Here is a 576,716-nt window from a genome sequence, read left to right as displayed (position 1 = left end):
GGGCGGCTCGGCTGCTCTAGTCCTGCAAAGGGAACTGCGTTCCTGCTGTGAAAAAAGTGCAGGAACTCCGTTCCCACGCGTTCCCGCAGGACTTGAGCCCTGGGCGAAACACATCGTTTTCCTCGTCGAGTTCCTTGTTAGGCTGTCGAGAAACTCGACAAGCCAATTTTGTCCATGCTCCATGCTCTCTTTTTGGCTCGTCGAGTTTCTCGGCAGTTTCCCCGTCGAAAATGTATACATGACCAGTCTCCTCTGCAAAAAAAATTCTCCCAGCAAGTTTCTTGCTGGTTTTTGCCGAGAAACTCGGTCGTGTGTATGAGGCTTAATGAGAACCTGAGGTGGAATATCTTGGAGAGTGCCACGCCAGCCCGCCTCCGTGGGAAACTTGTTAGGCCTCGTACACACGACCGTTTTCCTCGACAGAATCCATCAAGAAACTTGGTGGCAGAGCTTTTTTGCCGAGGAAACCGGTCGTGTGTATGTTTTTCATCGAGAAAAGTGTTGAGGAACTCGACGAGAAAAAAAGACAACAAGTTGTCTTTTTCCTCGACGGGAGTCTCAATTTCCTCGTCGTGTTCCTCGTCAGGCTGGTTTACGATGAGAAACACGATCGTGTGTATGCTAAGAAACCCGCGCATGCTCAGAATAAAGTATGAGACGGGAAAGCACCTTTGGTAAAAGTAGCGTTTGTAATGGAGATGGCACATTCGTCACTCTGTAACAGTCTGAAAAGTGCAAATCGTTTCTTACCAAACTTTTACTTAACACGCAGTAACATGAGATTAGCAAAAGCAGCCCCAAGGGTTGTGCCAGTGGAATCGAACTTCCCCTGACGTTGTATGTGTTGTACGTCACCGCGTTTGAGAATGAGGAGATTTGGTCTTGACAGTGTTTACGCAAAGCAAGCTTGTCAAGTTTCTCGACAAGCTTAACAAGGAACTAGTTGAGGAAAACGATGTTTTATTTACGACGAGTTCCTCGGTCGTGTGTACGAGGCCTAAGAAAAGAAATGGCTGCACATCCAGGAATTCCGATTGCCTTTTATTGTTCAAAGTGATAACACCAAAGACACCGTAGACGCAATTCACACATACATCTTGTGCTTAATCATGATCAAGTCTGCAGATCCCACAGGCACAGTCAAGGATCTTGCGAGAGGGTCACGAGTGTGCGCGACTACGCGGCGGCAAATTAAAGGGGGCGTACCCGTACGTCCATTTGCCTGTCTGTGTCATCCTGTCGGCGTAAATCTGAGTGCGGTGGTCCTTAAGCGGTTATTGTATACTAGCAAATAAATCTGGGGAAATGCAACGGATTCACAACAGCAAATTATACAGACCGGGTTGCACAAATGCAGGTCTCACAGAGGGAAGTCAGGCTGAAAGTGCATTTGCGATTTACGTTTGCACACTGACCTGGAATCCACAGCTGTCTCTTGTTTTATTATAACAAAATATTAGAAATAGCAGTATTATGTGTTATTGCTTACTTTGTTACAGGAATGATTACAGATTCCCATGTGCTCTCCATTCTGACAGTCCAATTTGTATTTGCTAATCTGATCAAATATGTTTATATTCCAATATTACAGCCATACTGCCTGGTGAATTCTTATTTTACACCCTGCCAAAACATATCCTAAATTTAATTTTTGGCTTCACAGTACTTGGTGGAAATCTTAGGCTAGGTGATTGATTGCTCCTGCCTGTTTCTGGAGGGAGCTTCTAGAAAATAAAGCAGGGAAAGTCAATCACTCAGTTATGAATATTTCAGACCTCGGACAATCCCTGGGAGGGGACACCCAGAGGGTGGCTGAGGAAAGTGATAAATATTTGGGAGGCCTTTCCAGAGTGTTCTTTCCTCTTCAAGGAGGGTTTGACTTCTCCTGGGTCTGCTGCCCCTAGGAGGCAGCTAGAGTGTGACTAGAATTGCTGTTAGGGCCTCCGCAGGTTCTGGGGTGAGGGCCTGGAGAAGATTTCTAAAGGACTTTTGCTGGAAGGCATTGTTTTGGAGTCCTGGCCTAGAGAAGGGTCTTTTTATCTCCCACACTGAAGAGTGTTGCGTGAAAGCTGGGTGCCAGACACTACTAAGACATTTTTTTTTTTTTTTTATGAAAATTTTTATTAAATATTTTTGACAAAACCTTAACATTCACATTATCACATCAAAATGTTGACATACATATAACAACATACATGGTCTCACTATAATCCCTTATCTAGGTTATTCTATGGTGGCCTTTTCATGTCTTTCTCCTCAGTTCACTTAAGAAGAGGGAGAGAGCCTCTCAAGTATATATATATAGATCAGCACGGGATGGTTCCTGATACAGGTACTAATATGATATGTAAAGGCAAGGAGGGCACAGGGGGAAGGGGAAGGGGGGAAAGAAGAGATAAGAGAGAGAGAAGAGAAAACAAAAGAAAAAAGAAAAAGCACCCCTCTAGCTGTGATTAGCTCATCCCCCTTATCCAGGGTATCCAAGTGAGCTACATTTATTTAAGTTATATTTATATTTCTATGTGATAGCCTCCTACCTAAAAAAAATCTCCCACTCCCCTCTCTCTAGTTAAAGGAGAGATCATAAGGGGGAGGGGAGAAAAAAAAAAAAAAAAAAACCCTCTAGCTGTGATTAACTCATCCCCCTTATCCAGGGTATCCAAGTGAACTACGTTTATTTGAGTTATATTTATATTTCTATGTGATAACCTCCTACCTAAAAAGTCTCCCCCTCCCCTCTCTCTGGTTAAAGGAGAGATCCTAAGGGGGAGGGGAGAGAGAAGAGAAAAAAAAACATTTTTAAAGGGGATCCCCTTTCTCTTTCCCTTTTTTTTAATTTTTTTTATTATATATATATGTATATATATTGTGCTAAACCTTCCCACCTCTCAGGGGGCATCAACTGCCCCTTACCTCCACCCCTAGTGATTGGTGTTTGTGTAGCAAAAAACAACAAAAAAAGAAACACAGACTTATTTATTTATATATTATATTGTGCTAACCCTTCCCAACTCTCAGGGGGCATCGCCTGCCCCTTACCTCCGTCCTCGGGGAAGTATTCACACCTTCCCTTTCTATTTATAGGTGCATAATCCTCGTGGATCTAATAAAAAAAAAACACACCCTCCTCCCTACCCCTTAGTGATAGATAAAGAGAAGGAAGGAGAAAAAAAAAAGGAAAAAAAAAAAGATATTAATAAAAAAAAAAAACACAGTTATTAATAAAGTACACCTCCTTTCCTTTTAATAAAAAAAATAAAAAAATAGAAAAGTATTTATATTTTTCCCCTTCCCCCTCCCCTAAGGTGTATGGGGGACGGGGGAGGACATTTAGGGGACCTCTCCCACGGCCATACCCACCCCTCCTCCCCTCCCGCTCCCCCCCTCCCTAAACCTCCTCCACCCCTCCCACACCTCCCCCTGACCCCTCCTGAAGTTACCATGGAAAGACCACAGTTCCTCCATCCTTCTGATTCTGTCTATCTCCCGGAACCATTCCTCTATAGTGGGTGCCTCTTTTTTCTTCCAATTCCTGGGCATAAGTATCTTAGCTCTGTTTAATAGATGCGGGACCATAGACCCTCTATATTTTTTCCTAGACATTTCCGAGTTATGGAATAGGCACTCCCACGGATCCTGTTTCATCTCAGATCCACTAATCTCCTTTATATGTGCCAGTACCTCCTTCCAAAATTCCTGGATCAGGGGGCATTGCTACTAAGACATTTTGAGTAAGGTGGTTTTGGGGTTCTCAGGCATGCCTGCAGCTAGAATGGAGTGAGTGTCAGGGGTTACTGCATGTACCTGGGTCTGCTCTTAAAAAAACCTAGAGTTACTGGTCGTTTCCTATTATCTTCAGTCAAGGCTGTTTGAAGAGGGCTTTGTCTAAAGATTGTCCTCATGTTGATTTCTGCTATTGTTTTGGAGTATCCTAAACCCTTAGGCCCCGTACACACGGCCGAGGAACTCGACGTGCCAAACACATCGAGTTCCTCGGCCAGTTCAGTCCTGGAGCCGCCGAGGACCTCGGCGGGCCGAGTTCTCCCATAGAACAACGAGGAAATAGAGAACATGTTCTCTATTTCCTCGTCGAGCTCCTCGTCGGCTTCCTCGGCCGAAAGTGTACACACGGCCAGTTTCCTCGGCAGAATTCAGCCAGAAACTCGGTCGGAAGATGAATTCTGCCGAGGAAACTGGTCGTGTGTACGGGGCCTCACATTTCCTCCTGTTCAAGTTTCTGCAAATAACACATTTCTGCAAATTTACTTTGGGTAAATAAAGAGAACACAGTTGGGGAAATCAGAACTCCTGGCCTACACATTTGTTCCAGGTATAAAATTCTGAAGCCATCAAATCAGCATGATAGCCAGGCAACCAGAATATTTTTAAGGGGAGGTCAGCACTGGCAACATCCTAAAAGAGTCTTTCACAACTATTTTACCCAAGAAGACACCTTGAAATAATGTTCAGGTCACAGGGAACCCTTTCTAAAATTAATTAATTAGGGATCAGTAGGAAGAAAGCCCAATACATTGATTGTCACTCAAAAGAATACATTGGTACATTGGTGGCCAGTAGGAAAAATGTATTTTACATTGGTTGTCGGTGGAAAGAATGTTCCTTACATTGTCCAGTACATTGATTTTCAGTGGAAAGACATTGGCAGCCAGTGGGGAGAATGCTCCCCCTTATATTGGCAACCAGTGGGAAGAATGCCCCTTATATTGATGGTCATAGGAATGAATGCCCCTTACATTAGTGGCCAATTGGAAGAATGCTTCATAAATTGGGGGTCAGTTAGAAGAATGCTCCTTGCATTGATGGACAGTTAGAATAATGCCCCTTACATTAGTGGCCAATGGGATGAATGCCCTTACATTAGTAGACAATGGGAACTCTGCTTCAAAAATTAGTGGTCAGTAAGAAAAATGCTCTGCAGATTGATGGTCAGTGGGAAGAATGCTGTTTATTTTTGTGGTCAGTGGAAAGAATGCTCATTACATTGGTGGTCAGTGAGAAGAATGCCCCTTACACTAGTGGCAAACGGGAAGAATGCCCTTACATTAGTAGTCAATCGAAAGAATGCTTCATGAATTGGTGGTCAGTGACAAGAATGTTACATAGATTGATGGTCAGTGGGAGGAATGCTCCATGCATTGATGGTCAGTAAGAAGAATGCCATTTACATTTGGGGTTAGTGGGAAGAATGCTCCTTATATTCGTGGTCAGTTGGAAGGATGCTCCTTACATTGGCGGCCAGTGGGAAGAATGCCCCTTACATTGACAGTCAATGGGAAGAATGCTCCTTACATTGGTAGTCAGTGGGAAAATTGTTCCTTACATTAATAGCCAGTGAGAAGAATGCCCTTACAATGATAGTCAGTGGGAAGAATACTCCTTATATTGGTGATCAGTGTTAAGAATGCCCCTTACATTGGTAGTCAGTGAGACAAATGCTCCTTACATTGGTGTCAGTGCGAAGAATGTCCCCCTTATATTGGTAGCCAGTGGGAAGAATGCCCCTTACATTGGTGGTCAGTGGGAAGAATGCCCCTTAGCATTGGTAGTCAGTGGGAAGAATGCCCCTTACATTAGTGGTCAATGGGAAGAATGCACTTTACATTTGTAGTCAATGGGAAGAATGCACTTTACATTTGTAGTCAATGGGAAGAATGCTTCATACATTGGCGGTGAGTGAGAATACTCCTTAGATTGGAGGTCAATGGGAAAAATGCTTCAAACTTTGATGGTAAGTGGGAAGAATCCCATTTACATTGGTGGCTACTGGGAAGAATGCTCCTTACATTGTTGGTTAATTGGAAGAATTCTCCTTACACTAGTAGCCAGTGAGAAGAATGTCTTTATAATGATGGTCAGTGGGAAGAATGCCCCTTACATTAGTGTCAGTGGGAAGAATGCCCCTTACATAGGTGTCAGTGGGAAGAATGCACCCCCCCCCCCTTACAATGGTGGTCAGAAAGCTAAAAACGTCATTGGTGTAACGCTACTAGTTCTGCAAAGTGATGTTGGACCCTTCACTATCCAGGCACCATCAGATGGGAAGGTAATTACCTACAGCTTGGGGAGCCCTATCAACCTCTAGAGGACCCCTGGTTGAGAATAGCTGCGTCTCTCAGTGCAAACCCTTTAAAATAAGATGGGTACAGACAGCCGAAAATCCTGAGTAATTTGTTAGGATATCAGCTAATCTACATATTATTAGCCCACCCAGCTTTGGAAATTGCAAAAAAAAAAAGCTTTCCTACTAGAAACCACAACAATTGTTTCCATTTAAAGCATACACCTAGAGTTATTTACTACAATGTTTGGAGTTATTTAATAAGATACATTAAAATCCCCAGAGGCCCATAATTCCCTGGGGCTCCAAGCATACCAAATGTAAAAAAAACACCAGTGTGAATAAAAGAAAAACCTTGTTCTGGCATTGGCTCAAGCCCCAGTCTGCAGACCAGGATCAATGCTTTGTTAAACAATGTCATTATCTCACTACTTTTAGCCCTTTTACAAGGTAATAGGAAGTGATATTGTGAATTATCCTGAATATTGCACCACACATGGCAGGGGCCCGGAGTTTTGTTCATTGTTAATTAACAAATTGGGCCGCGGCCAGCTGTTTGCGTCTGTTTCCACTGGGTTAAGGCAGACAGACTTACTTTAAGAAGCCTATCGATCAGATCCTATGCTCGCGCGTTCGCCAAGCCCCTCCTGGGGAAGCACTCTCCCTTTTTTTTTTTTTTTTTTTAAGTGCTCGGCGTTACTCTCACTGCTGGCTTGTAAACAAGTTTTAATGGGGCTATTAGTGTAAAAGGACAGGAAAAGTTTCAAAAACAGCCCCTGAAATATTGATGAAGATGTTTAATCTGGTAGTTAATCACCACGGTTTTCACATAGAGAACTGGGAGGAGATCTGATACTGTTAACCATTGACAGGACATTAATAAACGCTCTGTGATTAATGGGAAGAGCACTTTCCATGCTGTCTTTAGTGTCTCTTTTGCCTGTTGGCGTGCCACACGCAAAACATATTTTTTCTAACAATAACACCAATTTTTTAATAGGGGCAGGCATGGCGTAAAAGTTTTGGAAGGTTGGATGTCGTTACTTCAGCTAGCAGCTGCTTAGCATTATTATTATTTTTGATTATTAACCTGAGAACTATTATTATTTTTAAGAAGTAAAATTGCAAAAAATTACCACAGACTCCCAATAAGATTAAATCTGAACTCCGGGATAAGCAGATATTGTACAAATACAAGAGTCATGTGTTCTTCCCTGAATCTTGGCATAGTTTAAGTATTTCTTCCAGATCTGTGCAGTAATCCAGTGTGAAGCCTCGTACACACGACCGAGAAACTCGACAGAATCCATCAAGAAACTTGGTGGCAGAGCTTTTTTGCCGAGGAAAACGGTCGTGTGTACGTTTTTCATCGAGGAAACAGTCGAGGAACTCGACGAGAAAAAAAGAAAACAAGTTCTCTTTTTCCTCGACGGGAGTCTCAATTTCCTCGTCGTTTTCCTCGTCGGGCTGGTTTTAGACGAGAAACTCGAGCGTGTGTATGCTAAGAAACCCGCGCATGCTCAGAATAAAGTATGAGACGGGAGTAAAAGTAGCATTTGTAACGGAATTAGCACATTTTTCACGCTGTAACAGACTGAAAAGTGCAAATCGTCTCTCACCAAACTTTTACTTAACACGCAGTAACATGAGATTAGCAAAAGCAGCCCCCAGGGTTGTGCCAGTGAAATCGAACTTCTCCTGCCATTGTATGTGTTGTAGTCACCGCGTTTGAGAATGACGAGATTTTGTCTTGACCGTGTGTACGCAAAGCAAGCTTGTCGAGTTCCTCGACAAGCCTAACAAGGAACTCGTCGAGGAAAACGATGTGTCTTTTCTGACGGTCGTGTGTACGAGGCCTATTCGTTTTTCTTATTCAGGCTTTTTCATGGAGCTTTGGACCGGGTCGCTCGGTCGCGGGCGCGCACCCGCGACCCACAGCTGGGCATTTACAGGGGACGTACTTGTACGTGCTTGTGCCCAGACGTGCCATTCTGCCGACGTATATCGGCGTTAGGCGGTCCTTAAGTGGTTAACATGGGAGTCTATGGAAGGGGTGCCCAGGTTTGAAAAATCGGTGCCCCCCGACCGTATGTCCCCAGGACAACAAACGTTGCACAGTACCCGGCCAGTACCGGGTCCCCAAAGCCTGGGAGATTAGGCGTAAAAAGGTGACTTGAGTATAAGCCAAGGGGGGCATTTTCAGCAAAAATGTGCTGAAAAACTCAGCTTATACGCGAGTATATATGGTAATTTTCCCATATAAAGAAAGGCATCCATCCCATGAATTGTCCCCAGTATCCCCTAAAATGTCTTACCATAGGGAGTTGCGCCAAACAGGACGTCACCAGGGGCCGGATCAAGATGGTGACCCACCCCGGAGGACACAGGAGCTCTCAGAAGGACACCCACATCCAGTAGTTTATTCAAAGTTAATAAAAATATATATTTGTGCAAAGCTCCTGAAGAAGCGCTTAATACGAAAAATCTGCAAAACATGTTGAGCAACTCAAAATCAATATATTGTGGATGGTTTGATATTCTACTGGGTAACACTAGGATGTTGAATAAATAGCTATTTCATAGTTGTTATGACTGAATATTTTATTCTATGAATACGTGAACAATTTTTCTTACCTTGTAATAAAATGATTTTGTAATTTCTTGAACCTTTGACTGGACATCAGTTTAACCTTTTGCCGACCGCGCCATAGCAGAAATACTGCTACAGCGCGGTCGAGTTATTGTGACAGGACGTCCCTGGGACGTCCTCGTGCACTTCCGCGTTTGCGCGTCCCCTGGGGCGCGCTCGCGGAAGTGTCCGTGCTCGCCGGGTCTAGAAGACCCGGCGCATCACGGATCACAGTAAATTGCCGCGAATCGCGGCTGTTTACCACGTGATCGCTCCGTCAAATGACGGAGCGATCACTTGTAAACAAACCGGCGTCATTTGATGACGCCGGTTCCTCCCTCTCCTCTCTGTACCGTTCGGTACAGTGCGAGAGGAGGAGGGGGGGGAGCGCGGGGTGTCAGCAGTGCTGTGGCTGGATCTGTGACAACTGCAGTCACAGATCCAGCCATCCCTCCCAGCTCAGCAATACTCTGCAATACCCCCCCATACTCTGCCATACCCCCCCATACTCTGCCATACCCCCCCATACTCTGCCATACCCCCCCATACTCTGCCATACCCCCCCATACTCTGCCATACCCCCGCCATACCCCGCCATACCCCCCCATACTCTGCCATACCCCCGCCATACCCCGCCATACTCTGCATACCCCCGCCATACCCCGCCATACCCCCCCATACTCTGCATACCCCCGCCATACCCCGCCATACCCCCCCATACTCTGCATACCCCCGCCATACCCCGCCATACCCCCCCATACTCTGCATACCCCCGCCATACCCCCCCATACTCTGCATACCCCCGCCATACCCCCCCATACTCTGCATACCCCCCCATACTCTGCATACCCCCCCATACTCTGCATACCCCCCCATACTCTGCATACCCCCCCCCCATACCCCCATACCCCGCCATACCCCCATACCCCGCCATACCCCCATACCCCGCCATACCCCCATACCCCGCCATACCCCCATACCCCGCCATACCCCGCCATACCCCCATACTCCGCCATACCCCCATACTCCGCCATACCCCCATACTCTGCAAAACCCCCATACTCTGCAAAACCCCCATACTCTGCAAAACCCTGCGCGATACTCTGCAATACCCAAATACTCTGCAATACTCCGCAATACCCCAATACTCTGCAATACCCCCAATACCCCAATACTCTGCAATACCCCAATACTCTGCAATACCCAAATACTCCGCAATACCCCAATACTCCGCATATATAATGTTTTGGGGTTCTATGTAGTTTTCTAGCAAATAAATTGTGATTTTTCCATGTAGGAGAGAAATGTCAGAATTGGCCTGGGTGCTCCAGAACGCCTGATGGCGCTCCCTGCATGTTGGGCCTCTCTATGTGGCCATGCCGTGTAAAAGTTGCACACATGGGGTATCGCCATACTCGGGAGGAATAGCAGAATGTGTTTTGGGGTGTCATTCGTGGTATGCATATGCTGTGTGTGAGAAATAACCTGCGAATATGACAGAAACAAGTTTGTTTGTTTTTTTTTTACAGAATTTTCGGTCGTTTTTCTTTTATAGCGCAAAAAATAAAAAACCCAGAGGTGATCTAATACCACCAAAAGAAAGCTCTATTTGTGTGAAAAAAAGGACAAAAATTTCAAATGGGTACAATGTTGTATGACGGAGTAATTGTCATTCAAATTGTGAGAGCACCGAAAGCTGAAAATTGGTCTGGTCAGGAAGGGGGTTTAAGTGCCCAGTGGTCAAGAGGTTAATACGGTACCATTAAAGTCCATCTTTTGCTTTCTTTTAAGACCCCAAGAATTCACAAGGTTAACAACATTAACGGGTATTTTCTGCTGAAAATGTTCTTAGCCTCCACACCTAAAAGCTGCAATAGATTATTTTTTTTTATTTGGGGTTTTTATGCACTTTAGCTTTTGCAACTGCCACAATTTTACTACACATAGAAGAAAAAAAGAAAGAAAAAACAAATATCTTAAATGGAGGAGATCTGAAGGTTTAATCAAACAATGAATGTGCACATAGCCTGCTGTCTACGGAATGTATTAATGTGTTGTATTGGCAGGACATGCATTAACAACTCTTATGTCCTTGTATTAAGCATTATGCTTCATCTTTAAAGTCAGATTAATATGGATTAGTGAACCATTTAAGAGTGTAAACATCACACTGACCCAAATTGTGCCCACGGCTTCCCCCGTCACAATGAAATTGTTTTATATCATGCCTGAAAAGTCATTTAGCGAATTGTTTTGTAGGCGTGAGGCTGACCCGGAGATGCATAAAAAAACAAAAAAAACAATGGTTTGGACAAGTGAAAAGGTGTATACAGTGCCTGGAAAAAGTATTCATACCCCTGGAAATGTTCCACATTTTGTCACGTTACAACCAAAAACGTATTTATTTTATTGGGATTTTATGTGATAGACCAACACAAAGTGACACATAATTGTAAAGTGGAAAGAAAATAATAAATGGTTTTCCAAATGTTTTCCAAAAAAAAAAGTGTACATTTGTATGGCGCCCCCCGGAGTCAATACTTTGTAGAACCACATTTCACTGCAATTACAGTCTTTTTGGGGATGTCTCTACCAGCTTTCCACATCTAGAGAGGGACATTTCTGCTCATTCTTCTTTGCAAAATATCTCAAGTTCTGTCAGATTGGATGGAGAGCGTCTGTGAACAGCAATTTTCAAGTCTTGCCACAGATTCTCAATGGGATTTAGGTCTGGACTTTGACTGGGCCATTCTAACACATGAATATGCTTTGATCTAAACCATTCCATTGTAGCTCTGGCTGTATGTTTAGGGTCGTTGTCCTGCTGGAAGGTGAATCTCTGCTGCAGTCTCAAGTCTTTTGCAGACTCTAAGGCCCCGTACACACGACCAAACATGTATGCTGAAACTGGTCCGCGGGCCAGTTTCAGCATACATGTTCGGTCGTGTGTGGGCGCGAGCGGGCCGAATTCCAGCAAACATTTGCCCGCCGGGCCTTTTCCCAGCGGGCAAATATTCCTGGACGTGTTTTAAAACCGTCCGCTGGAATCCTGCCCGCTCGGACATGTACGGTCGTCAGTACAGACCTACCGTACATGTCCAGGCGCCCGCCGTCCCTCGCATGCGTCGAATGACTTTGACGCATGCGTGGAAGCCTTTAAATGGCAGGCCCGCCCACGTCTCCGCGTCATCGCCGCGTCATCATTGTTTACGCGCGGACTTCTGTACGATGGTGTGTACAACCATCGTACAGAAGCCCTCTGGCAGACATGTACGGTGAAAACGGTCTGACGGACCGCTTTCACCGTACATGTTTGTTCGTGTGTACCCGGCCTAAGGCCGCGTACACACGGTCGGACAAAACCAATGAGAATGGACCGAGGTTCAGTTGCATAGGTCCAAACCGACCGTGTGTATAGCCCATCGGTCTATTATGACCGATGGAAAAAGTCCGTCTGACTTTTTCCATCGGAAATTCCGATCGTGTGTACGCGGCATTAGACAGAAATATACAGTTGGTTTTAGAAGGAACACTTAGACATTCTTATAAATATACAATAAGGACGAAAGCGATAGTCTAGCTTATTTTCAATAGATGACATGTAAAAATGTTCTTCTATTGCTGCGTCAAAGAACTATTAGCTGCCCAGTGTGAGCTGGCGGTGTGTAAAGACTGAACTGTTTGACTTGGTTAGCTCACTGGTAGCCGATGAACCGGAATTTCAAGCATGACGGGGCACATGCTACTAATATATGGCGGAGATTATCCCTCGGTGTGTTTTCACTTAGCCTTGGAGCTTTCCACTATCCGCGTCTCCTATTATATAAGTCCCTGTCAGTGTGCGCAAATCCTTATGTGACACCCATATTCTCGATATTGGTTAAATGTAGCCTACATGGTCCTGCTGATTGCCAGTGAAAATGTCCTTCTGCTGCAATGCAATAGCATAAAAAATATATATATATATATATATATATATATATATATATATATATATACATGGTCTATCTATCTATCTATCTATCTATCTATCTATCTATCTATCTATCTATCTATCTATCTATCTATCTATCTATCTATCTATCTATCTACTATATTACCTGCCTTTACACAATATATATATATACACTATGGGCCAGATAGATTCACAGTCAGCTTATGCCGACGTATCTGTTGATACGCCGCGTAAGTTCTGTGATGCGCCGTCGTATCTATGCACCGTATATAGGGAACAAGATACGCCTGAATTTTGCCAAGATACGACCGTCGTAAGTCTCCTACGCCGTCGTATCTTGGGTGCATATTTACGCTGGCTGCAAGGGGCGCTTCGGTCGATTTACGCGTCGAATATGCAAATGACCTAGATACGCCGATTCACAAACACACGCCGTCGTATCTTGGGTGCATATTTACGCTGGCCGCAAGGGGCGCTTCGGTCGATTTACGTGTCGAATATGCAAATGACCTAGATACGCCGATTCACGAACGTACTTGCGCCAGTTGTAATAATGCTACGCCGTTTACGTAAGGCTTACGTCCGGCGTAAGTTTACCCCTCATAAAGCAGGGGTAAGTCATGTTAAGGTATGGACGTCGGAACAGCCATCGATTTTTACATCGTTTACGTAAGTCGTACGTGAATGGGGCTGGGCGTAGGTTACATTCACGTCGTTGCCATTGTGCTGTCGTATCTTAGGGCGTAAATTCGACGTGATTCTGAGCATGCGCGCGCATGCGCTGTTCGTACGGTGCTTCATTTACATGGGGTCACGATTCATTATAATACAACACGCCCACTACCAGCCTACTTTGAATTACGTGGGCTTACGCCGGCCCATTTACGTTACGCCGCCGTAACTTAGGGAGCAAGTGCTTTGTGAATACTGTACTTGCCTCTCTATGTTACGTTGGCGTAGCGCATATGAGATGCGCTACGCCCGCACAGAGATACGCCGATCTCTGTGAATCTGGTCCCATGTATATATATATATGTATATATATCCACAAGGTTTAGGAGTGTGTCTATGGGAATGTTTGGCCTTTTATGAGGTCAGGCACTTATGTGGACGAGAAGACCTGGCTCGCAGTCTCCGCTCTAATTCATCCCAAAGGTGTTTTATTGCACAAAGCAAAAAACATTTGTGTACTGTATACATATAAAAAATATATAAATGTCGGCGTATACCGCGCACTTTTTTCCCCTTAAAATCAGGGGAAAATACTGCTGTTCCCGGGCGCCGCTGAAATAGACTGAGCCGAGCCGAGTGTACTGCGCACTCGGCTAGGCTCGTCCACGCTCGGCTCCGCCCACAGCCACGCGAGAGGAGCCGAGCGCCGCAGCCTAGAGCCGAGCCAAGCCGAGTGTACTGCGCACTCGGCTAGGCTCGTCCATGCTCGGCTCCGCCCGCAGCCACACGAGAGGAGCCGAGAGAAGCCGAGAGGAGCTGAACACACAGGAAATCCGGCTCCTCTCGGCTCGGCAAAGGCGCCAAATCCAAAAACGGACACCCACAACGCTGGACGGACCAGCGAGGAAGCCGCAGATGGACACCTCCAAAGCCGCAGATGGACACCTCCAAAGCCGCAGACGGACACCTCCAAAGCCGCAGACGGGCACCTCCAAAGCCGCAGACGGACACCCACAAGGCTGGACGGACCCCGCGCAAGGAAACCCCAGACGGACACCCACAAGGCTGGACGGACCCCGCGTAAGGCCGCAGATGGACGCCAGACAAGGCCGCCGATGGACGCAGGGCAAAAATTTTAGTTTTTATTTTTTTCCTTAAACTACCTTTCTAGGTTTGGTGTGCGTGTTATACGCCGACGCGTGGTATACCCTGATAAATACGATAGCTTTTTTTTACCTTTTTTTTATAAGTGATCACATTCCCTCTGTTCTCAGCTGCATAAGAGCTGGCTGAGGAGAAGCAGCACCAGCACACTGAGCTTCCCATTAAATGCGTGTCAGGACAAGTCTGATCATTGGAGGAGAGCAGGCTGAGTTCCCAGCACAGCTAGAGAACTGACCATGGTGTGTTCGCCTGCTTAGCGTGGTCAGTTATTAACAGGAAAGCAGAGGGACTGGCAGGAAGCAATACAAAGAGAACAGGAGACTCTCTCATACAAGTACATGGTACAGTAGCCACATATCAGGTGTATGAAGTTTTCGGGTAACAAACTCTTCAAACTGGCTGTATACCTTAATATCTAATTGTACAATTTCTGTACAATTCCTTGTAGATTTACCTATGGTTACCATATGTCCATGTTTCCTGAGAACAGTCCTCGTTTTGGGGTTTTCGTCCAGAAAAAAGGCGATGCATCCCCGGGACTTTCTCTGGCCAGCTAGCGGTGTACATTGTAAGAGACAGCTCATCAGCAGGGCCGTTTGAAAGAATTTGGGGGCCCCAAGCAAGAAGCGGGGGACGAGTTTTGCTGAGCTTCAATTTGAGAAGCGGGGGGGGTGGGGGGGGGGGGGTTGGTGGGGGACACGGATGCAGCTGCAGCTGGACACCGAGAAGTACTTCTTCACTTCTTCTGTCATCTGTGATAAGCGGGGGGGGGGGGGGGGGGTGCTGTGTGTGTACTGCTGCCGCCAAACGGATAGTACTTCAGTTCAGTTCAGTAGATTCAGTTTGCTGTTCCTGGCCGGACTGAAAGGAAGTGAGCACTGAGTGTGTGCAGTTCCTGTCAGCCGGACTGCAAGAGGAACTAGGAAGAGGAGCTTGGTCATGCTACAGGCTGCAGCATTTATAGGAAGCAGCGGCGCGGCAAGGGCCCGCCCTGCTGGGGCCCCAGGCCAGCTCAGGGCCCCAAGCAGTTGCTTGTTTTGCCTGTCTTGTTCCGACGGGCCTGCTCATCGGTCATAGAAACCAACTCAAAATGGAGCCATTGGAGACATTTGCATGTTTCTTCTTGATCTCCTAACTCTTCGTGCATATTTTGGTGCCTCGTATTTGAAATAGACATATGCAGGACGATAAAATTTGTTTCATTTTGATCCGTTAATCTAGTTATTTTGTTTCGTTAAATTCGTTTGATTCGTTCACTTCGTATTCAGAATTTGGAAAAATTTGTCCGAATATAAAATCGTAACGATGACATCACTCCCGCGCATTCGTGCCGAAGTCCCCAGTCATGGCACGGCCTCCATTAGCAACGGCACCAACAGCGCCCGTAGACATCGGTGCCTGTGACCTTTGTAAATATTTCCTAAACTGTGGAGGTTTAGGAAATATATTTAAGCACCTACAGGTAAGTTTAACCTAGGCTTACCCAGGGATGGACTGGCCATAGGGACTACAGGGAGTTTCCCGGTGGGCCGATGGCTCAGTGGGCCGTTTTTTAAAACAGAGATGCTGCTTGGAGGACTTTTTTTAACGCCCTGGCTTTCACACTGGGACTGCAGCGGAAGCGTTTTTCAGTCGCTTTACAGGCGCCCAAAAGCGCCTAAAAAACGCCTCAGTGTAAAAAGGGGTCCTACACTCACCCCCTCTCTTTAACACTCACTCTCTTTTTCTTACACTCATCCCCCGCTCTCACCCACCCTCTCTCACCCCTTTCCCTCCTCCCTCTCTATCTCTCCCATTCCCCTCTCTCTCACCCTCTCATGATATACAATAATGGATGTAGGGGCCTTTTGGTAGGCATGATTTTTCGGGGGGGGGGGGGTGGGGGCAGCATTTTATTGAATTAAAGTGGGCTGGTCTGGATGAAGTCCAGGGCCAAATTTTTGTCCCAGTCCAGCCCTGGGCTTACCTGTAAGTTAAAGTGGTTGTAAAGGGTTTACAGCCACTTTAAAAGTGCACATGGTCAATAGGGTGCCCTCTGGAAAATCTGGTAACCTCAGATTTACCATAACTGTAAAACAAGAGGGCCCATCTAAAAAATGATTTCAATTTGTTTCTCGTTAGGAAGGTGCACTGCGTAGTTGGTGGTCGATATAAAGAAGATTTTACAATCCAACTGCATTGTGTCCGGTCTTCTTAGCACCTCATCCGTGAAGTGGGTCACTTTTATTCTGAAAATTATAGTTTTTTCTACTAACAAAACAAATACTAAAAAATATAAATAATATCAAAATAGTATAATACATTTAGATTATAATATAATTATACTATTATAATAAGGTTAAAATAACGAATTAATATTTATTGTAATAATAATTATTATACTATTATAATAATATTTAAATAATGTCTTTCTATTTATTGTAATAATAATTATATATAGTTTTTTTCTACTAACAAAACAAATATTAAAAAATATAAATAATATAAAAATAGTATAATACATTTAGATTATAATATAATTATACTATTATAAAAAGATAATAACATATTAATGTTTTTATTGTAATAATAATTATTATACTATTATAATATTAAAATAATGTATTCATATTTATTGTTATAATAATTAAATATTTTTACTTCTACATTTATTATAATAAATATATACAACTGACAAAGCTATTATCACTGGAATGATAATGTGAAAATAAAATTCTGTGCAGCGCTTTAAAAATTCCTAATGATAGAAATTCATCTATATAAAAAATCCAGGGCCAGATTCACAGAAGAAGTACGCCGTAGTATCTGCTGATTCTCCGGCGTACTTTCAAATTTGCCGCGTCGTATCTTTAGTTTGAATTCTCAAACCAAGATACGACGGCTTCTGCCTTCGATCCGACAGGCGTACGGCTTCGTACGCTTTCGGATCGTAGGTGTAATACTTTGGCGCCTACTGGGTGGAGTTTGCGTCGTTTTCCGCGTTGGGTATGCTAATTAGTTGTTTACGCCGATCCACGAAGGTACGCGCGGTCGTTGCATTCTCTTACGTCGTCGCTAGTCGGCTTTTCCCGGCGTATAGTTAAAGCTGCTATTTCTTGGCTTATATTTAGACTTGCCATGTTAAAGTATGGCCGTCGTTCCCGCGTCAATTTTTTTTTTTTGCGTAAGTCGTCCGTGAATAGGAAAGGACGTAACGCACGTCGCCGTTCAAAAAAATTACTTTGGTGCGACGTCATTTCGCGCAAAGCACGGCGGGAAATTTCAAAACGGAGCATGCGCAGTACGTTCGGCGCAGGAACGCGCCTAATTTAAATGATACGCGCCCCATTTGAATTAGGCGGGCTTGCGCCGGGCGGATTTACGCTGCGTCGCCACAAGTTTACAGGCAAGTGCTTTGTGAATCAAGCACTTAACCGTAAAACTTGCGGCGGTGTAACGTAAATGCAATATGTTACGCCACCGGAATTCTACCTGAATCTGGCCCCCAATGTATAATGTGAAATAACCACGACAATACAAATAAAAATCAAAACAGTGAAAAGTGATGTGGAATTAACACCCTAAAGTCCGTATTCCATCATATGGAGGTTATTATTATTATTATTATTAAATACAACAATCCATGGATAGACAGAAAATAGCAGAAAAATGTATTCCACGTGCCGTCAGTCTTGGAGTGAAAACACAACAATGAAACCACCACCAGTTGTGTGAAGGCTTACCAGAGTGTAGGGACTCAAATGGGTATATGCTCAATGAGTCAGCAGGGCATGTGGTGTAACTAGTGTATGGGACCTCCGCATCTGGGTTCCAGATCAGGATTGAAGATAGTCCAATTATTCAGAGGATAACTCAGAGAAGCAGTCCTCAGAAGCAGCGAACATGTCAGACCAAATCCTCTCATGTGCTCAAATTGATGTAACCAAAAAAGAAAATACTCCACATAGTGTGAATCCATATAAACATTGGGAACATTCACATTTGGTATGTAGATCAAGCGCTTGAAAAGATATGATTTGGGAAATGCAATAACATCAGCAGGGCTCTATGCGTTTCGTCTACAGAGACATCATCTCGGGTGATGTCGCTTTAGACGAAACACGTCGGGACGATAATAATGTCAATAATGTTAGGGAATGATAGTACCGTATTTATCGGCGTATACCGCACACTTTTTTGCCCTGAAAATCAGGGCAAAATCGTGGGTGCACGATATACGCCGATACCCGCTTTCCCGCGCCGAGTTTGAATACTGCGCCGGCATATACCGAGCGCAGTACACTCGTGGACGTACAGGACGTGAGCGCGAGAGTAGCCGAGCCTGCCTGACTATACACGAGTGTACTGCGCTCGGTATATGCCGACGCAGTATTCAAACTCGACTCGGGAAACGAGCGGGGAAGACGCCGCAGAAGGATGCCGGACCCGACGAGGAGGACACTGGAAGCCGCAGACGGACGCCGGACCTGACGAGGCCGCCGATGGACGCCGCGCAAGACACCAAAACTGTAAGTACAAAAATCTTTTTTCCACAGGAATTTCGGGGCAACTTTAGGGGTGCGCGCTATATGCGGGAGCGCGCTATACCCCAATAAATACGGTAAATTGATTAGCGGCTTTGGTGAGTATGCCTTATTTTCCAGAGTACTGAGAATAATTGCACCAAAGTTGAAAAAAAAACTCAAAAAGGATTGGGATTGTGGAGGCAACAATAGAAAACTTCAAAAATGTATAAAAAATTATACAAATTTATTAAAAATATAAATATTACAAAATACATAAATACAAAAAATGATATATAAAAATATCATAAACAAAACAATATGTGGTGTAGATACTGTCCGTCATAGAATACCATCACCAGATGTTTGATGGCAAGTTGGAGCGGACTTGCCATCAAACATCTGGTGATGGTATTCTATGACGGACAGTATCTACACCACATATTGTTTTGTTTATTGTATTTTTATATATCATTTTTTGTATTTATGTATTTTGTAATATTTATATTTGTAATAAATTTGTATAATTTTTTTATACATTTTTGAAGTTTTCTATTGTTGCCTCCACAATCCCAATCCTTTTTCAGTTTTTTTTAATTGTTCAGTAATCAAGGGATGATGGCAACCACATGCCGCCCTACATGAGTTGACTCTTTTCTAATTGCACCAAAGTAATCCTTTACTGTACACCCATTCTCACAAAAGGAAGCTTCAGCAGGGTCAGGTCAATTTTATTTTAGCTTTTTATTTATTTTTTAAGTTTAACCACTTCCCATCCTGCCCATGTACATATGATCTCCCATCCTGGGTGGATATCATATGACGTCCTGGGCATCCCACCCGTCTTGGGGGTGCGTGCGTGCGCACACCCGGTGCACGTGCCCAGCGGCTGCGATGTGCCCGTGATCACAGCAGGACCGTGGATCTGTGCATGTAAACACACAGATCCACATCCTGTCAGCGATGAGGAGACCGATGTGTGTTTCCAGTACAGAGGAACACACATCGGTCTCCTCCCCTTATGAGTCCCCTCCCCCTACAGTTGGAATCACTCACCAGGGAACATATTTAACCCCTTGATCACCTCCTAGTGGTTAACCCCTTCCTTGCCAGTCACATTTACACAATAATAACTGCAGTTTTATAGCACTAATCGCTGTATAAATGTGAATGGTCACAAAAATGTGTCAAAAGTGTCCGATATGTCCGCCGCAATGTCACGGTCACAATAAAAACCGCAGTTCGCCGCCATTACTTGTAAAAAAAGAAAAAAAAAAAGAAAAATGCCATAAATCTATCCCCTATATTGTAGACGCTATAACTTTTGAGCAAACCAATCAATATACTGTACGCTTATTGCGATTTTTTTATCAAAAATATGTAGAAGAATACATATCTGCCTAAACTAAGGAATTTTTATTTATTTTTTTAAATTATATTTATTAAATCAAAAAGTAAAAAATTTGGGGCCAGATTTACAGTACAAGTATGCCGGCGTATCTACTGATACTCCAGGGTACTTTCAAATTTGCCGCGTCGTATCTTTAGTTTGAATCCTCAAACCAAGATACGACGGCTTTTGGCTTCGATCCGACAGGCGTATGGCTTCGTACGCCTTCGGATCGTAGGTGTAATACTTCGGCGCCCGCTGGGTGGAGTTCGTGTGGTTTTCCGCGTTGGGTATGCTAATTAACTTTTTTCCGGCGATCCACGAAGGTACGCGCGGCCCTCACATTCTCTTACGTCGTCGCTAGTCAGCTTTTCCCGGCGTATAGTTAAAGCTGCTATTTTGTGGCCTATAGTTAGACTTGCTATGTTAAAGTATGTCCGTGAATAGGAAAGGACGTAACTCACGTCGACGTTCAAAAAATGACATCGGTGCAAGCACGGCGGGAAATTTCAAAACGGAGCATGCACAGTTACGCGCCTAATTTAAATGATCCACGCCCCCTACCCGGATCATTTGAATTAGGTGGGCTTGCGCCGGAGGGATTTACGCTACGCCGCCGCAACTTTACAGGCAAGTGCTTTGTGAATCAAGCACTTGCCCGTAAAACTTGTGGCGGCGTAACGTAAATGCGATACGTTACGCCGCCGCAGATGTACCTGAATCTGGCCCATTGTGTTTTTTTTTTTTATTTGACGCTCTTCTTTTGTTTATAGCACAAAAAATAAAAACCGCAGAGGTGATCAAATACCACCAAACGAAAGCTCTATTTGTGGGGAAAAAACTTGAGTACAGTGTTGCATGACCGCGCAACTGTCATTAAAACTGCGACAGCGCTAAAAATTGGTCTGGGCAGGAAGGGGGTGAAAATCCCCAGTATTGAGGTGGTTAAACTGATGTTTTATACCATTTTCCTGTTTAGTTTACAAATGAACTATTACTACAAGGTGCATCCATGACTCTGCTTTTGTAGAGCATTCTGAGTTTTCTAAACAGAAAGCACAGCAATATCTTTTTTCTACAAGTGCCATCAGTGCCATCTTATCAGTGGCCATTAGTGCCGCCTAAGCTCTGGAGCAACTGCACTTGCAGAGGGCACAGTCTATTTGCTTTTAGTAAATCAACCCAAAAGTGTCTATACCTCATTAAAGGACAGGGGGTGGAGCTATGCAAATGATTTATTTCTGCCCCTGGGATAATGGTAAATCCTTAATGGAGACAAGGAGGTTCCATATATTTTAAGAAGATTCTACTGTGTATGGTCAGTTATGAAATGATTGCTTGTAAGACAGTAAAAGAGCAAAGCTAACAGGCAATGTAGCAACCCACGATGACCGGCCAAATACTAATTTTGTGAATTTAAATTATATATATATATATATATATATATATATATATATATATATATATATATATATATATATATATATATATATATATATTATATTTAAATTATATTAAGTTTGGCAGTATTTATTATGCTCAGGATCTAAAATATATTTTTATTATATTTTTTTTATTAAATATTTTTCTTACATTTTAAACTCTAGTATTTTTTTTACTAGAACTCATGCCAAAATCAAACGTGTTGCACTGCTGAGATTAATAAAAGTGAAACATCAATACTAAGCAAACAATAGGATCATGAAATGAAATTGTGTTTTCAAGTACTGTATATGTGCAATAATAAAAGCCTTTAAACACAATATATAGCATAAAAAGCTTATTACAAAATGAACAAGTCCCAACTGTAGTCTGGTGTCTCCAAATAAATATGTGCAGTGCTGTAGAACATTTCAGCACAAATTTTTGAAAAGCCCATGGCGTGTGAAACACACCCAAAAACTCCACCCGGTGCCAAAAAAATGTGCACACACATAAAGAGTGAAAAACACAAAAATGTGCAACGGGTGTTACACTTGTCCTCCACTAGGAAGGACCTAACCCTGATCCCCCGGGGCGTTAGGCTCCAGACGGGGACTGAGGTACTCACATGGTCCGTGCACGAAGCCAGACGGACCCCATTCTTCGGAGGGTCTGCCGAAACAGAACCCACCCAAGTACTAGGTGGGGCTCCCCCGAAGGGAGACCCCATGAGAGCAGGCGAACTAAGCCAGAAGGCCATGTCCACCCACTCCCAAGACGTTCAGGGCTGGCCCGAGGACCAGCACCCTACTTATCACACTGTGATAAACGTGCTACACCAAACAAAAAAAAAAAAAAGTGACAACACAGGGGATAAATAAAAAGAAAGTGGGGGAGAAGGAAGATGGGGAGAGTGAAAAGTGACCATCGTGCAGTACGATGGCCGTCCCTCCGGCCAGGAAACAAAAATTCCTCTGGTCCCAGCCAAAAGGCCCGGCCCGAGGCAGGTGTAAAAAAAGTGTGTGTGGTGACGTGACCAAGGTGCCACACTCGAAGTGCCCTCTCAAACACTTGTGCAAGTAGGGCACCCCTGGACTGCCACTCCAGGGGCACAATCAGCACAGGCTTTTCTCCCAACCCTGACCAACAGCCCGGACAGTCACAGCCCCTTTCCCCACCAGGAAGGAACGAGAGCTCCGGAAGCTCAGGGAGAGAGCCAAGCCAAAATCGCTCTCCCCGTCGCCTCTTTTGCTCCCTACCTAATTATACTCTGGAAGGTACTAGCCTACAACTGACCCCCCCTTAACAGTAGGGTGGGGTCGAAGTTCCCTCTCGAGAAACTGGCAAGGGTAGGAACTGCATCAAATCCAGGCCAGAAGACCAGGGACCCGACCCTTCAGCTTCGACCGCATGATTCTCCATCCCGATCAGACGGCTTTCACCTCCACGCCAGCAGGTTTTTCATCTGCCACCGCCATCCCTTTCCACCTCGCCGTGTACTAGGGACGGTTAGCATAGCACCACCTCCTGGCAACTGATAAGAACAGACACTACACTTGATCTTAGCCAAAAGGCAGAGAAGCGATGTATCGTGAAAAAAACGTATTACAACATCAGCAAGTCCCAACTTAGATGGTTATCTATCTATCTCCTAGCAGTCAATAAAGAGTTTCTGTATGTGAAGATAGTGATACCAAAACTCCAGTGCTGCAATCCACACTCCAAAGACGTAGCCTCACCTTAGATCAAGGGTCTCAAACTGCCGTCCCTCTAGCTGTTTCAGAACTACAACTCCCATGAGGCATTGCAAGGCTGAGAGTTACAAGCATGACTCCCACAGGCAGAGGCATGATAGGAATTGTAGTTCAGCAACAGCTGGAGGGCCACCAGTTTGAGACCCCTGCCTTAGATCATAGACCCATAATTTAATAAAGGTCAGAAAGCGCCTTGCACAGAACACAGGGGTTGAATAAGGGACTTAGGATATTTTGAAATGTTTGTTTTTCCACTCCTCCAATTACCAGGTATATAAAACTTTAAGGGGTTGGTCAATCACTAAAATTACCCACAGTGTAGTAGTAATATCAAATAATACCAATTTATTAAAATGAAATTACACACACATTTAAAAAAAGCAGCAAAATTACATATACAGACAAATTCCAGGTTCAACTCGATGACGTCATTTGTCTCCGCTCAGCGCGTTGCATCACTCATGACGTGACGTTATCAGGATATCATGATGGAGATCACGAAGACACTGGATAACCAATTAAGTTAGTATTTGCTCATGTTGTAATATGTTTTTCACACAATAAATTTGTGTTGCAACGTTCTGTGTCACTGCACATATTTATTAACCACTTCAATACTGGCCACTTTCGCCCCCTTCCTTCCCAGACCAATTTTCAGCTTTCAGCGCTCTCGCATTTTTAATGACAATTGCGTGGTCATGCTACACTGTACCAAAATAAAAATGTTATCATTTTGTTCACACAAATAGAGCTTTCTTTATTGGTATTCATTCAAGACTTTTTTTTTTTGCAATAAAAACTTGGAAAAAAACAATATTTTCTTCTTTCTATTTAAAAAAAATAAAAAATAAAATCGAATTTTGTCATAAATTTAAGACAAAATGTATTCTGCTACATGTCTTTGGTATAAAAAAAATAGTGTGATCACGGACAGATGTACGCAGATGATCATGTACAGATGTGTGCAGGTAATCACGGACATAGGTGTGCAGATGATCATTGGGACATATGATTTTACTGTTACATATGTGGGGGACAGGTGTTTTTACTGTGTGGGGACACAGTGTTTTGGGGACACTATTTTGGGGACTTTGTGTGTTTACACTGTGTGGGGACACTGGGCTGGTAATCAGTGTGTAAAAAGCTGTAAAAAGCAGCTCATACTCACTGATCACCGGCCGGCTGCAGAGACCCACTCTCCTCTCCTCACTGACAACTTCCGTGTGAGGAGAGGAGAGCCGATCACTTAGCAACCGGCTCTCTATTTACATCACATGACGGCTGTGATTGGATACAGCCGTCATGTAATCAGGAGGGCCAATCACAGAGCCCCCCTGCCGATCGGAGATGCGCCGTGTCCGTGTGACATGAGCGCATTGGGATCACGCCGCTGCACGTGCTCACGTGATCCCCCTCCTTCTGAGGGACGTCCACTCAGAAGGAGGAAGCGTCCACCCGACCGTATATGTGCAGTGGCCGGGTGGGAAGTGGTTAAAAGACACAGCTTTAGGTAGATTCAGAAAGAGTTAGACCTAACTCAGAATCTACGCCGACTTATGTTTAAACAGAGATACGCTTAAACATATCTAAGATACGATGGCTTGCGCCGTCCTATCTTAGATTGCAATATTTCGGATGGCCGCTAGGTGGCGCTTCCATTGCAGCCGGCGTAGAATATGTAAATGAGGAGATATGCCGATTCACGAACGTACGCCCGGCCGACGCAGTACTTTTACGCCGTTTACGTAAGAGATAGGCCGCGTAAAGTTAGAGCTAGGCCCTAGTGGAATAGTAATGTCAAGTATGGCCGCCGTTCCCGCGTCGAAATTCGAATTTTTTACGTTGTTTGCGTAAGTCGTCCGTGAATCGGGATTTACGTAGTTTACGTCCACGTCGAAATCAATAGGCCCGTACGGCGTACTTAGCCGCAATGCACACTGGGAAATGTAGGCGCCCGGCGCATGCGCAGTTAAAAATAACTTAAAAAACGTGAGGTCAAGCACCATTAGCATAAAACACGCCCCCCTCAAACACATTTGAATTAGGCGCCCTTACGCCCGCCGATTCAGGCTACGCCGACGTAAGTTAGCAGGCAAGTACATTGTGAATCATGTACTTGCCTCGCTAACTCACGGCGGCGTAGCTTAAATTCCTTAAACTACGCCGCCGCAAAGTTACGCGAACGTACCTGAATCTACCTACTTGTACTTATTTATTTTGTGATTACAAAATTGTTATTGTCATTTGTTTTGCCTTTCTCTGGATCAACGTTTGGCCTTCCTCTGAATCAACTGTATATAGGATAGTATTGTGTATTGTAATTTTTTTACTTTTTTTTTTCTCTTTTATTGGTTGAACTTGATGGACTTGTGTCTTTTTTTTGGACCAGACTAACTATGTAACTTTGTGATAAGCTTTCATACTATATATTGTGTTTAAAGGCTTTTTTTTATTGCACATATATTTTGAAGACACAATTTCATGATCCTTTTTTTGTTTAGTATTGATGTTTAAATTTTATTAATCTCAGCAGCGCAACACATATTTGATTTTGGAATTCTTCTGGTGTGAGGAACACATTTATAATGGTAGCAGCAGCTGAGTATTCCTTTTAGAGCACTATCTGGTTTGTAGGTGGCCGCGCATGAGTGTTTGTTTCTATGTGTTAGGATTAAAACCCGTGCCTGGTGTTTACTGCTATCTGGGGCTCCATTAGAGAGATTTCTCCTCACATCTTTTTTTTTTTTTTATGTAACAATAGTTTTTCCAGACATGATGAAAAACCTGAAACAGGGACAAAGACAGCAATATAAAATCTTGAATGCAGAGAAAAGCCAGCTTGCTGGAATTTTACCGTATTTATCGGGGTAGTCGTGCCGTCGTATAACGCACACCCCAAGCTTAGAAGGGAAATTTAGGAAAAAACATACATTTTGGATGCTCAGCCTTGTCGGTGTCCGTCTGATGTCGGCGTCCATCGGCAGCCTTGTCCGGCGGCTGTCTGCGGCCTTGCGCGGGGTCTGTCCAGCCTTGTCGGTGCCCGTCTGCTGTCTTGCCTGGCGTCCATTGGCGGCCTTGTCCGGCGTCCGTCTGCGGCCTTACGCGGGGTCCGTCCAGCCTTGTCGGTGCCCGTCTGCTGTCTTGCCTGGCGTCCATCGGCGGCTTTGTCCGGCGTCCGTCTGCGGCCTTGCGCGTGGTCCGTCCAGCCTTGTCGGTGTTCGTCGCGTCCGTCTGCCGGTCCGTCCAGCCTTGTCGGTGTCGGTCGCGTCCGTCTGCCGGGGGTTGCAGCGTTTTGTGTTTGAATTTGGCACCTCGGTCGAGCTGTGCAGAGCCGGATTTCCGGTGTGTTCGGCTCCTCTCCCGTGGCTGCGGGCGGAGCTGAGCGTGGCCGAGCCTAGCCGAGTGCGTGGTACACTCAGGTCGGTCTTTGTCGGGCTTTGTCGGCGGCGCTCAGAGACAGCGAGGATCGGCGTATAACGTGCACCCACGATTTTCCCCTGATTTTAGGGGGAAAAAGTGCGCGTTATACGCCGATAAATACGGTAATTCTTTCCAAGTTATATGCGATGCATAGTAACATTCCACCAAAGTTCAGAGGACTTTGTGAAGGTGACAGGCATAATGGTGTCATTCAAATTTTGCCACCATTGTCATTTATACAGCGATCAGTGCTATAAAAATGCACTGATTACTGTGTAAAGCCCTGTACGCACAATCGGTTTGTCTGATGAAAACAGACTGATGGACTGTTTTCATTGTAAAAACCGATTGTGTGTGGGCTCCATCGGTTTGTTTTCCATCGGTGAAAAAAAAGAGAACATGTTTTAAATTTTTCCTATGGATAAAAAAATGATCGCCTGTGTGGAAGTCCATCGGTCAAAAATCCACGCATGCTCAGAATCAAGTTGACTCATGCTCGGAAGCATTGAACTTTTTTTTCAGCACGTCGTAGTGTTTTACGTCACCGAGTTTTGGCACGATCGGATTTTTGACTGATGGTGTGTAGGCAAGACTGATGAAAGCTTCATCGGATATCCGCCGAAAAAATCCATCAAGTTAGATTCCATCAGATATCCGATCGTGTGTACGAGGCTTAAATGACACTGGCAGGGAAGGGGTTAAAAACTAGGGGCGACTAAGGGGTTAAGTGTGTCCTAGGAAGTAATTCTAACTGTGAGGGGGCTGGGCTACCAGTGACATGACAGCGATCACTGTTCCCGATGACAGGGAGCAGTAGATCACTGTCCTGTCACTAGTCAGAACAGGGAAATGCCTTGTTTACATAGGCATCTTCCCCGTTCTCCCTCTCTGTGACACGATTGCCAGCACCCGGTGGACACCGAGTCTGCGGGAATCCGCGGGCACGCTCACGGAGCGTGTGCGCTCGTACAACGGCAAATTCAAAGCAAAGTACAGGTACACTGCTTTGCGCAGCCGTGTCATTCTACCGACGTACATCTACAGGCGGCAGTTATCCTCGGGCACGCTCACGGAGCACGTGCGCTCACAAAATGGCAAATTCAAAGCAAAGTACAGGTACACTGCTTTGCGCAGCCGTGCCATTCTACCGACGTATATCTAAAGGCGGCGGTCGGCAAGTGGTTAAAGAGAAACTGAACTTTGGAATGTATGCCCACAAAAAGGCAGGCAGAGGCAAAGGTCATATTATTAACTTACCATCCCTTGTTATGCTCTGTTTATCTGTGTGGAGACCATGGCCTAGACAAAGCTGACCCCTTATGAATGAGGATTTGAGGAATAATCAAAAAGCAGGAGTTGAGGTTCAGGAAGCTGAGACCAAGAGAATGGATGAAGTGGATGCATAGCCATTCTTGCACTGCAGCTCCTCAGTAGTGATGAGCTTGGGTTTGGTTTTCTTGGGTTTGGTCTGAACCCAAGTTCAGGTGAACCTGAAAGTTAGCTCTCATTGACGGACCACAGCTGATGTACACAAAAGGTGTGGGGATACTCATAACTTCATTGACTCGGTATGGACACATCACTGTTTTCGGTCAATTACATTTACCTATTATAGCTATGTGGCCATATTACGTCAATGATGTCATGTGCATCCATACCTCTTTGGGAGGGAATCTCTCACATGCAACGCATTGACCCTGCTATGATAGCCAATCCCTGGGTTCCAGCCAAACCAGGTTTCACTGAACCCAAGCTAATCCCTAGTCCTCAGGTACACCTTCCTCTCCAGCAAGGAGAACAGTGAGCAGCACCGTAATGACATCACCAAATCTCACTCTATATCTCTTGAGACTAGCAGTCAGAGGCAGCACTGCCTTAAGTAAAGCCCCATTTTTCTTTTTTTGACCTGCAAAAGTAAAGACTATGGGCCAGATTCTCAGAAGAGTTACGACGGTGTATCTCAGGAAACACCGTCGTATCTCTATTTCTGAGCCCGGGTATCTAGAATCATTTTCGCATAGATACGGCCAAGACCCGACAGGTGTAAGTCACTTACACCGTCGGATCTTAGATGTAATGCAACGCCGGCCGCTAGGTGGCGTTTACGTTCAGGTCTCATTTGACTATGCAAATGAGCCTGATACGCCGATTCCCGAACGAATTTGCGTCGCGTACTCGTCGCTTACGTCGTTTCCCTGTAAGCGTAAGGTTACCCCTGCTATATGAGGGGTAACCTTACGCCAGTCCGCCGTATGCCATGTTAAGTATGGCGTTGGGTCTGCGTCGTCTTTTTCCGTCGGTTACGTCGTTTTCCTAAGTCGTTCTTGAATACGACTTTACGTCAATGACGCATGCGTCGGCGTCATTGACGTTTTCCGTTGTGAGCTGGAGCATGCGCACTGGGCTATTTTTCAGCCCGGCGCATGCGCAGTTCAATCGGCATGGGGGCGCGCTTAATTTGAATGCAAGCCGCCCCCTTCGAATTACGCGACCATACGCCGGGCCATTTACACTACGCCGCCGCAAATTACGGAGCAAGTGTTTGGGGAATACGGCACTTGCTCCTGTAAGTTGCGGTGGCGTAGTGTAAATGGCTTACACTACGCCAACGCAGATTCTTAGAGAATCTGGCCCATAATGTGCTAGTATGCATCACATATTGGCCACATTATGGTAAACTTACCTGCAAACGAAGCCCTCACTATTTCTCGCTGGAGGCAGCATCATCTTCCTTCCGGGTCCGCAGATGTCTGATGATGTAATCGGCTACATATACAGTAAATATCTCTTAACCACTTCAGCCCCGGAGGATTTGGCTGCCAAATGACCGGGCCACTTTTTGCGATTCGGCACTGCATTGCTTTAACTGACAATTGCGCGGTCGTGCGACGTCCATTGATGTCCTTTTTTTCCTCACAAATAGAGATTTCTTTTGGTGGTATTTAATCACCTCTGCGGTTTTTATTTTTTGCGTTACAAACAAAAAAAGAGCGACAATATTTTTTACCTTTTGCTTTAATAAATATTCCCAAAAATATCTAAAAAAACAGTTTTCCTCAGTTTAGGCCGATACGTATTCTTCTATATATTTTTGGTAAAAAAATAAATCGCAATTAGCATTTATTGGTTTCGTAAAACTTATAGCGTCCAAAAAAAAAAGGGGATAGATTCATGGCATTTTTAATAATAATTATTTTTTTACTAGTAATGGCGGCGATCAGCAATTTTTATCGTGACTGCGACATTATGTCGGACACATTGGACACTTTTGACGCTATTTTGGGACCATTGTCTTTTATACAGCGATCAGTGCTATACAAATGCACTGATTACTGTGTAAATGACACTGGCAGGGAAGGGGTTAACCACTAGGGGGTGAGAAAGGGGTTAAGGGTGACCGAGAGAGTGATTATAACTCTGTGGGGGCTGGGCTACCAGTGACACGACACTGATCACTGCTCCCGATGACAGGGAGCAGAAGATCACTGTCCTGTCACAAGACAGGACAGGGAAATGCCTTGTTTACAAGGCATCCCCCCATTCTGCAGCTCCGTGACCCGATCGCGGGACACCGGCGGACATGAAGTTGCTTTGGCAGCCGTGCCATTCTGCTGTCGTATAATTGCGTGAGCCGGTCTGCAATCGGTTAAACAGTGCACATTTAGGAGATATTTATAGTACCCATAGGTAAAAGTTATTATAGGCTTACCTATAGGTACAATACATGCATGGGACTTTACTTCCTCTTTATGACTCCATGCACACTAGGAGCTTAAAAAAACTGCTAATAAAACGCTGGATAAAAACGCTAATAACAGCATTTTTTGCCGGAATTTAGCAGTATTTTCATCGGGTTTTATGAGTGCTAGCGAGGGGTTGTGAAGGTGCGGTGGGTGTCTTATCCGAATCTGGATCCTGCCCCCCCCCCCCCATTGTGTACTCCCTACTCATTTACCCCAACAATTGTAAAAGGGAGTAAAAACACAACAACAGTTTTTGATAAGTCCTTTATTTAAAAAAAAAACTCCCCTGGAGTAGATCCAACATCAGTCACAATGAACAGCGGCCGCTGACCCGATGGCGGCTGACCCACTCCTTAACAACCAGCTATACACTGGTTGTTAAAGAAGAGTTCCAATTGTTAAATTGTTTTATTTTTTTTGGCTGAATATCGTTTGTTTCCAACTTCTATTTATAGCACTCACCTTTCTTGGATGTATCTCCGCTCGATTGCCGATTTCATAGAGGAGGATATCCATATTGCTTGTGGGCATGTGAAACCCACAAGCACTATCTTCTGAGATCAGGTGCAGCTGAACGACCAGCATGCACTGCCCGTTCTCACGCATGCGCAGTATGTATGGCTCGCAGCGCCGTACACTTCTAACGTTGCCACCACAACGGGCTTCGTCGTCGGAAGTGCCCGTCCCGTTGTGATGGCAACGAAACCCTCTGCGCTGCACACTTACTCATGGGAAATGATGACACACATCTCCCAGGAGCATTAGCGAGCACAGGCGCTGAGGGAAATGACGTCAGGCGCCAGGGAGAGGAAGAGGCAGATTACAAGGCACCCCTTAGCAACAGCCAGGAAAGACTGAGTAACAATTTTTATTTTTTTTACAAATGTTGTTGCTTAGGTTTATTGCTGCTGGATACTGCAAAGTAAATTTTATGGGTGGAACTCGACTTTAAGGAAGCCGATAAGAAAAAAAAAAAAAAAATGCTGGAAACCGTTGCTTAGCAGAGGTTAGCAGGAACTTCTAGAATCTGTCAGTTTTTTTTCTACTCTTAGAAGTGGAGGTTTAAAAATGCCTCTAGACTAAAATAGTGTGCGTGGACACCTAGAATAACACTATTTGCTTCTAGAAGCAGAACAAAAAAAAAAAAAACTCTCAAAAGCTGCTGCTAGTAGCATTTTTTACGCTAGTGTGCATGGAGCCTAATGTCACCCTGCAGATATACAGCTATGAGAGTGTAGGCAGAGGAGTGCCTAGGCACACTCACATACCAGGAATTGCTCTGCTATTTTTTATGAGGAATTCAAGGCTCAGGCCTCGTACACACGACCGAGTTTCTCGGCAAAAACCAGCAAGAAACTTGCTGTTTTTTTTTTTTTGCCGAGGAAACCGGTCGTGTGTACATTTTTCGATGAGGAAACTGTCGAGGAACTCGACGAGCCAAAAAGAGAGCATGTTCTCTTTTTCCTCGACGGGAATGTAAAAAATTGGCTTGTCGAGTTCCTCAACAGCTTAACAAGGAACTCGACAAGCAAAACGATGTGTTTCGCGCATCGAGATCCTCGGTCGTGTGTACGAGGCTTCAGGTACAATTCCCATTTCTAAGTGCCCCCCATAACAAAGAAAATTTTCACTTTTTGTGTTCAGGTTCACTTTTTTATTATCATTTTTTTTTGGGGCTAATTTACCTGCAATTTGGGAACCAATGAATTGGATTCTTTGGGGTTCTGTTATTTTCCCTGTGCTGCTTTGAAGGCTTATATGTCAGCGTGCTAACTGGTACCTCTCAATTATAACACATGGGGGGTTATTTACTAAAACTGCAGGGTCCATAATCTGGTGCATCTCTGCTTAAAAAACAATCAGCTTCCAGGTTTTAGTGTCAAAGCTTAATTGAACAAGCTGAAATTAGAGGCTGAGCGACTACCATGTGCAGCTGCACTAGATTCCGAATGCACCAGTTTTAGTAAATCAACCCCATGCTGCTAACTGACAATCAGGTGCAAGTACTTTCTCTTCTGACATCCAAAGAAGGCTACAGAATGTATATGGGGATGATACCATTGACAAGATCAATTGTCAATGGTGCCATTTCCATAAACAGATCTGTAGCCTCCTGTGGATGTTGGGCAACTTGCACCCATCCCTTGCCAAGAACTCATTGACGGCAAGTTGCGTCTGCTTGGAATCCATTATGAATGAAAGAAGAAGAAGAAGGAGGAGAAGGAGAAGACGAAGAAGAAGACGAAGAAGAAGACGAAGAAGAAGAAGAAGGAGGAGAAGGAGAAGGAGAAGAAGAAGAAGAAGAAGAAGAAGAAGAAGAAGAAGAAGAAGGAGAAGAAGCAGAAGAAGAAGGAGGGGAAGAAGGAGGAGAAGAAGGAGGAGAAGAAGAAGAAGAAGAAGAAGGAGAAAAAGAAGAAGGAGAAAAAGAAGATGATGATGATGAAGAAGAAGATGAAGAAGAAGACGAAGAAGAATGAGAAGCAGAAGAAGACAAAGAAGAAGACGAAGAAAAAGAAGAAGAAGAAGGAGAAAAAGAAGTAGAAGCAGAAGAAGAAGGAGAAAAAGAAGTAGAAGCAGAAGAAGAATAAGGAGTAGTGTTGAGCAGAATATGCCATATTCGATTTCGCGATATATCTCGAATATATATTCGAATATTCGTGATATTTTATCGAAATTAATTGATTGCGATTTTTCGCTATTGCGAATGCGAAAATAATTGCGATTTTTTTAATAACTGCGGTAGGAGCGCTCTGATTGGCTTAGAATATTCGTGATATTTTATCGAAATATCGCAACATGCGAATGCGATATTTATTGCGCAATTTCGAGATATGCTGGAGGAGCGCTCTGATTGGCTCAGAATATTTGTGATATTTTATCGAAATATCGCAACATGCGAATGCGATATTTATTGCGCAATTTCGAGATATGCTGGAGGAGCGCTCTGATTGGCTCAGAATATTCGTGATATTTTATCGAAATATCGCAACATGCGAATGCGATATTTATTGCGCAATTTCGAGATATGCTGGAGGAGCGCTCTGATTGGCTCAGAATATTCCTGATATTTTATCGAAATATCGCAACATGCGAATGCGATATTTATTGCGCAATTTCGAGAAATGCTGGAGGAGCGCTCTGATTGGCTCACTCTGAAATCGAATATTCGAGATATTTTAACGCAATTTCACAAAATGCGAATGCGAAATTGATTGCAGATATTTCGAAAACTGCTGTAGCAGCACTCTGAAATCGAATATGTATGATATTTTAACCAAAAAACATATTGCGATTGCGATTTTTCGATTGCGCATGCGCAATTGCGCGAACAACACGCGACCATTTCCTGGAGCCTTGCCAGTTTCCAACTTATGATCGCAGCGCAATCACACAGCAACATGGTTGGAAGCAATTTCACTAAGTCTGAGGAAAAGTTGCTGATTTGTGTAAGTATTTTGACCACTGTTATTTCATCATCTTCAACTGCATTTTAGTCTAGTTTAAAAGTTAGTATATATGATCAGATATTAGTATTTCACAAAAAATGTGTCTCCTGCTTTTACAAAACTACAAGTCCCAGCATGCCTGGACAGCTGCAGACACCCTGGTTGGCAAATGTGTATTTAGGCACTTTTCCTTGTTATTTAGCATAATGAATTTAACATTTTTTTGGACATAGGACGTATGCGAACGTCCTGACTTCAGTGTCCTCAAGGCCCAAGGACGTTCGAATACATATTGCCCTTTAGATGTTGCAGAACTACAACTTCCAGCATGCCTGGGAATGCTGGCACTTCTAGTATTGTAAGTTCTGCAGGCCCCCATTTTTCAGGCCTTTATGCACGGGTCTCTAAACTGTGGCACCCTAGATGCAGCAAAAGTAAAATTCTTAGCATGCACTGACAGACCGTGGCTGATGGGAGTAGTAGTTTTGCAACAGCTGGAGGTGGACTGGTCTTGAAACCCAGAGTTAGGTAACAAACCCGTAGTGTTTTGCAACCATTCTGCCTCCAGCTGTTTTTTTCCTGTTGAAAAGCCTGTGGCGTGCAAAACACAACCCAAAAACTCCACCCGGATGCAGTGAAAAATGTGCACACACCTAAAGAGTGACATCACAAAAAACTGCGACGGGTACATACGTCAGTGGCCCTCCGAAAAGGTCCCGTCTCTGACCCCCCGGGGCGTTAGGCTCCTGACAGGGAAAAGAGTTAGCAACGCATATCTCCCCTATACGTGTATCCTGTGTTGTTAATAATATATTCATAATTATGCAAATGATAATGGCTGCTATATTTATGCAAAAAAGGTGGCGACCGAAATGGCAGGATATAAAATCTGTCATGTTACCCCTGTCATTGATTAATAAGGCGAGAATGCTTCCAATTGTTGAATAGCATACATTTACGTCATATATCCATAAGGCTGTCAACAGAAGTATTACAATATACTTTGTTCTTCATCTTGCAGAAGTTCCTGGAAACAGGATACGATAAGCTGCGGAGGCAGCCAGAGAAAAGGGCTGTGGTCAGCGCCCAAATCGCTGACTTTGGCGGCCAACACGACCACAATGCGATTGTGAAGAAGTGGTCTGACCTGAAGAGGCGCCAAATGGATCAGGTCAGACGTCTTCGGGCTAAATATCATCCAGGTAAGTTATTGTTGACAGTTATGTTTTTTTTTTAAAAAGTGTATTTTGTGCGTGAACTCGAAAGAGAGAGGAGCCGGCCTGCAGGAGTTGGGAGGCCTCCCCCAGAGGCAATCTGCCACCTTTCTCCATGCCCCGGTTGGCAATGGCGGGTGTGAGGGGGTCCTCCCAACCCAACCTCGCATAGCACACCCACCAGGGGCGGGGCTGAGACCACCAAACTCAATTCACAGGTAGCCGAGAGCGGGATCCGAACCCCTAGCTGCAGAGGTGAATCACTTGTCAGTGCAGTGGCAATCGCGTGGAGCCACCGCAGCTCCTTTGGTGACAGTTATGTAAGGTCATATGTAATTCATGTAAGGTCAGATGTTGTTAACCAAGATGCCATGTTGTGCTAACATATATCACCACCAGCCAAGGTATTCATAGTACTGTTGAAAAAAGACATGGGACAGCAGACAGGAACACAGAAGTTATGTGGGAACATACTTTTCCCATTGCTTTGCATGGGACTTTAAAGAAAAACCCCGACCATGGCAAGTGGGGGTGGGTAAGGTTTAAACCACCTATCCTATGTTTGTGGCTGACATATAAGTAACCTGTGTGCCAAGTTTCATATAAATATCTTTAGCCGTTTGTACGTGATGCTGGAACATACATACATACATACATACATACATTTATGCACACACACACGTTGAGTTTTATATATATAGATTACCACTAAATTCCTGTGTTAGGAGTGGGGTTGTTATAGTAATCCCGTGTGCTCCATCAGGCCCTCCAAGGAGACAAAAACAGCTCATTTTAACATGGTGGCATCCCAGCTCACGCTCAGTCCCCTGTAGTGCCCACAAGACCCTTTAATATAACATTGTCCCATTGGTTAAAGCGGTTGTAAACCGCATAAACTTTTTTTTTTTCCCCCCAAACCTGCAATGCAAAAGGCATAATAGGCTAGTATGCACCGCATACTAGCCTATTATGAAATACTTACCTCGGAACGAGGTGTGTACCACTTACCTGGTCCACGCCGAGCAGGATGTCATCTTGCTCCGGCGTGTCTTCCGGGTATCGCCGCTCCAGCGCTGTGATTGGCTGGAGCGGCGATGACGTCACTCCCGCGCGTGCGCGCGGGAGATTTAAAATCGGCAGGGTCCGGCGATGCCGGTCCTTCAGCCGTGGAGTCCCCCCTGCGCATGCGCCGCCCGCATTGCGGGGGTAATATCTCCTAAACCGTGCAGGTTTAGGAGATATTCTCCTTACCTACAGGTAAGCCTTATTATAGGCTTACCTGTAGGTAAAAGTCCAAATAGTGGGTTTACAACCACTTTAACTGTCTATATAAATCAATTTGTATTCATATACAATACAGCAGAGTACACAGAATTTGCATACGTCATTAGAAAACATTTTTATAATATATGAACATTGTGTTATTATAGGAGCTCCAATGCCAGTTGTGCGCGCCAAGCGCAGAAGGCGCCAGGCCGATGAGGAGGAGGAGGAGGATGCGGCAGAGGAGGATGCGGCAGAGGAGGAGATGGATGAGGAGGAGCAGCCAGGGCCCTCCCACTCCCCAACCCCAGCTCCTGTTGAGGAGCAAGCTGAGGAGCTTCCCCCCCCCACCACCCCAACTTCTCAAGCAGAAGAGCAGGAGGAAGAGAGCGGTCCTGTGAGCCTCGTTCAGGAAGGTAAATATGTGCACAATGATTAATAACATTTCAACAACAAAATGTAGATATAAAAATGGACAACATATAAAGCGCACCTGTCAGATTGTAGAACCATAATATGGTATTGATGCTAGAAGTATACAGGTAGTGCATAATTATTAGGCAAGTTGTATTTTTGAGGATTCATTTTATTATTGAACAACAACCATGTTCTCAATGAACCCCAAAAACTCATTAATATCAAAGCTGAATTTTTTTGGAAGTAGTTTTTAGTTTGTTTTTAGTGTTAGTTATTTTCGGGGGATATCTGTGTGTGCAGGTGACTACTATTACTGTGCAGAATTATTAGGCAACTTAACCAAAAAATAAATAGATACCCATTTCAATGATTTATTTTTAACAGTGAAACCAATATAACATCTCAACATTCACAAATACACATTTCTGACATTTAAAAACAAAACAAAAACAAATCAGTGACCAATATAGCCACCTTTCTTTGCAAGGACACTCAAAAGCCTGACATCCATGGATTCTGTCAGTGTTTTGATCTGTTCACCATCAACATTGCGTGCAGCAGCAACCACAGCCTCCCAGACACTGTTCAGAGAGGTGTACTGTTTTCCCTCCTTGTAAATCCCACATTTGATGATGGACCACAGGTTCTCAATGGGGTTCAGATCAGGTGAACAAGGAGGCCATGTCATTACTTTTTTTTATTTAATACCCTTTCTTGCCAGCCACGCTGTGGAGTACTTTGACACGTGTGATGGAGCATTGTCCTGCATGAAAATCATGTTTTTCTTGAAGGATGGTGACTTTTTCCTGTACCACTGCTTGAAGAAGGTCTCTTCCATAATCTGGCAGTAGGACTGGGAGTTGAGCTTGACTCCATCCTCAATCCGAAAAGGCCCCACAAGCTCATCTTTGATGATACCAGCCCAAACCAGTACTCCACCACCACCTTGCTGGCGTCTGAGTCGGACTGGAGCTCCCTGCCCTTTACCAATCCAGCCACGGGCTCTTCCATCTGGCCCATCAAGACTCACTCTCATTTCAGCAGTCCATAAAACCTTAGAAACATCTTTCTTGAGATATTTATTGGCACAGTCTTGACGTTGCAGCTTGTGTGTCTTGTTCAGTGGTCATCGTCTTTCAGCCTTTCTTACCTTGGCCATGTCTCTGGGTATTGCACACCTTGTGCTTTTGGGCACCCCAGTGATGTTGCAGCTCTGAAATATGGCCAATCTTGTGGCAAGTGGCATCTTGGCAGCTGCACGCTTAACTTTTCTCAGTTCATGGGCAGTTATTTTGCACCTTTGTTTTTCCACACGCTTCTTTTGTTTGATGATCACGCTTCAGAAGCTTTGCAACTTTAAGAGTGCTGCATCCCTCTGCTAGATATCTCTCTATTTTGGACTTTTCAGAGTCTGTCAAATCCTTCTTTTGGCCCATTTTGCCAAAGAAAAGGAAATTGACTAATAATTATGCACACCTGATATAGAGTGTTGATGTCATTAGACCACACACCTTCTCATTACAGAGATGTACATTACCTAATATGCCTAATCTGTAGTAGGCTTTCGAGCCTATACAGCTTGGAGTAAGACAACATGCATAAAGAGGATGATGTGGTCCAAATACTCATTTGCCTAATAATTCTGCACTCCCGGGATGTGTTAGACACATAACAAGTGTATACACATGATAATGATTGATTAATAAGCAAAAAAATTTTTTATTTATTTGGTAACGTTATTTGAAATCCAAATGTTTTTTTATTATATCCTAACAGTATCAAGAAAGATGATGAGGCAGAACGCGCTTATAAAGACAACCCACCAGAGGATCCTGGTAAATCAGCGCCAGATCCGCTACCTGACTCAACAAAATGTGCTGCTAGAGCAGCAGCAATCAAAAAATATTGCGGAGATGGAACGGCTTCAGAAGCTCAATCAGAGTTATATCTGAATTTATTTTTTTATTAATAAATATTATTTTTTGGAAATGTTTCATTTCTTTTTGAGATAGATTTGTAGGTTTTTCAACACATCTAACTTCACATCAAACAAATCAACATCAACACATTTAACTTCATAATAAGCAAAAACATTTTATACTATTATTTTATTTAACAGTAACCTAGGACAAACTAAAGCACACGACACAGACACGACGAACACAAAATAAACTGTTGAAAAATGAACATAACAAAAGCAACAATATATATATATATACAAAGAGAGAGAGAGGGAGAGCAAGAAAGAGAGAGAGAATGCAGATGAGCTCTTGCAGACAGCCCAATGGTTGCAGTATAAATGCCGCAAAACAGGGTTTAACATAAGGTTCATTGTTATAGTTACACTTGCTGTTTAGATCCGGTCTGGTAGCTTGTAGCGGAGGCTGTTGGTGGATCCGCTGTGCCAGAGAGGTCATGAAGCTTTACTCAGCATGGAGGCAGCAGCAGGAGTATTAAAATATAATATAACTAGACAATGCATTTCCTGAGGAAAATGCGAGTGGGAATGCTGAATAGCTTAATTGGTGAGCCCCTTGCCAAAGACATTCACCATAACCACTACACTATCTTTAGGACACACAGCTTCTTTCTCTATCTGCAAAGTATAGAGTATGCTGACTTCCTGGTCGCCCCTCCCCCCTCAATAGGTTTCCCCTCCCCCCCAGGTCAGTGAGGAGGAATATTGCACTGAGGTCAGGAAAGTGATTTATGGAAAGAAATAACATTACAAACGCTTTTAATTCACAGATCTAATACATGATTTAAGCCTCCAAACAAAGCTTAATAAATCCTCAAACGTACATGCAATTGATACAACGACTACACCGTTTGAAATACACGGCCCTTGTAAACGCATCGATATGAAATTTATGTAGATAAACTTAAAAATGTGGCCATGTCTGCGATTTAGAAAAGAGCGTCTTTGTGAGTTCTGCAGCAACATTTTTTAGATAATTTCACATGAGAGTCTATGAGACATAATTTCTGGCTGTTGCTCCAATAACTAAAACTAAAATACGTATCGCAGAATTGATCACATTGCCATAAACCAGACAAGCATAGCTACGTTTTGATATAAAAATTGTGTATGAAAAGTAGATCTTGTGGGCGTGAGACCAATTTGTTTCCCCTTTTTGTAAAGATATTTTTAATTACAAAGATCTCCAATGTTAAGGTCACATGACAGACTCTAAATCCCCTCCATAGGATTACATTATAACCTATCGCATTTTTGTGGAAAATTCGCAAAACGTAAATTGCGTTTTCACCAAAAAATTGTAAACGATAACGATCTGAAAAGTCATAGCCGGATAGCTAAATATTTTGTGACCGCTTTACAGTTTTTTCAGTGTCTGTAAGTGAAAGTATGAAGTAGCTGAAACTTTTGGCAGGGCATGTGAATTCAAAGGGGAAAAGGATGTTCTCATTGACTTCAATGTTAAAAAAAGGGTCTAAAAGCTTAAAATTTATAAAAGTGTAAAAAGTAGAAAAAAACTTGAAGAAGTCCCATCATTAGCTGAAAGAGACGAACATTTTTACAGTTGAATGGTCTCAATAGCTGAAAGTATGCCGAAGTTACGCAGAACCAAAAAACGTAAGGAATAATAAGATTACTAAATTTACGTATATCAATACTGGAAATGTTTATTAAAGCATTCACACTAATTAAGATTAATACATTTACGGGTATCCATACTGGGAATGCTTATTAAAGCATTCCCACTAAGTATCACACAGGCATGATTTACAAGCAGTAGTGGTAATAGTAATAGATAGCATAAAAACACTTGGGGAATACTTTACAGCATCAGTAGTGGTCATAGTAGTCAATAGTGTACCAAAAAATTGGGACACAGGTGTCTTGACTGAGCTGTAATAGTAGTAGTAGACATTGACAATACAGTGTCAAATCACTCGGGCAAGAGGTGCCATGATGAACAGCAGTCTTAATAAGAGTATATAGGGTGTGAAATAACTGCTGACATAGGTGTCTTGACTGGGCAGCAGAAGCAGCAGTAGTAGTATTAACAGTAGTAGTTGATACAGAGTCATATCACATGGGCAGGAGGTGCCATGATGAACAGCAGTAGGAATAGGAGTATATAGAGTGTCAAATAACTGCTGACATAGGTGTATTGACTGGGCGGCAGCAGCAGAAGCAGCAGTAGTAGTATTAACAGTAGTAGTTGACACAGAGTCATATCACTTGGGCAGGAGGTGCCATGATGAACAGCAGTATTAATAAGAGTATATAGGGTGTGAAATAACTGCTGACATAGGTGTCTTGACTGGGCAGCAGAAGCAGCAGTAGTAGTATTAACAGTAGTAGTTGATACAGAGTCATATCACATGGGCAGGAGGTGCCATGATGAACAGCAGTAGGAATAGGAGTATATAGAGTGTCAAATAACTGCTGACATAGGTGTATTGACTGGGCGGCAGCAGCAGCAGCAGCAGCAGAAGCAGCAGTAGTAGTATTAACAGTAGTAGTTGACACAGAGTCATATCACTTGGGCAGGAGGTGCCATGATGAACAGCAGTATTAATAAGAGTATATAGGGTGTGAAATAACTGCTGACATAGGTGTCTTGACTGGGCAGCAGAAGCAGCAGTAGTAGTATTAACAGTAGTAGTTGATACAGAGTCATATCACATGGGCAGGAGGTGCCATGATGAACAGCAGTAGGAATAGGAGTATATAGAGTGTCAAATAACTGCTGACATAGGTGTATTGACTGGGCGGCAGCAGCAGAAGCAGCAGTAGTAGTATTAACAGTAGTAGTTGATACAGAGTCATATCACATGGGCAGGAGGTGCCATGATGAACAGCAGTAGGAATAGGAGTATATAGAGTGTCAAATAACTGCTGACATAGGTGTATTGACTGGGCGGCAGCAGCAGCAGCAGAAGCAGCAGTAGTAGTATTAACAGTAGTAGTTGACACAGAGTCATATCACTTGGGCAGGAGGTGCCATGATGAACAGCAGTATTAATAAGAGTATATAGGGTGTGAAATAACTGCTGACATAGGTGTCTTGACTGGGCAGCAGAAGCAGCAGTAGTAGTATTAACAGTAGTAGTTGATACAGAGTCATATCACATGGGCAGGAGGTGCCATGATGAACAGCAGTAGGAATAGGAGTATATAGAGTGTCAAATAACTGCTGACATAGGTGTATTGACTGGGCGGCAGCAGCAGCAGCAGCAGCAGAAGCAGCAGTAGTAGTATTAACAGTAGTAGTTGACACAGAGTCATATCACTTGGGCAGGAGGTGCCATGATGAACAGCAGTATTAATAAGAGTATATAGGGTGTGAAATAACTGCTGACATAGGTGTCTTGACTGGGCAACAGAAGCAGCAGTAGTAGTATTAACAGTAGTAGTTGATACAGAGTCATATCACATGGGCAGGAGGTGCCATGATGAACAGCAGTAGGAATAGGAGTATATAGAGTGTCAAATAACTGCTGACATAGGTGTATTGACTGGGCGGCAGCAGCAGCAGAAGCAGCAGTAGTAGTATTAACAGTAGTAGTTGATACAGAGTCATATCACTTGGGCAGGAGGTGCCATGATGAACAGCAGTAGGAATAGGAGTATATAGAGTGTCAAATAACTGCTGACATAGGTGTATTGACTGGGCGGCAGCAGCAGCAGCAGAAGCAGCAGTAGTAGTATTAACAGTAGTAGTTGACACAGAGTCATATCACTTGGGCAGGAGGTGCCATGATGAACAGCAGTATTAATAAGAGTATATAGGGTGTGAAATAACTGCTGACATAGGTGTCTTGACTGATCCAGAGGAGTCATGGGAGAAAATCATGTGGTCAGATGAGACCATAATATAACTTTTTGATCATAATTTCACTAACCGTGTTCGGAGGAAGAATAATGATGAGTACCATGCCAAGAACGCCATCCCTAATGTGAAGCATCATGCTTTGGTGGTGTTTTTCTGCACATGGGACAGGGTGACTGCACTGTATTAAGGAGAGGATGACCGTGGCCATGTATTGCGAGATTTTGGGCAACAACCTCCTTCCCTGAGTTAGAGCTTTGAAGATGGGTCGAGGCTGGGTCTTCCAACATGACAATGACCCAAAGCACACAGCCAGGATAACCAAGGATTGGCTCTGTAAGGAGCATATCAAGGTTCTGGCGTGGCCTAGCCAGTCTCCAGACCTAAACCCAATAGAGAATCTTTGGAGGGAGCTCAAACTCCGTGTTTCTCAGCGAGAGCCCAGAAACATGACTGATGTAGAGAAGATATGTGTGGAGGAGTGGGCCAAAATCCCTCCTCCAGTGTGTGCAAAGCTGGTGTAAAACTACAAGAAAGGTTTGACCGCTGTAATTGCAAAGAAAGCCTACTGTACCAAATATTAACATTGATTTTCTCTGATGTTAAAATAGTTATATTCAGCACTGTAAATACATCAGGTCCGGGGCTTCATCAGGGAATGCATGACAAGGGACCCTTCAGCGCCCTGAACCGACGACGGGTGCCAGAAAGTCACCGCCGATCCAGGACTCATTCATCTTTATGAATGTGAGTCTGTCCACGGAGTCTGTGGACAGACGGGTCCTCTTGTCCGTGACCACCCCACCTGCCGCGCTGAATGTCCGCTCAGATAGTACGCTGGAGGGGGGGCAAGACAATAACTCCAGCGCATACTGAGCGAGCTCGCGGCAGGTGTCCAATCTGGCAACCCAGTACTCCATGGGGTCGTCGGTGCTCATACTGTCAGAAGCACCGACGGACGCCATGTAGTCTGCCACCATGTGGGCCAGCCGCTGGTGGTGACTGCTGCTGCTGCTGGTGCTGGTACTGGGTCGCTCGGTTTGGAAGAACATCCTCATCTCTTCCATTAGGTCCCCTGCTCGGCTGCTGCTGGGTGCAGCCACCTGCTGGGTGAGATGAGGGGGGACAACTGGAGGCCGGGGAGTTGCCTGCTCCAACCGTCTGACAATGCCTGCCTGCAGTTCCTCCATCCGGTGCTGCCTCCGGCTGGCTGGGATGAACTGCTCCAGTTTCCCCTTGCACCTGGGATCCAAAAGGGTGGCCATCCAGAAATCATCCCTCGTCTTGATGGTCTTAACCCGGGGGTCCCTCCTGAGGCATCTCAGCATGTGGGCAGCCATGGGGAAGAGCACAGCCCGCTGTGACTCCTCAATGCTGGCCAGGTGAATGAGGTGCGACTCTTCATCCCTGAGGCGCTGCTGGTCAAACTCAGAGATGCCCAACCCCCGGACTATCGGTGCCCCCAACACCGGCTCTCCCTCCTGACCAGGCCCTGACTCCGGGACGACACCAGCAACCACCTCCTCCTCCTCTTCATCATCATCCTCCTCCTCCTCCTCCTCGTCCTGGCCCTGGTCTCGGTGGAGCATTGCTGACTCCTCCTGCTCCACCAAGGCACTCTCCCCAGCTTCGAGCAGGCGATCTAGTGTCCTCTCCAGCATGAACACTATTGGCAGCACGCTATTGAGGCCGATTTGCTCACTGCTGACCATCTTGGTCGCCTGCTCGAAGGAGGACAACACTTGGCAGACCTGGTTTATCTGCCCCCACTCCGCACAGGCGATGAAAGGGAGTTGTGGTGAAGCCCTCTCAGTGCCTAGTTCCATCAGGTACTCCCTCACCGCCCTTTGCTGCTCCCACAACCTCTTCAGCATGTGGAGGGTGGAGTTCCACCGCGTCACACTGTCCACAATCAGCCTGTGAAGGGGCAGATTGTACTTCCGCTGCAACTTGGACAGGGACGCGGTAGCGGTTGGGGAGCGCCTGAAGTGGCTGGCAATCCTACGCGCCTTTGCCACAATGTCACTCAACCCTGGATAAGTGCGCAGGAACTTCTGCACCACCAGGTTGAGGACATGTGCCAGACAGGGCACGTGGGTCAGACTGCCAGCACTAAGGGCGGCGAGTAGGTTGCTGCCGTTATCGCAGACAACCATACCTGCCTGGAGCCTTCGGGGTGTCAGCCACTTCTGGACCTGAGCCTGAAGTGCTTTCAGCACTTCTTCTCCAGTGTGTCTCCGGTCCCCTAAACTAACAAGCTGGAGCACGGCCTGACAGCGCACGTGCCCCACACTTGAGTAGCTACGGGGGCGCTTGCTGGGAGGCTCAGCAGCTGCGGAGACAGTGGCTTGAGGGAGACCAGCAGTTCTCCCCTGGACACCCAGGGGCGGCACCACAAGATCGGTTGCCGCCGATCCCTCACCGACGCCTCGGAGGGAAACCCAATGGGCCGTGAAGCTGATGTAGCGCCCCTGCCCATGCCTGCTGGTCCAGCCATCCATTGTCAGATGAACCCTGTCGCTGACAGCGTGATCCAGCGACAGGGTTACATTCTGCACAATGTGCTGGTGTAGGGCAGGGACACCAGTCCTGGCAAAGAAATGGCGGCTGGGGACACGCCATTGGGGTTGGGCCTGCTCCAACATCTGCCTGAAGGGGTTGCTGTCAACTATGTTGAAGGGCAGCAGATGTTGGGCAATAACCCTTGCCAGGAGCCCATTGAGGGAACGCACACGTCGGTCTCCAGGGGGGAAGGGAGTGGTGCGGTCAAAGGCGTCTGAAATCGACGCCTGGCGCCGGACGGCAGTGCGGGACACAGACGCGGAGGGTGCTGTGGAAGTAGAGGTCTGGCTGCCGGTACCAGTACCTCTACTAGAGGGAGCGGGGGGGCATGACCTGCTGGAAAGAGATGAAGATGTGGCAGGGGCTGCTGTACCCTGCTCACTTGTGGTGGTGGCGCTGCTACCACCACCACGCTTCATCTCGTCATACACCGCCCAGTGGTTTATCCTCAGGTGCTGGTTCAGGGCTGTGGTACCCACCCGAGCCAAACACTTCCCTCTCTTCACCCTCACTTTACAAATCCGGCAGATGGCCACGGTAGGGTTGTCTGCCACCAGGGTAAAGTAATTCCAGACAGGTGACTTCAGCACCGCCCTCCTGTCAGATGGGGTGACGCTTACTTGCACCTGCTGGGACTCGGTGCGCACAGGTGGAGCTGCCTGCTGCTGCTGCTGCTGCTGCTGCTCCTCCTCCTGACACCTCCTGCTGCCATCACCAGTGGAGACCCTGACGATGGTCTCCCTGGTGGTGACCTGGCGCACCGTTTCACCAGGGTGCCTACCTTCCCCGTCGTCACTGACGTAGTGAGCCGACGCGTCAGATGGCAACCATGATGGGTCACCCTCTTCGCCCCCAGAGATGTCAGACCAAGGGCTGAAATGTGTTGGTCTGAGGGAACCAACTGACATGGAGCCTCTAGCCTGGCTCCGCTGTCCCCTCACCCACGCCTGGGTCTGACTAGGTGCTGCTGTTTCCTGCACCAAAACAGCAGCACCAGTTTGAAGGGATGTCTCTGGGATACTGCCAGCAGGTATCCCATCCTCCTCATCCATCCCTTCAAAAAGGTCCTGACCATCAGGACAGAGCTGGAGGTCTGCCTGATGCATGGCCTCCCCCAAGATATCCCTATCACTGTCGCTGTCGAACAGTAAGATGCTGGACTCTTGGGGGCTGGGGGGGGTACTACAGGCACCGGAGTAATGGTGGTACTACTGTGAGTCGGGACCGACGACTCAGTGGCACTGCTGTGCCCCATGTAGTCCACCACTACTTCAGCCTGAGATGGCAATATCGGGCGGCTGCCCGATGGGAAGAACTCCCGGATCAGGCGTACTCCCCTTGCACCCGATCCTCTAACACTAGTAGGGGCACAAGAGGTACCCCGTGCTGGCAGCGATCCAGCACTGGGAGTAACTCCCCTACCCCTGCTGCCACGGCCACGGATGCCGCTCATTATTGCTGATATGTGTGTGGGGGGGGTAAACTTTATTGGGGGGGGGAAATGTGAACAAAATGTGTTTTTGTGTATTTTTTACAAGACAGGCACGCAGACAAAGACGTACACAGACAGCTACTAAACTATAAGAAAAGTAGTACACCAAAGACAAGGACTACAAAATTAAAGAAAAAAAAAAAGCACTAAACAAACACTAACTTTTTTTTTTTTTTTTTAAACACAAAACACAGACACTAAACACACACTAAGCTAAGCTAGATGAAATAAATGTACACTAACAGTGTGTACACTTACTACACAAAATTTAACTAAACTGAACACAAAACTTAGCTTTTAGAAAAGCTCTTTAGGAAAAACTAAACAAAATGTGAACTGAGATGCCTAGCAAATATCACTGAACAGCGAACCTGCAAGATCTAACAGTAACACAAGATGAACAAAACTTAGCTTTTAGAAAAGCTCTTTTATAAAGCTCAGCAAAATGTGTACTGAAATCTCTAGCAAATATCACTGAACAGCGAGGATTGCAGGATCAAACAGTAACACAAATGAACAAAACAGCACAAAACAGCACAAAACGTAGCTTTGAAAAAAGCTCTTGGGTCTATTGCTTTGAAAAAAGCAGTTGATATACTGGAAAAGATCCACTGGAATCACTAAATAGCAATGCTGGTGATGATCTAAATCAATCAGGAACAAAGACACAGGAACACAGAAACAGCCTCCACACTCTATAGCCAGCTTCTGAATCTGCAATGAAATGGTGCTGGGAGTGAGCTTATATAATGTCCATGCAGGCAGGTTCCTATTGGTTGCTAACCTCTGACGAGTGTGGAAGGAGAACTCTGATTGGCAAAAGGGCGGAGCAAATAATCGCGCAATATTCCTATTGCCGAATATTCGCATTGCGATTATTCGGCAATATAAAATGATCGCTTCAGCTACTCGGCCCAAGGTCTCTAATCATACCAGCAATGCTTTTAGACGTCTATGGAGATCACTAGGATGTGATCTGTTTTAAAAATGAAACTGTAAAAATCGCTCTGATGCGGAAGATCGGGGCGAGGAAAGTAATCGCGCGATATTGCGTTTGCCGAATAATCGCATTGCGATCTTTCTGGAAAATTCAATGAACGCTTCAGCTACTCGGCCCAGGGTCTCTAATGATACCAGCAATGCTTTTAGACGTCGATGGAGATATCTAGGATGTGATCTGTTTTAAAAAAAAAATTTAAAAAAATCGAATATTCGGAATTGCGAATATTCACCGCGAATTTCGAAATATAGCGCGATTTCTCGAATATGCTATATTCGAGTCGAATATTCGCAATGCGAATATTCGTGAGCAACACTAATAAGGAGAAGAAGAAGTGGAAGAAGGAGAAAAAGAAGTAGAAGCAGAAGAAGAATAAGGAGAAGAAGAAGGGGAAGAAGGAGAAAAAGAAGTAGAAGCAGAAGAAGAATAAGGAGAAGAAGGAGGGGAAGAAGGAGAAGAGGGAGAAGAAGAATAAGGAGAAGAAGAAGGGGAAGAAGGAGAAGAGGGAGAAGAAGAATAAGGAGAAGAAGAAGGGGAAGAAGGAGAAGAGGGAGAAGAAGAATAAGGAGAAGAAGAAGGGGAAGAAGGAGAAGAGGGAGAAGAAGGAAGATAAGAAGAACAAGAAGGAGAAGGAGAAAAGGAGAAAAAGAAAGAGAAGTAAAAGAAGAAGCAAAAGACGAAGGAGAAGAAGGAGAAGAAAAAGGAGAAGAACAAGGTGAAAAAGAAGAAAAAGAAGAAGAAAAAGAAGGAAAAGAAGGAGAAGAATAAGAAGGTGAAGAAAAAGAAGAAGAAGAAAAAGAAGGAGAAGAAAAAGAAGAAGAAGAAGAAGAGTTACTATAGAGAAAGAGTTCGTCTTCCAACATAAGCAATTTGAATGAGCTATGTAAGTTAATAAAAAAAAAGTTATGCTCACTTTTGCATTACTTTTGATACAGCCCACGTCATTTAATTACATCAAAGTTAAACTTTTTATTAATATTAATAATAATAATAATAATAATAATAATAATAATCAATGCCATACTATTGATATTTTTACAGATCAGTGTAGTATTACCAGTGATAAAAGCATATCAATACATCTATCTCTTTTATTTATTTGTTTATTTATATATTTCTATTACCATAATTGCTGATATTTACCACTTTATTCTTAATAAATCATTTTATATTTGGTTTGCAGTTTATTGACAGCTATCCTAAGCAGCAGCTTGACAATGGCGAGTGTCTCCTTTGTTAAACCTATCCACATGCCCCCCACCCTTTCCTTAGTCCCCCAGGCCCGCTCTCTCTCCACCAGTGTGGTAGGGTTAACTGTCTTGAAATTGGAAGTGTCAGGCACACATAAGGGAACTGCTGTAATTCCCTGTCTGTGCCATTAAGCTTCCTGTCACCTCTTTGTTGTGTTAAAGCCAAAATGAAACAATGCAATTAGCTTGTTACAATTAAAGTGACGCGACTGGATAAATTGTAATCACTTGCAGCGAAGCTAGGCATCCCTGCAGGACCCAGTCGCTGCGGCTCAGCTGCCTCATTTGCATAATTAAAATATACAAATGATAATGGATTTTGTAGTCAATTTCCAGCGGCTGTAAATTCGGAAAACTATGAAATTAGAGTAAAAACGATGAAGCCCGCCTTGAGGAAATAAGGATGACACGTTTTTGACAGTAGGGGTGTTTAGAAGTCTTGTATAGCCTTGAAAAAAAAAAAAAACTTTATAAAAAAGTCAGACTAAAAAAAGATGACACGTGACGTTACTTAATAGTTTCCTGGGCCGCGAGAAGACGAGATAGACTGATTACCTTTGCAAATTTACGCTGCTTCTCTGACAAGCCGAATTCTAACCTTAGGCGACACCTTCTCCCTGATTATGAAGAATTGAGAATGAATTAAATGCATAAAAGGGCTGTCACTGATAGACAAAACTAAAGGGAAAGAAATCAAATTAGCCTTTGCTGTATTTTCGCTGGGAGCACAATCGCAGTTTAAAGACGCGCCGTGCAAAGCGATACCGGTTTTCTTAACCGTTCTGATGCTAAAGGGGCTGTAGCAGAATACTAATTGTTCAGAGATACAATTGTCCCGGCATGCTGAATGCAACTTCAAACGGATTAAGTCAATTCGTGACCCAAAAACACACATAATGGTGTCAATAACGCTTTTTAAAAAAAGGAATCGTGATACGTAATTAAAATCTGATGGTAATTAATTTCCTTTTTTTCTAATTAAAGTGTTTCTAACTCACTTAATATATATATTTTTAGATGTAGTGCCCACACTCCTTTTTTTAAAGTGGATGTAAACCCAAATTTTTTTTTTTTTGCTGTCACAATGTAGAGTATAAGATTTCTTATCATCTGTGTCCAGTCTTGCCACAAAGAGTTAATCCAGCTCTGAGCAATCCTCTTTTATTGTTCAGTGAAATAAAACAGACTTACAGAGAAAAAACTTAGTCCGTTCCGCCCCCTTGCTGTGAGTGACAGGTTATTTACATATCTCATGCACTAGCCTGGAGACAGGCATTATGTTTTAATTCCCACCCCCCGCTCCTTTTCTGAAGTCACGTGGTTACTTTTCTGGATTTTGACTGGATGTTAGTGATCATAGCAGAATTTAGTGTAAGGAATACACAGGAAAAAAATGCATGTTGACGAGGGGAGTGTAGAGGTGGGCGGGGAGTCTACTGACATCATGACTCCACCCACCGAGCACCAGGGCGGTGCATTAAAGTAGAACCATTTTGTCACCTGTGTCCCATTGGGGAGATTTTCCTTCACTCTGTGTTCCATAACTAATACAGGAAGTGAGAGGAAATCCTTCCAAAGTGTGGGAATGGTGTCACCAGAATCACCAAAACAAGTGTCCCTGCTGTTGAAAGATTTCCCATCTATTCCTGTTCTGGTGACAACTCAAAATTTCGGACTTTCTTAAAGCGGAGTTCCACCCAAAAATGGAACTTCCACTTTTTGGAACCCTCCCCCCCTCTGGTGTCACATTTGGCACCTTTCAGAGGGGAGGGGGGAGCAGATACCTGTGTAATACAGGTATTTGCTCCTACTTCCTGGCATAGAGGACCATTGTTATCTACGCCACTTCTGGCGCCTACTCTGTACCCCCGCTGTCTTCTGGGAGACACACAGGTCCCAGAACAGAGCAGGGACCATTGAAGAAGCGCAGCACCAGGGGTCAAGTCCTGGAGAAAAAAGTGTGGGAACTCCCACCCAAGATCCACTCCCCCAGCAAAAAAAATTAAAAATGATACGCTCATATGCATAATTACTACCGCGTGTTTTTTTTTTTTCGATCCTGTATTTGGATTCATCGGGTAGTGTGCGGGTATTCCGTCACTTCCTCGATGCCGCAATGTCTCCTGGGAGCTTTTGTCATTGTTCCCAGGAGATAATGCGGAGGTCTGCCGTGAGTTATTGCGGGATTTAGAAAGAAGCAAGTTCACTAAGGACACTAGTGACACTACATGATGAATCCATATACAGGAAGCGGCCAGTAACATAAAGGAATACTAAGGTTCGCCTGCCCCTGACAGTGACTCGAGCTGGGCATCGCCGCTTAGTGAAGGATTGGCTCAGATGGCTCAGCTGCTCTAGTCCTGCAAAGGGAACTGCGTTCCTGCTGTGAAAAAAGTGCAGGAACTCCGTTCCCACGCGTTCCCGCAGGACTTGAGCCCTGTTAGCCCACCAATCTCAGGAGAAAAAAGTATTGCCTGAAATAAGATCTGACCATTTGGTTTCCTCCCCTATGACAATGCTGATAACACATAAACATCATTTCTTGACCAGAACTATTGTGCACAATTATGTCAGGTTCTTTCTCCAGAACCTTAGGTCGGATTTTCAGACCACGATCACATGCCTATAATCTGCTGCATAACAGCTCCCTAGGGTTGAGCAAAATTGAGAATTTTAATTCACCCCAAATGTTAGCAAATATGAGGAGATTATACATGCATTTCGCAATTTTGATTAAATAAAATCTATTTAATGGGAAAGGAAAATTTGGTGTGTGTTTTCCCTAAAGATAAAAAAATGTAATTTATAAAAAAAGGTAAAATTCATAGATTAAAAAATAGAAATACATAACAAACAGGATATCTGATATTCCCCATTTTTTTTGTTTTTCACACACTGCAGTAATTTTATTACCACTACCACTGTTCCTCTCTTGTAGCCCAGATTGGTATGTGGATGGGCAGTCAGGACTGAAAATCCTGTTAGGCCAGAGCAGTTTTTACTTCTCCAATCCCACCATAATGCTTTCCAGGTTTTTCAAAAGTTTGCTCATTTATTGCCCGTTCTCCTGACTAGGGATGAGCTTCGAGTTAGACTCGAACATTTTCTGTTCGACAGTTCAGCAAACAGTGAACAATTTGGGGTGTTCACGGCAAATTCGAAAAGCTGCGGAACACCCTGTAAAAGTCTATAGGAGAATTCTAAAGTGATAATTTTAAAGGTTCATTTTCAACTTATTGTCCTAAAAGGTGTTTGGGGACCCGGGTCCTGCCCCAGGGGACATGTATCAATGCAAAAAAGTTTTAGAAACTGACAGTTTTGATTTTAATTATGCTTAGAGTGAAACAATAAAAGTGAAATATTCCTTTAAATTTCGTACCTGGGGGGTGTGTAATGTATGCATGTAAAGTAGCGCATGTTTCTCGTGTTTAGAATTGTCCCTTTCTGAAGGAAAAAAAGTCATTTAAAAGTAATTGAAGAAAATGACAGGTCCCCCCCCAAGTCCATTAACAGGCCCTTTGGGTCTGGTATGAATATTAAGGGGAACCCCTGCCATTTTTTTATCTATATTGCCGGGATCAACAATTCATGAATAGCGGGAGTAGTTTTAATTTACTTTTTTTCCATCAAAAATTACATTTTATGCAGGGAACCAAAATAAAAAAAATGTGTGGGGGTGTCCCCAGATTCCATATCAGGCCCTTCAGGTCTGGTATGGATTTTAAGGGGAACGCCGCGCCCAAAAAAAACAATACCAGACCCTTTATCCGAGCACGCAACCTGACAGGCTGCAGGAAAAAGAGGGGGGGAAAGAGCATCAGAGGGGGGCGGGGTCACGTGACGGGTTGCCCCCCCCTTAGCTACATAAGAGCTGTCAGGCAAGCCGCGGTCATTCCCGGGGTGTCTTCGGTGGAGTCAGCATCGTGTGTGTGTACTGTGGGGACTGTGGGGGGGGACCCCTGTTATTTTTTTCAATTACTTTTCTCTGTATTGCCGGGACCGACAATTCATGAATAGCCGCAATGTGGGCAGTCAGGGCCAACCTGTCGCTTGAGGATCGGCTGCTGCCGCTACCATTCTCTGTAAGGGAATCAGGAAGTGAAGCATTGCGGCTTCACTTCCCAGTTCCCTACTGCGCATTCGCAAGTCGTGCTGCGCAGGGCTCAAGTCCTGCGGGAACGCGTGGGAACGGAGTACCTGCACTTTTTTCACAGCAGGAACTTAGTTCCCTTTGCAGGACTAGAGCAGCCGAGAGCAGCCGAGCCGCCCGAGCCAATTCTTCACTAAGCGGCGATGCCCAGCGCGAACCTTAGTAATCCTTTATGTTACTGGCCGCTTCCTGTATATGGATTCATCAGGTAGTGTGCGGGTATTCCGTCAATTTCTCGATGCCGCAATGTCTCCTGGGAGCTTTTGTCATTGTTCCCAGGAGACATTGTGGAGGTCTGCCGCGAGTTATCGCGGGATTTAGAAAAAAAAACATGCAGTTTATTAATTATACATATGAGCGTATCATTTTTATTTTTTTGGTGGGGGAGTGGATTTTGGGTGGGAGTTCCCACACTTTTTTCCCCAGGACTTGACCCCTGAACCAATGAATATGTTGATGCTTAGATGAAATTTTAGCATTCTGGTTATATGTATGATTTTTGGATATAGTAGAGAAGGGATACACCCAAAACCTTGATAGCTTCTCTTTAACCACTTCAGCCCCGGAAGAATTTACCCCCTTCCTGACCAGAGCACTTTTTGCAATTCGGCACTGTGTCGCTTCAACTGACAATTGCGCGGTCGTGCGACGTTGCACTCCAACAAAATATACGTACTTTTTTTCCTACAAATAGAGCTTTCTTTTGGTGGTATTTGATCAAATCTGCGGTTTTTATTTTTTGCGCTATAAACAAAAAAGTGTGCCAACTATGAAAAAAAAACAATATTTTTTACTTTTTGCTATAATAAATATCCCCCAAAAATATATAAAAAAAAATCTTTCTCAGTTTAGGCAAATATATAGTCTTCTACATATTTTTGGTAATTTGGTATATTGATTGGTTTTCGCAAAAGTTATAGCGTCTACAAAATAGGGGATAGATTTATGGCTTTTTTATTATTATTATTATTTTTTTATTAGTAATGTCGGCTATCAGTGATTTTTATCATGACTGCGACATTATGGCGGACACATCTGACACCTTTTGACACTATTTTGTGACCATTGTCATTTTTACAGCGATCGGTGCTATAAAAAATGCATTGATTACTGTGTAAATGACACTGGCAGGGAAGGAGTTAACGACTAGGGGGCGATGAAGGGGTTAAGTGTGTCCTAGGGAGTGATTCTAACTGTGTGGGGGCTGGGCTACGAGTGACATGATAGTGATTACTGCTCCGGATGACAGGGAGCAGTAGATCAGTGTCCTGTCACTAGGCAGAACAGGGAAATGCCTTGTTTACATAGGCATCTCCTTGTTCTGCAGCTCCGTGACACGATCGCGAGCACGCGGCGGGCATCGAGTGCTGCGGGCACGGTCATGGAGCATGCGTCGCACGCGCGCCCGCACGGCGATAAATTCAAAGCAACGTACAGGTGCGTTGCTTTGCGCAACCGTGCCATTCTGCCGGCGTATTTCAGCGTTAGCCAGTCGGCAAGTGGTTAACTGATCTCAGAAGCCTGGGTACACTGGCCCTGAAAAGGTACACAGCTTTCTAAAGTTCAGAAGAGCGACCCAAACCCATCAATTTAATTATGACCAAACTGTACATCAAGGGGCAGATTCACGTACAGCCGCGCAATTTTGTGCGGGCGTAACGTATCTGATTTACGTTACGCCTCCACAACTTACACGGGCAAGTGCTGTATTCTCAAAGCACTTGCTCCGTAAGTTGCGGCGGCGTAGCGTAAATCGGCCGGCAGAATTCAAATTCGGCGGGTAGGGGGCGTGTATCATTTAAATGAAGCACGTCCCCGCGCCGAACGAACTGCGCATGCGCAGTCCGTAAAATATCCCAGTGTGCATTGCTCCAAATGACGTCGCAAGGACATCATTGGTTTCGACGTGAACGTAAATGACGTCCAGCCCCATTCACGGACGACTTACGCAAACAACGTAACTTTTTAAAATTTTAAAGCGGGAATGACGGCCATACTTAACATTGTTACGCCGCACTTACGCCACCATATAGCAGGGGCAACTATACGCCGGGAAAAGCCTAACATAAACGTCGTAACTTTACTGCGTCGGCCGCGCGTACGTTCGGGAATTCGCATATCTAGCTAATTTGCATACTCGATGCGGAATTCGACGGAAGCGCCACCTAGCGGTCAAAGAAAAAATGCAGTTTAGATCCGACGGCGTAAGAGACTTACGCCTGTCGGATCTAATGGATATCTATGCGTGACTGATTCTAAGAATCAGTCGCATAGATACGATGGCGCAACACAGAGATACGACGGCGTATCTGGAGATACGCCGTCGTATCTCCGTTGTGAATCTGGGCCTATATCTCACTTTATTACTCCCGTGAAGTATCTTCTCTCCTTAACTGCTCCTGACCAAGCTGGATATATCTACAACAATAAAGCAAAGGAATGTCACCAGGCATGCTGAGGAGAGAAATGCCCTTTTAATTTGTGGAATCCGTCTAATGTTGGATACAAGACGTTTAGGGAGGAGGGCACCGTAGATTTGACAGAGGAGCAGCGATAACCCAAACTGGTGATGGAACGGCTATCAGCTGGTCACAGTGCAAACACAGCTGGTATTGGATTGACCTTTTTCAAACAGTAATGGATGTTTTCTGCGTTACCTGCATCGTCTAGCTGCTTCCCCGGGTACATATCTGCAAATAATCAAGACGAATCGTGCGTCCAATTTGCTATCGAGGGGGATCAATACGCCCCATATAAAATAATATTTCCAGATTACTGTTTTGTCATTGTGACTTTTGGGAGGGAGGAGATGATATTGACTAATGGAAACATAGATGTTGATGGAAGATAACAGCAGATTGACCTCTGGAGATTGTCAGTGGTGCCGTTATCAAGGCGTGACACGGGATTGTGACCTTCTTGTGGATTCTTCAACAAATATCCAAATGTTTGTGTGTTAACAAACAAACTCAATAAAATCTCTGGGCCAGATTCTCAAAGGCGTTACGACGGCGCAACACCATTTGCGCCGTCGTAAGTCCTAATCTGGCCCGGCGTATCTATGCGACTAATTCTTAGAATCAGTTACGCATAGATACCCATTAGATCTGACAGGCGTAAGGCTCTTACGCTGTCAGATCTTAAATGCAATTTTTTTTCCCGCCGCTAGGTGTTGCATCGTCGTTTTCCCCGTCGTCTATGCAAATTAGCTAGTTACTCGGGATTCGCGGACGACGCAGTGATTTTACGACGTTTCCGTAAGCGTAAACTTGCCCCTGCTATAATGAGGAGCAAGTTTACGTAGGTCCATCGTATGCCATGTTAAGTATGTCGTCGGGTCCACGTCGTCTTTTCCCGTCGGGTACGTCATTTTCCTAAGTCGTTCTTGAATACGACTTTACGCCAATGACGCACACGTCGGCGTCATTGACGTTTTCCGTCGAGAACTGGAGCATGCGCACTGGGCTATTTTTAGCCCGGCGCATGCGCCGTTCGATCGGCACGGGGGCGCGCTTAATTTAAATATAAGCCGCCCCCTTTGAATTACGCGGGGATTAGCCGGGCCTTTTACACTACGCTGCCGCAAACTACGGAGCAAGTGCTTGAGGAATACGGCACTTGCTCCAGTAAGTTGCGGCGGCGTAGTGTAAATAGCTTACGCGATGCCGCCGCAGAAAGTACAAGAATCTGACCCTCTGTTTTTACACTCTGCAAGTCATGACTGAATTCAGAGTAGGAAACTATAGAGAAGTTGTATTGTATCCGTCGCACTCCTTACAGGCTTGCCCGCAATTTGTGTATGGTGCTGTAGTCAATTGATGGATGGCACCACCATGCAATCATAGGAAAATAAGGACCTTTACCGGCACACCTTGGTATAATGATCTTGTCCTTTAATTCACATAAAACAACAGGCATCACAAACTGGTGTTTTGGGATTTTACAAGTTCCTGAAACTTCAGTCTGTGATAAAAGTCAAGATTATCACTATACTAAGGTGTACTGGTGAAGATCTTTATCTTCCACTTCAGGAAACTACCTCAGAGCACTGGGGAGCAATGGGAAACGTTACTTTAAAGGGGTTGTAAAGGAAAAAAATTTTTTCCCTAAATAGCTTCCTTTACCTTAGTGCAGTCCTCCTTCACTTACCTCATCCTTCCATTTTGCTTTTAAATGTCCTTATTTCTTCTGAGAAATCCTGAGAAATCCTGACTTCCTGTTCTTCTGTCTGTAACTCCACGCAGTAATGCAAGGCTTTCTCCCTGGTGTGGAGAAAGCCTCTTGAGGGGGGAGGGGGCGAGCAGGCAAGTCAGGACACTCTCTACTTTGCAGATAGAGAAAGGAGCCGTGTGTTAAGCCTCGTACACACGATAGGTTAACCAGAGGACTACGGTCTGAAGGACCGTTTTCATCGGTCAAAACCGATCGTGTGTGGGCCCCATAGGTTATTTAACCATAGGTTAAAAAAAAGCCAACTTGCTTTAAATTTAACCTATGGATTGGTAACCGATAGGTCTCAAAACCGATCGTTAGTAGGCACAACCATCAGTTAAAAACCCACGCATGCTCAGAATCAAGTCGACGCATGCTTGGAAGTATTGAACTTCGTTTTTTTCAGCACGTCGTTGTGTTTTACGTCACCGCATACTGACACGATCGGTTATTTAATCTATTGTGTTTAGGCGGGACGGACCATCAGTCAGCTTCATCGGATAACCTAGGACAACGGTCCTTCAGACCGTTGTCCTCTGCTTATGTAAACAGGGGGGAACTAATGCGCATAACCAAACTAACCAAACTGACCATGGGCAAATATAATCAATTAAAATAAATAAAATGTGTGTAAAGCAGCAGCCACTACTAAAACGGTGCTCACGCACCCACAGACATATGTAAAACAGGGGGTGTAATGGCGCTTGCTAATGGGAAGTTAATAATAAAGTGCAAAAGACAACGCACAGCAACGTATGAATACTAAACAATATTGTTCAATAATATAAACGTGTTCCACTCTTGAAGGCCCTTGATAACATCCACAACTGGGATGTAAAGGGTGGGAAAAGTGGGGATAATGGGTAAATGAAAGCTACAATGAAATAATCATCATCATTGAACAGGTGGGTGTTAAATCCAATCCTAATAAATTCCAGTGCTGTCACCAAAACAAACAAAAATCGGTGAGAGAAGTGAATAGTGATGACCTAGAAATGGTCCAAATGATCCAAATGACACAAAATGAGACTCCTCTGTGTTGGGAAAAAAAATTGTGCACCACAAAAATTTTGTGCAAGATGAGTGTAAATATATAAATAAATAAATATTCAAGCATCAATCATTAAAGCATTAAATATATAAATAAATAAATATTCAAGCATTAATCAATAAATATAAAAAGTAGTTCAAATAGATACAATGTTCAAAGTGAATAAACACTGTGGGCCAGATTCTCATACATTCGCGCTGCTCCTGGGCAGCGTAATATATGAGATCTACGTTACACCGCCGCAGGTCTACAGGTTTACATCCTGATTCTCAGAACACTTACCTGTAAACTTGCGGCGGTGTAGCGTTAGATTGCTCGTCGCAAGCCCGCCCAATTCAAATGGGGCGGGCACCATTTAAATTAGGCGCGCTCCCGCGCCGAGCGTACTGCGCATGCTCCGTCGGGTAAATTACCCGACGTGCATTGCGCTAAATGACGTCGCCCCGACGTCATTTGCCTAGATGTATACGTAAATGGCGTCCAGCGCCATTCACGGACGTCTTACGCAAACGACGTAATTTTTATTGAATTCGACGCGGGAACGACGGCCATCGTTAACATTGGTTGCGCCTGCTAATTAGCAGGGGCAACCTTACGCGTCGGGTACGCTACGCAATTAATTCGCAACGTTAATTCGCTGCGTCGACCTCGCGTATGTTCGGGAATCGCCGTACTTACCTCATTTGCATAGACGACGGGGAAAAGCGACGATGCGACACCTAGCGACGGGAAAAAAAATTACTTTTAAGATCTGACAGCGTAACAGCCTTACGCATGTCAGATCTAATGGGTACCTATGCGCAACTGATTCTGAGAATCAGTCGCATAGATACCCGGGGCCAGATGAGGTGTTACGACGGCGCTAATGGTGTTGCGCCGTCGTAACGCCTTTGAGAATCTGGCCCTAAATATATATAGTTCAACAATACCTATGATTAAGTAGCGTTGTACTGCTACGCAACGCGTCAGGTGACCGGGAAGTGCCGCTGGTGACGTCATCTCCGCTCGCGGCCGAGAGCGGAGATCTGCTGCCTATCGTTTAATATTCGCTGGAATAATCTGCATGCTGTTCACAGCCTACTCAAATGTGAGTGCTACTGTTTGTTTTATTAAATTTATTTTGATATACTGCACCATGGAGCCTGCTCTTTATTTGTATTGAGAGGGATCTGGACTTCTCTCACCGATTTTTGTTTGTTTTGGTGACAGCACTGGAATTTATTAGGATTGGATTTAACACCCACCTGTTCAATGATGATGATTATTTCATTGTAGCTTTCATTTACCCATTATCCCCACTTTTCCCACCCTTTACATCCCAGTTGTGGATGTTATCAAGGGCCTTCAAGAGTGGAACACGTTTATATTATTGAACAATATTGTTTAGTATTCATACGTTGCTGTGCGTTGTCTTTTGCACTTTATTATTAACTTCCCATTAGCAAGCGCCATTACACCCCCTGTTTTACATATGTCCTCTGCTTAACCTATCGTGTCTACGAGGCTTTAGTGGGCGTCCTGACACTCCTGCTCGCCCCCTCAAGAGGCTTTCTCCACCCCAGGAAGAAAGCCTCGCATTACGGTGGTGAGTTACAGACAGAAGAACAGGAAGTGAGGATTTCTCAGAAGAAATAAGGACATTTAAAAGCAAAATGGAAGGATGAGGTAAGTGAAGGAGGACTGCACTAAGGTAAAGGAAGCTATTTAGGGAAAACATTTTTTTCCTTTACAACTCCTTTAAAGTAACGTTTCCCATTGCTCCCCAGTGCTCTGTAGTTGATGATTCCCTTGGCTATCCAGGTGCAAATCCCAAGCAGGAGATCATCCCAAGCAGGGATCATCTAAAGATGGATAGATTAGGAGACAGTCAGACTGTCAGGATTGGAATAAGTATGGAGATGGAGATGCGAAGAGGGCTCCCCTTGCGGCTGAGTGCTGCGCAACCCTGGATTTGGGAACAAGGAGTGCGGTGCCCACAGAAGCACGGTTGGCCAGGTGCTTGCTTAAAGTCTGATGAGCTCAGCCACTGAGGGATGTCTGAGGCAGGCAGAACTGAGCTTGTTGTATTCAGATAAATGGAGATACCAGAAGCCAGGCCGGGGGTCAAACACAGGTAGGTCAATCCAGAGCATATAGAGGGGCGAGCCAAGGTCATAAACGAGCAGGGTCCAGGTACAACTTGAGGGTCAAGCCGGGTGGTCAGGAAGCAGAAGCAGAGTCCAGAAGCAGGCCAAGGGTCAAACACAGGAGATCAGGAAGCGAGGTCAAGGCAAGCCGGGTCACAACGGATAAGCACGGATCAGGAGACAAGGTCAAGGTACACAGGAGACTGAACAGATAATCCAGCAATGAGCAGCTCCAGCAGCAGGCTTATATAGACCAGGAAGTTAGTCATGTGATCCGTTCAGGTTAAAAGGAGGAAGTACCGCCCACCTTAGTCATGCTGTGCACCATGGCGGCCATGATTGTCTTGGGCGGAATTGCCAGTCCTTCTTCGGCCATTTCCCTGACACAGACAGGGGTAAGGAGCGGTAAGGAGTTCCAAAGGATGGGAGAAGCTCTGGAGAAATCCTGGAGGTGAGCATGGAAGGACGTGATGAGGGAGCTAGAGAGCAGGAGGTCTTGATAGGACCAAAGAGAGCAGCTTGGTTGGTATTTTGAGACCAGGTTAGTGATGTAGCTGGGGGCAGAGTTTTGGATGGCTTTGTAAATTATTGTTAGTACTTTTAATTTTATTAGTTGGGTGAGTGGAAGCCAATAGAGGGGTTGGCAGAGAGGGGTGGAGGACATTGAATGGTTGGTAAGGTGTATGAGCCTAGCAGCAGCATTCATGATGGCCAGAAGGGGGCATAGTCTATATAAAGGTAATCCGATGAGGAGGGAGTTGCAGTAGTCAAGGTGAGAGATGACCAGGGAGTGAATTAGAAGCTTGGTGGTGGCATTGATTAAAAATGGGCGTGATATGGAGATGTTGCGAAGGTTGAGGCGGCATGATTTGGACAGGGATTAGATGTGGGCCTGAAAGGACAGTTCAGAGTCTAGGTTACCCTTAGAACCTTGGCTTGTGGGGACAGACTGATATTTGCGCCATTGATCATGACAGAGAAGTCAGGGGAAGGGGCACATGGGGGAGAAAATGTTAAATTTCAATGAGAAGCTTTTGCGAGCTACCATGAGAGTTCACCATTATACTTACAAGCGAAAACACTACAGAAAAAATATGTATATACAAGCAGCTAGCACTGATCACATACTAATGTGCAAAATAGACTGAAATAAATACCGTATTTTTTGGCGTATAAGACGACTTTCTGGATGCAAAAAAATGCATCCAAAGTCGGGGGTCGTCTTATACGCCAGGTACGGTCTCCGTGCTGCGAGCGTCAATGATTTAAAAGCCGCTCCTTCTCTTCAGAGTGTTCTGTGATAGGCGGAACACAAATCTTCCCAGCAGCGCCTCTGTTCTGTGTTCCTCCTATCACAGATGCCTTCTCATCCTCCGACGCGATGAGAAAACGTCCGTGATAGGCGGAACACAGAACAGAGGCGCTGCTGGGAAGATTTGTGTTCTGCCTATCACAGGACAGTCTGAGGAGAAGGCGCGTCTTTCAAATCATTGACGCGCGCAGCACGGAGACTGTCACCGCCTGTCTATTCACGCAAAAAAGTGAGTGATTGCACTGTCTGTTTGCGGTGATTGCACTGGGGGGCAAGTTCAGGCACAGTGGGGGCAAGTTCAGGCACAGAGAGGGGCAAGTGAAGGCACAGAGAGGGGCAAGTGAAGGCACAGAGAGGGGCAAGTGATGGCACAGTGAGGGGCAAGTGATGGTACAGTGAGGAGCAAGTGATGGTACAGTGAGGGGCAAGTGATGGCACAGTGAGGGGCAAGTGATGGCATAGTGGGGGCAAGTGATGGCACAGTGGGGGCATGTAATGTAATGGCACAGTGAGGAATGTAATGTAATGGCACAGTGAGGAATGTAATGTAATGGCACAGTGAGATTTGAAAAAGCCTGTTTCTGTCAGCGGTTCTGGCTACCCCTCAGCTTCCAGAAAGACTAGTAAGAAGGGGGTAGTCTTATACAGTGAGTATATCCCAAAACCAAAATTTTTCCTGGAAAATTAGGGGGTCGACTTATATGCCAGAAAATACGGTACAAGTGCCGCGCTGTGCCAAACAACCCTAAAAAATATTTATATTATTAATCATTGCATACTAATAAAAATAATTTCATAACAACTGGAAATCCAACAATATTAATCAGGCAATGAATATGTGCTGAAAAAAGGTTTATTTAAAGGGTCACTAAAATAAAAATTTTTTTTAGCTGAAATGACTGTTTACAGGGTATAGAGACATAATAGTTAACTGATTCCTTTTAAAAATGATTAAAAATAGATAAAAAACAATCATATAATGTACCTACAGTTTAGTTTCGTTTTTGCTGTTGTTTGCTGGTTCTCTGATGTACAGAGAGCCAATAGAGGGCAGTCAGCCAATAGAGAGCAGTGATACTTTGTGTAAAACTCCTCAGCACCAATCCAGTTTCGTTTTACACACAGTAATTACACCTCCTTGATTAGTCACCACCGTGAGAAATCTCCCAGTACTGTGGTGATCAGGAAACAGACAACCAGGAAGTGTCCAGAACAGAGAGGATTTACAGCAACATCAAAGCAAAAACTAACAATGAGGACATGAAACCAGGACTGCAGTAAGGTAAAGGAAGCTATTTAGCTAAAAAAAAAAATCCTTTAGTGACCCTTTAAAGTGCTGTGTAATGTTCTGCGTGTGGCTTGAAAAATAGATGGATCACCATAGATAGAAAAAACTTTACAATCCAATCAGCGTTTCATCCACTGCTGTATCACCTCACACCTGCTCTCTGTCTATATTCAATGCATACAAAATCATATGTAATGGAAGCGTTTATAGGCATGCACAGCTTATTGCAATAGGGTGTGCATGTGTGTATATACTGACAGTGTACCTAGAGCAGTGGACAGTGTCAGTAGGGCAGTGGACAGTGTCTGTAGTTTTTTTTTTTTTACAGTTTTTTTTTTTACAATATTTTTAGGAGCCCCATTAGGGGGCTTTGGTGACATATCAGGGGTCTAATCAGGGGAAATCTGCACCACATAGGGGGACATCTGCACATGCCTATGGTAGTGTTTCATTTTTAAAATAATAATTGTGCTGAGGTTTGTACATGTCTGTAAGACTCTGGCTTGCAGGAAAACAATTTCCGCATATTTTAGTTTTTTGTCCTCTCAAATCCATTCCTTTTCCTTTTTTTTTTCAGTATTGTGGATGTGGTGTCAACACACACAAAGTAAAGTAAAACAAAGTCCTGCTGCTCACAGGTGAGTTGTCAACAGCTTTGATCCAAAAGTAAATCCTATGGAGTAGGGTGCACGCCCTGCCACTGCACCAGTCACATGTGGATGAGAAAATCGGATAGGCTGCACACCCACACAATTGCATCAATGCAATCACTTTATTGAAATATCATAAAAGCACTGGCTGGGCAGGGTAAGAGGAACAAGGTTGACGCATTTTAAAGACGATTCACGTGCTTTGTCAAAACCACATGGTTTTGACAAAGCACATGAATCGTGTGAAACGCATCAACCTCGTTCCTCTTACCCTGCCTTTACCCATCCAGTGCTTGGATTGTGTTGGTGTGCAGCCTATCCGATTTTCTCATTCACACACACACTCTATCCCATCATATTTCATATAAAATTTGATCTATTATAAAAAATTTCTCTTGTGTTTTAATTTACATGGATGACGAAAGTGGCAGGTGTAGGTCGGGAGGAAGCAGGAGAGAGGGAGAGTGGGAGGAAAGTCATTTGTTGCACCATGGGCCTCTGGGTTACACTTGCCCCCTGTGCCAAAAGTTGCCAATCAGCCCCTGTGTGAAACTACAGAAGACAATCAATATCCATTCTAAAAATTATAATTGAAATATTAATGAATATTTTTGTAATGCCATATACTTTTGTTGTACTAACACCAAAATTGGGATCAGGAGCCCAGGGACCACCAACCCCAACATACATGTATATGGTTACCAAAAAACTTTCTGACCATCAAGAGGGGGCAGCAAGTTCCTCAGGTGCTTTGAATACGGGACTCGCAGAGTGCAGGAGTGTATTTCTTGTTGTGCCCCAGGAGCCTGGATGTCCACTTAGTGATGATGTAGGCCACTGCCATTTTGGTTAATTTTAGCAACGTTTAGGTTTGACAGACTATGGCAAGACCTTAGTTTGTGTGTAAAAAAGGTATAGCAGTTATATTGGTGATTTAGTAAGTGTACTAGGCTCATCACAATATTGTTATTTTATACATAGGTGCAGTTGAACTGTTGGTTGACCTGCATGTCAATGCAGGAGATAGTAGTTGACACGTACCTTGGAGGTGAGCTTGATGTGCAGAGGTAGACCTCTCGTACAGCCCTGGTTCCCGAGTCACTGGAGTTGGGACAGTGACCGGAGGAGCACGTGGGGTATGAGTGCCTGCTGGGTTCTCTCGGACTGGATGAGAAGACCGATGGAGAAGGCTGAAGATGCAGGTCAGACGATGCAGGTCAGTGGATGCTGGTAGCTGAGGATGCAGGTCAGAAGATGCAGGTCAGCGGATGCAGGTATCTGAGGATGCAGGTCAGAAGATGCAGGTCAGCCGATGTGGAATGAGCCAAGAAGCAACGGGTGTGCACAGCAGATGCAGACAGGAACCGGCCTGGGAGCTGAGGATGCAGGTCAGAGGATGCAGGTGAGCCAAGGAGCAACAGGTGCACGCAGATGCAAGCAGCAGGCAGAAGAAGGGTCAGACTAGCCAAGTAATGCACAGCCGATCAGATAAAGGCAGGAGCGTCAGGCAGGATCAGGCAAGGGAGGATCAGGCAAACAGATGAGCAGAACAAGGTCAAGGAAGCCAAAGGTCAGGACTGGAGATAGCAGCAAGGCCAGGAAGCCGGTGTCTTGCCGAAAAAGTTCCCCCGGCGGATAAGGACCCCCCTTGTACTGCGCAGGCATGAATTGAGCCTCCAAAAATAGCCGAACATGTAGATCTGAGGGTCAGCTCTAGACGGCGCCTGCGCACACCAAATTGTAATGCTGAGGCAGTGGTGCTACACTTCTGACATCCAGGCTTATTCCTTACATCCCCGTGGACATGGAGTATGTTAAAAAAAAGAGCCAGGAGGCCGAGCGAAGCGAGGATGTGAGGCCGACTGGCCACTTACAGCGAGGTCCACGTCGCCTTGGACCTGTTGCAATAACTATTTACATCAACATTGCAAAAGCCCCCGCCCGTCATTGCGCAGGCACCGTCTACAGCTGACTCTCAGCTCTACGTTCGGCTATTTTGGAAGCTCAGTTCACACCTGTGCAGTACTGGGGGGTCCTTATCCGCCGGGGGAACTTATTCGGCAGAACACCGGGTCAGAGTAACAACAGGTGCAAGTTCTGGGTCGGGTCACAGGATAAATTGCAGATCAGACAGCAAGGGTCTGGACAGTAGAAGCCCCTTTTAAAGGCCGCTGGGCGCCAAAGCAGCATCACTGTGCACGCGTGCACGATCGTCTGTTTACAGTTGGAAGCCTGCCAGCGGGGATGCGCCTGAGCCTTGTTGTGGGTCTAAGAGGCGTGCGTCCATGACAGTAGTGAAGTAGAGGTCAGGGCGAGAAACCAGTGAGAGCAGTTGACCAGTGGACTTTTGGGGGACACTCAGCAATAAGGTGAAGTTCAGTACCACTCAACAGGATGAAACTCTGCAGGTCACAGGAGAGGTAAGTATTCTGTCTTTTCATGCCTTGTTGAGCCTTTTTTCCCCCCAAAATGTATTGAACTTTGTTGAGCCTTTTTGATTATGTGGCAGGGTCTCTTTAGAGAGGTCCTGAACTGCAAAAGCTGTGCCCAAAAAAGCAAACAGAGGGCAAAAGAAAAGTCATCAGTATTGTGGCTATTCTGAAAGAGGAGTGGGGCTTCTTCTTCATGCCAGAGCTACCCACCTGAAAACTGCTGATTTGATGAGGGGGTAGGATAATATTCAAGAAGCAGAGGGAAAAGTGGAGTCCAGGAGTTTGAAGGAATCTTGAGGTTTTGGAGGGGTGAGAGAGTCTGGGGTGCCAGACGAACCCTTATTTGAGAGGCCAGGGAGTGAGCCCTTGCAGCAGGGTGCTGCAACTAAAACGCTGAGAAAGCCAGAGAGCCATGAAAGCTGGGTAAGACAACCTGAGGAACCAGCCATAGCCACGTTTGAGGCCTTTATGGTGCCACCGCAGATGGGGGAGCCCAGTGGCATTTTCATATACTTTTTTTGCTGCTGAAAACCTACTGTGGGGCAATGTTTCTATTTAGAACTTTTGTTTAATAAAAGTAGGCGGGCAAACATAAAAACCACAGTTCAAACTGGCGTGGACTCACTAAAATTGCTTCTACCATTGAACTAACACTGTCACTGGGACAGAAAATGATGAGAAATTTAACATTTTCCAGTTATCACTGGGAAAAAAAAGAACATTTTCCAAAGATGATACTTCTCCCAGTCACAACTGTCTAAGAGGGCATTTTCCCTCACCTATAAGAATGATTTTTTACCCCTGGGACAGAAAAAGGAAGGGAAATCTAAGTAAAAGAAAGGTGACGATAGTGGTGGTTGTGGGGCGGGGGGGGGGGGGGGGGGGGTTTGGGGGGGGCGGGGGCTTGCCATTCTATGCATTATCCAAATCTAATGGTTGACATGCATGTAGGATATATTAGACCTCTATGCAATCATAATCTTAGCACACGCACAACAAAGCAGAATGACGTCCATGTCGTCGACGTATCCCATCTGCTAAGCTAAGTCTAGTCTCATTGATCTTGTGGTGCAGAGTGTCATTTCTTTTATAGCAAGGCTGGTTTTTCTTCTTCTGGCTATCTTGGTTCAGGGATTTGGGGGTTTCGTTTGCCGGAGTATAAAGCACTAAACATCACCATTGCATCAATGAATGCACTATTTCAATTACCCTCCAAATTTTAATGGTGCATTATTCTTAATAGCCATTCCTGTGTTGTTAACACACCAAAGTAATGACTCTTCATCTTCTTCTGCATATGTGATATTACCAGGGAGAATGGACTGTTCACCTTCCAATATACTGAAGGAAATCTGTTGCCTATTTGTTTATTTATTTCAGGTACTTACATAGCGCTGTCAATTTATGCAGCACTTTACATATATATACATTTTACATTCACATCAGTCCCTGCTCTCAAGGAGCTTACAATCTAAGGTCCCTAACTCACATTTATACATACACATACTAGGGGCCAGTTTAGACAGACGCCATTTAACCCACCAGCATGGGAGGAAACCCGGAGTACCAGGAGGAAATCCACGCAGGCACAGGGAGAACATGCAAACTCCATGCAGGTAGAAGACATAAATGCATTTAAATATGGCCAACTTAAAGCAAATAACCTATTGGCATTTATTAAAAAAAGTCATTAAAATATATTGGTTAAAATAGATACATTTATTAAAGAGACGTACATGAAAAAAAAATTTCAACCACTTTAGCCCATGCATCTTTGCCCTCGTCTGCTGACATCGCGGGCGCGCTGGACAGGTAAGTGTCCATTTTTTAAAAGTCAGCAGCTGCAGTATTTGGCACCTTTCATGGGGGAGGGGGTGCAGATACCTCTAAGACAGGTGTTTGCACCAACTTCTGGTCATAGACTCCCATGTCACACCACTTCCCCCCCCCCACTGTCTCCTGGGAAACACACTGGTCCCAGGAGAGAGCGGGGACCAGTGAGGACGTGCCACGCTACTCGCGCAAGCGCAGTAGGGAACCAGGTAGCAAACCTGCAACGCTTCACTTCCTGATTCCCTCACCGAGGATGGCAGTGGGGGCAGACAAGTGTGCGGTGGACAGGTAAGTGTCCATTTATTAAAAGTCAGCAGCTGCTGTATTTGTAGCTGCTGGCTTTTAAAAAAAAAATTGTGTGGACCTCCGCTTTAAAGCAAATAACTTATCAACATTCATTAAAAAAATTCATTAAAATATATTGATTAAAATAGATAAAATAGATAAATTCATTAACCACTTGCCGACCAGCTGCCGCCATTATATGGTCCCTTTACCAGCTTCAGCGGGCCCACGGTGCGATGCACGTGGCTGTGGCGGCGATGTCCGTGGGCCAGAAGGTGATTTGTCAATGTAAACAAACGGATCCCAAGCCTCTGGGGGGTGTAGTACCACATGTGGCCAGAGGTGCGGGCACAACAGTGATGCTTGGAGACACTTGGAAACACTCCATTCCTGAGTGTCTCCGAGAGTCTCAGAGCATTTCAGAGTGTCTCCGGCGCCCCCTACCTCTGGCTACATGCGGTACTGCATACACTAAAAGTGAAACTTGAACTAATTATCTGAGTGCTTTGGATTACAAGCATTCTTCGAATTATGCTCGTAATCCAAGGTACTACTGTATATATATCATATATTTTACATTATGTATATTTTTTATTATAGGGTTACCTGTAGGTAAAATTAATATCTCCTAAATGTGCACCGTTTAAGCAATAATCACCCTGGATGCGGCCGTTGACCTCACCGGCACATGCACCCTGAAGGTCCGGCATACTGCGCCGGACCTTTAGAGCTTTGTGCCGAAAAACAAGGTCTCCTGCGCACATGCACGGGAGTGACATCATCGCTGCTCCGGGCACTCACATAACCAGAGTCTGTGAACCCGGAAGAAAGATTGGTGGAAGATGTGAGCCCTCTTAGTGGTGACAGCACAGCATTGGAGGGCTTCATTCTAAGGTAAGTATTTCATAATGTGCTAGTATGAGGTGCATACTTGCACATTATGCAATTGCCTTACAGGTGTTTTTTTTTTTATCACAGTTTTCTACTGCTTTAAGCTCATTGCTAGTTGTTAGACAGACCAGGCTGATAGACTTGCATCAAGTGAGGAACAAACAAGGCACAGTCACTGTGCAGATTTACTAAGCATATAGCAGAACCTGTATATGTAATTAGCTAAAAGTACTTCCCCCAGGGCCATTTTTAATACTGATTGGACCCTGGGCAAAAGTTTTCTTCCCCCCCCCCCCCCATGCAATTTCACTCTCCACCTGCTCTGAGACATACAATAAATATCAGCTAGACTTAAAATCAGTTTGCTGGATCAGATCAGGCAGCGATTGCGATTGGTTGCCAGAGGTTACAGCATATCATTACCGCTTACCGACTGGTTGCTAGAGGTTACAGCACACATTACGGCTCACTGATTATTTGCTAGAGGTTACAGCACATGATTTCTTCTTGTTGATTAGTTGCTAGAGATTACTGTACAGTAATACTGCTCACTGATTGGTTACTAGAGGTTACAGCACATCATCTCTTCACTGCAGAGTGGCATGATATACATATGAATGCTGCCTTTATTTACATATCTATGCCGCTGGACGCAGCTATTTAAATACAGTCCTGATCAAATGTTTACGACCACTTGAAAAATGGCAAAAAATCATATTTTACATTGTTGGATCTTAACAAGGTTCCAAGTAGAGCTTCAACATGCAACAAGAAGAAATGAGAGTGAGACAAAACATTTTTTGAGCATTCAATTAATTGAAAATAACGAATAAACTGAAACAGGCTGTTTTTCAGCTGATCAAAAGTTTAGGACCACATGTCTTTAAAAGGCCAAATCTGTGCAAAGATGTGGATTCATTGTCATTTTCTGTCAGGTAGTCACACGTTGTGATGACAAAGGCAAAAAAACTCTCCCTTTTTGAACGTGGTCGGGTTGCTGAACTGCATAAGCAGGGTCTCTCACAGCGCGCCATCGCTGCTGAGGTGGGACGCAGTAAGACAGTCATTTGGAATTTCTTAAATGATTCTGAGGGTTATGGAACAAAAAAGTCAAGTGGAAGACCCAAAAAAATTTCACCAGCACTGAGCCGGAGGATCCAATTGGCTGTCTGTCAAGACACTGGACTGTATTGCTGAGTTTACAGGAGGCCTCAATAGGCTTGTTTACAGTATCAGATCACGCACCAGTTAACTGTACGATAGAATGGGGGGAGACAGGCCCTCGGTAATGGAACTGGAAGATAAAAGAAACACTCTTGAAAGACCCAGAATATGAGAATCGGATAGCTCAGGAATTAGAAACCTTTTTTACAATTAATAATTCTGATGAAACAACTCCATTATGCAGATGAGAGGCACATAAGTGTTATATGAGAGGAATTCTGATATCCTTAGGAGCACACATAAAACGCTCTCTGAACGCTAAGATAGACGGTCTACTGGGAGAGAATCGCAATTTAGAGACTGTGCATAAGAAATCGCAGAAGCAACAGCCTGAGGAGAAGCTGCTGAACTTACGAGACAAATTAAATTGATTACTAATGGACTAAGCAAAAGCTAAAATAAGTAGATGTAGGTGGGCTTACTATGAATATGGAAATAAGACGAGCAGGATGTTGACAAACACGCTCAGAGAGACGAGAGCACGGAATAATATTGAAAAAATAAAAACTCAAGGAGACATTCTAGTCAGCTCGTCGCAGCTAATTGCGAAAGCATTTAGAGATTTCTACAGTAGCTTATACCAGCTAGAGAGTCAATTATTAAAGGCAGAGAATGCTAGCAGAGAGAGGGCAAAGGAATATATATTAGCCTCAGGAATGCCTAAGATATCTGAAGAAAGTGCAGGGAGTATAGATGGCCCAATTACAACAGAGGAATTTTTAGAAGCCCTTAAATCAATGAAACCGGGTAAATCTCCCGGACCCGATGAATATACATTACTTTATTATAAGACTTTCGTTGAAAAACTGGCACCAAAATTTTTGGTGGCCTTTAATTCAATACGAGAAGGACAGCTGATGCTAAGGGAGACATTGTTGACCCACATAGCAGTAATACCTAAAGAAGGAAAAGACCCTGCGCAATGTGCTAGTTATCGTCCAATCTCATTGTTAAACGTAGATCTGAAGATATATATTTGCTAATAGATTACTGATTCATATCCCCTCCCTAATACATCCGGATCAAGTAGGATTTACCCCTGGCAGAGAAGGTAGAGAAAATACACAAAGGGTTCTAAGCGCCATATACCTTCCCCAACTTCAGAAAAACCCATTAGTGTTGATATCGGCGGATGCAGAGAAAGCTTTTGATAGGGTAGACTGGGGTTTTCTGAGAGCCATATTACAACATATTGGACTGGGAAAGGGGATGCAGAATTGGATCACATGTCTATACTCATGTCCGACGGCAAGGGTGAAGATAAACAATGTACTGTCTGAACCCTTCTCAATACGGAACGGAACACGGCAAGGATGCCCACTTTCCCCGATTATTTTTATTCTTACTCTAGAACCATTTCTGAGATCTATACGGGCTAACATGGATATTAGAGGTATCCGAATAAAAGGGGACGAATATAAAGTAGCCACATTTGCAGATGACTTGTTATTCTCGATAACGTCTCCAGTGATATCTCTACCATCCCTGTTATTGGAAATAAAAAAGTATGGAATCATATCCAATTTCAAGGTAAATTATAGTAAGTCAGAGGCGATGAGCCTAGAGGTGAAGGCACCCATGCAGCATCAACTAGCAGATCTTTTTTTTTTTCAAGTGGACAGGCTCCCATGTATGCCCTTTGGGGACTAAGATACCGAATAATCGAAATAGACTCTATGAACTGAATTTTGCACCATTGGTAAGACAGATCAAATTAGACTTTCAACGGTGGGAAAAGGAGATTTTTACATGGTTTGGCAGAATTAATATTATTAAAATGAATGTAATGCCGAGACTGCTCTATCTGTTCCAAACCCTACCTGTACAACTTCCCTTAGGGTTTCTGAGATCCAGATTCGCTAAGTTTATCTGGGCAGGAAAATCAGCGGGAGTACGCAGGGACATACTGGCCCAGATTCAAGAAGCACTTGCGCCCGCGCAACCATAGTTGCGCGGCGCAAGTGCTTACTTGCTCCGGTGTAACGAGTGCTCCTGATTCAGGAACCTCGTTACACCGAATGCAGCCTAGGATGTGACAAACATAAGCCTCCTTATGCCTTCACATCCCAGGCTGCATTCTTGCGTTGGCCGCTAGGGGGCGCGGCCTTTGTGATCGGCGTGTAGTATGCAAATTGCATACTACCACCGATTCACAAAAGTTGCGCGGGCCCTGCGTACGCAAGGTACGGAGTTTCCGTACGGCGCCTTTAGCATAAGGCTGCTCCTGCTAATAGCAGGCGCAGCCAATGCTAAAGTATAGCTGCGCCTCCCGCCCGTGAAATTTAAATTTCACGTCGTTTACGTAAGTGAACCGTGAATGGCGCTGGACGCCATTCACGTTCACTTAGAAGCAAATGACGTCCTTGCGACGTCATTTGCCGCAATGCACGTCGGGAAAGTTTCCCGACGGAGCATGCGCTGTTAGCTCGGCGCGGGAGCGCGCCTAATTTAAATGATTCCCGCCCCCGGCGGGATCATTTACATTAGGCGCCCTTACGCAGGGCTAATTAGCATAGCGCCCGCGCAATTTACGGAGCTACTGCTCCGTGAATCGCTGGGCAAATGGAAATATTTGCGTGGGCGCAGAGAAAAATCTTTGCTCTTTGCCCACGCAAATATTGCTCCATTCTACTTGAATCTGGGCCACTGACTCTACCAATAGAGAGAGGAGGAGTAGGATTTCCAGATCCGTTGGGCTATTATGATGCCTCTCATTTTACACGGGTAGTAGAATGGTGTACACATCGGAAGGACAAGCCTTGGATACATATGGAATATTCCGTTGGAAGGAATGGCTTGGCTTTCTGATGTGGACATACCACAGGAGGTGAAGAAACATCCTACAATGGGCGCCACGCTTCGAGCGATTAAAATGATATTCAGGAAAACTAAGATGTTGATACATCCTAGCCCTATGACCTCGATTCTGGGAAACCCGAGATTTGAGATAGGCCTAACAGACCAATATTTTAACAACTTAAGACAACAGGAAATCAGCAGGCTAATACACTTTTCGATAGACAATCATGTAATGACTAATGGGGAGATTGAACAGGCGTATGTTAGACCCAATGAGACGAATGCAACTGAAAGCCGCAATTCGATCAATGAAACCGCAAAGGGAAATGATTTGCACGCTATCGAAATTTGAGGAAGTATGCTTAAAGGGAGAACCAATGAGACATGGACTGTCGTACATGTATAGTTTGCTAGTGGAGTCAGAAGCTCCACAAGAACTAGCCTTCCTACAAGCGTGGGAAGGAGAGTTGGGGACCACATTCTCTGAGGCCCAAAAAACTAAGATCTTCATGTTCACACATAAGGCATCACTGGCCACCAGACATCAGGAGGGAGGATATCAAATTTTGACTAGGTGGTACAGAACCCCAGTATTACTAAAGTGGATATTTCCAGATTTGTGCTGGCGATGCTAAGAGGAGGAGGGCACCATGATACACATATTTTGGGGATGTCTAAAATTCAACGAATTCTGGTATCTGATACAGTTGAAGAAATCATTGCAGTGACTTTGGGAGAAAATCCAGCAGCATTTTTGCTAAATGACTTTCCAATATCCGAAGAAAAATGCAAAAATCCTCTGCTTAGGCACTTGCTTAGGGCAGCAAAGGCCTGTATACCAGTCCTTTGGAAGAGTACGGCAGCTTCAACAAGACAACAATGGCTAGGTAGAGTAACAGAGATTCAGCAGATGGAAAACCTTACCATGGGAATGAGAGAACAGGAGGAGAAATATCGAAAGGTATGGACCCCATATATTAGGTACAGGGAACAAAACCCTTAATAGGGGCAGATCCACAGAGCGAGTACGCCGGCGTATCTACTGATACGCCGGCGTACTTTCGAATTTCCTGCGTCGTATCTTTGGTTTGAATCCTCAAACCAAGATACGACGGCATCGGGGTTAGATCCGACAGGTGTATGGCTTCGTACGCCTTCGGATCTTAGATGCAATTCTTCGGCGTCCGCTGGGTGGCGTTCATGTCGTTTTCCGCGTTGAGTATGCAAATTAGCTATTTCCGATTTCGCATTCTCTTACGTCGTCTCTAGTCGGCTTTTCCGGCGTATAGTTAAAGCTGGTGTTTTGCGGCGTATAGTTAGACTTGCCATGTTGAGTATGGCCGTCGTTCCCGCGTTTATTTAGATTTTTTTTTTTTTTGCGTAAGTCGTCGGTGAATCGGGATGGCCGTAATTCACGTCTATATTAAAAAATATGACGTCCTTGCGACGTCATTTAGCGCAATGCACAGCGGGAAATTTAGGGACGGCGCATGCGCAGTTCATTCGGCGCGGGGACGCGCTTCATTTAAATGAAACACTCCCCCTACTCGCCGATTTGAATTAGGCGCCCTTACGCCACGAGAGATAGACTACGCCGCCGTAACTTACGGCGCGAATTCTTTGAGGATTCGAAGTTTAAAAAAGTAAGTTACAGCGGCGTAGCGTATCTCCCATACACTGCGCCGGTGCAGATCTCTGTGGATCTGCCCCTTAATAGGTAATAATGATGGCTATTGGGGAGGTGGGGGGAGAAAACATGTTTGTTTTTTTTGGAACTAAATGGGGTGGGTGGGAGGATAACCAAGAACTTATCCTGGTTAAGGGAAAGGGGGGGGGGGCTGAAATGGTATGGCTATATCAGGTTATACAGGAAACGTAAACAGTGAACAAAACACACAATAGGAGGCTTCCTGGAGGTGGGAAGCAATGTGTATTTAAAGTAAAGTTTGTAAGTGAAATAATGATGTGATATTTGAATGTACCTGTGTATATTGCTGTACCTACTTTTTTTTGTGGAAGCAAAAGAAGAGAAAAAAAATGATAAAATAAAGAATTTATAAAAAAAAAAGACACTGGACGATCCTCGACCCAAATTAAAGGGGTAGTAAAGGTTTATTTTTTATTTTCTAAATTGGTTGCTTTAAGTTTGTGCATTGTTGGTTCACTTACCTTTTCCTTCTATTTCCCTTCTAAAAAAAAAATTCTTTGTTTGTATTTCTCACTTCCTGTTTCTCCTCAGTAAGCTTTCCACCATCATCTGAGCGGTGGAAAGTCATATAGAACAGCTTACTGAGGAGGAACAGGAAGTGAGAAGATCAGACAAAGAAAACAAAGAAAAAAAAACAATTAGAAGGGAAATTGAAGGAAAAGGTAAGTGAACCAACACTGCACTAGCTTAAAGCGGAGGTTCACCCTAAAATTGAACTTCATTGCTCTCCTACCTCCAGCCCTAATCTAGCACTGCTGCGATGTCATTTTCTTTAAAATGTGTATCCTTACCTGTGTTCTAGATGACTTCTGGGTCTTCTTCCCAGCGGGGAGTGGGCGTGTCGCTCCTTTTCCCCGACGAGTCCAGGGGTAATGTGATCTGGGCGCAAGGTCTACTGGGAGTGACGTTTCACAACTCACAGGAGACCATCCAAAGTATCTAGGCCTGTTCTCGCGCTAGCTCGAGTGTCATGTGATGCGGAAGCGGGTCACATGACTCGCAAAGTGCATCATGTGACGACGGCGGATACTAATTCGCCATTTTAACTAAGGGAACACAGCCGTCAACACAGCCAACACCGTCAACACAGCGCACGTGCGAGATCCTGCGGTGCATGATGGGGGCATTCTGGGAAGAAATCCAGGAAGTGCTTGCTTGTGGGATTCAACATGCCCACAAGCAAGATGGAAAAGGCCTGGAGGATTTTTTATTTGATCAAACGAAATCGGAGCGGACGGTCGTAGCAGCGCCTAGCAGGTGAGTAGTACCTAGCTAGCGCTGTTACAATGCTTTTGAGATGTAAAAAAAAAAAGTTAAACCCGCGGAACCCCAGCTTTAAAGTAACCTATTTAGAAAATAAAGAACAAACCTTTACAACCCCTTTAAGGCCCTTACTGGTGCTGACTGCAGCCCCATAACCATCAGACGGCATCTGAGACTGAAGGGCTTAAAAAAAAAAAACGTCTTCAAAAACCTCGTCTCCTTGAACGCCACAGAACTGCTTGTTTGGACTTTGCAAGAGAGCACCAAACATGGGACATTCAAAGGTGGAAGGAAGTTTTATTCTCTGATGAGAAAAAATGTAACCTTAATGGTCCTGATGGTTTCCAACGTTACTGGCATGACAAGCAGATCCCACCTGAGATGTTTTCTACGCGCCACAGTGGAGGGGGCGCCATAATGGTCTGGGGTGCTTTTTCCTTCAGTGGGACAATGGAGCTTCAGGAAGTTCAGGGGCGTCAAACGGCCGCTGGCTATGTCCAGATGTTGCAGAGAGCATTCCTCATGACTGAGGGCCCTCGTCTGTGTGGTAACGACTGGGTTTTTCAACAGGACTACGCTACAGTACACAATGCCCGCAGGACAAGGGACTTCTTCCAGGAGAAGAACATCACTCTTTTGGCCCATCCTGCATGTTCCCTTGATCTAAATCCAATTGAGAACCTTTGGGGATGGGTGGCAAGGGAAGTTTACAAAAATGGACAACAGTTCCAGACAGTAGATGGCCTTTGTGCGGCTGTCTTCACCACTTGGAGAAATGTTCCCACTCACCTCGTGGAAACGCGAGGCATCAAGCATGCCGAAACTAATTTTTTGAAGTGATCAACAATGACGGCGGAGCTACTCATTACTGAGTTCATGTTTGGAAGTTGGATTTCTGTTTTGGGGGGGTTTAGGTTTTTTTCGGAGGTGTGGTCCTAAACTTTTGATCAGCTGAAAAACAGCCTGTTTCAGTTTATTCGTTGTTTTCATTTAATTGAATGCTCAAAAAATGTTTTGTCTCACTCTCATTTCTTCTTGTTGCATGTTGAAGCTCTACTTGGAACCTTGTTAAGATCCAACAATGTACAATATGATTTTTTGCCATTTTTCAAGTGTTCTTAAACTTTTGATCAGGACTGTATGAATGCCACCGCTATTTACATATGATTGCCGGTTATTTACAGGTAAACACAGGGGGCCAGATTCAGATAGAGATACGACGGCGATGAGTTCCGTCCGTTGTATCTATGCGACTGATTCATAGAATCAGTTACGCATAGATCTCCCTAAGATCCGCCAGGTGTAAGTGACTTACACCGTCGGATCTTAGGCTGCAATCTCACGCTGGCCGCTAGGTGGCGCCTCCGTTTGTATACGCGACAAAAATGCAAATGAGGAGTTACGCCGATTCAGAAACGAACGACCGCCCGGCGCTTTTTTTTTACGTCGTTTGCGTTCGGCTTTTTCCGGCTTATAGTTACCCCTGCTATATGCGGTGTATCCTATGTTAAGTATGGCCGTCGTTCCCGGGTCGAATTTTGAATTTTTTACGTCTTTTGCGTAAGTTGGTCGCGAATACGGATGGACGTAATTTACGTTCACGTCGAAACCAATGACGTCCTAGCGACATCATTTGAAGCAATGCACGCTGGGAAATTTAGGTGACGGTGCAATGCGCAGTTCGTTCGGCGCGGGGACGCGCCTGATTTAAATTCTACACGCCCCCTAGCCGCGGAATTTGAATTCCGCCGGGGGATTTACGATACGCCGCCGCAGCACTTGCCTCAAAAACTTGCGCCGGCGGATCGCAAATCAGATAGGTTACGCAGATCTAAAGATCCGCTAACCTATCTGAATCTAGCCCAGGGTCTGCAGGTGAGTTATCTGTACACAACAATAGGGCAGAGCTGGGCAGAATTAGTAGCAGCACTTCACACTGAGATATCAGGACACAGCACAGGACTAAAACTTCAAGGGACAAGGGAATTTAAACTGGGATAGAAAATAGAAACAAACTTTTGAAACATTACAAAGAACTGTTGATGCATTTACATTCACCCCATCCAAGTTACACATGTATATCTAAAATATAATATTTAAAAAAAAATGTGTTTATCAGGAACCAGCAAAGTACACAGAGAACCAACTTTGGCGACTGGAAAAAAAAAAAAAACGAAGTTTGCCCGGTGGGATTTTATCCTTTAATCTCCTTCCTAAAATGATTCTTAGTAAGTAAATAACAATATTCATAATGATCCAGAATGTTTTATAAGCTTTGTAAAAGTCCTTTCCACATTAATGTCATCTTGCCGTGACAGGGCAGGAAGGGCCATTAGGAAAATGAGATGAAAATAAAATGATTACATTTTAGTTACCGAAAGCTCGCTTTAACCCTTCTGCGGCGAAGCTTAGGGAATAATCGCAATAAAAAGGCATTGTCTCCCCATCCTTGTGGTCGTGGGACGTTAAGAAGAGTGCGCTTGATAAAGATGTTTAGCGTTGTAATCGGAAAGGAAAACACATGTGATAATCTGTCAAGATTAATACAGGGTGACATGTAAGTAAAAGCTGCCGGATTAAATACCAAATTAAATTGCTTTCATTTTCTTTGCAATCTGTCCTAGGTCTATCCATGCGGAGCTTTTCTTGTAGAACACACGTTGCCATTGTTATGGGGCTTCAAGCAGGTCATCCTCTGATTAAGCATTTCCTGGTTAGGCGGTGTGGCCGACAGACAATGACACACTGGCATGTCACCGGCATAATTAACAAGCAGATGACAACGGATAGAATGGCATGACCCATGAATGACCCGCGCTTGCTCTATGACATTGTGGTAGATCGATATGTAAAAGGATTTTCTTCTGCCAATAAACCCTGGTTTAGGAAAAAAATCTATTCAAGTATGAATTCTTATCTCAGAATCCTCCAAATCTCCAAATTCCTTCTTTTTTTTTTTTGCTTCTGTGAACTGACTTCCTATTGGAGGGTGGCTACATTTATTCTCTATAGTCACACTCGGGTTGAATTACAAAATCTGGTTCAGCTGTACATGGTATACATGGTGGCAGTGGTGACGTCACTACTGTTGGTGTCCTCTGGAGCATATTTTTGCTTAACTGTTTTCTCTCTGTTCTCCTTTCTCTCCCTTTTTTCTCTCTCCATCCGTCTTTCTTGTTCTTTCTATCTCTTCTACTTTCTCTCGCTTTTCTCTCTCTCCATCCATCTTTCTCGTTCTTTCTATCTCTTCTTCTTTCTCCCCCTTTTTTCTCTCTCCATCTGTCTTTCTTGTTCTTTCTATCTCTTCTACTTTCTCTCGCTTTTCTCTCTCTCCATCCATCTTTCTCGTTCTTTCTATCTCTTCTTCTTTCTCCCCCTTTTCTCTCTCTCCATCCGTCTTTCTTGTTCTTTCTTTCTCGTCTTCTTTCTCTCCCTTTTCTCTCTTTCTATCCGTCTTTCTCGTTCTTTCTCTCTCTTCTACTTTCTCTCCCTTTTGTCTCTCATTCTCCATCCATCTTTCTTATTCTTTCTCTCCCTTTTCTCTCTCTCCAATCGTCTTTCTTGTTCTTCCTTTCTCTTCCTTTTCTCTTTCACCATCCATCTTTTGCGTTCTTTCTTTCTCTTCTTCTTTCTCTCCCTTTTCTCTCTATCTGTCTTTCTTGTTCTTTCAATCACTTTTACTTTCTCTTCCTTTTCTTTCTCTCCATCTGTCTTACTTGTTCTTTCTATCTCTTCTACTTTCTTTCACTTTTCTCTCTCTCCATCCATCTTTCTCGTTCTTTCTATCTCTTCTTCATTCTCCCCCTTTTCTCTCTCTCCATCTGTCTTTCTCATTCTTCTATCCCTTCTTTTTTCTCCCCCGTTTCTCTCCCCATCTGTATTTCTCGTTCTTGCTATCTCTTCTACTTTCTCTTTCTCCATCCGTCTTTCTTGTTCTTTCTATCTCTTCTTCTTTCTCTTATTTTTTCTCTCTCTCTATTCATCTTTCTAGTTCTTTCGATCTCTTCTTCTTTCTCTCCCTTTTCTCTATCTCTACCTGTCTTTCTTGTTCTTTCTTTCACTTCTTTCTCATTCTCCATCTGTCTTTCTTGTTTTTTCTCTTCTTCTTTCTCTCCCTTTTCTCTATCTCCATCCGTCTTTCTTGTTCTTTCTTTCTCTCCTTCTTCTTCTTTCTCCCCCTTTCTCTATTTCACCATCCATTTTTCACATTCTTTCTATCTCTTCTTCTTTCTCTCCCTTTTCTCTCTCTCTCCTTCTGCCTTTCTTGTTCTTTCTATCTCTTCTACTTTCTCTCACTTTTCTCTCTCTCCATCTATATCTATCTTCGCCCTCTCTTTGAAATCATCAGTAACCAGAAGTTACTTTACCACTCCTATGCAGACGACACACAACTGTATTTCCGCATCTGCAACAAAAAGGATCATTCTCTTGGACTAGAGAAATGCCTCACTCTAATAGATAACTGGATGACAAACAGTTATCTTAAACTCAATGGTTTGAAAACAGAACTTCTCCTGTTTCACGCTAACCGGAAAAATCACCCCGCGTCAACATGGACTCCCCCACCCATTCTGGGTAAAACTATCACCCCTAGCACCAAAGTCAAAAGTCTCGGAGTCATTTTCGATACCTACATGACAATGGATGCACAAATAGGGTCAGTAGTCAGCGGATCCCACCATCTGCTGCGCCTACTACGCAGACTCACGCCCTTTATCCCGAAAGAGGACATTGCAGTCGTGGTGGGAACAATCATCAATTCCAGACTCGACTACACAAATGCCCTCTATCTAGGACTCCCCAAATACCAAATCACTCGTCTGCAAGTCGTTCAAAATACGGCCGCTCGACTAGTGACTGGCAAAAAAAACATGGGAATCAATCTTCACTGAGATCCCTTCATTGGTTGCCAGTAAAAGACAGAATCACTTTCAAGACACTCTGTCTAATACATAAGTGTATTCAAGGCAACGCCCCCCAATATCTATGCGAAAAAATAAAAGCCCATAACCCCAATCGCATTCTGCGATCCACCAATCAAAACCTCCTCCAGATACCCAAGGCCAGATACAAGTCCAAAGGAGATCGAAGATTTGCAGTCCAGGGACCTCGCCTGTGGAATGCACTACCAACCACCATTCGACTGGAGTCGGACCACTTGGCCTTCAGGAGAAAGATTAAAACCCATCTCTTCTGAGGTCAAGGGGTTCCTTACCCATGAAATGGATACAGCGCCCAGAGGCGATTCAGTTCGCATGTGTTGCGCTTTACAAGTCTCTCTCTCTCTCTCTCTCTCTCTCTCTCTCTATCTTTCTCGTTCTTTCTATCTCTTCTACTTTCTCTCAATTTTCTCTCTCTCCATCTGTCTTTCTCATTCTTCTATCTCCTTCTTTCTCCATCTTTTCTCTCTCTCAATCTGTCTTTCTCGCTCTTCTATGTCTTCTTCTTTCTCCCCCTTTTCTCTCTCTCCATCTGTCTTTCTTGTTCTTTCTATCTCTTCCTCTTTCTCTTTCTCAATCCGTCTTTCTTGTTCTTTCGATCTCTTCTTCTTTATCTCCATTTTCTCTCTCTCTTTTCGTCTTTCTAGTTCTTTCTATCTCTTCTTCTTTCTCTCCATTTTCACTATCTCTATCTATATTTCTTGTTCTTTCTATCACTTCTTTCTCTCCCTTTTCTCTCTTTCTATCCATCTTTCTTGTTCTTTCTCTCCCTATTCTCTATTTCCATCCGTCTTTCTTGTTCTTTCTTTCTCTTCCTCGATCTCTCCCTATTCTCTTTCACCTTCCATCTTTCGCGTTCTTTTTTTCTCTTTTTCTTTCTCTCCCTTTTCTCTCTATCTGTATTTCTTGTTCTTTCTATCACTTCTTTCTCTCCCCTTTCCCTCTTTCTAGCTGTCTTTCTCGTTCTTTCTCTCTCTTCTACTTTCTCTCTCTTTTGTCTCTCATTCTCCATCCGTCTTTCTTGTTCTTTTTCTCCCTTTTCCCTATCTCCATCTGTCTTTCTTGTTCTTTCTTTCACTTCCTCTTTCTCTCCCTTTTCAAGTTCACCATCCATCTTTCGCATTCTTTCTATCTCTTCCACTTTCTTTTCATTTCCTCTATCTCCATCAGTCTTTTTCGTTCTTTCTATCTCTTTCACTTTCTCTCTCGCCATCCGTCTTTCTTGTTTTTTCTATTTCTTTTTATTTTTCTCCCTTCTCTCTCTCTCCATCCTTCTTTCTCAGTCTATCTATGCCTTCTTCTTTCTCTCTCTATCTGTCTTTTTTGTTCTTTTTATATCTTCTTATTTTTCTCCCTTTCTCTTTGCCCCCCGCCTCTCTTTACAGAGCGAGATTTACATCTCAGCAGCCTATAACGTTGCCAACCCCCCACAAAAAATGTATACACTGAGAAAATGTGGAAAACCTACTGACAGAATGCATTGTTTTCCTGAGGACCTAAAATATGGCCCAACATTGTGGGGAATAAAGGTCTGTTGTCACCCCGTTTCAATCCACACCCCCTGCACTCCCATAGAAACGCCACTGGATGGTAGCCAATCAGCTTCTAACTTCAGCTTGTTCAATTAAGCTTTGACAAAAAAAATAAAAATGGAAGCTGATTGGTTTCAATGCACAGCTGCACCAGATTTTGCACTCTAGGTTTAGTAAATTAATCCCATTGTAAGTAGAACGCGACCTCCTCTCTTGCTCGCTCCTAAGATGGACAATGAAGTATGGCATGTTTAATGTGAATGGAGCAGGGGAGGAAGAAAGGATGTCAGGGAGGGTTGGGAGAGAGAAAAGATAAAAAGGAAAAGGGGAGGAAAGAAGGAAAGAAAGCAGGATAGGTGGATGAGGTAGGGAAGAAAGATGGAAGGATGGGAATAAGCACAAATAAAGGAGGAAGAGGGCATGGAGGGAGAAAGGGTAGAAGGAAGGTGGGATGGAAGATTGGAAAAGTGGGGGGGGGAGAAAAGATAAAAGGAGAGGGGAAATGAGAAAAAAAGAATGAAGAATAGAGGTTAGAGGTAGGGAAGAAAGTAGGAAGGATGGAAGTATGAAGAAAAAGAAGAGGGCGGAAGAAAGGAGGGAGATGGGAGGGAGGAAAATGGAAAGAAAGAAGGGCGGGAGGAAGGAAGGAAGGAAGGAAGGAAGGAAGGAAGGAAGGAAGGAAAAGCAGGGAGGGAGAAAATATGAAAAAATAAAGAATAGAGGTTAGAGGTAGGGAAGAAAGAAGTATGGGAGTAGGAAGGAAAATAAAACGGAGCAAGAGTGAAGGGAGGGAGGAAAAATGGAAGGAAGGAAGAAAGGAAGGTAGGAAGGAAGGAGGGAGGAAGGAAGGAAGAACAGAGGGAAGGAAGGCAAGGGAAGGGAAGGGGGGAAGGAAAAGCAGGGGGGGGGGAAGGTGAAAGGAATGAAGAATAGAGGTTAGAGGTAGGGAAGAAAGAAGGAAGGATGGCACTAAGAAGGAAAAGTATAGGGAGGATGAAAGGATGAAGAGGGGAGGGAGGGAGGAAGGATAGAAGAAAGGTGGGACTCCAATGAAGAAAACAACATTATAGAGCAGTGGTTCTCAACCTTCTAGTGCCGTGACCCCTTGATAAAATTTCCCAAGTTGTGGGGACCCCCAACAGTAGAAAAAAAATTGTAGCGTGGGTTGTCAGCACCCAAGGCAAGACGAGTAATTTGCACCCCTAATCCACAGACATTTAGCGCTCCCTTCCACTCGTACAGTATTAAATCCCCTTATGGTACATTTTAGGATGTACCACTCTTTCTCTTTGTTCTTCTTTTATCTCTCTTTATCCAAAAAAATGTTGCCATCTTTTTTGTTCTTTTTCTTCCCTTTTCTTTGTTCCTCCCCCTATTTTTCCTTTTCCTTCCATGTATTCTCTATTTTTACTCCTTCTCTTACTCCTTGGTGGGGAGTTGGGATTAGTGGTAGTGCTGGGGAGAGTTCTGATCAGCCAACTTGGGTGCTCTTGATCAAGGTCTTCTGCTGATCTGAGAACTGTCGTAGGGACTTTTAATGGCATCTATAAGTGTTACTCACTGTGTCTTCGGGTTCAAGTGTCTTGTAGCAGTGACACCTATGCCGAAATCAGGAGATAGGATCTCCTCCAGCCCCTCCCACTTCACATTCCTCACCAGTCAGCTGACCTCTAGTCTCTGCCCCCCAACCATGCTGTGAACAGAATGGGCGGCTGCGAAGAGACTGAGTGGGTGGCTGTGGGCTCCAGGAACAGCCATGCTGGGTGGCCGTGAAAAGGCTGGGAGAGCAGCGCGGGCTTCAGGAACAGCCCAGGATTCGGTGACCCCTGGTAAATCATCATTTGACCCCCGAGGGGGTCCCGACCCCCATGTTGAGAACCACTGTTATAGAGGTTCTGGGACTTTACTGTAGGGTGACCACATTTCCAAACTACCATTCAGGGACACCCTCCCTTCCCAAAAATCAGCTTGTGCTGTAACGAATCACAGCACAGTGATTGGACACAAGAGGCGGGTGTAACGGTCAGGGGTTAACGCCGTTATGATATTCCATTCCACCAACACAAGACAGCTTCCGACACTCCACAATCCAGCAGACAGGACCCATTGAATTCTCCCCAGAATAATGAGACACAGCTCTGTTCTCTGGTTCCAAACAGATAGATCTTTTAATGGTAAAACTCAGGTTTTTATACAGTTAGAAGCCCCAAGAAACAATGGCTTAACTCCACCCACAACATGACATACGGAGCTCAATACACATTCCTTTAGATAATGTCATTCAGATAATCTACATGAGCTAATTACTAGTCATTTACCCAGACGTTCCGACTCCGCGATAAGCTCACCTGCTACACAATACACATTCCTTTGGTAAACATAAGTCAGACATCTGACCTTTTAGATTGTGTTAATTCACAACACATATTAGCATCAATAGAACTTTCACACAATACAGGGTTAGTTAGCATAGCACCATGAAATATCTAAGGAGCCAGTGTCACGCCCCTGACGGTAAGAGCCTGATGTGCGGAAGACGGCCTCCCTTGCAGCTCTGACTCCGAGCTCCTGGTAAAGTGGACAGGAGACTCCAAAGTACAAAGTCGCACGAGTGCCTTGCAGGATCGCTGGTGAGTCGCTAAGCTGGAGTTGCTGAGCAGGTAGCGGAGAGGCACAGGTGCAGGTGGTAGTCCCAGCCAACTGTCAGCGGGTAGAGGAAGTGGTCAAGCCGGGTCATGCACTATCGGATACATCTGGAACACAGGCGGAAGCCGGAAGCGAGGTCACAGGGCAGGCTGGGTCGGTATTGGGCTGGCAGCAGAGTAGCAGAATCAGTAGGCGAAAGCAGGGTCCAAAACAAGCCGGGTCGGTGCAGGCGGAGAGCAGGGGTATCAAAGGCAAGCCGGGTCGGGTCAACGGTACAGGAAACAGGATACAGGTTACTAGGTAGGTTAGCCAAACGCTATAGAACGGACAGCACCTGAGTCCAAGAAGAGGCCAGCCTAAATAGCCTGTCTGGCGCCAAAAACACTCAGAGAGTGCACGCCGCGGCGCCCGCACGTGCACGCGCGCGCACGCGCACGGGAGCGCGCACGCGCGCTGACGGCGCTCCTGTGGAAGCTGAAGACCCAGCTCGACCTCTATGGCCGCCATTTTGGGTGCTGGCATGCCCTTCCTGACATTGCCCCCTCCTAATGGGCAGCCTCCGGATGCCCAATCTAGCCAACTTGTCAGGATGAGAGTTCTTGAAAGCTTGAACGAGCCTTTGGGCGTGAATATTGTCTTCCGGTTCCCACGAGTTGTTCTCCGGTCCGTATCCCTGCCACTTGATTAGGTATTGAACCTGATTCCTCCTTCTTCTGCAATCTAGTACCGCTTCTACTACAAATTCTTCCTCGCCGTTCACAAGCACAGGTTCAGGTGGGCCGACGTCTCGATCAGGCAATGGATTAGACACAGCAGGTTTTAGCAGGGTTACATGGAATACGGGATGGACCCTTAAGGAGTCTGGTAACTCGAGTTCATAAGCGACATTATTGATTCGCCTCTTCACAGGGAATGGTCCCAGAAACTTAGGTCCTAACTTTTTCGAGGGACAAGCGAGTTTCAGATTAGTGGTTGCCAACCAAACTTGGTCGCCTGGATCTAGTATTAATTCCCCTCTTCTCCTTCTATCAAAAACTTCTTTGTTGTAAGCCTGGGTCTTGGCCATTGTTTCCTGTAACACTTTGTTGTTGGTATTAAAGAAGTCCACTGTTTCAAGGACGGCAGGTACTGAGCATTCAGGAATCGAGTTGAACAAAAAGGATGGGTGAAACCCATAATTTGCAAAGAAGGGCGATTGCTTGGTGGCAGAGTGGGAGGAGTTGTTATAGGCGAATTCGGCCAGAGGAAGTAAGTGCATCCAATCGTCTTGGGAGAAAGAAGAAAAACAGCGAAGATATTGTTCGAGAGTCTGATTGGTCCTCTCCGTCTGTCCATTTGTCTGCGGATGGTAAGCTGATGAAAATGAAAGTTCGATCCCCAGGGATTTACATAATGACCTCCAGAACCTAGAGGTGAACTGGACCCCTCTGTCGGAGACTATGTTTGCCGGTGCTCCGTGAAGTCTTATGATTTCTTTGATGAAGACCTGTGCGGTCTCCTGTGCAGAAGGAGTGCCTTTCATAGGTAGAAAGTGGGCCATCTTGGATAAGCGGTCAACGACCACAAAGATGGTATTATAGCCCCCGGATGGCGGCAACTCCACAATAAAATCGATGGAAATCATCTGCCACGGTCTGCTTGGAACCGGCAGTGGCTTGAGTAGGCCCCAGGCCTTAGACCTGCTGTTCTTGTTACGGATACACGTGGTACATGACTCCACATACTTTTTACAGTCTTTCTGTATCTCGGGCCACCAGAATGTTCGTTGCAACAGTTCGGACGTCTTATTCGTACCAAAATGTCCCGCAAGCTTGTGGTCGTGGCACAACCCCAAGGTGGGGACTCGCAGGCTTTCTGGCACAAAGACCTTGTCTCCGTGCCAGAGTAGCCCATCCCTTGCCAACAGAACGGTCCCGAGTGGGGAAGGGTTACCTACTGAAGCTTGCTTAATTTGATTGATTAAGTTTCCTTGCAACAGAAGAAAGTTGCCAGGAGACAAGATTGTATCGGGCGGGGAAGTTTCTTGAGGTTTGCTAAACATGCGTGACAACGCATCTGGTTTTATGTTCTTTGATCCTGGTCTGTATGTCAAATGAAAGGTGAATCGGGAAAAAAAAAGTGCCCATCTGGCCTGCCGTGGTTTTAGTCTCTTTGCCGTTCTCAGATATTCAAGGTTCTTATGGTCCGTGTAGATTAATATTGGGTGTGCGGCCCCTTCCAGAAGATACCTCCATTCTTCTAAGGCCGCTTTGATCGCTAGGAGTTCGCGATCCCCGACATCGTAGTTCTTCTCCGCACTGGACAATTTACGAGAGAAGAAGGCGACAGGGTACAACAGAGCTTTAGGTCCCTGTCTCTGGGAAAGTATGGCCCCGACTGCCGTCTCTGACGCATCCACCTCAAGAACATATGGTTGGGCCGAATCAGGGTGTTTCAAGACAGATGCGGAGGTAAATAACTTTTTCAGGGTCTCGAAAGCAGTCTGGGCCTCAGAAGACCACTGGAACCTGACGCCTTGCTTGGTGAACTGGGTGATGGGGGAAAGGTTGCTGAGAAACCCTTGATAAATTTTCTGTAAAAGTTCGCAAAACCTACGAAACGTTGGATGCCTTTCTTATCACTGGGAGCTGGCCAATCCAGGATGGCTGCGACTTTTTGAGGGTCCATCTTGATACCCTCAGTGGATATAATCAGGCCCAAAAATTAGATGCTCTGGCGTTCGAATTCGCACTTTTCAGCCTTGGCGTAAAGTCCATGTTGTCGAAGGCGGGCCAGAACATTTCTGACGTGTCTGCGATGGTCAACTAAGGAGGAAGAAAAAATTAGTATATCATCAAGGTACACCACAACAAACAGGTCCAGGAAATCTCGAAAGACATCATTGATAAAGTGCTGGAACGTGGTGGGGGCATTGCAAAGTCCGAAGGGCATCACCAGGTACTCGAAATGCCCAAAACGTGTACGGAAAGCAGTCTTCCATTCATGACCCTCCCGTATACGGATCAAATTATAAGCACCCCGAAGATCCAGCTTAGTAAAAATGAGGGCAGCACCAAGTCTTTGGAAAAGTTCAGGCACTAACGGCAGGGGGTAACGGTTTTTGACCGTAATTTTGTTTAGCTCGCGGTAGTCTATACATGGACGTAAGGAGTGGTCCTTCTTTTCCACGAAGAAGATACCCGCACCAGCCGGGGACGTGGAAGGGCGGATGAACCCTTTTTTCAGATTCTCATCCACATAGTCCTTAAGGGCTACCAGTTCATTTTCAGATAAGGGGAAAATCCGGCCAAAGGGAACTTCAACTCCGGGGAGGAGGTCGACTGGACAATCATAGGAACGATGGGGAGGGAGCGTCTCTGCCCCTTTCTTACTAAATACGTCCAAAAAGTCGTGGTATACTGTAGGCACCAGTTGACGAGCTTTAGAGTCTGAATCAAGACATAGTAGGGAAGGCTGGTCACAAGGGGTGGGAAGGCAGTGTTGAAGGCAGTAGGGTGAGCGGAAGTTAATTTCATCTGTGGTCCAGTCGATGCTGGGGTTATGGACTTTCAGCCAAGGCATGCCGAGAATAATCGGAAATAAAGGAGAGGCGATGGCATCCAATCGGAGTAGTTCTTTGTGACCGTTAGCCATGGTGGCTAATAGAGGGACAGTCTCATGAGTAACTGCCCCGGACTTGATAACGGAGCCATCGGCCAGGTAGACGGAGAGTCTCTGTGGTTTGGGTTGGAGCGGGATACGGTGTTTCACAGCAAAGGATAGGTCCACGAAACAACTGCAGGCCCCGGAGTCAATTATGGCGGGCGTCTGGATGGTCCCTTCTGGCAGCTGTAATGAGATGGAGAGAGCAAGGTGAGCAGAAATGCTGGGTAAGTTCATATTTGCAGAGGGTGAAGTAACTGAGAGGCACTTACGGGGTTTGACTGGACAAGATCTTACGTAGTGGCCTGACCCTCCGCAGTACAGACACAGGTTCTGCTGGCGGCGGCGTTGACGTTCTTCGAAGGAGAGGGAAGGGCGAAGTAGGCCGATCTGCATTGGCTCCGGTGCGTCGGACGTGGTCGGAGTTGGGACCGGTGGGGCAGGGTTGAATGGGCTGGGAATCCGTGGTAGCATCCATACCGGGCGTGACTGGCCCGCAGCCCTCTCTGATCTCCGTTCTCTCAACCGGCGATCAATCTGAATGGATAAGTCAAACAGGGCCGTCAAGGTGGAAGGCATTCCCACACGGGCTATTTCATCCTTAAGGGGCTCAGAGAGGCCCATGCGGAACTGGGAGCGTAATGCAACATCGTTCCAATCAGTGTCAAAGCCCCATCGTCTAAATTCAGCGACGTAGTCTTCCACCGTTCTGCGACCTTGCTGGAGAGCCACTTCAGCGGAGGCGGCCTGCTGGGGATCCTCGTATAACTGGGCCATGGCGGTGAAAAATGAAGCTGCATCAGTTAAACACTCGGACTTCTGTTCTAGGTGACGATGGGCCCAGGATTGCGGTTCCCCTTGCAACAAGGAGATTACAAAGCCGACCTTTGTGGCCTCTAAGGAAAAGGTGCGCGGCTGCAGTGCAAAATATAGGTCACATGCATTCTTGAAGGACCTAAACTTACTGCGATCTCCAAGGAATTTTTCTGGGGTCGGGACCCTGGGTTCAGGTGGAAGCATGACAACTGCCGAAGTGGCGGAGGCCCCCTGGTGGGCAGCAGAGGCAGATGCAGGTCCTGGGGCAGCAGAAGATAAAGCTTGCACTTGTCCTTGCAGCTGGGTATAGCCGGATTGTAAGTCCTTTACTGCCCGTGTTAGTTCGGCCAGATGCTGGCATAGTTCGTCCATAGGAGAGGGTCCCCGCACAGGCTCAGTCATGGCTGTCCGTTACTGTCACGCCCCTGACGGTAAGAGCCTGATGTGCGGAAGACGGCCTCCCTTGCAGCTCTGACTCCGAGCTCCTGGTAAAGTGGACAGGAGACTCCAAAGTACAAAGTCGCACGAGTGCCTTGCAGGATCGCTGGTGAGTCGCTAAGCTGGAGTTGCTGAGCAGGTAGCGGAGAGGCACAGGTGCAGGTGGTAGTCCCAGCCAACTGTCAGCGGGTAGAGGAAGTGGTCAAGCCGGGTCATGCACTATCGGATACATCTGGAACACAGGCGGAAGCCGGAAGCGAGGTCACAGGGCAGGCTGGGTCGGTATTGGGCTGGCAGCAGAGTAGCAGAATCAGTAGGCGAAAGCAGGGTCCAAAACAAGCCGGGTCGGTGCAGGCGGAGAGCAGGGGTATCAAAGGCAAGCCGGGTCGGGTCAACGGTACAGGAAACAGGATACAGGTTACTAGGTAGGTTAGCCAAACGCTATAGAACGGACAGCACCTGAGTCCAAGAAGAGGCCAGCCTAAATAGCCTGTCTGGCGCCAAAAACACTCAGAGAGTGCACGCCGCGGCGCCCGCACGTGCACGCGCGCGCGCGCGCACGGGAGCGCGCACGGGAGCGCGCACTAACGGCGCTCCTGTGGAAGCTGAAGACCCAGCTCGACCTCTATGGCCGCCATTTTGGGTGCTGGCATGCCCTTCCTGACAGCCAGGCTTAATTAACACAATAGACAATAGAATGCAATCACAGCAAGCTTTCATCACTACAGCCAGGTAGCTGGAGGTGATTAACATCAATTAACATCTCAACAGTCTATGTTCCACATTGAAGGAGACACTCTATTGACCTGTTGTGTTCAGAATGAACAACTTGTAATATTTCAAGATATCCTGCAATACATGAATTATCATTACTGTCCCATCTCATGTAATCCATGATATCAGTTCTCAGTCATCCTATGCCCCTAGTGGACATAGGATGACCCTAGACACAAGAGTCATTGGTGAAGCTGACAGAGGAGTACCCCATATCCTTCAAGCGCCCCTGGGTCATACTGTTTCAGCATGATTTATGATTTCTCCAGTCACAAGCAGGGGGCGGGAGTGAGCTCCTCCAGGCATTCCCGGCCAGGACAAGTACTGTCAGTGAGTAAAGCGGTGATGTGGTGCCCTTTTTTGGGGATATCAGATTGGCCTGGGGGGGGGGGGGGGTTGCTGTGTTGGTTTCATTCCAGGACACTGTATTGTCCTGGAATGAAGGTGCCCGGGACAGACCTGCAAAATGCGGGCGGTGCCCATGCGCCCTCTATGGACGGGCTGCTACTGGTCCGTAGGGTTCTATATTGACTGGCTCACAGTCTCCGCTCTAATTCATACCTAAGGAGTTCTATCGGGTTGAGGCCAGGACTCTGTGCAGGCCATTCAAGTTCCTCTACCCCAAACTCACTCATCCATGTCTTTATGGACCTTGCTTTGTGCACTGGTGTGTAGTCATGTTGAAACAGGAAGGGGTCATCCTCAAAGTTGGGAGCATGAAATTGTCCAAAATGTCTTGGTATGCTAACACCTTAAGAGTTCCCTTCACAGGAAATAATGCCGCATACACGATCATTTTTCAGCATGAAAAAACGTCATTTAAAATGATCGTGTGTGGGCTGCAACATTTTTTTCCGAACATGCTGCATTTTTAACGTCGTTTTAAACTATGTCGTCCACTCCATTGTCATTTTCACAGCAAAAAGTGCTATAAAAATGCACTGATTACTGTGAAAATGACAATGGCAGTGAAGGGGTTAACCACTAGGGGGGCGCTAAGGGGTTAAAGGTGCCCTAAATAAGTGACTCTTACTGTAGGTGGGCGTGGCTGGACATGTGACATCACTGATCGTCGTTTCCTATAACAGGGAACAGATGATCCGTGACAAGCCACAGAGAAGAACTAGGAAGGTTTGTTTACACTCATCTCTCCCCGTTCTTCAGCTCCTGTGACCCGATCATGGGACACTGGCGGCGATCGGGTCCGTGGGTGCTGTCACGAAGCTTCGGACCGGGTCGCGCGACCCACGGCTGGGCACTTAAAGGGCAACTGTGCCCAGCCGTGCCATTCTGCCAATGTATATCGGCGTTAGGCGGTCCTTAAGTGGTTAATGGAGAATTAACCAAAAAAAAGTTCATTAAATCCACAAGGGCTTTTTTTTAATCACTACTATTCCTTTATATTGTCTTTTAAAATTTACAAATGCAGCAATTTAGAAAATTGATGAAAGATTTAGCACTGGGAAACTTTTTGAAAGATAAACGTGCATTTTATATACAGTACATCTATATAGATCAGACCAAAATGAGGGACAAATGAGGAGGAAAGAGGGACATTGCTTCAAATCAGGGACAGTCCCTCGAAATCAGGGACAGTTGGGAGCTATGCAAATACAGGGGGTCCCCGACTTATGAACGCCTGAGTTACAAACTTCTCCTACCTACGAACCGGGCGCTGCGGGGACCCTCTGCCATTTTGGGCAGACCCCCTACTGTTCTGCGCATGCGTGGCCAGACGGAGCCTCGGGCAGGGCCGGACTTACCATTGGGCTTGACTGGACTCAAGCCCATGGGCCCCCCGCCCAATAGGGGGCCCCGGGAGGAGGAAGCAGGAAGAGCCATGCCGCTGCTGATGAAGAGGTAAGAAGTCACCTTCACCCCTTCGCTCAACAACTACGAGCGGTGGCCCCCCCCTTAACAACTTTGATTAATCGGCGAACCCCCCCTGCTCAACAACTAGGATCGGTGGCATCCCCCCCACCGCTCAACAACTTCGATCAGCTTCGATCTCGGCGGCACCCCACCGCGCAACAACTTCGACCCCCCCCCCGCTTCTCGGCTCCAGGGGGCCCCTCAATCAACACTCAAGCCCAGGGGCCCCCACCACCCTAAGTCCTGCCCTGGCCTTTGGAAATGTCGGAAATGTCCGTAATTGGCCGCGCATGCGCAGAACAGCATTCGACGGAACATCGGAAATGTCCGTAATTGCCGGTCTGCCGACTTACGAACATTTCCAGTTTACAAACAGGAGGAAAGTCCCCAAACGGGTTCGTAACCCGGCGACCCCCTGTATACATATTTCATCTGTGTATCTGTTTGCCTGGAGGAGTTCAGCTTTGAGAAATAATCCATGAAGCAACCCCTCCCATCAAATGTTTTTTTTTTTGTAGTTGTACATGCTTCTGGAATGAAAAAAAAGAAAGCCTGCAAATAAAACACGCATGACACTCCACATTGTATTAAATTGGCAGTGCATGTTGGAATAAGATGGCTTTCTGTTAATGTGAAAGTCTATTATCAAAGTCATTGGGGTTAAATGGATATAATTAACTAAACCATCAACATGCAGGAACGTTGGAACGGGTATAGCAGACTAATGTTGCATGAAAGCTGATGTATTTGTGTGTCCGGGTAATGAAACTGAAGGAATTGTGGAGACAAATGCAATATAATGTCTGCTACATATTAAACTGCATTAAATGGCATCTGTTTACCACTAATATCATGTGACTTCTGGGTGTCTAATCTAAAAAACACAAAACATTTACACTGTAAATTTTCCCATGGGACTCGTTCTTTGAACAGAAGGTAAAGTGGTTTTAGATATATTGGGGCAGATCCACAAAAGAATTACGCCGGCGTATCTATTGATACGCCGGCGTAATTTTGAATTTCCCGCGTCGCATCTTTGTTTTGTATCCACAAAACAAGATACGACGGCATCTCGGGTCGATCCGACAGGCGTACGCCGTCGGATCTAAGATGCAATTTTTCGGCGGCCGCTAGGTGGCGTTTCCGTCGAATTCCGCGTCGAGTATGCAAATTAGCTAGTTACGGCGATCCACGAATGTACGTCCGGCCGGCGCATTTTTTTACGTCGTTTGCGTTCGGCTTTTTCCGGCGTATAGTTAAAGCTGCTATATGGTGGCGTACTCAATGTTAAGTATGGCCGTCGTTCCCGCGTAGAAATTTTTACGTTGTTTGTGTAAGTCATTCGCGAATAGGGATTTGCGTAGAATGACGTCACCGTCGGAAGCATTGGCTTGTTCCGGGTTAATTTCGAGCATGCGCACTGGGATACCCCCACGGACGGCGCATGCGCAGTTAAAAAAAAAACGTTGTTTACGTCGGGTCACAACGTATTTACATAAAACACAGAGATTTGAAGGCCGCGCCATTACGCCGCCAAAGATACACTACGTCGCCGTAACTTACGGCGCAAATTCTTTGAGAATCAGGAACACTGCGTGGCACGCACACGCCCTGGCCAGGCAGGCCATAACGCCGGGGGAACCGTGATGTGGTCACCCTAAAGGTGGGTGCCACACTGGACGAAGAAGAACCCAGAACCAATGGCGTCTGCCCCATAAATACCCCTCCCCAGCATGCACAGCGAGGACAAACCCCTGTTTGTCACTGATCGAATGCTCCCTCTCATCGGTAACAGCGAACATGTCACTCGTAGCCACGCAACCTAACAGTTAGAATCACTTTCTAGGACACATATAACCCCTTCAGCGCCCCCTACAGGTTAATCCCTTCACTGCCAGTTTAATTTTTACAGTAATCAGTGCATTTTTATAGCACTGGTCCCAAAATGGTGTCAAAAGTGTCCGATGTGTCCGCCCTAATGTCGCAGTCACGATAAAAATCGATGATCGCCGCCATTACTTGTAAAAAAAAAAAAAATATTAATAAAAATGCCATAAAACTATCCCCTATTTTGTAGACGCTTTAACTTTTGCACAAACCAATCAATAAACGCTTATTGCGATTTTTTTACCAAAAATATGTAGAAGAATACGTATCGGCCTAAACTGAGGAAAAAATATTTTTTTTTATATAATTTTTGGGATATTTATTATAGCGAGAAGTAAAAAATATTGTATTTTTTTTTAAATTGACGCTTTATTTTTGTTTATAGAGCAAAAAATAAAAACCGCAGAGGTGATCAAATACCACCAAAAGAAAGCTCTATTTGTGGGGAAAAACAGGACATCAATTTTGTTTGGGAGTCATGTCACACAACCGCACAATTTTCAGTTAAAGCGACGCAGTGCCGAATCGCAAAAAGTTGCCTGGTCTTTGGCCAGCCAAATGGTCCGGGGCTTAAGTGGGTAATTTCATTAACACCAAAGCAGCTGAAACTGATTAATAACCCCCTCTGATACTTAACTGATCAGATCCATATAACAGGAGTTTAATTGACTTGATGCTCTACACTCTGATTAAAAAGTAGTCCTTTCATTTTTTTGAGCAGTATATACAGTATCTCACAAAAGTAAGTACACCCCTCACACATTTTAGCAAATATTTTATTCTATCTATTTTTTAATGTGACAACACTGAAGAAATGACACTTTGCTACAATGTTGTGTAGTGAGTGTACAGCTTGTATAACAGTGTAAATTTGCTGTCCCCTAAAAATAACTCAACACACAGCCATTAATGTCTAAACCGCTGGCAACAAAAGTGAGTACACCCCTAAGTGAAAATGTCCAAATTGGGACCATCGTTAGTGTTACAAGGTCTCAGGTGTGAATGGGGAGCAGGTGTGGTAAATTTGGTGTTATCGCTCTCACTCTCTCATACTGGTCACTGGAAGTTCAACATGGCACCTCATGGCAAAGAACTCTCTTAGGATCTGAAAGAAAGAATTCTTGCTCTACATAAAGATGGCCTAGGCTATAAGAAGATTGCCAAGACCCTGAAACTGAGCTGCAGGATGGTGGTCAAGACCATACAGCTGTTTAACAGGACAGGGTCCACTCAGAACAAGCCTCACCATGGTCGACCAAAGAAGTTGAGTGCATTTTAGTCAACCACTTGCCAACCCGCTCACAGTAATTAAAGGGGTTGTAAAGGAATTCCCCCCCCCCCCCCCAAATAGCTTCCTTTACCTTAGTGCAGTCCTCCTTCACTTACCTCATCCTTCCATTTTGCTTTTAAATGTCCTTATTTCTTCTGAGAAATCCTCACTTCCTATTCTTCTGTCTGTAACCCACCACCGTAATGCAAGGCTTTCTCCCTGGTATGGAGAAAGCCTCTTGAGGGGGGAGGGGGCGAGCAGGAGGGCCAGGACGCCCACTAACACACAGCTCCTTTCTCTCTCTGCAAAGTAGATAGTGTCCTGACACTCCTGCTCGCCCCCTCCCCCCTCAAGAGGCTTTCTCCACAGGGAGAAAGCCTCGCATTACTGTGTGGAGTTACAGACAGAAGAACAGGAAGTGAGGATTTCTCAGAAGAAATAAGGACATTTAAAAGCAAAATAGAAGGATGAGGTAAGTGAAGGAGGACTGCACTAAGGTAAAGGAAGCTATTTAGGGAAAAAAAATAATTTCTTTACAACCCCTTTAAACTTCGAGTGGGCAGCAGAAGCAGGGTCAACGGCTTATTGGTGGACACACAGATCACCACTGTGAGCGGCCAGGGTATTGTGTAATCACTATGATTGGTCATAGCAATCACATTATAACAATGTCAACGAAACAGTCATAAATGGCTTTCATTCATGACTGCTTTTCTTACTATTGTGTTGCTGTGATTCTCCCACAGCTTTCACATGGTACCTGGGCCAATCACAGCACCCTGTACCATGTGATTAGCTGTAGCCAATCACAGGTCACGATAGTAATCAAGCTGTCATGAATGAAAGCTAAAACTATTGCTTATAACAGTGATCATGACTGTTTTAAGCAATAATAGTCACTCCCCCAGAGTAGTGAAGTGTCACTATGGTGACACTGCACTACTCTGATGACAGGATGTAATAAAAAAAAATTGCAAAAAAAGAAAAACATGTTAAAACATTTTTTTTAAAAATGTTATATATATTTTTTTGTAAACATACTGACAGCAGTCAGTATCCCTGATCACCACCACACCAGTATAGGCACTGGTGACAGTATGTGAAAAAGAGGGTGGGGGTGGCAGGACCACCAGCAGGGGGATCCAAAAAGAAGAGGTTCACCAAATGAAAAGCCTGATGCCGTGTACACACGATCGGACATTCCGACATCAAAACCGCGGATTTCTTTCTGACAGATTGTTAGCTCAAACTTGTGTTGCATACACACGGTCACACAAATGTTGTCGGAAATTCCGATAGCCAAGAACGTGGAGACGTACAACACTACAGCAAGCCTTTCTACTATTTACTGTTTGTACTCGGCTGGGTAATAAAAGCACAGAAAAGACATTGTGGACATTGACTTTATTACAGCTCTCATCCAGTACCCTAGACGGCGGGAATATAGAGGTAACATGTTACCCAAATCAAACCAGCAGCTCCTTCGGGGGTAGTGCTACACGAGCAAACGGGAGTAAGGGGGGGATATGTGCAAAAACCCCTAGCAACTGTCTGCAGGTAATCAGAGGGAGACCTAAGAAGTCAAAACACAGAAAACCCTATGGGGACAGTGCTACAAGTATGTAGGCATAGGACACACCCCTGCCACGTCTCCTTAAAGGTAAATTATATGTAGCACACCTCATTTAGGTGAATAGGGATCCCCCACCCTGCACAGCCAGGCACACCAAATCTCCACGGTATGCCAGAGTCAAGAAACAGTCCAGTGCTTGTTTTTTATGTTTTATTGAGGAGATAATACATGGATAGGGTAGAGGAAACATTATGGGATGCCCACTTGACTTTAGAACTCTTCAGGGACAACTTGGCTATTTACAGTCTATCTACACTCCTCTTCTTCCAGCACATCACTTGCTTGCACAAAACTACACAGATCCAGCTGGAACACTGTTTGATGAGTCTGACAAAAGGCACTTAGTCAGATTTTATGGTTGAACTGGATGGTCTGTTTTCAACCGGACTAACTATGTAACTATGTAAGCAGAAAGCCCTTTGCAGGCAGGGACCGTGGGTTCCTTTGGTTGTGTAGAGAAAAGTCCATTGTCCAGCTACATTCCTGTTGCTACTGATCCCAGCACCACCTTTTCAGGCACTGCCAGCCTGCCTGGCTGCAGCTTCCTCTCGCACTGGCAACTTCCCACAGTCCTCCCAGACTGCACACTCACCAGCCCTCCCGGCTGACTTCTCCCAGGGACCTACTGGACATTCTGACTGGCTCCTGCTGTCCCCACTCTTGCTCCTGTGCCTCCTAGACAGGACTCATATGTGTGTTGTAAGAGGATCCCTCCAGCACCCAAGCCCCAGGCCCAAGATCGCCCCCTCAGACTAGGAGGTACCCTCAAGGGCCACTGACAGATTTCTCAGCAATCCATCTCCATCCTCCACCCGATTGCCCCTACTGGCATGACCCATGAGTATTTACGAGGTGCCTGCCCCCTGCCGACCCACTTTCTGGGGGTTGGCTGGGGCCCTCCTCAATACTCCAAGCAGCTCCTCCTAACCTCCCACCCATTCTTCTGAAAGCTTCTCCAAGGTTCCAGCAAGTAGAGGGGGGTACCAGAGGTGCTGCTTAAAGAGTCATCCAGCCTTCCTGAGTCACTCACCCTGACCCAGATCCAGCCAAGCCAAATTTACATTCACTAACAAAACAATTATCAACAGCTAGCACACTCAGCTAGTGGGTGCTACATATACAAAAAAAAATAGTTAAACCCACAAGTGCTTTTTTACCACTACTATTCCTTTATATTGGCTTTTAAAATTTTCAAATGCAGCAAATTAGAAACTGGATGAAAGGTTTAGCACTGGGAAAAACTTTTTGAAACATAAAAATGTGCATTTTATATACAACTATATACAGAAGATCAGACTGAAATGAGGGACAAATGAGAAGGAAAGAATGACAGAGGGACTTTGTTCGAAATCAGGAACAGTCGTTCGAAATCAGGAACAGTTGGGAGCTATGCAGCTGCACATACTCATCTGCCCTTTGCTCTTCTGTAAAGCCTCGTACACACGATAGGTTAACCAGAGGACAACGGTCTAAAGGACCGTTGTCATAGGTTAACCGATGAAGCTGACTGATGGTCCATCGCGCCCACACACCATAGGTTAAATAACCGATCGTGTCAGAACGCGGTGACGTAAAACACAACGACGTGCTGAAAAAAACTAAGTTCAATGCTTCCAAGCATGCGTCGTCTTGATTCTGAGCATGCGCGGGTCTTTAACCGATGGTCGTGCCTACTAACGATCGGTTTTGACCTATCGGTTACCAATCCATAGGTTAATTTAAAGCAAGTTGGCTTTTTTTTAACCAAAGCTTAAATAGCCTATGGGGCCCACACACGATCGGTTTTGACCGATGAAAACGGTCCATCAGACCGTTGTCCTCTGGTTAACCTATCATGTGTACGAGGCTTAAGAGCTCTAAATCATGATTTGGAGCTTATACAGGGTCGAGGAATCTCTCCTGGCTCTGTGTGACATGAGTGGCCAAAAGCTGTCACAAAGCAAGGAGGGAAGTGAGTCACATGCCCCTCCATACCTGGAAGTACAAGGTATTTCTTTCACAACTGATGGAAGAACAGAGCAGTGGATGAGTGAAGGTGAGAATGTGCAATTAGTGGGGCTGCCATTGATTCCCTTTTTTTCTTAAACTTTAAAGCTGAAGTCCAGGTATGGTAATTTGTACATAGTCCAAGCTGGACCAATGTAAATCTGTATGTCCCATACCTGTTAGATCCCCATGAAAGCTGGAATGGAAATTACTGTAGTAAACCCCACTATTCCAGTGATGTTCACTAGCTTCTGGATCTCTGCTGCATTCTGAACATAGAATGTGGCTCGCTTGGCACGAGTGCCATCAGGATATGCAAAGTGTTCTCTGATTGGATGAGGTGGAGAGGCAGTGCAGTGATGTCACAATCTCCCCCTTGTCCAGTCATGGCGTTCTGTAAATGGTGCCTGGAAGACATTGGCGACTACTGTAGTAGTAGTGAATACTACAGTGAATTTCCACTTCCACAGCAGTCCCAGCGGTATGGGACAAGGTGGAGAGGAGGGTTGGTGATATCACGATCGCCACCTGGTCCAATCAGAGAACACTTTGCATTTATTGAAAACTTGCAAAGTGTTCTCTGAAAGATGCTCTTGCTGTGTTCAGTGGTTTGGTATGTAGTCTGGAAGCTAGAGGCAATCACTGCAGTAGCAATGCCTACTCCAGCTTCCACAGGGACCCCACAGGTATGACACATACATACTTACATTGGTCCAAGTTGTACAAATATAGAAAATATGCAGACTTTAAGGTACATACATTATGGAAAGCATGTGACCTCCCATGGCCTGAGCGGTCAGTTGCCAGTGATATCATCCACTTGAATAAGCTCTAATACCATCCCACACTGGGTGGACTCCTGCAGCCGATACCTTGCCTTGGTAGGGTGGACTATCGGGTGACCCTGTCACTGTACACTGAATGAGCAGCTGACTGTGTTTCTTTAAATGCAAACTGTGTCCGAGCTGGGAGGGGGGCGGTGGTATCGCTGCTTCCACTTTGTGGAGGTTATGGGACACTTTGAGCCTATTATTGTCAGACAGAAGCGAGGTAAGAAGGATACGAGGCAGACAGCCTTGAGCTGAGTGGAAAGGTGACCAGGGCAGTAATGTGATCTTGAGGACATGATGCATAGAAAGCAGAGAGACTTAAAGAAAAAAGATGTTCTGAATATTTAATAGTAAATATGACTGAAGAATGTTACTGATACTCTGATACTACACTAAGCAAGCAATGAGAATAGTCAGAGAATATTTGTTGTGGTCTATCTATTTATCTATCTATCCATCCACTCATCCATATCTATCTATCTATCTATCTATCTATCTATCTATCTATCTATCTATCTATCTATCTATCTATCTATCTATCTATCTATCTATCTATCTATCTATCTATCTATCTATCTATCTATCTATCTATCTATCTATCATTTTTGACAATCATATCCAGACCCTGGTTATCAGTGTGTTATTCCTCCATGGAGACCTACCGCCTCCCTCTATTCTTCATAATTTTTTTCTTCTCTACCCTCTACCTTTGATCCTTTTTTCTTTCTTCCTTCCTTCCTTCCTTCCTTCCTTCCTTCCTTCCTTCCTTCCTTCCTTCCTTCCTTCCATCCCTTCTCCCACCCTCCCCTCTTTCTCCCTCACTTCCTCCTCCATACTCTCATCCTTTCCTATTTTTTTCCCTACTTCTTCCCTTCCTTCTATCTATCTTGCTTTCTTTTTCTTTTCCTTGCCTATTCCTTCCTTCCTCGTTCCCTTCCTCCCCTCTTCCTTCCACCCTTCCTTCCTCATTCCCTTCCCTCATTATTCCTTCCATCCTTCCTCTTTCCCTTCCTCACCTCTTCCTTCCACCCTTACTTCCTCTTTCTCTTCCTCCCCTATTCCTTCCATCCTTCCTTCCTCCCCTCTTCCTTCCTGTTTCCCTTCCTCCCCTCTTTCCTCCATCTTTTGTTCCCCTTTCCCCTCCCCCTCTCTTCCTTTCCATCCTTCTTTCACTTCCTCCCTTGTTCCTTCCTTCCTTCACTTTTCCCTTCCTCCCCTCTTCCTTCCATCCTTCCTTCCTTTTTCCCTTCCTCCCCTCTTTCTCCCATCCTCCCTTTCTCTTTCCCTTCCTCCCATCTTCCCTACATCATTTGTTCCCCTTTCCTTCCTCCTCTCTTCCTTTCCATCCTTCTTTTCTCTTTCACTTCCTCCCTTGTTCCTTCCTTCCCTTTTCCCTTCCTTCCCTCTTCCTTACATCCTTCCTTCCCCTTTCCCTTCCTCCCCTCTTTCTCCCATCCTTCCTTCCTCTTTCCCTTCCTCCCCTCTTCCCTCCATATTTTGTTCCCCTTTCCCTTCCTCCTCTCTTCCTTTCCATCCTTCTTTCCTCTTTCACTTCCTTACTCTTTCCCTTCCTCCCCTCTTCCTTCCATCCTTGCTTTCTTAAACCCTTCCATCCTCTTTTTGCTAGTTTCCTTTATTTCCTTCCTTTCAATTACTGTTTCCTTCCTCTTCTCTTCCTTCCATCCGTTCTTCCTCTTCCCGTTCCTCCTCCCTTCCTTGCTTTCTTAAACCCTTCCATCCTCTTTTCCTAGTTTCCTTTATTTCCTTCCTTTTCCCCCGCCCTTCCTTTATATTTTAGCTGTTGTTTTTTGTGAAGCCATATAAATAAATAAACCAATGAAACTTTGATTACCTTTCTTTTACTTACTATTGTTTAACGATTTAGATTTAATCTTCTTATTTCTTGAAAATGCAAAATCAAAGCAGTTGGGAGCCATTTCTGTGCATGAATATTATTGTCCAAGACTAATTATACAGTAAACATGAATATCTGAAATGTTGATTGAGCCGGCGTACTAAGAACATTGATCTCAAATAGAATCTGTCTTTCCTCCAAGACTCCGCTGACCAATTCTCTGTAATTATTGCAATATTAAACTGTGCAGCAGAGAGGAGCTGGTGAGGTCTGCTGAAGGAACATACTGATGTATTATTGGCAAACAGACAGTCGGTAATAAACTACGTCGGATTGCTCAACAAGACTCTTTACTGGCAATTCCTGAGCGAGATGCATGGAAACTGACCGGCATATAGCATGCAGCCTTTTAATAATTACATATGTGGACGGGCTTATTTTATTATTAATGATTTCCGGGCAATTTCCCCCAATCGCCAGACAAGGAGGCTCATGAAAAGCATGCATTATTCTTAACCAAAAAAAAAAAAAACGAGAGTTGTTTAAGTAAAGCTATTTCATCTATGTCATTATCCTAATGTAAATAATATAGTCAATATGTGTAAATATTTAAAAACCCTCTTCTTCTATATATAGTTTTTTTTATATATATGTATATATGTTATTTATTGTTGTGTTTAGAAAGGCAGATGGGGAAAAGGAACAGCCTCTACATGTTGGAGCGGTAAGTTCCCCCTTTCTAGAAAACATCCAGTAAATAGAGATGTGATGTCAAGAAGCAATTTACTGCAGCTGAAGAACCTCATGGGTGGAGTTTTCATATACTTGATAAGCTGCCAAATGTTCCTAATGACAGCCTCACTGGTTTGTGCCTGTAAAATTGTGATGGCAGAACCAGTATGGAGAGTACACACCTTTCCTGCTGGTCACCAGATGGGCACTAATGTGGCTGCACTGATGGGCACTGATGAGGCAGTACTGATTGGCACTGATGAGGTGGCACTGATGATGAGGCAGTTATATGCAGCACTGATAGGCAGAACTTATAAGCAGCACTGATGGGCACTGATAGGTGGCACTGGTGTGCATCACTGATGGGCACTCATAGGTGGCACTGATGGGCACTCATAGGTGGCACTGATAGACACTTCTAGGTACTGATGGGCACTGATAGGCACTGATGGGTACTGATACTGTGTTTCCCCGAAAATAAGCCCAGGTTTTATAATTATTTGGGCAACAAAAGACACAGTAGGGCTTATTTTAAGGGTAGGTCTTACCATGTAATGTGATGTCTTCTCTCCCCCTCTCCCTGCCAGTCAGGAATCCATAGTGCGAGTTAAAATGCTTGTAAAATCCTATAATCCACTCTATTACAGTAATATATAATGTACAATGTGTGTTTCTGTAATATAATTGTGCCAAATACCTTCGTTATATCGCTTCTCTGACCCACTGGAGCTCTCTTCCCTGCATTTATATTACAGAAACATACACATTGTACATTATATACTACTGTAATAGAGTGGATTATAGAATTTTACAAGCATTTTAAACTAGGGCTTATTTTCGGGGTAGGGCTTATATTGCATCCCTCCTGGAAAATGACGATAGGGCTTATTTTCGGGGTAGGTCTTATTTTCGGGGAAACACGGTAGGTGGCAGTGATGGGCGCTTCTGGGCACTGATAGTCACTGATGGGCGGCACTGATAGATGGCACTGTTTGGCAGCACTGATCAGGAGGCACTGGCAGGCATCTCTGATGGGCACTGAATGCCATCCCTATTGGGCATTGATTGGCATGCCTGGTGACTAGCGGCTTATCCTACTGGACGTCATATGATACCCAGTCAGGATAACTGAACCACTTTTCGGCCATCATTCTGCATATGACGGGCTAGAAGTGGTTACATTTTCCTTGCATGTGATTGGGCATGCTTGGTAAAGTGAAACTCTACCTCATCTACTAAGCCCTGGAGCAACTGCCTTTAGTAAATCAAGACCAATGCTATATGTGTCTAGTTGGCTATTAAATTAAGAGATGGCTTTGAACAGGACGTCTTCCTTGGATTCATCCCGTATCCGTTAATTCAGTGGGAGATGGAATGGGTCATGTGGATTGTACAATTTGCAGGATTAAATTGGTATACTTAGTCTATTTTATCATTGTTAAGAGCAAGGTGTTTGTGAAATTGAACTGCTTCACCTTTGAACAAGTAAGATCGCTAAATGAAATTGTATCTCACTGGAGAACTTTTTTCCGTTTTATTTTGTCTGGGAAAATCAAACAAATTTTGAATGCAAATTGTATATGCAATGTGCGTGTGTGTTTGTATAGATGGGGCCTGCTGATCTACACACAGGGGCAGATCCACAAAGGTATTACGCCGGCGTATCTCTTGATACGCCGCGTAATTTCTAATTTTGCGCGTTGTATCTTTGTTTTGTATCCACAAAACAAGATACAACGGCATCTCGGCTAGATCCGACATGCGTACGTCTTAGTACGCCATTGGATCTAAGCTGCAATTTTTCGGCGGCCGCTAGGTGGCGCTTCCGTCGAATTCCACATCGAGTATGCAAATTAGCTAGTTACAGTGATCCACGAACGTACGTCCGGCCGGCGCATTGTTTTTAAGTCGTTTGCGTTCGGCTTTTTCCGGCGTATAGTTAAAGCTGCTATTCTGAGGCGTACTCAATGTTAAGTATGGCCGTCGTTCCCGCGTCCAATTTTGAATTTTTTACGTTGTTTGCGTAAGTCGTTCGCGAATAGGAATTTGCGTAGAATGATGTCACCGTCGTAAGCATTGGCTGGTTCCGGTTTAATTTCGAGCATGCGCACTGGAATACCCCCACGGACGGCACATGCGCAGTTAAAAAAAAATGTTGTTTACGTCGTGTCACGACGTATTTACATAAAACACGCCCCCATTACATCCATTTGAATTCCGCATCCTTACGCCGCCAGAGATACACTATGCCGTTGTAACTTACGGCGCAAATTCTTTGAGGATTCTAAATAAATAAGTTACGGCGGCGTAGTGTATCGTAGATACGCTGCGCCCGGCACAGAGCTACGTGGATCTGCCCCACAGTATTCAGAGCGCTTCACTATTTCCACATATTGTTATGTTACAGCCTTATTCCAAAATAGATTAAATTCATTATTTCCCTCAAAATTCTACAAACAATACCCCATAATGACAATGTGAAAGAAGTTTTTTTTTTTAAATCTTTGCAAATTTATTAAAAATAAGAAACAAAATAAAATCCCATGTACATACTGTAAGTAATCACAGCCTTTGCTCAATACTTTGGTGAAGCACCTTTAGCACCAATTACAGCCTCAAGTCTCATTGAGTATGATGCTACAAGCTTGGCACACCTATTTATGGGCAGTTTCTCCCATTCTTCTTTGCAGGATCTCTCAAGCTCAATCGGGTTGGATGGGGAGCGTCGGTGCACAACCATTTTCCAATCTCTCCAGAAGTGTTCAATCGGGTTCATGTCTGTGTTCTAGTTGGGCCACTCAAGGAAATTCACAAAGTTGTCCCATAGCCACTCCTTTGTTATCTTGGCTGTATGCTTAGGGTCGTTGTCCTGTTGGAAGATGAGCCTTCATCCCAGTCTGAGGTCCAGAGTGCTCTGGAGCAGGTTTCCATCAAGGATGTCTCTGTACTTTGCTGCATTCACCTTTCCCTCAATCCTGACTAGTGTCCCAGCTCCTTCCGCTAAAAAAAATCCCCACAGCATGATGCTGCCACCACCATTTTATATTGTAGGGATGGTATTGGCCAGGTGATGAGCGGTGCCTGGTTTCTTCCAGACATGACACTTGCCATTCAGGCCAAAGAGTTCAATCTTTGTTTCATCAGGCCAGGGAATTTCGTTTATCATGGCCTGAGAGTCCTTCAGGTGCCTTTTGGCAAACTCCAGGCGGGCTGTCATGTGCCTTTTACTGAGTGGCTTCTGTCTGGCCGCTCTACCATACAGACCTCCTGATTAGTGGAGTGCTGCAGAGATGGTTGTCCCTCTGGAAGGTTCTCCTCTCTCCAAAGAAAAATACTGGAGCTCTGTCGGAGTGACCATCGTGGTTTTTGGTCACTTTCCTGACTAAGGCCATCTCCCCCGATCGCTCAGTTTGGCTGGGCATCCCGCTTTAAAAAGAGTCCTGGTGGTTCCAAACTTCTTCCATTTACAGATGATGGAGGCCACTGTGCTCATTAAGGCCTACAATGCTGCAGAAATGTTTCTGTACCCTTGCCCAGATCTGTGCCTCCATACAATCCGGTCTCGGAGGTCTACAGACAATTCCTTGTACTTCATGGCTTGGTTTGTGCTCTGACATGCACTGTTAATTGTGGGGCCTTATATAGACAGGTGTGTGCCTTTCCAAATCATGTCCAATCAACTGAATTTACCACAGGTGGACTCCAATCAAGTTGTAGAAACATCTCAAGGATGATCAGTGGAAACAGGATAAACCTGAGATAAATTTTGAGTGTCATGGCAAAGGGTGTGAATACTTATGTACATGGGATTTTTTTGTTTTATATTTTTAATAAATTTGCAAAATTTCAAACAAACTTCTTTCACGTTGTCATTATGGGGTACTGTTTGTAGAATTTTAAGGAAAATAATGAATTTAATCCATTTTGAAATAAGGCTGTAACATAACAAAATGTGGAAAAGTGAAGCGATGTGAATACTTTCCGGATGCACTGTACATGTACGTGATCCAGCCTTCCTGTGCTGCCAACCCACAGTAAATGTACTGTAGGTGTTTGGTAAGTGGTTAAATTAAATATATACTGTACGTGTCCTCCTGTGTGTTTCAGTGCTGCCCTAACGGCATGATATTTATTTTGCTAAAGCACTGTGGGGGACATTTATAAATCAAATTAGTTCTAAATCAGGCATTCAGCAAAATGTGTGCAGCAGGTTTAGGGCCAGATCCTCAAACGAATTACGCCGGCGTATCTATGTATACGCCGTGTAATTTCAAAGTTCCCCCGTCGTATCTCTGTTTTGTATCCACAAAACAAGATACGACAGAATCTGGGCTCGATCCGACAGGCGTACGCCTTAGTACGCCGTCGGATCGTAGGTGCATATTTACGCTGGCCGCTAGGACGAATTCCGCGTCGAGTATGCAAATTAGCTAGATACGGCGATCCACAAACGTCCGTCCGGCCGGCGCATTCTTTTACGTTGTTTGCGTTCGGCTTTTTCCGGCGTATAGTTACCCCTGCTATATGAGGCGTATCCTATGTTAAGTATGGCCGTCGTTCCCGCGTCGAATTTTGAAAATGTTATGTCGTTTGCGTAAGTCGTTCGCGAATAGGGATTTGCGTAGAATGACGTCACCGTCGTAAGCATTGGCTTGGTCCGGTTTAATTTTGAACATGCGCAGTGGGATACCCCCACGGACGGCGCATGCGCCGTTAAAAAAAAACGTAATTTACGTCAGGTCACAACATGTTAACATAAAACACGCCCCCATCACATAGATTTGAATTGCGCGCCCTTACGCCGGGAGAATTACGCTACGCCGCCGTAACTTTAGAGGCAAATGCTTTGTGAATACAGCATTTGCCTCTCAAAGTTGCGGCGGCGTAGCGTTACTAGGATACGCTACGCCTGCATAACAATACGATCCGCTTCGTGGATCTGGCCCACAGAGTGTATTTGTGACCTGTGCATCTGTATTCTTGGGAAGCCAATTACAACAATTTGTAAAGTTCTGGGACAGAGTTATCAATAAAAGTAAGACAGGTTTTTACTATAAACAGTTGTAATGTGTCTGTTTGTTTACTTAGAAAATAAATAAAAAGATTTTTTGAAAAAAAAAATTGCATAATAAAGTGGTCAGGGTCAGGTTTCATTCTGTTGCAGTGCTGCTTTAGTGAAGCTTAGGAAGGAATTTATGAATCAAGCAAGCAACCTTGTAGTAAATCTGCCTCATAATCTGTACCACTTCTTCTGTTTAGTATTGCCTCGCTATGCAGCTGTCAGGAATTGAGTCAGGAGTCAGGAATTTAGTTTTGAAAGTGTCCCTTGTTCTCTATGCAAAATCCCCTTAATAAATGTCTCCCCCCTTTAAAGTGGTTCTAAAGGCAGAAGTTTTTTTTTTATCTTAAAGTGGATGTAAACCCAATTTTTTTTATGTCACAATGTAGAGAATAAGATTTCCTATCATCTGTGCCCAGTCTTGCCACACAGAGTTAATCCAGCTCTGAGCAATCCTCTTTTATTGTTCAGTGAAAATTAACAGACTTCCAGATAAAAACCTGTCTAAATAAAAAGTCCTTTCCATCCCCTTGCTTTGAGTGACATACATTACCTGTCACAATGAACTGTGGATCACCCCCCATATTATGATAAACATCCAGGAATGTGCATGTGTCCAAGCTAGTGCACGAGATATGTAAAAACCCTGTCACTCAAAGCAAGGGGACGGAAAGGACTTTTTATTTAGACAGGTTTTTATCTGGAAGTCTGTTAATTTTCATTGAACAATAAAATGGATTGCTCAGAGCTGGATTAACTATGTGTGGCAAGACTGGGCACAGATGATAGGAAATCTTATACTCTAAATTGTGACACGAAAAAAAAATAAAAAAAAATGGGTTTACATCCACTTTAAGATAAAAAAAAAAACTTCTGCCTTTAGAACCACTTTAAAGGGGGGAGCATAATGCATTAAGATAAAAAAAACGTTTGTGCGTAGCAGCCCCCTCAGACCCCCTAATACTTACCTCAGCCCCATCTCAATCCAGCCATGTTACACTGTTCGGGACTCTCCTTCCTGATTGGCTGAGACATACAGCTCAAGCTACTGTCAATTAAAGTCAGTGAGTCAATGAGGAGAGAGAGGGGGCAGGCTGAGCTGCGGCTCCATGTCTGAATGGACACACAGAGCAGCGGCTAGGCTCGGGTGCCCCCATCGCAAGCTGCTTGCTGTGGGGGCACTCAGCAGGAGGGAGGGGCTAGAAGCACCATCGTGGGACCTGAGAACAGGAGTATCTGAGCTGCTCTGTGCAAAACCACTGCACTGGACAGGTAAGTATAACATGTTTGTTATTTTTGAAGAAAAAAAAAACGAGACTTTAATATCATTTTAAAGAAACACTGCTCATATTGTAATCAACATTTTTATACTTATTATACTTATCTTTTCTCTTACCTTTTCTTCACCAGTGCACCCCAAAAGCAGTAAAGGGCTGTAAACCCTAATGTTTTCCAGGTTTACTAGTACCAGGTTATGGTGCGGAGATTCTTCACAAGGCGACAGACAATTGAGTGGTCAAGCCCAGGTAGAGGTCAAGGCAGGAGGCAGGCAAGAGAGTAATCAGGTTCAGTCAGGGGTCAAGGCAGGTGGCAGGCAAGAAAGCAGTCAAGCGCAGACAGAGATTGAGGCAGGCATCAGGCAAGACAGTGGTCAGGCCCAGGCAAGAGAAGAGTCAACATTTAGGCAGGGGGTAAAGCAGGCATTAGGCAAGAAAATAGTCCAGGCAAGATTGAAGGCAAATGTCAGGCAAGAGAGTAGTCAGGTCCAGGCAGAGCTCGAGGCAGGTGGTAGCCATGAAAATAGTCAGGTCCAGACAGAGGCAGGCGTCAGGCAAGAGAGTAGTCAGGTCCAGTTATGGGTCAATGCATGTGGCAAGCAAGAGGGTAGCTAGGTTCTGGCAGAGGTTGAGGCAGGTGTCAGGCAAAAGGGTAGTCAGGTCAGTCAAGGGTTAATGCAGGAGACAGGCAAAGGAGTTGTAAACTCAGGTAATCTAGGTCTGCAGTGGGCAATCCAGTAGTATAGCAAATTACATTAGGATTAACTGGAGATACCTGAAAGGCGTCAATACCCTCCTAGCCAGAGAACACGCCCATCACCATCAGCACATCTTAATGCATGATGCCACAATACATGCCAACACGCACAAGCTCACTTTTGTTGTTGCCAGCGGTTTAGACATTAATGGCTGTGTGTGTTGAGTTATTTTGAGGGGAGAGTAAATTTACACTGTTATACAAGCTGTACACTCACTACACAACATTGTAGCAAAGTGTCATTTCTATAGTGTTGTCACATGAAAAGACAGGATAAAATATTTACATAAATGTGAGGGGTGTACTTACTTTTGTGAGATACTGTGTGTGTGTATATATATATATATATATATATATATATATATATATATATATATATATATATATATATATATCAACATTGTTTTGTTGTTTTTATTATTACTGCCATCATCATTCAATTAAAGACGAAATTAAAAGATCTTCTCGATGTACGGATTGAAAATTTTAGATATACTGTAAATCTATATCTATCTATCTATCTATCTATCTATCTATCTATCTATCTATCTATCTATATAGATATATACACACACACACACACATATGTATAGGTATATATATATATATATATATATATATATATATATATATATATATATAGATATAGATCTATATCTAGATATAAATCTATATCTATAGATGTAGATATTTATCTATATATATCTATATATATATCGATAGATATAAATATGTAGCTATCTATCTACAGTATCTATCTATCTATCTATCTATCTATCTATCTATCTAGATATAGATATATTTATATATAAATATTTATATATATATATATATATATATATATATATATTAGTGCTGTCAATTAAACGTGCTATTAACGGCGTTAACACAAACCCACGTTAACGCCGTCAATTTTTTTATCGCGCGATTAATGAGGCGGCGTTCGGGGGTTATACCGGGATGATGCCTGCAGCCGCAGGCATCATCCCGGTACCGTTGTTTAGAGCGGGCGATCGGCTATCCAAACATAACAACCGATGCGGCTAAAAGCCGCTCGGTTGTTATGCCGGAGGAGCGGGAGGGGACATCCCCCCCCTCCCGCCGCCTTTCGCCGCTCTGACCGGGCCTCCCGTCCCACCGGGAGACCCGATCCTCCATCCGGCGCCTTCTGTGTCCAGGCGGAGACTGACACTAAGCCGTAAGCGGCTTTGATTCAGTCTCCGCATTGAAACCACGGAAGCGACGTCATGACGTCACTTCCGGGTATCTCGGCTGCCAATGGCGCCGGATTTAAAAAAGTACACAGTATTCAGGATCGCCGTTTTCGGCGATCTGAATACTTTGAAGTGCAAAGGAGGGCTCGGAGGTCTTTTAGACCCCCGATCCCTCCATAAAGAGTACCTGTCACCACCTATTGCTGTCACAAGGGATGTTTACATTCCTTGTGACAGCAATAAAAGTGATCAAAATGTAAAAAAATTTAAAAAACACAATTTAATATTATAAAAAAATTAAAAATAAATAAGAAAACAAAAAAAATTTTTTTGGCGCGATTAATCGTGAATTAACTATGACATTAATGCGATTAATCGCGATTAAAAATTTTAATCGCTTGACAGCACTAATATATATATATATATATATTTGTATATAGGTATATATATATATATATATATATATATAGGTATAGATATGTATATCTATCTATATATATCTATAGATAGATAGATAGATATATATAGATATGTATATAGATATATAGATGTATGTATATTTATATTATATATATAAATATATATAAATATAAATATATATATATATATATATATATATATATATATATATATATATATATATATATATATATATATATATATATATATATATATATATCAATCTATACATGAGAAGATCTTTTCATTTTGTCTGTAATTGAATGATGATGGCAGTAATAATAAAAACAACAAAACACTTTTGATTTGCGGTAACAAGACAGCATACGTATTATGAACCATTGCCAATATTGATCTTGAAGTACTTGTCACATTTTGGCCTTTTTAAGTCAATACAGCAGGTACTCGAAGAATTTCCCGTCATGAGAAGAGCTTATCTTCTTGGTTGGAGAACAGTCTAACGCTTACCCATTGGACCATGAAGTGTACTTATGTTGTCAGTGCCCTCTAGGCTCCGTAGCCCATGAATTTAAAAAACATTGTAAATGTTTATGAAGGGAATGAAAAATAACAGTCCAAAAATATTCTTGCCATAGGGTCTAAAATTCCATTAGTAACCTTATCCACCGCTCTACCTTTCTGAACCAAAGACACAATCGTACGCTTTGTTTCTTTTTCATAGAAAACATTTTGTTAATGGTTGGGAAAATGCGGCCAAGGTACTTCAAATTGAATAGTTACTATGAAGAATGTTCATGGGTCTGATGTACATTATATATATGATTCCAGCGTTGTATATGGATGACTTAAAACTACCTATCAGTTGTGAGCTTTGGGTGGTTGGAACCTGCTGCTTTATAGACCATGGGCGCTAGATTCAGCATTGATTTACGTCGGCGTTTCTATAGATACGCCGCGTAAATTCAAAGCTGCGCCGGCATATCTTCTTTCTGTATTCAGAAAGCAAGATACGCCGACATTAGCCTAAGATCCGACTGGCATAAGTCTCTTACACCGTCGTATCTTAGGGTGCATATTTACGCTGGCCGCTAGGTGGCGCTTCCGTCGTTTTCGGCGTAGAATATGCAAATGACCTAGATACGCCGATTCACAAATTTACGTACGCCCGGCGCTATTTTTTTTACGTTGTTTACGTTAGGCTTTTTCGGCGTAAGGTCGCTCCTGCTATTATGAGGCCCCGTACACACGCCCGAGAAACTCGACGAGCAAAACACATCGTTTTGCTCGTTGAGTTCCTTGTGAAGCCGCCGAGGATCTCGGCGAGCCAAGTTTCCCCGTTGTCTAACGAGGAAATAGAGAACATGTTCTCTATTTGGCCCGACGAGATCCTCGTCGGTTTCCTCGGCCGAAAGTGTACACACGGACGGGTTTCTCGGCAGAATCCAGCTCCGATCGAGTTTCTGGCTGAATTCTGCCGAGAAACTCGGTCGTGTGTACAGGGCCTGAGGCGTACGCAATGTTAAGTATGGAAGTCGTTGCCGCGTCGAATTTTGAATTTTTTACGTCGTTTGCGTAAGTCGTTCGCGAATAGGGCTCGACGTAATTTACGCTCACGTCGAAACCAATGACGTCCTTGCGGCGTACTTTGGAGCAATGCACACTGGGAAATTCCATGGACGGCGCATGCGCCGTTCGGGAAAAACGTCAATCACGTCGGGTCACCAAGAATTAACATAAAACACGCCCCCTCATCCTCATTTGAATTACGCGCGCTTACGCCGGCCCCATTTACGCTACGCCGCCGTAACTTAGCAGGCAAGTGCTTTGTGAATACAGCACTTGCCTCTCTAACTTACGGCGGCGTAGCGTAAATACGATACGCTGCGCCGCCGTAACAATGCGCGCCACTACCTGAATCTAGCCCCATGTGTATGAGCTATGACATTGATACTTAGATAAAGGCTGGGCTGGGAAGGTAGGGGGAGATCTATGCCTCCTGGGCCAGCACCTCTGCGATAAACTTATTTAAAATGCATCTAAACTCAAGGACCCGGATTCAGAAAGGACTTACAACGACGTATCTCCAGATACGCCGTCATAAGTCCAAATGTGCACCGTCGTATCTATACGCTTATTCAGGAAAGCAGATACGCCTGAATTTTGGCAAGATGCGACCGACGTAAGTCTCCTACGCCGTTGTATCTTGGGTGCATATTTACACTGGCCGCTAGGGACGCTTCCGTTGATTTACGCGTTCACGAACGTACTTGCGCCCGTCGCAGTAAGCTACGCCGTTTACGTAAGGCGTATGTCCGGCGTAAGTTTACCCCTCATAAACCAGGGGTAAGTCATGTTAAGGTATGGACGTCGGAAATGTCGAAACAGCCGTCGTATTTTACGTCGTTTGCGTAAGTCGTACGTGAATGAGGCTGGGCGTAGGTTACGTTCACGTCGTATGAATGGAGCCGGCATATCTTAGGGAGTAAATTCGACGTGATTCTGAGCATGCACGCGCATGCGCCGTTCGTTCGGCCATGCATTTACATGGGGTCACGCTTCATTATAATACAACACACCCACTGCCTTGTTACTTTGAATTACGCGGGCTTACGCCCATTTACGTAACGCTGGCGTACATATGGGAGCAAGTGCTTTGTGAATACTGTACTTGCCTCTCAATGTTACGACGGCGTAGCACATATGAGATGCGCTACGCCTATCTAAAGATGCGCCGATCTCTCTGAATCTGGCCCAAGAACTTTAATGACACAGACTTTCTAAACACATTAGCCAGGCCCGGAGTTTGGCATAATTGTGCGCACTTTTGTTGAGAAAAAAAAAAACAATCCGTCTCTGAGTGATCAATGTGCATTGCAGGGATTTTACCAAACTTTGTAGCAGATTCCTACCTTTGTTGCTTTGAAGAAATAGCTGTTTGTTTCACCATGTCCTTTTTCAGACTGATTCTGAATGGGAGCCTCTGGTTCATTATAATCAGCTGGTTCACTCTCAGTGTTCTAATGTCAAAAAAATGCAGGGTCTGCATTCCTTTAGAAGTATTTAACCACTTCAGCCCCGGGAAGATTTTACCCCCTTCCTGACCAGAGCACCTTTTACAATTTGTCACTGCGTCGCTATAACTGACAATTGCGCGGTCATGCAATGCTGTACCCAAACACAATTTGCTTCCTTTTTCCCCCACAAATAGAGCTTTCTTTTGGTGGTATTTGATCACCTCTGTGGTTTTTATTTTTTGCGCCATAAACAAAAAATTGTGACAATATTGCAAAAAAAACAATATTTTTGACATTTTGCTATAATAAATATCCCCCATTTTTTTAACCACTTCCCTACCGCCCATTGTCATATGACGTCCACAGATGGGATCTCCCATCCTGGGTGGACGTCATATGATATCCTGGGCATCCCGGGCGTCTAGAGGGCACGCGCGCCTGCGGCATTGCGCAGGACCTGGTGCGTGTGCCCGGCGGCCGCGATGACGGCAGGACTGTGGATCTGTAAACACACAGATCCACGGTTCTGTCAGATGAGGAGACCGATGTGTGTTCCTAGTACAGAGGAACACACATCGGTCTCCTCCCCTTGTGAGTCCCCCTCCCCCTACAGTTAGAATGACTCACTAGGGAACATATAAACCCCTTCAGTGCCCTCTAGTGTTAACCCCTTCCCTGCCAGTCACATTTATACAGTAATCAGTGCAGTTTTATAGCACCAATCGCTGTATAAATGTGAATGGTCCCAAAAATGTGTCAAAAGTGTCCGATGTGTCCGTCGCAATGTGACGGTCACAATAAAAATAGCAGATCGCCGCCATCACTAGTAAAAAAAAAATGCAATAAAACTATCCCCTATTTTGTAGACGCTATAACTTTTGCGCAAACCAATCAATATACGCTTATTGCGAATTTGTTCACCAAAAATATGTAAAAGAATACGTATAGCAGAAAATAAAACATATAGAATTTTTTTCAAAATTGACGCTCTATTTTTGTTTATAGCACAAAAAAATAAAATCGCAGAGGTTATCAAATACCACCAAAAGAAAGCTCTATTTGTGTGAAAAAAAGAACGTCAATTTTGTTTGGGAGCCACGTCGCACAATTGTCAGTTAAAGCGACGCAGTGCCGAATCGCAAAAAGTGCTCTGGTAAAGAAGGGGATAAATTCTTCCGGAGCTGAAGCATCAGTTTAGGCCGATATGTATTTTTCTACATATTTTTGGTTAAAAAAAAACGCAATATTCGTATATAGATTGGTTTGCACAAAAGTTATAGCGTCTACAAACTATGGGGAAGATTTATGTCATTTTTATGGCGTTTTTTTATTATTTTATTTTTTTACTAGTAATGGCGGTGATCTGCGATTTTTTGCGGTATTGCGACATTGCGGCGGACAGATCAGACACTTTTGACAAATTTTTGGGACCAGTGACATTTATAGAGTGATCAGTGCTATAAATAGCCACTGATTACTGTATAAATGTCACTGGCAGGTAAGGGGTTAACACTAGGGGGTGATCAAGTGGTTAACTGTGATCCATCAGTGTCTTCTAACTGTGTGGGGATTGGACTAACTACTGTAGGAGAGAGGACAGATTGTTCTTTCTACTTTGTAGGAACACACAATCTGTCTCCTCTCCCCTGACAGCACAGGGATTTGTGTTTACACACACAAATCCCCGTGCTGGTTCTCGTGCACACGATCACACCTGCGAAATGAGCTGTGCAGCGTGCACGCGCGCGTGCCTCCAGTGGCGCTTGTGTGCCCTCTGGCGGCTCTGCTGGGTAAAAGCCGTATATATACGGGATTTCGCCCAGGAGAGCCATTCTGCTGCAGTATATCTGCGTGAGCCGTTCGTGAAACGGTTAAAGTGTTACTAAACTCACAACAGTAAAATCAGTCTGTGTATGCAGAATAGCATGCTTGTTATAGTCACTGTGGAACCTAAGGGGTTAATCCTCTGCATCGTGTAAAAAGGCTGTTTGATCCTGTCTTCTCTGATCCTCCCCTCCTTTTACCGTCCCCAATGTATCTGCTGATAGAACAGAGAGTTTGGGAGCACTCTGCACACGCTCAGTTTGCTGTGTATTGCTAGAGAGTTCTTTTTTTGGGGGGGGAGGGTTCATGTGATCAGCACAGGGCCAATTAGCACTGTCCAGACAGAGGGTCAGGGGTCATGCAGCCTCATAGGACATAATATCAAAAATATTGTCTGCGCCTATCTGTGTGCAATCCAATTAATGTTTTTTGTTTTGCGTTCGACCTATGCTGTCACGGTCTTCTTCAAGGGGATTTGTATTCTGGTGAGATATATCGGAGTAATTTTCATGAATCTGGCACTCTACAAATTACTAACATCTATGTATATATGATAAAGATATATTTACCACTCAAAAAATTAGATTCAGAAACTATCACATAACTAGAGATTTACCGTATTCATTCGAGTATAACGCGCACCCGTGTATAACGCGCACCCCTAATTTTCAATTAAAAATCGGTATAAAATCATTGTAATTGCCAAAAATCATTTATGTCCAGCCATGCCCCCTGTATGTCCAGCCATGCCCCCTGTATGTCCAGCCATGCCCCCTGTATGTCCAGCCATGCCCCCTGTATGTCCAGCCATGCCCCCTGTATGTCCAGCCGTGCCCCCTGTATGTCCAGCGGTGCCCCCTGTATGTCCAGCCATGCCCCCTGTATGTCCAGCCGTGCCCCCTGTATGTCCAGCCGTGCCCCCTTTATGTCCAGCCGTGCCCCCTTTATGTCCAGCCGTGCCCCCTGTATGTCCAGCCGTGCCCCCTGTATGTCCAGCCGTGCCCCCGTATGTCCAGCCATGCCCCCTTACCTTTAATCACGCGGCGCGCGGGAACATTACAGACAGCGTTCGTTTGAACAGCTGTTTTCCCTGCCACGCATAGACACTCCCCCTCGTTCGCGATTGGACAGATCCGTCCAAGGGGGAGTGTCTACGCGCGGCAGGGAAAACAGCTATTCAAACGAAAGCTGTCTAATGTTCCCCCGCGGGATTAACGTTGTAGCGGCGTTGGTGGCTTCGGTGGCGGCGGCGGTAGCAGCGGCGTGTGCGGCGGTAGCAGCGGCGTGTGCGGCGGCGGTAGCGGCGGGGGGGACAAAGTCCTCGAGTATAACGCGCACCCAAACTTTGATCTTTTTTTTGGGTATAAAATTTTGCGCGTTATACTCGAATAAATACGGTAAGATAAAATACAATGATCCGGAGATCATTATATGCCGTCCAGGGCCTTCTTTAATATTGATTGGACCCTGGGCAAAAAAATTCTTGACATACAATAAATATCAGCTAGACTTAAAATCAGTTTACTGTATCAGGCAGTGATTGCGATTGGTTGCCAGAGGTTACAGCATATCATTACCACTTACTGACTGGTTGCTAGAGGTTACAGCACACAGATGTAGTGATCTAATAAATGTCCAATAAATGTAGTGATATAGATGTATAGTATGATGACTATAAATTATGTTGTTTCGCAGCAACACACAGGCTCTCCAGAGAACACAATTTTAATTAACTTCCAATAACATACAAAGTCCAAAGTCCACAGAAGATACAAATCCAAATTCAGAATCCCATCTTTTCCTAGACCTGTGCCATATTCATATCAGAGTGACAAGACTAGCTGAATGCCAGCTTGAGTGTCTCAAATATTGGTCTCACACTGGAGGGAGGAGTTCTTCCAGGTCAACCAAATGCTTCCCTGAATGAATGCCCCCCCCCCCCTCAAGTCTAATTACCATTAATAAATACTTCCTTATGTATGTAAGGAAGTACCAGGCCATCTCACACACCTCTAGGTAATCTTGGACAAGATTAACACATCTAAGGGTCTTCAGCTGTCCCTTTGATCTGTGTTTGGCCACTAGGCATGTGCATTTAGTTTCGTTCCGAATCAAATCGAAATTCGGACGAAGTTTTCATTATTCGGACATTCGGATGCATACGAATTCCTGAATTGCAATATTAACAAATTTACCGAATCTGAACGAACGTTTTTTGATTTCGAATCGAAAACCCGCGGACGAAATTCGATCGGAATTAAAAAAAATAAAATAAAATATTCGAATTGAATTCGGAAAAAAAAAAAAAATTCTAATTGAATTCGAAAAAAATTCTATTGGAAAAGAGACTATTTGTTTTCTAATACGGTCGAAATATTTTTGATTTTGACCGGATTTTTCGAAATTCGGTCGAAAACGAACTAATTAAGAAAACGATCAAAATATTTTAGAATTCGACCGGATTTTTCGAAATTCGGTGGAAAACGAACGCATTCCGAAAACGAATTCAACACATGTAACGAACCTAACTTAACGAAATTAATTAAATGACAAATTAAAACGAAACTAAACTAAACACATTTTTCACTTTTGCACATGCCTATTGGCCACTAACCCTTTTGGTCAGCAAACACCCTTTTGATGTGTAATCTTGAATGCCTGTATGTAACACAGATATACCATGCCATACGTATAACACAATATTTTAAATACCTACACATCTATATTAAAGCGGTAGTTCACCCTCACCCACATGATTTTACCATCGAGACAGGCATTGTAGCGCGAGCTACAGTATGCCTGTCCCGATTTTTTTAACCCCGGACTCACCTTGTAATCGGACATCGTAGATTTCGGCTCCCGCGGGGAATGGGCGTGCCTATGGAGAGGGAGGATGATTGACGGCCGGCCCTGGCACGTCACTCTCCCCGAAGACAGCCGGAGTAGGTCTCGGCTCTTCACGGCGCCTGCGCACAGGCTATGCGCAGGCGCCGTGAAGAGCCAAGCCTATTTCGGCTATTTCCGGAGAAGCGTGACGCGCCAGAGCCGGCCGTCAATCATCCTCCGTCTCCATAGGCACGCCCATTCCCCGGTATCTTCAATCTACGAGAACAAGGTGAGTACGGGGGTAAAAAATTCGGGACAGGCATACTGTAGCTCGCGCTACAATGCCTGATTTTATGGTAAAATAAAAAAAAAAATTTTTTTTTCGTCGATAGGGTGAACCCCCGCTTTAATATTACAACATATTCCCCCACTTGAGTCGGTTCTAACTACTAGAACTGACTCATGATTCAAACAACAAACATCATTATGGTTTGAGGTACTGTATGCTTTACAATGGCTCATATGAAATATTAAGTTGAGACTGGTTACATCTCTCAGTCTACAGTACACCAACCTCTAAAATATCCCCATGAAACAGTTATTAGATAATATAACTTTAGACCATGACTGGAAAAGGATTCAGTAAACCTCCATGGCCAGTATAGCTGTTAGGCCTTATTTCAAAGATTGCTCCTTGTTTTGTAAATCACATCACGATCTTGAATATTGTGCAAAAAACGAGCTGATGTCACCGTCCATTCTGATTTCATCACATCTCTCACCATCTCACTGAAAGTAAAGCTTGGTATGTTTTGGGAGGTCCAATCCACATGAGTCCAGGATTCTCTCATCTCCAGGCTCAAAGTTTTCATTTTTTAACCTCTTGACCACCGCCCCATGTCAAAAAGACGTCCTCTTTTTAAAGATGGATATCTCGGTAACGGCAGCAGCTGCTGCAACAACCGAGGTATCCATCTCTTCAGTGGCCGGTCCTGTACACAATAACGGCGGTCTCCGCGGCGGATTTGATGCGAGATCACCGTTATCGGTGGCGGGAGAGGGTCCCCCCCCTCCCGCCGCTCTCCCGCCGCTCACCGGAGCCGTCGGTAGCGGCGGAGGCGATCGGGTCCTCTTGCTGGCTGTGTGGGGATGCGAGTGAGGGAAAAATCACCCCCACCCATCCCCATAGCTCTGCTGGGCGGAAGTGACGTCAAAACGTCAGTCCCGCCCAGCGTCTTAAAGAAACATTTTTTTTTTTGTCATTTGAAAAAATTACAATTTTTTTTATTTTTTTGCATTTAAGTCTAAATATGAGATGTGAGGTCTTTTTGACCCCAGATCTCATATTTAAGAGGACCTGTCATGCTTTTTTCTATTACAAGGGATGTTTACATTCCTTGTAATAGGAATAAAAGTGATAATTTTTTTTTTTTTATTTCAGTGTAAAAAATTATAAACGAAATAAAAATAAATAAGAAAACCAAATTTTTTTTTTAAAGCGCCCCATCCCGACGAGCTCGCGCACAGAAGCGAACGCATACGCAAGTAGCGTTCAAACAACACAAGTGAGGTATCGCTGCGATCGTTAGAGCGAGAGCAATAATTCTAGCCCTGGACCTCCTCTGCAACTCAAAAAATGCAACCTGTAGAATTTTTTAAACGTCGCCTATCGAGATTTTTAAGGGTAAAAGTTTGACGCCATGCCACGAGCGGGCGCAATTTTTAAGCGTGACATGTTGGGTATAATTTTACTCGGCGTAACGTTATCTTTCACAATATATAAAAAAATTGGGCAAAATTTATTGTTGTCTTATTTTTTTATAAAAAAAAGTGATTTTTTTCCAAAAAAAGTGCGCTTGTAAGACCGCTGCGCAAATACGGTGTGACAAAAAGTATTGCAATGACTGCCATTTTATTCTCTAGGGTGTTAGAAAAAAATATATATAATGTTTGGGGGTTTTAAGTAATTTTCTAGCAAAAAAAACTGTTTTAGTCTCGTAAACACCGAATCTGAAAAACAAGCCCGGTGGTAAAGAGGTTAAAGATGCTTTTACACAAACACCAGCAATTCCTGAAATTCTTCCATCTTCCATCTTTGTAGTAAGAAGAACCATTAATGTATCAGCAGTCACTTCCAAGGTCAAAAAGGTTTGGATCCGGCACTAAAAATTCTGTGCTGCAAACTATTTCCTTGCACTTGACACCTTCAATCATTAATCCACCAATCAGGACACTTGGGGCCAGATTCAGGTACATTTGCGGCGGTGTAACATATCGCATTTACGTTACACCGCCGCAAGTTTTACGGGCAAGTGCTTGATTCACAAAGCACTTGCCTGTAAACTTGCGGCGGCGTAGCGTAAACCCGTCCGGCGCAAGCCCGCCTAATTCAAATGGGGCATGTATCATTTAAATTAGGCGCGTTCCCGCGCTGAACGTACTGCGCATGCTCCGTTTTGAAATTTCCTGCCGTGCTTTGCGCGAAATGACGTCGCACCGACGTAATTTTTGGAACGACGACGTGCGTTACGTCCTTTCCTATTCCCGGACGACTTACGCAAAAAAAAAAAAAAAAATTTGACGCGGGAACGACGGCCATACTTTAACATGGCTGGTCTAAATATAAGCCATGAAATAGCAGCCGTAACTTTACGCCGGGAAAAACCGACTGGCGACGACGTAAGAGAATGCGACGAACGCGCGTACCTTCGTGGATCGCCGTAAACAGCTAATTAGCATACCCGATGCGGAAAACGACGAGAACTCCACCCAGCGGGCGCCGAAGTATTACACCTACGATCCGAAGGCGTACGAAGCCCGAAGCCAGAAGCCGTCGTATCTTGGTTTGAGAATTCCAAATAAAGATACGACGCGGCAAATTTGAAAGTACGCCGGAGTATCAGCAGATGCTCCGGCGTACTTTTTCTGTGAATCTGGCCCTTGGTTCCTTTAACATCAAACCTTCAATATTCTGAATTTGTTGATTGCCAGCCACAATTTGCTGTCGTAATGTGCTGTAGGCCGCCCCCGCATTGCCGTTAATAGAGCTGTTATTTGTATCATTCAGTCCATAATTCCACCAGAATGGTCTACCAACATATATATATATTCCCCCATGCGATGGTTTAGATATTATCAGCTTGACATCAGTGTTTATCTGATCTTATGTCCAGACAAGGCGGCAGTGGAAATTCTTGCCAGTATTTTTTATGAAAGGTAGAAAGGTCTCTTTCATCCATATGTGTCATAGCCTTCAGCATATTATAAACAACTGATTCAACATGTTTCAAATCATGACTAGAGTGATGAATTTCACTCACCCCTCTTATAAATTTAGGAAAACCACCCAACATACTATAATTTACGCCATGCTAAGCCATTGCGCTGCATCACCTCAGATGTCAAATCTATTGATATCAATATGCATTATGTCATATGTACAGATGTTATAAGATAATTTTAGGTTTAAATGCTTCGCTCTGGTTTTAAGATTAAGTTCAAGGAATAAAACATAATAAAAAAGCAAAATATATCAGGGAAAGGGAGAAAATGAAAAAATAGGGCGTTGGATAAGTCCATTGAAAATAAAATGGAAAAAAAAAAAAAAAGGAAATTTGAATGTTCAAAAAAAGTCCATTGCTTGATGAATATTGAGAGAGTGTCCATTAATTCTTTATAATTTCTTGTATTGTCCATTCAGCGTTTCTCCCCCACTAGCCAGCAATTACTCCTGCTATTCATATGCAACCGGGTATCTCCAGCAATGTACCTGGAAGACAAAAACTCTCAGACAAAAACTCACTAGCAAGGTCCTTAACCTCCCTGGCGGTATGATTCTTTCAGAAAAAACATGCTGAAAGCGGTACCATTATTTGCAAGGAAATTTGGCGTTTTATATTGTAGGTCTGTAATTTTTAGAAATAACTCACTTAAATCTGACCAAACAAGATTCTAATAGGCATCCCGGGTATGACATTTTTTTTAAAACAAAATTATAAATTATAATATAATAAATAATTATAAATAATTATAACAAATAATAATATAATTATAATAAAAATTATTCAATAATGTAATCAAATTAAAATCACTGAAATTTGCTCAGTTGCAGAATTGTTGCTGTCATTACTTTTTTTTTTTTATGACGAATTTCCCCACAAATCGCTATCGCACAATTCTGCAAGTGATTATAATTTATTATCGCTGTTTTTTAGCTGATCTAAAACTATTTTTGACATAAAGGGACACTTTTGGTTGCTATGGACAATCTACAGTTTGCAGGGAGAAAGAAACGTTTTTATTATATAAAATGACATGCATGACACAGGACAGACCACTAGGGACAGGGGGGTGTGTTTTTTTTACATACAGTACTGTAATCTATAAGATTACAGTATACTGTATGTAAGGTGTTTGTTTACTTTTTTTAATTTGGCGCCGTTCTCCGTCCCCGTGCGTCGTAACGTCGCAGGGAACGGAGATCGGCATCACACGGAGGCACTATGTGAATCGAGCGAGGTCCCGCTCGCTCACACAGCGCGGTGGCATCGCTGGATCCAGGGACAAGGTAAGTAAAAAGTGCCTGTGGATCTAGCGAGGCAAGCCCGAGACTGACTCGGGGTTACCGATCGTAGCAGGAAAATCTAACCCCGAGTCAGTCTCGGGAACACCGCCAGGAAGGTTAAACAAAGTACTATTTACAGTCTACACTTTAAAGCTACTGTATTTATCGGCGTATACCGCGCACTATTTTGCCCTGAAAATCAGGGAAAAATCGTGGGTGCGCGGTATACGCCGATACCCGCTTTCCCGCCACGAGTTTGAATACTGCGCCGGCATATACCGAGCGCAGTACACTCGTGTATCTTCGGGCAGTCTCGGCGCCTCTCGCGCTGACGTCCTGAGCGTACAGCACGTCAGCGCGAGAGTTGCCGAGCCTGCCCGACGATACACGAGTGTACTGCGCTCGGTATATGTCGGCGCAGTATTCAAACTCGGCGCGGGAAACGAGCGGGGAGGACGCAAGGACGCCGCAGAAGGACGGCGGACCCGACGAAGAGGACACCCAAAGCTGCAGACGGACGCCGGACCCGACGAGGCCGCCGATGGACGCCGCGCAAGACACCAAAACTGTAAGTACAAAACATCTTTTTTCCACAGGAATTCGGGCAACTTTAGGGGTGCGCGCTATACGCGGGAGCGCGCTATACCCCGATAAATATGGTAATTCACCCCCACTGCTAGAGAAGTGTCATTTTCATTCAAAAACAGATCCGGTGGACGGCACCAATGTAGTGATCTAATAAATGTCTAATAAATGTAGTGATATAGATGTATAGTATGATGACTATAAATTACGTTTTTCGCAGCAACACACAGGCTCTCCAGAGAACACAATTTTAATTAACTTCCAATAACATACAAAGTCCAAAGTCCACAGAAGATACAAATCCAACAGAGTAATTCAGAATCCCATCTTTTCCTAGACCTGTGCCATATTCATATCAGAGTGACAAGACTAGCTGAATGCCAGCTCGAGTGTCTCAAATATTGGTCTCACACTGGAGGGAGGGGTTCTTCCAGGTCAACCAAATGCTTCCCTGAATGAATGCCCCCCCCCCCCCCCAAGTCTAATTACCATTAATAAATACTTCCTTATGTATGTAAGGAAGTACCAGGCCATCTCACACACCTCTAGGTAATCTTGGACAAGATTAACACATCTAAGGGTCATCAGCTGCCCCTTTGATCTGTGTTTGGCCACTAACCCTTTTGGTCAGCAAACACCCTTTTGATGTGTAATCTTGAATTCCTGTATGTAACACAGATATACCATGCCATACGTATAACACAATATTTTAAATACCTACACATCTATATTAATACTACAACAACAGAGTTTACAGCACACAATTTCTGCTTGTTGATTGGTTGCTAGAGATTACTGTACAGTAATACTGCTCACTGATTGGTTGCTAGAGGTTACAGCACATCATCTCCTCACTGCAGAGGGGCATGATATACAGTACATATAAATGACACCTGTATTTACATATCAATGCCGCCGGCCTTAGTTATTTACATATGAATGCTCCCGTTATTTACATATGAATGACGGTTATTTACATGTAAACACAGGGTCTGCAGGTGAGTCATCTGTACACAACAATAGGGCAGAGCTGGGCAGCATTAGTAGCATCACTTCACACTGAGATATCAGGACACAGCACAGGACTAAAACTTCAAGGGACAAGGGAATTTAAACTGGGATAGTTGGTAAGTATGAGGCAGCTGCTTTGGACACCAAAACAATGACAGGGCCCAGGGCAGCTGCCCCATTTGCTCTGCCTTGAAGATGGCCCTGATGCCATCCCCCACTCCTCCAGGCAGGAACCAACCACAAAATGCTTAGAAGGAGTCACACATTTGGACCTGCGGAGGGGGAAGGGATGGGCGACATTTGTGATATAATTCAATGAGTTATTTAATAGGGATTGTATGGAGAAATAATATACTTTAACAGTACTACCATGGCACCAGTTAAACTATATCCACCCGTATGCATGGGTTTGTTTGAGTCTTGACCTCAACATATGTTGGGAAAAGTAAGGTATATTATAATATATTGTTGTTACTGTATCTAATAATCTAAGAAACTTAGTATTTATATTGGTATATCAACACCATGAGAGGTGCGGTAAGTAAAGTAGGTAATAGTATGTAATCAAAACAGCATATTGAGATATGGATGATGAATTAAATAGGTGTATTGCATTTTTTTGTGCCCTAAAATTTACTTTAATGCATTTTTACTGACATTTTGCATTTCATTAACCGTTGCACTAATATTGTGTGATATAAAAAAAATCGGAACTTCCAATATTTTATTTTATTTTTATATTTTATTTTCTAGGTAGCTTTTGGAAAATCGATATAATGTTTGGGGGTTTTCACTTATCTTTAGGCCTAAAATAATTTTTTAAGCATGCGTGGGAAAGAAAAAGGCTCTAGCAGTGAAAGGGTTATATAAGGCGATAGGAAGAATACTATCCTATATAAAGGAAAGTGAAGGACAATGAGATACGGGAGAAGGATCCTTGGGTCATGAGGACGGAGTGAATAATAGCACCAGTCATGCTTGATTATCCTCGAAGTATAATGGATAGGATTACAGAACAATGGAGAAAGACAGCAGACAGATGTATTAAAGATCTGCTGGAATTAGGAAACGTGTAGCTTTAAGCCAGTTGGATTACATGACCAGAGAAACACAGAGGAGGAGAGGAGGAGGCTACAGCCCAATATTTAAAGCTGATGTCGCTAAAATCTTACATAAGATATAACAGGTTGAAGTAATTTTTTAGGCTTTTTAAATACACTATATTCTCAAAAGTATTGGGACACCTGCCTTTACACGCACATGTACTTTAATGACATCCCAGTCTTAGTCCGTAGGGTTCAATATTGAGTTGGCCTGCCCTTTGCAGCTATAACAGCTTCAACTCTTCTGGGAAGGCCGTCCACAAGGTTTAGGAGTGTGTCTATGGGAAGGTTTGGCCGATCTTCCAGAAGCACATTTGTGAGGCCAGGCACTGATGGTGGACGAGAAGGCCTGGCTCACAGTCTCCGCTCTAATTCATCACAAAGGTGTTCTATCGGGTTGAGGTCAGGACTCTGATGAGGCCAGTCAAGTTCCTCCACCTCAAACTCGCTCAGCCATGTCTTTATGGACCTTGCTTTGTGCACTGGTCCAAATCATTTAGTGGAGGGGGGCTTATGGTGTGGGGTTGTTTTTCAAGGGTTGGGCTTGTCCCCTTAGGCCTCGTACACACGATAGGTTAACCAGAGGACAACGGTCTGATGGACCGTTTTCATTGGTCAAAACCGTGTGTGGGCCCCATAGGTTATTTAACCATTGGTTAAAAAAAAGCCAACTTGCTTAAAATTTAACCGATTGATTCCTAACCGATGGGAAAAAAAAGATCGTTAGTAGGCACAACCATCGGTTAAAAATCCACGCATGCTCAGAATCAAGTCGACACATGCTTGGAAGCATTGAACTTTGTTTTTCTCAGCACGTCGTTGTGTTTTACGTCACCGCATTCTGACACGATTGGTCCATGTGTACGAGGCTTTAGTTCCAGTCAAGGGAACTCTGATGCCGCGTACACAATTAACCACTTGACAACTGGGCACTTAAACCCACTTAATAACCAGACCAATTTTCAGCTTTCGGTGCTCTCACATTTTGAATGACAATAACTCAGTCATACAACACTGTAACCAAATGAAATTTTTGTCCTTTTTTTCCCACAAATAGAGCTTTCTTTTGGTGATATTTGATCACCTCTGCGGTTTTTATTTTTTTCGCTATAAATGAAAAAAGAACGAAAATTTTGTAAAAAAATTAATTTTTCTTCATTTCTATTATACAATTTTCCAAAAAATGAATTTTTCTTCATAAATTTGGCCTAAAATGTATACTGCTACATATCTTTGGTTAAAAAAAAAAATTTGGATATTATTTAGTCTGGGTGAAAGTTATAAGGTCTACAAGCTATGGTACCAATTACTGAAAATTGATCAATTTGATCACATCTGATGTACTGACAGCCTCTCTCATTTCTTGAGACCCTAACATGCCAGAAAAGTACAAATACCCCCTAAATGACCCCTTTTTGGAAAGAAGACATTCCAAGGTATTTAGAAAGAGGCATGGTGAGTTTTTTGAAGTTGTCATTTTTTCCCACAATTCTTTGCAAAATCAAGGTTTTTTTTATTTTAATTTTTTTTCCACAAAAGTTTCATATTAGCAGGTTATTTCTCACACACAGCATATGCATACCACAAATTACACCCCAAAACACATTCTGCTATTCCTCCCGAGTATGGCGATACCACATGTGTGAGACTTTTACACAGCGTGGCCACATACAGAGGCCCGACATGCAGGGAGCACCATCAGGCGTTCTGGAGCACCCAGACCAGTTCTGACATTTCTCTCCTACATGTAAAAATCATCATTTATTTGCTAGAAAATTACATAGAACCCCAAAACATTATATATGCTTTTTTAGCAAAGACCCTAGAGAATACAATGGCGGTCGTTGCAACTTTTTATCGCGCATGGTATTTGCACAGCAATTTTTTTTGGGAAATAAAACAGTTTTGTGCTTTTTAAAAAAAAAAAACATTAAAGTTAGCCCAATGTTTTTGCATAATATGAAAGACGAAGTTACGCCGAGTAAATAGATACCCAACATGTCACCCTTCAATATTGCATACGCTTGTGGAATGGCGCCAAACTTCGCTACTTAAAAATCCCCATAGGTGACGTTTTAAATGTTTTTACTGGTTACATGTTTTTAGTTACAGAGGAGGTCTGGGGCCAAAATGATTGCTCTCGCTCTAACGTTCGCAGCGATACCCCACATGTGTGGTTTGAACACCGTTTTCATATGTGGGCGGGACTTACGTACACATTCGCTTCTGTATACGAGCACGCGGGAACAGGGGCGCTTTAAATATTTATTTTTTATTTTTATTGTTCATTTTACTTTATTTATTTTAGTTTGACACGTTTTTCCCCAAAAATAAATGTTTTGATCACTTTTATTCCAATTACAAGGAATGGAAACATCCCTTGTAATAGGAATATAGCATGACAGGTCCTCTTTACAGTGAGATATGGGGTCAATAAGACCCCACATCTCACCTCTAGGCTGGGAAGCCTGAAAAAAAAAAAAAGAAAAAAAACGATCCTGGCTTCGATCGCAGCGGTGAGTCAGAAGAAGCACCGGAGGGCGAAGGGAGTGGGGACGTCCCTTTTTGCCTCCCGTAAGAACGATCAAGAGGCGGAACAGCCGCCATGATCATTCTTATGGTGTAGAGAATCGCCGGCTGAAAAAAATGATATCTGAATGATGCCTGTAGCTGCAAGCATCATTTAGATATCCCTGCACAAAGTCAAGGACCTCATATGATGTGGGCGGGAAGTGGTTAAAACACATTTTTTTCCCCAGAGTATTTTCTGGGTATTGCAGAGTATTGGCCGGGGTATTGCAAAGTATTGGTGCGGGGGTATTGCAGAGTATTGGTGCGGGGGTATTGCAGAGTATTGGTGCGGGGGTATTGCAGAGTATTGGTGCGGGGGTATTGCAGAGTATTGGTGCGGGGTATTGCAGAGTATTGTGTGGGGGGTATTGCAGAGTATTGTGTGGGGGGTATTGCAGAGTATTGGTGCGGGGGTATTGCAGAGTATGGTGCGGGGGTATTGCAGAGTATTGTGTGGGGGGTATTGCAGAGTATTGTGCGGGGGGTATTGCAGAGTATTGTGTGGGGGGTATTGCAGAGTATTGTGCGGGGGGTACTGCAGAGTATTGCGCGGGGGGTATTGCAGAGTATTGTGCGGGGGTACTGCAGAGTATTGCGCAAGGGGTACTGCAGAGTACTGGCAGGGGGTACTGCAGAGTATTGCGCGGGGGTATTGCAGAGTATTGCGCGGGGGTATTGCAGAGTATTGCGCGGGGGTATTGCAGAGTATCGCGCAAGGGGTACTGCAGAGTATTGCGCGGGGGTATTGCAGAGTATTGGTGCGGGGGTATTGCAGTGTATTGTGTGGGGGGTATTGCAGAGTATTGTGCGGGGGTATTGCAGAGTATTGAGCGGGGGTATTGCAGAGTATTGAGCGGGGGTATTGCAGAGTTTTGCGCGGGGGTATTGCAGAGTATTGCGCGGGGGTATTGCAGAGTATTGCGCGGGGGTTTTGCAGAGTATTGCGCGGGGGTTTTGCAGAGTATTGCGCGGGGGTTTTGCAGAGTATTGCGCGGGGGTTTTGCAGAGTATTGCGCGGGGGTATTGCAGAGTATTGCGCGGGGGTTTTGCAGAGTATTGCGCGGGGGTTTTGCAGAGTATTGCGCGGGGGTTTTGCAGAGTATTGCGCGGGGGTTTTGCAGAGTATTGCGCGGGGGTTTTGCAGAGTATTGCGCGGGGGTATTGCAGAGTATTGCGCAGGGGGTATTGCAGAGTAATTGCGCAGGGAAGGCAGAGCATTGCAGAGTATTGCGCAGGGAAGGCAGAGTATTGCAGGGGTTAATGCAGGGATGGCTGAGCAGGGATGGATGGATCTGTGACTGCAATAGTCACAGATCCATCCCACACTGCTGCTGCCATCCGCGCTCTCCTCTCACACTGTACCGATCGGTACAGCGAGAGGAGGGAGGAACCGGCGTCATCAAATGACGCCGGTTTGTTTACCTGTGATTGCGCCGTCATTGGATGGCGTGATCACATGGTAAAAGACCGCTGTTGTCGGTCAGTTACCGTGATCTGTGTAGCGCCGGGTCTCATAGACCCGGCGCGCACAGAATTTTCTGTGTGCGCGCCCGAGGCGGCGCGCATTACTGCTTCTGCTGGGCGCCGTTTCAGAACGGCGACCCCCAGTTAAGCAACCACCTTGCCGCCGTTTTTGGACGGCGGCTGGTGGTTAAGTGGTTAAGATCACATTACACTTTTTTGTAATGTGATCTTTCTCCATTAAAAAAAAAATTGGGATTTACTGTATTTAACCGCTTCCTCCCGGACCATTTTGGTGGTCAATGACTGGCCCACTTTTTGCGATTCGGCACTGCGTCACTTTAACTGACAATTGCGTGGTCGTGTGACGTGGCTCCCAAACAAAATTGACATTCTTTTTTTCCCCACAAATAGAGCTTTCTTTTGGTGGTATTTAATCACCTCTGCGTTTTTTTTTTACGCTATAAACAAAGAAAGAGCGACAATTTTGAAATAAAAAGTGCAATATTTTTTACTTTTGCTATAATAAATATCCCCCCCAAAAAATATAAAAAAAAAAATTTCCCCTCAGTTTAGGCCGATACGTATTCTCTACATACTATATTTTTGGTAAAAAAAATCGCAATAAGCGTTTATTGATTGGTTTGAGTAAAAGTTAAAGCTTCTACAAAATAGGGGACTGTTTTATGGCATTTTTATTAATATATATTTTTTACTAGTTATGGCGGCGCTCTGCAAATTTTATCGTGACTGCAACATTATGGCGGACACATCGGACACTTTTGACACCATTTTGGGACCATTGTCATTTTTACAACGATCAGTGCCATAAAAATGCACTGATTACTGTAAAAATGACACTGGCAGTGAAGGGGTTAACCACTAGGTGGCGCTGCAGGGGTTAAGTGTTCCCTAGGGAGTGATTCTTACTGTTAGGGGGCGTGGCTACACGTGACACGTCACTGATGACCGTTCCCGATCACGGGGAACGGTAATCAGTGACGGTGTCACTAGGCAGAATAGGGGAATGCCTTGTTTACAAAGGCATTCCCCTGTCCTGCCCTTGCCAACCGCAAGTGCAGGCCTCCCGGGAACATCGAGATTCTGGGACCCGCGGCAAGTGGTTAAAGTTCCGTGGTGTGTTGGCGAATGTTTACACAGTACATCTCACATCTCACAAATCATGTTATCATGCTCTATGGCGTGACATCATTACGTTCTTATGTCCATAACATCCATTACTTACAGAGGAAAACCCCTATATATAGGTACATACAACAGTATTACTCTCTAGGATAGTGAACATATTAAGCAATTCATGATGAAAAGTAGACATGTGTACAGGTTTTTTTTTTTTCGTTTTTTTTTGTTCTGTTTCGTATCGTTCCGTAGGTTCGTTTCCGTTCGTTTTTCGGAAGACGCCCGTTTTCCTGTTCGTTCCCGTTCGTTTTTCGTACGATGAGATTTTTTCGTATTCTGATCGTTTCGTATTTTCGTTACCGTTTTATTTTCGTACATGCGGGATGGTTCGTTATTCTGTTTAATTCATGTTCGTTACTTGTTAGACAATGATTTTCGTGAATTTTCGTCGTTTTGTACTTTCGTAAATATATCGCGGGATTCGCGGCACTTTCAACACGCGGCTCATCCATATTAACTATTGTTAAGCCCCATACACTTGGTCAGACTTTTTTAACAACAAACATAAAAACGATCGTTTTACCGAACGTTCGTTCGTTTTTAAACTCCATCAGAAAACCATTTTTGGGTTCCAGGTTCAAAAGTCTGGCCAACTGATCTCTCCCTTCAGACGAAAATCCACAGAAAAGTTTATTTTTTTTATTTCTGTACTACTGTACTCAGCACAAAAGAGAAGCTGCTTCACTAACTAACTACACTCACTGCCCATTCAAAAAAACGAAAATTACATCTATAATAAAAGATTTGTATTCTGTATTTTGAAACCAAATTACGAACAGAAAAAAGGAATACAGAATACAGAATACAGAATACAATCTTTTGTTATAGATGTCATATGAACATACAAACAGAAAAAGGATTCAAACAAAATACAGAATGAAAATCTTTTGTTAGATGTCATATGAACATACGACTGAAAATCAAAATACGAACAGAACAAGGATTCAAACAAAATATCATTTTCGTTCTTTTGCTGTTTTCGTTTTGTCGTATTTTCGTCGGATCGTTCGTTCGTATTTGCGGTTGTTTCGTTATGCAGCTCATTAGTAATCCCGTTGTTTTCGTATTTTGGTGCTTTAATTTTTTCGTATGTACACATTATTCTGCGGGTACGAAAATGAACATTTTCGTACGAAAATAACATTCGTACGAACGGGAATGCACATATCTAATGAAAAGTCAGCAGCTACAAATACTGTCTTTTAATATAAGGACACTTTCCTGACGCAGGGCCTTGTGAATGTTTTTTTGGGACCTGTGATGTGTCCCAGAAGACTGCGAGTGGTGGGTTCACAGCGGCAATCTGAGCCAGAAGTGAGAACGGTTACCTGTCAAAACCAGGTACCCACTCCCTCCCAAAAAGTGCCAAATATGGCAATGGAGGGGGGAGGGTACAAACAAGCAAAGCTCCCCCTTTTGGGTGGAGCTCTGCTTTAACTGCTTCTGGACTGCCCCACGCACATGCACTGCGTCAGGGCGGCCCGGCTGCACAAAATCACAGACCTGTACGTGATTTTGTGCCCGCGTTTAGGGAGCGCACAGCCGGCACGCCGCTCCTGCTGTGATTGAACACAGCGGGAGCCAATCAGCGGGTCCGGCCGCCGCGACCCGCTGATCGTTCACAAGCCTTGCGTAAATAGGGAAAACGGCGGTTCCGTCAGGAAGCGAAAGAGAGATCTTGTGATTCAGCTAAGCTGAATCATGAATCTCTCTTTTCCTTTAGTGTGACACCACACAGTTACTAAGCACTTCCCTAGGGAACATTTAACTCTTTCATCACCCCTGTTGTTAACCCCTTCCCTGCCAGTGGCATTTATACAGTAATCAGTGCATTTTTATAGCACTGATCACTGTATTGGTGTCACTGGTCCCCAAAAAGTGCCACTCAGTGTCAGATTTGTCCGCCGCAATGTCGCAGTCCTGCTTAAAATCACAGAATGCCGCCATTACCAGTAAACAAACAAAAATAAAAATAAAAGTCCCTAAATCTATCCCGTAGTTTGTAGACGCTATGGCCCAGATTCACAAAGGATTTACGACGGCGTATCTCCAGATACGTCGTCGTAAGTCCAAAAGTGAGGCGTCGTATCTCGACGCCTGATTCAAAGAATCAGATACGCCAGAATTTGTCTAAGATACAACTGACGTAAGTCTCTTACGCCGTCGTATCTTAGGTGCATATTTACGCTGGCCGCTAGGGGGGCTTCCGTATATTTCCGCGTTGAATATGCAAATAAGCTAGATACACTGATTCACGAACGTACTTGCGCCCGGTGTATTAAAATACGCTGTTTTCGTAAGGCGTACGACCGGCTTAACTTTACCCCTCATAAAGCAGGGGTAAGTCATGTTAAGGTATGGACGTCGGAAACGTCAGAACAGCGTCGTATTTTACGTTGTTTGCGTAAGTCGTATGTGAATGGGGATGGGCGTAGGTTACGTTCACGTCGACTAAGCATTGAGCCGGCGTAACTTAGGGAGAAAATTCGACGTGATACTGAGCATGCGCGCGCATGCGCCGTTCGTTAGCGCGTCATTTACGTGGGGTCACGATTCATTTCCATACAACACACCCCCTACCAGCCTACTTTGAATTAGGCGGGCATACGCCGGCCAATTTACGCTACGCCGCCGCAACTTACATTGGTCTAAGTTGCGGCGGCGTAGCGTAAACAAAGATGCGCCCAGATACGTGAATCTGGCCCACTAACTTTTGTGCAAACCAATCAATATTGGGATTTTTTTTTTACAAAAAATATGTAGAAGAATACATATTGGCCTAAATTGATAAAGACATTTACATTTTTTGGGGATATGTATTATAGCAGAAAGTAAAATATATATATATATTTTTGTTTTCAAAATTGCCGGCCTTTTTCTGTTTATAACGCAAAAAAAAACAAGCGCAGAGGCGATCAAATACCACCAAAAGAAAGCTATATTTCTGGGGAAAGAAGGACATGCATTTTGTTTGGGTACAACGTCGCACGAAAACGCAATTGTCAGGGATTTTTCAATGGAGCAGAGGACAGAAAGAGGCAGGTGCCTGTTGGGTCCTTCTTAAATGTACTTCAATATTGGACCCAAATCAATAACTAAATAGTGTCCCATCGTTGGTGTCATTGAGAGGAATAGTGAACCATCGTTGATGTCATTGGGAGATATAGTGCTCCATCGTTGGTGTCATTGGGAGGAATAGTGCCCCATCGTTAGTGTCATTGGGAGGAATAGTGGCCCATTTTTGGTGTCATTGGGAGGAATAGTGCCCCATCATTGATGTCATTGGGAGGAATAGTGCCCCATTGCTGGTGTCAGGGGAAAGAATGGTGGTCCATGGGCCAAATAAAGGCCAGCAAAGGGCCGCAGTTAGGAGACTATTGATATAGATATAGCAGAGACAGTGAGAGCTCATCATAATGGTCACAGCAGGATTGCAGACCCAAGAACTCAGGAATCCCATGATAAAGTCTCAAAAGGGATCAAAGAAACTGTCAACTCTTCGTCATCTATCAAACATATCAGTTTTGGGTGGACTGACCAATCATTGTCCATTTAGCAATAGTTTTACAATCACCATGGGGCCCAACCTACCATATATACTCGAGTATAAGCCGAGTTTTTCAGCAAATTTTTTTGTGCTCAAAATGCCCCCCTCGGCTTATACTCGAGTCACCTTTTTGCGCCTGATCTCCCAGACTTTGGGGACCCGGTACCGGCCGGCTGTAGGTCCCCTGGACGCAAAACTTGGCACACATATAGCCCCACTTCCTCTACAAGTGTGCAAAGTTTGTTGTCCAGGGGACCTACGGCCGGGGAGCACCGATTTTTCAAACCCGGGCACCCCTTCCATAGACTCCCATGTTAAACGGTCATTTCTGCAGTGACTTTGGGGACCCTTTGCCAGCCGTTTGTAGGTCCCCTGGACACGGAACTTGGCACACATGTAGCCCCATTTACAAGTGTGCAAAGTTTGTTGTCTGGGGACCTACGGCTGGGGAGTACCAATTTTTCAAAGCCGGGCACCCCTTCCATAGACTCCCATGTTTAACTTCAGTCTAGTCATGGGCACAGTGAGGCATGGACACAGTGAGGCAAAGTGAGGCACAGTGAGGCATGGACACAGTGAGGCAAAGTGAGGCACAGTGAGGCATGCAGATGGACACCCTAGGCTTATACTCGAGATACGTTTTCCCATTTTTTTGTGGTAAAATTCGGTGCCTCGGCTTATATTCGGGTCGGCTAATACTTGAGTATATACGGTATGTCTTAAAGTGGGCCCAATAAAATCTATAAGTACATCTAAACAAAATGTATTTATAGCCAGGTAGAGGCTACATAAGCTAATCAAAGTACACGGCCATCTGTGTTTCTTTGTTTCCACTGGCCCTTTGTGGGTCATTTTCCGCGTCTACCAGTAACAAATGAATCGGAATGTCTCAGGTGACAGCAAGATCAACAAGGCATAAAAAGTCTAAATAATATTATTTGCTAAAACGCTTTTCCCTGGAGGCATTTTTTATTTTTTTTAGTTTTCTCCCCCCGTTTCTCTCCTTCATGTCGCCTGTCAAGCCGGAAATGGTTCTGCTGTAATATATCAATTATAAACCATTTATAATTTCCTTTGATTTTGCGTACGTTTGACATGGGGTAATACAAAAGGCTGTTGGCTACTTACCAATTTAATTTGCCGGGCTCCCACAAATCATAGTTCGGAGATAAAGAAAGCTACCCATTTGAATATGTGGGATCAATCAATGACAAAACGGAGCCGGCACAACATAAACCAACAGGAGATGAAGGTTAGGCCACTGTGACAATTGTTTGTTTCGTTTAAATGATCAATTATTCATGACATGTTATAATGACAGACACGACACAGCCTAGACTAACTCCGGCACAAAAGGTTAATTGATATCTAAGGTCTGCCTTTAGTCATCGCAACGCACAATGTTTCCTTTTCCGAATTCCACCCCTTCCCTCATAAAGATCTATCTGGATGTGGTGTGGATAATAGTACTGGCAAGGGGGATCAAGACACAAATTGAATAGCCAATTTATAATCATTTTTTTTATTATTATTTGATTTTTCTTTTTTAATCCAACATCCTTTAATCCAACAACCCCTTCCTTTTAATTTGATTGTGTTATTTTAATTCAGCCAAATCTTGGATTTTTGACTCAAGTAAGTTCCTGAAAGGTGCTGCATGTTGTAACCATGCCATAAGTCTCAGGCCTCGTACACACGACCGTTTTCCTCGACAGAATCCATCAAGAAACTTGGTGGGAGAGCTTTTTTGCCGAGGAAAACGGTCGTGTGTATGTTTTTCATCGAGAAACTGTCGAGGAACTCGACGAGAAAAAAAAGAGAACAAGTTCTCTTTTTCCTCAACAAGAGTCTCAATTCCCTCGTTGTGGTTCTCGTCGGGCTGGTTTTCGACGAGAAACACGTTTGTGTGTATGCTTAGAAACCTGGGCATGCTCAGAATAAAGTATGAGACGGGAGCGCACCTTCGGTAAAAGTAGCGTTTGTAATGGAAATAACACATTTGTCACGCTGTAACAGACTGAAAAGTGCAAATCGGCGCTTACCAAACTTTTACTTAACACGCTAAAGTAACATGAGATTAGCAAAAGCAGCCCCAAGGGTTGTGCCAATGAAATCAAACTTCCCCTGTCGTTGTATGTGTTGTATGTCACCGCGTTTGAGAACGAGGAGATTTGGTCTTGACCGTGTGTACGCAAAGAAAGCTTGTCAAGTTTCTCCACAAGCCTGACAAGGAACTCGTCGAGGAAAGCGATGTTTCATTTACGACGAGTTCCTCTGTCGTGTGTACGAGGCCTCACTGTTGTAAAAAAAACACTGGATTCCTGTACAAACTGAAACACGTTAATTCAGTTTTATTATTTTTATTTTTTTCCATCGGTCCTTGGGTGCAGTTTTTTTTCTAATGGGCATTGAGTGCAGTTTTATCGAACACTAAATCATCAAATCAAGTTAAAAAACGTTTCCATGTAAGTGGTGTAAAGACCCATCAAAGTACTAAGCTCTGTGTTCCCTAAATACCTCTATCCAGTTTCACTGCCTTCTTTGGGTGCCATATTTAAAGCAGAACTATAGGATAAACTGCCCGCTTCGGGTCTGGAAGACGGTAAGGGCCAGAGTGGAGAAACCCAACCGCTGGTCCCCACACACTCCTCTTTGGGGGAACCCGAGGCTGACACATTTTTGGTCCACCCCAGACCCTGTGATATGGGCTTGGTATGGTGTCAAAACACTGGCAGATATTGTTGCTTCGGATGGGGTATACATGTTTGATGCCCTCAAAAGAGAGCGTGGCGCGATTAACCATATGTTTTTTAGGTACCTACAGCTCCACCATGCCAATGACTAAGCACTAGTTTCAGTGCGAAACGCGTCAGCAGTCAGATTTTATTATATTTTGCTGTGACTTGTAGTGCTGTCCTTCTTTTAATAAAAGGCTACAATTTGTTTAGAGTGCGGCTGTCCAGAGGCAATCTTTGTTCCTGATTAGCTCTGCCATGCATACCGGACCAATTCCCTCACTCTATTGTGCTGGAGGCTACTGCTGTTGAGCGTATGCTGGCTCTGACAGTGGATTTTAAACCCCCCATCGGCTCTCTACTCTGAATTTATCGTCTGGTCACCTCCAAAGTCTCCCAGCTGTTATCAAAGTGGCAGGCGGACATACCTGCGCTCGCTGATGATGATTGGGAGGAGGGTATCCAGCAATACCTTCCCCTCATGGTCTCTGCAAGAGATAGGTTCCCCCAGCATAAGCTTATACATCCTGCATACTACTCCCCAGAGGGACTAGCCAAGATATACCCTGCCAAAAGTTTGCTCTGTCTTAAATGCACCTCGGAGACGGGCTCCTTCTTCCTTGTTCTATGGTCCTGCCAACAACTCCAAATCTGGGAATGGGTGGTAAAGATATTAATTCTATAGGCAAACTGCGAGTCCCATGCGACCCGATACCTCTGATACTGGGTATTGTTGATACACTGGAGACATCACAGCCTATAAAAACGTTTGTATATGTAACGGAATGGCCCATGACACCCAGAGACTTTTGAAGGATGCGGGGTACTCCTGTGCCAGCTTCACCAATGACTCTTGGGTCTAGGGTCATCCTATGTCCCTTAGGGGCATAGGATAACTGAGAACTGATATCTCGGATTACATGAGATGGGACATTAATGATAATTCATGTATTGCAGGATCTTAACATATTACAGGTGGTTTATTCTGACCCCAACAGGTCAATAAGAGTGTCTCATTCAATGTATGACTGTTGAGGTGCTAATTAAGTCTGCTACTGTTAAGATGTTAATTGATGGTAATCACATCCAGCTACCTGGCTGCAGTGATGAAAGCTGTGATTGCATTCTATTGTCTATTGTGTTAATTATGTCTGCTCCTAAGATATTTAATTGTGTATGCTAATGACACTGTTTTGTGTGATAGTACTATTGATAATAGATGTGGAATGTGACTTGTCAGCTGTAGTAATTAACTCCTCTAGATTCGGTGCCCGAATGTCTGTCTGGGATGTGGATTGGGGGGAACTCGTTAAGCACCCATTGTGTGATGTTTTGGGTGGAGAGTTTCATTGTCCCTGTGATTACTGTAGCATGCTTGTAACTGTATATAACAAGGCTGAGTTACCATTAAAGGATTCATTTGTTTTTGAACCAGAAAGAACAGAGCTTGTGTCTGGTCTTTCTTCTGGGGAATTCTTATGGATCGTGTCTGCTGGGTTGTGGAGTGTCGGATAAGCTGTCTTGGGTTGGTGGAATGGAATATCGTAAATGGTGTTAACCCCTGACTGTTACAGTATTCTACACAGCTTTCTATGCTAGGAAAGTGGTCCTTCAAAAGTGAATGTCTCCTCTCCTCCGACAACAATGGAGAAGCCTGGTAGATGTGACCCTACCTCTCAATAAACTGACTTATCTGGGAAGTAATTGCCCCCAAAAACTTGCTAAAATATGGGCTGCGTGGATTTGTGAGCAGCAGCTAACTCTGGAGTAGGACTTGGAGTCAAGTCAAGACCTATATAGCATAGGACTGGCTGGAATGTGAACTCTGTGGGCGCCCCCCCCCCCCCACTGACTTGATTTTGTTGCAGTCTCTGACTGGGTTCCAACTTGTCTGGGCCCCTGTTAGTCGGGTCCCTATCCATAGCTCTACTAACCCCCCCTTTTTTCCTTCTGTGATCTGTGTGCGATACACTCATTCTGTAATTCTTTGATTCACAGACCTGACTACGGCTGTTGTTTTAGGTTTTTAAGTGTTCATGCTATCTATGTGGATTGTAGAGAGTGTACCACTACTTTCTTGTTTTTGTTTTATTCAAAATAAATAAACTTTATGTTTAAAAAAAAAAAGGGATAAACTGACAAATATCCAGATGACATATAATGCTGTGAAAAAGTATTTGCTCCCTTCCTGATTTTATATTTTTTTGCATATTTCTCACATCTTAAATGATTCAGATCATCAAACTATTTTATAATTTTATATTACACAAAGATAACCCGAGTTAATACAAAATGCAGTTTTAAAATGACAATTTCATTTACTAAGGGAAAAAAAATGCAAACCTGCCTGGCCCTATGTGAAAAAGTAATTGTGCCCTAAACCTAATAACTGGTTGTGCCACCCTTGGCAGCAGTAACTGCAATCAAGCGTTTGCGATAACTGGTAATGAGTCTTTCACATTGCTGTGGAGGAATTTTGGGCCACTCTTCTTTGCAGAATGGTTTTAAATCAGCCACATTGGAGGGTTTTCCAGCATGAACGGCCTGTGTAAGATCATGCCACAGCATCTCAATCAGATTAGGTCACTTCAAAACCTTAATTTTTTTATTTATTTTTTGCCATTCAGAGGTGGAATGCTGATTAGGGATGAGCTTCGAGTTCGACTCGAACATTGCCTGTTCTGTTCAGCGAACAACGAACAATTTGGGGTGTTCGCGGCGAATTCGAAAAGCCACGGAACACCCTGTAAAAGTCAATGGGAGAAATCTAAAGTTGCTAATTTTAAAGGCTAATATGCAAGTTATTGTCCTAAAAAGTGTTTGGGGACCTGGGTCCTGCCCCAGGAGACATGTATCAATGCAAAACAAAGTTTTAAAAACTGCAATTTTTTCGGGAGCAGTGATTTTAATAATGCTTAAAGTGAAACAATAAAAGTGAAATATTCCTTTAAATAAAATAAAAATACCATAAATCTATCCCCTATTTTGTAGACGCTATAACTTTTGCGCAAACCAATGAATATACGCTTATTGCGATTTTTTTTTACCAAAAATATGTAGAAGAATACATATCAGCCTAAACTGAGGATTTTTTTTTTTTTTTTTATTGTGATATTTATTAAATCAAAAAGTAAATAATATTGTGTTTATTTTTTTTAATTTGTCGCTCTTCTTTTGTTTATAGCGCAAAAAAAAAAAAAAAAAACGCAGAGGTGATCAAATACCACCAAAAGAAAGCTCTATTTGTGGGGGAAAAAACATAAAGATTTCATATGGGTACAATGTTGCATGACTGCGCAATTGTCATTCAAAGTGCAACAGCGCTGAAAACTAAAAATTGGTATGGGCAGGAAGGGGGTGAAAATGCCCGGTATGGAAGTGGTTAAAATTGTGCACATGGAATGACAATAAACTACGGTACTTAAAAATCTCAATAGGCGACACTTTAAACATTTTTACAGCTTATCTGTTTAGAGTTACACAGGAGGTCTAGCGCTAGAATTATATGCAGGCGCGACTTTTTGTTTAATTATTTATTTTACTTTCTTATTTATACACTATGCCTTTATTTTCATTTATTTATTTATTTGGATCACTTTTATTCTTATTACAAGGAATATAAACATCCCTTGTAATATAAATAAGCATGACAGGTATTCTTTATTGAGAAATCTGGGGTCAAAAAGGACCCAGATCTCTTATTTACCCTAAAAGCAAAAAAATATAAAAATAGTAATGACATTTTGACTTAAAAAAAAAAAAGAAAATAATCCTGTCTATTCTCCCGAGAACCAGAAGCGACATCAAAGGTTGCTCTGGTCCTTCAAGGGCATAGAGCCAAGTGAAGGCCATCTTGCCCTCCCTTGACTTCCTGCCCTGCCATCTACTGTGGTGGTTCTCAACCTCAGTCCTCAAGTACCCACAACAGGCCATGTTTGCAGGTTTTCCTTTATCTTGCACAGGTGCTTTAAATCAGAGTCAATGGCTTGGTATTTTGGACAGCTATTTTATCTAAGAGAAATTCCCAAAACATGGCCTGTTGGGTGGCACTTGAGGTTGGGATCCACTGATCTACAGGACCTGATTGCTTCCGGGTTTACCGACAGCTCCAGTAAACCCGGAAACAACCGGAAAGAGACAGGAGGGGAGACACCTGTCCCTCTGCCTATAAAAGTGATTCCATGGCGAATTCGAAAATCTGAAAGCTGGTAGCCTATCAAAAAATAGATACAGCTAGCTGCTGCCATAACCCCGGGATTTCATGTCAAAGTAATGACATACTTAGGCCTCATACACACGATAGGTTAACCAGAGGACAACGGTCTGAAGGACCGTTTTCATCGGTCAAAACCGATCGTGTGTGGGTTATTTAAAGCGGGGGTTCACCCTAAAACATCAATAGACCGTTACATCCAGCATACTGCTGACATCTACAGTATGCTGGATTTTTTTTTTTATCCGCTGTACTTACGGTCTCATGGTTGTTTTCCCCGGGCTTCCGGGTTCTCACTCCTCCGGGGAGTAGGCGTTCCTAAGACGAGGCATAGATGATTGACGTGCGGGTAAAGCGCGTCATCGCCTTCCGAAAATATCCGAGGGGGACTCGGCACTTTACGGTGCCTGCGCAGTCAGCTCTACATGGCAGGCGCCGTATAGCGCCGTAAAGAGCAGAGTCCCCGTCGGATATTTTCAGAAGGCGATGACGCGTTTTACCCGCACGTCAATCGTCTCCTGGGAGGATCAACACTCACTCCCAGGAGACATTGCGCAGAGCTCCCCGTCGGGGAAAAGGAGCGACATGCCCACTCCCCGCAAGGAAGAAGACCCGGAAGTGAGGCTGAAGACAGGTAAGTGTACACATTTAAAAAAAAATGACAATTCTACAAGCCTTTATTAGGCCTGCAGATAGGTTAGCAAAAAAGTTAATTTTGAGGGTGAACCTCCGCTTTAACCATAGGTTAAAAAAAGTCAACTTGCTTTCAAATTAACCTATGTATTCCTAACCGATAGGTCAAAACCGATCGTTAGTAGGCACAACCATCGGTTAAAAATACACGCATGCTCAGAATCAATTCGACGCATGCTTGGAAGCATTGAACTTTGTTTTTTTCAGCACATCGTTGTGTTTTACGCCACCGCGATTTCTGACACAATCGGTTATTTAACCGATGGTGTGTAGGCATGACGGACCATCAGCCAGCTTCATCGGTTAACCTAGGACAGCGGTCCTTCAGACTATCGTGTGTACGAGGCTTTACAGTTAGGCGGTCGTCAATGCATACCAGATTATAATGATCTGGTATGCATTTTATAGGGGACTCTGGATTTTTTTTTCATTCTTGCTGTAGCATGTGCTACAGAAAAAGTGACATTTATAAAGAAAAAAAAATGATACAGTTTAAATTATCGACATTTCATTGCCAGCTTTTTAAACAAAACAAAAAAAACACACAAACCCTTCCAAAGGTCCCCCAAATATTGAGGGGTCTGTGTGGCATTTGTTTTATATAGAAGCCAGAAGGGTATAGTCATTTGCCAGCAATTTAAAATGATTTTTCCTTTGTAAATGTCAGCGCTTAAAAAAAAAGAAAAAAAAAAGAAAAAAGATTGCTCCCGGTCAAATGGAGTTTTTTAAAGATGTTTTTTTTTGTGTACTGATACACGTTCCCCAGGGCAGTGCTCACTTCTCATGCTAGTTTTTGACAACCTTTTGCCTATTAGTTTAGAAAATGATTTATTTATTTTTTGTCTTGACAGATTCAGCTCCTATTGATTTCACTGGGATTTGGGTTTGGCATCCGAACTTCTTATTATAAACCCAGTTTGAACTGAACCCAAGGCATTTCGGTTCATCCTTATTGATGGAAAAGCAGCAGTCTTATGCCGCGTACACACGGTCGTAATTTCCGACAAGAAAAGTCCGATGTGAACTCTTGGTCGGAAATCCCCACCGTGTGTAGGCCGTGTGTAGGCTCCATCTGACTTTTTCTGTCGGAATTTCCTTGTTCAATTATTTTTATTGGATTTTAAAAAGAAACAAATACATATCAATGCATTAAATATTCGTATACAAAGTCACATCTCTCATCGAAACATCACTTAAGCCCTAAAAGGGGGGAGTGAAAAATACGTAAGTAAGTAATTTAAGAATACACAGGGAAAAGGAGAGCAATGGGATGGGAAAGGAGAGGGAAAGGGTAAGGAGCACTTGTACATAAGATGAAGAAAAAGGGAAAAAAAAGAAAAGTTCTTGTCGGAAATTTCCGATCGTCTGGATGCAATTCCGACGCACCAAAAAACATGCATGCTCAGAATCAATTCGACACATGCTCGGAATCATTGAACTTAATTTTTATTGGCTCATTGTAGTGTTGTACGTCACCACGTTCTTGACGATCAGAATTTTGTGTGACCGCGTGTATGCAACACAAGTTTGAGCCAATATTCCCTCGGAAAAAATCCACAGTTTTCTTGTAAAATTTTTCGATTGTGTGTACGTTGCATAAGTCAAAACATCCTGGCCCAGATTCACAAAAAAAATACGACGGCGTATCTCCTGATACGCCGTCGTATCCCTGTTTTAGGGTCTTCCTAACTATGCGACTGATTCATAGAATCAGTTACGCATAGTTAGCCCTAATATCCGACAGGTGTAATTGAATTACACTGTCGGATCTTAGGATGCAGTACCTCGGCCGCCGCTGGGGGGAGTTCGCGTCGTAAACCAGCGTCGGGTATGCAAATTAGTAGTTACGGCGATCCACGACGGTTTTTCGCGTTCGCTACGTCGCTGCTAGTCTAGTTTTCCGTCGCAAAGTTAGTCGTCGTTTTTGCTGCCCTAACTTTACACAGCACACGTATGTACTGTATAAAGTATGGCCGTCGTTCCCGCGTCGAAATTTGAATTCTGAGCTGACACAAAGGTACATGTAATTGCGGTAACGCCGCCCAAGTAATGGGAACGGCGTTACTGCGAGGGGAAGAGTAATCTGGTAGATTACTCGTTACCCTCAAAAGGGACATCGTTAGGTAACGGCGTTTATTTTAACACTGTTACTTACAACACTGGGGCCGTCTTAATAGCATCTTGGGCCCGTGGGCAAAGTAATGCTCTGGGGCCCCTACAATGATGACAGTGCAGGTAAACAGACTTCAAGTAGGTAGGAGGCAGACTGCCTCCCCTGTGTATCTATCACTCTCAGTGCTATCATGGGGCCCCCAAATTCGGGGGAAGGGTGGGCTCAAGGACCAGCTGCTTTGGGCAAAGTGCAGGGGCCCCCCATGCAGCTGGGGCCCCTGGGCAGTGCCCCGGTGTGCCCTCTCATTTAGACAGCCCTGGCTAGGGGATGTTGTTGCAGACCCCTTTTTAAATGCCTGTTCTATATCTTCAACTTTTAACATCCTTTAAAGCTTTGTTTCAATACTTTTGGCTCAGGTCTCCTTATTTCAAGACACGAAAGTAATTTATTACCAATCTCAAAGCTTGTGTTTGCTTTCTTTGAGGGACAAGCACTGTCACAGCATGGAGCAAAGAAAGATATATTTACAGGTAATAGTGAAGGAAACTGCTGTTGTACAAAACATGAATTGTTCTCGACTTTGTAAATACTTTCCATTGACCTTGGAGTGACAGATTTAAAACGCGCACTTCCAGCAGGTTGGCCCACGTGCTGAAGACAAGACAACGGGGCTAATTTAACTCAGACATTGCCTTCCAGACAAGAGAGGTCAGGACACTTCCTCTGCCTTTATAAGAGAACCGTTCCCCCGATTTCACAGCAGCGTGGATAACTAGATGAAAGTTTAACCTTGTGCATTTTGTGGTCGTGCATATGTGTAAAAAAGCACTTGACTGATGTACGACTATACAAAATAATTTCACAAGTCAGTGCCTCCACAACAAGGCTGCATAATTGTATTGAGCACTGACATCTCTCTTTCCATAGACCTCGTGTCCGATCGTGGCGGGGTCACAAAGAAGAGGGCGCACAGATGGAAAATACATATTGCATAGCTAAATAACCCATGAAGGAATTTTACAAGAATAAGGCACAATGTCAATCAAATCCAGTGGCGGCTGCTGCTCAATTTTTTTGGGGGGGGCGCAAACGAAAAAAAAAAAAAAATTGCAGCCTCACTGTGCCCATCAAATGCAGCCACTGTGCCATCAATTGTCACCACTGTGCCATGCCATCAAATGCAGCCACTGTGCCATCAATTGTCACCACTGTGCCATGCCATCAAATGCAGTCACTGTGTCATGCCACCAAACGCAGCCACTGTGGCATCAATTGTCACCACTGTGCCATGCCATCAAATGCAGCCACTGTGCCATCAATTGTCACCACTGTGCCATGCCATCAAATGCAGTCACTGTGCCATGCCACCAAACGCAGCCACTGTGGCATCAATTGTCACCACTGTGCCATGCCATCAAACGCTGCCACTGTGCCATCAATTATCACCACTGTGCCATCCCATCAAATGCAGTCACTATGTCATCAATTCGCAATACTGTGCCATGCCATCAAACGCAGTCACTGTGCCATGCCATCAAACGCAGCCACTGTGCCATCAATTGTCACCACTGTGCCATGACATCAAACGCAGCCACTGTGCCATCAATTATCACCACTGTGCCATGCCATTAAATGCAGTCACTATGCCATCAATTCGCACCACTGTGCCATGCCATCAAACGCAGCCACTGTGCCATGCCATCAAATGCAGCCACTGTGCCATGCCATCAAACGCAGTCACTGTGCCATGCCATCAAACACAGCCACTGTGCCATCAGTTTTCACTAGGGTTGTCCCGATACCACTTTTTTAGGACCGAGTACAAGTACCGATACTTTTTTTCAAGTAGTCGCCGATACCGAATACCGATACTTTTTTTAAATGTGTCCCCAAATGCAGCCATGTCCCCCCCCCATATGCAGCCATGTCCCCCACATATGCAGCCATGTCCCTCTAGCCATGTCCCTCACATATGCAGCCATGTCCCTCTAGCCATGTCCCTCACATATGCAGCAATGTCCCTCTAGCCATGTCCCTCACATATGCAGCCATGTCTCTCACATATGCAGCAATGTCCCTCTAGCCATGTCCCTCACATATGCAGCCATGTCCCTCACATATGCAGCAATGTCCCTCACATATGCAGCAAAGTCCCTCTAGCCATGTCCCTCACATATGCAGCAATGTCCCTCTAGCCATGTCCCTCGATGCGGCGGCACGATGCGGCAGGAGCGGCGGGGGGGGGGGGGGGGGGGGGAGTATTCTATTTAGGTATCGGGGGTATTTGCGCGAGTACGAGTACTCCCGCAAATACTCGGTATCGGTCCCGATACCGATACTGGTATCGGTATCTGGACAACCCTAGTTTTCACCACTGTGCCATGCCATCAAACGCAGCCACTGTGCCCCTCAATTGTCACCACTGTGCCAATTGTCACCACTGTGCCCTTTAATTGTCGCCACTGTGCCCATTGTTGCCACTGTGCATGTCACTGTGCCCTTTAATTGTTGCCAATGTGCCCATTGTCACCACTGTGCCCATTGATGCCACTGTGCCCTTTGTCCTACTGTGCCCTTTGTCGCCACTGTGCCCATTGATGCCACTGTGCCCTTTGTCACCTCTGTGCCCATTTTCGCCACTGTACCCTGTAAAATCCACTTACCTTTCTCCTTCCACGTCCCTCGATGTCTTCTCCCACCTTGGTGACGCTTCAGCCAATCAGGTTAACCAGAATCTGTGTACCTGATTGGCTAAGACGGTCGTCCATCTTATCCAAGGAACGCACCCCCCGTACGTTCCGAGGATAGGCATCCGGGAGACGAGGGCTGTACTCGGAAAGCCTATCAGAGCCGCTGGCTCTGATAGGCACTTCCGCACAGCCAACCAGCTGCTGTTATTCAGGTGGTCGGCGCTCAAGGTCCGGTCCGGCCATCTGAATAGACCAGCGGCAGCTGGCAACAATAACATACATTCATGCAATGCATGAATGTATGTTATTTCAGTGGCGCTGAGGAGCCAGAGGGGGCGGCGCTCCAGCGCCCTCTATAGACGGACCGCCACTGATCAAATCTTCCATCTGTAAGATGGCAGTTGAAATATACATTACATTACCAAAAGTATTGTAACGCCTGCCTTTACACACAAACTTTAATGGCATCTCAGTCTTAGTCCGTAGGGATCAATATTGAGTTGGCCCACCCTTTGCAGCTATAACAGCTTCAACTATTCTGGGAAGGCCGTCCACAAGGTTTAGGAGGGTGTCTATGGGAATGTTTGACCATTCTCCCAGAATGGCATTTGTGAGGTCAGGCACTGATATTGGATGAGAAAGCCTGGCTCCCAGTCTCCGCTCTAATTCATGCCAAAGGTGTTCTATAAGGTTGAGTTCAGGACTCTGTACAGGCCAATCAAGTTCCTCCATCCAAACTCGCTCATCCATGTCTATAAGGACATTGCTTTGTGCACTGGTCCAAATCATTTGGTGAAGGGGGGATTATGGTGTGGGGTTGTTTTTCAGGGGTGGGGCTTGGCCACTTAGTTCCAGTGAAGGGAACTCTTAAGGCATCAGCATACCAAGACATTTTGAACAATTTCATGCTCCCAACTTTGTGGGAATAGTTTGGGGATGGCCCCTTCCTGTTCCAACATAACTGCCCACCAGTGCACAAAGCAAGGTCCATAAAGACATGGATGAGCAAGTTTGGGGTGGAGGAACTTGACTGGCCTGCACAGAGCCCTGACCTCAACCTGATAGAACACCTTTGGGATGATTTAGAGAGCAGACTTCGAGCCGGGCCTTGTCATCCGCATCAGTACCTGACCTCACTAATACGCTTCTGGAAGAATGGTCAAACAATCCCATAGACACACTCCTAAACCTTGTGGACAGCATTCCCAAAAGAGTTGAAGCTGTTATAGCTGTAAAGGGGGGGGGGGGGGCAACTCAATATTGAACCCTACGGACTATGACTGGGATGTCATTAAAGTCCCAATACTTTTGGTAATATAGGGCCAAATCCACAGAAGAGATACTCCGGCGTAAGCCGTCGTATCTCTGGTTCTAACTTTGGAACTGATCCTCAGAAGCAGTTTTCCTAAGTTAGGCAGAAGATCCGACATCTGTAAGGGACTTACACTGCCGGATCTTAGGATGCAGTACCGCATCCGCCACTGGGGGCATTTCGAGTCGAAATGCCTCTGTTAGTATGCAAATTAGCACTTAGGGCGATCCTCAAAGCTTTTGTGCCTAGTTTTTTCGCCGTAAGTGTTAGTTTGCCTGGTGTAAAACTAGGGCTGCTTTTACAAAGTGTAAAGTTAGTCACACCTTGTAAAGGCCCATTCAAGCGACGGCATTTGGTATGCATTCCCGAGGGAGAACTCCACGGCAATTTGTAAATTCCAAACCGGCATGGGTTCCCCCCCAGGAGCATACCAGGCCCTTAGGTCTGTTATGGGTTGTAAGGAGACCCCCCCTCCGCCGAAAAATTGACGTAGGGGGTCCCCCTACAATCCATACCAGACCCGTATCCAAAGCACGCTACCCGGCCAGCCAGGAAGGGAGTGGGGACGAGCGAGCGCCCCCCCCCCCTCCTGAGCCGTGCCAGGCCGCATGCCCTCAACATGGGGGGGTTGGGTGCTCTGGGGCAGGGGGGCGCACTGTGGGCCCCCCCACCCCAGAGCACCCTGTCCCCATGTTGATGAGGACAGGACCTCTTCCCGACAACCCTTGCCATTGGTTGTCGGGGTCTGCGGGCGGAGGCTTATCGGAATCTGGGAGTCCCCTTTAATAAGGGGGCCCCCAGATACCGGCCCCCCACCCTAAGTGAATGGATATGGGGTACATCGTACCCCTATCCATTCACCTGTAGGCAAAAAGTAAAAGTTAATAAACACACAACACAAGGCTTTTTAAAATATTTTATTATTCTGCTCCGGACGCCCCCCCTGTCTTCGTTATTAGCTCAATTACCAGGGGGGGCTTCTTCTTCCACTCTCCGGGGGTCTTCTCCGCTCTCCGGGGGGGGTTTCTGCTTCCGCTCTCCGGGGGGGGCTTCTCCGGCCTCCGGGGGGCTTCTTCCATCTTCTCCCCTCTTCCGCTCTTGACTCGGCGAACCCCGGTTCTTCTGCAGCTCTCCGGTGCCTTCTTCTTCAGCGCTGGCTGCCTGCTATGTTTGTGTGTTAGCTCGATTTCTAACAGGCAGCCGGCGCGGTCTTCTGTGACGTCATCTTCTCTTCTGTTCTTCTCCCCTCTTCCGATGTTGCCTCGTCGCCTGTTGTCGCTGTAATGATGGAAGCGCGCCTTGCATCCCATTTATATAGGCATCACCGTCCCATCATGCTCCGGTAGGTACCCACGTGGTGGGTGCACGTGGGTAGGCACCCACCACGTGGGTACCTGCCGTTTTTTTCATTGAAAATTGGCATGGAGTTCTCCCTCAGGAATGCATGCCGAGCGACGCTGTCATTTTTTTTTATAATTATTTGTTTTCCCGGCGCGTCTTTTTTTCACCCGTCGCAACTTTAGTGTCCCGTCGCAATCCACAAAGCCGCCCGGCGTCAATTACGTTCGCGCGATGCACGTCGGGAAAATGACGTCACACGCATGCGCAGTACGGCCGGCGCGGGAGCGCGCCTCATTTAAATTGTAAACGCCCCCCGGAGAGGAGGAACGCCTTACGACGGCGGCACTTAACTTACACGGCTTGAAATTTTTACGTAAGTGCTTTGAGGATCAGGCACTTAGGTAAAAACTTTAAGTCAGTGTAACTTAACTGCTGAAAGTTAAGTTACGCCGCCTGGCTGAGGATTTGGCCCATAGTGTATCTACTGTCATATATGAAATATGTCTTAACTGTGTGTCGCACTACCCCCGCAGGAGTCGCTGGTGAATAAGGAATCCCCCACCCTGCACAACCAGGCACACAGATTTTTCCATAGCACTCTTCAGTCAAGAAACAGTCCTTGCAACTTTGCTTTTGTATATTTATTAGGGGTATTGAACAATTGGGCATTAGCAAGGACATAGTGCGCGCCATCATCTACAAAGATTTGGATAAGCAGAAGATCTGTTTCCGGTTTGTGCCGCACAAGCTGATAGGACAGAAACCTCTGGAGATTTCATTACCATGTGTGACGAGGATCCGTCCTTTCTGCGAACTGTCATCACAGGGGATGAGACCTGATGCTACCAGTTCAATCCGGAATACAATCGACAATCGATGGATTGGCATTCACCGTCTTCCCTGCGACCCAAAAAGAGTTGCCTTAGAAAGTCCAAGATCGTACACATGCTTTGTGGAAGTGGTGGCAATCCAAGAATGTGTGACAGCGGTTCTGGGATCGATTCCAAAAAAGGCCTTTGCTGACTGTTTCCAGAAGCTTTATGTAGCGCCCTGCTCCTGTTGATCAGGTGCTGCTGTAAATTTAGTGGGGTCTGAGTCGTTATTTGGCTAAGACAAGTGTAATTATGGGCAATTTACCTTCTGTTCTAGCCATGGCTGTGCTGGGAGTAACCACCATTGTTCGCCTGGGGGTGCTATTACCATCCCAGGCCAAGGGTGGCAGCAGCAGAGTCAGGGTGTATTGGGTGTCCCTCTCGGCAGCGAATCAGTGGGAGTGATCGTTCCGCTGTGCATGTTGGGGAGGGGTACTTAAGGGACAGACACCAGAAGAAGAACTTGTGACAAAAATGCGGCTTCTCTACCGCTAGCTTGGCTTGTGTCAATAAAATAATATTTCACATTTAAAGGGGAAAAAAATCACACAGAGACAAAAAAAAAAAAAAAACAGTGACATGTTTGCTAATAATGTATTTTATGAACCCCCATCTGGCCAGGAAAAGGTCAGAAAATAATGGCAGCTGCTCCTTAAGTGATTGGTGAGAGAGGGAAAAATGGCCCTCATCTAGCCATGACAAGCGCGGCTGTGACATCATATAAATGCCATAATTGGGAAGTGGTAAATTGAACAGGGCAAGCATTGATGTGTCAATAAACAAGTTCAAGGTGACATGTTGGATCAATACTGCGCGACAGGAGTCATCCGACAAATTTACTGCAAAGTAATTGGGTGCAAAATGACTCAAGTCAACCTTCAAACAGCAGAAATATCAGACGGGTAGAAAAGACAACTGTTCCTTCGTGTCAGCGGCGGAGGAGATTCTCATCTCCGTCTTGTGTCCTATGTGGTGATGGAACAGAGATGAACGGTAGCTTGCAAGAGCATGCTTCATAAATCAAGCCTAAAGGCTGGCTTCGCACCTATGCGTTGCAGTAACGCGTGATATGCATTTTACAGCATGTTACCACAAAAGATAATAGCTCACAATTTAGAATGGCACCCAACGCTCCTGACCAGCACACCTCAATGTACGAATGTGAGCTATCTGAGAGCCAAAGTTGGAAATAGTGGTACATGTCTGGTTTTACTGTAATGCCCACTCAGAATTAATAAGCTTCATTAATACAACTCATGTTAGTGTGTGAAATACTTGACACTAGATGACATAATTATATTATATTATTTCAATAAACTTTATTTCTCAATTAATTGTCGTCAAATAGCTACCATGACGCTATGATTATGACACTATGACACACAGGAGAGGACACCGGAGCAGCTTTCACCACCCGCATCCAAGGTAAGGACAGTGGGTGGTGGGGGAGTGTATTAGTGCCGTGGGGGTGGGGGGGGGTGGGGGTGAGGATGGGTAGTGCTGAAAAAAAAAACACCAGCCTCCACTGAGCATGTTTGACCATTCTTTCAGAAGCGCATTTGTGAAGTCAGGCACTGATGTTCATGAGAAGGCCTGGCTCGTAATCTCTGCTCTAATTCATGCAAAAGGTGTTCTATCAGGTTGAGGTCAGGACCCAAGGTTGATTGAGGTTGACTGTGCAGGCCAGTCAAGTTCCTCCACCCCAAACTCGCTCATCCATGTTTTTATGGACATTGCTTTGTGCACTGGTCCAAATCATATGGTGGAGGGGGGATTATAGTGTGGGGCACTTTTTAAGGGGTGGGGCTTGGCCCCTTAGTTCCAGTGAAGGGAACTCTTAAGGTGTCAGCATACCAAGACATTTTGGACAATTTCATGCGCCCAACTTTATGGGAACAATTTGGAGATGGCCCCTTCCTGTTCCAACATGACTGCACACCAGTGCACAAAGCAAGGTCTATAAAGACATGGATGAGCACGTTCGGGGTGGAGGAACCTGACTGGCCTGCACAGAGCCCTGACCTTAACCCGATAGAACACCTTTGGGATGAATTCAAGCGGAGACTGCGAGCCAGGCCTTCTCGTCAACATCAATGCCTTCATTCATTTAATATGGAGATGTCCAAAGCTTCATAGGTACTGGGAGGAAGTCTCCCAGTGCATTTCTAGAGTAGCACAGGTACCAGTTCCACTGGATCCCCATGTGTACTTGCTAGGGGTCATTGACCCTGGAGAGTATACAAGGGGAAAGTACTATATGGTAATAAGATTGCTGTAACTGGCAAGAAAGCTCATTGCACGTTACTGGATGGCCCCGGCGGTTCCCACAGGGAAGCAATGGGTTGCGTGTGTTAACTCCATATTGGGTAGAGAACATCTGGCCTATAAACGAAAGAAGGCAGAGGGTAAATTTGAGGAGATTTGGCATTCCTGGTTGGGAGATGTAACGGTCACCACCGTTTACGACCTTCCATCAACTACGACAGCTCATCTGACACATAGACAAACCAGCAGGCATCCCATTTCCCAGAATAACAAGACTTGCTCCGTGTTCTCTGGTTTCAAATGTAAGACAACTTTAATGGGCAGCTTTCAGTCTTATATACAGTTTAAGCATAAAAGGAACAATCAAACTCTCCACCCACAACCTGGGAGGGCTTCAATATACCTTCAGATGGCTAATTGCTAAACATTCTAGACATGTCGGCGCCGGCCTATAATTATCATGATCTAATCACTGCACATTCCTTCATTAACAGAACTCAAACAAAACACCATCACACAATGATCTCTTCTCAATCCACATCCTTAGACAGACGTTCTGTTTCCGCATACAGCTTGGCAAGTTCCATTCCACATCTTATATCAATAGAATTCACACAAAGCAGCATCACACAATGAGAGGTCTTTCAGAAGCAGACTCAATTAGCATGTCACTAGCCAGGGCTAATCATAGAAATGAGTCACTATTGACTGGTTGGGTCACAATTAACCAACAACTTGCAATATCTCAAGATCCTGCAATATGAACTATCAGTGATGTACCCTGTCATGTAATTTAGGATATCATTTCTCAGTCACCCTATGGCCCTATCGGACATAAGGTGACCCTAGACATAAGACACCTTGGTGACGCCGGTACAGGAGTACCCCTGATCCTTACAAAGTCTCTGTTTGTCCCGGGTCATTCCGTTACAAGCACCTATGGGGAATTCTGAAGAGACAAGTTGAGCATCACTCTACATCCAGCATCCAGGATCTAAAAAAGGTTGTTCATTCCATGCTTGTGTAGCGCCTGGTTACTTTAGGAGTACCGGTGCTATTTAAATTTAGAGGGGGATCAGATTATAGTTAGATTCTGATACTAAGTATTATGTTCAAAGCAGCTTGGCTGTGCTGTAGGCGCATTATGTTGTGTTGGGGTGCTTTTCCCACCCCAGTGCAGTAGATGGCAGCAGTGGAGTCAAGGTTTGGGTGCTTTTCCCCAGCGGCCAATCAGGAGGATTGAACCTCGCAGTGCATGCTGGGGGGAAGGTATTTTTTTGGGGCAGACGCCATTGGTTCTGGGTTTGTCTTCTTCGTCCAGTGTGGCACCCACCTTTAGGGTGGCCACATCACAGCTCCCCGGCGTTATGGCCTACCTGGCCAGGGCGTGCGTGCTACGCGGTGTTCCTTGTTTCCGGGACCATGTTGGTCCGGAACATTTAAGCAGCGGCGGGGGTTCAGTGATTGGGTTCCCACTTTTGAAGATCCCAAGCGGTAGAGCTGTTCGGTGGGGAGTCCGTCTGAGGAGCGCCATTGAGAGGCTGGTGATCCAAAAGGATTTCAACAAACCACCAGGGATCAAGGTAGCCTGACACTGAAGGATTGATCACCTGTCAGTCGGTACCTGGGCGACGTTAAGAAGGAGATCCAGGCGTAATTCACCTAAGGAGGATTACCTCTGTAACTCTGTAACTGTGGCAGAGACTTTTCCTCAAAGGTTTGAGCGATACTCTAGCTGCCAGGTCAGTGAGAGAGGCCTGTCCAGGTACGCTATACTCACTCAAGCAGGAGTGGAGCAGAGAAGTGTTACACTTGGGAGCAGTACTGTTTCCCTATTAGTACGCTTGAATCTGCTATTCTCCTTTCCTTCTTCAACTTTACTTTCCTCACCACAAGTTTTATTTGTTTTTACCCGGCTGGATAATAAAGAGCACAGAAAAGACATTTGTTGTGGACATTCCTTTACTATTGCTATATGCGCCATTCACCCCTAGGAATTCGGAGAGCCACGAGAAAATTTGCCACCCAAAACAACCAGCAGCTCCTCTAGCGGTAATGCTACACTTAGAAGACTTGGTGCTTACAAATCATGAAGGTCATACAAAATACCATATGTACCGTTTTTCCCCGAAAATAAGCCCGGGTCTTACATTAATTTTGGTAACAAAAGACACAGTAGGGCTTATTTTCGGGGTAGGTCTTACCATGTAATGTGATGTATTCTCTCCCCCACAATCTCCCTGCCTGTCGGGAATCCCCAGTGTGAACTGAGTTAAAATGCTTGTAAAATCCCATAATTCACTTTATTACAGTATTATATAATGTCCAATGTGTGTGTTTCTGTAATATAATTGTGCCAAATACCTTCGTTATGGCGCCACTCTGTGCTTCCGTGACCCACCGGAGCTCTCTTCCCCCCCCCAATTATATTACAGAAACACACACATTGTACATTATATACTACAGTAATAGAGTGGATTATAGGATGTTACAAACATTTTAAACTAGGGCTCATTTTCTGGGTAGGGCTTATATTGCAGCCCTCCTGGAAAATAACGCTAGGTCTTATTTTCAGGGTAGGTCTTATTTTCGGGGGAAACATGGTAGTAGTTTTTGTTGTGGGGTGTTAGATTTTGAATTTATTACTATTTTATGTGATAAAAGTTTCTGGAATCACAATTTAAATATGTTAATTTTGAAGGTTGTTGAGGATAAGAGGAAGGTCATTTGCTGTGCATTACATCTATTTTTGAAGTTCTATGTCAAGACAATGGGTGGAGTTATGTTACTTAATATACACAAGTGGGTGTTACTTTTGTGACAGTAGCATCATCACCTTCCTTGGAGTGATGCTAAAAGTAAAAATGCTTAGCTTGGCTTTAAGAACAGTATAAGAATCCATGTGGCTTAAGTAGCTAGTTAGAAAGTTAAGGGTGACCCGACCCTGCAGGAAGCCTTCACTATGGAAGGTCGGGGGAAGGGACCCCACCCAGCAGAAAGATGTACCATCATACCATCTGATTCCTCCTTTTGAAATAACCATCTTACCATGTGTTACCAGCTGTCATTATGTAAGCATTGTCTTTTTCTTGTCTATCTTTGAAAATAAACTCATACTTTTGAAGGTAGCCTAACTCTTGAGTTTTGGGAACGAAACGCCTAGGAAGAAGACATTATTAACATGACAAATTGTCAGGTGTCTCTTCTACATTCTTCATGGGGTGTATTCATTCATGCATCAGCAATTTGACTAAAACTGAAGATTTTGTAACCTAATTTATACGGCGGCAGGTCGGCTCCCCTGCGCGAGAGCCCGTAGCTCTATGTCGGTTCTCTCGCAGGCCACTCCCATGCGCCGGGCACACGTGATCGCTCGTTACAGAGCGGGGACCGGGAGCTGTGTGTGTAAACACACAGCTCCCGGTCCTGTCAGGGGAGAAATGCTGATCTCAGTCCACCCCCCCTACAGTTAGAACACACCCAGGGAACATACTTAACCCCTTCCCCTAGTGTTAACCCCTTCACTGCCAGTGGCATTTTTATAGTAATCCAATGCTTTTTTTATAGCACTGATCGCTATAAAAATGCCAATGGTCCCAAAAATGTGTCAAAAGTGTCCGAAGTGTCCGCCATAATGTTGCAGTACCGAAAAAAAAACGCTGATCGCCGCCATTACTAGTAAAAAAAAAAATATTAATCAAAATGCCAAAAAATACCCTCTATTTTGTAAACGCTTTTTTTTTACGAAAAATATGTAGAAGAATACGTATCGGCCTAAACTGAGGGAAAAAAAAGTTTTTTTATATATTTTTGGGGGATATTTATTATAGCAAAAAGTAAAAAATATTCATTTTTTTCAAAATTGTCGCTCTATTTTTGTTTATAAACTTACTTCCATGTAATGAGCTAAACAAATGTTCTATATCACTCAGTTCTGTCAAAATTTTGGAAATCGTTCTTGTGTTCATTGAGATATTGATTAAAATATTACTTTTCAAAAGGGGTGTACTAATTTATTCTGAGCACTGTGGGCCAGATTCACAGAAAAAATACGCCAGAGTATCTGCTGATACTCTGGCGTACTTTCAAATTTGCCGCGTCGTATCTTTATTTGTAATTCACAAACAAAGATATGACGGCATTTGGCTAAGATCCGACAGGCGTACGGCTTCGTACGCCTTCGGATCTTAGGATGCAATACTTCAGCGACCGCTGGGTGGAGTTTGCGTCGTTTTCCGCGTCGGGTAAGCAAATTAGCTGTTTACGGCGATCCACGAAGGTACGCGCGTTCGTCGCATTCTCTTACGTCGTCGCTAGTCGGTTTTTCCCGTCCAAACTTAGGCCTGCTATTTCATGGCTTAGATTTAGACCAGCCATGTTAAAGTATGGTCGTCGTTCCCGCGTCAAATTTCAATTATTTTGTTTGCGTAAGACGTCCAGGAAAACGAAAGGACGTAACGCACGTCGCCGTTCAAAAAACACGTCGGGGCGCCGTAATTTCACGCAAAGCACGGCGGGAAATTTCCTAACGGAGCATGCGCAGAACGTTCGGCGCGGGAACGCGCCTAATTTAAATGGTACATGCCCCATTTGAATTAGGCGGGCTTGCGCCGGACGGCTTTACGCTACGCCACCGCAAGTTTACACGCAAAGTGCTTTGTGAATCAAGCACTTACGACGAAAACTTGCGGCGGAGTAACATAAAGGGGATACGTTACGCCGCCGTAATTGTTCGTGAATCTGGCCCTGTATATTTATTTTGCTGACTTTTTCTAGGTCTTGACCTGGAAGAGGAATGCAGACCAGGCTGTCTGAGTTCATCATTGTTTCGGGTTAGAGCGGAAACAAAAAATGAAAAATGTATGCAAGTGTTCTCTCCATTCTTGCTGGAGTCGGCTAATAATGACTTCAATCATGTCACCCTCTTCTCTTTCTCCTCCAGGTTTTTTGTACTTTTTAATTATTTTCGTATTTCGGGGCTGTTCTTTAAAAAGAAGATATCATCCATCTATTTTTAAAATATTCCACGTTTCCTACTAGCAGAACGGTGGGTGATCTTTGCACTCCGCTGATTAGCACCTAAGGGGTTAACAGGCAGTTATACGCCGCCTTTCGCAAAAGGCAAAAAGCGGAGGTAATTTTTTCCTAAGGAACGCAATGCATTTCGAATCTCCTGTGATGAATATGGCCCAGAATAGAGTATTTATTGATGATATTACTCGCTCAGGTTTTTGCACAGGAGGCTTGTATGCAAATTCAGGTGATTAGGAATTTGGCTCTTGGTTAACAAGGTTCCCGGGAAAAAGGGGGGGGGAGAAAAAAAACTATTATTTTAAAACTAGAGGCCTTGCCTCTCACTCAAGATTGATTCTGATTTTGTAAATCTATTACCAAGTGGAATAATGATCTCTGCAAATGCAAAACTGCCCAGCTGACAGTAAGACACATTAGTAAAAAATGATTTTAATATGTATATATTTTTTTGTTAGACCAGAAAATTATAACGTTTTCCACACTCTCTGGTAACACATGCAAGAGTCCTGTAACAATATTTTTTTGTGAACTTCTGTCAGATTGACAAACCTGTAAGATCAGCACGCTTGCTGCAGCTTTTAAAATTCAACGAAACAGTAAGATGGAGTTCTAAGTACTGTGGGCCAGATCCACAAAGAGCCGCCGTAACTGAAATATTCTGAATTAAGTTACACTGCCGCAAAATTTCTACCTAAGTGCCCGATCCACAAAGCACTTACCTAGAAATTTTCGGCTGTGTAACTTAAATCCGTCCGGCGCAAGGCGTTCCTATTTTCATGGGGCGAGTCCCATTTAAATTAGGCGCGCTCCCGCGCTGGACGTACTGCGCATGCTCACGACGTCATTTTCCCGACGTGCATAGCGCGGTTTTACGTTACGCCGAGTTTTGAGAATCGTGCCAGGTAAAAAAAGTTGCGTCGGGGAAAAAAAAAGATACGGCGGAAAATAAATAAATAAATAACAGCGTCGCGGGTAAGAAGGGTCTACTTTTACAAGGTGTAAACAGTTTACACTATGTAAAAGCAGCCCTAATTTTACGATTGCAACGTAAGTATTTACGGAGATTTCACGAAGCTAAACCGCTTCGTGGATCTCCGTAAGTGCTCATTTGCATACGCAAAGTGGCATTTCGACTCGAAATGCCCCCAGCGGCGGATGCGGTACTGCATCCTAAGATCCGGCAGTGTAAGTCCCTTACACATGTCGGATCTTCTGCCTATCTTTTGGAAACTGATTCTGTGGATCAGTTCCAAAGATAGAAACAGGGATACGACGGCGTATCAGTAGATACGCCGGCGTATCCCTTTTGAGGATCTGGCCCTGTATTTCCTTATATAAACTCAGTTTACTGTTAAAAAAAAGTGTAAAATGCAAAACTCTGGTAGGTGTAACAAGATGTCTGCTTACCCCCTTCTCAGGGGTGGTTATTTTCTAAAGGCAAATCCACTTTGCACTACAAGTGCAAACTACAAGTGCAAAGTGCACTTGAAAATTCACTGAAAGGGCACTTGGAAGTGCAGTCGCTGTAAATCTGAGGGGGACATGCAAGAAAAAAAAAACAGCATTTTAGCTTGCACATGATTGGATGATAAAATCAGTAGAGCTCATTTCAGATCTACCCCTCAGATTCACAGCGACTGCACTTCCAAGTGCACTTTCAAGTACACTTTGCACTTGTAGTTTGCACTTGTAGTGCAAAGTGGATTTGCCTTTCATAAATAACCCCAGTGTATCCTTTCTGTGGAGGAGTGCGGGGTATAGCAAGATGGCAGCGACGAAACATCACTTCCATTGCACTTTCTGACAGGTCGCCATATCTGACGAAACACTGGGCCAGTAGGAGAGAGGATCGTGCCTCGCGCAATGCTCAGTAGGGTTCCCGGTTTGAAGCCAAAAGGCTACATTGCCGGGTACCGGTACCCTTACATGCAATGGTGGCGGCAGCACCCAACAGCTGATGGAAACATCAGCTGCAGTGCCGACATCGCTGGACTCCAGGACAAGTAAGGCCCCGTACACACGACCAAGTTTCTCGGCAGAATTCAGCCAGAAACTCGATCGGAGCTGAATTCTGCCGAGAAACCCGGCGTGTGTACACTTTCGGCCGAGGAAGCCGACGAGTTCCTCGTCGAGCCAAATAGAGAACATGTTCTCTATTTCCTTGTTGTTCAATGAGGAAAGTTGGCTCGCCGAGATCCTCGGCGGCTTCACACAGAACTTGACGAGCAAAACGATGAGTTTTGCCCGTCGAGTTCCTCGGACGTGTGTATGGGGCCTAAGTCTCCTATTATTAAAAGCCAGCAGCTGCCGTATGTGTAGCTGCTGGTTTAAAAAAAAAACATTTTTGGGGCGGACCTTCACTTTAAGATAATCAGTTATCCCTTGAGGTTATAAGTCGTATAGTGTAAGTAAAGAAAAGGGAGGAGCACCCAGCCGGCAGTGGAAGCGGTGAAGGTGGCAGGTGATGGGAGGCCTTGGTAGTGAGGGAACAGGTACACTTTATGTTACCCACTCAGTAGCTGGTGGTGCACAGAACCTAACCTGGTGACCTTAACAATTGAAAAAAAAACAACCATTAACCACTTGCCGCCCGCCGCCTGTCCATATATGTCAGCAGAATGGCACGGCTGCGCATTTGTGCTTGTGCTTTGTATTTGCCGCATTGCGGGCACGCGCGCCCCTGCCACAAGCTCAGTGATTGTGCCCGCAGGACCTGCGGACTCAATGTCTGCCAGTGTCCCGCGATTGTGTCACGGAGCTAGTGGATAGGATATTACCGCGCTACCAAAGAGGAGGGAAGGGGGGGGAAAGGGGTTAGGAGGGGGAGGGAAAAGAAAAAGGGGGAGGGGAAGAGAAAGATAGAAAGGGAATACTGCTGCAACACTGAAGGTGTATCCAACCCAAAATTGTTCAAATAAATACCGTATTTATCAGGGTATTGCGCGCTCCGGCGTATAGCGCGCACCCCTAAAGTGGATCCGCAATTCCTGTAAAAAAAACATTTTAGTACTTACAGTTTTGGTGTCTTGCGCGGCGTCCATCAGCGGCCTCGTCGGGTCCGGCGTCCGTCTGCGGCTTCGGTGGTGTCCTCGTCGGGTCCGGCGTCCATCTGCGGTGTCCTCCCCGCTCGATCCCCGCGCTGAGTTTGAACTACTGCGCCGGCATATACCGAGCGCAGTACACTCGTGTATAGTCGGGCAGGCTCGGCTGCTCTTGCGGTCACGTCCTGTGCGTCCTGTACGTCCAGGACGTGACTGCGAGAAGAGCCGAGCCTGCCTGACTATACACGAGTGTACTGCGCTCGGTATATGCCGGCGCAGTAGTTCAAACACGGCGCGGGAAAGCGGGTACCGGCGTATATCGCGCACCCACGATTTTGCCCTGAATTTCAGGGCAAAAAAGTGTGCGGTATACGCCGATAAATACGGTAAATAGTGCTGCGCTGTGTGATAGGGTAGATGAATGAAAGAAAAGACAGTTGCTATAACTGATATGTGAACATCAAAAAATATTAATCGCTGATATTGGTGATACAAATGACATCCAATCAAAAATACAAAAATACAGAGTGCTCAGTGATATTGAAGCATGCACTGCTATATAGTAGCAAACCTAAAGCAACACACATGAGTGATAATAAGAAATCGCATCAGTGTCCATGCAGAAAAACAGCAAAAACCAATGCTGTTTAAAAGATCAAAATATCAAAGGAACAATCAACAATAAAGTGCTGGTGCTTATGCCGAAATATTCAGCGTGAAGGTGGTGCAGAGAAGGAATTCCAATATCCTTTTGAAGTTTTAGTGAGGGTGTCCCTTTACCTTACTGCTGTAAGGTAACAGCATGTACTGTATATTATAGCCAACGGTGTTCCAGTTGTTTCAGAATGTAGAGTGTCCCAGTGAACTGTAATCTTTCTCTGTGGATAAAGTCCCCCTCAGGAGTCACGTCCAATGGACAACAATGACCCTCACTCAGGGAGGTAAAAAGCGGCAATAGTGCAGTATCGTTTAAAAGTTTTTAATAATAAAAAAAGGCATACATTATGGTACTCACATGGATGCAATAAAAACAGGCATAAAAACAAGTGGCGAGTTCGCAAGCGTCACCTCAGGTACCTCTTAGTGGACTCTGGACTCCGTGACGTGTGTCACGGAGCTGCAGAACGGGGGGATGCCTGTGTAAACAAGGCATTTCCCTGTTCTGCCTAGTGACAGGACAGTGATTTACTGCTCCCTGTGATCAGGAGCAGTGATCAATGTCGTGTCACTTGTAGTCCAGCCCCCCACAGTTAGAATCACTCCCTAGGACACCCTTAAAGGGGTTGTAAATGTAGCGGGGTATCACCCTTTTTGATATGATATAAAACACAACCATTGCTGATCGTGAAGGATCCCAGCTCCCTCTTGTGGCCGAGTTGGGTTACAGCCACCTGTTGTTTACGTTTCATTCTGGTACCGCCGGGAATGTTGGGGGATTTGAGTTCAGAAGGAGAAGAGACTCCATTTGCCCTGGCCTGTAATAAACTACATTACCCAGAGAGCAGCTGTACAACCCCAAGATGCTTTGCCTTCCGCGCCGCCTGTTAGGGGAGGTAATTTAAGGGAGTGGACGTGTTTGGCGCGCTCTCTCGGAACCGCCCCTTCAACCCAGGAGGACACTGACAGGAGTGTCTCCACGGGGAGTAGGCCGCAGCTGAGGCCTACATACGCCCGGGCCGAGCAGCTTTGAGAAGAGAAGACAGAGCCTCTGTTGGAGTCATCGGACGAGTTCCCAGTAACCCTGTCACCTGTCTGAGGATCGGAGACTGCTGGCTAACCGGACTGTGACTGCTGATCGGAGACAGAGTGCCGTGGAAGGACAAGGCCTGAACTGGTTGGGTGAGATGGGCACTTGCCTGAAAGTACTGTTTGTCTTGCGGGAGGGTGGATGGTCGATATCCATCTTTGCGGTTTGACTTTTCAGGAAACTTTTAACAGTTCACTATTACCCTTTGTGATTATAAATTGTTCTTTGCGCGCCACCGCATGCCAACGCACAAGTGCACAAACTATTAGTAGGAGACTGTGTTGAAGATTGGCCTGGGACGCCAGGTCATACTGATTAGCTATAGTTATAAGTACTCAAGAGTTATCTATTTAGTGTTGTATATTGACGATATTTATTTAATTGCTTGTTAATCGAGTAATTAATACTATTACTTCATACAGTATTGTAGAGAAGCAGAGAGCTGGGTGAGGCTTGGCAAGAGGGCGTTTCAATGTGTATGTTTGTTGAATGAGTCCCTCTTGCTGTTTGCTTGCACAGGTCTACATGACATTGCAGTCTAGCTTATATTTAGGCTTTATTCTTGTTATTGATACTGCAGGGACCTGCAAATAGAGTATCACTGTTTATTTATGTTTCTTTTGTTTTCACTTTAACCTCCCTGGCGGTATGATTATTTCAGATTTTAGGTGCTGAAAGCGGTACCATTATTTTGCAAGGAAATTTGGTGTTTTATATTGTAGGCCTGTAATTCTTAGGAATAACTCACTTAAATCTGACCAAACAAGAGTCTAGTAGGCATCCCGGGTAAGAGAAAATGGGAAAAAAATTATAAATTATAATATAATAAATAATTATAAATAATTTTAACAAATAATAATATAATTATAATAAAAATTATTCAATAATGTAATCAACTCAAAATCACTGAAATTTGCTCAGTTGCAGAATTGTCGCTGTCAGTACTTTTATTTTTTTATGACGAATTTCCCCACAAATCGCTATCGCACAATTCTGCAAGTGATTATAATTTATTATCGCTGTTTTCTAGCTGCTCTAAAATCACTTTTGACATAAAGGGACACTTTTGGTTGCTATGGACAATCTCCAGTTTGCAGGCAGAAAGAACAGTTTTTATTATATAAAAGTACATGTAGGACACTGGGCAGACCACTAGGGACAAGGGGGGTGTGTATTTTTTACATACAGTACTGTAATCTATAAGATTACAGTATATTGTATGTAATGTGCTTGTTTAGTTTTTTAACTTTTGCGCCGTTCTCCGCCTCCGTGCATCGTAACGTCGCAGGGAACGGAGATCGGCGGCACACAGGGACACTGTATGAATCAAGTTAGGACCCGCTCGCTCACACAGCGGGGAGGCATCGCAGGATCCAGGGATAAGGTAAGTAACTTTGTCTCTGGCTGCTGCGAGGCGAGCCCAGGTCTGGCTCGGGGATACCGCTTTTGGTACAAAAATCTTACCCCGAGCCAGATTTGGGAATGCCGCCAGGAGGGTTAAGAAAAGCATTACTTTTGTTATCCTCTTTCATACTGCAAGATCCCTTCCAGTTAAAGTGGATGTAAACCCAATTTTTTTATTTATTTTTTTGACGTCACAATGTACAGTATAAGATTTATTATCATCTGTGCCCAGTCTTGCCACACAGAGTTAAATCCAGCTCTGAGCAATCCTCTTTTCTTGTTCAGTGAAATTTAACGGACTTACAGAGAAAAACCTTAGTCCGTTCTGCCCCCTTGCTGTGATTGACAGGTTATTTACATATCTCATGCACTAGCTTCAGACAGGCATTATTTTTTAATTCCCACCCCCACTCCTTTTCTGAAGTCATGTGGTTACTTTTCTGGATTTTGACAGGATGTTAGTGATCATAGCAGAATTCAGTGTAAGAAATACATAGGAATAAATGCATGGCAAGGGGAGTGTAGAGGTGGGCGGAGAGTCTACTGACATCACGACTCCACCCACCGAGCTCCTGACAACAGACCCACCCACAGAATCTGCAGTTTTTCAGGTCTCATAACAGACAGAGGGGAGACATGTGACAGGTAAGGATGCATGCAGGAGGCATCTATATCCTTATAGATCAGCACTAGGGATGAGCTTCGTATTCGAGTCGAACTCATGTTCGACTCGAACATCGTATGTTCGATCATTCATCGAAATACGAACAAAACGGGTAGTTCGTGCCAAATTCAAGTTACATTTCACAGACCATAATTCACTGTGGCATCGCTGGCTGATGATTGGCCAAGCATGCATTATGATCCGCATGCTTGGCCAATCACAGCGCGCAGAAAACAGAGAGCTATAATTGGCCAAAGCCAGGGTGGTTTTGGCCAATTATGGCTCACGGGGTTTAGTACACGCCCCACACTATAAAAGGCTGCCTGCAGGTCGGCCTTGTGTAGTGTGTTGCGTTTGTTAAGAGAGGACAGAGAGAGTGTCATTTTTATAGCTAGATAGAGCAGGCGGGCAGGCTAGTCAGTTAATGTTACAGTGTGTAGAGGATATATATACATCCCAGGTGTTGTACATATATTTATACACTGTATAGTTTAGCTAGATCAGTTCTTCCTAATTTACTGGCAGGCAGGTAATTGTGCTAGCTGCAGTATTCTCACATGGTTTTTTTTGCCTGTGTCCTCTGTAGTTTGCACCTAAAGCTACTTGGTGTGTACTGGCCGTGTTCTCTGTAGTTTGCACCTAAAGATTCAGGAGCAGTGATTTTAATGATGCTTAAATAAAAAAATGAAAAATTCCTTTAAATATTGTACCTGCTGGGTATCTATAGTATGCCTGTGAAAACGTCTTTGAGAACCCAGGTCTTGCCCGAGGGAACATGTATCAATGGAAAAAAAGTTTTAAAAACGGTCGTTTTTTCAGGAGTTCTGAAAAAACGACCGTTTTTAAAACTTTTTTTTCCATTGATACATGTTCCCTGGGGCAAGACCCGGGTTCTCAAAGACGTTTTACGACAATAACTTGCATATTAGGCTATAAAATTATCACTTTTGAATTCGAACGTTCGAGTCCCATAGACGTCAATGGGATTCTAAATGTTCGCGCGAACCTTCGGTCGAAGGTTCTGGTGCGAACCGAACGGGGGGTGTTCGGCTCATCCCTTATCAGCACTATGGCAGTAGTTTAGAAAGGACAAGAGTGGGTTTACATCCACTTTAAGCTAGGCCTATGCGCATACATATAAAAAAAAAGTAGAAAAGTGAATAATTTCCCTTTTAAATGTGTATAACTCTATTAATTTGCTCAGATTTAGCCTGAAGGGGTATAGTCCATTGTTCTCCCATGTTATCCTTCCTAAGCAAGTCAACTCTATGGCAAGTATTGTGACTCCTTTCTCTCTTTTTATTTTCTGTGTCCTAGCAGCAACGTAGAATATATTGTGGCAATATTACCCGACTCATAATGAGAAGAGTATGCTGATATATGCCTCCCAGGGTTTTTTTTCCCCCTCTGTAATTATATCGGGAAAACATTAAGCAAGGATAGTCACTTTTTCATAACCAGCCTGACAGTCTATTATCACTTAATGACCGCTATAATTAATGAACACATTTGTTAAGTGAATTGGCTTGAGGTCAATCTCATTAATTAGCTTAAGGGACAATTTGAGAGGCGAAATTGCGTTTTGTGCGTAAAATAAACATGTATGATTAAACATATTTAAACAGTGGGAGCTAGTGAGGCTTTCTGGCAAAATCAGCATTTTACTGGGCGATGCAGATGAAGGCAGTGCGGACCGACTGTAATTAAATTTTTATAACAGTGATAAAACTAATTTTGGTAGAAGCCCAATAGCGCTTCATCCAAAAAGTCATCTTTGCTCTGTGGTGTACAAAGTACTCATACACAGTGAGATAGAATTAGTCTACGGCCCCGTACACACGATAGAATCCATCCGCAGATAAATCCCAGCAAATGGGTTTCTGCGGATAGATTCTATGGTGTGTACACGCCAGCGGATCTGTTTCCGCGGAGAAATCTCCTCTGGGATGGATTCCAGCAGATCGAATATTTGTTGTGCTGCACAACATATCCATCTGCTGGAATCCATTCCAACGGATGGATCCGCTCGTCTGTACAGACTTACCGGATCCATTCGTCCAAAGGGATTCCCCGCACGCGTCGTAATGATTTGACGCATGCGTGGAATTCCTTATATGACAGCGTCGCGCCCGTCGCCGCGTCATAATCGCGGCGACGGCGCGACACGTCATCGGCAGAGGATTTCCGCGCGGATTTCAATGGGATGGTGTGTACACTCCATCCCATCGAAATCAGCGGATATCTTTGAGAGGATTTATCCGTGGAAACGGTCCGCTGGACCGTATCTGCGGATAAATCCTCTCGTGTGTATGGGGCCTACCTCAAAGCCATGAAGCTTGGCAGCATTAAACATACCACCTCGATCTGTCCTTCACCCAGGTGGCTGGGGGAATCTGATGAGGACTTTGCTTGGGGGAACTCCATTGCTATTCAGTTAAAGGGTTTTCCACTTTTTGCTTGAAAGTCATTAGTGCTTTTAAAGAACAAGCCCAACCAAGGATGGACATGCCCTATAGTAGATTTACATATTCTTATACCTCCCACCATTCTGAGAGACACCTTTTAGCACAAAGTTTGTAGGCTTGGGAGGTGACTGTAGTGGAGGGACTTTTTCTTCTTTTTCGGATTGCATATACATCATACTGCCCCACATGTAGCCCTGCTACTCAATTAGTCCCGGCTGGCGACCGCCGTCAACTGCCTTCCCTGGGGTCAAGAGCAGAGTTGAAGGGGGCCCCATCAGGTAGGCTGTACGAGGCCTCATCAGGTAGGCTGTACGAGGCTTCATCAGGTAGGATGTATGGTAGGGTGACCAGACATCCCCGGTTTCCGGGGACAGTCCCCGGATTGAGGACACTGTCTCAGGACCAAGTCTGTCCCTGGTTTTGTCCCCCGATTGGATTTGAACAGGGCCTGGGGCAATTTCAAAGACAGTCAGTGCAGAATTACTGTATATACTCGAGTATAAGCTTCCACAGTAGTCTCTGTGTGGCGTGCCCCCGCCGGAGAAGAACCCATTTCAGCCTCCCGTAGCCGGGAAACTCCACCACAGCCAGACCCTGCGGTTCCTTGTCAGCAGAGGAGTGGCGTCTAACGGACTTTAGCTTACTACCAGATGATTCTATGACTGATGACTGCGATCGTCTCCCGGAGCAGCAGGACTCCAAGGAATCCAGCACCTCTGATGGTGCTAAAGGACAGAAGAAGCCCTCCGGCCGGAGCACACCAAGTGGGTCCCAACAGCCGTCCGGGGATGTCCCGCATCTGACCTGGGGAGTGGGTGAGTCGAGTTTTGTGTCTGTTGCTGCACTCACTACCCCCGTGTCCCTTGTGGTACCTATTTTATAAAGGGCACCGGATGCTTTGGTGTTGCCGGGACGCGGAGGCCCGCAGATCCTGCCTAAGTTGGCTCACTTGCAGTGTGTGGTGGCCCGACGGATCGCTACCGAATACGGGTACGAATATCCATATGTGCCACCCCCTCTCCTTCACTAGGAGCGGGAGGCTTGGTGCCAAGAGGCCGTCTGGTCGCATCTGAAGGCACCTTATGTCTTCGTGGGTGCCGATGCAAGGCTGCCACGCCTGAAGGCCAGATTTGAGAAATACTATCAAGATTGGAGCTGGGGTAGACACATTTACTGAGATCGGGTCGTGTTGAGATATCCCAGACAAAAAGACCAGACCTTCACTGTGCAGTCTACTACTCCAGGAGGAGACATTGTTTGGCTGCCTGAGCCTCGCTATTACAAGTAAGAGACATGAAGACTTTGCATGACCTACTAACTCTAAAGAGGAAGGGAAGTTACGGACATGTATGCCCCCACTCCATTAAACGTTTCTTCCCGGTTTCCCTTTTCCCCCTGGCTCCTCCAGAACCACATAGACTTATGTGTAGAACTCTTGAGGGGAGTTGGGTTCAGTCAGTTAGAGTGGGGACTTTGCCAATTTTCCTTTATGCTACTTTGGACCATTCAGCAAGGAGAAAGAACTGTTTTTCCATTTTTTTTGTGTGTTCACCTCCCTTTTTCAGTTACTTCTTCAGATTTTTTTTTGAGTCTGTGACTGTTGCAGTACCAGCGCACTGACCGCTAGGGGCAGTGTTCTGCACCGTTCTTTGTAGGAAAATGTCATTGAGTTTGAACTTTAAAGCGGGGGTTCACCCGTACATAACACTTTTTCCCCTTAGATGGATGCTCGTTTTGTCTAGGGGAATCGGCTAGTTGTTTTAAAATATGAGCTGTACTTACCGTTTACGAGATGCATCTTCTCCGCCGCTTCCGGGTATGGGCTGCGGGACTGGGCGTTCCTATTTTGATTGACAGTCTTCCGAGATGCTTCCGACGGTCGCATCCATCGCGTCACGATTTTCGAAAGAAGCCGAACGTCGGTGCGCAGGCGCAGTATAGAGCCGCACCGACGTTCGGCTTCTTTCGGCTACTAGTGACGCGATGGATGCGACCGTCGGAAGCCTCTCGGAAGACTGTCAATCAAGAAGGAACGCCCGCTCCCGAAGACCCATACCCGGAAGCGACGGAGAAGATGCATCTCGAAAACGGTAAGTACAGCTCATATTTAAAAACAACTAGCCGATTCCCCTAGACAAAACGAGCATCCATCTAGCATCCATCTAAGGGGAAAAATTGTTTTATGGGTGAACTCCCGCTTTAATATTTTTTTGCACAGAGTATTTTCCTTCCTACAGCACTTGTAATCCAGGATATTCTGAATCGGCTACAAAGGCTATGAATGTGGTTTTCAGTAGCACATGGAGCTCATTGCCCTGAAGAGATTATCCATCCCAAATCACCTTTCCAGATAGCTTACTCAGTCACAACTCACATGAAAGAAGATCTGGCGATGTTTATTCGTCGTATGATCCGTAGAATGCAAGTTACAACAGGTAAAAGAACGATTCTTCCATGCAGGTATAGAGAATAGACACAGGTCAGATGAATTACAGCATTAAAATGACTGATACAGCAAAGAGGGGGAGGAGACTGAGCAGCATGCAAACTAAGGAATGCCACAAGAGACACACTAGATAGGCATTAAAGCGACAGTACATAATAAAAATAATATCATGTAACATGACACTCCCCGCCTGAAATCTTTAGATTTCAAAGTCTATTACATATATAAAGATAAGTCCAACTTGAACCTGTAGGGGAAGAAACGTTAAAGGTAAAACTGGTGTGTAAACCATAGATACGAGATACCCGCAAACACAAGAAGGTATGCAGTAAATGAACAATGAAACATGACGTTCAAAAAACAGATGGCTTGAGTCCTGCAGTCTATCGTTTATAATCGTGGGACTTCAACAGTAGCACAGTCAATAGTGATAGTGATATTCTCCCCGCCATAGCAGGTATAGCCGGTTCTCCTGCCTAAGTCACTCACTTGGGAGAAGAAGCACCAATTCCGTGATTGGTCGTGAGAAAGTCCGAGCAGAACCTCCTTTAGTTATCTTAATTTCAACCTTTCGAACCTTTCCGTCATCGCTGGGCATTACGCTTGTTACAAGACCCATAGGCCACTCATTGCGACAGACTTCTCTATCTTTCAGAAGAACAAGGTCTCCTACTTTGAGGTTAGGCTTGGGTGTTTGCCATTTGGAACGGCTTTGAAGGGTATGCAGGTACTCCTTTCTCCAGCGGTGCCAAAACACATTGGCTAGGTGTTGCACCCGTTTCCATTGACGCCTATAGATATCCTTCGGGTCAATCTCGGCAGAAGATATCACGGTAGTTCCAACCTTCTGAGTAAGGAGTGTGGCTGGGGTAAGGATCCTTTAGGGAAGGAAACTTTGCGTCCCAGGTGTGGACGTGCAGACTCAAATCCCAGCTCTGAAAAATGTGTGTATATTGGAAAGTATATTGTCAATTGTATATTTTTCTTCTTGTACAGGATTCTTTTTTTTTATTTTGGACCCACCTGCTGACAAACACTGCAGAGAATGGGCAGATAGATAGCAGGGTTGTGTATGTTGTATGTCTTAGGCCATTTTAAGGATTTGTATTACCATGTGTGATTTCTGTCCTTCCTTCTTTTCCCTCTTTTCTATTTTTTTTAGCAGGAATCAGGTCAGCATTCGGGCTTGAATGCTTTCGGACACTGGGGACAGTGTCATTTCAGGGGGGGGGGAGTATGTAGCGCCCCCCCCTACTTTCAGTATGGGCACTACACTAAAGTTAGTGGGGAATGGGAGAGTTACCCTGCTCCCATTCACTAATTGTTTAAATTTCTGGGACTTCTGTCATTCCAGAAATGTCCGCTGGGTCAGTCTGTGGTCCAGGGATGCAATATCATTCCTGGCCAGCAGTTGGCGCCAGGGGGGATTCTGGCAGATAAAGTTTTCCCCAGCAGCCAATTGGAGAAGTTTCTTCCTCGCAAGGCATGCTGGGGAGGAGTATATCTGTGACAGGTGTCATGTGTTCTAAAATCTTTGCGGGGTCCCGTTCCAGGTGCGGCATCCACCTTCAGGGTGCGCGCATCCATGGACCCCGCCAGCATGGCCCACCTGGCCAGAGTTGCAGTCTACGAAAACCCTCATCCGGAGGTACAAGGGGAACCCAGTGACTTGCTGGCTTCCCGGTTCTATTGAAGGGATCCCAGGCTGGGGGAGTCGGTTTGAGGGGGACTCGGAGGCAGGTCGTCCAACAGAGCCTGGACAAACCAATTGGGGATCCGGTGACCAGAGTGCTGACAGGTATGTTGCTGTCATCTGGTGACCAATGCAGAAATCTACTGAGAGGATTGCTCTATTCATTTACCTAGCTCAGTTATTGTCCTTGGCCCGTGAGACAGGCCCGCATCCTCCCAGAAATCCTAAGTGACACATTGGCTGCCAGACTTGTGTAAAAGGAGTCTGTCCGGGGGCACTTTACCCACTCAGATGGAGTGGCGACGTGTTACAAATGGTACTATACAGAGCAGTACTGACTGCTCCATTTAGCATCCAGGCCTGATACTGCAAAGTTCTCTCCTCCCTTTCTTCATCAACCTTGACCTTCCTAACTGATGTTGATGTTGGCCATGTTGGGCCTGGAAAATAAAGCATTGAGAAAACCTTTATTCACTGTCTGGACTTTCGCTCACTGCTTTTGTTCTCACTATTGCACCCTTAGACCCCGTACACACGACCGGATCTGTCCGCTGGGATTTATCCGCAGATCAGTTCCAGCAGACAAATCCGGTCGTGTGTACGGCCTAGCGGACATTTTTCGGCGGACATTTGTCCAGCCGACCGTTTTTCACCGGACACGTCCGACCGTCCGCCATCCTTCGCATGCGTCGTACTGATTCGACGCATGCGTGGAAGCTTTGAACTTCCAGGGCCGCCCACGTCGTCGCGTCATCGTCGAGGCGACGGCGCGGCCATGCCCGCGTATTGTGGTGGTGTGTACAACCATCAGACAGAAATCTCCGGGCGGACATGTCCGCTGAAAATGGTCCGGCGGACCGTTTTCAGCAGATTATCCGCCCGTGTGTACGGGGCCTTAGACAACGCCAGGGTAACTTAGCAGGCCGGTCCCAATGCAAATCAGCGGCTCCTTCGGGGGTGAGCGCTACAGAACATTTAGCTGTTCAAGTATAGTAAGCCGCTTGGAGGGGAGGTAATTAAAGGCCAAGATAGTGAAAATTCTAATGGTTGATCATCTGTCACATTGGGGTTGATTTACTAAAACTTGAGAGTGCAAAATCTGGTGTAGCTGTGCATGGTAGCCAATCAGGTTCTAACTTCAGCTTGTTCAAATAAACTTTGACAATAAAACCTGGAAGCTGATTGGCTTCTATGCAGAGCTGCCCCAGATTTTGCACTCCAGTTTTAGTAAATCAACTTCATTGCTACAGTAATAACACAAATATGACTTCTGCATTGACTCACACATTCAAATGACTTTGTTGTTCCCCAAATTTGGATTAGTCGTTATTCCAGTTCTTGGTAACATTCACTGTGTCCATAATATGGCAGGTGTTGCTTTAGCTGTCTTTGATGGCTCATCAAGGGAGGCCCGGAGCAAAAGACAGCAAAGACTAGCAGAGGGCCGGGCATGACAGAGTGTCTAGTGACACAGGAAGGGTTAAGCTAAGGGGGTTGGAGGTAGGAAGAGCAGGATTGGTGTAGAGAGGGGCGGGGGAGTTAGAAGTATCAAGTTCAGAGGAGGAGCAGGATTGGCTGCTGGTGTCAGGGGAGTTACCCTATAAAAGGGTGGGGCGGGGCCAGGCGGGCACTTGCAGTCAGGAGAGCAACGAGGAAGCAGCTTTTCCTCCTGCTCTCACACAGACAAGATGGCGTCCGTCGACCTCGTGCTCGCACGCTTGCGGGCCGAGGCAGCTCATCGGGGCACAGACTGGCTGGAGAGGCGCGCTGCAGAATGGGTCGCGGACCAGGCGGGCGGATCGGGAGGATCGGGCGGCGGTGAGTTGACCCCACGCGGGCGGAGGTCGCGGCCTCCGGTCCGCTATTCCCTGGGGCCCTCATCCAGGACTGCAAGGGGGGCCCGGAGCCCCCCGGGGGGGCGGTCGGCCCCCCCGCCGAAGCGGGTTACCAGAAGCGGGACGGGGGGGACAGAGCAGGACGCACGCCGCCGACCTCCGTCGGTGGGCGGGGCCACGGGCCGTACCGGCGCCGCTTCCCCAAATGCGGGCGGCAGGGGGGGGACACCTTCTCCTTCTGCGGCAGGAACGGGAGCTTCAAAGGGGAAAAAGAAGGCCTCAGACCCACCTGGCACGGCCGCGGGGCCCTCTACACGTGGGGCCGGCGGTTCCGCGGGTGGGCGGGGCTCGGAGCGGGGGGCATCGGGCAACGCGGAGTCATCGTCGGGTGGTCTGCCTGCTGCAGCAACGCGGGGCAGAGGAACAGCAAAAGGCCGGCCGGAACGGAGGGGGGACTCCGGGGCCTCCAGGTCATCTTCTCCTGGGGGACTGTCGGCCGCACCGATCCCAGTCGGGGAGGACAGGTCGGAAGGTGTGCCATCGGAAGACGAAGATGGTGAACCGGAGAGGGAGTCAGCGGTGGAAATCCAGTCTACGGCAGCGGGGGCGTCTCCCGGCAGGCCTGGTAAGTCCACTACTTTACATGTATCCTCTTTAGCTGACGCATTGTGTGAATTGTTGGGAGTGGGGAGGGGGGGGGTTCCAGCACCTCCGCCGCCGGTGGCGGTGGCTGCACCGGTGGTGGCGGGCGTTGCGCCTGCCGCCTCTGGGGCTGACGCCCTGTTGACGGAATTGGTGGGAGGCCTCAAGGAGCTTTTGGGCCGGGTGGCTGCTGTACAGGGCCCTTCGCCACAGGTGGCTCCGTGGGCACCTGTGGCTGTGGGCGCGACTGGGGGTGATGCTCCGGCCGGAGGGGGGGTTGCGGCTTCGCAGCTTCCCCCGGTGGCCCCAGTAGCAGGACAGGTGGGGACGGGAAAAGACAAGTCAGGGGGGGCCCCGGAGGTGGTGACTCGTTCCGATCTGGTACGTATTGCGGATGCGGCAAGGGGCGAGGTTTATATATGCTACGAGTGTCCTCTGGGGGGTCATTTAAAGCAGGAGGTGAAGGAAAAAATTTACAAGAGCGAATATGTGGAGATATTCTCCCTGTTGCCGTTGGAGAAATTCAACCTCGATAGGGTGAAGCCGGATGATTCTAAAAAGGAGGATGAGGAGAAGAGGCGGTATAGGTTGATTCCGCGCACTTTCGTGAACTGGCTCCAGGCGTTCGCCATTATGGCTAGCGTCGTTGGGGAAAAGAACCCAGAACATTGCTCGGCGTTGTTCGGGTACATGGATTCAATTGGGGAGGCGCATCGGGTGTACGGGGGGTCGGCTTGGCTCAGGTACGATGAGCAGTTTCGGCAACGGCGGGCAGTTAGGCCCTCCCTGCGCTGGGATCAGAAAGATATCAGCCTCTGGATGCGGCTCATGTCGGCGGCTAAGGCCCCGGCGCAGTCTTTTCACGGGGGGGGCCGGGGGTACATCCTCCTCAGGACCGTCGGCCGGTAAGAAGTGGGGAGTTTGCTGGCAGTTCAATGAGAACGCCTGCAAATTCGGAGGATCATGTAAATTCAAACACGAGTGCTCAGGGTGTGGGGGCTCCCACCCCGCGGCCAAGTGTTTCAAAAAGGGAAAGCGTGCCGGTGACGCTGCTCAAAAAAGGGACGACTCCGGTGAAGGGGGAAAGGATGCTACCTTTCCTAAGTAGGTACCCGGACAAGGCAGCGGCTGAACTATTGTCCTCGGGGTTCAGGGACGGTTTCAAGATACCGTGTTCGCTGGCGGTGGTGCCGCCGGTGGCACGAAATTTGAAATCGGCTCTCCTTAATCCGGGGGTGGTGGGGGAAAAGTTGGGCAAGGAAGTGGCACTAGGACGGATGGGCGGGCCGTTTGCGGCCCCGCCCTTGCCGGAGCTGGTGGTGTCTCCGTTGGGGGTGGTGCCTAAGAAGGAACCGAACAAATTCCGTCTTATTCACCACCTGTCATTCCCAAAAGGGGGTTCGGTCAACGACTTTATCGATCCGGAGGCTTGCACGGTGTCCTACACGTCGTTTGATGCGGCGGTACGGTGGGTGCGGCGGTACGGACGTGGGGCCTTAATGGCAAAGGCGGACATCGAATCCGCCTTCCGGTTGTTGCCGGTGCATCCTGACTGTTTTAGGCTGTTGGGATGTTGCTGGCAGGGCCAATACTATGTTGACCAGTGCCTACCCATGGGCTGCTCTATTTCCTGCGCACTGTTTGAGACATTCAGTTCCTTTTTGGAATGGGTGGTCAGGGATGTGTCGGGCCTGGACTCGATCATTCACTATCTGGATGACTACCTCTGCGTGGGGCCGCCTTCCTCTGGTGTGTGTGCGACTCTACTGTCAACGTTGCAGCACATTGCGGGACGTTTTGGCGTGCCCTTGGCGGCTGACAAGACGGAAGGCCCCACGACGGAGATTAGTTTTCTGGGTATAGTGATCGATTCGGAAGTAATGGAGTGCCGTCTTCCCAGGGATAAGCTCGAGGCCTTGAAAGCGGAAGTTAGAGAGTTTCAGGGCTTGCGGAAGGTGCAGCTGAGGACTTTACAGTCACTGCTGGGAAAACTTAATTTTGCCTGTAGGATCATTCCCATGGGCAGAATATTTTGCCGGCGGCTGTCGGCGGCTACGGCGGGGGCGAAGGCCCCCAATCATTTCATTCGTTTGTCTAAGGAGCATCGGGAGGACTTGAAGGTATGGTATGAGTTCCTGACATCCTACAATGGCAGGTCGATGTGGCAGTCCAGTCCGGTGAGTAACTTCGACGTGGAACTGGTAACGGACGCGGCGGGGTCCACGGGCTATGGGGCTTTCTTCAAGGGGCAGTGGAGCGCAGAGCCTTGGCCGAGGTCTTGGGTGGAGGCAGGCTTTCTCCGGAACCTGGTGCTGCTGGAACTTTTTCCGGTGGTGTTAGCCATTGAGCTTTGGGGGGAGGCCTGCAGCAACCTAAAACTCCGGCTGAACTGTGACAACATGGGAGTGGTTCAGGTAGTGAACCGCATGTCCGCGTCGTCACAACCGGTCATTCGGCTCATGCGGCATTTAGTGTTGAGGTGTTTGCAACTGAACATTTTCATTTATGCCGTGCATATCCCGGGTGTCGAGAACACGCTGGCTGATTCATTGTCTCGTTTTCAGTGGGACAAGTTCAGAGAGCTGGCCCCGGCCGCGGAGGCTGTCGGGGTCCCGTGCCCAGGCTGGATTTGGGAGCTGGCGCTGGATTAGCCGCCTCGTGGATTAAGCGGTCCGTTGGCACGGCCACATGGTCGGCCTACGCCAAGGTATGGAAGGAATGGTTGGAGTTGGGTGCCGAAGCTGGGGTCGTGAGCGGGGGGCCAGAGGAGCGGTTGCAGGTGATTTATTTTGTATCTAGGAACATGGAGCTAGGCGTGTCCGTGTCCTCCATTGAGAAAAAGTTGGCGGGTTTAGCGTTCTTTTTTAAACTGATGGGGGGGGTGGATTGGACCAAGGACTTCTGGGTCAGACAGGCAGTGAAGGGCTACAGGAAAGGTCGTAAGGTGCAGGATGCCAGGAGGCCGGTCTCTTTTGCCAATTTGGTAGGTATCAGGGAGGCCTTGGACGGGGTGTGCACGGGGCAGTATGAATGCCTGTTATTCGCGGCGGCTTTCTCGCTGGCATTTTACGGCGCGTTCCGCATTAGTGAATTGGTTAGCCCTTCTCGCATGAGGGCTGGGGGGCTGATGAGGGAGGATGTGTGGATATCGGAGGATAAGGTGGGTATTCGATTGCGCAGATCAAAAACCGACCAGAGGGGCAGGGGGGTGGACGTGGTTCTTTTTTCCCTGCCGGGGGCCAGAGTATGTCCGGTGGCATCGGTCAAGGCATTTTTGGGGGTCAGGCCGGAAGGGGGCGGGCCGTTGCTTAGGCACGAAGATGGGTCTTTCTTGTCAAAGTTCCAATTTGTGGCGGTTTTTCGCAGTTGCTTACAAGAAATGGGCTTGGACAAGTCCGAGTTTTCGTCTCACTCCTTCCGTATCGGGGCGGCTACCGAAGCTGCCAGGTGCGGGATGAACGAGGCGGCAGTACGGAAGATCGGGAGGTGGGAATCACGGAGGTTCCGGTCATACGTGCGGCCTCAGTTGGTGGTTGGTTGATGGGGAAGGGAGTGATGAAAAGGGGGGGGCTTTTGCTAGGGTTGGTGTTTGTTTGGTGAGCATTGTGGATTGTTATTTCATTTCAGATGGAGGGACTACACGCCTCGTCTGGATTTTCGGACATTCGTACGTTTGCTGGGGGGCAAGAAGGGCTGATGAGAAGCCGGAAGGCAGGCAGCTGGGTATTTCCAGGAAGGAAGCGGTTTTGAGGTGGTTGGGGATACCTGGGATGATGTGGGGTAGGGTGCTACCAGAGGTCGAGAGGTACGCCCGACTGGACAGGCCCCCCGATGTTCTGGTTATACACGCGGGGGGGAATGATTTTGGTGTGCGGAAAATCAGGGCTCTGATTACGGACATCAAAGCGGACTTTGAGCGGCTGCGAGCGGCCTTTCCGGGGACGGTGCTGGTGTGGTCGGAAATTGTCGCCCGCACACAGTGGCGCAAGGCTCGGTCAGTTACAAAGCTCAACAGAGCCAGGACTCGGGTTAACCGGGTGGTGGGTAAATTTTTGGCACGCCTTGGGGGGCTAGTGGTACGCCACCAGGAATTGGAGACTAATGTAGGCATGTATCTGAGGAGGGACGGGGTCCATCTGACGGATGTGGGGATTGCGCTGTGGTCGATGGGGATTCAAGAAGGGATCCAGAGAGCGTTGAGGTTGGGTGGGGGCCCTTAAAGGTGGAGGTGTCATCCTTTCGGGCTGTGGCGGTTAGTTCTGTTGGTCCTTTATGGTGGCAGTAGAAAACGTGTGAAAACGGGGGTGGGGGGCTCATCAATATATGGGCCCCTTAAAGTGTATCCCAGCGAAAGGTTAGTTGGGATACTGTAACGTTTGCACTGCGGGCGGGGGTTGTCTCCGAGCGTACTACACGGACTGGAGGCCTAAAAGTTTAATGTTTGCTCGCAGTGCATTGTTCATCTGGTATATGGTAAAATGGTGGAGAATGGGTGTGCTGCCAGAAAGGACCAACAGAGTGGGGGTTTACTGTATGTCATTTGATGTTGGATATTTACTGTTTCATTTAAGTTGGAGTTTTATTGCAATTTATGTTTTAATAAAATAGGCTGTTGTGGCCAGTTTACTCCAAAGCAAAGGTGTGGTCTCTTTACTATATAGTAAGTGGGGACAATTAAGGGGTGGAGTACATGGGGTCTCAACGGTCGAAGGTTATTGTGTCATATCTGGACTACACTAGTCATGATCAAATGTGGAATCATTGATGGCATCTGTGCTTCACCTTTTACTGCTATAAAGACCTTCTGCGCTCAATGCAGTTAGTTCATAGCACATAAAGGATTCTAAGCCAAACTTCCCAGCTGTATAGAGCAGCATTTGCCACCTGCCCAGAATCACTGCTGCTACTCTGAATGCTTCTGCCTTCCAGCGTCCCTGCTGCACAGTGAACAAAATGGGTTGCTCGCTCCATATGGGTGCCATTCACAAAACGTCTTGGTTTTCTTTCAGTGAATGCAAGGAGCTCTCTAGGATAACCAAGGTGTAGATTGTAATGCCACCACCTCGTCCAACCAAAGAACTCCTTGTAATTATTGAGAAAATGCAAAGCGTTCTGTGAATGCCGTCCATTCCAAGCAAGCAACCCCTCCCCAATGTTCACTGGCCGCTTCACATGGACCCCTAAAACAGTGGCGGTCACTGTAGTATCAGTGACTACTACAAAAATTCTCTTAGGTAGATTCAGTAAGAGTTAGGCCGACTTATCAGTAGATAAGCCAGCCTAACTCAGAATCTATGCCGCCGTATGTTTAAGCGTATGCTCAAACAGAGATACGCTTAAACATATCTAAGATACGACGGCTTGCGCCGTCCTATCTTAGGTTGCAATTTTTCGGATGGCCGCTAGGTGGCGATTCCATTGCGGTCGGCGTAGATTATGTAAATGAGTTTGTACGCCGATTCACGAACGTACGCCCGGCCGCCGGAGTCGATTTACGCCGTTTCCGAAAGGCCTTAGGAGGCCTAAAGTTATTCCACCTATTAGGTGGAATAACAATGTTAAAGTATGGCCGCCGTTCCCGCCTCGAAGCTCGAATTTTTTACGACGTTTGCGTAAGTCGTCCGCGAATCGGGAGTTACGTCGTTTACGTCCACGTCGAAATCAATAGGCCCATACGGCGTACCTAGCCGCAATGTGCACTGGGAAATGTAGGCGCCGGGCGCGTGCGCAGTAGCCAAAAAACGTAAAAAACGTGAGGTCAAGCCGCATTGCCATTAAACACGCCCCCCTCCAACCCATTTGAATTAGGCGCATTTACACTATGCCGCCCTAAGTAAGGAGGCAAGTTCTTTTGAGAATACAGTACTTGCCTCTCTTATTTAAGGCGTAGTGTAAACACGCTAGGCTACGCCGCCGCAAATTAGCGCACCCCTACCTGAATCTACCTATCTGTTTCCAAAGTGCCCCCACGGGTAGGGCATATGCATACATTGGTGGACTAAGTTGGAGATATGGAAATATACATAAAATTTCAAACCTGGAGTACAGCTTTATGGGCCCCCCCTCCCAATCCATGCACCTATTCCCTAATGCATGCAATCAATGCTGGGCGCCAGATGCATGGATATCAATGTGTTTTATTTACTTCTTTTGAAGCACGTGATTAAAGCCGAAGGTTCTAATTGGCTTCAAAAAGGGTTGGCTCTGCACCCACCCACTTGTGTGATATTAGCGAATAATTATTCGCTAATGTCTTCCTGATTTTCCTCCCGGCCAATCAGGAAGCGTGTCCTAAGACCTAATTGGCCGGGGGACTTAGGACTCACAGCCAATCAGGGTTCTGGACCTGCCTCCTCTTCGGCCGGGAGGAGAAGCAACAGACTCTTACTTACTCCGGATTCAGCAGTGCACCACCACCTTGTCCTCCTCCCCGCACCTCTACCGCAGCATAAGGTATGGCCATGGATCACGCGCGCACGGGGGGGGGGGGGGGGTAGTACGTGTGGTTAGCTGATTGTAAAGCGCCAGGGGGGTGTAGTGCGAGTGGATCACCGCTTTGATTGATCGATCGAGAGCCGCCTCCCAAAATATTGACCACCAGCCGTCACTAATATATATATGTGTGTGTGTGTGTGTGTGTTTTCATTCAAGATTCCCAAAATTTGAGCAATAGGATTGAGCAAAGGGAAACACAAAGGGATCTATTTATACATGTTTAATATCCCTTTCATGCCTAAGGCCTCGTACACATGACCGAGAATCTCGTCGTAAAAGAAACGTTGTTTTCCTCAACGAGTTCCTTGTTAGGCTTGTCGAGAATCTTGTCTAGCTTTCCTTTGCATACACACAGTCAAGACAAAATCTCGTCCTTCTCAAACGCTGTGACGTACAACACGTACAACGGCACTATAAAGGGGAAGTTCGATTCCACTGGCGCCACCATTGGGGCTGCTTTTACTAATCTCGTGTTACTGTGTGTTAAGTAAAAGTTTGGTGAGAGACGATTCGCGCTTTTCAGTCTGTTACAGCGTGACGAATGTGCTTTCTCTATTACGAACGCTACTTTTACTGAAGGTGCGCTCCCATCTCATACTTTATTTTGAGCATGCGCAGGTTTCTAAGTAGGGTTGTCCCGATACCGATACCAGTATCGGTATCGGGACAGATACCGAGTATTTGCGGGAGTACTTGTACTCCCGCAAATACCCCCGATACCTAAATAGAATACTTGAGCCTTCCATCCACCCCCCCCGCCGCCGCAACGAATGCCGCCGCCGACCCCGTCGCATACCACAACAACGCCGCCGCATGGGTTAAACAGCGTGCGGGGAATATCACAGCTTTCATTTGAATAGCTGTAGTATTCCCGCTGCGCCGTGTATAGACACTCCCCCTTGCTCGGGATCTGTCCAATCCCGAGCAAGGGGGAGTGTCTATACGCGGCACAGCGGGAATACTACAGCTATTCAAATGAAAGCTGTGATGTTCCCCGCACGCTGTTTAACCCATGCGGCGGCGGATTCAGGTGTGGGGGGACTTGGCTGGATATAGGGGGGACATGGCTGGATATAGGGGGGACATGGCTGCATATAGGGGGGTCATGGCTGGATTTATGGGGGACATGGCTGCATATAGGGGGGACATGGCTGGATTTATGGGGGACATGGCTGCATATAGGGGGGACATGGCTGCATATAGGGGGGGCATGGCTGCATATAGGGGGGACATGGCTGCATATAGGGGGGACATGGCTGCATATAGGGGGGACATGGCTGCATATGTGGGGGGACATGGCTGCATATGTGGGGCGACATGGCTGCATATGTGGGGGGACATGGCTGCATATATGGGGGACATTGCTGCATATGTGGGGGGACATTGCTGCATATGTGGGGGGACATGGCTGCATATGTTGGGGGACATGGCTGCATATGTGGGGGGACATGGCTGCATATGTGGGGGGACATGGCTGCATATGTGGGGGACATGGCTGCATATGGGGGGGGGACATGGCTGCATTTGTGGGGGGACATGGCTGCATATGTGGGGGGGACATGGCTGCATATGGGGGGGACATGGCTGCATCTGTGGGGGGACATGGCTGCATATGGGGGGGGACATGGCTGCATTTGTGGGGGGATATGGCTGCATTTGGGGACACATTTAAAAAAAAGTATCGGTATTCGGTATCGACGAGTACTTGAAAAAAAGTATCGGTACTTGTACTCGGTCCTAAAAAAGTGGTATCGGGACAACCCTAATAATAAGCATACACACAAACGTGTTTCTCGTCGTAAACTAGCCCGACGAGAAACACGACGAGGAAATTGAGACTCCCGACGAGAAAACAGAGAGCATGTTCTCTTTTTTTCTCGTCGAGATCCACGACAGTTTTCTCAACGAAAAACATACACACGACACGGCCGGAAAACGGTCATGTTTACGAGGCTTCAGGGAGAATTGAATACTGTCCGTGATACTTTTTTTATTTGCGCTAACATACAGTTTTTCAGGAGAAGCTTTCGGGGTACGTCCCCTTATTCAAGGTCCAAGCCGTACTCGTGCTTGGACCTTGAAGAAGGGGACATACCCCGAAAGCTTGTCCTGAAAAATTGTATGTTAGTGCAAATAAAATAAGTATCACGGACAGTATTCAATTCTCTCTGTCACAATTGCACTAATACGGCTACAATCACGTCACGTATGCCTAAGGGTAAAACAAATATTAATGCCTAAGCACAATTTTGCAACTTTGACAATTGTTAGTAAAACTGTACATATCATCACTGTGTGCATCCAGGTGGATTATACCGAATTTTTTTCAGGACAAATTGGGCTTTCATTTGGTGGTAAATGGTAATGGATATCTCCTATTTTTATTAAAAAAAAAAAAAAAATTATTATCAAAAGAAAATTTGCCTAAAAAGTAAAAAAATATATATAGATATATATCTACTGTATATATCTATATATATATATATATATATATATATATATATATATTTAAATTTAGCTGTGTATTTCATGTTACTAACATACCCTAACACCAAATAACAATCTAACATAAATTCTCCTGCTCTTGACGATCGCAGAGATACCACATATGTGTATATTAGTTGTTATTTGTACCCGTAGTACAGCCCAGAAACAATAGTGTGCATTTTGCCTTTTTTTCTTTTGTCCTACCTAAAAACACACTGGCCCGGATTCACATACCTTGGCGCATAGTTATGCGTAGCGTATCGAATTATGTAAACTGCGTATATTAATGCGCCGGGCGCAAGTACGTTCGTGAATCGGCGTATCTCACTCATTTGCATATTCGAATCGTAAATCAATGGGAGCGCCCCTTGCGGCCAGCGTAAATATGCGCCCACAATACGACGGCGTAGGAAACTTACGTCGGTCGGATGAAGCCTATTTTCAGGCGTATCTTGCTTTTAGAGTCAGGCGCATAGATACGAAGGCGCATATGTGCACTTACGCGGCGTATCTTGAGATACGTCGGCGTAAGTGCTACGTGAATCCTGGCCACTGAAACTAACTGACACTAATACTAATTAAAAAAAAATCAAATCCTGCCCAAAATATACTGGTCCTGACCTTGACCTTTGACCCTTACTTGATCCAAACACTAACCCGGGCACTGACCTATATCGAATATTGATCTAGGTATTTTTTCTTTATTTTTTTTACGATTATTATACATTTATTTTTGCACACGCTTTTTTTTTTCTCTCAGCGAGGATACAGTGGGCTAGATTCAGGTAGGGGCGCGCATAGTTACGGCGGCCCAGCGTATTGTATTTACGCTACGCCGACGCAACTTACAGGAGCTAGTACTGTATTCACAAAGCATTGCTTCGTAAGTTGCGGCGGCGTAGCGTAAATGGGGCCGGCGTAGGCACGCGTAATTCAAATGTGGAAGGGGGGGAGTGTTTTATGGAAATCTATGATGACCTGACGTGATTGGAGCATGCGCCGTCCGTGTACATATCCCAGTGTGCATTGCTCCCAAGTACGGCACAACAACGTATTGGTTTAGACGTGAACGTAAATTATGTCCAGCCCTATTCGCGAACGACTTACGCAAATGACGTAAAAAATTCAAATTTCGAAGCGGGAACGGCGTCCATACTTAACATTGGCTGTGCCTCCTAATAGCAGGAACAACCTAACCCGAAAAAGCCTAACGTAAACGACGTAAATAAATTGCGCCGGCCGTACGTACGTTTGTGAATCGGCGTATCTAGGTAATTTGCATATTCTACGCCGAAAACAACGGAAGCGCCCCTAGCGGCCAACGTAATATTGCACACAATTATACGCCGCCGCATTCAAGTTACGTCGGCGGGGAAGCCTATTTTTGGAGAGTATCTCCTTTTGAGAATCGGCGTAACGATACGCCGGCGCAGATTTGAAATTACGGCGGCGTATCTGGAGATACGCCGTCGTAAATGCTACATTAATCTAGCCCATTGTATCTTTCCTCTCCATTCACAGAGAGAGAAACAGAGCGGTGAGCTTCACAGTGACTCATCATTGTGGTAGCCAATCAGAGGCTATCACAGCGATCAGGAGACCTGGATCGTTAGTACGGAAATCGTGATTTCTGGGTTTCAAACGTTAGTACGGGACATGGGGCTCTTGGTGAGACCCTGGTTTCTGTGCTGGGAGTGCGCTGTGCAGCGCGCTGCAAGCACAAAGACAGATACGCATATATGCGGCCCCACGGCAGAAAGCCCAGTCCAGTGAGGCTGCATAAAGTGAAACCTCGGATTGCGATCAACGCTGTTAACGAGCGTTTTGCAATACGAGCACTGTTTTAAAAATAATCCAGACTCGGTTTGAGAGTGTTGTTTCACAAAACGAGCAGGATTCAAGCCACAGTGGTGTGCAGTAGCACTTTTGGCCTGAGGTTGGGGGGCGCCGGAGCCGATCGAAGCCGAAATGCTCAGGAAAACTCTGGGCCTTTCTGAGATTTTCCAAGTTCAGCCGAGCTGTCCCCAGGCCTTTCCGAGTGTTTCCGTGGCTCTCCGGTGCCCCCCCACCTCTGACCACATGCGGTATGGCATGCCATTGAAGTCAATGCGGAACAAATTTTTTTTTTTTTATTGACTTCTATGGGGAAACACGTTTTGATATGCGAGTACTTTGGATTACGAGCATTCTCCTGGAACGGATTATGCTCGTAATCCAAGGTTCCACTGTATAGATGTTCTGTTGGCATGAAGGGGTTAAATACACGATTCAATATTTTTTTTTTTTAATTTAACTCGATATGTGACTATTGGGTGAAAATTGTGCTAATCTTGGGTGGACCCCCCCCCCACATAATTAGACCCCTAAGTATTAATTTTAAATAATATCTGTAGTGTGACAATTGGGGGGAACACTAAAAGACATAGCTCCCCCTCACCATGTCATTATGCTCATATATGGAAATACCATTTGAGAGCTACAGCTGCATATTAGTCTGGTGAGTGGCAGCTTATTGATCAATTAATGCATAATCAATGTTACATTATGTTTGAAAGGTTTACATGCTAACTGAATCCTGATTGTGTTGTGACATTTAGGCTCTCAAAGCAGCTCGTTTGTCAGTTTGATTTTCATTGAGCTATTCGTTGACTTTTGATGGTTTTATGAAACACTTGATGTCATAATTAAAAAAAACAATCGTATCAGAACTTTATAAAGCGTAGCTCTGCATTAATGTATTGTGTATTCATATTTCTTCCCAGAATTGGAACAGTTCAAGGTTGATTAATATTGAATTTTCTTGGATTAATGTGGAATGTGCTGTTTAGTTGTTTGGTTGGGTTCAACTGTGGACTTTACAGTTTGCAGACTTATGGCCCAATCCTTTTGGACTTTAAAGTAGTTGTAAACCCACTTTTTGGACTTCTACCTATAGGTAAGCCTAGAATAACGCCTACCTATAGGTAGTGGAAATATCTCCTAAACGTGCGCGTTTAGGAGATATTTCACTTGTAGTCTGCCGAAAATTACAATGGCGCAAGCGCGGGGAAGAAACAAAACCAAGTGCCGTTTCTTCCCTAGCCTGTGCCGTTAATCGCAGCTCCAGTGCGCATGCGCGGGAGTGACGTCACGTGGCTCCAGCGAATTACAGAGCCCGCGTCCACGGCCCGGAAGGAAGAATGTGCTATCACTCATACGTCGAAAAAAGACCAATATCACGGACTAGAAAAATGCCTTACACTGATCGAGGATTGGATGACTGAGGCGGCGTACACACCATCGGTCCAAACCGATGAAAACGGACCGAAGTTCAGTTTCATCGGTCCAAACCGTCCGTGTGTATGCCCCATCGGTCTTTTGTCCTTCGGACAAAAATTAGAGAACTTGCTTTAAAATCGAACCGATGGACCACTGACTGATAGGTCCAAACCGATGGTTAGTACACAAAAGCATCGGTTCAAAACCCGCGCATGCTTAGAATCAAGTCGACGCATGCTTGGAAGCATTGAACTTCGTTTTTTTTCAGCACGTCACCGCGTTCTGACCCGATCGGTTTTTGGAACGAGTCTGCTTCAGCGGTGAACCGATGAAAACGGTCCATCGGACCATTCTCATCGGATGGATCGACCGTGTGTACGCGGCCTGAGAGTTCCCTCAAACTCAATGGATCCAAAACAGAACAACTTCTTCTCCACGCAAATCGAAAGACAAAAGTTAAGACTTCATGAAAACCACCCACCGCCCTTGGACAGACCATCACCCCAAGCTCCAAAGTCAAAAGTCTCGGAGTCATCTTTGACTCAGCGATGAGGATCAGTAGTCAACGGATCTCACCACCTTCTACACTTGCTGCGTAGACTCATCCCCTTCATCCCAAAAGAGGAGAAAGCAGTAGTAGTTGGAACAATCATCAATTCCCGACTGGACTACGCAAACTCACTCTACATAGGACTACCTAAATACCAGATTCTGTGCCTACAAGTCATCCAGAACACGGCAGCCAGACTGGTAACGGGGAAAAAACCCTGGGAATCCACCCCCCCCTTATCCCTGAGGACCCTTCATTGGCTAACCGTAAAGGATCAGATCACTTTCAAGAGCCTCTGCCTCACCCACAAATGCACACAAGGAAACGCTCCTCAATATTTATGCGAGAAAATAAAACACTTCTCACCCAATCGCATTCTCCGATCAACCAACCAAAACCTCCACCACATCCCAAAGTCCCGCTATAAATTGAAGATTTGCAGTCCAAGGACCACGGCTATGGAACGCTCTACCCACAAACATCCACATGGAAGAAAACCACCGGGCCTTCAGGAAAAAACTTAAGACCCACCTCTTCTGAAGGATCAGTACGACGCTGAATGGAAAAATCGCCTTGAGGCGATTTAGTTTGCATTTGTAGCGCTATACAAGTTATTGACTCACTCACTCAGATGGACGATGCCTACACAGGGGACATCGCTGGATTCTTTTGCAGGTAAGTGGCACATAATCGGCTACTAGCCCATTATGCTTTTCATTTGCAGTCTTTGCAGCAAGCAAAAGAGGAAGTAAAACCCATCAGGGTTTACTTCCTCTTTAACCACTTCCAGACCGCCGCATGTATATGTACGTCGGCAGAATGGCACGTACAGGCACATTGGCGTACCTGTACAGTAGGTGAACTCGATATTGTGTCAATCTCGCTCCCTTTCTCGGCGAGATTGAGCACCTACGAGCCCCATCGCGGGAGCCAGCGCCGAGCTGGCTTGCCGCGATGGAGACAGAGCCGTCATAGAAGCGACGGGAGATCCGACTTGGATTCCCGCCAATTCTACACGTGTGCGGCGTTTGTTATGAATCCTGAGGGGGAAGTCCCCGCCGGATTTTAAATAAAAATCCGGCATGGGTTCCCCCCTCAGGAGCATACCGGGCCCTTAGGTCTGTTATGGGTTGTAAGGAGAGCCCCCCTACGCCGAAAAAAACGGCGTAGGGGGTCCCCCTACAATCCATACCAGACCCGTATCCAAAGCACGCTACCCGGCCGGCCAGGAAGGGACTGGGGATGAGCGAGCGCCCCCCCCCCCTCCTGAGCCGTACCAGGCTGCATGCCCTCAACATGGGGGGGTTGGGTGTTCTGGGGCAGGGGGGCGCACTGCGGCCCCCCACCTCAGAGCACCCTGTCCCCATGTTGATGAGGACAGGGCCCCTTCCCGACAACCCTGGCCGTTGGTTGTCGGGGTATGCGGGCGGGAGGCTTATCGGAATCTGGGAGCCCCCTTTAATAAGGGGGCCCCCAGATACCGGCCCCCCACCCTAAGTGAATGGATATGGGGTACATCGTACCCCTACCCATTCACCTGGAGGAAAAATGTCAAAGTTAATAAACACACCACACAAGGGTTTTTAAAATAATTTATTTTTCAGCTCCGGAGGCCCCCCCTGTCTTCTTTATTAGCTCTGTTTACCAGGGGGGGCTTCTTCTTTGACGTCTTCGGGTGGGTGGGGGCCGCCGTCTGGTTCTCTTCCACCGCCGGGGGGGGTCGCTTTTAAAAAAGCCCCCACCCCCCAGCGGGTTTCCTCCGGCGTCTTCGGCGGGGGGGCTTCTTCTTCCGCTATCCCGACGGGTCTTCTCCGCTATCCGGGGGGTCTTCTCAACTCTCCGGGGGTCTCCTTCTATGTTCGCCGCTCTCCGCTGTTGACTCGGCGCACCCCGGTTCTTCCTCCAGCTGTCCGGTGCCTTCTCCTTCAGCGCTGAACGTCTATCTTCTTCTTCCGGGCTGTGACGTCATCTTCTTCACTTCACCAGATGTTGACACGCCGGCTCTTCTCGCTGAAATGACGGATGCGCGCCTTGCATCGGACCTATATAGGCCTCACAGTCCCATCATGCTCTGTACCTACCCATGTGATACCTACCTGCCCCAGAGCACCCAACCCCCCCATGTTGAGGGCATGCAGCCTGGTACGGCTCAGGAGGGGGGGGGCGCTCGCTCGTCCCCACTCCCTTCCTGGCCGGCCGGGTAGCGTGCTTTGGATACGGGTCTGGTATGGATTGTAGGGGGGCTCTCCTTACAACCCATAACAGACCTAAGGGCCTGGTATGCTCCTGAGGGGGGAACCCATGCCGGATTTTTATTTAAAATCCGGCGGGGACTTCCCCCTCAGGATTCATAACAAACGCCGCACACGTGTAGAATTGGCAGGAATCCAAGTCGGATCTCCCGTCGCTTCTATGACGCGCTTGCTGGGATGTGCTGTCACTATTCCAGTGAGTGCGAGATGTCGGCGAGATCTCGGCACCACGTCGTCGAGAATCAGCGCGATGCTGTCGTGCTAAAAACACAATATCACAAACACCTACTGTACGTCCCTGCCTAGACGTGGGTCGGGGCTCCGATCGGGACCCCCCCCCCCCCGCTACATGCGGCGGTCGGATTCCCGCGGGGAGCTATCCGGGACGACGGCGCGGCTATTTGTTTATAGCCGCCCCGTCGCGATCGCTCCCCGGAGCTGAAGAACGGGGAGAGCCGTATGTAAACACGGCTTCCCCGTGCTTCACTGTGGCGGCTGCATCGATCGAGTGATCCCTTTTATAGGGAGACTCGATCGATGACGTCAGTCCTACAGCCACACCCCCCTACAGTTGTAAACACACACTAGGTGAACCCTAACTCCTACAGCGCTCTCTGTGGTTAACTCCCAAACTGCAACTGTCATTTTCACAATAAACAATGCAATTTAAATGCATTTTTTGCTGTGAAAATGACAATGGTCCCAAAAATGTGTCAAAATTGTCCGAAGTGTCCGCCATAATGTCGCAGTCACAAAAAAAATCACTGATCGCCGCCATTAGTAGTAAAAAAAAAATAATAATAAAAATATCCCCTATTTTGTAAACGCTATAAATTTTGCGCAAACCAATCGATAAACGCTTATTGCGATTTTTTTTTACCAAAAATAGGTAGAAGAATACGTATCAGCCTAAACTGCGGGGGAAAAAATGTTTTATATATGTTTTTGGGGGATATTTATTATAGCACAAAGTAGAAAATATTGCATTTTTTTTCAAAATTGTCGCTCTATTTTTGTTTATAGCGCAAAAAATAAAAACCGCAGAGGTGATCAAATACCACCAAAAGAAAGTTCTATTTGTGGGGAAAAAAGGACGCCAATTTTGTTTGGGAGCCACGTCGCACGACCGCGCAATTGTCTGTTAAAGCGACGAATTGTAAAAACCCCTTGGGTCATTTAGCAGCATATTGGTCCGGTCCTTAAGTGGTTAAAGAATCATTCCAGGTATTGATATTTTTACATATTTACATTGGTCCACCTTTAACCAATGTGAGTATGTACTGTATGTGCCATACCTATGGAATCCCTCTAGAAGCTGGAAATCATTGTAGTGGGCAACGCTACTGCAGGGGTCTCCATTAACTTCCAGGTCTCATGCTAAGTGGCTGGCCTGCTGCATTCTAAATGCATGAGGTCGGCTGGTTGGCATTGGTGTCATTTAGAGATTCTTTTGCATTTTCTCAATGAATGCGAAGACTTCTCACATTGGATGGTGTTGAGGTGGGGTGGTGACATCATGATTTCCACCTCATTTAATCAGAGAATGCTTTACATTCATTGAGAAAATGCCACAGAAACCAGAAGCTAATCATAGACGTGTGCACAGGGTGTGCCAGATGTGCCTAATCACGCTGTGCTGCACAGATTACGTTGTGTACGTTGCCGCAATGCACACTGGGATATGTAGGCGGACAATCACGTCAGGTCAAACAAAATTAACATTAAACACGCCCCCTCAGCCTATTTTGAATTAGGCGCCCTTACGCCCGCCCGCTTTAGGCTACGCCGCCGTAACTTAGCAGGCAAGTACTATGTGAATCATGTACTTGCCTCGCTAACTTACGGCGGCGTAGTGTAAAGACGATACACTACGCCGCCGCAAAGTTTGGGCGGGCTATGTGAATCTAGCCCTTAGTCTCTTGCGATACCTAGTGAACTAGATGTGCAAATATATCAAAAATTAAATAAATGAAAGATGCTGCTAAAATCTAAAGTGTACAAGTGCACACAAAATGGGTATGAATAAATAATGATCAGCGCAAATTCCTGAGTAAAAAAATTCAATAACAAACTAAATTAAAACAAAAGTAAATGAATAAATAAATGTCCACACTTTTATCAAATCCAAAAAAAGCAACAATTCTGCTGAGTAGTGTAAAAAGTGACAAAAGTCTTCTAAACAGTGTGTTAGACGCTTCTTCTATATGCGATCTTCATGATGTTAAATGCTCACAGAGCGCTTACCTCATAAGCCTTTAAGATCTCCCAAGGATCAGGGGAATGCCAACTTCAGATTTCCAAGAGTATCCAAGCTTCCAATGATACCAGAGCCGGCTGGAACTCTCTGATGGTAACGTTGGTTTTCAAATATTTCTCCCGATATATGGTGAATTAAAGGATAAAAAAGAAGAAGAGGCCTCCCATAGCGTAATAACATCAAAATATAACAATTTATTAAATGACCTCTTACATTTAAAAGCAGAAAAACAGGCAAAAATTAGTGCAAACCGATCGTTGTGGACACCTCTAGCGTCACTTCCGGTTTCAGTAGTACATCAGTAGTACATTCGGCCACACCCTACGCGTTACGTCACAACAAGTGACTTCATCAGGGGACAGATGTGTATGATTGTGTTTTTTTTGTTCTTCCTCCCTCTTTCTTCTTCCTTTTCTTCCTTCCCCTTCTCTTTCTTTCTTTGTTCTTGCTTTCTTTTCTATTCTTGCATCTTACTGGGGCAGATACGCACCCACGGGGCTCACTCAACAACACAAAATAGCTACCGTATATACTCGAGTATAAGCTGACCCGAATATAAGCCGAGGCACCTAATTTTACCACAAAAAAAATGGGAAAACGTATTGACTCGAGTATAAGCCTAGGGTGTCCATCTGCATGCCTCACTGTGCCTCACTGTGTCCATGTGCATGCCTCACTGTGCCCATGCCTAGACTTACGTTTAACATGGGAGTATATAGAAGGGGAGCCCGGCTTTGAAAAAGATCGGTGCTCCCCGGCCATAGGTCCCCCAAACAACAAACTTTGCACAGGAGAACTGGGGCTACATGTGTGCCAAGTTTTGGGTCCAGGGGACCTACGGCCGGCCAGTACCGGGTCCCCAAATTTACTGGAGAAATTACCGTTTAACATGGGAGTCTATGGAAGGGGTGCCCGATTTTGAAAAATCGGTGCTCCCAGGCCGTCGGTCCCCTGGACAACAAACTATGCACATTTGTAGAGGAAGAGTGGGGTTATATGTGTGCCAAGTTTGGGGTCCAGGGGACATACAGCCGGCTGGTAACGGGTCCCCAAAGTCCAGGAGATCAGGCACAAAAAGGTGACTTGAGTATAAGCTGAGGGGGGCATTTTCAGCACAAAAAAATGTGCTGAAAAACTTGGCTTATACTCGAGTATATACGGTATATAGAGGAATGGGTAAAAGGGAAAATAAAAAGAAAGAAAAAGAGGAAAAAGAAAAAGAATACCAAAATATATAGATGTCTTTTTATTATTCTGGTGTTTTTTCTTTTTCTTTTATTATCTAGGCTAAATGGGGGACCTGAGATATGAATTACCGTATTTAATCTGGGGGATATCGTGGGTGCGCGTTATACGCCGATCCCCGCTTTCTGAGCGCCACTGCTGACATATACCGAGTGCAGTACACTCGGGTACACTCGGCTGGGCTCGGCCACGCTCGGCTCCGCGAGAGGAGCCGAGTGTGGCCGAGCCCAGCCGAGTGTACCCGAGTGTACTGCACTCGGTATATGTCGGCGGCGGCTTTCAAAAACAGCGCGGGAGAAGCAGGGAGGACACTACGAGGACACCACGAATGCCGCAGACGGACGCCGGACCGGACAAGGCCACCGATGAACGCCGAGCAACTGTAAGTAACCGTATCTGTAAATTGTCAGTATTTCTTTTTTTTCCTAGGATTCTCCTCTAGGTTTGGGGTGCGCGCTATACGCCGGTGCGCGCTATTGGGCGATAAATACGGTAATAACAAAATTGTATAAAAGTATATGGATATATATGACATATTTGTGCTGTGAGTGGAAATTGTGTAAAGATAAAATACTTAATAAAAAATGATATAACAAAAAAAAAATGTTTTGTAATGAGGCTTGATTTTCTTTATTTAAATATTATTAGTAGGATGGTAAATATAGTAAAATACAAAAATTAGGAGTGGTGGTTTGGGGTTAAAGAGTTGGGCTTTAAATATAGTCATGAAAAAAAGTAGATCTCTTAATAAATATGACTGTGGACCAAAAATGAGATCTATTTTAAAGAAGAAAAAGCAGATGGAATGTTGGGATAATTCTTTTTTTTTTTACCAGCACAAGAAATCCCCCCCCCCCCCACTTCATTTTACAACAAACCCTGTGTCATCTGTTACAATATAGCCAGCAGCCTTACAACTACAGAAGACACTTAAATAGAAGTGATTGGCTTGAAGGGTAAAAATGATATTGCTCAATTTCCTTGTACTTAGCAAAGTTGAGTTTTGCACAAAATATTTTTGTGAAGACAGAAGATTATTTTTCTGTAATTTCCCCTACCTCTAGGCTCACCCGGGTGTGAAATACAATAAGGCAGTGTAGCGTACAACACTCGCTCTTGTACCTTACAGGTGTACCCCAAGTAAACATCCCCCTTTTTCCTATGAAAAATTATCCCCAGGGACAGGGATGACTTTGATAAACCTCAACGGCTTGGCCTCTATCATTCTTTTCCAGCTGGCTTCCGTGATAAAGCATGGATACTCATCTGAAAATCTGTCTGACTTCGGGGGAAGACGTCCTCTGGAAAAGCACTGCTTGAACTCTCTCTTTCTGTGTTCCATAAATAGAATCTTAAGATATATATCTTCTGATGGTGGACAGTTTGGTTGAGCGAGGCAGTTTTCTTCTTTTTATTTTTTATTACAACATATTCAAATGTCTTGTTATATAGCCATACAAACTTTTTGATATTTTTCAAATACAAAAAATGTTTTTTGTGTAATTTGACTTCAATGATTCCCATCTTTTTTTTCTGAATCGGGACCAAAGACACATTTGGGTTGATTTATGGAAGTTGGAGAGTGCAAAATTTGGTGCAGCCGTGCGTGGTAGTCAATCAACTTTTAACTTCAGCTTGTTCAATTAAAGCGGGAGTTCACCCGAATATTTTTTTTAAAGATTAGATTCATGCTCATTTTGTCTAGGGGAATCGGGTAGTTTTTTTTAAAAACGAAGCAGTACTTACTGTTTTAGAGAGCGATCTTCTCCGCCGCTTCCGGGTATGGTCTTCGGGACTGGGCGTTCCTATTTGATTGACAGTCTTCCGACAGGCTTCCGACGATCGCATCTATCGCGTCGCGAGTAGCCGAAAGAAGCCGAACGTCGGTGCGGCTACTTTCGGAAAATCGTGACGCGATAGATACGACCGTCGGAAGCCTGTCGGAAGACTGTCAGTCAAATAGGAACGCCCAGTCCCGCAGCCCATACCCGGAAGCGGCGGAGAAGATGTATCTCTAAAACGGTAAGTACGGCTTTGATTTTAAAAAAACTACCCGATTCCCCTAGACAAAATGAGCATGAATCTAATCTTTAAAATTTATATTTCCGGGTGAACCTCCAATTTAAGCTTTGGAAAAAAAAATCTGGAAGCTGATTGGTTGCTATGCAGAGCTGCACCAGAATAACATTTTTCTCAGAACAACTTCTTTAGACTTCTAACATGTACAGTCCGCAAATTTTTTTTTTTTACGCTGCACATACCTTATAATCTATCTTTTCATTACGGCTTCCGGGTACTTCTCCCCGCGGGAGTAGGCGTTTCCAAGCTGAGGAGGCTCCGTATAGAGCCGACTAGCAGATCTGCATGTTCGGCTTCTTTCGGAAACGCCGTGACTCGGACGCGCCTACGCAATACGGGGGGCGGCGCCTTATCCGCCGGGGGGAACTTTTGCTGAAAAGACGTCAATCATCTGGGTGACCTCCCAGATGACATGCCTTCTCAGCTTGGAAACGCCTACTACTCGCGCGGGGAAAAGTACCTGGAAGCCGGAATGAAAAGATAGATTATAAGGTATGTACAGCGTAAAAAAGTCAAAAGAAGTTGTTCTGAGAAAAATGTTATTTGGGTGAACCTCCGCTTTAAGAAATCTTACACATTCTAATTCAATCCTAATCTGGACCTTGCAATAAAATGCAAAGGTTTACATATAGCAGACAACCAGGGAATTAAGAAAAACAATCAGCTTCCATAATTTCATACAGGGGGTGTCGTCATGCTGCTTCTGGACAGATCTTGGATAATGCTGTGTATACCCAATCTTTTGAGAAGATGTGAGGTTTGGGATACTTTTTTTTTTTTTGGTTGTTGAATATGGCATTTAATTTACAAATATTTTCCCATAAGAAATATACCAAATCATAGTGATTTTGAACTTTATTTTTAATAGAAAACCGGGGAGGGGGGGAACGAATTGTTACATTTTGAAAGGCCTTAAAATTACATTATTACAGTAGAAAAATACAGGAGGTAGAGGGAAAAAAAAATTCAGGACATGTAATTCGGACAACGCATTGTTACTTAAAACATGGTTTCTCCTAGGGGCATGGTCTGGACATGCTGCTGTAAGGACGTGTTTGCCTCGAGCTCCGGCACAGCTTTTAGCTTGCATTGCTTCTGTTTAGCCGCTGTATCTCCCAGCTAAACATGCGGAAGAGGACGGGCAAGTCTCTCCCTAAATCTGGGTCACAATTGGGCTCCACAAAGAGGTTCCTGGCCGCGAATCCTGACGACGGTGAGGACCTGGATGGCCTAGGCCGCTCTCCACGTGGCACGGGCTCCAGCGCTGGCTCCACCTCTCGCCGCAAGTCGGACCTCCGGCGCCATTCTCCTGCCTCGTCAGCTTGCTCGGACGGTGAGGGCAGCCCATTCCGTCGTTTTGAGGTCGCGGTACGGGTGGACGATATGCCTACCAAGTCGGAACTGACGTCCCTGTTCCAGAGCCTGGAGAGGTCCATAAAAAAGGAGCTTTCAGCAGTGCGGGTGGATCTGTCCCAGGTACTGGGTCGGGTTGAGGAGACTGAGCTTCGCCTCGATCGCCACACGACCGCAATACGGAACTTACAGGCCTCCACTCGTAGTCTCACTATAGCCCACAGGATGGCTCTCTACAAAATCACCAGGACCAGGAGAACCGCAACAGGAGGAACAACATTCGCATTAGAGGCCTCCCGGAAGCGACGGGTGATGATGACCTCCTTCCTTCTGTCCGAGGTATTTTCAACGCCCTCCTGGGCCTAGCGGCTGACAACCCGCTTAAGATTGACAGGGTACACAGGGCCTTGTGCCCCCATGTCTTGCATTCGGACACCCCCAGAGATGTCATCTGCCGGGTCCACTATTATGAGGAGAAGGAGCACATAATGCGCAAGGCCCGTGAGACAGCCTCCCTAGATTTTGATGGCGCGGTCCTGTCTTTTTCCCCCAACCTGGCTAGAGAGACTCTGGAACGACGCAGGGCCCTGCGTCCCTTAACGGAGAAGCTTAGAGAGGCGTCCATCAACTACCGTTGGGGTTTCCCTGCTGCTCTTATTGCCAATAAGGAGGGTAGAACGGCCATTCTATGTTTTCCAGAGGATTTGGAAAAATTCTGCTCGGATGTCAACATCTCCCCCCCCGGAGCTCCCTGGCTGGCAGGATACTATACCCGACCTGCCGGGTACTTCTGATTCGCAATGGCAGAAAGTTGGCCGCAAACGTCGCCCTGCCACCCCAGGGGCTGATCTCTGAGGCTGTTGCACTTTAATCTTACCCTGTGACTTCTTTTTTGTTTTGTTTTTTTTTTGTTTCAAGTCCCTTGAGAGGTCTACAGGGCTGTGACTCTTGTTTCGGTACAGTCTAGTAACCGGTGCCTTGCAGGTTCAGTTTGGATGGACACTGTTCTCTCTACAGGGCTAGACTGCTGAGGCTTCCGGTTGCAGTCTATAGTCAGCAGCGGTGTTTTATGTTTTAATGTTTTATAGTTGTCTTAACCTTATCTTTTGTTTTACAGTGTGTCGGCGCTGGGGCTGAAGGGCAGTGATCACGGTATTTTGCGTGCTCGCTGTCTGATGCCTGTGATTCAGCGCCACCCCCTCTTGGGGTGCCGCGTGGCCCTGTTTCCCCATGCCCTCACTCCTCCTGGGGCGGGTCACGTGGGGGTGCCGGGCAGCCCGCGTACCCCTTCCAGGCATGGCAGGTACATGCGTGCAATTGCTCACTCTTCCCCTACGGGGGTTACGTTGCTGTTTTCAGGTTTTTGTATATTTTTCCTTTTTCAACCTTCTGTTTTTTTTTGTTCCTTCCTTCTTCCCCCTTTTTTGTCCCCCACCTCTGTCCTCTGTTGCGGTCTCCTTTGCCTCTGGTTCGCCTTCCGGAGTATCTCCTGTCACCCCTATGGCTGCGGTGAATTTGATCTCTTTAAATGTTCGGGGACTGCATGCCCCAGGTAAGAGACACCATCTATACAGGGAGTTTGTTTGCCTGAGGGGGGACATCGTTCTCCTTCAGGAGACTCATACTATACTATACTACTATATACTACATGATACTATAGCTTGTCTGATGTCCACAAAGCTAAGGGTGTGGCCATTGGGTTTCGTAGGGGAACTTCCTTTGTGTTAGATGCCTTGTTGAGTGACCCTATGGGTCGTTTCCTGTTCCTTAGAGGTAGCCTGGGTAGTATGCCTTGCACGATTGCGACCCAATACACTCCCAATCGTGATCAAATTAATTTTATATCTTGCACTCTTAGAAAGTTGACTGACTTCGCCCGTGGTTGCGTTCTCCTGGCTGGGGACTTCAATGCTCTGTTGGAGCCGTCCCTGGACACATCGTTGGGGAGCTCTAGCATTTCGCGGAACCTTTTAGCGTTTTTACGCAGGCGCTTGCACGAGGCCCAACTGATGGATGTGTGGAGGATTATGCACCCACGGGTGAAGGATTATACCTATTTTTCACACTTACATACTACATACTCTAGGATCGACTACTTCCTTATAGATCATCATCACCTCTCCCTCCCTACAGGTTCAGGCTTTGACACCTTCCCTATCTCGGACCATGCTCCGATCTCACTCACATTGAAGGTCCCCTCCCTGCCAGTTAAACATACCAATTGGAAGCTTAACGATAACTTACTTACTAAAGCTGATTGGTGACACTTTAGTCCAATATTTCACTGAGATTGCTGGACCGGAGGTGTCCCCAGGTAGGCTTTGGGAAGCCCATAAGGCCTTTGTCCGGGGTAAGTTTATTAAGTTGGGATCCAGAAAGAAAAGGGAACGTACCCACCAACAATTAGAATTGGTTAAGGAAATTGAGGCCCTGGAATGTCAACATAAAACTGGACTGTCACCTTCGATTCTTTAGGCTTCGACCCAGAAGAGAGAGGAACTGAGGGGACTCTTTCATTTGGAGCAGAAGCAACGGTTTTGCGTTGTGGCCCAGGGTTTGCACGAGTGAGGCAATAAACCTGGTCGGCTGTTGGCTCACTCGTTGCAACAGAAGAAATCTGCAACCTTCATTGCCAAAATTAAATCCTTCTCCGACTCTATAGTTTACGAAACGTCTGCAATAGCTAGTGAATTCCGAGCGTTCTATCAATCCCTGTATCATGTTTGTCACACTGTTGAGAATAAGGACGCTAGGGCTCAGCTTATTTGCAAATTTTCTGGCACAGGCCGGTTTACCGGCACTCCCTTTAACTGCTCTGGAGGGGGAGTTTACCACCTCTGAGCTGCGCGTTGCGCTGAAAGCCATGGCCAATGGTAAGGCACCTGGTCCAGATGGCTTCACGGTGGCTTACTACAGGGCCTTTGTAGATCTTCTGCTCCCTTGACTAATTACGCCAACACGGTCTCGGAGGGCGGTTCTCTTCGCCCTGAAACGCTCCACGCCCACATTACTATCCTTCCTAAGCCTAGTAAGGACCCTTACATTTGCGGAAGTTACCGCCCCATTTCCATATTGAACCTTGATGCCAAATTATATGCCAAGGCTATTGCAAATAGGCTCCTCCCCCTCGTCCCTCAATGGGTATCTAGAGACCAGACTGGGTTCATTCCCAGCAGGGAGGTGCAAGATAATTCCCTTCGTACTTTGTCTTTAATAGCTCATGCCCGGCGGTCCTCCCAGCCCACCCTTTTGCTTTCCACGGATGCGGAAAAAGCGTTTGATAGGGTGGACTGGGAGTTCCTAATGGCTACACTTTCCCACCTTGGTATAGGTCCCTCCCTCCTATCTCGAATCTCTGCACTATGATTCTCCCACGGCCCAATTACGTGTAAATGGCACGTTAAGTGACCCTTTTGAACTCCACAACGGTTGCCCCCTTTCACCCATCCTATTTGCCCTTTCCCTTGAAACCTTTCTGTCCACGCTTAGGTGCAATCCAAATATTCACAGGATTGTAGTGGGTAAAACTGAACACAAGTATGCCGCTTACGCGGATGATATCCTGTTCTATGTGCAACAACCTACTATAACCCTTCCTAATCTGATGTCTGCCTTCAATTCCTTTGGCGCCGTTTCTAACTTCAAGATAACTCTGTCTAATGCCGCGTACACACCATCGTTTTCTGCGATGGAAAAAAACGTCATTTTCAAAAACGTCAATTTAATTGACCGTGTGTGGGCAAAAACGTCGTTTTATGTCTTCTAAAAAACGACAGAAAAAAATTGAAGCATGCTTCAATTTTATGTGTCGTTTTTGGCCGACGTCGTTTTCTGTGTTCTAAACATTGACCGTGTGTACGTAAAAACGTCGATTTAAGCCCGCGCATGCTCAGAAGCAAGTTAGGAGACGGCAGCGCTCATTCATGTAAAACGACTGTTCAGAATGGAATCAGCACATTCGTTAAGGTGTTTTTCAGCTTATAGACAAGAAAACGAAATTTAAAGCACAGTCACTGAAAATCACGAATCGTATCTCACCAAACTTTTACTAACACGCAGCAACACGATATCAGCAAAAGAGGCCGTCTTCCGCATGGAAACGACCCTTTATAGTGACGTCGTGCGTGATTGACGGAACTGCGCTGTGCTAGAGCGTTGTGAAAAAGCGATGGTGTGTATGCTACGTCGTTGTTCAAATTGAAGTTTGAAAAATGACGTTTTTTTAAAGCACATAAAGCGTCGCATTTTTCCATCGCAGAAAACGATGGTGTGTACGCGGCATTAGTCTGAAATACTAAATTTGTCAGTCCCAGCTAGGATTGTGCCTTATTTGAAAGCATCCTTCCCCTTTAGTTGGCAGGCTCACTCAATAAAATCTTTAGGTATCTTCCTCACCGCTAATCCCGCCTCTCTGTTCCGTACTAATTTTGTCCCCCTATTGAACGCGATTAGGTCCGACTTGCAGAAATGGTCGCATCTTGCACACTCCTGGTTAGGGAGGATTAGTGTCCTAAAAATGAACATACTGCCCAGGCTACTATTTCTATTTCAAATGATCCCGTATAGAATTCCTGTTATTTTCTTCACGCTGTTGAGATCTTTATTTTGTAAATATGTATGGAACAGGAGACGGCCCAGACTTGCGCGGTCCCTATTGGTTAGACCCAAGAGGGATGGGGGCTTGGCTCTGCCGGATGCCAAACGTTATTTTCTAGCTTTAATTTTGACCAGAATCTCGGATTGGAAGTATCATAAACTATCTAAGTTGTGGGTGGCAGACCCTTATACTCAAATCTGGATCCCACGGAAGTTTAGGACCTTATCTGCTACAATGTCCCCCATGACACACTCCACTCTGATGATTTGGGACTCGATGAGCAGGTTCTACAATTGGTTGCATAACTCACCCCTGATGCCCTTAACTGGCCACAATTATTTCCCACCTGGAAATATGCAGCCCATTCCTAATGCCTGGAATTTAGGGTCCGCGACATTGCTCCATCATGTTGTTTCTCCGTCAGGCGTTGTCCCCCTACCCAGTCTTTTGGAGTCTTCCGTGGTTACACCCATGGCCCTCTGGAAGTACCGTCAACTAATGGCCTTTGTGCACTCTCTACCAAAACCCTTTTGAGACGTTACAGACCTAACGCAGATGGAATGTGCTTTTGCGGAGGACCAGCCGGTTGATAGACCACTCTCTTACTTCTACAAAGCCTTATACTCCATATCTACCTCTGGGACTCCTACTTTTTTGCTCAATTGGGAGAAGGACCTTCATAAGAATCTCTCACTACCCCAAAAAAACACCATCTTACTTCTAGCACATATGTCTTCTATATCCTCTAAACTTGCTGAAGTCAACTATAAACTGATGACCAGGTGGCATTACACCCCAGTGGTGCTCCACAGGACCTTCCCCCTGACGTCCCCGCTCTGCTGGTGTGGATGTGGCGAGCATGCAACACACGCGCATGTGTGGTGGTACTGCCCACGTATCCGTCCATTTTGGTTATCTATTTTGCATTGGATGAAGGAGATACAGGGCTTTGAGACCCCTGGAGATCCTTGGGTAGTCTTGTTACACTGTACGGCCGAACCAATTGGATCATACAAAAAATCACTAACACCACATCTGCTGAATGCAGCAAAGTCCCTTATTCCTCGATTTCGGAAGCAGACGGTTGTACCCACTCTTCGCCAGTGGCTGGTGGAAGTGGATCATATTTACTATATGGAGGACCTTACTTACTCCCTTAGGAACAAATTCAATTTGTCTTGAAAAATATGGTCCGGTTGGTTCGCCTTTAAATATACTTCAGCATATGCTGATATTATGTCTCAACCTGTATAATTTGTGAGATATTGTGTATAATCTGTGGGATATTGTACCTTGAGTTTGTTTCCGGTTTTAGGTGGCCGCTGGAGGCAGAGGACTCCCCCCCACCATCCCTTTTTTTTTCTCTACTCTATTCTTTCCTTTCTTTCTCTTCCTTCTTTATATTTTCTTGTATGTACACTTTTACGTGATGGGCAGATCGAGGTTCTGACATGTTTGCTGTTGATCCAGGGCCGATCCGCCCTATAGGCTCACTATGCAAGCCGCTTAGGGCCCCGCAAAGCTGCGAAGGGTCCCCCAAATTACTAGAGGCCCCGCCTGGTGAGAAGTCATTTTCGCCCCCTCACCCCGGTTCTCAACTCGCTGGCTGCATGGGAGAAGAGGTAAGAAGTCAGCACCCCCTGCTTCTCAATTTAATGTAAGATGTCATTTCCAACAGCAGAACACCCCCCCCCCCCCCGCTTCTCAACTTTCTTTAATGTGACATGTCACTGTCGTCAGCGCATGTGCCATGTAATTTTGCTTAGGGCCCCAGGGAGGTCAGGATCGGCACTGTGTTGATCTGTGTAAGTGGTTACGGGCGTTAAATGTTCTTTACGGTGTCTCTCTTACCAGTACGCTTGTACCTCTTTATTGGCCTACAAGTTGTGTATACCCGATCGCTTATGGCTTATGTTCTTCTGTTATGTCTGTTCTTTCATTTGTCCTCTTTATCAATAAAAACTTATTGAACAAAAAAAAAAAACATGGTTTCTCCTAAAACTATAAACATGACTGTAAAAAGGGAGAAAGTAAAAAAAATGTAAGTGATACGTTTGGGATACTTAGCGTTCCACAGCATCTTGCCGAAAAGGACAAGGATGTCAACCTTTTTCGTTAGTACCTAGGTCCTCTTGTAAAATGGTATTTTCTATTGCCTTTTCTTTCCTTTTCTTGGGAATCGAGGAGAAACCGCGGCAGTCCCAACTCTCTTTTAGGGACATATTGGGTGCCCAAGAACTGGGATCTCCCCTGTACCCTCTTTGGTGTAAGACTGAGTTTAAATTTGACTTTGGAAATGCACTTAATTATCAAAAGTATTGGGACACCTGCCTTTACACGCACATGAACTTTTATGGCATCCCAGTCTTAGTCTGTAGGGTTCAATATTGAGTTGGCTCACCCTTTGCATCTATAACAGCTTCAACTCGTTTGAAAAGGCTTTCCACAAGGTTTAAGAGTGTGTCTATGGGAATGTTCCTCCCAAGACCTCCTGCTCTCTAGCTCCCTCGTCACCACCTCCCATGCTTGCCTCCAGGACTGTTCCAGAGCCTCTCCCATCCTATGGAACTCCTTACCCCAATTTATCTGATTATTTCCTACTCTGTTTGCTTTTAGACGATCCCCACAAACCCTCCTCTTCTTAAAAAGCCTATCCTGCCCCATCTTACAACTGTATGTTAATTTTCTCCATCAGCACATCCTCACAGTTATTACCTTTTGTATCACTTGACCCTCCCTTCTAGATTGTAAGCTCTAGTAAACAGGGCCCTCTGATTCCTCCTGTATTAAATTGTAATGTAACTGTACTGTCTACCCTCAAGTTGTAAAGCGCTGCGCAAACTGTTGGCGCTATATAAATCCTGTATAATAATAATGTTTGACCATTCTTCCAGAAGTGCATTTGTGAGGTCAGGCACTGATGTTGGGCGAGAAGGCCTGGCTCGCAGTCTCTGCTCTAATTCATTGCAAAGGTGTTCTATCTGGAGATCAGGACTCTATTGGGTGGTGCAGTCCAGTCAAGTTCCTCCACTCCAGAATTGCTCATCCATGTCTTAGCCCTGGTTCACACTGGGTACGATTTGGAACGATTTGAGATGCGATTTGACATGTCAAATCGCATCTCAAATCGGCGGCAATTGTCGGCAATGGCACTGTCCTAATCAGTGCGACGCCGCATCTGCGATTTCAAAAAGTAGTTCCTGTACTACTTTTTGCGACTTTTGCGATTTACATTAAATTGCGGCCGAAATCGCGGCAAAATCGCGGCCGCGAAATCGCGGTAAAATCGCGCATTTTACCGCGATTTTGAATTCGCAGCAGTGTGAACCTAGGCTTAATGGACCTTGCTTTGTGCACTGGTGCACAGTCATGTTGGAACAAGAAGGGGCCGTCCCCAAACTGTTCCTACAAAGTTGGGAGCAGGAAATTGTGCAAAATGTCTTGGTATGCTGACGCCTTAAGCGTTCCCTTCACTGAAACTAAGGGGCCAATCCCAACCCCTGAAAAACAACCCCACACCATAATCCCCCCTCCACCAAATGATTTGGACCAGTGCACAAACCATAGAATTTTATATTTACTAAAATAATTGCATTTCCATGTTCTGTGTACTGTGGGAGATCAGATATAGTGACTGCAGGCTTCTGGATTTAGTAAAACATTAGGTTTCCTACACAGTTGTTTCTGTTTCAGTTAATGGCTTTATTTAAATAATATAATATATATATAAGGGAAGAATATGTAATCACCCCCTTTTTTTCTCTCTCTTTCACGATTTGTTGGAGGATAGCATTGGGGGTAGTGGGATGAAATTCCCTCTCCCCCTCTTTATAAAAAGAATAACATGTATAAGGCAAGGTTATGCTATCACCCCCCCCCCCCCTTTTTTTTTTTTTTTTTCTCTCTCCCTGTGGGGCTGTGGTGGGATGATGGGGCGGCTCTGACTCTCGCCTGCTCTGTTGGGTTTCTGGTATAGTCGCTTTTGTTTTATGGTTTTCCCTACTTTTCTTTCATCTGGGGAAACTAAAAAGGAGTATATGTTATGGATGGTTTCACGCTTGTGTTTTTATGAATGTAATGTATAAATGTTTTTGGAAAAGTGTGTAATGTTTTGTATTTGTATAAAAAACTTAATAAAAAGATATTAATCAGTTAATGGCTGTGTTTCAACCTAAATATGCAATTGATGATCATTAGCACCTGCTTTGTATAATTAGTTAATCATACACCTGACTCCAATTCTACAAATTTCCCAACATTGTGCAAGTGTACAAAGTGTGCAAGTGTAGTAATTATGCTGGTAGTCACACCAAATATTGATTTGATTTAGATTTTTCTTCTTGTCACTCACTTTGCATTTTGTAAATTGATAAAAATAAAAAATTTAAATACCGTATTTATCTGCCTATAGCGCGCACCGGCGTATAGCGCGCACCCCTAATCTAGAAGGAAAGATTCTAGAAAAAAAAATGAATTACTTACAGTTTTGGTGTCTTGCCCAGCATCCATCGGTGGCCTTGTTCAGTCCGGCGTCCGTGCGCGGGGTCCGTCCAGCCTTACTCGCGGTGTCCGTCCAGGTGTCCGTCTGCGGCTTCCTCACGGCGTCCATCTATGGTGTCCGTCTGCCCGGGGTTGCGGCAGTGTTCGTTTTTGAATTAGGCGCCGAGCCGAGAGGAGCCGGATTTCCTGTTTGTTCGGCCCCTCTCGGCTTCTCTCGCGTGGCTGCGGGTGGAGCCAAGCAAAGCCGAGCGTAGCCGAGTGCGCAGTACACTCGGCTCGGCTAGGCTCGGCTTTAGTCTGCGGCGCTCCGCGCCTAATAAAAAAAACTAAGGCCTCGTACACATGACCGAACATGTCTGCTGAAACCGGTCCGCGGACCAGTTTCCGCGGACATGTCCGACCGTGTGTACGGCCTAGCGGACCGGATTCCTGGCCGAGCGGACAGGTTTCCAGCGGACAAAAGTTTCTTAGCATGCGTCAAAATAATTAGACGCATGCGTGGAAGCATTGAACTTCCGCGTCAGAGAACGTCGGTGTCGTATACGTCACCGCGTTCTCTGTCCGTGGGGATTTTGGTCTGATGGTGTGTACACACATCAGACCAAAATCTCTGAGTGGACATGTCCGATGAAAACGGTCCGCGGACCGTTTTCATCGGACATGTTCGCTCGTCTGTACAAGGCCTAACACAGCTGCAACAGTATCGGCGTATATCGCGCACCCATGATTTTCCCCTGATTTTAAGGGGAAAAAAATGCGCGGTATACACCGATAAATACGGTATATATTTTTGAAAGCATTCTTACTCCTAACCTGCCTAAAACTTTTGCATAGTACTGTATATCTAATAAATAAATAGGAAAGACTTTATATTGTCTCTATGCTCACATATTCTTGTGCTGACTCCTTCTCAGTGTCAATAAAAGCCTCACGATTAGCGCTAGTGTCCTCTACTACCGAGCCCTTTCGTGTTTTGATTAATGAACCTTTAGGACACATGATTGACATTGTTGCTGTAAAACATGAATTATGTCCTGGTATTGCACAGTGTTTTTAATGGACATGTTAGTGCAAAGTTATAGACCCGGAGTGGATACATATTACAGTAGTTATGTCAGTCCATTAAAGAACACATTCATAGACCGCTGGAAATAATGATTGCCTCTTATTGATTAATAATTGATCAGCAATTTTACTTTTCCATAAGCCAAGGTTACTGATCGATAATTAAGTTATCCATGCAAAAACCTGGTCCTGGTTATCAGACCAGTGCCTATTAATTAATATATTCAAAGGTTATCGGTTGTTTGATTATTACGGCTTAATCGGAGTCATGAACAGAATTGATTTCCTTTATTGTACAGCTGTGATATATGCAGCGGATCTGTATTGTCAATTACTAAATATGGACATGTATATTATGTGTTCGGCCAATGGCTCTCTTAGCGGTATACTTTAGTCATCCATCGATTTAAAGGGCAACCCCAGACAGTAAGTTAAATCCTTAAGTTTGGATGAAAATAATCCAGGAATACAATTCTATTGTCAAAAAGCTTAAAGCTTGAGTCTAGCTCAAAAAAACTAAAAAAGCTAAAAAAATATATATATTTAAAAAAAAAATAAAGTAGTTGCAATACTAAGGGGTAGATCCACGTAACTCCGCTGCGCCCGGCGCAGATGTGAGATACGCTACGCCGCTGTAACTTACCTGGCTTTGGTTTGAATCCTCAATGAATTTTCGCCGTAAGTTACGGCGGCGTAGTGTATCTCTCGCGGCGGATTTCAAATTGGGCGGGTAGGGGGCGTGTTTCATTTAAATGAAGCGTGTCCCTGCGCCGAATGAACTGCGCATGCGGCGTCCCTAAAATTTCCCGCCGTGCATTGCGCTAAATGACGTCGCAAGGACGTCATTGTTTTCAACGTGAACGTAAATGGCGTCCAGCCCCATTCACGGACGACTTACGCAAACGACGTAAAATGTTCAAAATTAGACGCGGGAACGACGGCCGTACTTAACATTGAGTACGCAACCAGATAGCAGCTTTAACTATATGCCGGAAAAAGCCGAACGGAAACGACGTAAAAAAATGCGACGTTCGTGGAGCGTCGGAAATAGCTAATTTGCATACTCAAAGCATACTCGACACAGATGCCATCGTATCTTGTTTTGGGGATACCAAAATAAAGATACGACGCGCAAAATTTGAAAGTAAAGGATCTGCCCCTAACTTGATCTCTGGTATTGTCTACTGGAGACTCACTGCTCAGCAGCTTTTCTAGGTTGCATGACACCTACAGTCAGCCTGTGAGCCTAGGACAGGGGTAGGCAACCTTAACCACTTAAGGACCGAGCCTCTTTCTGAGATTTGTTGTTTACAAGTTAAAAGCATTTTTTTTGCTAGAAAATTACTTAGAACCCCCAAACATTACACATTTTTTCTAACACCCGAGAATAAAATGCCAGTCGTTGCAATACTTTTTGTCACACCGTATTTGCGCAGCGCTCTTACAAGCGCAGTTTTTTGGGAAAAAATACACTGTTTTGAATAAAAGAATAAAACATTTTAAAACCAGTATAGTTAGCCCAATTTTTTTTTATATTGTGAAAGATAATGTTATGCCGAGTAAATTGATACCCAACATGTCACACTTCAAAATTGCGTTCGCTTGTGGAATGGCGACAAACTTTTACTCTTAAAAATCTCCATAGGTGAAGTTTAAAAAATTCTACAGGTGGCATGTTTTGAGTTACAGAGAAAACCTAGGGCTAGAATTATTGCTCTTTCTCTACCGATCGCGGCGATACCTCACATGTGTGGTTTGAATATGCGGGCGCTGCAAATGTATGCGTTCCCTTCTGCACGCGAGTTCGGCGGAACAGGGCGCGTTTGAAAAATAAAAAAATCGTATTTATTTTACCTTTTATTTTTTGTTTTTACACTGTTCTTTTTTTAAAAAAAACCTGTGTCAATTTTATTCCTTTTACAAGGAATGTAAACATCCCTTGTAATATAAAACAAAGCATGACAGGTCCTCTTAAATATGAGATCTGGGGGTCAAAAAGAACTCAGATCTCATATTTACACTAAAATGCAATAAAAAAATGGCCCTTTAACAGCTATGGTATGGAGATGGGTAAGGGCCATCTTCCCCTCACTCGTCTCCATACAAAGCAGTAGAGAGGACCCGATCGCCTCCGCCACTGCTGACGGCTCCGGGTAAGCGGTGGAAGGGGGCCTCATAGCTGGGGACCATAAAACAGATCTCCTCAGTGCCTCTCCTTTGTACTGACAGAAAACCGGGTCTCAAGGATCAAATTAGGATCACTACTTGAAGTTTCCAGGAAAGCTGCCAGCTCCTCTGGACACAACCCAGTGAGTGAGATGGCACCTCTCTGAACCAGATCCCTGATGGTGTTGTTCCCATGAGGGTGTTGGTATTGACTATGAGGTATTTCTTTAACAGTTTCTGGCCTCACAGCTGGGGACCATAAAGCAAATCTGCTTAACATAAGTGCCTCTGTTTTGTACCGATAGAATACCGAGTCTCACAGGTAAAGCCCATGAGAAAGACCGTTTGGACGTTTGGGTATCTTGCGTAGGGTTGCCACCTGTCCGGTTTTGACCTGGACAGTACGGGTTTAGGAGGCTGTGCCCGGGTTTCCCTCTGCCTCACACCCGGACACCATTTCCAGCTGACAGGGGGTACCACAGGGCCTTTTACGAGCCCCAGCATACAAGGGGACCCGGACGGCAGGGAGATCGGAGTGGCCGGCGGGGGAAGCAATTACAGAGCAATTAAAACTTAAGGGAGATAGAGAGGTGACAGGAAGCTGCTGGTGTGGAAGTTTTTAATAAAATAAATGCTTAAAAACAATCCACTCACTCTTCATTTTAGAGCTGTAGGCATATCAGTCTGTGAAGACGGCTGTCCCATTCTCCCCTCCGATCCACGCTGCTGTTTCACTGAATCGCTGGAGGAAGCCAAGGATACGGAGCCGGGGGAAACTGCAGTGAGCTGTCAGCCTGGGGTGCTGTGACCAATCAGAGCGTTCCAGAGGCTTAACCCACGCCTCCATCATCAGAGGCAGACAGTTCACATCTGTAATTGTCCCTCCTACTTTGTATTTGCACCCGCTCCTCTATATTTGCACCCCCTGCACCCCCTGCTGTCCGGGCCCCCCCTGTGTGCTGGGGCCACGTGATACCCCCTGTCGGTTGCCATGGGGGTATTGGAGGCAGTGGCGGCTGGTGCTCAAAAATTTTGGGGGGGCGCAAACGAAAAATAAAAAATAAATTGCAGCCTCACTGTGCCCATCACATGCAGCCACTGTGCCATCAAACGCAGCCACTGTGCCATGCCACCAAATGCAGCCACTGTGCCATCAATTGTCACCACTGTGCCATGCCATCAAACACAGCAACTGTGCCATCAATTGTCACCACTGTGCCATGCAACACAGCAACTGTGCCATCAATTGTCACCACTGTGCCATGCCATCAAATGCAGTCACTGTGCCATCAATTGTCACCACTGTGCCATTCCATCAAACAGCAACTGTGCCATCAATTGTCACCACTGTGCCATGCCATCAAACGCAGCCACTGTGCCATCAATTGTCACCACTGTGCCATGCCACCAAATGCAGCCACTGTGCCATCAATTGTCACCACTGTGCCATGCCATCAAACACAGCAACTGTGCCATCAATTGTCACCACTGTGCCATGCCATCAAATGCAGTCACTGTGCCATCAATTGTCACCACTGTGCCATGCAACACAGCAACTGTGCCATCAATTGTCACCACTGTGCCATGCCATCAAATGCAGTCACTGTGCCATCAAACGCAGCCACTGTGCCATCAATTGTCACCACTGTGCCATGCCATCAAACGCAGTCACTGTGCCATGCCATCAAACGCAGCCAGTGTTCCATCAATTGTCACCACTGTGCCATGCCATCAAACGCAGCCACTGTGCCCCTCAATTGTTGCCACTGTGCCAATTGTCACCACTGTGCCCTTTAATTGTCACCACTGTGCCCCATGATTCCACTGTGCCTATTGTCACCACTGTGCCCCATGATGCCACTGTGCCCATTGTCACCACTGTGCCCCATGATGCCACTGTGCCCATTGTCACTCACCACTGTGCCCCATGATGCCACTGTGCCAATTGTCACCTCTGTGCCCTTTGTCACCACTGTGCCCCATGATGCCACTGTGCCAATTGTCACCTCTGTGCCCATTGTCACTAGTGTTGCTCACGAATATTCGCATTGCGAATATTCGACTCGAATATAGCATATTCGAGAAATCGCGCTATATTTCGAAATTCGCGGTGAATATTCGCAATTCCGAATATTCGATTTTTTACAATTTTTTTTTTGAATCAGATCACATCCTAGATATCTCCATCGACGTCTAAAAGCATTGCTGGTATCATTAGAGACCCTGGGCCGAGTAGCTGAAGCGTTCATTGAATTTTCCAGAAAGATCGCAATGCGATTATTCGGCAAACGCAATATCGCGCGATTATTTTCCTCGCCCCGATCTTCCGCATCAGAGCGATTTTTACAGTTTCATTTTTAAAACAGATCACATCCTAGTGATCTCCATAGACGTCTGAAAGCATTGCTGGTATGATTAGAGCCATTGGGCCGAGTAGCTGAAGCGATCATTTTATATTGCCGAATATTCGCAATGCGAATATTCGGCAATAGGAATATTGCGCGATTATTTGCTCCGCCCTTTTGCATCAGAGCCAATCAGAGTTCTCCTTCCACACTCGTCAGAGGTTAGCAACCAATAGGAACCTGCCTGCATGGACATTATATAAGCTCACTCCCAGCACCATTTCATTGCAGATTCAGAAGCTGGCTATAGAGTGTGGAGGCTGTTTCTGTGTTCCTGGTTTCCTGTGTCTTTGTTCTTGATTGATTTAGATCATCACCAGCATTGCTATTTAGTGATTCCAGTGGATCTTTTCCAGTATATCAACTGCTTTTTTCAAAGCAATAGACCCAAGAGCTTTTTTCAAAGCTACGTTTTGTGCTGTTTTGTGCTGTTTTTTTCATTTGTGTTACTGTTTGATCCTGCAATCCTCCCTGTTCAGTTATATTTGCAAGAGATTTCAGAACACATATTGATCTGAGCTTTATAAAAGAGCTTTTCTAAAAGCTAAGTTTTGTTCATCTTGTGTTACTGTCAGATCTTGCAGGTTCACTGTTCAGTGATATTTGATAGGCATCTCAGTTCAAATTTTGTTTAGTTTTCCCTAAAGAGCTTTTATAAAAGCTAAGTTTTGTGTTCAGTTTAGTTAAATTTTGTGTAGTAAGTGTACACACTGTTAGTGTACATTTATTTCATCTAGCTTAGCTTAGTGTGTGTTTAGTGTCTGTGTTTTGTGTTTAAAAAAAAAAAAAAAAAAAAAGTTAGTGTTTGTTTAGTGCTTTTTTTTTTTTTCTTTAATTTTGTAGTCCTTGTCTGGTGTACTACTTTTCTTATAGTTTAGTAGCTGTCTGTGTACGTCTTTGTCTGCGTGCCTGTCTTGTAAAAAAAACACAAAAACACATTTTGTTCACATTTTCCCCCCCAATAAAGTTTAACCCCCCCACACACATATCAGCAATTATGAGCGGCATCCGTGGCCGTGGCAGTAGGGGTAGGGGAGTTACTCCCAGTGCTGGATCGCTGCCAGCACGGGGTACCTCTCGTGCCCCTACTAGTGGTAGAGGATCGGGTGCAAGGGGAGTACGCCTGATCCGGGAGTTCTTCCCATCGGGCAGCCGCCCGATATTGCCATCTCAGGCTCAAGTAGTGGTGGACTACATGGGGCACAGCAGTGCCACTGAGTCGTCGGTCCCGACTCACAGTAGTACCACCATTACACCGTTGCCTGTACTACCCCCCCCCAGCCCCCAAGAGTCCAGCATCTTACTGTTCGACAGCGACAGTGATAGGGATCTCTTGGGGGAGGCCATGCATCAGGCAGACCTCCAGCTCTGTCCTGATGGTCAGGACCTTTTTGAAGGGATGGATGAGGAGGATGGGATACCTGCTGGCAGTATCCCAGAGACATCCCTTCAAACTGGTGCTGCTGTTTTGGTGCAGGAAACAGCAGCACCTAGTCAGACCCAGGCGTGGGTGAGGGGACAGCGGAGCCAGGCTAGAGGCTCCATGTCACGTGGTTCCCTCAGACCAACACATCTCAGCCCTTGGTCTGACATCTCTGGGGGCGAAGAGGGTGACCCATCATGGTTGCCATCTGACGCGTCGGCTCACTACGTCAGTGACGACGGGGAAGGTAGGCACCCTGGTGAAACGGTGCGCCAGGTCACCACCAGGGAGACCATCGTCAGGGTCTCCACTGGTGATGGCAGCAGGAGGTGTCAGGAGGAGGAGCAGCAGCAGCAGCAGCAGCAGCAGGCAGCTCCACCTGTGCGCACCGAATCCCAGCAGGTGCAAGTAAGCGTCACCCCATCTGACAGGAGGGCGGTGCTGAAGTCACCTGTCTGGAATTTCTTTACCCTGGTGGCAGACAACCCTACCGTGGCCATCTGCCGGATTTGTAAAGTGAGGGTGAAGAGAGGGAAGTGTTTGGCTCGGGTGGGTACCACAGCCCTGAACCAGCACCTCAGGATAAACCACTGGGCGTTGTATGAGGAGATGAAGCGTGGTGGTGGTAGCAGCGCCACCACCACAAGTGAGCAGGGTACAGCAGCCCCTGCCACATCTTCATCTGTTTCCAGCAGGTCATGCCCCCCCGCTCCCTCTAGTAGAGGTACTGGTACCGGCAGCCAGACCTCTACTTCCACAGCACCCTCCACGTCTGTGTCCCGCACTGCCGTCCGGCGCCAGGCGTCGATTTCAGACGCCTTTGACCGCACCACTCCCTTCCCCCCTGGAGACCGACGTGTGCGTTCCCTCAATGGGCTCCTGGCAAGGGTTATTGCCCAACATCTGCTGCCCTTCAACATAGTTGACAGCAACCCCTTCAGGCAGATGTTGGAGCAGGCCCAACCCCAATGGCGTGTCCCCAGCCGCCATTTCTTTGCCAGGACTGGTGTCCCTGCCCTACACCAGCACATTGTTCAGAATGTAACCCTGTCGCTGGATCACGCTGTCAGCGACAGGGTTCATCTGACAATGGATGGCTGGACCAGCAGGCATGGGCAGGGACGCTACATCAGCTTCACGGCCCATTGGGTTTCCCTCCGAGGCGTCGGTGAGGGATCGTCGGCAACCGATCTTGTGGTGCCGCCCCGGGGTGTCCAGGGGAGAACTGCTGGTCTCCCTCAAGCCACTGTCTCCGCAGCTGCTGAGCCTCCCAGCAAGCGCCCCCGTAGCTACTCAAGTGTGGGGCACGTGCGCTGTCAGGCCGTGCTCCAGCTTGTTAGTTTAGGGGACCGGAGACACACTGCAGAAGAAGTGCTGAAAGCACTTCAAGCTCAGGTCCAGAAGTGGCTGACACCCCGAAGGCTCCAGCCAGGTATGGTTGTCTGCGATAACGGCAGCAACCTACTCGCCGCCCTCCATGCTGGCAGTCTGACGCACGTGCCCTGTCTGGCACATGTCCTCAACCTGGTGGTGCAGAAGTTCCTGCGCACTTATCCAGGGTTGAGTGACATTGTGGCAAAGGCGCGTAGGATTGCCAGCCACTTCAGGCGCTCCCCAACCGCTACCGCGTCCCTGTCCAAATTGCAGCGGAAGTACAATCTGCCCCTTCACAGGCTGATTGTGGACAGTGTGACGCGGTGGAACTCCACCCTCCACATGCTGAAGAGGTTGTGGGAGCAGCAAAGGGCGGTGAGGGAGTACCTGATGGAACTAGGCACTCAGAGGGCTTCACCACAACTCCCTTTCATCGCCTGTGCGCAGTGGGGGCAGATAAACCAGGTCTGCCAAGTGTTGTCCTCCTTCGAGCAGGCGACCAAGATGGTCAGCAGTGAGCAAATTGGCCTCAATAGCGTGCTGCCAATACTGTTCATGCTGGAGAGGACACTAGATCGCCTGCTCGAGGCTGGGGAGAGTGCCTTGGTGGAGCAGGAGGAGTCAGCAATGCTCCACCGAGACCAGGGCCAGGACCAGGAGGAGGAGGAGGAGGAGGAGGATGATGATGAAGAGGAGGAGGAGGTGGTTGCTGGTGTCGTCCCGGAGTCAGGGCCTGGTCAGGAGGGAGAGCCGGTGTTGGGGGCACCGATAGTCCGGGGGTTGGGCATGTCTGAGTTTGACCAGCAGCGCCTCAGGGAAGAAGAGTCGCACCTCATTCACCTGGCCAGCATTGAGGAGTCACAGCGGGCTGTGCTCTTCCCCATGGCTGCCCACATGCTCAGATGCCTCAGGAGGGACCCCCGGGTTAAGACCATCAAGACGAGGGATGATTTCTGGATGGCCACCCTTTTGGATCCCAGGTGCAAGGGGAAACTGGAGCAGTTCATCCCAGCCAGCCGGAGGCAGCACCGGATGGAGGAACTGCAGGCAGCCATTGTCAGACGGTTGGAGCAGGCAACTCCCCGGCCTCCAGTTGTCCCCCCTCATCTCACCCAGCAGGTGGCTGCACCCAGCTGCAGCCGAGCAGGGGACCTAATGGAAGAGATGAGGATGTTCTTCCAAACCGAGCGACCCAGTACCACCACCAGCAGCAGCAGCAGCAGTCACCACCAGCGGCTGGCCCACATGGTGGCAGACTACATGGCGTCCGTCGGTGCTTCTGACAGTATGAGCACCGACGACCCCATGGAGTACTGGGTTGCCAGATTGGACACCTGCCGCGAGCTCGCTCAGTATGCGCTGGAGTTATTGTCTTGCCCCCCCTCCAGCGTACTATCTGAGCGGACATTCAGCGCGGCAGGTGGGGTGGTCACGGACAAGAGGACCCGTCTGTCCACAGAGTCCGTGGACAGACTCACATTCATAAAGATGAATGAGTCCTGGATCGGCGGTGACTTTCTGGCACCCGTCGTCGGTTCAGGGCGCTGAAGGGTCCCTTGCCATGCATTCCCTGATGAAGCCCCGGACCTGATGTATTTACAGTGCTGAATATAACTATTTCAACATCAGAGAAAATCAATGTTAATATTTGGTACAGTAGGCTTTCTTTGCAATTACAGCGGTCAAAAATTTCTTGTAGTTTTACACCAGCTTTGCACACACTGGAGGAGGGATTTTGGCCCACTCCTCCACACAGATCTTCTCTACATCAGTCATGTTTCTGGGCTATCGCTGAGAAACACGGAGTTTGAGCTCCCTCCAAAGATTCTCTATTGGGTTTAGGTCTGGAGACTGGCTAGGCCACGCCAGAACCTTGATATGCTCCTTACAGAGCCAATCCTTGGTTATCCTGGCTGTGTGCTTTGGGTCATTCTCATGTTGGAAGACCCAGCCTCGACCCATCTTCAAAGCTCTAACTCAGGGAAGGAGGTTGTTGCCCAAAATCTTGCAATACATGGCCCCGGTCATCCTCTCCTTAATACAGTGCAGTCACCCTGTCCCATGTGCAGAAAAACACCACCAAAGCATGATGCTACCACCCCCATGCTTCACATTAGGGATGGCGTTCTTGGCATGGTACTCATCATTATTCTTCCTCCGAACACGGTTAGTGAAATTATGATCAAAAAATTATATTATAGTCTCATCTGACCACATGATTTTCTCCCATGACTCCTTTGGATCAGTCAAGACAATTATGTCAGCAGTTATTTCACACCCTATATACTCTTATTAAGACTGCTGTACATCATGGCAACTCCTGCCCATGTGATATGACTCTGTATCAACTACTACTGTTAATACTACTACTGCTGCTTCTGCTGCTGCTGCTGCCCAGTCAAGACACCTATGTCAGCAGTTATTTGACACTCTATATACTCCTATTCCTACTGCTGTTCATCATGGCACCTCCTGCCCATGTGATATGACTCTGTATCAACTACTACTGTTAATACTACTGCTGCTTCTGCTGCTGCTGCCCAGTCAATACACCTATGTCAGCAGTTATTTGACACTCTATATACTCCTATTCCTACTGCTGTTCATGATGGCACCTCCTGCCCATGTGATATGACTCTGTATCAACTACTACTGTTAATACTACTGCTGCTTCTGCTGCTGCTGCCCAGTCAAGACACCTATGTCAGCAGTTATTTGACACTCTATATACTCCTATTCCTACTGCTGTTCATGATGGCACCTCCTGCCCATGTGATATGACTCTGTATCAACTACTACTGTTAATACTACTGCTGCTTCTGCTGCTGCTGCCCAGTCAAGACACCTATGTCAGCAGTTATTTGACACTCTATATACTCCTATTCCTACTGCTGTTCATCAAGGCACCTCCTGCCCATGTGATATGACTCTGTATCAACTACTACTGTTAATACTACTGCTGCTGCTTCTGCTGCTGCTGCTGCCCAGTCAAGACACCTATGTCAGCAGTTATTTGACACTCTATATACTCCTATTCCTACTGCTGTTCATCATGGCACCTCCTGCCCATGTGATATGACTCTGTATCAACTACTACTGTTAATACTACTGCTGCTGCTTCTGCTGCTGCTGCTGCCCAGTCAAGACACCTATGTCAGCAGTTATTTGACACTCTATATACTCCTATTCCTACTGCTGTTCATGATGGCACCTCCTGCCCATGTGATATGACTCTGTATCAACTACTACTGTTAATACTACTGCTGCTTCTGCTGCTGCTGCCCAGTCAAGACACCTATGTCAGCAGTTATTTGACACTCTATATACTCCTATTCCTACTGCTGTTCATCATGGCACCTCCTGCCCATGTGATATGACTCTGTATCAACTACTACTGTTAATACTACTGCTGCTTCTGCTGCTGCTGCCCAGTCAATACACCTATGTCAGCAGTTATTTGACACTCTATATACTCCTATTCCTACTGCTGTTCATGATGGCACCTCCTGCCCATGTGATATGACTCTGTATCAACTACTACTGTTAATACTACTACTGCTGCTTCTGCTGCCCAGTCAAGACACCTATGTCAGCAGTTATTTCACACCCTATATACTCTTATTAAGACTGCTGTTCATCATGGCACCTCTTGCCCGAGTGATTTGACACTGTATTGTCAATGTCTACTACTACTATTACAGCTCAGTCAAGACACCTGTGTCCCAATTTTTTGGTACACTATTGACTACTATGACCACTACTGATGCTGTAAAGTATTCCCCAAGTGTTTTTATGCTATGTATTACTATTACCACTACTGCTTGTAAATCATGCCTGTGTGATACTTAGTGGGAATGCTTTAATAAGCATTCCTAGTATGGATACCCGTAAATGTATTAATCTTAATTAGTGTGAATGCTTTAATAAACATTTCCAGTATTGATATCCGTAAATTTAGTAATCTTATTATTCCTTAAGTTTTTTGGTTCTGCGTAACTTCGGCATACTTTCAACTATTGAGACCATTCAACTGTAAAAATGTTCGTCTCGTTCAGCTAATGATGGGACTTCTTCAAGTTTTTTTCTACTTTTTACACTTTTATAAATTTTAAGCTTTTAGACCCTTTTTTTAAACATTGAAGTCAATGAGAACATCCTTTTCCCCTTTGAATTCACATGCCATGCCAAAAGTTTCAGCTACTTCATACTTTCACTTACAGACACTGAAAAAACTTTAAAGCGGTCACAAAATATTTAGCTATCCGGCTATGACTTTTCAAATCGTTATCGTTTACAATTTTTTGGTGAAAACGCAATTTACGTTTTGCGAATTTTTCACAAAAATGCAATAGGTTATAATGTAATCCTATGGAGGGGATTTAGAGTCTGTCAGGTGACCTTAACATTGGAGATCTTTGTAATTAAAAATATCTTTACAAAAAGGGGAAACAAATTGGTCTCACGCCCACAAGATCTACTTTTCATACACAATTTTTAGATCAAAACGTAGCTATGCTTGTCTGGTTTATGGCAATGTGACCAATTCTGCGATACGTATTTTAGTTTTAATTATTGGAGCAACAGCCAGAAATTATGTCTCATAGACTCTCATGTGAAATTATCTAAAAAATGTTGCTGCAGAACTCACAAAGACGCTCTTTTCTAAATCGCAGAAATGGCCACATTTTTAAGTTTATCTACATAAATTTCATATCGATGCGTTTACAAGGGCCGTGTATTTCAAACGGTGTAGTCGTTGTATCAATTGCATGTACGTTTGAGGATTTATTAAGCTTTGTTTGGAGGCTTAAATCATGTATTAGATCTGTGAATTAAAAGCGTTTGTAATGTTATTTCTTTCCATAAATAACTTTCCTGACCTCAGTGCAATATTCCTCCTCACTGACCTGGGGGGAGGGGAAACCTATTGAGGGGGGAGGGGCGACCAGGAAGTCAGCATACTCTATACTTTGCAGATAGAGAAAGAAGCTGTGTGTCCTAAATATAGTGTAGTGGTTATGGTGAATGTCTTTGGCAAGGGGCTCACCAATTAAGCTATTCAGCATTCCCACTCGCATTTTCCTCAGGAAATGCATTGTCTAGTTATATTATATTTTAATACTCCTGCTGCTGCCTCCATGCTGAGTAAAGCTTCATGAGCTTTCTGGCACAGCGGATCCACCAACAGCCTCCGCTACAAGCTACCAGACCGGACTACCAGACCGGATCTAAACAGCAAGTGTAACTATAACAATGAACCTTATGTTAAACCCTGTTTTGCGGCATTTATACTGCAACCATTGGGCTGACTGCAAGAGCTCATCTGCATTCTCTCTCTTTCTTGCTCTCCCTCTCTCTCTCTTTGTATATATATATATATATATTGTTGCTTTTGTTATGTTCATTTTTCAACAGTTTATTTTGTGTTCGTCGTGTCTGTGTCGTGTGCTTTAGTTTGTCCTAGGTTAATGTTAAATAAAATAATAGTATAAAATGTTTTTGCTTATTATGAAGTTAAATGTGTTGATGTTGATTTGTTTGATGTGAAGTTAGATGTGTTGAAAAACCTACAACTCTATCTCAAAAAGAAATGAAACATTTCCAAAAAATAAGTTTTTTTAATACAAAAATAAATTTAAATATAGCTCTCAATCCGTTTTTGAATGCGGTGCATTTCCGCAATCTGACCCGATAGCTGCTGCTCTAGCAGAGCATTTTGTTGGTTGAGGTAGCTCATCTTACGCTGGTTCTGAAGGATCTTCTGGTGCGTCTTTTCAATGAGTATATTTTGCCTCTTCAGATCTCTTGATGCTTTTAGGATATAATAAAAAAACATTTGGATTTCAAATAACGTTACCAAATAAATAAATATTTTTTTTTGCTTATTAATCAATCATTATCATGTGTATACACTTGTTATGTGTCTAACACATCCCGGGAGTGCAGAATTATTAGGCAAATGAGTATTTGGACCACATCATCCTCTTTATGCATGTTGTCTTACTCCAAGCTGTATAGGCTCGAAAGCCTACTACAGATTAGGCATATTAGGTAATGTACATCTCTGTAATGAGAAGGTGTGTGGTCTAATGACATCAACACTCTATATCAGGTGTGCATAATTATTAGTCAATTTCCTTTTCTTTGGCAAAATTGGCCAAAAGAAGGATTTGACAGACTCTGAAAAGTCCAAAATAGAGAGATATCTAGCAGAGGGATGCAGCACTCTTAAAGTTGCAAAGCTTCTGAAGCGTGATCATCAAACAAAAGAAGCGTGTGGAAAAACAAAGGTGCAAAATAACTGCCCATGAACTGAGAAAAGTTAAGCGTGCAGCTGCCAAGATGCCACTTGCCACAAGATTGGCCATATTTCAGAGCTGCAACATCACTGGGGTGCCCAAAAGCACAAGGTGTGCAATACCCAGAGACATGGCCAAGGTAAGAAAGGCTGAAAGACGATGACCACTGAACAAGACACACAAGCTGCAACGTCAAGACTGTGCCAATAAATATCTCAAGAAAGATTTTTCTAAGGTTTTATGGACTGCTGAAATGAGAGTGAGTCTTGATGGGCCAGATGGAAGAGCCCGTGGCTGGATTGGTAAAGGGCAGGGAGCTCCAGTCCGACTCAGACGCCAGCAAGGTGGTGGTGGAGTACTGGTTTGGGCTGGTATCATCAAAGATGAGCTTGTGGGGCCTTTTCGGATTGAGGATGGAGTCAAGCTCAACTCCCAGTCCTACTGCCAGATTATGGAAGAGACCTTCTTCAAGCAGTGGTACAGGAAAAAGTCACCATCCTTCAAGAAAAACATGATTTTCATGCAGGACAATGCTCCATCACACGTGTCAAAGTACTCCACAGCGTGGCTGGCAAGAAAGGGTATTAAATAAAAAAAAGTAATGACATGGCCTCCTTGTTCACCTGATCTGAACCCCATTGAGAACCTGTGGTCCATCATCAAATGTGGGATTTACAAGGAGGGAAAACAGTACACCTCTCTGAACAGTGTCTGGCAGGCTGTGGTTGCTGCTGCACGCAATGTTGATGGTGAACAGATCAAAACACTGACAGAATCCATGGATGTCAGGCTTTTGAGTGTCCTTGCAAAGAAAGGTGGCTATATTGGTCACTGATTTGTTTTTGTTTTGTTTTTAAATGTCAGAAATGTGTATTTGTGAATGTTGAGATGTTATATTGGTTTCACTGTTAAAAATAAATCATTGAAATGGCTATCTATTTATTTTTTGGTTAAGTTGCCTAATAATTCTGCACAGTAATAGTAGTCACCTGCACACACAGATATCCCCCGAAAATAACTAACACTAAAAACAAACTAAAAACTACTTCCAAAAAAATTCAGCTTTGATATTAATGAGTTTTTGGGGTTCATTGAGAACATGGTTGTTGTTCAATAATAAAATGAATCCTCAAAAAATACAACTTGCCTAATAATTATGCACTACCTGTATACTTCTAGCATCAATACCATATTATGGTTATACAATCTGACAGGTGCGCTTTATATGTTGTCCATTTTTATATCTACATTTTGTTGTTGAAATGTTATTAATCATTGTGCACATATTTACCTTCCTGAATGAGGCTCACAGGACCGCTCTCTTCCTCCTGCTCTTCTGCTTGAGAAGTTGGGGTGGTGGGGGGGGGAAGCTCCTCAGCTTGCTCCTCAACAGGAGCTGGGGTTGGGGAGTGGGAGGGCCCTGGCTGCTCCTCCTCATCCATGTCCTCCTCTGCCGCATCCTCCTCTGCCGCATCCTCCTCCTCCTCCTCATCGGCCTGGCGCCTTCTGCGCTTGGCGCGGACAACTGGCATTGGAGCTCCTATAATAACACAATGTTCATATATTATAAAAATGTTTTCTAATGACGTATGCAAATTCTGTGTACTGTGCTGTATTGTATATGAATACAAATTGATTTATATAGACAGTTAACCAATGGGACAATGTTATATTAAAGGGTCTTGTGGGCACTACAGGGGACTGAGCGTGAGCTGGGATGCAACCATGTTAAAATGAGCTGTTTTTGTCTCCTTTGTTTTGTTCAGACCATCTCATGTTAAAAAAAGGGCCTGATGGAGCACACGGGATTACTATAACAACCCCACTCCTAACACAGGAATTTAGTGGTAATCTATATATATAAAACTCAACGTGTGTGTGTGCATAAATGTATGTATGTATGTATGTATGTATGTATGTATGTTCCAGCATCACGTACAAACGGCTAAAGATATTTATATGAAACTTGGCACACAGGTTACTTATATGTCAGCCACAAACATAGGATAGGTGGTTTAAACCTTACCCACCCCCACTTGCCATGGTCGGGGTTTTTCTTTAAAGTCCCATGCAAAGCAATGGGAAAATTATGTTCCCACATAACTTCTGTGTTCCTGTCTGCTGCCCCATGTCTTTTTTCAACAGTACTATGAATACCTTGGCCGGTGGTGATATATGTTAGCACAACATGGCATCTTGGTTAACAACATCTGACCTTACATGAATTACATATGACCTTACATAACTGTCACCAAAGGAGCTGCGGTGGCTCCACGCGATTGCCACTGCACTGACAACTGATTCACCTCTGCAGCTAGGGGTTCGGATCCCGCTCTCGGCTACCTGTGAATTGAGTTTGGTGGTCTCAGCCCCGCCACTGGTGGGTGTGCTATGCGAGGTTGGGTTGGGAGGACCCCCTCACACCCGCCATTGCCAACCGGGGCATGGAGAAAGGTGGCAGATTGCCTCTGGGGGAGGCCTCCCAACTCCTGCAGGCCGGCTCCTCTCTCTTTCGAGTTCACGCACAAAATACACTTTTTTAAAAAAAAACATAACTGTCAACAATAACTTACCTGGATGATATTTAGCCCGAAGACGTCTGACATTACCCATTTGGCGCCTCTTGAGGTCAGACCACTTCTTAACAATGGCCTTGTGGTCATGTTGGCCGCCAAAGTCAGCGATTAGGGCGCTGACCACAGCCCTTTTCTGTGGCTGCCGCCGCAGGTCATCGTATCCTGTTTCCAGGAACTTCTGCAAGATGAAGAACAAAGTATATTGTAATACTTCTGTTGACAGCCTTATGGATATATGACGTAAATGTATGCTATTCAACAATTGGAAGCATTCTCGCCTTATTAATCAATGACAGGGGTAACATGAAAGATTTTATATCCTGCCATTTCGGTCGCCACCTTTTTTGCATAAATATAGCAGCCATTATCATTTGCATAATTATGAATATATTATTAACAACACAGGATACACGTATAGGGGAGATATGCGTTGCTAACTCTTTTCCCTGTCAGGAGCCTAACGCCCCGGGGGGTCAGAGACGGGACCTTTTTCGGAGGACCACTGACATATGTACCAGTCGCAGTTTTTTGTGATGTCACTCTTTAGGTGTGTGCACATTTTTCACTGCATCCGGGTGGAGTTTTTGGGTTGTGTTTTGCACGCCACAGGCTTTTCAACAGGAAAAAAACAGCTGGAGGCAGAATGGTTGCAAAACACTACGTGTTTGTTACTTAACTCTGGGTTTCAAGACCAGTCCACCTCCAGCTGTTGCAAAACTACTACTCCCATCAGCCACGGTCTGTCAGTGCATGCTAAGAATTTTACTTTTGCTGCATTTAGGGTGCCACAGTTTAGAGACCCGTGCATAAAGGCCTGAAAAATGGGGGCCTGCAGAACTTACAATACTAGAAGTGCCAGCATTCCCAGGCATGCTGGAAGTTGTAGTTCTGCAACATCTAAAGGGCAATATGTATTCGAACGTCCTTGGGCCTTGAGGACACTGAAGTCAGGACGTTCGCATACGTCCTATGTCCAAAAAAATTTTAAATTCATTATGCTAAATAACAAGGAAAAGTGCCTAAATACACATTTGCCAACCAGGGTGTCTGCAGCTGTCCAGGCATGCTGGGACTTGTAGTTTTGTAAAAGCAGGAGACACATTTTTTGTGAAATACTAATATATGATCATATATACTAACTTTTAAACTAGACTTAAATGCTGGGCTGGGCTGGGACTTGTAGTTTTGTAAAAGCAGGAGACACATTTTTGGTTAAATACTAATATCTGATCATATATACTAACTTTTAAACTAGACTTAAATGCAGTTGAAGATGATGAAATAACAGTGGTCAAAATACTTACACAAATCAGCAACTTTTCCTCAGACTTAGTGAAATTGCTTCCAACCATGTTGCTGTGTGATTGCGCTGCGATCATAAGTTGGAAACTGGCAAGGCTCCAGGAAATGGTCGCGTGTTGTTCGCGTGTTGATTGCGCTGCTTGGACCGAGATGGGTCCATATGGCTTCGGCTGTATGGACCACAGTAACTCTTTTCCCTGTCAGGAGCCTAGGAGCCTAACGCCCCGGGGGGTCAGAGACGGGACCTTTTCGGAGGACCACTGACGTATGCAACCGTCGCAGTTTTTTGTGATGTCACTCTTTAGGTGTGTGCAAATTTTTCCTTGCACCGGGTGGAGTTTTTGGGTTGTGTTTTGCACGCCACAGGCTTTTCAACAGAAAATAACCAGCTGGAGGCAGAATGGTTGCAAAACACTACGGGTTTGTTACCTAACTCTGGGTTTCAAGACCAGTCCACCTCCAGCTGTTGCAAAACTACTACTCCCATCAGCCACGGTCTTTCAGTGCATGCTAAGAATTTTACTTTTGCTGCATCTAGGGTGCCACAGTTTAGAGACCCGTGCATAAAGGCCTGAAAAATGTGGGCCTGCAGAACTTACAATACTAGAAGTGCCAGCATTCCCAGGCATGCTGGAAGTTGTAGTTCTGCAACATCTAAAGGGCAATATGTATTCGAACGTCCTTGGGCCTTGAGGACACTGAAGTCAGGACGTTCGCATACGTCCTATGTCCAAAAAAATTTTAAATTCATTATGCTAAATAACAAGGAAAAGTGCCTAAATACACATTTGCCAACCAGGGTGTCTGCAGCTGTCCAGGCATGCTGGGACTTGTAGTTTTGTAAAAGCAGGAGACACATTTTTGGTTAAATACTAATATCTGATCATATATACTAACTTTTAAACTAGACTTAAATGCAGTTGAAGATGATGAAATAACAGTGGTCAAAATACTTACACAAATCAGCAACTTTTCCTCAGACTTTGAGAAATTGCTTCCCACCATGTTGCTGTAATATTGGGAAACTGGCAAGGCTCCAGGAAATGGTCGCGTGTTGTTCGCGCAATTGCGCATGCGCGATCGAAAAATCGCAATCGCAATATGTATTTTGGTTAAAATATCATACATATTCGATTTCAGAGTGCTGCTACAGCAGTTTTCGAAATATCTGCAATAAATTTCGCATTCGCATGTTGCGATATTTCGATAAAATATCAGGAATATTCTGAGCCAATCAGAGCGCTCCTCCAGCATATCTCGAAATTGCGCAATAAATATCGCATTCGCATGTTGCGATATTTCGATAAAATATCAGGAATATTCTGAGCCAATCAGAGCGCTCCTCCAGCATATCTCGAAATTGCGCAATAAATATCGCATTCGCATGTTGCGATATTTCGATAAAATATCACGAATATTCTGAGCCAATCAGAGCGCTCCTCCAGCATATCTCGAAATTGCGCAATAAATATCGCATTCGCATGTTGCGATATTTCGATAAAATATCACGAATATTCTGAGCCAATCAGAGCGCTCCTCCAGCATATCTCGAAATTGCGCAATAAATATCGCATTCGCATGTTGCGATATTTCGATAAAATATCACGAATATTCTAAGCCAATCAGAGCGCTCCTACCGCAGTTATTAAAAAAATCGCAATTATTTTCGCATTCGCAATAGCGAAAAATCGCATTCAATTAATTTCGATAAAATATCACGAATATTCGAATTTAGCGAATATATCTCGAATATTCGAATATATATTCGAGATATATCGCGAAATCGAATATGGCATATTCTGCTCAACACTAATTGTCACTCACCACTGTGCCCATTGTCACTCACCACTGTGCCCCATGATGCCACTGTGCCAATTGTCACCTCTGTGCCCTTTGTCACCACTGTGCCCCATGATGCCACTGTGCCAATTGTCACCTCTGTGCCCTTTGTCACCACTGTGCCCCATGATGTCACTGTGCCCCTTTCCCTGTAAAAAGCACTTACCTGAGGATTCCATGTCCTCCCTCGATGTCTTCTGTCGCTGTGGTGAAGCTTCAGCCAATCAGGTTCCTGATAACCAGAATCCGGGAACCTGATTGGCTGAAACGGCCGTTTGTCTTATGCAAGGAGCGCAGATTGCCTGCGCTCCGAGTATAGACATCCGAGAGCCGGAGAAAAGCCTATCAGAGCCGCTGGCTTTGATAGGCAGTTCCCCTCAGCCAACCAGCTGCCGCTATTCGGGTAACCGGCGTCCCGCGTCCGGTTATATGAATAGACCAGGCAGCTGGCAACCAACCAATAACATACATTCGTGCATTTATGCACGAATGTGTGTTATTTGCGAGAGGGGGTGGCGCTGCAGCGCCCTCTATAGACGGCCGCCAGAACTGCGGTTAAAATGTCAAAATGACATTTTAGCCGAATAAAAGTTCTTAAAGGGCCCGTTTTTTGTTTTTTTTTGTTTGTGACTGTGGCAGGGGGGGGGGGGGGGCGGCGCCCCGTGCGTCCCTATGGACGGGCCGCCACTGATTGGAGGCAGGAGGATTTGTGCTGGTAGGGGAAGAAGATTTGTAATAGGAGAGGATGGGGATAATGGCACCCCAATCGCGAAGCAAAACTTATTTTGGATGACAGGCATCCCACAATTCTGTTTATGCGATTTTGCCGCGATTTTTCGGGAGACAATCACAGCAAAATCACACTTAGGTTTGAGTTCCATGCCGTGCGCCGCTAAAGTGTTCAGGTTTGGCTTGAAGAAAAGGTGGCAACCCTAATCTTGCACCAAGCACATTTATCAGTTGTCAGTGCAGATTCCCAACACACAGTCTCAAGGATAAACTTAGAATCACTGCTTGCAAGTTTCTAGGAATGCTGTCAGCTTCCAGCTTTCTCTGGACACAACTCAGTGAGTGAGAAGGCACCTCTCTGGACCACAACCCTGATGGTGTGGTTCTGCAGTCAGTTTCTTAGTAAAGTCCATTTACTACTGGATGAATTGCTGCATCAAACTCCTGATGAGTGGACCCTAGTGAGATCCAAGAAACGCGTAGAGATCCATAGATGCTACAATACGATTATTAATTTACGGATCAATTGTGCATTTTGCTTTGATACCTTTATGACTATTATATACGTATATTTTTATATATGGATCTTCTTACTGCTAATGTTTATATGACTTTCTGCATAGATATATTACATATTTTTTTACGTATTTTTTAGGGCTGTGGAAATTAAAGATTCATTTCTCGATTAATCGTAAATGTTTTTGATCAATCAAAATTCTTTTGATCGGTACTAGTGGTGCAACGGATCGTAAATAATCCGTGACCTGAACGGGTCATCATATGCGGATCGGCACACCACGTGGTCTGCGAAGCTCCGGTGCTGCTTCGGCCATAGGAAAGGCTGCGGCTTCAGCCTAGCTCCCGGAGCGGCAGCCATCTTGGTCCACCCGGCGGTGGCCTAGTTGAGCCTAGAGCGGCACGATGACATCATCACCCGGCCTCAACTGCTCGTGTTCGGCCGGCTTCTCTGGTAAGACTAAGCAAGCACTAATCTTCCTATACAGTGGGGGAGATGTGGACCATATTACAGTGGGGAGATGTCTGTGGATATGGGGGAGATGTCTGTGGATATTACAGTGGGGGAGATGTCTGTGGATTACAGTGGGGGAGATGTCTGTGGATATTAGAGTGAGGGAGATGTCTGTGGCTATTACAATGGGGAGATGTCTGTGGATTACAGTGGTGAGATGTCTGTGGATATTACAGTGGAGGAGATGTCTGTGGATATTACAGTGGGGGAGATGTCTGTGGATTACAGTGGGGGAGATGTCTGTGGATATTAGAGTGAGGGAGATGTCTGTTGCTATTACAGTGGGGAGATATCTGTGGATTACAGTGGTGAGATGTCTGTGGATTACAGTGTTGAGATGTCTGTGGATTGCAGTGGTGAGATGTCTGTGGATATTACAGTGGGGGAGATGTCTGTGGATATTACAGTGGGGGGAGATGTCTGTGGATATTACAGTGGGGGAAGATGTCTGTGGATTACAGTGGGGAGATGTCTGTGGATATTACAGTGGGGGAGATGTCTGTGGAAATTACAGTGGGTGAGATGTCTGTGGATATTTCAGTGGGGGAGATTGTGGATATTACAGTGGGGGAGATGTCTGTGGATATTACAGTGGGGAGATGTCTGTGGATATTACAGTGGGGGAGACGTCTGTGGATATTACAGTAGAGGAGATGTCTGTGGATATTACAGTGGGGGAGATGTCTGTGGATATTACAGTAGGGAGATGTCTGTGGATATTACAGTGGGGGAGATGTCTGTGGATATTACAGTGGGGAGATGTCTGTGGATATTACAGTGGGGGAGATGTCTGTGGATATTACAGTGGGGGAGAGGTCTGTGGATATTACAGTGGGGGAGATGTCTGTGGATATTACAGTGGGGGAGACATCGTGGATATTACAGTGGGGGAGATGTCTGAGGATATAACAGTGGGTAGATGTCTGTGGATATTACAGTGGGGGAGTTGTCTGTGGATATTAGTGGGGGAGATTGTGGATATTACAGTGGGGCTGATTGTGGATATTACAGTGGGGAGATGTCTGTGGATATTACGGTGGGGGAGATTGTGGATAATACAGTGGGGAGATGTCTGTGGATATGGGGGAGATTGTGGATATTACAGTGGGGGAGATGTGGATATTACAGTGGGGGAGATGTCTGTGAATATTACAGTGGGGGAGATGTCTGTGGATATTACAGTGGGGGTGATGTCTGTGGATATTACAGTGGGGTGATGTCTGTGGATATTACAGTGGGGTGATGTCTGTGGATATTACAGTGGGGGAGATGTCTGTGGATATTACAGTGGGGAGATGTCGGTGGATATTACAGTGGGGGAGATGTCTGTGGATATTACAGTGGGGAGATGTCTGTGGATATTACAGTGGGGAGATGTCTGTGAATATTACAGTGGGGGAGATGTCTGTGAATATTACAGTGGGGGAGATGTCTGTGGATATTACAGTGGGGAGATGTCTGTGGATATTGCAGTGGGGGAGATGTCTATTAATCGAAATTTGTCGATTAATCGGTTAAAAAAAATTGATTCATCGAACACGAAAGTTTTAATCAGTAACAGCCCTAGAATTTATGTATATCATGAATTTATAATAAATTAGCAATTGTATCCTTGTTGTGCCTAGTCTGTGACCCACCTCATTCAAAGTCCCATGACCCCTTTTTTTTGTCTTTATATATATAACCCGGGATGGAGGTGGGCTATGGTGTATGTTCTTGTTTCTATTATACATTAAACAGTCACAGTCCATCGTTGTCACTATCAGGAAGTCGAACCAGAGCAGTTAACACTAGAGTGAGTGCATGTGGTCAATAAGTGGTTGAAAGAGGCTAAAAAAATATAATAAACAGGTGAAAATAGTATTTTATATATATATATATATATATATATATATATATATATATATATATATATATAAAATACTAATAATAAAATTGTTTGTGATACACAGTCGTTTAGTCATCTAGTTAGTGTTTATATCTACTTTAAGAATATTTAAAGCTGAATACATTAGCATTTAAAGTGCAAGCTAAAACCGTGTGCTCCCTAGAAAGTTGCATGTGTAACTTCAAAAATGTTCTTCAACTTTAAACATTAAACGTTAAACTTTAAAATTAAAAAAACAAAAGTTGTTTAATACTCTCAGCTCATCGATACAAGAAGATATTTGGTGGCCTTGGTCTAGCTATGCAGGTTTGCTGACTTGGCATTCTGCACTCAGAAGTGTATATTGAAGGTACTTCTTGAATATTATTCAGAGGAATCAATACACAGTAAATTATTAATATGTTTAGTAATGAAGCTGATAACCTAACTCCAAACAGGATAACATAAACTATTACAACAGTTTTAAAGCTTTTACACTGCAAGTGGTTTCAGAATAACAAAGGGGCCTTGCCTGTAGATGGCTAGTGGTGAAGGTCTGTATTTAGGATAGGTGAACATTCATGTGGTCTGATACAACTGCAAGTAGAAAATTGCCTAGTATGGACCGCATTATACATAAAAGTGCACGTTGATCTGAATTTAGAGTGAAACATAGATTTTGGGCAAAAGCAGTAATGAATACCACTGACGTGTACATCCGTGGCCATGACTGGTGTACTACCAGTGTCTTTGCTACTTAAACCAATAACAAACCCCAAAACCGCTTAACCCCCTATATAAACCACGCAACACCTTCTGGATTAAATGGCCACTAAAGGCCCCTTTATTTAATACCAAAAGGTAAATATTAAAATAAATTTAATAAAATACCATTTATAAATATATATATATCTTTATAAAACTTCATATATATATTTACCAAAATTAGAATAAATTAACCCAAACACAACAATTATACAAAACTGCTGTAAACGAGGGGTTCCTGAGAGAAGGGAAAGAAAAAGTGCTAGGTAATCGGCTGTACTCCATCAGGAAGCATCCTGGCCTCTAGCCGTGCTCCAATCAGCTCACGAGACAATGACTTCCTCCTTCATTTCACTCTTCAGCACGATTGACCAATAGCCCCCACCTAACCAGATAGGGAAGGTGCCCATCCCATGACAGGCCCCAACTCCTACCAACCATCTCAGGTATATACATCCCATATATATATACCAACCACCACCCAACCCTCAGGAACCCCAGACCAATGCCAACGTCCACCTGAAACACAAAAATAACATTGAAAACAAATACCCATACCAGACACTTCCACAGGGAGGGAGGGAGGGAAAAAACAGTCTGTGTGTTACCTCTACCATAAATAGGGCCGGAATGACCAGCCCCGCCCACCCACTACTTTTAAAAAACCCTCCTCGTGCTAGGTAACCCCACCCCTAAGACCTCACTTCCCTATTCTGTGTGTGCACCGCACAGTGTTCCCCCAGTCATGTGGCCCCTCCGCCTGGGTTCCCCTTACTATGGGGCTTTCTAAAGAATGACACAAATATTAATTTTTTACAAAGTCTGCTGCCTCAGTTTTATGATGGCAGTTGTGAAGAAGGCTTCGAGGAGGCGAAGAAAGTCCAGCAAGTGCCAGGGCCGCCTCTTACTGTTGATTCAGCTGCGGGATCCGTTCACCACCAGTGCAGAGCTTACTCAGGAATGGCAGCTCCATCTCTGAGCTGGCCGCTCAGCTGTCGGCCAATTGCCAGCTCCTATCTCTCCACAGTGACTCACCTGTTGATGATTCGGCTCTTCAATTCTGCCTACTTAAGCCGCCCATCTCCTGCCTACTTAAGCCGCCCATAACTGTTAAAGACATTCCTTCTGGCTTCTGATCCTGCTTGCTGTTCTACTACGTTTATATCTGGTTCCCTGACGTTTGGCTTGGCTGACTATCTGATCCGATTCCTATCCTGAACTTTGGCTATGTGTTGACAACATTTACTCTGTTTATCTTTTTATTATGCTTTTTTTTATTATTATTATTAAACAAGTGTGATTTATCTGTACTTTTGTCTCGGTCTGATTAATGGTTTCTGACAGTAGGCTAAGGCCATGAATTCAGAAGATCCACTTGTTGGTAATATTTTTTCCAGATGACATAGATCACTGCAGGGATCAGTTTGCCATGGCGTTACAGACTCCATGCTGACCACAGATGCCTGCCTGCGCCTTCCTACCAGGTTGGTGACAGAGTCTGGCTGTCATCTCGCAACCTCCAACTTTGTGTTCCTTCTTTGAAGTTCGCACCTCGGTTTATTGTGTCTTTCCGCATTGGTTGCAGAATTAACCCAGTGGCTTACGCATCGGACCTTCCTCCTAGTATGCGTATCTCAAATTTGTTTCATGTCTCCTTATTGAAACAGGTTGAGAGCCATGAGGAGTATGATGTACAATCCATTGTTGGCTCCCGTAGGTTCCGTGGGCACATACAGTACCTGATGCATTGGAAAGAGTACGGTCCGGAGGAACGCTTCTGGGTCTCATCCTCGGATGTACATGCCCCTGTCCTCCGTGATTTTCTTAGACGTTTTTCCCTTAAGCCCAGTGGTCCTCTAAGGCCTTGTACACACGGTCGGACCAAATCGATGTGACTGGTCCGTCGGACCGTTTTCATCGGTTCACCTCTGAAGTGGCCGTACGGCCTGATATGTGTACACACCGTCAGTCTAAAATCCGATCGGATCAGAACGCGGTGACGTTAAACACACGACGTGCTGAATAAAACGAAGTTCAATGCTTCCAAGCATGCGTCGACTTGATTCTGAGCATGCGCGGGTTTTGAACAGATGCTTTTCTGTACTAACCATCGGTTTGGTCCGATGGGGCAACGGTCCATCGGTTCGGTTTTGAAGCATGTTTTAAAATTTTGGACAGAAGGAAAACAGACCGATGGCCTATACACACGGTCGGTTTGGTCCGATGAAACTGAACTTCGGTTCATTCTCATCGGTTCGGTCCGACCATGTGTACGGGGCCTAAGGGGGAGGGGTCATTGAGGAGGGGGTACTGTCAGGGCTAGGCTTAGCCCTTTCTTCTCTGAGCTGGCAGCCCATTTCCACTGCATTTGTGAAGAAGGCTTCAAGGTGCCGAAGAAAGTCCAGCAAGTGCCAGGGCCGCCTCTTCCTGTTAATTCAGCTGCGGGATCGGGGCACCACCAGTGCAGGGCTTACTCAGGAATGGTAGTAGGCAGGTGTAAGCATATCTGTACGCACGCAGTAAGGATATTTTAGGGCTGGGCTCAGCCCTACGTTCTCTGAGCTGGCAGCTCAGCTGTCTGACAATTTCCAGCTCCTATCTCTCCACAGTGACTCACCTGTTGATGATCCGGCTCATCAGTCCGGGATTCGATTGCCCCCTAGGTCTTATACATGATGCTTTAGTGCCTGGCTACCATGCCAGGGCAGGCGTGAACTGAGCAAAGCAAACAAGTACTTGCGGTCGGCAGACAGACAGAGTGGTTTAATGACAGTCCAGGTAAAAGGCAGGTAGAGATCAGAGAATAGTTGATATCTGATCTGGGGGTCATACACAGGTAAATCCAATCTAGAAAAGCAGACAAACAGGTAACTTGGAAAAGGTGTTACAAACGCAATATCACAAGAATGACATTGTTCATATTGAACTGTTATGCTGCAAACTCTTCAGTAAAGTTACATTAACCATCCTAAGCCTAGTCTGAAGTTATTCAAAGGGGTGCATGTAGGGTCTGTCATATATAAAGTACCAGGGTTTGTAAAGCGCAGCTACTACAAAGGGTTTACTCAGCAAGACATGGAGAAGAAGAGTATAGTTGCTAAGGCCCGGTACACACGAGCAAACATGTACGATGAAACCGGTCCGTCGGACCGTTTTCACCGTACATGCCTGCCAGAGGTCTTCTGTACGATGGTTGTACTAACCATCGTACAGAAGTCCGCGCGTAATCAATACGCGGGGCGTGTCCGCGTCGTCGCCGCGACGATGACGCGGCGATGACGCGGCGACGTGGGCGGGCCTGCCATTTAAAGGCTTCCACGCATGCGTCGAAGTCATTCGACGCATGCGAGGGACGGCGGGCGCTCGGACATGTACGGTAGGTCTGTACTGACGACCGTTCATGTCCGAGCGGGCAGGGTTCCAGCCGACGGTTTTAAAACACGTCCAGGAATATTTGTCTGCTGGGAAAAGGCCCAGCGGGCAAATGTTTGCTGGAATTCGGCCCGCTCGCGCCTACACACGACCGAACATGTATGCTGAAACTGGCCCGCAGACCAGTTTCAGCATACATGTTTGGTCGTGTGTACGGGGCCAGAGTAAAAAGAGCACAAGTTCAAGACACAAAGCAACCAGTCATGAAGCATGTTGCCTGGTAAGGTGACGGGTCTTCCGGTAGCGAGGGGTGTTGAAGTCTGGCTCCCTATCTAGCAGTTGGTATTCAATAGCAACCGGATCCGAACCCACGTTACAAAGATCTATGGCCTGGTCACGAGGTACGGGAAGTGAAGGAGTTAATGAGTGCACGCATGAGATCCGTGCTAGGTGCCACAGCGGAACCCCATTCTGTTATTGGGAGTGAGGAAACATTGGTACGCTGGACTGGTGGAGTGGGCACAGGCTCAGCACACCCCTTCTAAAGCAAACATACATCAAGGTGATAACGATGGACCCCTGATACAACCTCAGGGCTAACCCCATTTCTGCCGTTGACCCAAATCATAATAGTGAAACATGCAGACCAGAGAAAATCTACATCCTCACCTTTCAGCGTTCAACCTCAAGAGGCAGGCCAAACCCATTTATTGGTCTTTTATAAACAATATGACATCACAAACATAAGCACATTTGATAGGTCAGTCTATACATGGTGGTTTCTTATTACACGCCCCCTGTGACGTTTGATCTTTGCACACTGCTCACATTCTCCTTGGTAGTCCAAATAAGGTATGGGGCTTTTCACAGCACATGCAGCCTCGTGTAATGTTCATTTTGGAATGTCCATATACAGGGGTCCTTGGTCAGCTCTGCAAGGGTTTAACCATATATGGTTCCTTCAGTAAAACAAGGACGAAGTAACAGAAGGAGGAGGAGGAGGGGGTTTTGAGTGAAGCTGTTTAGGAGTGCAGTAGGAGGAGAGGATGACATCTGAATAGCTCTTTGCCTCCTTTCAAGCTGATATGTACTGTGTCTTTAAAACATTATCTGTTTTTTTCATGTAAGGATAACAACAGTATTGTAGTATATACCCATACATAAAGGGCCAGATTCACAAAGAGATACGATGGTGTATCTCCTGATACACCATCGTATCTCTGACTTACACTGGTCCTATCTATGCGCCTGATTCATAGAATCAGATACGCATAGATAGGGCTAGATCCGACAGTGTTACACTGTGTTACACTGTCGGATCTATTTTTAAATTTAAAAATGGCGCCGGGGGCGTTCCCGCTGATTTACAAGAAATAATATGTAAATCAGCGAGATACGCAAATTCACGAACGTACGCGGACCCGACGCAGTCTTCTTACTACGTTTCCGTAGCGGCGTACCCGTCGTATACTTACCCTTTCTTTTATCAGGCGCAGCCAATGTTAAGTATAGCCGGCGTTTCCGCGTCGAATTTGAATTTTTTAACGTCGTTTGCGTAGGTCGTTCTCGAATACGGACGGACGTCGTTTACGTAAGCGTCGCAACCACTGACGTCCTAGCGACGTCAGTGGGAGCAATGCACGCCGGGAAATTTCGCGGACGGCGCCTGTGCATTTAAATCGGCGCGGGAACGCGCCTGATTTAAATATGACACTCCCCTAGCCGCGGAATTTGAATTCCGCTGGGGGATTTAGGATCCGCCGTCGCAAGTTTGGAGGTAAGTGGTTTGTGAATTAGCCACTTGCCTCCTAAACTTGCGGGAGCGGATCTTAATTCACGTAGATCGAGCGGATCTATAGATCCGCTGAGCTACGTGAATCTGGCCCAATAACTCTATATATCTTATATAGATCAAGCAATAAAAGGAAATAAAATAAAAAAATTATATAATGAAAGAAAGACAACATTTGAGTGATTCTAATAAAATAATTAGCTTAACACAAAATATAAATTTTAGTACTTCCATCAAAAAGGTACATTGTGCAGCGACACGGGACAAGACCATTTTTAGAGGAATTCTGTACTTTAATTACTGCGCATCGTAAAAGATCACCACAAATTTTTCACATCGCGAAAAACGGTCATGTGTACGAGGCATGAGTTCCAGTCTAATTTAAAGTGGAGGCATCACTTGTTGTTAATGGGGTAGATTCAGAGAGAAGATACGACGGCGTATCTCCTGATACGCCGTCGTATCTTTGAGTCCGGCCGGTCGTATCTATGCGCCTGATTCATAGAATCAGATACGCCTAGATTTGACTAAGATCCGACCGACGTAAGTCTCTTACGCCGTCGGATCTTAACTGCATATTTACGCTGGCCTCTAGGGGCGTGTACGCTGATTTACGCCTAGAATATGTAAATCAGCTAGATACGCGAATTCACGAACGTACGCCCGGCCGACGCAGTACATTTACGACGTTTCCGTAAGGCTTTTCCCGGCGCATAGTTACCCCTGCTATATGAGGTGTATCCTATGTTAAGTATGGCCGTCGTTCCCGCGTTGAATTTTAAAAAGTTACGTTGTTTGCGTAAGTCGTCCGTGATTGGGGCTGGACGTCATTTACGTTCACAACAAATCCAATGACGTCCTTGCGGAGCAATGCACACTGGGAAATTCCACGGACAGCGCATGCGCCGTTCGGGAAAAACGTCAATCACGTCAGGTCAAGCCTGATTTAAATAACACACGCCCACCTCTTCAGAAATTTAATTAGGCGGGCTTACGCCGGGCTATTTACGCTACGCCGCCGCAATTTTCTTTTAAGAATACGGCACTTGCCTGTAAAAGTTGCGGCGGCGTAACGTAAATATGATACGTTATGCCCGCACAAAGAAGCGCCATTCTACCTGAATCTACCCCAATATAAGTGTATACTGGTGACAATAAGCCAAAGAAAACAATGTGCATGTCTTTTATTGTACATGGACAATTCATCATGAATGCGAGTAGCATTTGCAGAAGGAAAGGCCAGCACTTGCAGCTCGTAGTTTCTCCCAAGACTTATTTCTTTTAATACAATAACAAAAATAGTCCTACCACAAGTTAGTTTTAGACCCCTTTCATACTGGGGTGTTTTTCGGGCGTTTTTCAGGCATTTTTAAGGCACTTTGGCATTAAAAAAAAAAAAGCCTGTAAAGCGCCTGAAAGAAGCTTTATCTGCAATCCCAATGTGAAAGCCCGAGTGCTTTCAGAGCCCTTTCACACTGCCAGCGCCCAAAAAATGGTGGTAAAGCGCCACTAAGACCCCTTTCACACTGGGGTGTTTTTCAGTCGCTTTGGTGTTAAAAAAAGCTCCCTCAATGGGAAGGGGGCTTTAGGAGTGGTGTATTCACCGCTCCTAAAGCGCTGCAAAGAAGCTGCTTGCAGGACTTTTTTTGACCCCTGCCAGCGCAGCGCCTCAGTGTAAAAGCACTCAGGCTTTCATATTGGGATAGCAGATGCAGCTTCTTTCAGGCACTTTACAGGAGCTTTTTTTAACACTATGACCCCTGTCACACTGGGGCGCTTTTCAGGCACTTTAGTGTGAAAGAACTCAGGCTTTCACATTGGGATTGTAGTCGATGCAGCTTCTTTCAGGCTCTTTACAGGAGCTTTTTTTGACCACTTAAGCTCCTGAAAAGCGCCCCAGTGTGAAAGGGGTTGTAAACCATTGTGTTTTCTTCACCTTAATGCATCCTATGCATTAAAGTGAAAAAACACCTTGCAGTCATTGCCCCCCCCCCCCCCAAGCCCCAAATCTCCGTGGGTGCGATCCTGCGCTGCTTTACCCTAGCTCTTGTCGGCTCTTCATTGGATGATTAATACCAGTGCAGCCATTGGCTCCCGCTACTGTCAATCAAATCAGTGACGCGGCACGCTGGGGGGCGGGGAGAGCTTCCCAGAGGGGATTAGTTCTTGCGGAGAAAGCCGCGAGAGCCACCGAGGGACCCCAAAGGAGAACGATCGGTTTAGTTTATGAAAAACTAACTGAACAGTGGAGGTAAGTATGACATGTTTGCTTAAAAAACAAAACAAAAAAAAAAACCTTCAGGCCCCGTACACACGACCGAGTTTCTCGACAGAATTCAGCCAGAAACTCGATCGGAGCCGTATTCTGCCGAGAAACTCGGTCGTGTGTACACTTTTCGCCGATGAGGAACTCATTGGGCCAAATAGAGAACATGTTCTCTATTTCCTCGTTAGTCAATGAGGAAACTTGGCTCGCCGAGATCCTCGGCGGCTTCACAATGAACTCGACGAGCAAAACGATGTGTTTTGCCCGTCGAGTTCCTCGGACGTGTGTACGGGGCCTAAGAGCCGGTTCACACTGGGGCGACTCGTCAGGCGGCTCAGCTGCCTGACGAGTCGCGTCCCATTCAATGCAATGGAACCGTTATAATAGGAGCGACGCAAGTCACTCCGACTTAGAAAAAGGTTCCTGTACGACTTCGGGGTTGGCTCGGGGCGACCTGCATTGACTTCTATACAGAAGTCATTTTGCAGGTCGCCTCTGAAGTCGTCTTCAGGACGACTTGCAGAGTCGCCCCCGAAGTCGTGCCGCGGAAGTGTGAACCAGCTCTAAGTATCCCTTTAAAGTCCATCTATGGACATACAATTCCCTCCACCCCCTCTAACTTATTCTTCCCAAAATAATGCATTCTAACAACATTTTTTTATCCTATATTACTCTACTATTTGTATTTTTTCACACATTTTTCTTCCGGGAAGGAAGGCCAGTGATCCAGATCTGCAATCTCTGCATACCCTGACTGGTACCCTTGAAGAGATGTCATCACAATAAGAAAGACCCATCATTGGACAGCCATTACTAAGTGCCAATGTCACCCAGGTAGTGACTTGAGCACCTGAAGTAGCCCCCTCCCGATCTGCTGTAGGAAGAGAAGATTTAGAACCCATGTGCCATATGACCAAGGATTTAGGTGGCTTTTAGGTAAATTTTATTTCTTCAATCCAATGATTAGTAAGAGGAAGGTTGGAGGTAGAGTGTGTGAGGGGGAATCTGCTAGGAGAACAGCTTTAATGTAACTTTTATGACATAACTTAACATTTAAGCTTGCTGAGATTATGTTATACTTACCCCTTTAAAAACTGAACTTGACCTGAGATAAAAAATGACCACTGCAGCTCTTGTGGCTTTGAGATTCCGGCCCATGAATCACATCTGCATTGTTTACTTACTTGTACGACTATTCATTCTGAGTTGACTAATGGACAGAAGGAAAGTCCAGCTTGGTCCTGGGGAGCTCCGGCACTCTGAGCGCTCTGTTTTAGCTAACCTTCGCCTTAACCGCTAAATGTATTCCAGAGTGTTTCCTAAACTCTTGAAAGCAGAAGAATTTATGAGCCTGCCTGGTCTCGAAACCATCTACCCTCTCTGATGGTGAAAGCCACATCCATATTTTAGACTGATGTAAAATAACTACAGAGAGAAAGTGGTAGATACATTTAACAAGCATCATATCTATGTATAATTTAAATATATTAAAAGAAAAAAAAAAGGAAAAGATGTTCCTCATATTGATTAGAAAATGGGTTGGTGACCATTACAGGCAACAATCAATTTCACAGTTCACAGGTCAGGTCACAATATTTTTCTAATGATGGTGAAAGAGGACAGCATTAGCGGCTAATGAATGCCAAAGTATTACTGACGTGATCTATGGTTCTTTTGTGGCATTGGACTTGGGAGATAATGAAACTGTAAAAAGTTTAGAGAGACTGTAATGTGAAGTCTAAAGATAACCATGCGGAAGTCTGTTTCTTAAAGGGAAAGTAGCAGAACTGCTAATTCTGATTCATGATTCTACGCTAAAGTAGATGGACACTATGGCCCGGATTCACGTAGAGCAGCGTATATTTGTGCGGGCGTAGCGCATCTCATATGCGCTACGCCGACGTAACATTGAGAGGCAAGAACAGTATTCACAAAGCACTCGCTCCCAACGTTGCGCCGGCGTAACGTAAATTGTCTGGCGTAAGCCCGCCTAATTCAAAGTAGGAAGGAAGTGGGCGTGATCCATTTAAATTAAGCTTGACCCCATGCAAATGATGGGCCGAACGAACGGCGCATGCTCAGAATCACGTCGAATTTACTCCCTAAGATACGACGGCTCAATGCCTACGACGTGGACGTAACCTACGTCCAGCCCCTTTCGCGTACGGCTTACGTAAACGACGTAAAATACGACGGCTGTTCCATCGTCCATACCTTTGCATGGCTTGCGCCTCCTATGTGGTGGAATAACTTTACGCCGGACGTAAGCCTTACGATAAAATGGCGTATACTACTGCGACGGGCGCAAGTATGTAGGTGAATCGGCGTATCTCGGTCATTTGCATATTCGACGCGTAAATCAATCGAAGCGCCCCTTGCGGCCAGCGTAAATATGCGCCCAGGCTCCGACGGCGTAGGAAACTTACGTCGGTCGGATAAAGCCAAATTTCAGGCGTATCTTGTATTAAGAATCAGGCGCATAGATACGACGTCGCATTCGTGAACTTACGCGGCGTATCAGTAGATACATCGGCGTAAGTCTTTCTGAATCCGGGCCTATAATGGAATGTTATTTAGTTTGCCAATGTGAATTGTGTTTTTCCGTTGAAAAATACTTGTTTCCCCTGTGACAGACCCAACCAGGGCAGAGGTTTTTGGAGAGGACCAGGGGCAAGTCTAATACCCACTGATTATGGCCCATGAAGAGAGAAGATAATTTTCCAATGAGAGCGAGGCTTGGATTAAAGGGATTGTAAAGCTTTGTGTTTTTTCACCTTAATGCATCCTATGCACCTTGCACTCTCCTGCCCCCCCAAGCCCCTGTTTAACTTACATGAGCTCCGAATCTCCGTGGGCGCGATCCTGGGGTGCTTTCCCCTAGCTCTTTAATGGATGATTGATAGCAGCACAGCCATTGGCTCCCGCTGCTGTCAATCAAATCAATGACACGCCGCGCCAGGGCCGAGTGATACAGTTGGTGGCTATTGCCGCTGACTGTATCGCACGGGAGCACGCCCGCAAGCTAACCCCCTTGGGAAAGCGCTTCCCAGAGGGGGGTTAGCTCTTGCGGGGAGGAGCCGAGACAGCTGCCGAGGGACCCCAAAAGACGAGGATCGGGGGCCACTTTGTGCAAAAAAAAATGCACAGTGGAGGTAAGTACAGTATGTTTGTTTTTTTAAAACAAAATAAACCTTTACAACCCCTTTAATTCTCTGAATAAGGACAATAAGGCTTACATTTTGGAGTGGATGGAAAGGTGTAATAGAGGCTCATTCACTTGGGACAAATATTTATAAAAAATATCCCTCAAGAAATCTATGAAGTTAAATTAATTCCACCTTTTTAGACTGCTGGAACACTGTATGGCCCCATACACACGATAGAATCCATCCGCTGAAAAATCCCAGCGAATGGGTTTCAGCGGATAGATCCTATGGTGTGTACACTCCAGCGGATCTGTTTCCGCGGATATTTATCCCCTGGGATGGATTCCAGCAGATCGAATATTTGCTGACATGCTAAACAAATCTATCTGCTGGAATCCATCCCAACGGATGGATCCGCTGGTCTGTATAGACTCACCGGATCCATCCGTCCGAAGGGATCCCCCGCATGCGTCGTAATGATTCGACGCATGCGTGGAATTCCTTATATGACAGCGTCGCGCACGTCGCCGCGTCATAATCGCGGCGACGGCGCGACACGTCATCGCCAGAGGATTTCGGCGCGGATTTCAATGCGATGGTGTGTACACTCCATCGCATGAAAATCCGCTGAAATCCTCGAGAGGATTTATCCGCGGAAACGGTCCGCTGGACCGCATTCGTGGATAAATCCTCTCGTGTGTATGGGGCCTAAGAGTTTGTCTTCTAGACTGTTGTAGACTGTTTTTGGATAGTCTGAGGTGTTGATCACTGTTTGTTATGTGTTTATTGTTAAGTAGGTCTCTCCTGTTGTGTGCCTCCTAGATGTGAATTCCCATTGTTAATTGAGTCACCTATTGTTTCTGTCTGTTTGCTAATTTGGCTAACTCTTGGAGGTTCCTATGATGGGGTTAGCCTTGTGTCAACTCTACCTCGTTATCTAAACCATTGTGTGATGTTTTGGGTAAATATTTTATTTTATTGTTTATGTGGTGACTGACCTACTCTTGTATAAAAACCTGTATTTCTGTTCAATAAACAGTGATTCCTTTGACTCTACCTCAACATCTTGCCTGAGTATGACTCTTGGGGTAAAAGGCCTGGTATTAGCTCTTGGACTACTGGAACGCTTTGGAGGGCAGGAGGCACTGTTTTGCAGAAGCACGCAAGCGGATGACAAGGCATTCTGTCACCACCCTTTTTTTTTATCCTTTGTTGCATATTAGCCTTGCTGATTTTCTGCAGCTTCTTTCCAGCCTTTTTCTGTCTACATGTGCTCCAGCATTGGCTGCATGGCATTGGCATTTTCCAGGATGGGCATTCGGCTGAAGACAACAGTGGAATGTGCATTAAAATAGCTACTAGCAGTTTCCAATGGGAGAATATGTGACAGGATGACAACACAAAAGCACAATTGGGAGACAGAGGAAAAGGTTTGTTACTCTATAACAGTTACTCTATAACAGAAAGTCCCTGAAGAAGGACCTTCATGGCAGGAACACCAGAGAATATTTTCATGAAAGTTGCAGATTTAACTATATCGTTATCCGGTGGCAGGTTGGCTCCCCTGTGTAAATTGCTGTAGCTCTATGGTGGCCCCTTTAAGGGGTATAGGGAGCGCGCCCACCGCATGACGTCAAAGTCGGCGGCCCGCAATCGCTCCTGAGAGAGAAAGAACGGGGATCTGTCAATGTATACAGATAGATCCTCGTTCTGTCAGGGCAGTAGAGAGAGTTCTGCTGTTCCTAGTAATCAGGAACAGCGATCTCTCTCTACTCCCTGTCAGTACACTGCCGCTACAATTAGAATCACCTCCCTAGGGAACACTTAACCCCTTGATCGCCCCCTTGTGTTAACCCCTTCCCTGCCAGGGACATTTATGCAGTAATCAGTGGCTATTTTTAGCTCTGATCACTGTATAATTATCACTGGTCCCAACAAAGTGTCAAAGGTGTCAGATCTGTGCGCTGCAATGTCGCAGTCCCGCTAAAAAAATAGCTGATCACCACCAAAAAAATAATAATAAAAATGTCATAAATCTATTCTCTATTTTGTAGACGGACACTTTTGACGCTATTTTGGGACCATGAACATTAATACAGCGATCAGTGCCTTAAAAAATGCACTGATAACTGTATAAATGTGACTGGCAGGGGAAGGGTTAACTACTAAGGGGCAAGGAAGGGGTTAAGTGTGTCCTAGGGAGTGATTCTAACTGTGTGGGGGCGGGGCTTACTGTGACACGACACTGATCGCTGCTCCCGATGACAGGAAGCAGATGATCAGTGTCCTGTCACTAGGCAGAACAGGGAGATGCCTTGATTACACTGGCCTCTCCCCGCTCTGCCGCTCCGTGACACAACCGCGGGACACCGGCGGACATTGAGCCTGCGGGTCCCGCAGGGACGGTCACGGAGCTTGCGGCAGGCTTGTGCAGCCGTGCTATTCTGCCGACGTACATGGCGCGGTCGGCAAGCGGTTAAAGTAGAATTCCATGCAAAAACATTCAACAAATGATGGCCCAATCGTATGAGCTATTTGTGTTTTTTGATCGACAGAACTTTCGGATTTCAACTCATCTATGGCTGGCTTTAAACATGCTCCCTCACCCCTACTAACACCTATTCTGGCTAACTTACAGTACTGGAACTTCAAAATCAAGTCAGCAATGGTAGCTATTACATTTCTATGCTGATAAAAACCCTATCCAAATGCTATCCATTATCACTGTACAAAGGGTCAGTTACATTGACGATTGCAGAGATTATACAAAATGCGTTATTTACATCTAATGTAGCATAAAGTAGCTGTGAGCCTATGCTGCTGATCTGCCCGAGATGGGCTTGCTTCTAATTCAACATTATCTGTGTAGTTTAAATATGCCTCAGAGAAAGCCTGATTACATAAAACCTCACAAAGCTTGAATTTTTATTACTCATGTTTATTGATGTCTGTGTGTCTTCATTGGGCAAATTTCCCTTTACTTCCTGTCCCAGAAACTCAATGAGAGTGGAAAACTCTCCAAGTGGGAAATCTCCCATTGGACAGTTGTCATCAGGTGTTTTTTTAACCACTTCAGCCCCTAGGGAATTGGCTGCCAAATGACCGGGCCACTTTTTGCGATTCGGCCATGCGTTGCTTTAACCACTTAAGACCCGGACCAATAGCAGGTTAACTACTTAAGGACCGCCTCCTGCACATATACATCGGCAGAATGGCACGGCTGGGCACAACCACGTACCTGTATGTCCTCTTTAGGTTCCCAGCCGTGGGTCGCGGGCGCGCGCCCGCGACCCGGTCCGAAGCTCCGTGACCGCGGCTGCGGGACCCGCGGACCCGATCGCCGCTGGGGCCCCGCGATCGGTCCCCGGAGCTGAAGAACAAGGAGAGCTGTGTGTAAACACGGCTTCCCCGTTCTTCACTGTGGCGCTGTCATTGATCGTGTGTTCCCTGATATAGGGAAACACGATCAATGATGTCACACGTCCTACCGTTAGACACACATATGAGGTCACACTTAACCCCTTCAGCGCCCCCTAGTGGTTAACTCCCAAACTGCAATTGTCATTTTCACAGTAAACAATGCATTTTATAGCATTTTTTGCCGTGAAAATGACAAAATGACAATTGTCCCAAAAATGTGTCAAATGTGTCCGCCATAATGTCGCGGTCACGAAAAAAAACGATGATCGCCGCCATTAGTAGTAAAAAATAAAATTATTATTATCAAGTATATACGGTATGTTAAATTAACACCTACGAGAATAAAACCCGAAAATAAGCCCGGGTCTTATATTAATTTTGGCAACAAAAGACACAGTAGGGCTTATTCTCGGGGTAGGTCTTACCATGTAATGTGCTGTCTTTTCTCCCCCTTTCCCTCCCTGCCTGTCAGGAATCCCCAGTGTGAACTGAGTTTAAATGCTTGTAAAATCCTATAATCCACTTTATTACCGTAGTATATAATGTGCCAAATACCATCGTTATAGCGCCCTCTGCGCTTCTCTGACCCGCCAGAGCTCTCTTCCCCGCATTTATATTACAGAAGCACACACATTGTACATTATATACTACTGTAATAGAGTAGTATACAGTATTTACAAGCATTTTAATCTAGGGCTCATATTCAGGGTAGAGCTTATATTGCAGCTCTCCTGGAAAATAACGCTAGGTCTTATTTTCGGGATATGTCTTATTTACGGGATAAGTCTTATTTTCGGGATAGGTCTTATTTTCGGAGAAACACGGTAGTAAGCTGAACAGAGCGATTGAAGGACTATTTGTATAAAGAAGGTGCTCTTATTGTTCAGTTATTGTTCCATTAAATGTCATCCAACTTGTTACATAGTTAGTCAGGTTGAAAAAAGACACTTGTTCTATGCTCCTGGTCAGAATTATTGAGGCCAGACAAAGCCAGGCAACTAGCATTGGTTATAAATCCAGTTTAAACTCCTGGATTACGCATCATGTTTTAAAAAATATTTTTGGCCTCTTTTTCATGTATATTTAGTTAGATATTTGCTTTAATTCCTTCGGTGAGCTGAGGTCCTTATGGCAGATTTATGGCGGTATATTGTACAAGCACTCATATAACTGGTAATAGACGGAGTATCTACATCCATTCTTCACCATCAGTAGCTTCCTCACTTGCTTGTAACAGTGAATGATAAGGTAGAAGTCTACTTAGCATGCTAAATGGCCCATAAGACTCCAGGCCTCAGGCATAGAGAAGGCAGTTGAGGCAACCTAATGAAACAAAGGGGGTCTATGAGCCAGAAATCAGGTTGGTCTTTTTTTTCCCCAGTACATGCTATTTATGAAACTTCTTCCAGATGATCGAGATTGTTCTTGAAATATGTAAACCATTACACAAAGTGGTCCTTTGACCCCTTAAAGGAATTTTCCATTTAAATGTGCACTCTAGCTAAACAAGGCAATTTGCTGTTGAAAGACACAGAAACATTGCTTACCTATGTAGTACTTGGAATTTACACATAGCTCCCAGCTGTCCCTGATTTCGAGGGACTGTCCCTGATTTCGAGCAATGTCCCTCTGTCCCTCATTCTCCTCATTTGTTCCTCATTTTGGGTCTGATCTATATAGATGTATATAAAATGCACTTTTTATCTATCAAAAAGTGTTTCCCAGTGCTAAACCTTTCATCCGATTTCTGAATTGCTGCATTTGTAAATTCCAAAAGCCAATATAAAGGAATAGTAGTGATAAAAAAAGCACAAAAAACAAAAAGTACCTAATGGGAAACCTCAAGGTGTGGGTATCCTGTAGGTAACAAGGGGCTACTATAGGTAAGGAAGGACTATACTCGTGGTTTAGACATTTTACAAAATTATTTAATGTTGAAAAAAGTCGCTACAGAACATAAATTACATAGCAGTAAAAGTTGCATACGCAAAAGTGTATGCAAGTATGTATGCAGGTGATAGAGCTAAACGAGTGAACAACTATGCACCTGTAAGGATACTATGTGCAGATATTAGACATACATGAAAGACAATGAAAAAGTAAAAAAAAAAGCACCTGTGGGTTTAACCTATCCAGTTTTTTTGTACAATTCTCCTTTAAGGGGGCGTGTCAAGGGGTGTGACCTATACCTGCATACTTTTTCTGGTAGGTGTCCCTCATTCCCATCTCAAAACGTTGGGAGGTGTGTTTACATCTTAAAAATGATGATTCTTCTACATATTTTTTGTAAAAAAAATCGCAATAAGCATTTATTGATTGGTTTGCGCAAAAGTAATAGCATTTACAAAATAGGGGGTTTTTTTATGGCATTTTTATTAATATATTTTTTTACTAGTAATGGCGGCGATCAGCATTTATTTTTCGGTGCTGCGACATTATGGCGGACACTTGGGACACTTTTGACACATTTTTGGGACCATTGGCATTTTTATCGCGATCAGTGCTATAAAAATGCCACTGGCAGTGAAGGGGTTAACACTAGGGGGCGGGGAAGGGGTTAAGTATGTTCCCTGGGTGTGTTCTAACTGTAGGGGGGGTGGCCTCACTAGGGGAAATTACTGATCTTCTGTTCATACATTATATGAACAGAAGATCAGCATTTCTCCCCCTGACAGGACCGGGAGCTGTGTGTTTACACACACAGCTCCCGGTCCTCGCTCTGTAACGAGCAATCGCGGGTGCCCGGTGAGAATAATGCTCCTTACATTGGTGGTCAGTGGGAAGAATGCTCCTTACATTGGTGGTCAGTGGGAAGAATGCCCTTACATTGGTGGCCAGTGGGAAGAATGCTCCTTATATTGGTGGTCAGTGGGAAGAATGCTCCTTAGATTGGTGGCCAATGGGACGAAAACCCCTGACATTGGTGGCCAGTGGGAAGAATGCTCCTTAGATTGGTGGTCAGTGGGAAGAAAACCCCTTACATTGGTGGCCATTGGGAAGAATACCCCTTACATTGATGGCCAGTGTGAAGAATGTTTCTTACATTGGTAGCCAGTGGGAACAATGCCCCTTATGTTGGAGGCCAATGGGAAGATTGCTCCACTTACATTGGTGGCCAGTGGGAATAATGTTCTCTTTTATGATGGTGGGAACAATTCTCCCCTTACAATGGTGGTCATAATGCTGGCCTTACAGACAATCAAAAGATCATTTGTGTCAAGCTACTGACACTGCTAAGTGGCGTGGGACTTGGTATTATGCAGGCACCATCACATAGGAAGTCTATCAAGGAACCCCTGAAGAACCCTAGGGATCCACAGAACCCTGAATGGGAATGGCTTGTCTAAAGTTTGGTTTAGTCAGTTTCTAACAGCTTAAAAACATCTGCTATTATTTACATTCGAAGGGCTCTTTGAGAAAAACACAGTGCTTGTGTTGTGAACTTTGAAAAGTAATTTCTCCACAAAGTTTATAGCTATCGGGGTAAATTGGGGCTTAATTTAAAGCGTTTTTACTACCTGTTCATAATCTGCAAATACTTTTGTGTACATGACTTGGGCACAGGTTCGCTTTTGGGGTTAAACCTTAATGGTAGAAGGTATGGTAAAAGGACTAACTTTAAAGATAGGCAAGAAAAACAAAATTGGTGAAGGTCAGGCATAACTGGACTAGCAGGGGAGTCCATGAGTCAGAGGGATAATAATACCAAAGACTTAAGAGTTCAGCATAAGAGGCACATACCTTGATTGGAGGCTTTAATGGATAGGAAGGGGCAGCAATCATGGGGAGCACTTTGAGTTAACGAATGGCAAAGAAACTTCCCAACCTCCCGCCCTGTGGATAGTTGACTTGTTGGTGGTTGTCGTGGCATGGTGGTTCATGTCCTTGGAGGCATCCAAATTTTACGGTGTAACGGTAAAGACCCATCTATGGTATGGCATCCTTTATGTAATCCCAGTTAACGGTGGGTTAACAGGAATTGGTGAAAATGGAGGTGTCAGCAGAAATTTGGTATTGTCTTTGAGCCAGTGTTTTGCGGCTGAAGACCTTTGAATGGTTCCGCTGATACAAATTTTTTGTAGGTTCATTAGTACCTCCAAGGTTCAGCAACCCTGGTCATTATCATTATTGTTATTATATTTCTGTTTAAAGGAATATTAATTTGTTGTTTATTGTTAATAAATGGCTGCTATGGCCAATTTTCACTCCAAAAGTGTGTCGGTCTTATAATTTATTTATTTTTGAACAATGATTTTTTTATTGAAAGATATTAATTAACAATACAAATTGTCATTTACTTTAGTCATGTGTATCCAACATGGTTACATTGATTTAAAAAGGTGTTGTGTAAGCATAATGCCGCGTACACACAACGTTTTCCCAACTTCATCATTAAAACAATGTTGCCCACACACCATCGTTTTTAAAAAATGATCTAGCAAAGCTCGGTGACGTACAACACGTAAGACGGCACTATAAAGGGAAAGTTCCATTCGCCTTTGAGCTGCTTTAGCTGATTCCGTGTTAGTAAAAGACGATTCGCACTTTTTGGCAGTTACAGCGTGATGAATGTGCTTACTCCATTACGAACGGTAGTTTAACCAGAACAAGCGCTCCCGTCTCATAACTTGCTTCTGAGCATGCGCGGGTTTTTTACGTAGTTTTAGCCCACACACGATCATTTTTTACAACCCGAAAAACGACATAGTTTAAAACGACGTTAAAAAATGCAGCATGTTCGAAAAACATTTTTGTCGTTTTTCAGAACCTGAAAAATGATGTGAAGCCCACACACAATCATTTTAAATTACGTTTTTGAAAATTTAAATTTTTTTCATGCCGAAAAATGATTGTGGGTACTCAGCATAATACTTGATAACCTGTACCAGTCTACCCCTAATGGGTTTAAACTGTAGGCATGGACCGACCACCAAATTAACTAGATAGTTGCGTTCAAAAGATGAAAACGAAAACAAACGAAAGCAAATGAGATTGAAAAGGTAGGTCCAAGATGCTAGACTACATCAAAGATATGCACATAAATGGCTTAACGGTACTTCAAACTTAAAGGGGTTGTAAAGGTACATTTTTTTCCCTAAATAGCTTCCTTTACCTTAGTGCAGTCCTCCTTCACTTACCTCATCCTTCCATTTTGCTTTTAAATGTCCTTATTTCTTCTGAGAAATCCTCACTTCCTGTTCTTCTGTCTGTAACTCCACACAGTAATGCAAGGCTTTCTCCCTGGTGTGGAGTGTTGTGCTCGCCCCCTCCCTTGGACTACAGGAGAGTCAGGACGCCCACTAACACACAGCTCTTTTCTCTATCTGCAACTTGGGGGCCTCCTGACTCTCCTGTAGTCCAAGGGAGGGGGCAAGCACGACACTCCACACCAGGGAGAAAGCCTTGCATTACTGTGTGGAGTTACAGACAGAAGAACAGGAAGTGAGGATTTCTCATAAGAAATAAGGACATTTAAAAGCAAAATGGAAGGATGAGGTAAGTGAAGGAGGACTTCACTAAGGTAAAGGAAGCTATTTAGAGAAAAAAAAACTGTACCTTTACAACCCCTTTAAGGATAAGTTACAAGTTACACTCTTTTAAATAGATGGATGCTCTAGGATGGGATAGCCAGGTATTCCATTTTTTTTTTTATGTGACGGTGGAGTCGTTTTTAAAAGCAAGCAAAAGTTCGTACTGGGCTTGAATATTTAGTCAGGCTATAGCTGTCGATAAATTGGATGTGTCCCTGGATTTCCTGAGGCTGGTTATAGTGAGCCTTGCAGCTACCATGTTTCCCCGAAAAAAAAAAAGCCTGGGTCTTATATTTATTTTGTCAACCAAAAACACACTAGGGCTTATTTTCGGGAGATGTCTTATTTACAGGATGTACCGGTACAATGATCTTAAAGTGGTTGTCACCCTAAAAAAAAAAATCCTGTTCCTTTAAAGCATGATAGTGCTCGGAGCTGCGGTGGCTCAACGCGATTGGCACTGCGCTGACAAGCCATTCACCTCTGCAGCTAGGGGTTCGGATACCGGTCTCGGCTACATGTGAATTGAGTTTGGTGGTCTCAGCCCGGCTCCCGGTGGGTGGGTGTGCTATGCGAGGTAAGCCTGCGCTTAGTACGCCCACCCCCCTCCCACAAAAAACACCGCACTCGAAATTGGGTTAACATGCACGCACTTTGACCACGCGGTCTCTAAAAAAGAGAGACGAAGGACTAACGGGGCTGGTTGAGCGGGCTAGATCCTCTCACTCCCTTATAGGGAATCCCTCTGCCCCGTTGGGCTTCAAAGCGGAGCAGGTAGGGTGGGCTGTGTGGGAGGACCCCCTCACGCACCCGCCATTGCCACCCGGGGCATGGAGAAAGATGGCAGATTGCCTCTGGGGGAGGCCTGCCTACTCCCAACTCCTGCAGTCCGGCTCCTCTCTTGAGTACACGCACAAAATACACTTTAAAAAAAAAAAAAGCATGATAGTGCTTGTGCTTTGTCATTAATCCATGTGTGTCCCCTGTCTTCTCCCCCTCCCCGTCAGGTCAGGAGTCAGTATTTTGACAAAAACTCTTAAAATACTTATAGAATTATGTAATCCGTTTTGTGCAGCGTATCTCCCTTTGTAATTGTTTTATGGGAAATACATTTTGTTACAGCTCCCCTGGGTGACACATGATCTGCCTGAGCTCTTCTCCACTCCAAGATCCCCGCTGACATCAGCCCGCTCCATGCACTGAAGAGGGAGGGGCCGCAGACGTCAACCGGGAGGAGAGCAGAAGAGGGAAGAGACCTGAGATCCCCGCTGACATCAGCCCGCTCCGTGCACTGAAGAGGGAGGGGCCACAAATGTCAGCCGGGAGGAGAGCAGAAGAGGGAGGAGCCAATATCCCCGCTGATGTCAGCCCGTTCCGTGCACTGAAGAGGGAGGGGCTGCAGACGTCAGCTAGGAGGAGAGGAGAAGACCTCCGGCGAGTCTGTAAATAAAGTATTTGCACAATGCAGTTACAAAGGCAGACACGCACACCTTATAGCGGTGTAATCGTTCTGCAAGGTGGATTACATTTTTTTAACGAACTTTACTAGGGCTTATTTTTGGGGTAGGGTTTGTATTGCAGCCCTCCCCGAAAATCCTGTTAGGTCTTATTATTGGGGTAGGTCTTATTTTCAGGGAAACACGGTATTAGTGTATGGATTACTATTGTTCTAAATGTTGAAGGGTATGGGGCAGATCCTCAAAGAAATTACGCCGGCGTGTCTGTTGATACGCCGTGTAATTTCAAATTTTGCGCGTCGTATCTTTGTTTTGGTATCCACCAAACAAGATAAGACGGCATCTGTGTTAGATCCGACAGGCATACGCCTTTGTACGCCGTCGGATCTAAGATGCAATTTTCCGGCGGCCGCTGGGTGGCGTTCACGTCGTAATCCGTGTCGAGTATGCAAATTAGCTATTTCAGACGATCCACGAACGTACGAGCGGCCGTCGCATTCTTTTACGTCGTTTCCGTTCAGCTTTTTCCGGCGTATAGTTAAAGCTGCTATCTGGTGACGTACTCAATGTTAAGTATGGCCGTCGTTCCCGCGTATAAATTTGAAAATTTTACGTCGTTTGCGTAAGTCGTCCGTGAATGGGGCTGGACGCCATTTACGCTCACGTCGAAAACAATGACGTCCTTGCGACGTCATTTGGAGCAATACACCCTGGGAGTTTTTACGTACGGGGCATGCGCAGTTCGTTCGGCGCGGGGACGCGCTTCATGTAAATTAAACACGCCCCCTACTCGCCGCATTCCGCGCCTTTACGCTGCAAGAGATACACTACGCCGCCGTAACTTACGGCGCAAATTCTTTCAGGATTCAAAGATTTGCAAAGTAAGTTACAGCGACGTAGCGTATCTCACATACGCTGCGCCCACGCAATTGTATGTGGATCTGCCCCACTATGTCCAAAGGCTGTGGCCGGAGTAAGTTTGATTAGGTTTCCTCCTGTAAGGTCTGCTATAAATGAAGCTATTGAGTTCCAGAAGCCTTGCAAGTTTTTACAGCTCCATAACATGTGCAGAAGGTTACCTGTCTGTTTGTTACATCTCCAACATATGTCAGATGTAGAGGGATACATTTTTGATAATTTATATGGGTCGGTCTTATCATTTTAATGGTAAGTGACAGATGGGTCTCAAGGGGGCCGTAGCACTCTATGGTGGCAGGTAGGCACTACTTCTTGTATGCCTTAGTCAAGCTGATCTCCAGGCAAACACCTAACATTAGCTAACCCTTGTTGGTTGTACTTGTGGGAAAAAATGGATTAAACAGGTTTGAAAATGTCCCCATCCCATATCAATGCACACAAGCCCAGGGAACATTAAGGCCCCGTACACACGGCCGAGGAACTGGACGTGCCAAGCACGTCGAGTTCCTCGTCGAGTTCTGGGATGAAGCCGCCGAGGAGCTCGGCGGGCCGCCTTCTCCCAGAGAACAACGAGAAAATAGAGAACATGTTCTCTATTTTCTCGTCGAGCTCCTCGGCGGCTCCATCGAGCCAAAACTGTACAGACGACAGAGTTTCTCGGCAGAATCCGGGTTTTGACCGAGTTTCTCGGTGAATTCTGCCGAGAAACTCTGTCGTGTGTACGGGGCCTTAAAGCTGGTAGACATGTCTCCTGGTCAGTTGCAGCATACATGCATGATCGAGCTCCCTCACGTGTCCATGGCTATACTACTACAGTCTAAGGCCCAGATTCTCCTCGTACGAGTTACGCCGGCGTATCTCCAGATACGCCGTCGTAACTCTGAGTCCGAGCCGTCGTATCTATGCGCCTGATTCTTAGAATCAGTTACGCATAGATTTGTATTAGATCCAACCGGCGTAAGGCCTCGTACACACGGACGGACAGTCCGCTGAAAACGGTCCGCCGGACCGTTTTCAGCGGACATGCTTGCACGGCGATTTCTGTCTGATGGTTGTACACACCATCAGACAGAAATCCGCACGTAAACAATACGCGGGGACGTGGCCGCGCCGTCGCCACGACGATGACGCGGCGACGTGGGTTGCCCTGGAAGTTCAAAGCTTCCACGCATGCCTCGAATCAGTACGACGCATGCGAGGGATGGCGGCCGATCGGACGTGTCCGGTGAGTCTGTACAGACGACCGAACACGTCCGACGGACAGGTTTCCAGCGCAATTTTTGTCCGCTGGAAACTGTCCGATCCGCCGGACAATTGTCCGGTTGGGCCTACACACGACCGAACATATCTGCTGAAACTGGTCCGTCGGACCAGTTTCAGCGGACAGATCCGGTCGTGTGTACGGGGCCTTAGTCTCTTACGCCGTCGGATCTTGACTGCATATTTACGCTGGCCACTAGGGGCATGTACGCATAGAAATATGTAAATCAGCTAGATACGCAAATTCACGAACATATGCCCGGCCGACGCAGTACAGATACGCCGTTTACGTTAGGCTTTTCCCAGCGTAAAGTTACCCCTGCTATATGAGGCGTACATGAGGCGTACCAATGTTAAGTATGGATGTCGTTCCCGCGTCAAATTTTTAAAGTTTTACGTTGTTTGCGTAAGTCGCTTGCGAATAGGGCTGGGCGTCATTTACGTTCACGGCGAAAGCATTGGCTTCTTGCAGGGTTAATTTAGAGCATGCGCACTGGGATACTTTCACGGACGGCGCATGCGCCGTTCGTAAAAAACGTCATTTAAGTGGGGTCACATAAAATTTACATAACACACGCCCACATCTATCACATTTGAATTAGGCGGGCTTACGCCGGCCTATTTACGCTACACCGCCGCAACTTTCGTTTGAGAATACGGCACTTGCCTGTAAAAGTTGCGGAGGCGTAACGTAAATAGGATACGTTACGCCCACACAAAGATACGCCATTCTACGTGAATCCGGGCCTAAATGTACAGGTTTCCTGGCATGGCCTCTAAAATTTGTTAGTACAGCATGACTGGAAGATGTGACAGTTACTCAGCACAGTGACAGTTACTCAGCACAGTGTTGTAAATTTTCATTTTGAACCTCATTAATTTCTGAGTACAAAAAGTAAGATTCAAGAGGAAATGAGAGAGAATATTTCCTTCCATTACCGACTTAACTAGCTGCGTAATTACTGCCTAGTGATGTGAAAACAGCACATTCATGAAATATTCAACTACTTGTACAGTGGATGTGCCCACTACTAGCCAAACATCAGATATCAGTTGAAGAAAATGGGAACAAATATGGGAAAGAGGGAACAGACCATCCAGATCAAAGGGGATGTTGGTAGGTGTAATAAGGTAGCTGGATTGCCAAGAGTACCACGTGAGTGGGATACACGTTTTTTAAGTTTGGGTTAAAGTGTATGTAAACCCCAATTTTTTTCAATATGTTTGGTATCATGTCTTACTATATACACATTTCTTACATAAGCAAATCATTTTTGTGATTCTGTTAAAAAGTTTCTTACCTGGAGATCCTACCAGAAATAACAGGCTAATAACACTAATGCCCTGTACACACGATCGGTTCGTCTAATGAAAACGGACCGATGGACCGTTTTCATCAGACGAACCGATCGTGTGTGGGCCCCACCAGTTTTTTCCCATCGGTAAAAAAAAATAGAACCTGTTTTAAATTTTTCGGATGGTTGAAAAACCGATAGAAAAAAAAAACGATCGTCTGTGGGGAAATCCATCGGTCAAAAATCCACGCATGCTCAGAATCAAGTCGACGCATGCTCGGAAGTATTGAACTTCATTCTTCACTGTACGTCGTTGTGTTTTACGTCACCGATTTGGACACGATCGGATTTTTAACCGATGGTGTGTAGGCAAGACAGATGAAAGTCAGCTTCATCGGATATCTGATGAAAAAATCCATCGGTTCGTTTTCATCAGACAAACTGATCGCGTGTACAGGGCATTAGCCGCTGCCTTGCAATTTGCAGCAATGCTATCAGCCTGCCATCCACACTCCTGCAGTTGGAGACTGGGTTGCCAGGGCTGTCTTAATGAGAGGGCACACCTGGGCACTGCCCAGGGGCCCCAGCTGCATGGGGGCCCCTGCCTTTTCCCCAAAGAAGCTGATCCTTGAGCCCGGGCTGCCCCTAAATTGGGGCAGCCCTTCTATGTCCCAGATATCCCCCCAGCACTCTGACCCCTCTACACCCTAGATATCCCCTACCTCCTACCTACTTGATTTCTGTTTACCTGCGCTGTCTCCATTTTAGGGGGCCCCAGAGCATCACATTGCCCAGGGGCCCATGATGCTATGAAGACGGCCCTGTGGGTTGCCTATCAGATCTGCAATTGACATGCACAGACCTAAGCAGCTTATTGGTCGACTGAAGGAGAATGTACTGCAGGCCGACAACCCTTCTCCAAATTGCAAGGAAGTGGCTTAGCGTTGTCAGATTGTAATTGGATACCAGTCATAAAACTACTCATCTCCTTTCATTGTTTTAGAGCAGACACCTCTGCATTTTTTATTTCTGCAACCTCTAGAAATACTTTTCAGATGTTGGGGAACCCCTGCTTAAAAAAACTATTTATTTGTTGTCAGTTGCAAAAATTACCCGTTAAAGTGGTGGTCAGAATTCCCCCCATACAGACAGGTAAATATTTTACTGGAGTCATGCCACTGACTTTGCAAAGTGGTGTTGGCCCTGGAACCATGAAGTCACCATCAAATGGGATGTCAATCAGCCACAACCCACAGCAACCACTAGAGAAGTCCTAGGGTTCCACAGAACCCTGGTTGGGATTGGCCAATCTGTTGTTTTTTTGGGCAAGATATAGAGTATGGATACATTATTAGTTTTTCTTCTATGCAGTAAATAGAGCCACGCTTGGGCTTTACTCACACAGCCATTTTGGACTTTATACCACCAATAATCTACATTCTTTTTGTCAGGGATTAACAGGTGATCGGGTAAATGGAATAGCCATTTTATTTATCAAACATTTGGGGTGGGCGCTACATAATGTATTCCACAAAATTGCTTTTATAGGTGAGCCAAAGATGCCATTATTCACAGGATTACTAAATGAAAATAAAAGAGAAATCCAGAAAAGCACTGGTCAGCTGCAATATATTTTATTTTTGTTCTTGGGTCTAAATACTTTTTTACGAACCCCCTGTGGCCGGCGGTATGGAATCTAGCATGAAGGTTCAGTAACTCTAATTAACAGGCTCAGCTACTTTCGGTAACAGGCTCAGGAACTCTCAGTAACAGACTCAGTAACTCTCAGTAACAGGCTCAGTAACTCTCAGTAATGGGCTCAGTAACTCTCAGTAACAGGCTCAGTAACTGTCAGTAACAGGCACCTGGAAGGATGGTTTCAGCAGGGACTACGCTGTGCTGCCCGACAGAATACTGGGGGCCGGCCCATGGTTGAGTCTGAGCCATCTGGAAGGGTGCTCCTGTTGAGGATGGGTGCTGCGCTTGGTCTTGGTCTTTTTGCCGAGTTCTAGTCTGGCCTTCTGGCTGGCTGGTGTAAGTGCTATCTCTGTCAGCGATCCGGTTGGAGGAGCTGGTAATGCCCTGTGGTAGGACGGGGCAGAACCATGCAAATCCGCTGGGTTGGCTGGCAGGGGTGGAGGGCTGCACTGGCCGGTTGGGGGGTCGGATATGGAACGAAAAGCCTATGGTGCATGTGCCCCTGGAGTGGCAGTCCAGGGGTATCTGAAAATCACTGTGTGTGAGGGACACTTTGATTTAAGATACCACGGTCACTGCACCAGATACACGCTTTTTTTAGCACCTGCCTCCTGGGCCGGGCCTTTTGGCTAGGACCGGAGGAATTTTTTATTCCTGGCCGGAGGGCCTGGTCATTGTTTCACCACAATGGCCACTTCTTTCACTCTCCTCTCCACTATCCCTTCCCCCACTTTATTTTATTTAAGCCTGTGTTTGTCACTTTTTTGTCTTTTTTTGTTGTGCACGTTTTGTCTCACTGTGTGATTAGTAGGGTGCGGGTCCTCGGGCCAGCCCTGAACGTCTTGGGAGTGGGTGGACATGGCCTTCTGGCTTAGTTCGCCTGCTCTCATGGGGTCTCCCTTCGGGGGAGCCCCACCTAGTACTGGGAGGGTTCTGTTTCGGCAGTCCCTCCGAGGAAGTTGGGTCCGTGTCGGCTTTGGTTGCTCGGACCACAGTACCTCAGTCCCCGTCTGGAGCCTAACGCCCCGGGGGATCAGGGTTTGGGTCCCTCTTCACAGGAGGACCACTTGACGTTGCACCCGTCTGCACGTTTTTGTGAACACTCTTTATGTGTGTGCACATTTTTTCTGCACCGGGTGGAGTTTTTTGGGTGTGTTCACACGCCATAGGCTTTTCAAAAAAAAAAACAAAAAAAAAAACAGGCTCAGTAACTCTCAGTAACGAGCTCAGTAACTTTCAGTAACAGACTCAGTAACTCTCAGGAACAGGCTCAGTAACTCTCAGTAACAGGCTCAGTAACTCTCAGTAAAAGGTTCAGCAACTCTCAGTAGCAAGCTCCGTAACTCTGTGTAACAAGCTAAGTAACTCTCAGTAACAGGCTCAGTAACTTTTAGTAAAAGATTCAGTAACTCTCAGTAACAGGCTCAGTAACTCTCAGTAACAGGCTCAGTAACTCTCAGTAACAGGCTCAGTAACTCTCAGTAACAGGCTCAGTAACTCTCAGTAATGGGCTCAGTAACCGGCTCAGTAACTATCAGTAACAGGCTCAGTAACTAACAGGCTCAGTAACTCTCAGTAACTCTCAGTAAAAGGTTCATTAACTCTCAGTAGCAGGCTCCGTAACTCTGTGTAACAAGCTAAGTAACTCTCAGTAACGGGCTCAGTAACTCTCAGTAACAGGTTCAGTAACTCTCAGTAACAGGCTCAGTAACTCTGTTTAACAAGCTAAGTAACTCTCAGTAACAGGCTCAGTAACTCTGAGTAACAGGCTCAGTAACTTTCAATAACAGGCTCAGTAACTCTCAGTAATAGGCTCAGTAACTCTCAGTAACTCTGATTAAAAGGTTCAGCAACTCTCAGTAGCAGGCTCCGTAACTCTGTGTAACAGGTTCAGTAACTTTCAGTAACTCTCAGTAACAGGTTCAGTAACTCTCAGAAATAGGCTCAGTAACTCTCAGTAACTCTCAGTAACATGCTCAGTAACTCTCAGTAACAGGCTCAGTCACTCTCAGTAACAGGTTCAGTAACTTTCAGTAACTCTCAGTAACAGGCTCAGTAACTTTCAGTAACAGGCTCAGTAACTCTCAGTAACAGGCTCAGTAACTTTCAGTAACAGGCTCAGTAACTTTCAGTAACAGGCTCAGTAACTCTCAGTAACAGGCTCAGTAACTTTCAGTAACAGGCTCAGTAACTCTCAGTAACAGGCTCGGTAACTCTCAGTAACAGGCTCAGTAACTTTCAATAACAGGTTCAGTAACTCTCAGTAATAGGCTCAGTAACTCTCAGTAATAGGCTCAGCAACTCTCAGTAAAATGTTCAGCAACTCTCAGTAGCAGTCTCCGTAACTCTGTGTAACAAGCTAAGTAACTCTCAGTAACAGGCTCAGTAACTCTCAGTAACAGACTCAGTAACAGGCTTAGTAACTCTTGGTAACAGGTTCAGTAACTCTCAGTAACAGGTTGAGCAACTCTCAGTAACAGGCTCAGTAGCTCTCAGTAACAGGCTCAGTAGCTCTCAGTAACAGGCTCAGTTAGGCTGCATTCACACCTGAGCGTTTTGTAGCCTGAAGCTATAGCACTGCCCTAAACCATGATGGTCAAGGAAGGTCACTGGAAGTGCAGCGTCCAATCAGACAGGTGCCTCTCCTGTGACACCTACAAAGGCTTACAAAGGTGAACCTATCACCATAATTCTGTATTTTTTTTTTATAAATTCTTTATTTTAGTTTTTCTTTCACAAAGAAATTAATACACCATTCATAAAATAAATCTATACAACAGTTCTGTTATTTTAAACATAACAGGCCATATTCTCAAAGAAGTTACGCCGGCATATATGGAGATGCGCGGCGTAAGTGTAAAGATGCGCCATCGTATCTATGCGCTGTAGTCACAGAACCAGATACGCCAGAAACAAGGCTTCTCCTGTCCGTCTTAACCTGTTTAAGTTTACGCAGCGTAGGTGCATATTTCCGCTGATGGCATCCTGCGCTGCCATAGAATTAGTATTCAAATATGCAAATGATGTAGATGCAATCGGCGTAGGCTACGCGCTGTGCGCGTAAGACGAATGACCATCCGACAGTTACCCGTCATAAAGCATGGGTAACATTGCCCCAGACCTGAGTAAGTCAGCTTGAAAAAAAAATACAGCAGCACCATCCCGGACGAGCTGAGCAACCACACTTATAGGACAACACATTCGTATGCCAACATGCCAGGGGCAGGCGTGGTCTTAGCACTACTAGTGCGTGCAGAGGCAGAGGCGTGTAGAAGGAGGAGGGCACGTGAGAGGATATACCCACCGCGCATTAGCCTCTTTGGCATGGGTGATTTGGAGGTGTATCACCGTTTCAGATTCAGCCCTGCTGCCATCCTGGAAATTACCAGAGCCCTGCAGGATGACATCACCAGCCAGACACACCGCTCACATGCAGTGCAGCCACTGGTGAAGGTCCTGGCAACACTGCATTTCCTGGCCACTGGTTCTTTTCAGCATACAAGTGGAGACGTGGCTGGGATATCACAAACCAGCATGAGCAGATGTGTGCACCAGGTTGTCCCCGCAATCCTCAGACGCATGGCCAATCAAATCATCAAACCCACCCAGGAGGACCTGCGGCAGAAGGCAATGTGTGATTTCTGCCTAATTGACGGATTCCCACGCACTGTGGGGGCCATTGATTGCACACATGTGGCACTACAGCCCCCCCATGACACAGAGCACATTTATCGCAATTCGGAAGCACTGGCATTCAATCAATGTACAGGTGATAGTCGATGCCCAAGGCCTCATATGGCATGTCCGTGCCAAACACCCAGGATCCAGCCATGACAGCTACATATACCGTCAGAGCCCCATCCCAACAGAATTCGAACAGAACGTGTATGGGAACGGCTGGTTGGTTGGTGAGTGACATGGGTGTCAGGCATGTCTGCCCCCCCCCATGATGCAGACATCACGAGGGGCACATGCATGACTAACATCCTCCTATCTTTTCCCTTCCAGGTGACTCTGCATATGCACTTGGGTCCCTTCTCATGACTCCATTCCGGAATCCCCAAACCAGAGGAGAGAGAAGATACAATGAAGCGCACGCACGTACCCGTGGAGTGGTGGAACGCACATTTGGCCTCCTGAAGTCCCGTTTCCGATGCCTGGATAAGACTGGGGGTACCCTGTTGTATTCCCCAAACTTCGTGTGCCAGATCATTGCTGCATGTTGCGTGCTGCACAACTTCGCAGTGAGAAAGGGCCTGGAGATTGACATACGTGATGACCTGACCCCCCAACCAGATAATCCCCCCTGCCTGAGGCTACCCCATCTGCTGATGGTACAGCAGTCAGGAGATGTCTCGTGGAACGAATCTTTGAACGTTAAACACACACATTAAAGGTGGATAAAGCACCTGGACCTGATGGCATCCATCCACGGATCCTAGGTGAGTTGAGCTCTGTCATTTCAAAGCCACTGTATCTAATATTTAGGGACTCATTAAAGACAGGAATAGTACCACTGGATTGGCGCAGGGCCAATGTGGTGCCCATATTTAAAAAGGGAACAAAGTCTTTACCAAGTAACTATAGACCTGTTAGTCTAACTTCTATAGTTGGGAAGATACTGGAACGTTTAATAAAAGACCACATGGATGAGTTCTTGCTGGAAAAAAACTATTTAAAGCGGTAGTTCACCCTCCTTCACCCCATTATTCCATTACTTTCGGCATCGTAGCGCGAGCTACGGTATGCCGGTCTTAAATTTTTAAACCCCGTACTCACTGTGCTATTGTTGATTGAAGAATCCGACTCCCGCGGGGAATGGGCGTGCCTATGGAGAGGGAGGATGATTGACGGCCGGCTCTGGCACGTCACGCTCCCCGAAGACAGCCGGAGTAGGTCTCGGCTATTCACAGCGCCTGCGCACAGGCTATGCGCAGGCGCCGTGAATAGCCAAGCCTATTTCGGCTATTTCCGGAGAAGCGTGACGTGCCAGGGCCGGCCGTCAATCACCTTCTCTCACCAGAGGAACGCCCATTCCCCGGATTCTTCAATCAACGATACCGCAGTGAGTACGGGCATAAAAAATGTAAGACCGGCATACCGTAGCTCGCGCTACGATGCCGAATTTAATTGTCTAATAAAAAAAAACTTTTTTTTTTTTTTTTACAGGGCGAACCCCCGCTTTAAGCAGCAGACAACATGGATTCATGAAAGACAGAAGTTGTCAGACAAACCTGATTTCCTTTTATGAAGAGGTAAGTAAAACCCTGGACAGAGGGGTGGCTGTGGACGTGATATATTTGGATTTTGCAAAAGCGTTCGATACAGTTCCGCACACACGGCTCATGTGTAAGGTAAGGTCTACAGGATTGGATATATCAGTTTGTAAATGGATAGAAAACTGGCTGAAAGACAGAATTCAGAGAGTCGTGGTTAATGATTCTTACTCTGAATGGTCGGAGGTCATCAGCGGTGTACCCCAAGGTTCAGTGCTGGGACCCTTACTTTTCAATACATTTATAAATGATATTGGGTCTGAGATCAAAAGTAACATTTCTGTCTTTGCAGATGACACCAAGCTATGCAGTGGAATAACGTCCTTACAGGATGTCTCCAATTTACAAGCCGACCCCAATGCTCTGTCCAATTGGGCGACTGAGTGGCAGATGAGGTTTAATGTAGATAAATGTAAAGTTATGCACTTGGGGGCTAAGAATATGCATGCATCATACATACTAGGGGGAGTACAACTGGGGGGGTCTGTAGTGGAGAAGGATCTGGGGGTTTTAGTTGATCATAAGCTCAATAATGGCATGCAATGCCAAGCTGCGGTTTCCAAAGCGAGCAAAGTCCTTTCTTGTATTAAGAGAGGTATGGACTCCAGAGACAGAGATATAATTTTGCCCCTGTACAAATCATTAGTAAGACCTCATCTGGAATATGCAGTTCAGTTTTGGGCACCAGTTCTCAAAAAGGATATAGGAGAACTGGAGAAAGTGCAGAGAAGAGCAACCAAACTGATAAGAGGCATGGAGGAGCTCAGCTATGAGGAAAGATTAGAGGAACTAAATTTATTCACTCTTGAGAAGAGGAGAATAAGGGGGGATATGATCAACATGTACAAATATATAAGAGGTCCATACAGTGAACTTGGTGTTGAGTTATTCACTTTACGGTCATCACTGAGGACAAGGGGGCACTCTTTACGTCTAGAGGAAAAGAGATTTCACCTCCAAATACGGAAAGGTTTTTTCACAGTAAGAGCTGTGAAAATGTGGAACAGACTCCCTCCAGAGGTGGTTCTGGCCAGCTCAGTAGATTGCTTTAAGAAAGGTCTGGATTCTTTCCTAAATGTACAGAATATAACTGAGTACTAAGATTTGTAGGTATAGTTGATCCAGGGTAAATCCGATTGCCTCTCGGGGGATCAGGAAGGAATTTTTTCCCCTGCTGTAGCAAATTGGATCATGCTCCGCTGGGGTTTTTTGCCTTCCTCTGGATCAACTGTGGGTATGGAGTTGGGTGTATAGGATTTTACTGTGTTTTTTTATTTTGTTTTTTGTGGTTGAACTGGATGGACTTGTGTCTTTTTTCAACCTGACTAACTATGTAACTATGTAACATTAAACATGGCACAATGAGAATGCATGCATGCACACCACTGTGGTCCCTAGCACACACACCCCACATCCACATCACATTGGATTAGACCGAAGTACCCCGCATGGTACTAGGGAGCAGCAACGCCGTGTCAAGGCCCCAATGATGTTGCTGTCCATTCATACGTCATTCATACGGACCTGGGGAGAACTTATCCCCAGCGACCGAGGGTGACACCCCTTACTGGCAGGAGTGTCACCCCCCCACATTCACACACCATTCACACTGTACTCTGCACTACTGCCTGTGTGCAGCAAAAAAAATAACCAGAGCAAAAATAACCAGAGCAAATAGAAATAAAAACGCTCTTAACCAGAGCAAATAGAAATAAAAAAGCTCTTAACCAGAGCAAACATAACTGGCCCTCACTTGCCTGGGGGGAGCCTCAGTTGGGGGGGGGGGTGGGGCATCAGGTGGAGGAGCATCCCCAGGTCCCTCCCTGGCTGCCTGTCTGCCCTCCAAAGCCACCGCTATGCGGGTGAGCACAGCCTCCAGGGAAGCTGTCTGGGCCTCCTGGGAAGCTGTCTGGGCCTGTACAGCCACTCGAAGGCACCTGACCTCCCCCACAAGTTCAGCAGTGGTAGTCTGCAGATCCCCCAGGCTGGTGACTGTTGCTGCGCTGTTTACAGCGACATCCTGGATAGCATCAGGTACTGCTCCCGAGGAGGCCAGGCTGTTAGATAGGCGCCTCAATTCCACCACGAGTTCCCCCATATGGCGGCTCTGTTGGTCCTGCTGCCTGGCAAGATTTTCTTGCAGCATTCCTGCCGCACCCCTTGGCTTATGGGTCGCCTTCCTGGGGACAGGAGTGGCTGGGGCCCTTGCATAGGGGGAGGACCTTGAGGGGCTGGAGATGAGGGGGATGGGACGGGAGGGACTGGACAGGGTGTTGGAGGACCCAGAGGGGCTGGAGATGTGGCGAGTAGTTGTTTGGGATGGTCCTGCCACCACAAGCGAATCCTCCAAAAAGAGGAACACATCCTGATCTGTCTGGACCACCTCCTCATGGACCACCTCCTCATGGACCACCTCCTCCTCAACCACCTCCTGCGCGGAGGACTGCCCACTCCCCTCCACCAAGGCCTGTTGGCTTCCCAGGGGGTCAGCCACAGAAACAGGATGCTCAGGGGATGATCTCGGACGGCCACTGGCAGCATCGGATGGCCCTGCTCCCTCCTGTACACCTGTGGATGACACAAAACATTCACATGTTGGTGGACCCACACACTTGTCACATGACCCCCCCCCCCCCCAAACATGCTACACACCAGATAGAAGATACAACAGATTCTCGTAGATCGGCGCATATTTAGTCAGGCGTAGCGCATCTGAGATGCGCTACGCCGACTTAACTTGGAGAGAGCTGTCCCATATTCCCGGACCACATGCGTCCTACGATGCGCTAGCGCAACTTAAATGTGTCGGCGTAAGCCGGCGCAAGTGAAGGTAGGAGGGAAGTGGGCGTGAAACATTCTAATGAACCGTGACCCCATGCAAATGATGTCCAGACCGAACGAAGCATGCGCCGGACGTGCCCCGCCCTCTGCGCATGCGCAAACCAACATTAGGTGTAACTCCCCCCTGAGATGGGCCGGCCCAGTGCATAAAAGCGTCACCACATGCACCCAACGAGCGCAAAGTTACTCCATTTATTGTGTTGGTGGTGTCCGTGTGATATTTGGAAATTTTGCTTTGCAATGCCTGGACCCAGGAAGGAGAGACGCAAAAAAAACTTCACCCCAGATGAGAGGGCCATCATTGTCTCTGCCATGGAGAGATACGATGCTCGCCTCCATGGTGCAGATAGTGCCAGCACCAGCAATTCAAAAAAGGATGAGATCCTTATGAGGATTGCTGCCCAGGTCAATGCTCTTGGTCATGAGGTCTGGACATTCAGGACATTCAGAAAAAAATGAATGACCTGCGAGGTGTGGTGAGAAACAAGCTTGCCCAGATGAACAAGCATTCCAGGGGCACTGGAGGGGGACCACCCTGTCCCATTCGGCTCACTGAAGAGGAGCTAGTGATTTCCCGCTGCCTTCAGAGGGAGCAGGTGGAGGGCCACGACTTAGGTGAGGCCGCCATGAGGACAGGTAAATCTTCTTTTCCTTAACCACTTCCATAACAGGCACTTACGCACCTTCCTGCCCAAGCCAATTTTTAGCTTTCAGCGCTGTCACACTTTGAATGACAATTGCGCGGTCATGCTACACTGTACCCAAACAATTTTTTTTGCATTTTGTTCCCACAAATAGGGCTTTCTTTTGGTGGTATTTGATCACCTCTGCGATTTTTATTTTTTGCGCAACAACTAAAAAAAGACCGAAAATTTTGAAAACGTTTTTATTTTTTTCTGTTAATTTTTTTTGTAGATAAGTACGTTTTTTTCCTTTAATTAAGGGCACTGATATGGCGGCACTGATGGGCACCGATGAGGTGGCACTGATGGGCACTGATGAGGCGGCACTGATGGGCACTGATAGGCGGCACTGATGGGCACTGATAGGCGACGCTGGTATGCGGCATTGATCGGCACTCATAGATCAGCACTATGGCAGTCGTTTAGAAAGGAGGAGAGTGGGTTTACATCCACTTTAAGGTGTCTGTAAAGCAAAAGTTCTTGCACAGGGCCGATCCTAGGGTCACAGGCTCCTGGGTGCAGAAATATTTCTGGCGCCCCCACATGGGCGTGGTTATTTTACTAACCCCTCCCCTGTACAAATGTTTCTATGGCAATGACTCAACTGCAGAGATGCTCCCCCACGAAGTCTTCATTACCCTGGGATCCTTACATGATCTGTTAATAAAAAAAAAATACAGAAAGAGAAGCAGAGTACTTTATTGGGACCTGGGGGGGGGGGGGCCTCTATGATGGACACAGAGAGGGCTTTTGTTAGAGAGTCTGTTAGAAAGAGCCCCCATACATACTACAGACATGATTCAGGAGATGGTCAGAGACTGCAGACATAGTACAGGAGATGGTCAGAGACTGCAGACTTAGTACAGGAGATGGTCAGAGACTGCAGACTTAGTACAGGAGATGGCCAGAGACTGCAGACATAGTGCAGAAGATGGTCAGAGACTGCAGACTTAGTACAGGAGATGGTCAGAGACTGCAGACATAGTACAGGAGATGGTCAGAGACAGCAGACATAGTACAGGGGGTGATCAGAGACTGCAGACATAGTGCAGGAGATGGTCAGAGACTGCAGACATCATAAAGGAGATGGTCAGAGACTGCAGACACAGTACAGGAGATGATCAGAGACTGCAGACATAGTACAGGAGATGGTCAGAGACTGCAGACATAGTACAGGGGATGGTCAGAGACTGCAGACATAGTGCAGGAGGTGGTCAGAGACTGCAGACATCATAAAGGAGATGGTCAGAGACTGCAGACATAGTACAGGAGATGGTCAGAGACAGCAGACTTAGTACAGGAGATGGTCGGAGACTGCAGATATAATACAGGAGATGGTCAGAGACTGCAGACACAGCACAGGAGATGATCAGAGACTGCAGACATAGTACAGGAGATGGTCAGAGACTGCAGACATAGTACAGGAGATGGTCAGAGACTGCAGACACAATACAGGAGATGGTCAGAGACTGCAGACACAGTACAGGAGATGATCAGAGACTGCAGACATAGTAAAGGAGATGGTCAGAGACTACAGACATAGTACAGGAGATGGTCAGAGACACATCAGCTCTGGACAGACATATACCTTTGCTCCGAACACTAGTTCTGGACGGACACAAACAAGGAGAGAAGGAGGGAGGGGAGAACTCTGCCACTTCGGCGCCCCCACCTCTGCAGGCGCCTGGGTGCAAAGCACCCTGTGCACCCTGCCTAGGATCGGCCCTGGTCTTGCAGACAGGGGAAATGCTAGTATAGGAATGAAGACAATGGTTTGAGGCTGGGATCCTTACATGATCTGTTAATAATAAACAAAATACAGGAAGAGAAGCAGAGTACTTTCTTGGGACCTGGAGGGGGGCCTCTCTGATGGACACAGAGAGAGCTTCTGTTAGAGAGTCTGTTAGAAGGAGCCCCCATACATACTACAGACATGATCCAGGAGATGATCAGAGACTGCAGACATAGTACAGGAGATGGTCAGAGACAGCAGACATAGTACAGGAGATGATCAGAGACTGCAGACTTAGTACAGGAGAGATGGTCAGAGACTGCAGACATAATACAGGAGATGGTCAGAGACTGCAGACACAGTACAGGAGATGATCAGAGACTGCAGACATAGTACAGGAGATGATCAGAGACTGCAGACTTAGTACAGGAGAGATGGTCAGAGACTGCAGACATAATACAGGAGATGGTCAGAGACTGCAGACACAGTACAGGAGATGATCAGAGACTGCAGACATAGTACAGGAGATGGTCAGAGACAGCAGACTTAGTACAGGATATGGTCAGAGACTGCAGACATAATACAGGAGATGGTCAGAGACTGCAGACATGGTACAGGAGATGATCAGAGACTGCAGACATAGAACAGGAGATGGTCAGAGACTGCAGACATAGTACAGGAGATGGTCAGAGACTGCAGACATAATACAGGAGATGGTCAGAGACTGCAGACACAGTACAGGAGATGATCAGAGACTGCAGACATAGTAAAGGAGATGGTCAGAGACTACAGACATAGTAAAGGAGATGGTCAGAGACACATCAGTTCTGGACAGACATATACCTTTGCTCAGAACACTAGTTCTGGACGGACACAAACAAGGAGAGAAGGAGGGAGGGGAGAACTCTGCCACTTCGGCGCCCCCCACCTCTGCAGGCGCCTGGGTGCAAAGCACCCTGTGCACCCTGCCTAGGATCCGCCCTGGTCTTGCAGACAGGGGAAATGCTAGTATAGGAATGAAGACAATGGCTTGAGGCTAGTAGTTCTTTTATCCCTACCCACTACTCAACTTAACTAATCTTCCACTTAGGAATCTAAAACAAGCAGGATTAACACAAGATAAGAGCGGCTGAGATAATAATTACACTCTGTGCTACTAAACAGCGGACCCACTGCCCAAATCCCTGAACAATTATTAAAATGGACCAATGCATTACGCAAATTGGAAATGGCTGGGACCCTTTTATTATTTATTTTTTTCTTTTGGTGAGAGGGAAGCAGAGCACATTATTTAAGTGTTCTTGTAAGCCATCTAAGATATTAATGTTGCAAAGCTCCTTATGAATATTTAAGTACATAAAATGGAGATCTATTCAGGTCAGTATTACCACAGAAGCTTGTAATACAGTTGAGTCCACTTAAGACGTAGCCGACCCCCTTGACAGATTTAAATAGCAGCCAGCGATGGGGGTGCTTACATTTCCAGCTCTCCTAGAGACCCGTTAGTTATGCATTTGTGGGAAGGTTTTGTTTGGTGTAAAAAGAGACGTTTGTTAACCACTTCAGCCCCGGAAAGGTTTTACCCCCTTCATGACCAGGCATTTTTTTGTGATACGACACTGCATAGCTTTAACCGATTGCTGACCGATGCACGACGATATACGGCAGAATGGCAAGGCTGCGCAAAGGGATGTACCTGTACGCATATCTCCCAACCGTCCCTGATTTCGCGAAAATGTCCCGCGATTCGCGGCAAATCCTGCGGTCCCGCGAGCAGTGCTATTGGCCCACGATTTCGCGGCACCCCCCCGATTACCTCGATCCGCGGTAAATCCTGCGGTCCTGCGATTGCCGTTAAACCCCCCCCCCCCGCTCAACAACTCCGATCCACACGGAATCTCCCCCCCCCCCCCCCCGCTCACAAAATTGAATTCTCCCCCGCTCAACAACTTTGATCTGCGAGCGCCCCCCCGGCTCAACTACTCAGATCCGTGGACCCCCCCACTCAACAACTCCGATCCACGGAATTGAATTCCCCCCTGCTCAACAACTCTGATCCGCGCCCCCCCCCCGCTTAACAACTCCGATCCACGGAATTGAATTCCCCCCTGCTCAACAACTCTGATCCGCGGACCCCCCCCCCCGCTGAAAAGTTGAAAAGTTGGGAGGTATGCCTGTACGTCCCCTTTAAATCGCGGCATCAAACGGTGTCGTTTTTCGGGTTGTAAACAATGGTCGTGTGTGGGGTTTAACGACGTGAAAAACCCGCGCATGCTCAGAAGCAAGTTATGGGACGGGAGCGCTCGTTCTGGTTAAACTACCGTTCGTAATGGAGTAAGCACATTCATCACGCTGTAACAGACAGAAAAGCGCAAATCGTATTTTACTAACAGGGAATCAGCTAAAGCAGCCCAAAGGGTGGCGCCATCCGAATGGAACTTCCCCTTTATAGTGCCGTTTTACGTGTTGTACGTCACCACGCTTTGCTAGAGCATTTTTTTTTCACGCTCGTGTGTGGGCAATTTTAATGATGAAGTTGAAAAAAACTTTGGGCTAGATTCACAAAGAGTTACGTCGGCGTATCAGTAGATACGCCGTCGTAAGTCTGAATCCGCGCCGTCGTATCTTTAAGCGTATGCTCAAATTGAGATACGCTTAAATGTTGCTAAGATACGACCGGCGTAAGTCTCCTACGCCGTCGTATCTCAGGGTGCATATTTACTCTGGCCGCTAGGTGGCGCTTCCGTTGATTTCCGCATAGAATATGCAAATGAGCTATATACGCCGATTCAGAAACGTACGTGCGCCTGGCCGATTTTTTTACGTCGTTTACGTAAGGCTTTTTCCGGCGTAAAGTTACTCCTGCTATATGAGGCATAGCTAATGTTAAGTATGGACGTCGGGACAGCGTTAAATTTTACGTTGTTTACGTCATTTGCGTAAGTCGTTCTCGAATAGGGCTTTGCGTAAATTACGTTCACGTCGAAAGCATTGACTATTTGCAACGTGATTAGGAGCATGCGCACTGGGATACGTTCACGGACGGCGCATGCGCCGTTCGTTAGAAACTTCATTTACGTGGGGTCATGTTTTATTTGCATAAAACACGCCCACCTCTTCACAATTTGAATTAGGCGCGCTTACGCCGGCACATTTACGCTACGCCGCCGTAACTTAGGGCGCAGGTTCTTTGTGAATACAGAACCTGCCTCACTAAGTTACCACGGCGTAGCGTATCTGAGATACGCTATGCCCGCACAAAGTTACGGCGGGCTATCTGAATCTAGCCCTTTGTTTTTTCTAGAGCCTGAAAAACATAGGGCCTGATCCACAAAAGGGATACGCCTGTATCCCTGTTTCTATCTATGGAACTGATCCACAGAATCAGTTTCCAATATATAGGGAGAAGATCCGACATGTGTAAGGGACTGAGGCCTCGTACACACGACAGAGTTTCTCGGCAGAATTCAGCGAGAAACTCGGTCAGAGCCGGATTCTGCCGAGAAACTCTGTCGTCTGTACACTTTTGGCCCGATGGAGCCGCCGAGGAACTCGTCGAGAAAATAGAGAACATGTTCTCTATTTTCTCGTTGTTCTATGGGAGAAGGCGTCCCGCCGAGCTCCTCGGCGGCTTCATCCCTGAACTCACCGAGGAACTCGACGTGTTTGGCACGTCGAGTTCCTCGGCCGTGTGTACGGGGCCTCACACTGTCGGATCTTAGGATGCAGTACCGCGGCCGCCGCTGGGGGAATTTCTCGTCGAAATCCAGCGTCGGGTATGCAAATTAGCACTTACGGAGATCCACAAAGCTTTTTCGCTTTGTTTTTTCTCCGTAAGTATTAGTTTGCCGTCGCAAAATTAGGGCTGCTTTTACAAAGTGTAAACTGTTTACACCTTGTAAAAGTATACCCTTCTATCCCGCGTCGCTGTCATTTTTTTTTTTTACATTTTTTTTTCCCGCCGCAACTCTTTTTTTTTTTTTTTACGCCCGTCGCGATTCTCAAAACCCGGCGCAACGTAAATCCGCGCAAAGCACGTCCGGAAAATAACGTCGGGAGCATGCGCAGTACGTCCGGCGTGGGAGCGCGCCTAATTTAAATGGGACTCGCCCCATTAGATTAGGCACGCCTTGCGCCGGACGGATTTAAGTTACACCGCTGAAAATTTCTAGGTAAGTGCTTTGTGGATCGGGCACTTAGGTAGAGATTTTGCGGCGGTGTAACTTAAATGGCAAAAGTTAAGTTACGGACGGTTTTTGTGGATCAGGCCCATAGTTTTTTTACAACCCGAAAAATTATCGTGTGTACGCGGCATGATGCTCAGTTTGAACTTCAGCAATTTGTCTTCACTGCGTCTAGATGCCTTAATGCACTGAGTTGCTGCCATCCCATTGGCTGATTAGCAATTTGAGTTACCAAGCAATTGAACAAATGTACCTAATAAAGTGGCCAAGGAGTGTATATATATTTCTTCTGTGTAGTAAACTGCTGGCCAGGAATAAAGCTGTACATTACAAAATTGTTTGTGTACCTATTGCACCATTTTTCCTCTAAGCACTTTCACATGCTGGCAAAATACGAAATTAAAAATTCCACGCGGTGACACACAACAGTAAAAATGATCTAGGCCGGCCCGGTCTCTCTTAATTTTGTATCTCTGTGTGTGTACGTATAGCGGTCTCTGGGGCTGCGGTTTTATCATCTTGCGTTTGCCTTAACAATGCTTTAGAAAAAAAAAAAAATAGTTTTCCCTAAATAAGTTTAATGGTTAATACACGGCAATAATTAGGCACTAATAACACCCGCGAGGCTTGGCTGCTGGTGGAGAACAGCTGAGGTATCCCCGTTGTAGGGATTAATTTTTCCAAATTGCTGTAAGTGTGATACCGTTATTCGCTGATTGCTTAAATATACAGTCTCTTGGCAGGATGACAATTCCGCTCGAGTTCTGAACAATGCGAGTCCCGTACGATAAATGCATCAGGCCCAGCTTGTGGGAACTGCAAGGCTTGGGAAGGAGGAATCCTTTGGTGTTTTTGGTAACGTGACTTTGCCTCTCGTAGGCTGTAATGTAGATCAGAAATATTCGATTTCTGTGAAATCAACAACCTCTAAAAAAAAAAAAAAATGCCCACACGGGCCAGGAATACAGGATTCATTGTATCCCAGATATCTCTGAATCAGACATTTGGGTTTAGGTCTTTAATTAATGGTAGCTATACACACTTTTAGCTAGATTCACAAAGAGTTACGCCGGCGTATCAGTAGATACGCCGTCGTAACTCGGAATCTAAGCCATCAAACTGAGATACACTTAATCCTAGCTAAGATACGACGGCTTGCGCCGCTGTATCTTAGCTGTCTAGTTCCGCCGGCCGTTGGGGCGTGAATGCTGATTTAGGCCTAGAATGTGTAAATCAGCGAGATACGCCGATTCACAAACGTACGCTTGCCCGTTGCAGTAAAGATACGCCGTTTACGTAAGGCAATTCCCGGCGTAAAGTTAGTCGAACAAATAGCTGGCCTAGTCAATGTTAAGTATGGCCGTCGTTCCCGCGTCGAAATTTGAAAAATTTACGTTGTTTGCGTAAGTCGTCCGTGAATGGGGCTGGACGTAATTTACGTTCACGTCGAAACCAATACGTCCTTGCGGCGTACTTTGGAGCAATGCACACTGGGATATGTCCACGGACGGCGCATGCGCCGTTCGTAAAAAATGTCAATCACGTCGGGTCACGAGTAATTTACATAAAACACGCCCCCTCATCCTCATTTGAATTAGGCGCGCTTACGCCGGCCCATTTACGCTACGCCGCCGTAACTTAGGAGGCAAGTGCTTTGTGAATACAACACTTGCCTCTCTGACTTACGGCGGCGTATCGTATATGCCATACGCTACGCCACCTCAAAAGTAAACGGCCCTACCTATATCCAGCTATTTGATTTTAACCACTTCAGCCCCGGAGGATTTGGCTGCCCAATGACCGGGTCGTTTTTTGCAATTCGGCACTGCGTCGCTTTAACTGACTCTTGCACGGTCGTGCGACGTTGCACCCTAGCAAAATTGACGGTCTTTTTTCCCCACCAATAGACTTTTTGATGGTATTTAATCACCTCTGCGGTTTTTATTTTTTACGCTATAAACAAAAAGAGAGCGACAATTTTGAAAAAAAAAAACAATATTTTTTACTTTTTGCTATAATAAATATCCCCCAAAAATATATGTAGCATTACCCCCAGAGGAGCTGCTGGTTGTTTTGGGTGGCACTTTTACCTCATGGCTCCCCCGAATTCCTAGGGGTGAATGATGCATATTGCATTTGGTAGAAGTAAAGGAATGTCCGCAACAGGTGTTCTTTATTACCCAGCCGGGTAAAAACAATAAACTTGTGGTGAGGAAAGTAAAGTTGAAGAAGAAAGAGAACAGCAGATTCAGGCGTGAGGATATGAAAACAGTCCTGCTCCCAAGCGTAATACTTTCTCTGCGCCACTCCTGCCGGAGTGGGTTTAGCGTACCCGGACAGGCCTCTCTTACTGACCTGGTATCACTCAAACGTTTGTAGGATAAAGTCTCTGCCACAGACCCTCCTTGGTTAACTTCAGAGAGACACCCCTGCCACAGACCCTCTCTGATTTGGTAGTTACAGAGATAATCCTCCTTAGATGAATTACGCCTGGATCTCCTTCAACTTGTCGCCCAGGTACCGACTGACAGGTGATCAATCCCTCAGTGTCCGGCTACCTTGATCCCCGATGGTTTGTCGAGGGACTTTTGGACCGCCAGCCTCTCAATGGCGCTCCTAAGACGGACTCTCCACCGAACAGCAAATACAGCTTGGGATACGCAAAGGTGGGAACTCAGTCACGCACTGGGTCCCCGTCGCTGTTCCGATGCTCCGGGCCAACATGGTCCCGAAACCAGGAACACAGCGTGTCACGCATGCCCCGGCCAGGTAGGCCATAACACCGGGGCGCCGTGATGTGGTCACCCTAAAGGTGGGTGACACACTCGAAGAAGAAGATCCAGAACCAATGGCGTCTGCCTCATAAATACCCCTCCCCAGAATGCACAGTGAGGTCAAACCCTCCTGATTGGCTGCTGGGAAAGAGCACACAAACCTTGACTCCACTGCTGCCACCTGCAGCACCGGGGTTGGAAGAACCATCCAAGGTTTTTCAGACGGAAAATCGTATCGTGTGTATGCAGCATTAGTCTACCCTTTCCTATGGTAGTATCCTCTGCTTGTTGAATCCTTTATAGATTCCCTGAACGGGAGTCCTGAACAACTCATGATCTTTGTGTGTGTTCTGTTCTGCCCACCCCTCTGTTACAAACTGGTGGCAGTGGCGGGACCAAAACACATGAGAAAAATAGAAGATGAGAGCTGACACACAACACCCTCAAATAGAGTCACAGAATACTGTAATTGGACTGAGAACAACCTGCATGAAAGGGTGAAGAATGTAGGTCTTGGCTACAGCGGGTTAACCAAGGAACAATTGCGTAGTAATGTCTTTCTTCTGGTGACTCGACCATGCAGCCCATCTTTCTTCAAGTGCCTCCTTATTGTGCATCTTGAGCCACACCACATGTTTTCAGAGAGCCCTGTATTTCATCTGAAGTTATTTGTGGGTTTTTCTTTGCATCCCGAACAATTTTCCTGGCAGTTGTGGCTGAAATTTTAGTTGATCTACCTGACCGTGGTTTGGTTTCAACAGAACCCCTCATTTTCCACTTCTTGATTAGAGTTTGAACACCGCTGATTGGCATTCTCAATTCCTTGGATATCTTTTTATATCCCTTTCCTGTTAGGCCCCGTACACACGACCAAACATGTATGCTGAAACTGGTCCGCGGGCCAGTTTCAGCATACATGTTCGGTCGTGTGTAGGCGCGAGCGGGCCGAATTCCAGCAAACATTTGCCCGCCGGGCCTTTTCCCAGCGGACAAATATTCCTGGACGTGTTTTAAAACCGTCCGCTGGAATCCTGCCCGCTCGGACATGTACGGTCGTCAGTACAGACCTACCGTACATGTCCGAGCGCCCGCCATCCCTCGCATGCGTCGAATGACTTCGACGCATGCGTGGAAGCCTTTAAATGGCAGGCCCGCCCACGTCGCCGCGTCATCGCTGCGTCATCGTCGCGGCGACGACGTGGACACGCCCCGCGTATTGTTTACGCGCGGACTTCTGTACGATGGTTAGTACAACCATCGTACAGAAGCCCTCTGGCAGGCATGTACGGTGAAAACGGTCCGACGGACCGGTTTCATCGTACATGTTTGCTCGTGTGTACCGGGCCTTACAGTTCAATTACTTTTTCCTGCAGATCCTTTGACAATTATTTTGCTTTCCCCATGACTCAGAATCCAGAAACATCAGTGCAGCACTGGATGAAATATGCAAGGGTCTGTCAGGAGTCCAGAAACTCATTGACCTTTTATACACACACACACTAATTACAAGCAAACAGATCACAGATGAGGATGGTTACCTTTAATAGCCATTCAAACCCCTTTGTGTCAACTTGTCTGCATGGTATCAGGCCAAAATCACCAGGGTATGTAAACTTTTGATCAGGATCATTTGGGTAGTTTCTGTTGTCATTATTAAACACAGTTGATTGATAATAAATGGCTTAAATTGGATGTAAACCCTCCATACACCCAGTGAAGTGGCCTCAGATGATACACAGAGACGAAAAAAAATTCCCTACATATGTTTTACATCCATATCTGCTGTCTTCACATTTTTAGAAAGTTCAGATTGTGTTAAGAAATGTTCTCATCCTGTTTAACACAGAGTGTGATGTCTGGGCATACAGCCAAGATAGCTAACATTGCTGATTGGAGGAAAATCACACACCCCCTCTCCTCATAGGCAGAGACTCTCAGAGGTGTTTTGTAATAGGGCCAACTCCCTGCTAATCTATTTTTAGCAACCTCCCCGGACAAAAATGTCAGGCTGCTTTTATCTGATGTGTCCGAGAATTTGTCAGTAGTTATCTGGCTGAAAACAGAGGAACAGTTCAGGAGAGAGCTACTGGACTTAGCTCTTTGAAGAGAGATAACAAAACACTGCAGATATATGTGCCCAGCTCAAATTTCATGAATTGGGTTTACATCCACTTTAAGCCAAACACTAACCCTGCGTGAAAGAAATGTTTTTGTGTTATCATATTCTCTGAAAAATAGCCAAGAAATCATATATTCTGCCAGGGTATGTAAACTTATGAGCACAGCTGTAGATCCCATTTAATACCATTGAACAATGACACCACAGCACTGATTGTAATGTTATCTCGCACACACAAACAATAAATCATTATTTCTGATCTGTGAGCGCCGGCACCTCCACAATAACAGTGCATTTGTTCCTTGCGCTGCAGCCGATAATTGGGAACTAGACATGAAAGCCTCTCTCTTGTCTAACGCATTGACTAGTGTCGTAATTTAGTACCCATTCCGATCCTACGGTACTTCATCACGCATGCGGTGAATTGCATCCCGAAGTTGATTTTCTCGCCTTTTCTCCGCTGCTTCCATATAAAAAAATAATAATTTATCCTCCTAGTATAATGAGCTTATTAACTTTTATGGCATACTTTTTGGTTATTCAATTTACTTTTTCGGATTTTGCCATTTTTAATAACTATGCATATTTTTTGCGTCCTGTTTATACGAGGTAGAGTCGTTAAGCGCTTGCACTTGATGGCGATAATATCCTGGCGGAACGGAAATGTTTTAAACGGAATAAGTGATATTGGTGAGCAGCAGATGGTCTAGTGTTTGAGGTTGTTCTGTATATGGAAGGCTTACAGGAACTGCTTTACATATCTATTAGAGTATGTATAAAGCTGAACTCCGGGATAAGTAAATGTTGTCTGAATACAGAAGACGCGTGTATTCTTCCTCGAGTCCTGGGTGTGCTTTGTATATTTCTTCCAGATCTGTGCAGTGATTCCGTGTAAAATTTTAGGTCTCCTGTAATAAAGACCTCTCACTGCTGCTCTCCTTGATGACTGGTCCTGTCTCCGCCCCCCTCCTGTAGTGGGTGGATCCTGCCAGGCCCCTCCCGCAGCCCTACTCTCTGCACAGGCTATATACAGCACAGTGATGATGTCCAGGCCAGTGTTTCCAACCAACCAGATTGAAATTTACTGGCACGACACCCGAAATTTACTGGCGCAGCCATGTTTTTACTGGCATTTCACAAAAGTTACTAAATTACATTTTTAGGTGCAAATTTCAGTATTTAGGCTACAAACACGTACGCTAGGCAAATAGCAATGTGATTTAAGGTAGATATTAAGGTAAAAAAAAAAACATATTTTTGTATTTTTTTATATTTTTTTCAATATAATAAGGGCAAATTATTTAGTCACATCACCCCCTGCCTCCATCCCCCTCTGCCACCAACACTCCCTGCCTTCACCCCCCTCTGTGGCTTAAGGAGTAGTCCTTGATTTATCTCCTTCCCCCATGTTTCTAATGGCCGAATAGAAATACTGCAGGGGAAATCTCTGGATTGAAGGTGAATATTGCAGCAAAAGCTGTTTTTGCTATTTTAGATTTTAACGAGCCATTCTTTTTTTGTTTCAATATTTTTGCTACTGTCTTGCTGTACAATTGAGTCTATAACAACTTAGAATTTTACACCAATGTTTCCCTTTAATATACAAGCATGGTGGCTGTAGAAGCAGTCTGGCGTGCCTGTGACAAGTGGATGACCCCCCCCCCCCCCTTGTTGAGTAAATTGCATCATGTAATTACGGACAGTAGACAGTGACATTTGATTATGAGCATTAGACAGCGAGCGTGTATGACATAATCCGCAGAGTCATGGAATACCCAGGAGAGTGAAATCAGAACTTTTACACTGAACCGCGGCATCAAACACTGGCGTGTTTTATACTCCATTATACATTCACCATGTGTACAATATCCTGATAATTACAACCTTATCATTATCATTTTTTTTAATTGGTGTAACAGGCACAGATGAGGGGATAGGATTTAACTTCCCTCCTGTGCGATCTTCCAGGCAAACCTGCCTATTCCCTCTCTTCCTGCCTTCCATAACTTCCATACAAGGTCACCTATCTTTTTTTTCAATGCATTGCCTGATTCTTTAAAGGGGTATTACCAGCTGAAGGTCCTTGTTGCAGCCTGGCCTGTTATAGGGTGAGAAGTGACAACGCTCAATTCCGGTCTCCCAGTTGCATAGCTCCCAACTGTCCCTGATTTCGAGGAACTGTCCCTGATTTCGAGCAATGTCCCTCTGTCCCTCATTCCTCCTCACTTGTCCCTCGTTTTGGTCTGATCTATATAGATGTATATAAAATACACTTTTTATCTATCAAAAAGTGTTTCCAGTGCTAAACCTTTCATCTGATTTCTAAATTGCTGCATTTGTACATTTTAAAATCCAACATAAAGAAATAGTAGCGGTAAAAAAAAGTCCCTTGTGGATTGAATTAACCTTTTTTTTTTTGGCAATTCTCCTCTAACCACTTAAGGACCGCCTCCTGCACATATACGTCAGCAGAATGGCATGGCTGAGCACAAGCACGTACCTGTACGTCCTCTTTAAGTGCCCAGCCATGCGGCGCGTGCCCGAGACCCGGGACCGCAGCCGCGTTACCCGATCGCCACCGGAGCCCCGCGATCGGTCCCCGGAGCTGAAGAACGCGGAGAGCTGTGTGTAAACACAGCTTCCCTGTTCTTCACTGTGGCGCTGTCATTGATCGCGTGTTCCCTGACATAGGGAAAGGCGATCAATGATGTCACACGTCCAGCCCCGCCCCCCTACAGTTAGAAACACATATGAGGTCACACGTAACCCCTTCAGCGCCCCCTAGTGGTTAACTCCCAAACTGCAATTGTCATTTTCACAGTAAACAATGCATTTTTATAGCTTTCTTTGGTCCCAAAAATGTGTCAAAATTGTCCGAAGTGTCCGCCATAATGTCGCAGTCACGAAAAAAATCGCTGATCGCCGCCATTAGTAGTAAAAAAAAAAAAATTAATAAAAATGCAATAAAACTATCCCCTATTTTGTAAACACTATACATTTTGCGCAAACCAATCGATAAGCGCTTATTGCGATTTTTTTTTACCAAAAATAGGTAGAAGAATACGTATTGGCCTAAACTGAGGAAAAAATATGTTTTTTTTATATATTTTTGGGGGATATTTATTACAGCAAAAAGGAAAAAATATTGAATTTTTTTCAAAATTGTCGCTCTATTTTTGTTTATAGCGCAAAAAATAAAAACCGCAGAGGTGATCAAATACCACCAAAAGAAAGCTCTATTTGTGGGAAAAAAAGGACGTAAATTTTGTTTGGGACTCCACCTTTAAAGTGGATGTAAACCCGATTTTTTTTTATGTCACAATGTAGAGTATAATATTTCCTATCATCTGTGCCCAGTCTTGCCACACAGAGTTAATTCAGCTCTGAGCAATCCTCTTTTATTGTTCAGTGAAAACAACGGACTTACAGAGAAAAACCTTAGTCCGTTCTTCCCCCTTGCTGTGAGTGACAGGTTATTTACATATCTCAAGCACTAGCCTGGAGACAGGCATTATTTTTCAATTCCCACCCCCACTCCTTTTCTGAAGTCATGTGTACTTTTCTGGATTTTGACTGGATGTTAGTGATCATAGCAGAATTTAGTGTAAGGGGAGTGTAGAGGTGGGCGGGGAGTCTACTGACATCACGACTCCACCCACTGAGCTCCAGACAACAGATCCACCCACAGAACCTGCAGTTTTTCAGTTCTTATAACAGACAGAGGGGAGACATTTGACAGGTAAGGATACATGCAGGAGGCATCTATATCCTTATAGATCAGCAGTATGGCAGGAGTTTAGAAAGGATGAGAGTGGCTTTACATCCACTTTAAATAAAATATGACTTTTGGGTGGACTGAAACTTTAAAGTGGGGTGAAAGGGGTGTGTCCTTTGCCAAAATAATTTGTGATAGATGTTGCCCTACTTTCTCATGAGCAAAATTTTGAGTTTTTATTCCTCAAAAACTTTGACAAAAATGTGGAGATTTCAGCCAAATTTGGGGGAAATGCAGTGATGCCCGTACACACATACGGGTTTCCTGGTTGACTTTTTACTGCTAGGAAACCCGAGAGGAAAACTGCCATGAGAGCTTTGGCTGGGAAACCCGGCCATGTGTGTGCTCCACCACAGTGTTTCCCATATAAATCTGCCGGGGAAAAAAAAAAAACGCAGTGAATCGCGGCAGAAAAAAAGAGAATGTTCTAATTTTTCTCGCCGGGATTCCCGGCGGTTTTCCTGACGGGAAAACTGCCATGGAGCATACACAGGACCAGTTTTCCCGGCCAAAAGCTGTCATGGCAGTTTTCTTGGCGGGAAAACTGGTCGTGTGTACGAGGCATGAGTCGATGGGAATGGCAATATTAAGGTATTTTTTTGTGATTTTTCAGTGGTTGTAAACCCTGTACAGTACTACCACTTTTACCTACAGGTAAGCCTATAATAAGGCTTGACATGTTAAGGACCGATCCTAGTGACACATTACCTACTATCTCAATGACCCCAACCTCTTATACCTTACCCCACAAAACCCCAATGATACAAGGGACCACGTTGTGGAGTAAAATTGGCCTTTCGGCCTTTTTTATTTAACCCTTTCAAAATTTAACATAAATAACCATATAAATAACTTTATACACATTTACAATACTTGGTGGTCTAGAAGACCACCCTCTCCCCTTGGCCACTGGGACAACAATTATTACCTAGGCCTCAGTCGCAAGACACCGACTCAGAGGCAGTACAACCGTCCGCAGTGACCTAACATTTTAACCCCTTCCTGGTTAACCCTCGTTAACCGAAAGGTACCCAATAACCCCCATACCACCTATGGGTACAACCTTTTTCCTACTCCAACTTCCAGCCTTTCCTCGTCTTCCATAGACCCAACACCGCCCACAAAAAGCCTAAAACCAGGGAGGGTGGGTGGGCAGCTTCTCTCTATGCTAAAAATGGAGGAGTGATGAAACGTCACTTCCTCCGCTCTCCCGCCTCTGCTGCCCCCACCCACTAACCGGCTACCCCTCCCCTTACACAAAAGGCGCCTATCTCCTATGGCCAGTCCCACCCTGTCATGCCGTCCCTCCCCCAACTTTGTTTTCTCCGTGACTCTTACCTGTAGGTACCGTGAATATCTCCTAAACTTGCACCGTTTAGGAGATATTCACTGTATCTGCATGTGCTGACGTCATCGGCACATGCGCACTGAAGAAACCGCTCACTCGTGCCGTCTCTTCAGGAGCCGTGCCACTACCGACGGCTCCCGCGCACATGCGCCAATCACAGCGCCGGAGCCCGCAAACCCCGGAAATAACTGCGGGAGATACCGCGGCGCTGATCACAGTGGTGTACGGGGACCGCTGCAACAGCTTTAAACTAAGGTCAGTATTTCATAATGAGCTAGTATGCAATGCGACTTAGAAAAGTCCCTTAGCAAGCACTCTGGAGATTGACTGGGACACCATAAGCAATGGTCCAGGCAAGTGAGCCTCAGTCTTAGTGTAACAGCATTCATCCATATTCTACACTCAGGTCTGTACTCACAAGTCCCTGGGTACTTGGATGCCTCCCTTAGAGATTGGCAGACAGTTTAGTGGACTTTCCTGACTGGATCCTAGGTGAAATGCCTCTTCTCTTAACCATTTGCTTACTGGGCACATAAACCCCCTTCGCGCCCATGCGAAATTTCAGCTTCCGGCACTGTGTTACTTTAACTGACATTTGCGCGGTCGTGCGACGTGGCTCCCAAACAAAATTGACGTCCTTTTTTCCCCACAAATAGAGCTTTATTTTGGTGGTATTTGATCACCTCTGCGGTTTTTATTTTTTTGCGCTATAAACAAAAAAAGAGCGACAATTAAAAAAATATATATATATTTTTTACTTGTTGCTATAATAAATATCCCAACTTTTTTTTTAAAAAAAACTATTTTTTTTCTCAGTTAAGGTCGATACGTATTTTTCGACGTATTTTTGTAAAAAAAATAAAAATCGCAATAAGCGACTGGTTTGCGCAAAAGTTATAGCGCCTACAAAATAGGGGACAGAATTATAATTTTTTTTATTATTTTTTTTTTTACTAGTAATGGTGGCGATCTGCGATTTTTATTGGGACTGCGATATTGCGACGGACGTATCGGACACTTTTGACACAAATTTGGGACCATTCACATTTATACAGCGATCAGTGCTATAAAAATGCACTAATTACTGTATAAATGTGACTGGCAGTGAAGGGGTTAACACTAGGGGTTGAGGAAGGGGTTAAATGTGTATCCTGGGTGTGTTCTAACTGTGTGGGGGGAGGGGGGGGACTGGGGGAGGTGAACGATGCTGTGTCCCTATGTACAAGGGACACAGCATCGGTCTCCTCTCCTCTGACAGCACGTGGAGCTCTGTGTTTACACACAGAGCTCCACATCCCTGCTGTCTTACCGACGATCGCGTGTACCCGGCGGACATCGTGGCCACCAGGTACACGCATCGGCTTCCCAGCGATGCGCCGGGACAGTGTTTACGTGCTGCGTGCCCCCCAGAGGCGCGCGCAGGTAATGCACTTGAAATGACGTCCAAAGACGTCCAGTTGGCACCTGAGAGCCGCGCTGTTGACGCCTTTTGTCAATAGCGCGGGTCTCAAGTGGTTAAAGTATGGCCCCCAGCCCTATATTAGCCACAGCCTTCCTGAGTTCTTGATACAGGTTCTGGGTTGCCTGGGAGGGCGGTAGCCCTCCAGGCTGGGTACTTCTCCTACTGAACAAGGACACAGACTGCTCAAGCCCCATACTATTTCTATGATCTGCAACCAACTACTGGGAAAGGCTGAGACTCCATAAATATTTAAGCTGCTCCTTTGACCTGCTAAACTCCTATGCTCTGGAGCTTTCCAGAAAGCTATCAAGCCTGCACCCTTTGAGACCTCGATCAGTACAGACCAGGGAAAACTATCAAGCCTGTGGCCTGTGGGACCCTAATCAGTACAGACCGGGGGGCTCCAAAATTTCTAAACAAGGGGCCAATTTACTGTCCCTCAGACTTTGAGGGGGTGGGGGGGGGGGGGGCAAACTGTGGTCAGTGTGAGTAGAAAATGCCCTGACATCAATGGGAGTAAACAGTTCCCAATCACTGGTATCAGTGGGAGGAGTAGTGCCCCATTTTTGGTATCGGGGGAAGGAACAGTTCCTCATCATTGGTGTCAGTGGGAGAAATAGTGTCCCATTGTTGGTGTCAGCGGAAGAAATAGTGTCCCAATGTTGGTGTCAGTGGAAGTGCCACGTACCTTGAGGCAGTGCCTGACGTGTAGAGGGAGACCTCTCGTACAGCCCCGGGTTCAAGGACCACTAATGTTGCAACAGTGTCCGCGAGAGCGTGGTGAGGTAAGAGTGCCTGTAAGATCTTCCGTTGGTTGCAGAGGTGCGTGGTAGGTGCGTCACCAGAGTTGAGCTGGATAGCTAAAACAGCGGATAGCAGCAGGAACAGTAGATGGAGGACCAGCGTAACCAGGCACAATGCAGAACAGGACAGACGGGTAACTGGATACAGGGTCAGACAAGCCGGGTCAGCAACAGATGGTCAGGTCAGATGGTCAGGTATAGACAGCAGGCAGAGAATGGTCAGGTAACAGGCAGAGGTTGGCATCATGAGACCAGGCATGACAATTTCCTGGCCAATGCCCTTCGGAAAAAAAAAATCCTACGCTTTGTCCGTAGAAAACCCAATCATGTATATGAGGCTTAACTGCTCTAAAAATCCAATGTCGCTTGTCTCCCTGTGTCAGTTTCATTCCAGGACACTGTATTGTCCTGGAATGAAGGTGCCTGGGACCAGGGAGAGACCTGCAAAATGCGGGACTGTCCCGGCCAGTCCGGGACATGTGGTCACCCTACCTGGTGGTCATAGAGACACCTCTTATGCCTCGTACACATGACCGGTTTTCCCGTCGGGAAAACTGCCATGAGAGCTTTTGGCCGGGAAAACCGATCGTGTGTATGCTCCATCCGGACAGGAAAACTGACGGAAAAAAAAGAGAACCAGCTCTCGATTTTCCCGCCGGGATTCCCGGCAGTTTTCCTCTGGGAAACAATGCGGTGGAGCATATGCACGGCCGGGATTCCCGACCAAAAGCTCTCATGGCAGTTTTCCTGTCGGGAAAACTCGGTCATGTATAGGGGGAAAAGTTACCGAGCAGGTTCTAAGTTTCCCGGCGGACTTTCTACCGCTGGGAAACACGGTCGTGTGTACGAGGCATTAGAGTCACACAGCCACTCCTAGATTGAGTGGTGCTCATGAAGGCCTCTTGAGCCCCTTAGGGAAAGAGAGCCTTGAATGATGGGGGCATGGCCAGGTACAGGACAAGGTGGTGATCACTCAAGGATTGGTTATTTGGGGGATGGGATGGGCCTGAGCTTGGGTAAAAGGGAATTCTGGATCTTTTCAGTAAACTTGCTTGGAAGAGCTGCTCACCCTCCCGTCCCTTTTTTCTATGGTATATCACAGCTTGCTGCGGTTTTCTTGACCTTGCCAGCATAAAATGGCTGTAATGGGCCATGCCCTTGATGGAAATCGGAAGTAGGCAACCTGTCCAGCACTTATGGTAAGGACAGGCCCCTCCCCCCTTTGGAATTGTGTGCTCACAGTACAACTGTGACTGGCACTGGTTGAAAAAATGTTCACATGTTATGTTTGGTTTTAATAAAGCTGTGGCCTTGCCCTTTCCAACCTAATGGTTGCAAGCATGTTTATTTAATAGGGTGAGGGGGAAAGGGGGAAGGTTTATATACATCTATGCATGGGCGTCCGTTTCGTAGGGCAAGGGGTCCCCCCCCCTGGAAAATCAAGAAGGTGTTGAAGAGTCTCGCGGCCGCGGGCTGTCTGAGCAGTCCTGGGCCGGATGTCACACAGGCACATCGAGCAGAGTGAAGCCGCCTCCCCCTACAGTGTTTATGTGTACACAGGGGGAGGGACCCTGCGTCCTGTGCCGCGCTGATGGCTTATCTGAAGGAGAAAGATTAAAACCCATCTCTTCTGAGGTCAAGGGGTTCCTTACACATAAAATGGATACAACGCCCAGAGGCGATTCAGTTCGCATGTGTTGCGCTTTACAAGTCTCTCTCTCTCTCTACTGAATGGGATGGGGGAGGGGGGTCCATCTGTGCTGAAGGAAGGGGTTTGTGCTGAATGGGGGGTCCATCTGTGCTCAAGGGGGGTCTGTGCTTAAAGGGGGTCCATCTGTGCTGAAGGGGGGGGGTCTGTGCTGAATGGAGGGGTCTTTGCGTAATGGGGGGGTCTGTGCTGAAGGGGGGTCCATCTGTGCTGAATGGAGGGGTCTGTGCAGAATGGGTGGGTCTGTGCTGAAGGGGGGGTCTGTACATTCTCTAGGCTATATTTATATGGGCATTGAGTGAAGCTGAATTATCTCAAGAGCTATTTCACACTGCCAGCTGGCCGCGTTATCGGTAAAGCGCCACTAAAAAGCGGCATTTTACCATCGTTTTAGCTGCCCTATTCGGCCGTTAGCGGGGCACTTTTAACCCCCGCTAGCGTTTAAAGAAAGGGTTAAATGCGACTGTATCGCCGCTGCCGAAGTGCCCCCCCCCCCCCGAAAAAAATTCAGCGGATGCCCGTGCGTCTATGTTACAGCTAATGGTACCTGGGCTCAGCAGTCATGCATCATTGGCCCAGAAGGAAGGTCCGTCTACCGCTGATGCCGTGACCTTACCGAATCAGCCTGAATACCGTATTTATAGCGCGCACCCCTAAAGTTTCCCCAAAATTCCTGTGGAAATTTTTTTTTTGTACTTACAGTTTTGGTGTCTTGCGCGGCGTCCATCGGCGGCCTCGTCGGGTCCGGCGTCCGTCTGCGGCTTCGGGTGTCCTCTTTGTCGGGTCCGGCGTCCTTCTGCGGCGTCCTCCCTGCTCGTTTCCCGCGCCGAGTTTGAATACTGCGCCGGCATATACCGAGCGCAGTACACTCGTGTATAGTCGGGCAGGCTCGGCTACTGTTGCGCTCACGTCCTGTACGTCCAGGACGTGAGCGTGAGAGGAGTCGAGACTGCCCGACTATACACGAGTGTACTGCGCTCGGTATATGCCGGCGCAGTATTCAAACTCGGTGCGGGAAAGCGGGTATCGGCGTATATCGCGCACCCACGATTTTGCCCTGATTTTCAGGGCAAAAAAGTGCGCGGTATACGCCGATATATACGGTACTTTAGAAATAAAGAGCATATTGGGTGCTTTAAAAAAATAGATCGGGTTGGGCAGGGAAGCTGGTTCTCCCTTTAATAAACCTGTATATCTGACAAATACTCAACATTTCCGGGCTTTTATGTAATCAGGATTTCACTGATGCATATTTAAAACTACACAAATAATGTTGTTAAATTACATTTCAGCGGATCAGCAGCCTGGGATCACTGCTACGTTGATGTACTGTAAATAACGCTTTCTGTCTAATCTCCGTGATCAGCGTTTTTTTTTTTTTTGTTTGTTTAAATGAAAGATATTTATCCTTGCTGTAATTAACCCTTCTGCACGCCATAAAAACAAAACAAAAAAAAAACAACATCGGATTGCGCTGCCAACCCCAAAGCCACTAAACATATAATGGTCTCATAAATATTTAAGCAGTCATCACACAGATAATGCACTGTAATCCATTAGTACTGTCTCCTCTTCGGAAAAAATCGCGGTGCTAAAATGGATGCGGTAAGTGCTAAAATCCCAGACTGAACAGACGGCTCGCTGACCGCTATGGGGATTTAACTCCAAAGCCCCGCCGCAGGTTGAATAATCCTGTTGTAGGTAATACTCGTGCTGGCACGCCGCTAAATGGGCAAACAACAACAACAACAAAAAAAGACAAAGGCGGCGATTCGCGCACGCATTTAAATCATGAAACGCTGGGTGACTTCCATCTCCTCTCGCTCGCCGAGGGGTCATTCTTGACGCAGACAAGCCTCTTTGCTCGCAGTTCTCGCTTAACGTTATTGGGCTCTTTCCAAACGACCGTTTGTGTTATTTGTTTTTGACTTACGGCCTTCATCCGGCGAAGAAGCATAAAGGCGTGCCGCGACTGGCGATCCGGCTGCGTCGGATTCTTGTCAGCGGGTTCCCATTATCATTTTATGCTCCACGGGCTGGTCTGAATATTTAAATCAAAACACCCTTAGCTCAATAGGCAAAACGAGGGGAAACGGCGTGAGATTTGGGAGGACGCGGCGAGCCCAGCGATCGCCTGGAATTTATCGCCTTGTTGGAATGAGAGCGGTGTGATCATGCATATCCTAATTTCTGTATTTGGGATAACTGAATATTGAAGTATTTATCTACTCCGCATCATAAAATTACGAAGGCCGCTGCACGGCGAGGAAAGAAATCGAAGGCTGTGCGTGTAATAAGAAAGTGGAACATCCAGGACTTTTCTGTAGGGTGGCGGTCCCCAGCCAGTGGCTTGTGAACCCCATGCGATATGCAGTTACCCTCTGTGTGGCTTGCGGTAGGCTACTGGCAGATATTCATGTCTGTGCATCTGCTGCGATCGCACATACCTAATTTATATCAATGAATTTTATAAAGCTGAACATTTACATTTGCAGTTGAAATACATATATTGGAGCGATTTTAACTGCCAAAAGTTTTGTATGCATGTCCATTTAGTCCTGAGATTTACACAGCCCCACCATACAGCACAGCCAGGTAGATGAGCTGACTTTTTTTGCTACAGCTAAGCAATACGGTTAGGTCACCTCCCCACCCCCCAGCCTGTGAGTGGACAGTGAAGAAACAATAGGATACTAGGGTGACCACATGTCCCGAATTACCCGGGACAGTCCCGCATTTTACAGGTCTGTCCCGGGTTCCTTCATTCTGGGACAATACAGTGTCCATGAATACAGTGGGGATCTGAGGTCTCACTGGAGATGAGGCTCATGGTGGAACTATTATTTCCCTACATATTGGCCCAGATTCAAGAAGCACTTGCGCCCGCGCAACCATAGGTTACGCAGCGCAAGTGCTTACTTGCTCCGGTGTAACGAGTGCTCCTGATTCAGGAACCTTGTTACACCGACTGCAGGCTAAAATCTGCGCGGCATAAGGCTCTTATGCCTCGCAGATTTTAGGCTGCATTCTTGCGTGGGCCGCTAGGGGGCGTTCCCATTGTGTATCAGCGTGTAGTATGCAAATTGCATACTACCACTGATTCACAAGCTTGCGCGGGCCCGCGCAAGCCAGGTACAGAGTTTCCGTACGGCTACTTTTAGCGCAAGGCTGCCCCTTCTAATAGTAGGGGGCAGCCAATGCTAAAGTATAGCCGGCCTTCCCGCGCCGTGAAATTTGAATTTCACGGCGTTTGCGTAAGTGAAACGTGAATGGCGCTGGACGTTTCCCGACGGAGCATGCGCTGTACGCTCGGCGCGGGAGCGCGCCTAATTTAAATGATTCCCGCCCCGGCGGGATCATTTAACTTGCACGCGCTTACGCCGGGCAAATTTGCCGGCGCGCCCTCGCAATTCACGGAGCTACTGCTCCGTGAATCGAGGGCAGCGCAAAATATTTGCGGGGCGCAGGGCAAAATCGTTGCCCTGCTCCCCCGCAAATATCGCACAATTCTACTTGAATCTGGGCCACTACCTGTAACTGTAACCGAGCAGCTGCACAGCCCCGCCCAGGACACACCCTCTGCTCACACCCCTACTCCAGCAGTAGCAGAGCCGCCGTCCCACTGTATGCCCCCTCACAGCCCACTGCTCTCATCCACGGCCCACTAGGCTCCGGTGTCGTCCACCCCAGTGTGTGTGTGTCGGTGCAGCACAGCCAAGCCCTCTGTTTCCATGGGGCTTTCTGAAATGGGCGGAGACTCCAGGGGAGCGGCCCCTAATTCGCACCTGGCTATAGAAAGGCGTGGCTAGATGGCCAGACGTCACTCCAGATGCCAACAAAATTTAGGTGGGAATAGAGAATTCTTTCAAGTATCAAAACCTCCATTTTTGGGAGAACAGTGACACTGGGACTTGTACTCCTTCACTTTTGAGGGATGTGACCCCCCAAAAGTGAAGGACTACAGGTCCCAGCAGCTGAAGATGTGATTCCCCCGCCCACTTAACTAGTGAAGAACTACAGGTCCTACCCTTAGATCTCAGGGGTTCATGCTGGGACTTGTAGTCCTTCAATTCTGGGAGGGAGTCACATGATCTCAGAGGTTCATGCTGGGACTTGTGGTCCATCACTTTTGGGGGGGCGTCACATCCTTAGATATCAGGGGTTCATGCTGGGACTTGTAGCCCTCCACTTTTGGGGATGTGACCCCCAAAAGTGAAGGAGTACAGGACCAAGCATTAACTCCTCAGAGTTGAAGATGTAACCCCCCCCCCCCGCCCACTCAACTAGTGAAGAACTACAGGTCCCAGCATGAACCTGTGAACTCTATGGGGTCACACTCTTAGATCTCAGGGGTTCACGCTGGGACTTGTAGTCCTTCAATTCTGGGGGGGTCACATCCTCAGATATCAGGGGTTCATGCTGGGAATTGTAGTCCTCCACTTTTGGGGACATGTCCCCCCATAGGTCCCAGCATGAACCCCTCAGAGCTTAAGACAAAAAAAAGCCTGAATGGCAGTTTGGAAATGTGGTCACCCTACAGGATACTGTAGCCAGTATTCTGTAGTCGTTCCTCTCCTCTCTCCTCTTAAGTTTAAATCATTATTTTTTGCTAGAAAATTACTTAGATCCCACAAACATTATATCATTTTTTAGCAGAGACCCTAGAGAATAAAATGCCAATTGTTGCAATATTTTATGTCACACTGTATTTGCGCAGCGTTCTTTCAAACTATTTTTTTGGGGAGAAAATACACTTTAATGAATTAAAAACAAAAAACAAAACATAAGTTACCCCAATTTTTGTATTATGTGAAAGATGATGTTACACCGAGTAAATAGATACTGTGACAGGAAGTCAGGTAAATCTGTGGGTGTTGTCACAGACGGGACATACATTTCTGCCTTGTTTAGACAATACACCATTTGTTATTAGGCGTCGGCTGCAAAAGTAGCCAGAAAAGGTCTAAGGGCGTTGGAAAACTTCAGCTGTTCAGAATGAGGCAATTAAGACCTCTATAAGTAATCCAGAGGATTACCACTGATTTGCTGCATCCTGAGGCTTTGTGAGTAAGGAGAGCAGTAGCTCAAAGTCTTCTGAGGAGGTGAGATGGTGATTGATTTTTCTGTGTGATAAAAAATCAAAAGACTATTTGTTTTTCTGCTGTATGACCAGCAGTGTCTGCCCAGCACTATGCTGTGCCAGACCCTATAGATAGGTTCCTGTGTGGTGAAGATAGAAGCCCCAAGTGGCCAGGGTTTATTTTATGTTTGATTTTGTTTATGCTGTTTGGATGCTTGCACTTGTTTCCAGCAAGATGGAAGAATAAACCAAAATCTTTGTTTTCAACCGTCTTCGACTGCCTGTCTGTATAAATTCAGTGTGTAGTGAACCCATCCAGGGGGTCACACACCCCGCTACCGAGCTAACCCCTCACAATACCTAACATGTCACGCTTTAATGCGTGGAATGGTGACAAACGACGGTACTTAAAAATGTCCCTAGGCGATGCTTTAAACATTTTTACAGGTTACCTCATTAAAGTTAAACCTCATACACACGATCGGATTTTCTTCGGACAAAGAGTAGGACTTTTGTTCCGAAGGGCGTTGGACAGGAATTTGTCTTGCATAAAAACGGCAAAGAATTGTCGGCCAACCAACACAAAACTATGTGGTTTTCCAGCTTTTTAGCGCCACCCTTTGGGCAACTTCTGCTAATGTTGTGTTATGGTGAGCATTGCTTCTGATCATGCGTGTTTGTACTTTGAAGTTGTGTCCGACGGCCTTGTGTACACACGATCGGGAAATCCAACAATACATAATTGTTGGCAGACAATTTTAAAGCATGCTATCCCACATTTGTCTGCAGAAAATCCAACAACATTTGTCCGATAGAGCGTACAAACGGTCATATTTTCCGACAACAGCCTGCCGTCACACAATTCCCGTCGGAAATCCGATCTTGTGTACGAGGCTTTAAAGAGGAGGTCTAGCTCTAGAATTGTTGCTCTTGTGGTTTGAACACTGTTTACATATGGGGACGTGACTTAAGTATGCGTCGCTTCTGCGCATGCGCACAGAGAGATGGAGCACTTTAAATTTGTTTCTTATTTATTTTACTTTTTATTTTTACACTGTTACTGCGAGGTGGATGGCTGCAGAGCTGAGCTATGTCTCATCTCACACAAAGCTCAGCCTCAGTGCACACCAGCGCTGACATCCCCTTCTCTCTCTGCACAGACACGAGGAGAGATAGAGCTCATCTGCTCCTCCCCCTTCTGAGTCTGCCCTGCCCACACTCCCCGGGCATGTGTGGGCACTGGGCAGGAAGTTTGAACCCAAAAAAGCATCAGACAGCCTGCCTGCGCCTCAGCCTCCATCCTGGTAAGCTCACCCTCTCTAGTCTCTCTTGCCTCCCAGTGTATAAAAAGGGGTGCTCTGTGGACTTTGTTAAAGGGGAGGGGAGGCAGGCTTTGGTGAGCAGAGACCCTCTTCACACAATAGTCCACAGCATGCACCCCTAAATCAAGTTTCCCAGAACACCCCTTACATCAGATCTGATGTATATGGGGGCCTCTGTGCCGACTCTTGTGATCATGAAAAATCTTAGACTGTTTTCCTCGATCCATCACTTTTCCATGCTCTATGGGCCACTTGACTGGACTTGCCCCCCAGGCCTAAGGCTGCCAGCCCTCCCCTGGTTATGACAGCTAATGCCAAAGTTAAGACGTATATTTAGTGTGGGTGGTTGGCAGGTGATTAAAGTGGTTGTAAACCCTTCCATATAGCCAGTGAAGTGACTGGCTTCAGGTGATACAAAGATATTCAACAAATTCTCCTTCATTAGTTGTCTTCTCTTCTCTACATCCATTCAAAGTACAGAATTTTTAAGCTTGTCTGAGCCATCATAAAAAGGGGGTGGAGAGCTGAAGTTACTCTGCAGAGCTCAGTGAGGAGAGGTCTGAGACCTGATTGGAGGGAAGGGACACACCCCCCTTCACACAGCACACAGAAGCAGATCTGAGGCTGTCAATCAGCTGGAGGTCCCTCCCCTGTCACAATTTTTTTCTCCGTTTCAGGAAAACTTGTCAGAAGTGATTCACGCTGATAGCAGAGGAAGGAGGCAGCAGACAGAAACAACACTTAGTGCTTGTAATTGAGACAAGTGCACACTATAGAGGGATATGCTTTATTCATATTTCATGTCTGAGATTTTCAACCACTTAAAGTGGAAGTAAACCCTCCTATCATTTTCAACCAAGGAAGCGGCCATCTTGACCTCTGTTTAATCTGCAACTGCCATGCTGCTGTACATGTGACCTGTTATGAAACCAGCCATTGGATGGTTTGGCAGTTTGGTTGAGAGCACAAACAAATGTGACAGCTAGCATTTCCGGCATGCCGGGAATGTTAACTGTTTTTGTAACTATGAAATTGAAGGGTTTACTTCCACTTTAAACACCTTCCCACCTGGCCTAAAGCAGAATAATGGCTGGGCGGTGGCTTTAAGATCCTGACTGGATGTCATATGACATCATTCACGTGCGCCGCTTGTGCACGACCTTGGGGGGCGCACAGTGCCGCAATTGGTCCCTGGGACACAGCGCATCACCGATCAGGGTAAAGAGACGATGATGTAGACTCTTTACCGTGGGATGTAAACAAATGCCAGTTATCAGCATTTCCTTTCCTCAGCGCTGTCAGTGTCTGAGGAAGGGCTCTATAAAGCCAGCTTTCCAGGTAAAGGGGACATTTACACTGATAATCAGTGCCCTGATTATCAATGCACCATATCAGTGCCCATCAGTGCTGCCTTTTAGTGCAGCCCCATCAGTGCAGGTAATCAGTGCCCATCTGTGCCTCCTCATCAGTGCCGCCTATTAGTGCACATCAGTGCCGCATATCAGTGCAGCCTCATCAGTGCCTCCTCATCAGTACCCATCAGCGTCACCTCATCAGTGCTGCCTCATCAGTGCAGACTATCAGTGCCCATTAGTGCAGCATTATAGTGCCCATTAGTGCAGACTCATCAGCCCACATCAGTGAAGGAGAAAAATGTCTTATTTACTAAACTTTATAACAGAAAAACATTTTCTTGGGCTCCTTCTGTAATCAGGGAATCAGTGATTGTTTGCTTTAGTCCAGGGGTTCAAAGGTTTGGGAGTTTTATTACTCCCCCCTGCCTCTAGAAGACATTTCTAGAGCTTAGGGAGGGAGAACCCTTTTCACTACGAAATACAATCTTTTTATTTTTTTTCACACATGTTAATTTGCACATTTTAGGTCTGAAGATTTATTTTTTAACCACTTAAGGACCCCTTCACGCCGAAATACGTCGGCAGAATGGCACGGCTGGGCACATCCACGTACCTGTACGTGGCTCTTTAAGCCCAGCCGTGGGGTCGCGCGGGCCGCCGGTGCGTGCACGCGACCCGGTCTGAAGCACCGTGGCCGCAGGACTCGTGGACCCAATCGCCGCTGGAGTCCCGCGATCAGTCCCCAGAGCTGAAGAACGGGTAGAGCTGTGTGTAAACACAGCTTCCCCGTTCTTCACTGTGGCGCCGTCATTGATCGTGTGTTCCCTTTTATAGGGAAACACAATCAATGACGTCACACCTACAGCCACACCCCCCTACAGTTAGAAACACAGATGAGGTCACACTTAACCCCTTCAGCGCCCCCTTGTGGTTAACTCCCAAACTGCAATTGGCATTTTCACAGTAAACAATGCATTTTTAATGCATTTTTTGCTGTGAAAAGGACAATGGTCCCAAAAATGTGTCAAAATTGTCCGATGTGTCCGCCAAAATGTCGCAGTCACGAAAAAAATCGCTGATTGCCGCCATTAGTAGTAAAAAATTTTTTTTTATAAAAATGCAATAAAACCATCCCCTATTTTGTAAACGCTATAAATTTTGCGCAAACCAATCGATAAACGCTTATTGCGATATTTTTTTACCAAAAATAGGTAGAAGAATACGTATCCGCCTAAACTGAGGGAAAAAAATGTGTTTATATATTTTTGGGGGATATTTATTATAGCAAAAAGTAAAAAATATTGAATTTTTTTCAAAATTGTCGCTCTATTTTTGTTTATAGCGCAAAAAATAAAAACCGCAGAGGTGATCAAATACCACCAAAAGAAAGCTCTATTTGTGGGAAAAAAAATGACACCAATTTTGTTTGGGAGACACGTCGCACGACCGCGCAATTGTCAGTTAAAGCGACGCAGTGCCGAATCGCAAAAACTGGCCAGGTCCTTTAGCTGCCTAAACATCAGAGACCCTGTAGAATAAAGTGGTGGCTCTTGCGTTTTTAACAGTTACACTATATTCACATATTTATATATATATTGTTTATGAAATCTATTGTAAATTGTCACGATTTTGCAACGCTATGATGCAATTTACATAGGTCATGTGACAAAAAAAACACATAACAAAATGTGTTTTTGCCTCGTTTTCAATGCATTTCCATTGGGAACTGTGGCCCGGATTCAGAGAGCAATTGCGCCTGCGTAACCATAGTTACGCAGCGCAATTGCTTACTTGCGCCGGCGTAACGAATGCTCCTGATTCAGGAACCTCGTTACACCAACTGCAGCCTAAGATATGCGTGGCATAATGCTCTTATGGCCGCATATCTTAGGCTGCATTCTTGTGATGGCCGCTAGGTGGCGTTCCCGTTGTGCTCTGCGTATAGTATGCAAATTGCATACTAACGCCGATTCACAACGTTACGCGAGCCCTGCGTACGCAGCTTACGTCGTTTGCGTACGGCGGTTTTCGTGTAAGGCTGCCCCTGCTAATAGCAATGTTACGTATACCCGTCGTTCCCGCGTCGCAAAATTTAAAATTTACGTAGTTTGCGTAAGTGATTCGTGAATGGCGCTGGACGCCATTCACGTTCACTTTGAAGCAAATGACGTCCTTGCGACGTCATTTGCCGCAATGCACGTTGGGAAAGTTTCCCGACGGAGCATGCGCTCTACGATCGGCGCGGGAACGCGCCTAATTTAAAGCGGGGGTTCACCCTTAGAGGGCACTTTTCCCCCTTAGATTCCTGCTCGTTATTACTAGGGGAATCAGCTATTTATTTTAAAATATGTGCAGTACTTACCCGTTTACGAGACGCATCCTCTCCGTCGCTTCCGGGTATGGGCTTCGGGAATGGGCGTTCCTTCTTGAGTGACAGTCTTCCGAGAGGCTTCCGACGGTCGCATCCATCGCGTCACGATTTTCCGAAAGAAGCCGAACGTCGGTGCGCAGGCGCAGTATAGAGCCGCACCGACGTTCGGCTTCTTTCGGCTACGAGTGACCCGATGGATGCGACCGTCGGAAGCCTCTCGGAAGAATGTCAATCAAGAAGGAACGCCCGCTCCCGAAGACCCATACCCGGAAGCGACGGAAGAAGATGCAGCTCGAAAACGGGTAAGTACTGCTCATATTTTAATATAAATAGCCGATTCCCCTAGACCGAACGAGCAGGAAGCTAAGGGGAGATTTTTTTTTTTTTTTAAATGGGTGAACTCCCGCTTTAAATGATTCCCGCCCCCTACGGGATCATTTAAATTGCGCGCGCTTACGCCGGGCATTTTGCCGGAGCGCACATGCAATTTACAGAGCTACTGCTCTGTGAATCGCGGGTAGCGCAGAAAATTTGCGGGGGCACAGGGCAAAAACGTTGCCCTGCGCCTCCGCAAAAAAAACGCAAATGTACCTGAATCTACTGTACCCCTGTATTTTTGATGCGGTTGACCAAGTATGCACTAAAAATGCAGCAAGCAGCATTTTTAACACCGCAAAAGAAGCGCAACATTGCCAGGGCCAAAGTTCAGTGTAGTTAGTAAAATTCAGCTCTCATACAGCCTAGACACTCTCTCCTTATTCAATGCATGCAGAACATCTGAGGCTATTAATCAGCCCAGCTGATAATGTTCGGTGCTGATGAGGCGGCACAGGAAAAGGTCAGTAGAAATGTAATGTATGCTTTAATAGGGGAAACAGATTTGCTTTTACTAAAAACATCAGCAGAATACACAATAATCATCCATTCTGTGTGTATACAAATTCTCTCATATAAAATGTTGTCCTGCAATTTACTGAGAAGCTGGTTGGAGCTGACAATGTATGTATGAGGGAGTGATAACGGCATGATCACTGACAATGCATTTACTAAAAGTTGTTGTTTTCCTTTATTATTTTTTTTAATAAAGTGAACCCGATGTGAACTAAAACATTTCTGAGCTAACAACAGAGTCCAGGAAAAATGCCACGCCTATGTTAGTTTTCACATTCAACCCTGAGCTCTTGAGGTGTCCATAAGACCCTAGACCCTTGGAGCTACCCCCCAATCAGCGGCTCCTGAGGGGGTAGCGCTACACGTGGGGGCTCGTCCGGGATTCGGCTGTTACCTTTGGCAACGGAAATTGTGAGTACAAGATTTACTAAAGAGCGAAGAGTGTCGTGTTTTGAACTGTCCGGTAACGAGGGAGTTAACCTCGCACAGCTAAGCTTGGGCATACGTGCAGCACAGCATGCACCTGAAACGTGTCCAGAAAAGTTCTTCAAGTGGGAGGGATCACCAGAAAAGTTCTTCAAGTGGGAGGGATCACCCACCCCTGCGTGAGACGTATAACAGAGTCTTCCCGCCATTTCAGCAGAACACCGCCCACCAGCAAGAGAGAAGGAGAAACCACGTGGCGATGTCTGCTTTCCTGCAACCGAGTGTGGTCGCCCAGCGATTGAGGCCCCCTGCTACTTCACCGGGGGTCTCCAATATGTTTGACCTGTCTGGAGTGCCAGTGACGGACACAGGGATCCGTATGTCCACTCAAGGACAGTTTGTGCTCCTGTCGAGCGGAGGACCGGAGATGCTGGTACTGTCCTGTCCTCGTTGCGAGGAGCTGTCTGTAAAGATCCAGCCGTTCGCCCGGTGCCAGAAGTACCGAGCCTACATGTTTGTCGCTAAGTCGCCCGCTAAAACTCCTAGGGAGTATAGGGTGAACTATATTACAGGAGTCGTCACCACGGAGGAGGAAGCCACATGGCCAGAACCATCCCCGCCGGTGGAAATTGTGGAGCCGGAGCCTTCCAACGTTGAGTTAATCTCGGTCTCATCAGCCCTGACCCTTCGAACGGCTACCCCGCCATCCTACTCACCGGAGGTAAGCCTGATGACCGAGAAAGACCAAGAAGGTGACCCGACCAGTGTAACTGATGTGACCACTGCCCAGGCCAAGACCACATCGGAGGCCGCGACCTCTACAGCGATCTCTTTGTGGTGTGCCTCTATAGGAGCAGGACCTGCTCCAGCCTCCCGCAGCCGCGCTCGAGGCCTACCTATTCAACGTTCCTTGACGGACTGGCCCAGGGACCCCACAGCCAAACCCTGCGGTTATTTGCCAGTGGAGGAACTACACTCGTCGGACTTTGACTCGCTCTCTGACAATGCGGATCTCCATGACGAAATGTTCAAGCCAATGTTTCCTGAGTCGCAGGGCTTCGGAGGATCCCGTGCCCTCTACGGTACTCGGAGGAGGAAGAAATGCTCTGGCCGGAGCGCAACGCGTGGGTCCCAACAGCCGTCCAAGAACGTTCCGCAGCTGACCTGGGGAGTCGGTGAGTCCAATCCTGTTCCTGTTGTTTCACTCACCACCCCCGTGCCCCTTGTTGCTCCCATTTTGAAAAGGGCACCGGACGCTATAGTGTGGCCGGGACACGGAGACCCACGTACTTTGCCAAGTTTGGCCAGGCTGCAGCGCCTGGTAATCCAAAGGGTTGCTGCCAGTTATGGGTATGAGTACCCATAGGTGCCACCTTCCCTTTTGAAGCAGATTGACCAAGAACAGGAAGCTTGGTGCCAGGAAGCTATTTGCTCCCATCTGAAAATACCCCGCATTTTGGAGGGTGCGGATTTGGGCTTGTCCTATCTAAACACAAAGTTTGAACGCTGTCACTGCGACTGGAGCTGGGGTCGACATTTTTACAGTGACCGGGTCGTGCTGAAATCTCCTGGCAGAGAGGACTAGGTGTTTTCGTTTACTACGACCACTGTGGATGGTGACATCATTATTTTGCCGAACCCGCGCTTCTATAAGTGAGCTGCATGTCTGCTTTGTCTGGCATACGTACTTTCAAGAAGTTTTGGACAAGGGTTCTCGCCCACACTCAAGTTGTTTTTCTCCCTTTTCCCTTTTCCCCCTGGCCTCTCCGGATCCACATTGCGGCCTATGTGAAGAACTTTGGAGGGGTTGGGTTCAGTCAGTTAGAGGGGGTCCTTGCCAACTTCTCCACAGCACAAGAGAAAAATTCAGCGAGAAAATATGCCCGCTAGGGGCAGTGTTCTGCAACGTTCTAAATGCAGAACTGTAATGTGTATATATTGGTTCTTTTTATATTTCTTGCAACAGGGTAAAAGTAAATTATTATTTTTTTTATAATATGTCAGGATGTATATTTTCTGTGTATGTTCTCTTTTATATTTTTATGCAGGTTATTTGGACCCACCTACTATCAACACTGCGGAGAATGGGCAGCATAGATAGATAGGGTTGTGTATGTTGTGTAATGTCATGTTTTAAAAGCACTAAGATTTGTAATCACTTATGTTTCTCTTTTTCCTACTTTCCTTTACTGTTTAGCAGGTATCAGGCTGGCATTCAGGCTTGAATGCCTTAGGACACTGGGGACAGTGTCATTTCAAGTGGGGGGAGTACGTAGCGCCCCCTTTACTTTCAGTAAGGGCACTACGCTAAAGTTAGTGGGAGAATGAGAGAGGTAAGTTGCTCTCATTCAAAATTTTGTTAAATTTGGCTCTCGCCAAATCATGGATTGTCTTGTGGGTCAGTCTGTGCGTCCAGAGATACAGTCTCATCTCTGGACGGCAGATGGCACCAGAGGGATCCATGAGCCAATGAGAGGAGTTGAGCCTCGCTGTGCATGCTGGGAAGGGGTATTTCTGTGAAGGAGGCCGTTGTTTTGGGTTCTTCGCGGGTTCCTGGTTCCAGGTGCGGCACCCACCTTTAGGGTGTGCGCACATCGCGGGCCCCACCACTATGGCCTTCCTGGCCTGGGGTCGCGTGCTACGCGGAGTTCCAGACTCTGGGCCCTTTTGGCCTGGAGCAACTGATGCCATAAAGGGGCCCCAGTGACTTACTGGGTCCCCAAATTCTACTGAGGAGATCACAGGCTATATGCCATTCAGTGGGGAATCGTCTTGAGGAGAACCCGGAGGCAGGTTATCCAAAAGGGCTTGAACGAACCATCGGGGATCTGGTGACCGGACATTGACAGGTACACTTGCACTGTCAACCGGTGACCCTGACGTGATCTATTGGGAGGATTCGCTTTGCTGTTCACATTGTCAGCATTGAGCCTGTGGCAGAGGTTTCATCTGGCATCCTAATCTAATCAGAGCCAAGCCGGTGGCAGAGACTTGTTCCTCCCAACGAGCTAAAGTGACATCCTGGCTGCCAGGCCTGTGGCAGAGGTCTGTCCGGGGGCACTTCACCCGCTCTGGCTAGAGTGGCGACGTATTGTTACAGCTGTAGAAAAGCAAGACTGCTTTTCCTTATCCAAGGCCTGATACCGCAGAGTTCTTTTATTTCATCAATCTTTTCTGTCTACCTCAAGTTGATGTTGGTCGTGTTGGACCAAGAAATAAAGCATTCAGAAAACTTCATCTGCAGACTGGACATTTAATTACTGCTCTACTCACTACCTTTACCCCTAGACATCACATAGAGGTAACTTAAAACGCCGATCCCAAAACAATCAGCGGCTCCTGAGGGGGTAGCGCTACATATATATAAAAAAAATAATAATAAATAAATAAATAAATAAATAAACTTTTGAAAAAATGTTTTAAAGGTACTTTTAGCAACCACACATGATTTTTCATTTTTCCTGAAAAACAACCCCACACCATAATCCCCCCTCCACCAAATGGTTTGGACCAGTGCACAAAGCAAGGTCCAGCCTTCCCAGAAGACTTGAAGCTTTTATAGCTGCAAAGGGTGGGCCAACTCCATATTGAATCCTAGGGTCCTTTCACACGTGCGGACCGTTTTTTAGATCAGTTTTTTATCATCAGTTGATCCGTTTTTTCATCCGTTTTTCATCCGTTTTACATCCGTTTTTCATCAGTTGTCATCCGTTTTTCATCCGTTTTTTTCATCCGTTTTTTCATCCGTTTTTTTTTTTTTTTTGTTAGAACTTTATTTTTATTACATATTTTGATGAAAAACGGATGTTAGCGGATCGAATGTTAAACGGATCGTCTGCTAACATCCGTTTTTCGTCCGTTTCATGTTTTTGACGGAAGAAAAATAGGGTTTTCTTCTGTTCAAAAAAACGGAGCTTAACGGAGATGGATGTTAACGGACGTTAGTGGATGCTCATCCGCTAACGTACGCTATCCCATTGGAAAGCATTGCAGTCCGTAAACGGACGTATGAAAAAACGGATGAACGGTCCGCACGTGTGAAAGGACCCTAAGGCTGTGATGCCATTAACCGCTTGCCGACCAGTGCATGATGATATACGTCGACACAATGGCACGGGCAGGCAAATGGGCGTACCTGTACGTCCCTTTAAATTTGACGGCTCGCGTGCCCACCACGTGCCTCGTGAGTGCACCTGTGGGTCCTGTGAACTCGATGTTACCTGCCGGCCCGGAATTGCGGTTGGCAAACGCAGAACAGGGGGACGCCTTTGTAAACAAGGCATTCCCCTGTTCTTCCTAGTGACACGTCAGTGATCTACTGTTCCCTGTGATCGGGAACAGTGATCAGTGACGTATCTGTAACGGACACAGGCGCCGATACCCCTCACTACCAGTGGGTAGCCGTTACAGTATCATTGGTAGCTCCTCCCCCTAACAGTTAGAATCACTCCCTAGGACACACTTAACCACTTTCAGCGCCACCTAGTGGTTAACCCATTCACTGCCAGTGACATTTTCACAGTAATCAGTGCATTTTTATAGCACTGATTGCTGTAAAAATGACAATAGTCCCAAAAATGTGTCAAAAGTGTCTGATGTGTCCGCCATAAAGTCGCAGTCACGATAAAAATCGCATATAACTGCCATTTCTAGTAAAAAAAAAAAAATAATAATAAAAATGCCATAAAACTATCCCCTATTTTGTAAACGCTATAACTTTTGTGCAAACCAATCAATATACGCTTATTGTGATTTTTTTTTTTTACAAAAATATATAGAAGAATACGTATCGGCCTAAACTGAGAAAAAATTAGCTTTTTTTAAAAAAATTGGGGATATTTATTATAGCAAAAAGTACAAAATATTGATTTTTTTTCAGAATTGTCGCTCTATTTTTGTTTGTAGCTCAAAAAATAAAAACCGCAGAGGTGATCAAATACCACCAAAAGAAAGATCTATTTGTGGGAAAAAAAGATGCCAATTTTGTTTGAGAGCCACGTCGCACGACTGCGCAATTGTCAGTTAAATCGACGCAGTGCCGAATCACAAAAAGTGCTCTGGTCTTTGGCCAGCCAAAGGGGCAGATCCACAAATGGAAGTACGCCGGCGTATCTACTGATACGCCAGCGTACTTTCTAATTTCCTGCGTTGTATCTTTGTTTTGAATCCTCAAAACAAGATACGACGGCATCTGGGTTAGATCCGACAGGCGTACGTCTTCATACGCCTTCGGATCTTAGATGCAATTCTTCGGCGTCCGCTGGGTGGCGTTCCCGTCGTATTTCGCGTTGAGTATGCAAATTAGCTATTTCCGACGATCCACAAACGTACGAACGGCCGTCGCATTCTTTTACGTCGTTTCCGTTCGGCTTTTTTCGGCGTATAGTTAAAGCTGCTATTTGGTGGCGTACGCAATGTTAAAGGGGTTTTCCACCTTTTTTTTAAGTTTATTAAAAGTCAGCAGCTACAAAAAGTGTAGCTGCTGGCTTTTAATAAACAGACACTTACCTGCTCCACGTTCCAGCGACGTGCCGGCCGGGGCTCCACTCCTCGCCCCCCCTCACCGGCCGGCGTCTTCATTCTTAGTGTGGGCACCTGGCAGTGACAGCTTTCGGCTTCACGGCCGGGCACCCACTGCGCATGCGCAAGCGGCAGTGCGCATGCGCGAGCGGTGCGGCGCGTCCGATTGGACAGGCGCTCGCCTACAGGGAGGGGCTGTAAAAAGACGATTAAGCTAATCGCCTTTTCAGCCCCTCGGCGGATGGAGGAAGTGGGACAGGAAGTCCCCTTCTCCTGAAGCCCCCACTCCCCCCCCAAAAAAATTACATGCCAAATGTGGCATGTAAGGGGGCGAGGAGTGGGTTAAGCGCAAGTTCAATTTTTATGTGGAACTCCTCTTTAAGTATGGCCGTCGTTCCCGCGTCGAATTTGAAAATATTTGTTTTTGTTTGCGTAAGTCGTGAATGGGGCTGGACGTAATTTACGTCCACGTCAAAACAATGACGTCCTTGCACGGTGGGAAATTTGGGGACGGCGCATGCGCTGTTCGTTCGGCGCGGGGACGCGCTTCATTTAAATGAAACACGCCCCCTACTCGCCGATTTGAATTACGCGCCGTTACGCCACGAGAGATACACTACGCCACCGTAGCTTACGGCGCAAATTCTTTCTGGATTCAAAGCTTTCAAAAGTAAGTTACAGCGGCGTAGCGTATCTCACATACGCTGCGCCCATGCAATTGTATGTGAATCTGCCCCAAAATATCCGGGGCTTAAGTGGTGAAAATTCATGTGCGTGTAAAGGCAGGTGTCCCAATACTTTTGGTAATATAGCTTTCTTCTACTATTTTCTGGATGGAGACTGCACATTTTTTTTTGTTTTTACCAAAGAGTTTGTGAAATGAGGATCATATCATCTTCTCGGATTCCTCCATGTAAAGCTGTGAATGAAATTATAAAAAGATAATAAGGTACCGTTCAGAGACACATTTTGAAAATCAATTTCTGCATATGTCGCACCTGGAAAAAATAAGTACAGCTCGTTCTTTAATTGTTAATCATCTTACAGTCTAATAAACCTTAATTACAACTAAGTTATAAGAAAACCCACAAAATAATATTGCAGTCCCATAAATAATACTTCTGAATCTCCAGAGGTTGTTTTTCTATCAAGAACGAAATTACATCAAGGAAACTCGCTAAGATTCATTTGCAATAATTATGGAATCGTAATCATAATAAAAACCTAATGGGTGAGAGAGGAGTGGGAGAATTACATGTGCGTAGTCTGAGAGGCAGAAGCCCGCGTGATGTACACAGCTTTATGACTAATTTACGAGTAGGTACACCTGCTGAAATTATCATGCATTGGGCTGACTTTAAGAAAATAATATCTTTTGCATTTGAAATTAAAACCCTCTTCTGTCTCCTGAGGCCTGGCAAAAAAAGTTTGCCAAACAAAATATTTAAAGCTAAACACCTTCCAAAAACAATGAATGCAGTTATATATTCACTTTTACTTGGTTTCAGCCTCCTATACAGCAGCACTCCAATTGAAAGAGGGAGGGGCATCGCTAGTAGCCAGTCAGGTGTGTCAGGACCTGGTTCACCTGCTGTGGTTACCTGGGTGAAGGGTTGTAGTTCTGGTCCAGTTCTGATCCAGTGTTGTAGTTCCAGTGTTCACCAGCGGGTGTCTCCCTGCAGTTTCGAGTAATCAGTCTCCACCTGATGCTGGTTGCTGGGAGGGCAATCAGGTTGCTGGGAAGGTAGAGTACCCTCCCAGGGGGGAAGCATATTTTCCTTAAGAATTTGATGGTATTTTGCCCCATCCATTATTACTGAGTGGGAAAAAGGATCACCACCTTGTGTCACTATTTTTGTCAGGAAAGGGTTCACTAGGGTTGTCCCGATACCACTTTTTTAGGACCGAGTACGAGTACCGATACTTTTTTTCAAGTACTCGCCGATACCGAATACCGATACTTTTTTTTAAATGTGTCCCCAAATGCAGCCATGTCCCCCCACAAATGCAGCCATGTCCCCCCCATATCCAGCCATGCCCCCCCATATCCAGCCATGTCCCCCCATATCCAGCCATGACCCCCCCCCATATCCAGCCATGTCCCCCCATATCCAGCCATGTCCCCCCCATATGCAGCCATGTCCCCCCCATATGCAGCCATGTCTCCCCCATATCCAGCCATGTCCCCCCATATGCAGCCATGTCCCCCCCATATGCAGCCATGTCCCCCCCATATCCAGCCATGTCCCCCCCATATGCAGCCATGTCCCCCCATATGCAGCCATGTCCCCCCCATATGCAGACATGTCCCCCCCCATATCCAGCCTTGTCCCCCCCATATGCAGCCATGTCCTCCCCATATCCAGCCATGTCCCCCCCATATATGCAGCCATGTCCCCCTTACCGTACATGCTGCCGCATCCCCGCTGCCGCGCCGCATCCCCGCTTGGTTAATACGGGCGGGGAACATTACAGCTTTCATTTGAATAGCTGTAGTCTTTTGCGCCGCACTGCGTATAGACACTCCCCCTTGCTCGGGATTGGACAGTTCACCCGAGCAAGGGGGAGTGTCTATACGCTGCGCGGCGGGAAACACTACAGCTATTCAAATGAATGCTGTAATGTTCCCCGCCCGTATTAACCAAGCGGGGATGCGGCAGGATGCGGTGTAGCGGCGGGATGCGTCGGTGGCGGCGGGGGGGGGGGAATTCTATTTCGGTATTGGGGACAACCCTAGGGTTCACCCATTGGAGGCGCTGTCGGTTCTAACATAGATCGTAGTACCGGTGTCCACCAGTGGGTGTCTTCTAACAGCCAGGACCTGCAGTGAAGGCTTTCACCTGCTGGTGGCACTGTTGGATCCGTGGGTCGTAGTACCGGTGGCCACCAACAGATGCTTTCCAGCAGTGTTGAGCCAACATTATCTCCTGCGGTCAGGCGTTTTAGTCTTATCTGACCATAACACCTTTTTCCATGTGGCCTCAGAATCTTCAAGGTGCGTTTAAGGTGGTCAGATGAGACTAAAATTGAATTATTTGGCCTCAACACCAAACAATATGTCTGGAAGAAAAAACAATACTGCTCACCATCCAAATAACACCATTCCTACAGTAAGACCCCTTTCACACTGAGGGCGTATTGCAGGCGTTATAGCATTAAAAATAGAGCCTGCAATCCGCCCTACAAGTGCTGCTCTATTGTCTCCAATGTGAAAGCCCGAGGGCTTTCACACTGGAGAGTTGCACTAGCAGGAGGTAAAAAAGTCCTGCTAGCTGCATCTTTGGAGCGGTGAAGGGGCGGTGTGTATACCGCTCTTCCACCGCTTCTGCCCATTGAAATCAATGGGACAGCGTTGCTATACCACCTGCAATGCGCTGCTTCAGAAGCGCATTGCAGGCGGTTTTAACCCTTTCTCGGCTATGTATACCGCTCCTTCACCGATCCTTCCCATTTAAAACAATGGGAAACCGCGGTAATACCGCCCGCAATGCGCCTCGGAATGCGGGCGGTGTTAACCCTTTTACGGCCGATTGCGGGGGTTAATACCGCACCGCTAGCGGCCGAATCCCGCAGCAATTTCCGACGGTATAGCGTCGCTATTTTTAGCGGCGCTATACCACGCCTTCCGCCCCAGTGTGAAAGGGGCCTAAAGGCTGTGGTTCAACATAAAACTGACACAAGGGGGTGATCTTTTTTCCAAATCAGTGATTCTGTTTTAATTTGTTTTTTATGTTGGTGTTATATCTTTCACTTTGATGTTATTAGTTGCACTAGTTAATTGGATGTTAATAGTTGCACTAGTGAATACAGCTGGATAAAACAAAAATTGTGTCTGTCTTCATTCCAGGCTGCAACGATAATAACGAGTGTCTATAACAGGTCCAGCTGATTGTATTAAAGTGGAAGTAAACCCTAATATCGTTTTCAGCCAAGGAAGCTGGCATCTTGGCCTCTGTCTGATCTTCAACTGCCATGAAGCTGCACATGTGGTCTTGACACCAGCCATTTTGTTGGAAATTCTGACCGTGTGTAGGCTCCATCGGACATTTGGGCCCAGATTCTCAAAGGAGATACGACGGCGTATCTCCAGATACGCCGTCGTATCTCTGAGTCTGAGCCGTCGTATCTACAGTATGCACCTGATTCTTAGAATCAGTTACGCATAGATGTCTATTAGATCCGACCGGCGTAAGTCGCTTACGCCGTCGGATCTTAACTGCATATTTACGCTGGCCGCTAGGGGAGTGTACGCTGATTTACGCCTAGAAATATGTAAATCAGCTAGATACCCGACGCAGTACAGATACGATACGTTTACGTTAGGCTTTTCCCGGCGTAAAGTTACCCCTGCTATATGAGGTGTACATGCGGCGTAACAATGTTAAGTATGGACATCGTTCCCGCGTTGAATTTTGAAAATTTTACGTTGTTTGCGTAAGTCGTTCGTGAATGGGGCTGGACATCACGTCGAAACCAATACGTCCTTGCGGCGTACTTTGGAGCATGCGCCGTTCGTAAAAGCGTCATTTACGTCGGGTCACATAACATTTACATAAAACACACCCACATCTTCCAAATTTGAATTAGGCGGGCTTACGCCGGCCTATTTACGCTACGCCGCCGCAACTTACGGAGCAAGTGCTTTGAGAATACTGCACTTGCCCGTCTAAGTTGCGGAGGCGTAACGTAAATAGGATACGTTACGCCCGCACAAAGATACGCCGATCTACGAGAATCTGGGCCTTGCTGTCCGAATTTCTGCCAACAAAAATTTGGTTCTCAAATTTTCCGACAACAAAATCCGTTCTCGGAAATTCCGATCGTGTGTGGACAATTCCACAAAAGTCCACGCATGCTCAGAATCAAGTACAAGACGGGAGCGATCGGTCTGGAAAAACTAGTGTTTGAAATGGTGATAGCACATTTGTCACGCTGTAACGGACTGAAAAGCACGAGGCTGAAAAGAACAAATCGTCTTTCACCAAACTTCTACTAACACGACTGGTATTGAACTTCCCTTTCAGGCGTTCGGAATTTCCGACAACATTTGAGCGACCGTGTGTATGCAAGACAAGTTTGAGCCAACATCCGTCGGAAAAAAATCCACGGTTTTGTTGTCGGAATTTCCGATCGTCTGTACACGACATTAGCCTTCCTGGCATGCTGGGAATGTAAGGCCCCGTACACACACGACCGGTTTTCTCGGCAGAATCCAGCAAGAAACTTGATGGGAGACGTATTCTGCCGAGAAAACCGGTCGTGTGTACACTTTTCGCCGAGAAACCCGTCGGGAAACTCGTCGAGCCAAATAGAGAGCATGTTCTCTATTTCCACGTTGGGCAATGGGGAAATTTGGCTCGACGAGTTTTTTGACAGCCGAACGAGAAACTCGATGAGAAAAACGATGTGTTTTGCTCGTCGAGTTTCTCGGACGTGTGTACGGGGCCTAACTGTTTTTTTTTAAATGTTAAATCAATGGGTTTTCCTCCGATTACTTCTGGGAGGGTGGGTGGGGCAGAGGACAGAAGGTTTCAACTAGAAGAGTGGCCACCAGCACAAGGGACACGTTTCATCAAATGTAAGTACAATCCCTTGTGCTGATTTTTTTTTCTTTTTAATTTAACTAAACTAAAGCCTCGTACACACGCTCGGTATACTCGGCAAGAAAGCTCTGCCAGCAGTTTTCTTGCTGGTTCTTGCCGAGTAAACCGAGTCTACGAGGCTTTAGGCTTGGTTCACACTATACTACACGACTTTCATCCTACTTTGCTCTGCGACAATGCTCCTACACTGATACTACATTGGTCCTACATTTATCCTACATTGGTCCTACATCCATCTTTCATGAACAGGATACTACTTTGATCCGACTTTGCCCTGGACTTGAAGTCCGACTTTCAATGAGCAGGGATCCGACTTGGATCCCTGCCAATATCAGGCACTGTGTTTGATATGAATCTTGAGGGGGAACTCCACGCCAAATTTTAACAAAAAAAACGTCATGGGTTCCCCTCCAAGAGCATACCAGGCCCATGGGTCTGTGCAGATTTAAAGGGGATCCCCCCTACCCTGAAAGAACGGCGTGGGGGTCCCCCCAAAATCCATACCAGACCCGTATCCGAGCAGCAGCCCGGCCGGTCAGGAAAGGGGGTGGGGATGAGCGAGCACCCCCCTCCTTAAGCGTGCCAGGCCGCATGCCCTCAACATGGGGAGGTAGGTGCTCTGGGGCAGGGGGCGCCCTGCGGCCCCCCCCACCCCAAAGCACCCTGCCACCATGTTGATGAGGACAGGGCCTCTTCCCAACAACTCTGGTCGTTGGTTGTTGGGGTCTGCGGGTGGGGGGCTTATCGGAATCTGGAAGCCCCCTTCAACAAGGGTGCCCCCAGATACCGGCCCCCCACCCTAGGTGAATGAGTATGGGGTACATTTGACCCCTACCCATTCACCTGGAGGAAAAATGTAAAAAAAAATAAACACACTACACAGGTTTTTAAAATATTTTATTAGTCAGCTCCGGGGGTCTTCTTCCGACTTCTCTGCTCTCCCGGGGTCTTCTTCTGACTTCGGGGGTCTTCTTCTGTCTTCTCCGCTCTCTTCTTCTGCTCTCCGCGCTCCCCCGTTCTTCTCCCGCTCTCCATTGCCTTCTTCGGGGCTGCGCCGCCGCTGCTTTATTCTTTGTAGCTCTTTTACTAGCAACAGCGGCCAGCCCGGGCTTCCTCCGATGTCTTCTTCCTCGTCGCCTTCTTCCCTCTTCTTTTCTTCCGGTGTTGACTCGACGCTCCCTCCCGCTGTAATGCTGAGTGCGTGGCTCGCACCGATTTATATTGGCCTCCTATGACATCACAGTCCCAGCATGCTCCAGGTGGTGAAGTAGGATCAAAGTCGGACCAAAGTAGTACAGGGAGCATTTGCAAAGTTGCTCCGACATGTGTCGGACCAGTTAAGACGGCTCCCATAGGGAAACATTAATTTTCACACGTCATGCGACATGAGCTCCCAATGTCGGAGCGTTTGTCGGACTAGTGTGAACCCGGGCCTTAGGCATCAATCTGTTGGGCGAGGTCAATAATTTTTATTTCCTCCATTGCCTTTTTTTTTAGGCATGATAATTAAAAAACAAAATGTTTCATGCTGAGAATTTGTAAGGAGAAATTTCTGCAATCAATACTACTAAACTAAAACAATCAAGCCAATATTTTCAATAGGCGAAAACGATTGTACCTTTGAACATTGTAGCTTGGCAATTTGGCCAAATTCGCATTCTTTGACGATGACAATGTGTAAGAAGGAATTCTCTTATATTCATACTGAACAGCTCACACTCCATCGCTGTGATGATATCTTTTGCAATGTAGGACTTGTGATCTTCATCAGAGTGAAACAGACCTCAGCTAAATTTTTTTGCTTCTTAAGGCTGCCATGTATACTTTTGGTATGTTTCATTATGCACCTAGGTCACGTGATGTCATAGCACACTTCGTTTGTGTTTAATGTGTTGATGAAATGATATAGATTGTTAACTTCATACATTGATGCTTTGCTTCAGGTACAATGAAGCAACGGGACAATGGAATGCCCCTGTGGAGTCCACATGGGTAACTTTCTAGTGCTGCCTCGTTTGTCAAACAGCAGGAGATGTCAGAGATACGAGAGGTCATCAATGGCTGCCACCTTGTGCAATTAGGCTCTTCGGCACTGTAATTCAGCTAAACACGAGGCGGGCTGTCAGCCCACAGGCCTTGTGTATAGCGTGATTTTTTCTCCCTAGATAGAGAATGTAAGGAGCTGTGTGGCCTCATTTATAATTTGTGACACTTGTGTGCTGGCAGACGAACAAAAAAGTAAATACCAACGTGTGTTTAAAGAAAATCTCCAATAAAAACCTGATTTTTCCTAATACCCCAGATCCTGCGTCGGAAACCCATTGGGGTACCTGCATTGAGGACTACACAATACAAGGTATTGCCCTATATCCTCTTAAAATAACTGTGAGATTGTCTCGATCCATTTAACTAGCCCTGAGGTTATTTTTGGATAATTTATGCAATCCAAAATAAATATAATTCAAAGAATGCCTGCATAACTAGATTAAACAAGTAAAAGGCGCAATGCTCAGATACCTCAATATTGCTTGTATGTGGTCATAATAGTCCAAAAGGGCAGGTATGAGGGTATCACGATTAGGTAAGTCTGTCAGGGCTGACACCAGAGGAGACCAGAAGCAAGTTCCAGTAGAGCTAGGAAAAAACATGGAGAGGGGCGCCTCTGAGAATATATCAAAACACTTTATTATAAAGAACAATAACCACTCACATGGAAGAAAATGACTTTCGGTGCATCACTGGGATGAACAGGAGAAACTATTGGTAGCAGAAGGTCCTTTTTGCTGACAGGAAGCAGCACATCAAATCCCAGGGGCGTGCAGGGCAGTGAGTCATCAGGTCCTTGCAAGATAACACTGCTGTAGCGACGGACCTCTTGCTTGGTCAATGCAAAACATGGAGGACAGCCGTGCAGTATTGGAGGCAAAACAAGGCTTGGATCGCAAGTGGTGTGGCACAGGATGATGACGTCATTATAATGCGACGCGTTTCTGAGCGTATGTGCTACAAGTGGTACGGTAGCCACACTCCTTTGTCAAGCATCCTTGTTTTTTGCATAACTAGATTAGGATGGGATAACATTTGATCTAATTTATTATTCTAGCCTTCTTCAGATGTCTATCTATCAATCAATCTATCTTTCTATCTATCTATCTATCTATCTATCTATCTATCTATCTATCTATCTATCTATCTATCTACTTTACTGTATTCTGTTCCACTGGACAGCTGGGTGTCCAGCCAATCCGTTTTTTGTCTAGCCAAACCTTTCTTTAATTTGAAATTCTTTTACCTAAAATTACTGTATTTATCAGCGTATAACACACACTTTTTTCCTCTTACATTCAGGGGAAAATCATGGGTGCGTGTTATACGCCGATCCCCGCTGTCTCTGAGGGGAAGAGGAGCGAGCGCCGCCGAAATAGATCGAGCCGAGTGTACTGTGTACTCGGCTAGGCTCGGCCCCGCTCGCAGTCACGCCCAGTCACGCCTCCTAGCCTTTACATCCTGCCATTGGACCCGTGTTGTGTCATCATAGGAGCCGGGTCAAGGGGCAGGACGGGCGGAACTGCGAGACAAGACGAGAGGAGCCAAATACACAGGACATCCAGCTCTGTGTATCTCGGCGGCGCTAAAATTTAAAAACACATTATGCTGCAATTTTGGGCAAGGCTGCAGATGGACACTGGGCAAGGCTGCAGATGGACACTGGGCAAGGCTGCAGATGGACACTGGGCAAGGCTGCAGATGGACACTGGGCAAGGCTGCAGATGGACACACTGATAAGGCTGCATTGTAATTTCTTTCCTTAAACTTCCCTCCTAAATTTGGGGTGGGTGTTATATGCCGGCGCGTATTATATGCCGATAAATACGGTTTTTGTGAAAAGCAGAAAGAGTGGGAATTCAGATATTAAGCCTGATTTTTTTAACATACGTACCAAACTTTCTAAAACTTTTTACCCCAAGAAACTTTCAACCTTCATTGGGGGTTATTGGCAAAATGCCCCTTACATGGTGGCCAGTGGAAAGAATGCCCTCCACACAGTGGTTGTCAAAATGCAACCCTTACAGACCGCTAATAATATAATTGAGGTCTTGTTGCCTGGCTCTGCCAAGTGACATTGGACTCGGGACTATGGTGGCACCATCAGATGGAAGGATAATCAGACACAGCTCATGGAACCCCTGCTCTCTATCTTTTTCCAGCAGTTTTTCCGTCGGAAAAAGTCTGATGGAGCATACACACGGTCGGGATTTCCGACCAAAAGCTCTCATCTGACTTTTTGCAACGGGAAAACCGACCGTGTGTATGGGGCATAAGACTATATCAGTTTATCCAGGGCTTTTTTTCCTCAAAGAATAGGTGCAGAACTTAACTACGTACCCCCCGCCCCCCCCCCGCCAAACTGCATTGAACAGTGGATGTAGAAAAATTGCACTAACAATAAGAGGATCTTAACGAATAAATAAATACCAGGAGTGTGTTAAGTGAAGAATTCAGGGGTGCATTGTGTACAGAATGCAGGGTTTTGGGAAGGGGTTGTTATGCACAATGTGCAGGGTTCCACCAACCGGCTGAAAAAAAAGCAGATTGATTTAGAATGTGGATTCTTTCCTAGATACACATAATATAACTGGGTACTAACATTTATAGGTAAAGTTGATCTAGGGAATATACGATTTACTCTCGGGGGATCAGGAAGGATTTTTTTTTACCCTGCTGGAGCAAATTGCATCATGCTTTGCTGTTTTTTTTGCCTTCCTCTGGGTCAACTGTGGGTGTACAATTGTCTATATACAGTGGAACCTCAGATTGCGAGTAACGTAGTTAATGAGCGTTTCGCAATACGAGCTCTGTATTTTTCAAAACCGTAACTCGGTTTACGAATGTTTTCTCGCAAAACAAGCACAATTCAGGCCAAGGTGGTGTGTGCAGTACCGCGTTTGGCCTGAGGTGGGGGGGGCACCAGAGCCAAGCAGAGCCGATCACAGCCGATCAGTGCCGCTCGGAAATGCACGCAAAGACCTGATCTCGGCAAATCTCGGGAACAGAGTCTTTCAGAGGGTTTCCGGGGTCAGCCGAGGTGTCCTCGGCCTTTCCGGCCATTTCCGAGGCTCTACGGCGCCCCCCCCCCCCCCACCTCTGGCCACATGCAGTATTGCATGCCATTGAAGTCAATGCGGAACAAATTATTTTCGTTTCCATTGACTTCAATGGGGAAACTTGCTTTGATATGCGAGTACTTTGGATTACGAGCATTCTCCTGGATTATGCTTGTAATCTTAGGTTCCACTGTAGTATTGTACTGTATATATATTTTTTTCCCCCTTGGTTGAACTGTATTAACTTTTTTCAACCAGACTAATTATGCAACTATTTATGCTCATGCGCATTAAAATTAGCATGACTGGTTCCGGACATTAAGTCTCTGAGATGTATGTTTAGCCATTTGGCTGGAGTTCCACATTACCAGTGCTACCTGTGGATTATAGTGTGATGGTGTTGTTGTGCTAAGTCCCTCGTTATCTGCTAAACATGTGTTTTATAAATAGCCTTGAGTGATAGTCGTGCAGATGCTTCATTTTTGTGTCTGGAAGTCTCCTGCCACCTTGATGAATGACCCTTCATGTTGGCCGCTTGATTCAGAGCCAGTCTTTTCATTAAATCATTTCAGGGGGTGTGTGGGGGGTTAATATGGACGTGCAGCAAGGCAGAAAAGTCTGTTTCGTTTTTTACTGTTCCCATACTAGAACATATAGAATATTTTATAGTCAACTTCACCCTGCTAAATTAAATTCACCAGAAATAACACTGAGGGTCCTTTCACACCAGGCATTGCAATAACTTAATACATTATCACACGTATAGGTAGCCCAGTCATTATCGAAGTACTGGAAGTGCCACTTTAATGTGCAAAAAAAAAAAAGATCCTTTTTTTTTTATTTCATACAGCATGCGTGTTGTGGTATACTCCAGATTATGGAGAGAGGTATTACTCTCTTGGATATCTGTACTATATCGTCAAAAGTACTGGGACGCCTGCCTTTACACACATAGGGCCAGATTCAGGTAGGAGATACGATGGCGTATCTCCAGATACGCCGTCGTATCTCTGAGGCCTCGTACACACGACCGAACATGTCTGCTGAAACTGGTCCGCGGACCAGTTTCCGCGGACATGTCCGACCGTGTGTAGGGCCTACCGGACAGTTTTCCTGCCTAGCGGACAGGTTTCCAGCATGCTAAGAAACTTGTCCGCTGGAAGCCTGTCCATCGGACATGTCCGATGGTCAGTACGACTCATAGGACATGTCCGCTGGCCCGAAATCCCGCGCATGCGTCGAAGTGATTCGACGCATGTGCGGAAGCATTGAATTTCCGGGTTCGCGCACGTCGCCGCGTCCTCGTCGCTGCCACGTCACCGCGTATTTTGTCCGCGGGGAATTTGGTCTGATGGTGTGTACACACATCAGACCAAATTCAGCCAGCAGACATGTCCAATGAAAACGGTCCGCGTGTGTACGAGGCCTGAGTGTGCGGCGTCGTATCTATGCGCCTGATTCTTAGAATCAGTTACTCATAGTTACTCATAGATTTGACTAGGATCCGACCGGCGTAAGTCTCTTACGCCGTCGTATCTTATGCTGCATATTTACGCTGGCCGCTAGGTGGCGCTTCCGTCGATTTACGCGAGGAATATGCAAATTAGGTAGATACGCCGATTCAGAAACGTACGTCCGCCCGACGCATTTTTTTACGTCGTTTACGTTAGGCTTTTTCCAGCGTAAAGTTACCCCTGCTATATGAGGCGTATCCTATGTTAAGTATGGACGTCGTTCCCGCGTCGAATTTCGAAAATTTTACGTCGTATGTGTAAGTCGTCCATAAATGGGGCTGTGCGTAATTTACGTTCACGTCGAAAGCATTGGCTTTTTGCGGGTTAATTTGGAGCATGCGCACTGGGTTACTTTCACGGACGGCGCATGCGCCGTAAGTCAAAAACGTAATTTACGTGGGGTCATGTTTTATCTGCATAAAACACGCCCACCTCTTCACAATTTGAATTAGGCGCGCTTACGTCGGCAGATTTACGCTACGCCGCCATAACTTAGGGCGCAGGTTCTTGGTGAATACAGAACCTGCCTCACTAAGTTACGGTAGCGTATCGGAGATACGCTACGCCCGCATAAAAATAAGACAATCTACCTGAATCTACCCCATAAACTTTAATGGCATCCCGGTCTTAGTCCACAGGGTTCAATATTGGGTTGACCCACCCTTTGCAATGATAACAGCTTCAACTCTTCTGGGAAGGCTGACCACAAGGTATAGAAGTGTGTCTATGGGAATGTTTGACCATTCTTCCAGAAGCGCATTTGGGAGGTCAGGCACTGATGTGGGACGAGAATGCCTGGTTCACAGTTTCCGCTCCGCTCATCCCAAAGGTGTTCTATTGGGTTGAGGTCAGGACCAGTCAAGTTCCTCCACCCCAAACTTGCTCATTCATGTCTTTATGGACTTTGCTTTGCGCACTGGTGCGCAGTCATCTTGGAACAGAAAGGAGCCATCCCCAAATTGTTCCCACAAAGTTGGGAGCATGAAATTGTCCAAAATGTCTTGGTATGCTGACACCATAAGAGTTCCCTTCACTGGAACTAAATGCCACGTACACACAATAGTTTTTCGGGTTGTAAAAAACTATGTTTTTTAAAAATGTAATTTAAAACGATCGTGTGTGGGCTTCAGAGCATTTTTCAGGTTCTGAAAAACGGCCAAATTTTTTTTCGAACATGCTCGATTTTTTCACGACGTTTTAAACGTTGTCGTTTTTCGGGTTGTAAAAAATGGTCGTGTGTGGGCTTTAACGACGTGAAAAACCCGCGCATGCTCAGAAGAAAGTTATGAGATGGGAGCGCCCGTTCTGGTAAAACTAGCGTCCGTAATGGAGTAAGCACATTCATCACGCTGTAACAGACAGAAAAGCGCAAATTGTCTTTTACTAACAGGAAATCAGCTAAAGCAGCCCCAAGGGTGGCGTTATCCGAATGGAACTTCCCCTTTATAGTGCCGTCGTACATGTTGTACGTCACCGCGCTTTGCTAGAGCATTTTTTTTTTTCACGATCGTGTGTAGGCAAGGCTGTTTTAATGATCAAGTTAAAAAAAAATTGTTTTTTCTAGAGCCTGAAAAACTTTGTTTTTTACGACCCGAAAAACGATCGTGTGTACGCGGCATAAGGAGCCAAGCCCAAACCCCTAAAAAACAACCCCACACCATAATCCCCCCTCCACCAAATGATTTGGACCAGTGCACAAAGCAAGTTCTATAAAGACATGGATGAGTGAGTTTGGGGTGGAGTCAGACCTGACCTTAACCCGATAGAACACTTATGGGATGAATTAGAGTGTAGACTGCGAGCCAGGCCTTCTCGTTCAGCATCAGTGCCTGACCTCATAAATGCGCTTTGGATGGCCTTCCCAGAAGAGTTGAAGTTGTTATAGTTGCAAAGGGTGGGCCAACTCAATATTTCAATTGTATGTGATAGACCAATACAATTGTGAAGTGGTAGGAAATTGATAAATGGTTTTCAATTTTTTTTTTACAAATAAATATGTGAAAAGTGCATTTACATTCAGCCCCCCTGAGTCAATACTTTGTAGAACCTCCTTTCACTGCAATTACAGCTGCAGGTCTTTTTGGGGATGTCTCTACCAGCTTTGCACATTTAGAGAGGGACATTTTTGCCCATTCTTCTTTGCAAAATATCTCAAGTTCTGTCAGATTGGATGGAGAGCGACTGTGAACAGCAATTTTCAAGATCCTCAATTGGATTTAGGTCTGGACTTTGACTGGGCCATTCTAACACATGAATATGCTTTGATCTAAACCATTCCATTGTAGCTCTGGCTGTATGTTTAGGGTTGTTGTCCTGCTAGAAGGTGAACCTCCGCCCCAGTCTCAATTCTTTTGCAGACTTTAACAGGTTTTCTTCTAAGATCGGCCTGTATTTTGCTCCATGCATCTTCCCGTTAACTCTGACCAGCTTCCCTGTCCCTGCTAAAGAAAAGCATCCCCACAACATGATGCTGCCACCACCATGTTTCACGGTGGGTATGGTGTGTTAAGGGTGATGTGCAGTGTTAGTTTTCCGCCACACATAGCGCTTTGCTTTTAGGTTAAAAAGCAACATTTTGGTCTCATCTGACCAGAGCACCTTCTTCCACATGTTAGTTGTGTCCTTGACAAGTGTAGAGAAGATGTCCCACCTTGTTTTGTGTCTGCCCGACCATGAGTACTCACCACCCCCCTTGTTATTAACTAAATTAATGAGACCACACATGAATTGGAGTACAAATGGCCATAGCAGCCTTTTTATTAACAAAAACAACTTATCAGCCTGTTGGTCTTATGACGGCACCCAGAATTCCAACTTGTTCCACTTGTAACACTGCGGGACCTTTTACCATACCAGGTCTCCAGCCATGACACACCAGCTCAAATACAACCCTCACCCGCAGTTCAACCATTACCATATTCCAGCTAACCTTAGTAACTGGACTACACTAGAGGGGCACATACCACCGATGAGCCCCCCACACTTCCATCTCAACCGTATTTTCTTCCACCGTCAAAAGACCAACCACCACCACACGATCAGCGGCCATGACGTCCTTTGCTCATATTGCACCTGCAAAGACATAAAGCAAACCAACCAAACAAGACACAGGGAGGGAGGGTGGGAAACTGCCTGCTTGTCACCTGTCCCTTCTCTGCTGTCCAGGAGACCCCAGCTATCCCTTAACTAACAACCACAAACCCCTCCTCATTCTGTTGCTCCAACCAATCCACCTCTCCCCCATTCTCCACCTACAATCCTTAACCCCATAGTTGCTTCCCCTTCTCACACCGTCATGCCGGCCCTGCACTATGTTTCATTTTATTCTCTCTTGCTCCGGGCCTTACTTTCTTTCAACAATGGCTTTCTTCTTGCCACTCTTCCATAAAAGCCAGATTTGTGGAGTGCACGACTAATAGTTGTCATGTGGACAGATTCTCCAGCCCATTGAATTGGCTTCCATCACACAGTAATGGAAAAAAAATAGATGTGCACCACAACATATGGTATATGCATGATTGTCTATTGCAGGTTGGATGCATTGCTGACAACTGTTGTTGGGGTGTCATTCTAATCGACAATGTACCATGCAGTGTTGTGTTTAAACGCTGTTGTATATCATGTACGGTAAAACATACTTATTACTGCGCATTACCACAATGCAGTGTATGAGGTGATTTTATTAAAGACTATCTAGAGGAAGCAGTGAGGGATTTTTTTTACTTATTTACAGCTTTACGTAAACACATAATTTTAAATGATTTCAGAAAATGGTGCAATTTTTAATTTACAAATATCTGTAATTTACTAGCGCAAAACAGGAATTTTGGAGATTTTGTTCTGTTGGTTCTTTTGATAAACATTTGCACAACTATTATGGAATATGCAGAGGCAACAGACCATATTTTAATTCCACACCTCCTGCACTTTCAGAAAATATATTGTTTTGAGAAGGAAGGGTAGTTTAGAAACCTTTTTAGGTTTAAGCCTAGGTTCACACTGCTGCAAATTCAAAATCGCGGTAAAATGCGCGATTTTACCGCGATTTCGCGGCCGCGATTTGCCGCGATTTGCCGCGATTTTGCCGCGATTTCGGCCGCAATTTAATGTAAATCGCGGCCCGAAATCGCAAAAAGTAGTACAGGAACTACTTTTTGAAATCGCAGATGCGGCGTCGCACTGATTAGGACAGTGCCATTGCCGACAATTGCCGCCGATTTGAGATGCGATTTGACATGTCAAATCGCATCTCAAATCGTTCCAAATCGTACCCAGTGTGAACCAGGGCTGAGTGTGCAAAAATTGCTAAAATGGTCTGGCCATCTTATTTTCAAAATAATAGACTGTGCCTGGCAGTAAAGGGTTCATTTAATTAAAAAAAATTCTTGTTGTGTCATAATATTTAAAATAATGGTTTGTATGAGAATTCTTCAAAAAGTTTTCTCACGTTTTAAAACAATATATAAAAGTGCAGAAACTTTTTGAAAACCCCCATATATACACTGTATGTAGTCGTCTGTATAGGGATGCAACTCCCTCCTTTTTGGCCTGCCTCTCTATAGGCTATCCCCTCTTCAGTCTATTATGAATGCTGCTGCCAAACTTATCCACCTTACCAACCGCTCAGTATCTGCCAAACCTCTCCTCCAATCCCTGCACTGGCTTCCTATCACCCAGCGAATTAAATTCAAAATACTAACCACAACCTACAAAGCCATCCACAACTCTGCCCCAAGCTACATCACCAAACTTGTCTCTAAACATATCCCAAACCGTCCTCTCCGCTCTTCTCAAGACCTCCACTGTCAAGCTCTCTTGTCTCTTCCTCCCATGCTCGTCTCCATGATTTCTCCAGAGCCTCTCCCATCCTCTGGAACTCACTACCTCAACCTGTCCGGCTATCCCCTACTCTTGCTACCTTCAGGCGACCCCTGAAAACTCACCTCTTCAGGGAAGTCTATCACGTCTCCAACTAATCTTTTACCACTTCCATCAGCTCATTCCCCACAGTTACAACCTTTTGTACCACCTGCCCCACCCTATTAGATTGTAAGCTCTTCTGAGCAGGGCCCTCTTAATTTTATTGTATTTTATTGTATTGTAACAGTTTTGTCTCCCTTTTATATTGTAAAGTGCTGCGTAAACTGTTGGCGCTATATAAATCCTGTATAATAATAATAATAATAATAATAATGTAGTCGTCTGTATAGGGATGCCTCCATATGTGCAGAATACTGTATGTAGTCATCTGTATAGGGATGCCTCCATATGTTCAGGACACTGTATGTAGTCGTCTGTATAGGGATGCTTCTATATGTGCAGAATACTGTATGTAGTCGTCTGTATAGGGATGCCTCCATATGTGCAGGACACTGTATGTAGTCGTCTGTATAGGGATACCTCCATATGTGCAGGACACTGTATGTAGTCGTCTGTATAGGGATGCCTCCATATGTGCAGAATACTGTATGTAGTCATCTGTATAGGGATGCCTCCATATGTGCAGGACACTGTATGTAGTCGTCTGTATAGGGATGACTCCATATGTGCAGGACACTGTATGTAGTCATCTGTATAGGGATGCCTCCATATGTGCAGGACACGGTATGTAGTCGTCTGTATAGGGGTGCCTCCATATGTGCAGGACACTGTATGTAGTCGTCTGTATAGGGATGCCTCCATATGTGCAGAATACTGTATGTAGTCGTCTGTATAGGGATGACTCCATATGTGCAGGACACTGTATGTAGTCATCTGTATAGGGATGACTCAATATGTGCAGAATACTGTATGTAGTCATCTGTATAGGGATGCCTCCATATGTGCAGGACACTGTATGTAGTTGTCTGTATAGGGATGCCTCCATATGTGCAGGTCACTGTATGTAGTTGTCTGTATAGGGATGCCTCCATATGTGCAGGACACTGTATGTAGTCGTCTGTATAGGGATGCCTCCATATGTGCAGAATACTGTATGTAGTCATCTGTATAGGGATGCCTCCATATGTGCAGGACACTGTATGTAGTTGTCTGTATAGGGATGCCTCCATATGTGCAGGACACTGTATGTAGTCGTCTGTATAGGGATGCCTCCATATGTGCAGGACACTGTATGTAGTCATCTGTATAGGGATGCCTCCATATGTCCAGGACTTTTGGACAATCCACAGGGAGATCCAAAAACTTGACTGTTCCTGACCTATGCAACTTTTTGCTTGACCTGACAGTACGTTGAAGTCTTTTAACCAGAACTAAACATTTTTTATTAGATTTTTTTTAATTAACTGGTGTTTTGCTTTCATTTCTGGAATATCATCATTTCTGGAACACTTCTACCTAAAGCTACCTAAAGTTTAACTTATTTTGGATTTTAATATTGGTAATCGGTATGCAGTGCGATGAACTTTCATGAGTGAATTTTCGAACATCTTCTTCAGAGAACCCAGTATTGAAATGCTAATCAACTTGAGGCCCATAAACCAACTCTTAATTTAGACTCGGTTAATCCTCTTCAACGTGGAGTTCTAAGTAAGAAGCTTCCCCGGGGATAACTAGCACTTATATCACAGGCCACAACTCTTTATTATGTTGTATAGTCATAGAAAGGAATCTCTAGGTGAGCTGTTTAAAACAAATGTAATGATCTGTTCAGAGCTTAAAAGCGTATGTGAAACTACATTAACTTAATGTGTGGTGAACACTAGGCTTCCTAACTGTAAGCTCATTTAGATTGTAATTTGTATATGGGCACATGGCAGTGGCGGCCATGTTTCCTCTTCTACCGATATCTAGGAGGATATATTAGTTGACTGTGAGCAGGCAACAGCAATGGTTCAGATCCTGCTGATCATTGTGGATATTACGGCGAGCAACAGGGATGCCAATGGAGCTATCCCATGCAATTTAAGCCAGTTGGGGTGAGGGAGGTTGTAGGAGATCTTGGAGGAGTTGGAGTGCCTACTTACACATCATGACACACTTACCGTTGGAAGGTATAGGCTTGCTGTTGTCATTTCATCCCCTGGCAACATCTTCTCCAGGTACAACATTGTTCCTGTTCGGCCATTGGGTGGACACCGATGGTAAAGCCCTTGTGCATGTCAAGTAAAAAAGTAGGAATTGAATGTGATTACCATACCTGGGAACTTTTCAAATGTAGTGAGACTATAGGCCCATACACACGATCTGACTTTTTGACAACAAACTTCTAACGGACCTGTTTTTGTGGAAAATCTGACCGTGTGTACGCTCTATCGGACAACAAACTTTTTCGGTTTTCATCGGACAAGTGTTCTCTGTGCGAACAGGCAAACTTTCCGGCAACACAAGTCAGATGGTGCAAAATCCAATCGTGTGCACACAAGTCCATCAGACTTAAGTCCAAAGTACAAACACGCATGCTCAGAACCAATGCTAAATATCAACCAGAAATAGCAGAAGTTGCCCAAAGGGTGGCACTAAAGAGCAGAAAAAACACATAGGGCCAGATTCACAGAGATCGGCGTATCTCTGTGCTGGCGTAGCGCATCTCATATGCGCTAGGCCAACGTAACATAGAGAGGCAAGTACAGTATTCACAAAGCACTTGCTCCCTAAGTTACGGAGGCGTAGCGTAAATGGGCCGGCGTAAGCCCGCCTAATTCAAATTAGGGTGGTAGTGGGCGTGTTGTATTGAAATGAATCGTGACCCCATGTAAATGAAGCGCCGAACGAACGGCGCATGCTCAGAATCACGTCTAATTTACGCCTTAAGATACGACGGCTCAATGGCAACGACGTGAACGTAACCTACGCCCAGCCCCATTCACGGTACCACTTACGTAAACGATGTAAAATCCAACGGCTGTTCCGTCGTCCATACCTTAGCATTGGCTTTGCCTCAAATAGCAGGGGTAACTTTACACCGGACGTAAGCCTTACGTAAAAGGCGTAGCTAAATCCGACAGGCGCAAGTACGTTCGTGAATCGGCGTATCTAGGTCATTTGCATATTCAATGCGTAAATCTACGGAAGCGCCCCTTGCGGCCAGCGTAAATATGCACCCAAGATACGACGGCGTAGGAGACTTACGTCGGCGTAGGAGACTTACGTCGGTCGTATCTTGGCAAATTTCAGGCGTATCTCAGTTCCTGAATACGCGTATAGATACGACGGCGCACATTTGGACTTACGACGGCGTATCTGGAGATACGTCGTCGTTAGTCCTTTGTGAATCCGGCCCATAGTACGTCAATTACGTCACTGCGTTCGTGTTTGTTGGCTGAAAAAGTCCTGCCGTGTGTATGCATACCAAGTTCACGGCCAACGCCCTTCGGACAGAAATCCACGGAAAAGTTGGTTCATGTGTATGATGCTTAAGATTGAGTTAGGACAAGGATAACAAAGCCGAATTGGAAGTAATGGTTTACAGTAATGCACATATGGACCGTCATAGAGGAGGGGGAGGTTTGCTGCTGGTTTTAATGAGAGGAGGGAAAATGGTTATCAAGTGTTGCTGCTGGCTGTAAAGGGAAACCCACTCCTTTCCCCAATAACAGAATTGGGGTCATCCACTGCAGTTGGTTAGAAGTCTCTATCCTGACACCTGGCATGTTTGAATAGCAGTAGCAGCAACATGAGCTTGGGGAACAGGGAAATATTCCCAACATACACATTCCTGGAAATGGCTATAAGAAAAATGGGTGCTGAAGCAATTACCGACTGGGAACCTGAAGAAGGAATGCTGAGTGGCCTCAAAATATGGCTACTCTATGCTGTAATAGGATCACGTTTATAAATTTTTGGAAGCTATTTTAAAGACCTTTGGTGTGCTGGTGACACATCTCTTACCCATGTGCTTGGGTGAGAAGCATCTGTGTTGTCTAGTCTTTATCCACCCTCCACAGACCCAAAAAAAGGTTTAGTGCTCTGAAATGAGTGACGATATCCACAGGGTCTACAGGGAGGTGAGAGCACAGCGCACATCCTCTTGATCCTCTTTGATACTGGTGCCGCACTTCACCAGTATCAAAGACACATGAAACGAATATGTAAAAAATAACCCATAAATGTCCAAAAATTTTAATTGTGACCACAATTTCAAATTAACAAAAATAAAAAAAAATTAAAACATACTCCATAAATAAAGTCAATATAAATATAAAAATTGAAAAAAAACGGTTTATCTCCTTTTCTTACTCATTCCACCAAGTAGTGCTCAAAAACAAATGAGTGCCTCATGCTCCCTCCACCAGATTTGCCCTTACCTGGGGCATGTGACCGTACATAAGAGTATGGTATATATAGGCTTGCGTTCCTCTCAGTGGAGACTAAAATCGCTCCGGATTACAGGATTTCACAGAAACTTCCTAAGCTTATGCATCATCCCTGGATGTCTCCAATCAACCAGACATAAGGAATAAGGATGAGCCGAACACCCCCCTGTTCGGTTCGCATCAGAACTTGCGAACACACCAAATGTTCGTGTGAACTTTAGAACCCCGTTAAAGTCTATGGGACTCGAACATATGAAATCTAAAGTGTTAATTTTAAAGGCTAATATGCAAGTTATTGTCCTAAAAAGTGTTTGGGGACCTGGGTCCTGTCCCAGGAAACATGTATCAATGCAAAAGAAGTTTTAAAAACGGCCGTTTTTTCAGGAGCAGTGAATTTAATAATGCTAAAAGTGAAACAATTAAAGTGTAATATTACTTTAAATTTCGTACCTGGGGGGGTGTAAAGTCAGCATGTGAAAAAGCGCATGTTTCCCGTACATAGAACTGTCTGCACAAAGTGTCATTTCTGAAAGAAAAAAAGACATTTAAAACCAGCTTTGCGGCTATAATGAATTGTCGCCTCTGGCAATTCAGAGATGATTCATTCATAAACAATTAAAAAAAAGCCTGGGGGTCCCCCCAAATTCCATTAACAGGCCCTTCAGGTCTGATATGGATATTAAGGGGAACCCCGCCGTCAAAAAAATTAAGTGGGGTTCCTTCAGGTCTGGTGTGGATTTTAAGGGGAACTCCACCCCAAATTTAAAAAAAAAATGGCGTGGAGTTCCCCCAAAAATTCACACCAGACCCTTATCCGAGCACGTTAACCTGGCCGGCCGCAGAAAAGAGGGGGGGAGAGAGTGCGGCCCCCCCCTCTCCTGAACCGCACCAGGCCACATGCCCTCAACATGGGGAGGATGTCCCCATGTTGATGGGGACAAGGGCCTCATCCCCACAACCCTTGCCCAGTGGTTGTGGGGGTCTGCGGGCGGGGGGGTCTGCGGGCGTTAACCTGATCAACCTGATCATCCGTCGTTGAAGAGATCATCCGTCGCTGGATAGAAGACAACGTTGGAGCAGGGACCCGCATCGACAGAGGATTACCACCGCTGGATTTTTTTTTTTATTAATAAAGGAATTTTTTCTATGGTGTCTGTGTGTATTTTTTTTAACTATTTACACTTCCTTCGTGAAATGGTAGAGGTACAGTGTACCCCATTACCAATTCACATAGGGGGGCCAGGATCTGGGGGTCCCCTTTGTTAAAGGGGTCTTCCAGATTCTGATAAGCCCCCCGCCCGCAGACCCCCACAACCACCGGGCAAGGGTTGTGGGGATGAGGCCCTTGTCCCCATCAACATGGGGACATCCTCCCCATGTTGAGGGCATGTGGCCTGGTGCGGTTCAGGAGAGGGGGGGCCGCACTCTGTCCCCCCCTCTTTTCTGCGGCCGGCCAGGTTAACGTGCTCAGATAAGGGTCTGGTGTGGATTTTTGCGGGAACTCCACACCATTTTTTTTTAAATTTGGGGTGGAGTTCCCCTTAAAATCCACACCAGACCTGAAGGGTCAGTTCTATGTACGGGAAACATGCGCTTTTTCACATGCTGACTTTACACCCCCCCCCCCCCCCAGGTACGAAATTTAAAGTAATATTACACTTTTATTGTTTCCCTTTTAGCATTATTAAATTCACTGCTCCTGAAAAAACGGCCGTTTTTAAAACTTTTTTTTGCATTGATACATGTTTCCTGGGACAGGACCCAGGTCCCCAAACACTTTTTAGGACAATAACTTGCATATTAGCCTTTAAAATTAACACTTTAGATTTCTCCCATAGACTTTAACAGGGTGTTCCGCGGCTTTTCGAATTTGCCACGAACACCCCTAATTGTTCGTTGTTCGGCGAACAGGCAATGTTCGAGTCGAACATGAGTTCGACTCGAACTCGAAGCTCATCCCTAATAAGGAAAGGGAAACCAGAAAACATAGTGCTTTATCCTTAAAATTATTTATTTACCATGAAAAAACTTCCAGATAAATACTCACTTTTTTCGGGTGCTATCAGCGCACCAAACTATGCCTCTCATGCAATATACACAGTGGGGCAGATCCACAAAAGAATTACGCCGGCGTATCTATTGATACGCCGCGTAATTTTAAATTTCCCCCGTCGTATCTTTGTTTTGTATCTACAAAACAAGATACGACTGCATCTCGGATCGATCCGACAGGCGTACGTCTTAGTACGCCGTAGGATCCTAGATGCATTGTTCCGCCGGCCGCTAGGTGGCGTTTCCGTCGAATTCTGCATCGAGTATGCAAATTAGCTAGTTACGGCGATCCACGAACGTACTTTCGGCCGGTGCATTTTTTTACGTCATTTGCATTCGCCTTTTTCCGGCGTATAGTTACCCCTGCTATTATGAGGCGTACTCAATGTTAAGTATGGCCGTCGTTCCCGCGTCAAATTTTGAATTTTTTATGCCGTTTGCGTAAGTCGTTCGCGAATAGGGATTTGCGTAGAATGACGTCACCGTCGTAAGCATTGGCTTGTTCCGGTTTCATTTTGAGCATGCGCACTGGGATACCCCCACGGACGGCGCATGCGCCGTTCAAAAAAAACGTTGTTTACGTCGGGTCACAACGTATTTACATAAAACACGCCCCCATCACATCCATTTGAATTCCGCGCCCTTACGCCGCCAAAGATACACTACGCCGCCGTAACTTACGGCGCAAATTCTTTGAGGATTCGAAAAAAATAAAAAAGTTACGGCGGCGTAGTGCGCCGAAGTACGTGAATCTGCCCCAGTATGTACAGGATCGCCAATGTACAATCTCCTCACCGGTATAATTACCACACCGTCTCCCTCGAAGAGTGTCGTGACACCATCAAGCCCCTCCCGTATGCCGAGTTATGCCACAGTCATGTGGCTTCATCAGGGAGATATTGATTGGTCAGCACAGCGCTCTGATATATATATACCATTCTCTCTGCGCCATTTTCCTATAGATCTTAATCCCTGGCCCAGATTCAAGAAGCTATTGCGCCCGCGCAACCATAGTTGCGCGGCGCAATAGCTGTTTTGCTCCCTCATAGCGAATGCCCCTGATTCAGGAACATCGCTACGCGGACTGCAGCCTAGGATATGACAGACATAAGCCTCCTTATGCCTTCATATCTCAGGCTGCATTCTTGCGTTGGCCGCTAGGGGGCGCGGCCATTGTGATCGGCGTATAGTATGCAAATTGCATACTACCACCGATTCACAAAAGTTGCGCGGGCCCTGTGCACGCAAGGTACGGAGTTTCCGTATGGCGACTTTAGCGTAAGGTTGCTCCTGCTAATAGCAGGGGCAGCCAATGCTAAAGTATAGCCGCCCTTCCCGCTCGTGAAATTTAAATTTCACGTCGTTTACGTAAGTGATTCGTGAATGGCGCTGGACACCATTCACGTTCACTTAGAAGCAAATGACGTCCTTGCGACGTCATTTGCCGCAATGCACGTCGGGAAAGTTTCCCGACGGAGCATGCGCTGTTCGCTCGGCGCGGGGGCGCGCCTAATTTAAATGATTCCCGCCCCCGGCGGGATCATTTACATTAGGTGCCCTTACGCAGGGCTAATTAGCATAGCGCCCGCGCAATTTACGGAGCTACTGCTCCGTGAATCGCGGGCAAATCAAAATATTTGCGTGGGCGCAGAGCAAAAATCGTTGCCCTTTGCCCACGCAGATATTGCGCGGATCTACCTGAATCTGGGCCCCTGTGTTTAACCTATGCGATCATATGTACTGAATCTAATGTAATACTCCGCTAGTGTAACTGTGATGTAAATATCCATAGTATGTACAAAAAAATACATGAATAATAAAATACATATACTGTACAACTCATAAAAAACAATGTATATTAAAAAAATATAAATACCCCCCCAATTCTATATAAAAACCTGAGTTCGTACATTTTATTCACAATATGTTAAAGTATAACTAAAGCACAACTTTAGTTTTATTTTTGGATAGAGTGGAGAGAGATTTGAATGTTTGTTTTTATTGCTGCCTGTGCCCCTGTTCTAAAAAAAATCCTGGAAAAGTCTCGACAACGTAACAAAATAAATATTGCACTGGAGATAAAATCGATGTAGCTACATAAACTGTAAAAAAGGTGTAAGTAATACCAAATGGTAGCAAAAGCAGTCATAAAAACATGTAGCCAAGTATGATACTGGTATAAAAATGTGTACAACGATACCACTGCTGAATCCAGATGAGGAAAGGTTAACATCAGTCCGTCGGCATGTAGATGTCCCGTAAGGGAACCATAACAACCCCAGTGGATGGTTGTAGAATCCCAGGTTGATAGAGGGAAGTGTATAACAGCCCTTACGTGTGGCAGATAGTAAGGTCCTGCCGGCATGCAGATATGAAGGCACAGCAAAGGAGCCCTTCAGATGGATACGGCAAGCCCAGCCAGTGTCCATGACGTCACCGGATCTCCGACGGAACTCCCTGAAGACCCGAAAGCCGGCAGGGAAGTGAGTACCAATCAAAAAAATTTTGATTGATCGAAAAAATTAAAGATTAATAGATGAATTAATAGTTAATTTCCACAGCCCTAGTTTAAACCCGTCCCGCCCCCAGCCCCTAGGCTGTTCTTTCTACTAACCCGTACCAAAGGAAAGTGGGAGGGGGAGATAGATCAGTGCTTATAGAGGGGACGGGCCCCGTGCATAGCACTGTGTGCGGGCCGCCCCCTTCTCCAAGCACTGCTCCATCTTCCACTTTCCTTTGGTTCAGGTTAGTATAAAGAACAGCTTAGGGGCGTTAGAAGCGGGGCTAGACGCGGTGCTTCCCATGATGAGTTTAAACAAATCGGCGCTCCGCCCACCCGCTCGGGTCTATAATTTTTCTGGACCCGAAAATTGCATCCGCGCATGTGCAATAAAACAGCGCTGAAGTCACACATACGCGGTAAAGCCCTGCAAACAGCTGCTTGCTGATGTCACGTAGCCGCACCGGAAGTGACGCAGTTGCGAAATTTCATAGGTCGAGACTTTTTGTTATTGCACCCCCGTTGTGTATATTCCCCCTCTCTATTTGTCCTGTTGACCATTATCATTGAAAGTGAAAGTAAAAGAACATCCCAAATTTTGGGTTGTCCCCAGAAAAGTAATAGAAATCTACCAATAGGGACACTGGTTCTGGTGACCTTGGGTCTCCAAGGAATTCCTCTAATTTGCAGGGATTTTCTATCACTTTCTGGTTGGTTATGGGATAGAAAGTGAAGGGAAATGTCTGCAATAGAATACAGATAATGAAAAAAAATCTGACAGGAGTTAAAACCTTCCTTTGCTCTTTTCAAAATGAAAAAAAAAAGTTTTGCCTATAGTTCTACTTTAAGATATATTTTAAACTACCGGATACCGGTATAAGAAAGTAATGAACCTCAAAATCCTTTAAAACCTGAGACATATATATGAGATGACCTGTATGAACCAAAAACAATATTTATAAATGTGTAATTAAATCTCACCCAATGTAACCAACGGGGTTCATAAGTCACTCATACTCTTATGTGCGGTCACATGTCCCAGGTGAAAGTACATATGGTGGAGGGAGCAGGAGTGATTTTCTTTTGAGCACTACTTCGCAGAATGAATAAGAAAACACTTATACAACATTTTTTCAATATTTATATTTATATGGACTTTATTTATGGACTATCTTTTTTATTTTTTTATTTTTGTTTATTTGAAATTATGGTCTGTTGACATATGAGCACAATCTTTTTGGACATTTATGGGTTATTTTTTACAAATTCGTTTCATGTGTCTTTGATCCTGGTGAAGCTCAGCACAGATTATCATTTATAATGCCCAATGTATTTTATTGGGATTTTATGTGATAGACCAACACAAAGTGGCACATAATTGTGAAGTAGAAGAAAAATAATAAATGGTTTTAATTTTTTTTTACAAATAAATATGTGAAATATGTGGTGTGCATTTATATTCAGCCCCCCTGAGTCAATACTTTGTAGAACCACGTTTTGCTGCAATTACAGCTGCAAGTCTTTTTGGGGATGTCTCTACCAGCTTTGCACATCTAGAGAGGGACATTTTTGCCCATTCTACTTCTTTGCAAAATAGCTCAAGCTCTGTCAGATTGGATGGAAAACGTCTGTGAACAGCAATTTTCAAGTCTTGCCACAGATTCTCGTTTGGATTTAGGTCTGGACTGTGACTGGGCCATTCTAACACATGAATATGCTTTGATCTAAACCATTCTATTGTAGCTCTGGCTGTATGTTTAGGATCGTTGTCCTGCTGGAAGGTGAACCTCCACCCCAGTCTCAAGTCTTTTTCAAACTCTAAGGCCTCCTACACACGATAGGTTAGCAGCTACGTTGCTCTCATAGCAGAAAATACCATATGCTTCTAAAGCCTTTTAGTCCGGCCACACCAGTGGGACAATCCTTATCCTTTAACCAATCCAACCTTCAGAGCCCAGGACTGCCAACCTAGCAGGTCCTCGAGGTCTATTAAAAAAAATCAAACAATACAGCAAGAGCCCAGGACTGCCAACCTAGCAGGTCCTCGAGGTCTATTAAAAAAAATCAAACAATACAGCAAGAGCCCAGGACTGCCAACCTAGCAGGTCCTCGAGGTTTTAAAAAAAGAAAAAAAAAAAGAAGAAGAAGAAAAAAAAAATAATACAGCAAGGTCAATCGAGACAGAGTAAGTGAGAGTGCTTTGCAAAGAGAAATAGTTTGAAAAGTTTTTTTTTTCACTTACCCTGTCAAACGAAAGACCCCACTTCCTGGTACCATTTCTAAGGTTGGTACTGTTCCTCTGAACCCGGGTTGGACTCTTGGGTGTGTGGAAGAACCTTTGATGCGCATCGGATAATTAAAAGCCACTCTGTATTATGGTGGATTTCAACTAACACTGGTTTATTTGTCACACAGCATATTTATGCATTCATCATTAGGAAACCCCCCTGCGGTGCAACCAATTACAGCAGGACACAATGTTTACACAATACAATAGCATGTTAGGTTTCAAACAACACATATACTATTTTGCCTGCAGGTAATTCTATTGTCTTCAGTAATGATACACTAGCTTCAGGTAATCTGGTATTTCCTGAAAACAAACACATTCTTGTTATGTTTATGGTGCTAACTGCAGGCTACAATGTTATCAAACTAAGTTAAATGCCATCTACACATTCTTCTGCTATCTTCTCTACGTAGGCATACAAATAAATTATTTCTAATTTATTCTAGTTAAAACATAAAGGGGTACTCTTTCAGAACCTTACAGGTTAACCAGAGGACAACGGTCTGATGGACCGTTTTCATCGGTCCAAACCGATCGTGTGTAGGCCCAATAGCTTATTTAACCTTATGTTAAAAAAAAGCCAACTTGCTTTAAAATTAACCTATGGATTCCTAACCGATGGGAAAAAAATTATCGTTAGTAGGCACAACCATCGGTTAAAAATCCACACATGCTCAGAATCAAGTCGACGCATGCTTGGAAGCATTAAACTTCGTTTTTTTCAGCACGTCGTTGTGTTTTACGTCACCGCGTTCTGACACGATCGTTTTTTTAACTGATGGTGTGAAGGGAAGACGGACCATCAGTCAGCTTCATCGGTTAACCTATGACAACGGTCCGTCGGTCCGTTCTCATCGGATGGACTGATCGTGTGTATGCGGCTTAACAGGTTTTCTTCTAAGATTGCCCTGTATTTGGCTCCATCCACCTTCCCATCAACTCTGACCAGCTTTCCTGTCTCTGCTGAAGAAATGCACCCCCACAACATGATGCTGCCACCACCATGTTTCACAGTGGGGATGGTGTATTCAGGGTGATGTGCAGTATTCGTTTTCTACCACACATAGGGCCAGATTCACAAAGAGTTACGTTGGCGTATCAGTAGATATGCCGTCGTAAGTCAGAATCTGCGCCGTCGTATATTTAAGCGTATTCTGGAAACCAGATACGCTTAAATTAGGCTAAGATACGAGCGGCGTAATATTTACGCTGGCCGCTAGGTGGCGCTTCCGTTGTTTTCTGCGTCGAATATGCAAATGAGCAAGATACGCTGATTCACGAACGTACGTACGCCCGTCACAATTAGTTACACCGTTTACGTAAGACATACGCTGGCGTAAAGATAAAGCATGTCTCTAGGTGGTGCAGCCCATGCAAAGTATGGACGTCGGAACAAGCGTATCTTTTTACGTCGTTTGCGTAAGTCGTACGCGAATAGGGCTGTGCGTAAGTTACGTTCACGTCGTAGGCAGTGTTCGACGTATCTTAGGCATTCTATCCGACGCATGTACACCGTACGTTCAAAACGTCAATTACGTGGGGTCATGCTTTATTAACATAAAACACGCCCACCTCTTCCCAATTTGAATTAGTCGCGCTTACGCCGGCACATTTACGATACGCCGCTGTAACTTAGGACGCAAGTGCTTTGTGAATACAGCACTTGCCTCTCTAACTTGCGGCGGCGTAGCGTAAATACGATACGCTACGCCGGCTCAAACATACGCCGCCCTACGTGAATCTAGGCCATAATGTTTTGCTTTTAGGCCAAAAAGCACCTTCTTCCACGTGTTTGCTGTGTCCCCCACATGGCTTCTCACAAACTGCAATCAGGACTTCTTATGACTTTCTTTCAACAATGACTTTCTTCTTGCCACTCTTCCATAAAGATCAGATTTGTGGAGAGCACGACTAATAGTTGTCCTGTGGACAGATTCGCCCTCCTGAGCTGTGGATCTCTGCAGCTCCTCCAGAGTTACCATGGGCCTCTTGGCTGCTTCTCTGATTAATGTTCTCCTTGCCCGGCCTGTCAGTTTAGGTGGACGGCCATGTCTTGGTAGGTTTGCAGTTGTGCCATACTCTTTCCATTTACGGATGATGGATTAAACAGAGACCCGTGAGATGTTCATCATCACCATGGGCCTCTTTGAAAATTTCAAGGGATATGCATATGAACGTGTGTAGTGTGTGAGCCATTTATGATAATGTTCACTTCATTTTTTTAATCGCATTATTTACCCTTAGCTGATCGCTAAGGATTTGTTTACCACTATAGAAGAGACTTGTGTATGTGTATGTGTATGTGTATGAGGTTTATGAAACTGGTGGCACAGCCAAGGATTGGGTAGTATATACTGTCTAAAGCTGGCCATACACAAGTACAATTTTTTTTTATTATTATTGTTAATGGGGTCAAATCAACCTTCATTTTCAACCACAATTACAAGAAAATTCAAAGGAGCTGGATTGGAAATTGGATTTCTAACGGAGAATGTGGTTTTTCAGTTGGGAAAGTCCATTAATTACAAAATTGATTGGTAAAAGTACTTTTTGAATGACATTGACATTGAATGACTGGATTTGCATTATTGTGTTATTTAGAGAGCAGCTTCTCAGTCCTGGAAGTAGATGCTGACTTTACGTCTGAACAAAATGGTGTGAGCCTTCTGGAGAGAAACAAAGAGGAAGCCATTGTCAGGAGAGGCACTGTGATCACTTTGGCATGCACCCATTAAAGTGGAACTTTAGGTTCCAAAATTAAAATAAAAAAATAAATGGACAGGCAGGATTTTTTAATGCAGAAGAGACATGCTGAGGGGGAGCCTTTAGCCCCCAAAACAAGTTGGCTTGTCTTCTGACTTTTTACTAATGATAATAAACTTTTTAGGTACTTGAATTAACCTGTGGCACTCTTATCCTTTTACACCTTCCTTGGACTGTCAGGGATACCCGACATACACTATATTACCAAAAGTATTGGTGTGGTGGATGGTTCTAAAATCCCTATTTTCAAATTAGGCTAATTCTTTTTATTATTAGAATCACTGAAATGTTTCTCTTTCCTATATTCTTTATACTGTTTATTTGTTTTTATACGCATTATGCATATGTATGTATGGGAATGATCAATACTGCTTATTTTCCTTGAGGACTTTATATCAGATATTGTTTTAAAGTTATGAACCCAGCATTGAAAATATGAAGAAGCAGATATTACATTGTAAAAAGTTACCATTTGAAATGGAGAAACAAAAGGACATGTTATTAAGAGCAGATGTCATTCCCCCCACTCTCCACTCTTCAGCTCTCACTCTGTCCCCCTCCCTTCTAGATTCCTCAGTTATAACAGGAAAGCCTTCCCCTCCCCTTCTTTTCACTGATCTCCTGAAACTTGTGTGAAGCTTGTGGAGGAAACTTGCTGAGCTGACAATGGACTTTTTATGACACGTGGATTTCCAAGAAGAACATGGAATAGGAAACCATCCCTATATGAAATGACCAATGAGGGCTTCATGCCAAGGACAAGCCACACAGGGGGGGTGGGTGAGTGGGAGTAAAATGTATGATGTAATCCAATCGAATGCATGTATTTGTGATTCTGTGGTTTTAATAAAATTGCCAGCAGGCTCTAGTGACTCCCTCTGTTGGGACCGAGCTGAAAGGTGAGCAGATGTAGTTTCTTTGTCTGATCTATATATCTCACCTTATTAATTTTAATCAAACGGCAGAATGGGTTAGCCCTGAGGTTGTATCAGGGCCTCATCTACATCATTGGAAAGCCTGCTTTTACATGCACATGAACTTTAAAAAGGAGTTCCAGCCTTTGAAAAAAAATTTAAGTAAGCATCGGCTCAGGGTGCAGGCACCGCCATTGCAACTAAAGGAAACCAAAAGTGAAGACTTCAGGCTTCACAGCCAATTTCCTACTGCACATGCTTGAGTCGCGCTGTGCTTTCTGATTGGCCCTGTCATCTTCTGGGACACACACGGGGGGGGGGGGAGAGTCCGATGATCATGTACCTTGCCACGGCAGAGTCCTGAAGGAAAACAAAAACAGATACAAAACAGCAGAGGAGGGGAGAGGGGGCGGCTGCTTAATTTATTCAGACCAGACTTAGTTTCCATTTAGCCTGGAACTTCACTTTAATGGCATCCCACTCTTAGTTTGTAGGGTTCAATATTGAGTTGGCCCACCCTTTGCAGCTATAACAGCTTCACCTCTTCTGGGAAGGCTGTCCACAAGGTTTAGGAGTGTGTCTATGGGAATGTTTGACCATTCTTCCAGAAGCGCAATTTATGAGGTCAGGCATTGATGTTGGAGAAAAGGCCTGGCTCACAGTCTCCACGTATTCATCCCAAAGGTGTTCTATCAGGTTGAGGTCAGGACTCTGTGTAGGTCAGTCAAGTTCCTCCACCCCAAACTCGCTCCTCCCTGTCTTTATGGACCTTGCTATGGACCTCCTATGACCCATGACCTAACCTGAATTTTGCTATCCAGTATTGGCTCCTGTCCCTACTGTATTCATATCTACTTCTTCTGACCTTGGCTTGTGTCCAGACTTGGCCTTCTGCCTACTGTGTTGGTATCTTTGGTGTCAGTCTGATATCGACCTTGGCCTGGAGCTTGCTCCAGATCTCTAATTGTGTACCTCTGCTGTCCGGCTGTTGCTGACTTCTGCGTACCCTGTCTTTTTTTGCTTCCTGCACCTGTTAGCTACTGTTCTTAGCCTGCATACCAGCTTCCTGAACTAGATTCATTCTGAACATCTCCAGTATCTCATCAGTATACAGACTGTCTTGAGATTGTCTGTTGCATCTGGATTCACCACCTGCACTGTTCCACACCTCACCCTGCTGTGCTCTGTCATCATCATCAGGGGGATAAGCAGAATCTCTAAGGGAACTGCTCTCATATATGTTACACCAACATTTCATATTCCTGGTATGTGTCTGCTGTACCATTTACTTGTATTTAAAATTCTTGGCTTCTCTTTCTATTTAGTCCTTTGTGTAAAATACCTGGTGATCCTGCCAGTCCCCCTGCTTTCCTATTTCAAACTGACCATACTAGGCATAGAAGCACATCACTGCCAGTGTGGTCAGTTTAGTGGCTGTGCTGGGAGAAGAGCCTATCTGTCCCAAAGTTCTGACGTGAACACTCCCAACAAGACCATTTACTAGGAAGACCAGTGTAATACTGTTTCCCCACCCCACCTATCCAAATCTGTTATTCAACTGAGAACAGAGATGACATGATCACTAAAAAAAGAAAAACATTTTTGCCTTTGTGACAGACCCAACTGGGACAGGGACTTTTGGAGGGGACTGCAGGGTAGCCTCTTGCCTACTGACTATGTGCACTGGCATTTCAGGAAGCTACAAGAATTCAGGAAGATGTCTTGTTATATAGTTCAAGATGACATAAATAACCAAATTTAACAGTCAAGGAAGCAATGATGGTCTCTGCCAACTTGAAACTCAGTGAGAAGATGTATGTGAAAAGAAAGCTGGTTAATGAGGTTTGGACAGATCCAGGTCTTCTTGAAAACTGGTGCCAAACTATCTGGGTGGGCACTGGCACCTAAGCTTGACTAGGTGACTAGTTGTTAATTAGCTTACTGCTTAACTGCTTGCCGACCAGCCGCCGACCAGGTCGGCTCTGCTGGGCGAGAGCACGTAGCTATACGTCACCTCGCCCAGCAGCCAATAGGGGCACGCGCGCCCCCCGCTCGTCCCTGACTCCCGTGCGTGTGCCCGGCGGTCGCGATCACACAGCTCCCGGTCCTGTCAGGGGGAGAAATGCCTGACCGTCTGTTCATACAATGTATGAACAGCGATCAGTCATTTCCCCTAGTGAGGCCACCCCCCTACAGTTAGAACACACCCAGGGAACATACTTAACCCCTTCCCCGCCCCCTAGTGTTAACCCCTTCCCTGCCAGTGGCATTTTTATAGTAATCAATGCATTTTTATAGCACTGATCGCTATAAAAATGCCAATGGTCCCAAAAATGTGTCAAAAGTGTCCGAAGTGTCCACCATAATGTCGCAGTACCGAAAAAAAATCGCTGATCGTTGCCATTACTAGTAAAAAAATAATAATAAAAATGCCATAAAACTACCCCCTATTTTGTAAACGCTATAACTTTTGCGCAAACCAATCAATAAACGCTCATTACATTTTTTTTTTACGAAAAATATGTAGAAGAATACGTATCGGCCTAAACTGAGGAAAAAAAATAGTTTTTTTGATATATTTTTGGGGGATATTTATTATGGTAAAAAGTAAAAAATATTATTTTTTTTCAAAATTGGCGCTCTATTTTTGTTTATAGCGCAAAAACTAAAAACCGCAGAGGTGATAAAATACCACCAAAAGAAAGCTCTATTTGTGGGAAAAAAATGACGCCAATTTGGTCCAGGGCTTAAGTGGTTAATTAGCTTACTATTTATGTGTATGTTAGCTGTTAATTAAGGGCCAGATCCACAACCAGCGGGCTTAACTTAAATGTTCCAATGGCCCACAATGTACTGACATTACTGTTTACAGTTTGCATTGTTTAGGATAACGTAATCAAGCTCTTATCTGATATTGTGTGGTATATATTCTTTATTAATATTCTATGTGATTTTACAATAAATTCAGTTCCCGTTTTCACCCAAGCCAGAGTCATCTAGTTCTTGGGTGCTCAGCTATAATATCTGGTTCCTGGTTCTAGAGTAGAGGTAGCTGTATCTTGGTGGAAGAACCTAGGCTGGGTGCCAGGCGGTCCATCACAGCCTTTTATTTCTATTTTTAAACTGTATGGGTTGTTTTACAAGGTGAGGGTTTACATATACTTTAACCTAAGTAATAAGAAATCTTGGGACCCAAGGTTGCAACAAAGGGTTTTATTTATTACCAAAAAGTATGTTGGGATGCATAAATAATTCTAATAATAAGTGATTCAAGAGCTGAATGGGGCAGTTGAAGGCATTTTTTTGCAGACCTTTTGTATAACATATAGGGAACCTTCATTGCTTGTTCAGAATTCTGGTTGGATGGCAACATCTGTTGAAAAATGGATTTCAATTGATTGATCCTGAGCTCATACACCCAACCAATGTAAGTGTTTAATTAGACCAATCTGTGATGACTTAATTCATGCAGCAAACATCAATACGCAAGTCAGACATGCGGTGTCAATAAACAAGCCACTTAAACACCAACATTAAATGGACCTTGTCAGCGCCTCAGTGATTTTCCTCTGAACTTGTCTTTTTCTTGGTCGATAATTGCCTAGAGTCATTGCTGTGTTTTCATTCAGCGTAAATCAACATACATATTCACTAATTGTCTCTGATTCCAGATGTAGGAAAAACTCTGATCCAGAGATTGAAGCGCCATCCCATTCCTGATGTAGTCCTGATTTATAAAAGAAACTTGTTATGACGGTTTCCTTGAAGAGACAAAGGGCCAGATCCACGTACCCCGGGCGCAACTTAACTTTCCCGATTTAAGTTACACCGCCGCAATTTTTCCAAGTTAGTGCCCGATTCACAAAGCACTTACCTGGAAATTTGCAGCGGTGTAACTTAAATCCGTCCGGCGCAAAGGCGGGCCCAATCGAATGGGGCGAGTCCCATTTAAATTAGGCGCGCTCCCGCGCCGGACATACTGCACATGCTCCGTCGGGTAAATTACCCGACGTGCATTGCGCTAACTGATGTCACACCGACGTCATTTGCTTAGACGTTAACGTAAATGGCATCCAGCGCCATTCACGGACGTCTTACGCAAACGACGTTGATGTTTAAATTTCGACGCGGGAACGACGGCCATACTTAACATGGCTTAAGAGAACTAGGGCTCAGCCCTAGTTTTACGCGGCGTAACCCGACGGAAACTACGTAGATTTAGATCGACGGGCCGTTCGGGGATCGCCGTAAGTCTTCATTTGCATATTCTACGCCGGCCGCAATGGCCTCGCCACCTAGCGGCCGGCCTAGAATTGCATCCTTAAGATCCGACAGTGTAATTCAATTACACCTGTCGGATCTTAGGGCTAGCTATGCGTAACTGATTCTATGAATCAGTCGCATAGTTAGAAACAGAGATACGACAGCGTATCAGTAGAAACGCCGTCGTATCTCGTTTGTGGATCTGGCCCAAAATTCCCAACTATCTCCAGGGGTAGCCATTGCCTAATTCCTAGAAGCAATTTGGAACAAGCATGTCACTATGTGTGATGCTGAATAGTCTTCTGCCCCAATGCAAGACCCACCTCAGGTCCTTCTCCTTCCTTGGCATGGCAAGATGGCCCTCACCCATTTCAATATCATAGCAGGGCGGAAGCGATGTCAAAACATCACTTCTGCCCATAGATCTTAAAGGGAATTTTTTTTGGTCATTTTTTCAAATTACGTGTGCCACGGGAAAGGGGGAAGGAGGTGGAGACCCTACCATCGACCTGGATGCGCGCCGAGGGGGACTGGTAAAAAAGTTGGAACCACCTAATGAATTTTGGGCCAAAACCAAATCTGCGGAGGCATTCCCACAAGTAGCTCCACTCAACGGAGTTGAACGCCTTAGCGGCGTCCAAACTGACCACCACCCTGGAGCCCATATCTGCATGCTGGGCCTGGAGGTTCATGTGGAGCCGTCTGAGATTAACCACTTCCATACCAGGTACTTACGCAGCTTCCCGCCCAAGCCAATTTTCAGCTTTCAGCACTGTCGCACTTTGAATGGCAATTGCGCGGTCATGCTACACTGTACCCAAACAAAATTGGCGTCCTTTTTTTCCCACAAATAGAGCTTTCTTTTGGTGGTATTTGATCACCTCTGCGATTTTTTTTTTTTGCGCAACAACTAAAAAAAGGCTGAAAATTTGGAAAAAAAAATACGTTTTTATTTTTTTCTGTTAATTTTTTTGTAAATAAGTTTTCTCTTTCAATTACGGGCACTGATATGGCGGCACTAATGGGCACCGATGAGATGGCACTGATGGACATCGATGAAGTAGTACTGACGGGCACAGATGAGGTGGCACTGATTGGCGGCGCTGGTATGCGACACTGATGGGCACACATAGGCGGCACTGATGGGCACACATAGGCGGCACTGATGGGCACACAGGCGGCACTGATGGGCACACAGGCGGCACTGATGGGCACACATAGGCGGCACTGATGGGCACACATAGGCAGCACTGATGGGCACACATAGGCGGCACTGATGGGAACACATAGGCGGCACTGATGTATACTTATGGGTGGCACAGATGGGCACTGCTAGGTGGGCACTGGGCATGGATGGGCACTGTGGGGTGGCGCTGATGGACACTGGGGTGGTGCTGATGGACACTGGGGTGGCGCTGATGGACACTGGGGTGGCGCTGATGGACACTGGGGTGGCAGCACTGATTGTTGCCAGTCAGTGCCCATTTGTGGGCACTGACTGGCATCTTTTTTCTTTATGCTTTTTTTTTTTTTTTTTTTTTTAAACTTTTTTTTTTTTCTGTTTTTTTTTTTTTTTTTTTTGCCCACCCTGGTGGTCCAGGGTGGGCATCCCTGGTGGTCCAGGGTGGCGATCCGAGGGGGGGCTGCGCTGATAACCAATCAGCGCGAACCCCCCCTGTCAGGAGAGCCGCCGATCGGCTATCCTCTACTCGCGTCTGTCAGACGCGAGGAGGAAGAGCCATCGGCGGCTCTTCCTGTTTACATCGTGATCAGCCGTGGTTGGACACGGCTGATCACGTGGTAAAGAGTCTCCGCCGGAGGCTCTTTACCGAGATCGGAGATGCAGGGTGTCAGACTGACACCCCGCATCACCGATCGCCGCGATGCGCGCCCCCACGGGCGCGCGCGGCATGAAATCCTGCAGGACGTTCTGGAACGTCCTGTCAGGATTTCATAACCACTTCCCGGACGTAAATCGGCCATAGGCCGGGCGGGAAGTGGTTAAAGGCCGTGTTTTTGTCTGGCATGAACCCAGTCTGGTCGGGGTGTATGAGGCTGAGGATGACTTTGCTGAGGCGCAGGGCTAGGATGAAAGTGACCCAATAAAAAAAAACTGTTTTAAAATCAATAAAATAAAGTAAAATAAATAACAAAAAATACAATTTTTAAAGCGCCCCCCCGCCCCCCCCGACGAGCTCACACACAGAAGGGAACGCATACGTGAGCAGCGCCCGCATATGCAAATGGTGGTCAAACCACACATGTGGGGTATCGCCGCGATCGTTAGAGCGAGAGCGATAATTCTAGCCCTAGACCTCCTCTGTAACTCAAAACATGCAACCTGGAGAATTTTTTAAACGTTGCCTATGGAGATTTTTAAAGGTAAAGTTTTGACGCCATTCCACAAGCGGGAAACGTGACATGTTGGGTATCAATTTACTCGGCGTAACATTATCTTTCACAATATAAAAAAAATGGGTTAACTTTACTGTTGTCTTATTTTTTACTTTAAAAAAGTGAATTTTTTCCAAAAAAAGTGCGCTTGTAAGACCACTGCGCAAAAACAGTGTAACAAAAAGTATTGCAAAGACCGCAATTTTATTCTCTAGGGTGTTAGAAAAAAAAATGTATAATGTTTGGGGGTTTTAAGTAGTTTTCTAGCAAAAAAAAAACATTTTTATTTTTTTAAATTTAGCTGTATTTTTCTTGGTACTACCATAACCTACCACCAAAGAACAAACCAAAATAAATTCTACTGCTCCTGATGATTGCAGTGATATGTTTTTAAAAACACATACCACATACGTGTATGGTAACTGTTGTTTGTACCCATAGTACAGCCTAAAAAACAGTGCATATTTTGCTTTTTTTTATATCCTACCTAAAAATTCTGTTAAAAAAAATGCTGACCCTGATCTTTAACCCCGACCTTGACCTTTGACCCTGACTTAAACACTCAGGCCCCGTACACACGACCAGTTTCCTCGGCAGAATTCAGCTTCCGACCGAGTTTCTGGCTGAATTCTGCCGAGGAAACTGGTCGTGTGTACACTTTCGGCCGAGGAAGCCGACGAGGAGCTCGACGAGGAAATAGAGAACATGTTCTCTATTTCCTCGTTGTTCTATGGGAGCTCTCGTCCCGCCGAGCTCCTCGGGGGCTTCAGTGCTGAACTGGCCGAGGAACTCGATGTGTTTGGCACGTCGAGTTCCTCGGCCGTGTGTACGAGGCCTAACCCTGCACCGACCTAGATCAAAACCTTGATCTAGGTATTTTTTTATTATTATCTTTTTTTTTGTTTGTTTTTACGCACACTTTTTTTTTTCTCTGCAAGGTGAGAGAGAGAGAGAGAGAGAGATACGATATATCTTTCTCCTCCATTCACAGAGAAAGAAAACCCAGGGGCAGACTTCACAGTGACTGATCACTGTGATAGCCTTTGATTGGCTATTACAGCAATCAGGTGACCCGGAATCAGGAGTTCTGGGTCCCAACTGTTAGTACAGGGCCAAGGGGCTCACGATGAGACCCCCCATTCTCTGTGCTGGGAGAGCATAGTGTGGTTTGGTTGTGAGATATAAGACATAAGACATAGAGAAAGTTATAGACTGGGGAAGGGGGGAACTTACTGTGGTCCATAGATATAACTGGGAACAATGCTAATTGATAACAGTGCAGCACAGGAAGTTATCATCTCACTGGATTTCTGACAGGATACTTTTTTTTTGTTGAATTTATTGAACAGATATAAATAAATGCTTTCAATGTTTTCCAATCATTTCTATAATTTAAGAGAAAAACATTGTTTTCAATCATTTTCAATGTTTTTCAATCATTTTAATAACTTCAGACTGTAAAATGTTTTTCAATAGTTTTAATAACTTCAGAGATTAAAATGTTTTTTTTTTTTTTTGTAATTTTCAGTGTCTTTCAATAATTTCAATGATTTAAAGTGGTTCTAAAGGCTCAAGGTTAAAGTGTTACTAAACTCAGAACAGTAAAATCAGTCTGTATATGCAGTATGGCATGCTTGTTATCAGTGCCCCCCCCCCCCCCTGGTCGGTAGCACTTACCCCATCACTGTCGGCTTCCTCTGCTCGGTGGCGGTGGCCTCCCATTCTCCTACTCTCCATGGGTCGTCACGGTGGCGGCGGCGGCTTCTGTTTCCTCCATACTCCTCGGCGGCCAATCTCTGTCCCCAATCTATCGCCTGATAGAACAGAGCCATAGGAGGCACTCTGCACATGCTCAGTTTGGTGTGTATTGCTGGAGAGTTGTTTTTGGGGGTTTTTTGGGGGGAGGGTGCATGTGATCGGCACAGGGCCAATCAGCACTGTCCAGACAGAGGGTCAGGGGTTCCTCATAGGACAGTCAGTGCAGAATGAAATCTCCTCTTACAAGCTTTAACCAGACGCTGATAGAAGTCACAAGACTGCTATATACTGCTGATGAGAGAGGGTTTTTAGCAGTTTATATTTACTAAAATAATTCCAATGACATATTCTGTATACTGTGGGAGACCAGATATAGTGAATGTAGGCTCCTGGGTTTAGTAACACTTTAATACCTTTAATGCATTCCATGCATGAAGTTAAAAGGCTTTCTGTGTGCAGCATTCCCAAACCCTCCAATGATTAACTGAGCCCCATCTCGGCTCTCCGGAGACTCTCTCCCCTCATTGACTGAGACAGCAAAAGGAACGATTAGCTCCCGCTGCTATCAATCACAGCCAGTGAGCCAGTGGGGGGAGAGAGGGGGCAGGGTCAAATGCAGTAGCGGCCCATGCATTAGGGGCGCTCGGGCTCTGCCCCCTCTCTCCACACCACCCCTATATGAATAATGGATAGATTCATGCATAGCATGAATCTATTCATGGCTGCCGCAGCCACCCCCAATTCAGGCGTCTGGCCCCTTTCAGAGGACGCCAGGCGCCTGAATAACAGCGGCGTTTTTTTTTGTTTTTTTTTAAGCAATAGACTTTAAAATGAGCCACTCAGGTGTTACAACAGCAAATGAATATTCGCTGTTGTACAGTGGGTGCCGCCGATCTTGTATTTCCAGCGCGATAGGATCATGCTGGAAATCGGTGCTGCGAGGCTGTGCTTCTCGCGCTCGCCACCCCCACGAGATGCAGTGCATCCATAGGAATCTATTGGGGGCGGCTAGCAGGAGGAGCGACAGAGCTTGGCGCAGGCTCCCGCGACTGGGGTCACAGGGGGGTCAATAACGCCACTGCCGAGCCGCGATATTATACAATATCGCGGTCAGGTACTGTAACAATGATCCTCAGCCAGGCCAATCAGAAGCAGTTCTGAGACCCATTTTCTGATTGCCCGAAAAGAGAAGACTCCCAATTGGCCACCGAGGAAGAGGGAGGAAACAGAAGCCACTGATGCCCGTGGAGAGCAGGGGAAGGGAGAACCGTTGCCACTGCCGGGGAGCAAGCTAAGTCGCCGGTGAAGCACTGCATAGATGGGGTAAGTACACCTGACCTGCCTGCCAGCGGACCAACCAACCGCCGGGGGGGGGGGTGTTACTGTTTGCCGCCCACCCAAAAACAATTACCACCGGCCGCCACTGGTCAAATGGACATACAGAGCAGCGGCTCGGGAGCTGTATGTTCTGGGGGGGCACTCTGCCGAGAGATTGGCCAGAAGTGCCGGCGGGAGACCTGAGAAGAAGAGGATCGGGCCTGCTCTGTGCATAACTATTACACAGAGCATTTAAGTATATCATATGTTTATTTATTTTTTTAAAGCGGAGTTCCGGCCACAATTTCACTTTTTAAATATAAATACCCCTGTAATACACAAGCCAAATGCATTCTAGTAAAGTTAGTCTGTAAACTAAGGTCCGTTTTGTTAGGTTGTTACAGCATTTAGACACTTTATAAAATAGAAATTGACTGGGGCCATCTTAAGTGTGGGCATCATGAAGCCAGACTGTATGACTTCCTGGATTTCAGCCTTGCAGATCTCACACATGATCAGTGCTGCACAAGCAGTGTAATAGGTTTCAGATCAGGTTTCAGCACCTGTACTGTCCAAGTCACATGATTCTTCGAGACTGGGGAGTGCACAGACTCCTGGAAAGTTACACCCACTACATTCCCAGGAGTCTGTGCGGTGTAGGTTAGGAAGCTTAAGCACCTAGGTGCAGGAAGAGGGAAGATTAACTATTCTGCCTAGCAACAACACTTTGAAGGCAAATTTTAAAAAAAAAGAAATTTCTTAAAGGACTAATGACATTTTTTTAAAACTACTGATGTAATGTTATATTTATGGGTGGAACTCCACTTTAACTTACCTTTAATATTGCTTTAAGAGAAAAAAAATGGAAATTTTCATTGTTTTTAAATAATCTCAATAATTTAAGAGACTAAAATGTTTTTCTCTAATTTTCAATGTTTTTAAATAATCTCAATAATTGAAGACAATAAAATATTTGTCTCTAATTTCCAATGTTTTGTAATCTCAATAATTGAAGACAATAAAATATTTGTCTCTAATTTCCAATGTTTTGTAATCTCAATAATTTAAGAGATTAAAATGTTTTTCTCTAATTTCCATTGTTTTGTAATCTCAATAATTTAAGAGATTAAAATGTTTTTCTCCAATTTCCAATGTTTTTAAATAATCTCAATAATTGAAGACAATAAAATCTTTTTCTCTAATTTCCATTGTTTTGTAATCTCAATAATTTAAGAGATTAAAATATTTTTCTCTCATTTCCAATGTTTTGTAATTTCAATAATTTAAGAGATTAAAATGTTTTTCTCCAATTTCCAATGTTTTTAAATAATTTCAATAATTTCCAAGATAAAAATGGAGAAAATAAGAGCAGTTTATTAGAGTTTACATACACTTTAAACAGCTTCAGGTATTTTTTTTTTTACCAGGCTATTATCATCTTCTCACTCCTTAATTTGCCTTTATAGCCATCGTGAAACTGTTCCGACATGATCCATCTAACGATAGGAAGACCTGCTTGATCATGCTAACAATTAAAGCTTTATCAATCTTGTCAAAAAGAGGTCCTATTTTTCCATTGACAAGCTCTGTACAACATGGGAGAGTGAAGGCATCCCTCTGGGAATGTCCTAACAATTCAATCAATTCTCCTCAATTACTAACAAATCTAAATGTGATTTATCTGCTCAAGAATCATTCCAATATCAGGGAAAGACTTATCAATAAAACCCCCAAAGGTAATTTTTTTTTTCTCAGAGCTGTCAATAGAACCTTTGAAGCACAGAGAGAAAGAGCTGCAGTCTAAGATATTTTGACTTTTTTTTTTGTGCCACTTAATTAAGTCGACAAGAAGCTGTCAAGGATCATTTTCAAAGCAAGCGACCGCAAGGGTTGACATTTGATAATATTACACTCCATGTTGATTGAAATTGATTTTTCTTTTTTTTTTTTTCGAGGCCAAAAAAAAAAGAGGGGTATTTGACAACTTTCTGCCTACGGAGCCAAGGACAAGGGCTGGTGTGTGGAGAGGCTTGTGACAAACAGAATGATGGGTTTTTAAAACCAGCTGAGTTTAACAATTATAGGGCAAGGGTCTGTTATTTCAGTGTCAAGACACGAGCAATCGGAATGACAAGTATCTCTGCAGGAATTGGAGATAACAAGATGATTCCACCTGACACAGAGTCACAAAGCTGATTTCATGTTAAATTAAGGAAAAAGTCATTTATTTACTACTTGGATGAACATTAAACATTTTATTATGGTGATGGAAATGCATTTGATTTTTTTTTCTTTTTAAATAAATACCTCTTGCTTTCAAATATTAAATAATAAAAAAAAAAGTCTTGAGAAAGATAATATTATTTACACTGTAATCCTGATTCTAATTGCATTATAAATTGGAAAGATTCTCACCTGCATGTATTATTTGTTCCTTGTGTCTTGCATTTCGATGGCTTGAGATTTTGCCATCCTCTATTTTCACGCAACTTAAAAAAATGTTGAAAACAATTGAGCACCGCAAGTGGATAAAGCTGAAGGTTTCTGGCACCAGAGGTGTGCTTAGAATGAGTGGAGGGCAAAACGATTACCGTATTTTTCGCTCCATAAGACGCACCTGACCATAAGACGCACCTAGGTTTTAGAGGAGGAAAACACAAAAATATTCTGAACCAAATGGTGTGCTAAAATATTTTCCAGTGCCCATGGAATGCAGTCTGACCATTGTCAAAGAAATGCAGAGTGACCATTGCCCATAGTAAATGCAGAGTGACCATAGATAAATGCAGAGGCCCAGATTCACGTAGGAGATACGACGGCGTATCTCCAGATACGCCGTCGTATCTTTGAGTTTGAGCCGTCGTATCTTTGAGTCTGATTCAAAGAATCAGATACGCCAGAATTTGTATAAGATACGACCAGCGTAAGTCTCCTACGCCGTCGTATCTTAACTGCATATTTACGCTGGCGGCTAGGGGCGTGTACGCTGATTTACGCCTAGAAATATGTAAACCAGCTAGATACGCCTATTCATGAACGTACGCCCGGCCGTCGCAGTACAGATACGCCATTTACGTAACGCTTTTTCTGGCGTAAAGTTACCCCTGCTCTATGAGGCGTACCAATGTTAGGTATGGACGTCGGAACAGCGTCAAATTTTTTATTATTTACGTCGTTTGCGTAAGTCATTCGCGAATAGGGCTGGGCATCGTTCACGTCGAAAGCATTTACATAACACTCCCACATCTTCCACATTTGAATTAGGCGGGCTTATGCCGGCCTATTTACGCTACGCCGCTGCAACTTTGCTTTGTGAATACAGCACTTGCCTGTCAAAGTTGCGGAGGCGTAACGTAAATAGGATACGTTACGCCTGCACAAAGATGCGCCCTCCTACGTGAATCTGGGCCAGAGTGACCATAGATAAATGCAGAGTGACTATAGTAAACGCAGAGTGAGAGATGCCACAAATGCAGCCTTACCTTACATTGCTCTTCCACCTAGCAGAAAACAGAGCAGCCCGAGAGGCCGAATGCTCTGTTTTCTTTCTAAGGAACCAGCCGGAAGATCGCCCGACGAACAGGGGGGTTTGGAAAGTCTGTCCCCCGCTCTCCTGCCTCTCTTCCAGAGGTTCCGGCGGGAGGAGATGCGAGCGGTGGCAGGGGGCGGAGCCAGCGGCGGCGTGGGGCAGTGCCTGTCATACAGTATATTCGGACTATAAGACGCAGGGACATTTTCCCCCATGTTTCTGGGGGGAAAAAGTGCGTCTTATAGTCCGAAAAATACGGTACCTCTTGTTACATGAAATTCCTGGTTAGTTTTTTTTTTTGTTAGGCGGGGTAGAATATACAGTGCCTTGCAAAAGTATTCACCCCCTTGGCATTTTTCGTGTTTTGTTGCCTTACAACCTGGAAATAACATGGATTGCATAGTTACATAGTTAGTCAGGTTGAAAAAAGACATCCGGTTCAACCACAAAAAAATAAAAATAAAATAAAAAATATCGTACAATCCCATATACCCAATTCTATACCCACAGTTGAACCAGAGGAAGGCAAAAAACCCCAGCAGAGCATGATCCAATTTGCTACAGCAAGGGAAAAAAATTCTTCCTGATGCCCCATGAGGCAATCGGATTTACCCCGGATCAACTTTACCTATAAATGTCAGTACCCAGTTATATTATGTACATTTAGGAAAGAATCCAGACCTTTCTTAAAGCAATCTACTGAGCTGGCCGGAACCACCTTTGGAGGGAGTCTGTTCCACATTTTCACAGCTCATAAAGAAACCTTTCCGTATTTGGAGGTGAAATCTCTTTTCCTCTAGACGTAAAGAGTGCCCCCTTGTCTTGTCTTGCGTTGACCGTAAAGTGAATAACTCAACACCAAGTTCACTATATGGACCCCTTATATATTTGTACATGTTGATCATATCCCCCCTTATTCTCTTCTTCTCAAGAGTGAATACATTCAGTTCCTCTAAGCTTTCTTCTGGCCACTCTGCCATAAAGCATAACTCTATGGAACGTACGGCTTATTTTCGTCCTATGTACAGATACTCCAGTCTCTGCTGTGGAACTCTGTAGCTCCTCCAGGGTTACCTTAGGTCTCTGTGCTGCCTCTCTGATTAATGCCCTCCTTGCCCGGTCCCTGAGTTTTGGTGTGCGGCCGTCTCTTGGCCGTCTCTTGGCAGTGGCGGCAATTTATGGGTACAGTGGCTGCGTTTGATGGCACAGTGGCTGCGCTTGATGGGCACAGTGGCTGCGTTTGATGGGCACAGTGGCTGCGTTTGATGGGCACAGTGGCTGCGTTTGATGGGCACATGTACTATGGAACCACTTGGAAGACCATTTCAGGATCTTTAAGTTGAAACCTTAAAATCAAAGACGGTTTTTGGCCCCCCCAAGTGGTTCCATGGCACATGCCCAATTACATTACTATTGTTTATGAGTGTTCACTCAAGAAGCTGCTTATTATACACTTACTGTACAAAACACTCTAGCCTGTCAAATCAGCAGCCTGCCACGTACCATTTAAGTACAGCTCAGCAGCCTGGGACCCTCACAAGGGTCCAGCAATCTTTCATTAACCACTTGCCCACTGCTGCATGTACATATACTTTGGCAGAATGTCACGGCCGCGCAAAGCAACATACCTGTTTGTTGCTTTGAATTTTCCACACAGGGCTGTCTTAATGAGAGGGCACACCTGGGCACTGCCCAGGGGACCCAGCTGCATGAGGGGCCCCTGCACTTTCCCCAAAGCAGCTGGTCTTGGAGCCCAGGCTGGCCCTAAATTGGGGGGCCCATGACGGCACTGAGAGTGATAGATACACAGGGCAAGGCAGTCTACCTACTTGATGTCTGTTTACCTGCACTGCCATCATTGTAGGGGCCCCAGAGCATTACTTTGCCCAGGGGCCAATGATGCTATTAAGACGGCCCTGGGGACAGTCATGCTTTTTACTAAACTGTCCCAATATGGTTGTGTCCTGGGAAATGTCCCAGAACCTATACTGTGCCCTCCTGAACCCCCCCCCCCCCCCTTGTACTATGCCCATCTGCATCCCCCCCCTGCACTGTGCCATTTGTGTTGACTAGTCTTTGATTTATGGAATGTTTTCCTTTTGTAAAATCGATTTTATTGGAAGTACTAATGAATATATATTTTATTCTATCAACTATTTATACTTTAGTTCTTGAGAGTAGGTGTGTAAATTGGGGCAAGCTGGTGGGGCCCCAGTGCATTACTTTGCCCAGGGGCCCATGATGCTATTAAAGGGGAGTTCCAGCCATTTGTATGTTTATTAAAAGTCAGCAGCAACAAAAAGTGTAGCTGCTGGCTTTTAATAAACAGACACTTACCTGCTCCAGCGCTCCAGCGACGCGCCGGCCGGGGCTCCGCTCCTCTCCCCCCTCCCCGGCCGGCGTCTTCATTCTCAGTGTGGGCACCCGGCCGTGACAGCTTTCGGCTTCACGGCCGGGCACCCACTGCGCATGCGCGAGCGGCGCGGCGCGGCCCGGCGCCGTGTAATTGGCCAGGAGATCGCCTAGGACCTGTGAGTGTCCTAGGCGATCGCCTACAGCAGCCCCTTCCTGAAGGCGATTAAGCTTAGTCGCCTACAGGAAGGAGGAAGTGGGACAGGAAGTCCCACTCTTGCTGAAGCCCCCACTCCCCCCCCAAAAAAATTACATGCCAAATGCGGCATGTAAGGGGGAGAGGAGTGGGTTAAGAGGAAGTTCCAAATTTGGGTGGAACTCCTCTTTAAGACGGCCCTGCCACCGCATGCTCGGTGAGCGTGCCCACGGGTCCTGTGGACTAGATGTCCGCTGGGTGCCCGCGATCGTCTCACTGAACGGCAGAAAGGGGAGTTCTAAACAAGCTGTAAACAAGGTATTTCCCTGTTCTGCCTAGTGACATGGCAGGGATCTAGTGCTCCCTGTGATCGGGAGCAGTGATCTCTCTCATGTCACTGGTAGCCCATTCCCCCACAGTTAGAATCACTCTTTAGGACACGCCTAACCCCTTCATTGCCCCCTAGTGTTTAACCCCTTCTCTCCCAGTGCCATTTACACAGTAATCAGTGTATTTTTTTTAGCACTGATCGCTGTATAAATGACAATGGTCCCAAAATAGTGTCAAAAGTGTCCGCCATAATGTCGCAGTCACGATAAAAATTACAGATCGCCGCCATTACTAATTAAAAAAGTTATAAAAAAAATGACATAAATCTATCCCCTATTTTGTAGACACTAATAGCTGGATTCACGTAGATGTGCCTAACGTTAGGCAGGCGTAGCGTATCTCATATAGGCTACGCCGCCGTAAGTTAGAGAGGCAAGTGCTGTATTTACAAAACACTTGCGTCCTAAGTTACCGCGGCGTAGCGTAAATGTGCCGGCCTAAGCGCGCCTAATTCAAATTGTGAAGAGGTGGGCGTGTTTTATGCTAATGAATCGTGACCCGACGTGATTGACGTTTTGAACGAATGGCGCATGCGCCGTCCGTGGACAATATCACAGTGCGCATGCTCCAAATTACGCCGCAAAGACTTATTGGTTTCGACGTGAACGTAAATTACGCCCAGCCCCATTCACGGACGACTTACGCAAACGACGTAAAAATTAAAAAATTTGACGCTGTTCCGACGTCCATACTTAACATTGGCTGCGCCATCTTTTTGGTGGAATATCTTTAGGCCTGAAAACGCCTTACGTAAACGGCGTATCTTTACTGCGACGGGAAAGCGTATGTTCGTGAATAGGCGTATCTCGCTGATTTACGCATTCTAGGCGTAAATCAGCGTACACGCCCCTAGCGGCCGGTGTAAAAAGACAGCTAAGATACAACGGCGCCGGCGGTCGTATCTTAGCTAGATTTAAGTGTATCTCAATTTGAGAATACACTTAAATATACGACGGCGCAGATTCAGAGTTACGACGGCGTATCTACTGATACGCCGGCGTAACTCTTCCTGAATCTGGCTATATAACTTGTGCGCAAACCAATCAATAAACACTTATTGCGATATTTTTTTTTTAAAACAGAAATATGTAGAAGAATACATATTGGACTAAACTGAGAAAGAAATTATTTTTTTTATATATATTTTTGGGGATATTTATTATAGCAAAAGGTAAAAAATATTGGATTTTTTTTAATTGTTGTTTTTTTCTTTGTTTATAGCGCCAAAAATAAAAACCGCAGAGGTGATCAAATACCACCAAAAGAAAGTGTGGGGGAAAAAAGGAAATCAATTTTGTTTGGGTGCAACGTCGCACGACCGCGCAATTGTCAGTTAAAGCGACGCAGTGCCAAATCGCAAAAAATGGCACCCGGTCATTGGGCAGCTTAATCCTCCGGGGCTGAAGTGGTTAAGCCTGTCTCCATCCAATTTATGTATTTACGTATTTATTTTGATAGAGTGGAACTTTCTAACACCAAACTGGGATATACATATAGCAACGAATACATGGAGGAGAGCAAGCTTGGAGATGTCCTCATCTTAACCCTAAAGGGAACACTTTTTACCAACTTGTTTTCAGCACTGAAAGCCCCACTGACTACAGTGCTGAAAACCTGCTTTCAATTGGAGTATCCTTCCAAAACAAAGAGAAACTAAGTCAATGGGAGCTCTTTGTGTGTAAAACAGTTAAGTTGGTGGATAAAAGGGAAGTTTGAGCACAGTAAGTGCTTTGATTGAAATACACACTGGGGAAGAGGTTTGTGAGAGCCAGTGATGCAGCACCGAGACAGAAGGAGAAGACGTAGTTAAGACATTGCCAGAATACCCGTCTTCATTTTAAGTGGTGAAATGGGAATTCCAGAGGTAAACATTGCTAAAAAACAAAGCATTCACTGTGACTGCTTAAAGTGGAAGTTTCTCAGGTATAAGGATACTTCCTGTGTGGAGAACACGGAATAATCCCAACTTTAGTGATGTTCTATCCTGAGGAATACACTTCGTAGCCAGTAAAACATTGACATTAGGGGGTATGCTCACCTTCAGGACTTCTCCAGAGTCTCTGAAACTCCCTGCCCCAGTATGTACGATCAGGTCGTCGCTACAGGACAGGCAAAACAAACAATTGCTTGGGGCCCCGAGCTGGCCTGGGGCCCCCAACTTCCCCTTCCCAGGCTGTAGCGTGGCCAAGCTCCTCTTCCTTCCTCCTGGAGTCCTGTCAGTCTGGCCGGGTACCGTGCGTGGTACAGGAGATTCAGTTTCCTTTTCCCGGCCGGACAGACAGGAAGTGCACACTGAGTGCTCACTTCCTTTCAGTTCAGCCAGGAACACAGGAAACTGAATCTCCTGTAACGCACGGTACCCGGCCCAGCCCAGGCACTATCTGATTGGGAACTGGGGACCCATAATGATAGAACACCTGACTGACAGGAGGAAGAGGAGCTCAGCCTACAGGGAAGAGGTGAGAATAGAAAAACATAGGGACTAGGGAGGGGGGGAGGAGAAAGAACATGGGTGTAAAAATTAGTGTAGCGCTAACGTAGGCTTTGCGTGCGGGGGGTGCTTGGGGGCCCCCCATTTTGCTTGGGGCCCCCAAATTCCTTCAAACGGCTCTGTGAACGATCAGCCCCTAACCTCTTCACCTTTAGGAGATCCCTGAAAACTAATTTATTCTGAGAAATCTATCCCAAACCCCTTTTACCACTTCTCTACCAGCCGCCGTCAGTTGACGGCGGCAAGGTAGCTCAATTGTTCTAACAGGACGTCATAGGTCTTTTAATGCCGCTAGGGGGGCGCGCGCTCCCGCCACGTTACTGGGAACACAATGCGCGTGCCCGGCGGCCGCGATTGCCGCCGGGCACTCGCGATTGCCCAGTAACTGAGCAGGACCGTAAACACAGAGATCCACGTCCTATCATGATGGAGGAGACAGATGCTGTGTCCCTTGTACATAGGGACACAGATCGGTCACTTCCCCCAGTCACCCTCCTCCCCCTACAGTTAGAACACTCACTAGGCTACACATTTAACCCCTTTCCCGCCCCCTAGTGGTTAACCCCTTCCCTGACAGTCACATTTATACAGTAATCAATGCATATTTATAGTACTGTTCACTGTATAAATGTGAATGGTCCCAAAAATGTGTCAAAAGTGTCCGATGTGTCCGCTATAATGTCGCAGTCCCAATAAAAATCACAGATCGCCGCCATTCCTAGTAAAAAAAATAATAATAATAAAAAAAAAATCATAATTATGTCCCCTATTTTGTAGGCGCTATAACTTTTGCGCAAACCAGTTACTATACGCTTATTGCGATTTTTTTTTACCAAAAATATGTAGAAGAATACGTATCGGCCTAAACTGAGAAAAAAAAAGTTTTTTTTTTTTAAGTTGGATATTTATTATAGCAAAAAGTAAAAAATATTGTGTTTTTTTTTTCAAAATTGTCGCTCTATTTTTGTTTATAGCACAAAAATAAAAACCGCACAGGCGATCAAATACCACCAAAAGAAAGCTCTATTTGTGGGGAAAAAAGGACGTCAATTTTGTTTGGGAGCCACGTCGCATGACCGCGCAATTGTCAGTTAAAGCGTCGCAGTGCCGGAAGCTGAAATTTCACCTGGGTAGGAAGGGGGTATATGTGCACAGTAAGCAAGTGGTTAACAACTGTGAAATCATTCTCAGCATCTATTAACTTTTGTACCACCAACCCCTACCTTTAGAATGTAAGCTGTATGAGCAGGACCCTCCTGTACCTTCTGTATTGAAATTGTGCTGTCCTCCCTCTACATTGTAAAGTGCTGCCTAAACTGTTGGCGCTACAGTGCCTTGCAAAAGTATTCACCCCCTTGGCATTTTTCGTATTTCGTTGCCTCAAAACGTGGAAAGAAGAACCTTTGCAGGGAAAGAAAACCCAGCATACCCCCACTGACAGGAAGGAGCTCTGCATTGTTTACATGTGTAGAGGGCTGTCCTATGTCTCTTCTTGAGAATCAGCGGGTGCCAGTGGACAGCCATTGTCTGGCACCTGCTAATCGGCTTCACCTGCTAAGCGGTGAGCCCCCCTACAAGGAAGTGCCGGATCACATACCTAGTATGCAGTGGCAGATGGTGGGTTTTTCTTTTGGGGGGAAGCACACAACCACCCTCCCCCGGGTGGCTGGTGGCGCAGCACTGCTACTACACCCCCATACCCCCCGGTGGACGGCAGTCCGGCACCCCCCTGGTGGACCGCGGTCTGGCACTTACTTGAACTATGTGGGCGGGCGGAGTGGTGCAGGCAGCGGCTCTGGTGTCCCCTCCTCCAACGGCTTCCTCCACCGTGTGTCTCCTCTCTCTTCTGCCTAAGCGCTAGACATCCAATAGGATTGCCTGATGCTTTGGCCAATCGGGAAACAGGTCTCACGACATGTCTCCTGATTGGCGGGAAGGAACTTTAGTGTTAAAATAGTGAAAATTCATTCGCTATCATTACACAACTAGGTAGGCTAGGAGCGCAATGCCTCTGGCTCTAATCAGGTGCTTCAAAAAAACACCCACCCCGCATTGGAATCCATGGTCCGGTGCCCTGATATGTAGATCAGAGGGGCGGACGCATAGATAGTGGAGGTGGCTCCCGTGCGCCCCTAATGGATGGGCTGCCACTGCTAGTATGTGATCTGGCACAGGAGAGCTGCCCTGCCGCCGTATAACTAAGTGGTTCAAATAGTAGGGACACCCCCACCTTCCCTCCCTCAGCCCGCCCTCGAGGAACATTTATACTGCCTTCTGCTTTTGGCTGCTGGCCTGGAGACCCTCAGCAGCAAAGTCCCTTATATTGGCTTAGTCCAGGGGGTAGGCAACCTTGACCCTCCAGCTGTGGTGAAACTACAAGCCCCATGAGACATTGGAAGACCCTGACAATCACAGGCATGATGGGATTTGTAGTTTCACCACAGCTGGAGTGCCGGGATTGCCTACACCCAGAGGCGTATCTGGTGAAAATGGCGCCTATGGCAAGCACTTAAACTGCGCCCCTGTCAAAACATTTGAAACCTTTCAGATAACCAGGGACAGGGAGGGACGCAGTGCGACGAGGACAGAGAGGGACACTGGGGACCACTGGCGGCTGGTGCTGAATTTTTTTTTGGGGAGGGGGCGCAAACAAACTGAAGAAAAAAAATCAATTGCAGCCACTGTGCCATCAATGGGCAGTCATAGGCCGTCATGGGGGCACCTGTCACTCCCCTTACCAGGCCAAGTAGCAATATTAGCAATTGCTGTGCCGGCGCCGCGCTTCAGCAGGCCGGCCGCGATGCCGGGAGCTACATTAGTGCGGGAGGTGGCCGCAGGAGGACGGGTGGGGGTTTTTCCGTGCAAGGGGTAGCCTTTTGCCGCCCCCTCCCCATGGCGCCCATGGCACTTGCCATGGCTGCCATACCCTAGATACGCCACTGCCTACCCCTGGCATAGGCCAACATATTGGTCGCCAGCATTCTCCCCAAAAATAAAGTTACTTCCTAGTGAATTGATTGGCTGTCTTCTCAGGAATATGATAAAATGTTGTCTTTCTGAACACACATTACAATTCTGCTTTAATTTAAAGGATTTTAAGAGCATGGCCTTTTAATTTAAAGGGTAGCTTATGGGATATGTCTTCAGTTTATTGCCTATCAATGCATAAAATGGCCAATGCAGCTGCCAGAGAATTAAACGTCCGCTCGTCAAACTTCTGTCAGAGGCAGCTGAAGACTTAGGAGGGAAAAAAAGGGGGTTTAATTGATCCTCTTTGCAGTAGCCTTGAAAACCTGATTCAGATATTGACTGGAATGGAGTGCATTTAGCTTCAGCTTCCAGAGGCAGCAATGGCTGAACATCAAACCTATTAACCTCTGGCCCCACCAGTTGGTGAGACATCGCAGTAGCAGTAATTAGGAAGTCAATCGGAATCACATGTCTCACTTACACTGGCATGTCAGTCAATGGAAACTGTGACAGATTCATTAGGGTAAGCCTCCCAGCCCTGGCTGCCAGTAACAGGCCTCATAAACTATACCTTTTTTTTTTTTTCTTTCAGCTGGGCATTGAAGAACTATGCCAGCAGCAGCAGCTCTGACAGTATGACAATACGCATTGATTTAAGCTCCGGCAATATAAAAACTGTCTCTGGCTTATAAACCTCTAAGGCTCTTGGCTAAGTAGCCTAAATGTAGGAAATGCAGAGATGTGTGACATTTATTGCATAAGTAAGTAGTCACTTGTGCTTTGTGTACCTGAAAGGGACAAATAAAAATAAAAGCATATAAGAACCCAAGAACAAAATATGTAATAAATTGCACATTGCTAGTTCCATAGGTGTGCGCAACCTATTGCATTAGGGTGTGCACCCCAAAGCTCAAACATATTGTACTCGCCGATACCGAATACCGATACTTTTTTTTAAATGTGTCCCCAAATGCAGCCATGTCCCCCCACATATGCAGCCATGTCCCCCCACATATGCAGCCATGTCCCCAAACATATGCAGCCATGTCCCCAAACATATGCAGCCATGCCCCCCACATATGCAGCCATGTCCCCAAACATATCCAGCCATGTCCCCAAACATATCCAGCCATGTCCCCCATATACGCAGCCATGTCCCCAAACATATTGCAGCCATGTCCCCCACATATCCAGCCATGTCCCCCCACATGCAGCCATGTCCCCCCACATGCAGCCATGTCCCCCCCATATCCAGCCATGTCCCCCGTATATCCAGCCATGTCCCCCGTATATCCAGCCATGTCCCCCGTAAATCCAGCCATGTCCCCCGTATATCCAGCCATGTCCCATGTATATCCAGCCATGTCCCCCGTATATCCAGCCATGTCCCCCGTATATCCAGCCATGTCCCACGTATATCCAGCCATGTCCCCCGTATATCCAGCCATGTCCCCGTATATACAGCCATGTCCCCCGTATATACAGCCATGTCCCCCGTATATCCAGCCATGTCCCCGTATATCCAGCCATGTCCCCCGTACCTACTGTTATGATGATGCCGCCGCCGCCGCCGCTGCCGCGTTAATCACAGCGCGGGGAACATTACAGCCAGCGTTCGTTTGAATAGCTGTATTCCCCGCCGCTCTGTGTATAGAGACACTCCCCCTTGCTCGCGATTGGACAGATCCGTCCAAGGTGGAGTGTCTATGCGCGGCAGGGAAAACAGCTATTCAAACGAACGCTGGCTGTAATGTTCCCCATCAATCGCAGCCACTGTGCCCATCAATTGCTGCCAGTGTGCCCATCAATTGCCACTACGGTGCCCATCAATTGCTGCCAGTGTGCCCATTAACCCCTTCCGTACAGGGCATTTTCACCCCTTTCCTGCCCAGACCAATTTTTAGTTTTCAGCGCTGTTGCACTTTGAATGACAATTGCGTGGTCATGCAACACTGTACACAAACTAAATCTTTATGTTTTTCCCCCCCACAAATAGAGCTTTCGTTTGGTGGTATTTGATCATCTCTGCGGTTTTTATTTTTTGCGCTATAAACAAAAGAAGAGCGACAATTTTTTTAAAAAACACAATATTTTTTACTTTTTTTATTTAATAAATATCACAATTTTTTTTTTCCTCAGTTTAGGCCGATACGTATTCTTCTACATATTTTTGGTAAAAAAAAATCGCAATAATCGTATATTGATTGGTTTGCGCAAAAGTTATAGCATCTACAAAATAGGTGATAGATTTTTATTTTATTAATTTTTTTACTAGTATTGGCGGCGATTTGCGATTTTTTATTGTGACCGTGACATTGCGGCGAACACATCGGACACTGTTGACACGTTTTTTTGGACCGTTCACATTTACACAGCGATTAGTGCTATAAATATGCATTGATTACTGTGTAAATGTGACTGGCAGGGAAGGGGTTAACCACTAGGGGGCGCTGAAGGGGTTAATATGTTCCCTAAGGTGTGTTCTAACTGTGGGGGGGAGGGGACTCACAAGGGGAGGAGACCGATGTGTGTTCCTCTGTACTGGGAACACAGCATTGGTCTCCTCACCTCTGACAGGAGGTGGATCTGTGTGTTTACACACACAGATCTAAGGTCCTGCCGTGATCACCGGCAATCGCTGGTGCCCGGCGGCAATCGCGGCCGCCGGGCACCCGCGCGGTGCCCTAGATCGCCGGGAACACAGGACGTCATATGACGTCCACCCGGATCGAGGGAGGGTTCCTGCCGGCGTCATTTTACAATGCGCCGGTAGGGAAGGGGTTAATTGCCGCTACTGTGCCCATCAATTGCTGCCAGTGTGCATCCCCTGCCCATCTGGCACTTACCTGTCTCGGTGCAAACAAGACAGGGACTGTAGGTTTGTTGTTAAGTAGAATCTGTTTGTAATTTTGAACTGGTACTTCTTTAAAGTGTAGCTCCAGCCACAAAATCTATTTTTAAGCTTTTCTGTAACATTTGTTTTGCTGTCTGTGTGCATCTGTTCAGAAGATTGCAATTCACTTTCTGTCCCAATGACAAAAAATTCATATTTTTTTTAGTGAAACAAGGATTGGTGATAAAGCATCAGTGGACAGAAGACATCTCTTACAGAAGAGAATTTCCCTTCCTAGGGGTAGATTTCCTCTCACTTCCTGTTGTCTCCTTCCGTTTGCAAGTAGGAGTCGTTTGTAAGTTGGATGTTTGAAAGTAGGGGCCTGCCGTATATACTCACAGTTAGTCTTGGTGGGCGCTGGAACGCCCTGCTGTGTGAACCATTATATCAAGAATTGTAATTACATGCCATTGTTGAACAATGGTAGAAAAACTGGGCCTTTGGCGCTGGCGCTGGCGCCACAACACTGTAAGTACTCCACAGTTACTCTTGGTGGGCGCAGGAATGGGCCCTGCTGTGAAATATTAGATCAAGAATTGTAATTACATGCCCCTGTTGAAAAGGGGCAGAAACATTGGGCCTTTGTTGGTGGTGGTGGTGCTGGTGCCACAACTCTGTAAGCCCTCACAGTTACTCTTGGTGGGCACAGGAATGTGCCCTGCTGTGAAATATTAGATCAAGAATTGTAATTACATGCCCCTGTTGAACAGGGGCAGAAAAATTGGGCCTTTGTTGGTGGTGCTGGTGCTGGTGCTGGTGCCACAACTCTGTAAGCCCTCACAGTTACTCTTGGTGGGCACAGGAATGGGCCCTGCTGTGAAATATTAGATCAAGAATTGTAATTACATGCCCCTGTTGAACAGGGGCAGAAAAATTGGGCCTTTGTTGGTGTTTGTGGCGGTGCTGGTGCCACAACACTGCAACCCCTCACAGATACTCTAGTTGGAGCGCAGGAATGAGCCCGCTGCAAAGTATTGCATCAAAAATTGTAATTACACACCCCTGTTAAACAGGGGCAGAAAAATTGGGCCTTAGGCACTGGTGCTGGTGCCACAACACTGCAACCCCTCACAGATACTCTAGTTGGAGCGCAGGAATGAGCCCGCTGAAAAGTATTGCATCAAAAATTTTAATTACACGCCCCTGTTAAACAAAAAAGTTGGGCCTTAGCCACTGGTGGCGGTGCCCAGAACCAAAAATGTTCTTACAAGCTATCAGCATGATCATTGAGGAGGAAAAGGATAGTCACTCAGCATAACAGGATAGTCACTCAGCATCAGCATAGGCAGTCTTGAAGGGATCTGACATTTAAAAAAAAATGATTCAGTTACATCAGCATCAGGTGCTTGGTAGCTGGTGGTGATCCAAGCCTGATTCATTTTTATGAAGGTCAGTCGATCGACCGAATCGGTGGAGAGGCGCACCCTGTGATCGGTTACAAAGCCTCCAGAAGCACTGAATGTGCGTTCTGAAAGAATGCTGGATGCAGGACAAGCCAGTAGCTCAATTGCGTACTGTGCAAGCTCTGGCCAGTGATCCATCCTCAAGACCCAGTAAGCCAGGGGCTTGTCGTTGGGAAAGGTGTCCAAGTCTAATCTTGCCCCTAGGTATTCCCACACCATGTAAAACAGACGCTGGCGATGGTTGCTGGAACCGGTCATACCTTGGGGATGCGGACTAAAAAATTGTCTGAACGCATCGGTCAGACGGCCACCTTCTCCACCGCTCCTTCTGTGACTAACTGAAGCCTCAGCAACACGTTGTCCAGGACCAGGATTTTGTAACCTCCCAGTCTCTGGGAACGCATTGCACAGACCTTTCTGCAAGGCCTCCCAAAGATGTTTCATCTTCTGCTCCCTCTGTGACGACAAGATAAGGTCTGCAACCTTACTCTTGTAACGTGGATCAAGGAGGGTTGCCAGACAGTATTGATCCCTCTCCTTGATAGCACGAATACGAGGATCCTTCCGCAGGCTTTGCAGGATCAGGGAGGACATACAACCTAGGTTTCCTGAGGCATTCGGTGCAGAGTCCTCTGGGTCACTGAGAACGACATGATCCGCAGCCACAGTGGTGCAGTGAGTAGCACTTTCGCCTAGCAGCAAAAGGTTCGCTGGTTAGAATCCCAACCACGACACCATCTGCCTGGAGTTTGCATGTTCTCCCTGTGTCTGCGTGGGTTTCCTCCGGGTACTCCGGTTTCCTCCCACACTCCAAAGACATGCTGGTAGGTAAATTGGATCTCGTCCAAATTGGCCCAGTATATATGTATATATGTGTGTATGACTGTGTGTCCCTAGCGTGTCACGATCCTACGGGGTAAAAATGACCGCACCAGCCAAGCAGATACTGGCTGGAAAAAGCGCCCTGAGGCGATTCAGTTCGCATGCGTTGCGCTATACAAGTCATTCATTCATTCACCTCGTCCCAGCCACGTACAAGTCCATGGGTTTCTTGGGACTGTAATTGATCCCTTGAAGACTGCTGCTGATGCTGAGTGCTGGGCTCCACCTCCATGCTTACACAATCCTCCTCCTCCTCCTCGTCCTCTTCCTGTGTGATAGGCAGGCAAGCAGGAACACTGTGTGGATAAAGGGGGCCTTGAGAGGTAAGAACAAAAAAGATGGGAGTTGTGGCGCTACAAAGCAGTAACACACTAGTGGAAAAGTCCGCTGTACAGGTTCCAAGTCCCGTGCGGTGTACTTTGGTCTAATCCAATTTGATGAGGATGTGGGGTGTGTGTGCTAGGGACCACAGTGGTGTGCATGCGTGCATTCTCATTGTGCCATGATTAATGTGTGTGTTTAATGTGCAAAGATACGTTCAACGAGGCATCTCCTGATTGCTGATCCCTCAGCAGACGGGGTATCCTCGGTTAGGGGGGGATTGTCTGGTTCGGGGGTCAGGTCATCACGTAGCTCTATCTCCAGGCCCCTTCTCTCGGCGAAGTTGTGCAGAATGGCACACAAAGTTTGGGGAATACAACAGGGTACCCCCAGACTCATCCAGGCATCGGAAACGGGACTTCAGGAGGCCAAAGGTGCGTTCCACCACTCCACGGGTACTTATGTGTGCAGCATTGTATCTTTCCTCTCCTGGGGTTTGGGGATTCCGGAATGGAGTCATGAGATGGGGTCCAAGTGCATATGCAGAGTCACCTGGAAGGGAAAAGACAGGAGGATGTTAGTCATGCATGTGCCCCTCGTGATGTCTGCATCATGGGGGGGACAGTCATGCCTGACACCCATGTCACTCACCAACCAGCCAGCTGTCCCCATACACGTTCTGTTCAAATTCTGTTGGGATGGTGCTTTGACGGTATATGTAGCTGTCGTGGCTGGACCCGGGGTGTTTGGCACGGACGTGCCATATGAGGCCTTGGGCATCGACTATCACCTGTACGTTGATGGAATGCCAGTGCTTCCGATTGCGGTATATGTACTCTGTGTCACGGGGGGCTGTAGTGCCACATGTGTGCAATTAATGGCCCCCACGATGCGTGGGAATCCTGTAATTCTGACAAAATCTGCCCTTGCCTTATTCCGCTGATGCTCCTGGGTGGGTCTGATGATTTGGTTGGACATGCGTCTGAGGATTGCGGGGACAACCTGGTGCACACATCTGCTCATGCTGGTTTGTGACATCCCAGCCACAACTCCACTTGTCCGCTGAAAAGATCCACTGGCGAGGAAATGGAGTGTTGCCAGGACCTTGACCAGTGGCTGCACTGCATGTGAGCGGTGTGTTGGGCTGGTGATGTCATCATGCAGGATTGTGGCTATTCCTGGATGGCTTCAGTGTTGAATCTGAAGATGCGATACACCTCTGATGCCCCGATGCCAACGACGTTTATGCGCGTTCGGTAAATCCGCTCCCGTGCCCTCCTCCTTCTACTTCTAAGCGCCTGGGCGCACACTAGTTGTGCTATGACCATGCCTGCCCCTGGCATGTTGGCATACAGAAGTCTTGTCCGAAAAGTGTGGTTGCTCAGCTCGTCCGTAACGGTGCTGCTAAAGCTGCTCTCCAGCTGACCTGCACACGTCTGGTGCAAAGTTGCCCCTGCTTTATGAGGGGCAAGTTTAGACCGGACGTACAGCTTACGGGCACCGCGCGTAGCCTGCGTCGGGTGGTCGTACGTTCGGTAATCGGCGCATCTCCCTCATTTGCATATTTGATTAGGAAATCAATGGGAGCGATGGGTGCTTTTGGCGTAAATATGCGCCTACGCTATGCCGGCGTACAAAAGTTACGCCGATTGGAAGAAGCCTATTTTCAGGCGTATCTGGTTCTGTGGGTACGGCGCATAGATACGACGGCGCATCTGTACACTTACGCCGTGCATCTCCAGATACGCCGGCGTAACTTCGTTGAGAATCTGGCCCTGTAACTTTAACTGACTAGCCTGCCTGCTCTATCCACCTGCAATAAATTACACTCTCTCTCTGTCCTCTCTTAACCACCGCAACACAGTACACAAGGCCGACCTGCAGCCGGCCTTTTATAGTGTGGGGTGTGTACTAAACCCCCTGAGCCATAATTGGCCAAAGCCACCCTGGCTTTGGCCAATTACGGCACTCCGTTTTTTGCAAGCTGTAATTGGCCAAGCATGCGGGTCATAGTGCATGCTTGGCCAATCATCAGCCAGCAATGCACTGCGATGCCGCAGTGAATTACGGCCCGTAACGTTCGTATTTCAACAAACTGTCGAACATACAATGTTCGAGTCGAACGCGAGTTCGACTCGAACATGAAGCTCATCTCTATTTAGCAGGTTCGAATCGTCCAAAACGGCCAAATGTTTACTTGGACACATAGGCTAACATGGAGTTACTTCTATTGGCTGAAAGAAAAAAAAATAACTCCGGAAGAAGGAGATTGACTCTCCAAAATGTTGGGTGGTCTACCAAGAAACTGTGTCAATCGTGTTTATTTTTTTTATATAAACTCACATGCAGTATTGTATACATTCCATTTATGCGCTATTTTTATTCTTCATTATTATATATGTACTTTGACAATAAATAGTATTTTTTCTACACATGCTTATACTTGAGTGCCTAAAAAGACCAGTCAGAGGATACATCTTTCTTCTTGTCTAAATAATTTGGATGTGGCACCTGACAGAGACATCTACCGATAACCCAGAAGGTCTGTATAAGCAGCATTTTTTATGCATACTCCAGTGTGCATGGGGCCTAAGCTCTCAGTCACATTGGAGCGACAGGTCAAATCGCATGACCCTATTTTCATCAGTGGCCATGTTCAAATCCGTGCAATGCCGACTTTGCCCCAATGCATCAATTTGAAAAAAGTAGTTTCCGCACTACTTTTGGAGATTTTGAGTATGACTTGCATAGACATCTGTGCACGAAGCCACACAAATGTCAAATTTTAAGTCGCACTGACATGCGGCTATGAAATTGTACGATTTCAGATGAAGTACCACAAGTTCAAAACCACATTCAATGTGAACGAAGGCTTATGCCGCGTACACACGATCGGAAATTCCGACAAGAAAACCGTAGATTTTTTTTCCGACCTAATGTTGGCTCAAACTTGTGTTGCATACACACGGTCACACAAATGTTGTCGGAAATTCCGATCGCCAAGAAAGCGGTGACGTACAACACTACAACGAGCCGAGAAAAATTAAGTTTAATCATTCCGAGCATGCGTCAAATTGATTCAGAGCATTCTTGTTTTTTTGTGTGTCGGAATTGCATACAAGAACTTTTCTTGTCGGAAAAATTGAGAACCAGCTCTCAAATTTTTGTTGTCGGAAATTTGACAGAAAATGTCCGATGGAGCCTACACACAGTCGGAATTTTCGACCAAAAGCTCACATCGAACTTTTCTTGTCGGAATTTCCGATCGTGTGTATGCGGCATTACACTCACACTACAGATGAAAATAAAGAAAAAAGAGGGGGAAGCCATCGCGGCCAGTGGAAGACAGTGATTAAGATATAACCACAGTAGTGGAATTGCTTCTACAGGCTGAATAAAAAAACAAAAACGCCAAAGGTCTGTATAAGCAGCATTTTCTATGCCCATTGTGCATGGGGCCTAAACTCTCAGTCACATTGGAGAGACAGGTCAAATTGCATGAAAAGTTGCACCCTGTTGTTCATATCAGTGTGTTGCCGACTTTGCCGCAACTCACCAATTTGAAAAAAGTACTTCCTGCACTACTTTTGGTGATTTCGGGTGTGACTTACATAGACATCTGTGCATGAAGCCGCACAGAGGTCTTCAAAGTCAAATTTAAAGTCGCACAATTTCAAAGCCACATTCAATGTGAACGAAGGATTACAGCTTGTTTTGCTGAACCAATATAAGGTTGCACATTTTGTACATTTATACGTTTAGACTTCAGTCTCCCCGTTCTCTTTTAACACAGCAGAGCAGACTTATTTTTATACATAATGCAAGCCAAATGTATAATAAAATTTGTACATTTTAATAATACAGTTTAATTCTTAAGATCGTTATCCCAATGCTTTTTTTTTTTTTTTGCTTTTTTTTATTTTAATTTGATTTGTTTCAAAGTTAAAGGTCCCCATTTGATCATACAGTGTTAGCATGTGCTATAATTACAGATAATGTTCTTTTCTAGATGCCTCTTTGATAAGAACATAATAGCCTATATGAAAGAGAGCTTCAGGGTAAACGGATAAGTAATATAAAATACATTAGAGTAACACCAGCTATCAACATGACAAGAAATGTTTGATTTACAAGATGCATGACATTACTCAGTGCTGCCAATTTTATGCCATTTGCCAGAAAAGGCAGAACAGTTGGACAATCGTCAACTTGCTGAGAGCAATAAAGTTACGAGGGACAACATGGCGTCCGGGCGCTAATGAAGCATAATGTTTAGGCCAGGAGCGGTGGAAGTAGAAAGGCAGTTAAATTGGTGGTAAATTGGAAGTTATTAACACCAATGTGGATTACCAGAACTCACACCGGGTGTAATTTATCCTCAATCAATATGTTTAGGAAAGTTACTGGAAAATAAGAAGTGGCTGAATCCACATGGCGGAGACCAAGGCTAGCGCCAATTAGCACCATGTGGGCATCAATTGCTGGTATAGCAATTATATGGGATCTGTGGGGTCTTTTCCAAATAATATGTGAGAAATGGTCTGTTCTAAAAGACAACTTTATGCATTGACCCAGTCCATACATCCCAACATTTTGAGATGGGATTATAGAGACTGAGCAAGTGAGGATGGGAGTTTAACCGCTTAAGACCCGGACCTTTAGGCAGCTTTGCGATTCGGCACTGCGTCGCTTTAACAGACAATTGCACGGTCGTGCCACGTGGCTCCCAAACAAAATTGGTGTCCTTTTCCCCCACAAATAGAGCTTTCTTTTTTTTACCAAAACTAGGTAGAAGAATACGTATCGGCCTAAACTGAGGACATATTTTTTTTATATATATATATTTTTGGGGGATATTTATTATAGCAAAAAGTTAAAAATATTGAATTTTTTTCAAAATTGTCGCTCTATTTTTGTTTATAGCGCAAAAAATAAAAACCGCAGAGGTTATCAATACGATCACCTCTGCGGTTTTTATTTTTTGCGCTATAAACAAAAATAGAGCGACAATTTTGAAAAAAATTCAATATTTTTAACTTTTTGCTATAATAAATATCCCCCAAAAATATATATATATAAAAAAAATATGTCCTCAGTTTAGGCCGATACGTATTCTTCTACCTAGTTTTGGTAAAAAAAAATCGCAATAAGCGTTTATCGGTTGGTTTGCGCAAAATTTATAGCGTTTACAAAATAGGGGATAGTTTTATTGCATTTTTATTAAAAAAAATTTTTTTTTACTACTAATGGCGGCGATCAGTGATTTTTTTTCATGACTGCAACATTATGGCGGACACTTCGGACACTTTTGACACATTTTTGGGACCATTGTAATTTTCACAGCAAAAAATGCATTTAAAATGCATTGTTTACTGTAAAAATTACAATTGCAGTTTGGGAGTTAACCACAAGGGGGCGCTGAAGGGGTTATGTATGACCTCATGTCTGTTTCTAACTGTAGGGGGTGTGGCTGTAGGTGTGACGTCATCGATTGTGTATCCCTATAAAAGGGATCACACGATCGTTGCCGTCGCCACAGTGAAGAACGGGGAAGCTGTGTTTACATACAGCTCTCCTCGTTCATCAGCTCCGGGGACCGATCGTGGGACCCCAGTGGCAATCGGGTCCGAGGGTCCCAGCCACGGCTGCGTACTAGCGCAGGACGTACCTGTACGTGCCTGTGCCCAGCCGTGCCATTCCGCCGACGTAAATGTGCAGGAGGCGGTCCTTAAGTGGTTAAAGGTGCAAAATTCATTAACTTTGAAACATTCTCAATTTCATAATACCTGTGGGAGTTCTTTCTGTGGATTGAAGGGTTATCCCCTTTGGAATGATTACCTGTTTAGATCTTCCCTGTCCTATTGGTATCAATGTGAGGTAGAGGAAAAAGAGTGATGAAGGAATTGTTTGGATGGCCTAGTCCCCTTCAAGCTTGTTATTATCATTGAAAGGACCCATCAGCAGTAATAACCTCTTGAATTCCTGACCTCCAAATAAAAACAGGGTTTTGAATATAGGGGTTTATCCCAAGGGCGTCCGCTCCATAGGGCAAGGGGGGGCAATTGACCCCCCCTGGAAAATCAAGAAGGTGTTGAAGAGTCTCGCGGCCGCGGGCTGTCTGAGCGGTCCCGGGCCAGATGTCACACAGACACAGCGAGCAGAGTGAAGCTGCCTCCCCCTCCAGTGTTTATGTGTACACAGGGGGAGGGAACCTGCTGTGACCCAGCCATGCTGATGGCTGATCTGAGGTACTGAATGGGATGGGGGAGGGGAGGTCCATCTGTGCTGAATGGGGGTCCATCTGTGCTGAAGGGGGGGTCTGTGTTGAATGGAGGGGTCTGTGCGGAATGGGGGGCTGTGCTGAAGGGGGGGTCCATCTTTGCTGAATAGAGGGGGTCCGTGCAGAATGGGGGGTCTGTGCTGAATGGAGGGGTCTGTGCTGAAGGTGGGGTCTGTGCTGAAGGGGGGGTCCATCTGTTCTGAAGGGTGGGTCTGTACATTCTCTAGGCTATATTTATATGGGCATGGAGTGAAGCTGAATTATCTCAATAGCTATTTCACACTGCAGACTGGCCGCGTTATCGGTAAAGCGCCGCTTTACCATCGTTTTAGCTGCGCTATTCAGCCGCTAGTGGGACGCTTTTAACCCCTGCTAGTGTTTGAAGAAAGGGTTAAATGTGTATCACCGCTGCGGAAGCGCCCCCCTCTGAAAAAAATTCAGTGGACGCCCATGGTTTATCCCCCTCCTATAGCATACTGATATTCTGCCCAACCACCTGATGGACTTGAGAGTCCTCTGAGTCCTACCTACATTTTGGTGATATTATATATATATATAAAGGTTTTACAAGTGCTCCAGAAGAAGCCTTGTGTATGGTGAAACATGTAGACCAGTGGTCATCAACTCCTGTCCTCAGGGCTCACTAACAGGCCAAGTTTGCAAGATAACTGAAATACATCACAGGTGATATCATTTGCTGCCCAATGATTGCAGTATTCTAGTCTGCATCTCCCCAAGGTAATACAGTGGAACCTCGGTTTAAGAGTAACGCAGTTACGAGCGTTTTTATTTGTGAGCAACTTTAAAAAAAAAGATTTGACTTGGTTTGCGAGTGTTGACTCACAAGACGAGCAGAATTCAACCTAATATGGCCTGCAGTACCACATTTGGCCTGAGATGCGGGGACACCGGAGCCGAGCAGAGCCAATAAAGGCCAATATATATTCTTCTACATATTTTTGGTAAAACTAATCCCAATAAGTGTATATTGATTGGTTTGCGCAAAAGTTATAGCATCTACAAAATAGGGGGAAGATTTATGGCAATTTGATTATTATTATTATTTTTTTTTACTAGTACAGGTAATGGCAGTGATCATCGTTTTTTTCAGGACATTGCGGCAGACAAATTCAACACTTTTAACACATTTTTGGGACCATTGACATTTATACAGCGATCAGAGCTATAAAAATGCACTCATTACTGTGTAAATATCACTGGCAGGGGAGGGGTTAACACTAGGGTGTGATCAAGGGATTAAATGTGTTCCCTGACTGTGTGTTCTAACTGTGGGGGGGGGGGTGGGACTGACTAGGGGAGGAGACTGATCGGTGTTCATACTTAGTATGAACACAAGATCAGTCTCCTCTCTCCTGACAGAACCGTATTTGTGTGTTCACACACACAGATCCTGGTTCTTGCTCAGTCACGAGCGATCACGAGTGCCCGTCGGGCACTCACATCGGCTCCGAGGACGTCCTACAGCGTGTTGAAGCGCCATGATATGTAACATGTGTATTGCAATTGACACTTTTTATGCATAGGCACCCCCGACGCATGAGGGGGATTTTATGTGCTTGGATGTAACTTTTTTTTTTTTGCTGATTTTTTAGGTGACAGGTTCTCTTTAATGAGACATGCAGACCCCTGATATCTCCTCTGGACTCCACTGAATGTATTGCAATGCAGATCTAATTTTGGTAAACACAGTTCAGCAGCGGGGGGGGGGGGGGGGGGCTGGGAAATAGGGGGTATCTGCACTGCACATAGTGGCACGCACCCCCTGCGCACGACTACGATATCCACACAGGTAGCACTGACAGCTTAAAGTGGAGTTCCACCCATAAATATAACATTACATCAGTAGTTTTAAAAAAATGTCATTAGTCCTTTACGAAAAAAAAAATGTTTTAGATGCCTTCAAAGTGTTGTTGCTAGGCAGAATAGTTAATCTTCCCTCTTCCTGCACCTAGGTGCTTAAGCTTCCTAACCTACACCGCACAGACTCCTGGGAATGTAGTGGGTGTAACTTTCCAGGAGTTTGTGCACTCCCCAGTCTCAAAGAATCATGTGACTTGGACAGCACAGGTGCTGAAACCTGATCTGACACTGCTTGTGCAGCACTGAGCATGTGCGAGATTTGCAAGGCTGAAATCCAGGAAGTCATACAGTCTGGCTTCAGGATGCCCACACTTAAGATGGCCCCAGTCAATTTCTATTTTATAAAGTGTCTAAATGCTGTAACAACCTAACAAAACGGACCTTGGTTTACAGACTAACTTTACTAGAATACATTAAGCTTGTGTATTACAGGGGTATTTATATTTAAAAAGTGAAATTGTGGCCGGAACTCCGCTTTAAAGAGTTAGTTCACCTTTCCTGTAAAAAATTGCCTATGCAGGTAAAGGATGCCTGTGCAGCTTTAAAAAAAAAAATCCAGAGATTACATCCCCCTATCCTGCCTTGTTACTCGCATGTTGCTAAGACATTTCCAGCCATTACTGCTCACCCCTACTATCTCAGGAGCGAGCTGACCAAAGTTTAATCATGCCTGGGCTACAGGTGTATGCCATCTACATTAGGGTCCTTTCACACGGAGCAGACTGTTTTTGTGTCCGCTCCGTGTGTGTCCGTCGGCTCAGCGGGGATCATCCGTAATCCTCGCTGAGCTGTCGGCAGACAGGGCGGTCCCCGCACACTGTGCAGAGACCGCCCTGTCTTTCCTCCGCTCTCCCCTATGGGGAATCGGATGAATACGGACGCGGATCTTTGCGGACATTAGCGGATGCATCATCCGCTAACGTCTGCAATCCCATAGCACATGTGAAAGGGGCCTTAGGGTGACCAGACATCCCAAGTTTCAGGGGACAGTCCCCTGATTGAGGACACTGTCCCCGGACCAAGTCTGTCCGGACCAATTTTTAAGAGTAAAAGTTTGACGCCATTCCACGAGCGGGCGCAAATTTTGAAGCGTGACATGTTGGGTATCATTTTACTCGGCATAACATTATCTTTCACAATATAAAAACAATTGGGTTAACTTTACTGTTGTCTTATTTTTTAATTCAAAAAAGTGTTTTATTTCCCAAAAAAGTGCGCTTGTAAGACCGCTGCGCAAATATGGTGTGACAAAAAGTATTGCAATGACCACCATTTTATTCTCTAGGGTGTCAGAAAAAAATATATATAATGTTTGGTGGGTTTTAATTAATTTTCTAGCAAAAAAAAATGTTTTAATCTTGTAAGCACCAAGTCTGAAAAACAGGCAAGGTCTTTAAGTGGTTAAGGTTGTAATTAAACTCACTTGGTGCCTTATCTGGGTTAAATTAGTCTCAGAACCTGTGTAATTCATATGTGTTCGGGGGATGAGGTGGCAACACCGACACCTTCTCAGCTCCCATCACACACTGACTTCCTCAGAAGGGTGGGGCTCCGAGCTCTACTGTATCTCTGGCTATCATATGAAGCCTGTGCCATTAGTGTGCTATGCTCCCTACAAAATCGAACTTAACCACTTAAAGGGGTTGTAAAGGTACAATTTTTTTCCCTAAATAGCTTCCTTTACCTTAGAGCAGTCCTCCTTCACTTACCTCATCCTTCCATTTTGCTTTTAAATGTCCTTATTTCTTCTGAGAAATCCTCACTTCCTGCTCTTCTGTCTGTAACTCCACACAGTAATGCAAGGCTTTCTCCCTGGTGTGGAGTGTCGTGCTCGCCCCCTCCCTTGGACAACAGGAGAGTCAGGACGCCCACTAACACACAGCTCCTTTCTCTATCTGCAACGTAGAGAGCGTCCTGACTCTCCTGTAGTCCAAGGGAGGGGGCGAGCACGGCACTCCACACCAGGGAGAAAGCCTCGCATTACTGTGTGGAGTTACAGACAGATGATGATTACCTCTGATGAAGTCACGTGACGTGACGCAACGTGTAAGGTTCCAAACGTGACCGGAAGTGACGCGATACCCTGACCGTCCAACCGGAAGTGCCTGTGTTTGGCGTTTTTTATTCGTTTTTGTTGTAAGCAAGTTTTTTATCATCATCTTCATTAAACCGTTTGAGTGTTTACTTATTTCACGATGAGATCTTTTATTTTTATATGTTGCTCATGGTAACACTCATGGTCGTCTTGGTGAGCTGACTCCATTGTGCCTGGACCCGGATTGCTACTATACGCAGAGGACACCCCAGACTCTATCCCAGATGGTTCACTGCAGAACTTTTTTTCACTGTTTCCCTTTTAATATAGGTTGATTAACAGATTGTTATCAGTTTCGACTGTCTTATCATTCACTTTTAGATTTTTCAATTTGCGCTTATCACTTTTATTTTTATACCTTTATTTTGTCGTTAGCACATATTAGATTTGAGCAGCATTTTGGTTTTACACCAGTCATTCATTTTTTCACTGTTGGCTAGCGCTTTAGTTCATCTATTTTATTTTAATAAATTAGAATCACTTGCAGAATTGAGCGATAGCGATTTGTGGGGAAATTTGTCATTAAAAAAATTAAAAGTAATAATTTTTATTAAATTATTTGTTATAATTATTTATATTTATTTATTGTATTATAATTTATGATTTTGTGTTTCAAATTTTATTATACCCGAGATGTCTACTAGACTCTTGTTTGGTCAGATTTAAGTGAGTTATTTCTAAGAATTACAGGCCTACAATATAAAAAGCCAAATTTCCATGCAGAATAATGGTACCGATTTCAGCACCTAAAATCTGAATTAATCATACCGCCAGGGAGGTTAAGGGCCGAGACTCTTTTTCAGATGGGTTGTTTAAAAGTTAAAAACATGTTTTTTGCTAGAAAATTACTTAGAACCCCCAAACATTATAAAAAAAAAAGCGCACTTTTTTTGGGGAAAAATACCCTTTTTTTTTTTTATAAAAAAAATAAGACAACAGTAAAGTTAGCCCAATTTTTCTTTATACTGTGGAAGATAATTGTTACGCCGAGTAAATTGCTACCCAACATGTCACGCTTCAAAACTGCGCCAGCTCGTGGAATGGCGAAAAACTTTTACCCTTAAAAATCTCCATAAGCGACGTTTAAAAAATTCTACAAGTTGCATGTTTTGAGTTAGGCCCCTTTCACATGTACGGATCCCGTGAGGATCCATACATGTCTTATCTGCTTTCTCAGCGGGGATCAATCCACACTGTGCAGGGACCGTCCTGTCAGATCTCCGTTCTACCCTGTGAGGGGGATCGGATGAACACAGACCGTCTGTCAGTGTTCATCCGATCTGCTCTGCAGACGGATGGAAAAATGGGATTTTCCTCCGTCTGCAGAATCGGAGCATTGCGGACACCAATGAGATTGGTTCATCCGCTGACACCCGATGAATGTATGTCCCTTTTTTATACTTAAACGGATGGATAAAAAAGCGGACATACGGTCCACATGTGTGAAAGGGGCCTTAGAGAGGAGGTCTAGGGCAAGAATTATTGCTCTCGCTTTAACAATCGCGGCGATACATCACATGTGTGGTTTCAACACCATTTTCATATGCGGGCGCTACTCACGTATGCGTTCGCTTCTGCACGCAAGTTCGTCGGGACGGGGCGCTTTAAGAAAAAAAAATGCTTCTTATTTATTTTACTTTATTTGATTTATTTTTACACAGTTTTAAAAAATAAAATAAAAATTGGGTCACTTTTATTCCTATTACAAGGAATGTAAACATCCCTTGTAATAGAAAAAGAGCATAACAGGTCCACTTAAATATGAGATCTGGAGTCAAAAATACCTCAGATCTTATACTTACACTAAAATGCAATAAAAAAAATGTTTTAATTTAAAAAATGACAAAAAATATTCCCTTTTAAGAGCTATTGGCGGAAGTGACGTTTTGACGTCGCTTCCCCCCTGCTATGGTATGGAGACGGGTGGGGGCCATCTTCCCCTCACTCATATCCATACCCAGCCATAGCCAGGACCTGATCACCTCAGCCACTACCGATGGCTCCAGTAAGTGGCGGAAAGCGAGGGAGGGGGCCCCCTCTCCTGCCACCGATAACGGTGATCTCACGGTGAACCCGCCACAGAGACCACCATTATCGCAAACCGGACCACCGTCTGAAGACGAGGATATCTGGGTTATGGCAGCTAGCTTCTGTCATAACAGAGATAGCCCGCTTCAAAGTGCCGACGTATATAGTCGTGCGGCGATCCGGAAGTAGTTAACCACTTGCCGACCTCCACACGCTGATGTACGTCAGCAGAATGGCACGCGCAGGCAGATTCGCGTACAGGTACGTCCATTTAACTCTGTCGCCCGCCGCGTGCCTCGCGAGTGTGGGCGTGGGTCCCGGGAACTCGATTGTGGTCAGCAAGAGCAGAACATGGGAATGCCTTTGTAAACAAGGCATTCCCCTATTCTGCCTAGTGACACTGTCACTGATGACCGTTGGGAACGGTCATCAGTGACGTGTCACGTGTGGCCACGCCCCCTCACAGTAAGAATCACTCCCTAGGAAACACTTAACCTCTGCAGCGCCACCTACTAGTTAACCCCTTCACTGCTAGTGTAATTTTTACAGTGATCAGTGCATTTTTATAGCACTGATCACTGTAAAAATTACAATGGTCCCAAAATGGTGTCAAAAGTGTCCGATGTGTCCGCCATAATGTTGCATTCACGATAAAAATCGCTGATCGCCGCCTTAACTAGTAAAAAAATAAATAATAAAAATGACATAAAACAGTCCCCTATTTTGTAGAAGCTATAACTTGTGCGCAAACCAATCAATAAACGCTTATTGGGATTTTTTTTTTTTTACCAAAAATATGTAGAAGCAGGACTTTTTTTCAGCGGGAACGCAGTTCCGGCACCTCCAGCACTAGGGGGTCTATTGTTGTTGAGGAGGTCTATTGTTGCTGAGGATGGGTCTTATACTGCTGGGGTCAGTTGTTGAGAGAGATCTACTGATGAGGGAGAGGGTCTATTTTTGCTGGCTGCCATAAAGTCTATTGATGCTGGCTGTGAGAGAGGTGTTGTTGATGCCAGGAGTCTATTGTTGCTTGGGGGGAATTTTATTGTGGGTGGTCCATTGTTTCCGGGGGGGGATCTATTGTTGCTGGGGGGGAGGCTCTATTGTTACTGGCTGCAGGGGATCTATTTTAGTGATTTTCTTGTTATCATTACTAAATTCAATACAAATTACAGTACTGGGAGGTGGGTAAGAGGTGAAACCAAGGAATGGTGCTTGTAGGTGGGTAGGGGGCGGAGAAAAGAGGTGACTAAGAAAGGGGGAGTTCCTGCACCTATTCTCTAAGAAAAAAAGCCCTGTGTAGAAGAATACGTATCGGCCTAAACTGTGGAAAAAAATTTTTTTTATATATATTTTTGGGGGATATTTATTATAGCAAAAAGTAAAAAAATATTGTTTTTTTTTTTTAAATTGTCGCTCTATTTTTGTTTATAACGCAAACAAAAAAAAAACGCAGAGGTGATCAAATACCACCAAAAGAAAGCTCTATTTGTGGGAAAAAAAGGACGTCAATTTTATTTGGGAGCAACATCGTACGACCGCGCAATTGTCAGTTAAAGCGACGCAGTGCCGAATCGCAAAAAGGGGCCAGGTCCTTTACCTGCATAATGGTCCGGGTCTTAAAGTGGAGGTTCACCCGGAAATGTTAATTTTTAACATTAGATTGATGCTCATTTTGTCTAGGGGAATCAATAGTTTTTTTAAAAACGAAGCTGTACTTACCGTTTTAGAGAGCGATCTTCTCCCCTGCTTCCAGGTATGGGCTGCGGGACTGGGCGTTCCTATTTGATTGACAGGCTTCCGACAGGCTTCAGACGGTCGCATCTATCGCGTCACAATTTTCCGAAAGTAGCCGAACATCGGTGCGCAGGCGCCGTATAGAGCCGCACCGACGTTCAGCTTCTTTCGGATAGATGCGACCGTCGGAAGCCTGTCGGAAGACTGTCAATCAAATAGGAACGCCCAGTCCCGCAGCCCATACCCGGAAGCGGCGGAGAGGATCGCTCTCTAAAACGGTAAGTACTGCTTCGATTTTAAAAAAACTACCCGATTCCCCTTGACAAAATGAGCATCAATCTAATGTTAAAAAAAAAAAATTCGGGTGAACTCCCGCTTTAAGCGGTTAAATATGAGATCTGGGGGTCAAAAAGACCTCAGATCTCATATTTACACTAAAATGCAATAAAAAAAAAATTAATAAAAGAAAGAAAATGGCCCTTTTAAGAGCTATGGGCGGAAGTGACGTTTTGACGTCGCTTCCCCCCTGCTATGGTTTGGAGACGGGTGGGGGCCATCTTCCCCTCACTCGTAACCATACCCAGCCACGGACAGGACCTGATCACCTCAGCCGCTACCGACGGCTCTGGTAAGTGGCGGAGAGCAAGGGAGAGCAAGGGAGAGGGGGCACCTCTGCTGCCGCCGATAACGGCGATCTTGCGGTGAATCCGCCGCAGAGACCACCATTATCGCAAACCGGACCGCAGCCTGAAGACAAGGATATCTGTGTTATGGCAGCTTGCTTTTGTCATAACAGAGATAGCCCGCTGCGGCCCGGAAGTGGTTAAACCACTTGGCCCAGGTTCACCCTGCTTCGGGATATAAATGATGGGGTATTTTCCCGGCACTGATTAGAACGGAAGAAATGGCTGGGAAAAGCTACAAAACCTTCTTCAATGTTACAGAACAAGTTCAGTTGAATGTGACTAACCACTACTAGATATATTCAGACATTAAAAAGAAAAAGTTTTGGACGGCGGTTCCACTTTGCGTAACAGTGATATCAGAAACCGTTGGAATTTCAATAAAGACACAAGCCCTTAAGCTGCGTCGCTCCAGTCATTCATTGGAACATCTGATACGTTTCTGTCTCATTGAAACCCTTGCCGAATATCCCCATCCACCGTATCGCCATATATATCCCGAGCTACAAGAGGATGTGTTACACTCCGGAGTTTTGCTGCTACCCAAGCATTGCGATGAGATAAGAAGGCCTAGTCTTTTTATAGTGCTTTATGCTCCATTAGTATTATTGCAAGTCTCAGGACCCACATGTTAAGGCACTTAATCAAAGGCAATGGGTCGAAAATCATGTCCTAGCTTTTCTCATATTTGATTCATTCCTTCCAGATAGAAGGAGGTGGGGGGAAAAAAACACATTACTTGCATCCAAACAGCACATGCATTATCTCCTAAGCAGTGCTAGCGACTTGCGGCATGCGTCCAGCCCCTCTGGGTACGTTGCCCGGGCCCGGCCGCTATTTCTTAACGCTTCCATTTAAGAAACAGCGAATGACATATTTCATTTTTTTTTTTCTTCTCCCTCCTCCTCCCACCTGACAGACAATTATTTATTTTTTCCTTAAATCTCTTCTTAAGGAGAAGGCCTCCTTTTCATATGTCACTTATGTAATTGACAGCTTCGGGCGGCAAACTCGGCGTCTATCATTTGCCAAAACAATCATATGATCTAGAGACGAGAAGATGGAATGGAGAGCTTTGATAAATACAAAGTGATTTAAAGAGTGTAAGCGACAAGAGATACAAAATAAAAACTTTCTGCGCTTACAAGCATGAAGAGGTATGTCACATTCATGCATTAGATGAATGGATAGGTGATGATTTTGTGTTGTTGTTGTTGTTGTTGTTGATTTATGAGGTCTGCAAACATAATCAAAAGTATATTCAATGAAAAGCTAATAATTAAAGAGACCCTGCCGCCAGACCATTTATCTCAACTAAAATCGTTCTAAAAGAATATAATGGCCCGGATTCACATACATCGGTGCATATTTATGCCGCCGTAGTGTATCTTCTTTACGCTACGCCGACGCAGCGCAGAGAGGCAAGCACTGGATTCACAAAGCCAGTGCTGCCAAATCTGCGCTGGGTTTCCAAGTCGTAAGTCGTCGTAAGTGGAAGTGGGCGTGATGATGGGCCGAGCGCCAGACAGATACGAATCGCCAACTGCGCATGCGCCGTCCCGTGGACGCATCCCAGTGCGCATGCTCACAATCACGTCGGAACTACTCCCTAAGATACGCCTGATCACTGCCTACGACGTGAACGTAACCTACGCCTAGTCATATTCACATACAACGTAAACGACAGCTGTGTTCCCTGGTCCATACCTTTGCATGGGTTGCGCCTCATATATGGGGAATAACTTTACGCCGGACGTACGACTTACGCAAACCGCATATATTATGCGCCGGGCACAAGTACGTTCGTGAATCGACGTATCTCCCTCATTTCCATATTTGAATAGGAAATCAATGGGAGCGCCACATGCGTCCAGCGTAAATATGCGCCCACGATACGCCGGCGTAGGCAAGTTACGTCGGTCGGATGAAGCCTATTTTTAGGCGTATCTCAGTTTGTGGGCATGGGGCATAGATACGACGGCGCATATTTGCACTTACGCGGCGTATCTCGAGATACGTCGGTGTAAGTGCTTTGTGAATCCGGGCCAATGTGTGCATTTACCATACACTAGATTGTCAAAAGTATTGGCACGCCTGCCTTTACACACACACATGGGGCCTGATTCCCAAAAGAGATACGCAGGCGGAACTGCTGTTCAGTCTGTGCCTAACTTTGGAAACGATCCTCAAAAGGCTTTTTCCAAAGTTAGGCAGAAGATCTGACATCTGTAAGACACTTATGCCGCATACACACCATCACTTAATGTGATGAAAAAAAACGACACTTTCTGTGAAGTAAAAAATGACGTTTTTGAAACTTCAATTTTCAAAGACGAAGTTGCCTACACACCATCGTTTTTCTCACAATGTTCTTGCAAAGTGAGGTTACGTTCCACCACGTTTTTCCATTGAAGCTCGCTTCTGGGCATGCGTGGATGAAAAAACGTCTTAGAAAACGACGTTTTTTGCTACACACGGTCAATTTCTGTGAAGTAAAAAGTGCACTTTTGAAAAACGACACATAAAATTGAAGCATGCTTCAATTTTTTTTGGTCGTTTTTTACAAGACATAAAACAACGTTTTCCCCCACACACAGTCAATTAAAGTGACGTTTTTAAAAACGTCATTTTTTTTCATCACATAAAGTGATGGTGTGTACGCGGCATTACACGGTCAGATCTTAAGATGCAGTACCGCATCCGCCGCTGGGGGCATTTCTCATTGAAATGCAGCTTTGAGTATGCAAATGAGGACTTAAGCAGATCCACAAAGCATTTCAGCATTGTGATTTCTGCGTAAGTTCCGAATTTGCTTGCGCAAAACTAGGGCTGGTTTTACAATGTGGAAAATTAGTCACACCTTGTAAAGGCCCATTCAAGCGACGGCATTTGGTATGCATTCCTGAGGGAGAACTCCACGGCAATTTTTAAATTCAAAACTGGCATGGGTTCCCCCCCCCACGAGCATACCAGGCCCTTAGGTCTGGTATGGGTTGTAAGGAGACCCCCCCTACGCCGAAAATTCGACGTAGGGGTCCCCCTACAATCCATACCAGACCCGTATCCAAAGCACGCTACCCGGTCGGTCAGGAAGGGAGTGGGGACGAGCGAGCGCCCCCCCCCTCCTGAGCCGTGCCAGGCCGCATGCCCTCAACATGGGGGGGTTGGGTGCTCTGGGGCAGGGGGGCGCACTGCAGGCCCCCCCACCCCAGAGCACCCTGTCCCCATGTTGATGAGGACAGGACCTCTTCCCGACAACCCTTGCCGTTGGTTGTCGGGGTCTGCGGGCGGGGGCTTATCGGAATCTGGGAGTACCCTCAAATAAGGGGGCCCCCAGATACCGGCCCCCCACCCTAAGTGAATGGATATGGGGTACATCGTACCCCTACCCATTCACCTGGAGGCAAAAAGTAAAAGTTATTAAACACACAACACAAGGGTTTTTAAAATAATTTATTAGTCTGCTCCGGAGGCCCCCCCTGTCTTCTTTATTAGCTCTAATACCAGGGGGGGCTTCTTCTTCCGCTCTCCGGGGGTCTTCTCCGCTCTCCGGGGGGGGTTTCTTCTTCCGCTCTCCGGGGGGGGGGTCTTCTCCGCTCTCCGGGGGTCTTCTTCTCTCTTCGCCGCTCTCCGCTGTTGACTCGGCGAACCCCGGTTCTTCTGCAGCTGTCCGGTGCCTTCTTCTTCAGCGCTGGCTGCCTGCTATCTTCGTGTGTTAGCTCAATTACTAACAGGCAGCCAGCGCGGTCTTCTGTGACGTCACCTTCTTTTCTTCGTCACAGAAGACCGCGCTGGCTGCCTGTTAGTAATTGAGCTAACACACGAAGATAGCAGGCAGCCAGCGCTGAAGAAGAAGGCACCGGACAGCTGCAGAAGAACCGGGGTTCGCCGAGTCAACAGCGGAGAGCGGCGAAGATAGAAGAAGACCCCCGGAGAGCGGAGAAGACCCCCCCCGGAGAGCGGAAGAAGAAACCCCCCCCGGAGAGCGGAGAAGACCCCCGGAGAGCGGAAGAAGAAGCCCCCCCTGGTATTAGAGCTAATAAAGAAGACAGGGGGGGCCTCCGGAGCAGACTAATAAATTATTTTAAAAACCCTTGTGTTGTGTGTTTAATAACTTTTACTTTTTGCCTCCAGGTGAATGGGTAGGGGTATGATGTACCCCATATCCATTCACTTAGGGTGGGGGGCCGGTATCTGGGGGCCCCCTTATTTGAGGGGACTCCCAGATTCCGATAAGCTCCCGCCCGCAGACCCCGACAACCAACGGCAAGGGTTGTCGGGAAGAGGTCCTGTCCTCATCAACATGGGGACAGGGTGCTCTGGGGTGGGGGGGCCCGCAGTGCGCCCTCCTGCCCCAGAGCACCCAACCCCCCCATGTTGAGGGCATGCGGCCTGGCACGGCTCAGGAGGGGGGGGGCGCTCGCTCGTCCCCACTCCCTTCCTGACCGGCCGGGTAGCGTGCTTTGGATACGGGTCTGGTATGGATTGTAGGGGGACCCCCTACGTCGAATTTTCGGCGTAGGGGGGGTCTCCTTACAAGCCATACCAGACCTAAGGGCCTGGTATGCTCCTGGGGGGGGAACCCATGCCGGTTTTTTCTTTGAAAATTGGCATGGAGTTCTCCCTCTCAGGAATGCATGCCGAGCGACGCTGTCATTTTTTTTTATAATTATTTGTTTTCCCGGCGCGTATATTTTTTTTCACCCGTCGCAACTTTAGTGTCCCGTCGCAATCCACAAAGCCCGGCGTCAATTACGTTTGCGCGCTGCACGTCGGGAAAATTACGTCACACGCATGCGCAGTACGGCCGGCGCGGGAGCGCGCCTCATTTAAATTTTAAACGCCCCCCGGAGAGGAGGACCGCCTTGCGACGGAGGCACTTAAGTTACACGGCCTGAAATTTCTAGGTAAGTGCTTTGTGGATCAGGCACTTAGGTAGAAATTTTAAGTCAGTGTAACTTAACTGCTGAAAGTTAAGTTAGGCAGCTTTTTTGGGAATCAGGCCCATGAAGTTTAATGGCAGTGGCTGTGATTGGACGCCTATGAGGGGGTAATTTATAGGGATGAGCTGAACACCCCCCAGTTCGGTTCGCAGCAGAACATGCGAACAGGCAAAAAAATTGTTCGAACACACGAACACCTTTAAAGTCTATGGGACACGAACATGAAAAATCAAAAGTGTTAATTTTCAAGGCTTATATGCAAGTTGTTGTCATAAAAAAGTGTTTGGGGACCCGGGTCCTGCCCCAGGGGACATGTATCAATGCAAAAAAAAGTTTTAAAAAATGCATTACATGCGTACCTGGGGGGTGTGTATAGTATGCCTGTAAAGTAGCGCATGTTTCCCATGTTTATAACAGTCTCTGCACAAAATTACATTTCTAATGGAAAAAAAGTAATTTAAAACTACTCGCAGCTATAATGAATTGTCAGGTCCCAGCTATACAGATAAAAATCATTGAAAGTCATTGAAAAAAAAAATCTTGGGGTCTGGTATGTATATTAAGGGGAACCCTGCGCAAAATAAAAAAAATGACGTGGGGTTTCCCCCCAAAAATCCACACCAGACCCTTCAGGTCTGGTATGGATTTTAAGGGGAACTCTGCGTCAAAATAAAAAAAAATTGGTGTTCCCCCCAAAAATCCATACCAGACCCTTATCTGAGCACACAACCTGGCAGGCCGCAGGAAAAGAGGGGGGACAAGAGAGCGCCCCCCCTCCTGAACCATACCAGGCCACATGCCCTCAACATGGTCAGGATGCCCCTATGTTGATGAGGACAAGGGCCTCATCCCCACAACCCTTGCCTGGTGGTTGTGGGGGTCTGCGGGCGGGGGCTTATCGGAATCTGGAAGCCCCCTTTAACAAAGGGGACAAAGGGGACCCCCAGATCCCATTCCCCCATGTGAATTGGTAAGGGGTACTATTTCACGAAAAAAAGTATCAAAATGACAGGAGATGGCTTGGGACAAGTCCTTTATTAAAAATTAAAAAAAATGTAATAAAAAAAAGATTGCAGCGATGCAATCCACTCTCAATCTCCAGCGATTTAATCAATTTTTGGTATTCAGCGATGATCTCCAGTGAGGATACGACTCACGCGATCTTGCCTTCACCGGAGGCACCCCACTAATGACGCGCCGCCAGTGACAGCTCTTATATAGCTGAGGGCGGGGCAAGAGACGCTAGAGGAATCGCCGGGGTTACCCAGTGATGTGTACGGGTGACCCCCCTCCCTCTGGTGCAACAGGAAACCTTTGTTGCATCAGAGGGGACGGGATCACCTGTACACGTCACTGGGTAACCCCCGGCAATTCCCCTTGCGTCTCTGGCCCCGCCGTCAGCTATATAAGAGCTGTCAGGCTGTCAGCGCATAATTCGTGGGGTCCCTTCGGTGGAGGCAAGATCGTGTGCATCGTATCCTCAGTGGAGATCATCGCTGGATACTAAGAATGGATTACATCGTTGGAGATCGATTTCTTCCATAGACTTTTACAGGGTGTTCCACGGCTTTTCAAATTTTCCGCAATCATAAAAATCATAAAAAATGATTTCATGTAATCCATTTATTAAAAGATATACACCAACAAGCCTTAACATTTTGATGACCCACATAATACTGAGTAGGTCCCCCTTTTGCTGCCAAAACAGCCTTGAACCATTGAGAAATGGACACTACTAGACCTCTGAAGGTATGCTGTGGTACAGAGGCGTAGCTTGAAGCTTGTGGGCCCGATGCAAAAGTTCACCTGGCCCCTGGGCTGTTCTCACCCTGTGCTCCTCTCGATTTAGGAAATGGCTCACAGCTTGTCCCCAGCCAATAAGAACGGAGAGGTGTGGACCGTGGAAGGCAAAGTGGAAGCCCAGTACTGGAGCGTGGCTGTGGGGCCCTTGGGCAGATCAGAGCTGGACTTTGTGGAACATATGATAATATGGCAGGGAGGCTGCAGGGCCCCCTGGAGCTGGGAGTTGGGTTGTGATTGTGACCCCTGCAACCCCTTATGCTACGCCCATGCTGTGGTATCTGGCACCAAGCTGTCAGTAGCGAGGTGGGGCCTCCATGGATCAGACTTGTTTTTCCAGTACACATTTACAGACACGTTCTGGTAACTTCAGCATAATCGTTATATTTCTTTTTGTGAATTGGACTTTATTTACGGCATTTGATCATTAATGCAAATTAGTCACGTGACCGTGTTATCGCCGGCGGTAAACGTTAATGAATTGACCCCATAGGCTTTTATGGAGTTGAGTTCAGGAGCTTTGGCAAAAAATGCCAAAAGCTCCTAAACTGAGGTTTAGAAGCTGTAGTGTACATGAACCCGAGGAGTGAGCTCCGGTTGGTGAAGTGAAATTTGTGTTGTGGCGGTGGCCTGACGGGGGTCCGGGCTGAGACTGCCATTCACTATCACACAGGAGGCCTTGACTTGATGTGCGGCTCCCGAGACACCGATCACTCTCTACCCTTATATTGTTGACTTTGTGTATAGAAACAATCATGGATACACTCAACTTTCTTTATTTAGCAAAACTGACTTTTTTTCAAAGGCCAGTAGGTAATTTACAGATTGAGTTTGTTCATTGGCTGGCTGGGATATTGTTGTATCAGTAGCTATTGGGAAATTACATAATAGATTTGCACTTGTAAAAACACGAACTGAACATTAATAGACCCATACAAGAGACAACGGATTCTAAATTTTAATTAAAACTAGAGTAATACAAACATTTGACTCCGATTCTTGATTATAAATATGATTAAACATCACATGAGATGCTTCATTCTGCAATTTTGTAATTAAATATAATGCTGTTTAATAATTGAAGATATTATTGAGTCACAGTTAGTTAAAATTGAATATGGAATTTGTAGGGTTTATGACTGTAAAGGAAAAATTCATTGTGTGTTTTGGATAATAAAGAGTGAGTCTGGGGATGGAGGAGATCAAGAGAAAAACATTTTTCACGTGTAGTCAAGTTTATTAAAATGTGTTTTTTTTTTTTTTATAAATGATAACCTAATAAAATTATTTATTTTATTTATTTTCACGGAGCTCTGCGGTGCGGTGCGGTGCTTGTCAAATCCCTGTGAACAAAAAGAGTGAACCATGAAATCACAGCACACAAAAAACACCACAAGGGTACAGAATAGGGCCTACCTCAGATAATAATTTTATTTGGTTATCATTAGATATATAAAAAAAAACAACACATTTTAATAAACTTGACTGCACGTGAAAACAGTTTTTCTCTTGATCTCCTCCATCCCCAGACTTACTCTCAAATCCTGACTGAGGCATGGTGCTCTTAGGCTACATGTGGACTAGCCTACACTACAGCTCCTAAACTTTTAGTTGTTTTTTTTGCCAGAGCTCCATAAAAGCCTATGGGCCAGATTCTCGTAGATCGGCGTATCTTTGTTCCGGCGTAGCGTATCCTATTTACGCTACGCCTCCGCAACTTAGACAGGCAAGTGCTGTATTCTCAAAACACTTGCTCCGTAAGTAGCGGCGGCGTAGCGTAAATAGGCCGGCGTAAGCCCGCCTAATTCAAATGTGGAACAGGGGGTCGTGTTTTATGTAAATAACTTGTGACTCAACGTGATTGACGTTTTTCACGAACGGCGCATGCGCCGTCCGTGGAATTTCCCAGTGTGCATTGCTCCAAAGTACGCCGCAAGGACGTATTGGTTTGGACGTGAACGTAAATGACGTCCAGACCCATTCACGGACGACGCAAACGACGTAAAATTTTCAAATTTCAGCGCAGGAACGACGTCCATACTTAACATTGGTACGCCGCATGTACGCCTCATATAGCAGGGGTAACTTTACGCCGGGAAAAGCCTATCGTAAACTGTGTCGGCCGGGCGTACGTTCGTGAATTTGCGTATCTAGCTGATTTACATATTTCTAGGCGTAAATCAGCGTAAATCAGCGTACACGCCCCTAGCGGCCAGCGTAAATATGCAGTTAAGATCCGACGGCGTAAGAGACTTACGCCGGTCGAATCTAATAGAAATCTATGCGTAACTGATTCTATGAATCAGGCGCCAAGATACGACGGCTCAGACTCAGAGATACAACGGCGTATCTGGAGATACGCTGTCTTATCTCCTTTGAGAATCTGGGCCTTTGTGTCCATGTACACGGAGCTTCCACATTTAGGTGAGGTTAAACCTCCCTCTCCTGAACAGGACAGGAACATTTTGGCCATGGGAAACCGCAAAACACTGCATAACCACCGAAAAAATTGTCATGTTATCGTAGCCTCGGTATATGTAGGCTAGTGTACATGAAGCCTAATGCCGCGTACACACGTTTTTCGGCATGAAAAAAAACGACGTTTTTAAAAACGTCATTTAAAATGATGGTGTGTGGGCTTCACATCGTTTTTCAGCTTCTGAAAAACGACAAAAAAAAAAAAATTCGAACATGCTGCATTTTTTCACGTTGTTTTTTAAAATGTCGCTTTTTCGTGTTGTTAAAAATGATCGTGTGTGGGCAAAAACGACGTTTTAAACCCGCGCATGCCCAGAAGCAAGTTATGAGACGGGAGCGCTCGTTCAGATAAAACTACCGTTCATAATGGAGTAAGCACATTCATCACGCTGTAACAGACAAAAAAGCGCAAAACATCTTTTACTAACAAGGAATCAGCTAAAAGCAGTCCAAAGGCCAATAGAACTTCCCTTTTAGAGTGCCGTCGTACGTGTTGTACGTCACCGGGCTTTGTTCATCATTTTTCAAAAACGATGGTGTGTGGGCAACATCTTTTTTAATGATGAAGTTGGAAAAACTTTGGGCCAGATTCACAGCTGAGATACGATGGAGTATCTCAGATACTCCGTCGTATCTCTCAGAGTATCTATGCGACTGATTCATAGAATCAGTTACGCATAGATATCCCTAAGATCCAACAGGTGTAATTGTTTTACACTGTCGGATCTTAGGATGCAATACCGCGGCCGCCGCTGGGGGGAGTTTGCGTCGTAAACCAGCGTCGGGTATGCAAATTAGGAGTTACGGCGATTCCCGACGGATTTTCGCGTTCGCTACGTCGCCGTTAGTGTAAATATGTAAACAGAATATGTCTACACAATCGACACATCGTCTTGGGGCACTGAGACCCAAGACGATGTTCTATTGAACGAAACGCGTCGGGAGAAGACACTGACCTTTCTGCCAGTTTTATGTTCAAGCGCTTTTTAACTCCTGTCATATGTGAGTTCAATCTCTTCCCCCCTTTTAATAAATTAACGACTGTATACAGTATCACGCTATGTGTGTTTTAATTTTCTCCCTGGTAACCATTCTTATCACATCCTGAGAACTTCTATCAGTACTATTCAACCGGTTCCAAATAGATGCAAGGATCTGTGCAGCATATGTCTCTCTCCTTCATCGGATGATACGGGGATCCCAGATATCCCACAAGCCTGCATGACTTGATAGGTGTATACCTAATCGTGTCTCATCATCTGGTAAGCAGAACTTCATTCCATTTCCATTGTCAAGGATTTTACATTATTCATTGGCCTTCCTTTTCCTTCACTGGCTGGATTGCATTGTGGACTCTGGTTTATTTCAATATTTGAAGCTGTCTTATCCTAAGGACTTTTGTTATTAGACTTTTATTTTAGCGCCACACCTTACCCTGTTCTGCTACGTCGCCGCTAGTCTAGTTTCCCGTTGCAAAGTTAGTCGTCGTTTTTGGTGCCTTAACTTTACACAGCAATCGTATTGCTGTATAAAGTATGGCCGTCGTTCCCGCATCGAAATTTAAAAATGAACGTTGTTTGCGTAAGCCGCCCGGGAATACGGAATTACGCTACGCGCGTCGCCGTTCGAAAAAATGACATCACGGCGCGCAAAGCACGACGGGAATTGCGACACTGAGCATGTGCAGTAGGTCCAGCGCGGGAGCGCGCCTAATTTAAATGGCACACGCCCATTTGAATTGGCCCGCCTTGCGCCGGAGGACGCCGGCGTAGGTTTTCAACAAGTTTTCAACTTGCGGCGGTGTAACGTATCTACGATACGTTACGCCGCCGCTCACCTACGTGAATCTGGCCCTTTGTTTTTTTGGACATGCTGAAAAACGTTGTTTTTTCTCATGCCGAAAAACGATTGTGTGTACGCGGCATTAGTCTACCTAGGCGGAAGGCAGGTGGACCCTGCTACTTAGGGACCTGCTAAAGCTGGTCTTCCAAGTACATATTGAGGGCCTCTCCTGAAGAGAGACTGGGAAAAGGAAAAATAAATGAAGGCCACAGATCTTTAACCTGACATCAGGACAGGCCCCCCAAAAACCTGAACCCTCCGTCTCTGTGAGTGAAAATATTAAACCACAGTGCAGTGTAAGTGATAAATATGTGCATAAATAGAAAATAAAAAAAGAACCACGTGCAATACACAAGATGGGCCTAAAAAACCCTTGATGTCCCATCTGTTCCATGAGCTCCTTCTTCAGCCATATTGACTGAGGAAAATTACACCAGGACCCAGACCATTACACATTGCTTAATGGTTGTTAGCCGGACACAGCGAATGACAGATCAGTGTACCGGGCTGCTACCGGTACCATGCGATTGCTGTGACCCATAACAGCAGATCACATGGCAATTTTACATAATAAATGGCTTCCATTCATAGCCATTCATTGTGTACTATTGTGTTGATCTCTGTGATTGGTCATAGTAATCACATAGTACAGACAGGGCAAATCACAGCCCATCTGTACCATGTGATTAGCTGTGGCCAATCACAGCTAATAACAATAGTATACACTGCTTGAATAGATGTTATTCATAAAAAATGGTTGCTTATAACAGTGATTATCACTGTTATAAGCAACCATAGTGTGTAAAGAAAAAAAATATATTCTGATCATCTCCCCAGAGTAGTACAGTGTTACTATAGTAACACTGTACGGCTCTGGTCACAAAATTGAAAAAATAAAAGAAAAAATTGCAAAAAAAGTATTAATTTATTTTATTTTTTTAACATACTGTCACCAGTCAGTGTCCCTGATCACCGCCACACCAGTTATATGATGGCACTGTACTGAACTGGTGACAGTAGTTAAAAAATAAAATTGTGAACATTTTGTTTTAATTTATTAATTTTCCCCAAAAAAATTGCCAAAAAATTACAACTTCAAAAACATTGCCATGCCTTTTACTAAATACGTCAGATTGTCTACTTTCCAAAAAGGGGTCATTTTGAGGGGGGATTTGTACTGCCCTGGCATTTTCGGCCCTCAAGAAATAAGATCAGTACATCAAGATTGATTGATTTTCAAATTTATACCATAGTTTGTAGACTCTGGCCCAGATTCTCGAAGGCGTTACGACGGCGCAACACCATTAGCACCGTCGTAACTCCTCATCTGGCCCCGGGTATCTATGCGACTGATTCTTAGAATCAGTTGCGCATAGGTACCCATTAGATCTGACAAGCGTAAGGCTGTTACGCTGTCAGATCTTAAAAGTAATTTTTTTTCCCGCCGCTAGGTGTCGCATCGTCGCTTTTCCCCGTCGTCTATGCAAATGAGGTAAGTACGGCGATTCCCGAACATACGCGAGGTCGATGCAGCGAATTAACGTCGTTTGCGTAGCGTACCCGACGCGTAAGGTTGCCCCTGCTATTAGCAGGGGCAACCAATGTTAACTATGGCCGTCGTTCCCGCGTCGAATTGAATCAAAATTACGTCGTTTGCGTAAGACGTCCGTGAATGGCGCTGGACGCCATTTACGTATACATCTAGGCAAATGACGTCGGGGCGACGTCATTTAGCGCAATGCACGTCGGGTAATTTACCCGACGGAGCATGCGCAGTACGCTCGGCGCGGGAGCGCGCCTAATTTAAATGGTGCCCGCCCCATTTGAATTGGGCGGGCTTGCGCCGAGCAATCTAACGATACACCGCCGCAAGTTTACAGGTAAGTGTTCTGAGAATCAGGATTTAAACCTGTAGACCTGCGGCGGTGAAACGTAGAGCTCATACATTACGCTGCCCAGGAGCAGCGCTAATGTATGAGAATCTGGCCCTCTATACCTTTCCTACAGACTAAATAATATACACTGATTTGGGTTATTTTAGCAAAGAAATGTAGCAGAATAAATTTCGACCTTAATTGTTGAAAAAAAAAATATTTGCGAAATTTTATAACAGAAACAAAGAAAATATGTTTTTTTTTTCAAGATTTTCGGTCTTTTTTTCATTTATTTTGTAAGAAATTTAAAAAACATCAGTGAATAAATATTATTTATTATTTGTGTGATTTTTTTTATAAAAAATGTAATTCGGGTACAGTGTTGCATGATTGAGTAATTGTCATTCAAGGTGTGACAGCGCTGAAAGTTGAAAATTTACCTGGGCACAAAGGGGGTGAAAGTATCCGGTATGGAAGTGGTTAAGTGTGAATGGGACCCTAAGGTGATCGTGATCACTGGGGGAGATAAACAGCCATATGTCCCTATGGAGGCTGCAGAGGAATAGTTGATGGTATCAACACACGGTTAGGAGCATTAATAATATAGGCATTGGGGTGCAGCACAAGAAGCATTAGGATGGGCTTGGTCACTGAACAATAATTGTCCTTAAAGCAGAATTCCACCCAAAAATGGAACTTCTGCTTTTTGGAATCCCCCCCCCCTCCGGTGTCTCATTTGGCACCTTTCAGTGGGAGGAGGGAGCAGATACTCGTGTAATATAGGTATTTGCTCCCACTTCTAGGCATAGATCACTGTGGTGATCACGGTGGCCTACGTCACATCCGGCGCCTACTTCGTCCCCCGGCTGTCTTCTGAGAGACACACAGGTCCCAGAAGACAGCAGGGACCAGTGGGATCACGCAGCATGACTTACGCATGCACAGTAGAAAACCAGGAAGTAAAGCCGCAAGGCGCCTCACCGAAGATGGCGGCGCCTCCACCTGAGAGCCAAGGGACAAATCGGCTTCGGGACCCGACATCGTGGGTGCCCTGGACAGGTAAGTGTCCATAAATTAAAAGTCAGCAGCTGCAGTATTTGTAGCTGCTGACTTTTAATATTATTTTTTTCAGCGGAACTCCACTTTAATTTCTCCTTATCCTGGGCACACTTTCACTACTATATAATAAACAGAAGGCCCCCATTACTCTTTCCACCATTAAATCCCAGTGACTAAACTCCAAAATCCACAGTTCCTTATTACCAATTTTTCCTTTCCTGCAAACTGATTGTGGACAAAGAAACTTGTTACGTTTTGGTGATGATCCAAATGCTTCTTAAATGAGAACAACATGCTTCTAGGTTACAAACAGCTGGCAAACCAGGAGGGTCTCCGCCATTATAAAACAGCCCCCCTCGTGGCGCGTGGATCATTCTGGAAAAGAGATGCCTTCTCGGGAGCCCCTCTGATTAATCCACTGCTGCGAAGCTCCACGTGTCGCACCACCGTCGCGTCTTTGAGATGTTTTAATATCTGTAGATAATGCAAAGCATTAAAGAACGTCTCTGAAGAGCCCAATATAATGGCTGCTATAAAAACTTTCATAAACCACCTACAATTAGTTGGCTTCATCCCCATTTACCGGGAAAATATTTTATCGGGTGGTGACAACTTATGTGACGTGTATCTCAACAAGAATTAAATCTCCAGCTTTAAAAAAGCTCTACCATAATTTTTTACAGCTCTGACCCCTATGAGAAAAAATACATGTAGTACTTTGTCCCATATTCCTAATGCCGCATACACATGACCGTTTTTAATGTCACGGAAAAAACAACGTTTTTCTCAACGTGATTCTTGTCAAGCCTGCCTTGCATACACACGATCGTGAAAAAAAAATGCTCGAGCAAAACGCGGTGATGTACAACACGTACGACGGCACTATAAAGGGGAAGTTCCATTTGAATGGCGCCACCATTTGGGCTGCTTTTGCTGATTTCATGTTAGTAAAAGTTTGGTGAGAGACGATTCGCGGTTTTCGTGCTTTTCAGTCTGTTTGACCAGAACGAGTACTCCCGTCTCATAACTTGCTTCTGACCATGCGCATTTTCTTCCCGTCGTTAAAGCCTACACTCGACCGTTTTTCACGACGTGAAAAACGACGCGAAATATTAGAGCATGTTCTAAATTTTTCACGTTGAAAAAAATGCTCTGGAGCCCACACACGATCGTTTTTAATGAAAACCCTGCTTCCTTCCCCTGACCATTCTCTTGGATTCTCCTTGCCTGCTTGCTTGCCTCTGCTACTTAACTGACCTTTGCTTGGACTTATGACTACGGCTTTGCCTTCTGATTGTGTGCCTAGCTGCCAGCCTGTTGCCGACTTCTGCCTGTTCCTGATTCTGCCATTGATCCTAGTCCAGTTCCTTCTGAACGAACCTGGTGACCAGTTTCTACATCTGCTCTGCAGAAGTTCCTGAGTCTTCAAGCTTCAGCCTTTAACCTGCAGGCATCTTCACCCTTTCGTTGCCCCTGCACTTCCGGTACCCACCACCAGGGGTGCTTGGACCGGAACCGTGCAAAAGGCAACCCTCATCTTTTCTGGCTCTGCTGTAAGGTGACATGTTGCTTCAGTCAGCGTGCCATTACCGTCAGCACGGCTCTGGCCAATCAGAGTGCCAGAGCCGCGATACCCGGAAGTAAACCCCGAGATAGGTGTCGCCGGCCAGAGGGGGAGAAGAGGACGGCTGCAGGGGCTTCAATATAAGGTAAGTAATTATCATGCATTTGTCTTGCAGTTTTTTTTTTACCAGGGTTTACAACAAATTTAAGTCATATAATACTTTGCACAATAGAATAAGCTTGTGTAAGCAGAAGGACAAGTATGCCTTCTTATAATCACGCCTTTCTTTGTTTAGTAACTCAATAAAAGCTTAAGACACAGCTACAATAATTCAGACATCTTACGAATGCACAACCTGACTCTCGTGTCCCGTTCATTCAGTGTCTCCAGATATCTGAGGGCCTTGTTGGTGTACCTATAAGAAGGCTGGTTGTCCAGAATACCTACTATTTCCTTTCAAATGGGGGCTCGTCCGATATAAGACAATCATCCACGATGGGTGAACCTTTGTCTATTTTGACAAATTCTTCCTTACCCTGGCTCTGATAAAGTCTCATGCCGCGTACACACGGTCGTTTTATGTGATGAAAAAAAATGACTTTTTTAAAAACGTCACTTTAATTGACCGTGTGTGGGGGAAAACGTTGTTTTATGTCTTCTAAAAAACAACCAAAAAAAATTGAAGCATGCTTCAATTTTATGTGTTGTTTTTCAAAACGTCAACTTTTACTTCACAGAAATTGACCGTGTGTAGCAAAAACGTAGTTTAAAACGACGTTTTTTCATCCGCGCATGCCCAGAAGCTACTTATGAAGCGAGCTTCAATGGAAAAACGTGGTGGAACGTAACCTCCCTTTGCTAGAACATTGTGAGAAATACGATGGTGTGTAGGCAACTTCGTCTTTGAAAATTGAAGTTTCAAAAACGTAGTTTTTTACTTCACAGAAAATGTCGTTTTTTTTCATCACATAAAGTGATGGTGTGTATGCGGCATTATGGCCAGATTCACATAGAATTGCGGCGGCGTAACGTATCGCATTTACGTTACACCGCCGCAAGTTTTACGGGCAAGTGCTTGATTCACAAAGCACTTGCCTGTAAACTTGCGGCGGCGTAGCGTAAATCCGTCCGGCGCAAGCCCGCCTAATTCAAATGGGGCATGTATCATTTTAATTAGGCGCGTTCCCGCGCCGAACGTACTGCGCTTGCTCCATTTTGAAATTTCCCGCCGTGCTTTGCGCGAAATGACGTTGCACCGACGTGCATTACGTCCTTTCCTATTCACGGCCGACTTATGCAAAAAAAATAAAATTTAAATTCGACGCGGGAACGACGGCCATACTTTAACATGGCAAGTCTAAATATAAGCCACAAAATAGCAGCCGTAACTTTACGCCGGGAAAAGCCGACTAGCGACGACGTAAGAGAATGCGGCGACCGCGCGTACCTTCCCTGGATCACCGTAAACAGCTAATTAGCATACCCAACGCGGAAAACGACGCGAACTCCACCCAGCCGGCGCCGAAGTATTACACCTACGATCCGAAGGCGTACGAAGCCGTACGCCTGTCGGATCGAAGCCAGAAGCCGTCGTATCTTGGTTTGAGAATTCAAACTAAAAATACGACGCGGCAAATTTGAAAGTATGCTGGAGTATCAGTAGATACTCCGGTGTACTTTTTCTGTGAATCTGGCCCTAGCCTTTTAAATTTAAAGAGAAAGGAAGGTCAGATCACGCCTTAATAGACACACTCGCGGGAGTGTAACATTGTAGGGTCTGTGGGAGACCCGGGTCTTTATTTAAGACTCCATATATTAGAAACTGCAGTTCAGTACCCTTTTGGAAAGGGTAACCTTTTCTTTCTGTCGCATAGAAGTAATAAGATAATTTGTTGTGTAGATACACTGACTGTAAGGTAGCACAGTCAAAGTGGTCTACAATATTTTGCATTATGGGTCAAAGACAAGGGAAAGATATCCCTCCACCAAATCCAGGTCCAAATCCTTTATCCTTATAGGATAAAAGCCTCAGTGTAGGAAGTTTGTGCAGATTAGTAGATATGTGCATTCCCGTTCGTACGAATGTTATTTTCGTACGAAAATGTTCATTTTCGTACCCGCAGAATAATGTGTACATACGAAAAAATTCAAGCACCAAAATACGAAAACGACGGGATTATGAATGAGTCGCATAACGAACAACCGCAAATACGAACGAACGATCCGACGAAAATACGACAAAACGAAAACGGCAAAAGAACGAATATGACATCTATAACAAAAGACTTCTGTATTTTGTTTGAATACTTGTTCTGTTCGTATTCTGATTTTCAGTCGTATGTTCATATGACATCTAATAAAAGATTTTCATTCTGTATTTTGTTTGAATCCTTTTTCTGTTTGTATGTTCATATGACATCTTATAACAAAAGATTTGTATTCTGTATTCTGAATTCCTTTTTTCTGTTCGTAATTTGGTTTCAAAATACAGAATGCAAATCTTTTGTTATAAGATGTCATTTTCGTTTTTTTTAATGGACAGTGAGTGTAGTTAGTTAGTGAAGCAGCTTCTCTTTTGTGCTGAGTACAGTAGTACAGTAAAGCCAAATAAACTTTTCTGTGGATTTTCGTCTGAAGGGAGATCAGTTGGCCAGACTTTTGAACCTGGAACCCAAAAATGGTTTTCTGATGGAGTTTAAAAACGAACGAACGTTCGGTAAAACGATCGTTTTTATGTTTGTTGTTAAAAAAGTCTGACCAAGTGTATGGGGCTTAACAATAGTTAATATGGATGAGCCGCGTGTTGAAAGTGCCGCGAATCCCGCGATATATTTACGAAAGTACAAAATGACGAAAATTCACGAAAATTATTGTCTAACAAGTAACGAACATGAATTAAACAGAATAACGAACCATCCCGCATGTACGAAAATAAAACGGTAACCAAAATACGAAACGATCGGAATACGAAAAAATCGTGTCGTACGAAAAACGAACGGGAACGAACAGGAAAACGGGCGTCTTACGAAAAACGAACGGGAACGAACCTACGGAACGATACGAAACGGAACAAAAAAAAACGAAAAAAATTTCTGTGCACATGTCTACAGATTAGTATTGCTACACTGTTAACATAACTTATGATTGCTGGTTAGTATTGCTAGATTACATGCATGTTTAAATTTTGTATCAGCTTGGGGTTTCTATAATGTTATACCCAGGTTGGCTGTAGGAGCGTTTAGAAAAGTGTACACGCCGATTGGAAAGCTTGGTGCTCCTGGGGAAAAAAGGTGATTGATCAGGAATTTTAGTCAGAAATAGGGACAAAGTACCGTATATATTCGAGTATAAGCCAAGTTTTTCAGCACATTTTTTTGTGCTGAAAATGCCCCCCTTGACTTATACTCAAGTCACCTTTTTGTGCCTGATCTCCCAGACTTTGGGGACCCGATACCGGCCGGCCGTAGGTCCCCTGGACACATATAGCCCCCTCTCTTCCTCTACAAGTGTGCAAAGTTTGTTGTCCGGGGGACCTACGGCCGGGGAGCACTGATTTTTCTAATTCGGGCACCCCTTCTATATACTCCCATAATAAACGTAAGTCTAGTCATGGACACAGTGAGGCATGGGCACAGTCAGGCATGGACACAGTGAGGCACAGTGAGGCATGGGCACCGTGAGGCACAGTGAGGCATGGGCACAGTGAGGCATGGGCACAGTGAGGCATGCACATGGATACAGTGAGGCACGGACATAGTGAGACATGCACATGGACACAGTGAGGCAAAGTGGGGCACAGTGAGGCATACAGATGGACACCCTAGGCTTATACTCGAGTCAATACGTTTTCCCATTTTTTTGTGGTAAAATTAGGTGCCTCGGCTTATATTCGAGTCGGCTTATACTCAGTAATATACGGTATATACGGTAATTAGAAATCTCCCTTGCTTATATCCAAATATCGTGAGAGTGGTAAGTACTTTTTGTATGTATGTTTATAAATGTAGTTGCTGTGGTGCAGATGGGACATGCTATACAAGCCAAGGTTTTAAGCAGTTGAGAAAAAAACAAGTTTCTCTTTAAAATGAGGAAGTTACATTTTTACATCCAGTTTCAAGCCAGCAATAGATATTGAGACATTTTGAGATCCTGTGTGAGCCTATATGTTTTACTATTAAAACTAAGAAAGGAGGAACTTGCCATTCAGCAATGCATACCATTTGTTGGTAGTGTTAAATGATTAAAAGGTGAATTACTGGTTATTAGTTAAGGGAAAGTTGTTGTTGGTATAGGGAATTCTCTTCCATCTGCTCAGAGAGAAATGCTTACATTTTATGGGCCAGATTCAGATAGATCAGCGGATCTTTAGATCCGCGTAATCTATCTGATTTAAGATCCGCCGCCGCAAGTTTTAGAGGCAAGTGGGTAATTCACAAAACACTTACCTCAAAACTTGCGGCGACGGATCGTAAATCCCCCGGCGGAATTCAAATTCCACGGCTAGGGGGAGTGTAATATTTAAATCAGGCGCGTCTCCGCACCGATTTAAATGCACATGCGCCGTCCACAAATTTTTCCAGCGTGCATTGCTCCCAATGACGTCGCTCGGACGTCATTGGTTTCGGCGTGAGCGTAACTTGCGTCCAGCGCTTTGGAGAATCGACGTACGCAAACGACGTAAAAAAAAAGAATTGACGCGGGAACGACGCCCATACTTAACATTTGCTGCGCCTCATAGAAGCAGGGGTAACTATACGCCGGGAAAACCCTTACGTAAATGTCGTAAAAACACTGCGTCGGGCCTGCGTACGTTCGTGAATTGGCGTATCTCGCTGATTTACATATTCTTGGCGTAAATCAGCAAGAACGCCCCCAGCGGCCATTTTTAAATTGCAGTTAAGATCCGACAGTGTAACACAGTTACACCTGTCAGATCTTAGGCATATCTATGCGTAACTGATTCTATGAATCAGTCGCATAGATACGACCGGCCTAACTCAGAGATACGACGGTGTATCAGGAGATACACCGTCGTATCTCTTTGAGAATCTGGCCCTATATGTTTTTTTGTTTGTTGTTGTCTTGGAATTCCAATTTAGAGTATAAGGCCTTGTACACACGACCGAGAAACTCGTCGTAAAAGAAACATCGTTTTCCTCAAAGAGTTTCTTGTCAGGCTTGTCGACGCTTCAACCTATAAAAAACTGGACGTAAATCCCTTACCAAGGATAGTTGACACACTGAACCACAAATTGAAGCTAGCTAAAGATGAGGGGCTACTTACCATGAAAGAATACAACTACCTCGTAGTAACCGACTACAATATACCCACGTTCTATATCATACCAAAAGTCCATAAAAGCCTGAATAATCCCCCAGGCAGACCTATTGTGTCTGCCTGTCATGGACCCCTTGAGAGAGTAGGCAAATACCTGGACCTACTCCTCAAGGAATTGGTCACTGATTTAGAGTCATTCGTTCAAGATACACAGCATGTACTAGCGAAATTAAATGAGCTCGACAAGTTTCAGGAAACAGATGATATATTGCTCGTGGGTATAGATGTAGAGTCCCTATATACCTCTATCCCGCATGAGATTGGTATCAAAGCGGTTGAAACCTTCCTCGAATCTGCATACCCAGCCTCAGGACACCAAAACGAATTTATTGTGGAATTACTCCATTTTGCATTGCATAACAATAACTTTCAATTTTTGAACTCCTATTACCATCAAATAAGAGGGACATCAATGGGAGCAGCCTGGGCACCAGCCTACGCCTGCCTTCACTTAGGCCACTGGGAAAAGGAAGAGGTCTATACGTCCGAGATGTACCGCCGCCACGTACGCACGTGGTGGCGGTACATCGACGACGTCTTGATGATCTGGCAGGGATCAGTTGAACTTTTGGAACTTTTTTTGCTGAAACGAAACACCAATACACGCAATATACATTTAACATATACCTATGATGCGGAGAAACTGTCCTTCCTGGATCTACAAATAACACTAAAAAATAAAAAATTACATACATGCACTTATCGTAAAGATACTGCAGCAAACAACTTACTTTATGCCACTAGCCATCATCCTAATTGGCTGAAAAATGGGATCCCGGTGGGTCAGTTTCTCCGTATCAAAAGGAATTGCTCAAATCCAGAGGACTACAGGCGCGAAAGTCAAGAATTATATTCACGTTTTCGTGAACGTGGATATTCCCACGGACAAATTAAAAAAGCTCGAAAAAGGGCGGCGATACGTGACCGCCTGGACCTCCTTACCAAAAAGAGAACCATCGACAAAATCTCCCATGAGACGGTAGAGCCCATCAGAATCATTACCACATACGGGTCCCAATGGGACAATGTCCGTAAGGTCCTCGAAAAACATTGGGGTATCTTACGAAATGCTCCCGTCCTGACAGACTTTGTCGGTGAATCTCCAAAACTAGTTGCCCGCCGGGCCAAAAGTATCGGAGACATATTAATACGATCAGAATTTACTAAAGAACCTGAAACCACATGGTTATCTAATTATCCAAGGTCACTCGGTATGTTCCCCTGTAACCGATGCCAGGTTTGTCCCTACGTGGACAGAACATCAAGTTTTACTGATGCCCATGGTAAAGGATCGTATGAAATCAGGAGCTTAATAAACTGCTCGACAGCGCGTGTCATTTATCTCATTACATGCCCATGTCCCAAAATCTATGTGGGAAAAACTAAACGACCCTTGCGTGTACGTCTGGGCGAACACCTAAGGGAAATAAACGAAAAAGTGAAAGAACCTGAGAAACCTCTCGCCAGGCACTTTGCACAGTGCCACAATAGGTGCTCGGATGGCCTGACGGTTAAAGGCATATATGCCCTTAAACTTCCTAACCGTCGAGGCGACTTTGATCGCATCCTATTACAAAAAGAGAAATGGTGGGTATACCATTTAAAATCCTTGGTGCCCGTAGGATTAAACACAGAACTCAACTTGCAGGTCTTCCTAGACCCCTGATTAATGAATTCCATCTCTAACCGACGGTGGCTCCACACCACTGTTGATAATGGACCCCAACTTAAATCACTGTAAAATATGCCCCTCTGAACATGCTCACCCACCCCTTCCTATATTCATTGTATATAATCTATTTATTTATTTCCACTCCTGACCTCTACATCCATTCTTTATGCAAACCCAACAACAAGCATCCCTATATATATTCTTCTGGATTGCTGACTTTGGGTTTTCTGAAAAATGAAAAACTATCATCGCAATAAGCCATATATGCTTTTTTCACTATAAGGATGTTCCCTTTTCTTTGTATTTTATAATAATTTTTCTTCCTTTGTTATGTCTTCCCTTCCCCTCTCCCCTCCCTCATTTTTTTGTCTATCCCAGTGTATGTTCCCCTACCCCTCCCCATGTCTTTTTCTTTTTCTTTTTCTCCAATCATCCATAGATGAGAAACATAGCCAAAATGGACTGATCTGGAGATGTATCTCTTCATTTAGAAGATGGCCTTTTCCTTCCGGAACAAGTTACAGAAAAGAGAAAAGAAATCTCAATAAATGGCTCTGAAGAGCAACACAAGCTGCCCACCACGGCTGCAACAGGACAGCTGTACTTCCCTTTTTCCCGATTGGTGATGGGCGTTGACAAGCGGTTTGCATAAATTAAAGCACCGCTGCCTGCGCCTAACACGTCCAAGACGAAGCTACGCCAGTGCGCATGGCGAAACGCGTTGACGTCACCTAAACAACGTGATCACGTGACCCCGGAAGTCTGTCCGGCCGGACGGAGGACGGAAGCCTACGGGCATCCGCATCGGATGGATGGTCTTGGTCGACCTGTAAGTGGCGCCTGATGCCGTGAGCCGTTAAACGGCACAGAGGAGACCTGAAGTGGATTACTATCAAGGGATGAACGCACCTCACAGAACCTGGCACGGCATGTCACTGATGTGACAACTGCACATCGCAACTAACCAGCCAGCAATAAGTAGAGCACCAGAGTGGATCCGACAAAAGCCGCATCTCATGGATGGACTTATCCCACTAACTCCACAAGTAGCGGACTGGTAATGTATTAGCCTCCCTTCCCTGGGACGGCCAGTCATGTCATTTCTCAACACTCTTACCAGCTGCTATCTTTGAGTCTGGTGTTTGGTTAACTACATTAATACGGGTTGGACTTCTTTCTGTGCATGAATGATCCCGTTTCTCCTCTGCTGGCACACCAATTTTTATTGCCTAGTACATGTTCATTTCTCTGGACTAACCACTGGTTTGTTTACATATACTAACCAATACTAGGCAATTTATCAGTGCTCTCCTAAATGTCACATTGACAAATGATCAATATCCAGTTGTTCAATACAATTCTTTTTTCACTAATTATTATAATTTAATTTCAATTATTGCCAAAACTTCTGAATACTGAACTCTTTGTGAACTAACAAACCATCAAGCGCAAAGTCGACCAACAATATGTGCATGATTCGTGCATATCCATCCCAACTCACCTAACCCTCCTACCTCCTGTCCTCCACCATGCCAGTGTTCAGCCCCATCATTTACTATTGACACTTTATTGATCTTGCAGAGTGGATAATCATTGCATTTCTGCTTCTATCCTACTATTTGATTACTGCATTAAAATTCATATACCTTTGAGTGCCAATACATGATCGGTCTGAACACCACGTGTCCGGATCACGTTTCTTGTTAAATGTTTGTCTCTGTCTTGTCCATTAATTTTTAGTGTTTATCTGAATTTTTAAGGTAGCCACATTCAATTTATCTTTATGGCAACCTAGTACCCATTATGTAACTTGTAATATTTAACGCCTATTTTTCATATTTTTGATACAAATAAATTTATTAAAATGTATCTTTGTCCTTACCATTGATCACTACAGTGCTGCCTAAAGTAATCCCTTTAAGCCTCATTGGCTGATTTCCTCCCTTTCACTCCATTCCCCCATTCTTTCTTCTAAATTTCCCCTACCCCGTTTTCATCCTATTTACTTTGTTATTGTCGAGAATCTTGTCAAGCTTTCTTTGCGTACACACTGTCAAGACAAAATCTCGTTCTCAAACGCGGTGACAGACAACGAGTACAACGGCACTATAAAGGGGAAGTTTGATTCCACTGGCGCCACCCTTGGGGCTGCTTTTACTAATCTCATGTTACCGCGTGTTGAGTAAAAGTTTGGTGAGAGAAGATTCACGCTTTTCAGTTTGTTACAGCGTGACAAATGTGCTATCTCCATTACAAACGCTATTTTTATCGAAGGTGCACTCCCGTCTCATACTTTATTCTGAGCATGCGCAGGTTTCTAAGCATACACACAAACATGTTTCTTGTCGTAAACCAGCCCGACGAGAAACACGACAAGGAAATTGAGACCTTGTTCTCTTTTTTTCTCGTCGAGTTCCACAACAGTTTTCACGACGAAAAACATACACACGACCGTTTTCCTCTGCCACCAAGTTTCTTGATGGATTTTGTCGAAAACGGTCGTGTGTACGAGGCCTAAGTTGTTTTTTCTTCTGAATGCAAATGTTGAGTAATTGATTTATGTCATTTGATCCTGCCAAGACAAAGAGCGTTGCTAAAGTGGGCAGGTGAGAGGGACAGAGTAGGGTACTCATCTGTGTGTGGTGCTTTAAGAGGATTGAATCGCGGATTTGGACAAGGACAAGTTACTATTTGAGGGATTCCTCCTATTCAAAGTATTGTTTAACACAATACACAGAGGCAAATAACCGCTTCCATAAATCTGTTATTTTGCTTCAAATGAAAAAGGGGATCCAACCGCTGAACCATACCTTCGCCACCGCTTTAGCGGAAAGCATATTGCTATATTTGCATTCCATATTCAGTGAGTCCGAGAGACCAATTTTGTTTGGGAGACACGTCGCACGACCGCGCAATTGTCAGTTAAAGCGACGCAGTCCCGAATCGCAAAAAGTACTCTGGTCTTTGGGCAGCAATATGGTCCGGGGGTAAGTGGTTAAAAAACGACATTAAAAAATGGAGCATGTTCGAATTTTTTTTGTCGTTTTTCAGAAGCCAAAAAACTATGTGAAGCCCACACACAATGATTTTAAATGATTTTTTTAAAAATGTCATTTTTTTTCATGCCGAAAAACGACCGTGTGTACGCGGCATTAAAGAGGGATTTAATTCAGAAAAGTTATCTATATAGATTAAAAATCCATGTTTATTGTTAAAATCTTGCAACTATTGTCAATCTTTCATAAAATGTGTTGGGCACATATTAAGCCCATGCCCAATACAAAGTTAATTGGAAACATTAAAAGGGGAAAGTGACATCACTGATAAATTACATGTATGCGCCGGTTCCAAATGTTTTTTTGAGGAATCTGATTTTTAACATGCATTTTTAAGAGTAGCATTTCAATTTATACATTTTGATTATTTCAGTTAGAAGTCTGACTTGAACCACTTCCCTACCCTCCCATAGTCATATGACGTCCACAGATGGGATCTCCCATCCTGTTTTTCCTCAGTAAGCTGTTCTGGCTGACTAACCCCCAGCCAGAACGGGTCGGATGATGGGAGCAAGCTTACTGAGGAGGAACAGGAAGTGAGAAATTCAGACAAAGAAAAAAAAACATTTAGAAGGGAAATCAAAGGAAAAGGTAAGTAATTCAACAAAGCACTATCTTAACCACTTGCTTACTGGGCACATAAACCCGCTTCGTGCCCAGGCGAAATTTCAGCTTCCGGCACTGCGTCGCTTTAACTGACATTTGCGCGGTCGTGCGACGTGGCTCCCAAACAAAATTGACGTCCTTTTTTCCCCACAAATAGAGCTTTATTTTGGTGGTATTTGATCACCTCTGCGGTTTTTATTTTTTGCGCTATAAACAAAAAAAGAGCGACAATTTAAAAAATATATTTTTTTTTTTACTTGTTGCTATAATAAATATCCCATTTTTTTTTTTTTTAAAACAATTTTTTTTTCTCAGTTAAGGCCGATACGCATTTTTGTAAAAAAAAAATCGCAATAAGCGACTGGTTTGCGCAAAAGTTATAGCGCCTACAAAATATTTATTATTTTTTTTTACTAGTAATTAGCGGCGATCTGCAATTTTTATTGGGACTGCGATATTGCGGCGGACATATCGGACCCTTTTGACACAATTTTGGGACCATTCACATTTATACAGCGATCAGTGCTATAAAAATGCACTAATTACTGTATAAATGTGACTGGCAGGGAAGGGGTTAACACTAGGGGGAGAGGAAGGGGTTAAATGTATTCCCTGGGTGTGTTCTAACTGTGTGGGGGGAGGGGACTGACTGGGGGAGGTGACTGATGCTGTGTCCCTATGTACAAGGGACACAGATCGGTCTCCTCTCTCCTCTGACAGCACGTGGAGCTCTTTGTTTACACACAGAGCTCCACGTCCCTGCTGTGTCACCGCCGATCACGTGTACCCGGCGGACATCGCGGCCGCCAGGTACACGCATCGGCTCTTCAGCGATGCGCCGGGACAGTGTTTACCCGCTGCGCGCCACCCAGTGGCGCGTGCGGGTAATGCTTTTAAAAAGACGTCCAAAGACGTCCACCCGGCACTTGAGAGCCGCGCTATTGACGTCTTTTGTCAATAGCGCGGGTCTGAAGTGGTTAAAGGAACCTATTTAGAAAATAAAAAACAAACTTTACAACCCCTTTAATGAATGCATAGGGTATTATTTGATTAGTAAAGTTTCTTAAGTGTTTTTTTGTTTAAAATGTACACAAAGAGTTGTCTCATATTGTGTTTTCTTGTTTTGGGAGTAGCCCTACCAGCACTCACTAGAATGCCGAACAGGGGAGGGGGCGGCCCTAGCTGGCTCCGGCTCTTGGCCACACGCTGAGAGGCACAGCCAACTGTAGATGAAGTGACTGAGCAATCAGCTGAATCTGGGTAACAGCAGAGCAGACATACGTGCATTTCTGTGACCCACATTAGATGTAGGGCCAAAAAACCTTTGGCCATACTTCTCTTTTAAACGAGGGGTGTCCAAACTTTTGTAAGAAAGAGCCAGTTTATTGTCCTTCAGGCTTTAGTGGGGCTGGACTGTGGCCAGCAGGAGTGAAACTTTATCTGGCATCAGCAGGAGGAAACATCACCACATTTGCTATTAGGGGATAAATAGTGCCACATCGTTGATATCATACATCATAATCCCTCCTCCCCCAAATGATTTGGACCAGTGCACAAAGCAAGGTCCATAAAGACATGGATGAACAAGTTTGGGGTGGAGGAACTTGGCTGGCCTGCACAGATTCCTGACCTCAACCTGAAATCGAACAAAGACTGCCTTCTCATCCACATCAGTGCCTGATTTCACAAATGAGCTTCGGGAAGAATGGTCCAACATTCCCATAGACACACTCCTAAACCTTGTGGACGGCCTCCCCAGAAGAGTTGAAGCTGTTATAGCTGCAAAGGGTTCGCAAACTCAATATTGAACCCTACAGACTAAGACTGGGATGCCATTAAAGTTCATGTGTGTGCAAAGGCAGGCGTCCCAAAACTTTTTACTTTTGGTAATATAGGGCCAGATTCATAAAAGAGATACGACGGCGTATCTCCTGATACGCCGTCGTATCTCTGAGATACGAAGATCGTATCTATGCGCCTGATTCATAGAATCAGGTTACGCATAGATCTCCCCAAGATCCGACATGTGTAAGTGACTTACACTGTCGGATCTTAGGCTGCAATTATAGGCCGGCCGCTAGGTGTCGATTCCATTGCGGTTGGCGTAGAATATGCAATGACTAGTTACGCCGATTCACGAACGTACGCTTTGCCCGTCACTGTAAATTTACGTTGTTTCCATAGAGATAAAGCTGCCCCCTAGGTGGTCTAGCCAATGTTAAGTATGGCCGTTGTTCCCGCGTCGAAATTTGAAATTTCACGTCGTTTGCGTAAGTCGTCCGTGAATGGCGCTGGACGCCATTTACGTTAACGTCGAAACCAATGACGTCCTTGCGACGTCATTTGGCGCAATGCACGTCGGGAAATTTTAGGGACGGAGCATGCGTAGTACGTTCGGCACGGGAACGCGACTAATTGAAATGGTCCCCGCCCCATTTGAATTAGGCGGGCTTGCGCCGGGCGGATTTACGCTACGCCGCCGCAACTTTACAGGCAAGTGCTTTGTGAATCAAGCCCTTGCCCGTAAAACTTGTGGCGGTGTAACGTAAATGTAATACGTTACGCCGCCGCAGAGTAAGCCGATTCTACCTGAATCTGGCCCATAGTGTACACTTTATCAAAGGCAGATTCACAAATGACAATGTTTTTTTGTTTTTTTTAGAAAGCAAAGGCCATGAGTCTACTAATATGTCTACCGTATTTATCGGCGTATACAGCACACTTTTTCCCCCTTAAAATCAGGGGAAGATCGTGGGTGCGCGATATACGCCGATACAGCTGTTCCTGGGCACCACCGAAATAGGCCGTGCCGAGCCGAGTGTACTGCGCACTCAGGTAGGCCACGCTCGGCTCCGCCCGCAGCCACGCGAGAGGAGCCGAACACACAGGAAATCCGGCTCCTCTCGGCGCCTAATTCAAAAACGAACACCGCTGAAACCCTGGGCAAGGTGCGGATGGACTGGACGAACCCCGCGAGGAAGCCACAGACGGACACCTGGACGGACCCCGCGCAAAGAAGCCGCAGACGGACACCCACAATGCTGGACGGACCCCGCGCAAGGCCACAGGCGGACGCCGGACAAGGCCACCGATGGATAAAAATGTAATTTTTTTTTTCCCTTAACCACTTGCTTACTGGGCACATGAACCCCCTTCGTGCCCAGGCGAAATTTCAGCTTCCGGCACTGCGTCTTATTTTTTGCGCTATAAACAAAAAAAGAGCGACAATTTTGAAAAAAAAACACAATATTTTTTACTTTTTTCTATAATAAATATCCAAATTTTTTAATTTTTTTTTTCTCAGTTTAGGCTGATACGTATTCTTCTACATATTTTTATAAAAAATCGCAACAAGCGACTGGTTTGCGCAAAAGTTATAGGGCCAGATTCACAGAAGAGATACAACGGTGTTTCTCTGAAACGCCGTTGTATCTCTCAGAGTATCTATGCGACTGATTCATAGAATCCGTTACGCATAGATAGCCCTTAGATCCGAGAGGTGTAATTGTCAAACACTGTCGGATCTTAGGATGCAGTACCTCGGCCGCCGCTGGGTGGAGTTTGCGTCGTATTCCAGCGTCGGGTATGCAAATTAGCAGTTATGGCAATCCACAAAGGTTTTTCCCGTCGTTACGTCGGCGCAAGTCTTAGTTTCCCGTCGCAAAGTTAAGCAATGTTTTTCATTGCTTAACTTTACACAAGCCATGTTAAAGTATGGCCGTCGTTCCCGCGACAATTTTTTTTTTTTCGGCGTAAGTACGTTACGGACGTCGCGATTCACAAACACGTTGCGCCGCCGTAATTTCACGCAAAGCACGTCGGGAAAATTGCGAACGGAGCATGCGCAGAACATCCGGCGCGGGAGCGCGCCTAATTTAAATGGTACACGCCCCATTTGAATTGGGCGAGCTTGTGCTGGACGTGTTTACGATACACCGCCACAAGTTTACAGGTAAGTGCTTTGTGGATCGGGCACTAAAACTGAAAACTTGTGGCGCTGTAACATAAACGGGTTACGTTACACGGCCTGCAATTGTACCTGAATCTGGCCCTTAGCGCCTACAAAATAGGGGACAGAATTATGATTTTTTTTTTTTTTTTTCTTCTGTTCTGCCTCAGAGAACTATCAGGAGACTTAATCAATTTGCGTTCATTCGCAGTCTCCTTAGTTCACATCATGGTGGGAAACTTTTTTTTTTTTTTTGGTTATTTTGTTATTGCAAAAGTGCATTTAAATATATGTCGATAAATATACAAGAGAGAAAAAAAAATACTTAAATACGTGAATGAATACATTAATTTCCCCTAGCCGAACAGACCCTCATCCCACCCTCATCCCTTAACCCCACCCTCCACCCTCCCCTATCTCCGAAATTCAGTCTCATATTGTATCTCTCTTTGCCCGTTATACTTCTTACACTATATCATCCTATCTATATACCTCGGTGAAAGTTTAAAATTAACCCAGTCCTGCCATTTTAATTTAAATCCTCCTTCTCCTTCCTCTCCCATGAATCTGAGCTGTTCAGCATAATATATATCATTGATTTTGCAAAACCAGCTCCTCTCTGTTGGGCTCATAGGGTCCTTCCATTGTTTGGGGATCAGACTCTTTGCTGCATCTAGTACGTGGGGACAGGGCCGGTACAAGGGGGGGGGCAGAGTGGGCGGGTGCCCTGGGCGCTACTATTTACTGGAGGAAGGATGTGAAGTGCTAGCTGTGTGCTTAAAAACTGTCTGCACACACCAGCCGCTAATACCTACACCTGCAATGATGTGCCGAGTGCGCTCCTGCACCCGGCAGAAACCTAGAACAGACCAGTGCTTCACTTATTGATTCCCCTGTCAGTGGAGAAACCCCCCCGCCTTGCAGGCGCTTGGTATTCCCTACCCAGCGTCACACACTGAGAGGCTGGCCGGAGGCGGGATGGGAACAGTGCGAGGAGGGGTGGTGGACAGCACCCAGGTGACACCATAAAGAAAGCTGGCAGTTGTAGTGGGTGCTGTCAAGCCCCCCCTCCCTCCACCCCCATCATTGAAGCTGTGATGGCGGCAGTGTGAGCGGGGGAGAGGCGAGCTACAGGATCTCAGAATGTTTCGTCCCCCCTCCTCCTTCCCTTCTCCTGTCAGCAGTGCGGGAGGAGAGACAGCGGCTCTCTCATTACTTTCACCGCGCTTCACTTATTGACTCCCCCGTGTTGTTAATCTTCTGGAACTACATGTCCCATGATGCTCCAGACTAGTGGAGCATCATGGGACATGTAGTTCCAGAAGATCAACAACACGGGGGAGTCAATAAGTGAAGCGCGGTGAAAGTAATGAGAGAGCCGCTGTCTCTCCTCCCGCACTGCTGACAGGAGAAAGGGGGGTCGGGGGGCGAAACATTCTGAGATCCTGTAGCTCGCCTCTCCCCCGCTCACACTGCCGCCATCACAGCTTCAATGATGGGGGTGGAGGGAGGGGGGGCTTGACAGCACCCACTACAACTGCCAGCTTTCTTTATGGTGTCACCTGGGTGCTGTCCACCACCCCTCCTCGCACTGTTCCCATCCCGCCTCCGGCCAGCCTCTCAGGAAAGGGACTACAGCTCCCAGCATGCACTCTGCTGGGGGAAAAAAAGAGAGAAAGAGATCCCATAGCCCAGAAACAAGCCGGGGGAATGAATGATAGTACTTAACTGCTCCAAAAGACAGAAACAGAAAGAGGAGTGTACCGAGGGACCACCAGAGAGAGCCACACTGCTAACCAGAACCCCCAGAGAGAGCCACGCTGCTAACCAGCACCACCAGAGAGAGCCACGCTGCTAACCAGAACCACCAGAGAGAGCCACGCTGCTAACCAGCACCACCAGAGAGAGCCACGCTGCTAACCAGCGCCACCAGAGAGAGCCACACTGCTAACCAGCACCACCAGAGAGAGCCACGCTGCTAACCAGAACCCCCAGAGAGAGCAACGCTGCTAACCAGAACCACCAGAGAGAGCCACGCTGCTAACCAGCACCACCAGAGAGAGCCACGCTGCTAACCAGCGCCACCAGAGAGAGCCACACTGCTAACCAGCACCACCAGAGAGAGCCACACTGCTAACCAGCACCACCAGAGAGAGCCACGCTGCTAACCAGAACCCCCAGAGAGAGCAACGCTGCTAACCAGAACCACCAGAGAGAGCCACGCTGCTAACCAGCACCACCAGAGAGAGCCACGCTGCTAACCAGCGCCACCAGAGAGAGCCACACTGCTAACCAGCACCACCAGAGAGAGCCACGCTGCTAACCAGAACCCCCAGAGAGAGCAACGCTGCTAACCAGAACCACCAGAGAGAGCCACGCTGCTAACCAGCACCACCAGAGAGAGCCACGCTGCTAACCAGCGCCACCAGAGAGAGCCACGCTGCTAACCAGCACCACCAGAGAGAGCCACACTGCTAACCAGCACCACCAGAGAGAGCCACACTGCTAACCAGAACCCCCAGAGAGAGCCACGCTGCTAACCAGCACCACCAGAGAGAGCCACGCTGCTAACCAGAACCCCCAGAGAGCCACACTGCTAACCAGCACCACCAGAGAGAGCCACACTGCCAACCAGCACCACCAGAGAGAGCCACGCTGCTAACCAGAACCCCCAGAGAGAGCCACGCTGCTAACCAGCACCACCAGAGAGAGCCACGCTGCTAACCAGCGCCACCAGAGAGAGCCACACTGCTAACCAGCACCACCAGAGAGAGCCACGCTGCTAACCAGCACCACCAGAGAGAGCCACGCTGCTAACCAGCACCACCAGAGAGAGCCACGCTGCTAACCAGCACCACCAGAGAGAGCCACGCTGCTAACCAGCACCACCAGAGAGAGCCACGCTGCTAACCAGCGCCACCAGAGAGAGCCACGCTGCTAACCAGCACCACCAGAGAGAGCCACGCTGCTAACCAGCACCACCAGAGAGAGCTACGCTGCTAACCAGCACCACCAGAGAGGGCCACGCTGCTAACCAGCACCACCAGAGAGAGCCACGCTGCTAACCAGACCTACCAGAGAGAGCCACGCTGCTAACCAGCACCACCAGAGAGAGCCACGCTGCTAACCAGCACCACCAGAGAGAGCCACGCTACTAACCAGCACCACCAGAGAGAGCCACGCTGCTAACCAGACCTACCAGAGAGAGCCACGCTGCTAACCAGCACCCCCAGAGAGAGCCACGCTGCTAACCAGCGCCACCAGAGAGAGACACGCTGCTAACCAGACCTACCAGAGAGAGCCACGCTGCTAACCAGACCTACCAGAGAGAGCCACGCTGCTAACCAGCACCACCAGAGAGAGCCACGCTGCTAACCAGACCTACCAGAGAGAGCCACGCTGCTAACCAGCACCACCAGAGAGAGCCACGCTGCTAACCAGACCTACCAGAGAGAGCCACGCTGCTAACCAGACCTACCAGAGAGAGCCACGCTGAGCCACTACCAGGGTACAGACATGCTACACTACTGCAGAAGTTTCGCTGGGTCTGGTAAGAGGGCCTGTAGGCAATTTTCCTTTACTGATCTTAGGGACTGAGCCATTAGGAACTGCCTAAGCTGCTATCCTCTAGACCTAATACAGCCTCTGCAGGCTAGATGATAGCAGGTTAAGCAATTGTTGACTGCCACAATGAGCTCCAATGCTGTGCTGCTGGCCCGAAAATATTGTGTGTGTGGGGGGGGGGGGGGGGGGGGCGCAGTTTTCCATGTTCGCCCTGGGCACAAAATTACCTTGTCCCGGCACTGCGTGGGGAAGTAAAGTTCTCATGTACTGTTTGGTTGACATTTCTGTCCCGTGGAACAGACAGACCCATGGATCAGGAGGTATTTTAATTCCGGTTATCTCCTCAATTACTAATAATACGTTATTCCAGTATGTTTTAATTTTTGGGCAGGTCCACCATATATGTGACATAGTACCCACTTCGAGACAGCCCCTCCAACAATATTTGGAGGTATCATCTCGATAACGGTGTGCTATGGCCGGGGTTATATACCACCGTGCTAAACATTTGAAGTTCATTTCGATCAATGCACAATTAGTTGAACTAGTATGCGTCTTTTTTAATATTTTCCTGACCTCTAACTCGGTTTTACCCGTTTCCAATTCCTCTTCCCATTTATTAATATAAGGAGGGAAACCGGGATCCCTCAATCCCATCAAAATTTTGTAAATTGAGGAGATCCCGCCCCTTCCTTTTGGTGCCAAACACAAACGCTCCAAAGGGAGCAGATTTCTATCTGACCTCGGGGGGGAGGGGAAGGAATCTACAAAATGCGTCAGCTGCATATATCGCCACCTGTTCAGCTCAAACAATTCTTTTTTTTTTACTTAATTCCTGGTAGGTAAGAATTTTGCCGTCTTTTAATATATCTTTTAATTGTGCATCTGTTTTTTTAATCCAGTTACCAAACAGGCCTATTTTCCCTGGTGCAAAAAAATTTGTGTCAAATAGAGGGATTAATGGGGAGTTAAAGCCCCATCTGTGCTTTTTGTGTATCCTATCCCATATGGACATGGATGCCAATGTGATCGTGTGCATGTGCGTATTTTGTTGTCTGAAATGTGGCGGTATCCAAATCTCTTTTCCTAACAGTGACTTGTTTGAACAACTTTCTAATCTAACCCACCTTTTCTCATTGTTATCTCTAACCCATTAACCACCCGTGCCATGTGAATAGCCGTATAATATGTGTAAATATCAGGTACCCCCAAACCACCATGTTCCTTATCTCTAATTAATATTTCCATACTTATGCGCGGTTTTTTTGCTCCGCCATATAAACCTATTTAATAACTGTTTTAATATTTTAAAGTAAGCACCCGGTAATACGATTGGTAACATTTGAATTTTATATAATATCTTAGGGGGAATAAACATTTTAAAACAATTTATTCTCCCTAGTAGAGATCTTTGTCTAGATGCAATTCTCTTTAAAGCGGATGTGTCACGGGGAAAAAATATTAAAAGCCAGCAGCTACAAATACTGCAGCTGCTGACTTTTAATATTAGGACACTTACCTGTCCTGGAGTCCAGCGCTGATCGCAGCAGATCACGAGCGATCGCTCGTCTCTCTGCTGCTCCCCCCTCCATCCACGCTCAGGGAACCAGGAAGTGAAGCGCTGCGGCTTCACTGCCCGGTTCCCTACGGCGCATGCGCGAGTCGCGCTGCGCCCGCCGATTGGCTCACACGCTGTGTGTTGGGAGCCGAGTGTTCCCAGCACACAACGGGCGACAGGCGGGATGTGACGGAATGCCCGTCTTTCGCCCGTAGCGTGTGGCCGGAAGTGGGTGCAAATACCTGTCTTTAGACAGGTGTCTGCACCCCCCTCCCCCCTGAAAGGTGTCAAATGTGACACCGGAGGGGGGGAGGGTTCCGATCAGCGGGACTCCACTTTAGGGTGGAGAACCGCTTTAAATCTATTTTAATATCATTTAATAACGGGATAAAATTCTGTAAGTAAATTAGCTCAGGAGATGCTGTGATATTAACTCCCAAATATTTTATCTCGATATCTTTCCAAATAAATGGAAACTCTTGCTTATATCTCCGTACGTCCTGTGCATTCACGCTAATATTAAGGATTTCTGATTTTAGAGGATTGATTTTGAAATTTGATACATCTCCATACAATTTAAGAGTTTTTAATAGATTCGGGAGGGTTATAGTTGGATTCGTTATATATAATAAGCTATCGTTGGCGAATGCTGCGAGTTTATGTTACCCATCATTTGTTTGAATCCCCCTGATGTCCGGGTTATTTCTAATCCCGTCCAGCAATGGTTCCAAAGATAAAATAAATAAAAGAGGGGACAGGGGGCACCCCTGTCTGGTCCCATTGAACATCTCAAATGTCCCTGATAGTATCCCATTCACGTTGACTCTTGCTGTTGGGTGTTTATACAGAGCATTTATCCACCCCATCATTTTTGGACCGATCCCAATGAACTCCAATGTGTTCAGTAGAAATCCCCAGTCTACCCTGTCGAACGCCTTTTCGGCGTCTATAGACAGGAGTAGACCTGGGGATTTACTATCTTTTATTATCTGTGTTAACAGGAGTGTTCTGATGCTATTGTCCCTACCTTCCCTCCCGGGGACAAAGCCTACTTGATCAGTATGTACTAAATCTTTCATGATTATTTTCATTCTCCCGGCTAAGATTTTGGCAAACAATTTTACGTCCGCATTTAATAACGAGATGGGTCTAAAACTAGAACATAAGGAGGGATCTTTACCTATCTTGGGAATTATTGTAATCGCGGCCTCTAATGCCTCTCGGCGAATATCCCAGTTTGAACCAATACCGTTTATATAAGAGCACATCCTGGGGATCAGAATGTCACTGAACTTTAGGTAATATGCAGTTGTTAACCCATCGGGGCCTGGGCTTTTCCCCTTTGGTGACTCCTTTAAATTGTTACGAATTTCCATTTCCGTTATAGGTTCTTCTAAAAAGCTAATTTTATCCTCGGGTATTTTATTTAAACATGTGTTGTTTAGAAATTTTTTTGCATTATCACTTCTTCTTTTAATTTTTTTGGGGGGGTCCCCATGCGATATCGAATATAACTTCCCATAGTATTCTTGAAATACTCTTGCGATCTCAGATGTTGTATGTACCTTACCCCCTTTGCCCGTTTGAATACTTTCTATAAAATTACCCTTAGGCCCCATACACACGAGAGGATTTATCCGCAGATACGGTCCAGCGGACCGTATCCGCAGATAAATCCTCTCGAGGATTTCAGCAGATTTCTATGCGATGGCGTGTACACACCATCACATCCGCGCTGAAATCCTCTGGCGATGACGTGTCGCGCCGTCGCCGCTATTATGACGCGGCGACGGGCGCGACGCTGTCATATAAGGAATTCCACGCATGCGTCAAATCATTACGACGCGTGCGGGGAATCCCTTTGGACGGATGGATCCGGTGAGTCTGTACAGACGAGCGGATCCATCCGTGGGATCCGATTCCAGCAGATAGATATTCTGTGCATGTCGACAAATATTTATCTGCTGGAATTCGGAAATATCCGCGGATAAATATCCGCCGGAGTGTACACACCATAGAATCTATCCGCAGAAACCCATTCGATGGGATTTATCTGCGGATAGATTCTATCGTGTGTACGGGGCCTTAGGTTTGTTTTTGAGCCCTTTTGCTAGGAATTTACCCGACAAGTCTCCCCATTGATACTTCTCTTTCTTACGTCTATGAAATGCCGCTCTATTTTCATATTCAATGAGATCTCTTAATTCCTCTCTTTTTAGGATAACATTGCGCTCTGCTTCATGCCCTCCTGTTTGTTTATGGGTCTGTTCGAGATCAAAGATAATTTTATATAACTCATCGTATTTCTTCTTACTTTCTTTTTTTTTTGCTGATCCTATTGCGATCAGTATACCCCTAATATAGGCCTTGTGAGCCTCCCAGACTAATGATTCCGGCATATGTTCTGAGCAGTTTGCCTTGAAATACCATTCTAATTCCCGTTTTATCCTTTCTACAACCTCTTCATCCTGTATTAAATCCTCGTTAAGTCTCCATGTGATGTTACTTTTAGGAGCTCCCTCGATTTTTACATTAATTGAAACTGGTGCATGATCCGACAGGGTAGTTATTCCAATTCCAGAACCTGTCACTACATCCAGTGAGCTATGATCCACTAAAAAGAAGTCGATCCTGGAGTACGTCCCATGTACAGCGGAGTGGAATGAGTAATCCCGTGTTTTCGGATGTTGTATTCTCCAAACATCTATCAGTTGAAGTTGGTGTAATTTTTTTTAAGTAATTTTCTTTGTGCATCTCCAGTCCGCTGTACACGAGACGTACAGTCGACTTCTCGATCCAGACAGAGGTTCATGTCGCCAGCAACAACTACCCGGCCTATCCTGAAATCCATAAACATCTCGGTGACCCCCCTAAGAAATCTCATGGAGTTCTTATTTGGACAGTAAATATTTGCAATAGAATAATCCACTTCATTTATTTTTCCTCTAAGTAAAAGATACCGCCCCTCGGGATCTGCTTTTCTCTCTCCCAGGACAAATCTTACCTCCTTGGCAAAACCTATGGCAACTCCCTTTGCCCGTTTAGTCGGTGAGTCTCCGTAGTACCATAGTGGGTATTCCGGTGAGCTTATTTTAAGATTTGACTCCTGCGAGATATGTGTCTCTTGTATGAGTACTATATCTGCTTTAAGATGTTTTAATTCTCTTAGAATATTGCCCCTTTTTAAAGGGGAGTTTAGTCCCCGTACATTATATGAGAGTATTTTTAAGGTTCCTGTTCTGTCTACCAGATAGTCAATCTCCCCCAACCACTCCCGCTACTTTATTGTTATTATTGTAGGTCTCTGTAGATTGCGACATATCAATCTTAATCTTGTATAGACAGGTTTTCCAATAAGCATCAGGGCAAAACCTCAACAGGTAACGTATTTCTGAAACAGATAATCGAAAATACTCCCCCCCGAACCCTCTCCCTAGCCCCCCCACTTCCCCCCACTTCTTCTGCACTATAACCCCCCCATTCCCCCTATCCCTCCCCCCCTCCCCTACCAATTGGGGCATTACGGCCTTAAATAGGCACATGGATCCATGGCCAACCTACTCCACCCGGCCCTACGGTTCACGCCCCGGAGGTTGAGCTCTACATGTGGGGCTACATCCAGAACTACCACCACCAACCCCCCCAACCCAATGGGTGGGGGCGGGTGAGTAGCCCCGGGGCCCCGGCAACCCCCCGAGCACATGCCACCCGGCCCCCCCCACACCCTCCCCCCAACCACCGAATCCCCACCCCATCCCCCCCGCACCCCACCCCCCGACATCTCGCATCATCATATTCAACTCTGGTTATTTATCCTATGCGGATCGTTTCTTGATTATTTTCCTCTTTTATTTCGTGACATAAGGTGCCATGTCTGATGACCCGGTATAGGAGATATCTTCTCCTGTGGTTCACTCCAACCAGGTATCTCTATCAATGGAATCTCCAGTTTCTTACAAAACTTTTTCATCTCTTCAGGGAACCTTAGGGTCGCGGACCTGCCCTCCTTCTTCCCAATTAAACACGCTGGGTAACCCCAAGAATATTGGATATTGTGAATTTTTAAATGTTCGAGTAGCGGTTTTAATAATCTCCTTCTAGAGAGGGTCTCAGTAGCAAGGTCCGGAAAGATCTGTAAATCAGTCTCATTAAATGTAACCGGCCTAGTGGTTTTAAGACGCTGCCAAATCTGTTCTTTATCTTGAAAATTATGAAATCTTGCGATCACATCTCTGGGTACTTCCGCTGCCAATTCCGCCGGTTTTCTAATCCTATGAATTCTCTCGAATTTGATTTTTTCCGTTTCTATTTTACCCAAAATGTGTCCGAATAATTTATCAAGTTTCTCTTGGAGGTCTTCTCCTTCCTGGTCCGGTAAACCGCGGATCCTCAAGTTTTTCCTCCGGTTGCGGTTTTCTTGATCTTCCATTCGGTACCGCAAATTCCTTTGTTCCATTTGTAATTCCTTCATTTGCATTTTTAACTCTGTCACCTCTGCTGCTTGATTATCCAGTTTTTCTTCAGTTTCTTCCACTCTTCTCAATAGGTGACTCATATCTTCATGTACAATCGATATCTCGTTTTTTAACGAGAGCTCCATTCGTGAGATGGATGATTCTAATCGTGAAAACATCTCTAATAACTCTGTTTTTGATGGAGGTAAATCTTTATGGGTGGCGCCCTGTAGTTCCGTGACATCCTCATCTGTCTCTCTGATTGACACTGTTTCAGAATATCTTCTCTGTCCATTTTTTTGTTGGCCTGATGATAATCTACTTTTGGCCCCAGATGTTTCACTAGGACAGTCTTTGGAAGCGTTTTGTGTCATATATTTACACGGCCGCAATTGTACCTGAATCTGGCCCTTAGCGCCTACAAAATAGGGGACAGAATTATGATTTATTTATTTTTATTTTTATTTTTTTACTAGTAATGGCGGCGACCTGCGATTTTTATTGGGACTGTGACATTACGGCGGACATATCGGACACTTTTGACACAATTTTGGGACCATTAACATTTATACAGCGAACACTGCTATAAAAATGCATTGATTACTGTATAAATGTGACTGGCAGTGAAGGGGTTAACACTATGGGGGCGAGGAAGGGTTCAAATGTGTAAACTGGGAGTGTTTCTAACTGTGTGTGGGGGGGAGGGGGGCGACTGACTGGAGGAGGTGACCGATGCTGTGTCCCTATGTACAAGGGACACAGATCGGTTTCCGCTCTCCGTGACAGGACGTGAATCTGTGTGTTTACACACACAGATCCATGTCCTTGTCTGTGTATCCGCCAATCGCGGGTGCCTGGAGGACATCGCGGCCGCCAGGCACGTGCATCGGCACTTCAGTGATGCCGCGGGAGCGCGTGCGCGCCCCCCAGTGGCCGGAGGAGCGGAGGACGTCCATAGACGTCCTCCTGGCAATTGAGATCCACCTTGCGGCCGTCTTTTGACAATTGGCCGGATGCAAAGTGGTTAAACTACTTTCTTTCCTTAAACTACCTTCCTAAGTTTGGGAGCGCGTTATACGCCGGCGCGCGGTATACCCCGATAAATACGGTAATTATTTTTAATAAGTGTTATTTTGCTGAAACAAACCATTTACATTTTTAATTCATACAGACTTTAAGTTAATTTGATTGGATACTTTTACATCCCATCATTTTTTTTTTTTATTAAAAGGAAGAAAAAAAAGGGTTGTGGTTTATAATGAATGTGATAATTAATTCCTAATTGATACGTGAGGAGTAGCTTAATTAAAAAGTCTCATCACCCACTATTAAGGCTAAACTGATTAAAACAACATATTAGTTAAACATGAATGTGCAATGAGCCCCTGGACAATTTTAAAACCACCATCTATAAAAAAAAAAAAAAAAAATCCCTGCATTTAAGACCCCGAGCCATTAATATTATAAAATATAACAAGGTAATGAAAGAAAGACAGAAATTGACATATTGCAAAGGAATATTATAGGGTTAGAAATTTCTGTTACTGAGTAATATCTGGTTTATGAAGTCACACTGCAAACATTTTCATAGGTCCTGTTCATTTTGAGTTAGTTACTGGATAAAACTCTATGGGCCAGATTCACAGAGCGAGTACGCCGGCGTATCTACTGATACGCCGGCGTACTTTCAAATTTGCCGCGTCGTATCTTTAGTTTGAATCCTCAAAAAAGTAGGTGCAATACTTCGGCGCCCGCTGGGTGGAGTTTGCATCGTTTTCCGCGTCGGGTATGCTAATTAGCTTTTTCCGTCGATACACGAAGGTACGCGCGGCCGTCGCATTCTCTTACGCCGTCTCTAGTCGGCTTTTCCCGGCGTATAGTTAAAGCTGCTATTTTGCGGCGTATAGATAGACTTGCCATGTTAAAGCGGATGTTCCGCCAAAAAAAATATTAAAAGCCAGCAGCTACAAATACTGCAGCTGCTGACTTTTAATATTAGGACACTTACCTGTCCTAGAGTCCAGCGGCGTCCGCAGCAGGGGACGAGCGATCGCTCGTCACCCTGCTGCTCCCCCCTCCATCCACGCTGAGGGAACCAGGAAGTGAAGCGCTCCGGCTTCACTGCCCGGTTCCCTACGGCGCATGCGCGAGTCGCGCTGCGCCCGCCGATTGGCTCCCGCTGTGTGCTGGGAGCCGAGTGTTCCCAGCACACAAGGATGTGACGCAATGCCCGTCTTTTGCTCGGGCCGGAAGTGGGTGCAAATACCTGTCTTTAGACAGGTATCTGCACCCCCCTCCCCCTGAAAGGTGTCAAATGTGACACCGGAGGGGGGGAGGGTGCCAATCAGCACAACTTCACTTTAGGGTGGAGAACCGCTTTAAGTATGGCCGTCGTTCCCGCGTCGAAATTTAAAAAAAAAAAACAATTTTTTTTTTTGCTTAAGTCGTCCGTGAATAGGAAAGGACGTAACTCACGTCTAAGTTCAAAAAATGACGTCGGTGCGACGTCATTTCGCGCAAAGCACGGCGGGAAATTTCAAAACGGAGCATGTGCAGTTCAATCGGCGCGGGGACGCGCTTCATTTAAATGAATCACGCCCCCTACCCGCCGATTTGAATTACGCGCTGAGAGATACACTACGCCGCCGTAACTTAGGGCGCAAAATCTTCCTGGATTCGACCAGAGAAGTGGGTTGCAAAATATTTCACTTTGATCATACACAGCCAATGAAGAGTTAAAAGAAATGAGAGAGGAAAACTTTTAATCAGCTGAAATCCACATAGTCTCTCCTAAGCGCAGGTTTTAATAATCGTTTTGTATGAATATCGTAGATCAAAGCAAACCTCAGCAGAGTGATAAACAATTTTCTGGCCGGTAAAAATGTAAATTCGAAGAGTAAAAGCGCATTTTCAAAACTGCCATTTTTTTTTTCAATTGCAAGTACTAGAACTGCGCCGTGTTTGGAGAAGACATTTTATGAATAGCCGAAGCCGTATTAAAGAGCTGGGCCCATCTGGTCACTAGTACAACTCAATTTGATCTCATTCATTCCCTTTTGTCCGCCTCACTTTGCAGCAGATCTCTGAAAAATTTCAGACAACCGCGAGGGCAAATGCTTAACGTTCTAAATTACTATTAAAAAACAGGCGGCAGGATGCGCAGACAATGCCGAGGCAATCTTTGTGAAGGTATCATTTCATGCAGACCTTTAGAACTCGAGAGCAGAAGCTAAATACTTCTGGGTCAGCTTTGTTTTGTCAGGTTAGAATATCTGTACAGACAACAGCTGAGCTACATCGATGGGGGTTAGGAGAGCCCTTTGAGCTTTTCACCGTCGCTTTGATGCAACAATAGGCCCATGCTCGGATGCTGAAAGAGGCCGCATTGTTTTATATTTTAATTTAAAAAGGGGCACAGATGACTTGAACTGTAGGATTTGATTAAAAATACAAACGCTGAGGAGATCTGGAGGAATAAAAAAAAGAGATGGAGGGCTGGTTGTGCAACGAGAGATCGGAGTTGTCTACAAGGTCTTTTTTCTATTTAGTCTTTTCTTCTGCTACACATAATAGAATGGTCGTAGCATCTGAAAAAAATTCTCACATGTTATATCCTGAAAAATAAACTATTCCTTCCAGGCCGCCTAGACATTTGTCACATGGTCTCTAGCAATGGACAATGGCACTGCCTAAACACTGACCCTCCTCTATAGGTGAGGTTGCATGACCATATGCATCCCATGATGTGAAAGTTGGCAGATGCTAATGTTGCCTATAAGGTAATTTCCTTGCCTTATCTTGGCAAGGTGTGTACTACATTGCCAGCTAAGTGCAGGCCTCTTTAATACCAACCACACACAGCAATCTTTATTTAAAGTAGATTTTCTCAAATGTTTACTCTAGAGCAGGAGTGGGCAATCTTGGCCCTCCAGCTGTGGTGAAACTGCAAATCCCATCATGCCTCTGCCTCTAGGAGTCATGCCTGTGATTGTCAGGGTCTTGCAATGTCTCATGGGACTTGTAGTTTCAAAGCAACTGGAGGGCCGAGTTTGCCCTCGCCTGCTCTAGAGGAACCCTTGAAATACATTTTGGGTCCTGGGGAACCCCCTGCTAAAACAAATTCATTAAGGGTCAGTGGGCAAAACGTCTCATTACATTGGTGGCCAGTGGGGAGAATTGCCCCATTACATTGATTGCCAGTAGGAAGAATGACCCCATTACATTGGTAGCTGGTGGAAAGAATGACCCCAATACATTGGTGGCCAGTGGGAAGAATGACCCCATTACATTGGTGGCCAATGGAAGAAGGACCCCATTACATTGGTGGCCAATGGAAGAATGACCCCATTACATTGGTGGCCAGTGTGAAAAATTACCCCATTACATTGGTGGCTGGAGGGAAGAATGACTCTATTACATTGGTGGCTGGAGGGAAGTATGACCCTATTACATTGGTGGCTGTGAGCAATGACCCCATTACATTGGTGTCTGGTGGGAAGAATGACCCCATTACATTGGTGGACAGTGTGAAAAATTACCCAATTACATTGGTGGCCAGAGGTGTTGGTGTTTGGTGGAAAGAATGACCCCATTATATTGCTTGCCGGTGGGAAGAATTACCCCATTACATTGGTGGCCAGTGGGAAGAATGACCCCCATTACATTGGTGGTCAGTATGAAAAATGACCCCATTACATTGGTGGCCAGTGGGAAGAATGACCCCATTACATTGGTGGCCAATGGAAGAATGATCCCATTACATTGGTAGCCAGTGTGAAAAATGACCCCATTACATTGGTGGCTGGAGGGAAGAATGACTCTATTACATTGGTGGCTGGAGGGAAGTATGATCCTTTTACATTGGTGGCCGGTGGGAAGAATGACCCCATTACATTGGTGGCTGGAGGGAAGAATAACTCTATTACATTGGTGGCTGGAGGGAAGTACATTGGTGGCCAATGAAAGAATGACCCCATTACATTGGTGGCCAGTGTGAAAAATTACCCCATTACATTGGTGGCCGGAGGGAAGAATGACTCTATTACATTGGTGACCGGAGGGAAGTATGACCCTATTACATTGGTGGCCGATGGGAAGAATGACCCCATTACATTGGTGGCTGTGAGCAATGACCCCATTACATTGGTGTCTGGTGGGAAGAATGACCCCATTACATTGGTGGACAGTGTGAAAAATGACCCAATTACATTGGTGGCCAGAGGGAAGAATGACCCTATTACATTGGTGGCCAGCTGGAAGACTGACCCCATTACATTGGTGGCTGTGAACAATGACCCCATTACATTGATGGCCATGGGAAAAATTACCCCATTACATTGATGGCCATGGGAAGAATTATCCCATTACATTGGTGGCCAGTGGGAAGAATGACCCCATTACATTGATGGCCATGGGAAGAGTGACCCCATTACATTGGTGGCCAGTGGGGAGAATTACCCCATTTCATTGGTGGCCACTGGCCAGTGGGAAGAATGACCTTATTACAATGGCTGTCACAGTTCCACTGTTCCAGATGGCTAAAAAAGCAGTTTTGGCCCAGGAAATTTGCAGACACCATCATATGGGAGGTCAATCAGCCACAGTTCAAGGAACCCCTAGCAACCTCTGTTGGAACCCTAGGTGTCCATGGAACCCTTAATGAGAATGAAGGTCACCCAATGAGGTCACAGATATGCTGGTTTGTGCTAATTCTGCATAGTCAGAAGATAGTTGGGTTGAGTAGTAGAGGAATAGTAGATAGTAGAGGAAGATGCCCAAAATGGCACCAGCTATGAAAGGAGAGAACTGATAGTTGTCAAGTAGAGTCAGTGGAAGCCACCAGTTGTTTCTATGCAAGGAACAGGCAAGAACGATACTCCTACAGTTCCCTCTGAGATAACAGTGGGACTTTGGCCACACAGTGCTTAGAAGACTTCTAGGCTCTATTTTGTAAGGTGTGGGAATTACAAAGCCGCCAGATTTTCTCAAATACAAGCTCTGTCATTGCGAAGTTTATCATCCTCATAGACCAAGTTCTCTGTTCTGCCTCCTGAGTACACCGTTACCCACCGCAGCACCGCTGACCGCTAAAAGATTGCATTAGTAAAACACATACCAGGTTTCATTCTGAAATATAAGTCTCGGGGAATCAATAGATGACATTTTCAGACGACTAGCATCTGTACGTCAAAGTTAATGGAATTAATCCATAGAAAACGAGACTACCCCTATCATCAAATCAATGCAAAACTTCATAGCAAAAAGGTTAATGGGGGGAATAGTCAGCAAAGTCATAATCGGATATCAAGACGAAACTATTTTTATGCCATGTTGAAAAGTGAGCATTGTAAGCGCTCAATCTCCTGCCACGAGCCCCGCTCTCCAGTCTTATAAGTCATGCAGGCAGAATAGGAAAACGCTTGAAACTGCACAAGGAAATTATTATTGTTGATGATTGTTGTAGAATAGATGATGGTAGTTATTGGAAAGTTGGTATTTTATGGATCCCTCATACACAAAAAACAACAGGTGAAACAAAAGTAGCCTTTTCTTGTAGTTGTGGTGATTTCTAAACTGGAATAAAATTGAAGCCCTGTACACACGGGCCAGAATCTCGTCAGGAAAACACTGTTTTTCTTGACGAGATTCTTGGCAAGAATCTCTTGCCACCCGAGTGTTTTGAATGGCAAGAACGTGGTGACGTCATGCGCTCGTCACATTCGATGCCGTTGCCGCCATCTTGCTGCACCCTACCTATGCCTAGGAAGCTACCGCGCATTTGTCGAAGTTATTTGGAGGTTTCCACGGCTACAGGTAAGTATACACACTCTCGGGTTTCTCGGCAGGAAAACACTGCCGAGAATCTCACAACGAGAAAATAGAGAACATGTTCTCTATTTTTCTTGTCTAGATTCTGGGCGGTTTTCTTGTCGAGAAACCTGAAAGCCTCGTACACACGTTCGGTATACTCGGCAAGAAAGCTCTGCCAGCAGTTTTCTTGCTGGTTCTTGCCGAGAAAACCGAGCGTGTGTATGAGGCTTGAGAGGTGTTAATTGTTTTTCATTTTAGATGGTAACCCAGCCCTCACCCACTCCTTGCTAATGCATCTTTGCACCTATTAAAAAGAATCTTTATACTCCACTTTTTTCCAGGTGTCTTTGGTTTAGTCTGATGATGTCACAGGTCCTCTGAGGCCTCGTACAGACGGACGGACTGTTCGCTGAAAACGGTCCGCCGGACCGTTTTCAGCGGACATGTCTGCCCGGAGATTTCTGTCTGATGGTTGTACACACCATCAGACAGAAATCCGCGCGTACACGATACGCGGTGACGAGGCCGCACCGTCGCCGCGACGATGACGCGGCGACGTGCGCGGCCCTGGAAGTTCAATGCTTCCACACATGCGTCAAAGTCATAATCGGATATCAAGACGAAACTATTTTTATGCCATGTTGAAAAGTGAGCATTGTAAGCGCTCAGTCTCCTGCCACGAGCCCCGCTCTCTAGTCTTATAAGTCATGCAGGCAGAATAGGAAAACGCTTGAAACTGCACAAGGAAATTATTTTTTCTACACTGTTGTCCATCGGACATGTTCGGTCGTCTGTACAGATCGACCGCCATCCCTCTCATGCGTCGAAGTGATTCAACGCATGCGTGGAAGTATTTACCTTCCAGGGCCGCGCACGTCGCCGCGTAATTGTCGCGGCGACGGCGCGGCCACGTCACCGCGTATTGTGTACACGCAGATTTCTGTTTGATGGTGAGTACACACATCAAACAGAAATCGGCCAGACGACTGTCCGCTGAAAACGGTCCGGCGGACCTTTTTCATCGGACAGTCCGTCCGTGTGTACAAGGCCTTAGTCTTCATCTTCTTCTTCCCCCGGAGGTGGGCAGACCCTAAATTCTTTAGAAAGCAGAGCAACATAAGACTGATTTTGCCGACATTGGAATAATGCTCATCACAATAATGCTGATTTTGCCCACAGATCTGTTATATTTTGCGTTCTGTAAAGGGCACAACACTGTAAAGGTGACGTTCTGTAATAGTGGCACAGCAACGTTTGTTACCCTGTGAACAGGGTAGATTTAGATGGACATGTATTTTGAAAGGACATAAAGAGGAAGTAAACCATGATGGGTTTTACTTCCTCTTTGTTTCCCTGCAAAGGTAAAGCATAATGGGCTACCAGGGGCGGACTGACCATTTGAGCACTCATGCCACTTGTGGGGCCCCATGTCACTTGTGGGGCACCAGCCTCAGTAAAACTAGGGACAGTATGTAAAAATCTGTGTTTTCTTACAGCTGTCCCTGAAATGTCCCTTACCGACATCCTTTTGGTCTAAAAATCACAAGATTATAGCTGCCCCACCTCTGCACTACCTTTTCAGTGTGTCTGTATATGTATACTGTGTGTGTGTATATACATTACTGTGTGGCCCCATAACCTATTGCCTGGGGGCCCCATAATCTCCTATTGCCCGGGGCCCCATGAGTTGTCAGTCCACCCCTGTGGGCTACTATGCATCACATAGTAGCAAATTACGTGTCACTCACCTGAAACCTGATGTCCCCGATTTCCTCGCTGGCTGAAAGCGCCCATTCTTCACCCTCTTCCTTCCAGGGGCCGCGAACTCTGGCTCTGTGACTGGCCGGAGTCGCGTGACGTCACCCCCGTGCATGCGCGTGGGAGCCATCTTCTAGTGTGCCCTTTCTGGAGTGCCTATGCACACCGCCGCATTGCGCGGAAGACATCGCCGGACGAGGTAATTGTAAATATTTCCTAAACCATGTAGGTTTAGAAGATATTTTAAGCACCCACAGGTAAGCCTTAATCTAGGCTTACCTGTAGGTGAAAGTGGTCTGTAAGGGTTTACAACCACTTTAAATTGCTATTAATGCCTAACTTTAACTATTCTTAAAAAGGTTCCCTCCCCCTCCTTCTACCCATACTGCATACCCTGTATAAAAAGATCCGTATACCAGTGTTGCCAACATCAGTATTTTTACTAGCAGTAAAAAAAACTGTCACTTTTCTCTTGCCAGTAAATGCCAGTGACAGGAAAAGGTTGCCAGTAAATAATATGTCTGTAATTATCGGCCGGCCAAGGCCATTCGAGTGCCTGCTAAAGTGTGTTTGGGTGGCGGCAGGGCAGGTCTGGCAGAGGCAGTGCCTGAGTGTGTCGTGTGATGTCATGTGATGGGGGACAGGGGCAAGGCAAGCCAGGAGCGGGACTGTCAGTGTTGTTTGGACTAGAGTTGACGGAAGGGACCACCTGGCGTGGAGAGAGATTGTCACTGTGACTCAGGAGGGGACGTGTCATGACGGTGAGGTGTCATCATCTGTGCTGCTTCACACTGCCGTTGGTGTCACTGTGAGAATCAATTTCATAGGTGTGTGCCCGCCCATTCTAATTTCTTGCCCTCCTGTGTCCTGTCCCTGAACTACTTTTTTACTACATCGAAAATAAAATAAGAAATCTGGAAAAGTGGAGCTCCACCCAAAAGAGAAGCTCTGCTTGTCTGCCTCCTCCCACTCTGCAGCCCCATTTGGTACCTTTTGGGGATGAGGGGGGAGCGGGTACCTGGTTTTGATAGGGACCCACTCCCATTTCCGGCTCAGTTTGCCGCAGCAAAGTGAGTCAGAATTTCAACCCCACTCCTCCCCCCCGCAGCTGAACCCTTTGACAGAGCGCAGAGCGATTTGCGCATGCACAGTAGGAAACAGGATGTGAAGTCGCGAGGCTTCACTGCCGGTTTACCTTAGCCAAGATAGTGGTGCCAGCACCCAAGAGCCATTTCAAGAATTGGCTCAGGTGAGGACACCGCTGGATGGCTGGACAGGTAAGTGCCCTAATAGTAAAAGTCAGCAGCTATAGTATTTGTAGCTGCTGACTTTTATTGCTTGAAAGGAGGGGCGGAACTCCGCTTTGAATCACATTTCGCATCACACAAGTAATGTATGCTAATTGCATATTGTACTTGTTTGTAGCCTATGGCCCAGATTCACAAAGACTGGAGATACGCCGTCGTAAGTCCGAATGGCCACCGTCGTATATATGCGCCTGATTCATAGAATCAGTTACGCATAGATTTGGCCAAGATACAAGCGGCGTAAGTCTCCTACGCCGTCGTATCTTGGGGTGCATATTTACGCTGGCCGCTAGGTGGCGCTTCCGTTGATTTCCGCGTTGAATATGTAAATGAGCAAGATACGCTGATTCACAAACGTACGTACGCCAGTCACAATTAGTTACGCCGTTTACGTAAGACATACGCCGGCGTAAAGATAAAGCAGGTCTTTAGGTGGCGCAGCCCATGCAAGGTATAAACGTTGGAACAAGCGTATCTTTTTACGTCGTTTACGTAAGTCGTACGTGAAAGGGGCTGTGCGTAGGTTACTTTCACGTCACAGGCATTGAGCCGGCATATCTTTGGGCGTAAATAGGACGTGATACTGAGCATGCGCGCGCATGCACCGTTCGTTCGGCCATGCATCCACATGGGGTCACGCTTAATTTAAATACAACACGCCCACGACCTGCCTACTTTGAATTACACGCGCTTACGCCGGCCGATTTACGCTACGCCACCGTAACTTAGGATGCAAGTGCTTTGTGAATACACCACTTGCCTCTCTAAGTAGCGGCGGCGTAGCGTAAATAAGATACGCTACGCCCACACAACGTAAAGCCGCCCTACGTGAATCTAGGCCTATATATTGAAATTTGCACTTAAAACTGTAATTATGTAACTTTTGGAAATGCCAGTCAATTTTGGGTGTTGTGTCAGTAAATTTCAATCTGGTAGGTTGGCAACACTGCTGTGTACTTACCTATTTTGAATCTGATTTGGTCACATGATTCAGAATTTCCGGCTCTCAAGCAAACACTCAACAGCGGCTGTGAATTCCTGGAGCCAATATGTCACCCATGTTGTGTTGGCGCTGCCTACTCTTCCCTGCAAAATCCTCTCTCTGACAGAGGGAAGCTGAAGATGCAGGATCACGTGACAGGAACAGACCAGATAAAAAATAAGTAAGTTCACAGGACTTTTTTGCACTCGGTATGCAGGATAGGTTGGAGACGCTGGGAGGGAGAGTTAACCCGGCCATACGTGAATCAAAATTATTTTCAGCAGGTACTGGCCAAAATTCGATCCACGTATGGGCACCCTGGTTATACAAAAGTCAATCCATCGATTCACTTGTGTACAACCAGTCTGTCGGGTTTGTCCCGATTGATTAGTGCCACAGACAGAGGCGGCTCTAGGCTTTGTAAGGCCTTAGGCAAAACTTGACATGGGGCCCCACTCACACCCACGATGGGAAAAATAATTTAAGAACAAGAGCATCTTCCTCACAACCCTGGCCGGTGGTTGTGAGGGTCTGCAGGCAGGGGGCTTTTTGCAATCTGGAAGCCTCCTTCCAGATCCTGGAAGGAGCGGCCCCCAGATCCTGCTTTTTTAATAACTAAGGGGCGGGGTGATGTCACCTGGTGAACCCGCCCCCTTATGATATCATTGACTGAGGGCATGCTGGATCTTTGTCGTCACAGGGGGTGGTGTCACCGATATTCACTGGTTGTTAGGGACACTGGCGGTCCCTCTCCTGAGTCAGGGCTCTTAACGCTGCCTGAGCACAGCAGCGGCAGTGTTAAGGTCCCCTGTCCCTCAAAACTGGGGTAATGCATTGGGTAAGTTAGGGGGCCGTGAGGCCCCTGTGAGTGCAAGGCCTTAGGTGACCGCCTAATTTGCCTAATTAAAGAGCCGCCTCTGGCCACAGGCTATAAGTTGGCAAAACCACTTGTTGTGTTCTGCAGGGGGGCTCTCTGTGTTCCCCGCCGGCAGAATGTATGAATGTGATGATGGGGAAATTGATCAATTTTCAAGTGGAAAGAAAATGCATAATGTATGACCTGCTTTAAAATCAGCATTTCCTTTCAATTTAAACGGCCAACAAATGAAATCCCAATTTTAGATAACACTTTTTAAAGCAGAACTAAACCCTCCTGTCCTGTACAGCTGTAGCGCTACTCCTGTAAGAGCTGCTGGTCAACTAGATCCTTCTCGAACATTACAGAGGGTACCAGTCACACAAGCAACAGTCCATTCACTTTAGCTTCATTAAGCAGTCTAGGACAGCCTTTCTCAACCTTTACAACACAGAGGAATCCTTGAATTAATTTCTGGTCTCAGGGAACCGAACCCCTGATAAAAAATTACTAACTAATATCTCAGTCAGTTAGTAGTCAATGGGAGGAATGCTCCTTACACTTGTGGTTAGGGATGAGCCGAACACCCCCCTGTTCGGTTCGCACCAGAACTTTCGAACACACCAAATGTTCGTGTGAACTTTAGAACCCCGTTAAAGTCTATGGGACTCGAACATTTGATATCTAAAGTGCTAATTTTAAAGGCTAATATGCAAGTTATTGTCCTAAAAAGTGTTTGGGGACCCGGGTCCTGTCCCAGGGGACATGTATCAATGCAAAAAAAAGTTTTAAAAACGTCAGTTTTTTCGGGAGCAGTGAATTTAATAATGCTAAAAGTGAAACAATAAAAGTGAAATATTCCTTTAAATTTCGTACCTAGGTTAAAGTAAGCATGTGAAATAGCGCATGTTTCCAGTACATATAACTGTCTCTGCACAAAGTGTCATTTCTGAAAGGAAAAAAAGTCTTTTAAAACCGGACTTGCGGCTATAATGAATTGTCGGCTCTGGCAATTCAGAGAATTCATTCATAAAAAAAAAAAATATGGCGTGGGGGTTCCCCCAAATTCCATTACCAGGCCCTTCAGGTCTGGAATGGATATTAAGGGGAACCCCGCCGTCAATTGAAAAAAAAAATGATGTGGGGTTCCCCCCAAATATCAATTCTAGACCCTTCAGGTCTGGTGTGGATTTTAAGGGGCACTCCACCCCAAATTTAAAAAAAAATTGGCGTGGAGTTCCCCCAAAAATTCACACCAGACCCCTTATCCGAGCACATTAACCTGGCCGGCCGCAGAAAAGAGACAGAGTGCGGCCCCCCCCCTCTCCTGAACCGTACCAGGCCACATGCCCTCAACATGGGGAGGATGTCCCCATGTTGATGGGGACAAGGGCCTCATCCCCACAACCCTTGCCCGGTGGTTGTGGGGGTCTGCGGGCAGGGGGGCTTATCAGAATCTGGAAGACCCTTTTAACAAAGGGGACCCCCAGATCCTGGCCCCCCCTATGTGAATTGGTAATGGGGTACATTGTACCTCTACCATTTCACGAAGGAAGTGTAAATAGTTGGAAAAAACACACACACACACCGTAGAAAAAAGTCCTTTATTAATAAAAAAAAAGGAAAAAAAATCCAGCGGTGGTAATCTACTCGGTCCCAGCTCCCTGCTCCAACGTTGTCTGTATCCAGCGACGGTTGATCCCTGGTCCAGCGATGAGAAGATCCATCCATCCAGAGCACAGCCACGCTGACCTCCTCTCTCCGCTGGACACAGCCCAGCGAATAACGCGCTGTAGCTTTGACATTTCTTATATAGGGGAGGCGGGGCCACCCGTCACATGACCCCGCCCCCTCTGACGCACCCTCTGCTACGTCACTGGGGAAGCCCAGCAAGGGGGAAGACCCCCTAGGTACGAAATTTAAAGTAATATTTCAGTTTTATTGTTTCACTTTTAGCATTATTAAATTCACTGCTCCTGAAAAAACGTCTGTTTTTAAAACATTTTTTTTGCATTGATACATGTCCCCTGGGACAGGACCCAGGTCCCCAAACACTTTTTAGGACAATAAATTGCACATTAGCCTTTAAAATTAGCACTTTAGATTTCTCCCATAGACTTTAACAGGGTGTTCCGCGGCTTTTCGAATCAGCAAGGCAAAGGCATGATGTGCTGGTATGCATCGCATACTAGCACATTATGTGAAACTTACCTGAAAACAAAGCCTTCCAGCGATGCAATGTCATCACTGGGGACAGCTTCCATCTTCACCCGTCTTGCTTCCGGCCAGTCACGGAGCCAGAGTCTGCGATGACATCACCCCTGCATGTGCCGGTCACGGCACAGGGCTCTGGGGGAGTGGCACGGGTGGCCATTACTTTAGCGCCCATACGCCAATCATGTCACTGGCTGCATGTAATGTAAATATCTCCTAAACAGTGCACGTTTAGGAAATATTTACACTACCTCTAAGTAAACCTTATTTTAGGCTTACATAGCTTGGGACCACGAACCAGGTCTCTATTTACATGTACTGTATTTTTTTCCTAAAAATCTGTGACTGATAAACAGCCACGCAAATATTGTGTGACATTACTAATTGCAACAACCACCATTTTATGCTCCAGGACCTTTCAGAAAATATAAAATGTTTGGGGGTTTCAAAGTGATTTTATAACAAAAAGTTAAGTATACAGGGAGCAGCAGTGACACCTCCCATAGGCGGGCCCAGGGCAGCCATCAGGAATTATGGGGCCCCTTACACAGCTTCAGGCATGGGCCCTCCTGGAGCAGCAAGCAGAGAACCGGGGGGGGTGCTGCCGCCTGAAATTGAGAAGCGGGGGTGGGGGGGGGGGGGGCGATGCCGCAAATTGAGAAGCGGAGGGGGGCCCTTTACAAAAAAAAAGAAGAAATAAAGAAAAATTTATATAAGCCATCCGGGGCCCTGGGGACCTCTGGACCCTTTAATAAAAAGAAGATATATATATATTTTTTTAAAGGGGGGTTGCCATCTGGGGCCCTGGGGAAAACAATAATATATATATATATATACACAAATAATTACAAAAAAGGGGGGTTGCCATCCGGGACCTCTGGGCATTTTAATAAAAAATAAATAAAAAATAAATATATAAAAAACAAAAATAAACATTTATAAAAAATAAAAAAAAGGGGGTTTCCATCCAGGGCCCTGGGGACCTCTGGGCCCTTTAATAAAAAAAAATATAAACAAAAATAAACATCTATACAAAAAAGGGGGGGTTTGCCACATGGGGCCCTGGGGGGACCTCTGAGCCCTTTAATAAAAAAAAAAAATATATATATATAAAAAAGAAAACAAATTATAAAAAAAGGGGGGTTGCCATCCGGGACCCTGGGGACCTCTGGGCCCTTTATTATTATTATTATTATTATTATTATTATTATTATTATTAATAATATATATATATATATATATATATATATATATATATAAAACATAAATTAAAAAAAGGGGGGTTGCCATCTGGGGCCCTGTGGGCCTCCGGGCCCCTGGGAACCTCCAGACCCCTAAAAAAAAAGGGGGTTGCCATTCGGGGCCCTGGGGACCTCCGGGCCCCTTACAGGTGTACTGCCTGTACCCCCCTGATGGCGGCCCTGGGCGGGCCCATGACACCATGCACTCAAAGGAATTGGGTTGAATGATACTGGGTGTCATTTAGCCCGGAAGACAGCAGAAGCTGCATCAAAGGGCGAATAAGCCTGTAGGGGAGAGAAAGTTATGCCGCGTACACACAACAGGTTTTTTCAACGGAATTCCGCCCAAGCAGTCTTGCATACACACGTCACACCCAGGGCCGATCCTATGCAGGGTGCACAGGGTGCATTGCACCCAGGCGCTTGCAGAGGTGGGGGCGCCGAACATCTAACAGACCTTCCAACAGAAGCCCTCTCTGTGTCCATTACAGAGGCCCTTCTCCAGGTCCCAATAAAGTACTCTGCTTCTCTTCCTGTATTTTGTTTATTGTTAAGAGATCATGTAAGGATCCCAGGGTAATGAAGACTTTGTGGGGGAGCATCTCTGTGGTTGAGTCATTGCCATAGAAACATTTGTAAAGGGGAGAAGTTAGTAAAATGACGACACCCATGTGGGGGCGCCATAAATATTTCTGCACCCAGGCGCCTGTGACCCTAGGATCGGCCCTGGTCACACCAAATTCCGACCGTCAAGAACGCAGTGATGTACAACACTATGACGATCCGAGAAAAATGAACTTCAATGCTTCTGAGCGTGCAACGAATTGTTTCCAAGCATGCATGTTTTTTTCCCGTCGGAATTCCATACAGACAAATGGATTTTACAATAGGAAAGGAACATGCTCTCTTTCTAAATCCGTCGGAATTTCCGAAGGAAAAAGTCAGATGGAACATACACACGGTCGGAATATCTGATGAAAAAACTTTTTCCATCGGAAATTTCGACCGTGTGTACGCGGCATTAGTATTGCAGCTAGGATGGCATACCTCATGTTTTATCATTTCTAAAAAAGTAATAATGATTGGCCCTTTAAATTGGCGTATCTGCGATGTGACACAACGCTTTTAGTTACGTGTGTTTGGAGAATCCTGCCATCAATTCTATTTCTGTAAACAAGAGTCTTGATGATTTTCATTCTATTTTCAGAATTCGTTTGGAATCAATTGAGAGTACTGTTACAGGAGATCAAACCTTCACTTCCTAATGGCCATTTATTAATGCATTTATTGAAGCGCAGACTCGTGGGCTGAGATAATCATGATAGGTAGGTTTATATATGATGACCTGCATTAGAGAGAAGATCATGTCTGCTGTATTACTATATTCACTCTGCCAGTTCTTAAAAGAGAAGTTTGGGGTCTGTTTTTTTTTTTTTTTTTTTTTTACTTACCTAGGTGGATGTAGCAGCAACCTGATGCTGCATCTTTACCCCGCCAAATCTAACACTGAGAACCGAGCGATCTAACACCGCTGATCGCTCGGGTCTCAGAGCTCTATGGGCATAAAGCCGGTGACTAACAGTCATCGGCTCTCTGCTCTGCCCCCCCCCCCCTTACTGGAGAACTGGGCTGTGGAGGGGACAAGAGCGCCTTATCTGTGCCCACCAGTGCAGCCTCATCAGCGCATATCAATGTAGGAGAATAATTACCATTTTTTTTTCAAAATATTCCATCTTTTTTGTTTGTTTAGAAAAAAAATAAAACCCCAGCAGGAATTAAAGTGGGAGTTCACCCGAAAAAAAATTTAACATTAGATTGAGGCTTATTTTGTCAAGGGGAATCGGGTAGTTTTTTTTAAATCGAAGCAGTACTTACCGTTTTAGAGAGCGATCTTCTCCGCCGCTTCCGGGTATGGGCTGCGGGACTGGGCGTTCCTATTTGATTGACAGGCTTCCGACGGTCGCATACATCGCGTCACGAGTAGCCGAAAGAAGCCGAACGTCGGTGCGGCTCTATACGGCGCCTGCGCACCGACGTTTGGCTACTTTCGGAAAATCGTGACGCGATGTATGCGACCGTCGGAAGCCTGTCAATCAAATAGGAACGCCCAGTCCCGCAGCCCATACCCGGAAGTAGCTGAGAAGAACGCTCTCTAAAACGGTAAGTACTGCTTCGTTTTTAAAAAAACTACGATTCCCCTAGACAAAATGAGCCTCAATCTAAGGTTAAAAATGAAGGGCCAGATTCACAGAACAAATACGCCAGAGTATCTACTGATACTCCGGCGTATTTTCAAATTTGCCGCGTCGTATCTTAATTTGTGATTCACAAACAAGATACAACGGCTTTTGGCTAAGATCCGACAGGCTTACGGCTTCGTACGCCTTCGGATCTTAGGCTGCAATACTTCGGCCGCCGCTGGGTGGAGTTTGCGTCGTTTTCCAGCGTCGGGTATGCAAATTAGCTTTTACGGCGATCCACGAAGCTACTCGCGTGCGTAACGTCGTTTTTTCCCATCGCAAAGTTAAGCAATCTTTTTCATGGCTTAACTTTACACCAGCCATGTTAAAGTATGGCCGTTGTTCCCGCGACAAATTTAAAAAATTTTTTAGCCGTAAGTACGTTACGCACGTCGCCATTCACAAACACGTCGGGGCGCCGTAATTTAGCATGTCGGGAAATTTACTAACGGAGCATGCGCAGAACGTACGGCGCGGGTACACGCCCCATTTGAATTAGGCGGGCTTGCGCCGGACGTCTTTACGTTACTCCGCCGCAAGTTTATACTCAAGTGCTTTGTGGATCAAGCACTTACGAGAAAAACTTGCGGCGGTGTAACGTAAAGACTATACGTTACGCCGCCGCATTTGTACCTGAATCTGGCCCTAAGTTTTTGGGTGAACCTCCACTTTAAATAGCACAAAAGGAAATCTCTATTTGTTTGAAAAGAAATGCTAAAAATAAAATTTGGGTACAATGTGGTATGACCGCGCAATTGTCATTCAAGGTGCATCAGCGCTGAAAGCTGAAAATTGGTCTGGGCAGGAGGGGGGTTTAAGTGCCCAGTAAGCAAGCGGTTAAAGTGCATGTAGCTGCTTGCCCCGGAGTTCACCATTAATGGCTAAACTCTAAGCGCCCTCTCTTCCAATAATATGAGTATTTCTTTAATTAATAGCGAATAACCAGGCTAATGACGGAGCCGGCCGGGCCCTTTGAGCAGCACTGACGGGCTCTTTATTTGACAGTTTAATATTGTGTATGATAACAATTACAAGTGACCTCTATCAGCGCGTCCGTTCTCATTAGCGGCCCGGCGTTCCCGAGCTGCCACGGCCGATTTGCATCAAGAGGTGCTTTTTATTCGGCAGGATATGATGGAGCTGCAGAGAAGTATTTTTCATTTAAATCCTTTAATTGAGGAAAGGCTTTCAGATGTTGCTCAATTTAATGTATAGAACAATTTGCCTTTCCCCAGCTCTGCTGAGAGAGAATGTCATCTGATTTTCACGGAGAAGGAAGAAAAAAAAAAAAGCAATTACATTGAGCCGTCCTCATATCTGGCGTGCGAGATTTCACACATAAAAAAAAGAAGAGAAGGAATTCCTTAAGAGTAATTGTCAGGTAGTAAAAAGATACATCTTCTCTCCAGCCTTCGTGGAGTAATTTTGTAAAGCGTAATGATATTGTGCAAACATGTTTATCGCCGGGTATTATGACACCATCCCATAAAAATCTGTTTAAAACATTAATATTTAGTGGCGGATCTGCTAGGAATACTCTATTCGTTTCGGATTAACTCTTGTAGACCTCTAGCAGCAAAGGTCTTCACCCGAGCCGTAATGTATTTTCAAGAACACATCTCCAGTCAATGTTGTAACATGTGTTTGTAAGAGGTTTTTGACATGACTTTTACATTTTTTTCTTGCTGTCCCATATTTTGATAGTTGTGTCCTCCCCCCCACCTCTCCAAATCCATAACAGACCCCTATCCAGGCATGCAGAAAATGGCGGCATCTCCTGAATTATCCCTTTCATGCGTAATGCCGCGTACATACGATCATTTTTCGGCATTAAAAAAAAACAACGTTTTTCGGCATGTAGAAAAAACAAAGTTTTTCCAACTTCATCATTAACTACTTAACGCCCGCCGCACGCCTATTTACGTCCACAGAATGGTACGTACAGGCAGATGGTCGTATATATACGTCCCTGCCTTCTAGCGGGTGGGGGGTCCGATCGGGACCCCCTCTGCTGCGCGCGGCGGGCGGCTTACCTCGGGGAGCGATCCAGGACGACGGCGCGGCTATTCGTTTATAGCCGCTCCGTCGCGATCGCTCCCCGGAGCTGAAGAACGGGGAGAGCCGTATGTAAACACGGCTTCCCCGTGCTTCACTGTGGCGGCTGCATCGATCGAGTGATCCCTTTTATAGGGAGACTCGATCGATGACGTCAGTCCTACAGCCACACCCCCCTACAGTTGTAAACACACACTAGGTGAACCCTAAATCCTACAGCGCCCCCTGTGGTTTACTCCCAAACTGCAACTGTCATTTTCACAGTAAACAATGCATTTTAAATGCATTTTTTGCTGTGAAAATGACAATGGTCCCAAAAATGTGTCAAAATTGTCCGAAGTCTCCGCCATAATGTCGCAGTCACGAAAAAAAACGCTGATCGCCGCCAATAGTAGTAAAAAAAAAAAAAATAATAAAAATGCAATAAAACTATCCCCTATTTTGTAAACGCTATAAATTTTGCGCAAACCAATCGATAAACACTTATTGCGATTTTTTTTACCAAAAATATGTAGAAGAATACGTATCGGCCTAAACTGAGGAAAAAAAAATTTTCTATATGTTTTTGGGGGATATTTATTATAGCAAAAAGTAAAAAATTATGCATTTTTTTCAAAATTGTCGCTCTATTTTTGTTCATAGCGCAAAAAATAAAAACCGCAGAGGTGATCAAATACCACCAAAAGAAAGCTCTATTTGTGGGGAAAAAAGGACGCCAATTTTGTTTGGGAGCCACGTCGCACGACCGCGCAATTGTCTGTTAAAGTGACGCAGTGCCGAATCGCAAAACCTGGCCTGGGCATTTAGCTGCCTAACCCAAAAAACGACATTGTTTAAAACGTTGTTAAAAAATGCAGCATGTTCGAAAAAAAATATTTGACATTTTTCAGAAGCCGAAAAATTATGTGAAGCCCACACACCATCGTTTTAAATGAATTTTTTTTTAAACAACGTTTTTTTCATGCCGAAAAATTATCGTGTGTACACGGCATAAGCCTATTTCTGACATTTGGGGGCAGATCCACAAACAATTGCATGGGCGCAGCGTATGTGAGATACGCTACGCCGCTGTAACTTACTGTTCCCAGCTTCGAATCCTCAAAGAATTTGCGCCGTAAGTTACGGCGGCGTAGTGTATCTCTCGCGGCGTAATGGCGCGCAATTCAAATGCGGCGAGTAGGGGGCGTATTTCATTTAAATGAAGCGCGTCCCCGCGCCGAATGAACTGCGCATGCGCCGTCCCTAAATTTCCCGCCGTGCATTGCGCTAAATGACGTTGCAAGAACGTCATTGTTTTGACGTGGACGTAAATTACGTCCAGCCCGATTCACGGACGACTTACGCAAACAAAATAAAAAAAATTAAATTATACGCGGGAACGACGGCCATACCAAACATTGCACCATATAGCAGCTTTAACTATACGCCGGAAAAAGTCGACTAGAGACAACGTAAAAGAATGCGACGGCCGCGCGTACGTTTGTGGATCGTCGGAAATAGCTAATTTGCATACCCGACGCGGAAAACGACACAAACTCCACCCAGCGGACGCCAAAGTATTGCATCTAAGATCCAAAGGCGTACGAAGCCGTACGCCTGTCAGATCTAACCCAGATGCAGTCGTATCTTGTTTTGAGGATTCAAAACAAAGATACGACGTGGGAAATTTGAAAGTACGCCGGCGTACTCTCTTTGTGGATCTGCCCCAAGGTGTTTACAAGTTAAAATCCATATTTTTTTGCTAGAAAATTGCTTAGAACCCCAAACATTATATATATATATATATATATATATATATATATATATATATATATTACAGGGCTTTTTTTTCTCAAAAAATAGGTGCAGGAACTCCCTTCTTCTGAGTCACCTCTTGTGTCCACCCCTACCCACCTCCGAGCACCATTCCTTGGTTCCACCCCCTACCCTCCTCTCAGCAATGGATACAGAACCAAGTATCAATTCATAGTGCTAAGTAATTAGTATGTCATTTGTTAATGATAGGAAGTAAAACAGATCCCCTGAGGCCAGCAACAATAGGCTCTGAACAGCTAGCAACAATAGACCCCTCCCTCAACAGTTGTCTCCCAGCAACGATTGTCTCCCAGTAGCATAAGAGCCCCCCAGCAACAATAGAACCCCCCTGTAAAAAAGAGATCTCCTCAGGCAACAATAGATCCCCCAGCAGCTAGCATCAATAGACCCTCCAATACACCCCAGTACTCCTTGCCATTACATATATTCAGAGCTGGAGGTGTCGGAACTGCGTTCCCCCACGTTCCTGCTGAAAAAAAGCCCTGTATATATATATATGTGTGTGTGTGTGTGTGTGTGTGTGTATGTGTATATATATATATATATATATATATATATATATATTTTTAGAATCTAAAGAATAAAACGGCGATTGTTACAATATTTTATGTCGCACGATATTTGTGCAGCGGCCTTTAAAACAAAACTTTTGGGGAAAAAGGACACTTTCATGAATTTTAAAAAGACGAAACAGTAAAGTTAGCCCAATTTTTTTGTATAATGTGAAAGATGATGTTACGCCGAGTAAATGGATACCAAACATGTCACGCTTTATAATTGTACGCACTCGTGGAATGGCGACAAACTACGGTATCTAAAAATCTCCATAGGCGACGCTTCAATTTTTTTTTACAATTAAAGGATGACGCTGGCCCCCCCAAGCCCCCGTTATACTTACCTGACCCGAGATCCTGTCCCGAGATTCTCTTCTCCAGTCAGCCTGGCCGCTGATTGGCTAGAGCGGATGGATTGAAAGCAGCGCAGCCATTGGCTGGCGCTGCTGTCAATCACATCCAGTGACGCGGCGCGCCGATGGGCGGGGCTGAGTGATACAGTGAGCGGCTAAGGCCGCTCCATGTATCACTGGAGCGTGCCCGCAATTACTCACCACCATGTAAGCTCTCTCGCATGACTGTGGTCAGTAATTGCGGGGAGGACCAGAGACACCCGCCGAGGGACCCCAGAAGATGTGGATCGGGGCCACTCTGTGCAAAACGACCTGCACAGTGGAGGTAAGTATGACATGTTTGTTATTTTAAAGGAAAAAACATTCCTTTACTAACCCTTAACAGGGCAGAGTTACAGAAGAGGTCTAGTGCTAGAGTTATTGCTCTCGCTCTAACGATCATGGTGATACCTCACATGTGTTATTTGAACACCGTTTACCTATGCGCGTGCGACTTCCGTATGCGCTTTCTTTGCTGCGCGAGTTTGCGGGGACGGGCGCACGTTAAAAAAAAATCGTATTTATTTTTATATTATTAAATTGTGTTTTAACCACTTGCCAACCAGGCCAATTCTGACATTTCTCTCCTACATTTAAAAATCATATTTTTTTTGCTAGAAAATTACATAGAACCCCCAAACATTATATATGTTTTTTTTAGCAGAGACCCTAGAGAATACAATGGCAGTCGCTGCAACTTCTTATCTTGCACGGTATTTGCGCAGCAATTTTTCAATTTATGGGAAAAAAAACTGTTTCATGCTTTAAAAAAAAAAACAGTAAAGTTAGCCCAATTTTTTTGCATAATGTGAAAGATGAAGTTACGCTGAGTAAATAGATATCTAACATGTCACACTTCAAAATTGCACACGCTCGTGGAATGGCGCCAAACATCGGTACTTAAAAATCCCCATAGGCGACGCTTTACAATTTTTTACTGGTTACATGTTTTGAGTTACAGAGGAGGTCTAGGGCTAGAATTATTGCTCTCGCTCTAACATTCGCAGCGATACCTCACATGTGTGGATTGAACACCGTTTTCATATGTGGGCGGGACTTACATATGCGTTTGCTTCTGCGTGCGAGCACACGGGGACAGGGGCATTTAATTTTACTTACATTTTTTTATTTTGACACTTTTAAAAAAATTATTTTGATCACTTTTATTCCAATTACAAGGAATGTAAACATCCCTTGTAATAGGAATATGAAATGATCGGACCTCTTAACAGTGAGATATAAGTCAAGATATGAGTCAATAAGACCCCACATCTCACCTCTAGGCTGGGAAGCCTAAAAATCACTGCTTCCTAGACGAAGTGGCTCAGTTTTTTTAAAAGCAGAGGCCGGGCGTAACGTCATAACATCACGCCTGGCCTCCGACGATCATAGAGACTCTGGCGACCATCTGGAGTGTTGCATGACCGCGCAATTGTCATTCAAAATGCGACAGAGCTTAAAGCTGAAAATTGGCCTGAGCAGGAAGGGGGTATATGTGCCCAGTAGGCAAGTGGTTAAAAGACATTTTGAAAAGCTTATATAAAATGATACCATTATACAAGACATATAAAGGCATTGTATAATTAAAGTCTTCATTAGACATGTGCAATTAGTTTAGTTCCAAATTTGTCTTTTAACGACTTTAGACACATTTTCGGAATTATCTGAATTTCTGAATTTTCGCGTTTACAAATTTTTCTGAATATTCTAAAATTCTAAAATTTGGAAATTCGGAAATTGGAAATTCGGAAATTCGAAAATTCTAAATTTCAGAAATTCGAAAATTCTAAATTTCAGAAATTCGAAAATTCTAAATTTCAGAAATTCGAAAATTCTAAATTTCAGAAATTCGAAAATTCTAAATTTCAGAAATTCGAAAATCCAAAAATAGGAATGAAAACCTGAAAATTCAAATAAACAAAAATCAGAAAGTAAGAACGGAAATTGGAAAATTCAAAAACCCCAAAACTCAAAAATCTGAAATAATAACTTAACTATTACTAATTATTAAATTATGGGCATTGGAATTTCCTTTCAAATTTGGGTGTTAGTGAACGTAACAAATACAAATTTATCCGAAGTTATGAATTATCCGTAATAACGAATGCCATACCTACAGTAAATGAATGGAACATAACAAATTAATAATAATAAATAACAATAATAGTAATAAAAACGTATTATTATTTAGTTTTGTTCCATTTGTTTAGATGCAGCATTCTTTATTGCGGATAGTTCGTAACTTCAGATAAATTATGTTCACTAACAGCCAAATTTGAAAGGAAATTCCAATACATATAATTTAATAGTTAGTTATTATTAGTTATTTAGTTAGTTATTATTCAGAATTTTTGGATTTTTGGATTCGTATTCTTTCTAAATTTCGGATTTTCCTTTCTTATTTTCGGATTCTCAAATTTCCAATTTTTCAAATTCCGCATTTTCAAAATTTCCGAATTCCGAACTTTAGAATTTAAGAAATTTAGAATTTCCGAATTCCGAATTTTCAAATTTACGAACTCGGCCAGATTCACATAGAGATACGACGGTGTATCTCCTGATACACCGTCGTATCTCAGAGTTGCGTCGGTCGTATCGATATGCTTAAGATCCGACAGGTGTAACTGTGTTACACCGTCGGATCTTAACTGCAATTTTAAAATGGCAGCTGGGGGCGTTCTCACTGATTTACGGCGAGAATATGTAAATCAGCGAGATACGCCAATTCACGAACGTACGCAGGCCCGACGCAGTCACTTTACGCCATTTACGTAAGGGTTTTCCCGGCGTATAGTTACCCCTGCTTCTATGAGGCACATCCAATGTTAAGTATGGCCGTTGTTCCCGCGACAAAATTAGAATTTTTTACGTCGTTTTCCTAAGTCGTTCTCGAATAGGGATTTGCGGAAATGACGCTCACGTCGGCTTCATTGACGTTTTCCGACGTGAGTTGGAGCATGCGCACTGGGCTATTTTTTCAGCCGGCGCATGCGCAGTTCGATCGGCGCGGGGGCGCGCTTAATTTAAATACAAGCCGCCCCCTTTGAATTACGCGGCCTTACGCCGGGCCATTTACACTACGCCGCCGCAAATTACGGAGCAAGTGCTTTGAGAATACGGCACTTGCTCCAGTAAGTTGCGGCGGCGTAGTGTAAATGGCTTACGCTACGCCGCCGCGGATTTTATGTGAATCTGGCCCAGAGAATTTACAAATTTTTCTAATAGAGTTTTCGGCAGTTCACATGTCTAGTCTTCATGTAATTTTCCTGTCTTACATAGCAGCATTGAGAATAGGAGAGATTTGGGCCAAAAGACTGTGAGCCAAGCCGGATCTACTACATGTACTTGTGCCAGCAGGGAGCACGCTGCCAGAAGTGTAGAATAGTGTGAGCAGAGTTGATGACTTATCAGTGTGCTGCTGCTCCTTTATTGCCCAATTAGCAGGCTGCCGTCAGAAGGTGACACGCTGTATTCAGAATAGGTATTACAGGGACAGGAAATGAAGGAAAGTCTTCTCCATGTGGTCACAGACCAATATACTGATAGGACACACCAGGGATGTCAGGGTCAAGGTAAGGAACCGTGATGGGAGACATATACCAACCCTTTCTGAAGTGTTTAAGTATAAATAAGAAGGCCAGTATGGTGGCCTGAGTTTATGGGAGGAGCCCAGAGGGTATTTAAGCAGCCCACTCACACATGCTCTTTGTCGGTTCAGTGTGCAGTACTACACGTCACTGGGCCGACTCTTCCCAGCTCACCTCATGTCCGTGAGTCTGCGCATTCAATCGCATTCGACATCGCAAGCGCTTTGCGGCTTCTCCCTTCATGGTCTTCGCCGGCGGTTCCCGCTTACTGTCGCAGGTAGGATTCAAACCTTTTCGTATCTTGTGCAATCTTGCAATTCGTTATGCTTCCTATCCTGCATTCCTTTTGGAAAAAAATCTGCCTCTGAGTTACTGTTGCGCATGTTCTAACATCATTCGGCGTAGTACATTTGTAACTTCCTTCTGCCAAACATACGATTCATTTGTAAATCCATTTGGAGATTAGCATGTGTTTGTATGGGTTCTTTGGCAGATTGAGGTGGTAATTGGACTCACATGGTGCCTTGTCTGCACTTGATTAGCCTGGGGGGATGGGTGGTTGGTAGGTGTTCGGTTTCAAAGCAAGGGGTAGCATACACTCTACAACCAATTTGTATCAGATTCGTTCAATACTCCTTACTATCAATTCGTATCGGATTCATTTCATGCATTTTACAACCGTTTCTTATCAGATACATTGCATACTTTCTACCGTTGTCATTCATTGTTTCCCCCATGCCGTGTGTTTTAGTTCCCGCTGTGGAACTTACGAATTGTTTGTTCATGGTTCTTCTCTCTCATTTACTTACCAAAGTTATTGCCTGTGCGTCATGCATGGCGCCACACCACACTCTTCAGATGTGTTGCACATCCACTCCAGTCCAAAGCAAACCCAGTCGCACGTTCACTGTCCCAGGTAGGATTCGTTAGCTTGTTTGTCATGTCAAATTTGTGGCCACTCATGGTGTCACCTGTACCATATGTTTGGTTCCCGCAGTGGAGCTTACAAAGCATTGATACGCACTTCTTGTGTTCTATTTTCTACACCAAACTTTGTTGTTTTGCCCCATGCATGGCATCACGCTACACGTTCCCGACATGTTTCACTCCAGCCACAGTCCGCCGCAAACTCACTTGCATGGCCCACTGTCGCAAGTAAGATTTGTTATTACATTCTTTATGTCCTATCAATTTGCTACCATTCGTTGTCTCCCATATCGTTCATTAGTGGCCCCTACGGAACCTTCGAATCAAACAGGCGTTGTCCTTCTACCTTATACTGCTTGCTTAAGGTACAAACAAACCAGGTGTTTCTATCCTTTCTCAGTAACCCAATTCTTATTGATTGAGACCTTGCAACCATGCAAATCATCTCAGCAGTCTGATACCCTTGTTGAGACCCTTGCAACACATGACCCTTACAAATTGCAAAAAGAAAAAAAAAACGCAAAAAGAAAATATATATATATAAAAATTGCCACCACGTAATCTCAGCTCAGCAACCTGACACCTGTTGAGACCATTGCAACCATGCAAAATTGTCTCAGCAGCCTGACACCCTTGTTGAGACCCTTGCAAACGCAATACCGTCTCAGCAGCCCCACACCCATCGAGACTCTTGCAACCACAAAAAATCGTCTCAGCTGCCTGACACCCTTGTCAAGACCCTTGCAACACATGACCCTTACAAAACGAAAATATATATATATATATAAAAACGCAAAAGAAAATAAAAAAAACGCAAAAAAAAAAAAAAAAAGAAATATAAAAGTGCAAAAAATAAATAAAAAAAATTGCCACCTCACAACCTCACAATCTCGGCCCAGCAACCTGACACCTGTTGAGACCATTGCAACCACGCAATACCGTCTCAGCAGCCTCACACCATAGTTCAGACCCTTGCAAACGCAATACCGTCTCAGCAGCCCCACACTCATCAAGAGTCTTGCAACCACGCAATACCGTCTCAGCAGCCTCACACCATTGTTGAGTCCCTTGCAAACACAATACCGTCTCAGCAGCTCCACACTCATCGAGACTCTTGCAACCACGCAATACCGTCTTGAGCAACCTCCCACTCGTCAAAGACCTTTGTGACCATGCAGTCTCGCCCCAGCAACCTGGAATTCATTGAGACCCTTGCAGCCAGACAAATCATCTTTGGCCTCATGTACACTGCTGTTGGTAAACAGACGTTTAGGAACAGTTGGGTGTTTTTTCAGACGCCCCTGATTTCTCCTTTATGTTATCTTATCAGTACATGTACACAGTTTTTCATAGTTTTTCATAGTTGTTTCTAGGCAGTTGAGTTTAGAAACCTTCCCGGGAAAAAAAAAAAAAAATGGGTTCAGACGGATGTTCAGAGGCATTCAAAGCGCCAATGCCTGTAACAGCTTGTAAACACTGCCAGATGCGGTAACTCATGTTTACCAGCGTTTCATTCACAGTCGTTTTCATAAAAAATAAAGGGGAATATTGTCTCAGCAACTTGACACTCATTTGAGACCCTTGCCAAATGTAATATCATCTCAGCTACCTCACACCCGTTCAGACCTTTGCAGCCATACAAAGTCGTCTTAGCAACCTGACACCCATTCAGACCCTTGCAGCCATACAAAGTTGTCTCAGCGGCCGACACTCATTTGAGACCATTGCAAAACGCAACATCGTCTCAGCAACCCCTCACTTGTTGAGACCTGTGCAACCACACAATGCCATCTCAAAACAAACCTCATAATCATCGAGACCTTTGCAACCACGCAATATCGTCTCAGCAAACCAGACTGAGACCCTTGCAACCACGCAATGCCGTCTCAAAACAAACCTTCATACTCAAGGCTCCTGCAACCACACAATATCGTCCCAGCAACCTGACACTCACTGACACCCTTGCAACCGCACAATATTGTCTGCAGTAGTATAAAACACTTTGCGGCACACACCTACGTGCAAACCCAAATACAAACTAAACTTGCAAACACACCTCAGTGACAAACAATCAGCCACACAAACACACAGTGGCACCCAGTTGGCCATTCATCTTCAGTGGCAAGCGGGCCACTCATCTTTTCTCTGTGTTTTTTCCCTGCGGTTAATTCAGGTTTTCATCCAGCACCAGCGAGTGCACGTTGGCCTGCGAGTGCACGTTGGCCTGCGAGTGCATGTATATCGTCTTGTTGAGCACCTGTGTATTGTCTTGATTTTCTCACACCAATGCAAGATCCAGTCCAAGTTCTCAAACTAGACCAAGCATCAGTAGCAGACTTAGCTATGTGGGACAACTTCCCCACCTGATAGAACAGCATTTCAATCTTCATCCCGGCAGTGTCAGCCGAGCCACCAAAGGCTTTTGCAGCCATTTTTAGGCCGCCACTGGTTCTCCAAACCTTGGCCCCCAGAAATTCTCTTAAATTTTTGCTTCACCCAGTCTTCATCACGCCTCATGCTGCACCCCATCGTGGCAGCTGCCCAGGTCTGGGACCACACTTGAACAGGACAGACAATGTTCTTCACCACAGACAATCAGGCCACAGCCGACATCATCAATTAAGGTAGATCTAAGTCACTCCCCATCACTTCCTGCGCAGGCTCGCGCAGCTGTCACTCCGTCACCAGTTATTATCTTATGTAGACCTTTTCCAGGCAAATGCAAAAAGCAGCTGTTGCGCTTTCCTATTCCAACCTTGGAATGGATGTTTTTTCCAGCAACAGCCTGGAGCCGACCCAACAACTATCCCTGTCCCACCATGGACATTGCTGACGATGGACTGAAGTCGCATCTCACCAACGCAATCAAACTTATTAACCACTCCTTGGCACGCAACACACTGAAGGCCTATCGCACTGCTTGGAACACTAATCGCAAATTTTTGGCCCCTTGCCCCGGAGCAGCAATAGGCAACGTTGGACACATCCTAGCCTTCATATCGTATTGCTACATGCAGCTGACCATTTCTCACAATACTATCACGCCATATCTAGATGGCATCCAGCATTTCCTGTCCCTGCAGGACCCCAGTAAACCGTCAGTATTCTCGAGCCCATGCAGTCAAGTCCCTCTTACAGGGCATACAGAAGCACCAACCTGTAGTCAGTGGCAAGCGCCTACCTTTCAAGAGTCCCCTCTTTAGGGACATGTCTGAAATCCTTACTCGTTCCCTGTTTAGGGCTTTGCCCAGACTAGTCACCCAAACAGCCATCTACCAGGCCTTCTACGGTTCCCTACAACCTAGTGAATTTAGTCAGCGGCTCCGGCAGTCAGACACTGCTCCGACGCCACCCGACTCGCTTTCGATACCACTACACTCTCACAGTCTGCAAACGCAACAAACCAGCCCCTGGGGTTGACATCAACCTGTTTCAGACTAACAACGCCTGATGCCCAGTGACGGTGCTCGACCCACTACTGCTCCATCTACCCAGCCAATCTGATGGTAGCTCCCCTTTCTAAACCAGCTCCCTGAGTGTCAGCCAGTGTGTCAAGCATGTCAGAATCCTCCTAAGTAACTTGTGCTTCAAACCCCAGTCAGTTCTCTGGACATTCTTTCCGAATTAGAGCAGCCTCAGTTGCCTCCCAAGATAATCAAGATACCAGGCTGATGGAAGTCTCCTTGTTTTGCCACATACATCCCAAATCCTCATGAAGGAATGGCACAAGCCTTTTCCAAGCTGGCTCAATAAATACAAGAAATCAATATAAACTATTTCCCTATCTGAGTCTTTTGCCCCCTTTTCTTGGCATACTGACCAGACCACCAAGGCACACTTCAGGTCTATTTATGTTGTAAGTCTTGTCGCGTGTTTATGTGATCCACATCTCTCTCGGTCAGAGGGTAACGACCATAAATAAGAAGGCCAGTATGGTGGCCTGAGTTTATGGGAGGAGCCCGGAGGGTATTTAAGCAGCCCACTCACACATGCTCTTTGTCGGTTCAGTGTGCGGTACTACACGTCACTGGGCCGACTCTTCCCAGCTCACCTCATGTCCGTGAGTCTGCGCATTCAATCGCATTCGACGCCCTTCCCTATTTCAGGGCACTTCTCAGCATATCCTTCTTCAATTAACTACCCATTACTTACCTTGGGTATGCCCCCTTTTCTTGGCATACTGACCAGACCACCAAGGCACACTTCAGGTCTATTTATGTTGTAAGTCTTGTCGCGTGTTTATGTGATCCACATCTCTCTCGGTCAGAGGGTAACGACCATAAATACAAGCAATCATGTTTTGTTTTTTTGTTTGTTTTGGATACCCCTGTCAGATTTTATTGCTGTCTGTGCCCCCGTTAGGGAGATCCAACCTCTCTATTTGCCCTGGTTATCATTATCATTGAAAGTGAAAGTAAAAGAAAATGTTGGGTTGTCCCCAGAGAAGTAATAGAGGGGAAATCTTCCAATGGGGACACTAATTCTGGTGACCTGGGGGGACCCAAGGAATTCCTTTCATTTGCAGGGATTTCCTCTCACTTCCTGTTTTGGCTATGGGACAGGAAGTGAAGACATATCTCTACAATGAGACAAAGATGGGGAAAATAAAACTGACAGGGGGTTATAACCCTCTATTACTCTATCCAAAATGAAAATAAACTTACCTATAGCTCTACTGTAAATGCCAAAGACACTAAAGGAGGTTGCAGCAAGTAAATATAGGAGACGTGGGCTGCCGGAAAGCTTAGTATACTACCTTTTGCTTTGTAGGAGAGTGGTGGTTAACCGCTTGCCCACCAGCTCACACAGATATGCTGCGGCAGGTTGGCAATGCTGCGTGAATCACTGTACCTGCACGGCGGCTTGCACAGGCGTAGTTGCGGGCGGGCGTGCGGTACTGGCATTGCATTTTTGCTCCCACTGCACGCTGCAGGAGCGTGCCCAGGGCCGGCGCTAGCACAAGGCAACATGAGCACTTGCCTTACGGCGCCACCGCCGGCCCTGGGGGGTGCACCAAAACAAAGCTCCCTGCTCGGAAAAAATTAAAACCTGTCCTACAGCTGCGGCCGCACTATAGCCCCAGCGGCACGGTACTTCACTTGGGCTCCTGCGCCATTCTGTTTTTTTTCTTCCCTTTCCGCCTGGTTGGCTGGTGAAACTGTCTGCCTCCCGGCCTCGATGTGGGGGTGGGCGGGGAAACTTTTTTTTTTCTAGGCTAGTTTGTGTGCTAATGGCGGGCGGCGGAGTGGGAGGCGCTGTGCCTCTGCGGTGCGCTGATTGGCCATATGGAAAATGATGCTCTGTTTACAGCACGGCGGCGGCAAATTTGGTTTTCTACATCTGGAACATCCAGCAGGGTAAGCAGGGGAGAGAGAGACAGTATCGCAGGGGAGAGAGAGACAGTGGCCCAGATTCAGGTAGATTTGCCCATTACTTACACATGAGCTGCTCAGCTGAATTTCTCTGCGCTGGGGCAATTTTGCCAAATTGCCACCTGATTCAGGAATCGTTTGTTCATTTAATTTGCTCCTGTTTAAGGCAAAGCTGAGGGCGCAAGGCCGCGCAAGTCAAAGTGGGTGTGCCCCTATGTAAATGAGGATTTTTCGGCTCAGCAGAGGTTTGCGCCGGGCGCGCGCATGCGCAGTTAGAGCGCTGCCGTCTGCGCATGCGTCAAACTGTGCCTAGCATACTTTCAGGGCAAATCCTGCTCAGCTGCTTGCACTGAGCAAATAAATAGGAGCAGACTTGCGCAGGTTCTTTGCTGAATTTCATCCTGCTTTTTCCAACCCCCCCTGAGCAAGGAAATTCAGCCCATTTTGAAGAGATGGCACCTCCCAAAGGAACTAAAAAAAGAAAGGCAAACTTCGTGGCTGCGGAGATGGACATCCTAATTGCTGCACTCCAGCAACATAAAGAACTCCTATATGGTGCCCAGCGGGCAAACACCACCGTTGCCCAAAGGAGGGCTATCTTTGAAGCCATAGCCCTGGACATCAATGCCCTGGGTAATGAAGATCGTTCCTGGGATGACATTCAAAAAAAACTGAATGATATGAGGCGCAGGGTCCGGGATGAACTGGCTCTTATCCGAAAACATACCGGTGGCACGGGAGGTGGACCGCGATGTAAGATCCGCCTAAATCATGAGGAGGAGCTTATTGCCCAAACTTTTGTGCAGGAGCAGGTGGAGGGACTTGCAGGGTACGACTCCACTGTTGGGAACTTGGGGACTGGTAAGTTATTTTTGTTTCATATCTGCTGTGCATCATGGGAGGGGGTAGAAGTGAACATATTTGTGGGTAGAAGTGAAGATGGAACTATTATTTTTGTTTCATATCTGCTGTGCATCATGGGAGGGGGTAGAAGTGAACATATGTGTGGGTAGAAGTGAAGATGGAACTATTATTTTTGTTTCATATCTGCTGTGCATCATGGGAGGGGGTAGAAGTGAACATATTTGTGGGTAGAAGTGAAGATGGAACTATTATTTTTGTTTCATATCTGCTGTGCATCATGGGAGGGGGTAGAAGTGAACATATTTGTGGGTAGAAGTGAAGATGGAACTATTATTTTTGTTTCATATCTGCTGTGCATCATGGGAGGGGGTAGAAGTGAACATGTGAGCAGTGTGTTGCACCAGCAAAATATTTCGTTTTGGTGTCATCCACAGGTGGTGATGAGGATGATGAAGCTGGGCCGTCTTCGGCTGCGGGGCGACCCACGCCATCCATACCTGAGCCAGGGGTCCAGTCAGGCCCCATGGACATTATGGCAATGCTGGTCCAGGAGGAGATCCTACCGGGGCCAAGTATGGTGGAGGAAGTTGTTTTGGAGGAGGATTCCTTTTTCCTCATCCAGGAGGACTCTGGCTCCCTCCAGGAGGATACCACCATCCCTCAGCAACCCACCACCCCCCCGCCCAGCACGTCATCCCCCTCCAGGGCAAGCCCCTCCATTGTGGACCCCTCCCCTTCTCCCTCTGTCCGTGCCCGAGCCTCTCCTCCCAGGAAGGCTCTGTCCAAAACAAGGCATATATCCTCCAGCCTCCGTGACGGTCTGCTGGAGGAGCAGGCCCTGCAGACCCGCCATATAGGGGCCATGGTGGGAGATGTCAAACGTATGGCGGACAGCATGGCATCCACCTCCACCTCTGTGCAGCATGCCCTCACCCTGCATGCAGACCGGGACAAACATGTCTCACAGAGCCTGGCGGAAATAAGTGGCAACTCCAAGGCCATAGTCACCTGCTTGGTGGCTCAGGAGAACGCCCCCGCTTTATTAAGCAGGATGGCAGCTGCGGTGGAGGCCAACACCGCTGCTGTGCAGGCCAACACCGCTGCAGTGCGGGAGGAGGGGAGAGTTACCCGCCGTCATCAGCGGGATACCACCACCCGCCAAATGCGGATGTTGGTCCAGACCAACACCATCCTCGCCCGCCTGGCCAACGCCATGGAGGGCATGCAGCCACCACCTGCGAGGAGTCTGGAAGTAGGGGTTGATGCTCCTCCCCCCCCTCCATCCCCACCCCATGCCTCCTCCGCACCACGGAGATTGAGGAGCCAGAGCCGGGCACCCTTGGCCCAAAGAAGAAATCAAAAAAATGATATAATTTCTACAATTATTATATGCTCAGAATATGAGTTTTTTATTTTTTTTATATATGCTCAGAATATGAGCTTTTTATTTTTTTTATATATGCTCAGAATATGAGCTTTTATATTTATTTGTAGTCCCTACACACGGTGAGGAGTGTATACTACAGTGTGACTGGTGTGTGAATGGGGGGGGGTGGCACTCCTGCTGGAAAAGTCATGTGAAAGGTGTATGAATGGACAGCAACATAATTGGAGCCTTGACGCGGCGTTGCTGCTCCCTAATACCATGGGGTATTGTTGGGTCTAATCCAATTTGGGGTGCATGTGTCGTGTGTGTGCTAGGGACTACAGTGGTGTGCATACATGCATTATACTTGTGACAAGATCAGGGTGTGTTTAATGTGCAAAGAGACGTTCCACAAGACCATTCCGGATTGCTCTTCCCTCAGAAGATCCGGTAGTGTTTATTGGGGGGGGGGGTTGCGTGGTTCGGGGGTAAGGTCATTGCGTAGCTCAATGTGCATGCCCCTTCTCTCAGCAAAATTGTGGAGAATACAACATGCCCCGACGATTTGGCACACAAAGTTGGGTGAATACAACAGGGTCCCCCCTGATTTATCCAGACATCTGAATCGAGATTTAAGGATGCCAAATGTGCGCTCCACCACCGCACGGGTACGTGCATGGGCTTCGTTAAATCTTTCCTCTCCTGGTGTTTGAGGGTTACGAAATGGGGTCATCATGTGAGGTCCCAGGGCATATGCAGAGTCACCTGGAAGGGAAAAGACAGGAGGATGTTAGTCGTGCATGTGCCCCTTGTGATGTCTGCATCATGGGGGGGGGGCAGTCATACCTGACACCAATGTCACTCACCAATCAGCCAGCTGTCTCCATACATGTTCTGGTCAAACTCGGTTGGGATGGGGCTGTGTCGGTAAATAAAACTGTCATGGCTTGACCCTGGGTGTTTGGCACGGACATGCCATATGAGGCCATGTGCATCCACAATCACCTGCACATTTATCGAATGCCAATGCTTCCTGTTGCAGTAGATATGCTCGAGGAGCCGGGGGGGGGCGTAGTGCCACATGGGTACAATCTATTGCACCCACAGTGCGTGGGAATCTGGATATTTCATAAAAATCACTGATTGCCTTCTGCCGAAGGTCAGCCGTGGTTGGTTTGATAAATTGTGTGCCCATGCGTCTGAGTATTGCAGGGATCACTTGGTGCACACACCTGCTCATGCTGGATTGGGACATCCCCGCCACCATTCCACCTGTGCGCTGAAATGAGCCACTTGCCAAAAAATGAAGGGTTGCCACTACCTTCACCAGTGGCTGCAATGCCTGTCCCCGATGGGTCGGGCTGCTGATGTCATCCTGCAGGATTGTTACCAACTCAAGGATGACTTCAGGGCTGAAGCGAAACATACGATACACCTCATTATCACTCATCTGAAAAAGGTTGTAGCGCCCTCTGTAAATCCTCTCCCGTGCCCTCCTACGAGTCGGCTCAGTCAATAGAATATCAAGAACCGAGCAAGTTTGCCCGGGGAAAAAAGCTTGCGCGCTTCCAGCGCAAGATGCGCATCACACGCGCATGTTTCTGAATCATCGGCAGTACCTAATTTGCATATTCGCAGAGGGAATTCCATGAAGGCGCAACTTACACCCCGCGCAAAATTGCGCTATAATTGCGCCGGAGCAGCGAGGCTGCGTGCGCGGGAAAATGGCCGCATTTCAGGCTTAACTGGTTTACAGAATCAGCCGCAAATTTGCCTGGGAGCAAATCAGTACTTGCGCGGCGCAAATCACACTTGCTCCCGCGCAAGTGCTTCTTGAATCTGGGCCACTGAGCAGTGCTGAGTAGAGAGCTGCTGAAGCTAACGTAAGTAAACCAGCAGGTGATTGCCCTCTGTTCAGCGCTGCTCACTGTTTCTCCATCTGCATGATTAATGTAAGAAGGGACAGAGCTGGGGGGGGTGTCTGTGTAAATCTAAAGGGGTCCAGAGGTGCGGTTCTGTGTAATGTAAAAGGGGTCCAGAGGTGCGGTGCTGTGTAATGTAAAAGGGGTCCAGAGGTGCGGTTCTGTGTAATGTAGAAGGGGTCCAGAGGTGCGGTGCTGTGTAATGTAAAATGAATTAAGCGCGAAACCCAAATATTATAGTGCAATAGGTACAAAAGAGCTAGTGCATATAAATAAAATAAAAAAATATATTAACACTATAGTGAAATAGTTTCTGTGGAGGACAAGACAGAGAGGAGATTTGCAATTAGGGAAACCCCAAAGCCAGGCAGCGCAGCAGCACACTGGGGCGTTGCGCCGTCGGCAGTAATGCGCCGCTATTTTAGCAGCACTTTACTGTTGTTTTTGAGGCACTATGCAGTGCTGTGCGTGCTGGGGGGGGGGGGCGGCAAAATGCACCTTCACCGGAGTTGGCAAAAATCCTTGCACCGGCCCTGAGCGTGCCTGCGGGTCGGGCGGACTCCATGTCCGACGGCGACTCGCGATCGCCTAGTAAACAAGCGATAACCGTTCTGACATGGAAATGTCAGAGATCTTCTGTTCCCAGTGATCGGGAGCAGTGATCTCTGGCATGTCCCAGTGAGCCCATCCCCCCTACGGTTAGAACACACCCAGGGAACACATTTAACCCCTTGATTGCCCCTTAGTGTTAACCCCTTCCCTGCCAGTGTCATTTTTACATTGAGCAGTTAATTTTTATAGCACTGATCAATGTAATAATGTCACTGGTCCACAAAAAGTGTCATTTGGGGTCAGATGTGTCCGCTGGAATGTCACAGTCCCACTAAAAAATCACAGATCACCACCATTACTAGTAAAACAATAAAACAAATCTATCCTATAGTTTGTAGACGCGATAACTTTTGCGCAAACCAATCAAAATACACCTATTGCGATTTTTTTTATACATGTAGAAGAATACATATCGGCCTAAACTGATGAAGAAATTTGTGTTTTTTTATTTTTTTCCATATGCATTATAGCAAAAAGTACAAAAAAAAAAACGCAGAGGTGCTTAAATACCACCAAAAGAAAGTTCAAATTGTGGTAAAAAAAGGGACGTCAATTTTATTTGGGTACAGCGTCGCACACCGGCGCAATTGTCATTCAAACTGTAACAGCGCTGAAAGCTGAAAATTGGTCTGGGCAGGAAGGGGGTGAAAATGCCATGTATTGAAGTGGTTAAAGTGGATGTAAAGCCACTCTCATCCTTTCTAAACTACTGCCATAGTGCTGATCTATAAGGATATAGATGCCTCCTGCATGTATCCTTACCTGTCAACTGTCTCCCCTCTGTCTGTTATAAGAACTGAAAAACTGCAGATTCTGTGGGTGGATCTGTTGTCTGAGCTCTGTGGGTGGAGTCGTGATGTCAGTAGACTCCCCGCCCTCCTCTACACTCCCCTTACACTAAATTCTGCTATGATCACTAACATCCAGTCAAAATCCAGAAAAGTAACCACATGACTTCGGAAAAGGAGTGGGGGTTTGAATTAAAAAAAGAATGCCTGTCTCCAGGCTAGTGCATGAGATATGTAAATAACCTGTCACTCACAGCAAGGGGGCGGAACGGACTAAGGTTTTTCTCTGTAAGTCCGTTTTATTTCACTGAACAATAAAAGAGGATTGCTCAGAGCTGGATTAACTCTGTGTGGCAAGACTGGGCACAGATGATAGGAAATCTTATACTGTACATTGTGACATCAAAGAAAAAAAAAGAAAAAATTTGGGGATTACAACCACTTTAATGTAGCAATATTAGACGTGAGAGGGAGGTCTGATGTAATAGGTGGCCTTTCCTTTTCATTTTTAAAAGAGTTGTACTATAATTTACCTAAACTGGTCCAAGTTTTTATTTGTGTGTTTTTATCGAAATGCATGTGCATATATAATACAGTAGGTACCTCTGGGGTGGGGACTGATTTTATTAATCTCATGTCCTGTGTACAGAAAGATGTTGCACATAAATACAGGACATAATTTTCCCGAAAAAAACATATTGGCCCAGATTCACAAAGACTTACGACGGCGTATCTCCAGATACGCCGTCGTAAGTCCGAATGGCCGCCGTCGTATCTATGCGCCTGATTCATAGAATCAGTTACGCATAGATTTGGCCAAGATACGAGTGGCGTAAGTCTCCTACGCCGTCGTATCTTGGGGTGCAATATTTACGATGGCCGCTAGGTGGCGCTTCCCTTGATTTCTGCGTCGAATATATAAATGAGCAAGATACGCCGATTCACGAACGTACGTACGCCCGTCGCAATTAGTTACGCCGTTTACGTAAGACATACGCCGGTGTAAAGATAAAGCAGATCTCTAGGTGACGCAGCCCATGCAAAGTATGGACGTCGGAACAAGCGTATATTTTTACGTCGTTTGCGTAAGTCATACGCGAATAGGGCTGTGCGTAAGTTACGTTCACGTCATAGGCAGTGTTCGACGTATCTTAGGCATTCTATCCGACGCATGCGCACTGGGATACGTCCTCGGACGGTGCATGCGCCGTTCGTTCGAAACGTAATTTCCGTGGGGTCATGCTTTATTTACATAAAACACGCCCACCTCTTCATAATTTGAATTAGGCGCGCTTACGCCGGAACATTTACGCTACGCCGCCGTAACTTAGGACGCAAGTGCTTTGTGAATACAGCACTTGCCTCTCTAAGTTGCGGCGGCGTAGCGTAAATACGATACGCTACGCCCGCCCAAACTTACGCCGCCCTACGTGAATCTGGGCCATTCTCTTGAATTTATAAAAAATGATGTATCCTTTTAGATGAGAGGGAGTTATCGGTTTATTTAAAGTCACCTTTGGCGCGACATTCCGCTTCCACACTAGCAGCACTCTCGCATAAGGAAAGATTTTTACTGCTCGCCGTTTTCAAAGTAAAAAAACGGACGCGCTGCTGAGTACACAAGTGTTCGTAAAATAAATAATAGAGAATTATGCTAAGTGTGGGTAGGAAGGATATAAAAGACAAGAGCTGGAGGCTAAATGTAATGAGGGTGATAAATAGTGAGCACAATATCAATCTGTACTCCGCATAACTAGTGAAATGAGCAGAGAAAAATGTAAATTACGCGCACAGTAATTATAACAGATGGGCAGAGCTGATTCAGTTTGCAAATGTGACACTTTTCAACTTTTTACTTGGATGAGCAAAAGAGTCGTTTTGGAAAACACGCACAGAGATCATGGCAACCTGATGCTCCGCTCCTAAGGTGGAAACAGGAAGGCAACAGTGTTTACCAGAAGAGAAATATTTGGGGGCGCTCATTGCACATAATGAGCAAACAGGAGGTCAGGCACTGCGAAAAAGGACGTAGAATTGCATTTCCGGTGACCAGCAGGAGGAAGGGGGTCTTGATCCTCAGCTGATGGAGGTTTTGTTGGACCCCAACAAATTTAGTTTTGGAGACCTCACTTACCAAAAGATAATGATGGGATAGAATGAACCGTAGACGGGCAACAAGTCAATAGACGGCAACCAAAAAACAGTGCAAGGTTGTAAGCCTCGTACACACGGGCCAGAATCTCGTCAGATTCTTGGCAAGAATCTCTTGCAGCCCGAGTGTACAGACACGGGCCCGGATTCAAAGAGCAATTGCGCCTGCGTAACCATAGTTACGCAGCGCAATTGCTTACTTGCGCCGGCGTAACGAATGCTCCTGATTCAGGAACCTCGTTACGCCGACTGCAGCCTAAGATATGCGTGGCATAAGGCTCTTATGCCCGCATATCTTAGGCTGCATTCTTGCGATGGCCGCTAGGTGGCGTTCCCGTTGTGCTCAGCGTATAGTATGCAAATTGCATACTAACGCAGATTCACAACGTTACGCGAGCCCTGCGTACGCAGTTTACGTCGTTTGCGTACGGCGGTTTTCGCGTAAGGCTGCCCCTGCTATTAGCTATTAGCAGGGGTAGCCAATGTTACGTATACCCGTCGTTCCCGTGTCGCGAAATTTTAATTCTATGTAGTTTGCGTAAGTGAATCGTGAATGGCGCTGGACGCCATTCACGTTCACTTTGAAGCAAATGACGTCCTTGCGACGTCATTTACCGCAATGCACGTCGGGAAAGTTTCCCGACGGAGCATGCGCTCTACGCTCGGCGCGGGAACGCGCCTAATTTAAATGATTCCCGCCCCCTTCGGGATCATTTAAATTGCGCGCGCTTACGCTGGGCATTTTGCCGGAGCGCACACGCAATTTACGGTGCTACTGCTCCGTGAATCGCGTGTAGCGCAGAAAATTTGCGGGGGCGCAGGGCAAAAACGGTGCCCTGCGCCTACGTAAAAAAAGCGCATATCTTACTGAATCTACCCCACTCCTTTCAAAAGAACCGCGGTTCTTTTGAAAGGCAATAACGCAGTGACGTCATTGCGTACGACGAGCATGCGCTCGTCACATTCGATGCCGTTGCCGCCATCTTGCTGCACCCTACCTATGCCTAGGAAGCTACCGCGCATGCGTCAAAGTCATTTCGAGCATGCGCGGGTTTCCATGGCGACAGGTAAGTATACACACTCTCTGGTTTCTCGGCAGGAAAACACTGCCAAGAATCACAACGAGAAAATAGAGAGCAGGTTCTCTATTTTTCTCGTCAAGATTTTAGGTTTTCTTGACGAGAAACCTGAAAGCCTCGTACACGCGCTCGGTATACTCAGCAAGAAAATCTGCCAGCAGTTTTCTTGCTGGTTCTTGCAGAGTAAACCGAGCGTGTGTACGAGGCTTGAGGCAGTAGTGTATTTAGGTTTTGTGCTGCCCTAGGCCTGACTAAACTTGTGCACCCCCTAATTTAAATATGACACACCCCTTCCTGTCAAGGCTACACCCTTTCTGTTTAAGACCCACCCAGGAATTTTCGAGTGGGGACACTAGTTCTGAGGGCATGGGGGGGCAATTAATCCCCTTAATTTACAAAGATTTCCACACACGCTAATTACAAGCAAACAGATCACAGGTGAGGATATTTACCTTTAATAGCCATTGTGGCTGGGTTCACACTATACTGAATGAATGACTTGTATAGCGCAATGCATGCGAACTGAATCGCCTCTGGGCGCTTTTTCCAGCCAGTATCTGCTTGGTTGGTGCGGTAATTTTTACCCCGTAGGATCATGACACACTAGGGACACACAGTCATACACACATATATACTGGGCCAATTTTGATGAGATCCAATTTACCTACCAGCATGTCTTTGGATTGTGGGAGGAAACCGGAGTACCCGGAGGAAACCCACGCAGACACAGGGAGAACATGCAAACTCCAGGCAGATGGTGTCGTGGTTTGGATTCGAACCAGCAAACCATTTGCTGCTAGGCGAAAGTGCTACTCACTGCACCACTGTGCTGCCCCTTTCACTACACTTTCATCCTACTTTGCTCTGCGACATTGATCCTACATCCATCCTACTTTCATGAACAGGATACTACTTTGATCTGACTTTGCCCTGCGACTTGAAGTCCGACTTTCAATGAACGGGCATCCGACTTGGATCCCTGCCAATATCAGGCACTGTGTTTGATATGAATCTTAAGGGGGAACTCCACGCCAAATTTTAACAACAAAAAACGGCATGGGTTCCCCCTCCAAGAGCATGCCAGACCCATGGATCTAGTGCGGATTTAAAGGGTAACCCCCTACACCGAAAAAACGGCGTGGGGGGTCCCGCCAAAATCCATACCAGACCTGTATCCGAGCAGCAGCCCAACAGGTCAGGAAAGGGGGTGGGGAAGAGCGAGCGCCCCCCCCTCCTTAACCGTGCCAGGCCGCATGCCCTCAACATGGGAAGGTAGGTGCTCTGGGACAGGGGGGCGCCCTGCGGCCCCCCTACTCCAAAGCACCCTGCCCCCATGTTGATGAGGACAGGGCCTCTTCCCAACAACCCTGGCCGTTGGTTGTCGCGGTATGCGGGCGGGGGGCTTATCGGAATCTGGGAGCCCCCTTTAACCAAGGGGGACCCCAGATACCGGCCCCCACCCTAGGTGAATGAGTATGGGGTACATCGTACCCCTACCCATTCACCTGGAGGAAAAGTGTCAAAAAAATAAACACACTACACAGGTTTTTAAAATATTTTATTAGTCAGCTCCGGGGGTATTCTTCCAACTTCTCCGCGGGTCTTCTTCTGACTTCGGGGGTCTTCTTCCATCTTCCCGCTCTCTTCTTCTGTTCTCTGCGCTCCCCGGCTCACCAGGGTATGTAAACTTTTGATCAGTGTCATTTGGGTAGTTTCTGTTGCGATCATGATTTAAAAAGAGTAAACACAGTTAATTGATAATAAATGGCTTCAGTCAAACACTAACCATGAGTGAAAGAAAAGTTTTTGTGTTTATCATTCATATTCTCTGAAAAATGGCCAAGAAATCATAAATTCTGTCGGGGGTGTATACTTATGAGCTCAACTGTAAGTGTAATGCCGCGTACACACGATAATTTTTCGGCATGTAGAAAAAACGAAGTTTTTCCAACTCCATCATTAAAACGACGTTGCCCACACACCATAGTTTTTTAAAATGCTCTAGCAAAGCGCGGTGACGTACAACACGTATGACGGCACTATAAAGGGGAAGTTCTATGCGGATGACGCCACCCTTGGGTCTGCTTTAGCTGATTCCGTGTTAGTAAAAGACGATTCGCGCTTTTCTGTCTGTTACAGCGTGATGAATGTGCTTACTCCATTATGAACGGTAGTTTTACCAGCACGAGCGCTCCCGTCTCATAACTTTCTTCTGAGCATGCGCGGGTTTTTCATGTCGTTTTAGCCCACACACGATCATTTTTTACAACCTGAAAAATTACATCGTTTAAAACGTTGTTAAAAAATGCAGCATGTTCGAAAACATTTTTTGCCTTTTTTCAGAAGCCGAAAAATTATGTGAAGCCCACACACGATCATTTTAACCACTTCCCGACCGCCGCATGTAGATATACGTCGGCAGAATGGCACGTACAGGCACATTGGCGTACCTGTACGTCCCTGCCTAAACGTGGGTCGGGGGTCCGATCGGAACCCCCTCCACTACATGCGGCGCTCGGATTCCCGCAGGGAGCGATCCGGGACGACGGCGCGGCTATTCGTTTATAGCCGCTCCGTCGCGATCGCTCCCCGGAGCTGAAGAACGGGGAGAGCCTATGTAAACACAGCTTCCCCGTGCTTCACTGTGGCAGCTGCATCGATCGAGTGATCCCTTTTATAGGGAGACTCGATCGATGACGTCAGTCCTACAGCCACACCCCCCTACAGTTGTAAACACACACTAGGTGAACCCTAACTCCTACAGCGCCCTCTGTGGTTAACTCCCAAACTGCAACTGTCATTTTCACAATAAACAATGCAATTTAAATGCATTTTTTGCTGTGAAAATTACAATGGTCCCAAAAATGTGTCAAAATTGTCCGAAGTGTCCGCCATAATGTCGCAGTCACGAAAAAAATCACTGATCGCCGCCATTAGTAGTCAAAAAATAATAATAATAAAACTATCCCCTATTTTGTAAACGCTATAAATTTTGCGCAAACCAATTGCGATTTTTTTTACCAAAAATAGGTAGAACAATACGTATCGGCCTAAACTGAGGAAAAAAATATGTTATATATGTTTTTGGGGGATATTTATTATAGCAAAAAGTAAAAAATATTGAATTTTTTTCAAAATTGTCGCTCTATTTTTGTTAATAGCGCAAAAAATAAAAACCGCAGAGGTGATCAAATACCACCAAAAGAAAGCTCTATTTGTGGGGAAAAAAGGACGCCAATTTTGTTTGGGAGCCACGTCGCACGACCGCGCAATTGTCTGTTAAAGCGACACAGTGCCGAATTGTAAAAACCCCTTGGGTCATTTAGCAGCATATTGGTCCGGTCCTTAAAGTGGTTAAATTAAATTTTTTTAAAACTACGTTTTTTTCATGCCGAAAAAAAACGATCGTGTGTGCGCGGCATCATAGTCAAGCCCCCAGAAACCATATAGTGTATTTTCTTCATGGTAAAAAAATATATACTCTGTTATTAAAAATGATATTGGGAATTGTCAATGCTGACATGAACCCAATGATTTATGAATAATATAATAATACAATTTTAATGATTGGTCCACTTTAATACTGAACATGAGGAATTTTTGTATTTTATTCCTTACTCTGATAGAGGCTACTTCAGAGTGTATTATTTTTTCATTGAATCCAGGAGCAATGTTTAGTGGAGTTTTCCTTCAATAAGATAAAGTGACCGAACAGAAACATCAAGTTGTTAGATCCTAATATTTATTGCATTTAATCCATTTCACAAGGCATCAAGCCCAGCGCGAAGCAGGGCCGTAACATTAATAACTAAAATGTTTCTGTATACAGGCTGCAGGGTATACAGATATTGGCTCACACTGGTGCTCAGCCACCTTGACTTATAAAACCTTCTGAGCAGCTTTTAAGAAGTGAATATATAGCTGGTAAACACAGATGTCTCCCCCACCTTGATTTATCACCCTAATGGCCACATACTGCTTAATGGGGCAGCACCACCTCTTATGGCTGCACTTGTTTCTTACTTATATAAAGGCAAACTTGGCTACTATAATAGCATTAGAGACCCAGAGAAAAATTATTTTATACTGAGTGGGAGTTTTCAGCGAATTTGAGTTACAGTTTGAAAACTAAACAAAGGTTTGGCTTGACTTAACAGAGAATCGTACTTAGGTAGATCTTCATTTTCCATTGGGCATCTGTACTGGGACTCAACACCAAAAAATAAATTGTAGAATAAAGAAGGAAATATATACAGTGGGGCAAAAAAGTATTTAGTCAGCCACCAATTGTGCAAGTTCTCTCACTAAATTGTAATTGTCATCATAGGTATACCTCAACTATGAGAGACAAAGGGGTAGATTCACGTAGAATGGCGTTTCTTTATGCGGGCGTAACGTATCCTATTTACGTTACGCCTCCGCAACTTTTACAGGCAAGTGCCGTTTTCTTAAAAGAAAGTTGCGGCGGCGTAGCGTAAATAGGCCGGCGTAAGCCCGCCTAATTCAAATTGTGAAGAGGTGGGCGTGTGTTATGTAAATTAACCCTGACCCGACGTGATTGTCATTTTTCACTTACGGCGCATGCGCCGTCCGTGGAATTTCCCAGTGTGCTTGCTCCAAAGTACGCCGCAAGGACGTCATTGGTTTCGACGTAAACGTAAATGACGTCCAGCCCCATTCACGGACGACTTCCGCAAACGACATAATTTTTTTAAATTTCGACGCAGGAACGACGGCCATACCTAACATTGGTGCGCCGCATATACGCCTCATATAGCAGGGGTAACTTTACGCCGGGAAAAGCCTAACGTAAACGGCGTAAATGTACTGCGTCGGCCAGGCGTACGTTCGTGAATTCGCGTATCTAGCTGATTTACATATTCTAGGCGTAAATCAACGTACACGCCCCTAGGGGCCAGCGTAAATATGCAGTTAAGATCCGACAGCGTAAGAGACTTACGCCGGTCGGATCTAATAGAAATCTATGCGTAACTGATTCTAAGAATCAGGCGCATAGATACGACCGGCCGGACTCAGAGATACAACGGCGTATCTGCAGATAGGCCGTCGTATCTCCTCTGTGAATCTACCCCAAAATGTGGAAACAAATCCACACAATCACATTGTCTGATTTGGAAAGAATTTATTTGCAAATTATGGTGGAAAATAAGTATTTGGTCTCCTCTACAAACAAGCAAGATTTCTGTCTCTCACAGACCTGTATCCTCTTCTTTAAGAGGCTCCTCTGTCCTCCACTCATTACCTGTATTAATGGCACCTGTTTGAACTTGTTATCAGTATAAAAGACAGATATCCACAACCTCAAACAGTCACACTCCAAACTCCACTATGGTGAAGACCAAAGAGCTGTCGAAGGACACCAGAAACAAAATTGTAGACCTGCACCAGGCTGAGAAGACTGAATCTGCAATAGGCAAGAAGCTTGGTGTGAAGAAATCAACTATGGGAGCAATAATTAGAAAATGGAAGACATACAAGACCACTGATAATCTCCCTCGATCTGGGGCTCCACGCAAGATCTCACCCCGTGGGGTCAAAATGATCACAAGAACGGTGAGCAAAAATCCCAGAACCACATGGGGGGACCTAGTGAATGACCTGTAGAGATTTGGGACCAATGTAACAAAGGCTACCATCAGTAACACACTATGCTGCCAGGGACTCAGATCCTGCAGTGCCAGACGTGTCCCCCTGCTTAAGCCAGTACATGTCTGGGCCCATCTGAGGTTTGCTAGAGAGCATTTGGATAATCCAGAAGAGGATTGGGAGAATGTCATATGGTCAGATAAAACCAAAGTAGAACTGCTTGGTAGAAACACAACTCGTCGTGTTTGGAGGCTAGAGAATGCTGAGTTGCAACCAAAGAACACTATACCCACTGTGAAGCATGGTGGTGGCTGTTTCTCTGCAAAGGGAACAGGACGACTGATCCATGTACATGAAAGAATGAATGGGGCCATGTATTGTGAGATTTTGAGTGCAAACCTCCTCCCATCAGCAAGGGCATTAAAGATGAAATGTGGCTGGGTCTTTCAGGATGACAATGAACCCAAACACACCGCCCAGGCAAGGAAGGAGTGGCTTCATGAGAAGCATTTCAAGGTCCTGTAGTGGCCTAGCCAGTCTCCTGATCTCAACCCCATAGAAACCCTTTTGAGGGAGTTGAAAGTCCGTGTTGCCCAGTGACAGCCCCAAAACATCACTGCTCTAGAGGAGATCTGCATGGAGGCCAACATACCAGCAACAGTGTGTGACAACCTTGTGTGACAACCTTGTGAAGACTTACAGAAAACGTCTGACCTCTGTCATTGCCAACAAAGGATACAGTGGCCCAGATTCAAGAAGCACTTGCGCCCGCGCAACCATAGTTGCGCGGCGCAAGTGCTTACTTGCTCCGGTGTAACGAGTGCTCCTGATTCAGGAACCTCGTTACACCGAATGCAGCCTAGGATGTGACAAACATAAGCCTCCTTATGCCTTCACATCCCAGGCTGCATTCTTGCGTTGGCCGCTAGGGGGCGCGGCCTTTGTGATCGGCGTGTAGTATGCAAATTGCATACTACCACCGATTCACAAAAGTTGCGCGGGCCCTGCGTACGCAAGGTACGGAGTTTCCGTACGGCGCCTTTAGCATAAGGCTGCTCCTGCTAATAGCAGGCGCAGCCAATGCTAAAGTATAGCTGCGCCTCCCGCCCGTGAAATTTAAATTTCACGTCGTTTACGTTAGTGAACCGTGAATGGCGCTGGACGCCATTCACGTTCACTTAGAAGCAAATGACGTCCTTGCGACGTCATTTGCCGCAATGCACGTCGGGAAAGTTTCCCGACGGAGCATGCGCTGTTAGCTCGCCGCGGGAGCGCGCCTAATTTAAATGATTCCCGCCCCCGGCGGGATCATTTACATTAGGCGCCCTTACGCAGGGCTAATTAGCATAGCGCCCGCGCAATTTACGGAGCTACTGCTCCGTGAATCGCTGGGCAAATGGAAATATTTGCATGGGCGCAGAGAAAAATCTTTGCTCTTTGCCCACGCAAATATTGCTCCATTCTACCTGAATCTGGGCCACTATATAACAAAGTATTGAGATGAACTTTTGATATTGACCAAATACTTATTTTCCACCATAATTTGCAAATAAATTCTTTCCAAAGCAGACAATGTGATTGTCTGGATTTGTTTCCACATTTTGTCTCTCATAGTTGAGGTATACCTATGATGACAATTACAGGCCTCTCTCATCTTTTTAAGTAGGAGAACTTGCACAATTGGTGGCTGACTAAATACTTTTTTGCCCCACTGTATATATATTTTTTTAAGTATACAAATAAATTCTAGGTTTTGTTAAAAACGAAAGAGTTGCCCAGGTGTTTAAAATAAAATTCTCAGCTCACCTCCGGTGCTATCCCTCCAAGATTCCCCTCTCCAAGGAGCAGCACCAATTCTTTTCCTGGCTAAATGACACTGAGCATCATTCAGCTGCAAGTATAGCGCCCCCTTGCTGGGAGTTCATCTGAGGCCCCGTACACATGACCGAGTTTCTCGGCAGAATTCAGCCAGAAACTCGATCGAAGCTGAATTCTGCCGAGAAACCCGGCCGTGTGTACACTTTCGGCCGAGGAAGCCGACGAGTTCCTCGTCGAGCCAAATAGAGAACATGTTCTCTATTTCCTCGTTGTTCAATGAGGAAAGTTGGCTCGGCGGCTTCACACAGAACTCGACGAGCAAAACGATGAGTTGAGTTCCTCGGGCGTGTGTATGGGGCCTAAGCCTCAGACCCCATCCTGGCCTACTTTGCAATTCTAGCTGATGTAGGGTTGAGACCCCAGAGCCACCACTTTGGCTTACCTTTTCCAAAGCATCCATGCTATACTGGGAAAGAATATCACTTACATAAGAGAGACTCTACAGCTTCCAGTAGTTCTAGGCTTGGACTGTAAGGACCCCCCTGAGCTACTGGACCCACAATAAGTGGGGGCCCCAAGTTACAGGGCATATGGTTTACTGAGGATTTTTTTTTCTGCAGCCATTTTGGGGCAACCTCATTCACTGGTGCAAGCACCTGCTTCCTATTTGGAGCTGACCCAAAGCCTCTGTACCTTAAGAATAGGCTTACCCTCTCTATCTACAGGAACCAGAGAAGACTTATTATCTGGCTGTTCTGATTCAGATCTACTGGCCACATGAAGCATACTTTTAAATGGGTTGTAACGCTTTGTGTTTTTTCACCTTAATGCATCCTATGAATCTCCGTGGGCGCGATCCCGCATTGCTTTCCCCCAGCTCCTGAGGGCTCTTCATTGGATGATTGATACCAGCGCAGCCATTGGCTCCTGCTGCTATCAATCAAATCAATGACGTGGTGCACCGTGGGCGGGGCCGAGTGATACACTCGGCGGCTATGGCCGCCGACTGTATCACACGGGAGTGCGGCCGCAAGCTAACCCCCCTGGGAGAGCGCTTTACTGAGTGGGGTTAGCTCTTGCAGGGAGGAGCCGAGACAGCTGCCGAGGGACCCCAGAAGACGAGGATCAAGGCCACTCTGTGCAAAACGAACTGCGCAGTGGAGGTAAGTATGATATGTTTGTTATTTAAAAAAAAAAATGAAACCTTTACAACCCCTTTAAGTCAATCCTTTAATACTCTGGTTTTCCATCTATACCTGGCTCCACTCTCCAGAGGAAAAATCCTGGTTTACCCCCTGAAGGGGAAGCCACATAGTGGGTCTTCCACATCTTCCCAGGAGGGGCCACTGTTCTCTCCATCGGTCCCCCCTAACTCAGACTTAACCATCACCCCATGACTCCTCCCAAAGCACAAACGTATTTCCTGAGTGAGAGGTACCAGATCTTGTCCCACTCCTGGTAGGTGCAAAAGCTGTAACTAGCTAATAAGCATTACATAATTGCACAGTGTCTTGACCTGGTTCCTGGGAAGGCATCACCATGGCCCCCTACACTCACAGTAAAATGATTACAAAATGTAGTTGATGCTTGGAAAAAACTTCCAGCAGAGGTAGTAAATTAGTCAACAGTAAGTGAAAGCATACTTGGGACAAGCACCGATCTTTACTCTATGCAGACATAAAGGTTAAAGTGATATTAAAGGTTCAAGTTTTTTTTTTTTTTTAATAACAAACTTATATCATACTTACCTCCACTGTGCAGTTAGTTTTGCACAGAGTGGCCCCGATTGTCCTCTTCTAGGGTCCCACAGCGGCTCTCTTGGCTCCTCCCTGCATTAGATAACCCCCTCTGGGAAGCTCTCTCCCGAGGGGGTTACCTTGCGGGCGCACACCTGTGTCATACACTTGGCGTCCATAGACGCTGAGTGTATGACTTGGCCCCGCCCCCCCAGCGGCCACATCATTGGATTTGATTGACAGCAGTGGGAGCCAATGGCTGCGCTGCCATCAATCTATCCAATGAAAAGCCGAAAAGCCGTGGAGAGAGCAACGAGAGATCGCGCCCACGGAAATTCGGGGCTCAGGTTAGTAAAATGGGGGGGCTGGGGGGGCCGGACACTACAAGGTGTTTTTTCACCTTAATGCATAGGATGTATTAAGGTGAAAAAACACCAGGGTTTACAACCCCTTTAAAACAGTAAAATATAAAAATAAATACCAAAACAAAAACAGGGGGAAAAGGGGTAGACATAAAGAACCACATGGACTTTTTCTGCTGGCACTTTTGTGCCTATATTTCTCTGATGCAGAAAACCTCTCCAAAGGCATCATGTCCAGGCTTTGCTTGGGGAGGATGTAGTGGTGGATGGTTCTTCCCTCCCAAGCTTTGCCTGGAGAGGATGTAGTGGTAGAAGGTATTTTCCTCCCTGGCTTTGTGTGGGGATGATGTAGTGGTAAAATGTTCTTTCCTCCCTGGCTTTGTGTGAGGAGGATGTAGTGGTGGAAGGTTCTGCCCTTCTTGGATTTGTGTGGAGATGATGTAGATGTGGAGGGTTCTTTCCTCATTGGCTTTGTATGGAGAGGATGTAGTGGTGGAATGTCCTTTCCTATCAAGCTTTGCCTAGAGAGGATGTAGTAGTAGAAAGTTCTTTCCTTCTTTGATTTGTGTGGAGATGATGTAGATGTGGAGGGTTCTTCCCTCCTTGGCTTTGTGTGGAGAGAATGTAGTGGTAGAAGGTTCTTTCATGCCTTTCCTTGTATGGAGAGGATGTAGTGGTAGAAGGTTCTTTCCTGCCTGGCCTTGTGTGGAGAGGATGTAGTGGTAGAAGGTTCTTTCCTGCCTTTCCTTGTGTGTAGAGGATGTAGTGGTAGAAGGTTCTTTCCTGCTTGGCCTTGTGTGGAGAGGATGTAGTGGTAGAAGGTTCTTTCCTGCCTGGCCTTGTGTGGAGAGGATGTAGTGGTAGAATGTCCTTTCCTGCCTGGCCTTGTGTGGAGAGGATGTAGTGGTGGAAGGTTCTTTCCTGCCTGGCCTTGTGTGGAGAGGATGTAGTGGTAGAAGGTTCTTTCCTGCCTGGCCTTGTGTGGAGAGGATGTAGTGGTAGAAGGTTCTTTCCTGCCTGGCCTTGTGTGGAGAGGATTTAGTGGTAGAAGGTTCTTACCTCCCTGGCTTTGTATGGAGAACACATAGTGGTGGAATGTCCTTCCCGCCCAGGCTTTGCCCTGGAGAGGATGGCAGTTTAAAGCTGGGTATACAATGGGCAGTTTTCTTCCTTCAACAAGTGGGTTGAACCTGTAATTAGGCACTCGCCAAGAGTGCCGATTATGCCCCCCTCCTCCATTTATTGAAGCTGTACTGAAGCAATATATGAATAGAGGACGGGCAGATGAGTGAAAAGCCCACCTCCTCCATTCATAGAGCGCATTTCATTGATGGGAACTACAGAACAGCTTCTATTAATGGAGGACAGGAGCAAAGGGACGTACAGTAGTTGGCATTCTTGACTCGTGCCTCTGACAGGTTTATTGGCTGTATTAAACTCTGCAGCACCGGAAGATTACTGCTGCATTGGTGTGAGAAAGAATGTGGAGGGAGCAGAGGACAGAAGAATTGAACTAGGACCACTAGCACAATGAACACTTCGAATTAAATTTAGAAACTGTTTCCTGTGCTGATGTAAAAAATTCTAACTAAGCTTGGTCTTTAATGAAGAAACAACAGTCATCAACTAGACTCACTCTACTCTCTCTTCCTGACAGCACCGGGGTGCAAATCACAGCCTGATTGGCTCTTATTTCTACCTGTCGCTCTCCTAATTTGAGTGCCGCCTTACAGAAAATAACAGAGACTGATATCAGAACAGATTTGGGGACTTGTGTTACTAAAATACTGTTTAGCACTGTTTAAATGTTAAAGTCAATATCAGGTACTAATAATAACTCACATGTGTTTGATTTTTTTAAACACTTATCCCTGGAGCTTCCTTTTTAGGCCTCATGCAGATTGGACTTGAAAAAAATGCTGCTTTTACAGATGTTTGGCAGAGCCGCCTCTGACCTACCTACATGTGTATGCCCCATGTCCCCTCAGGACCTGAAGATCTGTAGTTGACTCAGGGCCGGCCCAAGACATTGTGCTGCCTGGGACCAAGAATGAAATGCTGCCCTTCCCCCACCAAAAAAATCACGTCATGGCTCTATACATGTATAAAGAGGACCTGTCATGGCTCTATTCATGTAATAAAGACAAAATTGCTTAAGGAAAGCAACCGATGGTCAGACTTTATAGGCAACACAGACAGGAATAGTAAAAAATATATAATTTTATTACAAAGTAGTTACATAAAACAACATTAAAAATAAAACCATACAAGATGTCAGGTATGTATGTTGCCTATAAATGTCCGATGTGCGTCTACACGTTTCGCCATTAGGCTTCTTCAGGACAGACAAGAGAGGAAAATAGTCAAAGTCATCCGAACCACATAGGCATAGGCATAGATATATCCTGTACACAGGCTGTCTCCCGGGGGCAAACGCTGCTATCCAATCTGCCATAATGAGTAATAACATTGTACCGGGGACACGCACGGGGACGGGGCGGTATTAGGATCATAAGAATTTGTGGGTAGAGTAGGAGGGAGCGGCAATGCAGAGGGCTGGAGAGGCGGAGTTCCGATCGGAGCCGAGAGCTAGGGGGAACAGATTCCGATGGGCAACCATTCTCGGCACAACAGGTTCCTCAGAGGGAGCGGCGCCTGCCTTTCTCACTCGCAGACTGCTCCCCTCCGGCTGTGAGTGTCCTCACAGGCAGCGGAGTGGGCTGTCTTGCGGGCGGCAGAATACTGCCCCCCTAAAAGTGCTGCCTGGTACCCATGGTACCACCCGGTCCCATCATAGGGCCGGCCCTGAGTTGACTTCTATGTAAGCACTAAGACTACAAGCAATTCAGAATGTGCATACAGCATGAGAGGGAGACTGCTGACAACAGAAGACCTGCCTGTTCCATGAGTTAGCACAAGTGAGGATCATCTTCCCCAGGAAAAAGGCAGTCCAAGCGCCAGGTCTTTCCTAAGATTTTGACTTGTAGTCAGTTTTATTGGAAAAGGTTGCAATAGAAATGAACAGAACAAAACAGAAAATCCTTACCATCCAGGTACTAACTAAACAGGACAGACCGATGGATCAACTGTGGGTACAGAATTAGGTATATGGGATTGTATGATATTTTTTATTTCGTTTTAATTTTTTTATGGTTGAACTGGATAGACTTGTGTCTTTTTTTCTACCTGATTAACTATGGCCCGGATTCACGTAGAATCGCGTATCTTTGTGTGGGCGTAACGTATCCTATTTACGTTACGCCTCCGCAACTTTTACAGGCAAGTGCCGTATTCTCAAACCAAAGTTGCGGTGGCGTAGCGTAAATAGGCCGGTGTAAGCCTGCCTAATTCAAATGTGGTAGATGTGGGAGTGTGTTATTTAAATTTAATGTGACCCCGCGTAAATGACGCTTTTTATGAACGGCGCATGCGCCGTCTGTAAAAGTATCCCAGTGCGCATGCTCCAAATTAACCCACAAGAAGCCAATGCTTTTGACGTGAATGACGCCCTGCCCTATTTGCGAACGACTTACGCAAACAACGTCAAATTTTTAAAATTCGACTTAACATTGGTATGCCATACTTAACATTGGTACGCCGCATGTACGCCTCATATAGCAGGGGTAACTTTACGCCGGGAAAAGCCTAACGTAAACAGCGTATCTGTACTGCGTCGACCGGGCGTAGGTTCGTTAATTTGCGTATCTAGCTGATTTACATATTTCTAGGCGTAAATCAGCGTACACGCCCCTAGCGGCCAGCATAAATATACAGTTAAGATCTGACGGCGTAAGAGACTTACACCGGTCGGATCCAATACAAATATATGGGTAACTGATTCTAAGAATCAGGCGCATAGATACGACGGCTCGGACTCAGAGTTACGACGGCGTATCTGGAGATACGCCAGCGTAACTTGTACGAGAATCCGGGCCTATGTAACTATGTGTAGCACTACCCCCGAAGGAGCTGCTGGTTTGTTTTGGGTCTACGCTCTATGGTCAACCCCTGAAAGTGGCTCAAAACCCTCCCTTGACACAACTGGTAATATGGGAGTTGTGGACCCCAGTAACTCGTTGAGGAGCACAATATCCCGTTACACTGCAACAGATTATGCAAATTAGAGGTTACCTTAAATGAAGTGGATCCTGCAGTGTGAAAGACAGACCATACACAAACCTCAGAGTAACCAAAGTGGTACTTTACTTGTGAAATGAAAACAAAAGAACAAGGGTAAAACAGTGATAACTATTTGCAGAGTCCTGCAGAATTAGTGACAATAATAACACATAGGTGTAGGCTAAACTATAATGTCATATAGACCTGTGCAAGCACACAGCAAGGGGATTCCCTCAACAAGACATACACGTTGAAGAACCCCCTTGCCAAGCCTCACCCAGTTCTCTGTCTCTCTACAGTACTGGACAATGAAATAGAACCAATTACTCGATCAACGAGTGTAAAAATGAATATTAACAATATGCAACACTAAATAAGTAATCTTTGAGTAATATTGCTAACTAATGTGGTTTGGCGGACCAGGCCAAACCTCAAAATTATTTATTCTAACAGTTCGTGCACGTATGCGTTGGCGCGCAAAGAAGAAAAGAAAACACAATTTGTAATCCAAAGGGAAAAGGAGAAAAAAAAATAGTACCTAGTAGAAAATTTCCTGAACAGTAGAACCACAGTTGATGAATATCAACAATCTGCCCTCCTGCAAGACAGTCAGTACGCTTGGGCAAGTGCCCGTCTCACCCAACCGATCCAGGCCTTGTCCCTCTGTGGTACTCCGTCCACAATCTCCGGTCACAATCCTGGTAGCCGGCAGCCCCCGGTTCTCAGACAGGTCGCAGGGATACTGAAAGCCTGTCTGATCACTCCGTCAGAGGTTCCGTCTCTCCTCCTCAGCTGCGGCCTACTCCACGTGGAGACACTTCCGACAGTGTCCTCCTTAGTTAAAGAGGCGGTCCAGAGAGAGCGTGCCAAACACGTCCTCTCCCTTAAATTACCTCCCCCAGCAGGCTGCGTGGAAGGCAAAGCATCCTGGGGTTGTACAGCTGCTCTCTGGTTAATGTAGTCTATTACAGGCCAGGGCAAATGGAGTCTCTTCTCTCCCTGTACTCAATTCCCCAACATTCTCTGCGGTACCAGAACAAAATGTAAACAACAGGTGGCTCTAACTCATCTCGGCCACAGGAGGGAGCTGAGATCCTTCACGATCAGCAATGGTACAATGAGCCGGGAAAATTAAGTTCAATGCTTCCGAGCATGCGTCAAATTGTTTCCGAGCATGCGTCGGAATTGCTACAGACGATCGGAATTTCCGATCTGATTTTTTCCCGTCTGAAGATTTGAGAACCAGCTCTCAAATTTTTGTTGGCGGAAATTTCCGACAGGAAAAGTCCGATGGAGACTACACGCGGTCAGAATTTCCGACCAAAAGCTCACATCGGACTTTTCTTGTCGGAAAATCCGACTGTGTGTACGGGGCATTACAGATCACTTTCCACATGCAGCTTTCTAGGGTGACTTTCCTGAGCCCCAGGCCAGAGCACCCTCTTGCTCCAGCCCTCCCTCCTTTATCCCATATGCTGCTGATCAAACATGAGAAGCAAAGCAGACTCAGATTCTGCACTGTCAAGGTGGACTGGAAAACCCAGATTCCACCTTAGTCTTCTACATATGAAAACACTACAAGGTCAAACATACTATCCTGCAACCACCTCGCCTTTCATTATGTCACACTGTGTAATGTGTGTTGAAACGACCATGTGTAGTCTCCATCCAAATCTTGTGCGACATTGTACCAACGCAGGAGCACAAATGGCCCAGAATATTGTCACCCTATAACAGAAAGACTCTGAACAAGCCTTCATGGCAGAAACAAAAAAGAATGAAGCTCTTTTGCAATCTTTCTAATCTTATGCCTCGTACACACGGCTGGACTTTCCGAGGAAAAAGTCTGACTGGCTTTTTTTCTTGGAAAGTCAGACCGTGTGTAGCCTCCATCTGATTTTTTTTGGTCAGAAGTCCGACGGATCTTAGATAGAGAACCTGTTCTCTATCTTTCTGATGGGCTCACAGCGGACTTTTGCATGGTCAAAAGTCCGACCGTGTGTACGAGGCATAAGACAACGTCTAGGCATGGGTTGTAGGCGACCATTAGAGAACCTGATTCTTATTTTCCATGTTTTTTCAGTGGTAAGTCCTTTTAGGGGTGTTAGCTGCTTTCCTCATCTTTGTGTTTGTTGTCATTGGGTTATTTTCTTGTTTTATAAAATATCTTAAACAACAGACTCAAAGAGGCCATGGGAACTCTCAAACTAGCACGTAAAGTCATATGAAGGAAAAATCTCAAACTTTAAAAAAGCTAAATGTAACGGTCAGGGGTTAACGTCGTTACGATATTTCATTCCACCAACCCAAGACAGCTTATCGATACTCCACAATCCGGCAGACACGATCCATAAGAATCCCCCAGAATAACGAGACACAGCTCTGTTCTCTGGTTCCAAACAGAAAGAATACTTTAATGGTAAACTCAGCTCTTCTTATACAGTTAGAAACCAAATATGGACAATGACTCAACTCCACCCACAACATGACACAAGGAACTTCAATACACATTCCTTTAGATAATGACATTCAGATAATCTACATGAACTAATTACTAATCATTACCCAGACGTTCTGACTCCGCGATAAGTTATTCTCACCTGCTACACAATACACATTCCTTTGTAGACGTAAGTCAGACGTCTGACCTTTAGAGGGTGCTAAGTCACGACACATATTATCATCAGTAGAACTTCACACAATGAAAGGTTCTTGAGAGGCAGACTTAATTAGCACAATAGACAATAGAATGCAATCACAGCAAGCTTTTATTACTACAACCAGGTAGACTTAATTAGCACCTCAACAGTCTATATACCACATTGAATGAGTCACTCTCCTATTGACCTGTTGGGGTCAGAATTAACAACTTGTAATATTTCAAGATATTCTGCAATACATGAATTATAATTATTGTCCCATCTCATGTAATTCATGATATCATTTCTCAGTCATCTTATGCCCCTATTGGACATAGGATGACCCTAGACCCAAGAGTCATTAGTGAAGCTGGCACAGGAGTACCCCGCATCCTTCAAAAGTCTCTGGGTATCACGGCCATTCCGTTACACTAAATATCTCTGGTGAGGCGGCTGCCACACAGCAGGGCTTCCCTCAAAGGATATCCGATAGTAGCTAAAACTAAAAATACAGAAAGGAGCACCAAACCAAAACTGGATGCATTAAGGTGAAAAAACATGAACCTTTACAACCCCTTTAAGAACCACATAAGATAGTAATCAGTCGTATATTTTGTGTTTACTTTGTACCAAATATTGTATAGTTTGGTTTGCACATTAAATTATAGATTAATTTGCACTTTATTATTTTAAAAAGATTTTCACACATTGGCAACACTCCAGAAGCACATATGGTACTATCATAAGTGTGTGCAGTCTATTGTATTATGGTGTGCACCCTAAAGCTCAAGCACACATGTGTGTCTACATATATATGACGCAGACAGAGAGATCAGTCTCCCTATCGGCATAGTGAAAGAAGTGTGTAAGGACTTCTCTTATGGCAGAGCTGGTAAGATGGAGATCTTTCCCATCTTCCTGCTGGCACACAGAGCGATATTGCTAATGTGCATGGGGTGATTAGGGTGTGCCCAGGCACACCCAGCACACCCTGTGCACACACCTATGGATACTATCAAGTTTCATATTTTGCTTTTACCTGTATTTTTCTTTTGCCTGGTTTGCACATTATTTTATTGCTTTATCTTCACTTAATAAAACAGAAACGGTTTGTACATATATAATATGTTTTGTTGCACACAGAATAACAGCGCAGCACCACTTTTTACATGTTAATGCACTTTATACTGTATTTGTGGGAACACTATTAGGTGTTTGCAGAAGTTTATGCAGTTTTTTTAGTTTATTCATATAGTAGGAGTGACAGTGCAGGGGGTACACTATATACCGTGTTTCCCCCGAAAATAAGACCCAGTGTTATTTTCCAGGAGGGCTACAATATAAGCCCTACCCTGAACAATAAGCCCTAGTTTAAAATGCTTGTAAAATCCCATAATCCACTATATTACAGTAGTATATACTGTAATGTACAATATGTGTGTTTCTGTAATATAATTGCGGGAAGAGAGCTCCAACGGGTCACAGAAGCGCAGAGCCGCACTATAATGAAGGTATTTGGCACAATTATATTACAGAAACACACACATTGTACATTATATATAATACTGTAATATAGTAAATTATAAGATTTTACAAACATTTTATCTCGGTTCACACTGGGGATTCCTGACATGCAGGGGGAGAGAAGACAGCACATTACATGGTAAGACCTACCCCGAAAAAAAGCCCTACTGTGTCTTTTGTTGCCAAAATTAATATAAGACCCGGGCTTATTTTCGGGAAAACATGGTGCTATTCAATTAAATTAATACATAGAGAACAGGATAATTTTTCATACAAGTACATGGTAACACAGACACATATCAGAAATTTCAAATGTTGGGGTAGCTTACACTATAATCCTCTTTTTGGCAAAAATATCAGTTTGATAAACATTTGTCCAACTATCATGGGACATAAAAAATCTGTAGCAATATTTTTTCATGTTATTAGTCCTTGAAACGTATTGGCCCAGATTCACAAAGAGTTACGCCGGCGTATCAGTAGATACGCCGACGTAACTCGGAATCTAAGTCCGTCGTATGTTTAAGTGTATGCTCAAACTGAGATACACTTAAACATGCCTAAGATACGACGGCCTGCGCCGTCGTATCTTAGGGTGCAATATTTACGCTGGCTGCTAGGTGGCGCTTCCATTGAGGTCGGCGTAGAATATGCAAATGAGTCGTTACGCCGATTCACGAACGTACGCTTGCCCATCGCAGTAAAGATACGCCGTTTCCGTAAGAGATATGCGGCGTAAAGATAAACATGCCCCCTAGGTGGCGTATCCAATGTTAAGTATGGCCGTCATTCCCGCTTCGCAATTCGAAAAATTTACATCGTTTACGTAACTCGTCCGTGAATGGGGCTGGTCGCCATTTACGTTCACGTCGAAACCAATGACGTCCTTGCGACGTCATTTAGCGCAATGCACGTCGTGAAATTTTAGGGACGGCGCATGCACAGTACGTTCGGCACGGTGAACGCGCCTAATGTAAATGCTCTACGCCCCCTACCCGGCTCATTTGAATTACGCGGGCTTGCGCCGGGGGATTTACGCTACGCCGCCGCAACTTTACAGGCAAGTTCTTTGTGAATAAAGCACTTGCCTGTAAAACTTGCGGCGGTGTAACGTAAATGACATACGTTACGCCGCCGCAGTTTTACGCCCCTCTACGAGAATCTGGGCCAATGTTTTTTAAAAACTCTGAAAATTGTAAGTGAAATTTTTTTGCAAAAAAAGTGAAAAATTGCAACAATGACTTGAGGTGGAATTAATATTATTATTACACAGGATTCATATAGCGCCAACAGTTTACGCATCACTTTCATAATATAAAAGGCAGACAATACAGTTACAATACAATAAAATACAAGAGGATTAAGAGGGCCCTGCTCAGAAGAGCTTACAATCTAATGAGGTGGGGCAGGTGGTACAAAAGGTTGTGGGGAAAGAGCTGATGGAAGTGGTAAAAGATTAGTTGGAGGTGTGATATGCTTCCAGTGGTGGCTGGTGATTTTTTCTTGGAAGCGGCACTAGCACAACTGCCCCTACCGCCCCGCGGTGTGGCACTAACACCCCCAGCAAACCCTCACCCGGTGGTCAGTCCTTTCCCTGGATGCAGGCGGTGAGAGCAGCAGTCGGGCCTTTATGGAGTGCAGAGCTGATGCGGCCACCATCACAAGGATCGCCTGAAGGCAGCCAGAGTAAGAAAATAGCCAGAAAGATTGAGGTTCAGAGTTCCAGAGGCTGAGAGAGGCTCTAAAGAAATCCTGGAGATGAGCATGGGAGGCCGAGACAAGGGAGCTTGAGAGCCTTTAGGTCTTGAGGGGAGCGGAGAGGACGAGTTGGGTGATATTTGGAGACAAGATTGGTGATGTAGCTCAGAGCAGAGTTGTGGATGGCTTTGTAGGTTGTGGTTAGTATTTTGAATGTAATTCGCCGGGCGATCAGCAGCCAGTGTAGCTATTGGCGGAGAGGTGTGGCAGACACTGAGCTGATGGTAAGGTGGATAAGTCTGGTAGCAGCATTGATGATAGACTGAAGAGGGGATAGCCTATGGAGAGGTAGGCCAATGAGAAAGCAGTTGCAATACTCAAGGCGAGAGATAACAAGGGAGTGAATGAGTATCTTGGTTGGTTTCATTTGTTAAAAAGGGAAGTACAGGGTGGGCCATTTATATGGATACACCAAAAACAAAAGTTGGATTCAAAATGGCCGACTTCAAAATGGCCGCCATGGTCACTACCCATCTTGAAAAGTTTCCCCCCTTACATATACTAATGTGCCACAAACAGGAAGTTAATATCACCAACCATTCCCATTTTATTAAGGTGTATCCATATAAATGGCACACCCGGGTGGATCCATATAAATGGCCCACCCTGTATTTTAGAGATGTTACGGAGAATGGAATGGAATGGAAAGCAGAGCCTGGCAACAAAAGGGTCAAGAATGGTGGCGCCCATAAGACAATTGGAAAACCATTATTTATATAATACATTTGTATATTTGTTTTTTATTGTATGTATTTTGTGATGGCGCAGTACAAGGTATAAAACAGTGACACCCTAGGATGTCCTACGGTAGGCATTGCATGGGACGGTTTTCCTTTCTTCAGTATAAGTCCTGATTAACAGGAGTTCTATGCCTGACAAACTGATGGAATAAAAAAAAAACTGTCAGGGGACCCCTAATTGCAATCTGTGTAATTCATGCAAGCCAACAATTAATTTTCCATCGAGAATAATGGATTTCCTTAAGATATCCAGTTCAGTGATTCTCAATGTGTCGGGGCCGATCTTTAAACGGCTGCTGCAACACTTCTGCTGGATTTTAATACATTACAAGAAACGCCACGGGCTGTGTACTCATTGGGAATGCATCGAAGGGGTCATAAAACCGTCTTTGTCATTCAGGCAAAGTAGATTAAAAGTGCATGAGCCGCTCTCTCTCCTCCTCTTCAGAGCTGCTTTACTTTTATGTATACACCCCTGATTTATGGTTATTATTTCCTCTGCCATTGAGTATTTTGCAACCCTCTACGGAGATACTAGCTAGTCCCAAGAGTTCCTTAACTTTGTAAAAGAATGGGAGGTAGAGCTGCTAGCGGTACCCAGAGAATGTAGAAAAGGTTTACCTTAAATGACAGGTTCACTTTAGGATAAAAACCTCCCAGCCCCTCCCGAGTCCCCTAACCTATTCTAAGCTAAACCCCCACCTATCCAGGTTCTTCCTTCACTTTTTTGCGATGTTGCTCTCGCTTGCACAGTAACTACAAATATCTGTATTGTTGAAGTAAGACCCCATTCAAGTTCATGAGAATGGTGTTGGCCAGGGGGTAGGCAACCTTGGCCCTCCAGCTGTGGTGAAACTACAAATCCCATCATGTCTCTGCCTTTAGGAGTCATGCCCGTAATTGTTAGCATCTTGCAAAGTCTCATGGGACTTGTAGTTTCAAAACAGCTGGAGGGCCGAGGTTGCCTACCCCTGGTGTAGGCACACTTAGGCCTTGTACACACGATAGGCTAACCAGAGGACAACGGTCTGAAGGACCGTTGTCTTAGGTTAACCTATGAAGCTGACTGATGGTCCGTTGTGCGTACACACCATCAGTTAAAAAACCGATCGTGTCAGAACACGGTGACGTAAAACATGACGACGTGCTGAAAAAAACGAAGTTCAATGCTTCCAAGCATGCTTCGACTTGATTCTGAGCATGCGCGGGTTTTTAACCAATGGTTTTGCATACTGACGATCTGTTTTGACCTATCGGTTACCAATCCATAGGTTGAATTTTAAAGCAAGTTCTCATTTTTTTAACCTAAAGTTAAATAACCTATGGCGCCTACACACGATCGGTTTGAAATGATGAAAACGGTCCTTCAGACTGTTGTCCTCTGGCTATCCCATCGTGTGTACGAGGCCTTAGTGCTAGGCAAGATTTCTGGCCACTTCATTTTGGAACAAGGTAAGCAAGCATCAGGGTAGGGGGTTTTGGTTAGAATAGATGCGGGGGTTAAGGGGGAGGGTTGGAGTTTTTTTTCTAAAGTGAACCTGTCCATTAAAACCTAAGTACAGGTAAAAAAAGTAAAAAAAAAAAATCAGCACAAGGGACAGTACTTACATCTTATGAGAAGTGTCCCATGTGGTGTTACCGGCTCTCTTAGTTGAAATCCACAATTCTCTGTCTCCCCTCCATACACCCGCAGGTGTAATCTTATGGTGCTGTGAGGGTTAAGAGAGCCAAGTGACCTGCCATAGGTACTCTTCAGGAGAGCCAATTATGCCTGCCCTTTCCACCCCCCATCCATAGAAGCTGTACTAAAGCTTCTTAGAATGAAAAGCGCTGCATTAATGGAGAAGGCAGACCTTTCTTTCATCCACCTGACCTCTATTCATAGATTGCTTTTCATTAATTGTTGCTGTAGTACAGCTTCTATGAATGGAGGAGAGGGCAAAAAAGGAAGGCCGCGTACACACGACCGGTTTTAATGTCATGGAAAAAAATGTTGTTTTTCTCTACGTGATTCTTGTCAAGCCTGCCTTGCCTACATGGATGAGCTTCGTATTCGAGTCTAACTCATGTTCGACTCGAACACCGTATGTTCGATCGTTCGTAGAAATACGAACAAAACGGGTCGTTCGCGCCAAATTCGAGTTACGTTTCACAGACCATAATTCACTGCGGCATCACTGGCTGATGATTGGCCAAGCATGCACTATGACCCGCATGCTTGGCCAATCACAGCTTGCAAAAAACGGAGAGCCATAATTGGCCAAAGCCAGGGTGGCTTTGGCCAATTATGGCTCAGGGGGTTTAGTACACGCCCCACACTATAAAAGGCCGCCTGCAGGTCGGCCTTGTGTAGTGTTTTGCGGTGGTTAAGAGAGGACAGAGAGAGAGAGTGTCATTTTTTGCAGGTAGATAGAGCAGGCAGGCAGGCAGGCTAGTCAGTTAATGTTACAGTGCGTAGAGGATATATTTACATCCCAGGTGTTGTACATATATTTATAAACTGTATAGTTTAGCTAGATCAGTTCTTCCTAATTTACTGGCAGGCATGTGATTAGCTGCAGTATTCTTACGTGGTTTACTGCCTGTGTCCTCTGTAGTTTGCACCTAAAGCTACTTGGTGTGTACTGCACTTGGCTCTGTAGTTTGCACCTAAAGATTCAGGAGCAGTGATTTTAATGATGCTTAAATTAAAAAAAAATAATAATGAAAAATTCTTTTAAATATTGTACCTGCTGAGTGTCTATAGTATGCCTGTGAAAACGTCTTTGAGAACCCGGGTCTTGCCCGAGGGAAAATGTATCAATGGAAAAAAAGTTTTAAAAACTGTGTTTTTTTCAGGAGTCCGGTGCCTTCCTGCCCAGCTTGTTGTGAATTACCACATTTGGGTATAGACCAGCCAGGTCGCCCCTCGAAAAAAGATGCTGTCTACACATCCAAGACCTACTCTGCTGCACATTGCTCTTGCATTCTGTGAGTGTTCCCGGTCCGGTGCCTTCCTGCCTGGCTTGTTGTGAATTACCAAACTTTAATACACTTCTGTTTCCTGCAACAGGACTGAGTGTTTACTCCCGCTGCACCACACCGCAACTCCCGCAGGCATATACCTCTTCATGCATTGTATTATGTCAATACATTCCTATGAGCAGAATTACGCACTGGCTTGGGCTCCCAGGTGCCACAAATACAGGCATATTTTATACTGTATATTTATATGCCCATATTTACAATGTACAACTGTCACTAGGCTATGGGCGTTCCAATACGTATATACTCTTACAAAGGAACTGAACTCTAGAGTTTTTGCCCAAAATAAGATAGGCGGAGGGCAAAGGATTGTCTGGTCTGCAGCCAATCTTTCTCCACTACTAGCTTACCATTCCTTGTTCTGCACTCGTGTGGCGGCAGTCACCTTGGTGGAGCAGGGCTTTGCTTCCTTATGTCATAGCCTCGAACAAAGAGAACAGTGATCAGAACAGTTGTGACATCAACAAATCTCACCACAAATCTCCTCATACTAGCAGTCAGGGGCAACAGTGCCTTCGATTTTACATGGATTTGAAAACATGAGGCTGTAGGTACAAAGTACCTAGGAATTTCACCAGGAACTATTATTTTTCAGTACGAAGTGAGCTGTGTCCTGGAGTGCAGATCTCACTGGTGGCATGTATACTAGGGTAGTGAGCTGTGGATGCTTGAGTGAAGATCTCACTGGTGGCATGGATACTGGGGAGTGAGCTGTGGATGCTGGAGTGAAGATCTCACAGTGACATGGATACTGGGAAGTGGGCTATGGATGCTGGAGTGCAGATCTCACTAATGGCATAGTTACTGGAGAGTAATGAATGCTGGGAGGTAATGACATCACGGTTATACCCTACCCCTATTTTTACATTGTAGATGATAGCTTGGGGAGCTGTCACTTGCCACAAACAGTTGGATGTGTTGGCCAGTCGGTGGCTTTTTTCATTTGACGAGATGGTGGGCATCATTCATCGTGATTGATGAGGATCTGCATCCCTGGAGGACATGATTGACAATGGATTTTCAAAATAGGACCTTTTAAAATAAAGTGTGGTGTCTTTATTTACATTTTTTGGGAATGAGTAGGGAGGGCCAGTATCTAGGGGCTCTTTAATTTTTAGAGAGGCTTCCTGATTACAATAATTAATTCACCCACAGACCCAAACAACTATGAAGCCAGGGTTGTAGAAGGAGATCCTTGTCCTGATCAACATGGGACGAGGTGCTTTGCCAGGGGCACTCCTACTCTGGCAAGGTGCCCCCATGTTGAAGGTATATGGTCTTCTATGGTTGAGGAGGGGAGGGGGTGCATGCTCATACACCTCTTTTCTGGCCTGGAGGGAAGGCAACCTTTTTTTTTTTTTTTGCAAGGGATTTCCCCTTAAAATGTATATCATACCTGAAGAGTCTGTTATGGAATATAAGTGAGATTTTGTGGCATTTTTAATTTTTTTTGAAGGATCACCCATTAACATTTATACCAAACCCTCATCTCTGATCTCCTCAGGCTGATTCACCCCCACCCCCCGCCCAAATGGGGGTGTACCACCAGCACGACAGTCTAGCACTCCATCCTTCAGTTCACCCAGAAGACAACTCCTCCCCCAGCAGGCTGACCTTTAAACGTAGGAGGCCTGCCCCCTGTCAGTCCTAGTTGGAGATTGATCAGAGCTCCTCACATGTACTCCATGTCACTCCAACTCTCAGCCCTGTCCCTCTTCCAGAACATTCTCACTGGAAGCAGGGGAGGCGCTCAAAAGCTGAAGCACATGCCAGTCACCTACTGCTACACTAACTGCTCCCTGCCCCCAGTTTAAAAACAAACAGGCCTAGCTTGCAGCTCAGATTTGGCACCTGAACTTCAGTACAGTTCAGCAAATCCACCTCCAACTGAGGGGGGTTACTTTGGTTCATTCCTACTAGAGAATGAGGTGAGTGTGATGGAGTGCAGGTCTCACTAGTGTAGCTGGGTTTGCTGCTGGTTGGAGGAGTGGGCTGTGTGGGGTGCAGATCTGATTTGTGACATGGATATTGGGGCGTAAGGTGTGTGTTGGGGTACAGAACATACTGGTGGCATGGATACTGGGGAGTAAGGAGTATATGCTAGAGTGCAGATCTCATTGGTGACATGGACACTAGGGAGTGAGGTATTGGAGTTGAAATGAAGTAAGGTGTGTGATGGGGTACAGATCTCATTGGTGACATGGATATTAGGGAGTAAGGTGTATGTGTGTTGGGGTACAGCTCTCACTGGTGACACAGATGCTGGGAATTGAGTTGCGTGCTGCAGGGCCATCTTTAATGTTGATTGGACCCTGGTCAAAAAATTTCTTGCTCACTGATTGGTTGCTAGAGGTTACAGCACATCATCTCTTCACTGCAGAGGGGCATGATATACATATAAATGCTGCCTTTATTTACATATGAATTCCGCCGACCTCGGTTATTTACATATGAATGCTGCCGCTATTTATATATCAATGCTCCCATTATTTACATATGAATGACGGTTATTTACATGTAAACACAGGGTCTGCAGGTGAGTCATCTGTACACAACAATAGGGTAGAGCTGGGCAGCATTAGTAGCAGCACTTCACATTGAGATATCAGGACACAGTAAAGGACTAAAACATCAAGGAACAAGGGAATTTAAACTGGGATAGTTGGCAAGTATGAGGCAGCTGCTTTGGGCCCCACAACAATGACAGGGACCAGGGCAGCCGCCCCTTTTACCCTGTCTTAAAGACGGCCCTGGTGTGCTGGGGTGCAGATATCTCGGGTGACATGGTTACTGGGCAGCAAGGAGTGTGTGCTGGAGTGCAGATCTCATTGATGATAGGATACTGGAAGGTAAGATGTGTGCTGGGGTGTAGATTGCATTGGTGATATGGATATTGGGGAGTAAAGTGTGTGTGCTGGGGTACATATATGTCTGGTGACGGATACTGGGGAGTAAGGTTTGTGTGAGCTGGGGTGCAGATCTCATTGATGGCATAGATACTTGACAGTAAGGTGTATGTGCGTTGGGGTACAGATCTCATTTGTGACATGGATACTGGAGAGTGGGATGTGTGTGCTGGGGTGCAGATATCTCTGGTGTCATGGCTAGAGTTGTGTGATGGAGTGCAGATCTCACTGGTGACGTGGATACTGGGGAGTAAGGTGTGTGTGCTGGAATGTAGATCTCACTGGTGACATGGATACTGGGGAGTAAGGTGTGTGTGCTGGAATGTAGATCTCACTGGTGACGTGGATTCTGGGGAGTAAGGTGTGTGTGTGGTGGAATGTAGATCTCACTGGTGACGTGGATACTGGGGAGTAATTTGTGTGTGCTGAGGTGCATATATAACTGGTGAGGGAGATATTGGGTAGTTAGGTGTATGAGTTGGAGTGAATATCTCATTGGAAACATGGATACTGGGGCGTAAGGTGTGCCCTGTGGTTCAGATCTCTTTGGTGACATGGATACTGGGGAGTGAGCTGTGTATACTGGGGTCCAGATATTTCTGAAGGCATAGATACTGGGGATAAGGTTTGTGTGCCCTGGAGTGCAACTCTTATGCCACGTACACACGATCGAAAATTCCGCCAGCAAAAGTCCGATGTGAGCCTTTGAACGGAAATTCCAACCGTGTGTATGCTCCATCGGACTTTTGCTGTCGGAATTTTCGCCAAGAAAAGATTGAGAGCTGGTTCTCAAATTTTCTGATGGAAAAAATTCGGAAAATCCGATTGTCTGTAGCAATTCCGATGAGCAAAACTGCCTGGAAACAATTCGACGCATGCCAGGAAGCATTGAACTTAATTTTCTCCGCTCGTCGTAGTGTTGTACGTCACCGCATTCTTGGCGGTCGAAAGTTCAGTGAACTTTTGTGTGACCGCGTGTATGCAAGCCAAGCTTGAGCGGAATTCCGTCAGAAAAACCATCCAAGGTTTTTCCGACGGAAAATCCGATCGTGTGTATGGGGCATAACTGGTAACATGGACACCACTGGGGAGTGGGGTGTAGGGGATGTAGGGGTTGGAGTGAAGATTCCACTGGTGACATGTGTAGCGCTCACCCCCGAAGGAGCCGCTGGTTAGTTTGGGACCGGTTTACCAAGTTACCTTCTTGACTTGATCTAGGGGTGACTTCTGTAAGTGTGAATAAAGAGCAAGTGTCCAGACACCAATTCAGTTTTCTATGCTTTATTCCAAGGCCCAAACTGGCCAACATCAACATGGCATACGACAGAGAAAGGTTGATGAGCGTAGAGAAAACTTTAGTATCAGGCCTTGGATATTAGGAGAGAGCAAGCCTGCTCTCAGCAATAGTGTAGCTCAATTCTTGGCCACCCCCAATCAGGGTGGGTAAAGTGCCCCCGGACAGGCAGTTATCTCAGGCCCGGCAACCGGAGCGTCACTTGCAGATCACTGGGAGGAAACAGACCTCTGCCACAGGCCTGACTCAGGGGGCCAGATTCAGAGAGAGATACGACGGTGTATCTCCTGATACGCCGTCGTATCTCTGACTTAGGCCGGTCGTATCTATGCGACTGATTCACAGAATCAGTTACGCATAGATATGCCTAAGATCCGACAGGTGTAACTGTGTTAAACTGTCGGATCTTAACTGCAATTTAAAAATGGCCGCGGGGGGCCTTCTCGCTGATTTACGCTGAATAATATGTAAATCAACGAGATTCACGAACGTACGCGGGCCCGACGCAGTGTTGTTACGATGTTTACGTAGCGGATTTCCCGGCGTATACTTACCCCTGCTTCTATGAGGCGCAGCCAATGTTAAGTATAGCCGTCGTTCCCGCATCAATTTTTTTTTTTTACGTTGTTTGCGTACGCCGATTCAGAAACCCGCTCGTCGCAAGTTACGCTCACGCCGAAACCACTGACGTCCTAGCGACATCAGTGGTAGCAATGCACGCCGGGAAATTTCGCGGACGGCGCATGCTCATTTAAATCGGCGCGGGGACGCGCCTGATTTAAATAGTACACTCCCCCTAGCCGCGGAATTTGAATTCCGCCGGGGGTTTTACGATCCGCCGCCGCAAGTTTGGAGGTAAGTGGTTTGTGAATTACCCACTAGCCTCTCAAACTTGCGGCAGCGGATCTTAAATCACATAGATCACGCGGATCTAAAGATCCGCTGATCTATGTGAATCTAGCCCAATGCCTCTGCCACAGGCAAGACAATTTAGAATTTGTGAAGAAACAGATGTAGCAAATCCTCCCAGTTAGTTTAATCAATGTCACCCACTGACAGCTTGAGCATACGGTGTGGTGACTGGATCCCCGATGGTTCGTCTGGGCCTCCTGGACAACCTCTGGTTCTAGGTTCTCCCGGGCCAATCCCCCATCGCACAGCTCCCAGCTTAGGATCCTCTCAACAGAAGGCAGGGACCCAGCAAGTCGCTGGGGCCGCTCTCAATAGTAGGACGAGGCTCCGCATGGTACATGACCTCAGCATGGCAGGACACGGTGGCGGGGCCCATGGATACGCGTACCATGAAGATGGGTACCGCACCTGGAACTCGGGCCCCGCAAGAACAACCCGCCAAAATCGTCTGACACAGATATATCCCCTCCCAGCATGCCCAACGAGGGAAGAACTCCTCTGATTGGCTGCTGGGAGCATCCCTCTAGCGCCAACTGCCGCCCAGGGGGAATAACGCATCCCCTGGAGCGCAGACTGACCTACAGGACAGATTCTGGAATTGGCAGCAGCCTACATTTCCATCAATTGTAAATGGGAGTAATCTAAGCCTCCCATTCCCCACTAACTTTAGGGTAGCGCCGTACTAAAAGTAGGGGGGGGGCGCTACACATGGATACTGGCAAGTGAGGTGTCTGTGCTGAGGTGCACATCTGTCTGATGTCATGATACATGAGCTTTTTTTAAAAAGCAACAGAAGTTTTGCTTTGGGATGAAAGTTGAACAGACTTAATAAACTTCTTTTTGGCAAAAAACTCCCTAGAGAACTGCAAGCAAGATGGATAAAAACCTTTCAGAAAAGACGCAACATAGTATTTATTGGAACTCCGGATACTAGCTTTTCTCTGTACAGATATTCTAACTCTTTCTTTCAAAATGGATTAATTCAGACTGACAGAAACCCGTGAAAACAAAATTTCACTGCCACAAATTTTTCATTTTCATTGTCCCCTTGTTGTACTGTCGCTTTAAATCTAAAGAAAACATCCACCCGTGAATAAATCTCAGTTTATTTTATGGGGGACCGGCCATCGATTTTATCATTGTTCCTTTCTTTTTGCTCTTCGTCCCTCCGCTAGCCGTCACCTCACATGGATTGAAACATTTGATTTAGTGGTCACCGCTCCGCTTCATATTGAAACTCAACTTGTTCAGAAATTTCTTTCAAGTGCCAAAAGGCTATTTTACAGAAAGAGTTATAGGCCTCTGTGGAGTGTGCTCTGTGACAATTAAAAATCAAGGAAGTTGGACTAAAGGACGGGGTGGGGGGGGGGGGGGGGGGGACTGTTTAAAGGCCACGACTATCCAAAGCTAATATTTCAGTTATGGGTGGACCATGGTGAATTGAATCACCCACTGTGTCCTGTATATATATATATATACAGTATATTGGTCTTTATCTTGGAAATGCTGTCAGTGAAATATCTGCAGTGTTATTTTTGCTTCCAACCCTGCAATGGCCATTCTTGTTTTGGCTGCTGGATTTCCCATGAATGCATTTATATACACAGACGAATAATTCTATTATTCTATTATTCTTTTTTCTCTTTGTTTTAAATCTGAACCCAAGGCAGTTATAAAAGATGTCAGTATTGCAGCTCTATAATCTTTAACCACTTGCTTACTGGGCACATATACCCCCCTCCTGCCCAGATGAAATTTCAGCTTCCGGCACTGCGTCGCTTTAACTGACAATTGCGCGGTCATGCGACGTGGCTCCCAAACAAAATTGACGTCCTTTTTTCCCCACAAGTAGAGCTTTCTTTTGGTGGTATTTGATCACCTCTGCGGTTTTTATTTTTTGCGCTATAAACAAAAAAGAGCGACAATTTTGAAAAAAAAATACAATATTTTTTACTTGTTGCTATAATAAATATCCCAATTTTTTTAAAAAAAATAAAAACATTTTTCAGTCTAGGCCGATACGTATTCTTCTACATATTTTTGGTAAAAAAATCGCAATAAGCGACTGGTTTGTGCAAAAGTTATATCGCCTACAAAATAGGGGACAGAATTATTATTTTTTATTATTTTTTTTTACTAGTAATGGTGGCAATCTGCGATTTTTATTGGGACTGCGACATTATGGCGGACACATCGGACACTTTTGACACATTTTTGGCACCATTCACATTTATACTGCAATCAGTGCTATAAATATGCACTAATTACTGTATAAATGTGACTGGCATTGAAGGGGTTAACACTAGGGGGTGAGGAAGGGGTTAAATGTGTACCCTATATAGTGTTCTAACTGTGGGGGAAGGGGGGGGTGACAGGAGGAGGTGACCGATCTGTGTCCCCATGTACAAGAGACACAGATCGGTCTCCTCTCTCCCTGACAGGACGCTGTCATTGTGAGAGCCGGCAATGAGAAATGATCTCATATGTTTACATATGAGATCATCTCTCATTGGCCGCACAGATCGCGCTGTAAATAGCCGTGTGATTGGCTATTTAACGCGATCTGTGTTTCGCTGTGTCCAAGGGACACGGCCAGCACAGCAGTTCCCCGCTGCGCGCTCGGGAGCGCGTGCGGGGAACGAGGAAAGGGGCGGATGTGAAAACACAGCGCCTCAGAGAAGTAGAGCCACCCTGCGGCCGTATATAGTCGTACGGCTGCCGGGAAGTGGTTAATATATCAATTTATGTACAGTATATACTCAAGTATAAGCCGACCCGAATATAAGCCACAAACAACTGGGAAAACGTATTGACTCGAATATAAACCTAGGGTGAGAAGTGCAGCAGCTACTCTAAGTGGAAAAGAGGGTAAACAATGTCCATTTGCAGCCTCACTGTGCCCATTTTCAACCTCACTGTGCCCATTTGCAGCCTCACATGCCCATTTTCAGTCTCACTGTTCCCATATGCAGCCTCACTACAAGTCCATCCAGTCCAACCACACAAAAAAATAAATAAAAATAAACAAACAAAATAAAAAACACAGTACAATCCCATACACCCAACTCCATACCCACAGTTGATCCAGAGGAAGGCAAAAAACCCCAGCAGAGCATGAGATCCAATTTGCTACAGCAGGGGACAAAATTCCTTCCTAAACCCCCGAGAGGCAACCGGATTTACCCTGGATCAACTTTACCTACAAATCTTAGTACTAAGTTATATGCATGCCTCACTGTGCCCACATGCATGCCTCACTGTTCCCATATGCATGCCTCATTGTGTCCAAATGCATGTCTCACTGTGCCCATATGCATGCCTCACTGTTCCCATATGCATGCCTCACTGTGTCCATATGCATGCCTCTCTGTGCCCATATGCATGCCTCACTGTGCCCATATGCAGCCTCATGTACCTGATCTCGAGCTGTGACATCATCACTGTGCACAGCTCCATAAATACATGGTTGGATGAATTTGGAGTAGAGGAACTGTAAGTAGTTTGCACAGAGTCCGGACCGCAACACTGGTAAATGACATTAGCATTGGCAGCTCATACTCAAAATTTTTGGTGGGGCGCAAACAAACTAAAAAATTCTGAAATTCACTGTGCCTATCAAACTCAGCCACTGTACCAAATGCAGTCACCGTGCCCATCAAACGCTGCCACTGTGCCATCAAACGCTGCCACTGTGCCATCAAACGCTGCCACTGTGCCTCAAATGTTGCCACAGTGCCCCAAATGCTGCCACTGTGCTCCAAATGCTGCCACTGTGCTCCAAATGTTGCCACTGTGCTCCAAGTGCTACCACTGTGAACCAACCCAGTGACTACCACTGCCTGATTTTTTAGTTTGTTTGCGCCCCCCCAAAAATGTTGAGGATCAGCTGCCACTGCCAATGTCATTTACCAGTGTTGCGGTCCGGACTCTGTGCAAACCACTTACAGCTCCTCTACTCCAAATTCATCCAACCATGTATTTATGGAGCTGTGCACAGTCATGTTGGAAGTGAACAGGGCCTACCGTTCTTGCCACGAGGTGGAAAACACACAACTGTATAAAATGTCTATGAGACACCTTAACTCAATCATTTAGTTAAGGTGTGTCTACATGTTCGGCCATTTTTAGGTGTGATGATCAGGTGTCCACAAACTTTTGGCCATATAATGAGGCAGGGCTGATCCTAGGGTCACAGGCGCCTGGGTGCAGAAATATTTCTGGTGCCCCCACATGGGCATCATTTTACTAACTCCTCCCATTTACAAATGTTTCTATGGCAATGACTGAACCACAGAGATGCTCCCCCACAAAGTCTTCATTAATCTGGGATCCTTACATGATCTCTTAACAATAAACAAAATACAGGAAGATAATCAGAGTACTTTATTAGGACCTGGAGGGGGCCTCTGTGATGGACACAGAGAGGACCTCTGTTAGAGAGTCTGTTAGATGTTCGGCGCCCCCACCTCTGTAGGCGCCTGGGTGCAATGCACCCTGTGCACCCTGCCTATGATCGGCCCTGTAATGAGGCTTTAAAACTTCCCATGGCTCTAAACTTTCTTAAACAAGATCAGGCAGCGCAGAGGTTGCAGGTCCAATAGTTTAGACCATTTGAGAAACACCCTGTCCTGGGTGAAAAGAGCTCACAACTCTCTGATTAAATATTCTTCTTTTTACTAGCTAACACTGTTTAGATGTTCCCTGTGATTTGCTGTGTTGTAGCCGACATTTTTTATCGATCATCCCACAATTCTGGCATAGTTATATTCAAAAAATACATATCCATTTGTTTTCTAAATTCTGATATTGCATACATACCATCATTGATTTGGTGTAGAGCACTGTCTCCAAAATGTGTTTTAAAGAAAATGCATGGGACAAGCCGACCTTCTCATTTCTTTGACCCGATTCTGGGAAGAACAAAGCAGTATCATTCCATGGCATTTACAGTTTAAACCTTTCCTATTCATGTTGACAAAAAAAAGAAAAAAAAATAGGGAACAACCTATTCTGGCCATGATTAAAATTCATAGGCTTGCTACAAGGAGCAGATGCAGAGGCAATTTTGGACCAGTCATATCCAGGCTCTGCAAAATTAATTTGACAGGTTTGCATTAAAGCACTGATCAATATCCACTTTAGAGCAGCAAAGGCTAAGTGAGAAAAAATAAGTGACCGGCGTGTTAGCAGATGAGAAAAAATGAATCTTTGAGACTTTTTTTTTCTCCACTCGGAGCTTGCACCTACATCAGAAGTCCTGACCTCAATTCATTGATCGGCTGCAGTTAACATGACAAAGGGCCTGGTGGATACAGCCTGGCTCTGCTTAACCGGCCTCAATCAAGTCTGATGTACTAAATATTTGACATACAGGCCAAGCTGCTGAATTCAGATTTGCCGTCTCTCCCTCTTTTGTGTATACATCCAATTTTCTGCAAATGATTATATGTAATACATAGATACAACAGGTTTTCCTAACCTGGCTTGGATGGCGCCGGCGAAATGTGTTGTGTTCGGCATGAGCAAAATAATCTTCTCCTTTAGCACAAAGCTTCAGCTGTCCAATCCCGGTCTATCTGGACGCGGCTTATTCTAATCAGCGACAATGGATAGAGCAATTCAGATTGAGGTGGCAGATTCAGCCTTACAAAATCATTTAAGTTTGATTTGTCACAAGGAATTGGTTCCAGTTTTTGAAGCTTTGCCATGTTTAGTTTATGTATAGGGGAGCAAAATGCGCGGTTTGTGACAGGTAGGAGATGTGTCCGCAATGTTTGGTCACACACAGTTATGTTTTGTACCAAAATGCTGGCTTTGTGTCTTCGGTACTAATTTGTGTTGTATGATGCCGCGTACACACGATCATTAGAAAAAACTATGGTCCGGATTCACATACATCGTCGCATATTTATATCTAATATACGCTACGCCGACACAGCGCAGAGAGGCAAACACAGAGGGGTAGATTCAGGTAGGGCTGCGCACTCTCACGGAGGCGCAGCGTTCCGTTTTTACGCTACGCCTCCGTAAATTACTTGCGCTACGTAATTTGTGGGGGCGTTCCGTAAAAGTGGCCAGCGTAAGCGCGCATAATTTAAATGATCCCGTAGGGGGTGTGGATCATTTAAATGTGGCGCGTTCCCGCGCCGAACGTACTGCGCATGCTCCGTCGGGAAACTTTTCCGACATGCATTGCGGTAAATGACGTCGCAAGGACATCATTTGCTTAAACGTGAACGTAAATGGCGTCCAGCGCCATTCACGATTCACTTACGCAAACAACGTAATTTTCAAAAATCACGACGCGGGAACGACGGGTATACTTAGCATTGGCTGCTCCTGCTAATAGCAGGAGCAGCCTTACGCAGAAACCGACGAACGCAAACAACGTAAAATTTGAACGCCGAGCGCACGTACGGTTGTGAATCGGCGTGAGTATGCAATTTGCATACTCTACGCTGACCACTACGGGAACGCCACCTAGCGGCCAGCGTAAGAATGCAGCCTACGATACGACGGCATAAGAGCGTATCGAGCTTTCTGAATCAGGAGAAGTCGATACGCCGGCGCAACTAAGCAATTACGCTGCGTATCTATGGATACGCAGACGCAATTGCTTTCTGAATCTACCCCAGAATTCACAAAGCACTCGCCCTCAAATCTCCGCTGGGTTTCCTCAGCATAAGCCGTCGTAAGTGGAAGTGGGCGTGAGCCATGCTAATGAGGCGTGACCCCATGTAAATGATGGACTGAGCGTCATAAAGATACGAATAACGTACGGCGCATGCGCCGTCCCGTGGACGCATCCCAGTGCGCATGCTCAGAATCACGTCGAAACAACTGCCTAAGATACGTCGAATCACTGCCTACGACGTGAACGTAACCTACGCCTAGCCATATTCACGTACTACGTAAACGACGTAAAATACGACGGCTGTGTTCCCTGGTGCAGCCATTTGGATGGATGCTGCTGACTTACACCTCCTTTATGGGGCATAACTTTACGCCGGATGTACGACTTACTTAAACCGCGTATATTATGCGACGGGCGCAAGTGCGTTTGTGAATCGGCGTATCTCCCTCATTTGCATATGTGAATAGGAAATCAATGGGACTACCACTTGCGGCCAGCGTAAATATGCGCCCACGATATGCCGGCGTAGGAAACTTACGTTGGTCGGATGAAGCCTATTTTCAGGCGTATCTAGTTTTGTGAGTACGGCGCACAGATACGACGGCGCATATTTACACATACGCGGCGTATCTCTAGATACATCGGCGTAAGTGCTTTGTGAATCCGGGCCTATGTTTTTTCCAACTTCATCATTAAAATGACGTTGCCCACACACGATCGTTAGAAAAAAATGCTCTAGCAAAGCGCGGTGACGTACAACACGTACGACGGCACTCTAAAGGGGAAGTTCCATTCGGATGACGCCACCCTTGGGGCTGCTTTAGCTGATTTTGTGTTAGTAAAAGACGATTCACGCTTTTCTGTCTGTTACAGCGTGATGAATGTGCGTACTCCATTACGAACGGTAGTTTTACCAGAACGAGTGCTCCCGTCTCATAACTTGCTTCTGAGCATGCGCAGGTTTTTCACGTCGTTTTAGCCCACACACGATCATTTTTTACAACCCGAAAAACGACATTGTTTAAAACGTTGTTAAAAAATGCAGCATGTTCGAATTTTTTTTTTTGTCGTTTTTCAGAAGCCCACACACGATTATTTTAAATGAAATTTTTTAAAAATTACGTTTTTTATATGCCGAAAAATGATCGTGTACGCGGCATCACCTACATTTTTTTTGTCGATGGTTTCTTTTTTTTCAAATATACATTTTTATTGAGAGCAGGCAAAGGGAGAGATCCCTATATTTACAACCAATATATAGTTATCATGTAAGTTACAGACACTTCATTCAGTCATTGATAATACAAAGAACATTGCACAACCATATATTGCGAGGCATAAATTACAGTTGGGGAACGCCACAGGAAATAACATGTGCCAATGTATGTGTAATGACGCGTATAAACGGTCGGAATTTCCGATGGAAAAAGTCAGACGGAATTTTTTCATCGGATATTCCGACCGTGTGTATGTTCCATCTGACTTTTTCCTTCGGAAACTCCGACGGACTTATGCCGCGTACACACGACCGTTTTTCATGTCGTGAAAAATGCTATTTTTTAAAATGGTCATTAAAAACGATCGTGTGTAGGCTCTAGAGCATTTTTCTTGACGTGAAAAATGGGCATTAAAAATTTTGAACATGCTCTAAATTTACTCGTCGTTTTTCACGTTGTCGTTTTTCACGTCGTGAAAAACGGTCATGTGTAGGCTTTAACAACGTGGGAAAAAAAACGTGCACGCTCAGAAGCAAGTTATGAGACGGGAGCACTCGTTCTGGTAAAACTAGCGTTTGTAATGGAGATAGCACATTCATCACGCTGTAACAGACAGAAAAGCACGAAGACTGAAAAGCGCGAATCATCTCTCACCAAACTTTTACTAACACGAAATCAGCAAAAGCAGCCCAAAGGGTGGCGCCATCTGAATGGAACTTCCCCTTTATAGTGCCGTCGTACGTGTTGTACGTCACAGCGCTTTGCTCAAGCATTTTTCACAATCGTGTGTATGCAAGGCAGGCTTGACAAGACTCACGTAGAAAAAAACGTTGTTTTTTCTAGGACATTAAAAATGGTCGTGTGTACGCAGCTTTAGAAAGAGAACAAACGGCCATGGCAATGACCAGTGGTGGTCAAATCCGCTAGGTCAAAGATGTGCGGATGTTAGAACGTTCAGAGACCCCATCAACAGAACGAGAGTCTGTAAATTATTAAAAAATATAATATAATAGTCTAGCTGTTTTTTACTGGTACACCAATGGCTATTATATATATTCTTCTTACTATTTATTATATTTTCTAATAATTTACAGACTCTTGTTCTGTTGATGGGGTCTCCGAACGTTCTAACATCCGCACATCTTTGACCTAGTGGATCTGACTACCACTGGTCATTGCCGTGGCCGTTTGCTCTTCTCAGCTATTGGGACCTTTGGATTGCGTTTTGGTACATGTAATTCAGTTACTAGCAGAGTTGGTGATCACACAGTAATAATATTTTTTTTCTGTTATTTCATTTGTTATCATTATGTAACTTGGTGTACTATATTACATAATGTGTATTAATGACGTATCTGTATGTCCTACACAGACCACACAATTCAAAAGAAAAGTTGCAAGGCCCTGACGAAGCACCTCTGTGCGAAACTTGTTGGCCATCTGCATACTGTTACTTATCCTGCTTTTGTAACTATTGTGGTCCATGCTAATACTTGAATGACTGTTTTGAACCTTTATTATAAAATTTTGATATACTTTTTTAAACAATTTGTGTCCAGTGTGCTAACCTTTATACAGTATTGACATCTCTGACTCTAAAAATCCCTCATTTTGGGAGAGCGACTGTCTTTCTCAATTGTTTCTTTTCTTTTATTGCTCCATTTTTTTTCCTAGGGTCTCTGCTAAAAAAAATTAAAAGTAGAATGTTTGGGGGTTACCAGTAATTTTCTACCAAAAAATACTGATTTAAAAAATGAAAAAGCTTGCTCATCAAATGGTTAAGCACACCTGCAGTGTTATAATGTATCCCAACCTCTGGCACTACTGCTTCTACTGGACAGTTTGGTCTGCATGTATCATAGGTGTGCGCAGCCTATTGCATTAGGGTGTGCACCCCAAAGCTCAAACATATTTGCATGTGTATATACAGTATACTGATGGTGTCAGTAGGGCAGTGGACAGTGTCAGTAGTTTTTTTTTTTTATTATATATTTACTTTATTTTAGGAGCCCCATTAGGGAGCTTTGGTGAAATATCAGGGGTCTATTTCTGTGCGTTACTGCAGGCTTAACGCAGTATATTTCTGTGCATTACTGCATGTTTAACGCAGTATATTCCAGTGTGTTGCTGCACGTTTAATGCAGCATATTTCTGCGCGTTAGTGCACGTTTAACGTTGTATATTTCAGTGTGTTATGTGCCGTTTAATGCTGTATTTTTCTGTGCGTTAGTGCAGGTTTAACGCAGTATATTTCGGGGCAATCTGCACCACACAGGGGGCCATATTCTCAGAAGAGTTACGACGGAGTATCTCAGGAAACTCCGTCGTATCTCTCTTTTTTGACCCACGTATCTATGCGAGTGATTCCTAGAATCATTTTCGCACAGATACGCTGTAGATCCGACAGTCAAGTCACTTACACTGTAAGTCACTTACACTGTCGGATCTTAAATGTAATTCGCCGCCGGCCGCTAGGTGGCGTTTACGTTCAGGTCTCATTTGTTTATGCAAATGAGCCTGATACGCCGATTCCCGAACGAAATGGTGTCGCGTAACCGTCGCTTACGTCGTTTGCGTAAGCGTAAGGTTACCCCTGCTATATGAGGGGTAACCTTACGCCAGTCCCACGTATGCCATGTTAAGTATGGCGTCGGGTCCGCGTCGTCTTTTCCTGTCGGGTATGTCGTTTTCCTAAGTCGTTCTTGAATACGAATTTACGTCAATGACGCACACGTCGGCGTCATTGACGTTTTCCGCCGAGAACTGGAGCATGCGCACTGGACTATTTTTAGCCCGGCACATGCGCAGTTCGATCGGAACGGGGGCGCACTTAATTTAAATATAAGCCGCCCCCTTTTAAATACGCAGGGATACGCCGGGCCTTTTACACTACTCCTCCGCAAACTACGGAGCAAGTGCTTGAGGAATATGGCACTTGCTCCAGTAAGTTGGGGCGGCGTAGTGTAAATGGCTTACGCTATGGCTGCGGGAAAACTATGAGAATCTGGCCCAGGGTGATTAGGGTGTGCCCAGGCACACCTGGCACACCCTGTGCGCACGCCTATGGCATGTATATATGTAAATCAAGACATGTGAAATTATTATTAAAAAAAAGAAAGAAAGGATAACACTGATTACTATCATTACATGTATTAACCCCAGCATATTTTTTTATGAGTGGTCCTTTAAACATGTCATATATTATGCAAATGTGAACTGTAGTAAATTACTGTGACCAAGATTGGATGAAAATGAAGGCATTATTTGTAGGAAATGTTATGGCATATGAGGAATGTAAATCAAAGCTTTTTCTTTCACATTATGTTTTATTGAATAGGTTCACTTGTGCACGTCTAGCACTGGGCCATGTGCAGTTTTGCAATTTAAATGGACCGAGTACAAATGTTTAGTACATTTCCCCCTCTGCATCCATCTTTAACGGGGGGGGTATCGGCACCTGTCAATAACGAGGTCGCTCTATTAGAATGTATGGGTTAACCTTTCATTTAAGACAAGTTCAGTGGACCATGTGAGAGCCTGCAGACCTTAGACACAAGTCATAATTAATATCAAGTGAGCAGGAAACTTAAGTGACCTTTTAAAATAGCAGTGAATGTCCAATGCACTCTTAAAGGGAGACCCCTTCCCTCCCTCCCTCTGACCCCCAGAGCACCTTCCTCGTCCCGGCTTGTCACTGCCTGAACAACTTGTTTAGATTTTCCACGCCAGTGATCAGCTTATACAGAGAAAGGGACTGCCAGTAAGTCAATGGACTGATGTTTTAATCAGGTCTGCAGAGCAAACACAAGAAGAGATCAGGATGAAATACGGCCAATCTTCTTCTCGCTAGGAATGAGTGGCGGGATTTCGGTGAAATTACTAACTTTACCACGGGCTTAATTTCTACCAAATAAAAACTCTCATTCTGATTAGGCAATCTATTTGAAAATAAATAAATAAAAATCTATCGTTATTTAAGGGGGTGGGGGTATATTTTGGAAACTTTTGTTTTTTTTAGTTAGTGTTCGTTCATTATTTCTGTACTACCGTATTCATTTCTTTACTTTTACAATATATAATGAAGGCTGATTGGGGGCCAGTCTTTGGCAAAGGTACAGGTTCAGGATAGATTTTAAAGGGGCTTTTGTAAGGAGCCATTTAAAGCAGAGTTACAGATTTTTTTTTTTTTTTTAAAAACACCCAGCGATGTTCGCAAGTAATACAATACATTATAGAATAAATAATATTAGCACATTTTCTAATTAATTTTCTGTTTTCTAAACTCACTCTTCCCTCCTCATCGAGTGCGCTACCATCTTCCCTATCCTTCATCCTAGTTACAGCCAGGCCCGGATTTACTCCCTTTGCCGCCCCAAGGCCGGGTCCTTCAATGCCGCCCCCCGCTCAAAAAAAAAAAAAAAACTGAAAGTCCCCCAACCTGTGCCCATCATTGTCACCTAACCATCATTGCAGCCTTACCGTGCCGTCATTGCAGCCTCACCATCACTGCCACCTTACTGTGCCCTCATTGCAGCCCCCCTCACCATCATTGCAGCCTTACTGTGACAAACAATGTAGCCTCACCAGTCAGTGTGTGCATTACGCACATCGGGCATCTCCTGCTCCTGCTGTGTCACGGAGCTCACTGCGAAAAGTTGGGGCGTGCCGTGATAAAAGTCCCGCCCTCCTCCTAGACCAGCTTGTGTGATAGACAGAACACTGCCTCTATCACATGAGCTGGTCTAGGAGAAGGTTGGGACTTTTATCACAGCGCGCCCAAACTTTTCACAGTGAGCTCCGTGACACAGCAGTCTCCCACCATGTGTTACAACTGGCGCCGCCCCTGCACCCACTGCCGCCCCGAGGCCTGGCCTTGGTGGCCTTGTCAGGAATCCGGCCCTGGTTACAGCAATTTACACAGGTAAATAGTTATATATATATGTTCTATACTCCTCTACATTACTCCTCAGGGGCGGCCCATCCATTGTGGGCACACAGGCGCCGCCCTCCCATCCATGCATGAATTCCTAAGGCAGGGATGGACGGGGGCGTGTATTTTTTTAAGCACTGATTAGACTCAGAGGCTCTAATAGGCTTCGAGTAGGCGTGGGCTCGGGGCACAGAACATTGCGTCTGGAGCCCACCCAATGCCCACCACAGCCTGATGTCTGCCGATGCCCGGCTCCCCGCTGATTTGATGGCCACCGCAGCCTGATGTCTGCCGATGCCTCAATCCCCGCCACTCCTTGATGTCCACCGCTGCCCAATCACTGCGGCCTAGATGGGGTAAGTGGACCGACCGGCAGACAGTGGGGTTGGGGGGATTTAAGGGAGCGGTGGGGGGCAAACAAAAAAATCATGAGCCGCTAACTGTTACTTCTATATACTTTTATTACTTATTAGGATTGACCAGTTCTCTCTATGCGATCCTTGTGGGCACCAATTGACGCAGTGTTAGTCACCCTCCACCTGGCAAATATTTCACCAGTGGGCCTAATGTGGTGGGGCACGTCTGAGAGACAACCGTTATATTAAAATGGAGCGTCACCCAAAAGTGGAACTTCCGCTTATCTGCTTCCTCCCCCCTCCAGTGCTACATTTGGCACCTTTCAGGGGGGAGGGGGGAATGGGTACCTGTTTTTGACAGGTAACCTGTTCCCACTTCCAGGAGACTGTGCCGCAGCACTGTCCCTTGGAAGTTCGGCCCTCTCCGCCACGGAGTCAGTTAGACTCCGTGCATGTGCAGTAGTGAGCCGGGTGTGAAGCTGAAAGGCTTCACTTCTGGTTTCCCTTGCGATGAATGGCTGTGGCAGCACCCAACAGCCTATCCGAAAATCAGCTGGGGTGCCGACATTGCGGGCTCCCTGGACAGGTAAGTGCCCTTAGATTAAAAGTCAGCAGCTACAATATTTGTTTTGTTTTTTTCAGGCTGGACTTCCTCTTTAGGTGACATAGCCATACATCGCGAGTATCTGTTATACATGCTATGACATATATGGTTGACCTGTAATTATACTAATTGTTCACTTTGTTTACTTGTGCATATACCTGACAAGTGGGGTGGAGCAATAAAAAATGGGGTATAGTGATGATCAGAACGCTGGTATGGAGTATGGCCATGATCAGGACACTGGTAAGGGGTATGGCAATGATCAGGATGCTGGTATGGCATAGGGGATGATCAGAATGCTAGTATAGGGTATGGCGATGATCAGGTCATCTGTCTGTTGCTGAAAATATTTTTGATGAAGAGGAATCGACCGCGTAAATATAAAAAAAAAAAAAAACTCTTGTGTGCACCTGCCTCCTCCCAGAAAATCATTAAAGTGCAAGGTCATTATAATGATATAATGGCTCTGAAATGTTGCATATTCCTTTGTGACAGATAAAGGCTGGTCATAGCTGATGACAATAGGGTGACCACATTTCCAAACTGCCATTCAGGGACACCCCCCACACGCACCCTTGCCCCCCACGCACGACCTCACCCCCGCGCACAACCTCATGCCAGCCCAAAAAAAGATGATTTTTTGATAACTTTTTTTTGCCAATTTTTGGAAAACAAAAGCAAACAGTGGTCACCAGTTTAGACAGGTGGTATACATTTTTTACATATATATTGTTTATTGCCCCCCACTCAGCTTAATTTTTTATTGCCCCCCACTTGTCAGCTTAATTTTTTATTGCCCCCCACCTGTCAGCCTCATTTTTTATTGCCCCCACTTGCCAGCTTCATTTTTTATTGCCCCCCACTTGCCAGCTTCATGTTTTACTGCCCCCTACTTGTCAGCCTAATTTTTCATTGCCCCCACTTGTCAGCCTCATTTTTTTGTCCCCGCTTGTCAACTTCATTTTTTATTACCCCCCCCCCCCACTTGTCAGATTCATTTTTTATTGCCCCACTTTGTCAGCCTCATTTATTACTGTACTTTCCCCAGCCCCCAGTGCCCCGACTTGTCACCTGACCTTCTCCAATCAGGTTCCATTTGCTCACCTTCTAATCTGGACTGGTCTGGTGTGGTGGGCGGTTGAGCGTCAGTCTTTGTTCCCTGGTCCAGGCCGGGGGCCCTCCTCAGGCAGTCGGTCCTCGGGCGGGAGGAAGAGAAGTGGGACAATGCGCTGTGGGAGTTGGGACGGGCAGTCGAGCCAGCGCTGCAGAATGCCGCCGCCTGCCGAGAGGTCACTGAAGTCTGGAAGAGTCAGTAGGTGCTGCTGCCGCAGTCGGAGAAGGAGAGGAGGTGAGTGGACTTGGAGCGCAGGGCAGCACTGGGTAAAGGCCTTGCTCCTTTTGGCCTCGCTCTGAGACTCTGCGAATGTGACGTCACTGGTTGCTGGACGCCAGGCAGGGTGGCCCTAGCAACCAGTTTGGCAATTGTCTATTAGGTTGGCTGCATGTCCTCATTTCATTCCGGGACAATGTATTGTCCCGGAATGAAGGTGCCCGGGACACGGGACACAAATGCGAATTGTGGGACAATCCCGGGCAATCCGGGACACGTGGGCACCCAAATGACAATCTTGCATCCAAACAACAGGGGTAGTGTCAGGGCACTGGCCTTTCACGGTCACATTCCCCAGTTGGCTCTGGGTGGAATCGAACCTAGGACCTCTCCATTACAGGTCCAGCTCTTTGCCTCTGAGCCACTGCTCAGTGTTATTCTGCTTGCTGTCCGTTGGAGCCTGGTTCTGAATCTGTACTACTGTGGACCAATCAGTGGCCTGAGCGGCCTATTTAAGCCAGCCCCTTCCTCCTTGCTAATTGCTGGTTTGTTGTCAGCTTTACCTTGTTTGAAACACCTTGAAGAAACCTGAACCTTTACCTGTTTGACCCGGATCTGGACTTGACTACTCTTTTGCCTTCTCCTGCACTTGACCCCTGGCCTGCTTATCGGATCTGCTTACGTCTCCACTCCTTGACCACCGGCTCTGTTTCATTGGACTCTCTACCTTCCGGAATCCCTGATCACCTGGCTTGTCTTCTGATTCTGCTTTTGTTTCGCCCTGAGCGGGCTCTCAGCCCCGTGGACTCTATTTGTTCCTGCATCGCTGCTTCTACCTGCTTCAGCCTCACCGGAGTTTCCAGATCACATCTTCCGTGACTTACCTTCAAGTGACCTCCTGCTGCAGGCAGCCGGTGCCTCTTTGTGCCCCTCCTCGCTGTCTCCACCTCCAGGGGGTGAGGTGCACAGAGTTGCAAAGGTAGCCGCCCTCTGCATCTCGGCCTCGGTGAGTACTTACCTTAACGGTTCTGACAGGTAGGCAACATTCATCACTGTGGAGAAACTACAAATCTCATTATCCATTTGTCTAAGGAATAACTGGGTCTATCAGTCTTGCAAAGCCTCACTAAATCAACAGTTGATGTGCCAAAAGCCCTCCTACCCCTGGCCTAAGGGCTCGGGTCGGCATGCATTGTCTTCCTGCCTTTGAATTGTGTTTGGAACCCACCCCATACGCACCTCAGCAAAACCCTACTGGCTTTAATTGAGCAGTGCACATGGCAATTTAGAGGCTGCACTTGACCTGCTTTAGTGTTGCGCTGTATTTTATGGACGTAACATGGCTTTAAACTTGCAGCCTTTTCTTGTTAACCCTGCGTATTCCATTCATGTATTTGAATGGAAAACATAATTGTATTCAAAGCAATTGATTAAAAGGCCCATTATTGAGAGTCCTAAATTGCTGGGACCAGCTGTTACTTTGAAAGGCAGGTCCTTATCCCTTCTGCAAAGCCTGTAGTCACACACCATCCCCAGTCTGTGCTTATAGATACATTGGAACAAGGTTCTTCTATTTGTAGATCAAAGGATTTTACTTCTGGACGTAATGTCAGCTAAAGTATCCTGGCAATTGTAAAAAAAAACATATTTTTTATAATAAAAATTGGTACCTACCGTATTTATCGGCGTATACCGCGCACTTTTTTGCCCTGAAAATCAGGGCAAAATCGTGGGTGCGCGGTATACGCCGATACCCGCTTTCCCGTGCCGAGTTTGAATACTGCGCCGACATATACCGAGCGCAGTACACTCGGGTATAGTCGGGCAGTCTCGGCTCCTTCCGCGCTCACGTCCTGGACGTACAGGACGTCAGCGCGAGAGTTGCCGAGCATTGCCGACAATACACAAGTGTACTGCGCTCTGTATATGTCGGCGCAGTATTCAAACTTGGCGCGGGAAACGAGCGGGGAGGACGCCGCAGAAGGACGCCGGACCCGACGAAGAGGACACCCGAAGCTGCAGAAGGACGCCGGACCCGACGAACAGGACACCCGAAGCCGCAGACGGACGCCGGACCCGACGAGGCCGCCGATGGACGCCGTGCAAGACACCAAAACTGTAAGTACAAAAAAAACTTTTTTTCCACAGGATTCGGGACAACTTTAGGGGTGCGCGGTATACGCGGGAGCGCGCTATACCGCGATAAATACGGTATTTAACCTCTTAAGCCTCGTACACACGATCAGTCCATCCGATGAGAACGGTCTGAAGGACCGGTGTCATAGGTTAACCGATGAAGCTGACTGATGGTCCGTCGCGCCCACACACCATCAGTTAAAAAAACAATCGTGTCAGAACGCGGTGACGTAAAACACAATGACGTGCTGAAAAAAACGGAGTTCAATGCTTCCACGCATGCATCGACTTGATTCTGAGCATGCGTGGATTTTTAACCGATGGTTGTGCGTACTAACGATCGGTTTTGACCTATCGGTTAGCAGTCCATCGGTTAAATTTTAAAGCAAGTTGCCATTTTTTTTAACCTAAGGTTAAATAACACGATCGGTTTGGACCGATGAAAACGGTCCTTCAGACCGTTGTCCTCTGGCTATCCTATCGTGTGTACGAGGCCTAAGACTTCATATTCACGGGACGTTTTTACATCTGCTCCTGAACGATTACTTGACAGATAGTGACCCACGTTTAAAACGTCCATTTGCTGCGTTTACATGCTGCGTTTTTTTTCCGTGTTTTTACGTTTAGAATCGTTTAAAAAAGAAAAAAAAAATGTAAATGGTCAAAAATGAAAAACACCTATAAGCGGAATGCTGCTAAACGCGGGTTACCACGTTTAGCCGCGTTTAGTCGCGTTTGGCGTCTGAAACATGGAAATCTTTGGCGTCTGAACCCATTTTTTTGCTTTCAAAGGAACGCCATTAAAGGGGTGTTCCAGACTTTTTTTAAGTTTATTAAAAGTCAGCAGCTACAAAAAGTGTAGCTGCTGGCTTTTAATAAACAGACACTTACCTGCTCCACAGTTCCAGCGACGCGCCGGCCGGGGCTCCGCTCCTCGCCCCCCCTCGCCGGCCGGCGTCTTCATTCCCAGTGTGGGCACCCAGCAGTGACAGCTTTCGGGTTCACGGCCGGGCACCCACTGTGCATGCGCGAGCGGCACTGCGCATGCGTGAGCGGCACGGCGCCGTCCGATTGGACAGGCATTCGCCTACAGGGAGGGGCAGCAATAAGGCGATTAAGCTATTCGCCTTACCAGCCCCTCGGCGGAAGGAGGAAGTGGGACAGGAAGTCCCACTTCTCCTGAAGCCCCCACTCCCCCCCCCAAAAAATTACATGCCAAATGTGGCATGTAAGGGGGCAGGGAGTGGATTAAGCGGAAGTTCCATTTTTAGGTGGAACTCCGCTTTAAACGCCTCAAAACGGCAATAAACGAGACTGTGTACATGGTCACATTGATTGATTGAGTTCAGGGGCAGTTGAAAAAAGCATCCAACTGCCTCTGAACGTACGTTTAGCAGCGCCCCGTGTACATGGGGCCTTGTTTCCTAAAAAAGTGTCAAAAATGTTCGATTTGTCCGATTTGTCAAATGTCACAGTCCCACTAAAAATCAATGATTGCCGCCATTACTAGTCAAATAAATAAATACATGTATCCCATAGTTTGTCGACGTGATCACTGTTGCGCAAACCAATCAATATACGCTTATTGGGATTTTTTACCAAGAATATATAGCTGAATACATATTGTCCTAAATTGATGAAGGAATTCTTTTTTTTTATTGGGAATGTTTTATAGCAAAAAGTAAAAAATATTGGCCCGGATTCACGTAGCACTTACGCCGACGTATCTCGAGATACGCAGCGTAAGTGTAACTATGCGCTGTTGTATCTGTGCGTCGTGCCCACAGAACTAGATACACCTGAAAATAGGCTTCTTCCGACCGACGTAACTTTCCTACGCTGGCATATCGTGGGTGCATATTTACGCTGGCCACCTCATTGCACATATGCAAATGAGGAAGATACGCTGATTCACAAACGTAGTTGCCCCCGGCGCATCATAAACGCAGTTTACGTAAGTCGTACGTCCGACGTAAAGTTATTCCCCATATAGGAGGCGCAACTCATGCAATGGTATGGACCAGGGAACAGCCGTCGTATTTTACGTTGTTTACGTAGTAGTACACGAATAGGGCTGGTCGTAGGTTACGTTCACGTCATAGGCAGTGATTCGACGTATCTTAGGGAGTAATTTCAATGTGATTTTGCGCATTCGCGCACTGGGTTGCGTCCACGGGACGGCGCATGCGCTGTACGTTATTCCTATCTTTATGGCGCTCAGTACATCATTTACATGGGGTCACGCCTCATTAGCATGGCTCACGCCCACTGCCACTTACGACAAGTTACGCCGAGGGAACCCAGCGTAGATTAGGGAGCAAGTGCTTTGTGAATACTGTGCTCGCCGCTCTGCGCTATGTCAGCGTAGCGTATATTCGATACGCTACGCCGCCATAACTATGCGCCCATGTATGTGAATCCGGGCCATTGTTTTTTTTTTTTTAATTGTCACTCTTTTTTTTGTTTATAGCACAAAAAAAAAAAGCACAGGTATTCAAATACCACCAAAAGAAAGTACTATTTGTGGAAATAGCGTCAAATTGACCACGCAATTATCAAGTAAAATAACGCAGTGCAGACAAGTTTGTTATTGAATGTTATACTATTCATGTAAAATCTCGCAGTGCCGTATCACAAAAAAAGGTCTGGTTATTAAGGGGGGTAAAATCTTCCGGGGCTGAAGCGGTTAATTAATAAAATCACTGATAGAACGCTATACTCTTCCAATGGATGTATGGTATTGTCTGTAAAATCCTTATTTTTTTTTTTGCTGCTGTAGATATATTAAATCTTTCTTTCCTTGAGGCTTGTCAGACTGGCGGGAAGCTCATTGAAATACCCTTTAGGCAGGAATCCGTGTCTTCTGAGCAGTAAGATTCAGGCAGCGATAAAGAGTGAGATATCAATAAATAATCACAGTCCTTATACTTTTAAATGAGAATCCGAACATTCTGTTCCAGTGCTAAATTGAATGTATCTGACATAGTCAACGCTCCACCTGTGAAGACCGCCATATGCTATTTTTTTTTTTTTTTTTAAATGCGCCTGACCTAACCTGCACCGAATTTTACATAGAAATAGGACGCTGAGCTCCAAAATGCTAAAAAAGCATTAAGTGTATATACATTGCAAGGCTTTGCTGGTGGATATAGAGTATCTGTTTACACATTCTGCCTGGTAATGTCAAAGGATGCACAATGAATAAGAGAGTACCAGAGAATTCCACCATCAATAAAATATCACTATACCCAATTCTATGCTTTGTGTTGAAACTTTGTAGAGTCAGAGTAATTATTGTATTTTATTTACCTGTTTTTTTCCCGTATTCCTCAATAGAAAACAGGAAACCACTTACGCAAGCTCCTGTTCCCTGGTTCTTAGGCTAATGTCCCCATCACAGTCAGACAACGGGGACGTGAAGGAAGCTGCTTAAAGGGCAAGTCTACTGAAAACAAATATTTTCATATTTAGTAGATCGTCCAACGTTTCCTTCTATCTGTTAGGCCTCATACACACAATAGGTTAACCAGAGGATAACGGTCTGAAGGACCGTTTTCATCGGTCCAAACCGATCGTGTGTAGGCCCCATAGGTTATTTAACCTTCGGATAAAAAAATGTCAACTTGCTTTAAAATTTAACCGATGGATTGCTAACCGATAGGTCAAAACCGATCGTTAGTACGCACAACCATCGGTTAAAAATACACGCATGCTCAGAATCAAGTCGACGCATGCTTGGAAGCATTGAACTTCGTTTTTTTCAGCACGTCGTTGTGTTTTACGTCACCGCGTTCTGACGCGATCGTTTTTTTTAACTGATGGTGTGTAGGCACAACGGACCATCAGTCAGCTTCATAGGTTAACCTAGGACAGCGGTCCTTCAGACCGTTGTCCTCTGGTTAACCTATCGTGTGTACGAGGCCTTAGGGACTCTATAGGTGACATGTCTGTGCTGAGTCTGCTATAACAATTATGATGGCTCCTATCATCCCTGCTGGATTTTGTATTTATGTTAATGTAACAGGAGTAGCTGGGACACCAAAATATGGGTGGTAACATTCTAAACTTCTAAGTGGACAAGAACAGGGAAAACCTACAGGTGGTGTACCCAAGATAAATAAGAAACCAGTGGTTGACTAAGACCAACATATCCGGCATATAACTGAAACATAAATTTCTGATGGCTCACCCTGCCTTAAGACCAGAACTCTCTAAGAGGGAATATCAGCTTGTTCTTCGTTGGTTCAATAATAAATTATAACACAGTGAAAGTATGCCAACTCCAAGCTTCCTTTGTGAGAATTATACTCAGGACTTTAGTGCTGCATGGAAAGACTGCTAACCACAAGGGTGTTAATCAGAATTAGTCATAAATGCGGAACAAGCATGATGTCAATGAGTGTCAGAAAAGTAAACATTTCCATACCTTCTTATACTTAGACATTCTTATGCCTAGCACTTGTCCTCTTTCTGACCAGTCCTTGACATCCTTCTGATAAGCATTTTTACCTTCTTCTGACCTATAACTGTCCTCCTTGTGATCTGTATCTGACCTTCATACAATCTGCAATTAGCCTCCTTATGACCTGCATTGGACCTGCTTATGAAGTGCAGTTGACCTTTGTATGACCCGCATTTGACCTCTTGCTGATCTGCATTTTATCTCCTTATTTTCTGTACTTCACCTCCTACTAACCTGCATATTTTCTCCCTACTACCTGTACTTCACCTCCTTATGACCTGCAGTTGGCCTTCTTCTGACCTACACCTGACCAACATATGACCTACAATTGGCCTGTTTTTGACAGGCATTTCACCCCCTTCTGACTTGCACTTGATCTCTTTCTGACCCGTATTTGCCCTAATTTTAAGCTGCATCAACCTGCATCGGGGAACTGATAAGCATTTTTACCTTCTTCTGACCTACAGTATAGCTGTCCTCCTTGTGATCTGTATCTGACCTTCGTACAATCTGCAAGTAGCCTCCTTATGACCTGTTTATTAAGTGCAGTTGACCTTCGTATGACCTGCATGTGACCTCTTGCTGATTTGCATTTGATCTCCTTATTACCTGTACGTCACCTTCTTCTGACCTGCTTATTTTCTCCTTACTACCTGTACTTCACCTCCTTATGACCTGCAGCTGGCCTTCTTCCGACCTACACTTGGCCTTTTTTTGACCGGCACTTCGCCCCTTTATGACCTGCACTCAATTACCTTCTGACCTGTATTTGCCCTAATTTTAAGCTGCATCAACCTGCATCAAGTTGCTTTTATGTTCCCTTTTATGTTCCCATTGTTTTATATTGAGAGAGAGAAACCATTCTGATGTAAACAACACAATGAGATACTGTAGGGAAGTGGGACCAACTCAAGTTTTTCAGGAATAGTGTACTTGTTCATAACTTCAGATGTCTATATGTCAGGATGTACAGACACTGTTTATGTATTTTTACTGATGCATGATTTCGTTATACAGTATGCTCAGGTTGGATTGTCTAGGTTTGACGTAGGTACACCTGCTAAATTTTTGCTTCCATTACCATCTTCATAAACGCATAGCAGAGCCAGAGAATGAATCAGTTTATTTAGTTTAATCCTAGAAAATTCAATAAAGATTCATTCTTATCTTTCTACCCTGTCTTAATAGACATAAATTGTGTAGCTTTGCTATAATGGAGAGGATTAAGAGGAGAATTTCCTTGGAGCCAGAAGAATAAGTCTCTCTGGAACAATGTATCATTTCCGCAGATCAATGTAAGTAAATGTTAGAACTAACTTAATCCACATTACTCCAAAGGCTGAGGATGTGCCATATCGACACTCCGTCCTTTCAAATCCATCAGCAGTGGTGGTGTCATCATGGGGAATGAGACAATGAAACATTGCCGGGCTTTAAGATGCACATGAAAGAAAGGAAAGGGAGATGTGTGACACAGGAAAACAGAGGTCTCGTCTCACACAGATCGGAATAGATGGTTTATATATTTTTCGGGGGGGGAAGTGTTTATTGATATCTCATTAGAATCACATCAGCTAAAACATGCCAATTGTCCTAAATTGGAAAATATAGTACTGAGCCAGCTTGTCATAGCATGTCTCTATTTGTTTCCATGTTCTTTCATTCTGGAGTAATTCCAAGGAGGGGAACGTTACCCTTGTAAGCAGCATCTCACTTATTATCCAAAGTGGAGCTCTGACTTCACCCTTTTGTGTACAGAGGTCATTGATTTTTAGTTTTTTCCAGGCCACTTATGGCAGCATTGGCATGCAAAAATCGCCATGACAATAACTCTAGGACAAGTTTTCATAATCATTTTTTTTATATGTAAGCGGGTAAGCGGACCTCCCATGTAAATACTTTTTTTTTTCTTGTGGGTAGTTAAATAGTTAATTGCAGGGCTTAAATAAACTCACATATCTCGTCTCCAACGTCTGCTCCTCTCTCTTTCTGCCTGCAATATACAGTTATATTCCTTTCTGTCCGCCGTTGCCATTTTAACTGTGGGCATTAGAATGGGAGCAGGGACTTCCTGGTTGCGGTGATGCTGTTGTCCCATCATCCACCGCTCGATCGGGCACTCGCAACGGGGAGCAGCGGCGTCAGCGTCTTTGTTGCCATAACAACGGCAGGCGTCGTAATTAAAAGTTACCGCCCCTGATGTAAACCCAGGCTCACAGCTGCACAGTGAACACAGGGAGCTATGAGAGAAGCTCCCAGAGCACACTGCATCGAACGGGAAGTGACGCAATGCCCAAGGAATACCCGCAATCATGCAGACCGGAAGGCTCACTAATATACAGGTGACCTGTATATTAGTGTAAATGACATACGTTACGCCGCCGCAGTTTTACGCCCAGATACGAGAATCTGGGCCAAAATGTTTTGGCTGGTGTTGGACTTTAAATTTAGCTTTTTAAAGCCTCATATATCTCCTCTATTGGTGTAAACCCCCAGAATGACCATGGCATTGAGATGTCCATGACCCCTTTTATCTCATGCAAGAACAGCAACTAGAGAGGGCAAAAGAGCAATTCCTCTACAGCCTTACTTTTTTTTCAAAAACCAAACAGTAACATTGTCAGCAACTAGTGAAACTTTAGCATTTTCATTTCCTTAAGATTTGTGAGATTTCAGCAAAATTATGCTATTGAGGCAAAATGCATTTGAGTCAAGAAAGAAAGCAAAATTAAGTTGCTTTTTGTTGTTTTTTAGCATAGCCGTTGACTTTAAATATCACATTGATGATCAGTTCCACCTAAAAACTAAAATAAATTCAAGTAGTATTAAACCCGAAAAGCAAACAATTATTATATTGCAGCTTACCAATTCTAAGATATGATGGCTACATTCATTTTCTTTTTTAGGCTTTCTTTTATTTTCATCTGGCAATCCAGCCAAGGAGTCTGTTGTTTTTCACAAAGACAGGCTCTCTTGCAGATGTATCAGTTGCAAGCATGCGACAAACCATTTAACACTGCCAGGGGTGCTTACAATGATCTTATATTACTATTATTTTTGTTCTTGAATTTAGGAGGTAACCATACAAAGTAATCCATACCATGCCTGATCACATTTGACCCCCAAAGATCAGTTCGTTCACTTCATACCATGCTCTGGTTTGCTTGAAAAGGTAGGCTCATGCACAGTTCAGTTGGAACTAGTGTGGGGAGGTCGAAAGGGGGAACATGTGTTTGGGCATAGTTCAATGTACCATGCTCTGGCCCGCTTGAAGAGATGGACTCAGCCACAATTTAGGGTACTATGCCCTGGCCCTCTAGAAGAAGAGGGCTTGTGTATGGTTTAGAGTATCATGCCCTGGCCATCTGGATAGACTCTGACACAATTCAGCATATACGGTAGCATGATTCAGTGTACCATCCTCCTGCCATCTGAAAGAGATGTACTTGAACACAGTTCAGTGTACCATGAAAGGGCTCTCTGGAAGAGGTGGGCTTGGGCATGGTACAGAGTACCATGCTCTGGCCCTCTGGAAGAGATGGTCTCAGACATGATCCAGCATACCTTGCCCTCGTCTTTTTTAATACTTGGACAAGGTTCTGTGTACCATGCCCTGACTCATCTGAAAGAGACTGTATCTAATATGTTACAATGTTCTAGCCCTCTGGATAAGATGGACGTGGATACAGTTCAGCGTACCATGCCCTGGTCTTGTCTAAAAGGTGAGCTTGGCCTGATTCAGTGTACCATGCTCTGGCCCTCTGAAAGAGATGTACTTGAACACAGTTCAGTGTACCATGCTCTGGCCCTCTGAAAGAGATGTACTTGAACACAGTTCAGTGTACCATGAAGGGGCTCTCTGGAAGAGGTGGGCTTGGGTACGGTATAGAGTACCATGCTCTGGCCCTCTGGAAGAGATGGTCTCAGGCCCTCTGAAAGAGATGGTCTCAGGCCCTCTGGAAGAGATGGTCTCAGGCCCTCTGGAAGAGATGGTCTCAGGCCCTCTGGAAGAGATGGTCTCAGGCCCTCTGGAAGAGATGGTCTCAGGCCCTCTGGAAGAGATGGTCTCAGGCCCTCTGGAAGAGATGGATGTGGATACAGTCCAGCGTAACATGTCCTGGCCCTCTGAGTAGATGGACTTAGTCAAGTTTCACTGTATCATGCCTTGACCCTCACGAAGAGGTGGCCCCTGGCACGGTTCAGCGTACCATGCTCTGGACTTCTAGAAGAGGTGGGCTCGGGCACGATTTAGTTATGCATGGGCATGGTACACATCTGAGTAAGGCAGAGGTGATGATGTAAGCATGTGTGTGCCAATCACAAAGTGAGTGCAGGCCAGCAAGGGAGTGCAAATAATCAAGCTTGGGCATGGTACAAGGCAACCATGCCTGGTGTTAGTACGCCTTTAGTTATGCGTTAAACAAAACTCATGAAAATCCATGATATTAATAACCATAGCAATATTTCACTGAATATATAAGCTACGTAAATGGTTGATTTTGGACTTTTTCTTTATTGTGTTAGATATAGTTGGAAAAAGGAAATGTGTGAAAATAAAAAGCATCTTTCATACGCTTAGGGGGGCAGCCGCTGACTCTTCACAATATATGTATATGTGTGACTAATGTATAGAGAGAACAGTACGTCTACCCAGCCACTTTATTCATTGTTTATCATAGTTGGTGGTTGTTTGCAGATCCCTCCGGTGATGTAGACATTTTTATTAGCGAATACATTGCTGGGAATGAAATTTCAGCTGTGCTTGTGTCTATGCATTGATTTTTTGTATTTATAATAAAACAAGGCTGCGCGGCTGGCTTTTTCTTTTTTATCAAGAGGATAAAATGTCCCTTACCCAGCGATCCCTATTTGGTGGTAATGGATGAAACCTGTTTATGAGGTGTCATTTATCCTGCAATAGACAGTAAATAAAAGCCATTTCAAGCTTTGGTTAAATCAAAGCTTGTTCAGGATTTCAACAGATTTGCAAATTACCTCTGGGACCTTCTCCGTTTTAGCGGCTCAAACACAATCTATTGAGAGCTTGTATTAGGCTGCAAATCCTGTCTTCTATCTCTCTTTTGCTTTTGACTTTGCAAAAGATTTAGGCAAATAATGTTTCTACCAAAGTTGTTTTTTCGCTTGCAATTTATCTTTGATTATTGCGGGCAGGCGGCCCAAGCCTTAGCGGAAATTTATAGTCCCACTAAAGTTCCTTTTAGCTGTACAGCCTATGCAAATGGATCAACTTCAAGTGAACCTGTTGGACATTTTGAAAGCTCTACCAAAAATCAAGTAACACAGGAAAAACATCAAAAAACATTTGTTTGTGTGCCCCCTCTAATTTAGTTTCATTTTGTTATTTTGAAGGCCTCAATTCACTGCAACTTCTAATGCACATGGTGACTAGGGATGAGCTTTCGAGTTCAAGTCGAACTCATGTTCGACTCGAACATTGCCTGTTCGCCGAACAGCGAACAATTTGGGGTGTTCGTGGCAAATTCGAAAAGCCGCAGCACACCCTGGAAAAGTTTAAGGGAGAAATCTAAAGTGCTAATTTTAAAGGCTTATATGCAAGTTATTGTCCTAAAAAGTGTTTGGGGACCTGGGTCTTGCCCCAGGGGACATGTATCAATGCAAAAAAAGTTTTAAAAAAACAGCAGTTTTTTCGGGAGCAGTGATTTTAAGAATGCTTAAAGTGAAACAATAATAGTGAAATATTCCTTTAAATTTCGTACCTGGGAGGTGTCTATAGTATGCCTGTAAAGCAGCGCTTGTTTCCAGTGCTTAGAACTGTCCCTGCAGAAAGTGTAATTTCTAAAGGATAAAAAGTCATTTGAAATCACTGCTCCCGAAAAAACTGCAGTTTTTAAAACTTTTTTTGCATTGATTCATGTCCCCAGGGACAGGACCCGGGTCCCCAAACACTTTTTAGGACAATAACTTGCATATTAGCCTTTAAAATGAGCACTTTAGATTTTAAACGTTCGAGTCCCATATACTTTAATGGGGTTCTAAAGTTCACACAAACTTTTGGTCTGTTCGCAGGTTCTAGTGCGAACTGAACGGGGGGGGGGTGTTCGGCTCATCCCTAATGGTGACTGGTGAGAAGCTCACAGTGTGCAGTGAAAGAGTCAGCTATTTTTACAAATAAGAGGTCTTAGGGGCATAAATGTAGTTGCCTCCCATCCAGAATACTCCTTATGTGCAAATAGATATCCACCTGTACACACTGGCTCCCATACACCTTAAGGGTTACTCAGGTCACCTGGCAATCCATACGATCACAAAAAGGGTTCCAAAGCGTAAAACCATAAAAATAAAAAAAAATGTTAAGAGATAAAAATGCACTTAAAATTAATCACAGTCAGGAGAGTGTAGAGCTCCTGCTCCGTCTCAGCTGCTGGTCTCAATATATTATATATATTTTTTTAGCAGAGAATCTAGAGAATAAAATGGCGGTTGTTGCAATATTTTATGTCAGGCGGTATTTGTGCGGCGGTGTTTTAAACGCAACTTTTTTGGAAAAATTAATTAAAAAAAAATGAAAAAGTAAAATTAGCCCATTTTTTTGGTGTAATGTGAAAGATAATGTTACGCTGAGTAAATAGATACCAAACATGTCACACTTTATAATTACACGCACTCGTGGAATGGCGACAAACTACGTTACCTAAAAATCTCCATAGGCGACGCTTTAAACTTTTTTTACGGTTACCAGGTTAGAGTTACAGAGGAGAACTAGTGCTAGAATTATTGCTCTCGCTCTGACGATCGCGGCGATACCTCACATGTGTGATTTGAACACTGTTTTCATATGTGGGCGCGACTTCCGTATGCGTTTTCTTTGTTGCGCGAGCTCGCGGGAAGGGAAGCGCTTTAAAAAAAAAAAATCTTATTTTTTTTTTTTTTTTTTTTAATATTAAAATTGTGTACATTAAAATCACCTTGCCCCCATGTCGATGGGGACAAGGGCCTCATCCCCACAACCCTTGCCCGGTGGTTGTGGGGGTCTGTGGCAGGAGGCTTATCGGAATCTGGAAGCCCCCTTTAACAAGGGGACCCCCATGTGAATTGGTAATGGGTAGATTGTACCCATACCATTTCACAAAAAAAGTGTAAAAAATAGTAAAAAAGTCAGGAGACATTTATTCCTTTAGTCCTTTATTAAAAAATAAAAAAGTCCAGCGATGTCCATTCATCTTCTATCCCGCCGCCCGACGAGCCAAAAAACAGCAACATCTTCCGCCGACTGATGCTTCTCTTGCTTTGACAGCTGTTATATAGCTGAGGGCGGGGCCACCTAGTGATGTAAACGGGTGACCCGGCCCCCCTCTAATGCCTTTTAAATTAGCATTTTTGATTTTCTATGTTCGTGTCCCATAGGCTTTAATGGTGTCAAACTAATTTTTTTCCTGTTCGCAAGTTCCAGTGCGAACCGAACCGGGGGGTGTTCGGCTCATCCTTACTTTTGCCTATGGATTGGACCCTTACTACACTGACTCTTGCCTGCCTTGTACCTGGACTGTCATTGAACTACTCTGCCTGTCTGCCAACCGCAAGTACCTGTTTGCTTTGCCTGTCTTGGTGGCCAGGTACTATAGCATTGTGTATAAGACCTAGGGACAACCAAGTACTGGTAGGCCTGCTTGACTTATGGGAAAGGGGGCCGCTATAGGTGAAGAATACAGAAGCTAGCTATAGTGGCTGACCACCTGCGTGAGGGGTAAGTGTGCCAATCACCTACTGTAATAGAAAGTAGAACATCCAATGTTTGCTCCACATTGCATACTTCCAATAGGAATCCAAGATGGTGCCTTGTACAGCGTGATGACGTCACTCCACTCTGCCCACCTGAAATGTTGTGTCCCTCCAGACTTTCCCAAAGGTGTAGAGAGCTGGGGAAGTATCACACTTAAAAGACAAGGCTTGGGAGGTTGCCATAACTATCAGTATTTGTAATAGTAGCAGGTTTTTAAGCATCAATAAACAATAGTGGCTCCTGCACCCCATTTGAGGTCTGTTTTCTTGTTTATATATGGATCGGCAGGTGTGTTAACACCGCTGTATGGAGCCGCATTGTTTACTCTGAACCTCCCGCACCTCAGTCTTTTTAACGTTATGGATCCCCAGCTCTCTACACCTCTGAGAAAGTCCGGAAGGGCGCCACGTGTCAGGTGGGCAGAGCAGAGTGAAGTCATTACGCTGTATGAGGTGCCATCTTGGATTCCTATTAACAGTGTGTAATGAGGAGCAAACTGTGGATGTTCGTGAATCGGCGTATCTAGGCATTTACATATTCTACGCCGAACTCAACGGAAGCGCCACCTAGCGGCCAGCTGAAAAATTGCACCCTAAGATACGACGGCGCAGGCTATCGTATCTTAGCTAGGTTTAAGTGTATCTCAGTTTGAGAATACACTTAAACTTACGACGGCGCAGATTCCGAGTTACGTTGGCGTATCTACTGATACGCCGGCGTAACTCTCTCTGAATCTGGCTATATATGCGTAAATTGATAACATTAATAGAAGGATCTGTCACCCGGCCTCTGCCAACAAGGGCCTGCATCAGTAAATTATAATGTCCATGTACAAGAAGCCTAAAGCCCTGTAAACGCGGCCCGGATTCTCGTCAGGAAAAAAAAACGTTGTTTTTCCTGACGAGATTCCTGGCAAGATTCTCTTGCCGGCTGAGTGTACACACACACCATTCAAAAGAACAGCCTTTCTTTTGAATGGCACGAACGTGGTGACGTCATCGACTATGACGAGCATGCGCTTGTCACATTAAATGCCGTCGCCGCCTTCTTGCTTCACCCTATTTATGCCTTAAAGCTACCGCGCATGCGTTAAATTTATTTTGAGCATGCGCGGGTTTCCATGGAGAGGTAAGTATACACACGCTCGGGTTTCTCGGCAGAAAAACACTGCAGAGAATCTCACGACAAGAAAATAGAGAGCAGGTTCTCTATTTTTCTCGTCAAGATTCTGGGCAGTTTTCTTGACAATAAACCTCAAAGCCTCGTACACATGCTCGGTTTACTCGGCAAGAAAGCTCTGCCAGCAGTTTTCTTGCTGTTTCTTGCCGAGAAAACCGAGCGTGTGTACGAGGCTTAAGTCTTATTAAAAATGATTCTTTGCATCAAATGATATTTTTGTAAAAAAAAAAAATTGGTACATGTTCTCCATGATAATGCTCCACAATAATGCCCCTTGTTTGACAACCCTTTTACTATTAGCCTTAAAAAAATTATTTGCAGATTTCATTTAGGTAAATAGATTTTCGGGAAACGTTCACAATTTTCTATCTTCTTTGCGACTATTTAGTGAATGTCCCACAAACAAAACTCAGGCACATTTGGCTCATCACTACTTATGGCACAACGGGCCTCGGTTCCCGTATGTACTACATGAGATGGGATGAGATCCGTTACTTTGTGACTTCGGGGAAGTCCAGCCGGTGACACAAGCCACCCCATCAAATGAATCTAAGGATTTCCATTTTCATTGAAACTTCAAGCATTTAGCAATCCAGAAGCTTTATTTAACAACTGACCTCTGGCCTGGCTTGTCATCCCAATTGCCCAGAGTTGAGGGCCACTGGGAATCGATGGCCAGCAGCGAAGGTCACTCAGAGGAAAAGAAACAGCCGCTATCAAAGTGTCACTTCCAATGAGGTATGGGGGAGCTGGTCACACAGGGGACTGAAAGGAGACCTTCCCGGGCTGCATCCTGTTAAATAAATAACCGCATTTATTGAAATGCAATGATCCAATATAATAGGACTGATTTTACATAATCACACATTTATGCACTCTGTATGTAGAACACACGGGGGGGGGGGGGGGGGGGGGCTGGTTTTAGATAACAGGATTCTAGTGCAAACACAATTTTAAAAAATATGCCATCTGAATGGCTGTGATTGTGATTGACTTTTATATACATTTTAATGTTAAAATAATGCATGTTTTAATAGAATTCTCTAAATAATGTGGCATTTGTGTTGGTAATATGAATTCGCTTAAAAACCACTTCAGCCCTAGAAGGATTTACCTACTTCCTGACCAGGCCATTTTTTTACGATTCGGCAATGCGTCGCTTTAACTGACAATTGCGCGGTCGTGCGACACTGTACCCAAACAAAAGAGAGCTTTCTTTTGGTGGTATTTGATCTCCTCTGCGGTTTTTATTTTTTGCGCTATAAACAAAAAAATAAAAACAACAATTTTGAAAAAAACTAACTATATTTTTTACTTTTTGCTATAATAACCCCCCCAAAAGAAACACATTTCTTCATCAGTTTAGGCAGATAGGTATTCTACTACATATTTTTGGTAAAATAAAAAATAAAAAAAAAATGCAATAAGTGTATATTGATTGGTTTGCACAAAAGTTATAGGGCTAGATTCAGGTATCTGCGCCTGATCTTACGGCGGCGCAGCGTATCGTATTTACGCTACGCCGCCGCAACTTACAGGAGCAAGTGCAGTATTCACAAAGCACTTGCTCTGTAAGTTGCGGCGGCGTAGTGTAAATGGGGCCGGCGTAAGCGCGCGTAATTCAAATGTGTAAGGGGGGGCGTGTTTTATGCTATTGTGTGTTGACCTGACGTGATTGATGTTTTGTACGAACGGCGCATGTGCCGTCCGTGTACATATCCCAGTGTGCATTGCTCCAAATGACGTCGCAAGGACGTCATTGGTTTCGACTTGGAACGTAAATTACGTCCAGCCCTATTCGCGAACGACTTACGCAAACAACGTAAAAAATGCAAAAATCGAATCGGGAACCGCGTCCATACTTAACATTGAGTGCGCCTCATAGAAGCAGGCACAACGTTACGCCGAAAAAGCCTTACGCAAACGACGTAAAAAACAAACGCCGGGTGCACGTACGTTTGTGAATCGACATAACTAGGTAATTTGCATATTCTACGCCGAAAACAACGGAAGCGCCACCTAACGGCCAGCGTGAGAATGCACCCTAATAGAATTACGCCAGTCGGATCTTAGGCTAATGTCGGCGTATCTAGCAGAAAGCAGATACGCCGGCGCAGCTATGAATTTACGTGGCGTATCTATGGATACGCCGGCGTAATTCTTTGCTGAATCTAGCCCACATCGTCTACAAAATAGGTGATAGATTTATGGCATTTTTATTATTATTATTTTTATTTTTTACTAGGAATGTTGGTGATCAGCAATTTTTTGCAGGACTGCGACATTGCGGTGGACAGATTGAACACTTTTGACACTTTTTTGGGCCCATTGACATTTATACAGCGATCAGAGCTAAAAATAGCCACTGAGTACTGTATAAATGTCACTGGCGGAGAAGGGGTTAACACTAGGGGGCGATCAAGGGGTTAAGTGTTCCCTAGGGAGGTGTCTATAACTGTGGGGGGAGTGGACTGACAGGGAGTAGAGAGAGATCACTGTTTCTGATCACTAGGAACAGCAGATCTATCTCTACTTCCCTAACAGAACAAAGATCTGTCTGTTTACATTGACAGATCCCCGTTCTGGCTCTCTGAGGAGTGATCACGGGTCGCTGGCAGTCATCACGGCCGCCAGACACACGCATTGGTTCCAGCATCACGGCGCACACCACCTATAGCCCTTAAAGTGGCTGCCGTACAGCTACAGTGATTCTCGCAGGGGAGCCAACCTGCCGCCGTACAATGACGGCGGCTGGTAGGCAAGTAGTTTAAAAAAAGAATACCAAAGCAGCTACCTTATCTAAGGACCATAATTGGCAATATACTGCATTTTGTTCTTGGGTTTTGTTATCTTGTAAAGATTTTTTGCGGTCATAAAAGCAAACATTCATACTCATGTCATTGGTGTGATGCTGCAGCTCTCCCCTTTCAACTCTAAACCCGAGAACTGAGCGATCACATGACCGTTAATCACTCGGTTCTCGGTCCGCTCTAAGCAGAGCTGAGTAGATTGTTAGCCACCGGCTCTCTGCTGTGTCCCTCCAGCGCTCACTGGAGCGTCGGGCTGTGGGGAGGGAAGGATGACTAGCTCAGGCTCTCATCTGTGTGCTGAGAGGCTGAGCCAGCTGCCTTTGAGTGCCCACCAATGTAGCCTTGACTGTGACCATCATTGCAGCGTGACCTGTGCAGAGGAAGAGAGAGGGCGGCCGGATCATCACAGAGTGGGGATTGCCCAGTTCATTTAAATTGCCGTCCACACAGTGACAAACAGAATGACGGTGCAATGCCGGGACATGTTCACCGGGCACCGGGTCAGGAGGCGGGACTGTGTGTGTCTGCGAGCGAACATCAATTCAAATTAATATAACCTATGTGTAATTTTCAAAAACAAATTGGGCCGGATTCAGAAAGAAGATACGACGGCGTATCTCCTGATACGCCGTCGTATCTCTGAGTCCGGCCGTCGTATCTATGCGCCTGATTCATAGAATCAGGTTACGCATAGATATGCCTAAGATCCGACAGGTGTAAGTGACTTACACCGTCGGATCTTAGGCTGCAATTCCAGGCCGGCCGCTAGGTGGCGCTTCCATATCTTTTACGCGTCGAATATGCAAATGAGCATTTACGCCGGTTCAGAAACGAACGACCGCCCGGCGCTTTTTTTTTAGGTCGTTTGCATTCGGCTTTTTCCGGCAGAAAGTTACTATAGGAGGGGTAAGTGCGGCGTATCCTATGTTAAGTATGACCGTCGTTCCCGCGCCGAGTTTTGAATTTTTTACGTTGTTTGCGTAAGTCGTTCGCGAATACGGACGGACGTAATTTATGTTAACGTCAAAACCATGCGACGTCATTTGGAGCAATGCACGCTGGGAAAATTTGCGGACGGCGCATGTGCTGTTCGATCGGTGCAGGGACGCGCCTGATTTAAATAGTACACTCCCCCTAGCCGCGGAATTTGAATTCCGCCGGGGGATTTACTATACGCCGCCGCAACTTTAGAGGCAAGTGTTTTCTGAATAAAGCACTTGCCTCCAAAAATTGCGACGGCGTAACGTAAATCAGATAGGTTACGCAGATCTAAAGATCCGCTAACCTATCTGAATCTAGCCCATTGTGTTAATTTTTAAAATATTTGGTTTAATATTGATTTAACCCTGGAGGGCACATGTAAAATCCCACAAATATCAATGTATTGTCGTACCTGTAGTATACTAATGCCCCTATGAGGGACCCTTAGCAGTGAAGCAGAAAGTCATCCCTAGAACTTCAGTATTCCATTTGAGTAGCTTCTATTGAGATAATTGAGGACCAATTGGGACTCCTTAAAGGTGAATTAGCACCCATATATTGGAATCTATATATTTCCCCTATCTTTACTTTGGTTCCCTCACCACAAAGAAATGTATATCTTGTAGGGACAACAGACTTCATTTCTGTAGTCCCAGGAGGGATACAGACAACTAGCAACTAAGTGGTGCCCTGTGGTGAGACACAAAGTGGTCATGGGGGACCGGTGTCAGTGTGATCACCAGCCTGAATACAGATTTTAATTTATATGTCTTGGATTTACAGAGTGCCTTTGGAAATGCTTACCTCCTGTGTTCTCCTGAGGAATGACCCATTGGTTTAGGAAACATGTAGAGAACTCTCCCATCAATCACTGATATATGAACATCTGTCATGTACCTGGTAGAGGCCAAACTGTTGGGAAGGGTCCCCCCTCATCTCCTGTCCTCCTGTCCACCCCCCCAGAAGAACTTGATCGTGCAGTGAAGCAGAAGCTGAAGAGCAGGATGTCATCACAGTGATTGCGAGAGCAGAAGACAGGAACGTGGGTAGGTGGGCAGAGGTCGGCAGGAGTAGGGCAGTGAAGGTACAGATTCAGACGAGAGCATAAACAGGATTCAGGCCAAGATCAGAAACATACAAGCAGGAGACAAGCCAAAATGATAAGCAGGATGCAGAGATGAGTACAAGCTAGAGATCAGGTAATGCAGAGATGTAAACCGGGTAGAACACAGAAGCAAGCAAAGTTTGGTCATGGATCACCGGAGCCGATGACCACTCAGCAATGATCTTGAGCTTTGCAATGCTTTAAATAGGCCACTGGGCGCAAATTTAAATGTGTATGTTCATGTTCATGCAAATGCGCCTCAACGCAAATGCGCGCACGGCTCTGGTCCTGTGCACAGGTCTGGGGACAACTCCGTGCATACATGTGCAGATCTTCAGGCAGGGACATTGACTCAGGTTTCCTGTCAACATCACAGTAACTGTATAAGTGACAAGTCTGATGTGCAGAGCTTTGTTTCTCAGAAAATAGGTGCAGGAACTCAACCACGACCCTGAAGGGTCTTAAAGGGGCATTAAATACCAGGATTGCATTACATACAGAGTGCAGAGTTCAGGGGGTTACACACAGAGTGCAGAGCTGTGACTTGTACACACAGAAACCAGACTTCTGTGTTTACAAGTGATTGTGGTGAGCAGGCACCAAAGGGTCTGAGCCAAAGGTGGTAAGAACTCGGTTCCCCCAAGTTCCCCCTGAAAAAAAGCCCTGCTGATGGGTATGATACAAGTGTAACACTAACCCCATAGGAGCTGCTGTAAATTCACCAGTTCTTCCCCAAAGTCAGCGCAGAGGCCAGCGCTGTATCCTGGCCTAGGTCAACAAGGCCCAGGCCTAGGGCATCACCTTGCAGGGGGCAGCACAGAAAGAGTACCTGCCGGCTTGCGCTACACTGTTAGTGTAGCGCCAGTCTTATGGGGCGGAATGGGCAGAGAGGAAAATTAGTCTAATGCCCCCATAAAGCAGCCGCACTGCTTCCGGTATGCAGGTGGCCAGCATTCCGCAGCTGGGGGGCGGAGCTTCTAATTTTGACTGTCCTATAATCCTGGTGTCCTATCACCCATGTATTTTCTGCTGCACCATTTGCATGGTTCTTCTTAGTCCTCTCCATAAAATTATCCGAATTCTGGGCCATATTCTTATAGATCTCCGGCGGCATAACGTATGTCCTTTACGTTACTCCGCCGCAAGTTTAACTGGCAAGTGCCTGATTCCCAAACCACTTACCTGTAAACTTGCGGCGGCGTAGCGTAAAGTCCACCCGCGCAAGCACTCCTAATTCAAATGATCCTGGTAGGGGGCGTGGATCATTTAAATTAGGCGCACTCCCGCACCGATCGTAATGCACATGCTCCGTCGGGTAAATTACCCGACGTGCATTGCGCTAAATGACGTCTCACGTAAATGGCGTCCAGCGGCATTCACGGACGACTTACGCAAACGACGTTAAATTTTCAAATTTTGACCCGGAACGACGGCCATACTTAACATTGAGTATGCCACCTAGGGGGCATGTTTATCTTTACGCCGCGTATCGCTTACGGAAACGACGTAAAATCACTACGACGGGCAAGCGTACGTTAGAGAATCGGCGTGACTAGTCATTTGCATATTCTACGCTGACCACAAAGGAAACGCCACCTAGCGGTCAGCGTAGATATTGCAGCCTAAGATACAACGGCGCTGGCCGACGTATCTTAGGCATGTTTAGGTGTATCTCAGTTTGAGAATACACTTAAACATAGGACGGCCTTAGAATCGGACTCACGTCGGCGTATCTGCTGATACGCCGGCGTAATTCTTTGAGAATATGGCCCACTGTGCCTAAAGTAGAACTATAGGAACACTTTTTTTTTCATTTTGGATAGAGTAAGGGAAGGGCTGGTCTTAGACAGCAAGGGATGTGGCTTTGACAGGAAGGGGTGGGTCATATTTAAATTAGGGGGTGCACGAGTTTAGTCAGACCTAGGGCAGCACAAAGCCTAAATACACTACTGGCAGAGGCAGCTAGGCACACAGCTATAATCCATAGCGCTTGGCTACTTTCATAGAAGGTGCTGCTGCAAATTTAGAGGGGGTCAGAGAGTTAGTTGCCTCTGACCACGTTTATTTGGCTAAATTTAAGGCCTCTGTTCCAGCTCTGGCTGTGCTGTGTGCCCATGCTTGTTGTCTGGGGACTCTCACCCCCCCCCCTCAGACAGCAGGTGGCAGCAGTGAGGTCAGGGTTGTTTGGATACTTCTCCTCGGCAGCCAATCAGGAGGGTTGATCGCCTCGCTGTGCATGCTGGGGAGAGGTATTTAGGGGGCAGACGCCATAGGTTTGGGTTGTCGTCTTGCCGCCATCCACCTGGGCAGTCGTCCCACCACCCCCTGTGTGTGGCCCTCATGGCCGAGGTGTGTGTGTTGCAGTGTTCCTGGCTCCGGGGCCACGTTTGTCCGGAGCACCTAATCTACCTCATAGACTCAGTAGGTAGACTGAGTCTGCAATTTGCAAGTGGTCCTGGGCTGTCCCTCCTGTGGGAGGAAGACGATCGATGGAGAACCTGTCTGGGGGATACTGAGCACGAGGCTGGTGTCTCAGGAAAGGCCTACTTGCTCATCGAAAGACAAAACATATCTGAGAGGCTGGACGATGATTGCCTGTCAGTTCCTGACATAACTAAAGCTGTTTGAAGGAGATCCGGGTGCTGAATCCAGTTGAGAAGGATTTTGGACCGAAACTATTGCCACCTTTAAAAGGGTCTGTGGCAAAGACTTCACCCTAAAGTTTGCGAGTGACACTCTGGCTGCCAGGCTGGTGAGAAAGGCCTATCCAGGTGCACTGTACCCTCTCTGGCTAGAGTGGTGATGAAAAGTTGTCGTTGGAAGCAGGACTGTTTCCAGTAACTAGTTACACCTGAATCTGTCATCTTCCATTCCTTCTATCCCTTCCCCTTTTTACTATTTACCATTTTTACCCCGTTGGGTAATAAAAGCACAGAAAGACACCTGTGGACATTGACTTTATTACAGCTCTCATCCAGTACCCTAGATGGCGGGGAGATAGAGGTAACGTGCCACCCAAATCAAACCAGCAGCTCCTTCGGGGGTAGTGCTATAGTATATTGTCTCATTTTGTTGTGTACTCTTTGCTGTGATCGTTTGGGGTGTGACTGTATTCTAGTGTACTATTGTGGCTGTCTGCCTCAAATATTATGGGATGTGTAAGTGTGTGTGCTGTGAGGAAAGAGGGAGGGGGAGTCCTCCAGCAAAGAAAATTCATAAATTTGTAAATTGGAAAATACGTAAACTTGTAAATTCATAAATTTGAAAATCCGAAAATAAGAAAGAAAATCTGAAAATTCATAAGAACGAAAATCCCCAAAAATCTAAACAATAACTAACTATTAAATTCTATGTATTGGAATTTTCTTTCAAATTTGTCTGTCAGTGAATGTAAAAAATAAGAATTTATCCGAATTTACGAATTATACGAAATAACAAATGTCGATCTAAGAAAATAGAACGAAACAAATTAATAATAAATAATAATAATAAAATGTTTTTATTATTATTATTATTATTATTTATTGTTAATTCATTACGTTCTATTCGTTTAGATGCGGCATTCGTTATTTCGGATAATTTGTAACTTCGGATAAATTCATATTCGTTACGTTCACTAACAGCCAAATTTGAAAGGAAATTCCAATACCTATAATTTAATATTTAGTTATTATTTCAGATCTTCGAATTTTCGTGTTTTCGGATTTTCGAATTTCGAATTTGCAAATTTAAAAAAAATGTGTTAAGCAGGTTTTTGTTCATTCGGATGAATTAAATTGTCGAAATACGTTAAAAAACAAATTCAGAACGGAACAAATTGTACATGTCTACTGATTACAGAGGAGCCAAAAGGAACTAAATTAGCTTGAGGTCCTAGCAAACTATCTAGGAGGGTGTTACATGAGTAATAGGTCTGATGGGTAGGATGAGGCTTAAAGTGACAATATAAGTTCATTTAAAAACAAAAAAAACAAACATGTTGGGCCAGATCCACAAAGAACTTACGCCGGCGTATTTATTGATACGCCGCGTATGTTCTACGATGCGCCGTCGTATCTTTGTTTTGTATCCACAAAACAAGATACGACTGAATGTGGGCTCGATCCGACTGACGTACGTCTTAGTACGCCGTCGAGTCTTAGGTGCATATTTACGCTGGCCGCTAGGTGGCGCTTCCGTCGTTTACGTAAGGCTTTTTTCGGCGTAACGTTACCCCTGGGTCTATGAGGCGTACGCAATGTTAGGAATGGACGTCGGGACAGTGTCGAATTTTCCGTTGTTTACATCGTTTGTGTAAAACGTTCGCGAATAGGGCTTTGCGTAAATTACGTTCACGTCGAAAGCATTGACTATTTGCAACGTGATTTCGAGCATGCGCACTGGGATACCCCCACGGACGGCGCATGCGCCGTAAAAAAAAACGTCATTTACGTGGGTTCAAGATGAAATAACATAAAACACACCCACGTCTTAGTCATTTGAATTGCGCGTCCTTACGCTGACACATTTACACTACGCCGCCGTAACTTACGGCGCAAATTATTTCTGGATACGGAAACTACGCTCTAAGTTACGGCGGCGTAGTGTATCTGAGATACGCTACGCCTGCCTAAAGATAGGCAGATCTTTGTGGATCTGGCCCGTTATACTCATCTGCTCTGTGCAGTGGCTTTGCACAGAGCAGCTCCGATTCTCCTCTTTTCAAGGTCCTGCACTCCTTGCCCCACCTCTTCAGCCAGTGCCCCCAATAGCAAGCTGCATTCTCTGGGGGCACTGGTGCATACTTGCTCCTGAGCCTTGTTCTATACGTCTATAAGACACACAGAGCCTCGACTCGGGGCCCGCCTCCTGCTCTCTCTTTTATTGGCTGGCTGGCTGTGATTGACAGTAGCTAATAAGTAATGAGAAACCCGGGAGAAGCTCAGCTCTTGTGCACATCACTGGATCGAGAGGGAGCTTAGGTGAATATTAGGGTGGGCTAAGGTGGGTGGGGGGGCTACTGCACACAGCAGGATTTTTACCTTCATGCGTAGAATGCAGCTTGAGCCCTTAAAACCACTTTAAGTAATTAGAATTTTTGAGCAGAGCACTGATGGCAAAAGATATGTACAGTGGAACCTTGGTTTATGAGTAACGCGGTTCACGTGTTTTTGAATAACAATCAACTTTTTTTTTAAATTCTGACTCGGTTTGTGAGTGTTGTTTCGCAAAATGAGCAGAATTCAAGCTAATGTACTGCATTTGGCCAGAGGTGCGGGGGCTAAGATAAAATAATACTTTTACATTTTAAGTTTATTGTGCTGGGATTTAATGTGACCCTAAAAAATCCAGAGGCCTCTATTAATCAGTGGCGGTACGTTCATAAAGGGCGCAGGAGCGCCGCCCCCCCCCCCCCTCCTGTCACCGCTCTAATTATTATAGATAGATTCATGCATTGCGTCGCAGCTGACACCCCATTCAGGATCCCGACCCCTTTTCCAGCACCAGGTGCCTGAATTACAGCAGCAGGGGTGGTTTTTGGAAGCACCTGATTAGAGCAATGGGCTCTAATAGGTGTCGAAATATGTGAATAGCGCTGTGCGTTCGCAAAGGGAAGGAATTCCGCTTTGCTAACACTGACCCGCCTCTCAGCCAATCAGGTGTGTTACCTGTCACCTGATTGGCTGAAAGGCGTCCAATCACAGTAGAGGATGAGCAGGCAGGAAGAGAAGAGAAGAAGGAATGGAGAACACTGCTCGCCGCCTGCTGCCGCCACCCGCTGCCCACCCAAGACAAGATAAGGGCCAGGCAGACGGTGGGCGGGCGGAGGGCACAGTGGCAACACTCAGGGGACAGGGGCACAGTGGCAGCACTCGGGGCACAGTGGCAGCACTCGGGGCACAGTGGCAGCGTTTAATGGGCAAAGTGGCTGCGTTTGATGGACACAGTGGCAACATTTAATGGGCACAGTGGCAGCATTTGGGGCACAGTGACAACATTTAATGGGCACAGTGGCAGCATTTGGGGCACAGTGGCAGCATTTAATGGGCACAGTAGCAGCATTTGGGGCACAGTGGCACATTTAATGGGCACAGTGACAGCGTTTGATGGAACAGTGGCTGCATTTGATGACACAGTGGCTGCGTTTGATGGCACAGTGGCAGCGTTTGATGGTACAGTGGCTGCGTTTGATGGCACAGTGGCTGCGTTTGATGGCACAGTGGCTGCATTTGATGGCACAGTGGCTGCGTTTGATGACACAGTGGCTGTGTTTGATGGCACAGTGGCTGCGTTTGGTACAGTGGCTGCGTTTGGTGGGCACAGCGAGACTGCAATTGATGGGTTTTTTCAGCATTTTTCAGTTTGCGCCCCCCCCTCCAAAAAAATGTTGAGCACCAGCCGCCACTGCTATTAATGTTTTTCTGGTTCAGACAGAAGTATCTAGTCTGAGCATTTATGGACAACTCATAACTTTTTTTCATCTGCCTTGCTTCCTACTCCCGCGATAAAAATGGCGGTGCCCTGTTTAGTATCCACAACGCTTTATCCACCCGTGAAGCAGCCGCTTGTAATGCAGCACCAAAGAGAGATCAGCTCGTACTACGGGAGTAATTAAGTTCCTGACGCACTGAAGGAGCCGTTTGAAAGGATTGACTAAATTGCCCATTCATTACGGCTCGGCATGGAAGAGGAATTACAAACAGACAATAGAGCCTGCAGTAATTCAATCTAACCTTGTACTTACAGAAAAACAATGAAATAATGAACAGAAAAATTACCAGGCACATATTGCATATTGTGGCGGGGGGGAATGGGGGGGGGTTGCAGGAAAGAAAAGAGAGGTTTGGCACGGGTGATGTTAATAGGGCCCCTGCTGAATCTGAGCAAACGTTTCCATAACACAATCATAGTTTTCAGTGGCAGGGCCTCTGGGGAGGTGAGATGAGGCAAGATCGGAAACAAAAAAAAATGTAATTTATAACGCGTCGGAGGAAGGGAATTTGTCATTGGATCTGCTCGCCGATGCTCAATTGATATGTAGTTGATTTCAAACAACATCCCCCGGGCCCTCCGCTGGGACCATTTTTTAGATTTTACGCTTGGATATATCTGTTTAACTCCCCATTTACCAAAACAATGGCTCATGACAGCGCCAACAAGTCAGAAAAAAAAAAAAAAAGAAATTTGAAAGGCGAATCGATGGATTGTAAAGAACGCGGCTGATAGAGCCTAATATAAGTGGCGGCCCAGAATATTAACTGTCATTAAAAATAAATATGTTTGGAAAGGTCACTGAGCCGTTTCAGATTTCTCAGATGCTTTGCGGATAATTCTTTCTATTATTATTATAATTATTATTATTTCTAAATTTCTAAAATTTACTTGGATTTTTTTCAACTCTGGGCCCTAATTTGCAGTCTGTTCTTTTTTTTTTTTTTTTTTTTTTTTTTATATGGCCAGGTAATAGGGAACCTTTCTGGAAGATAGTTTATTTTGAATGTGAGCCTTAGGCCCCGTACACACGAGAGGATTTATCCGCGGATACGGTCCACCAGACCGTTTCCGCGGATAAATCCTCTCGAGGATTTGCGAGGATTTTGATCCGATGGAGTGTACTCACCATCGGATCGAAATCCGCGCCGAAATCCCATCGCGATGACGTGTCGCGCCGTCGCCGCGATCATGACGCGGCGACGTGCGCGACGCTGTCATATAAGGAATTCCACGCATGCGTCGAATCATTGCGACGCATGCGGGGGATTCATTCGGACGGATTGATCCGGTGAGTCTGTACAGACCAGCGGATCAATCCGTTGGGATGTATTCAAGCGGATAGATTTTAAAGCATGTCTTCAAATTTTTATCCGCTGGAAATCCATCCCAGGGGATAAAAATCCGCGGAAACAGATCCGCTGGATCGTACACACCAGGGGATCTATCCGCTGGAACTGATCCGCAGATCAATTCCAGCGGATAGATCCTCTCGTGTGTACGGGGCCTCAAGGGAAAAAAGTATTTCAAAGTTAAAGAGATGTTTTCACAGATTTAAAAATTGCAGGAAAAGCAGAGAAAAATCTAAAAGTTGAACGCAGAGGGCCAGATTCAGAAAGAATTGCGGCGGCGTAACGTATGTCCTTTACGTTACTCCGCCACAAGTTTTCCTCGTAAGTGCTTGATTCACAAAGCACTTGCGTGTAAACTTCCGGCGGAGTAACGTAAAGCCGTCCGGCGCAAGCCCGCCTAATTCAAATGGGGCGGGGACCATTTAAATTAGGCGCGTTCCCGCGCCGAACGTACTTCGCATGCTCCGTTTTGAAATTTCCCGCCGTGCTTTGCGCGAAATGACGTCGCACCGACGTAATGTTTTGAATGGCGACGTGCGTAACGTACTTTCGTATTCCCGGACGACTTACGCAAAAAGAAAAAATAGAAATTCGACGCGGGAACGATGCCCATACTTTAACATGGGCTGTCTATTGTTACACCTCCTCAATAGCAGCCGTAACTTTGCGACGGGAAAAGCCGACTAGCGACGACGTAACGAACGCGCGTACCTTCGTGGATCGCCGTAAACAGCAAATTAGCATACTCAACGCGGAAAACTACGCGATCTCCACCCAGCGGCGGCCAAAGTATTGCATCCTAAGATCCGAAGGCGTACGAAGCCGTAAGCCTGTCGGATCTTAGCCAAATGCCGTTGTATCTTGTTTGTGAATTACAAATTAAGATACGACGCAGCAAATTTGAAAGTACGCCGGAGTATCAGCAGATACTCCGGCGTACTTATTCTGTGAATCTGGCCCAGAATTTTTAGCACTTAACGCAGCACCATTCCCCCATCCTGGACCCTAAAGTCCCACCAGTATTTTTTATTAAAAAAAAAAAAAAATATATATATATATATATATATATATATATATATATATAAAAATATATATATATATATATATATATATACACAGGGGCAGTTCCACAAAGATCTGCCCCGGCGAATCGTATCCGAGATACGCTACTCCGCCGTACCTTACCTGGCTTTAAATCGAATCCATAAAGAATTTGCGCCGTAAGTTGCGGCGGCGTAGTGTATCTCAAGCGGCGTAACAGGCGCGGAATTCAAATGGGCGATTACGGGGCGTGTTTAATTTAAATGAAGCACGTCCCCGCGCCGAATGATCTGCGCATGCGCCGTCCTTAAATTTCCGGCCGTGCATTGCGCTAAATGACGTCGCAAGGACGTCATTTTTTTTAATATAGACGTGAATTACGTCCATCCTGATTCACGGACGACTTACGCAAAAAAATAAAATTCTAAATAAACGCGGGAACGACGGCCATACTTAACATGGCAAGTCTAACTATACGCCGCAAAACACCAGCTTTAACTATACGCCGTAAAAAGCCGACTAGAGACGACGTAAGAGAATGCGACGGCCGCGCGTACGTTCGTGGATCGTCGGAAATAGCTAATTTGCATACTCGACGCGGAAAACCACGAGAACTCCACCCAGCGGACGCCGAAGTATTGCATCTTAGATCCGAAGGCGTACGAAGCTGTACGCCTGTCGGATCTAACCCAGATGCCGTCGTATCTTGGTTTGAGGATTCAAACCAAAGATACAACGCGGGAAATTTGAAAGTACGCCGGCGTATCAGTAGATCAGTATCAGTAGATACGCCGGCGTACTCGCTCTGTGGATCTGCCCCATAGTATCTCACAAAAGTGAGTACACCCCTCACATTTTTGTAAATATTTTATTCTATCTTTTCATGTGACAACACTGAAGAAATTACACTTTGCTACAATGTTGTGTAGTGAGTGTACAGCTTGTATAACAGTGTCAATTTGTTGTCCCCTCAAAATAACTCAACACACATCCATTAATGTCTAAACTGCTGGCAACAAAAGTGAGTAAACCCCTAAGTGAAAATGTCCAAATTGGGCCCAAAATGTCAATATTTGGTGTGGCCACTATTATTTTTCAGCACTGCCTTAACCCTCTTGGGTATGGAGTTCACCAGAGCTTCACAGGTTGCCACCGGAGTCCTCTTCCCCTCCTCCATGATGAAATCACAGAGCTGGTGGATGTTAGAGACCAAATATAGCTTTCTTTTGGTGGTATTTGATCACCTCTGCGTTTTTTTACGGGTATGCCCATTTGCACAGCCCTGCCATTCTGCCGACGTACATCGTCGTGCTGCGGTCGGAAAGCGGTTAAATGGACCAATAGACAGATGCCTAGTGAGGCCATAAGGGCAGTGCAGATGAATTTACTAAAGCCGCGTACACACGATCAGTCCATCCGATGAGAACGGACCGATGGACCGTTTTCATCGGTTAACCGATGAAGCTGACTGATGGTCCGTCGCGCCTACACAACATCGGTTAAAAAAACGATCGTGTTAGAACGCGGTGATGTAAAACACAACGATGTGCTGAAAAAAACTAAGTCCAATGCTTCCAAGCATGCGTCAACTTGATTCTGAGCATGCATGGATTTTTAACTGATGGTTGTGCCTACTAACGATCGGTTTTGACCTATCGGTTAGGAATCCATCGGTTAAATTTAAAGCAAGTTTGCTTTTTTTTAACCAATGGTTAAATAACCTATGGGGCCCACACGCGATCGGTTTTGACCGATGAAAATGGTCCATCAGACCGTTGTCCTCTGTTTAACCTATCGTGTGTACGAGGCCTAACTGGAGCCTAGGATTTGGAAGTGGACCTGTAAGGAGTCCAAAGGAATCCTATACCAATTTACTTAAAGCGGGGTTCCGGGCATAATTTTTTATTTTTTTTGCAATATAAAATGAATTACACTGAATATTCCCTAAAACATATTGTTAAATCCCCAATCGTTACTGAAAGCAGTGCAAATACTTACCTGATATCCTCTCTGCGGTTCTTGTGTCTTCCTGGTTTTTCATAGAGAAGTACATGCTGGGTAATCACTGTGCCCATTTGCAGATTTACTGTGCCCATTTGCAGCCTCACTGTGCCAATTTGCAGCCTCACTGTGCCCCTTTGCACCCTCACTGTGCCCATTTGCAGCCTCACTGTGGCCATTTGCAGCCTCACTGTGCCCATTTGCATGCCTCACTGTGCCCATCTGCATGCCTCATTGTGCCCATCTGCATACCTGATCTCCCACTGTGTCATGCAATCAGTCGGTGGGCGTCCAGTGTAAAAAGGCCCACACTGACTGCATGACACAGCAGAGAGAAAAAAATGTGCTGAAAAACTCGGCTTATTCTCAAGTATATATGGTAAGTGTTCAAAGATGTCTGGGGATCTCTTCTGACAGGTCGGCAAACAGCACTGTTTTGGCACCTCTGGGTATGTCCCCTTCCGTCACTGAATAGACCAAATTAAATATCCTGTTCCAGAAGCGTTGGACCTTAGGACAGGACCACCAAACATGAAACATATCACCTTCCTGCCCACATCCCCAAAAACATAGGGGCGAGGTATCAGGGTATATTTTCGCCAGCCTTGTCAGGACAAGGTACCAGCACTTTATAATTGGCCTCCACCAGGGAAGTGTTAAAGTGACTCTAAGGCCCCATTCACACCTAGGCGTTTTTACGCCTGAAACGCACTGCTCACGAACGCGGGAGGGCAGATTTAACATTGTTTCCTATGGTGCCTGTTCACACCTGAACGCCTGAACGCCTGAACGCCTGTCGCGCGAAGCTCAAACTAGTCCCGGACCTTTTTTTGTCGCGCGAAGCGCGCGACATAGGCGTTTCCGCGCGTTTTTTTTTACCATAGAAAGTAATGGGAAACGCGCGAATTGAGCGTATCGCGCGACAGCAAGCGTTTTTATGCGCGTTTTTACGCGCGTTTTGACGCCCATACAGCTCCAAAACAAAACAGGAAATGACATATTTTTTTACAGGAACTTGTGAAATCACCATTTTACTTTACTTACAATAAAGAAAAGTCACATTTTTCTCAATGGAGGCCGAATTTGATCGAACCCTTTCGATGCTGGAGCCTGAAAATTTCATCAGGATGGTGAAGGAGCACCCCTGTCTTTATGACAGCAGGGCACCGGGCTACAAAATGAGGACCACCCGTTGGGACGCTTGGTGTTCTATTGGGAGCCAAATCTATGAGAACTGGGCACGGATAAATAAGTCCCATGATAGCAAAGGTAAACTCTATCAAAAAACATAACAGAAATACAAAATGCCACTAATGAAATAATGGAATGATTGTTTGTCGTTACAGTAGGCATTTATTACCGTACCAATATGCTGTTAAGTTTAAAAATGTGTCTTTACAAATATGACTATTGTGCGGTCATGCGACATGGCTTATAAACATAAATTGCGTTCTCTTCTTCCCACAAATAGAGCTTATTAATGGTGATATTTGATCCCCTCTGTGATTTTTAATAATCCAAAAATTTAGTGACATTTTTCAAAAAAAATATTATTTTACACATCTTTAATCTAAAAATATTAAAAAATTCAATCGACCTAGCGACTACAGCGTCAGGTGGGGACGGGGGCTACACAGGACCTACACTCTGCCTGCAGTGATCAGTAAATATATGTTCACTGCATTCATTGATACTGTGACAAGGGGATGGGGGAGTGGATTGGAGATCCAAAAGGGGATTGTGCCTACGTGTACTGGTGTCAGTGTCATCACTTCCCTCTTCCTGTGTTTACACAGGAGGAGAAAGTGACACGCAGGGGGACACATATAGAGCCACTTAACCCCCGGATGTACCCTGGGGGTCCTGATCGGACCCCCAACCCACGTCTAGGCGGTCACTTACAGGCCCTTTATTAGACCACAGAATAAATACATAAACTAAGTTTACAATAGATAGAATGTCACTAATATAAAATGGCACACAATATCATAGGGCTATTGAACCCAATGATAAAACTGTATCAAAATAAAATTAGAATGAGACTTCTTAAAACATGAATCATTTTTTATTTTTTTTCCACAAAACAGCATAGTAAAGAATATATTTCACAAAATAAGCGTGTCAAAAGCTGAAAAGTTCAATAAATTAAATGGAATTGAGCTGCCAAGGGACCTGCCCTTCAGGAGAGACAAAGTATGCGGCATACTGTTCACGGACATGTGTCCCCTGTGTGTTCCCACGTACACCAGTCCAATGAGCTCTTTCCAGAGTCTCATGGACTGGCTCCTCGTAATCTAGACCATCGCGCTGCCTGACAAAATTGTGCAAGGCACACGCCGCTTCTACAGCACTAATGGCATTTTGCATGTTGAGCACAATCGGTGTGTGGAGAACCCTCCACTTGTTCGCCAAAATTCCAAAAGCACACTCAACTACGCGGCGTGCTCTGCTAAGCCGGTAGTTGAATATGCGTTTGTCTTCGTTCAGATTATGTCCTGAATAAGGCCGAAGTAGGTGTGTGTTCAGAGCAAAAGCCTCATCACCCACAAAGACACTTGGTAGGGGAGGGCCGTTTGTGCCCGGGAGTGGACTATTTTGTGGAAGGTCCAGACCATCTGTTCGAAGTAATTGCCCAAAAGAGGAGTTCCCAAAAATCGCAGAGTCTGCACTACTTCCATAGGAACCAATGTCAATGTAGGTAAAGCAATAATTGGCATCAGCCACAGCCATTAAGACGAATGAAAAGTATTTCTTATAATTGAAATACTGGCTCCCACTAGCCATGGGCTTAACAATTCTGATGTGTTTCCCATCGATCGCTCCCAGGCAATTCGGAAAGTTACAGCGTTCCCAGAATACTTGGGAAATTTTTTCCCAGTCCTCTGCTGCCGGTTTTTTAAACACAATGGGTTTCAGGACTTCCCAAATGGCACTGCAGGTGTCCCGAATTATATAACTGGCAGTAGATCTTCCAATACGAAACGAGTAATGCAGACTTGCAATCGATTGTCCAGTTGATAGATACCTACAAAGAAAATAATATATATTATTTTATTTTATTTTTTACAGTGAAAATTCTAAAACTCAGATGGAAGAGTATAAGGGACGCCTACGCTCGCCAGCTGAAGGCACAGCGGGAGCAGCGCCGAAGTGGGAGTGGAGCATGTTCGGTGAGAGAATACGTTCATGCAAAGGAATTGGAGTTTCTGAGACCGGTGCTGGATTTGGGGAGGTAAACCATTATCTGTACTTTGCTCGGTAAACCAAATGTTTTAAAATTATTTTTGAATACATGATTTCTTTTTTCAGTACTGAAAGCTGCTGGGACGAGGCTGCCACAGCTGTAGTAGACAGAGAGAGCGTGGCAGAGAGAGGGGACAGAGAGAGCGTGGCAGAGAGAGGGGACAGAGAGAGCGTGGCATCGGGGGATCAAGCGATGGCTACTCTGGAGCCGGAACCGCAGCACTCCGAGGCATCAAATGCTAATGCAACAAGACCACTTGCAGAGCAGCCCCCAGTTAACATTGCGCATATTGGACCTCCGCGTGCTCTGCGTAGGAGGGCTCCTGCTCCGGATCCAGCCCTGGATCGTATGTTGGACATTATGACCAACATGTCTGACCGGATGAGCAATAGATCGTATGGGCAAAATGTAGCAAAATGTCTGGGGGAACTAATCGACAAAGTTCCCCCAAATCTGCAAGCGGTGGTGCTGTCCTGTACGGCTAGATACATCTCGACATTTATACCCCCGACAGACGCTGACGATTTATCCGAACCACCACCACCCTATGGCCCATATGCCAATAAACGGACCGAGCATGTCCCAACACCACCCACGACCCATTTCTCCCCACCACCCGTTACCCTTTGGACAGGACCACAGCTTTCCGACCAACCTCCTCGACCAACACCACCACCGACTTCTGCGCACCATCCTTTCACCACCACTCTAACTCATTTACCTCCTGTGCCAACACCTTCCACTCACACTTCTCTGAATCCTTTTCCTTATTCACAACCTTCTTCTTACCACCCTCATTCTCCTTTTCCTCATCTCTCAACACCACCTGTCACATACAGTACTCTGCCTCCTACAACACTTTCTTCTTACCACCCACCACCTTCTACTTACCCTGCGTTAACGACTACACCTACATCACATTACCCACATCGACCGAGACAATCGACTTTCAGGAATGCCCCAACACGAACACCACCACCACCACAAGCAACACCACCTTCCAATTGGTCAGGGGAAGACAGCACCACCTCCACTTGGCCCCCTTTTGCCCACGCACTGTCGGTCGCCATGTCACCGCACGGGGAAGAGGACTCCTCCCCAAATTTACAGCAATTGTAAATAAGGATTATGTATAAAACATTTTTGTATATTTTGTGTATTTGTGCACTTTGTGTATATTTTCCTAATAAAAAAAAAAAGACCCAATGTTTTGGTTGATTAAAATATTAAAATAATTTTGTTCCTACAGAATTTTTGTTTGGTTTTTATTACACATATATATATATATATATATATATATATATATATAATAGAGTGTATTACATTCAAAGCGCTAAATAAAAATTACCTCAGTGTTATGATAAGTCGCTCCACAGGGGGGATACAGTTGCGGAAGTAGGTGTCCATCCTCTGCAATCTGTTGATCAACAATTCCAGCAACTCATCAAAGCTGTAAAGGAAAATGAAATTTAAAATTGGCAATGGATTGGTACTAGGGTTGCCACCTTTCCGGGATTCGCCAGAACAGTTCGGGTTTGGAATCATGTGTCTGGGTTTCAGACTGCCTGACACTCTGACAGATTTTTCTGACCAGAATATGGATTTCCGGCAGGGTTAATGGCTGCAGGGGATGAAAACTTACAACCCAGCAGCCACAGATATACCAGGATGAGATGTGCTATCTGCCAAGGGGTGAGTGAGCTCACCCTCCATCGCTGTCTAACAGAAGCACCCACCCCCTTTCTCTATCCTGCCTCTTGGTGAGTACACTAGGAAAAATCAGAGTTCTCACATTGGAGTCCTCTCCGTACATCAGAGATCTCGGTTTCCCCCTTAGATCATGGTTCACAGAGCATCCCTTATGTCTGAGTATCTTGAGGTCTCGCTTCAATCAGATTATGTTGGTTAACCCATACAGTGAAAGGGAAATCTGGGAGTTGAGATGCAAAAGGGTGACTGTGATGTAAAGGGGGACTCTGTGCACTGTAATGTAAAGGGGGATTCTGTGCACTGTAATGTAAAGGGGGACTCTGTGCACTGTAATGTAAAGGGGGACTCTGTGCACTGTAATGTAAAGGGGGACTCTGTGCACTGTAATGTAAAGGGGGAACTTTGTGGACTCTAATGTAAAGGGGGAACTCTGTGGACTCTAATGTAAAGGGGGAACTCTGTGGACTGCAATGGAAAGGGGACTATTTTTATTATATTCATATGATTAGAAATGTAAAATACTAACAAAATATATGTATAGTTCATAGTATTAAAAAAAATAGTTGTGCACCGCAGAAGTGTACATGTTTGACTTGAAGAAAAGGTGGCAACCCAAATGGTACAATGTAAAAAATAAATGATTCCAGATCATTTTTTACTAACCTTTTTATGGACATTCTGGTGTAGTCCAGAAATTTGTCTTCATGGTCACGGAGGTCTTGGTACATCACCCAAAATTGCCCTCTTTCTTCCCGATCAGCAATGACGGGGTGTATCCAAAATCTGCGTTGCCTCTTCCTTTTTCTCTGCCTCTCGTTTACAAGATATTGGCTAGCAGTGGCTGCTGCCATGAACAAAGCCATCTCGTCATCACTCATTTTCACAATGGAGTCAGAAGCACAAGGATGACCCGGAAGAGGAATTATCACCCAGGAAGAGGAAAAAAAAACCTTTCACATAGCAACAAATGATGACAGAGGTGATCTATTTTACTATTGGTCAAAAAAAAAACAAAAAACGCTGGACGTCGCTCTGCTCAAACGCGCGCAAACGCGCACAAACGCGCGCAAACGCGCACAAAAACGCGCGAAAAAAACGCGCGTAAAAACGCCTGGTAACGCCAACGCCTAGGTGTGAATGCAGCCTAAAGGTTCAACTATAAAAAAAATAAAAAAATAACAAACATGTCATACTTACCTCCACTGTGCAGCTTGTGGCCCCAATCCTCGTCTTCCGGGGTCCTTCTGCGGATGTCTCGGCTCCTCCCCGCTTCTGATAACCCCCTCTGGAAAGCGCTCTCCCAGGGGGGGTTACCTTGCAGGTGCGCTCCTATGTCCTGTACTCGATGTCCATAGCCGCCGACTACAGGACTCGGCCCCGCCCCCAGCCCTTGCATCACTGGAGATGATTGACAGCAGTGCGAGCCAATGGCTGCGCTGCTATCAATCTATCCTAGAAGAGCCGAGTAGACCGAGCAAAGGAAGAGCGCGTTCGTGGCGCGGGACTTTCCAGGGCTCAGGTAAGTAAAACGGGGGGGGGGGGAGATATATTTTCACCTTACTGCAAGGTGAAAAAACATGAACCTTTACAACCCCTTTAAGTATGCCCTTGTGCATCATGGTCGACCATTTTGTCCACACCTCCTCCTCAATTGTCTCCCCCTTAGATCCGATTCCAATGCCGCTTGGTAGAAAGGTTCGTTCGCATGTTTGTTTTTTAAACATAAATTAAATAGACTCCCCCCCCCCCAAAACACTCATCTCATACCTGAAATTGTCTCCTGCAGGTTTACTGCTCTGAAGTCCAGCATCACACATACTGTATTCCAGGCTGAATGACAAGCAGCATCATTCAACCCACCTCCTGTGAGCTCAGGCTGTCATGGACCCACCCACAAGGAACACATCATCGTGCAACCTGGGCTGACAGTACTCTTATGACTGAGCTGCGTTCACACCTAATTATGACAACCATCTGTTGCCTTGAAAGAAGGACCTGTGATGTCACTGGATTGGCCTAAAAACTGATGAGTCTAAAGTGTATGTCAGTGCAAGATCAAACAAACTTATGCAGTACATCTCTGCAATACATGCACACTTGTGCATGTTTTATCAATTTAAAGTACAGAAAAATACCTGTTAATCTGCCAAATAGAAACTCAACTCGTAATTTCCTACTGTGTGCTGGCAACACATGGACTGAAATGTATGGTGTCAGCCCTGCCCAGTTGTCTTTTGCAAACTTATTTTTTAAAGTAAACCTGTCAGTGATATATACAGTGGGGATCGAAAGTTTGGGCACCCCAGGTAAAAATTTGTATTAATGTGCATAACGAAGCCAAGGAAAGATGGAAAAATCTCCAAAAGGCATCAAATTACAGATTAGACATTCTTAGAATATGTCAAAAAAAGTTAGATTTTATTTCCATCATTTACACTTTCAAAATTACAGAAAACAAAAAAATGGCGTCTGCAAAAGTTTGGGCACCCTGCAGAATTTGTAGCATGCACTGCCCCCTTTGCAAAGCTGAGACCTGCCAGTGTCATGGATTGTTCTCAATCATCGTCTGGGAAGACCAGGTGATTTCAATCTCAAATGTCAATTGCCCCAACAATCAGCACCAATCAGCACCATGGGTTCTTCTAAGCAGTTGTCTAGAAAACTGAAAGTGAAAATCGTTGACGCTTACAAAGCTGGAGAAGGCTATAAGAAGATAGCAAAGCGTTTTCAGATGTCAATATCCTCTGTTCAGAATGTAATTAAGAAATGGCAGTCATCAGGAACAGTGGAAGTTAAAGCAAGATCTGGAAGACCAAGAAAAATATCAGACAGAACAGCTCGCAGGATTGTGAGAAAAGCAATTCAAAAACCCACGTTTGACTGCATGATCCCTCCAGAAAGATCTGGCAGACACTGGAGTTGTGGTACACTATTCCACTATAAAGAGATATTTGTACAAATATGGTCTTCATGGAAGAGTCATCAGAATAAAACCTCTTCTACGTCCTCACCACAAAAATCAGCATTTGAACTTTGCAAATTAACATATAGACAAGCCTGATGCATTTTGGAAACAAGTTCTGTGGACCGATGAGGTTAAAATAGAACTTTTTGGCCGGAATGAGCAAAGGTACGTTTGAAGAAGAAAGGGCACAGAATTTAATGAAAAGAACCTCTGTCCAACTGTTAGACATGGGGGTGGATCAATCATGCTTTGGGGTTGTATTGCAGCCAGTGGCACAGGGAACATTTCACGAGTAGAAGGAAAAATAGATTCAATAAAATTTTAGCAAATTTTGGATGGTAACTTGATGCCATTTGTGAAAAAGCTGAAGTTAAAGAGAGGATGGCTTCTACAAATAGATAATGGGCCAAATCCACAGCCCCGCAGCGCAACGTAACTTAAGTGATTTAAGTTACACTGCCGCAAATTTCCTAAGTTAGGTATCGATCCACAACACACTGGAAATTTGCGGCAGTGTAACTCAAATCCGTCCGGCGCAAGGCGTGCCGAATCTAATGGGGCGAGTCCCATTTAAATTAGGCGCGCTCCCGCGCCGGACGTACTGCGCATGCTCCATCGGGTAACTTACCCGACGTGCATTGCGCTAACTGACGTCGCTCTGACGTCATTTGCTTAGACGTTAACGTAAATGGCGTCCAGCGCCATTCACAAACGTCTTACGCAAACGACGTAGAGTTTAAAATTTCGACGCGGGAACGACGGCCATACTTAATAGGGCTTAGTCAAATAGGACTCAGCCCTATTTTTACGCGGCGTAACTCGACGTAAACGACGTAGATTTAGCGCGACGGGCCCGTCGGAACGTTCGTGGATCGCCGTAAGTGTTCATTTGCATATTCTAGGCCGGCCGCAATGGCCTCGCCACCTAGCGGCCGGCCTAGAATTGCATCCTTAAGATCCGACAGTGTAATTCAATTACACATGTCGGATCTTCTGCCTATCTATGGTAAACTGATTCTGTGGATCAGTTCCATAGATAGAAACAGGGATACGACGGCGTATCAGTAGATACGCCGGCGTATCCCTTTTGTGGATTACCCCCATTGATCCTAAACACACCTCAAAATCCACTGGGGATTACATCAAGAGGCGTAAACTGAAGGTTTTGCCATAGCCTTCACAATCTCCTGACCTCAACATAATTAAAAATCTATGGATAGACCTTAAAAGAGCAGTGCATGACAGACAGCCCAGAAATCTCAAAGAACTGGAGAACTTTTGTAAGGAAGAATGGGCAAAGATATCTCAAACAAGAATTGAAAGACTCTTGGCTGGCTACAAAAAGCGTTTACAAGCTGTGATACTTGCCAAAGGGGGCAGTACAAGATATTAACTCTGCAGGGTGCCCAAACTTTTGCAGACGCCATTATTTTGTTTTCTGTCATTTTGAAAGTGTAAATGATGGAAATAAAATCTAACTTTTTTTGACATATTATAAGAATGTCTAATCTGTAATTTGATGCCTTTTGGAGATTTTTCCATCTTTCCTTGGCTTCGTTATGCACATTAATACAAATTTTTACCTGGGGTGCCCAAACTTTCGATCCCCACTGTAGAGGTTTCCATTGCTGACCTACCTTATAAAATACTAGGTGCCTGGCTGTTATGACTGACTAATAAAATGAACAAGTGTACTAATTAGCAACAAAGTTCCAATCTGCATTGTTCTGGGTCATTGTCATTGTTCTGCATTGTGCGGTAAACACTGGCAATACCTTATAGTTCCCTTTTAGTAAAGCTGCATTTATAATAAGCACCGCTCCAGAAATAGGTTTGATTCCTCAGCGGTGTACCATACAGTGTGCTTCTGATTAGCGGTGTCTCAGGGAGCCTCGTATGGACCCTTACCCTTGAACTAGGCTATTTTCTCATGAAAGCTAATCAGATCGATCTGATGGCATAGAGCTGGTCTGAATCATGGCCAGGAACATATTTTACCAAGGCTTGACAAATATATCCCTTTTGATAGATTATAGCATCTAACTATCACTGATGTATGACACATTGGTCAGGGTCTAATTGGATGGATTCCCACTTTGTTCATTTAAAGGAGATGGCCTTCCAGTTACCAATTACAAGCCATGAATTCAGTGGTACAAATCATGACATGTGGACTACCGGGTGAACACATTCATGGCTTTATTTAACCCCTTCCAAAGTACATCCGCAGCACTGTGCATAGACCCTGCCTCAAGTCCTCCCAGGCTTACGGGTAGGTGTGCCTTAGCTGTCTGTAAACTTCTATGGTGAACCCTAGGTGGGTACTTTAGAATTACTGCAAATAAATGAGGTCAGTACTTATAATGTCGTGTATATTATATGCAGGGACGTCTTTAACCACTTCCATACAGGGCACGTATACACCTTCCCGCCCAAGCCAATTTTCTGCTTTCAGCACTGTCGCACTTTGAATGGCAATTGCGCGGTCACGCTACACTGTACCCAAACAAAATTGGCGTCCTTTTTTCCCCACAAATAGAGCTTTCTTTTGGTGGTATTTGATCACCTCTGCGATTTTTTTTTTTTGCGCAACAACTAAAAAAAGACTGAAAATTTAGAAAAAAAATTAAGTTTTTATTTTTTTCTGTTAATTTTTTTGTAAATAAGTACGTTTTCTCTTTCAATTACGGGCACTGATATGGCGGCACTGATGAGATGGCACTGATGGACATCGATGAGGTAGCACTGACGGGCACAGATAAGGTGGCACTGATTGGCGGCGCTGGTATGCGGCACTGATGGGCACACATAGGCGGCACTGATGGGCACATAGGCCGCACTGATGGGCACATAGGCGGCACTGATGGGCACTCAGGCGGCACTGATGGGCACACATAGGCGGCACAGATGGGCACTCATGGGTGACACTTATGGGTGGCACTGATGGATACTTATGGTTGGCACAGATGGGCACTGATAGGCGGGCACTGGGCATGGATGGGCACTGTGGGGTGGCACTGATGGACACTGTGGGTGGCACTGATGGACACTGTGGGTGGCACTGATGAACACTGTGGGGTGGCACTGATGGACACTGTGGGGCGGCACTTATTTTTCCTATGTTGCCAGTCAGTGCCCATTTGTGGGCACTGATTGGCATCTTTTTTTTATTTTTAATGGGTTTTTTTTTTTTACTTTTTTTTTTTTTGAGACTTTTTTTTTTTTTTTTAGACTTTTTTTTTTTTTGTTGCCCTTCCCTGGTGGTCCAGGGTGGGCTTCCCTGGTGGTCCATGTGGCGATCCGAGGGGGGGCTGCGCTGATAAACAATCAGCGCGAACCCCCCCTGTCAGGAGAGCCGCCGATCGGCTCTCCTCTACTCGCGTCTGTCAGACGCGAGTGAGGAAGAGCCGTCGACGGCTCTTCCTGTTTACATTGTGATCAGCTGTGGTTGGACACGGCTGATCACGTGGTAAAGAGTCTCCGTGAGAGACTCTTTACCGAGATCGGTGTTGCGGGGTGTCAGACTGACACCCCGCAACAACGATCGCCGCGATGCGCGCCCCCGGGGGTGCGCAGCGGCTTAGAATCCTGAGGACGTCATATGACGTCCAGTCAGGATTCTACAACCACTTTGCCGACGTCAATTTGTCATTGGCGGGTGGCAAGTGGTTAATGTTGATTTGACCCTGGGCAAAAAAAATTCTTGGGCCCCCCCCCCCCATGCAATTTTGCTCTCCACCTGCTCTGAGACGTACACTAAATATCAGCTAGACTTAAAATCAGTTTACTGTATCAGATCAGACAGTGATTGCGATTGGTTGCCAGAGGTTATAGCATATCATTACCACTTACTGACTGGTTACTAGAGGTTACAGCACACATTACGGCTCACTGATTAGTTGCTAGAGGTTACAGCACATGATTTCTTCTTGATGATTGGTTACTAGAGATTACTGTACAGTAATACTGCTCACTGATTGGTTGCTAGAGGTTACAGCACACCATCTCTTCACTGCAGAGGGGCGTGATATACATATGAATGTCGCCTTTATTTAAATATGAATGCCACTGGCCTCCGCTATTTTCATACGAATGCCACCGCTATTTACATATGAATGATCCAGGTATTTACATATGAATCACTGTTATTTACATGTATACACAGGGTCTGCAGGTGAGTCATCTGTACACAGCAATAGGGCAGTGCTGGGCAGCATTAGTAGCAGACGTTCACACTGAGCTATCGGGACACAGCAAAGGAATAAAACTTCAAGCAACAAGGGAATTTAAACTGGGATAGTTGGCAAGTATGAGGCAGTTGCTTTGGGCCCCACAACAATGACAGGGCCCAGGGAAGCTTCCCCTTTTGCCCTGCCTTAAAGACAGTGGAACCATAGTGGGACCATAGTACAATACTACAAAGATAGTGGACATTTGCGCACCAATTCTTCACTCTAAAAATGTGTTCCCATGCCTATGAGTTTTATCAATTCAGATATTTCACACTGAGCAGTGTAACATTTTATTTAAACCACTAAGGTTAAAGAATATGGCCCAGATTCACAAAGCACTTATGCCGGCGTATCTTGAGATACGCCGCGTAAGTGTAAATATGCGACGTCGTTTCTGTGCGCCGTGCCTACAGAACTAGATACGCCTGAAAATAGGCTTCATCTGATCAACGTAACTTTCCTACGCCGGCGTATCTTGGGTGCATATTTACACTGGACGTATTTGGCGCTCCCATTGATTTTCTATTCACATATGCAAATGGGGGAGATACGCCGATTCACGAACGTACTTGCGTCTGGCGCATAATATACACGGTTTGTGTAAGTCGTACGTCTGGCATAAAGTTATGCCCCATAAAGCAGGTGTAAGTGAGCAGCATCCATGCAAATGGCTGCACCAGGGAACACAGCCGTCGTATTTTACGTTGTTTACGTAGTACGTGAATAGGGCTAGGCGTAGGTTACGCTCACGTCGTAGGCAGTGATCCGTTGTATCTTAGGGAGTAGTTCCGACGTGATTCTGAGCATGCGCACTGGGATGCGTCCACGGGACGGCGCATGCGCCGTTCATTTTAAGTACTTGGCTGGCACTCGGCCCAACATTAGCATGGGGTCACGCCTCATTAGCATGTCTCACGCCCACTTCCACCGACGCCGGCTTACGCCGAGGAAACCCAGCACAGTTTGGGAGGCAAGTGCTTTGTGAATACTGTGCTTGCCTCTCTGCGCTGGTTCGGCATAGCGTAAAAAAGATACGCTATGCCGGCATAAATATGCGCCAATGTATGTGAATCTGGGCCAAAGTATATGGGAACTCAAAATTATCTCTATTATACCATGATCCCAAATTAAAAAACTGTAACAAATTTTAACACTGCCTGGGGACTTTCAAAGGTGCAACTAGTATTACACTTAACAGCAATAAATCTGCAAACAGGATTCTTAATAAACAAAACTGACATTTTATTGATACATTTGCATAAAAATCCATTTTAAAAAGGTGTTATATGACATATCAACCCATTCATATGTAACCTCATAGTTTTGATCCCATCATATGTTCACCATGTCAGACATGATCCACTGTAATAAAAAAAATGTCTGTAGCCAATGATCCAGAAGTGAATTTTAGTAAGTCTTAGTTGACAGGATCTAATAACTCTCATTGTATTGATCCCAGCATATATTCACAATCTCAGACATTGTCCACCATAAACATTTTTGTATCCAATGATCCAAAGGTGAATATTGTTACTTAGTTGATGGGATCAAATAACTCTCACAGTATTGATCTCAAACTATATGTTCACCACCTCAGATATGATTCACCATAAGGTTAAAGTAAACCATGCTACCATTTTAAAACGAATAAACTTGCATCTTGTTAGTTCATTCACAATGTCTGACTGACTCATCCATGTCTTTATGGACCTTGCTTTGTGCACTGGTCCAGATGATTTGGTGTTGGGGTGGGGGTTATGATGTGCGGTTGTTTCAGTGAAGGGAACTCTAATGCCGCGTACACACGGTCGTAATTTCCGACAACAAATGTTCGATGTGAGCGTGTTGTCGGAAAATCCGACCGTGTGTAGGCTCCATCCGAAATTTGCTGTCGGAATTTCCGACAACAAATGTTTGAAAGCTGGTTCTTAATTTTTCCGACAACAAAAGTTGTTGTCGGAAATTCTGATCCTCTGTAGCTAATTCTGACACACAAAAATCCTACGCATGCTTGGAATCATTGAACTTAATTTTTCTCGGCTTGTCATAGTGTTGTACGTGACATTCGGAATTTCCGACAACATTTGTGTGACCGTGTATGGAAGACAAGTTTGAGTGAACAATCCGTCGTAAAAAAATCCACGGTTTTGATGAATGTCCTAACGTGTGTATGCGGCATTAGGCTGGCCATACATGGTCCAATTGCAAAAGAATTTTCTTTTGAAAATCAGAAAATGTATGCGTTTTGTAATCGTGCCACCATTGATTTGGAAATTGGACCAGCCAAGCCTTCAATTTCACCTCATGTTGCTACAGTAAAGAATTTTCGTGGCTGGGAATATTCTTTTCTTTCCGGGAATTTCCTTATCTTGCAGATGCGCATTTCTTTTTTGAAAAGGTCCATAAAGACATGGATGAGCGAGTTTGGGGTAGAGGAACTTGACTGGCCTTCACAGATTCCCGAACTCAACCCAATAGAACACCTCTGGGATGAATATTTGTGGAGACTGCGAGCCAGGCCTTCTCGCCCACATCAGTGCCTGACCTCACAAATGCGCTTCTGGAAGAATTGTCAATCATTCCCATATACACATTTCTAAACCTTGTGGACAGCCTTCCCAGAAGAGTTGAAGCTGTTATAGCTGCAAAAGGTGGGCCAACTTAATATTGAACCCTACGGACTAAGACTGGGATGCCATTAAAGTTCATTTGCGTGTAAAGGCAGGCGTTCCAATAATTTTGGTAATATAGCGTATGTTCTTCAATGCCTTTACCCCTTGTTTGTTTTGTACAGCTAATATACTGTAGCTCACAAGGGCATTCAAACAAATAGATCACATTGGTGTAATCACAAGTTAAAAATTGCTGTACCTTAAAATGTATACCTGTTATATTAGGTTTAAAACTGGTTCTTTCATCTTTCAATGTTACTTCATTTATCTTTAGGCCCCGTACACACGAGAGGATCCATCCGCTGGAATTGATCCGCGGACCGGCTCCAGTGGATAGATCCCCTGGTGTGTACAATCCAGCGGATCTGTTTCCGCGGATTTTTATCCCCTGGGATGGATTTCAAGCGGATAAAAATTTGAAGACATGCTTTAAAATCTATCCGCTTGAGTCCATCCCAACGGATTGATCCGCTGGTCTGTACAGACTCACCGGATCAATCCGTCCGAATGGATCCCCCGCATGCGTCGTAATGATTCGACGCATGCATGGAATTCCTTATATGACAGCGGCGCGACACGTCATCGCGATGGGATTTCGGCGCGGATTTCGATCCGATGGTGAGTACACTCCATCGGATCCAAATCCGCGGAAATCCTCCAGAGGATTTATCCGCAGAAACGGTCCGTTGGACCGTATCCGCGGATAAATCCTCTCGTGTGTACTAGGCCTTAGTGTTTCTACGAGCAAAGCATATTTTACATCTTTTAAATGTTCTAAAAAGTTTTTTTTATTTTCTTCTACATAACCTTTCACTAACAAGTTCCTGAATGTGGGGCCCTATGGAATACAAATTTTGGCTTTTGTGATAGAATAGATTTCAAGATGGGGTCTTTTTTTAGGAGTGGCCAGTATTTGGCGATGATTGTCACCACCCTATCTTTATCGTCTCCATATGGAAGGACACAGACAGGGACTTGCTCCTTCTGTTCTTTTGGAGGTTTATCAGCAATAGTTGTTCCCTATCAGCATAAGGGGGAAATGTATTGGCCTCATCTATCACTTCATATGTTCTCTGAAAGCTTGGTTTTTAGGCCCACAACCTGCTCAACAAATATCTGCTCCCCAATGCAATTCCCCTGATATCTCAATAATGTTCCCTTTGGTATTGCTTTAATCAATGTTTTAAAATGGCAGCTATTTACAGGGACAAAACTATTGAAATCTCTATATTTATGGAACACTTGGGTAGTTATGGATTTATTACAAATTGTAATTGTTAGATTTCAAAAATTCACATCTGATTGTCTATAGGTTTTGGTTAATTCTGGTGTCAGGAATCGGCAGCAGAGATGGCCAGATCTGCGTGAATGAGATTTATTTACAGTAAAAAAAGTCTTCCAAACACCAGCACACAGCAAACATGAAAAGATCAGCGAATCAAAAAACCCTGGGACAAATTATCTGACTAATAACCAACAAACAGACGCTTAATTAACAACTAACTATACAATATATACAAAATGGAAAACAGGAAAAGCAGGGGAAAACTGGAGGCGCAGGAAGCAAATAGGAAGGGGGAAACAAAACTGGGATCAGGAACAAGGGGAAACAGGTACAAGGCAGTAGGACACAGGGTATAGCGAACAGAGCAGAGCAGAAGCAAGATAACGGCTAGCAGTATCTGACAGCAAGCAAAACACTGGAGTGAGAGGCACTAATATAGGAGGACCCAAATACCTTCCCAGCAGCCAGCAACAGATGGAAACAGATTACTGGGATCTGCTGGCTGCTGGAAGACCCCCGCTGGTGAACAATGGAATTACAACCCTATGCCCAGAAAACCACATTGCAACCAGCAGGTTATCCAGGTCCTGACATCTAGATTCCATTCTACATTATTAAGGTTAAAAATGAACTCCTGTAACCCTTATAAGGACCCCCCACACACACACACACAAACAAATGAACATGCAATTATCAATATATAGCATTTCCAATCTGTGAGGATATGAAGATTTGTTCCCAAGCCCCCATAAAAATATTAGTATATAATGGGGATAATTTGCAATCCATCGCTGACACCTTTAATTGTTTGTAATGATACAAGTATTATTTCCCAACACAATATGGATGGTATCCAATAAAGACTGTGTTTTTTTTCCTTACTCATTGCAGTACTCTCCAAAGCATCTTTCACAGCTTTAATACCTCTCTCATGCTCTATTATAGTATAGAGTGATTTCACAGGTGCCAATAAACCACCCTTCCTGTCATTCAATTTGTTGCAAGCACTTCAAAGTGTCTTTTGTACCCCTCAGATATGATGGAAGTGCTTGCACCAAAGGTTGTAGGTGTAAATCAATAAACTCAGCAAGTCTTGAAGAATAAGAACTCAACACTAGATACGATCAGCCTCCCTGGGGGATCGACCAAACTTTTGTATCTTTGGTAGGATGTACAACACTGGTGTATTAGGATGTTTCAAGATAACTCTCTTTTTTTGTTTGAAACCCCTCTCTCATAACTTCCTTTTAAGAGCTTTTTTTATTACTTTCATATTCTGGGTTTTAGGATCCCTCTTTATTTATTTAGTTGTATCCATAATCACCTTAATCACTTCTTTATCAGCGGAGTCCGTCCTTACATAAGGTGCCCCCAGCAGAGTCCCTTCTTTCATCAGGTGCCCCCAGCAGAGTCCATTATTACACCAGGTGCCCCCAGCAGAGTCCCTCCTTACATCTGGTGCCCCCAGCGGAGTCCCTTATTACATCAGGTGCCCCCAGCGGAGTCTCTCCTTACATCAGGTGCACCCAGCAATGGAGTCCCTCCTCACATCTGGTGTCCCCAGCAGCGGAGTCCCTCCTCACATCTGGTGTCCCCAGCAGCGGAGTCCCTCCTAACATCTGGTGTCCCCAGCAGCGGAGTCCCTCCTCACATCTGGTGTCCCTGGCAGCAGAGCCCTCCTCACATCAGTGTCCTCAGCAGTGGGCCAGCCAGCCTCCTTACATCTGTGTCCCTGGCAGGGGAGCCCTCCTTCATGCGTTTGTCCCCATCAGCGGCAGCTACACTGTTCCCGGCTTTCTCATGTGTTCAGAGGAGAGGGGAGGGGCCTTCAGGCCGTGCAATCAATCGGCTTCAGTGTACAAGAGAATTGTCTACTTGTACACTGAAGAGAGAAGCCGATTTGCTGCCCCTCCCCTCTCCACTGAAAACACAGTGATTAGTCCTTGCGGTGGCGGTCGTTTTTGACTAAAACATTCCCGATTTTCCCAGGACAAAGGCAAAATACCGGAAATTTAATCTGGACGAGCTCCGATCAGGACTAGGGTCCCAAAATCGGGATTGTCAGGGGAAAATCTGAACTGTTGGCAACTATGGGACAGTAATAAAAACCTGACAGACGTTCTAATCCCTCTCCACTGTATTAAAAGGTGCTTCAACAAATTATTAGTTTTAGTTTTTAGTATTTAGTATTAGTTTAAAGTGTGCACACACCTAGTTATACTTTATGGGCTGATTAAACTAGGGCTGCTGAACTTTCACTCTGAATTCTTAGCCTATTTATCGACATACATGTAGGGACACATTATAATCTCTACATTTCATTCTTCACATTAATATACATCATTCATGACCTATATTAATGAGCTCACAGCTTGAATCAAGTTCAAGTTCCCACCTTGTACTTTAATGTATTATTAATAAATTAGGAATATTTTAACTCTCTGATGAACTCATCATTGTGCTGAGCTGCCAACACCATTTTAGACAGTTAATTGCTTCTGCTGTTCTCGCTCACATCTTTTTTTACAGATGTTGGCTTGTGAGCGAAATGGGCGATGTTCGGTTCACAGAAGGTTTGGCAAACCCAGAAAAAAATCCTCTGAACCCAAGCATTGCGCCAAACCCCAATTGAAGTCTATGGGAGCTAAATTTTGGTCAGTTTGCAAGATCTTGTAAAAAAAAATTGCATGGGTAGCTAGGCACTGCCATGGGGGACATAGACCAATGCAAAAAAGAAAGGGTATTTTAATGCAGCTTGAAGAAGAACTTTGCAAATACTCAAATTCTTTAAATAACATACTTTAGGGGTGCCTTAAAGCTGCATGTGAAGTTATGGATGCAGTATGATATACTCCTATGATATACTCCTATACCGCCCGACACACATAATTATTGACCCATTCTGTATTTTGCACACTTGTTGTATATTTATTTTCATATACTTATTAGAGTGTACAGTACATGCCAATTAGGCCATCACATACTACTACACTCAGGCACTTGTATCTCTTTCACTTATTTTGATCACATACAAGTCACTATTGTACCTATTCATTGGTACATTTAGCCTCCATTTTAGACAGCGCCACTACCCCTTTCATTTTTTATTTGTTAACTTTTCTGGGAAGGCTGTCCACAAGGTTTAGGCGTGTGTCTATGTTTGACCATTCTCCAGGCACCAATGTGGATGAGAAGGCCTTGCCCGCAGTGTCTGCTCTAATTCACCCCAAAGATGCGGTCGCTTGCCTGCTCACTCCGCGATCAGTGGCTGCAAGGGTTACACATAGGGTGACCACATTTCCAAACTACCATTCAGGGACACCCCCCCCCCCCCTTCCCAAAAATCAGCTTGTGCTGTAACGAATCACAGCACAGTGATTGGACACAAGGGCCCAGATTCACAAAGCACTTACGCCGACGTATAACAAGTTACGCCGACGTAAGTGCAAATGTGCGCCGTCGTATTTGTGCGCCAGACCCACAAACAGACAGGCGCCTAAAACCAGGCTACACCCCGCCGACGTAGCTTGCTCACGCCGGCGTAGGGTGGGCGCACATTTAGGCTGGGCGCATGGCGCTGCTCCCATTGTTTAGCCATTCAAATATGCAAATGAGGGAAATACGGCGATTCACGAACGTGCGAGTGGCCGGCGCAGGCTACGCGAGATGCGCGTAAGTTTTACGTCCGGTGTAAAGTTATGCCCCATAAAGGAGGTGCAACCCGGCAACAGACATGCACAGGTCTGCACCAGGCAACACAAGCCGGCGTATTGTGCGTTGGACGTGTGTCTGGCTGGGCGTACGTTATGTTTATGGCGTACGCAGTGATCTGGCGTAGCTTAGGCAGTTTTGCCGGCGTGGTTGTGAGCAGGCGCATGGGGGTGAGTCCATGTCATGGCGCATGCGCAGTTCGTGATACGTACCTGTCTGGCGCTCGGCCCATCATTTCCATGGGGTCACGCATCATTTGCATGGGTTCACGCCCACTTCCACCTACGCCGACGTGCGCCTTCGAAACCCACGCCACGCTGGCGCAGCATTGGGAGCACTGGCTTGCTGAATGCAATGCTTGCCTCTATGCGCTGTGTTGGCGTAGCGTACGGTGGTTACTCTACGGCGACGTAATGTGCGCCTTTCTCTTTGTAAATCTGGGCCAAGAGGCAGGATTTATGATTTCTCCAATCATAAGCAGGGGGCGGGGATTGTGCTCCTCCAGGCATTCCCGGCCAGGACAAGTACTATCAGTGAGTAAAGCAGTGATGTGACGGCCTTTTTTGGGGGCATCAGATTGGCCCGGTGGGGTGTCTGTGTCAGTTTCATTCCAGGACACTGTATTGTCCTGGAATGAAGGTGCCCGGGACAGACCTGCAAAATGCGGGACAGTCCCGGGCAATCCGGGACACGTGGTCACCCTAGTTACACAGCCAACTAAATAATAGTTCCACTCGCAGAGTAGCAGCGCTACCACTGTTCATTACCAGAGGCGCCAAAATAGAGATCCTGCACATTCTGCGGGCAAAAAAGTCCTGGGGTGTGTTGGATGTGCCTGGGTATTAGGGTGTGCTCAAGCACAACCTGCACACCCCGTGCGCACGCCTATGCCCTAGACTGAGCCTGAAATAACGATGTGCATGGTACTGTGTGACTGACAGCCTCCGTACTATTGTGGGAGACCCTGGCATAATCTCAGTGGACCCTTACAGGCAGTGGTGTATTTAGGTTTTGTGCTGCCCTAGACCTGACTAAACCTGTGCACCCCCTAATTTAAATATGACCCACCCCCTTCCTGTCAAGGCCACACCCCTTTCTGTTTAAGACCCACCCTGACATTTTCGAGTGGGGACACTAGTTCTCAATGCCTGGGTGGGGGGAATGGATTCCCTTGATTTGCATAGATTTCCTATCACTTCCTGTTTAGCTATGGGGCAGAGAGTGAAGGGAAATCTCTGCAATGGGACATGGATGGTAAAAAAAAAATTGACAGGGGCTATAACCCTCCCTTACTCTATCCAAAATGGAAAAAAAAGTGTTGCCTACAGTTCTAATTCAAGCACAAATTTCTGATAATTTTATGTAGAGGACTAAGAAGATATAACCATTCCCATGATACAGCAGAAAACATATAGCACAGTAAGGAAGTTTGTGGTCCAGGATGATAGGACAATCAAAATTAGAAACAGTTTGCATTACACCAACGGTGTAGCACAAGCCGGTGGGGACACTTTCCGTGCTGCCCCCCTGCAAAGTGCTGCCCTAGGCCTGGGCCTTTTTGGCCTAGGCCAGGATACAGCATTGCCTACAGGGGTAAGTGCAGGGCTCAAAGGGGTTGTAAAGGTTCATCTTTTATTTTCTAAATTGGTTCCTTCAAGCTAGTGCATTGTTGGTTCACTTACCTTTTCCTTCCATTTCCCTTCTAAATGTTTTTTTTCTTTGTCTGAATTTCTCACTTCCTGTTCCTCCTCAGTAAGCTTTCCACCATCATCCGAGCGGTGGAAAGTCATTTAGAACAGCTTACTGAGGAGGAACAGGAAGTGAGAAATTCAGACAAAGAAAACAAAGAAAAAAAACATTTAGAAGGGAAATGGAAGGAAAAGGTAAGTGAACGAACAATGCACTAGCTTAAAGCGGAGGTTCACCCTAAAAAACAAGTTTCTACCATGCCATCCAGCATACTAGCGTCAGCTACAGTATGCCTTTATTTTTATTTTTTTGCGCTGTACTCAGTTTAATCCATTTGTTTCGTTTCAGACTCCCGCGGGGAGTAGGCGTTCCTATGAAGAGGGGAACATGATTGACGGCCGGCTATGGCGCGTCACGCTTCCTGAAAATAGCCGGAGTAGGACTCGGCTCTTCACGGCGCTATACGGCGCCTACGCACAGACTAGGAGCTGACTGTGCAGGCGCAGTGAAGAGCCAAGTCCTATTTCGGCTATTTTCGGGAAGCATGACGCGCCATAGCCGGCCGTCAATCATGTTCCCCTCTTCATAGGAACGCCTACTCCCCGCGGGAGTCTGAAACCTAACTAATGGATTAAACTGTGAGTACAGCGGAAACAAAAAAGGCATACTGTAGCTGATGCTAGTATGCTGGATGGCATGGTAGACAAAAACATTTTTTTTTTTTTAGGGTGAACCCCCGCTTTAAAGGAACCAATTTAGAAAATAAAAAACGAACCTTTACAACCCCTTTAAGTCCTGCGGGAACGCGTGGGAACGGAGTTCCTGCACTTTTTTCACAGCAGGAACTCAGTTCCCTTTGCAGGACTAGAGCACCTAAGCCACCCGAGCCGATCCTTCACTAAGCGTCGATGCCCAGCTCGAGTCACTGTCAGGGGCAGGCGAACCTTAGTTTATTGTTTATTGCTTATTGCTTGTATAGCGTAGAATCACCCGAAGGTATCGAAACGCTTCCAGACCTTAACAATTCACAACAGGACCGAGTGTTACAGTCATAAGTTAACATAGTAACAATATAAAATATGTACCACAATTAAAATCAAATAATAAAACAACAATATAACACCATAAAACCAATACAGTACAAAAACCATAGAAATCACATAAGACCAAAGGAGAGACAACACACAATTCCCAACAGATCTAGCAGTGCTTCCCGCCAGAATGACCCTAACCTCACTCTTCCTATCAATCTGCCTCTGCCCACAGATAGGTTTTTAGATCCCTCCTGAATGTGGGTAGGTCAGGACTCTGTCTAATACAGACGGTCATTTTTTGTGATGAAATAAAATGACATTTTTAAAAATGTCAATTAAAATGATCGTGTGTGGGCAAAATGTCATTTTATGTCTTCTGAAAAATGACAAAAAAAAAATTCGAACATGCTCGAATTTTTTGTGTCGTTTTTCAAAATGTAATTTTTTGTGTCAATGAAAATGATCGTGTATGGGCAAAACAACGTTTTTAAACCCGCACATGCCCAGAAGCAAGTTTTGAGACAAGGTAAAAGGGAGGTAAAACTACCATTCATAATGGAGTAAGCACATTCATCACGCTGTAACAGACAAAAAAGCACGAATCATCTTTTACTAACAAGTAACCAGCTAAAAGCAGCCCCAAGGCGAATAGAACTTCCCCTTTAGAGTGCCGTCACTTTGTTCATCATTTTTCAAAATGATGGTGTGTATGCTACATCGTTTTTGAAAATGAAGTTTCAAAAATGTCGGTTTTTTTCATCACTTCAAACGTCATTTTTTTTTCATCACAAAAAATGACCGTCTGTATGCGGCATTAAGACTTAGGGGAAGTAGATTCCATTCTCTCGGGCCAAGGACAGAAAAAGCCCTGCCCCCCCAGGCAGGCATTAGTAATCCTTTATGTTACTGGCCGCTTCCTGTATATGGATTCATCGGGTAGTGGGCGGATATTCCGTCACTTCCTCAATGCCGCAATGTCTCATGGGAGCTTTTGTCATTGTTCCCAGGAGACATTGCGGAGGTCTGCCGCGAGTTATCGCGGGATTTAGAAAGAACTTTAAAAAAAACATGCAGTTTAGTAATTATGCATATGAGCGTATCATTTATTTATTTTTTGGTGGGGGAGTGGATCTTGGGTGGGAGTTCCCACACTTTTTTCCCCAGGACTTGACCCCTGGTAGTGCTACGCATTTAATGTCTTATATATATATGGAAGCTACAGTATTTGGATCTGAGGAAAGACAGCTACAAATGCAAGTCTGGTACCGTCTCAGTATTGTCCAGAAACATGTTTCTTTGCTATGTTTCTAAAGAAAAGGTTACAATTGTGGTGCTTCAAGAGGATGTTGAAAATCAGCTGGATGGTCATGGTCACAAATGAAGAGATACATGCTGCAGAGTCAATAGAGCAATTTACATCTATGGGTCATCGGTATTCTTACCCGTCCATAGTAAACCCGCGCATTCTCGATACGATTTTGACGCATGCGAAGTAGCATAGAATGATAGTGTGGGGTGTAGCAAGATGGCGGCGATGACATCAAATGTGACAAGCGCCGTTCTTGCCATTCAAAAGAACGGCGGTTCTTTTGAATGACCGTGTGAATGCACAGCTGTGAATGCACAGCTTGGCAAGCCAAGCTTGACAGGAATCCCTTCAGGAAAACCAACGTTTTTTTCCTCACGGGATTCTCGGCCGTGTGTACAGGGCTTTAGTCAGATGAAGTGGAAGACACCATCTCCAGTAATCAAAGTTATGTGGATCTCTAGAGTCCAGGAAGACCTTACAGCTTCTCTAGTTCATAAGGAAGAAACATTCAAAATATCTGGTTTTATTGGATTGACTTTATGTTTCTAGCTTGCATTACTCGAAAAAAGTATTCCTAATATCTTGGCTACACTTCAGTGGCTGTGATGCCCCATGCTCCCAATGTAGCAGTCTGTACAACGTACAGTGGATATAAAACGTCTATACACCCCTCTTAAAATTTCAGGTTTATGTGATGTAAAAAAATTCTACAAAGATAAGTCATTTCAGAACTTTTTCCACCTTTATTGTGACCTATAAACTGTACAACTCAAGTAAACTAAAAAATGGAAATCATTTAGGTGGAGGCAAGTAAAAAACAAAAACAAAATAATATGGTTGCATAAGTGTGCACACCCTAAACTAATACTTTGTTGAAGCACCTTTTGATTTTAATACAGCACTCAGTCTTATTGGGTATTAGTCTATCAGCATGGCACATCTTGATTTGGCAATATTTGCCCACTCTTCTTCTTTACAAAAACACTCAAAATCTCTCAGATTGTGAGGACATCTCCTGTGCACAGTCCTCTTCAGATCTCCCAACAATTGGATTCAGGTCTGTGCTCTAGTTGGGCCATTCCACAACTTTAATCTTCTTCTGGTGAACCCATTCTTTTGTTGATTTGGTTGTATGCTTTGGGTCGTTGTCATGCTGAAAGATGATGTTCCTCTTCGTGTTCAGCTTTCTAGCAGAAGCCTGAAGGTTTTGTGCCAATATTGACTGGTATTTGGAACTGTTTATCATTCCCTCTATCTTGACTAAGGCCCCTGTTCCCGCTAAAGAAAACAGCCCCAAAGCATGATGCTGCCACCACCATGCTTCACGGTGGGTATGGTGTTCTTTTGGTGATGTTGTTTTTGTGCCAAACATATCTTTTGGCATTATGGCCAAAAAAGTTCAACCTTGGTTTCCTCAGACCAGAACACATTTTCCCACATGCTTTTGGGAGATTTCAGATTTGTTTTTGCAAAATTTGCCGGGCTTGGAAGTTTTTCTTCGTAAGAAAAGGCTTGTCACTCTACCCCATAGCCCAGACATATGAAGAATACGGGAGATTGTTGTCACATGTACCACACAACCAGTACTTTCCAGATATTCCTGCAGCTCCTTTAATGTTGCTGTGGACCACTTGGCAGCCTCCCTCACCAGTTTTCTTCTCATCTTTTCATCAATTTTGGAGGGACGTCCAGTTCTTGGTAATGTCACTGTTGTGCCATATTTTCTCCACTTGATGATGCCTGTCTTCACTGTGTTTCATGGTATAGCTAATGCCTTGGAAATTCTTTTGTACCCTTCTCCTGACGGATACCTTTTGACAATGAGATTCTTCTGATTGTTTTGGGAGCTCTCTGTGGACCATGGCTTTTGCTGTAGGATACGACTAAGAAAATGTCAGGAAAGACCTACTAGAACAGCTGAACTTTATTTGGGGTTAATCAGAGGCACTTTAAATGATGGCAGTGTGTACTGACTCTTATTTAACATGAGTTTGAATGTGATTTCTTAATTCTGAAATTCTGAACACAGCTACATCCCCAGTTATGAGAGGGTGTGCAACCACATTATGTTAGTTTTTTTAGTTTTACCCCCACCTAAAATATTTCAGTTTTTTTTTTCAATTGATTATCCTATCCAGAGTGACTATCCTTTTTATAATGCTCATAATGGCAAGCGCTCATTGTCCAGTGCAGCCATGTGCCTTGCTGACCAATGAGAAGCGCATCTAAAGGCTTCATTTTCCATTAAGGTGTCCAAGAATGACTCACTTCTCATTGCTCAGCACGGTCACATGGTCACACTGACCATTAAGCGCTTGCCATTGCAAGCATTATGATGAATACTACTGTAACTCCAGGGCTGTGTATGTAGTCCACGGACCACTACACCAGCAGTGTAATGGATGCAGGGTCTGGAGGTGTGTCCAGCATATCTGGAGTTACATTACTTTTTCATTTTTCATAAAAAAGGTGAACTTACCTTTTAAGGGCAGCTGTGTATTGTTATATGAAAAAGAGGGGTGTACTGCGCTAATTCGATAAATAGTAAAGCGGCAACTAAAATGTTATACAACACTAATAATAATGGTCAAAGGAAGAGCTGCGCTGTTGTAAGCTAAAATGTGACACTAGTGATAATGAAGTGCTAGATAAATATCAATTAAAATTATGAAACACCGACTAAGTGAAAAAAAATTATATCTGAAAATAGGTCTGAGAGACCTCAATAGGATAACAAGAAGGGGTTAATTCCTAAATTAGGTAGAAACCTGAGAATTATCAAGTGAATAAATAGCAGTCCGTGTGAACAAACCAAAAAAATAATCCTTAGGAATACCATTAACAAAGCGTCAAAGGTAAAAAATTTGAATATAATAAAAATTAATGCAGAGTGTCCTTATAAACTTAAAGCCGGGGTTCACCCAAAAAAAAAAAAAAATGTAATTGCATCTAACAGATCCAGCATGTTAAGGACATTAAATTTCGGCATTTTTTTTTTTCTCGGTACATACCTTTATATCCTGATGTTGTCCAGGGCTTCCGGGTTCCGATGACTGCAGGACTGGGTGTTTCTATCCTTCCGTTCGATGATTGACGTCTTGTGAAACAGGTGACCTGTCGCACAACGTGCGTCACCAGACGTCGGGAAAGAGCCGCGCTGCGAGTCGGCACTATACGCCGCCTGCGCAGTCAGCTCTACCCGGCGGGCGCAGGCGCCGTATAGTTGCCGACTCTTAGCTCGGGTATTTCTGGAAATCTGGTGACGCGCGTTGTGCAACAGGTCACCTGTTTCACAAGCCGTCAATCATCCAACGAAAGGATAGGAACACCCAGTCCCGCAAGCATCGGAAGCCTGAGGCAGGGATAGGAACGCCCATTCCCGGAGTAGTCAGAATGCGGAAGCCCTGGACAAAATCCGGATATAAAGGTAAGTACAGAGCGAAAAATAAAACCTGCCGAAATGTAATGTCCTTACTATTGTACTTTTTAATGTAAAAAAAAATGTTTTTAGGGTGAACCTCCACTTTAAAGGGGTTGTAAAGGAAACATTTTTTTTGCCCCTAAATAGCTTCCTTTACCTTAGTGCAGTCCTCCTTCACTTACCTCATCCTTCCATTTTGCTTTTAAATGTCCTTATTTCTTCTGATAAATCCTAATTTCCTGTTCTCCTGTCTGTAACTACACACCGTAATGCAAGGCTTTCTTCCTGGTGTGGAGAAAGCCTCTTGAGGTGGGAGGGGGCGAGCAGGAGGGTCAGGACACCCACTAACACACAGCTCCTTTCTCTATCTGCAAAGTAGAAAGTGTCCTGACTTGCCTGCTCGCCCCCTCCCCCCTTAAGAGGCTTTCTCCACACCAGGAAGAACGCCTTACATTACGGTGTGTAGTTACAGACAGAAGAACAGGAAGTGAGGATTTCTCAGAAGAAATAAGGACATTTAAAAGCAAAATGGAAGGATGAGGTAAGTAAAGGAGGACTACACTAGGTAAAGGGAGCTATTTAGGGAAAAAATCTTTTTCCTCTACAACCCCTTTAAATATCCCTAGTGTTCAACGAATCCAATAGTCCAGGAGAAAGTGCTGACAGAATAGTGCCTCCACCAAACAATAACACTAATTATAGGAGATCAATATGCGCATATGGTTGATATCCCAGCCTGGGGTCTCTATTGGTAGCAAAAATCCCTCAGTGTGGTTTAATATTGCATAGAAGATGTCTCAAACAACGTAGCAATCCAGGATGCACCACATAAAAAAAAGGAAGGGATTAGCATAGCGTAAAAACCCTTAAAAATTTAATAAGTAACATAAAAATGCACACTTACATCGAAGAAGTGAGATAAAGCATATAAAATACAATCGAGCCGGCCGGCTCTTCGATTCAGCAGCCCATATCTTCCGGGTCTGGCGCACAACGCAGTGACGTCAGAACGTCGTTCCTCCCAACGTTTCGTCACTAGAGGGGTGTGGTCACGGTTATTGTTATAATTTGATTTGGTTTTACATCTCTCTTAAAGGGGTTGTAAAGCTTCGTGTTTTTTCACTTTAATGCATCCGATGCATTAAGGTGAAAAAACACCTTAAAGTCACATTCCGGAGCCCAGAATCTCAGTGGATACAATCCCGCGTTGCTTTCCCGCAGCTCCTGTCGGCTCTTCATTGGATAATTTATAGCAGAGCAGCCATTGGCTTCCCGCTGTTGTCAATCAAATCAATGACGCGGCGCGCCAGGGGGCAGTACCAAGTCATACCCAAGTGTATAACACGGGAGCGCGCCGCAAGGTAACCCCCCTCGGGAGAGAGCTTCCCAGAGGGGGTTAGCTCTTGCGGGAAGGAGCCGCGAGAGCCTCCGTGGGACCCCAGAAGAGGACATTCTGGGCCACTCTGTGCAAAACGAACTGCACAGTGGAGGTAAGTATGACATGTTTGTTTTTAAAAAAAAAAATTAAAACAAACCTTTAGTATCCCTTTAATCTAGGAAGAGCTGGGCAAACGTATTGGCTTATAACCTCTTGGACAATAAACTCTTTTTAATCTAATTAGGTTCAGTCACTTAGAAATTTGGCAATGCAGCATGACTAATTCAGAATCCAAGGGACACAGTAACGTAGCCGAATCAGGTTAAAAAGAAAACATATATGTTCATAATATAAAACAAAACATAGTTAAAAAAAGACAACTGTTCTCCTGAAAGCGGCGATTACTTTGCAAATAGTTCTCTCAAGTGATGTTACAGCGATACATTTGCATTAATGTTGTACCATGAGACCATCAAAAAAACACGAGAATTCGATTATTCTTGCAGATGTTTTTATCACCAACATAACATGTTCCACGACATAAACGGGGAAATACAGAAGAAAGGCAGATGTGGGTAATTTGGAAGAAAGACATCAAAAGTTTCATAATGTCTGGAAAGGAAAAAAAAAAGCCATTTGGACCTTAAGTTCATCTTTACATAACGTTGCGTCTCAGGAAATTAGTACGCTTGGTAATAGCTGGGTAATATGGTTGTCATTTTGCATTGTGTGTTTAGACGCACTATATTGCTTGCTTCTGGCTATACTTTGGAAAACAATAGAGGTGACCTTTCTTGGTTATAAGAGTTTCAAAATATTGCTGGCTGGGCTCGTTCATGACAATGTCAAGCCGGTGGTAGAGTTTAAGGAGTGGTTCGAAAGAGAAAGCAAAGTCTGATCACCCAGAGGCCTCAGTCTGTCCAAAAATTTATTAAGGGGACCCTGAAGAAGAATGGTGTCCAAAAACCCTCCAATAGGTTGCTGTACCCTCTCTTATTTTTTCCTGGGTTCTTCATGTTTGCAAGCATCGTGTCTATATTTTGGGGTGGTCCCCCACAAACATCATTCAAGCTTACCCATGCAGGGCCGTCTTAATAGCATCAGGGGCCCCTGGGCAAAGTAATGCTCTGGGGCCCCTACAATGGAGACAGTGCAGATAAACATAAATCAAGTAGGTAGGAGGTAGGGGATATCTAGGGTGTAGAGGGGTCAGAGTGCTGGGGGATATCTAGGGTGTAGAGGGGCCAGAGTTCTGGGGGGATATCTGGGATGTAGAGGGGTCAGAGTTCTGGGGGGGATATCTGGGGTGTAGAGGGGTCAGAGTGCTGGGGGGGATATCTGGGGTGTAGAGGGGTCAGAGTGCTGGGGGGGATATCTGGGATGTAGAGGGGTCAGAGTGTTGGGGGGATATCTGGGGTGTAGAGGGGTCAGAGTGCTGGGGGGGATATCTGGGGTGTAGAGGGGTCAGAGTGCTGGGGGGGATATCTGGGGTGTAGAGGGGTCAGAGTGCTAGGGGGATATCTGGGATGTAGAGGTGTCAGAGTGCTGGGGGGATATCTGGGATGTAGAGGGGTCAGAGTGCTGGGGGGATATCTGGGGTGTAGAGGGGTCAGAGTGCTGGGGGGATATCTGGGATGTAGAGGGGTCCGAGTGCTGGGGGGGATATCTGGGGTGTAGAGGGGTCAGAGTGTTGGGGGGATATCTGGGATGTAGAGGGGTCAGAGTGCTGGGGGGATATCTGGGATGTAGAGGGGTCAGAGTGTTGGGGGGATATCTGGGGTGTAGAGGGGTCAGAGTGCTGGGGGGATATCTGGGATGTAGAGGGGTCAGAGTGCTGGGAGGGATATCTGGGATGTAGAGGGGTCAGAGTGCTGGGGGGGATATCTGGGATGTAGAGGGGCAGCCTGAGGGCTTTCACACTGGAGTGGTGCACTGGCAGGGCGTCAGAAAAAGTCTTGCCAGCAGCTTTTTTGGAGCGCATTAGGATGGGTGAACTCCCCGCCCCTAATGCGCTCCTGCCCATTGAAGTCAATGGGCATCGCCGCCTTACCGCCAGCAACCCTTTTTCGGCTGCTAGCGGGGGTTAAAGGGGTTAAAAGCGCCCCGCTAGCGGCTGAAAAGCGCAGCAGATTCGACGTTAAAGCGCCAATAAGAATAGCAGTGTTTTACCGCCGACGTTCGGGGCGGCTCGGTGTTAAAGGGCTCTTATTGGCACCACCCTCACCCCTACATGGAAGAGACACAGGATAACATCCTTAGAAAGCACAATTGGAAGCTTTATCTCATTTGGAGATGTGATACCACAATGTGCTTATAGATATTATGCTTATTGGTATTATTGTGGTGTTGGTATATATATTACTTGTAATATAGGGGATTAATATGGTGATTGAATTATGTAAACAACCAGCGCAGTGCCCCCCAAAAAAAGTGCAAATCGAACTATAATCAAATTTTCTGCTGACATTAATAGTACGTCTCACCACACTATACAATTAGGCCCCTTTCACTCGATCGGACCGTTTAGCTCCACCTGTCAGTTTTGATGGCGGACCTGAACAGCCGCTACGTGCAGTCCAATGGAGCGTCGGATGTCAGCGGAGACATGTCCGCTGACATCCGACCCGATCCGATCTGCCAAAATCAAACGTATGGCGATACTTCCCCATCCGTCCATGGCGGATCGGATTGGGTGAGATCTGATGAAAACGGAAATGCTGTCTGTTTTCATCAGATCTCTCCATAGGAGAGAGCGGTGCTGCACAAGCCCCTCCCCGCTCAGTGAGCAGAGAGGGGCTTGTCATCCGCCGGCTCAGCGAGATCTGCGGACAGATCTCCCGCTGAGCTGGCGGACTCCGCAGCGACGGAGTCCGCCTCGTGTGAAAGGACACTTAGTGACCATACATAACATGTAGCACAAATTTCTCATAAGTTGTCATATCACAAGTTTCTAATGATAAACATTAATAGCCCATCACATCATCACAAAGTGACATTTTTTGTGCTCTTTTGATTCTTGCTGAAACTCACACCACTCAGTTCAGGTGGACTTTAACATATACTATATTACAAAAAGTATTCCGAATTTTTGGTGGAGGGGGGATTATGGTGTGGGGTTGTTTTTCAGAGCTTGGGTTTGGCCCCTTAGTTCCAGTGAACTAGTGAAAAAGACATTTTGGTGCCCCTGGACGAAGTCAGTTTTGACAAAACTACGTAGGGAGAAACGGCGTGCTGACGTCACCACTTCACAACAAGAGTCCCGGAGTGAACGGGCTGTGTTAGCCAGCCGGCTACACAATTTCACACGCAAATTTTTATCTACACACTGTAAGTGTAATTTTAACCAATGTTTTTATAAATATTACTGGATTACGCTATGTTGGCCTTTTCTCTTTCCTCACCTGGCTGTGACTATATGTGACAGTTTGTGAGTGGATGAGGATTGATACATTGCCGAAGAAGGGATTTCCTGTCACACAGACACCCTGTCTGAGTTATATGCCATACACCAACAGAAGATCTCTAGTTAGGATCTTAATCTTCGGTAAGAGGCAGTCATTTAGAAGGTGGATGATTTATTTTTTCACTTTTCTTTGGTCTGCTTTGGTTTGATGTCACCAATTCACCTATAGGAAGACTTTACATCTTCATGTACTTTGGCTAAACATAATCCAATGTTTTTCTGGAAATATCAGAACATTCATTTGCTCACGTTTTTGGGACTCATTGGATCATTCTATTGATAGGGCATCCTATCTGTGTTGTGTCACTATAATTATTGATATTTTATTTTCATACACTTATGTTTAATGATTGTATTGGCTCATTTGGATACTTTTGCATCCTTTGTGCAGCTTGTTATTTATATATTGTATTGATGGGGCATGAACATCCTGGCTAGAGCACCGGATCACAGTTCGTGGACTTCTATATTGGCAGTGGAGCTGTGGTAACATTTCATTTCTCACATGACATATATCCTCCTTAGACAACTTCTCACATACCCAATAAGTAAACACCAGGAACAGCAATAGATAAATATGAATGCAGGATGGCTCCTCTCCTATACGCGTTACGCCCGTAAGGCTTTATCAGTAGGTCTGTCAATATGGTGCTTGGTCACATTCTGATGGTGCTGAATGATATTATTTTAGGATATATTGTTATGATACTGGAGGCTCAGCATTATGGGCAGATAGTAGTATGGTGCTAAAAGATAAAAGGGTGCTGGGAGATATTTTGTTGCTGCATGTATTTTTTCAGGTTCCCCTGGTAGAATTCTTGTATCCTACCAATGACCCAGGTGTAGATGTAAGGGGCCAAATCCTCAAAAGGGATACGCAGGCGGAACTGCTGTTCAGCCAGCGTATCCCTGTGCCTATCTTTGGAACTGATCCTCAGAAGCAGTTTTCCAAAGTTAGGCAGAAGATCCGACATCTGTAAGAGACTTACACTGTCAGATCTTAGGATGCAGTACCGCATCCGCCGCTGGGGGCATTTACTGTCGAAATGCCGCTTTGCGTATGCAAATGAGGACTTACGGAGATCCACAAAGCTTTTCAGTTTGTTTTTTCTGCGTAAGTTTGCGTTTGCATACGTAAAATTAGGGCTGCTTTTACAAGGTGTAAACTGTTTACACCTTGTAAAAACAGACCTTTTTTTCGATCGCCGCGTTTTTTTTTACATTTTGAATTTTATTTTTCGGCGCGTAACTTTTTTTTTTCCCGACGCAACTTTATTGTCCCATCGCAATCCACAAAGCCCGACGTAACGTAATTTCGCGCGCTGCCCGTCGGGAAAATTACGTCACGAGCATGCGCAGTACGGCCGGCGCGGGAGCGCGCCTCATTTAAATTGTAATCGCCCCCTGGAGAAGAGGACCGCCTTGCGCCGGGAGAATTTAAGTTACACGGCCTGAAATTTCTAGGTAAGTGCTTTGTGGATCGGGCACTTAGGTAGAAATTTTAAGGCAGTGTAACTTAAATGGGAAAAGATAAGTTAGGCAGGATCTTTGAGGATTTGGCCCAAGGTGTATTGGCCATACACCCATCTATTTCTTTCATTAACCTATGGGCTGAACAAAAGAAACCTAACAAATTCCTCCATCCATGTTTAACAGGGCAGATGAAAGAATCTTCTGCTGCTTCTAATATATACTGACAGCTAGCGCCCCGACTGAAGGCACCTAATTGCACGGTACCATTTGATGAAAAAGCAATTGCTTATGATACACATAGCTTTGGCATACTAAGTGCCATCCTGTTAAGGTTCAGATGTACTTTAAGCTCTTGAGCTCTGTAAGCAATAAGCATTTTCAATGCACTGTCTAATTGGGCGACTATGTGGCAGATGAGGTTTCATGTTGATAAATGTAAAGTTATGCACTTGGGGGCTAAGACTATGCATCCATCATACATACTAGGAGGAGTACAACTGGGGGAATCCATAGTGGAGAGGGATCTGGGGGGACCTGTAGTGGAGAAGGATCTGGGGGTCTTGGTAGATCATAAGCTCAATAATGGCATGCAATGCCAAGCTGCGGGTTCCAAAGCGAGCAAAGTCCTTTCTTGTTTAAGAGAGATATGGACTCCAGAGAGAGAGATATCATTTTGCCTCTGTACAAATCATTAGTAACACTTCATCTGGAATATGCAGTTCAGTTTTGGGCACCAGTTCTCAAAAAGGATATCGGAGAACTGGAGAAAGTGCAGAGAAGGGCAACCAAACTGATAAGAGACATGGAGGAGCTCAGCTATGAGGAAAGATTAGAGGAACTGAATTTATTCTCTCTTAAAAAGAGGAGATTAAAGGGGGATATGATCCACATGTACAAATATATAAGGGGTCCATATAGTGAACTTGGTGTTGAGTTATTCACTTTAAGGGCAAAGCAGAGGACAAGGGGGCACTCTTTACGTCTAGAGGAAAAAATATTTCTTCTCCAAATACGGAAAGGTTTCTTCACAGTAAAGTTGCGTACACACGACCGTTTTTAATGTCCTAGAAAAAAAATGTTTTTCTCAATGTGATTCTTGTCAAGCCTGCCTTGCATACACACGATCGTGAAAAAAATAAATGCTGGAGAAAAGCGCGGTGACGTACAACACGTACGACTGCACTATAACGGGAAGTTCCATTCAGATAGCGCCACCCTTTGGGCTACTTTTGCTGATTTTGTTTTAGTAAAAGTTTGGTGAGAGACGATTCACAATTTTCAGTCTTCGTGCTTTTCAGTTCGTTACAGCGTGACGAATGTGCTATCTCCATTACGAACGCTAGTTTTACCAGAACGAGCGATCCCGTCTCATAACTTGCTTCTGAGCATGCGTGTTTTTTTCCCGTTGTTAAAGCCTACACACAACCGTTTTTCACGATGTGAAAAACGACAAGAAAAATTACAGCACGTTCTAAATTTTAAATGGCCATTTTTCACGTCGAGGAAAATGCTCTGAAGCCTACACACGATCGTTTTTAATGACCATTTAAAAAAATGACAGATTTCACATCATGAAAAACGGTCGTGTTTTCGCGGCATTAGAGCTGTGAAAATGTGGAATAGACTCCCCCCCGGGGGTGGTACTGGCCAGCTCAGTAGATTGCTTTAAAGCGGGGGTTCACCCGAAAAAAATATATATTAACATTAGATTTAGGCTAATTAAGGGGAGCAGAAACGGGTATTTTTTTTAAATCAATGCCGTACTTACCGTTTTAGAGATAGATGTTCTCCCGCCGCTTCCGGGTATGATCTTCGGGACTGGGCGTTCCTATTTGATTGACAGCCTTCCGAAGGTCGCATACAGCGCGTCACCAGTTGCCGAAAGAAGCCGAACGTCGGTTCGGCTCTATACGGCGCCTGCGCACCGACGTTCGGCTACTTTCGGGAAACTCGTGACGCGCTGTATGCGAGGGTCGCAAGGCTGTCAATCAAATAGGAACGCCCAGTCCCGCAGCCCATACCCGGAAGCGGCGGGAGAACATCTATCTCTACAACGGTAAGTACGGCATTGATTTTAAAAAAAATACCCGTTTCTGCTCCCCTTAATTAGCCTAAATCTAATGTTAAAAATGTATATTTTGGGTGAACCTCCACTTTAAGAAAGGCCTGGATACTTTCCTAAATGTACATAATATAACTGAGTACCAACATTTATAGGTAAAGTTGATCCAGGGAAAATCCGATTGCCTCTTGGGGGATCAGGAAGGAATTTTTCCCTTGCTGTAGCAAATTGGAGCATGCTCTTTTTGCCTTCCTCTGGATCAATTGTGGGTATAGAATTGGGTATATGGGATTGTACGATATTTTTTATTTTTATGGTTGAACTAGGTGGACTTGTGTATTTTTTTCAACCTGAGTAACTATACAACTATTTTAGAAGAGCAGTTAAAAATAGCCTGGTCAACAAATAACATGGAAGCCACCAGCTAACAATAAATGTTTTTTTTTTTTTTTGTTTTTTTTTAGGTCTTTCAAATTTACTTACTTTCATTTTATTGTTTGTTCTCTATATAACCAGTACTGGAAATGTAAACAAATACACTATACATTCCCTTATGAAATGTGAAAATCCTAAACAGTTTAGAGGGGTTCATATTCCTGAAATGCAGATGGCTCTATAGAAGTAAGTAGAAACCAGACTGTCAGTTGATTGTCTTTTGCAACAGCAAAAGAGGCTGGACCGGCACCCAATCACCATTCCTTAGATACAAAACACGCTCTACTCTACTGTGGAGGACAACGCTCCCACTCTCCTTCTAGTGATCTAAATGTTAATGTGCCAAGTGTTTTCAATCCCCCTTAATGGAATGCTTCATCTGTAAATTGCTTGATTGGAAACGACACCAATAATTAGGTGTATGGGATGGTCCAGAGGCATTAGAAATTCTACCTGGCTTGACCTCTATTAAATAAGGTTATTCATATTTGGAGCCCCCAGGATAGGAGTATTACTGAATAACAGATCTGAACGTTTTCCTTATATATAAATGTGAAAATTGTCATAATGCAGGATTATCTTTCCCCGTGTTTACTTAATGGTGCAGAGCTGAAAAATTACTGTATGTCGTATACCAATATTTTTATTTTTATTTTTGCTGGATAAAGTAGAAAAATTTAGAACCACAGTCAGATTTTTATTGCTGTCTGTCTCCATGCTATGAAGATTCACCGGGCCAGATCCACAAAGAACTCACGGCGGCGTATCTATCGATACGCCGCGTAAGTTCTACGATGCGCCGTCGTATCTTTGTTTTGTATCCACAAAACAAGATACGCCTGAATGTGGGCTAGATCCGACTGACGTACGTCTTAGTACGCCGTCGGATCTTAGGTGCATATTTACGCTGGCCGCTAGGTGGCGCTTCCGTTGGGTTCCGCGTAGAGTATGCAAATTAGCTAGATACGCCGATTCTCAAACGTACGTCCGCCCGGCGCATTTTTTACGTTGTTTACGTAAGGCTTTTTTCGGCGTAACTTTACAACTGCCTCTATGAGGTGTATGCAATGTTAGGTATGGATGTCGGGACAGCGTAGAATTTTCCGTCGTTTGCGTAAATCGTTCGCGAATAGGGCTTTGCGTAAGTTACGTTCACGTCGAAAGCATTGACTATTTGCGACGTGATTTTGCGCATGCGCACTGGGATACGTCAACGGATGGCGCATGCCCTGTTGTAAAAAAGGCGTCAATTACGTGGGGTCATACCTGATTACCATACAACACGCCCACTCCAAGCCTACTTTGAATTACGCTGGCTTACGCCGGCAGATTTACGTTACGCCGGCCCGCATATGGGAGCAAGTTCTTTGTGGATACCCTAGGAGCCACTCTGATTTACGGCGGCGTAGCGCATATGAGATGCGCTATGCCCGCCTAAATATACGCCCGTTTTTGTGGATCTGGCCCACCCTATTTATTTGTCTTGGTGAACACTGTCACTGGGGCAGAAAGTGATGGGAAACCCAAAATGTCACTGCTGCCATTGTAACAGGATAAGAGAGAAAATCATGTGCCTCATGCAGACAGATGTGTGACGCGTTTCGGGAGAAGCCCTAAGCACCAAGAGAAGGTGGCACATTCAGGGAGAAGCGCTCCTGAGTCGCTTAGCCTTGTTTCCATGTCCTATGCCCGAAAAAATCGCAATAAGCGTTTATCGAATGGTTTGTGCAAAATTTATAGCGTTTACAAAAAAGGGGATAGTTTTATTGCATTTTTATAATTTTTTTTTTTTAATACTAATGGCGACGATCAGCGATTTTTTTCATGACTGTGACATTATGGCGGACACTTCGGCCAATTTTGTCAAATTTTTGGGACCATTGTCATTTTCACAGCAAAAAATGCATTTAAAATGCATTGTTTACTGTGAAAATGACAGTTGCAGTTTGGGAGTTAACCACAAGGGGGCGCTGAAGGGATTATGTGTGACCTCATGTGTGTTTACAACTGTAGGGGGGTGTGGCTGTAGGTGTGACGTCATCGATTGTGCTTCCCTATAAAAGGGATGACACGATCGATGACGCCGCCACAGTGAAGAATGGGGAAGCTGGGTTTACACACAGCTCTCCCCGTTCTTCAGCTCCGGGGACCGATCGCGGGACTCCAGGGGCGATCGGGTCCGCGAGTCCCGCGGCCACGGTCACGAAGCTTCGGACCGGGTCGCATGCACGCGCCCGTGACCCTACGGCTGGGCTTAAAGAGCCACGTACATGTACGTGGATGTGCCCAGCCGTGCCATTCTGCCGACGTATATCGTCGGTAGGGGGTCCTTAAGTGGTTAACATGTGAAATATTTGGCTGTAGTAGAAGGCAGTTTGTTGGCAAAGGACTGACACGTTTCGGGAGAAGCCCTAAGCACCAAGAGAAAGTGGCATATTCATAGTGGCAGTTCCAACATAGGAACTGGGGTGCAGAAAAATGGCAGCAGGTGCTCTGGACTAAAGAGTCAACATGTGAAATATTTGGCTGTAGTAGAAGGCAGTTTGTTGGCAAAGGGGTAGAGAGCGATACAATAAAGAGTGTCTGCAGACAAAAGTAAAGCCTGGTGGAGGTTCATTACTTTGGGGCTCCATTTCTGCAAATGGAGTTGGAGATTTGGTCAGGATCAATGGTGTCCTCAATGCTGACAAAATACAGGCAGATATTTAACCATCATGCCATACCATCAGGGAGGAGTGTGATTGGCCCTACATTTATTCTGCAGCAGGACATCAACCCCAAACCTACAGCCAATGTCATTAGGAACTATCTTCTGTGTAAAGAAGAAGTAGGAGTCCTGAAAGTAATGCATTGGCTCTCACAGAGCCCTGATTTCAACATTAAGCAGTGTTCATTTTATCAACGAAAACAGTGGCAGCAATTGTTGGGGCCTTTAGGGATGTGTTTAGATCCAAGGGCTCTAAAAGGTTTCAAAAAAGGGTGGTCTCGGGGCGCAGAGGACTGCACCCTGAGCCCACCCAGTTGTGTGAATATTTACTATTGCCACACTGATCCTATTTCCAGCCAATCAGGAAGCGGGTCTTGAGACCCATCACCCGATTGGTGGAAAGGACAGGTGATCGTATTGGACACCTAAGAGGAGGAGGGAAGAGACGCACAGTGGAACCCGCCGTGATTCAGAAGAGGAGGAGGAGAGAGACCGCAACCCGCAAACCCGCCCGCAGTCTGTAGGAGCCCGCAACCCACCCACTGCCCATAGGAGCCCGCAACCCGCCTGCCGCTCGTAGGAGTCCACAACCCGCCCACTGCCCGTAGGTAGGAGAACACAACCCGCCCGAAACCTAGATGGGGCAAGTGCCAGGCTTTATGACCAACCAAAGGGGTGTGGGGTGATCGAATGACTGACCTACCTAGAGCAGGCAGGTGGTGGGGTGTCGCCGGCAGACCAGGGGGGTGGTTGTTTGCCGCCCCCCCTTTAAAAAAAAACCACCAGTGTCCAATGATATATACTATAAAAAAAAAACATGCTGACAAGAGGAGAAAGCAGAGTGAGCAGAGAGATGAGCTCATCAGTCTTCTGCTGCTCTTTTTACTGCCCATTAAACGGGCTGGGGCTGGAGAAGAGAACATGCTTATAGTAGGGATGTGTATATCTCAAAAATGGGCAGAGAGAAGTGCAAATTCAACTTTATATTAAACCAATATTTATAAACTCACACTAGAATTACATTGGATAATTACCCCGTATAAATACAATATACTGTACCATCTGCAGATATATCTTATCCAATCAGAAATCACCTTTTACTGCCGCAACAAAGAAAGAAAAAAAATCAGCTTTGTTCCTCTAGCCCCAGAACAATTATAAATCTGAAGTTTGGCATCTAATAAGCGTAGCATGGCGCAGATTATGTCAAAGCTCGTCTCGGTACAGTTCAACCAGCGGTGCCGAAAAGTAATTAAGGGAAGCAATCTGTTTGGAGCGGCAAAACGCTTGGTTCTGCTAGGCAGATGTTTCTAAGCCAATATCAGCCAGTTATTATGGATGGCTCATGGTCAACTTTTTAGTAATTGAAGATCACTGCGCAAATGTTTTCTCTGATTCCTCCGGTCTCTTCAAGAAGTCTATCATAAGACCCTCCAGGGTTCTCGCAGATCCTCAATATGTTTGCCACTTTTTTTTTTTTTTATCTGTTCTGGCCCCTGATCCCTCAGAGATGCGGGGCCCTGGCATCGGAAGATGCGGCGCCTCGTTTGGCGTTCGGGAAATCGCACTCCAGGCTGAAGTAAACGGTTCTTATTACATTTTCCCACAGCAGCAGAAGAGACATTAGACTAAAGCCGCCAACTCTTTATGGGACACATCAGGAAAACATCTGAGCGAGAGCCTTCAATCATGAACACTGCAGGATTTAAAAATGAATAAACTTCACATTGCGTTTCCCTTATTTATCCGTTATGCAAATTGGCCCGCAGAGTATGCACTTCGCTGGCTGTGCGCAACATTACAGACCCTCTATTAGGTTTTGTGGAGCAACTCCAGGACTTTTCCTGGCTGCAAAGGGAAATCAAAAGAAATTACATAAACTGGGAAGAATGCGAAGATCTCCGTGCAAGGCCTCATTTAAAGCTGAACTCCAAGAAGATATAAATGCAGCTATGTAAACATTCGCCCAGATTCAGGTAGCTTTGCGGTTTTTTTACGGAGGCGCAGCCCACCGTTTTGCCGCTGCGCCTCCGTAAATTAACTGCGCTACGCTCAATTCACGGAGCAGTAGCTCTGTAAATTGCATGTGCGCACCGGAAAACTGCCCGGCGTAAGCGCGCACAATTTAAATGATCCCATAGGGGGCGTGGATCATTTAAATTAGGCGCGTTCCCGCGCCGAACATAGTGTGCACGCTCCGTCGGGAAACTTTCCCGACGTGCATTGCGGCAAATGACGTCGCAAGGACGTCATTTGCTTCAAAGTGAACGTGAATGGCGTCCAGCGCCATTCACGATTCACTTACGCAAACTACGTAAAATTTAAACTTCGCGACACGGGAACAATGGGTATACGTAGCATTGGCTGCCCCTGCCATTAGCAGGAGCAGCCTTACGCGAAACCCGACGAACGGAAACGACGTAAACTGCGTATGCAGGGCTCGCGTAGGGTAGTGAATCGCGTTAGTATGCAATGAAGCTGACCACTACCGGAACGCCACCAAGCGGCCTGCGTAAGAATGCAGCCTAAGATATGACGGCATAAGGAGGCTTATGCCAGTCATATCTTAGGCTGCAGTCGGCGTATCGAGGTTCCTGAATCAGGAGCATTCGATACGCCGGCACAAGTAAGCAATTGCGCTGCGTAACTATGGTTACGCAGACGCAATTGCTCTTTGAATCTACCCCACTAAGGCCCGGATTCACGTAGCACTTACGCTGACGTATCTCGAGATACGCCGCATAAGTGTAAATGTGCGCCGTCGTACCTGTTGCCATGTGCCCACAAAGCAAGATACGCCTGAAAATAGGCTTCTTCCGACCGGCGTAACTTGCCTACGCCGGCGTATCTTGGGCGCATATTTACGCTGGAGGCATATGGGAATTTCGATTCCAATATGCAAATTAGGGAAATACGGCAATTCACGAACGTAGTTGCGCCCGGCAAATCAGATACGCGGTTTGCGTAAGTCGTACGTCTGGCGTAAAGTTATTCCTCATATAGGAGGCGCAAGTCATGCAAAGGTATGGACCAGGGAACACAGCCGTCGGATTTTACGTTGTTTACGTAGTACGTGAATAGGGCTGGGCGTAGGATACGTTCACGTCGTAGGCAGTGATTCGACCTATCTTAGGGAGTATTTTCGACGTGATTCTGAGCATGCGCACGGGGATGCTTCCACGGGACGGCGCATGCTCCGTTCTTTCGGCCCATCATTTGCATGGGGTCACTGTTCATTTAAATGGATCACGCCCACTTCCACCTACTTTGAAATAGGCCGGCTTACGCCAAAGAATTTACGTTACGCTGGCGCAACGTTGGGAGCAAGTGCTTTGTGAATACTTTGCTTGCCTCTCTGTGTTACGTCGGCGTAGCGCATATGAGATGCGCTACGCCAGCAGAAATATACGCCGATGTCTGTGAATCCGGGCCTAATACATCATTAAGTTAATTTTTTTAAATGCAAGCAAGTGGTAGTATCCGAATTTGAAAATGGATATCATCCACCTGCAATCCCCTGTATAGCAGAACTCAGACTGAGGGAAGGAGAAGCAACATAAGAAGCCGACCAGTTGTGATGCAGTACAAGGAAATGAGTGAGCAGAGTGACGTAGATGTTGCACCCTCTTCTGCAGCGTACACACGATCGGAAATTCCGACAAGAAAACCGTGGATTTTTTTCCGACGGAATGTTGGCTCAAACTTGTGTTGCATACACACGGTCATACAAAATTCCGACCGTCAAGAACGCAGTGACGTACAACACTAGGACGAGCCGAGAAAAATGAAGTTCAATGCTTCCGAGCATGCGTCGACTTGGTTCCGAGCATGCATGTTTTTTTTGTGCGTTGGAATTGCATACAGACGATCGGAAAAGTTGAGAACCAGCTCTCAAATTTTTGCTGTCCGAATTTCTGACAGAAAAAGTCCGACCAAAAGCTTTGAATTTGCGACCGTGTCTACGCGGCCTAAGAATAGGATTCTAGGTAAATTTTGTTTTTGTAATCAGAGGAGCAGTAATCATTTGCTTCGTCTGTTCATGGTTTCACAGGCTAGGAGTTTGATTATTTTCTCCTGCCTCTGAGAGAAGCCTCCAGAGCCTAGGGTGGGAAATTAAAAATCACTGGCCTAAAAATTTGCTATGCCCTGGCCAATCCCTGGGGTGGTGTTCCTGAAGCCTTGGGTAGATGGGCTGCTTGTCCCTGAAACACATCTGGACTGAATGCTGGACTTCTCTATCAAGGAATCGGGTCTGAGGATGTAGCTGCTCTAGGACATGTGAGTAGAGACCCTGACTGACTGCCTATAACACTGTAATCCAAGAGACCTGCCTCTTGGTCCCCAGCTATGAGACATCAACTATTCTGGAGATATCTCATGGTTCCCATCTATGGGACTTCAACTATTCTGGAGCTATCTCATGGTCCACGACTATGAGACTTCAACTATTCTAAAGCTATCTCATGGTCCCCAGCTATGAGACTTCAACTATTCCCCTGGCCAATCCCTGGGGTGGTGTGCCTGAAGCCTTGGGGAGATGGGCTGCTTGCCCTTAAAACACATCTGGGCTGAATGCTGGACTTCTCTATCAAGGGATCGGGTCTGAGGATGTAGCTGCTCTAGGACTTGAGAGTAGAGACCCTGACTGACTGCCTATAACACTGTAATCCAAGAGACCTGCCTCATGGTCCCCATCTATATGACATCAACTATCCTAGAGCTATCTCATAATCTACAGCTATGAGACATCAACTATTCTGGAGCTATCTCATGGTCCCCAACTATGAGCCTTCAATTATTCTGGAGCTATCTCATGGTCCCCGGCTATGAGACTTCAACTATTCTGGAGCTATCTCATGGTCTCCGGCTATGAGACTTCAACTATTCTAGAGCTATTTCATGGTCCCCAGCTATGAGACTTCAACTATTCTGGAGCTATCTCATGGTCCCCGGCTATGAGACTTCAACTAGTCTGGAGCTATTTCATTGTCCCCAGCTATGAGATTTCAACTATTCTGGAGCTATTTCATTGTCCCCAGCTATGAGACTTCAATTATTCTGAAGCTATCTCATGGTCCCCAGCTATGAGAAAATAGACTTCCCTGTAAAAGTACCTTATGGCTCCCAGATGTGAGAGCTAGACTGTGCCATGTTTACTAAGAGAATAGTACCCTCTGACAACTGTTCTAAGCATTTTGGAGTATCCCATGACCATTATCCCGCTCCTGTTAAAGTTCTGCAAGCAATTAATCGTAAAAAGACAACCTCTGGAAAATTCATTAGGTAGGCTGTACGAGTCCTGGTTTTCTATGGTGTCCCTGTAGTTGGTCACATACCTCTGCTATCCTGGTAATGTGCTGCTTCTGAGGTGGTGGAGGTGAATGTGTGGGAACATTGTAATATCAGTGTTGGCAAGGAGTGGCACTGTGCCAATCCCACTGAGAAAGCACAGGGCGAGAATTTTTGAAAATGATTTCCTTCCTCAATTCCAACTTGCTGTGAAACATTGAGAAAAATCGGATGATCGTTCGCCCGATTTTCTTTTAGTTTGTATCAGCCTTTAGGCTAGCCCTTAAAATGTTGTGAATTCATGTGATTGGTTGGCCCTTCTGGTACCACCCAGCAAAACAAACTTCAAACTAAAAATTGAAGGAGTCAAGCAGAAAATTGTCAGCCAAATAGTGATTTGATTGAATCAGCTGCAGTCACTGTTCATTTGTTCTGACAGCCATGGGCGCCAGCTGTAAGAATGCAATAGCCAGCAGGAGACATGATGCCATTTGCGATGTTTAACACAGATAGGGGAGTCGAGTAACTTAAATCTAAGCATGTATGGCCAGCTTTCGGGGCCCCTGGGATTGAGACAGTGCCCACTGAGACCTTGCTAGAAAACCTGCCAATAGCAAAGCTATAGAGCTTTAAAGGAAATGGCATGCTTGAGTGGCTTTGGCTCTTTTAGAAGCCAATCATTGTGCGGCTGA

The 576,716-nt window shown here is 45.4% G+C and overlaps 2 protein-coding genes and 1 pseudogene across 2 annotated transcripts; 1 reads left to right on the top strand and 2 right to left on the bottom strand.

Annotated features, from left to right (window-relative positions):
• Positions 1-23,264: 23,264 nt before the first annotated feature.
• LOC120925237 lies at positions 23,265-23,399 on the bottom strand (annotated as a pseudogene).
• Positions 23,400-533,991: 510,592 nt separating this feature from the next.
• On the bottom strand, positions 533,992-536,573 carry LOC120926571 (protein ALP1-like). Its single transcript, XM_040336654.1, has 2 exons — positions 536,538-536,573; positions 533,992-534,970 (listed from the first exon to the last, which is right to left on the bottom strand). The coding sequence occupies exon 2, from the start codon at positions 534,727-534,729 to the stop codon at positions 534,091-534,093; it is 639 nt and encodes a 212-aa protein (XP_040192588.1). The 5' UTR covers positions 534,730-534,970; positions 536,538-536,573; the 3' UTR covers positions 533,992-534,090.
• Positions 534,970-536,325, top strand: LOC120926563 (extensin-like). The gene is made up of 2 exons (XM_040336642.1): positions 534,970-535,177; positions 535,255-536,325. The coding sequence occupies exon 2, from the start codon at positions 535,382-535,384 to the stop codon at positions 536,306-536,308; it is 927 nt and encodes a 308-aa protein (XP_040192576.1). The 5' UTR covers positions 534,970-535,177; positions 535,255-535,381; the 3' UTR covers positions 536,309-536,325.
• Positions 536,574-576,716: the final 40,143 nt, after the last annotated feature.

The sequence above is a fragment of the Rana temporaria genome, chromosome 1 (assembly GCF_905171775.1).
Source record: "Rana temporaria chromosome 1, aRanTem1.1, whole genome shotgun sequence".
NCBI lineage: Eukaryota > Metazoa > Chordata > Amphibia > Anura > Ranidae > Rana > Rana temporaria.
The sequence above is the reverse complement of the archived record's forward strand: the minus strand, read 5'-3'. Positions and strand labels throughout refer to the sequence as shown.

Excerpts from the sequence above, each read along its gene's own strand:
- LOC120926563 (XM_040336642.1), top strand. The coding sequence starts at position 535,382 with ATGGCTACTCTGGAGCCGGAACCGCAGCACTCCGAGGCATCAAATGCT.
- LOC120926571 (XM_040336654.1), bottom strand. The coding sequence starts at position 534,729 with ATGGCTAGTGGGAGCCAGTATTTCAATTATAAGAAATACTTTTCATTC.